The following is a 576,716-nucleotide window of genomic DNA, read 5'->3' as shown; positions in this document are numbered from 1 at the left end:
CCAAATCAGGATCAAGGAATTCGACAACGGATCCACGAGCGGAAACAACACAGGGGTGAATCTTTTAGCGCATTCGTATCGGAGATAGAAAGGCTTAACAAAATGCTCTCGAAACCGCTTTCGAAACGACGGAAATTCGAAGTTGTCTGCGACAATATGCGCCCACATTATCGCTCAAAAACCTCCATTATTCGAATACGAGACTTGGAACATTTAATCAAACTCAATCACCGGATTGATGCGGCGGATACCAGCTTCCAGCCACACCCGGAGATAAGGAATACGGAGCCTCGAAATCAACGGAATATCCATCAGGTAGAATGTACATCTTCCGTAGATGAAAGCGAAGAACCAGAGGATATAGACTTGATCGAAACCAGACCGAACGTGGGAGGTCAGAGAACAAGCCAACGAAACCAACCGATGATGAGGAGGAACACCACAACGACGAATCAACAACAAACTAGACATTTGCAAGGAAACATATGCTGGAACTGCAGGAAGGTTGGCCACAACTGGCGGGATTGTAAGGAGCCACGAGTAATCTTCTGCTATGGTTGCGGCGAAGTAGGACAAACAATCCGTTCATGTCAGAAATGCGCGGAACGGACCCACGGACGAGGTAGGCAGAACCAGGGAAACAATTAAGGGGATGTACGTCAGGGAAACCGAACATTCCAGAAGACAACAAAGTTCCCGAAGCAACACCACATTTTGACCCTATCGACCGCATTCATACCATCAACATTCAGACAAGACGATGTCCCTATCTACGTGTGAACGTTTTCGACACAGAACTAACAGCTCTATTAGACTCAGGTGCCGGGATAAGTGTTGTGAATTCTCTTGAGTTATCGGAGAAGTATGGTTTGAGACTTCAACCGACTAGATTGAGAGTATGCACAGCCGACAACACTGAATATAAATGCTTAGGGTACCTCAACATTCCATACACCTACAAAAGCATCACAAGGGTGGTACCAACAGTAGTGGTTCCAGAGATCTCGAAACCTATTCTAGGATGTAATTTCTGGCGAAGTTTTGGTATTACACCGATGGCAGACCTGGGTAACGGACCAGAGCAGATAGGTCAATTTAATGACACGGACGAGCTCATAGCTTTCACCCTAGAACCGATAGGAGAACTTCCCAAAATTCCGTCATCAGGAAACGATACGACACTGGACGTTCCAACCTTCGACATTCCGGAGGAAGCACAGGAGCCTTCGGTGGATACGGTTGAAGTCGAACACGATTTGACGGACGAAGAACGACAGAACTTAGTACAGGTGATGAAAAATTTTGAGTTAACCAGCAGCAAGAAGCTTGGACGGACGCATTTAATGGAGCATGAAATCGTGCTCAAAGAAGGGGCGAAACCGAAAAACCAAGTGATGTATCGATGTGCACCTGGGATTCAGAAAGAGATCGACGCGGAAATCCAGAGATTCAAAGACATGGATGTCATTGAGGAATGCTACAGTGAGTGGACAAACCCTTTGGTGCCTGTTAGAAAATCTAACGGCAAAATAAGAGTATGTTTGGATTCACGCCGGCTCAATAGCATGACAGTCAAGGACAGCTACCCGATCAGGAATATGCTGGAGATATTTCAACAGCTGGAAAACGCAAAGTACTTCTCCATCATTGATTTGAAGGACGCGTACTTCCAGATTCCGTTGAAGGAGGAAAGCAGGAATTACACGGCCTTCCGGACGACCAAAGGACTTTTTAGGTTTAAAGTTTTGCCATTTGGAGTAACAAATGCACCTTTTACGATGTGCAGGTTGATGGATAAAGTCATTGGGTTTGACCTAATGCCCTCGGTGTTCGTCTATTTAGACGACATCGTTATTGCATCGAGAACACTTAAAGAACATTTTCGACTGCTTGGAATCGTGGCTGATAGGTTGAGGAATGCCAACTTAACAATCTCCCTTGAAAAATCACGATTTTGTCGGAAACAAGTCAAATACCTGGGCTACCTACTGACAGAACGAGGCGTAGCGATCGATGGATCCAGAATATCCCCGATATTGGACTACGCAAGACCCAAAACCGTTAAGGACGTACGTAGATTATTGGGACTAGCAGGTTTCTACCAACGGTTCATACCAAACTACAGTCGAATAACCGTACCAATAACAGACCTGTTGAAAAAATCCAAGAAAAAGTTCGAGTGGACAGAGAAGGCAGAGGATGCGTTTATCGAGTTGAAGTCAGTGTTAACTTCGGCCCCGATCCTTGCAAACCCGGATTTTTCGAAAACGTTCACTATCGAAAGTGATGCATCAGATACAGCGTTAGGTGCAGCTCTGGTTCAGGAATTAAACGGAGAAAATCGCGTGGTCGCGTATTTCAGCAAAAAACTCAGCAGAACTCAGAAAGCATACTCGAGCGTGGAGAAAGAGTGTTTAGGGGTGTTGTTGGCGATTGAGAACTTCCGCCACTATGTAGAGGGTTCACGTTTCAGAGTGGTCACGGACGCACGTAGTTTATTGTGGTTATTCACCATAGGAGTTGAGTCCGGGAACTCAAAACTACTTCGATGGGCATTAAAGATCCAGTCCTACGATATTCAATTAGAATACAGAAAAGGGGCAAGTAACATAACTGCTGATTGCCTTTCCCGTTCCGTGAACCTTCTCGATTTGTCATCCCAAGACGACGAGCACGAAGAGCTAGCAGAGAACATTCAAGCCAACCCCGAGAAATTCACTGACTACCGCGTGATGGATGGGAACATTTTCCGCTACGTGAAAAAGTCGAACCGCCTCGAAGACAACCGTTTTCGATGGAAACTTCTACCGCGACAGATTGAACGGGCCGAAATTATGAAACAGGAGCATGAAGTAGCACACTTTGGGTTCGAGAAAACGCTACAAGGTCTAAAACGCCGCTACCACTGGCCAGGAATGGCCAAAGATGTAAGAAAATTCTGCCAAGGGTGTCTCAAATGCCAGACTTCCAAAGCTGGAAACATCAACGTAACGCCACCGATGGGAGCTCAAAAGGAATTCGTCGAGTATCCATGGCAATTCATAACGCTGGATTATGTTGGCCCTCTACCGGCATCAGGGAAAGGAAGACACACTTGCCTTCTCGTTGCTACAGACGTCTTCAGTAAATTCGTTTTGATCCAGCCGTTCCGTGAAGCAAAGGCAGTCTCACTAATCGAATTCGTGAAAAACATGATCTTCTTACTTTTCGGTGTTCCGGAAGTGATACTCACGGACAATGGATCCCAGTTCACTTCCAAGGCCTTCCGCGATCTACTTGCTGAATATGGGGTCAATCATTGGCTAACCCCATCGTATCACCCACAGGTGAACAATACCGAGAGGGTCAATCGAGTAGTCACGACAGCGATACGGGCAACGATTAAACAGCACAAAGATTGGTCAGACAACCTGCAAGCGATTGCGAGTGCAATCCGGAATGCAGTTCACGATTCAACCAAATACACTCCGTACTTTGTTGTGTTTGGCCGTGAGATGGTGTCGGATGGTCAAGAGTACCAAAGACTGCGACAAGGCTCTGCAGCAAGTCCGGTACAGAGCAATGACGTACGTGAAAAGCGAGGAAAGTTGTATGCAGAAATTAAACAGCACCTCGCAAAGGCTTATGAACGCCATAAACGAACCTACAACCTTCGATCGAATGCAGAATGCCCTACATACGTCCCTGGGGAAACGGTATTGAAGCGCACATTCGAACTGTCTAGCAAAGCTAAGAATTTTTGTGCAAAGCTAGCGCCTAAATACGAACTCGCCGTAGTCAGGAAATTACTCGGAAAACACTGCTATGAGCTTGAGGATTTAACAGGAAAACGGCTTGGCGTCTTTTACGGGAACCACCTGAAAAAGATGCACCCACCTTCGTAAGAAAACATTGTTTTTCAGCTATGAACCTCTTCGGAGTGACCACGTATTGTTTCAGATAAACACGCAGGCGTAGAACAACCTAGTCACTAAGGTGATACATGATGTTTTACCTAGGTACAGTGAGGAACAATATTCAGAAAACACTTGTGGGGGTGGTAACAGGGACACCACAAACAGTCGATTGAAGAGCGCCTGCGGGGCGATGACTTCTCACCGAAGTAGTTAGAGCCATGAAGCATAGAAGGAGCTGGGTGATGATCTGATCCAAAGTAGTGGCAACATGAATGCAACAGAGAGCCTAAGCGATGATTTCTGATCCTCAGTACTCAGTACTGAGTTAGTAGTGCTCTAATGAAGCCTATAGGAAAGAGCCCAGCATAGACCTCTGGCCTCAATCGACCAATCAGGTGACTCTTTGCCATTCAACATGGTGATAGATCGTTTTTAACGACATCATCCCACAAGGAAAATTGGATGGACACTTGTAAATAATGTAAATATGGGGTGAAAATATGTAAATACTGTAAATATTAGGTTAATTAGTATGTACGCGCCTAACGCCTACGGTATTTCTAGGATTAGTTACTTAAAATTATAGTTAATTAGAAAATCAAATCACTCACTGTTTCAATTTCACAATTTCTTTAGTAAATATTTTGGTTGTTCGTTATATACGTCCTGTTTTATCGATATAGTCCCACAGATAGCCTCCATGTTCTTCTAAATATAACTTTCATCCATCCGTATTCGTCATTTTCATCGGCTCTTGTGTTCGAATGTTTCCATAGTCTATCTGTGTGGAGGCCTGGAGATCGTTTCATCAATCACTAGAACTGAAATGGTAATTGGAATCCGTCGATGTCGTTTACGTCAATCAACCTAAAACGAGAAGAGAAAACAGACCCCCACAATCCCCAGAACAGTTCTTTTATAAACAACATCAACCAATACAGTAATTATGCACTTTCCTTGAACATTTTTGTAGTTTTAGGCAGTTTTTCATCCTTGGTTTCCGCAATTTAGTCCTCGATTTCACAATTCAGCAGCAGCAATCAGCCGTAACTTTTTTTTTCACTTTTTACTTTCACCGGTTTTGACATTTGTTGCTCCGTTCATTTCGTTATGTTGGCAGTGCTTTGAGTGGGTGAGTTCCAAGGAAGTGAGTGACGACTCTCTTCCAGGGTGACCGATACGAGGGGTGATTAAGAAGTTTTGTAGTATTGTACAATCTCATAATATTTCGTAAGAAATTTTATTGATGAATTTTAGTGTTTATGTTGTGGTGTGAAAAACCCTAATTCGGATTTAAATCTGGAGTGTTTTTCGCAACACATTAATTGTGAAAAGCGGATTCTATCACTGATCTCGGATTTAATGTCTGGGGAGATAGTTTTCAGGATTCACAGGTCATTTATTGTGGAAAACGAACACAATCGTGTTTCCGGAATATAGTTCTGGAGTAAATTGTTGTTCAGGATTCACAGGTTTTTTCTTGAGAGAAAATTTACGGTCAACTGTCAGGGTTTTCGGCTAAATTATTGCTGGAGTAGTCAGTGTCCTAGTTATGTTTTACTTCTCTGGAGTTTGAGTATTACTCCAGATGCAAGTGAATTTTATGTGTACGTCATTTTTTTATATGCGTATGTGAGGATTGCCTGCCAACAAAATTACAATAGCCCAACCATATTTCAATAGTCCTTTCAGCTGGAATTATTTTTGTTAGGGTTTAGCCCTACGAAAATTTGGTTGAAATTTTCTAAAAATTTCAATCAAATTTTCGTAAATTTAGTAGAGGATGATGTAGCATGGTCACTTTTATGTAAATATAATTTAACTAATTTAAGGATTGCCACTTATTTATTTGAATTTATATTCTGTTTTTCCATCTATTTTTGAATTCCATTAATAATTATCGTTCACGTTATTTATTTATTATTTATATTCATTACATAATAACTACATGTTCACTTGAATTAAATTGAAATCACCATTACAAATGAAACGAATTGTAAATCCGCATAAAAACGTAACGCTTGCATACAAGCTGCCTTCCAAATTCATTTTATCGGCCACTGGAAACGTTCTCTGGTTTGTGAGACTCGTCGTAAAGTCCAAGGTTCGAATCCGAACATTCTCTCTCGTAAAAAAATCAATCGAGCCAGAATTAGAATGAAGCGAGACAGTTTAATCAAACGGTATGAGCGAGAAAGAGATAGAGTGTTCAATCGGCTCAAGATCGTAGTTGATGAGACTTGTCGTTTGAAAAGGTCGTTAATTACTTCGGTAATTGACGTACTTCCGGCCACGAAGACTATGATCACGATTTGATCTGAGGGTTTTCGGAACGTCCACTCGTCCATTTTGACCTGGACCGTGGAAGAGGCGAGAGTGCGTGAAATAGTTTTCTTGTGTCGCGGTGTGTTTTAATTGGTACCTATAAAAATGTGAGAAGTCTAGTGATCGAATTTAATGTTACTTTTGTTTCCTTCGTGTAGCCTAAAGTTCAGCAGTTAGGTCAAAGTTGACGTGCGGTCATTTTTTTGTGTGTGCGTACGTAGAGAAAAGGTAATTCGTGGATAATTGTTTTGTGTGGAAATTTTATTGTTAACGCGTCGAACAGCCGTTCGACGGCTTTTTATGTAGGATTCGCTTCTAGCGATATACGGCCGAAGCTCGGCACACCGCATCTCGAGATAAAGCGCGACTCTCGACCCCACGATTCTGCGTCAAAAGTCCCGGCTTGAGGGGAAAGCCGGAAGGAAACAAACCGTTTCGACAGAGCGGCCATTTTGCCATTTCCGCCACGTACATCGACGTCCCAACGTCGTCTACAGCGCCAATTCATATTTCGGCGCGATTTCAGTACCAGCTTCGAGACCATTCATCGACTGGGAATTTCCGCAGCATCATCGCCAATCGCCGCATTTCGGGCGATAGCCACAATACCGCGGCAAACCAGCCGGTATCTGCTTTGCCGACCAATTCATCAGGCAGCTATTTCGGTACCGTGAGTAAACCCAACAATTTATCTAACCATGCGCATGCGTTAACGACACCACACACATACCACGAAGAACTCGATGAGAAAAGCTAGCTAGCGATCACTAGATCAAAATCCGCACATAGTAGGGAACAAGAGAGGAAGAAACACGAAAAATGAAAACCTAGGTTATACAATTAAATAAAATTACTTAAATGTTTTATAGTAGTTTTCCCCAATAAATGTTTTTCCGTTAAATGTTAAAGTTTTCCATGTAACTTATTTTTGGTTTCGAGTATTCTCACATTTCGCGTCGTTCTACTTTTTTGTGTTAATGTTCTTGTACGCCAGGTTAGACTGCCTGGGAAATCAGTCTCTCCACTCACGTGTCTCGATCGGCGGGGATCTTTGAATAAGTGAGTTCCTCCGGTGATGATACTGGTGAGTGTTGTTTTCGCGAGTAGGTAGAACGACCGGTAGCATCAACTATTCTCTCGTTGCGATTGTGGCGACCTCTTTGTGTGGAGAATCTCGATCCATCGTGCTGTTTGAGTCTTCTGTTTCGTTTGAAATTAATTTTTTGGTTCTGATTGAACAAACCCGCCCTGAGGTCGGGTTTCTAGCCGGGCAAACAAGACTCGACGGACGGTCCTCCTTGGAGGTGGCGCTTAAGCCGTCCGTTTATCGAGCCAGGGAACGATCCAGAAGACGGAAAACCGTTAGCCGCATTTTGCGCGCTACAACCGTTAGCCGCATTTTGCGCGCTACAATTTATGCTTATGTTTCTTTGAAAGCTTATCAAACATGTTAACTTTTCTGAAATGGACACAATGGACACTTCAAAATTGACTTGAACTCTCAATCTATTCTTTTCAGAACTATCTCCAGCTAATGAAGTATCGCATGTTGATATTAGTATACAATTACCTCCCAACTCTTAGTTTTTTTTTATAAAATCGAAACCTCCAATCTTGGATTCCAAAATGGCTTAACTTTGATATCTACACGTCGTCCTTGTTCCGAAAATACCCATATTTTTGGGTATCTGACAGAATTTTTGAAACCAAAGACCACCATCTTGGCTCCCAAAATTACGTCCGGAAAATACCCATACTGTAGCAAGTGTTGGGAAAATATCGAAAAATCAAATCTCACCAAAGAACAAGATCACGCTTGATTTTCGTTGACAAAAATCAACAAGCAAACAACTGCGGTTGATATTGCAAGCTGTGATATCGCAGCTCGAAATATTAAGCTAAAAAAACTCACCAGCTGCAAATCTCGCCAAACTATCGTTAGATTGCATTTCATGATATTTGTTTACACCCGAACGCAACCAAAACATTTATAATAGAGAAGTGCACGGTCCCTAACCTCACTTTTTGGTTCCATTCATTTTGTCTCTGAGTGAAAGAAATGGCAACGAATGGAAGCCAAACCAAACCACCCAAAACTGTCACAATTTGTGAGTGAGAGAAGAGTGCGGCAAATCTTCGTGCACTGATCTATAGCAGCTTCGTGCCTGCCATCGGGGGAAGAGAAATAAGAGATAGTTTTATTATACCTTCTCTTTCTAAGAAAACGAGGTGTAACGGAATCATTTTTGCATCGATTCAACTCTCAGTTTCAACTTTACTAGTTGTGAATAGTCTCGCATTATCAAAGGAGCTTGTAAAATCAATATCAAGCATGATATTTTGCTCCAATATCAGACGTGAAATCGAGAGCGTATGAGAGCGGAAAATGTAAGTTTTCTAATGATTATGCCATGACTGGTAGCGTATTTGAAATTTTGTTTATTCTAAAACCAATGGCCACCATCTTGGATTCAAAAATGGCGGCGGACATTGAATTTTGATATCTATACGTCGTTCTCGTTCTGTTATAACCATATTGTTCGGTATTTGGCAGTTTTTCTAAGACCGATAGCCGTCATCTTGGAAGTCAAAAAGGCGTCCAACATCAATTTTCTACCTCTACACGACGTCTCCGTTCCCGAAATACCCATACTGTGGGTAGTTGACAGTTTTTTCTTGAATTCCAAATTGGCGACGGACATTGAATTTCGACATCTACACTTCGTTCTCGTTTCAAAAATAGCTATATTGTAGGGTGTATGACAGTATTTTTAAAACCGATGACCACCATCTTGGATGCCAAAATGGCGCCCAACATCAATTTTCGACCACTACCCGCCGTCCCCGTTCGGTAAATACCCATATTGTAGGGTATTTGACAGTATTTCCAAAACAGATGCCACCATCTTGGATTTAAAAATGGCGTCTTGCATTGCTATCCGGCCTCTACACGGACATCTGTTCCGGCAATAATTACATTGCACAGCAACATCCTATATGGACAGGCTTTCGAGACATAGCATATTCAGGAAGTTTGCATGCATTAGTTCTGAACTAATACCAACATCATCCGGAAGACCGTGGTCAGATGCACAGCTTTGCTGAAGACGGTAACCTTCTATATGACTATGATCTCGAGATACAGCTTATACAGGAAGTTTATGTGCATAATAGCGCCACGTAGTGTGAAAGTTTTGAACTAATATGAGCACCAGTACCCAGTATCAAGAGATATTCTATGTTGGACCCAAATGTCATATATTATTGCACCCGTCATAAGCAATATTAAAGTGAAGCGCATCTAGCGGCGTAGTTCCCATAAGCTGTGGGTATCCTTATTCGCGGTTCCTTATTCACGCCTCCGTTACCCCGGCATTAAGAATTCCTGATTGTATATCGAACGATCTGGTGCCAGTTTCCCACTACCTAGTGTGGTATACATAATCTTGTTCAGACTGTTGTTTCCCTTGGTCCGGGTGATCAGCAACTGTTCCGTAGTCAGTTGTACGTCAAAAATATACGTCACATGATGTTTGACATATCGTTGTCAAAATTGGTGAGGGGCATTCGAATGGAATATTAAGTGATAATATAAATAAATTTGAAATTATATTCATTTCACACTGAAATCAGGACAGGAAAGCGTTTTTAGCGAAATCGTTAAGCCTTTTTAAAATCGTGAAGTTGAATACTGTGAAAATAACAATAACAAAGTTTACGTTGCTTCAATTCAATGCACATTAATTTTTGTAATGCCGATCACATTAATCCTTTGAAATTTCCCTCAGTGTTTCTTGGCGTTTGATAAGCCAGCCCAGTTAGCGAGTTGAATTCGATAACTGGGCTGCACTTTTAGCCCAGTTAGCGAACAACTACTGTATCGTCATTCCTCATAGTCAAAGCACTGCCTCGCAGGTTCTGCAGGCTACCGTCTTCTGCAGCTCGATGAGACTAAAGGGTGTCCACGATGAAATTGCCACACTATGAAATTGCTCTAACTTTTTAACCGTTGGGTAGAATTTAATGAAAATTTGGGTGGATTTAGTTCATAGTGCATTATTTACATCCTGCAAGTTTTAAAGTCCTGTGATCAAAACTCGCGGAAATGGAGTCAAAAGAACAGCTCGTGCGTGATAAAATCTTGCGCATTCATCACGAGAACAAGGATCTCTCGCATCGTTCCATCGCTAAAACGTTGGGAATCACGAATTCCACGGTGTCGCGAGTGATTAAGCGATTCGAGGAACGGTTGACCACCGATCGGAAGCCCAGAAGTGAAGGAAAAAGTATTCCGTACAACACCAAAAATCACAACCGCGTAGTTGGGGCCTTCAACCGAAATCCGAACGCCTCCGTTAGGGATGTGGCTAAGAAGCTGCACCCAAGCCGAAGTTTTGTCCAGAAGGCCAAAACTAAGGCTGGGCTTCGAACGTTCAAGGTACAAAAGGCCCCTAATCGCGACGAGAAGCAGAACAAGTCCGCCAAAACCTGTGCCAGGAAGTTGTACCTCAACATGCTGACGAAAGTTGAATGCTGCATCATGGACGACGAAACATATGTGAAGGCCGACTTCAAACAGATCCCCGGCAACCTGTTTTTCACGGCCAAGGATAAGTTCAGCGTTCCGGAGCATGTCCGCACTCAGAAGATGTCCAAATTTGCGAAGAAATTCCTGGTTTGGCAAGCCATCTGCACGTGCGGGAAGCGGAGTGCACCTTTCGTGACCCAGGACACGATGAACGGACAGGTGTACATAAAAGAGTGCCTCCAGAAGCGGCTGCTTCCTCTCCTGAAGGCCCACAACGTCCCAACAATCTTCTGGCCGGATTTGGCCTCATGCCACTACTCCAAGGACGTGCTGAAGTGGTATGCGGACAATAAGGTCAATTTCGTGCCGAAAATGTTCAACCCTCCCAACACTCCGGAGCTCCGCCCCATCGAGAAGTACTGGGCGATTATGAAGCAGCACCTTCTTAAACGACCTAAGGTAGTGAAGACAGTCGAGGAACTGAAGAAAGTATGGGTTTACATGCAAAAAACGGTTGATTCACAGGTTGTGCAGAATCTTATGGCTGGGGTTAAGGCCAAGGTGCGGGCATTTGCGTATGGACTGTAAATAAAATACGAGTAAAATGGTAAAATGAAGTTTAATAGTTATTTCTCAATCCCTGAAAATTTGATGGCAATCGGATGAAAACTCGAATTTTGCGAATCAATTTTGTGTGTGGCAATTTCATCGTGAACACCCTTTAGGACTCATCTGCGGGGTTGAGTGCTGGAATGCTTTGGTCAATTCATTTTCCATGCAGTTCCTCAGCACCGATCTCCACACCTTCTGATTGGCTCCGTCCTTCGCTTGGATGTGGTACGGTCTGGTTCAGATGGAATCATAGCTAATAGAATCCAGCACCGGATTATTAGAATAGCTGAGCAAATTCACCTAGGTTGACGCTTTCGTTTCATCTGCGAGGTAAATATCCAGGAACCCATCGTTCGTCACCGTCACTCGACTTCTTCAGTATGTACCCCGATCGGAAGATTGCATGACTTTTGTCACTTGGCATCATTTTCATTGGAAACGTTCTCGACCAGCGAATCCAAATAAAGCAACCCACGGTACAGGCAAAACGGTTGCTACGACTACAATGACAAACTCGCTCAGCAACATAAAGGGTGATACGGTCAAAATTTGGTCAAGGGAAAATGCGTGTAAATCGGTGAAATCGTTTATTTAAAAAATCAAATTAAATTTCTTTTTCAAGTTCAATTAGTATAAAATTCAGGAAAAATATTCAGTTAGGCTTCCGCTTTTCCAAACCCGAATTGCCGGGCCTTACGCTTGACCCCTGCCATCAGATTTTGTACAGCCACCTTGTCCACCTTCTTCGCCGCAGAAAGCCAGTTTGCCTTGAACTGCTGCTCGCCCTTAGCAGTTTTTTTGGTCTTCTTTAGGTTCCGCTTGACAATAGCCCAGTATTTCTCAATTGGGCGGAGCTCTGGCGTGTTGGGAGGGTTCTTGTCCTTGGGAACCACCTGCACGTTGTTGGCGGCGTACCACTCCATGGCCTTTTTACCGTAATGGCAAGATGTCAAATCCGGCCAAAACAGTACGGAACAACCGTGTTTCTTCAGGAAAGGCAGCAGACGTTTATTCAAACACTCTTTCACGTAAATTTCTTGGTTGACAGTCCCGGAAGCTATGAAAATGCTGCTTTTCAAGCCACAGGTACAGATGGCTTGCCAAACCAGATATTTCTTTGCGAACTTTGACAGTTTCATGTGCTTGAAAACATCTGCTACCTTTCCCCTTCCTTTTGCCGTATAAAACTCCTGTCCCGGAAGCTGCTTGTAGTCGGCTTTGACGTAGGTTTCGTCGTCCATTACCACGCAGTCAAACTTCGTCAGCATCGTCGTGTACAGCCTCCGGGATCGCGCTTTGGCCGTCGTATTTTGTTTATCATCGCGATTTGGAGTCACTACCTTCTTGTAAGTCGATAGTCCGGCTCGTTTTTTGGCTCGATGCACGGTTGTAGACGATACACCCAGCTTATTTGCGGCATCTCGGAGAGAGAGGTTAGGGTTTCGCTTGAAACTAACGGCAACTCTCTTTGTCGTCTCAGCGGCTTCCGGTTTTCGATTTCCCCCCGATCCAGACTTCCTGGCTGTCGACAAACGTTCCCCAAACACTTTAATTACATTTGTAACGGTTGATTTGGCAACTTTTAGCGATTTTGCCAACTTTGCGTGCGAGTAGCTCGGATTTTCGCGATGCGCGAGCAAAATTTTGATACGCTGCTCTTCTTGCTTGGACGGCATTTTGACAACTGAAGAGTGAATTCCAAAATCAAAATAGGAGCAACATTCTACACACACACACCTTCAAAATGAGGGGTGTTCAGGTTTTTTAAATGCAAAATTGAAAGAAATACGTCAAGTTGATATTGACCAAATTTTGACCGTATCACCCTTTAGCTCGATCGGAGTGGTAGAAGGATAATGATATATTGCTTGCCTGCTTTGTTGCAATATACACGGATGAGGACATAGCTTGATCTTGTAGCTTGATCTGAATCGAGAAAAGACATAACAACAAAATTCCCACTAACACACGTGTATTATCTTCGGCTTTACTTCATGAAGCAGCTTGCCAACAATTTGCTCGTTTCCTTCTACCGTCCCGAGTGAGCTGTGTCGCACGCAGTGTTGGAAAAATATCAAAAAATCAAATCTCACCAATGCCCAACATTATGCTTGATTTTCGTAGACAAAAATCAACAAGCAAACATTTGCGGCTGATTTTGCAAGCTGTGATATCGCAGCTCGGAATATCAAGCTAACAAAACTCACAAACTGCAAATCTCACCAAACTGTGGTTAGATTGAGTTTAATGATTTTTGCTTTACACCCGAATGCAATCGAAACTTCCAAAACGGCTGGCAGCAGTCGCTTCGTGTCTGCCATCGGTGAAGATTAAAAAGAAATAGCAAACTATACTTTCTCTTTCTAAGAAAACGATGTGAAACGGAATCATGTTTGTGTCGAGTAAGCTCTCAGCTTGATTTTTGCGCGTTGTGAATAGTCTCACAATATCGAAGGAGTTTGTAAAATCAATATCAAGCATGATATTTTGTTCCAATATCACACGTGATATTGAGAGCGTATGAGAGCGGGCTGCTTGTCATGAAAAAAAGAAAGAAGATTATATCATTATTGCTTTCCACTTCTGACATAGCGTTATCATTCGGTTCGTTGATCGCTTGTCATTTTGTCATTTTGAGATATTTTTGATTCCTTGTTCATTCACAGTCAAGCGACGACCGGGAAACATGTTAATGCTACTAATTCACGGAAATTTTACTAGCAAAAACCACCACACCAAAAAATTCCACACGAAACCAGACCGATTACCTCCGAGCAATTTTCGTCTGTTATTCGGAGTTAGTATAAATTTAAAATAAATTTGAATCGAATCAATGCATAAACATCGTTTCTACATAAAATTATTAAATTTTAATCTTTCTTAGTTTAGTTATATTTTTGAGTGAAGCAAACGAGAATTCAGCAGTATTTTACTTAATGTGAATAAAAGAACCAAATATCCTACGATCGAACAACCTTTAATTATGTATCTCCTGAGTCATTGAAGCGAATAGGATCCATCCAAAAATTCACTCTCACTTCAGTTCACTTTCATCCTATCAGCTGCAGTCGAAAAATTATCCGCTCGTAAAATTTACACGCTCCGGTTACTTAATGCGGAAAAATTCAACTTGACTGTTTACCATTAAAACTACGAACTATGGATGACGACGATGCGCTTCGATGAGACTCATCGTCGTGCGTTTATCGGAAATTTCGAATCATCTACAACTGCACGGGCAACGAGCGTAGCTCAAAGTTGCAAAAAGTAGAGTTACTCAGTGAGTGAGTAAAATTGTTCTCCTACGTTTCCGGGAAAACTGGGGAAATTTCAAGAGGTTTTTCCAGGAAACAAAATTTTACTCATTCACTGAGTAACTCCACTTTCTGCAAATCGAAGTCGAATCCGGCTAAATTTTGAGTTACTCTCATTGGTCGTGTGAGCTGCGCGTTGCACAGCGAAAAAAGTACCTGCAAAGGTTGGTGTAGTTGTTCTCCTTCCTCGGAAAAACTTTATAGTTGGTGGCATCAGGCATCGGGCCTTTCCATTATTCAAAAAACTGTGGCCTTCCTGCTCCTGCATATCACAGAATTGTGTACATTTTTCTCTTTATTCTTTGCTTTCAGGGTAAATATTTGCCAGGACGATCCCACGCGCTCAAATGAACAATATCGTCCTCATCTGGGGCTGAGTGCATTCCCGGGTGCCCGAGACTAAAGCAGAACAGCGGGAGGTGGTGGTTGCAGTGCACAACAATGATCACCACTCGAGTTCACTGGAGAAGCATCGAACGACCGGAAGGTTTGAATGTATGTGAAAAAAGCTAACCATTTCAGCGCTAAAACGACAAACACTAGGACTAGGAGGTGTTAGGGTGGAAAACATGAAGAAAAGTGCAGCCAAGTACACCAACAAATAGAGCAAAATATCATTTTAGAAAAAATCGAAGCGAAAAAAAAGAAGTGCTACAGAACGTGGATGCGCTAATAAAAGAAACAAGCGAACGCGTTTAAATTGAGATAATTGAATAATAGGACGAAAATAAACGTTGAGTGTAAATGAGTTAACAGCATCCGTTGCACACCAGGTACGGTACAGTGAGGTATTACAGCAACAGCAAACAAAAGCAGTACAAAGTAGAGAAACATAACAAAACATATTGAAAAAAAAAAAAAACTTGTGAAGTGAGTGAGCGAAGTGAACGAAGCGGAGAAAAGAAGTGCATCACTACCCACTCGTATGGTAATTATCGTCTAAAACTCTATGCAGATAGTAGGTTAGACTCGTTCGAATACGGTTTCAACTAGGTGCTGTACTGTGAGAAGGTGGAAAACTGTTGAAGCTCTTAAGCGCGGAGCGAAGTGAGATTAAGCGAGCATAAAGGAAATATTTTACGGCAACGACGACGACGACGACGACGACACAAGGTATTAATACTTTTATTGTCATGATTTTAATGCTGCCATTAGAGAAGATTATGGATTATGGTACGGCGGTATCTCGAACATAACCATACATTGTATGCAGCGATAAGGGCGGATATCTGCAGTTGGGATTTTATTGAATTTGATGACGGTTATCCAATCAGGCTTATCTCTGGGAAATGGTACGATCTTCCACATGCTAGTGGAAATCCGAAGACATTTATGAGATTTCTGCCACACAAGTCCATGCTCCAAGGGTGTAGCCAGGTTTTGAAATATGAGGGGGCACGCATGGCAAATCATTTACATTCATTTCGTGCATTCATTTACATTCATTTGCCTCTAACTTTTTTCATCACCGGAATTCCATGAAATGATGTATCAAGCTTTTGTAGGTTTTGATATAAGATACAACCTTTTCCAATAACTCAAATCTGTATATCTTATGCATGATAAACCGGGGCGAACAGAACTTACCTATGTTTTTCAGTGAATGTAAATTACATTCACAGAAAAATAGTAACAAGTTCTGCCCGCTCTAATTCGTCGTGCATAAGAGGTACAGATTTGAGTTTCCGACAAAAGTTGTAGTTAATATCAAAACCTATAAAAGTTTCATACATCATCTAACGGTTTTCTGTTGATGGAAAAAGTTAGAAGCAAATGAATGTAAATGAGTGTACGAAATGAATGTAAATGATTTACCATGCCTGTGAGGGGGCATTTTTTTGTGATGAAGGATTTGGGCATATTCCAGTAGGATGAGCGCCATTGCACAGTGGTCCAGAATGAGAATTCAGCAGGAAAGATGCATTTGGAGTATGAAACATCACAGAATTCATCCGGGAAGTTGTCCTTGGAGAAAACGGCTAACGTTTTGCCATCCTTGGATCCCTTGATCGCCTCCAGCAGCGTTTCAAAATTGGCGTCGTATCCCAGCAGCCAGGTCTGCAGCGAGGTGGACTTGCTGTAGATGGTTTTCTCGTCTACGCCGACCACCGTCAGAATGAAATCCACCTTCTGCAACGAATCAACATGGGAAAATTCTGGTTCCATCGACCCCAGAGTCTAAAACCTCGGTATTATGATCAATTCAGTATGAGGCAATAATTTAAACCAAACCAACACAACCCGTTCTACAGCGCTATGTTTGTGTAAAATTAAATAATCATTTTACAATTGATTCTGAAAATCATCCCCACCAATTATTCATATTGTTTACTCGATTGAGCCTGTACAAATAAAGTAATTATAAAAAAAAATAAAATTATTCATATTGACAACAACACAGCCGATAACGAAGATTCAGCTACAAATGGACGATCACACATCAGCGTTGCCAGAATGCTTTAAAACTTATCGGTACCAAAGGTTTAAAAAAATCGGTATTTATCTGTATTTACTATTATAATTAATTTTTTATTTTTGCCGTTTTTTAAAGCTAAAATTATAATTTATGGACTATGATCGGAAAACTCCGGTGAATGTTTGAATTAGCTGAAAACAACATCCAGAGAAAGAAGAAAGAAGATCTCCTGGACAAAATTCCAGAACTAGGCGAAAGAAATTTCTGGGAGAAGTTTAATTTAACTTCCCGGAGAAAACGGAATAAATTTCCTGGAGACGCTGGCAGAAACTTCCTAAGGTAGATTGGAAAAAAAAAAGAATTCTGGTGGAAGTCGGAAGCCAGAGCGCTAACGGAACAGTCGAAAGAAACTAGAACATAATTCTGGAAGAAAGAGCTCTTGGGGGATGTTCTAATGATCCAGAAAATTTTCCAAATGGTCATATAACATCCTTGAAGACCCCGCAATGCCCCTGATGTTCTCGGAGCTTCCTAAAGTTCTCTCAATTCTCCTGAAACTAATGGAAATGTCCTAAAAACCATTAAATTTTCCAGAAGTTCTTTGGACTTGTGAAGTATCCAAAATATTTATGATATTTTCTTAAGTTCACTGGAGGCAGGCAACTGGACTTCCTGAAATTTCCGGGTTTTAGAATTTTAACAGAAGTTATTGAAACATTCTTTAATTTATCAAAACTTACTCAAAAATCTGGACTTTTCTGAAGTTTCAGAACTTCTTAAAAGTTCCTGCAGCTAATGTGGATCCGCAATCAAAATCTGGAAGCATCCTTGAAGTTCTGGGAAATTTGAAAAAAAAAAACTGGCGGGAGAAAATGGAAGAATCATTCAAGCGAAGGCTGAAAAAGCTTCCAAAGGAAGTCGAAATAAGTTTCCGAGAGGAATCGTAAAATAATTCACGATGTAAGGTGGAAGAAAATTCCAGGGGAAAGTTGGAAGAAAATTCAGAAAGTTAAATAATGTTTAAAAGTATTTCCCGATTCCCCCGGAATTACCAGAAAGAGGCATCGACTGTTTATCGATTCATGGGTAGCCAAAAACGGTGAGGACATTAATCGAAAGAGTATCCAGAAGTATCCATATTTTTTTTAGAATTTTAAAGGCTCAAACAATTTGGAATATTAAGTTCTTACAATAATTTTCTCCGAAATTCGAGCGCGGGCAGATAAACATTTGATTATTTAAAAATTTTTGATCTTTTAAATTTGTCGAACAACGGAATCTCTTTATGAAGAGCTTTGAGTGTGTTGGTTTATTTTCAGGAAATAAACCAACACACTCAAAGCTCTTCATAAAAAAAATCGGTATAGATCGGTATAAAACCTCAAAAATCGGTATTTTGAGGAACCTTATCGGAATATCGGTATCGAGTTCGGAGATCGGTATAAATACAGATAAATCGGTATATCTAGCAGCACATGTTGACTTCGATACTCAGAGCAGCGTTGCCAGATATACCGATTTATCTGTATATATACCGATTTCCGAACTAGATACCGATATACAGATAAGGTTCCTCAGAATACCAAGTTTTGAGGTTTCATACCGATGTATACTTATGCCAGGATGATTCTTGGCATCATAAAAAATAATTTTCTTTATTCCCTTAAAGGTAATTACATTTCACTTTTAACACTAAATCTGAACAACTCCTGTTCTCACCTAGAAACTAACATAAACTACGCTCGCTCCTGCCTCTGCAACTGGTTTTGTTTTTCGTTCGTGCTGTCTCAGCAAAACTTCTCTGGGTGGTAACCGATCGTCAACTGCTAAGTTGACAATTGCTGGTCATCGAATTCTTCGGTGTCCAAAGTGCATTGTCGAGTAAGCGTTGGCCTGTTTCCATCCATGTGGTGTGATATGCTGATTCCTGTCGCCAGGTGCCTCGTGCATGGAGTCGAATACGGGGATGTTGTTGAGTCAGCGTCTAGGCCACGGTCGGTTGGTTGGTGGACGTGGGTAGCGCATCGGTATGTCCATAACTATATACCGATTTTTTAAATAATCAAAATGATTATTGCCTGCCCGCGCTCGAATTTCGGAGAAAATTATTGTGAGAGACTTGTATCACAGACAAACAGACATAACACTCACAATCACATTCATCGCAAATAATCTTTTAGTTGGGAATGTGCTTGCATTTGTCATGGTGGCGCCACTGAAGCATTGAGCAAGCCACCACATTTCGAACTTATCAGTGATGTCAGTTCTTTTTCACGTCTAGCTAGTAGATGGCAGCTCTTGAAAATAATAAGTGGTCAAGGCATCCGCTTGAAGACACATACCACATCTGACGAATACAGAAAAAAAAGTTGTTGAATATTACATCAAAACTGCTGCACATTAGTCATTCCGTTCCTAATATTACGTTGTACGATGTAAAGGGTGTCCACGATGAAATTGCCACACACAAAATTGATTCGCAAAATTCGAGTTTTCATCCGATTGCCATCAAATTTTCAGGGATGGGATTGAGAAATAACTATTAAACTTCATTTTACCATTTTACTCGTATTTTATTTACAGTCCATACGCAAATGCCCTCACCTTGGCCTTAACCCCGGCCATAAGATTCTGCCCAACCTGTGAATCAACCGTTTTTTGCATGTAAAGGGTTATACGGTCAAAATTTGGTCAATATCAACTTGACGTATTTCTTTCAATTTTGCATTTAAAAAACCTGAACACCCCTTATTTTGAAGGTGTGTGTGTGTAGAATGTTGTTTCTATTTTGATTTTAGAATTCACTCTTCAGTTGTCAAAATGCCGTCTAAGCAAGAAGAGCAGCGTATCAAAATTTTGCTCGCGCATCGCGAAAATCCGAGCTACTCGCACGCAAAGTTGGCAAAATCGCTAAAAGTTGCCAAACAAACCGTTACAAATGTAATTAAAGTGTTTGGGGAACGTTTGTCGACAGCCAGGAAGTCTGGATCGGGGGGAAATCGAAAACCGGAAGCCGCTGAGACGACAAAGAGAGTTGCCGGTAGTTTCAAGCGAAACCCTAACCTCTCTCTCCGAGATGCCGCAAATAAACTGGGTGTATCGTCTACAACCGTGCATCGAGCCAAAAAACGAGCCGGACTATCGACTTACAAGAAGGTAGTGACTCCAAATCGCGATGATAAACAAAATACGACGGCCAAAGCGCGATCCCGGAGGCTGTACACGACGATGCTGACGAAGTTTGACTGCGTGGTAATGGACGACGAATCCTACGTCAAAGCCGACTACAAGCAGCTTCCGGGACAGGAGTTTTATACGGCAAAAGGAAGGGGAAAGGTAGCAAATGTTTTCAAGCACATGAAACTGTCAAAGTTCGCAAAGAAATATCTGGTTTGGCAAGCCATCTGTACCTGTGGCTTGAAAAGCAGCATTTTCATAGCTTCCGGGACTGTCAACCAAGAAATTCACGTGAAAGAGTGTTTGAATAAACGTCTGCTGCCTTTCCTGAAGAAACACGGTTGTTCCGTACTGTTTTGGCCGGATTTGGCATCTTGCCATTACGGTAAAAAGGCCATGGAGTGGTACGCCGCCAACAACGTGCAGGTGGTTCCCAAGGACAAGAACCCTCCCAACACGCCAGAGCTCCGCCCAATTGAGAAATACTGGGCTATTGTCAAGCGGAACCTAAAGAAGACCAAAAAAACTGCTAAGGGCGAGCAGCAGTTCAAGGCAAACTGGCTTTCTGCGGCGAAGAAGGTGGACAAGGTGGCTGTACAAAATCTGATGGCAGGAGTCAAGCGTAAGGCCCGGCAATTCGGATTTGGAAAAGCGGAAGCCTAACTGAATATTTTTCCTGAATTTTATACTAATTGAACTTGAAAAAGAAATTTAATTTGATTTTTTAAATAAACGATTTCACCGATTTACCCGCGTTTTCCCTTGACCAAATTTTGACCGTATCACCCTTTAAACCCATACTTTCTTCAGTTCCTCGACTGTCTTCACTACCTTAGGTCGTTTAAGAAGGTGCTGCTTCATAATCGCCCAGTACTTCTCGATGGGGCGGAGCTCCGGAGTGTTGGGAGGGTTGAACATTTTCGGCACGAAATTGACCTTATTGTCCGCATACCACTTCAGCACGTCCTTGGAGTAGTGGCATGAGGCCAAATCCGGCCAGAAGATTGTTGGGACGTTGTGAGCCTTCAGGAGAGGAAGCAGCCACTTCTGGAGGCACTCTTTTATGTACACCTGTCCGTTCATCGTGTCCTGGGTCACGAAAGGTGCACTCCGCTTCCCGCACGTGCAGATGGCTTGCCAAACCAGGAATTTCTTCGCAAATTTGGACATCTTCTGAGTGCGGACATGCTCCGGAACGCTGAACTTATCCTTGGCCGTGAAAAACAGGTTGCCGGGGATCTATTTGAAGTCGGCCTTCACATATGTTTCGTCGTCCATGATGCAGCATTCAACTTTCGTCAGCATGTTGAGGTACAACTTCCTGGCACGGGTTTTGGCGGACTTGTTCTGCTTCTCGTCGCGATTAGGGGCCTTTTGTACCTTGAACGTTCGAAGCCCAGCCTTAGTTTTGGCCTTCTGGACAAAACTTCGGCTTAGGTGCAGCTTCTTAGCCACATCCCTAACGGAGGCGTTCGGATTTCGGTTGAAGGCCCCAACTACGCGGTTGTGATTTTTGGTGTTGTACGGAATACTTTTTCCTTCACTTCTGGGCTTCCGATCGGTGGTCAACCGTTCCTCGAACCGCTTAATCACTCGCGACACCGTGGAATTCGCGATTCCCAACGTTTTAGCGATGGAACGATGCGAGAGATCCTTGTTCTCGTGATGAATGCGCAAGATTTTATCACGCACGAGCTGTTCTTTCGACTCCATTTCCGCGAGTTTTGATCACAGGACTTTAAAACTTGCAGGATGTAAATAATGCACTATGAACTAAATCCACCCAAATTTTCATTAAATTCTACCCAACGGTTAAAAAGTTAGAGCAATTTCATAGTGTAGCAATTTCATCGTGGACACCCTTTACACAAAATTTGAGAACAAATCATGTTAATGACTGTAATATTGTATAAATTTTTACCACTTATTGATGTTCAATACTTCACCACAGACAAACAGACGTAACTCTTCATTGTGTATCTTCGTTCACGCATTTAACGGTTGATTTGAATATTATCAGTTCCGCGAACTACTCGCCGCAGCGCTGGCATCGGATCACTTTGACCTTTCTATACATTCTATAGAACTTTTATGCAATATTGTTTGCGAGTTAGCGGGCAAGCTTGTTTTCCGCGAGAAGCCCGAGAGATGTCGTTATTGAGGTGCTATGTTTGGAGATACTATGTTTTCAAGAAAAACTTTTTCAAAGAGTTACGTCTGTTTGTCTATGACTTCACCATGAATATCATTGATTGATACATATTATTTTTTTTCTTCTGTGTACACATTGAAGTGATGAGCGGTGGTAGAAAGGGCACTAATAAGTGATGCATTACCTTGTTTAAAAACTTGTTTCCAGCAAAAGAAAAAGCACACTAAGCAAACCAAAACAAATCCCTAAAAAAAAGACTTAACTTCTGAGAATTTTTCTTACGGATCCGTATTCCTGCATAATTCAATCAATTATATAGATCGTTGGAAAACTTCGTAGAACCGACATCCCTGACTTCCATCTGTTTTGTTTTTATTCAACAGAGCTGACGCGTTGACAGAACCAGGGAAAAGCAACAAGTGAAAAAATTGCATGCACGAGGGATGCTCCGGTTGCAAATCATTGCTTGGGAATGTGGATGATAGATGGTGTTAGTGCGCATGCAAAATACGCTTGACGATATTTTTTGAAGAATTTTCTTCTAAGAGTTATGTCTGTTTGTATGTGCTTGTATCTTTTTGAATATCTCAAATTGTTTGAGCCTACTTATGGATACTCTTTCGATTAATGTTTCAATGTCCTCATAGTTTTAGGCTACTCATGAATCGATAAACATTCGATGGCTCTTTCTGCTAATCCCGGGGAATCGCGAAATACTTTTTAAACATTATTAAACTTCCTGAATTTTCATTCAACTTTCCCCTGGAATTTTCTTCCACTTTACATCGTAAATTATTTTTCGTTATTTGGACTTCCCTTGGAATCTTCTCCCGCCAGCTTTTTTTTTCAACTTTCCCGGAACTTCAGGGATGCTTCCAGATTTTGATTGCGGATCCACAATAGCTGCAGGAACTTTAAAGAAGTTCTGAAACTTCAGAAAAGTCCAGACATTTGAGTAAGTTTCGATAAATTAAAGAATGTTCCGAGGGGCTCATGCAAATTTAAGAAAGGTAAGGGAAGTTACACGAACATTAGCACATTGTGACAACATTTTATGGGAAGTTCCGAGCTTCTTAATGTCGATAACTTTTAAAAATTAGAAAAATCGGGAAGATCAGAGAACTTCAATGCAGATGTAATAAATTTAAGAAAATTGTGCGCTTAAGAAATTTCGCAATCTTCCTATTAATTTAATCAGCCCTATTATCTTAAGGGAAATTACAAGAAGTTTTAAGGAATTCCGAGGAAATATGGAGTACATTTCAGGAATGTTCTAAAAACTTCAGGGGCATTGCGGGGTCTTCAGGGATGTTTTATGACCATTTGAAAATTTTCTGAATCATTAGAACATTCCCCAAGAGCTCTTTCTTCCGGAATTATGTCCTTGTTTCTTTCGACTGTTCCGCAAGCGCTCTGGCTTCCGACTTTCTCCAGATTTTTTTTATGGCTTAGGAAGTTTCTTCCGTCTTCTCCAGGAAGTTCAATTAAACTTCAAGAGTCACATGTGAACAGGGCATACAAGCTTTTTGTAAACAAACCTTTGTAGGCACTTTTCTTTTTTTTTTTGCTTAAGGCACGTTTAGACTATCTGATTTGTTGGTCTGATTCGAGCGGACTGATCGATAGTTTTGTCGGATGCAATGTTCGGGTGCGTTTACAGTTTTTCGGCAGGATGATTAAGGTCCGTTTAGACTATCTGATTTCTTGGTCTGATTTTCACCGCCGCCATAATAAAAATTTTGCTCGAATTTACTTTTGACACACTTTGTCGAACCCTCCTGTTTGCTGGTGTTCACACTGCTTGCACATGTCGAAAGAACTGTCAATTAAGATTTCAAAACAAAACTGTATCAGGAATCAAAAGTAAATACTTCCATCATGAATTACCGGAAAATTGCTCTAGTTTCGGCAGATGTATTTGCTTTTATTATTTTAAATAAAATGAGAAGGAGAAGGTGAACTTTGTGGAGCAGGAAATGGTTGCTCAGGAGGAACACCGGCAGGGATCTGGCTCGTCTTGTCCTTCAAGAGCTGCAATATGAAGATGAAAGTGGATTTCAAAACTTCACCAGGATGTCGATCCCGACTTTAGACAAGCTAGTGGGAAAAGTTCTCACTAGATCTACATGATTCCTTGAGTTCTGAAAATTTCTGTTAAGAACTCAATTCTGCATAATTCTTTGAAGACCTCCGGACGTCCCTAAAGTTTTGTTTCTCTTCTCCGGTAAAATTTCTTTAAATATCAACAATCTTTCCTGACGATCTGCAAATTTATCGGTAGTTTTATAGATTTCTTTGTAGTTCTGTGTGTTCTTCAGAAGTTCTGCAAATTTTCCTAAAAATTAGCAAAGTTTCTGAATCCCTGAAGATTTAAGATTCTCGCAAGTTCCTCAATTTTCTCTGTAGACTTTCATGATTCAATGAATATCTGCGAATATCTCTGAATATCTACACAATTTTCTAAAGAATTAAAAGATTGTCTAGAAATTTTTGAGCTTTCCGGAAGTTTTAGGAAGTTTTCTGAAGTTTTACTAATGTTTCTGAAGCTGTGCAAATATCTCTAAAGATCAGCGAACTTACCTGAAGTTCTGTAAATGTCTCTCAAAATCCAAGAACCGCAGTAAAATTCTGAAAATTTATTTAAACATCTGATAATTTTTGAGTAGATTTACGATCTTTCCTCTAGACTTTTCTGAAGTTCCTAAAACTTATTTCAAATTCTGTAAAGTTTCCTGAAGTACTGTATTTCTGCTCTAAAGATCTTCGAACTGCCCTGAAGTTCAATAAATTTCATACTAGATCTCCGAACTTTTCTAAAGTTCTGTAAATTTCTTTGTGGATTCTTGGATTTCCATAAAGTTCTGCAGATTTATCAGAAATTCTTTGAAATTACCCAAAGCTTTACAAATTATCTGAAAATATTTGAAATTCACTGAAGTTTAAAACATTTATCTGAAGATTTACGAATTTCTCTGAAGTTGTGTAAACACTTCTAAAGATCGGCGAACTTTCCCGAAGATCTGTGAGTTTTGCTGAAGTTTTGCAAATTTTTCTAAAAACGTATGAACTTTCTGATGTTCTACAGACTTCTCTTAAGGAAGGTCTACGGACTTCTTTTAAGGTCTGCGGACTTCTCTGAAGTTCTTTAGTTCTATCTATTTCCGACTTCCATGGAGTTCTGCATAATCTTGTACTTTTGTACTTCACTACGATTTGTTTTTGGCATTGAGGTGCTTTGCTGACATTTAACTAATTTTTCTGAAGATCTCACATTTGTCTGAAACTGTGAAACTTTCTGTCAAATTCCAGAAAATATCTTTAAAGTTCCGTCAAGTTGTCTTAGGCTCCGTAGCTATGTTCCCAAGATCTAAAAAAAAAAAACCTTGAGGCTCAAAATAAATTTCTCAGTTGATCTGCAAACTTCTCTGATGTTTTGTAAATTCCTCTGTAGGCTCTCGGGCTACCCTGAAGATCTGAAAATTTCCCTGAAGATCTTCTAAATTACCTAAAGTTGTCAAAATTTATCTGACAATATTTGAGCTGTTAAGTGTCTCTCTCAAGATCTACTATCGATCGTAGATCGTGTAAATATTTTTTGAAATCGCCGAACTTCCCTAAAGCTCTGCAAATTTTACTGAAGATCCATTAATATTTCTGAGATTCTGAAAATGTATCAGAAAATCTGCACACTTTCTTGGAGTTCTTCATTCTTGTGATTTTTTAGAAGTCATGTATTTTTTTTTGCAAAGTTCTTTAGCTTTGTTCTGAAGATCTACGAACTTTTCTGTTGTTGAATAATGTTTCGGTAGATCTCCAAACTTCTGTGAAATACTTTATATGTCACTGTAGATTCTGATGCGAATTTCGCGGAAGATTTGCAAAATTTCGCTTATAGTTTTACAAATTGATCTGAAATTATTTTTGCTTGCTGGAAGTTTTTGAAAATTTCTTTGAACATTTATCTGAAGATCTACGACCTCTCTTGTGATTTTTGTTTTTATGAATTTCTGTAAATTTCTTTTAATTTGTTTGTAGTTCTGTTCTCAAGACCTACGAACTACCCTGAAGCTGAACAAATTTCTCAGTAGATCTCCGAGTCGAATTTTCATTCGACTCATCCAGGAGAATAACCGCAAGTTAGGTGAAAATATTGATTTTTTTTCTAAAATTTCACGGATTTTAACCGCTAAAGAACGCTTAATTTGTGTTTTGATGGCATCCAGCAGCAACCCTAATAAAATGTGAATGGTTATTTTGCTTAATGACTTGACCAGGGTATCATTCAAACCATTTATGGAATAGTTCAGTCATTTGGGTTATCGTTCGGGAATGGTATTTTTTTTATTATTAGGGAAGGTAAACCGATTTCATTATTCAACAATGCCCTGTGTATGGTTTGACTGATTTTTATTTTCCAGTGTGATTGGCCGAAAGATGCCATAATGGCTTTGATCATGGCATGGTCAACAAAACAGTGTTTATATAATACGAAGCATGTATTGTATAAGAATAAGCATGCCAGACAGCAGGTCTGAGAGCCTACTAAGAATTTTTTTAGAGCTTCATAGAGGTCCGGAGATCTACTGAAAAATGTGTTGAGCTTCAGGGTAGTTCGTAGATCTTGAGAACAGAACTACAAAACATCAGAAAATTTTACAGAAATTTGCAGAAATTTGCAGAAATGCATTAAGAGATCGTAGATCTTCAGATAAATGTTCAAAGAAATGTTCAAAACTTCAAGCAAGCTAAAATATTTTCAGATCAATTTGTAAAACTATAAGTAAAATTTTGAAAATCTTCTGGGAAATTCGCATAAATTCAGGCAAGTTCAAGAATCTACAGTGAAAATATTTCACAGAAGTTTGGAGATCTACTGAAAAATTATTCAACATCAGAACTTTGAAAAAAATTACAGAACTTCTGAAAAAATCACCGTTTATAGATCTTCAGATAAATTTGAAGACCTTCAAGAAAGTGTGCAGATTTTCTGATACATTTTTTGAATCTCAGAAATTTTAATGGACCTTTAGAAAAAATTGCAGAACTTCAGGGAAGTCCGGTGATTTAAAAAAATATTTATATGATTTCAGGGAAATTTGTTAATCTTGAGAGAGGCATTTAAAACTTCAAGGAAGCTCAAATATTTTCAGAAAAATTTTGAGAACTTTAGGTAATTTAGAACATCTTCAGGGAAATTTTCAGATCTTCAGAGTAGAGGAATTTACAAAACTTCAGTGAAGCTTGCAGATCTACTGAGAAATTTATTGAGCCTCAAGGTCTTTTTTGTAGATCTTGAGAATAGAACTATGGAGCTCCAGACAAAGATATTTCCATGAATTTTTCAGAGAAAATTTCACATATTCAGAAAAATGTGAGATCTTCAGAACAAATCGTTACATGTCAGAAAAGTACCTTAATTCCAAAAACAAATCGCAGCAAAGTACAAAAGTACAAGATTTTGCAGAACTCCATGGAAGTTGGAAATAGATAGACTTCAGAGAAGTCCGTAGACCTTAAGAGAAGTCTGTAGAACGTCAGAAAGTTCGTAAGTTTTTAGAAAAAATTGCAAAACTTCAGCAAAACTCACAGAACTTTGGGAAAGTTCGCCGATCTGTAGAAGTATTTACACAACTTCAGATGAATTCGTAAATCTGCAGATACATATTTAAAACTTCAGTGAAGTTCAAATATTTTCAGATAATTTGTAGAACTTTGGGGAATTTCAACGAAATTTTGATAAATCTGCAGAACTTTATGGAAATCCAAGAATCCACAAAGAAATTTACAGAACTTTAGAAAAGTTCGGAGATCTACTGAGAAATTTATTGAACTTAACGGCAGCTCGTAGATCTTTAGAGCAGAAATACAGTACTTCAGAAAACATTACAGAATTTGTAGGAAATTTTAGGAACTTCAGAAAAGTTCAGAGGGTAGATCGTTAATCTACTTAAAAATCTGCAGATGTTTAAATAAATTTTCAGAATTTTATTGTGGTTCATGGGTTTTCAGAGAAATTTACAGTAAGTTCGCTGATCTTTAGAGATATATGCAAAACTTCAGAAAAATTAGTAGAACTTCATGAAAACTTCCCAAAACTTTCGGAAAGCTCAACAATTTCTAGATAATCTTTTGATTCTTTAGGAAATTGTGTATATGTTCACAGATATTTGCTGAAATTCATTGAATCATGAAAATCTACTGAGAAAATTACAGAACTGTCGAGCAGTTCGTAGATTATTAGAAATTTTGTGAACATCAGAGATAATTGTTGATATTTAAGGATTTTGAATCTGCAGGGATTTAAATTTTTAGGAAAATTTGCAGAACTTTTGAACACATAACTTCAAAGAAATCTGTAGAACTACCGAGAAATTTGCAGATCTTCAGGAAAGTATTTTGATTTTTAAAGATATTTTACCAAAGAACAGAAACAAAACTTCAGAGAAGTCCGAAGGTCTTCAAAGAAATATGCAGAATAAGGTTCTTAACAGAAATTTTCAGATCTCAAGAAATCATGTAGATCTATAGAGAACTTTTCCCACTAGCTTGTCGAAAGTTGGTATCGACATCCTGGCTTCCCTTCATATCGCAGCTCTTTAAGGACAAGATGAGCCAGATCCCTGCCACTGTTCTTCCTGAGCAACCAGTTCCTTCTCCACAAAGTTCACCTTCTCCTTTTCATTTTATTTAAAATAATAAAAGCAAATACGCCTGCCGAAGCTAGAGCAATTTTCCGGTAATTCATGATGGAAGTATTTACTTTTGATTCCTGATCCAGGTTTGTTTTGAAATCTAAATTGACAATTCGTCCGACATGTGCAAGCAGTGTCAACACCAGCAAACGGGGTTCGATAAAGTGTGTCGAAAGTAAATTCGAGCAGATTTGTCATTATGGCGGCGGTCAAAATCAGACCAAGAAATCAGATAGATAGTCTAAAATTGAATTTACTTTACAGGACCGAGTAATTCTTGTTCACTATACAAAACATCTTAAAACTATAGTCAAAAGGTACAACACAATAAACACTTTATCGTCCGCTATCCAATATACCTCCTCCATCAGAACTGGAGCCACCGACAAACCGACATGAAACTTAAACTTAACTCTTGATCGAGAATCCATAACGGCCGATTCAAATGTGCAGCGATCCCATCTGTCAAAACCATAGAAATGTTTTATCTAGATAAAAATAATTTGTCCGAAATAGATTAGACACGAACCAACTCATAAATTTTGTACGCGTGTTCGTGGCTAGGATAAACATTTTCCGCGAACACGGCGGCAAATGTCAGTTTGGTGCTTTGAGCAGAAATTCCTTTGTAATTTGTATGATCATTAATGTCGGTTTGTCGGTGCTGGAGCTGCTTCCAGTGGTTTCGTTGCATGGCAGTATCGCTGCCATAGAGTCAGAGTGGCAGAGTGCTTTCATTTCAGCAATGGACGCAAAACGTGGTCAGCACTCACACACTCATCACGAAACGGTTGCTTTCCAAAGTCGACGACGCATCGACCGAAAGAACTGCTGGCGATGAACAATGAGTTGCTGCCGAGTAAACAGACGATCGCTTGACACACATCGAGAATGGCCTGCTTCTGTCGACAGTTTAGTGAACACTGTGTCTTCATTTCCAACTATGTTGAGTGAGAAAGAAATGATTTTTACCAGCACTGACACGCACACACATACAATAATCATTCCAGGAATTGCAAAACACTTGCAATCGCCTATACTGAACTCATTATTTTCTTTTACTTATTGAACTTAATAATGCCAGTGTGCTACATACTCCCATTGCACAGTGAGCGAAGCCGGGCGAAATTGATTTTTTTTTCATGATTTAAGCGTTAAATAGAAAATTTCAGGATAATTCGACAATAATTGAATTATGTACAGAGTGGTAAAGATGAAAAGTCGTGGAAAAACTGTAAATTTTTGACCAAGTAAGTCAATGTATATGAATAGTTAATTCCAATGGCATCATTTTTTTTCTTATCCTTAACGAGGAAATCTAACACTTTATACAATAAATCAACTTAAAATCCATTATGAGCTTTGTTTAACTAAGCTTTTATGTTACTAAACCACTATTCTACATTGATAATAATTCTTGGTCACCTGCCCAATTGGGTCAATATGGGGCTTGTACTGTCTGCAAGGATGTTTCAAGACTTTTGCTCAAGTTTGTGCTTCTATGTTACAATTAATGATTTTCATAATTTTCAAAACTTCTCAAATATGAGAAAAATCGATAGTCTTTTAGTATACTTCTAGACTGAGTACAATTTTTATGGATTCTCGTCATATTCAAGAAATTCTTCCTGGTTCTTACACGGCTTTTGCCCGGAAAATTCAACTCACTTTTGACGAAATTGAGTCGACTGAACTCAATTTTGAGTCGGTCTGATCGACCGTGCATACAGTGTCTTTTGGATATGTTTGATTCCGACCACTATAGAGGTAATAACGCACGTTACATCCCTGTAGGTACATGACAAACGATTGACAACGACAAAGTATTTGATTGAAAGGAAAACTACTTAAAACTTACTTTATCCGAAAGGTGGCAGAGATTAAAGGGGAAAACTTTCCATTTTCCTCTTCGATCGAGGTTTATTCAGTTGAAGCAGTTCAGTTTATCGCCATGGCACGTATGGCTGAACGGGAGCAGAATACCAGTAAGCCCTCAGCTACTTTTGCTGTAACGCAGGATAAATCGTGTTGTGAAATTTAATTAGAAAATGTGTGACTGTGTATCTTTGAGATAGATTTCTTCTTAGTGCTCCCATCCACGGATGTTGGAAGTAGTGGGCAAACAACAAACTTTCTATCGTTATCCTAGTTGTTAGTCTTGTTTGACAAATTTGTCTTGAGAGTCGTGCGTGGTGAACCTTTCTTGTTCGTTGGAGCGAATCACTTCTTAGTACTGTTAGCAAACATACATTGTACGTACATCCATACATAATTTAAAATACGGCTAAGACGAATTTAGTCACTCTCTAAAGTGTATCCGCCGAACAGCTAGCAAGTGTAAAACGAAACGAATACAAACAGCGTTTTCCCAGAACCGGATAATGTGGAATTTCTCGACAGTTGGCTTTGTACCTTACTTGCTCCTTTCGGAATGGAAACTGCTTAGCTATCTCTGCCAGTAGTGGCTTGGTTAGTCGTTGTTTGTTGCCATCCTACAGCTCTGCAGTGTACGGAGTATATCTTGCACACGATTATTTAGAAGCTTGATTTAGTTAAAAGGCAACCGAATGGAATGTTTGTGTTGATGTTGAGCTTGTTACACCACCCAGGCAAGACGAGTCTCGAGACGAGCAGGGGATAGTTTACTCCGTTAAGAGGCTTACTCCTTGAGGTGGAATATTCTAAGCTGCATGTTAAATTAACAGCAACTTTTTGAACATTGGAATCTCGGAGGAGCTGAGCAGCCAGTGAGCAACGTATGTAAGTTTTCGAAACAATTGCTTTGTATAATCCAGGAAGCGACGGAAACTCTTGGCGAGAAAAGTTGGGTTTGTGGTGGCTGGGTTCGTTGAAGGAGGCCTGCAAGATTTACTAAACCGTTGACGGGATAAGTGGTCACTTGAAAAGTTGTTGAGTTGGAGTGAAAGCGAGAAACAGTATGAAGTTTAAAATTGACTCAAATGCAAAATCATTTAGCATAATTATGGTTTTGTTTCTTATCAAATGATCAGCCATTATATAGTGATTAGCAATATTCACATACAAAATATTTTGCATTGTTCTACCGTAGAACTTCTACGTCAAAACCGTGGTGCTATTATATGTAAAATACACAGAAGGAAGTCCATGAATCTATTTCAGAAAAATGTTTGTGCTGCAGGCCCAATTTTTTCAACTCTCATCATCTAATTTATTTATTTTTCAAAGCCTCAGAATCGCGACATTTGTTTCAGTTGCAATGTGAACGGACCCGATTTTTCCCCCATTACATTTTTTCAATTTTGTTTATTTGTTTTCCGAAACTGCGTGTGAATTAGATGAGAGTCTGTCGTTTATTCGGACGTGGACCAATTGGTCGTTGAGGAATAATTGCGATTTATTAAGATTTACCGAGAATATACAGTATTTTCAAGTAGCTTTGACCAGGTGGCGGTGCGCTACAAATCAATGGGGATTTTTTTTTGACGTAGGACTTCGTCTGTGATTTCTATATGGGGGTAAACTTTTTAAAAACCAAAAACGGAACATGTAACAAAATTATGAAAGATTTTGAAAGTTAATAACTCAGCTGCCTGACCAATTTAAAAAATTTCATCACCAATCGATCAGAAATATTTTAGCGCATCTGTCTAAATCAAGACTTTATTATTTTCAAAATGTCACTATTCAAAATTGCGGGAATGTGCCACTGTTGCTATGTTAATTAAAATTATCACCGATTGCCTACGAAAAGCGATTTCCCTAACACAGATTTCAAAGTTGAATTCCATGCGGTCTCACCAAACGGTGTTTATTCAATCACCGTGTGGCGTAGGATTGGGCGATCTTCAGAGAAAGACCAATCTTGATGGACCGCCCCGAAAATAAAAAAAAATATTTTTGCCACATTTTTATTTCTCTAAAAACATTGGAAAAAAATATAAAAAATCCAAGAAAATCAGTTTCTTCCTTAGATTCTTGAAAAAAATTACATGTAAAAATTGTTTTTCTATCTCATCATGGAAACATATTGGACTCTCAGCAAAACCGAAAAGTTGATGTTTTGTGGTTTTTTGAGTCCAATTTTATGCCATGATAAATTACAAAAAATATTTTTGCACGTGAGTTTTCTTTAAAAAATACGAAAAAAATGTGATTTTTTTAGTTTAGTTTAGTTTTCTTTATTAACGAGACTTTCTTTTTTTTCCAGAAGGTGGGAGCCCCAGAAGGAAGCCCTCCCAAAAATCATAGCTTTAGTTTTATCAGAGTTGTTTCTGTCGTAGTTGCTGTCCATTGTCGTATAAATCATCCATTGGCGTTATCCATAAGAGAAATTGAATGTGGGTCAGGTACGCCTTTTCAACGTCTAACAAGGCCATGGCTGTGGACTTGGATACAGCTTTGTTACTTCGGATGTTATTCATCACCCGTACTAGCTGGTGATTGGTAGAGTGCCCCTTTCTGAATCCAAACTGTTCCGGAAGGAGAATGTTATTTTCCTCGACAAACTTGAGCAAACGATTAAGAATTGAACAATTTGTTCAGCGCTGAAAGGAGGCTGATTGGTCTGTAGCTTGAAGACAATGTTGGATCCTTACCGGGTTTGCGGATTGGTATGTGTCTTCAACGAGCTTAGGTACCTCATATTTATACCTGCTAACTTATCAAAATTCTCTAACCAATGAGGTTCCGTTTACATACGGACTATCACGCTTCACGCTCACTCGATTCTACTCATTATTTATTCAACACTAACTCTATCTACTACAAAGCTAACGTTGGTCTTTGTGGGTTTGTGCAGAATCTGATCGGGTGCAATATACAAATGTTAGATGCTTTCCAGTAGTCTGGCTTCTCGGAGAAAACCGAGTAATGCCGCGGTTCTTGTCGGTTCCTCACTAAGGGCATCTCTGATAGTTCCCGGTATGTCATAAAATTTTCGGGGCCCCTCATATGGTGGGCAATGGCATATAATGTGCTCTACCGTGTGCGGGACATGGCAGATGTCGCACATCCTGCGGAAAGGGCCGTTCCCAGTAAAGTTATGGGAAATGTTGGTATACCCCGTTCTTAGGCGAGACATCACGATCTACGTACGGTGGTCTCGTGGGTCCCCCCCCCCCCCCCCTATGTGCGATCTTTCGGATGAAAGTATCCCTTGAGCGAAGCCAATCGGCTGACTAGGATTCCCAGATCACCTTTGAAACCCAGTGTTTCAAATCCTTGGCTGGGACCTCCCGGATGTACAAAGGAATTTCTCTTCCGCAAGCCGCCAAGTGATCAGCTTCTATATTCCTACGGATACCACAGTGTCCAGGAATCCAAATAACAGCAGTTTTGTTGGGTGCATATTTCTGAATACCCTGGATCCAGGGATGCTTGGAAATATCCGATGCGAGGGCCTCGACTACACTGGCGGAATCCGTGAAAACCGCGATTGGTCTGCTGGATGGTGTAGTGGCAGCGATAAAAGCAGCGGCAACCTCTGCCGAAAAGACGGAGTACTGGTCCGGTAGCCGGTGGCATACAGACATTTGAGAGTCTGTAATTCCTATACCGAAACGCCCACGGACTGCGGAGCCGTCGGAATATCGGATTGTATTACCGTTGTATACAGTTCGTTGAAGTTCTGCTACCGATTTCACTAGTGCGGGGGAGTTGGATCCTGCCCCAAACTTCTTTTTAATTGCCAAGTCAATTACGGGTCTGGGCAGGCTCCAACTCCTGGCTCCGCACCAGTGGACCCTGGACACTGCGGGAGCTTCAGATTGGCAGTTGCAGAAAAGAGTAGTTTTGCCTCGGTGAGGAGGAAAACTTCCTCGTCAGGGCCAACTGTCTTCTCGGTGAAACTTATTGCCCGCTTGCAGATAGTTTGTGTGGTCAGTCGATCGAAAGGAAGCATTCCACTCTAGATGCAGGCTGCCACGTTAGGTGTGGACGGAAGATGATCAGAACAAATACGGATAGCTTCTCGATACGTGCGAGCCAGTTTGGAGATTAGCAGATCGCGGGCGAGACAAATGATTTCGATGCGACTCGAGAATTGCTCTGGCAACACGGAGCCGGGTGGACCGGTTACTGTCAGGGTGCCGTCCAGCGATAGAACGGAGAAGATTCAGTCTGGTTTTGCAACCGTTTTTGACGTCATCGAAATGTGCAGTGAAAGTCAGATGCTGATCAAGACGAACCCCTAAGACGCGAACTGTTTTTTTTTAACGGGACAGCGGTTCCGTCGATGTAGATAGGGGTGCTGAGAGGACGGTGATGGTGGGTACAAATATGAATAAGGGAGCTCTTATCGGCTGAAAGCCGAAGTCCGGCGGACGATGCCCACAATGATACTGCCCTGGTAGCCGCACCCATCTGCCGACGGAGTGCGTTAACGATGTCACTGATGGTAACGAGAACGATGTCGTCGGCGTATACGAAAATGTATATCTACTTGGGGAGACCACTGTAGATGTTGTTCATGCGGATGAGGAACAAGGTGACTGTTATCACCGACCCCTGCGGCACTCCAGTCTCCTCCCGGAATGTCTTGGACCGATGGTTGCCCAGAATAACTTGAAAGGTGCGATTAAGAAGGAAGTTCTTTACAAAATGAAGTATGTGCCCACCCATACCCCATTCCACCATCTGGCGTATGACGTCCGGCATCCAGGCTCTGTTATAGGCATTAGAAATATCGAGAGCTTCCAGTTCCGTATGCTTGCCTGCGGAAAAAGCATCGTTGCCGATGGTCAAGAAGATTCCGTGATTCAAGGAAGTACATCAATCTTCGATTAACCATTCACTCGGTGATCTTTGCCACACAACAGGTGAGGGAGATGGGTCGGAAATACTTGGCTTCCCGACCGGAAGAACCCTGCTTCTGGATAGGAAAGACCAAGTTGTGCTTCCAAGCTTGGGGCAGTGAGTCGTTTCCCCATTCATGGTTAATCAATTCGAGTAATTTTACCTTACCTTCAGCGGGAAGGTTTCGTAACAGAGGGTAGCCCACCTCGTCAGGACCCGCGGATTTCCCCCTGGCTTTGGAGAGAGCATGTTCAAGCTCGTCCAACCGGAAGGGCTGGTTGAGCTCCGATGGGGTTTCTTCTATCGGTATTTGAACTTCGGCAATGGAGATTGACGATACTCCTTTCTGTCGTCGAAAACGTTCGTCATAGCCCGAAATCACCAAGTACCTCGACGATTACTGCAGGATCTCTGGTCACTGAGTTGGCGTGGTGTAGTGCGACACCTCGATTTTTTCTTTTACCGCTGAATAGGGTTTTACTAGTTTGGGTGGGTACTTGCAAAAACTGAAGTCCGAATTTTGTTTACATTTTATGTGTTGCACTGTGTTATGCTAACGATCAAATGTCGATATCATATAATTTCTTGACATTATTTATTCTAGTCTAGAACGTTAAGAAAAGTATACATTCATAACCTAGTAACCTTGCAGCTGCTTGATAAAATACCGGTGTACAAACACCAAAAATTCCTGGGGCAGGGGCCTAGATAATTCTAGAGGGAGGCTAGCCCTCTTGGCACCCCAATAAGCTTCGCCAATGGCTATTCTCCTCACGATCCCCATAAAATCTCCTCATAATCACCTAGAATTCCTTACAATACATCTCAGTATTTAAATACAAAACATTTGCATTATAAATATAAAAGTGGCAACGAGGATGGGATGTGCTGAAAAATTGATAGCGTCTTGGGAAATTGCTAGAAACAATGGCCAGACGGCAACAGCGGAATCGACCAAATAGCTTCGCTAAAAGTCCAGATTTCAAATACTGCCGGTTACTTTTGAGCTGGCTGGAGCAAAAACCAATGGCAGAATCGAGCCAGGCTGGGTTACTCACCGTACCAGAAGGAGCAATTGAGAAATAGGCAAGCAAGAACAAACCAGACAGTGGCAGAATCGAGCACAGATCAGCGATGATGGAATTGCCCGTGGAACCGTGCTGATTATTCACAAATGACATGTGATTTCTGTGGAGTTAAAGCGGAAATGCTTCAAGCTTAAAACTATGCAGCGTGATCCAGTGAATATGGTTAATTCTAACAGTCCGAGCAATGATCAAGAATAATACTCGAGTGATCTGGTCAACAGGATGAGAAAAGAGTACAACAGCGAGAATGACGTACCTACACAGATAAAAATTCTGAATTTTAATAGTGATGTAAACATTCATTCACGTAAACTTGTATTTCATTTCACGCAATCGAGAAACTTGCAAACAATGTTGTTTACAACAATGTGCTTTTGTATACAATATTTGCTACATTGCATGAAATGTCTCAGAACTTTACATGATATACAATGTAAACTTATATGATATGTGACGCTCAATTTATGTGCATCATACTGAACAGAAATTTACACTACTTTTTCGAACTGTGTAGATGATTGGAATTGGAAGCGTGCCAATCATGGCGCATCGAGATCAACTGCGAATAAGTAAGCAACAAAATCACTTCCAACAGCCTTTCATTTGGTGGAGTTGGTAACAGCTGCAACCGAAAACGAGATCGAGATATTTGATCTTGCGACCAGCACACTCATCTGCTCCCTCTCCCTTACCTTTGAAAGAAAATAATATGAGTGCCTACTTGGTTTTATCAACCGAATAGCCTCAATCGAACTGAGACTATCCGAGAAGATGAAGTAATGGTCTACCGGGATGTTGGAAATCATCCCCAATGCGAAGGCGCTAGAGTTTCTTTGAAGAAACCGAAGCCAGTGTCTGTAAAATATCTATTCACGCAATTGACGTGTTGGTACTTTTCAGTAAAAATACACGGGATAATAATAGGTCGAAGTTGATCGGCAATCCCATGAGTTGCTTGTTTCATGGTCAGATCATATTCAACTGAGGAACTGCGATTGGTGAAGTGAGCACGATCTGGAGTGTAACAAGGAAGACACATATCTGACGATATCTATAGATATATAGATATCTATAGATATCGTCAGATATGTGTCTTCCTTGTTACACTCCAGATCGTGCTCACTTCACCAATCGCAGTTCCTCAGTTCCACTATAGTGGTGGTAGCTTCCCATAAATCGAGATTGTGTGATCAGCCCGCATTTGAATAGTATCCTGAGAGATAGCTCCCAGAAACGGTTCTCGAGAGGTGTTACTCCTGCCAAAACCTCGAGACTCATGTTATGCGTTGAGTGCATACAGCCAAGAGCAATACGCAGACAACGATATTGAATTTGTTCCAATTTTATTAGGTGACATTTTCTTGCCGAGAGAAAGCAGAAAGAGCCGTACTCTAGAACAGAGAGAATAGTTGTTTTATAAAGCGTTAGGAGGTCTCCCGGATGAGCACCCCACCATGTGCCGCAAATTGAACGGAGAAAGTTGATCCTCTGTTGACATTTTTGCTTCAAATACGTAATATGGGTATTCCAAGTGCACTTTGAATCAAACCAGACCCCAAGGTACTTGAAAGACAATGATTGAGTAATGTTTCTGCCCAAAAAAGTTAAGCTGCATTTGGGCTGGGTACCGCTTTCGAGTAAACACTACCAGTTCAGTTTTCTGTGGCGAGAATTCGATCCCTAGATTCCTAGCCCAAGAAGAATTTTGCAATGGTCCTTGCAAGTCCACGGCATGTGGACCTCTTACGGAAACCACACCGTCATCTGCAAGTTGTCTTAGCGTGCATTGTTCTGCCAAACAGTTGTCGATATCTTTGACATAAAAGTTATAAAGAAGAGGGCTGAGACATGAGCCTTGGGGCAGGCCCATGAAGCTAATTCTGGAAGTTGTCAGTTGTCCAAGGGAAAAGTTCATTTGATTTTCTGACAGCAAATTTTACAAGAAATTATTTAAAATTCCAGAAAGTTCACATCTGGGAAAATTTTCTGACAGAATTTCAATAGAAACTGTCAGTTGAATATCTGTGGAAAGCAGCGCTAGACAATCGTGTGTTCCTTTGCTCTTGCGGAACCCAAACTGTGTATTTGAAAGCAAGTTATTTGTTTCGACCCACTGATCGAGTCTCCGAAGGATCATTTTCTCCAACATCCTAATGCACGAAAGCATTGCAATCGGACGGTATGAGTTATGGTCAGACACTGGTTTGCCAGGTTTTTGAATGGCTATTACTTTGACCTGTCTCCATTTAGGCGGTATAATGTTGTTTTCTAGTAAGGAATTGAATAAGTCTAGCAAGCGTCTTTTAGCGATATCTGTGAAATTTTTCAGAAGATTGAATTCAATCATATCGCTTCCCGGTGAGGAGTTGTTCGATGAAAGAAGAGCCATAGAGAATTCCAGCATTGCGAAGGGTCTACCCAGAGAGCCGCCGCTTGGAGTCGTTTCTCGAAGAATATGTTGTGCTGGAACTGAGTCCGGACAGACCTTTTAAGCGAATTCGAATATCCATCGGTTGGGGTATTCTTCACTCTCATTAGAAGATGAGCGGTTACGCATGTTGCGAGCCACCCTCCACAAGGTGTTCATTGAGTGAGGTTTCTCGTGAGAGTCCCTCGACGAAATTGCGCCAATAACCGCGTTTTTTTGCTTTGATTAATTGTTTCAGCTTTGTCTCAAGCTTTGAACATTCCTCGAAGTATGTGGAGGTTTTGTGTCTATGAAAAGCTTTGAAAGCATCAGATTTTTCTACATACAATTTTGTGCATTTTTCGTCCCATCCAGATGTGGCTGGTCTCCTTTTGAAGGGCGCGCACTTGGAACTTTTCTTTTTTGTGCTTCCAGTGAGCTTTTGTATATCAAATCGGCGAGGAATCGATATTCTTCCAATGGTGGAAGCGTATCTATTGATTCGGCACCGATTGTCACCGCCGTTGCATATTTATGCCAATCTATGTTCCTTGTAAGATCAAATGGAACTCGAGATGGTTCTGCAGAGTGAGGGGCACATTTAATTGAAATGATGATTGGCAAATGATCGCTACCATGGGGATCATTGATAACCTTCCACAGACAATCCAATGATAGCGATCTTGAACACAAAGATAGGTCGAGTCGGCTCTCTCGAGCCGGAGGTTTTGCTTTACGTGTCGCTTCACCAGTGTTCAAAATAGTCAAGTTGAAATCGGCGCATAAATCGTAAAACATAGCCGCTTTATTGTCATCATATAGATCGCCCCACCCAGTACCATGGGAGTTCATATCACCCAGAATTAATATTGGGGATGGAAGAATCGAAACTAGATTCCAGAGTTGACTACGGCTAATGGAGGTTCTTGGTGGAACATTATCTGAAGCTATGCAAAGGTATTAACGGAACCAAAAAATTACTAAAAATTAAGTTCTTTTCACTCATATCCCATGTTCCGTTCAATAAGCTAATTTTCAGTAAACCGCTTATAGTAGTTTACATTTGACTTCGGCAAAAATAATTACTTACTCGTGAGTATTTTCTACCCAAAATTAAGTTTAATTGACTCAAATTTGAGAATATCTCATATACTCGCTAGTAGCTTATTGAACAATAGTCACGAGAAAACCAAATATCTCGTTCCGTTTTTGGCAACAACAAAAAGTGAGAGTGGGATGCAAAACTCAAAATGACCCAAATTTAAGTAAAAAGAACTTAAATTTAGGGTAATTATTTTTCTCTGTGTTTGTTCTTCACATTTATTTGGCAAGCGGAAATTTCGACGCCTGATAGAGCAGGAAGGGAAATTTTGTAGAAAGGGTAGCAAGGGGTTGATCCCTTAAAGTACTCCTTCATAAGAATCGTCTCTATCCAGGCGTATAATGTTAAAATCGTGGAAGTTGAGTTTTTGATCGGAAGAAAGCCATGTTTCACAGAGAACAAATTGTGGTAGATAGAGTTGATGTGGAATAAGAATGATAAATGATAACTTTATTTGAAGATACAACAATTTGAGAATTAAATCAAGTAATTAAACATTCAATATGAGCAGAATCTAGTTAGCGTGGAAACCTCGGTCCGGTCACGACACAAATATATCACAATCATTGTGAATTGTGAAGTAAAAATTTGAACGAGTCTAGTTTAGGTACTAGACTACGGCAGTTCCACTGTAGAACAGTGATCATATCTTCAACCTAGTTTGACGAATTATCCATCGAAAGATGTGATTGATGCAAGGAGGGGCCATGAAACAGTCAATTGCTTAAGATATGATTCTAATGTTGGAAGCAAGGCAGAAACTAAGCTTCTAAGAGGGTCTTGAATGTTGAACATATTTAATATGAATTCCACAATGTACGTGTTCTGATGGTTTAAAGAGAAAAATCTCTGTAGCAGACACCGTTTCCCGATGAGACAAAAGCTCAAAGCTGTAATTAATTCTTTGTAATAAACAACGCAAAACAATATAAAAGCTAACTTAAATTAGTTTTCTCCCTAATAATGCTACTCTGATTCACTTCCTTCGAGCCAGACGGGACAATCTTGTAGCAGAGCAGAACCTCTACAAAAATTTCCTAATTCTTCAGAAAAATTAACTGCACTTAGGGTTACGATGTCAAACATTTGAAAAGGAGGACATTTCATTTAAGGTTTGGAGATTAAGGAGGGCAATAATTCCTTTTTCAACATTAAATTAGGACACTGAGTTTTTATCAAACGTTTTAATAACATGTGCGCTATCAGAAAATTCATGATTTGCAAAGTTTTTTTTATTTTTTAAACTTTATTTAAGAGATTTTTACCTTAGGCTAGTTCATCTCTTAAGATTTGCAAAGGTTCAATTGAGATTGTTCATAATTTGAAGTCCGTTACCAATTCAATTCATCTTATCGTTATACTTCTGAAAAATGCATCAAACTAGCCTACATAATTCATTTTTTATACTTGGAAATGACCTAGTCTAACTGATTTGCATGAAAACTACAGCTTTACAGCCAAAACCATCCCAATAATAAAATAGCGTTAGCGTTAGCGTTAGCGTTAGCGTTAGCGTTAGCGTTGTTATGATATACTTCGTAGATTGGATACTAGCGACACTTACGTCTCTTCTGAAATTCTCAGTTAGACTACTTTCAGGAATAATGCTGGGGAGTAAACATTGGTTCCAATCTAAACAAGAGTAACAGAAGCATGACTGTCGCTATTCCCGGCCACGCCCATCTTTACCATAACTAGGGATAGGGAAGGAAATGTTGATGTAGTACTTACTTAACGAGAGGCCACCGACTTAGCGACACCCTCATAAGTGCTACGGAGTTGGAGGGTTGGGTAGGGTATTCGGTTAGGATTCACCTCAAGTTGGCGATGCAACCAAAAGTATGTATTGTTTATTTGTTGTTTATTTAATCTCTCGATAGCCGGCTATCGAAAGAACATATTCATTTTGTTTAGTGATCATGAATTTTAAGAGTCATGACGGAGAGCTTGGGATTAAACCCATGATTTTCTGCTCAGTAAGCAAAAACGATCCCTTCAGGGTCATCGAGCATCTCAGAACCATAACGCTTCGCGACAATACAGGACTACGTTTTCGCTTGATATGCAAATAGTTTCCGAGGTTAATGTTCAATATCAAATATACAAATGATGGTGGCGATTTATTGTGCTGTGGAAGAGCTTGGAGTTAAGTCCATGATTTTCCAGGGTCATCGAGCATCTCATAATCCACAGCGCTTCGCGTCAAGGTACGAATATTTATATGGATGAACTATCTATTATTGAATAACTATTATTTACGATAATTACATGAAAGAAATAAAACATAAACTACATACAAAACGTGACAACTAAAATTTCAAAAAAGATATTTTCACAAATATATTTCACGCAACTAGGAATCTCAAAACAATTAGATGCTATAATGATATTCTGCACTTGTTAGACACAAGAAGAGGCCAAAAAGCAAGCGTCCGACACACAAAACCCGCCAGATCCACTTGCAATCACAATCAACGATTCTACGAATCGCGACACTCTGAGAGCGAAATTGACAGGCTCTATGCGTCAAACACCCGTCCTCCAATCTCCTCCCGCATCCAACAGCACAAATCTCCATTACAACAACTAACGAATTCAAAACTCCGAAAATCACTCATCTATAGCAAGTGAGTGGAAGCAACCCTGCATGCAACCATTCTTAATGATACACTTGTTCTGCCTATCTTTCTATTAGGCCTGTGGACATGCGTTAGCTTCGAAACTTCTAACCAAACTGGGTAAATTTTCAGATCACAAAAAAAAATTGAAAAAACTTTCAAAGGTCATTACAAGTAAAATAAATATTGATTATTTTACGCAAAAACGAGCAAGTAATATTAAATCTCTTGTATCATATGCTAATGCAAATTGACTGTATCAAAAATAATATGCTTAAATAAAATAAAATATTAATAAAATTATATGCAAAATTAACTAGAAGATCATTACTTTATTGGTGAGAAGCCCTCCCAGTTCCTCTGTATACAGAATAAATCTGATACTATAATCAGAATGGCTCAGTCTGCATGAAGCAGCCGATTTCATCAAGGAAGTTCTATTAACAACCAAGAATTAATCGTTTGAGGCATGCTGAAGCATTAAGAAGGTGATATGTGTCACTATAGGAAATCATCATCGTTGCAAATATAAAGAAATTAAACATAACCCTTTGCTTCAGTACCGTCAACCTCCATGTCCATGGGGAGGGTAAAACCATCCCAATAATAAAATGTACAAAAATTAGGATACATGTCATCGCTGATTGAAACCAACATGAAACATCTAAGCATCCTGTTAATTTTACCATTGATTCAGACTAGGACTCTAAAGGCCCACGCACATTAGATCCGGATCGGACGCGTTGCGGCAAAGTGACAGCTAAATCTATTGTCTAACTGTCAAATTTACGTCAACGCAACGCAAACGGATCTAATGTGGGTGACCCTTAAGGCCGCTGCCATAGTGGCAGCGAAGAGGCGCGCATAGTGTTCTATACAAAAGAAAATTATTGATATTATTGCTTACATTCGATTTCACACTTCGCGTGCCTCTTCCCTCTCAGTGTGGCAGCGGCCTAAACAAATCAATCGACGATTTGTCTTAACTGCTTGCTCACCCACGCAAACAAAAACCATCATCAGGTAGGGGAAACTTTCGCCTACTAGCTGGTGTTGATAGTTTCTGTGAGTGAGCTTGCAGTTGCAACAAATCGTCGATTGAAGTGATGGTTTACAAAATCAGATACGTTCAGGCATAACATTTGATAACGGCACAAAAGCATTTGTAAACAAACATTCTAAGGCCCTTTACACGCGAACTAAAGTACGCCCACGCAAACCAATACCACTTACGGAAAGGTGTTAGTTGCCCCTATGCGATGATGTTGTTGGTTTGCGTGAGCGTACTTTGGTTCGCGTGTAAAGGGCCTTAGAAGGTTTGTTTACAAATGCTTTTGTGCCGTTATCAAATGTTATGCCTGCGTTGACTTGAATAGTTATGCTTGAAATTCCCATAGAACCAGAACAATCGATAACAGAGAGATTGTCGAACATTATAATTTATTTTCGAAATGTCAAATTTAGGCAAACATTCAGAAAAAAATTATGAACTTTCACTGACACTCAAGGAGTTGGTCACTCCGCACAGTGTGCCAAAAATACAGATGGGCACACCTGGGCACTTTCATTGGCACCCATGGTTAGAAATTTTTATGATATTTAAAGTTACTGGCAACACTGTACTATATCTGCGCCTGCTCTGTGCATGTGTCAATCTGTTAAACATTGTTGTTGAAACAATCCAATTTTTGGTTTGACAACTTCAACCGTGAATTTCCGGCGAAGTTCTGCCATGGATTCCTCACAGCGCACATATTTTAAAAAACATTAGGATGAGCGAGGTCATCAAGGTGATGACCGTTGCCAAGTACAACTGTAATCTGAGGGTTATACCACCGACAAACCGACATTACACTTAATTCTGACTAATGCCCGAAAATCAATCGATTTAAATGTGCAGTGATCCGAACTGTCAAAACCATAGGATTTTGATCTAGATAAAAATAATTTGTCCAGAATGGATCAGACACGAACCAATTCATAACTTTTGCATGCGGGTTGATGACTTAGCTAAATATTTCCCACGAACACGGAGCCAGATGTCATTAGTTTACTTTGGCCAGAAATTGTGGTGTTTCAGAACAGTTTGATCGAAGTTGGGAAGGGAGTGGCATCGTTCCGGAAGCTGATTGAAAAGATGACCACGAAGGGAATGTGATTAGTGAGTTGGTTAGTGGGGAGAGCGATACCCTGAAGGAGGAAGTGAAGGGAACGTTGAAGACGTTGGTAGATCAATTTGGGTTTGGGAGATTCGTGACGGAGCTGAAATCACAGCCGAAGGAGGTTAAGAGAATTGTAAGATGTTTATTGGTCAATAGTTGAGCGTGAAGGTGAGCTCCTTAAAGTCGACATCGGCTGCAGTTGGTTGCATGATAGGTTTAGCTCTCAGACACGACCCTGGTAACCCAGCGCTTGAACTAGAATATTTATAGGCTTGGTGGAGAAGAAGTCCCGGTAGTATTAGTTTTATCAGTGATCGTTTACCATGTTTAATTCCGTAATGCTTCACCACTTCGTTTATTAGCCAACCGACATTCACTTCCTTGATTTGTTCGTACCAGGGAAGTCTGATTCCGGTTGGAACTCCCACTAGAACGCTGGCGATGTATCTTTGACTGAGGCGATGGCATTCGGGAGAAACTCCTCCCGGAAGCGTTCATAAGAATCTGAAGAGCATCTGGACCACCCAAGTAACCATATCCATGTTATTTCGCTTTTTTGGCTATATACGGGCCTCATCAGAACTTACAAACGCTGGTATAGCCGTTATTCAGCTGTATACAGCCAAAAAGGCGAAATAACGTGCCTATAGTTACTTGGGCAGTTTTCTATGATGATGCACGCTCGCTTTGTCCACTTACCACCGTCACCTGTGGTTCATCCAAGTCCTCATCATACTCCAATCCTGTAGAAGTTATTGTTCTATCGGAAAATGGAAATGCCTCCCCCCGAGAACGTTCTCGCTCAAAGCTTCGATTCGGTGGCCGAGGCCGTTGGTCATAGATTCAGTGTAGTCCTTTTCCGATAGAATTTGGGAGCAACGATCCGAGAGTCACGACAGTTAGGATCTGGGATAGGATTCCACTGCTTGTTGTTTTGTTTCTTCAAAGCAAAACATGGGAACTGTCAAATTAACCGGGTTGCCAAACATACCATTATACAAACAAAAAAAGACACTCTCGGCACTGCCGGCACACTGAGAAAAAAAAATTGTCGCAAAATACGTGTGTAGAGTGACCACCCCTTGCCGACACTTCGAAAATAAATTATGATGTTCGAAAATCCCTCTGTTGTTGATCATTCGATTTTCGAGAAATTGTTGGTCAAAATTGATTCCTGGTCTGTCAGAAATAAGTCTGGTATAATAGCATATTTATTTGAAAATTTTCCATCTGTCAAATATAAGTGAAATTCACCAAATGGAACACAGCCTAAATCGAGGGGGACGACTCTATCTACGATGCAAAAAAGATTGTGTTTTGCTGTTGCTAGCTGCGCGCACGCTGAGTAGATAGAAAGAAGATTGATGACGATTCTGAAGATTTCCTGCAAAAAGACGATGAGCGATGCAAGTAGATGCGACAAATGAAAGAAGATTTTTCGAAGATTGATTCGCTAGTGTGAGATTTGTTGAGCATCTAAACTTGAGATTTAGATGTGTCACCCCCCTCGGCCTAAATGTAGGAGGGTTGACAGCTGTAGTATACTCCTAGTCCCACCATCGAATGGCATTTGCTAGATAATATGAGGTTGCGACATAATTAAATAAATAAGCTCTGCCATCAACGCTCCTTGAAAACAATTTTATGAATATGTTGCTGGAAAAATGTAAGGATTTAAAAGAATGGCATTTTTGGGCATAAGGAGGATGAAGAAAAATTATTGAAAAAGGGGGACATGTCCTCCTTTAGGATACCATATGGTAACCCTAACTGCACTGAACTCTAAACTGCCTATCAATTAACTATTCTTTTTTCTACTGTTCACTTCGCCGTTGACGTTTCTCGGCCGACGAGTAGGAACGAACTTAGCTCCAAAGGTGTGAGTGAAGTGCTGCAGGCTGCAGCTATGCCAGAACAGTACGAAAAGCTAGCAAACTTCGTTCGGACTTCATCAGAAGAATTGTTTAAATATGTAAGACAATCTTTCCAAAGGTAAAGATCTGAGGTGTCTGCGATTAGCGTGCGGGTGAAAATCGTTTAACGAAAAAACGAAGCACGACTCGGTAGATCTGTCGTCGTTCGACAGATGAAAAGGAGAATGTGATTCTTCACTTGCTCACGAAACCTCAAACAGCGTGCATCATTTTGTTTGTAGCTGAAAGATTATCTTTACCACACAGTTACCGTTTTAACTCTGAATATTCATTATAAGGGCAGATATAAAAAAAAAACAATTAATAAACAATTTCGTGCTTTTATATGAAAGCCACCCCACCCAGCCGCTGGTTTTCAGATACGCATCAAGACTTCTACAATCGATTCAACAGGTATTCTCCTAGACCAAACCGTTTTATCTTTGTAATCCAGCGGAAAAACGAAATCCACAACCAACGGCATGTTTGTTTGTTTTGGTTTTCGATAGAAGTTATGCAAATCGAAATTATATAAATAAATTCCACAGCGGAAATCCACCCCCCACCGGTGGCGTCTGTTTTTTCCAAGTCAGCAACCACCTGAACTTTGAACACACACACACAAACATTTTAGCACTTGGATCGGAAAACAACTTCTCCGGAGAATCACGTGTTTATCGATATCACTTCTGGTGTTGGTACCTAAAGTGGTTTTCTTTTCAAATTACCCACACCAAGCGCAAGGCGGTGCCGCGGCGGGGGGCACTCGGCTCAATTTTTCGATAACAATAACAAACGCCCCCGGCCCAAATGCTGCTCACATGTATACAGACGGCCGCAGACAGGTTCAGTGGGAAGAGTTCACTGAGGCAGGCGATTGTCTGCCATCTGACTGACTAAATAAATTTTCGCTTCAGCACCCGCACAAATAATGGCAATAAAACCGAAAACCGAATCAATAATCCCAGAAGCGGCTCCACCAGCGAAACAATTTTCGTCTTCTGTCGGATCTCATTGCTTACAACCGGATACATACCAGGTTCAAAATGTGCGATGATCCTATACGGTTTTAAGCCCCCCATGGAGCAGAAAAAAAAACGAAGCATGAAATACCAACCTAAGAGATTAGAAAAATACGTCTAAAAGCGTGAATTATGCAATGGGGGATTATTCTGAGTAGGTATTTAATACGGTTAAAAAAATGTTAAACTCCACTGTTTTGTTAGGTTGTGTGACGCATAAGATACTTACGTGTGCCTTTGAGTGAATTCCGCTGTTTTTGGAGCGTCGAAAAAAAGGGGTTGTTGGAATTTACTATCTGCGATGCCTGCTGTGATGAGGGTCAGGAGTGAAATACTGGTTGCTGCTAATGGTAAGGAAAATTGCTAGGCTGTCTGCAATGCTTGTCTAAGTTGTATGTAAAATGGACAACCTCAGGGCCACACTGTTAGTTCCATAGACATTCCCATATAAACTTCAAAAGGATTGTGAATATTCGGTTTGTAACTTTATGAGTTCATCTTTGGGGTGGCTAATCAGCACCTAATTTAGAACCAATTTAAAACTGCAATGAATTCACGGATTGAGCAGATCCAGGTCAAATCGAGAAAAAATAAGCAAATTCTAGATAACTGTTCGCTAGATCGCGATTTTGGTCAATTTTTTGAAGTTTCCATTGTGCCCATTTCTGAAAAGTTAACATTTTCGATAAGCTTTTAAATAAACATAAGTTTGAAATTCTTAATACTTTGTATTATTTTTGTTATTGACGTTGTTCAACATGTTCTCAGATGTCATTTCGATTAGATGAAACGTTTTCGTGGATTGATTTATTGAAAACTATCGTATACGCCATTTTGAGATATTAGGCGTGAGTCGACATGGCGGAATTCTGGCACAAACTGGGTTCATTGTCCCCAGTGAACAATTATGCGAAGCTTCATGGAATTCGGATAGAGTAAAATAAAATCGATTCATCAATTGGCGTGCAACTGCCCATGTTGCTCAGAAGTGCGAAAGTGATGAAGTGTTACCGAGAGAATAGCAGCTTTAAAATATCGATCTTTAAAAGGATTAACTGAAGGTTCAATTGGATTCAACGTTTTATATTTCAATGTGGAAATGAAGAAGATGATGATAGAACAGTCCACAGTAGCGGTTCTCAAACTGTTGTCGATCATGATTCTTTTTGAGAAATTTAATAAGCTCCCACCACTGTTTGCACTGTGAACCTTAGCCAGCTCCACCCTTCATGGTGTAGAGTCAAGGCCACTAGGGCAAACACCATTAGGCCGAATAGTTCATTAGGCCGAATTTAGGAAAGTTAAATATTGAATTTTGAGAATACATTGAAACAATTTTCAACATTCTAAAACTCTGCATTGTTTTCCAAACCTCTGTCTCACATCTCTGACATTGAAGGCATTGTCAAATATTGAGCTTAGAAAAATGTTCAGAATTTTCAATGATTAACAATATTTTAAAATCACATAAGCCATTCCATAGAAATACCATAGAGGTAACTCTAAGATCGAAAGGTCCCGAAGAAACGAGTTCAACTTTTTGGCTCAGCTCTGGTACTATATTCGGTCCCAAGCTAATTGATGCACCCCTCGAAACATATGAAAATCCATGAACCCTTCGTTTTATCTGTCAAACTTTCATAGGCAATCAAAACACATATTGTGTAGTACTGGAATTTTTACTAGAATGGGGTACGTTAATCGTTTGCTTGGGACCAATAGGCTAGTCAAGTAGTGAGCCAATTTAAAATCGTTAGTTTCGTATTGATTGTTGGAAATACGATATAGCCACAGACAAACAGACGTAACTAATTGAATATTTCTCACTGTAAAACATCGTCACTAAAACATTACCGCCATCTGTTGAGCAAACTGGGCAGTACGCTGAACAGATGGTGAAAGTGTGTAAACGTCAAACGCAAGAGAATTGACTATGTGCGCCCCAGGTGGCGGTACTACCAACTACGATACTTTTAAATTTATCGTTAAATGCTTGTTCGATTAGCAACTTGCGAGTGTTATGTCTGTTTGTCTGTGTGGTTCTCAGGATTTCGTAAAAATCGGTAGTTTTGTTCGCTATCGCAAAATATTGGACCCGTATTTTTTGTCATTAGGGTGACCATTTCCATGTTAGGGTGGTCCAAAACTGTTTTTTTAAATGGCATTCCTCAAAAATTCATAACTTTTTAACCAGGCCGATTTCAAAGATCAAAATATAAAATGAAAGGTAATTAAAAATACTTTTTACGAAAAATTATAAAGATATTAAATAGTTGGGATTTTGTATTGAAAAATATTGATTGTATTTGTTTTTTTTTTAGGTTTTCGTGGTTTGTAGACAGAGGACGCAAAATGTTTTTATATGTTTTCTTGAAAATTTTGTAAAAAACACAACATATCAAAAAATCTGCGATGTATTTTTTTAGTTTCTAAGTTATATTTTTTCAAGTAATCAAGTTTTGGGTTTTCACTCAATACTCCTTTGCAACTAGACTGCCATGCATCTCCATTGATTTATCGCGACTGTAACATGGTCACATTTTCAAGACGGAGGTGGTTTCATAGACCACCCTAAAATGGAAATGGTCACCCTAATGGCAAAAAAAAATATGGGTCTAATATTTTGCTAAGGAAAGGCTATAGATTTTATTTAGGCTTGGGAGAGTTTCATCATTCCAACAATCAATACGAAACTAACGATTTGAAATTGGCTCACTACTTGACTAGCCTATTAGTTCCAAGCAAATCGATTATGTACCCCATTCTAGTCAAAATTCTAGTACTACGCAATGTTTGTTTTGATTCGCTATGAAAGTTTGACAGATAAAATGAGGGGTTATTGGTTTTTCCTATGTTTCGAGGGGTGAATCGATTAGCTTGGGACCGAAGAGAGTACCATAGCTGAGCCAAAAAGTTGAGCACGTATCTTCGGGACCTTCTGGTCTTAGAGTTACCTCTATGATCATTCTGTGTCTTTAAAATAAAAACATTAAAATCTCATCCAAAGGAAACCAAATAGGATCCCGAATTTCATCCTAATTTTAAGATGTCTTAAGTGACTTGAAATACTTTCAAAGTTTCTGCGACTTAAATTTATATTTGTTTTAAATATACTAATTTGAAGTTTAGATCATTAACGTCTTAGTGGTCGCATTCACATTCGCTTTGATAGTGGCACAGACGTTTTGTACAGCGACTCCAAAATCGATTAATGTTAGAGCTGTTCTGCTTTTGGGCGCTGACATCTCCCGAATTTTGCTAACCAGTGAATGCACAATGATCTCCGGCCTTCCAAACAGCTTCCTCACTGTAGCAATAACACATGTAAAAATTAAAGGATGCAGCAGTCTACAACGCACCGCTTCCAAAGCTCTCCCATTCAGACTTCGTTGAAGGCGTAGAACATTTTCTTCGTCGCTGTTACCGCAGATTCGAGTGAGTTCTCGTAGCCTGCGAAGAAGGGGCGGCCATTGTTTGGGATTACCGGAGGTGTTTGGAAGTTCCTTGGTTTAGCGGCGAAACACCAAACAAACTGTTACGATTTGTTGGTTGAAACTTGCTCGGGGTTGAGTCCGGAAGCACCTTCGGCTTCACCTCCGTTAAACCGAAGACTACAAATCAAGAAGACTGGCAACTGTTCCTTTCTCCCATACAAATGTCAAACGTCACTGATAACAGCGCCTCTGACAATCAAAGGTGGAAGTTCAAAGCACAAGTGTTAGTGAGACTGCTTATTAACAGTGACTGTGTGTGTGACCTAATGTCACCGAAACGAATAATCATAACACGGTACTCGTTGTTGTTTTTGTTTTGCTCCACAAAATTTCACGGGAATTTGTATCCTAATCACAGCAAGCCGGTGGTTTTTCAACTCCAACCCGAAAAACTTGTCATGGTGGATCAAGTAGAGGATTGAAACTCGGGAATATTGTTTACTGTGCCTGTTGGAAGCAATCAAATATAAGGAACTACCGTCGTTCGAAAGCTGCTGAAAATTCAAGGATTCAAAAAGAAGAAAGATCCGGTACCTACATCACGATCCAACGGAAGGCGTAGCAGGATCATATGTTGAAGAAAATGAAAATGAAAGGTTGAAGGACTACAATTCCATTTTAGATGTTGTCAGAACATGAAACCACCGGATAGTGATCCTCTGTATGCATTAACAATTCTTGGAATCGACCAACCCCTTCCAGAGAATGATAACAACAGTGTCGGGTTGGCCAGTGACATTCAAATGGTCAGCGAGTACTGAGCTAAGTTGCCCTCCATTATGGCCAGGTGCCAAAGCCATGCGGAACGGGCATGCATTTTACTAATGCAGCATACGAATACCCATAAATGCATCACTAAAGGGCTTAGGAAAAGTGGAAGATAATTCTGAGATAAAAAATTAATGATCGAGGAAGGTCCTACCATCATTTTGCATGGCATCATTGCCATAATTTTAATTTTCAAAACAAATTTCAGCTGGATTTTTAACTCGTTGTCAGCATAAAGCAAAGAAAGAAACGTTTCACTTCCTACGACAATCATAACAAAACTAATAATTCAGTACCAACATTTCAAATGGGCGTAATTGCTTTTGTAAACAATGGCTTTAGCTGTCGATTTCTCGCAACTAAAAGTTCACCCCTCCAAAATAACAACGCTAACTGGTAGAGGAAACATTCCTATACCTGTTGGTGTCATTATTTTTCATGAGTGAGCATTTATTCGCGAGAAATCGACTGCTAAAGCCATTGTTTACAAATTCAATTACGCCCCTTTGAAATGTTGGCACTGAATTGATAGCTAATTATTTCTACCTATGTGTGTGAATACACTCGTGAGTTAACACACACCATCATACACAGGTTCCACTTTTGCTCAGAAGAGGCGTTGCCTGATTGTTTGCAGAGTTGCCAGTCTTCTTGATTTGTATTCTTCGGTTAAACGCTCCAAATCATTGTAAAAGTTGATTTTTCTCCTCCAAATGCCTCAGTTCTAACCAGGGCTCTACATTTTCGAAGCTCTAAAATGAACTCGAGTTTTGTTTCTCTCATACAAACGTGTTCAACGCTTCATTTCTATAACACCTAGCTAGACTATCAGCAAGAAATGATAATCACCTCTATTCCCGTTTTCGTTCGAATCGTTCGTTCGTACGAACGACTCGATTCGAACGAGTTCGAAAACGGCATTCTGGTTTTCGTACGAACCCGTTCGAACGAAAGCTTTTTCGAAAATAAACAGTGTTAGTGGTACCAGATGCACTTTGACATTTCTTAACAATTCGAAGCATAGACCGCGCACGAAATTGACATTATTCGGTCAAGTGGACTGTCAAACGATGTCAACAAAACAATAACATTGTTGAAATTGATTGGTTGAAAATTTGAAAATCTCACTGATTTGAAAAGATAACTTCCTGATGTCTTCTGAGAAGTTGTTAAGCAGAAAGTTGGCCACCTTTTGGGACGATTCAGTTTCCGGCAGGATACAAGTCTGATCCTGTGGATGATCCGGAATATCCGTAAAAGTGGTCAATTCATGAAACTGATCCTAGAGCTCCGCGTTTTTTAGAAACCACTCATAAACGACTTATCAGAATGAATTCGGAGTTGTGACCGAAATATGGACACTGGGGACTACAGGATGGTCCACTAAAAGAACCGGAACATCCGTAAAAGTGGTCAATTCACGAAACTGATCCTAGAGCTGCGCGGTTTTTTCAAAACCACTCATAAACGTCTTATCAGAATGAATTCGGAGTTGTAACTGGAATATGGACCCTGCGGACCACGAGATGGTTCACCGGAAGATCCGGAACATCAGAAAAGTGGTCAATTCATGAAACTGATCCTAGAGCTCCGTGGATTTTTCAAACCACTTATAGACGTCTTATCAGAATGTATTTGGAGGGACTACATGATGGTCTACCGGAAGATCCGGAACATCCGTAAAAGTGGTCAATTCATTAAACTGATCCTAGAGCTCTACGGATTTTTCGGAACCACTCATAAACGTCTTGTCGGAATGTATTCGGAGTTGTGTTCAGAAATAAGTATATGGAGACTACAGGTTGGTCCACCGGAAGATCCGGAACATCCCTAAAAGTGCTCAATTCACCATCTCGTGGTCCCAAAGGTCCATTTTCCGGTCACAACTCCAAATTCAATCTGATAAAACTTTTATGAGTAGTTTCGCAAACTCATGGAGCTCTAGAATCAGTCTCATGAATTGACAACTTTTGCGGATGTTCCGGATCTTTCGGTGGACCATCCTGTAGTCCCCAGAGTCCAAATTCTAGTCAAAACTCCGAATTAATTGTAGTAAGACGTTTATGAAAGGTTTAACAAAAACATGGAGCTCTAGGATCAGTTTCATGAATTGACCACATTTACGGATGTTCCGGATCTTCCGGTGAACTATCCCGTGGTCACCAGGGCCAATATTCTGGTCACAACTCCAAATTCATTCTGATAAGACGTTTATAAGTGGTTTCGAAAAATTCGCGGAGCTCTAGGATCAGTTTCATGAATTGGCCACTTTTACGGATATTCCGGATCTTCCACAGGATCAGACTTGTGTCCTACCGGAAACTGAACCGTCCCAAAAGGTGGCCAACTTTCTGCTTAACAACTTCTCAAAAGACATCAGAAAGTTATCTCTTCAAATTGCCGTACAATCAGTGTTTGGTCCCTATTAGCTCTAATCCCATATGCTACGTTTATTCGTTAATGCCGGATCGACCGTACTATAGGAATCCGGCAAGAACGAATCCGCACTATAGGAATCTTGACTGTATATGGCTATGGCAATGTTTTTGAGTCATAATTAAATGCATAAATATTTGTTATAAGCTGTTACATAAATGCTTTTGTCCAAAATTTTCTAGTTGTTTCGATCCTTTTTTAATCTAAATTATATTTTTATTGCATGATTTTTCAATCAATTTCCATATGAGATCTTTAACTTCACGTAAGTTTAAAAATTTGGTTGTAGATTTTTTTGTACACTCAGGCCATCCCTTATAAAAAAATACCATACACGAACGATAACCCAAATGATTGAACAATTCCAAAAATAGTTCGTTCGTTCGTTCGTTCGTTCGTTCGTTCGTTCGTTCGTTCGTTCGTTCGTTCGTTCGTTCGTTCGTTCGTTCGTTCGTTCGTTCGTTCGTTCGTTCGTTCGTTCGTTCGTTCGTTCGTTCGTTCGTTCGTTCGTTCGTTCGTTCGTTCGTTCGTTCGTTCGTTCGTTCGTTCGTTCGTTCGTTCGTTCGTTCGTTCGTTCGTTCGTTCGTTCGTTCGTTCGTTCGTTCGTTCGTTCGTTCGTTCGTTCGTTCGTTCGTTCGTTCGTTCGTTCGTTCGTTCGTTCGTTCGTTCGTTCGTTCGTTCGTTCGTTCGTTCGTTCGTTCGTTCGTTCGTTCGTTCGTTCGTTCGTTCGTTCGTTCGTTCGTTCGTTCGTTCGTTCGTTCGTTCGTTCGTTCGTTCGTTCGTTCGTTCGTTCGTTCGTTCGTTCGTTCGTTCGTTCGTTCGTTCGTTCGTTCGTTCGTTCGTTCGTTCGTTCGTTCGTTCGTTCGTTCGTTCGTTCGTTCGTTCGTTCGTTCGTTCGTTCGTTCGTTCGTTCGTTCGTTCGTTCGTTCGTTCGTTCGTTCGTTCGTTCGTTCGTTCGTTCGTTCGTTCGTTCGTTCGTTCGTTCGTTCGTTCGTTCGTTCGTTCGTTCGTTCGTTCGTTCGTTCGTTCGTTCGTTCGTTCGTTCGTTCGTTCGTTCGTTCGTTCGTTCGTTCGTTCGTTCGTTCGTTCGTTCGTTCGTTCGTTCGTTCGTTCGTTCGTTCGTTCGTTCGTTCGTTCGTTCGTTCGTTCGTTCGTTCGTTCGTTCGTTCGTTCGTTCGTTCGTTCGTTCGTTCGTTCGTTCGTTCGTTCGTTCGTTCGTTCGTTCGTTCGTTCGTTCGTTCGTTCGTTCGTTCGTTCGTTCGTTCGTTCGTTCGTTCGTTCGTTCGTTCGTTCGTTCGTTCGTTCGTTCGTTCGTTCGTTCGTTCGTTCGTTCGTTCGTTCGTTCGTTCGTTCGTTCGTTCGTTCGTTCGTTCGTTCGTTCGTTCGTTCGTTCGTTCGTTCGTTCGTTCGTTCGTTCGTTCGTTCGTTCGTTCGTTCGTTCGTTCGTTCGTTCGTTCGTTCGTTCGTTCGTTCGTTCGTTCGTTCGTTCGTTCGTTCGTTCGTTCGTTCGTTCGTTCGTTCGTTCGTTCGTTCGTTCGTTCGTTCGTTCGTTCGTTCGTTCGTTCGTTCGTTCGTTCGTTCGTTCGTTCGTTCGTTCGTTCGTTCGTTCGTTCGTTCGTTCGTTCGTTCGTTCGTTCGTTCGTTCGTTCGTTCGTTCGTTCGTTCGTTCGTTCGTTCGTTCGTTCGTTCGTTCGTTCGTTCGTTCGTTCGTTCGTTCGTTCGTTCGTTCGTTCGTTCGTTCGTTCGTTCGTTCGTTCGTTCGTTCGTTCGTTCGTTCGTTCGTTCGTTCGTTCGTTCGTTCGTTCGTTCGTTCGTTCGTTCGTTCGTTCGTTCGTTCGTTCGTTCGTTCGTTCGTTCGTTCGTTCGTTCGTTCGTTCGTTCGTTCGTTCGTTCGTTCGTTCGTTCGTTCGTTCGTTCGTTCGTTCGTTCGTTCGTTCGTTCGTTCGTTCGTTCGTTCGTTCGTTCGTTCGTTCGTTCGTTCGTTCGTTCGTTCGTTCGTTCGTTCGTTCGTTCGTTCGTTCGTTCGTTCGTTCGTTCGTTCGTTCGTTCGTTCGTTCGTTCGTTCGTTCGTTCGTTCGTTCGTTCGTTCGTTCGTTCGTTCGTTCGTTCGTTCGTTCGTTCGTTCGTTCGTTCGTTCGTTCGTTCGTTCGTTCGTTCGTTCGTTCGTTCGTTCGTTCGTTCGTTCGTTCGTTCGTTCGTTCGTTCGTTCGTTCGTTCGTTCGTTCGTTCGTTCGTTCGTTCGTTCGTTCGTTCGTTCGTTCGTTCGTTCGTTCGTTCGTTCGTTCGTTCGTTCGTTCGTTCGTTCGTTCGTTCGTTCGTTCGTTCGTTCGTTCGTTCGTTCGTTCGTTCGTTCGTTCGTTCGTTCGTTCGTTCGTTCGTTCGTTCGTTCGTTCGTTCGTTCGTTCGTTCGTTCGTTCGTTCGTTCGTTCGTTCGTTCGTTCGTTCGTTCGTTCGTTCGTTCGTTCGTTCGTTCGTTCGTTCGTTCGTTCGTTCGTTCGTTCGTTCGTTCGTTCGTTCGTTCGTTCGTTCGTTCGTTCGTTCGTTCGTTCGTTCGTTCGTTCGTTCGTTCGTTCGTTCGTTCGTTCGTTCGTTCGTTCGTTCGTTCGTTCGTTCGTTCGTTCGTTCGTTCGTTCGTTCGTTCGTTCGTTCGTTCGTTCGTTCGTTCGTTCGTTCGTTCGTTCGTTCGTTCGTTCGTTCGTTCGTTCGTTCGTTCGTTCGTTCGTTCGTTCGTTCGTTCGTTCGTTCGTTCGTTCGTTCGTTCGTTCGTTCGTTCGTTCGTTCGTTCGTTCGTTCGTTCGTTCGTTCGTTCGTTCGTTCGTTCGTTCGTTCGTTCGTTCGTTCGTTCGTTCGTTCGTTCGTTCGTTCGTTCGTTCGTTCGTTCGTTCGTTCGTTCATCTATTTCTTATGAATACTATGAGTTTCAGAAAAAAAAGTGTCAAATCAGTGCTAACATTTGAAAACGGCACAAAAGCCATTTGTAAACAAATGGTTTGTGGGCCCTTTACTCACTACTTGAAGTACACCCACGTGACACAACAGCAACATCGGGTAGGGGAAATTTTCCCCTTCCTGACGATGCTGTTGGTTTGCGTGGGCGTTCTTCGGGTAGCGAGTAAAGGGCCCACAAACCATTTGTTTACAAATGGCTTTTGCGCCGTTTTCAAATGTTAGCACTGAAATACCCTTCAATATGTGTATTTTCGGAACGTTGACGACGCGTAGATGCCGAAAATCGATATTCGACTTCATTTTTCAATATTATACAATATGGACATTTTCGGAACAGGGACGAAAAAAATCGATAGTCGTCGCCATTTTGGAGTCCATATGGTGGCCATTGAGCTTTAGAAAACGGGTAAAATACCTCAAGATATGGGTATTTTTGGAACGGCATTTTGGAATCCAATGGAAGAAATTTGATTGGGAAAATCATAAAAAATCGAAATCGAACCGAAAATCTAAAGATAAATTTAGAGATCATAAAAGAAGTACTGCGTGATCTAAGGATTTTCTCGACTGGTTAATGATTATTCTTTGATTAATTAATTTCCATTGGTTATAATTATTGAAAAATGTTTAAATTATGTATGGCATATTATCAGATTAATGATTAATGATTTACCATTAAAAAACCATGTCTAGTGATTATGATTAATAATTAATCATTTATCATGATTTACTTTATGATTAATCACTCTTAATGGCTCTGATGCGTTTGCTAGCCAAAAATTATAAAAAGCTCAATTTTTACCAATAATTCGAGAGACTTAAACTGTTTTGCAACTATGCAAAGTTTTTTTTTGCAAATTGGTACAGAATTGAGACATTTTTGATTTTGTGTCATGCAACTAAATATTTGCATTTTTAATAAAAAAAAAAAAAAATAGTTCTTCTGTAAAATATGGCGAATTTTCGACGAGGATTCGAAAGCATACATGGGTTCTGCCGAGGGCATCATTCCATTTGAATAGCTTCATGGCACCGGGCTTGAACAGTCGTCTTGGATAATGATTTGTTGTTATGTAAGGGGCTCGTTGGCCTACTGCTGACCGTTTTTGCTTACTGAGCAGAAGACCGTGGGTTTCATGCCTAGCCCGTTTTGTCTACCAGTCATCAAAATATCGCAAGACTTATTTCCGTGAATGTTGGAACACAACACATTATATTAAAACTATCCCTACTTACTAGCAACATTTCACCTTCCGGGTCATTTGTAAAAACGCAGAGGTTAACACGGTCCCCAAAACCACGAAAGTTACTCCAATATTCTATCCCCACGCCCAGGTGATTGCAAGGACGTGGTCGATATTGATCATTAATTTATTGAGTCATTGAAACTTGCACATTGAGAATGGACGGTCACTCCCAGGAATCACGGATTAGCAATCATTTATCAGTCCAAGCTAAGCCAAACTAAGCAAAGTAAAAGGTCCTGATTTTGTTCAACACCAGTGCCCATGAGAAAAGTGAGACCCATTAACTTGCAAGATATACTGTAGAACAATTATATATGGTTGCATTTCGATACGATGAACACAAATCACCAACATTAAACTCCTGTCTCTGTCTCTCATGGTCGTACCATTTGAAAGATATCACAATCTACCGTACATTGCAACGGAAGACGATAACGGATCAATGGTTGCTGTCCCTTTCTCGTCAAGTTCTGCTTTCCGGCGCTGACTGGTCTGCCACATGTCAAATCACAACTAACTAATAATCCAGGACGGTCATCTTCAGATGGCACTCAACGATTAAGTGGAAACCGGCCAACTAAGACGACGATGTCTTTGATTGAAAGGAAAACTACTTAGGCACTTATCCGAAAGGTGACAGGGATTAAGGGGAAAACTTTCCGCTTCGTCGTCCTAGTCGTCGTCGTCGTCTTCGTCGTTCAGGTTTATTCAGTTGATACAGTTTCGATTTTCAATACAGGACCATTTCGGCATTCCAGAAAGTGCTCAGGATAAATCGTGTTTTGGAATTCAATTAGAAACTGTATGTGTGTGTGTGCGTTTATCTTTGAGTAGAAAATGTTCCTTGCGGTATTCTCCGCACAGATGGTGGTTCTAGTCTAGCGGGTGTACAACGAAGCCTCTACAGTTATCCTACCTAGTTGTTTATCTGGTTGACGAATTTGTCTTGCGTACGTTGCGTGGAAAATCCATCGTGTTCGTTGGATCGAACCACTGTTGGCTCTAGCATACATACATTACTTGAACCGCGGTAGAGCTAAAGTAAATCCGCCGCAGGATGCAGAACAGCCAATGTTTTCCCAGATCCGGATAATGTGGAATTTCGCAACAGCTGCCTTTGTACTTACGCGATTGGAAGGGAAATTGCTTAGCTATCTTCACTCGCCGCCATAGCCATGCCATCCGAACGTAGACTTAGTTAAAAGGCAACCGAATGAGGTGTTTGTGTTGCTTTTGAGCGCGTTACACCGCACAAGCGAGGCAACCAAGGCAAACTTTATGGTATTAAGAGGATTACTCCTTGGGGTGAAATATTTTAAGCTGCATGTTAAATTAACAGCAACATTTGAACGTTGGAATCTCGGAGGAGTTGAGAAGTGAGTAACGTGAGTGTGTACATTTTCAAGTAACTGGTAAAGTGGATGGTAAGATAGTCATGTTTTCGCCACAAAAAAACGATTGTAACAACATCAACATTGAGCCTTTTTAAATAAACACAATAAAGGACTCAAATTTCAAACTCATCGACTGATGCGGTACACTTTCCCCATTATAATGAACCAAAAATCGTCAACCAACTTTACCATAATCAGCTCACTATCGACGATGATTAGTCGCTTTCCTAGGTATACGTTGTCGAATAAACCGCATATAGCACCTCCCCGACCGCAACACTGGGAAAGTGGGACCTACCACTTTGATCAACTTCGAAACCAGAGATTGAAACCTAAATAAATTTTCCATCAGTCAGCAACTCCCTCCAACTACCATCCAACGTCTTTCCAAACCTGGCCATACGCACAGCACACATGGGAACAGTGGCTGCCAGCCAACTTTTACAAAGTTTAATTAATTCTTCAACAGGTTGCGATGGGAATAAAATAGGAGGATTTCATCCAGGGTCAACTCTGTTGTTTTTATGGGGGTATTTTGTTTTGAAATTCACCTAAAACCGGCACAGCAGGAGTAATGATGTCTGAGACATAGTTGTAATCATTTCGTGCATTCATTTACATTCATTTGCCTCTAACTTGTTTTTTTGACGTAAGATTACGTCTTTCGGCAACATATTAGTGCCATAAAAAAAAAAAAAAAAAAAAAAAAAATCGACCGCGTTACGAAAAGTGATAAGGTTTTGACCACTTATAACTCTGTCAATAGCGGATAGATTTAAATTCTAAACAAGCCAATCGATTGGAAGATTTTCTACGAATTTGCTAAAATGCACACTTTATCAGTTTTTAATAGGTCACTATTGAAAATTACACAAATGTCCAACTGCTGCAATGATGATCAAAATTATCACCAATTGTCTGCAAAAAAGCGCTTGCCCTAACACAGATTTCAAAAAAAAAGTATTCCATCCTGGCTGTGGGCCATTTATGCCAAGCACGTCACCCTCATTCCAAACAACATACAGTTCGCCAGCCTCATCTGTGTTGAACACCCTAATAGCTCAGCATTACTCAACCATCACGACAAAACGGGCCTTTTAAGGTCCACCATAAATTTTTCAAAGAGTATTTTCTGGACATTTGTCAAGTTCGTCAAGCGGATGTCAGTTCCCATAAGCTTAAATCTAACATACTATGTAGTAAGGTAACATTGGGTGTGCAATTTCAAAATCCAAAGTCTGTCGTGGCATGAAAATGACCTGATTTTGATCCAGAGATCATGGGTTTTAATTCTAAATACGCCAATCGATACGGAATTCTTCTACAAATCTGTTAAAATTAAGACTTTATCAACTTTCAAAAGGTTACTGTGATGATTAAAATTAGCACAGATTGCCTGCGAAAAGCACTTTCCCTAACACAGATTTCAAAATCGAATTCAATCAGATCTGACCGCGTTTGGTGAGCTGTGGTGTCTGGTCATCATCAGCAGCAGCAGCAGCAGTACTTTCGGTGCGTGGCGTTGAACATTGTTCTCCAGTACACAACGAGAGGCTCCCCGCAAGCAGCTAGCTATCAAGGCTGCCCTCAAGAGCCCTCGATTCATCGAAGAAAGGAGGAAGAAGCCGCACCGCTACTGATTGGATTCAGTTGCTCGTCGTGAGCTGCTGTGGGCCATATATGCCAAGCGTGTCACCCTCGTTCCAAACAACATACAGCACGTCAGCATCATCCGTGTTGGACACCTTAATAATAGCTCAGTATTACTCAACCATCACGACAAAACGGGTTTTTTCAGGACCGCCATTTGAATGACTCACTTCATCGATTTTTTACAAAATAACGCAGCGCTCAATCGGAAGAAGGTTCAAGAACAATCCTTAGATTCGCAATTCGATAATTGAAAATGTATGCTATTCGGCAATGTCATCTATGCGTTATCGCACGAACTCAATTGTAAAAGTGTTTGAAAATAAATAGTAAAAATATTTCTTAATTGAGAGTATTTCTAAGTCGTGTTGGATACACGCGTTTCCAACACGACTTAGAAATACTCTCAATTAAGAAATATTTTTACTATTTATTTTCAAGCAGTATTCCACCGGGTTTTAAGCCTTGCAATTATGACAAGAACTTTCCGTCACTTCCAGGATCATCTAAAACCCCAGATGTCCCAGTTTTTCGGCCAGAAAAGCAGCTGAATAATCAGCAAGAACAAGCCCCCATGTTCACGTTTTCTGGTATTGTGGATAGCTTCTTCAGTATATTCAATATCTCTGACTCAACGAGGAGCATTATTAATTTAGTGCTGCCAATAGTGAAAAATCTTTTGAAGCAACTAGCTTCTAGGTGGTCCTTCCTTGCATCGATCATATCCTTTGATGGATAATTCTCCGAATGAGGTCGGGGATATGATCTCTGTTCTTCAGTGGAACTGTAGAAGCCTTATGCCAAAACTTGACACATTTAAATTTTTAGTTAACAACTCACTGATAGCGAGAAGTCCGCCGCGTTTAAACGCTTCCGCAAACACGGCAAGGTCGGGGATTTCGAGCGGTACACCGACCTCGAGAAAACTTTTAAGGATTTAATTAAAGCAAAAAACGCGGTTACTGGCGTCGGTTCGTCGATGGTTTGTCGCGAGAGACTTCCATGAGAACACTCTGGAATGTCGGCAGGAGAATGCGAAACGCGTCATCACCGATAAACGAAGACAAGGAGTACTCGGACAGTTGGATATTCAGCTTCGCGCGGAAAGTTTGCCCGGATTCGGTGTCGGTTCAAACCAACGTTCGTGATCGTCCGTCGGGTAATAACGAAATAGGTTCCCCGTTTTCGATGGTGGAATTCTCACTTGCTCTCCTTTTATGTAACAATTCAGCTCCAGGAATGGATAGAATCAAGTTCAACTTGCTTATAAATCTCCCAGATGTCGCGAAGAGACGCTTGTTGAACTTATTCAATCAATTTCTGGAGCACAACATTGTTCCAGATGACTGGAGGCAAGTCAGAGTTATCGCCAATCGAAAACCTGGTAAACCCGCGTCGGATTATAACTCGTACCGTCCCATCGCGATGCTGTCCTGTATACGGAAATTGTTGGAGAAAATGATTCTTTTTCGTCTAGACAAATGGGTCGAGTCGAATGGTTTACTTTCAGATACGCAATTTGGATTTCGGAGAGGCAAAGGAACGAGCGACTGTCTTGCTTTGCTTTCAACTGAAATTCAACTGGCCTATGCGCAAAAACAGCAAATGGGTTCAGTTTTCTTGGACATTAAGGGGGCTTTTGATTCTGTTTGTATCGATGTCCTTTCGGATAAACTCCACGATAGTGGGCTTTCACCAATTATGAACAACTATTTGAGCAACTTGTTGTCTGAGAAATATATGAGCTTTTCTCATGGAAACTCGACAACTTCACGAATTAGTTACATGGGTCTCCCCCAGGGTTCATGTTTAAGCCCCCTTCTTTATATTTTTTATGTAAAAGACATTGATGGTTGTCTTGATGAAAATTGCTCGCTAAGGCAGCTTGCAGATGACGGGGTTGTGTCCGTTATAGGGCCAAGTGCACCGGACCTGCAAGGACCATTGCAAGATACCTTAGACAATTTGTCTACTTGGGCTATGAAGCTGGGTATCGAATTCTCTCCGGAGAAAACTGAGTTGGTTGTTTTTTTTCTAGCAAGCATCATCCTGCACAGTTACAGCTTCAACTAAAGGGTAGAACAATCACTCAAAGTATTTCTTTCAAGTATTTAGGTGTCTGGTTCGATTCCAAATGCACATGGGGAAAACATATTGCATATCTGAAACAAAAATGCCAGCAAAGAATTAATTTTCTTCGTACAATTACCGGAACTTGGTGGGGAGCACACCCGGAAGATCTGATTAGGTTTTACCTAACAACCATCCTTTCGGTTTTAGAGTACGGCAGCTTTTGCTTCCAATCCGCAGCAAAAACACACATCCTTAAGCTGCAACGGATTCAATACCGTTGCCTTCGTATTGCGCTAGGCTGTATGCACTCGACTCATACGATCCGTTGTGAAGTAATGAACCCATTGGTAATAGAAAACTTTGAGAAGCTGCTCGACATAAATCCTCAAACAAGATTCATGAGTCTCTAAAGGGTGATACGGTCAAAATTTGGTCAATATCAACTTGACGTATTTCTTTCAATTTTGCATTCAAAAAACCTGAACACCCCTCATTTTGAAGGTGTGTGTGTGTAGAATGTTGCTCCTATTTTGATTTTGGAATTCACTCTTCAGTTGTCAAAATGCCGTCCAAGCAAGAAGAGAAGCGTATCAAAATTTTGCTAGCGCATCGCGAAAATCCGAGCTACTCGCACGCAAAGTTGGCAAAATCGCTAAAAGTTGCCAAATCAACCGTTACAAATGTAATTAAAGTGTTTGGGGAACGTTTGTCGACAGCCAGGAAGTCTGGATCGGGAGGAAATCGAAAACCGGAAGCCGCTGAGACGACAAAGAGAGTTGCCGGTAGTTTCAAGCGAAACCCTAACCTCTCTCTCCGAGATGCCGCAAATAAGCTGGGTGTATCGTCTACAACCGTGCATCGAGCCAAAAAACGAGCCGGACTATCGACTTACAAGAAGGTAGTGACTCCAAATCGCGATGATAAACAAAATACGACGGCCAAAGCGCGATCCCGGAGGCTGTACACGACGATGCTGACGAAGTTTGACTGCGTGGTAATGGACGACGAAACCTACGTCAAAGCCGACTACAAGCAGCTTCCGGGACAGGAGTTTTATACGGCAAAAGGAAGGGGAAAGGTAGCAGATGTTTTCAAGCACATGAAACTCAGAGTTGGTTGGAAATGCTAACATGAAGCTTTAGTGTGATGATTTATTAGCTAGAGAATGATCTTTAGAAGAGGGTAGGTGGATAGTTCCGTTAGAGTACGGCAGTATGAAAATTGAATAGAAGTTGAAAATGAGCGAAGGGCCATTAAAGCGACAGTTTTCCAGATAGACGCTTCTAAAGATCATTCTCTAGCTAATAAATCATCATACTAAAGCTTCATGTTAGCATTTCCAACCAACTCTGAAAATCGTTAACTTCGCGTATGAAGTAACATAAAAAACACTTTGAACACATGAAACTGTCAAAGTTCGCAAAGAAATATCTGGTTTGGCAAGCCATCTGTACCTGTGGCTTGAAAAGCAGCATTTTCATAGCTTCCGGGACTGTCAACCAAGAAATTTACGTGAAAGAGTGTTTGAATAAACGTCTGCTGCCTTTCCTGAAGAAACACGGTTGTTCCGTACTGTTTTGGCCGGATTTGGCATCTTGCCATTACGGTAAAAAGGCCATGGAGTGGTACGCCGCCAACAACGTGCAGGTGGTTCCCAAGGACAAGAAGCCTCCCAACACGCCAGAGCTCCGCCCAATTGAGAAATACTGGGCTATTGTCAAGCGGAACCTAAAGAAGACCAAAAAAACTGCTAAGGGCGAGCAGCAGTTCAAGGCAAACTGGCTTTCTGCGGCGAAGAAGGTGGACAAGGTGGCTGTACAAAATCTGATGGCAGGGGTCAAGCGTAAGGCCCGGCAATTCGGATTTGGAAAAGCGGAAGCCTAACTGAATATTTTTCCTGAATTTTATACTAATTGAACTTGAAAAAGAAATTTAATTTGATTTTTTAAATAAACGATTTCACCAGTTTACACGCGTTTTCCCTTGACCAAATTTTGACCGTATCATCCTTTATTACGAGTACATGACGCTGGAGATTGGCCCTTCTTCATTCAATTGGGTTCTTTAAGGGTATTGAAGTAAATGCATATTCGTAATCTGCATTAAAAATGTAACCCAAACCCAAAATTTCATAAATTTTGGTACACTGGAACTATTTTAAATAAGTACGATTAAATTTGCAAAAATCACCTTATTAGCGCCCCTTGGTGTCACTTTGTATGGGAGTGAGCTGTCAGTTTGTCAGTTTAGTGTCAAACAGTGAAGTTATTATTTTGCTTTAAATCTTAATTTAAAAATCGAGATGAAAGTGTGTGGGTTCGAAAAAAATATTGCTGTGCTCAGAAAACGAAGCTCTTTCAGATGATATATAAAAACCGATATATTTTTCAAAATTTAAGAACCCAATGCCTCTCGTGATTGCCTCCAAGACTTTTATAGTTCCTCTGTAAATTTTGATCTGACCATGTTGCAAGAAATCCGTGGAATACCAGATCACCATCGGTCGATGGTTGTTCTCTTAATTTTTGAAAACAAGTTCCACCATGTTAGTAACAATAAGAGTTTTTTCACAGATGGGCCAACTATAAACGCTTCCACTAATTTTGGAGTATTCAACGAATTTCATAGTGCCTCATATCAACTGCAAAAACCCTGTTTCTTATACGTTGCGGAACTAGCAGCCATATTCTACGCAGTAGAGCAAATTGCCTCACTACCATCTGATCACTATTTTATTTTTACAGATAGCCTTAGCTCGTTGGAGGCTATTTGATCAATGAGGCCGATGAAGCACTCCTCGTATTTCCTGACCGAAATCCGAGCAAAATTGAGTACTTTATCTAACTGCTCCTATACTATCACCTTAGCTTGGGTCCCATCTCATTGCTCAATTCCGGGTAATGAGAAAGCGGACTCGCTAGCTAAGGTGAGCGCTATGGAAGGCGATATTTTTGATCGACAAATCGCCTTTGCGGAATTTTTCTCAATTACTCGTCAGTACGTCCTCACCAACTGGCAACAAAAATGGAATGAGAGTGATCTGGGAAGATGGTTACATTCTATTCTCCCACAGGTGTCGAACAAGCCATGGTTCAAAGGATTGGACATGAGCCGTGACTTTATACGTGTCATGTCAAGGCTCATGTCCAATCACTACTCGTTAGACTCGCATTTCTTCCGAATCGGGCTCGCAGGCAGCAATTTGTGCACTTGTGGTAGTGGCTATCACGATATCGACCACGTGCTTTGGTCATGCACTTTACATTGTGTTGCTAGATCCGAGTTATCCGCATCCCTCAGGGCCCGAGGAAAACAACCAATGTGGCCCGTTAGAGACATCTTGGCGAGCCGAGATCTCGAATATTTTAATTTAATTTATGTGTTTTTAAAACGGATCGATCTGAGGATTTAGTAGTTAGTGTCATCTTGTGTTCCCCCAAGTTGTTAGCTGCCCATCGGTGTACCCCCATGTTTGTCTTTTTCATCAGTTGGTCGCTTAGTTCGAGATAAAAAGCACATTGCTCTCCAAACCTTGTGTTCTCAATCCCTACCCTGCCATCCATTTGTTACAATTTGTTACCCCTAACCTCGAGATAGCCGCGAGTAATCGGCCCCCGCTTTACTAACGTTAGTTTTAAGAAATTTTGTAATCTAAACAACGAATATCGGCTCCGCAAAGCTACGGCAAATGAGCTTGGAAAAATAAACGCATTATAAAAAAAATAAAATCTTCGACAAAGTTATAGCTGAGCTATTTTCAAGCAATTTTGTTGAAAATAACTTTTTTGTGTCTCTTAAATTGGCCAATTTAGAGCTATTTTCTAGAATTGAGTTAGGGTGGCTCTTAAAAAAACAGTTGTTTTGCTCTAGTTTTCTTATTTCGAATTTCTCAGCGAAGGTGTCTTCAAATAACTTTTAGATCTTAAGAAGCAAATTTTTGCTGCACAAAGCTTGTCAATATCTTTCGCCGATCAAGAGTTATTGACGTTTTTATACTAAAAATATGCACTTTTCAAATGTTAATACCTCTGGTTGGAGCAAACAAAAAAAATGTTTTTATACGGCATTTGAAAGGGCATATGTTATTTTCAATAATATGAAAAAAAAAATGGAGGTATGTTATTTTTCAAACTCGTATAAAATCAATTTAAATTTATTCATATTTTTTCCTATATTTGGGTAAATCTTTTTTTTATTAGAAGAGATACAGGCAACAAATTTAGCCATAAAACATTCATCTTAAAGAGTTTTAAAAGTCACTAGGAGATGACTTTCATGAGAAATTTCAAATAAAAAAGTTAGTGATAAAAAACTATTTTTTCCAGGAACACCCTAAGTCAACTCCGAAAAATTTCTCTTAAATGAGAACGTTAAGAGATAGAAAATTTTTCGACGAAGTTGCTTGCAATTAACTTAGCTACAACTTTTTTAAACAACACTTGTTTTTATTTTGTAAACCAAAAAAGTTAGTTTTGAAAATTCCCTAATTTGAGGACCATCCTGACGTTTGCAAACACCAAAAGAAGGGAATTTTTAAGAACAAAAACTTCTTCGAAGACACTAAATGTCCAGATATTGAAACAAATGTACTAGCACATTTTATTTAAATTTGACATTAGAGTGGTCCTATGAAATCCAACTTTTGCCAATAACTTTTTTATTTGACATTTATCATGAAAGTCATTTTCCAGAGACTTTTAAAGCTCTTAAAGACAAATGTTTTATAGCTGGATTTGTTGCCTGTATCTCTTCTAATAAAAAAAGTATACCCAAATATCGTAAAAAATATGAATAATTTCAAATTGATTTTATGCGAGTTTAAAAAATAACATACCTCCATTTTTTTCATATTATTGAGAATAACAAAACCTTTTTTTTGTTTGCTCCAACCAGAGATATTAACATTTGAAAAGTGCATATTTTTAGTACAAAAACGTCAATAACTCTTGATTGGCGAAATATATTGACAAGCTTTGTGCAGCAAAAAATTGCGCCTTTTTAATATCTAAAAGTTATTTGGACACACCTTTGCTGAGAAATTCGAAATAAGAAAACTAGAGCAAAACAACTGTTTTTTTTAAGAGCCACCCTAACTCAATTCAAGGAAAATAGCTCAAAAACGGCCAGTGTAAGAGATACAAAAAAGTTATTTTCAACAAAGTTGCTTGAAATTAGCTCAGCTATAACTTTGCCGAAGAATGTATACCTTAATTTATTTAACCAAAAAAGTAAGATTTTTGATTTTAATGATAATAAGAACCACCCTAGAATTCATTGTCGTAAAAATGAGGGCCTAACTATAAGGAACAACTTTGTAGAAGAGAATTTTAGTCTAAAATTTCAATTTCAGGCTCAAAACATATCATTCCACCTAGGTAGGGCTTCCCTATAGCTCGTAAAAACTTCCCTGAACTTCAGCAGGACTTCCCTGAACTTCGGCAAGGCTTCCCTGAACTTCAGAAGGACTTTCCTGAACTTCGGCAGGACTTTCGGCAGGGCTTCCCTGAACTTCATCAGGACTTTGCTGAAGTTCGGCAGGCCTTCCTTGAACTATGGCAAGACTTCCCAGAGCAACGACATTATGAAAAATAAGTAATATATAGCATTTTTTTTTCGCTCAATCACTAGCACCGAGAAGTGCTGCAAAATCTCGACAATACACGGTGATATTGACAATTCTGCTTTGGTCACTCATTTAAACTAATATTCACCGTCAAGGCAAACCATGTCAATTGTCAATGACAATGCTGTCAGTAACGAACATGTGTAGATTTTATGTTAACTACATTTATAATGAAATTAACCGACTTAAGCAACACAATTACATAGAGCCGTTAAAGTGAACTAGCATCTACGTCCTGAACTGCTTGGATAACAATAATGGGACACCGAATGCACGAAATTATACTTTTTGTTACCAGATGAATCTTTGTCATTGACGAAAAAATGATTTTGACCAAGATTGTTTTGAGAATCAAGTCTGTCAGTGACTATGTGAAAAAAACAATTTTGTCAATATCGCGCGAAAGTCTGTCAATGACAATGACAAATCTCAGCACTGGTACCGAGAATTGATTCGAGGGATTTCCCGCTATAATATTCTCAACCCATTGCAAAATTTTGCAAACAAATGGTGCAGAATTGTGGTCCTATTAGAAGCTCTACCTCAAATTCAAGCACATATTCCTGTCAGCCTCCGGCGTCGGTTCCGCTTTATGTTCGCCGTGAAAAAGAACAACCAGGCAGCATTTCCCATGAGACTCACATTCAACAACATAATTCACCCGATGGAGTACGTACAGAGAGTACACATGCACGCTTATTAACTCATTTGTGCCAGAATTATGTCACACACTTAATATCTGTAAGCGGCGCTGAATTATCACGATGATGATGACGATGATGATGATGACGGTTGAGATGAGATAAGGTTGACGACAGACGGCATTCAGGTTCAGTTTGCTTTTTGTCACACATAATCTGGGTGAAAGAGAGTTGATCTTAAAGGGGTCATTGAGTCGGCAAGAGGCTCTAATTTGAGGTCTCATTAGCAGTGCTACACTGCATCTGCTGTTACGTCCTACCTATATACAAAAGTAGATGATGAAGGTGTGACTAACTGGATTTTAACTCTGTGTCTTGAAAACTTACGTGACGCGAGTCAAGAGTGTGCTGATTCGAACGGATTCGCATTCATGTGACAAGTGACGGTGGTGGAGAATGAGGCACGAATTATTGGTCAACTGGTGATCTGAAATGGTAGAATTACGATAGTGTGAAAACATGTATACTGCCATGTTTTCACACTATCTTGTAAGATAAGAAGTTGATGAAAAAAAAAGATTAGATGAAGCGTTTTGGTTTTATTGATTTTAGTGCACACGGCGAAAATGGGCTCCACGCGATGAAGTAGCACGGATCTTAATTTGTATTATTAATAAATAATATGAACTACTCTAGGAGCCTCATAGCCTAGTCAGTAAAGACACGGTATTACAAAGCCGGAGGCGGCGGGTTCGATTCCCGGTCTGGTAGAGGGAATCTTTCGGGTTGGAAATTTCCTTGACTTCCCTGGGCATAGAGTATCATTGTGCTTGCTACACAATATACAAATTTATGCATTGGTATTAGCATCAAAAGCTCTCAATTAATAACTTTGGAAGTGAATTTAGTAGAACGTGGTAGAACACTAAGTTGAGAGCACGCAATAAGCTAATATGCGCTAAGCAACTTTTACTGAATGTACAGTACAGTGCGAAAGCGAACTTTTTGTCAATGCGAATCTCAACCTGAGCTAGGTTTTAAAAACAAACGAGCAAACTAACGTTTGTCAGAAATTCAGTAGACCCAATCTTGATACCCGAACAGGTCGGAACTCAATAATAAACAAATTCGCTATTAGTGTGTGCTTCCGGAAGCGATCTGGGGTTGCTGTTGTGTAACGTGCGATGATGGCGCACCTCCTCCACCTTGAACCGAGAGCAGACCGAGTGATCGCTTCTGGCACCCAATCACCTCGTCCAGCAGTGCTTCCCAAATCAGTCTCAACTCCCAAGCATTGTAATCTTCGAACCAATTCTCCAAATCGTCCTTCTGGAACTCAATTTGCAATTGCTTCTTCTGGTAGTCCTGATATTCCTGGCTCAGGCTGGCCTAGTCCTGATCCCGTAGGACTTCCTGCTCAGTCTGTCTGGGAACAGCAAGCCACGTGGTAGAAATGATGAATGATTAATTTTCAACTGTCACTTTTGAAAACAAACCAATAAATCATAGCCTTCTACACTGTAACAAATCGAATGGTTCGAATGAAACCTCAGACTAGAGTCGGTGTATAATGAGTCACGCCAAGAGAAAAACAGTTGAACTCGCATCACGGTTTTCAAAAGATTCCCTTTCTTTTAACTTGGCAACAGAGGACTTCTACATCAACTTCAAATGACTTCTAGCGAGAAAAAATAATAGCGTCTGTAGTAAATCATTATATCAGTGATTTTGTCAAATTATCTTAACATAAAATAGTAGTAATTCTCATTACTGATCATTACCAAACGTATCCCATGACAATTGAATGCTCACGGCGTGTTTATTATTATTTATTCGATTATATTTTATATTTTATTGCAATACCTTTCGTTTACTTTGCACGATAGGTAGCTGGTTTGACAGTTCGATAGGTACACTGAGATTGTTATTCCATCAAATTCCATAGTAATATCGTATGATTTTTTGCGACAAGATTTTAGGTTGAATTCCATACGATCGGACTATGAAGAACTATCAAATTGATTCATACTGCTATCGTATGATTTTCTCGTATACAATTATGAATTTGAATCCAAATTAATTATGGATATCATGGAACACTACGTTTACTTTTGTACGTCATTTAGTATTGTGGAAAATAAACGAGATACGTCATTTAGTTTTGTGGGAAATAAACGAGATTTTTTTTTATTTTCTTAGTTTATATTGACTCGTATTTGAATTTGTATTTTATAAGTAAATTGTAACATTACTTACAATTTTTTTAAAAACGTTTTCTGGTTTAAATTTTGATCATGATGCTTTGATGTTTTGGTGTACATCAGACGAAGCAGCTGAGAATACTGAACAAAGTTCGATGGAATCGAAAAACTCGTTCCGTTGGCGTTCGATTTTCATGCAATGGGTCTTCTCGGTCAGCTGGTGCAACGGTGCAGTTATTAACAATGTAGAACCAGAATCATCAGAAGCTAATCTGGAAATGTAAAACTAAAGATTTTAAAACATAAATTACTGCTTTGATTCTATAATAAATTACTACTTACAGATTTACGAAGCCTTGTGCAACGTCGCATAACTGGATCTGCCATCTTTGTTGTTTTTGTTGTAATTTACACTGACGTAGTACTTTTCATACGATCGTCTTATGAATTTTTGACATATTTTGCGTAAAAGCAATTCATACGATGAGTTTATGAAATTCATTTTATTTCGTACACCGTTTATTGTATAAAACTATATATGCTATAGATGGAGTATGAATTCATAAGATACCTATGAAATTGGATGGAGCTCGTATTTTTATGTGTTCATACGATGCAGCTTATGAAAATTGAAGGGACAGTTTCCTCAGTGTAGACTTGGCTTCACTCTTGGCGTGACTCATTATACACCGACTCTACCTCAGACCTTTCAAATCGAAACATCTGAAGACTGTACTCGAAACAAATGGCCATATGGTCATATAAGGTGTATGTATGGCCAATGGATCACCATAATTCATTTTAAGTCGGATAATTTTGAAACTCTCAGGGAATAAATAAACACATATTAGTTATGTTTTTGAAAAGTTGATTTCAAGCGTAACTATTTAAATCGACGTATCTGATTTTGTAAATAATCACTTCAATCGGCGATTTGTGGCAACTGATAGCTCACTCACAAAAACTAACAACACCAGCTAGTAGGGGAAAGATTCTCCTACCTGTTGATGGTGTTTGTTTGCGTATGTGAGTTAGCAGTTGTTATGTACTCAATTTCTCTTGGGGTAGATTCATTGCCCTTACCACAACAGCACAGACGAAAACCTACCTTGTGATCGAGCCACCGACAGCTATGCACTTCACAGCCACCAGCGTATGGATCGAAAAGTCACCGTTGGCTGTACACGCTACAGCCACCAGCGACGGGATGCCTCTCTCAAACGAAGGACCACGACACAACTCGTGGTCAAGCCACTGACAGCTGTGCACCTCACAGCCACCAGTAGTGGGACGATGAGCCACTGACAGCTGTGCACACCACAGCGGACAGCGTAGGAACGATGGGTCGCTGATAACTCTTCAGCCACCAGTCGTTGAGCTGCCAACCACTACAGCCACCAGCGCAGTAAACCTCTCTCTCTCGAAGGACCACAGCAAAACTGCCGAACACAAGGCTCCGATGAGCAGGGAAACAGGAAAGTTCAACTCTTTTAAAAGTGTCCACTAGGTGGAACTTATGGAAGATGAATCGATCACCACATGCAACCAGTGGATGAACGAACAGGAACTGGACGAAGCACGAATGCTCGGGAAATCTCCGTTCTCGGACGAAAAGAATGAGACACTGTTCTCAATTCTACCTCTATTTATTCGCTGCTTCCTCTTCAATGGTTAAATGCAGGATACAGAATGAAACATGAAATTAGTTAGTTTAAATGATCTTTATTTTAGTTTAACTTGGACGATTACCATATAAATTTTTACTAAGTGATTTAATTGCTTTCTTCATCTTTAAGTATGGGCAAAATTCAAAATTTGTTTTACAGAATTAGTCCTAGACTTAGTACACGGTCGACCACCTTGGTGGGATTGGTTTGTTTTGTTTTTAGAATTTGGAGAGAAACTACTTAATACTACTATTGACAGCTTAAAACTAACCTACTCTACTATATACACTTAACCTACTATGTACAAATTGCTTATTAAAGCATGTTCAGAAAGATTGCATTTTTGAATAAATTTAGTTGTCATATCATCAATTTCGGAATCTACTTTGGGAATTTCTGCCTCTTGATGGAGGTCTGCTATTCTTGTGTCGAATGGACGATCTAGGATCATCCTCAACACTCTATTCTGTGCAACCTGGATTTTGTTCCTGTGGGTCTGAGCGCACGATTCCCACACCGGGGCGGCATAGAAGATCGCGGGGGCTATGATCTGTTTGTAAACAGCCAGTTTGTTTTGCCTTGAGAGGCGGGATCTGCGGCAAATGAGCGGATACAAACACCTAACCAAGGCGGAGCACTTAACTAGGGTTTTCTCTATGTGCGAGCGGAACAGGAGCTTCTCATCGAACAACATCCCGAGATAAGTAACATCAGTGGACCACTCGACCCTTGTACCATCCATCATTACGGTACAGGAGGGAGACGGTTTAAGTTTTAATGATTGTCTGTGAAGGAACATGATTGCTTGGGTTTTTGAGGCGTTGATTTTGATTTTCCACGTGGTGGCATAATCAGTAAAGGTGTTAAGGCATCGTTGGAGCTTGTTCGTAATTTCACGAGGCATCCTACCCTTGACGGCTATCGCGGTGTCATCTGCAAACAGAAAGAACACGCAACCGTCTCCTAGAGGAGGGATGTCCGACGTGTAGATGCTGTAAAGCAGTGGTCCCAGCAGACTCCCTTGCGGAACACCTGCTGGGATCGAAAATTGTCCCGAAAGGGAACTATTCAACGACACCCTGAACGACCTTTGCTGGAGATAGTTACGGGTGATTTTCACAAGGTATGGTGGAAACTTGGAGTTACAAAGCTTGTATATAAGTCCGTCGTGCCAGACATTGTCAAACGCCTTTTCGACGTCTAACAAGGCCATGGCTGTGGACTTGGATACAGCTTTGTTACTTCGGATGTTATTCATCACCCGCACTAGCTGATGATTGGTGGAATGCCCCTTGCGGAACCCGAACTGTTCCGGAAGAAGAATGTCATGTTCCTCCACAAACTTGTTTAGTCGGCTGAGGATCAATTTTTCGAACAGCTTGCTCAGCGCTGAGAGCAGGCTAATCGGTCTGTAGCTTGACGGTAGTGAAGGGTCTTTCCCAGGTTTGCGGATCGGGATGATTTTTGCCACCTTCCAGATGCTTGGAAAGTAGTGCAGCTCCAAGCATCTGTTGAGGATGGCAGCCAGCAGCGAGTGCACCCTCGCGCTGAGATTTTTCAACACTAGGTTGAATATTCTGTCAAACCCGGGAGCCTTCATGTTCGTACTGTGTTTCAGCGCTGAGCAAATTTGTTCCTCTGTAATCCGTTCTTCTTGAGGGACGGCACAAGGGGAGGCATCTAACGTCTGGACGCACTGCACAACCTGGTTCTCGAGTGGACTTGGGATTGTAGAGCCAAGAAACATGAAATACAATGTTGTTTACTTTTATACTCTTTCATCGGCTGCGTCAGCCAATCAGGATGCGCCATTCGATGACGTCGTTCGTTTTCCTATTGGAAGCGTTCATCGCGTACAGCAGTTAAGACAAATCGTCGATTGAAGTGATTGTTTACAAAAGCAGATACGTCGATTAGAATAGTTACATCCTTGCGTTCACGGGGTCGGTCGTCTTCGCTTTTCTTCCGCTGTCAGCTCGCCGTTGGGTCGTCTGGGTCTCCTTGAACGATTTTACTACACGGGAAACGGTCGAATTGTCGATTGCAAACTGTTGGACTGGCCTGGATTTTCCACGACCGCTCCCATAATTTTTGTCGAAGTATTTCTTCGGCTTTTCGGATCAGCTCGAAAATTATGCTTTTGAGACAGCCATGCTTTATGGAACCTCCCGTTAGGTGATATTTAATCACCTGCTTCCAGTGAGATTTCACCACCGTACGCATGAAGACAAACACATGATTTGCAATACCTGTGTGTTCTGGCAGCGTCACCTGTCCAATGAACTTTTTTAAATTTTAGCAGTAATTGATTCTGGGCCGTATGGCAATTTAATCGAAAACCAAAACACAGTATCTGTTTTCATCTGGTAGTTCCATGATTTTGAGACGTAGAAAAATGAAAACTTCGTGCAAACAATCAGTTTCAAAGTGAAGGCCTTGAAACCGTTCACATAATGTTCTTGACCTTGGTAACTTCCGTTTTTTTCTCTTAACTAAGTACGCCTTCGATCCACAAGAAAATTTTGTTTTCAATCCTTCCACTTTCGACCAGTTTGCGATTTTGACGGCTCCTGATGTTATCAATTTATATTGATCGTCACCCATTTTTTCGCGCATGTCTATGACTTCCGGAGTGTTGAAGTATTTTCAACAATTTCAAGCTTCCTTTTAAGCTTGTTGTTCTCATTCTGTTACCGCTTGATAATCCTGTAATAAAGGTGCTCTCAGCAGCAGAAATGGATCGCTCCTTTGGGACTTTTTCATTACTTTTTTTATATAGAATGCTTACGTTAAATCCAATTGAATTTATAGTTAACCCATCTTAAAGAAGATAATTTAGTGATATTAATCTCCCTATCAAACTTCAAAATATCCGCTCCGTAGAGCCTCACTCTGTGTTGTCACTGAAGGTACACTTGAGATGCGCTTTATTTAGTACATTGTGGTATTTATATGTTATACTAGACTGATGCAAAATTTGAAATTTTCGCTCCACAGTGCTCAAACGGCTCCAAATTGGGCCCTGATTAGCCTCCCAAAATTTGAACTCATTTAGTTAGAAACTGACTTGGCACAAACCATTTGAAGTTTATATGGGAATTACTATGGAGAAACCATAATTTCGGTTCATATCTATCTCAAAATTCATCAGTTCACTCTACTTTAGAAAATGGTAGCTGAGCTTGTTGAAAATTTTCTCAGCTACAACTTTGTTGAAGACCACTTTTCGATCAAATATAAGAAAAAAAAATAATTAATGATTCAAGTCACTCATGTCTTATGATTATGCTCAATCAACTGTTCAGCAGGCAACATTGGTGTTTATGGCGCGTAGAGTAGAGGACAAAAAATATGGCTACTAAAGGGTGATACGGTCAAAATTTGGTCAATATCAACTTGACGTATTTCTTTCAATTTTGCATTTAAAAAACCTGAACACCCCTCATTTTGAAGGTGTGTGTGTGTAGAATGTTGCTCCTATTTTGATTTTGGAATTCACTCTTCAGTTGTCAAAATGCCGTCCAAGCAAGAAGAGCAGCGTATCAAAATTTTGCTCGCGCATCGCGAAAATCCGAGCTACTCGCACGCAAAGTTGGCAAAATCGCTAAAAGTTGCCAAATCAACCGTTACAAATGTAATTAAAGTGTTTGGGGAACGTTTGTCGACAGCCAGGAAGTCTGGATCGGGGGGAAATCGAAAACCGGAAGCCGCTGAGACGACAAAGAGAGTTGCCGGTAGTTTCAAGCGAAACCCTAACCTCTCTCTCCGAGATGCCGCAAATAAGCTGGGTGTATCGTCTACAACCGTGCATCGAGCCAAAAAACGAGCCGGACTATCGACTTACAAGAAGGTAGTGACTCCAAATCGCGATGATAAACAAAATACGATGGCCAAAGCGCGATCCCGGAGGCTGTACACGACGATGCTGACGAAGTTTGACTGCGTGGTAATGGACGACGAAACCTACGTCAAAGCCGACTACAAGCAGCTTCCGGGACAGGAGTTTTATACGGCAAAAGGAAGGGGAAAGGTAGCAGATGTTTTCAAGCACATGAAACTGTCAAAGTTCGCAAAGAAATATCTGGTTTGGCAAGCCATCTGTACCTGTGGCTTGAAAAGCAGCATTTTCAAAGCTTCCGGGACTGTCAACCAAGAAATTTACGTGAAAGAGTGTTTGAATAAACGTCTGCTGCCTTTCCTGAAGAAACACGGTTGTTCCGTACTGTTTTGGCCGGATTTGGCATCTTGCCATTACGGTAAAAAGGCCATGGAGTGGTACGCCGCCAACAACGTGCAGGTGGTTCCCAAGGACAAGAACCCTCCCAACACGCCAGAGCTCCGCCCAATTGAGAAATACTGGGCTATTGTCAAGCGGAACCTAAAGAAGACCAAAAAAACTGCTAAGGGCGAGCAGCAGTTCAAGGCAAACTGGCTTTCTGCGGCGAAGAAGGTGGACAAGGTGGCTGTACAAAATCTGATGGCAGGGGTCAAGCGTAAGGCCCGGCAATTCGGATTTGGAAAAGCGGAAGCCTAACTGAATATTTTTCCTGAATTTTATACTAATTGAACTTGAAAAAGAAATTTAATTTGATTTATTTAAACGATTTCACCGATTTACACGCGTTTTCCCTTGACCAAATTTTGACCGTATCACCCTTTATGTCACACTGCAGAATATAGTGTTGCCCACAATACAGTTGCTTAATCTTGCCATAAGATTATTAATCTCTTACACAATTAATAACTATTTAATTTAACGTTCGGCTAAAAAATGATTTTGCGCAAAGTTGTAGCTGATAAAAATTTCCATAAGAATAGCAATAGAATTTGTTAACAGCTCAATATGTAAAAAGGCCAGAAGACAATGAACAAAAAGTTTTGTTTTCTCATAGTAATTTCCATATAAACTTCAAATGGTTTGTGCCAAGTCAGTTTCTTATCAAATGAGTTTAAACTTTTGGAGGCAAATCAGGACCCGCTTTGAAACCGTTTGAACACTGTGGAGCGAAAATTTCAAATTTTGCATCAGTCTAATGTTATACCAAGCACTTGTTTGAACATTTTTCAGGTTCTATAATTATTTTTGTCTCCTGCATGAAAGTCATCCGATGCTTACGGAAAAAATCTGGCTACCATTTACTGTGACGAAAAATAAATAACAAACAGTGCTGCTTGTTCGCAACATTTTCTCTTGGCGGGGCTCTTATTATAACATCAACTCTGGGTATCGTAATTGAAAAATGTGTGCTGCTTCCAAGGGGTAAGTTACTCAGCATATTGTGCCGGAATTAGATTCGGCACAGCTTGGGCACATCCATCGGCACTCCTCCGGCACAATCTCGTATGCATTGGATTGTTGTAAATGAAATTGGAGCACTGCTGGATAACTGTCAACGTGTTCACTGAGGAACTCAGACCCGCAGTTCACTTATAGATCTTAATACGAAACGTAGGTTCTAGAGTGGACTCAAGAGAAAGAGGCAGTTAATCAAACCCCATAAGTACCTTTCACTCAAATATTGCTGCAACTAAAAAAAAAACCAAATTACCGAAGTCTATTCATCATAAAATAGTCGATCTCCAACAATGTTCCCCACCGGTTCCAACTCTTTCCGGCGGCTGATAGATCGTTGCTTTTTACATCATGAAAGGCTAGGTTTCTGGTCTGCTTTGAGTGCATTATAAAACCCTAAAACGCAGGACTTTTATTATCCTATGAACAAAACATTCAAGGTGTCAGAAATTCCAGGTTGCCGGGATGGGTATTTTACAAACAATCGCAGCTTCCTCTATGACCGGCACCATTGGCCCAGCTGCGGCACACTGACAAAAAAGATGACCCAAGATTGGTGTGCGGAGTGACTTACTCCTTGCCTTGCTCGCGCTTTAAAAGTGAAGGCCTATTTGACCACTTTTTCAAGAAATTTCCCGAAAAATATCTCTACCATTAAATATTTCCCATGTGATGAAAATTCAAACCATTAGCATTAGAAACAAAATCACTAATACCAGTCAAGATACTGTAGATATTAGAATATACCAAGGGGTGAGACAGCTTTACTCTGAGCTGCTTGTTTGCAGCGAGTAGCTCGCGAGTAACTCAATGTACCTCAAAATTCAATCGATGTTCATCGATTTTTTTTCTCTGCTTACTCCGTTCACTTCCTTTGAGAATATGCATCTTATATTATACGTTAGTTTTATTCGTAAACATAGAAAAACTGTTCTGTGCTTTTTGTTCGTATTGCTCCGTCCCGAAAAGTTAGATATGACTTAGCTGAAGGTATGTGGATACAGACTAGTTGTTCTCATAAAATGAACAAAGGAATCCAACTTCTGAATCCAAGAATGTTCAATCAGAGCATCCAGTGCAGCTACCATTGCCAAAACCGGTGAGTACGATCCTCGATCCTCATCTAGACTTCAAACCCCTCGTCGATCTACCGGATGAAATCGAAGTGAAAACCGGTGAGGAAGACGAAGAACAAATATTCTGCATTCGATCCAAGCTTCTGTTCAGAAAGAGTGAAAGGGTGGCGATCTGAACATTTTCAAGAGCAAATCAGATCCGACCAAGTACAGGATCGTCGCTATGGACTTTGGTGACGAGTAACCGAATTTAATTAATACTAGAAAAATGCCTAATAAAATGATGCAAAAAAAAAATCAAATTTCCATCTGAGAGAAATATCTTCTCTAGCTTTACAACGCTTGGTCGTAAGTAAGCGCGTGACAACGACCACACGTACGTAGTTATGTTCAACTTCAACGGAGACTTCCGTCGACGGCCGCAGAAGAATCTCGGTAGAGTATCGCAGACACCAGACCATATCACGATCATCCAAAAGGCACAGCAGTAGTTCCAGAAGTGGGAAGATGTCCGCTGGCAGCAGAACGGCGGTACCGTGGTAATCCAGAGCTCCGTTCGCAGTTACGTCTAGCGGCAGCGATGGGAACGGGATCGTTTCGACTAGTATCAAAAAACGTGCGGTGTACATATAATTTGCCGGATCTGAAGTATTTAGTCAGGTTGATCGAGTTTTTCTACAGCATCCAGATGTTTCCTTTTTTGTTGGTTTATTTGACAGCAGTTTTTCTGCTTTGCAAAAGTGAGAAAGCAAATGACAGTGAGCTTGCTCACTGAGCACTGTGAGTTACTCGAGGTGCCTCAAAAGCAACTCGGTGTCTTGCCCCTTGGAATATACCTTTTATGCCAAGATTCTAAAATAGTGAATTTGTCGGAATAAATTTCTGATATGTTTGTTAAAATGTTCTGACTTTTTATGTACTTTGATTTTTTGGAATACCCTAATGAAAAACTCAAAATAATTGTCACGTCAAAGTTACAGGAAAAATCACGTAGATCTAAAAAAGCATTGCTGGTTGTGAGACTACCTGACTACCTGACACAAGTAGAATTTAGTTGTTAGCATCTGATTTTTATCTGAAACACATTTCACATCCACCTTTTAACCGACAACACTTACGTGAAAATCACGTACGTTGGGAACATCATCCTGCCGATACTGACAGTTCTATTTTCACGTTCTTTCTACGTGTTTCACAAGTATGAAAAAATAACCAACATAGGCACCGTACACCATGTGATTTAGAGATCGCCAGTCATTTGTTGCAGATTTTGGACGGTACATTACTTCTTCCGTGTCAAAAATAGGTTTAATTCTTATAATTTGTAACCACTGTGAAATAGTCAATAAGAATTCATTTTTCTTTTGTAGCTTCCTAAAAGTTATCCTAGCTTGCTGTCTACTCTCTATATGCAATTTTCACACTGCCGTACGGAACTATCAATTCTATACTTTCATCTCCTCCTCATCTATCGTATGAAAATTACCACTTTAGTCTGTTATTTGAAATCAGCATATTCAAACTAAGAATTCATTGTCATTATAATAATAAACATTCGACAAATTAACGATTTTTTCTAATCCTGATTACGTTTCATTAATTGCGTAATATTCATATAGCATTTAATGCTTAAATTAATGTTAAAATCAATGCAATTATTGCAACATTTACTTTGCATTAAATCCCAACAATTCTTATAAAGAAGACTAAATTCATCAAAAATGTTATTACTCTTGATTAGATTTTAACATAAATTGTATCATAATTTCATTTAAAATTTACTGAAAGATTTCGTAGATAATACTAAAAAATAACGTAATATTTACATGAAACTCCAGTCGAAAGGGTAGGAATAGATGCATTCTTCGCTACATGAAAATCAGGTAAGTTTTACGTGAAAAGTGCGATGGAAAAAGTCCACACATGTTTTTACGTAGCTTTGACGTGACAATTATTTTGAGTACACCCTAGTGAAGCATCGCGTATCAGATGCCAATTGGTGATTTAAAGCGATATAAAAGTAGTTGGGACATGGTTATTAACACTTTTAGAAGCCAATTCATCAATCACTTCCAAAAAGTCGATTTTTGTTTTCCGTAATTCCATGTACCATCTCCTTGGGAGATTTTTGAGAGTGAAACTTTGACCTCTTTGCTCCATCCCAAAATCAAGTCCGATTGAGCTCACATTTAGCATAAGCTCGTTTTTCGAGGCAATACACATTTTTAGGGAGGTAGCATCTTGAAATTTGAGATTAAGATTTTCTTTGGCACCCTAATGCTCATAAGCTGATGACAAATTCAACCATAAGGGAATCATCCGAAATTCGAAAGCATATTGTTAAAGGGCTTGAACAATGCAATAATCAATCGATGTATTGCGGATGTTTTCGATCTGTGTATACAACTGTTCCATAAAAACTAAGAGGAAGATGTGACAATTGGCTTTTTACTCTTTAATTTCTATCTCTCTCTCTCTATCTTTATCTATGTATATCTCTATCTTACGCACATCAAATCAGCCAATCACGAGCTGGTTCACGTTTGACAGAAAAGTGGTTCATTTTTGCCCCCGTATTGTCACCTACTTGACTAGTCTATTGGTCCCATGCAAATCGACTAACGTACCCCATTCTAGTATACATTCCAGTACTACACTATGTTTGTTTTGATTCGCTATGAAAGTTTGACAGATAAAATGAGGGGTTAGTGGATTTTCCTATGTTTCGAGGGTTGAATCGATTAGCTTGGGACCGAAGATAGTACCAGAGCTGAGCCAAAAAGTTGAGCTCGTTTCTTCGGGACCTTCTGGTCTTAGAGTTACCTCTATGCTTCAACTGTTCAAAAATTCAAATGCCGTCCCAAAATGGCAAGTATTCAAAAGATCTCCAAAGATTAAGAGAAGGAAGAGGCAAATTAAAAAGAAGGTGAACGCTACAGCTGCTGCGCTACACCACCGCTTCACATGCAAATTTGCAGAAACGCTCAAAATAAAGCAACCACAATGAAAGACCAACAACAAAAGAATTGCTTGGAACGGTTCTGCCACAGGGTGATATAGGGTAAATGCTAAAATGGTACGTTAGAAGCTCTCGGTTTCTAACGTTTCTTACGTCCCGCAACTATAGGAGCGTTTACCCTAATGGTAAACGTTTCTTCAGTACAGACATTTCGCCGCATTCGGGTGTGAAATACACATGCATAATCACAGAACCGGCAACATTCCGACGACGGCGACGACAAGGACGATGACGTTTGTCCAATGGAGCAGAATCAAAGCTGACGTGGGATCCGATAGCTTCGATTCAAAGTTAAATATGCTTGCATGTTTCGGAACGTATTGCACGTGTGTACACGCACACATCCCGATGCTGGGGAAAACTGATGGGGAAACGCTTCCCATTGTGTTTAGGGGTTAAATATAGATTTTCCGAAACGATCACATACGATCCAAAGCTGTTGCACAGCATGTGACACCATAAAGTTTTTTGTTTTGTTATAAATGCTGGCTTTATTGAATTTCCCTCCAAAATAACCCCAGCTCTATCGGCATGACAAACCATTGACCCGATCCAATCCAGAACCAATTTCGCAAAACGTCAACCAGCGGTAAACGCATTTGTTGACATAGGATCGCTACCGCTAACATATGGGCTTCTATTTGAACACAGTGCAATAACTTTTCTTCCGGGCAAACAATTCCGAAACAATTTTGCTTTCCGCGCTTTTGCACAGACATTGGAAGGAATCGTCCAGCAGAATTGATTTGCGGAAAAAGGTCACCGCAGCCCAACATTTCGAACAACACAAAGTTTCCTATCCAATGTGTGCAAGCGGTCGAGCGTTTCCAACTTTTTTTTTTCGAAGACCGCACGGCTTCGACAGATGAGTTACTGGACCAAGAAACGGAAAGTTTCTTTTTCGCATATTTTCAAACTGGCATTTTTCGTTGTTTACCCAACTCACTCTTTGTGGCGGGAGGGCAGAACCTTTCCCACATAAAGTTATGTTCCGAACCGTTGGAACAGTGGAAGTGGCCGAAATTTGATTTTGCTCTCAACTGGACATACAAAATAAGTGGCTCGAGTTGAAGTTCGTTGTATGGAAACGATTGCCAAGTTTGCCCCTGTTGTGTAGCATTTCAGCATCATTCAACCCAGCTGTCTGAATGCATCTGAATGCAACAGTGTTGAAAATTTCTCTTTTCAAAGATGCACATTCGATTTCCTTTTTCTCAACAAGTACTAGACCACCAGGTCTAGAACTTGTTGAGAAAAAGGAAATCGAATGTGCCATCCCCGCCATTCCGAAGACTATTTGGACAACATAGTTTGACATTCGACTTCCTCATGTGTCACGTAAGGTGATGTATTGTCCCATTGAGCTATTTGCTACGAACGTGGGACTATGTCCGAATCAGTAACCAGTGCATTGCAATGTAGTTTTTGGAAATGTTATTTGATGTCTGGATTCGATTGATTTGCGCTTCAAAATTTCAGGTCAACGCAATATTTTGTTGAAGAAATGCAATTCCAGATTCTGGAAATACATATATTCAGAATATCGCAGCAAGAAACTTTATTTGCGAAATTCGTCCTACCACCTACTACCAACAATCAATACGAAACTAACGATTTTAAATTGGCTCACTACTTGGCTAGCCTATTGGTCCCAAGCAAATCGATTAACGTATCCCATTCTAGTATAAATTCCAGTACTACACACTTAGAAATACCTAATTTTACACGTGACGGAATCCATCTTTGACATAAAGGAAGAGACGTAAACAAACATTTTTTTTTTCCTTTGGTTTGTTTTTTCCGTCGATCTTGTTTTCCGTGCTGAGCACCAATGCTATCGACGTGCCAGGAAGGCAGCTCCCTCACCTGGACCCTACCTATCGACCCATCAACTCATGAACCGGGGACCAACGGCTTTACTTCCCATCCGAAGGAAGGCGTGATCAGAGATGTTATGCCTCAGAACATCCCGGCGGCGCCGACTGGGATTGAACCCAGGCCTGCTGGGGTGAGAGGTAATCACGCTTACCACTACACCACCGGCGCCGTTACGTAAACAAACATGTCATGTAAAATTAAGTGCTCCGAGACTGAAAAGTTCGGTACTCGACGAAAAGTACGTTTGATTAAGCTGAGTTTTGCGTCTATTACGACTCAATTTTATGTCAAAAATGACGCTCGTATATGTCAGTCTCAGAGCACCTAAATTTAAATGAATTTTTTTTAAGTGTGTACACTATGTTTGTTTTGATTTACTATGAAAGTTTGACAGATGAAATGAGGGGTTCGTGGATTTTCCTATGTTTCGAGGGGTGCATCGATTAGCTTGGGGCGGAAAATAGTACCAGAGCTGAGCCAAAAAGTTGAGTACGTTTCTTCGGGACCTTCTAGTCTTAGAGTTACATCTATGATGGCACCACCTTCCTATGGGGAAATATTAAAAAAAAAATAATGTATGAAAATGTCAACATTTTTGAAAAAATATCGAAATGTTTCTTAAGTTTTCTAAATTTCTCTGATGTTCTCTCCCTGGATCATATGGAATTTTTGAAACTTCTTGATGTTTCTCGCTATTTTCTTGAATTTAAAGGAACCGTGTTGAAATTCTTGAAATTTATGTTTAGCTCTCAGAATTTCCCTGAAAATCCGGATATTTAAGGAAGTTGACCGAACAGTCTCAAAGCTCGCGTTATTAATAAAATAAATAAAATCAATAAAATTAATAAAATAATTAATAAAATTAATTAAATTAATGCAATAAATAAAATAAATTAAATTAATTAAATAATAAGATAAATATAAATCCACCGAATTAAAAAAAAAATCATAAAATTCATAAACTTAATAAAATTCATTAAATTAATAAAATTCATAAAATTCATAAAATTCATAAAATTCATAAAATTCATAAAATTCATAAAATTCAATAAATTCATAAAATTCATAAAATTCATAAAATTCATATAATTCATAAAATTCATAAAATTTATAAAATTCATAAATTTCATAAAATTCATAAAATTCATAAAATTCATAAAATTCATAAAATTCATAAAATTCATAAAATTTATAAAATTCATAAAATTCATAAAGTTCATAAAATTCATATAATTCATAAAATTCATAAAATTCATAAAATTCATAAAATTCATAAAATTCATAAAATTCATAAAATTCATAAAATTCAAAAAATTCATAAAATTCATAAAATTCATAAAATTCATAAAATTCATAAAATTCATAAAATTCATAAAATTCATAAAATTCGTAAAATTCATAAAATTTATAAAATTCATAAAATTCATAAAATTCATAAAATTTATAAATTCGTAAAATTAATTTAATGAATAAAATTAATAAAACTATTAAATCAATGAAATTAATAAAATTAATAAAATTAATAAAGCTTATCAAATTATTAAAACTTCTTATATAAAAAATAAAATAAATAAAATAAATAAAATAAATAAAATAAATAAAATAAATAAAATAAATGAAATAAATAAAATAAATAAAATAAATAAAATAAATAAAATAAATAAAATAAATAAAATAAATAAAATAAATAAAATAAATAAAATAAATAAAATAAATAAAATAAATAAAATAAATAAAATAAATAAAATAAATAAAATAAATAAAATAAATAAAATAAATAAAATAAATTAAATAAATAAAATAAATAAAATAAATAAAATAAATAAAATAAATAAAATAAATAAAATAAATAAAATAAATAAAATAAATAAAATAAATAAAATAAATAAAATAAATAAAATAAATAAAGTAAATAAAATAAATAAAATAAATAAAATAAATAAAATAAATAAAATAAATAAAATAAATAAAATAAATAAAATAAATAAAATAAATAAAATAAATAAAATAAATAAAATAAATAAAATAAATAAAATAAATAAAATAAATAAAATAAATAAAATAAATAAAATAAATAAAATAAATAAAATAAATAAAATAAATAAAATAAATAAAATAAATAAAATAAATAAAATAAATAAAATAAATAAAATAAATAAAATAAATAAAATAAATAAAATAAATAAAATAAATAAAATAAATAAAATAAATAAAATAAATAAAATAAATAAAATAAATAAAATAAATAAAATAAATAAAATAAATAAAATAAATAAAATAAATAAAATAAATAAAATAAATAAAATAAATAAAATAAATAAAATAAATAAAATAAATAAAATAAATAAAATAAATAAAATAAATAAAATAAATAAAATAAATAAAATAAATAAAATAAATAAAATAAATAAAATAAATAAAATAAATAAAATAAATAAAATAAATAAAATAAATAAAATAAATAAAATAAATAAAATAAATAAAATAAATAAAATAAATAAAATAAATAAAATAAATAAAATAAATTAAATCAATAAAATAAATCAAATAAAAAGCCATGTCACTTGATTCTAATATAACGTTTGAATATGATGTAGTTTAATGTATTTGGACGTCACAAGTTGTTGGCACGCGATATGCACTGAACAATTACTGATTTGTGATTATATCCAGTGGAAAATTGAGGTTCTAGAAAATATAACGAAGCCAGATGTACACACACGGTGAATGAGAAGAACCCAAATTTGAGTTTAGTTTACTCATAATCGTCAAAAGTGCAGGAACTCAGCGATGAATTAATTTGCCTCATGGTTTCCTGTGAAAAACCTCAAAAATCTGCCGGAAAATGTGGAAAATTGACGAAAATTTTAATCAGGCTAGGAGTAGTACCAATAGACTGAGTGAATCCAATCGTTGTTGTCTCATATTCGGGATTTTTTTCTGGACAAACCTGGAAAAAACATGTGGCAAATTTGCTCATCACTGAATTCCTGCACTTTAGGTGATTTATAAGTAAACTAATCTCAAATTTGGGTCGTTCTCATTCACCGTGAAGATTTAAATAAATTCTTACAACGAAATCCTACTCTCAAGCTGGATTCAGTTGAATCACACAATTTGTTTACAATGCATATTGCTAATACCTTCTTCAAAGTCGCGTCCTTCGCATCGAAATTTGACTCCGCAACATTCAATACCAACCACACACAGTCTCTCCCTCCTTCTATCTCTCTCTTGTCTTAGATATTCATTAAACGTTAGCATAGGTTTATTTATGTTTGGAAGCGAAACACCAACAATCAGAAGCAGTGCTATGAGCAACACTATTGGAAAGTTGGTATACATTCAATATTATTCATTCCTTTCAGATCATCCCACGCTCCACCTCGGCCTGGTAGTATGTGGTAGATGGTAGCTTTGGCATGCACGATAGCTTGAATGTACGATGAAAAGGGGCTTAACTTATTAATGGGTAAATTTTGATCCCATTTAATGATCAGCTGTTAAACATTAAATATCAATAATAGGTAACAGTTGCTCATGAAATGGGTAAACTTTTGACTCTTTAATAAGATTATGTCACTGTACTTTAAAATGAATGGCCAATGGCAACAGATTTTACTTTTAGGGTAATTTTTCACTGGATTTTCTTACGAAAACACTTCGCTGAATGCATGCAAACGATTCTTTATGCTTTCAGCTTCAATTTGACTATATTTTTACCACTGAGAAAAGGCAATCTAGCAGGGTTTTCTTGAAATGAAACACACGCACTACAAATTGTAGCTGATTTTGGGTTGCCGATAATAGAACCGCAGATTTACATGCAGTTCAAATGGAACGGTTGCCGAAGAAAAACTCGTTGCCGACAATACTCGCTCTCACTAGAGAAGATTGGAGCTTTGTAAAAGCGTTTCAAAACAGTTTTTGACAATTCTTTTGACTGAAATTGTTAGAGCAGCTGGCAGCAAAAGATTGTAAACAAACCAATACTGCATATGTGTGCGTTCCATAGAGAAAAAGGCTATAGAAAGAAGGTCGCTGCTTAGGTTGCCGAGAATGCGTAAATTCCCCTAACTAGCAAACACTGAACCAATTTCAACAGAAAATCAACGATTTATGATAATAATTATTGTCTTCGACAGTTCGTACGGTATGTCAAAAACAAAACATTTTAACTGTCAAAATATCGGGCTACCAATCATACAATTCAAGACCAACCATTGAAAAGGCATAAACTTCATGTTGCAAACAAACCTTGCAGGGCCATTTTGTCGCGAACCAAAGTCCGCCAACTCAAACCAACAAAATGACCAGGTATGGGGACATTCTCCACTACCCGATTGTCTTTTGGATTTGCGAATGTAGGTTTCGGTTCGCTATAGAAAATGGCCTTGGATCTTCCAGCGCTTCACTACTAACCTCCGCCTTGAGATAGCTCGGGTCCATGGGCGATTTCGCATTTTTGTCTGGTCAGTAATCTTCACATATAGACACGGGTCTGCTGCTGATGCCCCGAATCCGCAACTTTGCAATACACTGTCCAATCGCTTATTCCAGCATCGTACTGACTGCCGGAGCACGTAAATACTTCGTATGAGACGGCAGACCATGGGTCCCATATCCTGGTGGCATCCGCATAAAAATTTCTTCGTCCAAGCTTCCGTAGAGGTACGCTGTTTTCACGTTCACGGTGGCGTACAATCAGATTCTGCTTGGCAACCACCGTGAGAAACGTACGTAGTGTGGCCTGCTTAGGAAGGGGCGCAAAAACTTCCCAGAAATATTCTCCGAATCGCTGACTGTAGCCTTGTGCAACAATTCTTGCCTTGTACTTCACAATTCGATTCTGCTCATCACGCTTCACTTTGTATACCCACTTTGAACCAACGGTTTTTCGGCCACGTTCCGTTACGGTGGTGAGCCTTGAGTTCATCCTCCATCGCTTCCCGCCACTCTTGCTTCTTCGGTATCTTCGAATTACTCCTCGTTGCTCGAACTATCGCCACATTCTACTCCAGTCTGATCCCGTTCTTCTTTCGGCGACTTGGATTCTTCCTTTCCACGTCACGCGTCACGACTCACGATAACGGCATCCGTCTCAGGGTCCAAGAAACGGTAGCCCTTTTGGTTCATGCTGTATCCCACCATCTTCAGTTTTCGTGCCGTGCTTTCTAACTTGCTGCGCTTGACCTCTGGAATATCTACGAATGCCTCGCTGCCAAATACTCGGATATGTCCAAGCTCAGGTTTCCGATCCCAGCACAGCTCATATGGTGGCTTCTGGATCGACCGAGACGGTAACCGATTCTGGAGATAGGTGGCAGTGCGGATTGCCTCTCCCCAATAGCGCTGCGGCAATCCCGCATCGATCAACATGCATGTCGCCATCTCAGTGAGGGACCGATTCTTACGCTCTGCTATGCCGTTCTGTTGAGGGGAATAGGGTGTGGTAAATTGTGGTGTTATTCCCTCGGCTTTGTAGAGTCGACACAGTTCTCTATTGTCGAATTCTCCCCCTCCATCAGAACGGATCACGCGCGGTTTGCAATGATGTTGGGTTCACCTCACGTAATCCTTGATGTTATCGGCAGCCTCTGATTTATGCCTGAGCAGATATGTAACTGTGAAACGACTAAAATCATCGATTATTGTCATTACATACCTGTTGCCGCTGGGAGTTAAGTTTTTCATCGGTCCACAGAGGTCAGTGTGGACGATATCCAGAATTTTAGTCGACTTTCTTTCCACCACTGGAGGGAAGGGCAATCGAGCGGACTTCCCCTCTAGGCAACAGTCGCACACCAGCTTCAAGCCACAGTCAGCGACTTTCATCCCTGTCGCCAATCCTTCTTTGTTGATCCGCTCCACCGCAGTCCAATCGCGATGGCCAAAACGCCTATGCCACAGGTGCTGGCAGTTCTCCAGATGTTTGCATCGACGACTCCACTATCTTCAGATGGTACAAGCCACCGTAGCGACAACGACTCCATTCGGATCCGTAATCCGGCAACCTTCTTCGTCAAAAGACATACTGAGGTTCTGCTGTACCAAACTTGTCACTGAAATCAGGTTTGTCGAAAGTCCTGGCACGTATTTTACGTCATTCATATCAATTTTGATCACTACTTCTTCACCGTTAATTCCGTAAATTACTCCACTACCTTGACCCAAAATTTGCGTCTTCTTTCCGTCCGCCAGCGTTATCCAACCGCCGGCAAATTCCTCGAACGACGTGAAAAACGAGCGGCCGTTGGTCATATGTGCGCTCGCTCCGCTATCGATAAGCCATGTCACAGCCTGAACACCACCGGCGACGAAAGCGATTCCTCTACCATCCGTGTGTTCGCAGTTTTCGCTTTAGCGGTGCCACTTGGTTTTGGTGATTTTTCCCGTTCGTCCCCCGGCAATCAAGCTGCAAGTGTCTGTTGAAGTAGAAACAAGAACGACATTGGAGCAAGCCATGCTATTATTAATTTGTATTCTCTCAGAAAATAAATGTTAGTTACTGTTAGACAACCAACCAAGCAGGTTGTACTTCTCTTTAACCTCCAAGAGATTATGGGCCCAGCGCTTGGGTTGCCAAGAAACGGATCAACAACGGAAGAAAATTTTCATTGAAGCCAGGTAAAATGGAGAAAATTCAAGTCCCGAAGTTGAACGGAACGAATTACAGCAGCTGGAAGTTGAGCACCGAACTGCTGCTGATTCGTAAAGATCTATGGAAATACGTCACCGGGGCAAGACCAACGTGACCCGGGAAATGCGGCCGCTATCGAAGCCTGGAACTCTGGGGACCAGCATGCACGAGCGACAATCGATCTTTGGATGGAGACAAACCAGCATGGTCTCATCAAGCAGACGAAAACGGCTCGTGAAGCGTGGGACAAACTGAAGGACCATTTCGAGAAGCCGACGTTGACATCGAAGGTATCGTATCTGCGGAACTTGATTTCCAATTGGAGGAAGTTTTCGAACGTCGTTCCGTGTCAGGATTGAAGCTGGACGAAAAGCTGCAGGTTACGTTGGTGCTCAGTAGTCTACCAAAATCGTTCAACACGCTGACGACCGCGTTGGAGAGTTGGGCGGACGATGAATTGACGCTGGAGCTCGTGAAAACCAAGCTGGTTGACGAAGTGACGAAACATGGTAGCTACAACGCGGAGACCATTCTGAAGGCTGGATCTGGTAAGAAGGTAATCGTCTGTCATTATTGCCAGAAGCCGGGTCATAAGTAGCGGGACTGTCAGAAGCTAGCAAGCGATCAAGAAGGAGAAAGCAGAAGCGACCAGAAGCACCGGAAGAATCCATCCAAAGCGAAGGCGGTTCGAGAAGCGAAAAATGACAACTGTGCTTTCACGGCGAAAGGGACGGGTGAAACCGGAAACTGGATCGTTGACTCTGGGGCGACATCGCACATGTGCGCCGAGAGGAAATCCTTCCTTGAGCTGGATGAAGCAGTAAAGGAAAACGTCACGTTAGCCGACGGGACGATGACAGCTGCGAAGGGCAAAGGAACGCGCGAAGTGGACTGCTGTGATCTGGAAGGTAACAATCGAACAATTACGCTTTCAGATACCCTGTTTGTACCGAATCTAGAGACGAATCTGATCTCGGTGCGCAAGCTGGTAGCGAAAGGCGGAAAGGTGATTTTTGACACCGAAAACTGCAGAATCATGAAAGGAGCGCAAGTTGCAGTAATGGAAACTGTGTCCAGTGGTTTGTACGGGGTGAAATCGCACACGCAAAACTGCCAACACGTGTGGCACAGGAAGATGGGTCACCGAGATAACGATGCTGTCCAGGAGCTGGTGGAAAAGGAGCTAGTAACCGGAATGAAAATCGAAGAATGTGGGATACGGTCTGTTTGCGAGCGCTGCCAAAAAGGAAAATTGGCGAGACTTCCGCTTCCGAAGAAGTCTAAGAAACGATCGAAAGAGCCTTTGGACCTCATCCACGTGGACGTGTGTGATCCGATGAAGAATGTCACACCAGGACGATGTCGGTACTATCTCACCGTCACCGACGATTATTCTCGCTACACAAATGTGTTTTTCCTGCGGGAGAAATCGGATGCTGAGGAGAAGCTGAGAGATTTTGTGATGGAAGTGAAGACGATGTTTGGCCGACCACCGAAGATTGTGCGTTCCGACAATGGTGGTCAAGAACAGGTCACTGGAGAGGTTTTTTTTTCAAGAAAGAAGGAATCAGGCAGCAGTTCACTACTCCACACACCCCGCAACAGAACGGGACAGCAGAACGCAAGAACTGCTCTTTGAACGAAATGGCGCGGTGTATGCTGCTGGATGCAAAGCTTCCGACGAGGTACTGGGCGGAGGCTATGAACACATCGAACTATCTTCAAAATCAACTTCCGACCAGGTCATTGAAGACCACACCTTACGAAGCATGGTGGGGAGAAAAACCGGACCTGGGTCACCTTCAAGTTTTTGGTGTGGATCCCGAAGCAAAACCGGACGAAGTTGGATGCAGCAGCGCAGAAGATGACTTTCGTTGGTTATTCGGTGCAACAAAAAGCGTACCGATTCCTGGACAGAAGCACTGGACACATTATCAATAGCAGAGATACTCGATTTTTGCCGACATGCAGCTTACAGGACGAAGAAGATGACAATGGAAGTAACATTGACTTCCCGTTGACCGACAATTCAAAAACTAATAATTTTCCTATCGTTGCAGGGGAAGTTCTCGGTGAGCCAACTGACGATGAGGAAGAACTTGCGTCGGAATCCGAAGCGGAAGAGGATCAATACGGTACATCCAACGAATCATACGAGGACGCGACGCTCACCGAGCAGCACAATGCCGATGAACGTCCCCTGAACGCACCGAGAGATCCATTGTCCACGTGTATCCCGAAACGTGCCTCAAGTCGGTCAACCAAAGGGGTACCGCCGAACCGATTCACTGAAACAAGCAAGCTGATGAGTCAGCAATCGTTCGAGCCGACGACGCTAGCAGAAGCACTGTCGGGTGCAGAGCGTGAACACTGGAAGAAAGCGATGGACGAGGAGTATACGTCGCTGCAGGAAAACTTCACATGGGATATCGTCAGCCTTCCCACCAATCGGAAACCAGTAGGCTGCCGGTGGATTTTCAAGAAGAAGCTGGATGAGGACGGGAATGTAGCAAGATACAAGGCCCGGCTTGTCGCTCAAGGGTACAGCCAAAAATTTGGTACTGACTACGACGAGGTCTACGCGCCGGTTGCAAAATACGCCACGTTCCGGGCGCTCCTGTCGGTAGCAGCACGCCGAAAGATGCAGGTGAAGCATGTCGACATCAAGACGGCGTATCTGTATGGAGAAATTCCGGAGACAATTTACATGTGTCAGCCACCAGGGTATGCCATTTGAGGAGGAGCTTGTACGACCTGAAGCAAGCAGGAAGGGCTTGGAACAAGACCATTACCGACGTTCTGAAGAAGCTGGGGTACGAAGCAACGGAAGCTAATAGCTGTCTATTCATAAAGACCGGTCGTGAGTTGTCCTTCATCCTACTGTATGTGGATGATATGTTGATCGTCACCGACGGCTTCAAGGAGTACGAACGAGTACGGAAGCACCTGGAGCAGAAATTCAAGATTTCGTGTCTGGGTGATGTAAGAAACTACCTTGGGATTCGTGTTGAACGTGATGCTGATGGAAGTTTCCTAATGTGTCGGGTTCATCACCATAGAGCCAAAGGAGGAGGAAATGTTGACGATCGACAAATACCAGAGCCTTGTGGGAGCTTTGCTCTACGTTGCTGTTTGCACACGACCCGATTTAGAGATCATGGCGTCCATCCTTGGGCGCAAAGTCAGCAAACCAACGGAACGTGACTGGACGGAAGCGAAACGAGCCCTGCGGTATTTGAAGGGTACTAAGCTGCGACTGGGAGGAAGAGGCAATCTTGAAGGATACGCTGACGCTGACTGGGCGGGCGACCGTACGGATAGAAAGTCCAATTCTGGATTTCTGTTCAAGCTTGGCGGAGGAGTAATTAGCTGGACAGCTCGCAAGCAGGAGTGGGTTCCGTTGTCTTCAACCGAAGCGGAATATGTCGCACTTGCGGAGGCCTCCAAAGAGCTTCTCTGGCTGCTCAAGTTAATGCGAGGACTAGGCGAGGATATTCAGCAACCCGTGACCGTCTACGAAGACAACCAAAGTTTTATCAGTATGCTGAGTGCCAAAGGAGTGACGAGCACATCGATTCCAGGTATAACTTTGTCCGGGATTTGTACGGATCAGGAGTCCTCAACATCGTGTATTGTCCATCAGAGGAGATGTTAGCGGATGCGCTGACAAAACCACTAGGCCGAATTAAGCTGTAGAAGATGCGGGAGGAGATTGGCTTGCAGAACATCGTCCTTGAGAAGGAGTGTTGAAGTAGAAGCAAGCACGACATTGAAGCAAGCCATGCTATTATTAATTTGTATTCTCTCAGAAAATAAATGTTAGTTACTGTTAGACCACCAACCAAGCAGCTTGTACTTCTGTTTAACCTCCAAGAGTGTCCGGGTTTTCTACAGTAGTGGCAAGTTCTGGTTTCCTTACCACGTTTCATCTCACTAGATCGCATCGCTCTCTCTCCCTTTCCGCTATCTTCGACTTAACAGCATCCAGCGAAAGGTCATCGTCGGACCGACTGTCGAGAGCCAAAACTAAACTATCATATGACGGGGAAGGCTCCGGAGCAGCAATTTTGACGTACTTATCCAACTTCGTATCCACTGCGTCCAAACGATCAAACAGCTGATCCATATCGAAAAGGTGTTTCTCTATGTCACCGCCTTCCCGAAGGTTCACAGAACAGAGCTTTTTCAACAACGATACAGCTTGGTCAAGATAGTGCACACAGAAGGGGAGCACTCAAATCAAGGTCTCTACACTACACTTAATAGGTGAGGATAGTGAGCTTTGTCGATCTCCACAATTATGAATCAGGCACTACGGATGCATCCCAAGGAGGTCAAACCTGAGGAAGACATGAAGAAAAAGTGCGTTTCCGTCCAGAAGAAGCTGCAGCCAGATGTTGGACAAAACCTAATGAGTGGAGTTAGTACGGTTATGGTATTGAAGTTGAATGAAATAAATATGCCAATAGCTTACTAATGGGTTATATTTGATTGTCGGAAAGTTTGAAAAGGATCGGTCAACTAGGTAATTTTCTACAGCGTTTTTACGTGATTCAATTTGATGTGGGACACCCTTTAATCGGAGAAACACTGAAACATTGTAGCCAATCGTTTAATGACCAGAAAATGAAAGATTTGTTCGGCAATCTATTCCAGGAGTACCATCACCGAGCAGGGAATACGCCTCTGGCACTACGCTGCCATGGACCATGGGCGAATGTTTATATTGCAATAACAAATAATAACCGTAAAGCGAGATAATATTTACATCGTAAAAAACTCTGAGCGTTCTTCGGAGACGAAACAGAGGGCGAAGATCGAGAACACTTCGAACCCGAAGTGGAGAAGATTCGGATTTTGAAATTTTCCGCCGCAGGAAGAGTTATAACAACACTTGAGAAGCCTTTATTGGCCTGGATGGAAAGTTTTATTTTATGGACACTTGTGCACTGGAACACAAACATACACACACACACATATATTCATAGACGGGAAGTTGCTCGGCAGTTTGTGTGCAATTTTCTCTTATCTTATTATGGAGTGGTACTATCTTCTGCCCTGGCAGGCATTTTCCGAGACAGGCATATGGCTTTCCGGGGGCTCCGATGTCAATTGGATGGGGTTTAATTGGTGCTCGATGGTAAGCACAAAGTGCTTTTTCATTTCAATTTGTCTTTGCGGGTATTATTCTGCTTTGAATGAGCCGTACGGATGCTCGCAGATTTATGGATCTGGGATTGGCCGGGGTAAGTTGACAGTGAAAAAATGTTGCTTTCATTGCAGTAATAAATTTTAAATGAAAGCTGTACCACAGAGAAACAGCGCCTGTTCTGCAAATTCTGCGTGGATTGTTTTAAATTAAATAACTACATTCAAGCGAGCAACACAGCTCGACGTGGAATGTGACTTTGATGTTCCTTTGAACTAGCGGCTTTAAATTACTGATGGAAATTAATTTCTAAAATTGGATGGGCTTCATGAGAATCCAATGGCTGTCAAACAGACAACAGCTCAGTGAAGGGGATGATCCGGATTGGCAGCGAAAGTGAAAGCCTTATCATCGAATAAATCAAATTCCTGAGTTCTCACTCGGCACATTTAGGATTAACGGGCAAACGCTGCTGCCAATCGTAACAACTGCATTCTTGATTCAAATCATTTCTTTCCTGGTACAAAACGTAATCCTCCATTGCATTCGGTAACACTTCCCATTCTGTTTCCTCTTTGCTTTCAGGTGTGCAGTGTGCAAGCGTGCATAATTATCAACGGTGCACCCACCACCGCCAGTAACCAGCTCCCTGGATGGCAAACGATACGTGCCTTCCTTAACGAGGTGAAAAACTTTATCACATAGGTATTATCCCTTACCGCACCACGTCACCATGAGCCTGCTCTACTCGATCCAGTATTCGGACTATTTCAACAAATCCTGGCGAAATGAATCCACACTCGCGGGGGCGGCAAACGACAGTTCCCCCTCGCCGCCGTTCATCGGTCCCGGCTTGATGCTGAACGAAACGTACGAAATCTACGCACCAAGCTATCCGTACGTGTCCTCGACGGAGGAGCAAAAATACATCGACCAGTTGAGTGAACGACTACGGAATGGCTCAAATTTCACGTTCTACGGCGATCCAATCGGGGAGTGCACCAACGGGGGCTACTGGGGCGGAGTGTATTTTGAAATCACCAGCTACTTCCTGTACGTGCTGATCTTCGTGACGGCCGTGATCGGCAACTCGATAGTGCTGTTCATCGTGCAGTCCAACCCGCGGATGCGAACCGTGACCAACTACTTCATCACCAACCTGGCCGTGGGCGATCTGACGATGACGTTGTTCTGCGTGCCGTTTACGTTCATCTCGTCCTTGGTTCTGCAGTACTGGCCATTCGGATTGGGCATGTGCCGGTTGGTGAACTACACCCAGGCGGTTTCGGTGCTGGTTAGTGCGTACACGCTGGTGGCGATCAGTGGCGATCGTTACATTGCTATCATGTGGCCCCTGAAGCCGAGGATCACGAAGACGTAAGATTTGATCTTTTGGCGAAGCATTGGTAGTGGAGTGAGGCATTCTTTTTTTTTTCAACAGGTGTTCCAAGGTGTTAATTGGAATTGTGTGGTTCATAGCGTTGATTACGGCTGCTCCCATAGCGATCTTCTCAACGCTCATTCCACCGTCGGAGTATCATATGATGTGCGATCTGTAAGTATTTTGACAAATTTTCAATTTTTGAGTAGCCGTAGCTTGTTTGATGTTTGATGTGTCCCGATCAGAGATGCCAGATTTGAAGACTTTTACTTTTCGACGATATTTCTCATTGTGTGAAGATGTTTTAAATTTATCGAGAATATCATAAATTATGTAAAACTAATACTGCAACGTCATACATTTTTTCTCTCTAATTTTGATGTGTGGATAGTATTGAAATCGTGCTGCTTAATAGGAAAGGTCATTTCTTTATTTAAATCCTACTTTCTACGCAAGATGATCAATTCTGCAAACAATAAGCCGTATGAATAAAACAAGTTTACTCTGCTTTCCCCTGCTTTTCTTACGGAGCGAGTAAAGTAAACTCTTTTATTCATATGGTCAAATCACACTATTAGAGCATCTCATTACGGTTTCCATTCTATTGGGATTATCTGAAATTTCTGTTGGGATTATTCGGAATCTTTCTTGAGATTATTTATAATCTATACCTTAGAGAGATTCTCTGAATTTTCTGTAATTTTCAAGATTAACTTTTTGAATCCAGAAATACTTTGGGAATTCGCTAGTGTCCCAAGCAACACCATTTGTTCCACAGCAAGTAGCAACTACCTTAGTGTGACTAAATGAAGGTCTAAATTATGGACAACGCATCGCATATAAAACTTCATTGTACCTTAAAATGCGCAGAAGGTGGAATCTCTTTGCAACTTATGTTTGTTGTAAAAGGTGTTGCAATTCAGTTGAATGTAACATGATATTTGGATGACACAAGTTGCAAATGAGGTTTTAACTGACTTAACTGTAATGTTTCACTGAAATATTTAGAACAGTACAGTGATGTTTTCGAATGCATGTGAACGACATTCTAGTTAACCACATATATGTATTGGATATTTTGGTATGGTTATGCGGAAAAAGAATACTGGTGTTTTTATTTGAACTGAGATGGCAATCGTAGAAAAGTCATTTGAATAAACGTATGAAATTAATGACTTTAAAATACTGATAACTAGTCCATTTTTTTAGACGCATCAAGTTCACGATTAAAAAACAGTTCTAAACAATATACACTCCCTATCATAAGTTTAAGGACACCCCCAAAAAACATGACAAATTTGTTATGTTCATATCTCTGTCCTGTTACGTCCAATTTTCATTCTCTTTAGATCATTTGAAAAGTATTCAATGGAACTTTTTTCGTAGGCAAATTCTTCAATATAATTTTCAAATTTTGTGGGCTAAAATTTTACCCAAAGTTACAATATTTTTCAAAATTTACTCTGAAGAATCGTGACTGATGTTCTCAGAATTGGGTTGACCAAATTTTGAAATAAAAGTAGTAGTAGAACACTTATGCTATACCATTCATACCATTCAAATAACCTTTGGAGATCGAAAATTGAACGTAAAATTAGAGATCATTGAACAAAACATATTTATTTGCATGGTTTTTTGGGGGTAGCCTTAAACTTATGATCGGTAGTGTTCATAAACAACTGGACAAACCGAATGTATTGAATTTAAGTTGTGCTTCTTTGAAGATCGGCAAAACTTCTCTGAACTTCGGCAGGACTTCCCTGAACTTCGGCAGAACTTCTCTGAACTTTGGGAGGATTTCCCTGAACTTCGGCAGGACTACCCTGAACTTCGGCAGAACTTCTCTGAACTTCCGAAAGACTTCCCTGAACTTCGGTAGCACTTTCCCGAAGTTCGACAGGCCTTCCTTGAACATTAGTAGGACTTCCCTGAAGTTCGGCAAAACTTCGGAAGAACTTCCATGAGCTTCGGCAGAACTTCTTTGAAATTCGCCAGGACTTCCCTGAACTTCAGCAGGACTTCCATGATTTTCAAGAATTGAAATTGTAGGACTTCCCTGAACTACGGCAGGATTTCCCTGAACTTCGGTAGCATTTTCGACAGGCCTTCCTTGAACCTTAGTAGGACTTCTCTGAAGTTCAGCAAAACTTCCCTGATCCTCGACATAACTTCCCTGAACTTCGGCAGGTCTTCTCTGAACTTCAGCAGGACTTCTCTGAACTTCAGCAGGCCTTTCCTGAACTATGGCAATAGATCCCTGAACTTCGGTAGGACTTTTCTGAACTTCGAAAAGACTTTCCTTAAAATTGGCAAGACTTCCATGTACTTAGGTAGCACTTTCCTCAAGTTCGACAGGTCTTCCTTGAACATTAGTAGGACTTCCCTGAAGTTCGGCAAAACTTCTCTGAACTTCGGAAGAACTTCCATGAGCTTCGGCAGAACTTCCATGAGCTTCGGCAGAACTTCTTTGAACTTCGGCAGGACTTCCATGATTTTCAAGAATTGAAATGGTAGGACTTTCCTGAACTTTGGCAGGCCTTTCCTGAACTACAGCAATAGTTCCCTGAATTTCGGCAGGTCATCTCTGAACTTTGGAAGGATTTTCCTGAAAATCAGTAAGACTTCTCTGAACTTCGGAAGAACTTCCATGAGCTTCGGCAAAACTTCTCTGAACTTCGGAAGAACTTCCATGAGCTTCGGCAGATCTTCTCTGAACTTCGGCAGGACTTCCCTGAACTTCGGCAGGACTTCCCTGAAATTCGGTAGCACTTCCCCCAAGTTCGACAGGTCTTCCTTGAACCTTAGTAGGACTTCCCTGAAGTTCGGCAAAACTTCCCTGATCCTCGGGATAACTTCCCTGAACTTCAGCAGGCCTTTCCTGAACTACGGCAGTAGTTCCCTGAACTTCGGTAGAACTTTTCTGAACTTCGGAAAGACTTTCCTGAAAATCGGTAAGACTTCCCTGCACACTTAATTTTGCTCGGTAAAATCTCCAACAACCGATTACCTCGGCATTCACTTTTGCTGATATCTCTGCAAAATATCTGTTTGTTATCTGATATCTCAGCAAAATGTTATTTGTTAGCTGAGTCTCGGCAATTGTTTTACTGAATCTCAGCAAAATAAAATGCAGAACTGCTCGGCTGTTGGAATCTCGGGGAAAAAAATAAGTGTGTGTACTTCGGTAGCACTTTCCCGAAGTTCGACAGGCCTTTCTTGAACATTAGTAGGACTTCCCTGAAGTTCGGCAAAACTTCTCTGAACTTCAGCAGGACTTCCATGATTTCCAAGAATTGAAATGGTAGGACTTTCCTGAACTTTGGCAGGCCTTTTCTGAACTACGGCAATAGTTCCCTGAATTTCGGCAGGTCTTCTCTGAACTTCGGAAGGATTTTTCTGAAAATCGGTAAGACTTCCCTGAGCTTTGGCAGGACTGCCTTGAAATTCGGCAGAACTTTCGGCAGACCTTCCCTGAACTTCGTCAGGACTTCCTTGAGGTTCAGAAGGCCTTCCCTGAATTTCGGCAGGAGTTCTCTAAACTTCAGCAGGACCTTCCCGAAGTTCGACAGGCCTTCCCTGAACATTGGAAGGATTTCCCTGAAGTTCGGCAAAACTTCCCTGAACTTCAGCAGAATATCCCTGAACTTCGGCAGAATTTCTCTAAACTTCAGCAGGAGTTTCTGAACTTCTGCAGGAGTTCTCTGAACTTCAGTAGGACTTCCTTGAACTTCGGTAGGCCTTCTGTGAACTACGGCAGGACTTCCTTGAACTTCAGCAAGCCTTATCTGATCTACGGCAGGCCTTCTCTGAACTTCAGCAGAATTTCTCTGAACTACGGCAGGACTTCCTTGAACTTCGGCAAGCCTTATCTGATCTACGGCAGGACTTTCCTGAACTTCAGCAGAATTTCTCTGAACTACGGCAGGACTTCCCTGAACTTCAGCAGGCCTTCTCTGAACTACGGTAAGACTTCCCTGAACTTCGGAAAAACTTCCCTGAACTACGGCAGGACTTCCTGAACTTCGGCAAGCCTTATCTGAACTACGGCAAGACTTCCCTGAACTGCAGCAGAATTCCTCTGAACTACGGCAGGACTTCCCTGAACTTCAGCAGGACTTCCCTGAGCTTCGGCACGCCTTCCCTGAACTACGGCAGGATTTTCCTGAACTTCGGCTCGACTGAAGTTCTTCAGGACTTCCCTGAAGTTCGGCTGGACTTCCCTGAACTACGACAGGACCTTCCTGAACCCTGAACTTCAGTAGGACTTTCCTGTCCTTCGGCAGGTCTCCCTGAACTTGGAATCATGGAATGGAATTTGTCATTTCAGTAGTAGAATTATTATAATTATACAATAATATTGTATTTACGAATATGGTCAATATTTCAATACTTCCCATTTTGCTAATTTTCAATGCTTGTTGTTATTGGTGAATTTTGAATTTGTGTGTGGTTCGAACGGGTGTGGAGTCAGTATCAACGGAAAAGCGTTAACTTTAACCTTAAGCACAGATATTTGAAACTGCAGGCAGGGTTGACATCAAGGGCGTAGCCAGGTTTCAAACTAGGGAGGGGCAAAAAAAAATTACTATGGAAAATTTTGCCGAATACCATTTTACCGAAAGCCTTTGTGTTGCTGAGTTTAGTCATGTGACCACCCCCCCCACCCAAAATCAGACAGTTTCTTGTAGGTCATCCTGGAAGGGGGTCTTATTAAATATGCCAATATACACAAAACACGCAATAGGGCTGCCAGTGCTTGAAATTTAATTTATCGAGATAACAAAGGTTCTGATCATTTCTGGATGTGGCACTATTGCCACTATTGGAGTGTCCGGTCATTATGCCGAATGGTCATTAGCCCAAACTTAAATAAATGTTGATGAGCTTCATTATACCACTTTTTTAAGATTTTAAACACTTTGATATTGGTTCCAACTATTTAGACGTGTTCCAGACTCTTGGGAATTTATACATGTCCATGTCCATGTCTTGAATATTTTCCTTAATCCAGGATCATAACATTTTCTTAAAATTCTCAAAATTTATAAATTTATTAAATTTTTCCAAATTCTGGATCTTGAAGCTCTCATTTTGTCCAATATCTCGAAATAAATTCTATGATGGAAGCATCCTGATACTCTTATTTTTACAGTATTTCTTCACTAATTTCTGAAGAATTTTCTTGAATCATCTCAGAATATCCTCAGAGTTCATATTGGAACTCTTTCTGATATTTTCTTATAATCTGCTTCCTGGATATAAATGCGAAAAATTCACTTAGAGTTTTCCTCAGCATTCACTTTCTGTTCTCCAGAAATTCCTATGGAATTTTGCTAGGAATGTTTTTTGGTTTTGCTCAGGACTCATATGAATTATTTGAAATGCTCCACACAATTCCCTTGGAAATCTCCTTAGAATTCTCTAGAAGTTATCACCGGAGCATGATTGCAATTCCTTTGAAATGTTCCTTGAAATTTCGTTAGAATCATCCTCAAAATTTTGGGCTACAAAATGGTGAGTGGCAATCTGGAAGGAGCGATATACCTAGCTCCGGTACTCACAAGTTCCTACCTCACGTCTCCACGAGTCATATGATCACAAAAGACTGCCAGCTGAAACATGGACACTGCTGGTTGGCGTAGCCTGGGCAATGTTGTCAATCCGACAATAGCAGAGTGAGGAGGTGCGACGCGAACACTGGCGCGGTAACCATAGCACGGTGATAGAGGAAATGCTTCGCCAACACGAGCGTCTGTTCACCATGGAGGTGCGGCTCAAACAGCGTCTGACTGGCATCCAGAGGCTGAATAAGAAATGCTCTTCCCCGGAAGCTACACCTAAGATGGCAGCCCCATCACGGCGGATAGGAGACCTTAGGCCAACCACCTACTGTCTCTGACACCTTTACAATTGTTACAGAAACCAACAGAGATAGACATCGAACTGATATAACGGCAACGACTTGTAGCGCAAAACAACGGACACGAATTGGATCATGCAGGGTAAACTGGCACAACTCGCCAACGAGGCGCGACGCATGAAGCTAATAAAACCTGGGACTGAGTGAAGTTCGTTGGCCAAACTTTGGAGAACACAAACTGCCGTCGGGACAGGTACTACTATACTCTGGTATTCGAGGTGAAAACGCTCCCCGCCATCGTGGAGTTGGTCTCCTACTTAGCGTCCAGGCAAGTGCTGCGCTCATAAAGTGGGAGCCTGTTAATGAGAGGATAATCGTTGCCAGATTTAGAACACGGGTTCGTAACTTTACCATAATCCAATGTTATGCGCCAACCGATGCTGCCGAGCTACAGGACAAGGAGAATTTTTACAGTCAACTGAATGCCGTCGTGGATAAGGTTCCAAAGGGTGACATCAAGATCTACACTGGCGACTTCAATGCGAAGATCGGCTCCGACAACACGGACTATGAGCGTGTCATGGTCTCGGCGAAATGAGCGAGAACGGTGAGCTGTTTGCAGAATTTTGTGGCAATAACGACATCGGGGGCTCACTCTTCCCCCATACCGAAAATCAGATCGACCACATCTGCATTAGCCGAAAATGGAGACGGAGCCTTCTTGATGTCCGGAATAAACGCAGCACCGACCAGCCATCAACATCTCGGCATGATCCGCCTAGGGTGCGGCGCATCACTCGCGTCAATTCCGAGGCCCCATCACTGCAGGAGATTGAAGAAGCTATCCGAAGCATGAAATCCAACAAGGCTCCAGGGATCGACTATTATGTAATATCTGGGACACCGCGACTTTTCTGGCCGACTGGATGCAGGGCATCTTAGTGAAGGTCCCAAAGAAGGGGGATCTGACTGTGTGCGACAATTGGCGAGGCATCATATTGCTGTGTATTGTTCTCAAAGTTCTGTGCAAATTTATCCTGAATCGGATACAGGAGAAGATCGACGCGACTCTCCGAAGGCAGCAGGCAGGATTCAGTGCCGGAAGATCTTGTGTGGACCATATTGTCAGCTCCGCATCATCCTGGAGCAGGTCAATGAATTCTAAGAGTCCCTTTATTTTGTATTCATTGACTACGAAAAAGCTTTCGACCGTCTCAATCACGAGAATCTGTGGGGCGCCCTGAGACGCAAGGGAGTCCCGGATAAAATCGTCAACCTCATCGAAGCGCAGTATGAGGCTTTCACGTGCAGAGTTCTGCATAACGGAGCCTTGTCCGACCATATCCGGGTAGTCGCTGGTGTGAGACAAGGATGTATACTATCACCGCTACTGTTTCTCATCGTAATCGACGAGATCATGGTAGGTGCAATTGACCGTGTACCGAACCGTGGGCTGCTTTGGCAACCTATCACCATGGAACATCTCAACGACTTCGATTTGGCTGATGATGTTGCTCTACTAGCACAACGGCGCTCTGATATGCAGAGTAAGCTCAATGACCTAGCCGAACGGTCCTCTGCGGCGGGTCTAACCATCAACGTCAACAAGACCAAATCGTTGGATATCAACACGGGTAACCCTTCCAACTTTACGGTAGCGGGGCAAGTAGTGGAGAAGGTCGAAAGTTTCCAATATTTTGGCAGCCAAATAGCGTCGGACGGCGGGACCAAGAGCGGCATAGGTGCACGAATCAAGAAGGCTAGGGCTGCCTTTGCGAGTTTACGAAACGTATGGAGATCCAACCAGATAAGTCAACGCACCAAAACCCGAATTTTCAACTCGAACGTGAAATCTGTGTTGTTATACGCCAGTGAGACGTGGTGTGTATTAGCGGAGAACACTCAAAAGCTGCAGGTCTTCGTCAACCGATGCCTGCGGTATATAATTCGTGCCTGGTGGCCTCACAACTGGGTCTCGAATGCCAAGCTCCATCGTCGATGTCATCAGAAGCCGATAGCAACAGAAATTCGAGAGCGAAAGTGGAGGTGGGTCGGCCACACACTTCGACGGGGCGGAAACGAAATCTGCAAGCAAGCGCTGGATTGGAATCCAGCAGGACATCGCAGCAGAGGCAGACCCAGGTGCTCATGGCGGCGGAGCCTCAATAAGGAAATTAAGCAAGTCGATAGGAATCTGAACTGGGCCCAGGTCAAGACAAAAGCGAGCAGCCGCCCAGGATGGAAGTCTTTCACGTTGGCCCTTTGCACCGCTGGTGGTTCACAGGACCCTTAAGTAAGTTAGTAATCATCAAAATTCAATTCCCACGGAATTTCCAAGGAAATACCTTGAAATGATCCTCCGTAGATTCTCAGAATTTTCAATGAATTCATTGTAGAATGTTCTTAGAATTTCACTCCTTCCCTAGGAATTCTACTCACTTTGAATGTTTCATGAGAATTTGCTTGCAGTGCTGTATCAAATTCCATAGATTTCTCTTGAAAAGTTATTTGGCATTCAATTCAGAAGCCTCCTGAAATTCTGTTCCGAGTTCCTTTGAAGTTTTTCTGGAATTATTTTCAGATTTAAATGCTGAAATGCTCCGTTTAACATACTTCCGAAGTATTCTACGAAAGATCCCATGGAATCAATTGTCATCAGGGTGACCATTTCCATGTTAGGGTGATTCAAAAATCGTTTTTTAAATTACTTTTTTCAGAAATTTATAACAAGTTATGTTTAGTTGCTATAAATCAATTGAGACGGATGGTAGTCTAGTCGAATATGAGTATTGAGTGAAAACCCAAAACTTAATAACTTCAAAAAATTATAGCTTAAAAAGGAAAAAAAAAAAAAAACACAACGCTGATTTTTTATAGATATTGCTCTGTCTAAAAACCATAAAAACCATAAAAAATCAATAGCATCAATGTTTTTCAATACAAAACCCCAATTTTTAAAATTATCTAATTTTTTTAGGCCCAGTGGTTAAAAAGTTATGAATTTTTGAAAAAATTAATTGATTTTTTGGACCACCCTGGAAATGGTCACCCTAATGACAAAATAAAAAAATACTGGTCTAATATTTTGAGATAAGGTTCAAAACTACCAATTTTTACGGAATTCTGAGAACCACTGTATCGTTTTGCTATGGCTGTAGAAAAACTTAAAAATACTTCGGAAATACTCTGTGTTACACTGAAACAAAAATTCATTGAAAAAAAAACTATATTGCTGGTTTACATTAAATACCCTTACCAATAGGTTTTTGCAGAAAACAATTTCATTTAATTTTACTATTATTTCTATCAAAATTACTATGCATTTTGAGCAAGCATAGTTATTTTTGTCAGAATCATAGTGTTCGGATCAATTATAAAATTTGACTAAATTTTTGCAGCAACTTTTCAAGCAGCTCAACTGTAATATATATTTTAATAACGAACTATTTCACCTTGACTTAATTACTAAATTACTTACAAGAAATAGTCCCCTCTAATCCCTCGTGCTACGACACTGGTTATGCTGCTGTTTTTAGTTCCAACACTATTCCTAAATAGGTAAGTTTATTTTCTAATTGTTTTGCTTCTAATTTTATTATTTATAGATACTCACAATCAATCAATTAATTTAACTTGTTTACGGAACTATTCTGATAGTATCTTCAGCTTCTGGCAGGTAATCATCCGATTTAGAAAGTCAACCGGAATATTTAGCACTAAACTAAGAAACTACCACCTCCACAGAAAACTGATTTAAACTTTAATTTATTTGTGATTTTACAACTTTATTAAACAAAACTGAGCTCCTCCACTATCTCTTGGGTTTGTTTTTGTTGGTATCCTCCCTTCTACTTCTCCACGAATCGATGTAAACAATCAACGACGGTCCTACCGCTGTAGACTGGTGACGCATACATCTCGCTTCTCAAATCTCACTTCACGGCAGGCCGGTCGCGAGTACAGCTGAAGCCCAGTGGTGTCAACACACCCCAGCCCGTAACTCCGGTACCCGTTCATCAGTGGTTCCGGATTTACCATCAAGAACTTCCAGCACTGCAAGGTTGGCTACTCCACGCCGGAATACGCCTTTGCCTGTCCGTACGTCCGCCTGCCTAGCTCTGCCGTCTGATCCTACGAAGACTTCCCCGACAATACCTCTAACCCAGCTTTTCCGGTTCTGTCCATCTACTACACACACAAGAGATCTCCCTTCTTCAATTACTTCCTCTCAGCAAACCACTTGGTACGCTTGTTGATCGTTGGCAAGTACTCCTTGTACCAACGCTGCCACATCTGGTCCGCCAAGTACTGCGATCGCTTGTAAATGTCGCGCAACGCTTCTGCTAAGTCCACCGAACCATCTACGTGAACATCGACGGACTTGACCGTACCTCGAAGAAAATGGTTCGGTGTTAGCGCTTCGGAATCTGCTGATTCCTGGGGTACGTACGTTAGCGGACGACTATTTACCATATCTTCCGCTTCAGCCAGGGTAGTTAATAGAATTTCGTCAGTCAGACGTCTGCCATCGTCGAGTGCCTTCATCGCCTCCTTTACAGATCGAACCATCCTCTCCCACATACCACCCATGTGTGGCGTACCAGGAGGATTGAAGTTCCACTTAGTTGTGCTACTCGTCACTGAATCCGCACATTCACTGTCAATTCGCTTCACCCAAGCAATCAACTCCTTGCTGGCTCCCTTGAAATTTGTCCTGTTGTCGGAGAAGATTTCGTCTGGAACTCCTCGTTTGCAGATGAATCTGTGAATGGCCATGAGACATGCTTGCGTTGTCAATCCATGCACTACTTCCAAGTGCCCCGCACGTACAGCCAGGCACGTGAACAGGGCGATCCACCGCTTCTCCTTTCTTCTACCAACCGTCACTTCCACAGGTCCTAGATAATCGACTCCAACAGCACTGAAAGGTCGAAGCTGTCGGGTGATTCGCTGAACCGGAAGTGGAGCCATCATCGGGACCTCAACTGGACCTCAACTGGACCTCTGCATAACAGCGATTCACTCTACACCAGACACACTTTCTCATCAGCTGGATTCCAAATTATACTGAGTACGCGTTCATTTCCAGTCTCTCCTGGTTGAAATGAATCGTCTGGACGGGTTTCGGTTCCCCAAGGCTGACTAGGACTTCCTCCGAATTGGATACCCAGTTTCTTATCTCGAATCCCCCTTTCGAATGTATAAATCTCACCTGCTTTGACCGCTGTATCGCTTCTTCGATGGTATCAACGCTGTCGAAGTAGTCGTCGACGTAGTGTTTCTTCACGATTGCTGCGGCGGCTTCCGGATACTGTACTGCAAACTCCATCGCATTCTTGTTCTTTACGAACTGGGCGGAACATGGAGAACTTTTCGATCCGAAAGTAGCTACGTCCATAACGTTAATACTAGGTGCTTCTGTGGGATTCGATCGGAAGACGAATCGCTGCACTCGTCTGTCGGCTGGACGAATCTGCATCTGGTGGTACATTTCGCGGATGTCTCCACCGAAACCGATCGGTCGTTCGATAAATTGGCAAAATACGGTGAGTTACATACCAGCAAATCAGGTCCTGTGAGAAGTAAGGAATTCAGGGATATTCCTTTCACACTTGCTGCTGCATCCCACACGAGTCGTACTTTTCCCGGTTTCTTTGGGTTAAGGACGACGTTGAGCGGAAGTTACCAAACTTTTCCCGGTTCGGCTTCTTCTAATTCTTCGACACTTGCCAGATGCGCATAGCCTTTCTGCTGATACTCCTTGATCTGCTTGCAAACGTCGTTGCTCCAAACATTTCATCCTGTGCGTGGCCATCGGATAACTATCTGAAAGTTCTGGCTAGTAAATTTGTTAACCTTCATAGTCAACTATACTGAATCCATAGTAGATTTAACGATAATAAGCGTGGTTATATTGAAAATAAGTGTTTTCTGCAAAATATTATTCCTAACTATGATCGTTGTTTCAGTGTAGTTCGTTACCATCGTTGCTAGACAAGTTTTTGTTTGTTTACCCGATGTTTTCTGAGAGTTTCTGTGAGTATTTTGAACCAGCCATTTTCTTGATATCTTTGACAAAATTTTCGCTTCTCATCTCTATTATTTTAAGACACACGTCCTAGCACACGTAAGGATTGTTTACTAAATTTTGGTGCTGATTTGGAAACGGATTGAGTATTGCAATGCTTTCGTATTTGCTATGTTATTGAATTATGATTGAATCATTCCACCCGTTATTCGTTCAATTTGAATTCGATTGTTGTCATAGAGGTGAATTTTTCTTTCATTAAGATATTGGTCGTGCGTCGATAACTTAAGTTAATTATGTTTACCGAAGCTGAACCATAAATTTGAAGAATTTTCGCACAATATGCGTGGTACCTCTAGCATTCAGACTGCCACATATCACAGCGTCGTAGCTACAAATCGAACGTGGTTGACGAGCGTTTCCGAATTGATGAGGATCCGCCGAAGTTGGGTTTCGGAACCGGTTTCCGCCCGGGCTACATCAGTGTTTTGTTGGTGATAAACGGCCCATATTTTGGAACAGATTTGGTTTACTTTGCCCAGTTTGCTTATTCGGATGGAAGTTTCGTACTGCAGCAGTGATTTTAGGTTGAATACATCAATTCATCACGCTTCATTTTCTTGCACAATCACAAACAAACAATCATAAAGGCTGACTAAAAGTAAATTGATACGCCCCTCGTGCGCCGCTAGCACGCCTCTAGTGTTGAGAATCGTAAATATTTGACAGTGGTTTGTTTACACTTCTATAGAGAACAACTGGTGCAAATTTGATCAAAGTAGTCGATCGCGTTCAGAAATAACGTCAAATGGAACTCGAAAGAAGAAGAAAATATTGTTCACAAACACATGTAAAATCCGGAGTGGTCCGGTTCCAAGCTGGCTAAACTGCTGAAGATGCCGAAAACAACGGTTTATCGAGTGCTCAAAACCTACAAGGAAACCCTGAGAGTGGAAAAGAATCAGCGGACTTACGAAAAAACTAGAACCAGGGATTATCAGCTGCGCAGCAAGGTGTTGAGGTGCATTAAAGCCAACCCCGGTCTTTCGATCCGATATGTGGCCAGAAGGTACAACGCCAACTTTCAAACGTTTCCCTTGTCAGGGAATGATACAATTGTAGCCAGTAAACATCCGAACCGGCACATAAAGCAGAATTCCGTGGCCAAAAAGCGTGCAAGGCTCTTGTAAGACCGTGTTTTGACGAAACACAAGGACTGCACTTTGATCGATGACGAAATATTCGTCAAACTCGATTTTAAGCAGCTTCCCGGTGAAAAGTTTTACATCGCGACTGAACGTGGGGATGTACTGGGAAGATTCAAGTTCGTGTTGGCCGACAAGTTCGCGAAGAAGCGACTGGCAAGCGATTTGCAGATGTGGCCAGAAAACGGAACCACATCCTCGACGATGACATTCCAAGTTTACATCGATGAATGCCTGAAAAAGCGTGTTTTACCGTTCATCCGCAAGCATGGGGGCAAAGTCATCTTTTGGCCCGATTTGGCCAGCTGCCACTACTCCAAGGTGGTTCTGTAGTGGTATGCTGCCAACAAGATCGATTTTGTCCCCAAGCTAATGAATCCTTCGAATTGCCCGGAGTTTCGACCAATCGAAAAATACTGGGTAATTTCAAAGCAGCGACTTTGACGAAGCGACGGGGCAGTCAAGGACATCCAGCAAATTCGGGCGCTGATGGGTTCCATTTAGAGGAAGATTCGAGATTTCGTTCGAACTGGAGAAATGTAACCATATAATGCTGTAATCTGGAAGTTTTAATAAAAGTACTGTAAATCAACCATTAATTGACTTTTTAAACTTATTGAATCACGAATTACAGGACTTTTTGTGCGTACCAATTTACTTTTAGTTAGCCTTTAAAAGTCATTAAAATTTCAGTGTTGCCAAACTCATGGGATACTTGATTGGCACGCTTCAGCGTGGCATTTGGCACAGCTTTTGGCACCGCTAAAACAACCGGTACAGATTGAGGTGGGCAGAGTTTATTACCCCTTAATTAGAACTAATGTCTAAAGGCCAGACCATTTTTTTGTTAAATTTCTGGCAATAGCCATCACAAACAGCAAATACTATATTCAACTGAGAGATCTGGTATGCAAAATCATTTTCCGCATGTTAAACTTTCAAAATTCTGTTGCTTTCATAGCCAAAACCTAAATGTTTCGTGAAATTCCGTACAATTCCGTTTTATACTGCCTACCCTTATAAATGAATGCACGAAATGAATGTAAGTGATTTCCTATGCTTGCTTTGGCCTAACGGCCTACGCACTAACGACCTTTGACCTCACGACCTTCTGGACACCGAGTTCCCATCATACTGTGAAAGCCAGGATCATTACATTGCAGATCTTATTGAATTCCAGAGGAATGACGAGCAGAACTCTTGAAGAATATTGAAAGTTCAAGAAGAACTTCGGGGCTATATTTTTTGAAATTTTCTAGAGAAATAACCGATGTACTCCGTGGTGAATTTCAGAGGAATATTAAAAAGGATTCCACGGATTTCCAATAGGAATTTACGCGGAATTTTACGGCGAACTCTTGAGGAGTTTTTAAGGGAATGCCATACAAATTTTGCAGAAGTTTCTTAGAAATTCAGTGAAGATCAATGAAAATATCAAAGGATGGAGGAATCCATGATTAACATTTTTAGGAAGTTTAATCGTTTGGCTCCAGATGAATTTTGTAAAGATTTCCAAGTTCATTGCGTGGAAAATTACAGAGAAAGCCAAGAGAGCCTCACAAGCTTACCAAGGCAAATTTCAAAGAAACCCTAGAGCAATATTTGATGCATCCCAGAAGAAGCCGCCAAGTTACAGAAGTGTTTTGAATGCGCGATGTTTTCATTAATTTGCATTGGTTCCGACTTAACGGCAGCTTGGAATTTGAAGGCTATCAATAATTATCACAACACTGTGCCTCTCTTAGTCCACTTAAAAACCTCCGAAAGAGGAATTATGAATTCAGACGTCCGGTCCCGTGGGACGTCAACTTCTTGCTCACAAGCACCTCTCATAAATAGACCAGCTTACCAAATTTGCTTTCATTTTCCTTCCTTTCTCTCGTTCTTCTCCGCACTCCAAACAACAGCAAAATCTGCAAGGAAGAGTGGCCCTCGAAGGAACAGGAGAGCTACTACACGACCACCGTGCTGATAACGCAGTTCGTGATACCGCTGCTGGTGCTGATCTACACCTACACCCGCATCGCCATTGTAGTCTGGGGAAAACGGCCCCCCGGCGAGGCGGAAAATTCCCGGGACCAGCGGATGGCCAAATCGAAGCGTAAGGTAAGTGCCACCGGCAGTTTGAAACTTCGGGCAGCATCAAGTTTCATTTGTTGTTAATTATGGACTTCACGTTAATGTCTTCGTCTCCCTCGACGGGTAGTCCCAGTTGCAGATGGTATGATTCTTGGTCGGGTGAATTCCAGCGCTAATTAATGACGATGACGAAGGTTTTGCAGTTTTCCGACACTCATCCATTGTTAGAAGTAAGCAGGCAGAGAAACTTCTCCACCGTTTATTACCCCTATGCGAATGTCGATGATGGAAATTAATAAATTACCTCCATTGATCTCCATAATCAAAAAGCAATAATGAGTCTTAGATTGGATTATGCCGGCGAAAGGATCAAACGTCGTGTTCGGGGGGGAAAAAAGGATTGCCTCTGATGAGAAATGACTTTGCGGAAAGACCGCAAAAGCAGAAGGCCGAAAATGGGAAAATCTGTCATGTCATCGATAACTCTTGCGATTATCCCTTTTTTTTGCCTGCCCTGTGTCTCGAACGACCGTTGTCAGGTCATCGGGGACTGTTTGCGAATATGTACAGAAACGATGCGAGTTGGGTGCGCAGTAAAATTTCAAAGCAAAGCTTGGATCGTCTCCCGAATAAGGTAGGTATTTTTTGGGCGCTGAAAAGTTTATTTTGGTAATTCAAGAGTGACGCTTCAAATAGCCGTATCTGATTTTATGAACAAATATTCAAACTAACACCAGCAAAAGTTTCCCCAACATTATGGCAGTGTTAGGTTGCGTGGATTTCCACAAATTGACGCGAATTGAAAATTCACTCTTGAATTAAGGCTAACCTTTGCAGCTTTCATGCCACGTGTTGCTAGCTCTCCAATCGTAGCCTATGCTCTAAGCAAAGGGGTGGGCGTCTTTTTATAATCCGACGATAAAAATGCCAGTCTGATGTGAATAAATGTGCGAGTCGCGTGCCAGCGTTCGCCATTTATGCCCAAGACACCGCTCTCGGCTTTGTTAAAGATGCCAAATTACAAATTTCCTTTCCAATCACTTACTGATGTTTTTCTACGGTTAAGATTTTCCAGGAAATAAGTCCTTTGAGTTTCCGGCTCTGGGAAATTCCTCACTAACGAGCATTCATAACCATCTTCATAAACGTTACAAAAATGAAAATGTCCTTTCATCTAACGATGTCAAGTGGAAAGGAATGCAATTGATTTATCGACTATCGATGACACTCAATTAGGCAGGACGATTCCGTTAGACGATGACATCAGCAACGTCTTCCGTACCTTATTTATGCCGGTTTTAATGAAGTCGTGTGTTGTTGATTCCACCAATATATTTTCTTTTCACCTTCCTGCCGGCACCTGTCCGTGTGGGATCATGTCGGCTTAGAACTTTTCTGCAGTAAAATCCACCCACACAAAAGAAATTAGTCCATCGTCGTCGTCGTCGTCGTCGTCGCCATCGTTTTCCAAGCCACCTGAATCCCGCAGCAAAACGAAAGGATGAAAAGTCCTCCATCCTTTAATGCACGGCCGATAAGAGTTACCCAAAAGTGAGCCGAATTCGACTAAAAAAATGCTAAAAGTGAGGTTATTCAGTGGGTGAGTATGGAGATGAACAAGCCTACGGCTTAAAATCTCCTATAGGTGATTCCTTGTAGAGTCAAAAAATGGCCACCACGTAGGCTATACATGCACTTCCACTTCGAATTTTCAATAACACACATCTTGGAAGTTAATGCCCCATTTCATCTGAAATTGCTACTTCATGTATGCTGCAGTACACGCTGCTTGAAAACTAATCAAAAATGCGTAGAATCTACCCAGTTTGGTCAAAAGTGAACCTTCCCAAAAATGGGTAAACGTACCCATTTAATAGAAATTTGTTGATATGACCTCTGCAGCCAGAGTTACTTCCACTCACTTGCTATAAAAAATGTTTTTCGGAATTATGAAATCATGATATAGTATAATACTAATTAGTACGTGCAAGTTACAAGAAGAGGTCACAAAGTATATGTAAGACACATAAAATCTGTCAAAATTGCTTTCAGTGCGTCACAATCAGCGATTTTACGACTCGTGAGCGCTCACTCTGAGTGAACGCTCACGAATCATAAGATCGCTAATTGTGACGCTCTCAAAGCAAAGATGACAGGTTTTATGAGTCAAGCACATACTTTACTACTTCTTCTTGTTACTTACAAGTACAACATAGCATTATTGCATCTAATGATTGCATAATTCCGAATAATATTTTTTTATAGCAAGTGAGTGGAAGCAACCCTGTCTGCAGCAGCTCTATCAAACATAACCTCACCCGACTATAGCTCATCTCTCGGCTCATCTAGCCTGTTAATGATTGTCGAAAAAATGTATAACTATAGAAAACGGCATTGCAATTCCCAAATAAGGATATCATTACAAATGCTAACCATTGATTGAAATTTGATTTTAAATAAGTTTTATAAACAAGAAACAACGACAAACATTTGTAATCGAGAAAAGTGGCATCGAATATCAGGATAACCTAGAATTATAAGAAAGTTTAATGTTCAGAAACTAACAATATACTTACATACTATAGCTGTTGGTAGCATTCGCAATCCAAACAGTTCCGTAGCTGTAACATTTTCAGCGTTAGAATTGTATATTTTGAGCATCAAACATTTCACTGGCAGCGCAACAATCTCCCTTTCAAAACTGAACTATTGAACTTATAAAGGAAATGGGTTTTGCAGAGGCGATTAGGTGAATAGTTGGGGAAGATTGGAAAGTACGCATTGTGTGTGTGTGTGTGTGTGTGTGTTTTTTTTTTTTTTTTTTTTTTTTTTTTTTTTTTTTTTTTTTTTTTTTTTTTTTTTTTTATAGTAAGGTTTAGGAAAGTTTCAAGAAGCCTGGCCTGTAGTGAAGGTGGCACGGTGTGGTATCCACTAGTTGCCTAGTGCAGCTCCACTAAAACCCATTCCTTACTCTCTCCTCTGCCTGGATCCCCCCGGGACCACTGTGAAGCGACTACTTCGGGGGGTGGCTGTGCTCATGCACTTGTCGTACTCTCAGCGCTAGCTGGAGTTGCTAGATCGCTGCTCTTCTCTCCATTTACGCTGCAGCTCTGACATAATCTGTGTGACTGCCCTGCTGACGGCATTCCAAGAGTCCTCCTCTCGACACATTTCATCAACGACATTCTCCACGTTAAGGACGGGCATCTCCGTTCGCACTGCCTCGAACCTTGGACAGTCAAAGACCACATGCTCCGGCGTTTCATCGACGTTGCCACACTCCGGACAGAGGGGTGACGCTGCGTGTCCGAACCGATGCAGGTATTTCCTGAAGCAGCCGTGGCCAGACAGGAACTGCGTTAGGTGGAAATTGACTTCTCCGTGTTTTCTGTTCACCCAGGTCGAAAGAATCGGTATTAGTCTATGTGTCCATCTACCGTTCTCCGTCGTGTTCCACTCCTGTTGCCACTTAGCCAATGACTCCACTCTCACAACTTTCCGTACTCTTCCGGCTTCTCTCTGCCTGTAGCACTCGCTGTCCTCCGCCAGGGTGATGCCGATAGGGATCATACCGGCGATAACGCATACTGCTTCCGACGAGATGGTTCTGTACGCACTCACGACTCGCATGGCCATGAGCCGGAACGTACTGCTCAGTTTCCTTTGGTTCTGCTTCGTTTCCAGCGCTGGAACCCAGGCTGGACCTCCATATCTCAGTATCGATGATGACACGCTGGCCAGAAGACGCCTCTTGCTACTGCTGGGACCAGCGTTGTTTGGCATGATTCTAGCTATCGCGTTGATGGCCTTCGAAGCCTTCTCACAGGCATATTCGACGTGGCTGTTGAAGTTTAGCCGGTCATCGATCATCACTCCCTGGTATTTTAACACACGCTTCGAGGCTATGGTGTGCTCCCCGACGGTGATTTCTGCCCGCTGTACCGCTTTACAGTTACTGACCAATAACACTTCCGTTTTGTGGTGGGCTATTTGCAGCTTCGCTCCTTTCATCCAGTTACCAATCATGTCGATTGCCTCGGTTGACAACACTTCCACCTCTTCCAGCGTCTCGCCTGTTACCGTCAAGACGACGTCGTCCGCAAAGCCAACGATCTCAACTCCTTTGGGCAGTTTCAGCGTTAGCACGCCGTTGTACATCCCGTTCCAGAGCTTTGGACCAAGGATGGAGCCTTGTGGAACTCCCGCTGTGATCCTAATCGATCTCTGTCCCATGTCTGTCTCGTAGACCAGAACCCGGTTCTGGAAATAACTCCTCAGGATCCTGCACAGGTAGTCAGGGACCCTCATTCTATGCAGTGCTTCGGTGATGGCCTCCCGCTGGCGCTGTTGAACGCATTCTTGACGTCGATCGTTATCACGGCGCAATATCGATCTCCTCTCCGCTTCTGTTTGGACGCCTTTTCAGCTCTCTCGACCACTGTCCGAATTGCATCCACCGTCGATCTCCCTTTCCGGAATCCGAACTGCCTCTCCGACAATCCGTGCTCACTCTCCGTGTATTTCGTCAGCCTGTTTAGGATGATCCTCTCCAAGAGTTTTCCGAGTGTATCCAGCAGGCATATAGGCCTGTATGATGCTGGATGCCCCGGCGGTTTTCCTGGTTTCGGCAGCAACACTAGCTTCTGTATCTTCCACCTGTCAGGGAAGTGACCCTTGTTCAGGCATTTTTGCAGCACCATCCTGAACATGTCCGGGGATGACTGGATCGCCGCTTTCAACGCTACGTTGGGGATTCCATCCGGACCGGGAGCTTTCTTCACCTTCAATCCTTTCGCCACTACTACGAGCTCCTCGTTGGTGATTTTGACGTTATCTCCCTCTCCTTCTCCGTACGGTGTAGGTGGCCAGGTTGTTGGGTCGTGCTTCGGGAAAAGTCCTTCCACGATGACTTTCAGCTTCTCTGGGCACATTTCAGCGGGCATCGTTGGACCTCTGATCTTCGCCATCAAGACTCGGTATGCGTCGCCCCAGGGGTTGGCATCAGCGTCTCGACACAGCTCCTTAAAACAGTTCGACTTGCTCTGCTTAATCACTCGTTTAAAAGCGGCCCTGGCCGCTCGAAACACTTCTCTTCGTTCCTCTCTGTCTGCTTCCGTTCTTGCTCTCTGAACACGTCTTCTGGCTCTGAGACAACTAGCGCGGAGAGTACTAAGTGCCTCGTTCCACCAGTAGACTGGACGCCGTCTGTTATTTGGCTCCAGTTTCCTCGGCATGGTCGTGTCACATGCTCTCACTAACGTTTCTGTCAGCTCGTCCGCATTTAGATCTACGGGACTCCCGTCCACACGAAGTGCCTCAACGAACAAATCCTTGTCGAAAGCTTTCGTCTTCCACTTTCGGTCACAAGTTCTCGTCCTCCGTACTGCCACAGTATTCCGTTGACCGATGCCATATCGTATCGCCTGATGGTCGCTATGGGTATATCCTTCGCACACTCTCCAATCCATGTTTGCCATCAGCGACGGACTGCAGAAAGTAACGTCGATAATGGATTCTCGGCCATCTCTGCGAAAAGTGCTGCTGGTGCCTTTATTGGCCAGCATAACTTCCAGTTTTGCCAGAGCTTCCAGCAGACTGTGCCCTCTTGCATTGGAACACCTGCTTCCCCACTCCACTGCCCAAGCATTGAAGTCTCCTCCGATGACTACCGGTCGTCGTCCGACCAGCTCTTCGGTAAGTCCATCAAGCATCTCGTGGAACTTCTCCATCGTCCATCTGGGGGGTGCGTAACAACTACACATGAAGATTCCGTTGATTTTGGCGATGACGAAGCCTTCGTATGACCTCGCAACCACTTCTTGAATGGGGTATCTGCCCATAACTTGTATAGCTGCCATCCCAGCTCTATCCGCAACCCAGTTACCGTTATCGGGAGGGACTCGATACGGTTCCGCAATGATTGCAACGTCGCACTTTGTTTCTGTTGTCGACTGCCACAACAGTTGCTGAGCAATGTCGCAATGATTGAGGTTTATTTGGGTTACCTCCATTACTGTTGGCCTGCCATCGCCTTTTTGTATGCTAGGCATTTGAAGCCTCCCGTCGTATGATCGTTACCGTCCTCTTTTTTGCAGAGCATACACCTCGGATGCTTCGTGCAGCCTCTTGCAATATGGCCTTTCTCTCCGCATTTCCTGCACAGATCAGATCTGTCAGGGCCATTGCAGTTCCTCGCCTGGTGACCGAATCCCATGCACTTGAAGCATCGCTCCAATGGCTTGGTAACCCGAGGAGTGGCTTTCAGCGAGCACAATGACCAGCCAACCTTGACCTTGCCCGTCTCCAACAGCTTATTCGCTGCAGCTGTCGAAAGCCGTATAACCGCCGTTTGCATGCCGCCGTACGCCTTCCTCATGCGGATTGACATCGGGACATCTCCCAGATCGCAGTGCACTCTCAACGCACTTCTTAGCTCCTCTTCTGTGGTGATCTCGTCCAGGTCCCTGCACTCGACCACTGTCTCCTGGGATAGAGCTCTTACGCTCGCCCCTTCGCCAAGAGACTTTTCAACGAGCTCCTTGTAGGCTGAGCTCTTGATAGCAGGATCCTTCTTCAGCTCAAAGAGGATCTCGCCTTTCTGGGTTCGCCTGGTTTTCACCACGTTCTCTCCTAGTTGCTTCAACTCCGGATCCTCTCGTACCTTCCGGAGGAGTGCTGCATACGACGTTTTGTCCTTAGCTTCGACGATCAGAGCATCGCCCTTACTTCGCTCCCGACGAGTCCTGGGTATCTCCTTCTTCTGTTCAGCTTTCTTCTTCACGTCTTTTTCCTTCCGTTTTTTCCACTTCTCCTTTGGCTTCTCGACGGTACGCCAGCCTTCCTCCTTGTTGTCTTCTTTGTCGTTCTTGACTTTTTTCAACTCCTCTTCCTCTCCTGGAGTTTCCCTTTTCCTCTTCTCCAAGCGTGGATTTCGAGGTCCCTTTGGCGTCTCCTGTATTTCAGCTGCTGCTTTCTCCTTGGCCTCGATCAGTGCCCTTTCGGCAGTTACGGACCTCGTCCTCAGCGCATCCTGTTCACGTTCGGCAGCAATAATGGCGGATTTGATGCCCGTCACCATTTCCTTTATTGCCTTGTGGACGTTGCTCTTATCCTTGATGAAGTCATGGAGTTCATTGATCCTCCTCCTGACCTCCATCAATTTGGTCTTCCCAAGCTGCAATCCTTCTTGGGGTGTGCTACTGCTGGATTTCGGTGTGAACACCTGGCTTAGCATAAGACCTAGCTCTCCTTGGTGCCCTTGCTGCTCACCTTGGGGCTTACTGCTGCTGTTGGAACTCGCTGTTGCCTCCAGGTTCAACACTGGTGATCTCTGCAATATCCCGCTCCTTGCGAACACGTTCGCTCCTCCGTTTTAAATTTCTGGCGTCTTGCCGTCGTCCTTCATATTTTTTTGGGTTTTCTCATTTTCTTCTTTTTTGTTTTTTTCTCCGTTTTTCTTCATTCTGTTGGGTCCCCCCCCCTCCGGGCCGCTATCTCCACTTGTTGTATGTAGTCGCCTATCGTGATCCCATGGTTATCTATGCAAGCAGGGAGGCCATGCTAGGGTTGACACGGTCCTTCATGGGGGCCGTGTTCAGAGCCAGATCGGCGTAAGTCAGGAATGTTACATCTGAGTCTACTACTCACCAATCACCAATTGGTGACGAGTTTTGAACGTATCCGGAGGCCTGCCAAGGTTTTACCGGGACGGGGGCAGCCGCACTATTAGCCCACTCGCCATTTCAAGAAGGTGTCACCCTTCTTTACTTAGGGAGCAGAATAGCACGACTGTCAGCCCTGTAGCGTGGTATCCAATCCATTGTGCCGTGTCGTGTCCATAGTTCCATGCCGTATCCAGTATGCCGTAATAAGGATCTTACTGGCGTCGATCCTAATGTGCCGGTTGGCACTCCTGCGGGTTGACGAAGCATTTCCTCGATCGCCGTGTTATGGTTACCGCGCCAGTGTTCGCGTCGCACCCCCTCACTTTGCTATTGTCAGAAGGACAACATTGCCCAGGCTACACCACGGGGAGGTGTGAGGTAGGAACTTGTGAGGACCAGAGATAGGAAAAACGCTCTTCCCAGGTTGTCAATTCACCATTTGTAGCCCTGTGTGTGTGTGTGTGTTTTTTTTTTTTTTTTTTTTTTTTTTTTGGCAAGGAGGAAACCTTCAAAAAGGCCATCGTGCCACCGCTTGACGACTGGGCGCACAGTCGCGGTGACACGGTGTGTGGGATTCTTACCGCACTAAAAGCTCCTTAGACGCCTTGCCCTTTTCCCCCGGAACCACTTGTCGTATTACTTCGGAGGGGGCCGTGCATTACGCACCTCACTTTACCTCAGCTAATTGGCGCTTCCAGTTCGCTGATCGTCTCTCCAATTTGTGAGCCATTTATCTCCCAGCGTCACGTTCTACTCGGTTATCCCTGGTGGTGGATACAGCCTACTCTGACGGAGAGTTCTCCCGGCTTCGGCTTTCAGTTCGCACTTGTGTGAGCACATTACTACTTTCTAGTTGGTCTTCCCGCCATTTTCGCTGCAGCGCTGACATGATCTGCGTTACTACTCTGCTGACGGCGTTAAAGGTGCCCTCCTCTCGACACATTTCTTCGACGACATTCTCCGTGCTAAGGGCGAGCATATCCTCTCGCACATCATCAAATCTAGGACATTCGAAGACCACGTGCTCTGGTGATTCTTCCACATTCCCACACTCCGGACAGAAGGGTGACGTTGTGTGTCCGAACCGATGCAGGTACTTCCTGAAGCAGCCATGACCAGACAGGAACTGCGTCAAGTGGAAGTTGGCTTCTCCATGCTTCCTGTTCACCCAGGTCGAAAGAGTCGGTATTAGCCTGTGTGTCCATCTACCGTTCTCTGCTGCATCCCACTCCTGCTGCCACTTAGCCATCGACTCCGTTCTCACCATTTTTCGTACTCCTCTGGTTTCTCTCGTCATATAGCACTCGTAGTCCTCCGCCAAGGTGATGCCGATTGGGATCATACCGGCGATAACGCATACTGCCTCCATCGAAATGGTTCTGTACGCACTCACGACTCGCATGGCCATGAGCCGGAACGTACTGCTCAATTTCCTTTGGTTCTGCTTCGTTTTCAGCGCTTCAATCCAGGCTGGACCTCCGTACCTTAGTATTGATGAGGAAACACTAGCCAGAAGACGTCTCTTGCTGCTGCTTGGACCAGAATTGTTCGGCATGATTCTGGCTATTGCGTTGATGACCTTCGTCGCCTTCTCGCAAGCATATTCGATGTGGCTATTAAAGTTTAGCCGGTCGTCGATCATCACTCCCAGATACTTAAGCATGCGCTTCGAAGCAATGGTGTGCTCTCCAACGGTAATTTCTGCCCGCTGCACTGCTTTGCAGTTACTGACCAACATCACTTCTGTTTTGTGGTGGGCTATCTGCAGCTTCGCTCCTTGCATCCAGTTACCAATCGTATCTATCGCCTCAGCCGCCAACATTTCCACTTCTTCCAGCGTCTCACCGGTTACCGTCAAGACGACATCGTCCGCAAAGCCAACGATCTCAACTCCTTTGGGCAGCTTGAGCGTCAGCACGCCATTGTACATTCCGTTCCACAGCGTGGGACCTAGAATGGAGCCTTGGGGAACCCCCGCCGTGATTCTAAGCGATTTCTGCCCCGTGTCTGTCACGTAGACAAGGACCCGGTTCTGGAAATAACTACTTAGAATCCTGCAGAGGTAGCCTGGAACCCTCATTCTATGGAGCGCCTTGGCGATGGCCTCCCAGCTGGCGCTATTGAATGCATTCTTGACATCGATCGTAATCACGGCGCAGTATCGATTTCCTCTCCGCTTCTGTTTGGAAGCTTTCTCGGCTCTGTCAATCACTGTCCGAATTGCATCCACCGTCAATCTCCCTTTCCGGAATCCAAACTGTCTCTCCGACAATCCGTGTTCACTCTCCGTGCATTTCGTCAGCCTGTTGAGGATGATCCTCTCTAAGAGCTTTCCTACAGTATCCAGCAAGCATATTGGCCTATACGATGCAGGATCCCCCGGCGGTTTTCCGGGCTTCGGCAACAGCACAAGCTTTTGTACCTTCCACCTATCAGGGAACTGACCATCGTCCAGACATTTCTGCAGCACCATCCTGAACATGTCCGGGAACGTCTGAATCGCCGCCTTCAACGCCACGTTGGGAATTCCATCCGGGCCGGGAGCTTTATTCGCTTTCAACCCTTTCGCTGCTGCTATGAGTTCCTCGTTGGAGACTTGTTCAACGTTGTCTTCATCTACCTCGCCATATGGTGTAGGTGGCCAGTTCGTTGGGTCATGCTGTGGGAAAAGTCCCTCCACGATGACTTTCAGCTTGTTGTGACACATTTCAACCGGCATCGTTGGGCCTCTGATCTTCGCCATCGCAACTCGGTATGCGTTGCCCCAGGGGTTGGCATCGGCATCGCGGCACAACTCCTTGAAACTATTTGACTTGCTCAGCTTTATCTTTCGTTTCAGTGCAGCCCTGGCCTCTCGGAACACCACCCTGCGCTCCTCTCTGTCTGCTTCTGTTCTTGCTCTCTGAGCACGCCTTCTGGCTAGAAGACAAGTAGCACGGAGGGTGCTAATTTCCTCGTTCCACCAGTAGGCTGGACGCCGCCTGTTCGTTGGCTCCAGTTTTCTCGGCATAGTTGTGTCACATGCCCTTGCTAATAATTCGGTCAACTCATTCGCGCTTAGGCCCGGGACGCTGTTGTCTACCCTTAGAGCTTCGATGAAGAGATCCTTATTGAATGCCTTCGTCTTCCACTTCCGCTCGCTTACTTTCGTCCTCCGCATTTCCACCGGTGTTCGTTCGCCGATACTGTACCGGATCGCCTGATGGTCACTATGGGTGTACTCCTCGCACACCGTCCAGTTCATATTTGCCATTAGCGACGTACTGCAGAAAGTAACGTCGATAATGGATTCCCTACCATCTTTGCGGAAGGTGCTGATGGTTCCTTCGTTGGCCAGACTGACGTTCAACTTTGCCAGAGCTTCCAGCAGGCTATACCCTCTTGCGTTGGTACATCTGCTCCCCCAATCCACTGCCAAAGCATTGAAGTCTCCTGCGATGACGACTGGTCTCCGTCCAATGAGCTCTTCGGTGAGCCCATCTAGCATCTGGTGGAACTGCTCAATTGTCCATCTCGGGGGTGCGTAGCAACTACATACAAAGATTCCATTGATTTTGGCGATCACGAAACCTTCATATGAGCTTGCCACCACTTGTTGTATGGGATACCTGCCCATGACTTGTATGGCCGCCATTCCTGCTCTATCCGCCACCCAGTTACCATTATCGAGAGGGACTCGGTATGGCTCTGCAATGATTGCAACGTCGCACTTTGTTTCCGTTGTTGACTGCCACAACAGTTGCTGTGCTGTGTTACAATGATTGAGATTTATTTGGGTTACCTTCATTATTGCTGGCCCACCATCGCCTTCTTGAACTCAGGGCACCTGAAACTTCCCGTCACATGGCCATTTCCGTCCTCCTTTTTGCAGAGCATGCACCTCGGTTGCTTTGTACAGTCTTTTGCAACGTGCCCCTTCTCTCCGCATTTCCTGCACAGATCAGATCTGTCAGGGCCTTTGCAGTGTCTCGCCTGGTGACCGAAGCCCATGCATTTGTGTGTGTGTGTGTGTGTGTGTGTGTGTGTGTGTGTGTGTGTGTGTGTGAGAGTGAGTGTGTGTGTGTGTGTCTGTGTGTGTGTGTATGCGTGTGTTAGACATTTTAAAATTGCAGGGATTTAAAAGTTGTTCATAGGACATCGAAGAAATTCGGGAAATTTTATATAAACTCGATGAACTTCGTAGAGCTTCAGATAATTTTGAAGAAATTCAGGGTGCTTGTAAAAATTCGGGAAAACTACGAAGTTTTGAGAAGCTTGTACAATTTTGGGGAGCATCGTTGAAGTTAATGGAACTTTGTTTAATTTTAAGAAACTTCACAAAAGTCTTCTTTTAGTTTCAGAGCACTTCGCTAAAGTTTAATTGTCTTACAATAGCACAGGAAACTCCGTAGAAGTTCAGGAACTTTGTAGTTTATCAGGAAACTTCGCAGATAAGTAATGAAATCATTAAAAGTTCAGGGATCTTTGTAGAAGTCCAGTGATTTCCTCAGTAATTCAGAGAAATTTTGTAGAAGTCAAGCGATTTACGTAGCAATTCGAGGATCTTCGTACAACTTCATAGAAGTGCTGGGATTTTTTAAATTTTAAGGAACTTCGCAAAAGTTCAGCAAAAAATGTAAGAGCTCAGCGAACAGTTCAGAGAATTTTGTAGAGGCTCAGGGAGAATCGTAGACGTTCAGCATATCTCTTAGAACTTCAGCGTTTGATTTGGGAACAAACTGGAAGTTTTGGGAACTTTGTTTCGCCCAGATGTTTAAGAATTCTGATAGGTTGCAGCTTGATAAACAAAGAATTATTTCTATACACTCTTCCCCCGAAGAACGCGAACTCGGTCTACACGAATACCATTTACGTTGGTCTCGAATGAATCCGTTTACGCGAGGGAATCGCGTAAATGGAGTACACGTAGCATATGGGATTTGACCTAATAGGGACCAACATGGAATATTTCGCGATCCTGGACATATAGAAGGTTACTGTCTTGAGAAAAGTTGTTCAGTAGATCAAGACCTAATGTTTGGTGGACAGAAGTTCGGAATTTTCTCACTACGCGGTGCTAGTATGCTTGAATTTGTGATTCCCTAGTTTACGTTATAACTTAAAATCCTTGCCTTCTAGAAAGTGGCTGTCTTGAGAGAAGTTGTTCAGTGGATCAAGACCTGATGATTGGTGAACAGAGATTCGGAATTTTCTCACTACGTGGCGCTAGTGTGCTTGAATTTATGATTTCCTTGTTTGTGTTATAACTTGAAATCCTTGCCATCTAGATAGTTGCTGTCTTGGGAGAAGTTATTTAATGGACCAATACCTAATGGTTGGTCGACAGAAGTTCGGAATTTTCTCACTAAGTGGCGCTAGTGTGCTTGAATTTGTAATTTCTTTGTTAGTGTTATATCTTGAAATCCTTGCAATCTAGAAAGTTGCTGTAATGGGCAAAGTTGTTCAGTGGATTAAGACCTAATGTTGGGTGAACAGAAGTACGCGGCGCTAGTGTACATGAATTTGTGATATCTTTGTTTGTGTTATATCTTTACATCCTTGCCGTCTAGAAAGTTGCTGCCTCTGGCGAAGTTATTCATTGGATCAAGACCTAAGGGTTGGTGGACAGAAGTTTGGAGTTTTATCACTACGCGGCGCTAGTGTGCTTAAATTTATGATTTCCTTATTTGTGTTATACGTATTACTCGCGCTCTTCGGGGGGGAATTACATGCTGAGTACCTTGACTAAAGGGAAAAACATATTCATATTCTAATAAAACTTATAAAAAAAATCAAAAAATAAGTAGAACATCAAAATTTTAAAGAACTGCCGATGTTTGAAAAGGTGTCCCGTGAAAAATCATGCAAATTAAATAGCTAAAACGAACAGCTCATGGTTTAAAGGATAAGGTATCTATCGACGATATAAAATTCTGTTTTATACAATATTCAGTTTTGAGAAATTACTCATCATCATCATCTAAAAAAAAAAACCAGAATTTAAGAAAGTCAAAAGAAATAAAAAGAAGGATCGTTAAATTCTACTAGACTTGGGACCTGGGAAGTTTCAATTCCTCCGAAACAAGAGTTTTGAAATACTTAGGAACCTAGTAGTGTTCGAAAATTGAAAATCTCTTTTGAAGTATTCGGCCAAATGGCATTTGGCCCGAAGGCGTTCGGCCAAACCTCATTCGGCCAAATGGCGATATCTCACTCATCTAGATGGTCATGCAAAAATTCCCTTATGCATTTTTGTGTAGCCTTGTTTAGAGGAGCGGATGTAGATCGAAATGTCTGCGCCCAGGTCCGGTTGAATTCAACTCAGCTACTGAGCTACTCTCATTGACCGTGTACACCAAGGCGGAAGAAAATCGTCCTTGAAGCATCTGTCGGCTCAAAAATGCTTTTTTTTTTCCCTAATCCCAAACACATCCGTACACTACACATACATGGCGATCGCTTTTCTTTGGTTTTCTGCTTTAGAATGCCGGCGCGCGGGGCAGAAGGGAAATGGGAAAAGGTTGTAAGCTGCTTTCGATGCTCTCTATTCCGATGCAGGACTGCTCCTTGCTACCGTGAATGTAATCGTATTGTCGTGCTCGCTGGTCTATTGGTTGTTCTTCTTCTTCTTCTTCGCCAGTGATTAATGGGCTTGGTCGTTAGAAAGATAGTTCTCTCTATCTCCACAAGGGTGATGTTCTGCAGATTCCGTGTTGTACACATTCCGGTCATGATTGGGAGTTTTTCGGGGATGTGTGCTCTTATTTGGACACGGGGGGACAATGGTTTAGAGAAAGTCGATTTATTACTCGAGGAAGTGCTGTTCCAAGTGATTTGTGGCATTTTGGGTGGGTGTGTTTCTGATACGGATGCAACATAAATTTAAATTTAAAATAAATAAATAAAGCTTCGCCAATTTTCTCCGCAATCCTACCGTATGGCAGTCACTAAATTTTCTATAAATACTCTGAAATGTCTCTATTTCTCCGCCCCCATCATTTCGAGGTCAATGTTTCCACCCAAACAGCGGGCTCGACTCTCTGTTGCCTTATCTAATGTCTCCGAAACGCACTAATAAAGTCACTCATAAAAGTAAATTTACACACACTTCCGGCTCCTAATGGGGATTTAATCACACCAACGACGACTGGGGGCGAACGTGCCGGGAGGTTTGCCTAGGAAGTTTGCCACAATTTTAGTGTCGATGAAGTGATATTCAAGTCGAAATTCTTACACAAGCTGTCGCTCGTTCCAGTGAAAGCGGCAGCCGGCCAAATTCGAATTTAAGAGCCAGGAAGAAAACTCTCACCCTCCTACCGGAATCACATTGTGGTGGAGGCAGTGGGGTAGGAGGAAGTCGTTTTGCGACTAATTAACTCAAAACCCGTGTTCCGAAAGGAAATCGGATGACATCAGAGGGCTGCGCCATTCACGATCCTTGTCGTTTTCGGGGATGAGCGTTGAATGGTGGCCCGATTATAATTGTTTTAATCCCGTGAATGCTTCTGGGTGATTGATGATGCTCGTGGAGACGACGGAAATACGTATTGATGACAACATTATTGATAAGGACTTTATGGATATAATTGGTGGACTTCGGTGCTTTGATAAATCTTCATTATCTGCATGGCTATTACGACTCAATTGAAATGTATCGTCTGTTATTGGCCCCTTGTATGGTCGTTTCCATCCTTCTTTTTGCAGAGCATGTACCTCGGCTGTTTCGTGAAGTCTCTTGCAAAGTGAGCTGTCCACACGCATATTCTGCATATGTCAGAACTGTCTAGGCCATTGCAGTTTATCGCCTGGTAACTGAAGCCCTTGGATTTGTAGCATCTCTCCGGCTGATTGGTAATCCGAGGGGTAACTTTCAGCGAGCAAAATGTATCCAATAGCTTGTCAGATGCAGCCGTCGAAAGTCGCATCACCACTGCCTGAGTGCCTTCCTCATCTGGATTGGCATCGGCACTTCTCCAGTTCACAATGTACCTTCAGCGCGCATCTCAGCTCCTCTTCTGTCTTTTTTTTTTATCTAGTTCGTTTATTTCGAAGGCTCAATCGCGTTAGCTTTACGGTGCCGATAGTTCATTGTTCTTTGTTTATAACAAAATTCACTTTATTCTATGTCTAGTAGGAGTTGGGCCGTATACTCGCGGCTTACTCGAGGTTAGAGGGGTACATTGTCGAAGGATAGGAAAAGGGGCGGAGCTTAGGGGTAGGGCTTCGTTGTCTCATCAGAGAGTTGTCGCCAGTATGAACGGTAGTGTGGTTCTAGATTCGTCTGGATGCTCCTCTTCTGTTGCGATCGCATTCAGATCCCTGTATTCGACCACTGGAATAAAGCTCGCTTCCTTGCCTAGATATTTTCGAGGAGCTTTTTGAAGGCTATGCCCTTGATTGAAGGGTACCTACTTCTTCAGGTGGAAGAGTTATCTCGCTTCTCTGGGATGGGCCTGGTTTTCATCACATCTCCCCCTAGGTCCTTCAACTCCGGATCCTCTCTTACTTTCGAGAGTGTTGCGTTCGTCGTTAACCCATTTAATGCGTAAAAAAGTTAACAATAAATGGGTAACTTGCACCCATAAATGAGTCATTGTTACGCATTAGTGGGTAAACGTTATTTATAAATGAGTATTTTTTACCCATTTAATGGGTTAACCTGCTTTACTTCAAAATGGGTGAAATAATCCTCATTAATGGGTACTTTACAGTTAGAGTGTAGAGTAAAGCGGGCAATAGTACGCAGGCGGAAAAGTACTTACATTTTTTTGAAAGCGGAATTAGGATATCATGGATGAAGATTATAACCTAAGTCTTCCTTCCTAGTATTATGATTGATCTTTTTTGAAAAATGATTATAGAACAAGTTTTTAATCTTCAATTAGTAGGATTTAGTGAAATAATATTATTAAATATATTGATTACATAAAAATTGTATGATTTATGGAAATTTCCACCACTAAAAAGATACTAAATTTCAATATTTGAACAAAGAAAACTGATGAGGCCATACACATAATGGGGTTTTTGATCTAATTTCCGTCCTACTAAGCACCTAATCCACGCTTTATCTCGCTTTCTAGAATGGGTTTTAATAAAATATGAAATGGTTCTATCAAAGATGACTTCTAAATTTATTCCCCTTTCCATAAGTGCCGTTGAATTTGATAAAGAGCCACACATTGTCAAGATATTTTTAAAAACCTAACAATGCTTCTTGATTCCAAATTCGTCCTACGAGTTTCAATTCTGGCCAAACGCATTGAAACGCCATTGGATTTTCTTCGTCCTACGGATGACGGTAGAAAAAGCGAGTTTGCTAGGTGCGCTTCTTTTGTTTTGATAACAATGAGTGTAAATATTCACACAATACGCTCTAATAGGGTTTGTGATGTAACTTGTGAACTAATGCATCGGTACAAAGGTATTACTGATTTGTGCACGGTGAAATCATTGATTATACTGATGTTTTCTGCTCGATAGAATGGAAAAGGACGACTACGACGAAGTAGCGCTCTACCCCATGTGAGCAAAGATGAAGAACTTAGGTTCACTTTTGATTTGTTATTGATTTAGAATGCACTCATTCGAATATAATGGACATTTGTGAAACATTTAATGACCAGTAGGTACTTTGAGCCCAAAGCTGTTGATAGATACTCAATTTCTCAACGGGTAGATTCGTTGCACTTACCTCAACGGCACTGACGAAGCCCTACATCGTGATCTAGGCACCGACAGCGCTTCACAGCCACCAGCGAAGGGATCGAAGAGTCACCGTTGGCTGTACAAGCGACAGCCACGAGCGAAGGGATGCCTCTCTCGAACGGAGGACCACGAAACCGCTCGTGATCGAGCCACCGACACCAGTAGTGGGACGATGAGCCACTGACAGCTGTGCACGCCACAGCCACCAGCGTAACCAATGGTGAACTAACGTTCACGCGCTGGTGGCTGTAAAGTGCACAGCTGTCGGTGGCTCGATCAGTTGTGTCGTGGTCCTCCGTTCGAGAGAGGTATCCCTTCACTGGTGGCTGTAGCTTGTACAGCCAACGGTGACTATTCGATCCCTTCGCTGGTGGCTGTGAGGTAAGGGCAACGAATCTATCCCTTGAGAAATTGAGTATCTATTATTGGTCCTTCGAACCGGATGCTTTTGCAAAACAGGAACTGATCACATCTTGGGTCCCACAGAACACCTAAGGCTTGAATCGGTTCGTTGGCACCAGAATGTCCTATTCGAACTAGCTCTCACGGTCTCGGTACGGAACACCTTCAAGAATTTTGTCGTCATTGGAACACCATTTTACAGTCGCCTCTGCAGCTACAGGGAAGTTGACTTTTTCATCTCATGCTAGTTGAAGCATGGACCTCACAGCCAGAAACGATGCAGGAGACGTCCTGTAGGTCACCGTTAACAACTCCTACACTTTCATCGGGTCCATCGGTTGGTCACGCCAAAAAGTTCTGTGGTAATGTGTCTGTCTCGGATCAAGCTTCACCTGTCTAAAAAATTTCTGAACGTCTCCAGAAAATGCGGAAGCGAAATTGGATTGAATACAGGTCGTTCTGAATCTTCGGGCCAATCATCAGAACTTCGTTGAGGGATAATCCGTTAGACTTCACCTTGGCGTCAAACACAACACGTAACGTTGTGCTGGTACTCGTAGGTTTAAGTACGGTATGATGCAGCAAGTAGTAGCTCTGTTGGCCAGGCGGATCGTCATTGTACTCCACTGTACCAAGGTCATTGTACTCCTGCATAAACTCTTGGCACATCTCTAGATCACTGGTTGGATGTTTCTCAGTTGACAAGAACCTTTTCATGATCTGGATGGACTTGCGGAACGATAGTAGAACCACGAATCGGCCATCCTTACCTCGTCGATAGGTTTTGCAGAAGTGATCTTCAATGGCTTGCAGTTGATTCGTCAGCACTTTCTTTTCTGGAAGTTCTTCTAGCTCGAAAAACCTCTGAATGCTCTTCAGCAACAGATCCTCAGTTGTGGCACACAACACGTTGACAACTTCCGCCTTGGACTCTTCTAAAACACCGACAATAACCCATCTGAACTGAGTCTCGTGCAGTGCGGGTTGATTATCAGAGAGTGTCAGCTTTGCTTGTTTCAGGATTTTGAAGAAAAAAAACAGCTCTGCACCGATCAGTAGGTCCACTTCTCTCGGTTCGTTGAAGGTTGGATCGGTCAACACAATACCAGTCGGGAACTCCCTGTCTTTCCTTCACTCTTGATGTCACCAAACAGTCCATGTTACTTTGGAAACCGGTGTAGTCGGAGAAAATTTCGTTTTCGAGTTTTTTTTATTCATTTAAAGGGGAATGTTTCTCAGAGTCTTAAACTACACACTGCCAAAAAGTCATGTAAATTTCCGTGCCCTAAGACCAACGCATGCAAGCGGCCCAAATGACATAAGAATCAGTTGAAAGAAACGAGAAAATAAATTCAATCAATCGTTCTTTTCGTCGAGTTGCGTATGTTGCAGTTCGGGAAAACTTAATTTTCATTTTGTTTGTTTACGTTCCATAATTTTCGTCAAAGATGGATTACGTCTCGTGTAAAAATAGTTATTTTTAAGTGTGTATGTTAATCATCGATCGAGTTTCCACTTGCTGCAATTACGGCCTCCACACGCTTCCGGAATGCACGGAAGGTTCTAATAATGTAGGCTGTAGGTTGACCTTCGTGACGCGCCATATTGAGTAATCCAGCGGATTGAGATCGGGGCTGGATTACGGCCACATATCCTTCGCCCAGAACGGAAGATGTTCCTGCAATCTTGTTGAAATACAACATTTAGCTTCGGACCGTACTGTTCTTTGATCCACGGAAGAACATACTTACTTAAAATCCCGATGTAGACCTCTGTGTTGACCTTGTCGCCTTCTGGAATGAACACCGGGTCCATTTTTTTTGCCATCGGAAGCCACCAATCCAAACACCATAACGCTAGCAAGATGCTTGGTCAGATATACGTTCTTGTGCTCGTCGGCCACGTCTTTTACCGGAAGAGAACTAATATACCGGTCGGTTCTGGAATTTGATACGGGATCGACGGTAAACATGCTCTCGTCGGTGAACAGGACTACCGGATTTTTTCGCTTAAGAAAGTTCAAGATTTTCTTGCATCGTTCGACGACTCGTAGCTCCTGGATGCGGTTGGTAACCCACCTAGCGAAGGATTGCTCCAGTGGTTCGTGCAAACAGTGCTCCAAGAAGCACCATTCTATGCTACATCTACCACCGATTTCGTCGTCGTCGGTTCCTGCTACATCCGTAGCAACATCAGCTTTGGTTGGTCTACCCACTGCAGCAATCAGTTCGCAATCGTCTCAAATGTCGCAAAGCAATGCGACCACAGTCGCACGTTCGCCACCGGTAGAAGCCGGTACCTCACCACTATCGAACTCGTCTCGATTGTTTCCGCAATCGTTTTCGGTCGGTATCGCCCCTTCCACATCGCCGGTTGATCCAATCGTTCTCGGTAATCTTTCACCGTCCTCCACGTCCTGTCAAAGTGCTGAAGTGACTCAAGGTTTTCGGCAAAGTACTGTTGTGCTCTCCACAGCAGTGATCAAGGTGAAGGACGCTGACAACAACGAACATTTCGCCAGAGCCTTGCTGGATAGTGGCTCACAGCCCAGCTTCATCACCGAATCACTCTGCCAAAAGCTCCGTTTGAAGCGTGTCAAGCTCATCTCGCCGGTCAGCGGAATTGGTCAATCTACTTGAACGTCCACTTTGGAGTTACACTCTCGCTCGCTTCACGCTACGGAGATCATCACTTAGGTCTGGACTGCCTAGTGCTGCTGAAGCTTACCGTATCGTTACCCAGCCACCATATCGACGTTACGCGGTGGAGGATTCCACGTAACCTCCCGCTGGCTGATCCCCAGTTTAACATCAGCCAGAAGATTGATATAATTATTGGCGCTGAATTGTTCTATTTGCTCCTGGAACATCAGCAAATCTCTGTCGCTACAGGGTATCCGCTACTACAGAAAACAGTTCTGGGTTACATCGTTTGCGGAACAGTAGTGGATCCAGTTCCCTATCCACTAGTCACGTCTGCATGAACGACACGCTTGACAAGCAGCTCGAACGGTTCTGGGAAATTGAAAATTTTGACGTCGGGAAAGCCTACACTCCCGATGAGCAGCGTTGTGAAAAACACTTCCAACAAACCGTTAGTCGAGCTGAAGACGGCAGATACATCGTCCGTCTACCTCTACGGGAGGAAATACTACCAATGCTTGGAGATTCCTACCCAGTCGCACTACGTCGGCTCCAATCCATGGAGAAAAAGTTTGCTGTCGATGAAGGTCTTCGTGAAGCTTACCACGGATTCATGGAGGAATATCAAAGACTGGGACACATGGAGGAGGTGAATCCGTCCGCGTCGCGTAGCCCTCAGTTTTTCCTACCCCATCATGCCATCCACCGTCCTGAGAGTACAACCACGAAAACACGAGTAGTGTTCGATGGATCCTGCCAAGGCTCGCACAGCTTATCGCTCAACGAGGTCCTGTTGTCCGGTCCGACAATACAGCCAGCACTGTATTCAACCGTTATCAACATCCGCATGCCTCGTTTCGCCGTCACTGTGGACGCCGAGAAGATGTTCCGGCAGATTTGGACACATCCAGATGACCGGAAATATCAGGAGATCGTGTTCAGGAAGGATCCGTCAGAATCAGTTCGCGTGTATCAACTAAAAGTGACTTACGGTCTCGCTAGCTCGCCTTTTCATGCTACTCGTGTGCTTTACCAATTGGCCACTGACGAAGGAGAACGATTTCCGTTGGCGGTCCCCGTGATAAAGAAGAGAATGTACGTAGACAACGTACTCACCGGGCACGACGACCTAGAAACGCTCGCTGAAACTTGTCGTCAGTTGATGGAGATGCTACAGCAAGCCGGTTTTGTGCTCAGGAAGTGGGCGACCAACGATACCGCCGTCCTCTCAAGCGTTCCTCGTCAGCTGTGGGAAACCTCACCGGAGCTTGAAATCGATCGCTCGCCTACTGTGCTACAGATTGACCTTGGGACTTCTCTGGTTTCCCCAATCGGACACATTCAAATTTAAGATACCAGCTCTACCGACGCTCAACGCCGCAACAAAACGCCTCGTCGTGTCCGAAATGTCACAGCTGTTTGATCCGCTTGGCCTTCTGGGACCCGTGGTGGTTAAAGCCAAGATGTTTGTCCAAGTTCTGTGGGCAGAACACTTGGAGTGGGATGAAGGTCTGTCCGAAGAATACGCCGCCTGGTGGGCAGTCTATCGCTCGGAGCTCAGCCAACTACAAGCTCTCTCCGTGCCACGCAGAGTCGTGCAGGGTCGCCAATACAGCTTACACTGCTTCTGCGATGCTCCGAAAACAGCATACGGCTGTTGCATCTACGTCGTCTCTCGTGACGATTCCGGACAGCTCCACAGCCACCTACTGACTGCCAAATCACGAGTTTGCTCCACTGCGTGGACAGTCTATTCCTCAACTAGAACTCTGTGCTGCACTGCTCGGTAGCCAGCTTGTCGACAATGTACGTTGCAACACCGACTTCGTGGAACCTCCAACATTCTGGGTGGACTCAACGATCGTTCTACATTGGATCAAGTCGCAGTCGAATGTCTGGAAGGTTTTCGTCTCGAACCGCATCGCCGAAATACAGCGTCTCTCGAAGGATTGCACTTGGAGACATGTGCCGTCGGAATTGAATTCAGCCGACAGGATTTCTCGAGGAATGATGGCAAGCCAGATTTCGAAGGACGACTTGTGGTGGCATGGACCGAGTTTTCCCCCGTTGACTATTGGCCCGAGTGTGTGGTTTCAACACCGGACGCTCCCGATTTGCAACAAGAAGCCTGTCCAAACATCGTTCTGCATAGCACTACCGTCGATTCATCACTGTTCGACCATTTCTCGGACCTAGCGAAGCTAGTACGCATCGTAGCACAATGCTAAAGATTCTTCAACATCGCAAGGCTCCCCCGGAGCGAACGAACTATCGGTTACCTAGCTCCAGAAGAAGGTCAACATGCGCTCAAGATCCTAGTACGAGAAGTTCAACTAGCGACCTTCCCGGCTGAAATGTGTCAATATCGTCGCCTGCAAGACGCACCATCCGGTGCAGCAATATCTACGTCAAAATCACCACTCAAGGACATGAAGCTGTTCATGGACCAGTTCGGTTTGCTCAGGCTCAGCGGAAGACTAGCCAACATGATAGCGCCGTACGACAGTCGTTTTCCGATATTACTTCCAGCTGACCATCAACTCAGTTGGCTCATCGCAAGGTCCAGCCACGTTCGAACATTTCACGGCGGTCCTACACTAACACTCGCTACTGTTCGCCAGCGATTTTGGCCAGTCCGGGGTCGGCAACTAGTACGCAATGCGTAACCTGTTTCCGGTGTCAACCACAGCTAGCACAGCAGATCGTGGCTCTGCTGCCGTCCGTTCGCGTATCACCTGCTAGACCGTTCATACACTCTGGGATGGATTACTGTGGGCCGTTTCTCGTACGTCCGTTAAGTGGTCGGGGTGCGTCGGTTAAAGTGTACGTCGGGCTATTCGTGTGTCTCGTAGTGAAAGCCGTGCATCTCGAAGTCGTCGCCAATCTGTCGTCCGTCGCCTGCATAAACGCCGTCAAGCGGTTCGTAGCTCGTCGTGGTCGAGTGCTCGAATTACACTGCGACAACGCGACTGCTTTCGTCGGGGCAGACCGAGAACTTCGTACGATGCGAGAGGAATTCCGTCGTCAATTCCGACCCGAGGACTGGGAGAATTTCTGCCTGGAGAGCGGAATCAAGTTCACCACATTTCGGCGGTATCTGGGGAGCCGGAATAAAATCCTTCAAGCACCACTTCCGGCGTATCATGGGCAACCGATCCTTCACCGTAGAACAGCTCCAGACCGTCGTTACCCAGATTGAATCGGTGCTCAATTCCCGTCCTCTTTCTCCGCTTACAGATTCACCTGACGATTGTTCCGCTCTGACTCCTGGTCACTTCCTCGTCGGTGAACCTCTCGTCGCCATCTCGGAGCCCAACCTGATCGACGTCAACCCGAATCGTTTGTCACGCCTCCAGGAGATGAAGCGATCGGTTCAAGACCTCTGGCGTTGCTGGCAGCTGGATTACATCAGTCAACTCCAGCAGCGAACAAAGTGGAAGAAGTCCCAACCCGACGTCCGCACCGGCCAACTTGTGCTGGTCAAGTAAGCGACCGCACCACCGCTTCAATGGCCGTTGGGGCGGATCGTTGAAACCGTGACAGGGAAGGATGGAAGAGTTCGGGTGGTCATTGTTAAGACCGCGTCCGGGCAGTACAAACGGGCGATTACCGAGATCGCTATCCTTCCGATAGATCCCGACGAAGACAACGCAGGAGCTAGCTCATGCCTGGCTCAACCTCGTATCGAAGAATGTGCTGATGAAGGTTGAAACGGGCAGTTTCAACGGCGGCCGGCATGTTAACGGTGAACCTGAAATTAGACAAAAATAAATTAAATTAAATTGCAACACACGTTGAAATAGAGCAGTGAAGTCGAAAGTACACACGTCGTTTTCCTTCCCGTCGGTCAATCCGAAAGTTTAGAAAAAGTTACCAGATTCACAAATCGGAACAAAAAGCTGTTTAAGTACGGTGGATTCACTAAAATAGAGGACAAGAATTGTAGGTTAACCTAAGAATGTAAAATGTATCAACAAAAAAGTAAAACATAAAATTGAATTTCAGCTTAAAGCTAACTCACAACAACAATAACGAGTTTGACTCGAAGAGGCCCGAAAACAGAATCCACTGCTGCAACAACAAACTTTAAGAATTATTTCTTGAAAGTTATTTCGACTTCTCATGCCTGGAGTTCCACCGATGCCGGATGAAGTCCCAGCCGATGCTCAATGCATTTTATGCAAGCGACCGAATACGGCGGATGCGAAGATGGTCCAGTGCGATGGATGCAGCCGATGGTACCACTTTTCGTGCTCTGGTGTCGGTGATAGCATCGAGGCTGATGACCAAAGCTACCAATGTGTGTTATGCCGGCCAAGGGGTTCCCGTGCACCGTCGTTGGTGGGATCAACACCATCGACGACTGCAAGTGCAAGAGAGGCAAAACTTCAATTGGAAATGCAGCAATTGGCCGAGGAAAAAGAACTTCAAGCCAAGCTGATGGCAGAAAAGGCGAAACACGACCAGGAGATGCAGGAAAAGGCTTTGCAATTGGAAAAGGACAGGAGGGAAAAGATTATGGAGGATCTGATGAAACTGGAGAAGGAGTTCCTGGAACGGAAATTCAAGTTGCTTCACGCGCGATTGGATGAGGATGCTAAGGCAAATTCAAGAGCGAGTATGTGTAGCGGTGACAGTGCAGCCGATAGCGTCGATAAAGTTCGATGCTGGATCGACAACCACCAAGTGATCCTGAGTGCCAAATCTGGAAAAGTTATTTCCACTGGGCTCACATCGCAAGCGGGTGGCCACATCCTACCAACGGAATCGATGCCGGTAGCAAGAACAGCGCAAAACAGCTCGAATGTAGTTCCAGTTTCAGCAGTTACCAGCAAAGAAGCGGGATCGAAACAGGTTAGCACACAAGGAGGTGTGTTTTCGAAAAACTTTGATGACGTCATCTCACCTATTGCGACCGGTGGCAGTACGATGTTTCCTCAGATTCCTGTACCGGTATCATATGGCGGACACAATCAACCACGAGAGGACAGACGTTATTGGATGGATCCTCGAGTTGGTCAGTACAATCCGTATGTAGTACCTACTTCGAACATGGTACATGAGTACTACCAGCTCAGAAGTTTTCACAAGAAGAACTGTAGAACCAACCAATCAAAACTATGTCCAACCATCACATACTTTCCAGCCAACACTAGGGCAGTTAGGGCACTCCGAAATACCTAGAACTTAGATTCCGTTAGCTATTTCTTAAATAGGAACCAGCCTTTAAGTTTTTAAAATCCTCTGGTGTCACAAAATGCTCCTTTCGCTGCTTCTCACACACAAACCGTACCAATGCTTTCGCAAACATGGGGTAATTCTAGACCGCCACTTCGTCCTCCTGTAGTGAGTGTCTCGAGTCATCAAACACCTATACCAGCTGTACCAAACCCACAGTTGCAGTATGGGGTGTTTCAGCCATCGTACGGCCCGAATGCGCAGCAGTTGGCAGCACGCCACGTTGTTCCCAAAGACCTTCCGTGTTTTACTGGGGATCCAACAGAGTGGCCGATGTTCTGGAGCAGCTATGATACGTCCACGCAGATGTGTGGGTACAACGATTCGGAGAACCTGATGCGACTACAACGAAGCTTGAAAGGGGACGCGAAGAAAGCAGTGAGCAGTTTTCTTCTTCATCCGTCAAACGTTCCGGAGATAATCAATACGTTGCGAGTTCTGTATGGACGACCGGAAGCAATCATCAACTCTCTTCTGGCAGAGGTTCGAGCAACACCGATACCGCGACCCGAAAAACTGGGGACTATAATCAGTTTCGGCCTGGCTGTTCGCAATTTCTGTACGCATCTAGTTTCGACTGGACAACAGATACATTTGACTAACCCGATCTTGATCGATGAGCTAGTCGAAAAGCTTCCAGCCAACATTAAGCTGGATTGGGCGATGCTTAAGCAACGAGTGCAGAACGTGGACTTGAGGACATTTTTGGATTACATGAACGTGATCGTAACGGCAGCTAGTAGTGTTACACCAGTCACTGCTAAATCCGAAAAGTCGAAAGGGAAAGCCGAGATACACACGGTGAACGTCCGGAACGACAAGGCAACCAACAAGAAACCAGAAGCTTCCATCCAAACGGGAAGCGAACGTCCTTGTGTGGTTTGTCAAACAGCTGGCCATATACCAAAAGACTGCAGTAGCTTCAAGTCGAAGACGTTGGAAGACAAATGGAAGGTGGTCCAAGAAGTTCATCTGTGTAGACGCTGCTTGTATCCGCATGGTAAATAGCCGTGCAAAGCATCAACCTGCGGGGTCAACGGTTGCCAACAACGCCATCACCGATTGCTCCATCCGGGCGATCCACGAGAAGGCAAAGCAGAGGGTTCGACTCCGGTTTCTGGCGTAATCTCCGTTCATCAGCAACATCACCAAATTCTCTTCCGTATTGTCCCTGTAGTTCTTCACGCTAATGGTCGATCGGTGCAAACCTTCGCTTTCCTGGATGGTGGTTCCGATTCCACTTTAATGGAGCGGTCTTTGGCAGAGCAGTTGGGTGTACAAGGTCCGACTTCTCCTCTGTGTACGCAGTGGACTAACGGGGTCAAGCGTGTGGAAGAAGAATCCCAGCAAATTTAGCTGAATATTTCTGGAGTTACCACAGGCAAGCAGTTCACCCTACAAAAAGTGCAAACCATCGATGGGCTAGAACTACCGCGACAGTCTATACATTTTGAAGAGCTGAGGAACAAATATCCGTACATGAGAGGTTTACCTGTTCGAAGCTACAACGACGCTGTTCCAGGTATCCTGATAGGTTTGGACAACACAAGGTTGAAGACAACGCTAAAGTTGCGAGAGGGCCGTGAACACGAGCCAGAAGTCGCCAAAACTAGGCTAGGCTGGGTTTTATATGGTCACTCTGGAAATGAAGTCAGAAGTTTATCACAGCGAGTTCTTCATATTCGTACCAAGTCCCAAGACAACGAATTACACGAGCTAGTGAAGAGTTTCTTCTCTATGGAGAGCGTTGGGGTTTCGGTGACACAGGCGAAGGAATCAGCGGACGACAAGCGAGCTAAAGAGATTCTACAAGCAACCACAACCAGGACTGAAACCGGCAGATTCGAAACCGGACTTCTGTGGAAGTTCGACAACGTTGAGTTTCCCAACAGTAGGTCCATGGCCGAGCAGAGACTGAAGTGTTTAGAACGTCGTCTTCATAAATCACCAACCTTGTACGACAACGTTAGGCAGCAAATCGCAGACTACGTATCTAAGGGCTATGCACACAAGGCAACTCCACGTGAACTGGATGAAATGGATCCGAAGCGGACGTGGTTTTTACCTATGGGTGTCGTAGTGAATCCCAAAAAGCCCGATAAAGTTAGGGTCGCCTGGGATGCCGCTGCATCGGTGGAAGACGTTTCCTTGAACTCCGTTCTTCTAAAAGGACCTGACCTACTGACAGCATTGCAAGCAGTCTTATGTCGTTATCGACAGAAGGAGACCGCCATCAGCGGAGACATAATGGAAATGTTCCATCAAGTACTCATCATACTCCAAGATCGTACAGCTCAGTGGTTCCTGTGGCGGGACAATCCATCCGATCCGTTTCAAGTATACGTCATGGACGTCGCTATTTTCGGATCAACGTGTTCTCCTAGTTCAACGCAATTTGTAAAGAACCTGAATGCGGATGAGTATGCTGCGGAATTCCCGGAGGCGTCGGAGGCGATAAAGAAAAATCACTATGTGGACGATTACCTTGACAGCGTTGATTCTGTCGAAGAAGCAGTTCAGCTGGCATTGGACGTTAAGGAAGTGCACGAAAAAGCAGGATTCCTTATTCGGCATTGGATGTCGAACTCTCCAGAGGTGCTGCAGCGGATTGGGGAGAAGAACACGAAGTTGGTGAGGAGTTTCACCATGGACAAGGGTAGCAACCTGGAACGGGTATTGGGGATGGTGTGGTGGCCACAAGAGGATGTCTTCGTATTCTCGATGACTTTGCGGGAGGATCTGCAACGTCTAATGGATGGATCCGTTGTGCCGACCAAACGCCAAGTCCTGAGCTTAGTTATGAGTTTGTTCGATTCATGGAAAGACGATAGTTCAGGAAGCGTGGCGATCCGTAATTGGCTGGGATGAGTCGCTACCTGCAGATATCGTACCCCGGTGGGAAAAGTATGTAAAATTACTTGGAACACTGGATATGGTGAAGATACCCAGATGCTACTTTCCCGGCTACAGCACTGGAGCCTACGATTCGCTCGAATTGCACGTTTTCGTTGATGCTAGCAGTACTGCATACGCCGCCGCAGCCTACTTCCGGATAGCAGATGGTGGTAAAATACGCTGCAGTCTCGTGTCTGCAAAAACCAAGGTGGCGCCGATTAAGTTACTTTCAGTGCCACGGTTGGAGCTACAAGCAGCCGTAATTGGAACACGACTTATGAAGTCCATCATAGCAAATCACACGTTGCAGATCAAGCGCAGTATTGTGGAGCGATTCTTCCACGGTCTTGAACTGGCTTCGGTCAGACCCGCGAAAGTACAAGCAGTATGTAGCGTTCCGGGTAACAGAAATTCTGGATGAAACGGAGGTCAGCGATTGGAAGAAGGTGCCCACGAGAATGAACGTAGCCGATGAAGCTACCAAGTGGGGTCATGGACCATGTTTCGAAGAACAGAGCAGGTGGTTCAAGGCCTCAGAGTTCCTGTATAAGCCGGAGTGTAGCTGGCCAGAGGAAGCGGTAGAGTCGACAACAGCCGAAGAATTAAGGATGGTCCATGTGCACCAGCTGCCACCGACGCAGCCAGTCATCGAGTTCAAACGGTTTTCATAGTGGGAAAGGTTACCCGCACAGTAGCATTCATTCTACGGTTCTGCTACGGTTTGACAGAAGGGCAAGGACGAATCAAAGAAGGACGGAGAAGTAACCTTGAGCAGTGAGGAGTGTAAACTAGCGGAGTCGACCGTGTTTAAGCTGATCCAAGCGAGTGAATACCCGGACGAATGCAAAACTCTGCGGAAAAATCACCAAGTGCAGCTAGAGCAACGTAAGCGAATCCAGAAGAGCAGTCGGATATTCAAACTATCTCCGTTTCTAGACCCAACCGGAGTCACGCGAATGGGATCACGCATCGCTGCCGTGGAGTGCGTTTCAGATGAAGCCAAGTTTCCCGTGATCTTGCCGAAGGATCACTACGTCACGCAGCTAGTGATTAACTGGTATCATAAGAAGTATAGACACGCGAACAACGAAACGGTGGTGAACGAAATGCGGCAGAAGTTCCACGTCTCAGAACTGCGAACAGCCGTGAAGAAGGTGCCAAGTTGCTGTAACTGGTGTAGAGTCTACAAATCAAAACCACACGTCCCACCGATGGCTCCACTGCCTTCGGCTCGCCTCACGCCGTATGTCAGGGCTTTCACCTTTACGGGACTGGACTATTTCGGTCCAATCACTGTTCGCTTTGGCCGTGGTGGTGTTAAAAGGTGGGTTGCGCTCTTCACCTGCCTAGGAACCCGAGCAGTCCACTTAGAAGTCGCCTACACTCTGTCTTCCAAATCCTGCAAGATGGCAATACGTAGGTTCATTGCCCGCCGAGGTGCGCCACAGGAAATCTACTCAGATCAAGGAACCAATTTCCAGGGTGCTAGTACGGAGCTAAGGCAGCAAATCGGTGCCATCAATCGGGATCTAGCGGGGACGTTCACAAACGTAAACACGCAGTGGAAGCTCAAACCTCCTTACGCACCCCATATGGGAGGCATATGGGAAAGGCTGGTGCGCTCAGTCAAGACTGGACTGGCATACATGGAGTTGTCAAAGAATCCGAATGAGGAGACCTTGGTAACTGCTCTAGCAGAGGTGGAATCCATGGTGAACTCGCGACCCTTAACCTATCTACCAATCGACAGCGAGGAAATCGCAGCCTTAACACCGAACCACTTTCTACTGTTGAGTTCAAGCGGAGTGGTTCAACCGGCGGTTCAGCCAATCGAGGAGAATATGGCATTGCGGTCGAACTGGAAGCAGGTTCAGGTAATGCTGGAACGATTTTGGGTGCGGTGGATCAGGGAATACCTGCCTGTCATCTCCCGACAAGCAAAGTGGTTTGGAGAGGTCACTTCAATCAACATTGGAGATTTGGTTGTCGTTGTGAACGAGAGTGTAAGGAACAGCTGGATCAGAGGAAGAGTCACTCGGGTGTATCCTGGGCGAGATGGACGAGTCCGCAGCGCGGATGTTCAGACTTCAGCGGGTATCATGCGCCGACCGGCAACGAAGCTCGCTATCCTGGATGTAGCCAGAGAAGGAAGTATAGCTTAAGGGCACTTGAAGCAATACGGTCGGGGGCATGTTGGCACCACGGATCAGCACGTTCAGCACCACCCGCGAAAAGTTACCAAAGGGACGTAGATGAGTGACTTGCGAAGCGTTTACTCCGATAGGGCAGAGAAAGGTAAAATTTATTCCGTATTCAATAGTAAACAGTGACAAGAGATAATTACGACTTGTGCATTGCAATTTCCTGAATTAGTGCTAAATTAATTAATAGAACCTACTGTAAGTACCCTGAATATGTTTCCATAACATACTTAACATCTAAATATTAAACTATACAACAGATTCACAAATCGGAACAAAAAGCTGTTTAAGTACGGTGGATTCACTAAAGTAGAGGACAATAATTGTAGGTTAACCTAAGAATGTAAAATGTATCAACAAAAAAGTAAAACATAAAATTGAATTTCAGCTTAAATTGGGTGACAACTGAGTAGCATTTTCAGCTTCGAAACATCAAGTAGATCGGTGACATAAATTGTATCTTGTCTCTGATTGTCGTAGATTCCAATCTACATAATATCCCCCGTATCGATTCGGTCTAAACATATGAATAGATAAGCGTACAATAATACACAGCTAGGAAATGAACCTCATGTCATGTCGAGCAGATACTTCCCGCGTCATGTCAATTGCAATCTCATCAGCAGTTACGAACGGAGTTCTTCGAGCTCCATTGCTATCGCCCGTCGAATGTTGATATGCTCAAACTTTTGGCGCAAATCGTATTTGCCGAATGGAATTATGTTCTTATTGGTCGCTCGTCGGAAAATATCGACACTGCTCCTAGGGGCTATTTGGGGAACAACCCACTCCCCCCACTCGAATCCAGCCACCATCCTGGTGGCTGACATGACTGAGGGCAGGATGGATGGAATTATGTTTATTCAATTTAATTAGGTTTGAGTTAAACCAGGCAGAGAAATGAACACCCTCTGACCGGGCGCTGGATGGCGCTGGCAGCGAAAAAGAGTTCGGGTTGATGTTTTCCAGCTTCGGCAGATACGCTTCTGGGAAGCAATTAGGAGTTTATAAATACAACCGATAATCTCATTTTCCTGAAGGGCGAAGGCATCCCAAATTTAGATCTCGTGCCATGTTGTGAGTCCATTCGTGTAAATGCCATGCTTCAGTCCGGAGGGGCCGATTACGTACAAGTGTCACTTACATCTATAAAAAGTATGTTGAAAGAAGCAATCATTTCAATATGGACTCTTACATAGAGCCCTCCTACGAACACCCCAAGTTTAACGGGCAAACGACAATGGCACGCAACAATTCCCTCCCCAAAGTGCTTGAGTTAAAAAAAAAAAACTAAACAGCTTAGGCAAACAACACAAGGTTTGCCTTCGATGATGGTCTGATGGCGGTGTGGCGTTAGCGGAGAGTCAGCGCACTACATCAATTACCTGCAGGCAGGCAATGTACAAGAGAGCTTCCACAACTTGACAACTGTTTATTTACGCTTTTACTGTGAATTTGAGACTATTACGACGGCGACGACGACGACAAGTAGCCCATCTGCGCCCCGAATAGGCGTCAAGAGGTGATGGTCCTTGCATGTCACCCCCACGCCCACCCCCTTCGGCAGCTCAGTCTTCAATGTTTGGTGAACTTCAACCTCCAGAGCAACTTCAGCCTCAAACGGCAGAAGAAAGGAAAATATTCCAAGTATGTTCGCTCGCTGCGCTGCGGAGATTGTTCGCCCCAGAAGGAGAGGTAACTTGCTGCCGTCTTCTGTTGAGCCCCCGCAGCCGGAGATGACTTCCAACGTTCAGCGGCAGGGAAGGAAGTGGAGATAGAAAAACAGTGATAGCCCCGGGGTTCAAGCAACATGCCCAAGTTATTGTGTGTCGTGCCGCAGCCATCTTCACGAAAGTTTCATAATGAATGGTATGATCAAGTTACAGCCAAACCGGCAGCAACAACAACTATCCTACACAACTTACCAACAGTTGACCTTATGGGATGGGAAGAACTGATGTTCGTTATTTTTTTTTTTCGTTTGGTGGAAATGGTGAAAAGTTGCCATCGGGCGCGAAAGGTGTTGAAGCTCGCTACCGCTTGGGTTTCGTGACTGTCACGATACGATATCGAAACGAACCGCCAGAGATAGTGGTCGAAGATAATGGCTTCATAGCTTGAATCCAAGGGAATGCGGGAATCCACAGGGCGGGCGGGGATTGACGATTTGGGTATAATTGCATAATACATCTGGGATAACGAGTTTCATTTCAAATGGGAGGGCTGCTTTCCTCGCTAGTGGAAGTTTAACGATTTTATAATTTGTTCGGAATTGAGCTTCGGTTGGACTTTGCGACACGAAATGTGAGTTTTTACGATGATTGTTTCCGTCATTATCGATTGGCTGTGTGAGGAGCAATGTTTTTCAAAACAAATTATTTAATATTATTATTTTTTTTCTAAAAAGTATTTTCTTTTACCTTTCTTTAGATATTTTGATCTTTGAAATTGGCGCAGTGGTTCAAAAGTGCATGAAGCTTTAGTGTGATAAAATAATTTATTAGCTAGAGAAAGTTCTGAATATGGTAGGTTGATAGCTCCGCTACAGTTTGGCAGTGTGAAAATTGAATAGAAGTTGAATTTTTCCGTCGATCTTGTTTTCCGTGCTGAGCACCAATGCTACCGACGCCAGGAGAAGCAGCACCCACACCTCGATCCTACCTATCGAATTGAACAGTTTAGGATGAATCTAACATGTTTGTCAAACACAACATCTGAATCAGAAACGATGTCTTTGAAAGCTCTTTGAAACCAATGGACTGAAACAATGTTAGAATTGATTTCTACATACATACATACATTTATTTGTACAACATCACATTTAAGATAAGACATAATCAACAATAGTACGCCACAATACTCGGTTTGCGGCTGCCGCTCTCCATCCTCGGTCATGCCCAATCCTCGCTAGATCGCGCTCTAACTGGTCCACCCATCGTGCTCTCTGCGCTCCACGCCTTCTCGTGCCAACCGGATCAGTAGCGAACACCAACTTTGTAGGGTTGTTGTCCGGCATTCTTGCAACATGCCCTGGCCACCGTATCCTTCCGGCTTTGGCCACCTTCTGGATGCTGGGTTCGCCGTAGAGTGCAGCGAGCTCGTGGTTCATTCTTCGCCGCCACTCACCGTTCTCCTGCACACCACCGAAGATCGTCCTTAGCACACGTCGCTCGAAAACTCCGAGTCCATAAAGGACTACCGGTCTTATTAGCGTTCTGTACATGGTACATTTGGTGCGGGGGTGAATCTTTTGACGTAGAACTACGTCTTTGTCGACTATACTGGGGTGCAAATCAAAAAATATGTGTGGTGAAGGAGTGTTAGGTTTTGAACGCTTGTAACTTTGTCATTTATAGATGAAATTAAAATCCAAATACGCAGTAAGAGTAATGATGTAAACCCCCTCCCCCTTTCACAACAACCTTTTCCACTCCCCCCTTCACAACAATCTCTCCCCCCTCCTCAAAAACCTCTCCTAACCCCCCCACCCCCACTCATCAACAACCTCTCCTAACCCCTCCCCCACCCCTCAAATACCTCTCCTAACCCTCCCCCACCCACCTCGTAACAATAACCCGAAAAAGACATGGACCTTGACGATCACTTTTTTCCGGGAAATAAATTTTAAACAAACCCCAATTATTAGTAAAAAACAAGTTTTTCCCTTAATTTCTTCCCACACGGAAACTTTCAAATTCGAACACAAATTGCTTGAAAGACATGTTCGATGACATTCAGTTGGTGAATTACACACAACTGACGGTGAAACATATCTGGTGCCTCTATATATGCAATTATATTAACATCCAAGGTCCATCCTATTTTACATATTCTGCACAAAAGAAACTATCTGCTCTACCCCATTCATTAAAAAAAAACTGCGGGAAATCCTATCAGGTTCTGAACCGGAAAAGATATAAAACAGCGCTGCTCTCATGCTTTTGCTCAAAGGACTAGAAACTGTAAATAATAATTAAATCTCACTGTACTAAAGTTGAAAAGACGCATCTGTGTCACTTGAAAAATTCATACATGTAAACCACACAAACACAAGAAATAAAGATCATTTAACTAAAAAAACTAACTGCTTTTGCTCAACATTCTCTGCTTGAACGTCAAGCAGTACAGTTCGGTCTTTGCTCGCTCTGTCGAGTTGTTCTAAAGTTTCTAGTTTGTTCCAAACATTCGCAGTTTAATCGCGTCGTCAGTAGTGTCGGTCGCTTCGTGTGATGGGAAGACAGCGCTCCCGGAGCAGGCTCCGAGAGAAAACGGAGAAGAAGAACAGCGGTGAGGGTAGCTTGAGTGTACCTATTTCGAATAGGTACGCTACTCTTCCCACCGATGTAGGGAATCCCACCTCAGCCACGGTGAAGCGGTCTAAGAAGAGGAAGAAAAATCAAGGCCAGTCCGATGGTGCGAGTGGACGGGACGATGCCACCGCGACGAACGTCAGCGTCATTGGTGATTTCGGCGACGCCGTCGACAACGAAACTGCTGCCACCCCGAGTGCAGCAAAAATGAAGCTTCCTCCACTGGTGGTGAAGCAAGTCCCACTCAACACGCTGATTGGCGATCTTTCATCGCTGGGCGTTGCAGCTGAGTTTAAGCTCGGCAGGATCGGCACCAAGGTGATGCTCCGAACAAAAGCGGAGTACGAAGTGGCCGTGAAATATCTGAAGGATACCAAGGCGGAATTCTTCACGCACGACACCCCCGGTGAGAAGCCCTTCAAGGTAGTCATCAGGGGTCTACCAAACTTCGACCCCAAGATGGTCGAAGCTGAAATCAACCGGTACAAGCTTGCCCCAATCGCTGTCTTCCGAATTACAAGGAGAGACGAAAACGTGAAGACGTACCCGGATTGTCTTTTCCTGGTGCACTTCCAGAAAGGGACAGTGACGCTCAATGCGCTACAAGCCATCCGATCAATCTGCTCCATCATCGTTCGGTGGGAGCCATACCGTGGCGGCCATCGTGACGTAACGCAGTGTATGAGGTGCCTCAATTTTGGACACGGTACCCGCAACTGCAACATCAAGCCACGCTGCAGCAACTGCGCTCAAGAACACGCCACTTCCAACTGCCCTGCGGATGGAGCCGTGGCGATAAAATGCGCTAACTGTGGTGGTGCACATCAAGGTTCCGACAGACAGTGCTCCAAACGCGAGGACTTCAAACGCATCCGAAAGCAGGCGTCAAGCAACAATCAACCAGGACGCAAGAAGGACAAAACCCCATCATTCAGGACGGAGGATTTTCCGCTTCTTCGTGCTCCCCAGCAAAGGCAAGCGAATTCGCGGGTGCAACCCGCCCCCCCTCAAGAAGCTTCCGGTGATTTTGCTGGCCAAAGCTCTCCATCCCCCCCTGGATTCTGGAGACAACCAACAGCGCAAAACAACAACCCTGATCTGTTCTCAGCGGATGAACTGATGGAAATTTTCGTCAACATGTCCGGTGCTCTTCGTAAGTGCCGCAATAAGCCCGAACAGATCCAAGTGCTCGGTAAGTTCATCATCCAGTATGGCGTCTAAACCGCTAACTATCGTCACCTGGAATGCTTGCTCTGTAAGAGCAAAAGAGATTGAGCTTGCCGACTTCCTCCGCAAGCACAGCATCGACGTGGGCCTTCTAACCGAGACCCATCTAAAGTCCGGCGACAGCTTCTGGTTGCCTGACCACAACATTATCCGGCTTGATCGCACCAGCTCCAGGGGGGGTGGTGTTGCGGTCGTCGTCAAGAAAGGAATAAAATACCACACTCTGTCCCATATCCGCACCTCTATCATCGAGGCCCTTGGTGTGGAGGTGGAGTCGTCTACTGGATACGTCCAGTATATCGCCGTCTACTGCCCTCGACAGTGTGCCGCCAGCAGTGGACTAGCGGCTAAATTTAAGAAGGACCTGTCCACCATCACCCGTACCGGTTCCCGCTTCGTTGTTGGAGGAGATCTGAATGCTCGTCATGAGACATGGCGGAACTACCAGCAGAACCAGAACGGTCGTCTGCTGTTCGACCATTCGCAGCATGGGCTGTACTCCGTTTGGTTCTCGGACGAGCCAACATTCATCTCACCGGCAGGCAACCCATCGACGCTAGACCTGTTTCTTTCAAATGCCGGCTTGTCCAAGCCGGTAGCCTTAAACGAACTCAGCTCCGACCATCAACCGGTGGTGGCTGAACTGGGATACAACGTAGCTGCTGCTCCAAGCCTGCGCAAGGACTACCATCGCGTAAACTGAGCCCAGTTTGGACGCGTGGTAGACAGGCACATCATCGACAACCCGCCGCTTGACACCGTGGAGGACATCGACCGAGCGTTGGAAGTACTCCACCAAGCCATAACCGTGGCAGACGAGGCGTGCGTCCGACGAGTTCCTGTGAGGGGTAAGTTTATTGCTATTGATTCCCACACCCAACTCTTAATTCGCCTGAGAAATGTTCGTAGACGCCAGTTTCAGAGGACTGGAGATCTAGCGAGGAAACGTGAAATGGCCAATCTGAACAAGGAGATTGCTTCCAGAATGGTCTCACTCCGGAACGAAAGTTTCGGGCGGCTTGTCCAGAATCTGGACGACCGCTCCAGACCATTCTGGAAAGTTGCCAAGGTCTTAAAGACGCACCCTAAACCCATTCCGCCACTAAAAGATGAAAATGATGCCGATCGGCTCATAATAACCCCTCAGGAGAAAGCAAATGCGATTGGTGAGCATATTGCCAAATCGCACTTGCTTGGCTCCAACATCCAAAGTCCGCTCGAAGTTCAGGTTGAGCAATGCGTACTCAACCTTGATTCCTCCCCTTGTGCCATCCCTCCGGAGGATAGAATCACAGTGGAACAGATTTGCTCAGCGCTGAAATGCACCAAAAACATGAAGGCCCCCGGGTTTGACGGAATATTCAACCTAGTGTTGAAAAATCTCAGCATGAAGGTTCACTCTCTGCTGGCTGCTGTCTTCAACAGATGCTTGGAACTGCACTACTTTCCAAGTATCTGGAAGACAGCGAAAATCATACCTATCCGCAAACCCGGGAAGGACCCAACGCTAGCTTCAAGCTACAGACCAATCAGCCTCCTTTCAGCGCTGAGCAAATTGTTCGAGAAACTCATTCTCAATCGTTTGCTCAAGTTTGTCGAGGAAAATAACATTCTCCTTCGGGAACAGTTTGGGTTCAGAAAGGGGCACTCCACCAATCACCAGCTAGTGCGGGTAATGAATAACATCCGAAGTAACAAAGCTGTATCCAAGTCCACAGCCATGGCCTTGTTAGACGTTGAAAAAGCGTTTGACAATGTTTGGCATGATGGACTTGTGTACAAGCTTTGTAACTTCAACTTTCCATTACATCTGGTTAAAATCACCCGTAACTACCTCCAGCAAAGGTCGTTTAAGGTATCGTTGAATGGTTGTCTTTCAGACACGTTTTACATCTCAGCAGGAGTCCCGCAAGGCAGTCTGCTGGGCCCCTTGCGGAAACGGTTGCGTGTTTTTCCGGTTCGCAGATGATACCGCAATAGCCGTCAAAGGAAGGATGCCTCGCGAAATAACGAACAAACTTCAACGATGCCTTAACGCCTTTGCTGATTATGCCACCACGTGGAAAATCAAAATCAATGCTTCCAAAACACAAACAATCATGTTCCTCCATCGGCAATCACCCAAACTAAAACCGACTCCCTCTTGTACTGTAATCATGGATGGCACAAGGGTTGAGTGGTCCGCCGAAGTAACCTATCTCGGGATGTTGTTTGACGAAAAGCTCCTATTCCGCTCGCATGTGGAGAAAACCGTAGTCAAGTGTTCCGCCTTGGTTAGGAGTCTGTATCCGCTGATTTGCCGCAGATCCCGCCTCTCAAGGGTGAACAAACTGGCCGTCTACAAACAAATCATAGCACCTGTGATCCTCTACGCAGCTCCGGTGTGGGAATCATGTGCACAGACTCACAGGAACAAAATTCAGGTCGCTCAGAATAGAGTGCTGAGGATGGTTCTTGATCGTCCTTTCGACACTAGAATAACAAATTTACATGAAGAGGCAGGCATTGCCAAAATAGATTCCAAAATTAACGAAATTAAGACTAAATTTACACAAAAATGTAATTTATCAGAACATGCTTTGATAAGCAATTTGTATATAGTAGGTTAGGTGTACATAGTAGTTGTAGGTTAGTTGTAGTTGTAAATAGTAGTTATAAGTAGTCTCCTTTTTCCAATTCAAATCAAACCAATCCCACCAAGGTGGTCATACTTTAAAATAGGCCTGATAGGACTAGGAACTGTAAATAATAATTAAAATCTCAAATGTACCAAAGTTGAAAAGACGCATCTGTGTCACTTGACAAATTCATACATTTAAACCACACAATCACAAGAAATAAAGATCATTTAAATGGCAAAATGCCTCTGCTAATTTCCGCTTCGGACAGCGTGGCACTGGATCCTACAGCAAGCAGGAGCAAGTCAGCGGTTAATGTGGTACTTACATCTAAGGACCCTGCAGGATTTCCCACCGTTTTTTATGAATGGGGCGGGGTAGAAGTTATCTTTTGTGCACAATATGTAAAAAGGGATGGACTTCGGATGTTAATCTAATTGCATATAAGAGGTACCAGATATGTTTAACAGTCAGTTGGATGCGAAGGATCGTCAGGCAGACGGTTCTCCGAAACGAACGAAGACCGCTGCAGAGCGAGTTCGGTGTTATATGGTAATCCGTCACCATCTGCTGATTGGGACGCTGGAGAAAGTGAAGGCAACTCGAGGTAGGAAATTCAAATTAATTTGTAACAACCTTTGGAATTATGAACTTTGGTTGGATCTATCCAAAAATGAATCATGTTAGACATATTTTTACTAGCGCTTATTTATTCCAAGAAAGTCTAAAAAAACATCTTCTAAAAGGTCATAACTATGAAGAAAAAATATTTTTATTTGTGGTTAACATAATTTTGGTTTGATTATGTTTTCAAAAATAGCACACTTTTAATTAACTTTCCCATCAACATGGCTTACTTTAGAACGTCCACAAGAGGAATGTTTGCTTAGATTGTCAAAGTTTTTGTCCAGTATAATACTACTAAAAGATGTAAACTCCATGCTAGTAGACATTTATTGCATTAATTTTATTGAAAAGTTTGAATATTTGACAAAATCCCTAATTTATCATGGTTAGACCTAGTTGTTTCCTGCATTGGCTGTCAGTTGTGCTTCGGTTTATTTAAAAGTTTCTTAGCGCGCAGCAACTTAATTTTCTGTTTACTTTCCTAGTCACAACTTTCTTAAACAGAGCATACAACAAGTAAATGAATTCTCATGTGATTTAAATCGTCGCATAATGGATTTTCATCCAAGTCTAAAACTGGCTACTTCCCTATGGATTTCCTGACTGGATCATGAATTTCCCTAATAACTGCCATTGAACTGGTCGCTGAATTTTAATGTGATTCAATGGCCACTTTTCCGAGGGGATCGAAACATGTGGCACTGGGCCCCCCAAATGACTACCATTGAATAATTTGTTTTAAATTTTAATGTGATTTGAGGTGTCACACGATAAGTTTTATTCGTTTGAGGTCCTAATTTGCCTCTTGCCTCATACGAGCTTTTGCTCTGACTTTGAAATTCAATAAAGGGTGATACGGTCAAAATTTGGTCAAGGGAAAACGCGTGTAAATCGGTGAAATCGTTTGTTTAAAAAATCAAATTAAATTTCTTTTTCAAGTTCAATTAGTATAAAATTCAGGAAAAATATTCAGTTAGGCTTCCGCTTTTCCAAATCCGAATTGCCGGGCCTTACGCTTGACCCCTGCCATCAGATTTTGTACAGCCACCTTGTCCACCTTCTTCGCCGCAGAAAGCCAGTTTGCCTTGAACTGCTGCTCGCCCTTAGCAGTTTTTTTGGTCTTCTTTAGGTTCCGCTTGACAATAGCCCAGTATTTCTCAATTGGGCGGAGCTCTGGCGTGTTGGGAGGGTTCTTGTCCTTGGGAACCACCTGCACGTTGTAGGCGGCGTACCACTCCATGGCCTTTTTACCGTAATGGCAAGATGCCAAATCCGGCCAAAACAGTACGGAACAACCGTGTTTCTTCAGGAAAGGCAGCAGACGTTTATTCAAACACTCTTTCACGTAAATTTCTTGGTTGACAGTCCCGGAAGCTATGAAAATGCTGCTTTTCAAGCCACAGGTAGAGATGGCTTGCCAAACCAGATATTTCTTTCCGAATTTTGACAGTTTCATGTGCTTGAAAACATCTGCTACCTTTCCCCTTTCTTTTGCCGTATAAAACTCCTGTCCCGGAAGCTGCTTGTAGTCAGCTTTGACGTAGGTTTCGTCGTCCATTACCACGCAGTCAAACTTCGTCAGCATCGTCGTGTACAGCCTCCGGGATCGCGCTTTGGCCGTCGTATTTTGTTTATCATCGCGATTTGGAGTCACTACCTTCTTGTAAGTCGATAGTCCGGCTCGTTTTTTGGCTCGATGCACGGTTGTAGACGATACACCCAGCTTATTTGCGGCATCTCGGAGAGAGAGGTTAGGGTTTCGCTTGAAACTACCGGCAACTCTCTTTGTCGTCTCAGCGGCTTCCGGTTTTCGATTTCCCCCCGATCCAGACTTCCTGGCTGTCGACAAACGTTCCCCAAACACTTTAATTACATTTGTAACGGTTGATTTGGCAACTTTTAGCGATTTTGCCAACTTTGCGTGCGAGTAGCTCGGATTTTCGCGATGCGCGAGCAAAATTTTGATACGCTGCTCTTCTTGCTTGGACGGCATTTTGACAACTGAAGAGTGAATTCCAAAATCAAAATAGGAGCAACATTCTACACACACACACCTTCAAAATGAGGGGTGTTCAGGTTTTTTAAATGCAAAATTGAAAGAAATACGTCAAGTTGATATTGACCAAATTTTGACCGTATCACCCTTTAATTGAATGCCCCTAAAACACGCTGTAAACTACATAATGATGATGCATGATAATTTTATGTTAGGGCTGTCCTTCAAATTGGAGAACAAAGAGTTGCTTAAGCTCCGTATGGTCGTTATACCCCTTCCTCCCCTACTTCGTTGACATATAAACCACAATTTTATTGAAATTACCGTCTTCTGATAAGGAAAACAACTGCCTGTTGCGATATCATGAAATGCAACCTTTACTCTCTTCTCTGCTTCAGCGACCTAATTTAAAACTAAGGATAGAGCTACTGAAAAAATTAACATATTTGTTGGCAGTTGTTACACCCCACAACATGCATGGCGTCTTTGTGGACTATACTGGGGTGTACCCCAAAATAAATAACGGCATGACCGGACCCCACATTTGAATTTTCATAATTATTACATTCCAGAAAAAATGCTTAAATCAACATTGAACCATATCCGAAACAATGAAATAGGGGAAATGGCTCTAATGGTGGCCTATGGATCTAAGATTGGGCCCATCGCTAAAAATCTACTATTTATCAATTTTATGTAGATGAACGCGTCATTGGGACGGTACTAATGGATATTTTTGGTTGCTATTGAAAATTTAGTCGATTGCTGAATTTATGTATGGGCCTAAATTAGGGACACTTAGGCCGACATTACCTGCATTTCCCCTACTTGAAAAATTAAAGATAAAGTATAATAGTCCAAAATGTATGACATAGGGGAAATGGCACTCGTGTTGGCCTATGGATTTAAGATTGGGCCCATCGCTAAAAGTCTGCCATTTATCAATTTTATCTAGATGAACGCGTCATTGGGACTGAACTAATGAATATTTTGGTCGCTATTGAAAATTAAGCCGATTGCTGAATTTATGTATGGGCCCAAATTAACGGCATTTAGGCCGACATTACATGCATTTCCCCTACATATTAGTACCGTAGTTTTAAACGATTTTATTTAATTTTTCTTTGCGGTCACTGTTCTTACTACTGGTGACTTTGTGGGGCTTGTCCCGTTTCTCAGGTACATCCTTCTGACACTGTTGATATACAAAGGCAAGGTCACCCATTATCTAACCAAGCGATGCCCTCAAAACGCAAGAAGCAATGGTCCATGACGATTATGTTTAGTTGACTCAGAAGCCACCTAGCCCGTAGCGCGTCAATCAGGAAGCGATTTGAAGGATCGAAATGAAATATACCGAATCGGTAGATTTGGTGATACTAATAATTGGAATGGTAAATATGACAACTTCACTGTTCTACTCGCTCACCTAAGTTAAAGTCAACGATAACCGTAGAATTCTTCAGCTCATGTCACTATTTTGCTGCAGCTATTTATGCTTCATTTAACATAGACTGCCCCATCACCACTGGGTCACCGTTTCTGAATTTATCTAAATGCGTACTAAACAATATCGAGACACATTTTTAGATCATTTTTATCCATTCTACGTGATCTTATTGAAAGATTTATTTTGAAAATACCGTGTCAAAAAATGTCACCCATGCGGGTGCAGCATTGAACCGAAAAAAAAAACGAATCACACAATATTCTAATTGACCGTAAAATCAATGGCTTTGGCCTTTAGAGGATTCAAGAATTGAGGCACAGCAAATATATAATTTCCCTGCCTGACGATGGTGTTTGGTTGCGTGGGTGGGTTAGCAGTTAAGACAAATCGTCGATTGAAGTGATTGTTTACAAAATCAGATACGTCCATTTGAATAGTTACGCTACCTTTCCTCTAAAATAGGAATGGTTTGTGCAAATGAACATGAAATGTCGGTCAAAGCAACCTTGAAACTTGGTCACTTGGTTGGACCGACAGCCTGTATTTCGCTTAAGGTCTGTTTAGACTATCAAGAAGGTCAGATTTTGACCGCCGCCATAATGAAAAATCTGCTCGATTTTACTTTCGACACATTTTGTCGAACCCCCTGTTTGCTGGTGTTCACACTGCTTGCACATGTTGAAAGAACTGTCAATTTAGATTTCAAAACAAAATTGTATCTAGAATCAAAAATAAGTACTTCCACAATGAATTATCGGAAAATTGCTCTAGCTTCGGCAGGCGTATTTGCATTAATTATTTTAAATGCTTGAGAAGGAGAAGCTGAACTTTGTGGAGTAGGAAATGGTACTTAGGAGGAACACCGGCAGGGATCTGGCTCATCTTGTCTTTCAAGAACTGTGATATGAAGACGAAAAAGAGCTTCAAAAACTCGTCAGGATGTCAATACCAACTTTCGACAAGTTAGTGGGAAAAGTTCTCTATACATCTACATGATACCTTGAGTACTGAAAATTTCTGTTAATGCAGAATTGAGTTCGCATAATATTATTATTATTATTATTATTATTACTATTAGAAATATTATTTCTCTGAAGACCTTCGGATGTCCCTGAAGTATTGGTCCTGTTTTCTGGTAAAATATCTTTGAAAATCAACAAAATTTCCTGACGATCTGTAAATTTCACGATAGTTCTGCAGATTTCTTTGGAGTTTTGTGTGATCTTTAAAAGTTCTGCAAATTTGTCTAAAAAATCTTCAAAGTTCCTGAATCCCTGCAGATGTAAGGTCCTTAAAGATCAACAATTATCTCTGATATTCACTAAATTTCTAATTCTAATCTATGAACATCTATACAATTCCCTAAAGTATTAAATATTTATCTAGAAATTTTTGAGCTTCCTGGAAGTTTTCTGAAGATCTACTCGTTTTTCTGAAGTTGTGCAAATATCTCTAAAAATCAGCGAACTTCCCTGAAGTTCTATAAATTTCTCTTAACATACAAGAACCTCAATAAAATTCTGAAAATGTTTTCAAACATCTGCTGATTTTTCAGTAGATTAACGATCTATTCTCTGAAATTTCCCAAAATTTCTTTAAAATCCTGGTAATTATTCTGAAGTACTGCATTTCTGCTCTGAAGATCCACGAGCTACCCTGAAGTTCAATAAATTTTTCAGTAGATCTCCGAACTTCTCTAAAGCTCTGTAAATTTCTTTGTGGATTCTTGGACTTCCATAAAGTTCTGAAGATTTATTTGAAATTCTTGAAGATTTGAAGATTTACGAATTTCTCTGAAGTTGTGTAAATACTTCTAAAGATCGGTGAACTTTCCCAAAGTTCTGTGAGTTTTGCTGAAGTTTTGCATTTTTTTCTAAAAATGTACGAACTTCCTGAAGTTCTACAGACTTCTCTTAAGATCTACAGACTTCTCTGAAGTTCTTCAGATCTATCTATTTCCAACTTCCTTGGAGTTAATGCAAAATCTTGGACTTTCGTACTTTGCTGAGATTTGTTTTTTGGAATTGAAGTACTTTTCTGAAATGTTACGAAACTGTGAAGCTTTTTGTACCACTTGAATGTCTCTGAAGATCTGCAAAATTCCTTGCAGTTCTGCATATTTCTCTTAATCTATACTCTTCTGAAGTTCTGCAAATATCTTTAAAGTTCAGTAAAGTATTCTCAAGATCTACGAATTACCTTGAGCCTCAATAAATTTCTCAGTAGATCTGCAAACTTCTCTGAAGTTTTGTAAATTCCTCTGCAGGCTCTTGGGCTACCCTGAAGATCTGAAATCTTCCCTGAAGATCTTCTAAACAAGGTTGCAAAGACTCATTTCAGCTAATACAATGTTTTACTAAATTATGAAATAATTAGATGCCATGATCAAATTTTGAATTGGTAGGACAAGAAGAGGTTGACATATTAAACCTGTTTATTTCACTTCATGAGAGTCACAATCAGCGATTTTTCACAAACTCACTCACTCACTCACTCACTCATTCAGCGATCAGCAAATCACTGATTGTGACTCATAGAAAGCAAAATTTACAGGTTTTATGTTTCCAACGCATACTTTGTAACCTCTTCTTGTAAGTTACAAGTAAAACATGCCATCATACCATCTTTTGGTTTTATTATTCCGAAAAACATTATTTTAGCTGAAATGAGTCTTTGCAACCTTGCTTCTAAATTACCTAAAGTTCTCCAAATTTATCTGAAAATATTTGAGCTTCCTTGAAGTTTTAAATATTTCTCTCATGATCTAGAAATTTCCCTTAAATCGTATCAATATTGTTTTTAGTCGCCGAACTTCCCTGAATCAGAAAATCTGCACACTTTCTTGAAGATCTTTAAATTTATCTGAAGATCTATGATAATCCTTGTTATTTTTTTTTCAGAAGTTTTGTAGCTTTGTTCTGAAGATTTTCGAACTTTTCTGATGTTCAATATTTTTTTCAGTATTTTTCGGTGAAATTATTTATATTTCACTGTTGATTCTTGGACTAGTCTGAAGTTCTGCAAATTTCCCGAGGAATCTCCCTGAAGATTTGCAAAATTTCCTTTATAGTTTTATAAATTGATCTGAGCATATTTTAGCTTGCTTTAATTTTTTAAAATTTCTTTGAAAATTTATCTGAAGATCTACGATCTCTTTCGAATTTTTTTTTTCTGAATTTCTGCAAATTTTTCTTAATTTTTGTAAAATTTTCTGAAAGTTTTCTAAAAATTCTCAGCAGATCTCCGAACCTCTCTGAAGCTCTAAAGCATTCTTAGTTGGCTCTCAGACCTACTGTCTGGCATGCTTATTCTTATATAATACATGCTTCGTAGTATATAAACACAGTTTTGTTGACCATGCCATGATCAAAGCCATTACGCATCAGTCAAATCAACATGACAATATTGAATAGTGAAATCGGTTCATCAAAACATAAATCAAGTATTCTTTAACGGTTTAAATCCGTGAAATTTTAGCAAAAAAAAATCAATATTTTCATCTCACTTGCGGTTTTTTTGCTTTTTCGGTTTTTCGAATGAAAATTAAACACAAAGCTATTTTGTTCGAAAAATCAAACGTCAAATCTTATCATCATGTCGAAAAAGTGTGAACGCATCCGAACATTGCATTCGAAAAAAATTATCGAGTAGTCCGCTCAAATCAGACCAACAAATCAGATAACGGGCGCTTCACTTAATATATGGATCATAGGTCCAACATAGAATATTTCGTGATCCTGTTGTTTAAGTGACCAAGTCCTTTCGGATGGTGGCCATATTAGTTCAGAACTCTCTGACTACGCAACGCTAGTGTGTTTATGAGCTTGCTATATAAGCTGTACCTCAAAATCCTGGCCATATAAAAGGTTACAGGCTTCAGCAAAGTTGTTCAGGTGACCATTTCCTTTTGTATGGCGTTCATATTAGTTCAGAACACTCTCACTACGCAGCGCTAGTGTGCATGTGAACTTCCTATACTAACTGTATCTCGAGAACCTGGCCATATAGAACGGTGCTGTCTTCAGCAAAGTTGTTCAGATTACCAAGTCCTTTTGGATGGTGGTCATATTATTTAAGAACTCTCTCACTACGCGGCACTAGTGTGCACATGAACTTCCTTAATATGTTATGTCTGGAAAGCTTGTCCATATAAGATGTTACTGTGGAATGTGAGGATACGAAACGGAATAGGGATGACGTGTAGAGAACCTGTAAATCGATTTTGGACGCCATTTTAAAATCCAAGATGGCGGTCATCGATTTAAGAAAAACTGTCAAGTACCCTACAATATGGGTATTTTTGGAAAGGGAACTACGTGTAAAAGCTGGAAATCGATACCAGCCGTCATTTTGGAATCCAAGATGGAGGTCATCGGTTCAAGAAAAACTGTCAAATACCCTACAAGATTGGTATTTCCGCAACGGGGACGACGGGTAGACGCCGGAAATCGATTCCAGACGTCAGTTTAGAATCCAAGATAGTGGCAACCGTCAAATACCCTACAATATAAGTATTTTCGGAAAGGGGATTTCGTGTAGAGGCCGGAAATAGATGCCAGACGTCATTTTAGAATCCCTAGATGGAGGCCATCGGTTCAAGAAAAACTGTCAAATATCCTACAATATGGATATTTCCGGATAGGGGACGATGTGTAGAGGCTGTAAATCGATGCCAGACGCCATTTTGTAATCCAAGATGGTAACAATCGGTTCGAGAAAAACTGTCAAATACTCGAAAATATGGGTATTTCCAGAAATGGAACGACGTGTAGAGGCTAGAAATCGATGCCATTTGATCATTGGTAAAAAAGAAATTGAAACTGTTCAGTATTGCCTTAACCAAGAGCTGAACGGTGATGAAACATAAGAGAACACTTCAAAGATATTATGTCTCAGAGCATCTGAAAACAATGCCGGGACCGAAAGGGGACAAACAAGGGTTCTCAATCATGATTTTCTCTAAAGCGAAATTTACAGGAAATAAATCTCCCTGGGCATTATTGTGGCAACGACGGCTTCTCACCACAGTTGGAGGAGTTTCGCGCAGCCAAGAACATTAGCTTCAAGGCTTTGCTGCTCCTTGATAACGCTCCGTTACATCCGCCCACCATGAGCAATCCCAACATAATGCTTCTATATATGTCACCAAAGATAACTTCTTTGATTTCACCCCTTGATAAAGGCATCATCAAAATTTCAAGCTGAAGTATGTCAAGAGAAGCTACAGTTTTATTCTGGAAACAACCGAGAATGAAGGTTTTTCTCTAAAAACATACGGATACATGAACGTAGTTCAGTACCAAGAATTGTTTCGACTGCATGGATGTGGTTTTAAAGGACATAAACCAAAGCACGTTGGTAAATTGCTTGAAGAAAATTCTTCCGTCGAAGAAGACGACAACGAGGATTTGCAGATCATGTTCGAAATTCAACAAATTCAAGGAAAGTTTGGTGCACCGGGGATAGGAAACACGGTGAAGTCAACGAAATCAATAGAGATGAACCGGCTACAGCAGATGAAATTGTTAGCGAACTGGACCCATCTACAATGAATATGGATTATATTTTCATCTCACCACGGCAGAAATCGAGTTCAAAATAAATCAACTCTCCGAGTTTGAAAGCTTCTGCATATTGGACAGTTATGTCGAACAGAGTGCAAAAATCCAAGATTTGCTAAGGGAAGTCGAAACGTTGCCATCTTGCTCAATGATTCAGGAAAATTAATGCGAAAAAGATTATGAGCTCCAAAATATCCTAAAACATTAATTAGACAAAATTCAACTTCTTAGTGGATTATCGCCAGACCTACCCCGTACACGGTTCACGTTAACTGTACTGAACTGATACGAGGCTGTCCATAGTCACTAAATGTCCCTTCGAAAGCCAATTGCCATCATTTTAGATCCCAAAATGTTGGCAGTTATCGATTTTGGGCCTATACACGTCGTCCCCATTAATAGCAAAGGCCGCCATCTTCAATTTCAAAATGAAGTCTGGCATCGATATCTGATCTCTACACGTCGTTCCCTATCCAAAATCAATAACCATATGTTGGAATTTGACAGTTTTTATTGAACAGATGCCCACCAGCTTTGATTCCAAAATGGCGGCTTGAATCGATATCCAGCCTCTACACGTCGTTCCCTTTCCGAAAATTCCCATATTGTAGGGTATCTGACAGTTTTTCTTGAATCGATGACCGCCATCTTGAATTTTAAAATGGCGTCTGGCATCGATTTGCAGTCTCTCTACACGTCATCCCTATGCCGTTTCGTGTCCTCACATTCCACAGCAACATCTTATTTGGACAAGCTTTCCAGACATAACAAATTAAGGAAGGTCATGAGTGTGCACAGCGCCGCATAGTGAGAGAGTTCTTTAATAATATGACCACCATCCGAAAGGACTTGGTCACCTGAACAACTTTGCTGAAGACAGCAACGTTCTATATGGCCATGTTCTCGAGATACAGTTTATAGAGGAAGTTCACATGCACATTAGCACTGCTTAGTGAGCGAGTTCTGAACTAATATGAACACCATACAAAAGGACATGATCACCTGAACAACTTTGCAGAAGACAGTAACCTTTTATATGGCCAGGATTTTGAGATACAGCTTATATAGCAAGCTCATATGCACACTAGCGCTGCGTAGTGATAGATTTCTGAACTAATATGGCCACCATACAAAAGGACATGATCACTTGAACAACTTTGCTCAAGACAGTAACTTTCCATATGGCCAGGATCACGAAATATTCAATGTTGGACATATATTATAGCGCCCGTCATAAGTAACATAAAAATGAAGCGCCTCTAGCGGCGTAGTTCCCAATTAAACTTGAATCCAATAACACAGGCTTGTTGGTCCCAGTACAACAACTTTGTATAAGACAGTATAGCTCTATATATTGAAACAAATGACATAATCCACCACAGCCCCTATTGGTGAAAATCCCATAAGCTGTGGGTATCCTTATTCGCGGATAGCCCGGCAATCAGGAATCCGGCAATAAGGATTCCTGACTGTAGTCTCAACGTACCTTTCCCAACCTTCCAGAACTTCGATCTCAGCAGTTCTTGCATTAACCGTAGCACATGAGATCAGCACGAGCCTCGCGCACGGCAGGATGTTTGGGTGACGCATTTGTTTCTCGCTCGCATCTTATTTTCGCGTGTCTCTTTCCCACTCGTCAGCCAAGTTGTTTTCGTTGCGACGGGAGATGGTTTGTTGAGAGCCTCGGCAGCACATTTGTGTACACCCGAGAAAAATGTAACTCTGACCGCGCCTTTCTTACTTCAATTTCAATGTTATTTCCACGTGTGGACTTATTTCCATTAAAAACCCTTCAGCATTTGAACTGTTTTGAAATGGTGTGCTCATATATTTCTCTATTCTTACCCAATCAGTTGTCCAGCTATCTATTTCTTGTGATCAGAAATCAACGCGATTACAATTATTCCTAAGTCGTCGTTATCAAAACCTTGGCTGTACCATTATGGCAACGAATGCACCGGATAAGATCAGCAGCAAGATTTGCAATTCATATAATTAAATTTAACCTAATAACCCACATGTTAACACAATCGAACTTTATTCAGCTTGGTAGATCTCGGAGGCACTCGGTTGGTCGGCGGCTGGTCTCGATGGTCGGCTACTTCAGAGTGCATAAATTGAAGATCTCCGCCAAACGGCTTGCACTAGACCAGCCTGGTGCATCTCGGATGAGACTAAATAGATCGAAGTAAACCGAGAGAAAGAGAGTAATAACAGTCAGCGCCCCGGCTTGGTGGTGGTAGTCGCGTCTATTGTTTGATGTTTATCTAAAGAGGAAGGCATCGTAAAGGCGAGAAGCTCTCGGAATGGTACCTAAGTAGTATACATTTAATTTCACACCACGCGCTGCGGACCAACCTGGGACCGCGCGGAGATGGGTATTATGGCATCAAGTGCAACTAAACCACGCCGCACCAAGTACAGTCGAAGAAGAAGAAGCAACAGCAGCAGCAGTACCAGTAACGTCATAGACAAATCTCTTAAGTAATTACAAGTTCGCGTTTGCCAGAGGGGCCTGGACCGTGAGTATTTATTTTTATTATATTTCTATCTGCGGCTTGTGTTGTTTTTGTAAGCTGCCGCTGCTCTTACTCTTACTAAAAAAAAATCTCAATCTTAAATCAACCGCAGCACAAGTGAACCTGTTTCGCCGTCGTCATCGTCGTCATAGTCTCTCGTGTGTCTGCCCAAGATGGGATTTACATCATCGAACCTTCTTTTTTCATGCACTCTCTTTGTTGTTATTATTGTTACCGATTCGATGCCGTTGTTAACACACTTCTCGAACTTGGAGATTGTCCCAACTCGCCCCTTTCCCTCCCGCGCATTACAGTAACGCCGGCTTAACGCTAGTTAATTGCTTCCGATTTAAACAAATCACGACGGCGACGGTAGCCAGTCGCAGGCACCACGCCATCTAGCGGTACTTTCACAAAGCTCCCATTTCGTCACTGCCCTGCTCTAGCGTGGTAAACGTGTTAACAATCGACTGTCAAACGCTTGTCAGGCAATTAAATGGTTTGATAAGCGAGGCAGCCGCCGTGTACGTGACATAACCCGTTTTAGATTGGGGTGGTGCAGTTTTGAAGTGCACAAAAAATCAACATTGGGAATATTCCGCCGCGAGTGAAGGATCAACTGAACCGGTTTGGGAGCGTGGCATTTTTTTTTATCTGTATCATCGATATCTTTATTTTGATCCAATGCAATGAAAGAGAATATCACTTTCGATGGAATTTGGAGCAGCTGGGTTACAGCGATTGACGGGACAATGTTACTTCTTTCCTCGAAATCTACTGTTTCAAAACAAGTACCCTGCTCGACCTGAATCAACTTCATCAACAGTAATTCGATCACAGAATGCTTGCATGTCAAAGAGATGGAAATGCGTTACAAAACAAAATACAAGAAGGTGATATCCCATATTGAGGCCATGGAATTTTCTGTAGCCAATTTTGGTTGACTGCTTACCTGTACCCAGCTGATAAATTTTCAATTGGTTGAATAAAAAAAAACCTTCAGCTCAGAAGTGTTTTATTGAATTTGCAAAATGTTAGTCTCTTGCCTAGGGCTAATTTAGGGTTATCACAAGTACTCTTTTAAGAGTACATGTGTAGTCTTCTTTTTTAGGAAATTTGAGGTTAACGTACTCTTTTAGTAGTTCATCCAAGTTGTACTTGATTCAGAAACGAAAACAAATCTTTCCCCACGACATTCAACGACAAACCGACATGGTTGGCCATAATTCCATGCACATCATCCTCCAGCGATTCCAGCGGACTGGACATCCTTTGAACAACGGCTGATTGCTAGCAGCATCAAACCGTGTGATGAAATTAGAGTGGAAGAGTTCGTCGACCGGATACGGTCTGCAGCAACATCTAGCAGCTACCTCGAACATCCGATCGAAATTTTTGTGATATCGACACTGAGCCTTTATAAGGACCAATGTCGAAAACATAAATAATGGCTTCTTTCGTAAATTTCTCGTGTGTCAAAATCAGTGGCATTTCCTTAACCTCAATCTGCAATCAGGTCTGCACCAACTCTCAAAACATAAACAATTATCAAAATATTGCTTGCAATGAATAGATATCGAGTAAACTAGAAGATTGAGTGTATTTTTCAACCGATTCGAGTATGGATATGGCATTAAATCTGGTTTTGAAAGTTGGTGCATAGGTAAAAAGTGAGGTTATGGGACGCCACTGGTTAAAATCAATCCATGTAAGCCACCAATTTTATCGGATAGGAGTACTCTTTATCTACACAATCATCACCACGATTTACTTGAGTGAGTTTTCATTTTCGAGAAATTCTCGCAAAAAGTAATTGTCTACGTTTGCGGCATTTGCTATTAACTAATAGGAAGACGAGACAACTGGCTTCTTATTCTTTAATTTATATCTCTATCTCTATCTATATATATCTCTATCTCTAACTTATGCACTTCAAATCGCCTAATCGCCTAACGCCAAAAAAAATTTCAACCATCTGTACACCCCCCAAATCGCGATTAGAGCCATATTTACGGAGATAAATCAATTTAAAGGTTTGAGAGATCCACCAGCCGACAAATAAAGAATTTTCAAATATTTTATACTGGGAAATCTGGGTATGAAAATTTCGACCATCTGAACACCCCCCAAATCGCGATTAGAGCCATATTTACGGAGATAAATCAATTTAAAGGTTTGGGAAATCCACCAGCCGACAAATAAAGAATTTTGAAATATTTTATACTGGGAAATCTGGGTATGAAAATTTCGACCATCTGAACACCCCTCAAATCGCGATTAGAGCCATATTTACGGAGATAAATCAATTTAAAGGTTTGGGAAATCCACCAGCCGACAAATAAAGAATTTTGAAATATTTTATACTGGGAAACCTGGGTATGAAAATTTCGACCATCTGAACACCCCTCAAATCGCGATTAGAGCCATATTTACGGAGATAAATCAATTTGAAGGTTTGGGAAATCCACCAGCCGAAAAATAAAGAATTTTGAAATATTTTATACTGAGAAATCTGGGTATGAAAATTTCGACCATTTGAACACCCCCCAAATCGCGATTAGAGCCATATTTACGGAGATAAATCAATTTAAAGGTTTGGGAAATCCACCAGCCGAAAAATAAAGAATTTTGAAATATTTTATACTGGGAAATCTGGGTATCAAAATTTCAACCATCTGAACACCCCCCAAATCGCGATTGGAGCCATATTTACGGAGATAAATCAATTTAAAGGTTTGGGAGATCCACCAGCCGAAAAATAAAGAATTTTGAAATATTTTATACTGGGAAATCTGGTTATGAAAATTTTGACCATCTGAACACCCCCCAAATCGTGATTGGAGCCATATTTACGGAGATAAATCAATTTAAAGGTTTGGGAAATCCACCTGCCAATAGATATAGAATTTTGAAGTATTGCACACATGCATTTTAAATTCAAATTGCCCTTGATTCAGAAATGGCAGAAAACGACCCGGAACTCGTTCAACATATACAAAATTTATACATTCTGCATATTGTAGATGGGCCCGATTAGTTTTCCCGACATTCAGCGACAAGGAATTCCAGGAATTCCAGCGTTTCTAACCACACAATCCTGGTAAACTAGAAAGGAATTCCCGAATCAAGAAAAACTCTTGAAGAATAGGAATTGCAATGGATCAACAGATCGGTAGCAGGAATTCGCTGGGAATGCTGTGAGTTCCAAACCTCGTCACAGCAGATCAATAAAATTTCCCAATTTTATGACTCCCCTCAAAGCTCCTGCAGTAGTGGTTCAGAAGTTTACAAACCATAAAACGCTCACCGCCTCCAGCAACTACATCTCGATTCGTCCGTCACATCATCTGACCCCTTCGAATGTCAAGTGACAGGCGGTAAGCGTTCGCTGTTGATAGAGCATCCTCTCGAACCAATATGCAATTATAGACACGCGTGCGAATGTCACCGATCGCAGCCGTTGTTGTCTGTTCAATTTGGCATGTTTAACGAGTTTTTAGTTTATCGCGCGCCCATCACCAGTTAACTCCGGCAACAACAGCCAACAACATCATACGTTTATGACACGGAGGTGAAGGATCCCTTTCACCAGCGCCGTGTGGCATCATGACGACGGTAGACGATGACAAAATGCTTTTTGACCTCTTCGGCGGCTGATTTATATATGTCCACACAAGTGCCCATCATCGCCCGACCGACCGCACCAAACTCAACAATCACCAAGAGCCGCACCGTCATCCAAAGCGTGGATCGGATGGACAATGAACACAGCCGCAACATTATCATCACAATTGGCGTTTCGGCCTCCCCCTGAGGCTAGAAGACCGCGCATTTTTGACGGGGCCAGGATGGATTCTCCCGGTCTCGTAGCAGGTACCTTCTCGTAACGACCTTCATTAATCTACTAATGGGTCCGGAGCCATTAGACCAGATTAGGCGAAATTTGATGATGCGTTGCGGGATTGTGTTTGGGGGCTGACGCAGCAAATGAAATCAGATAAATTTACACCACCCGCACCTTTGCGTGTTCCGCATAATGCCAGGTTTGTGTGTTTTATCATCCGTTGGGACGTTGGGACGTTAAAATGTCAATCTCATTTAGGATGAATTGGATTTAAAGTTCGATGGGTTTGAGATGGCGCGGACAGAGACAACTGACAGACAGGCCCATGTAGGGTAAATTTGGCATTTATAGACCCCTTACGGATAAATAGGCAAATTTGATCGATTTATAGGTCAGCTTCATCGGGAAACACCTTTTCCTACTCATCTGCATCGGATTCGCGGAAAACATAGATCAAATAATGTTTAAATAAAGATGAAAATGACGTTTTAGTGTGAAGCACGACATGAGCTGTCAAGTAAAAAAATGGTCAAAATGTGACTACGAAATCTGTGTGTGCCCGTTTTTATTTTTTAAATATTTGTTTTCACCTGACTTCTTCACTTCTCAATGAGTCTGATGGGAAAAAGCTAATTTAACTGGCGTAAAAACCCCATATCTTTTCACAATACAATACAAACTAGTGCTGATAAAAATCATTCTTTCTACACTCAACTTAGCTGAAAATGAAGACAACCTTAACAGGTAGACCAACTACCTGCATGATTTTGAATTTTGACATAAAAAGATTCTCTTGATCAAGGCAACCTCTGAGTATCGAAGTCAACATTTGTTTTTGTTCATTCGTGGCTGCATCTTCATTATCGCCCGTGTCGTTGTCAATATTAATATTGTCGCTAAAGCACAAAACCGAAGTTCGCTAGTGGGACTAGCGAAGCATTTGTCAGTTGTCCTCAGACAAAAGAAAACCAAAACATTTGTCGCAGTTGTTTATCAATCTTAATGTCGGCACTTATGTTTGAATATTGTTTGTTTTCGTCTATTTGAATTTGGTACTTTTGAACCAGTGCAATCATGGTCGATCTTCAAAAAAACTATTTTCCTTTATATATTAATACAGATAAATATTAATCGCAGAATGGCTAGAACACAACATGTTCGGCGGCAGCACGCGCATGTGAACACCGTGTACTACGCTCTTTATGGGCATTATTTCTTAGGAATTCGCAAAAAAGAGTTGGCTCGCATTTATGGCAAATCATTGTCCACAGTGTGTGAATGGATTTCAAAATTTTAAACGAGAGGATTTTTCAGCAGAAAACAACGGAAAATTACATACAAGAAGTTTAGTGTTGAGATGAGAGAATGGATCGTTGATCTGTACATGAAAGAACCTGTCTTGTTTCTAGACGAGGCCAAACACAAATTTCAACCACGATTTCATACAACAATTACCACGACTTCAATTTGTACCATTCTTCATGATGCAGGACTGTCCTGGAAATCAATCGAACGACCAGCCATCCAAATTAGGGACGAAGAGATCGTACGGTTCATGCGGGAATTACTTGCCATACGGTGGGATATATACAGTCTCGTGTTGCTAGACGAGGTGAGCTTTGACAACCGGGATATGCTGCGGACGAAAGGCTACGGTGTGGTTGTTGGTCGTAAAATAATATATCGAGGCGAGTTTTGTCGTAAACCTCGAGTATCCTGTTGTGCTTTCTTGGAGTAAATGGAATGCTTGACAGTTTTACTACCGATGAAACATTTACCAGAATCAATTTTTTTTAATGTTGTCGAAATTTTGCTCTGCGTAACGCACAAGTTCAAACGTATCCGGGAGTCCACTCTGTGTGGATTATGGATGGTGCGAGAATACACTGCGAACCAAATATAATCCGTTACGTGCGATTAATTGGAATAATTCCGATATTTCTGCCAGCGTATTGCCCTTTCTTTAATCTTATAGAGATCATATTTGGCATTATAAAACAACGACTTCGAAGAGACCACCTCGAGAATATGTCTTGCAACAAACCAGTAATACGTGAAGTATGTAATGCGATCAATCACTTTAAAGTTTATCCTTGTAAAAAGCTTTTTGCTCACTGCGGTTATTTGCCTGGTGGCATCTTCCTCCCAGAAAAGGGACTTATCCAGGATATGATCAAAATGGACTTCAATATGATTCCTATGTAACGATTTGTTTATTATCTTTAAGTGAGTTAAACAACAGTTACAACTGTAAATGGGAACTATATATGACAGAAAATAAATCAATTTATCGGTCGAAGAAAAAAAAAAACATTAAACATGGTCAATGTCTTCGCAATCCGTAACCCTTTCAGCAAGTTTAATGCTCAATTTAGATTCCTCTGGACGTACAGCAATTTCCATAGCGTTGAATAATTCAGCCCCAACGGATCCTCTGAGTACCATTGCATCAACCTTCTGTGCAACTCCTTGCAAGATTGAAAGGGCCACAGATAAATCCTTTTTGATCCCTCCAATTTCATTCATCCATCCTTCATTCACAGTGTTAGCTACGTTCATTCCCCGATGTACTGCCTGAAGCCTGGTTGCTTCCGATACTCCCGTCCACCTGAAATATTTCGCCAACTCTAGTGGCGGTGATGTTGCGTGCTTAAGCTGTTCGTGCGTGTGCGCTGGCGAAGCGTTGATATAATTTGCTCATAGAAGCCAAGAGCTGCGGTGGCCTTCAAGATCTTGATGACCTTCACGATGTTCTTCTGCTAGCATAGCATCGTCTCTTGTTGAATGCACACCAGCACGGTCCAAATTACAAGGAGCAATTAAAGTACGCAATTCGCTTTGATATTGAGAGTTGGTTTCCAGGCTTGTGGAATCCGAATATAAGTGTACTTTGATGCATTTACCTCTCCCTGTTGTACCACTTGTGGGGTCAGGCTAGTTACAAGGTAAGTTTTGCGCTTCGATGGATCTTGCAGCGTTAAAAAAATAGAAATATCCTCTTGACTAGGCTCTACTGCGTCAGACCAATGTGGCTCCTTGAATATGACTTGTCGATGAATATGCCTATTTGATACCGACCACAGCAGCGTCAACAGTTCCGGAATTGAATTGGCACCGATGTTTCTCTGACACAACTCACGTGGACGCAGCAGATTCCGGTAAAACCACCTGTAAAATGTTGCTTTGAAGAAAAACAGGCAATCTTGGAGGTTTTCTTCTGATGTGTCCGGTTCATTTTCGTTGTCCGCTATTCCACATAAATCAAAATCAGGGTTCGGGGTTTCAGCAAGTCGATTTTCATCTTCTGGAACATGTGAATTTTCCCCACTTATGCCGGATCCACTCGCTGAAGGCTCCAACTCTTTCTCGTATGTGCTGGCTTCCGTAGCATGTCCGGTACCAAAGTTCTGTTGATTTTCTGACTGGAGTGGATCCTCAGAAGAATGTCCGTTAAGTTCGATGGTCGATGATAGCTGTCCCGAAAGCTGTACCAAATCAGCATTCTCAACGTCTTCCAAATACTCTGTATCAACGTATCTATAAACACAAACATGTTTCAAATGGCTTAAGTCGAAGAAATTACATAGTGATAAAGTACTTACTCGCTTCTCCATTCATTCATTTTCGATACGGGGGAGGTAGCTCATCGATTCTTCCGGTTCGCCTCCTAGCATCGTGCTATAAGGTATCAGGCGATAACCAGGGTAGTTGATCGATAGCTTGATGACGTCATTTCGTTGGCGTCTGCAATGTGAAATTCTCATAGCAGGCGTTGACGATGGGACGTTGTCGAGTTGTTGAATAGCAACTATCGTGGTAACTCACCGATTACCTGTCGATCCGCCAAATTTGGAAGGACGTCTGCATTGAATTATCTCATATAATAATATTCCGCCCACTATATCACAAGAAATTGCGAGTAGCTGAGTGGAATGGAGATAAGTTAAGCATTGGGTACAGGACCAAGTCTCCCCTGGGTGGTGCCAAAAGATGAGCGCAATAGAATCATCAAGTTGCCATAAGGCACGGAATGAGACTATTGCATGGCTGGGTAGTCAAAGTATTCCATTCGTTAGTCATTTCAGGTGGATTAGAACAGGTTTAGGTTTAGGGTGGGCGTTGGCCAGATTTGGATAGGATAGGATAATCCTAAATAGGACCTAGATTATTTAATACACTAGTAACCTCAACTTCTGTCACAATGTTTCATTGTGACTAATCAACACGCAATGGGTAAAATATCAAATTTGCGGTAAATTTGAAAAAAGGGAACTTGGAGTGTAGAGCGCACTGCCCACTGGACGATTCTGAAGCCTCACCAAGTGAGTGGGTTACGGGTTTATTTGATTGTACGTCATTTCCAAGTTATATATAGATACATTCATACCATTGGCATTTTGTATTTGAGATAAGACAGATACAGATCGTTATTACATTTTTTTTTTGCTGTGCACTTCACCACCGGAGCCAGCAAAGTTCAACAATCCATCGTTGCTTATGCCTTTGTTATCGTTTGGAACCAGTTTTGCGAGGTAGGCGACGATTGTGCGTATTTCTCGCGTAACTTTTGAAAAGGGCCTATTTATAGCCTGAACAATACGTAAAGAGCAAATTGAAACATTGAACGTCGCGTGAAAGTGGAACTTAATGAAGGCCTAAGTACTTTTTCGTAGTTTTTAGTTTTCGGATTTGAAAGATCGTTGGTTACAGTGGCCTGCTTACTGAGCAGAAAAACGCGGTCCCAGGTCAGATTTATGGTAAAATCGCTTGTGTATCGTGTATTTTGCGAAACTCGTTGTTGTCGTTGGTTCCGGATTTGAATGGATACACAAATTTGAGCAACGGTATTATGTGATATGAGGGGCTCGGTGGCCTTAGAGCAACCGTTTTTGCTTACTGAGCAGAACATCATGAGTCTAATCTCAGGCCCATCCACATTCAAGATTCGTCAATCGTTTTATTTGTTAATATGACTAAATGGTAATAACAGCAACTCGGTGATTAAAAAGGTGCTCGTCTGCCTAGTGGCAAACGTTTTTGCTTACTGAGCAGAAGACCGTGGGTTTAGTCCCAAGCTCCTTCGCGTTATATGATCGTTAGGACATCAATTCAGCTTATCGTTTACCAAAACGAACCCTGCTGCAAACCCAACCCTCTTATCCAACATCCCAGTGATTCCTCGTGGAAGTGCAGAGGTGTTCTCGGCTTCCATCAAAGCGAGTGTCATGTCAACACAATCCTTCCCATTCCTTTCTTGACATGTGTTCGGGCGCGGCTGGCGCTGGTATTGCCTAATTTAAGATCACCAGTTTTTACACATTGAGGATGATTGCTAGTCCCAAGCATCGTCTATTGGTTCTCTGTGTAATTACAGCTGATCTGGCAGTAACAGAGTAGCAACCGTGGGCGGTCAATCAAGCTCAAGCTCTCCATTCATTCATTTTCGATACGTAAATAAACAACAACAATTCTATTGACGAATTGGCATGGCAAAAGAAATGAGTAGAAGAAGACTTTTCAATGACGCTTATTGACGTCGCTAGTGAATGGGACTGAAAAAAAGGAGTACGGCATTTTCAGGTTTTTGTCTTAATAGACAATATTCGTCTTTATCTTGGTAGGGGTGATTTTGAGGATCAATTGCAAAATGAATATTTTCATTTACACGAATAAAGCTGTGTGAAACACAAATCGATGCAAAATTATTGCCTCATGCTGAATTGATGATAATATCGAGGTTTTAGGCTCTAGGGTCAACAATCTTCAAAATAATCATTTTGCTTATGAGGGTCGCTTCTGATTTTGACAATTTTGGGTTGAATAATCAAGCACTGGTGAATATCTACAAACGCGTATTCGTTGATGTATTTTGAACTCATTTGTTTGTTTTGCTCGTACATGACAGCGAAGATATGCTAAAGCAATACAATTCATCTACAATTAACCACTTCATTCGAGCACTTAAAATGACGTTTACTACCACTCGAACTTTGAAATAAAACATTATTTTGAGATTTTTTCTTCTAGAACCTCGAGGAAAGTAGCCAACATTTGTGCGTTTTATAAAAAAATAGAAATTAGTTGGATCAGTTTTGTGAAATCGCTGGTTGAAAGTCACGCCAAAACTGCTTGACAAAGTGGTCAATTGGTTGAAGCGCTACTCTTTGCGTGTGATGGAAAATGATAAAAAACAGACACTGATACAAACATAACAAATCAAGCACATCCATGAACATAACATAAACTAAACATGGCATCAAATACAACTGTATTCAAAGTATAAAAACTTATAATTCAATCAGCTCGATTTGATATCCTCCATCATCCGAAGCAATACTCGTCGGTGGGGGTGAATTCGAGACAAAATGATACAGGTAGCATAATCGTTACAATTTAGAAGTAATGGAATATTACTCACGTTTCACAGTAACGTAGCTCACTCGATCCATTAATGCAATTCAGTCAGTCTACGCTTAAATATTGCAACAATAGAAAGCTTATGATAGGTAGTTTCATCTCGTGATAGTGAGAGGACCTGTTTTCTCATTGCCACATGACGGCCGTGATATTTACCAGCTCTGCTTTAGGGACTGAAATTACGGAAAATGACCAAATAGTGACTTGTAAATACTAAATAAATAACCATTTATATGGTAATTTAGAAATTTAAATATGTCATGGAACTTGAAATCAAATTTAATAAATTCCTCTAATTAAATCGAATCTCACAACGGATTCTTATGTGATGAGCATTTGAAGTGATTTGAATAATTAACTTTTGATTACGCTAGACACTTACTGTTATATACTATAGCGAATAGTAATTCCCATTTGTTTATGATCTTGAATTTGATTCTGCGTTCGAAATTTTTAAATTTTTATATATCTAGGTAAATAGTTTTGATAATTTGCTAAGAACTTTTCACAGAATTTCTTCAGAATGATCTCAAGAACTTTTTTAAAATAATTCCCCTTCTTTTGAATTTAGAGGCAAATAAGCTTTCACAAAAATAATATTGCATTCAATCAACAATATTCGTGGAAATAGATTATTTTCGTAGTTGGAAATGCTTAACATCAAATATCAGAATTAAAGTGGACATTTTATACGATAGATGAGGAGATGGAAGTAAATAGTTGATAGTTCCGTTATAGTACGGCAGTGTGAAATTTGAGCATGAGCATGAGCATGAGCACGGTTGCTACTCTGTTATTGCCAGACCAGCTGTAATTACACAGAGAACCAATAGACGATGCTTGGGACTAGCAATCATCCTCAATGTGTAAAAACTGGTGATCTCGAATTAGGCAATACCAGCGCCAGCCGCGCCTGAACGCAGGTCAAGAAAGGAATGGGTAGGAATGTGTTGACGTGACACTCGCTGTGATGGAAGATTAGGAGCCCTCTGCACTTCCACGAGGAATCACAGGGATGTTGGGTAAGAGGGTTGGGTTAGCAGCAGGGTTCGTTTTGGTAAACGATAAGCTGAATTGATGTCCTAACGATCATATAACGCGAAGGACCTTGGGATTGAACCCACGGTCTACTGCTCAGTAAGCAAAATCGTTTGCCACTAGGCAGACGAGCTCCTTTTTAATCATTGACGAATCTTGAATGTGGATGGGCTTGAGATTAGACTCATGATGTTCTGCTCAGTAAGCAAAAACGGTTGCTCTAAGGCCACCGAGCCTCTCATATCACATTTATAGCGTTACTCAAGTTTTTATAACTATTCAAACCCGGCACCGACGACAACGAAAAGTTTTACAAAATACACGATAAACAAGCGATATTTTAATATTTTTAATATGAAAGGATCTGGGACCGCGTTTTTCTCCTCAGTAAGCAAGCCACTGCAACCGACGATCTTTGAAATCCTAAAACTAAAAGCTACGAAAGAGTACTTAGGCCTTCATTAAGATCCACTTTCACGTGACGTTCAATGTTTCGATTTTATCTTTACGCATGGTTCAGACAATCATAACAAGCTATGACCGACGTGACGATTGTTTAAGACCTGGTTAAAAAAGCTATTCAAATGGAATTACGTTCTCGAATTTCACTTGGAATGTAATGAACAACAGAAATGCGCGATAATTAATATTTTCAGCGGTTGATGTTTGATTTTAAATATACTAACGGTACTGCCTACGACTACGACGGCGATTACGACAGCGACTACGACGGCGCCTACGACAACGACAACAGAGAATTTGTAACTTACCATTTGTCTAGGATAAACACCTTTGCCCGGCATCTCCACTGGTTCTTCATGTCCGTTATCTGTCACTGTTTGCAAAATATCTAATAACAATTATCTTTGTTGTGATACTTCCTGTATTGCCATGGTGATCTGGGAGGAGGTTCGCATCTAGTGCTTTCCCCAGGAACCGTTCACGGCCACCAGCTACCGCCCGCCCAGACTTGGGTATATCCAGCGAGACATCCTTCAGCTAACTCACAATCTCCGCGTCTCTAATAATTTAAACAATATTCAAAAGCGACGCTCGTATGTGTTAAGCAATACAGGCAAATCTGGCTTAAGATTTAAGCGGAAATGAAGAAATTGGCACTTAATTTTACCTAAGACTTTCGTAGTCTGTACTTGGGTATTCTTCTCTGATATATCTTGGTGTCTTTAGAATCCTTTAAAATTCTCTTCAAATTTACTTTGGTAAGTATTAAATCATCCTTGAAAGACTTTTGCAAATCTATCACAGACAAATAGCTTTGGGAACTTTCCAAGGTTAACAATTTACTTTCTGGGAAAGGAGGTATATTTCCCTCGGTTTATAATCGAAATTGAAGGCATTTCAATTTTTTTCACAGATGTAAAACACACACTGTAAAACTACTGTAGACTTTCTTCGTGCCAAGTAATCAATTGAAACCTATGGTTGATATTTTAAAATTTCACTCTATTTTAGTAGTGAAAAAGTGTCTTTAGTGACTATTTCTAGGGAAATAGTGAATTAGTGACTTTTTGGTGTAAAAAGTGACTTTTTGGTGACTGGCTTCAAAAAAATAGTGATCAAATCACTGAAAAGTGACCTGCTACCAGTCCTGCAGTCGTTCAGGGACGAAAAGGTTAAGCTGACCTAATAGCTCCGGTGCGTCAGTTTCAACTGTGAAAATTTTAGCAACAAACACCGGTTGGGCATCATTCCGCTTCTGTGTAAGCGCCTGCAGTCTAAATAATCTCCATATTGTGGTAGGTTCAACGGATCTCGCCACAAGAGACGTCTTAGGCAGAGCTCAACATCAAGAGAACCACTTTCGATCATAATTCTCCTCTACCAGGGAAACAGTTTAAAGAGACGTTATTAGATGGAAGCACTTTCGTGAAAACTTACTTACATGAAAACTTGCTGTTTGTTTTGGCTTAGCTCGTGTTCATTGCGTCTTTCATTATCTTACTTGTTTTATAATGCGTTTATTTTTTCAGACTCATTTGCCGTATTGTTAAATGAACTCAAGGGCCACGCACATTAGATCCGTTTGCGTTGCGTTGATACAAATTTGACAGTTAGACAATAGATTTAGCTGTCACTTTGCCGCAACGCGTCCGATCCGGATCTAATGTGCGTGGGCGTTTACTTTCGCATTGAAGCGCAGCTGTGTGAGTGTGTGTATTTACGATCTAACTCCCACTGACTGGCAGTGGCATTATGGATAGAATCCTCCTGCAACCATCTTAAATCCGGGAGTTAGAAGGTGACAGCTCTATCGCAACTCCAAAAGTCCATTTCAAGAACGCAAGCATTTCGAAGCTATTTTCGTTTCCGATAAGCCCCGTTCCAATGCATTTCAATGTGGGAATCATTAATAATGTACTGGGTCTTACAATCAAGCGGTATTGCTTGATTGACGCGTATTTAATGAGTTGGAAATGTTTGTCGTATCAGTACTCGTACTCGGAAATTAAGTATGAAACTATTATGAAGGAGAAAATGGAACGAACTCACCAAATCTGGCCAAGTGAACCTAACAAGCTGGCTTGATGTGTTAGAGGGGAAGTCACAATTGTAGACGGTTCGCTTCACGGGGTAATCCGTTTGTGGTGGAGCTTGTCCCGAATGTTGTCTTGAAACATCTCTTGGCCGTCTGAAACAATCCGCTTATTGTGGAATTCGATTCAGGAAATTCAAGTATCTGTTCATCACCATTATCACTTTACTGTTAAACAAGAATCCGTAACAACGCAAAACACAAAAAAAAATGACGGGAGGAAATTTTTTCGCTTCCATCTACACAGCACAGCACTCTTCGATCTATTTCGCATTTGGTTGTGCGATTTGCGATTTCTCGCATTGAAGCGAAGCTTACTTACTTACTTACTTATCCTGGTCCGATATCCCTCAGGATTGCACCTGCATCACAATGTTACACCAATTCACTCGGTCCGTGGCTGCTTGTATCCAATTTCTTGACCGTCCCACACTTCCAAGATCTTGCTCCACTTGGTCTAACCACCTTGCTCGCTGTGCTCCGCTTCGTCTTGTACCGGCCGGATTCGAGGCAAACACCATTTTCGTGGTACATCCTTCGCCTCCATACACCGTTCTCACATACCCCACCAAAGATGGTCCTAAGCACTCGTCGTTCGAAAACACCCAGTGCTCGAGCATCGTCCACGTCTCGTGCCCGTAGAGAACTACCGGTCTTATCAGCGTCTTGTACATGGTACATTTAGTACGGAGGTGAAGTTTACCCGACCTCAGGGTCTTGTTGAGTCCGTAGTAAGCATGACTTCCGGCAATAATTCGCCGACGAATTGCTCTGCTGCAGTTGTTATCCGACGTCACCAATGATCCGAGGTACACAAATTCATCCACCACCTCGAACTCATCTCCGTCGATTGTCACGCTTCTGCCCATGTGAGCCCTATCCCGCTCGGTTCCTCCAGCTAACAGATATGTACTTTGTCTTCGGCGTATTCACCTTTAATCCAACCTTCTTTACTTCACGTTTCAGCCAGGTGTACTGCTCCGCCACGGCCTGAAACGTTCTTCCGACAATGTTCACGTCGTCAGCGAAGCAGATGAACTGGCTGGACTTATTGAAGATCGTGCCCTGCATGTTAAAGCCCGCACGTTTCATAACACCTTCCAGCGCAATGTTGAACAGGAGGCAGGAAAGACCATCACCTTGTCGAAGTCCTTTGCGAGTTTCAATCGAGTCCGATAACGCACCCGATATCTTCACGCAGCACTGTACACCATCCATCGTAGCCCTGATCAGTCTGGTCAGCTTCCCGGGAAAACCGTTCTCGTCCATAATCTTCCATAGCTCTCCACGGTCAATAGTATCATAAGCGGCCTTGAAATCGATGAATAGGTGGTGCGTAGGGACTTGATACCGGTCCGTATTTACATTGATTGCTTCCTGTACTTTTGTTGTTTTACGGCTGGCTTGTAGGGCCTGCACTAACCCCCATTGCGGCTCGCCGGGGGACCATCGTGCACAGCACTGTTTAGAGTCCCACGCTGGCACCAGGTCGTTGATCAGTCGCTCCTAACATGGAGAACAGACGCCGTTTTGAGCCGCACCTCCATGGTGAACAGACGCTCGAAGACTGCACTCTCCGGAGAGAGGAGTCCACCCCCTCCCCCTCCCTGTAAGCATACGACCAAGGTCCCAACGGGGTTGGTTACCCGATCTTCCTTATGGTTATTCGTACCCCAGCCGGCACCGCGGGAAGGTAGGGATAGGAGTTAGTGGACGAGAGGCTAAGGACCGCTACCCGAGCAAAGCCGGTTAACAAAATGAAAGCAAATCGATATTAAAGTGTGCAGTTCCTATTATAATGAAAACTCATTTAGATTTCAAATGTTGCGACATAAGTCTGATATCATATTGTGCTTTCATTATGCAGTCAAGACGTTTTAAATGAAAGCAACTTACCTTGAAGTTCTGCTGTTTACGTCTTGTTTAAAATTTAATTGAAATTCATCTGTCGTTGAACTAATGATTATCGTTTATCTGATTTGTTTAACACATTTTAGGTCATTCGTGACTTGCCCGCGGTGAGATTGGAGCCTAAGTCTTTCAGCTTGAGAAACATGAATGGTAACCATTTACTCTAGGCCCGTATTCAGTTAAACATTATGAATGCAAAATCAGTAATCAAATTGATTTCATTGAAAGCAGGATTAGTTTTCCGTTTGCTTCAACAGTGTAAAATTTTGCTCTCATTTTTGCTGTGTTAACCGTTAAGTCAATCAAAATGAGATCAACTGGAGTATTCAAAATAAGTTACATCATAACAGCACATTTTGATTTCAATTTGATGTTCAGCTTTGCTCGGGTAGTGGGGTCTATTTTATGCCTGCAGATACGCAAAGTATCAATGGTACGCATTGTCCAGCCGTTAACCAGCCTGCACGAAGCTGTTCGATCCGAATTCGCGCGATTTTTCTGACTTATGTTGTTTGTTCACTCGGTTCATTTAAAAGCATGCGCATAGATCTGTGCACGTGGATGTGATGTCAAATTTATCTTTGTCGGGTTGTTTGTGTACCCATCAATATAGGTATTTTATGAATCAGAGTGACGTTTAGAGGCCGGAAATCGATGACCGACGCCATTTTGAAATCCAAGATGGCACCTTCCGATTTCAGAAAATCAGAATTAATTTTGAATCAGAATGTCGTCTAGAGGTCGAAAATTGATATGCGACGCTATTTTGAAATCCAAGATGGCGGCATCCAGTTAAAAAAAAGTGGGAAATACAGTCAAATACCATTAGTGTAGGTATTTTTTAGAATCGGGATGACGTCTACAGGCTGAAAATCGATATCCACCATGTTTGAAAACAAGATGGCGGCTTCTGATTCCAGAAAAGGCCAGAAATACTGTCAAATACTCATCAATATGGGATTTTTTTTTTTAATTTGGGTGGCTTTATGGGCCCAGAAATCGATATCCGACGCCATTTTGAAATCCAAGATGACGGTTTCTGATATCAGAAAAAGTGGGAAATACTTACGCCGACCCATCAATATGAGTATTTTTGGAATCTGTGAAATATTACATCTAAGAGGATGCACTTCAATCATGTCGAAAATCTCATGTAATTTTTTAAAAATAAGCAAATGCAGTAAAAGCAGCGTAATGTCAGTTCATGCACTGTATTAATGATAATTTTGTCCTTTTTGGCAAGTAATATTACACCATATTTTTAACACGATTGAAGTACATCCACTTTGATGTGAAATCAAAAATTTTTTTTTGCTGTGCATAGCCGCTTCCGGTTTAACCCGTAAAAGCCCGGGACAAACTATTTATTTTCAAAAATTGGTATCTCCGAGATGCCATGGCCGATTAAAATGACTTTTTTTAACATCATTCCGGAGAGTGGTTCTTACATTTGTTGGGTGGTGCTCCCCCTAGGACCCTCCCTCTTTTCTATATATTCAAGAATGTGTTGGCACGGGGGTGTTTTTTTTCAATCTTTATCATATATCTTACATATCATCGCGATAACATATTGATTTTTTTCGTGGAACTCCCGGAAATGATAGAGAACATTCATTAGATCACATGCCTACCATGGAAACGGTTCCGGGTGTTCCGGATTATGGTTCCATATGGTCAAATTTATTGTCTGTCATAACAATATCAAGCAACATATAAAATCACATCTTCTTGACGAAATATGACCAATGGCACTCAAAAAGACGTTCACAGAGCCATATGGCCACCGTGAAACCGGTCCAGATATTCCGGATTATGGTATCACATGGTCAATTTTGAAATCTCACTTAATAATATCAAGCGACATATCAAATCACATCTACTCGACGAAATATGACCAATGGCACTCAAAACAACAACTGCAATATTCCACAAAACTTTGGCTATTACTACATCAATTCTCTCCACATTTCAATCACTTCCTCTAGAACTGAATCACGTCAGAAAAGTTTGGAATCCCTTCAGAAAATATTTAATCACGTCAGAAAAATCGGAATCACTTTGGGGAACACAGAATCATTGCAAAAAAAAGTTCGAAATCTCTTCGGAATCAGAAAATCTTGGAATCAGTACGTAAAAGTACGTCCGTGTGGACGGCAAAAAGTCCGTCCAATATGAGGTTTGAATCCGCCACAAGGACGACAAAAAGCAACAATTTAAGCATAATGATCCATTTTGCTACAATTCCTTGCAATTAACTGCTGTCTGTCATCTTTGCTGATCCGTCTCTTTTTCCCACCACGTCGTCATACACGTCTTCCCAGCACCACGCATTCGGTGGCGTTCCCATGTGACTTATTGCCTCGGGTAGCATTTTCTTTTATGGCACAATCAGCCATCGATATATACCGACTCTGCTGCCAATGTACAACAAAGACTACTACTCAATTTCGAACGAAACGAGTTCACATCAGTCATCCGGGCTCCACCGGGGAGAGGTAGACGCTGTACACTGCAGTCATTCAACGGACGAGACGGACACATCCCACATTCAACTCTCATCGTTTATTAAATGCCCATCATGATTCACCGACGACGACGACGACGATGGAGCAAACGGCGATGAGATGACATTTTTCCGCCATAAGTTTGAAGAATCATGCCGCGTTCTTCCTTCCTGAAGAAAGACTCAACTGCGAACAAATTACTGAACTGCCAGCAGAAGGAAAAATTCAATATGATTTTTTGCAGTTGAAGGTTATGACAGAATTTTCCACAGCATGACAAACTTCGGCAACTCTAATTTGAATCCTTTTCCCGTTAGTTTACAATCAAAATTGACTGCAACTACCGTTCTGAAAATCCTGTGTAAAACGGTTATTTATTGGAAACTGTCGTTCCCACTCCCCGCCGAGCACGAGCCGGTAAACGGCAATCACAGTCATCCGGTGGGGGACAGCGCGAAAAACTTGTCCTACACGCGATGATCCACCAGCAAGCCAAATGAACCAGCAGCGTAAGGGTTACGTAACTTTCCCATCTTGAGACTCAAATAGGTAGGTAGGTAGGTACCTGCATACAAGACATTTTCGTGTCCCGGTGTCGTCGAGGGTTACGATTTTGCAGTATGGAGACGTTTTCGCATGAACAACTACTGCTCATCTTGAACGTGCGCTCTTGGTCTCGGGCTTTTGGTAACCGCCAGTGTGACACAACCACACAGTAATAGTCATTCAGGTGCGGGTATTTATTGTCATTAAATTTCAATTCCGCCCGTTTTGGGGTGCTTCCACGAAGGTAATACCGTGTGCCTTCGTTTGCCGTCAACCGTGGCTATTCGTTTAGCAGTTAAATGCGCGTTGCTGTGCAAAGGCGATCCTTCTTGTGATGATCATGACTTTTACTTGCGGTGCGTTATTAGTTGAACTAGCCAATGAAAATCGTTAATTTAATAAATCGATTTACAATTTGACCTGCCACAGTAGTTGTCAGTAACAGCAAGCAACAAAATAACGTTGTTGGGAAATGTGGAGGTCACTCTAATCTTTGGATTTAAATACATTCTAATCTGTTTGATTCCTGCCTATTTATCTAATCCCGCCTAATTGTTCTAATCCGATTTGCAAGTAGCGTTTTTTCAGTGTTCTGTCAAACTCATGAGTATTTTCACGTTTAAAACTGCAAAGACTTGGATTCCAGACATTCCCGACGAGAATTCCAGCAGTTCGCCAAACTATAATTGGCGTAGCTAGAAAAAAATACTGGAGGGGTTGTAGGGAGGAGGTGCGAGGGTTGTTGTTTTCTTTTGTTTTGTTAAACTACGGTAAAATAGAAAATCTGGAACTGCCATTTAATCACTTCGTCCAATAATATCAACCATTGGAAACATCTGAGCAGTTCGAATCAATCCTCTGCCAAGAAGGAGGGTTGCTGAAGTCACCACCATCGGTGGTGTCAGCACTGTAGCCTACAGTTTTTATGCTATGTCTATATGTGCATTTACGGCACTTACCTATGCGTTAAAAAATATTGTGTGAATAATCATTAATGAAACTTGAATTGTTCATGATTAGCTTGCCTAATTTAAAAAAAATAATAATATAATAAATATTTAATTCCTACAAGCACGCGCTTGTTGAACATTTATCACGGTTATTTTGCCACGCAACAAATCAAACATCTATGTGAACGGAGCATAATTCCTCAATGATTGCATCAGCTGTCTTATATTGGCAGATAATCGAGCCAAAGAACCAACAACTTTGGCTTCAAGCCAAATGTTCGTGGATGACGTTTCTGCCACCGGAGTGGTTCGAATCTCCATCTCAAACGTCTGGAATCATCGTCGATAATGTCAGAAATCATTTCAAAAACCTCTAGAGTACCCATTGGAATTTACTGGAATCCTCGTCGGGAATGTTCGGTATCACTTTGGAAACATCTACAATGCCCGCCAGACACTCCTGGAATGTCCATTGTGATCATCTGGAATCATGTCGGGACGTTTAAAGTCTGCAACTCGAGCAGGAGAAAATAACTAATTCATACCCTATTCAGACCTGATACCAAAATTCGGTATTGACCAGCATGACAGAAGAGGAAAAAACCAAAGAATAATACCAAAAAATTACATGCAAAATACTTTGTAAATAACAAAAACTGATATTTGGATATCAAAACAATACCTGTATGGTATTGTTTTGGTATTGCATTATCCTAATTTGGTATTGGAATGGTATTGTGGGAACATTGTTTTGGTATTATTTTTTGGTATTTTACCTCTTATGTCATGCTCATCCATACCACTTTAAAGTATCGAGATATTCGTTCCTGCTCGGAAATCCTTAGTCGAGAACGTCTGGAATCTCCGTCAGAAGGTTTTGGAATACCTTCCCGTAACATCTGGGACTTCTGTCACGATCGGTTTGAATCTAGTTATATCGGGATTTTTTTGCAAACCCAGTTGGGAACGAGTGTACCCTATTAGGCATAAATACGTTAGGAATACGGACGTTAAGCATAATGGACGTTAGGCATAAAGTCATTAGGCATAATGGACGTTAGGCATACAATACCTTGCTGCTGTGAAACTCTAGAAACCTGTTTCGAGCATGATAAACAATGCTTAAATTAGGCTAAGCGTTGAACAAAAGATTATACAAGTTATACAAACAAAGTTTATTTAATAAGCACAGTTTGGAATCCATTATTTATCATATCATAAGTGACGTAGCTACATATTTACTTAGATCCAAGATTAGTAGCGATAGCGGTTAAATAATCTGGCAATGAAAACTCAGCATAGTTTTGAACTAAGGGAAATACTACCCATACACAAATTCAGCAATCGACTATGTTTTCAATAGCGACCAAAAATATCCATCAGTACCGTCCCGATGACGCGTTCATCTAGCTAAAATTGATAAATAGCAGATTTTTAGCGATGGGCCCAATCTTAGATCCATTGGCCAACATTAGAGCCATTTCCCCTATGTATTGAAATCAATCGGCTCTTTCATTATTGTCACCGATCAATATACGGTCCCCATTTTCATCCTTCTGGAATTCATCGAGTAGATTATGCCTAACGTCCTTTATGCCTAATGTCCGTATGCCTAACGTCCGTATGCCCAACGACCGTAAGTCTAACGTCGTGTACCCGTTGGGAACATGTGTAATCCGAGTCCAGAAAATCTGTAGTCTCCCATAGGGAATCCAGTATGACAATGAAGGTCAGGGTTGTCTTCGACACGTCAAGCAAGACTTCGTCGGGCTATTCCTTGAACGACACGCTGCTTCTTGGACCTGTTGTGCTGCAAGATCTCTACTCGATCTATTTGAGACAAGTGCTGCATCATCTGATCAATCTAGTATTCCTCCGCATACGACATCGCTGACTTCCCACCGATCCAAACTCCACATGCGAACTACGGAACGGAACAGCAAGCGCTCCATACTTTGCAACGAAGACACTTCAGCAGATCGCGAAGAATCATGAGCATTTGCATCCCGCTGCAGTCGACTCGGTTGTTGAAGGTTTCTACGTCAACGATCATACCATGGTGAAAACACCGGTTTTCGTCGGACCCGTATGTTAAGCAATATACACGTTGAAGAACACAGTACGGTCGGCTTGCGCTTCCCTTTCGTTTTGGTCGTTTGATGACTGACATTTTGCAAGTTTTGAAGTGTGGTGATCGGTTGTTTTGGCGCGATAAAACTACCAAGTCCCCCGTAAAAAGGCGAAACTCACGATACCGGCAGATTAGCGTGATCTGCTGGACTATAGTGGGCTTACTTCTTAACCAAGTGTGGCATTGGTGGAAGGCAGATTTTATGACGTTTCTGCCGGCCAGAATTCAAAACTTCTGGCGAAGAGTGGCCAGCAGGAGTTGCGGACCTGCATGCAGTAGCTTTTGGTGGTAGCTGCTAGCCAACAGAGCAGACAGCGCACAGAACGATCGGGTTCTTGATTGCGTCGGATAACGCGGCGTTACGGATACGACCACCGAAGCGAATGATACCGTTTTGGTCTACGAACGAGCTCAGCCATTTGAGTGAAGATGACTTAGCAACACGTTCTAATTCAGCGAAATAAGGATCGGATTTGCGCAACAGAGAACGACCTTTCAGGCACTGTAGGTAGCGTTCGCAGAATGCCATGACTCGGCGTAGTTTTCTGTAGCTCAAGTACCTTGCGAGCAAATTTTCACAGAGTCCGCTTGTGTAGCAATAGGAACTTTGCGCTCTTGTGTTCACACGGTGTTGCGAGATTGACGAAAAGAGACAGTTTCCGGTTTTGTGAACGTTATATTTCAATAACAGTAACGTTAAAAAATCCCTAACGGAGAAAACATAATTGTACAGTAGCATAAGTTTTGTTGTACGTAGTAGTTTAAGGTTAAATTATCTACGTGGGTTTATGTTTAACATCGTTTACTTTAATTATGTTTAGGATATTCGTTAGATAGTGTTTTTAATTTGCATCTACTTGTTTAGTACTTACGTTTAGTGTTCTTCAGTAATTAATTCTGTCCGTATTCGCAACATCCGTACTGTTCATCAATTATGTGTAATAGCTGTGTGAAATTGTCCTAGGGTTAGGTTAACTTATTTGCATGGTTCATTAATATTCGTGTTTACCTGTTTTTGTGTACAATTTGTGAAACTTTAAATAGAATATGTAATTTGCCACTAGCGTAGATAGTATTAAGCTAAATTAAGAAACAATATTACAATAAAGTCTAATTTTAATTTTAATGCCAATCTGCATTTCTCACCTTTGCACTGTCACTCGCACATTGAATGTTTTACCTTTTGTCCCGATATCTGTACAGGCCGCATGCTGACGTTTTAGACGCAGCGGCTCACCGAAAGTGGGGTAACGTCACGGCAGCCCAAAGTTGTTGGATCTAAGGTGCGATGCAAGCGAAGGTTGCGACACACGGGATGAATAATTAAAGACATTTTGCGTTCACTTGCGCATTTTTTAGAAAATTCATTCAGAAAATCATGTATTATCGAGAAAGAAAACGTGATTCATCATGTTTGCAAGCGTCAGAAGATTTGGCGCTTTCTGAGTTGTTTGATTTTTTTTAATCCCCGACCAGATATTTGTGGCATTGCAAGTGATAATTTGTAATTTCATTTCATATACGCGCTGCAAGGTGCGTGATAGAGCTTGGCACGATCGGTGTTGATGTTGGTTCACTTGCAACTATTTTTGCAAAAAAAAAAAATAATTAAGTTTTTTCGAAAGCAATTGATATCGAAAGTGTACCAAAAGTGCTTCTGAACGTGTTTCGCAGTTAGATGGTGAAATTCGCGGTTGTTTTCAGTGAAAATTCCGTATCACAAATTTTCTCACCGAGTTCCCTTCTTTTGCCGTTTGACGACATCAGGAATGCGCTCCCGGATAGATTGATTTGGTGAGTACGTTCCAGTTGAGGATTGTTCTTGTACATTCCTCGATTGCATTTTCGAGGGGACGTGTCTGCTTTTGTGGGCAGTGCGTTTGATGGTCGGTTTGGTAGTATCCTTTTAAATATAATATCTCATGTCCAAATAACCTCGATTTTCGGTCTATTGATTCAATACTTCAGTATTATATTTTCAAAACATACAATTATGCGTTATGTCATTTCATGGCACATAAAACAAAAAGTGTGTGTATAGGACCCAATAATCTAGGTTATTTGTATTTTGTAAAACATCTTTATTTTTTATTATATTTTTCATTTTACTACATATTTTATATACATTATATAATACATGATTATATATATATATTCATAATGTAAATTACAATAAATACTGGGACGGGAGGGAGCATCAGGGCATCATTGAAGTTGTAACTGGACAATGGAGTGGAGTGCCAACCGGAGTCTAGGAGGGAATGTGTACTGTCATTTTAGATAGTTACATTTCACTCCAACAGTTGCAATGAATTTGACGCGCTCTTCTTAAACAAACCATTCCGTGGAAAGCTTAACATGTATTGCGAATTTCGTTATTCATTTTGTTGGATCATATTGTTGGAAGGAGATTCTCTTATTCCCGCGGGTTTCGCGTAAGTGCCTCTGCTTACGGGCCCGTCCAACCCTTTTTGGCCCTTCATACAGCAGTATGTTGAATTCAGAATGATGACGGAGTTTGATCTTGCTGTTGAGTGGAGCCGCATGCAGGGCAAGACCCAAGCTAGGATGGTGGCTACTTACATACATACATACATACAATTCATTCAGAAAATCATGTATTTGTTTTAAATTCTCTGTGATATATATTTTAGTACTCTAAAACTAATATCATTGGTCAGGAAAAGATTGGATTGATAAGTACCGATTGAGGAAAAATGATAAAAGTACTCGGAAGTTATACCACCGACAAACCGGCATGAATAACCATACAAAGTATCATCAAAGCACAAAACTGACATCTGCCGCCGTGTTCGCGGAAAATGTGTATCCTAGCCTCGAACACGCATACAAAATGTATGAGTTGGTTCGTGTCTAATCTATGCCGGGCAAATTATTTTTATCTAGATAACAAATTTCTATGGTTTTGACAGATGGGATCGCTGCACATTTGAATCTGCCGTTATGAATTATTGATCAAGAGTTAACTTTAAGTTTCAAGGACGTGATTATGGACGATGAATCATACGTTAAATTTGATTACAAAGCTCTTCCTGGTGATCCGTACTACACCGTTCGTGATGGTCGAAGTGTTAGGATAGGTCGATTTTTACCCTTAAAATTCGGTAAAAGGCTATGGTTTGGCAAGCCATTTGTGAGTGTGGTATGCTTTCCAACCCGTTTGTGACAACGGAGACAATGACAACCGATGTTTACGTGCGTGAATGTTTAAACAAGCGCCTTTTACCCATGATCCGCAAACACGACGCCTCAGTACTGTTTTGACCGGATTTGGCGTCGGGAGTTCATAACTCCAAGGACACGGTAGCCTGGTATAAAGCCAACATCAGGTCTAATTTGTACCGCCAAACTGTTCCAAGGTCAGGCCAATCGAAACTTGTTGGCAAAGCATATTTGAGGAAACATGTAAAGGCAGCGGATTTCGTTACGAAGTTTGCGAAATACTGGGAAAAAGTATCCAAAATTGTTGGAAAGGCAACAGTGCGGAAGCTAATGAGTAGCTTGAGATCAAAAATCCGCTCCTTGGCTTACGACTGATCGGAGCTCGGATTTTGTACGTAAAACTGTAAGAGAATACTGTAGAGAATATGAATACGAATTAAAAATCGAATTAGCTGTAAACAGAGTTACGTTATCGTTTTTTTTTTTTTTAAATCGTGATTAGACATTCTGGGACACCCTAAAAATATGCATTTTGGACAAACTTGCTTGTACGCTGTAATTGCATTTGTTGATCGAAACAACTTTACATTGGATGTAAGCAAAATTTGTTCTGCAGGTATTATTATTCGAGATAATTCATTCACACCACATTGAAATTCATTCGGCGAATTTGACAATCAAAACGTAAACGCAATCTTTAACATGCCGCCGCCTACTACATACATATATCTACCAACTGTTGCAACGTCAAAGACCACGACAAAAGCAATAATACACCCTGACGGATGATGGTAAAGTTACGTGATCCGGATCATGGCACAGTTTTTTTTTTTCGGTTGCCGTGTTCTTTTTGCACATCACCTATTGTCTGCAAAATTGGGGACCCGAGGAGATAAGCTGTTTGGGGTAGTTTGAAGGCCTGCAACCTTTGATGTTCACTAAATTCAATTATCCACTTCAACGTCTGTCATTGAGTGTTTCTTCTTCGCCGATTGTCATTCCCGTGTAATCCGTGTCCATCAAACTGCCATCGTTTTTCTACATGAAGTTTATTAATTTTCGTTCGGTTTCCTTTGTTTCCTAGCAGGGCTTTGATGCGAACGTGCACAGAATAAGGGGTATCATTTGCATACCTCTCGATGCCTCTACTTAGCTAGCGAAATGACCCATGTTAATCAAAAGCAGCAAAAACGATGCCATCTGGGTAGGGGCTGGTTTGGGTTGGGAAGTTCCGCCGTACGTTGTTTGTTTGCAGTCCAGCCAAACCCATCACTCGTGCAATTCAAACGAAAGCGAGAGTAGGTAATCATGAATGGAGTGTGTTGTACCAGGTTAATAGTCGGTCATTTAAGTGATTCCGATTGCGTGATGTGAGCTTTCGTGTGGATCACGTTTTTCTCGTTGTTGGATTGTTTTTCTTTGTCGTCTTCTTCTCCAGCGGCTTCTCTGGTTCTCGATGGGTGGCAAATGAGCGTAGACGTAGTAGGACGGAACGGGAGCAATCAGAAATCTTTCGTGCTGCTGAGATGGGGGAAATTCAACCGCTGCTGGATGGTGGTCGATTACGACCAATTGCACGCATGTCCCGTGGTCACGATGAGAAAATAAATCTCAAGACTTGCTTCTTAATGTGACGTGTTATTATGGCAATTTAGGCTGTGTGGGAGCATAGAGTGATGAAATTTTGGGTCATAATTGAGGCTTGTTCCGCGGGCGTACATGAAATGGATGACGCACGAAACTGAGCTGAACTGGACATACAAGATGTAACAAGATTAAAGTCTTGGGGTCTGGAAGTAAGCCTAGAAAAAGTGAATCCTACTCAATTTAGAGTTGTTTTCATGGACCGTGTACCACCAACATCTGTCAATTTCTCTCTTAACTAATTATCTAAACTATCTGGATCGTTTTATTAATTGATTACATATTTTGAAAAAAAAAAACGTAATTAGTCGATCGTTTTGCGCAATTTCTGGATGTTCCAGCTCAAAACGCTAATAATAATAATTTCAGCTAAGGCATGTTTCGGTTTCTAAATTTTAGGGAAGTCGATATATTCTCTGCACTCAACTTTACCGTTTTTGTTTTGACGTATGATGGAGGAAGCTTGTAGCTAGAGCAGCATGTGCCAAATGCAAATAATGACTTGAAACGTCGATTTCTCGTGAATATGGACTCATTCTGGCAAACCGACACCAGCATCTGAGAGAAAGTTTGCTCTATCAGATGATATAGCTAGTTTGTGTAGGCGTGTTGTAATTCGTGAACAATTGCCGTTTAAATGAACTGTTTACGTTTGGCTCGTATGCATTTTTCACATGTTGCTCGCGAACGTTTTGGTGAACTCAAATATATTTAAATCGATTATACAAATTTGGGGTAACGATTCTTAGCGTGTTAATAGTTTGCTTCCTGTCAGTTACCAATCTGGTATGTAAAGAGGGATTGCAGATTTAATCTGCCTTTTCAATTAATTGTTTGGATCGTCTTTAAGCTAATAGCACGTTCAGACTAAAGCTGACATCAAGTAACATAGGCTTTCTTGATATCATATCATATTACGTGATATCAACTATAGTGTAAACGTAGTAGAAAGCTGATAGTAATTTAACATTTACGTTTATTTGCTGTTTTTTTATGTTTCAACATTTGGTTTAAATATTTCAATTGGTTAGCCTTTGGCTCTTCATCTTTGTTCTAGTTAATTGGTTATTCTAATGCAATGATTGCGTTTAGCGCTAATTTACAGGATACCTGATCAGTATTCACTGATTATAATGAAAACTTTAGTGTTGTAAATATTATATATACCTAATCCTAATCTTAAGGCTAAAACTAATTTCACTTGACCAAACGAAACGATTGTACACACAATACAAGTGGTAGCAAATATACCACGGTAACGTTCGCAGCAATCTAACGCCGGTCGTTTTGCATTGTCGATCACCTACCTATTGTGTCTCCCTATCCATCCATCGGTAGCAATAAATCAAGTGAAGTGGTAAATGAATTTGATTTGAATGTCCGAAAGATAGCCAACGGTCGGGTTCGTGCGTGAAAGTAAATATCACGTGTGTTGAACTATCGTGCTCTGTGACTAATTCACATCTTCAACTGGGAAGGTATGTTTAGGGGTGCTAAAGTTCTTCTCTGGTTTCTGTGCGCCGTTCGAGGTACGTATCGAACCGGATCGGAGGACATACCCAAGCCAGGAATCAGCCTCGAAGGCAAGTTAGCGCCATCGCGGTAAGTGGTCAAAGGCAGTGACCACACTGCCAATTATGCGTCTACGTGGGACACATTGATGAAGCGCTATGACAATAAGCGGCTCCTGAGGAAGGAGTTATTTCTAGGATTGTTCGAACTACCACCAATCAAGCGTGAATCAGCACAGGAGCTAAACACATTAGTCGACGTATTCCAGCGGCACGTGAAAGCGTTAGGAAAGCTTGGTGAACCAATTAAGCACTGGAACACTCCTCTCACCTTCATCCTCTGCAATAAGCTCGACGCATTTACGTTACGTTCTTGGGAACAGGAAATGCGTCAGAAGGACGACGTAAGCTACGATGAGTTGATTGAATTCCTCATCCAGTAAGTTCGACTGCTGAAGTCTGTATCAAGCGACCTACAGCATCGCTCTCAAGTGACTAGCATCAAGGTGGCCGGTCCAAACCCGAAGAAATTGTCCACATTGAAGTCCGTTGTCAATGCTGCTATAAGTGAAGTCAAGTCGAATACTCTTCATTGCCCTGCTTGTTCCGAGAGGCATCTGCTACACCAGTGTCCAACATTCAACAAGCTGTCCGTATCCCAACGACGAGAATTGGTAACCCAGCGAAGCTTGTGTTGGAACTGATTTCGTTCTGGTCATCAAGCGCGGGCCTGCAAATCCAAATTTAGTTGCAGAGCCTGCCAAAAGGACGACTCCTGCCGTACCTTCGAATCCTCCTATGCAACAACCAACTCCATCCACGTCAGCGCACGCGGGGACCTCTGGATCAGTGCATCCACCGGAAGTTAGCATGGCTATCCAATCGAACCACAGCACGGTCTTACTGGAAACGGTTGCTCTAATCGTCGTCGGTCAACACGGCAAGGAATTCATCGTACGAGCGCTCCTAGATTCTGCATCGATGTCCGATTTCATCACCAAGCGGCTGGCAAACGCTCTTGCCACGGAGCGTACGTCACTGTATCAGGACTAGGAGAATTCTTCAAGCAGATCAAACGCCAAATCACGGCTACGATCAAATCGAAAACAAACACCTTTTCCACCACACTCGAATTTCTCGTAATGAAGAAACCATCTGCCAATCTTCCGACTATCGCCATCAACACAGCTGCGTGGAACTTACCAACCGCACTTCAATATTCCGGGCATGATCGATATCATCATCTGTGGGGAATGCTACCACGAAATCCACATCGGTAACTGCATAAAACTCGGGAACTGGTCGAAACACGCTTTGGGTGGGCAGTTTCTGGAAAAACATCCATCAATTCCCCTGCCGCACCACCAACATGCTACATATCAACTACCGATCGATCCCTCGAATCAGCGCTTCAACATTTCTGGGAGCTTGAAGCCGTCGATAATGGCCCGACATATTCTTCAAAAGGGAAACTGTACGAAGAGATCTACGCCACTATTACCACTCGCCCTCAAGATGGAAGGTACGTCGTAGGCCTTCCTCGGTCCGAAGATCCGCAAGTTACACTCGGCGACTCCCAAGAAATTGCCACACGCCGCTTCTACAGCCTTGAGCGCCGCCTTGAAAGAGATCCTACTTTGAAAAAAGCCTACCACGATTTCGTTGAAGAATACCTCCGCCTCGATCACATGCGCAAGCTCGATTCTGTTGACAACAAAGTTCCGCATTGCTATCTGCCGTATCACCCGGTGTTCAAGGAGAGCAGCACCATCACAAAGGTTGGCGTGGTGTTCGACGTTTCCTGTAAGACCGGAATGTCGCTCAACGATGCACTCCTTGTCGGCCCAGTTGTGCAGCAGAATCTCGACACCATCATCATCCGTTTCCGTTTTCACGTTGTAGCCATTGCGGCTGACGTAGAGAAAATGTACCGTCAGATTTTCCACTTTCCTGCTGATCAACATTTCCTACGAATTCTATTTCGTCGAAGACCATCAGATCCAGTCGACACATACGAGCTTCTCACGGTTACGTATCCACCCCGTTCTTGGCAACACGTACACTGCAGCAGCTAGCGAAAGACGAAGGAGACAATTACCCGGAAGCAGTAGAAGCTGTCATCGAAGATTTTTACGTCGATGATCTCCTTACTGGTGCAGACGACTTGCCATAGAAAAACGTCGTCAAATATCTGCCATGCTCGCATAGGCTGGTCTACCGCTGAAGAAATGGGCTTCCAACGTTCCTTAAGCTTTGGCTGGCATCCCGCCTGAAGATCTAGCAATCAAACCTGCAAGATGACCTGTCAGTCTCCACGCTTGGCCTTGTATAGGAAACGAAGACGGATATGCTCCGTTTCAACGTCGATCTTCCGCTACCAGCACCGATTCTTACGAAAAGAAAGGTCATCTTGTACATTGCAAAGGGTTGCAAACCGCCAGTGCCCATTAAGATGGGCCAGATCGTCGTCATCAAAGATGAAAATCTTCCTCCTGCACTATGGCAGCTCGGAAGAATCATCCAACTACATCCTGGGAAAGATGGGATCGTTCGCGTCGTCACGTCGTCACAGCAGATGCCACCAATGTCGTGAGACCTGTTGCGAAGATCGCAATCCTACCAATCCCCACTGAAGAACACCAACCGAAGTAGCATCAGTTCCTGAAACTACAAAGACCGGTAGAGCAGTCCGAAACTAGCTCGATGCGCATATGGAGCGCAATCAGGTGCACCGTTCGAAAAATGCATGTACATTTCTGCGAGATATGTTGCGCACATAAAATTAAAACTAGATTTGGCATAAATTTACGCGATATTTCGTGTAAATTTAAGCGGCAATATCGCATAAATTAGTAATAGTTTGTAATCGATTTCGCTGTTTATGCCAAGTATAGCTCAACATTGAACGAAGGGAGATTTTACGCGATAGTTAAAATCCAAAAATTTTTCTGTGATTTGCGTTCCATTAATCTTAATCAAACCATTCTTTTGCGGGATTGTTTTAGTTTGAATTTAAAAATTTGATAACCTACCTACTTGAGCACAGGAACCTACCTAACTACTTAAACTACACAGATAAATATTCTGAATTTTAATTGTGTACACAGACTTGTATTTCATTCCATGCAACCAAGCAACTTGTAAACAAGTTGTTTACAAAGATCAGATTTTGTAGACAATATTTGCTACATTGCATGAAATGTGTCAGAACTTTCCATGATATATAATGTAAACGTATTTGATATGTGACGCTCCATTTATGTGCATCATATTGAACAGAACTTTGCACTACGTTTGATCGCAGACAGGCGACTCTGAACCTTTCCAGCGTGGAAGTCTTCCGCTCCTCAGGTGTTTGAAGACCGGCCAGGTGGTGAATCTCAGAATTACGAGTTCGTGGTGGACTGTTAAGGATTATTCTGAGGAGCTTGTTTTGGACCCTCTGAAGCTTTAGGTGGTGGCACTTAGCACAACTCTCCCAGATTGGCACATCATACTCAATAGCCGGTAGAATGATCTGCTTGTGGATAGCAAGCTTGTTTTTGAGGAACAGGGTGGACTTCCTGTTTATCAGAGGGTGACCTGATCAAGATATTACACTTGGTGGATGTCTTGTCCACATGGGATCGGAATAGCAATTTGCTATCGAGGGTGAGACCAAGGTAGACTACTTCACTTGACCATTAAATGGGAGTGCTATCAAAATGGATCTTGACGTTAGCAGGCGGAACAAATCGAGGTTAATTCGAGTGTGGAAACAGGATGGTTTGTGTTTTGATTGCATTGATACAAATCTTTCAGCTCTTGAAATAGCCGGACAGAACATCCAGGCCTGATTGTAGTTTACTCGCCAGAGCACGGATCACTCGACCCTTATAGATGATGGAGGTGTCATCTGAGAACATTGACAGGATACCACCACCCGGCAGGGGAGGAACGTCTGACATGAAAATGTTGAATAGGATAGGCCCAAGCAGGCTACCCTGAGGTACCCCTGCATCAGAGGGGACATTGTTCAAGTAGAACTGGAATGATCTGCCCGACAAGTAGTTTTTGATGATCTTCACGAGGTAGATCGGAAAGTTGTATCGATGCAGCTTGTACACTAGGCCATCATTGTCGAACGCCTTCTCGACGTCCAACAATGCCATAGCAGATGGTTTTGAAACTGACTTGTTCCGCCTGATGATGTTAGTAACTCTACTTAGTTGTTGGATCGTTGAATGACCTTTCCTAAACCCGAATTGCTCATGTACGATGTTATTTTTATTGGAGAACTCCAGCAACCGGCTGAGTATCATTTTTTCGAATAGCTTCGAGATGGATGACAAGAGGCTGATGGGGCGATAGCTTTTGGCACTGGTAGGCCGTTCAGTATGCAGGTAAGTAGCCAAGCTCCAAACATTTGTTGAAGTTAACGGTAAGATAGTTGTAGAAGTCAATACTCAAGTTTTTCAACTCGAGGTTGAATACACCATCCATTCCCGCGGCCTTCATGTTTTCAGTGCTTCTAACAGCTGCTATCAGCCTCATCGGCCGATATTCTACTATCATCATGGGCTACCACGGGGGTGTCAGCGACTCTAGACATTGCCTCCAGTACGGCAGGCTCATGGGGGTTCATCATGGTTTGGCCAAGATTTTGTGAAATCACAAAATGTTGGCCAAGAGCATTTGGGTTTTTCAACTGGGGTTGTGGTTAGGGATGGGTCCGAGTTCTGGTCAACAGAGGAAAGCGAAGGGATCGATCTCGACTTATTTTTCAAAATTTTGGTTATCTTCCAAAATGGTTTTGCACAATCTGGGAGAGAGCGAATCTTGCTGGAAAAATCGTTATTTCTTAGTTCCACCAGGATGGCATGGATAATTTTGGTTAGCCTATTGACATAGGTCTTCAAGTGGGGCAGCCCAGAATGCTGGAACTGCCTACGAATGGTGTTACGGAGCCTGATAAGATCTTTGGTTGGGCTGTCAAGGTCCAGAGTATGACTCACCTGTCTGGATGCTGATACGGGATACCGCCCCTTCGATGGTTTGCAGACACCGATCGACTTCTTCGAACGACTCCGGTAGGCCGTCGTAGTCGATTGCTGTGTCCACACTGCGCTGATACTGCTACCAGTTGACACGATGGTAATTTCGCGCGGGAAACTTGAAACCTATTGGCCTAGGAACCTACTTCGGTCACCACCGGATAGTGGTCCGAGCTCAGTTCCTGATAGGCGATAGATTGAGAGATGTTATCGCCAATGTTGCTGATGAAGATGTCGATGGTGGCATGAGCTCCGGATCGACTCAAGCGGGTGGGAGTGTCCGAACACAAGATGTTGTACAAGATTGTGCCGTTCTGGTTTCGTCGACTATTGCCCCAGGCTTGATGCTTGGCGTTCAGGTCGTCAGCGATGATGAAATTTTGCCGCCGTCGTGTCAGCTTGATGATGTCTCTTCGGAGGTCTGTGGTCGAGCCGTCCCTAATGTTGGTTTGCTTGGGGCAGTAGACCGCGATGATGGTGATTGGGGCCAAGCGATGTGCTCACCTCAACTCCACTCCCACTCCCCCTCCCCTGGAGCTGGTGCGGGCAAGCCTTACGAGCCGAAAGTCGGGAAGGAAGACGTTCAGCTCGGGCTTCAAGTGAGTCTCGGTGATGACGGCTATCTCGATGTGCCGTTCGTTGAGAAAGTCAACAAACTCGATGTTTTTGCTCTTCAAAGAGCAAGCATTCCAATTTACGATCTTGATGACTTCACGGTCCATACTTAGTGACAAGGGACAGGTTCGGAACATGTCGACGGGGCTGGAGAGCTGGGTACTGGACTTCCGTGAGCACAGGAGGCGAACGATGATTACGGAGGCGACCGGGCTGATTGTTGATTGTAGCATTCCGACGGATATTCATGAAATCCACTCGCTTGGGATATCCGCTATTGGAGGCTTGGTGGTTTCCACTGCAGTTGGCACACGTTGGCTCGATGTCATCATTTTGCTTACAGGACGCAGCTGAGTGAGTTTCAGCACACTTTCCGCAGTTTGTCTTCATATGGCAGTTTTTGGTGCCATGGCCATAGGAGAGGCAGTTCATACACTGCGTTACATCACGATGTTGGGGTTTGTATTGCTTCCAATGATGATTACCTGAAACAGGTCTCGGATTTTGGATCTCATGGCCGCAAGACTGGTGGATCCCTCTGCGAAGTGCAGCAGGAACAACTTGTCATGGAAGCTGGTGTTACCTCCATGGTTGTATCATAGAGGTACATCTAAGACTAGTAGGTCCTCCCTTAGCTTAGTCGGTAAAGGCGCAGCTACAAAGCAAGACCATGCTGGAGGTGGCTGGGTTCGATTCCCGATCCGGTCTAGGAATTTTTCGGGTTGGAAAATTTCTCGACTTTCCTGGGCATAGAAGTATGATTGGACTTGCCACACTAATGCAAAAATGGTACAGGCATCGAAAGCTCTAAATTAATAACTGTGGAAGTGCATCTAGAACACTAAGTTGAGAGTACGCAATAAGCTAAAATGCGATAAGCATTAAGCTTGAAATGCGATGAAGAAGAAGAAGTAGAAGAAGGACCCGAAGAAACGTGCTCAACTGTTTGGCTCAGCTCTGGTACTCTCTTCGGTCCCAAGATATTCGAAGCACCTCTCGAAACATAGGAAAATCCATGAACCCCTCATTTTATCTGTCAAACTTTCAAAGCGAATCAAAACAAACCTAGTGTAGTATTAGAATTTCGATGTAATAGGATACGTTCATCGATTTACTTGGGACCGATAGGCTTGTCCAGTGTGAGCCAATTTAAAATCGTTAGCTTCCACCGATTGGTACAACGGTGTATTTTGTATGTCTGTCGAACAGGGCTGTCATCTGATCACTCAATGCGTGCAATGTATTAGTTTTCTGAAATAAACAAAGTGAGAATCAAGCAAACGAAGGTGGCACGGCAACAGACCTTGGAGCACGCGCAGAAGACGACAGGCTACTGGCCCCTGATCTTCAAGAAGTTGAGGAGGAGATCGGTCGGCTGAAGAACAACAAAGCAACTGGTGTAGATCAACTACCAAGTGAGCTATTAAAATAGGGTGGTGAAGCACTGGCTAGAACGCTGCACTGGGTAATTGCCAAGATTTGGGAGGAGGAGATATTACCGGAGGAGTGGATGGAAGGTGTCGTATGCCCAATCTACAAAAAGGGCGACAAGTTGGATTGCTGCAACAACCGCGCGATCACACTGCTGAGCGCCGCCTACAAGGTACTCTCCCAAATTCTATGCCGCCGTCTGTCACCATTTTCAAGAGAGTTCGTGGGGCAATACCAGGCGGGATTCATGGGTGCCCGCGCTGCCACGGACCAAATTTTTGCGATTCGGCAGGTTCTGCAGAAATGCCGCGAATACAACGTGCCCACACATCATTTGTTCATCGATTTCAAATCTGCATACGACACAATCGATCGAGATCAGCTATGGCAGATTATGCACGAGTACGGATTTCCGGATAAACTGACGCGATTGGTCAAGGCGACGATGGATCGAGTGATGTGCGTTGTTCGAGTATCGGGGACACTCTCGAGTCCCTTTGAATCTTGTTGACTGTCTACAAGACGCTGATTAGACCGGTGGTCCTCTACGGCCACGAGACCTGGACTATGCTCGTGGAGGACCAACGCGCCCTTGGTGTTTTCGAACGGAAGGTGTTGCGTACCATCTACGGTGGAGTGCAGATGGATGACGGAACGTGGAGGAGGCGAATGAACCACACATTGCACCAGGTGTTGGGAGAACCATCCATCGTCCACATTGCAAAAATTGGGCGACTACGGTGGGCTGGGCACGTCGTAAGAATGTCGCACGACGACCCAGTGAAAAACGTTTTAGAAAGCGACCCAACAGGAACAAGAAGAAGAGGCGCGCAGCGGGCAAGGTGGATCGACCAAGTAGAAGGTGACCTGCGGACCCTTCGCAGACTACGAGGCTGGCGAACTGTGACCATGGATTGAGTAGAGTGGAGACGACTTCTTCGGACAGCAGAGGACAACAAGGCCTTAGCCTGATTGGTAAGGTAAGTAAGATAATCAAGCAAAAACAAAGTTTGCTTGTCTTTCACCCTGTGCAAGTGCAAAGAAGAGAAGACAGACACAAACCCAGAAATAACGAAAGCTCAATGTGTAGGGTTGCGAATGGGAAACCCAGCAAAAAGACAAAATTCTTCTTCGTTATACTCTTCTTCATCTCCTATGCGAGCAGTCGTGGTAAGCAAAGTCTGCAAATAATTCAAAGAAGACATTAGCGCTTGTTGTATATTCGCTCCCTGCGCCGCACGGAGTGTACCGCTCATTGTGTGGATCGCTTTCTCACAGATTAGTTGGAAAAGAGTGTGCGAAGTAAATGGGAGAACGACACACTCTTTGTCGAGTGTTGTGAGATGCATACACAAAGTTGTTTGCTAACGCTCTGAGGTGCTTTCCAGCCCTGCGTGTAGAGGGTATTACCCGTTTTGCAGCTTGAATCCAAATCAAGAACCACATGTGAAAAGGGCATACAAACTTTTTGTAAACAAACCTTCTTATGTCCTTTTCTCATCACCCATATGACACCAACACAAGCCATCAACATCACCGGGAAAGGGAAACTTTCCCCTTCCCGATGATGTTGTTGGTGTGCGTGAGCGACCCTCGGTTGCCGAGAAAATGAGCTTTTTACATGTGGCTCTTGAAATTAATTAAATTATAAGCTATCAGCTTTTGTATGCGGTCGGTATATGAAATCATAGCCTACCTGTTATTCCTTATCTCATACAAACTGGTAGTAATTTTCATCTTGATCCGAACCTCTGGCTCGTTTTTTTTTCAGGTTAAAACAAAAAAGAAAAAGAGTTTTTATTTGTTTCAAGTGAGTAGTTAAATAAAAAGCTCTGGAATCGAAAAATATTCCAGAAGGAATGTACTATTTAGCCAGTGAAATCAATAAAGCATCAGTTCACATTTTTTATTTAAAATGCTCTGAACATCGATAGCTTGCTGTCATCGTCTGAATAGTTGATGACCAAATCACATTCCTCGAGCTGAGAGGCCACATTATTCACCGCACAGCTCTGCCCTGCCAGAGATAATGAAGAATAATTGGCATCAATAAATCGATCCTCAACTGTACCCGTAGTGCTGCACATTCAAGTATCAATAGCACACTGAACAGCATGCAAGAACGATCCTCACGCAGTCATCGTTTGAAGCACTATTAGCTTCGATTAGGGTACTTCTGTTGGTCTAGTCTCGCTCTCTTGAGATTTTCAACCAGCACAAAATTCCAAACATTCGAAGCACCATCATCCAGCATCGGTAACTGCATTTGTGCTAGGTACCTTGGTGGGTATCATCGAAGAATTTTGCCCGAGTGCAGCTTGCAGTGCTGGTGCTGGTCCTGCATGCACTTGTTGGTTCGTAATCGGTTGGAGATGGTGAACAAACTAGCCAATTGCTCACAGTCACGACGACCGACGACGAACACGTGTGCAATTGGTTTGGGGGGATTGGTCGCTGTCCTGCGGCAATCTAGTCGAGCGCTCTGATGCAACCAGCAACTCTACACGAACGGAGCATCCGTGTGCAACAATGCAGGCTCGCTTGAGTCGTTCTCCAGAGAAGAGGATTTTACCAATTTCAATATGCTGCCTGCCATCACCGAAAGTGTTATCACCGTATGGGCAACTGACCATCATCGAGTCAGTTGCATGTTCGAATGCCGTTTTCTGCTTACAAATCGAACTATGGGAGATTCCAATCTGACACAGTGTGACAGGTTATGAATATATTTTTTTTTTCCCAGCTGGGTAACTGAATTCGTATCGATTTTTATGTGCATACAAATGCGGGGTCATCCCCGGTGGGCCGGTAATCTTCTATGCCGTTCTAGACCCCCCCGAAATGCATCGAAAGTGATGCTTGCATAAGCAAACAAGCTGCGCAACAGTTCCTATCCAATTGCAGCACGACGTCGAGGGCCATGTATTTTGGAGTGAACGTGAGTTGAGGGTGCTTAAAATTTATGAGATGTAGGCACATAGAGAGGCGTACGAGTATGTTTATGGAATTCCGGTATTGGATGGGCTTCGCTTCCTGGATGATGATTTTGCGTGTTGCTGCAGCTGCGTCGCTGAGCCCTCTTTTGCCAGCTCTCCCGCCAAACACCCAATGCACGAGAGATTGTTTGCATGCCAATGTGGCGAAAATGTATGAAATGGATATAGAAGCGCGATGCATTGCTAATTTACCGGAGTTGAACCGGAGTGTTGATAATCTGCTATGCTGTTTCTGGTAAATGGAAATCCATTTCTAGCGTTCACTTCATGCTCACGGCCAATTCTAGGGTCATATCGTCCCAAACTGCTTTCCCATCACAAATTCAGCATTAGGTAATCTCCACCGTTTATCTGATGCCATGGAACCATATGTGTGGCTCAAGTCATATCGTGAAATCACAAATCTGCCGAAGGCCGACTGCACGAGCAATCGCTTATTGCAAAGCTGAAAAAAAGCGCCACCAAGGAACGCCATCAATCACCGTAGTAAGCCGTGTGTAATGACGATACCTGCTAATTCAATCAAATATTCAAAAGTCTCCTGCCAGCATCATCGGCAAAGTTGTTGGCACTGCCGATATGGCAAAGGAGCCAAAGCAAATGGTTCACTAATGACTTTGCAATGAACACCACCAAGCACCATGCAAAACCGCTCGCTTTCAAATCAATTCACACCACCCGGTGGCTGATGAGCGCGTGATTAAAGGGGTGTCGTTATGAGGAGGTTCGATGGAAAAATATGCTCAACCACCAAATCGACACTCCAATGAGCTCCTTTTTCCTTTCATCTATTTTTTTTTTTGCGATGACGTGATGTGTTGTGAACCATATGATTAATGACGAGGCGCCCGTCACTCAGTCAGTCAGTCAGTTAGTCAGTTAGTACAAGTTCAAAATGTGTTCGAGTGTTGAAAAAGTGTGTCGTTGCCGGTGAGACAGCCGGCGTGTGTCAACAAGTCAACGGAAACTTTTTTGACGGTTCCCGTGGTAGACGGAGCTTCTGTCGACTGATCCTGAGCGGATTATGCTTCCAGAGACCCAATTTCATGCTGCACTACTCAGTTTGCCAATTAGTTGGTTTTTACTGGAAATGGACATGGGATACAAAGGGATTCAATGTGCACTGGACATTGATTGGACATTTGAGAGACAATTAATTGAGCCATGGTTTGAACTAGAGGAGGGCAAATATCAAATGAAGCAATCGCATTTTAAAGAAGTTTTGAGTTCATGAGTTCTTAAAACATTTGAAGTCTCAGACAGCTGATTTAGTGCCCATGCATTAATTATGTCACGCTAAATCGAGCAAAAAGATACCCCCTCCCCCCTATCGTGACGTTTTTCCTATACCTAATGCGTTGCTTGTCACAAAATCTTAGACCCCCCCTTCCCCCTTTGAGCGTGACATAATATATGCATCAACCCTTATTGGAAACTCTCAAGGTTTAGAAATTGCTGATGTCCAGCATATTGAATATTTCAAGGATAAATTGTCAATGTAAACGAAATTTGGTCAAAACCAGGGTACTGCGGACTCAATCGATTTTATTTTCCAGCCAATCGAGAACTGCTTGAAAATGTTATCAAGTATGATTGGTTGGTTGGTTGGTTGGTTGGTTGTCTTTATTAAGGAGATTTTCAGTCAGACGCTGGTTCATCTCCAGAGTGTTATCAAGTATAAAACTGTTTTGCTCTTCCTCAGTTGATTCCCGCCAAAAGCTCTGAGTCATCAAAACTGTGCTGGTATTCATGTTTTCATCACTAAGCCACTTGTTCTCTGCTCTCGCAGTATGCAATTAACAATGTGTTGCAATAAATATGATGCATTTCTAAAATATGCCAATACTTGTCGAACTATAACAGGAATAACTATATTAGTAGCTTCTGACTAATGGTCTCCCTTTTGATTCATTTTTCACTCCGGCTCTCAAATGACAAGCATATTGAAGAATCAAAGTGACGATTGACTCACAGATGGCGAGTGGGTGAAAATGGTAATGACGTTTTGATATCTGTCAAATTGCATGACATTTTTTTTTGGTATATCATCATTTTTGTAATTGTGGACCTGCAAACTAGGTGTCGCATGACCAGTTTTGGCTTTGCTTTGATTCGCCAATTGAGTGAGTCCGTAGTACGATAAAAGCGAAGACATCATATCAAGAAGACTGGCAACTTTACCAGAATCCAAGCGACAGATACAATAGCGATTGAGTGAAGGTGGAAGCAACGCATAGAAAAATGAGCAAATACACACACCTTTCTTATGAGGATGTAATCTTTGCTATCAAATTCGTTCGAAGCATTTACCTTTGGCGGCAAATGACGCTATTGTACCTGTCTCATAGCGTTTGTATGAGAAAATGGAAGAGTTGCCAGTCTTCTTGATTTGTTGTCTTCGATAAAAGTGAGTTGATGCCTGTGAAAAAGTTAATCGACGTGTTCAACGTATCATTACTTTAACACCTAGCTAGACTATCAGCACCGACAAACCGACATGACACTTAATTCTGACTTATGCCCGAAAATCGTAAACGGCCGATTCAATTGTGCAGTGATCCGAACTGTCAAAACCATAGGATTTTTCGATCTAGATAAAAATAATTTGTCCATAATAGAGCAGACACGAACCAATTCATAACTTTTGCATGCAGGTTCATGGCTTAGCTAAATATTTCCCGCGAACACGGAGCCAGATGTCAGTAGTGTGCTTTGGTCAGAAATTTTATTGTTTTTGCTACGGTAATTCATGTCGGTTTGTCGGTGCTATCAGCACGAAGCTAAAATGAAAAAGAAGCGCGCTTAGAACAAAAGACTGGCTGTGGATTTTCTCGTCGTTGCTTTGCTCATCACTTTCATGAAAGATACGGCGATTATCGAGTTGAAACGAAACCTCATCATGGCTTTCAATCCCTTTCATCGGCATTCTATAATCGATATTTCAATTTGTTTGATACAGTAAAGATTCCTATAGTATGGTTAATAGGGATCCCACAATAGGAACTGGCATTAACGAATACACGTTAGACTGAAACAAAATTTGAAATTTCCGCTCCACAGTGCTCAAACGGTTTCAAATTGGGCCCTGATTAGCCTCCCAAAATTTGAATTCATTTAGTGAGAAACTGACTTGGCACAAACCATTTGAAGTTTATATGGGAATTACTATGAAGAAACCCTAGTTTCGGTTCATATCTATCTCAAAATTCACCAGTTCACTCTACTTTAGAAAATGATAGCTGAATTTGTTGAAAATTTCCCTAGCTACAACTTTGTTCAAGACCACTTTTCGATCAAATGTTAGGAACAATAATTATTAATGTTTCAAGTCACTGATGTCTTATGATTATGCTGAATCAACTGTTCATCAGGCAACATTGGTGTTTATGACGCGTAGAATAGAGGACAAAAATCATGGCTATTATGTCACACTGCAGAATACAGTGTTGCCCACAATGCAGTTGCTTAATCTTGCCATAAGATTATCAATCTCTTAAACAATTAATAACAATTTAATTTGACGTTTGGCTCAACAACGATGTTTTGCAAAGTTGTAGCTAATAAAATTCCCATAAGAATATCAATAGAATTTGTTAAAAGTACAATATGTAAAAAGGCTAGAAGACAATGAACACAATATTTTGTTTTCTCATAGTAATTTCCAGTGTTGACTCGGCTGTCGACAGAAGCAGGCCACTCTCGATGAGTGTTACGCGATCGTCTGTTTACTCGGCAGAAACCATTGTGTGGTCCTCCTCATTGTTCTTCATCAGCAGTTCTTTCGGTCGATGCGTCGTCGACTTTGGAAAGCAACCGTTTTTTGATGAGTGTGTGAGTGCTGACCACGTTTTGCGTCCATTGTAGGGTAATTTGAACTTCCTGGTGTCTTCTGAAAAGTTATTAACAAGATAGCTAAGTTATTAACAAGAACTTGCATCCGGAAAGTCAAAAGTTTGGCCCTCCGGAAGATCCGGAACATCTCGAAACTGCACATTTAGAAACAGTGTTGGAAAATTATTAAAAAAAATCAAATCTCACCCAAGCCCAAGCTATGATTATTATTATTATTATTTAGCTTTATTTAGGAGGCTGTCCCAAGCTGTGATGTCGCAGCTCGGAATATCAAGCTAACAAAACTCACCAGCTGCCAATCTCGCCAAACTGTGGTTAGATTGAGTTTCATGAACTTCCAACCCGAACGCAACCGAAACATCCATTATGGCTGGCAGTAGCAGCTTCGTGTCTGCCATCGGTGAAGAGAAAAGAGAGGTAGCATTAATATACATTCTCTTTCTACGAAAACGATGTGCAACGAAATCATTTTTGCCTCGATTCAACCAACCGGTGGCAACTAACGATTTAAAATTGGCTCACTAATTGACTAGCCTATTGGTCCCAAGTACATTTATAAGCGTATCCCATTCTAATAGAAATTGTAGTACTACACTATGTTTGTTTTGATTCGCTATGAAAGTTTGACAGATAAAATGAGGGGTTTGTGGATTTTCCTATGTTTCAAAGGGTGCATCGATAAGCTTGGAACCGAAGATAGTACTGTAAAGGGTGTCCACGATGAAAATGCCACACTATGAAATTGCTCTAACTTTTTAACCGTTGGGTAGAATTTAATGAAAATTTGGGTGGATTTAGTTCATAGTGCATTATTTACATCCTGCAAGTTTAAAAGTCCTGTGATCAAAACTCGCGGAAATGGAGTCGAAAGAACAGCTCGTGCGTGATAAAATCTTGCGCATTCATCACGAGAACAAGGATCTCTTGCATCGTTCCATCGCTAAAACGTTGGGAATCATGAATTCCACGGTGTCGCGAGTGATTAAGCGGTTCGAGAAACGGTTGACCACCGATCGGAAGCCCAGAAGTGAAGGAAAAAGTATTCCGTACAACACCAAAAATCACAACCGCGTAGTAGGGGCCTTCAACCGAAATCCGAACGCCTCCGTTAGGGATGTGGCTAAGAAGCTGCACCTAATCCGAAGTTTTGTCCAGAAGGCCAAAACTAAGGCTGGGCTTCGAACGTTCAAGGTACAAAAGGCCCCTAATCACGACGAGAAGCAGAACAAGTCCGCCAAAACCCGTGCCAGGAAGTTGTACCTCAACATGCTGACGAAGGTTGAATGCTGCATCATGAACGACGAAACATATGTGAAGGCCGACTTCAAACAGATCCCCGGCAACCTGTTTTTCACGGCCAAGGATAAGTTCAGCGTTCCGGAGCATGTCCGCACTCAGAAGATGTCCAAATTTGCGAAGAAATTCCTGGTTTGGCAAGCCATCTGCACGTGCGGGAAGCGGAGTGCACCTTTCGTGACCCAGGACACGATGAACGGACAGGTGTACATAAAAGAGTGCCTCCAGAAGCGGCTGGTGGTAAATGGATCGGATAAAGGTGTTCTTTCGATAAATATTAGTTTCCGTTAAAGTTTTGAATTTCTTTGAGGAAGGGTTTTTAATCATACCGTTCGAGTGGTCCTCTGAGGATCAGTCTCTAAGTCGGACAAAGAAATCACGACCGGTGGTCCCTCGTAAAGGGATTGGCGCTTAAGCCACCGAGATTCACTTGAACCTCGAGCATTCTTCGCCAACACTACCATACTGTAGATAGTACTTGGAACCGAAGATAGTAAAATAGCTGAGCCAAAAAGTTGAGCACGTTTCTTCGGGACCTTCTGATCTTAGAGTTACCTCTATGATTCAACTCTCAGCTTCAACTTTACACGTTGTGAATAGTCTCGCAATATCAAAGGAGCTTGTAAAATCAATATCAAGCATGATATTTTGCTATGATAGGGCAAATGGCTCTAATGTTGGCCTATGGATCTAAGATTGGGCCCATCGCTAAAAATCTGCTATTTATCAATTTTATCTAGATGAACGCGTCATTGGGACGGTATCAATGGATATTTTTGGTCGCAATGAAAAATTTAGTCGATTGCTGAATTTAAGTATTGGCCCAAATTAGAGGCATGTAGGCCGACATTAAATTCATTTCCCCTATCACGCTTGATCAGTGCTGTAAATTTGTATATCATTCGATTGAAGATGAACCAATACAACCATTCAATCAATTCTGTGTAAACGAATTCTCATATGACCATAATTTGAAGAGCCCCTTTCTCATTCGAAGCTCATTGTCACTGTCAATTGAGTCACTCACTATAATTCGATATACGACAGTGGAGTATGGAAGAAATCCAGCAAAATGGTCCCGAACAGACAAGTCGACCCGATGTCGGATCAATGTAAGGCTAATTTAAGGTCGATGTCGACAAAATGTCGTGTTGTTGTCGGGTCAATTTTGGGTTTATGTCGGGTCTATGTCGGGTCAACATCGGGGTGGGGTTTGGTAGAAGTCAGGTTGGTGTCGGGTTAGCTTAGCTTTTTCGCCGGAATGTCGACCAGAGCTCTGTTTATGTGTAGGTTATAGGCATTCACGTCTTCGTTCTGTACTTGGAGGGCTGTTATTCCCGAGAATATCGATAGGGTAATGATCGCTACCAGCTGGGTCGTGATAAACATGCCAACGGAGTTGACCCATAATATTACTCGAACATAGTGATAAATCTATAGCTACGTTCCTCTGTGCACTGGTGTAGGTGTCGCTCCCATCCTTCAGAATTATGAGATCGTATTTTTCGCCAATATGAATGATAGCCTTACCCCTCGGGTCATCACGGAGAGACCCCAAGCTACATGATGCGCTTTCAAGTCGCCTAGAATCAGGAAAGGAGGTTCTAAGTGGGAGATTAAATGGTCTAAGTCAGCTCTCAACTTCCAAAAAGAACAGATGCGTGTATCGACTTTGTCTGCGAAAGTCACTAGCCGGCTATTTTGGATTATTTTTCAAATTAAAAGTACGTATCCGTGAGTGAAGATAGGAGATAGGCATTTACGAGCTGAACACTGTCACTTACGGAACGAAACCAGCTCCGTTCCTAGCAACTCGCACACTCGACCAGTTTGCAATGGACGAAGGTGATCGATTTCTATTAGCAGTTGCTGCGATTACAGAAGATACGTATATCGATGACGTGATCACGGGCTGCGATACTCTGGAGGAGGCCAAGAAGCTGCAGATTCAGCTAGACGGAATGACGAGCAGCGATGGTTTTCGGCTCAGAAAATGGGCATACAGTCTTGCACGGAATTTCCGAAGAGAATCTTGCGATCCGTGCATCCGAAGGAATCAATCTCGATCTAGACCCTGCCGTCAAGGCGTTAGGGCTAACCTGGCTCCCTAATTCCAATGTTTTCCGGTTTCAGTTTGATATTCCGCCTATAAATCCAGACGAAATACTCACCAAACGTCAGGACCTCTCGATCATCGCCACGTTGTTTGATCCATTGGGATTCATCGGTGCCACTATTACAGCTGCTAAGGTCTTCATGCAGCTTTTGTGGACTTTGGAGGATGAAGACGTCAAGAGGTTAGATTGGGATAAGCCGATACCTTCGACGGTGGGTGCGTCTTGGAGAAGATTTCACGTCCAACTACCGATCCTCAACGATATCCACATAGATCGTTGTGTGACGATGAAGGCATACGGTGGATGCCTCTATATTCGCCTCACTTCCAAATCCAAGGTTGCTCCTCTGAAATCCCAATCAATTCCTCGATTGCAGCTTTGTGGTGCACTGTTAGCTGCACAACTTCTCGAGAAGGTTCTACAGGCTACCAAACTTACTGTCCGCACGACTTTTTGGGTGGATTCGACGTATGCTCTTCGCTGGATACAGGCTTCTCCATCCACTTGGTCCGTATTCGTCGTGAACAGAGTAGTGGAAATCCATGCGATTGCGGAAGTCGGTCACATTGGTACATCCAGAATACACAGTGTCCAGACGAAGCTTATGCAGAATGCGGCGGGCAGCCAGCAGTCCAGTGCAGTAGGCAGCAGTCACGGTTGTCACGGTTGCTCAGACGGACAATCATACGATACTTGGGGGTATTGTACTTGTTCTTGTCTAGGACGATCAGACGCTTGCGAGCATAGTAATCGGTCTTACCCTCACGACGCATGCGGAACCTGACCTGGTAACGCTTGAAGTACTGCTTATTCTTAACAACCTTCATGAAACCCATTTTGCTGTAAAAGTAAAAATTAGACACTCGCTACGTTTAACACGTTTTCAACACGTCGGTGTCTACGAAAAAAAGAAAAAAAAAAGCAAGTCAGCTTCCTACATGGTACTGATTCGGCGCATCGCCATATGGTTGCGGGTCACTTCGAAACTCAATGGAAAATCGACCGACTGGATTCCTTTCTTCAGAAGAGCTACGCAAGGAAAAGTTTGTTCTCATTCGGAAGGTCCAGGAAGCAGCATTTCCAACAGAGCTGAAAGCTGTCAGGAGGAATGAACCTGTTTCCAGAAGGTCCCCCTTGTGCTGGTATAGCCCGTTTATTTGCGACGAAGGTATTTTGAGGGGATTCTGGGCAATTTTAGCGGAATTTTCGAATATCATTCCTTGGATTTCTTGGACTTCATTCTCTTGACTTCTTGGAGATCTTTCTTTGGAGTTACAAGTTAACGAGAAGGTATCTTTAATGTTCATAGTTTTTATTCATCACGTCAAAATTTAATCAATAAACCATTTAAAAATATCGTCTTATTGATTTCATATGTAACCTAATCTAATACAAAAAGGAAGCCAGTACGAGAAAGCATCCTGGAAAATGATTAGGTTATATATGACACAAACATCAAAACGGCCAGGCCTACTGCGCTGCATTTGCCGCAAAGATGATTCTGTGAAATGATTCGAGTTTAAATAAATATATTTAAACAGCAATGGATTTCGTGAGTCTACATGGGTTGAAGGAAGCGTTGACATACCGTACCAAACGCTCCGAGTTATGTTAGAGTGAATTTAACAATCATATGTGATGTAATTAATTACTGCCAAATGCCTCCAATGTTCCCCAAATTCCTAATTTATAGATAAAAATGGAATGATCTCACCAAAACTGGTCTGGTCTTGAAGGTGATCATCAACTTTTCCGGCCTTCTCTATTCCACGATTTTCTCCAGTAGCTTTAGCCTTTAGTCTTTAGCTTTTGTCAGTTGTCCTCCATTTCGTCTTCATCACACAGCTCGTAACGAACGTCGTGCACGGATCTTCGTTCTCTCCTGTTTTCTTCTAACCGCGTTTGCTAATCAGCATTAACTGTAGTTTAAACCAAAAAAATCACTTCGTGGCTTGCAAAACGACCCGAAGGATCAAGGAATTTGTCATTTGTTTCACAGACCAGAAGGAAAATGTTCATTTGACCTTTATACAAAAGATTGACGTCGCAAGAAATCCGAACTGTCCACTAGCAGAGCCTACTTCGATCTCCCATATCGTCTTATTGATTTATTATTAATATTAATTTGAGTGGTTTCGAAAAAAAACGTGGAGCTCTAGGATCAGTTCCATAAATTGACCACTTTAACGGATGTTCCGGATCTTCCGGAGGCCCATCCCGTAGTCTACAGAGTCCATATTCCTAACACAACTTTGAATGCATTCTGATAAGATGTATTTGAGTGGTTTCTAAAAATCCACGGAGCTCTAGGATCAGTTTCATGAATTGACCCTTTTACGGATGTTCCGGATCTTTTAGTTTTTCTCAAAAGGTGGTTAAGTATCTGCTTGACAACTTCTCCAAAGACATCAGGAAGTTATCTCTTAAAATTACCCTACAATCAGTGTTTGGTCCCAATTAGCTCAAATCCCATATGCTACGTGTATTCGTTAATGCCAAATTAGGGGCATTTAAGTCGACATTACATCCATTTACCCTAAGTCATTAAACCTCTGTTGATGACCTCTTCTGGTGAAGTGGTAATGATTGAAAGAAATATCAGTTAAGCAACGGGAGAAAGAGAGGCAAGCGATTGAAAATTTGCTGGTGGTCCTGAGAAGGGCTGATTGCCCGATGCGAAAATGAGCTTCGGTGCGACATCGTTCTTAACATTTAAAGCTCATCCCACACCTGGCCGATATCATCCGGTCACAGCGCCTGTGAGAATCCACCTCTTGCTCCTGCTTGCTCCTTGCCATGCCGTCCATAGCGGGAATGCGCAGAGGCACGACAGCACTTTTCAGGTTCAATCAGAACGATGTGAAACCAAGTGGTACTCGAATATGACGACTGGGTTTGGGGAAAACGGTTATTTCATGAAAACAGTGATAAAATTACCATATGTAGATTTTTGAAAGTATTTATTTCAGCAGATTTGTAGAGTTATTTCCTATCGAGTGGAGTATTTGAATTTTGATTTCATCTATAAATGACAAAATTACAAGCGTTCAAAACCTAACACTATTTCGCAACACATTTTCTCGGTTTGCATCCCAGTATAGTCGACAAAGACGTAGTTCTACGTCAAAAAAAGTTAATTACAAAATTGGTGATTAATAATTTTGATGTATTTTGATGATATCAGGGCTGGTAGTGATCACTGCTGTCACAAATAGTGATTTTAATGACCACGTTAAAGAAATAAGTGACCAAATAGTGACTTAGAGTTCTTTAAATAGTGACTTAAAAGTGACCTAAGAGAATAAAAGTAGTCGTTATGATGGCACACAAAAGCTATAATACCTCAAGAAGTTTTAAGAATCTGGAGTAAAATTCCATGCACAGTTTGAAAGGCTCGTGTAATTTTATTATTTTTTCTAAGAACGTTCATTCCAAGGGAGTTTTGGAAAAAAAAAAATCTTTCAGAAAAACATCAAATGCTATCTGCTTTCAAGGTAGTTCTGAGGAATTTTGATTTCGTGTGAAGCCTGATAGTTTTGAGTAGAATTTCAAGAAACCCTGAATTGAATTAAAAGTAAATTTTAATGATGGATAATTTCATAAAGTTTGAATCTAGAGCATAAGTCCTTGGAATTGGTATTAAAATACTAAAAGGAGGATTACAATTAAATCTAAGAATAACTCCAGGACATCTTCAAAGGAATTTGGAAAATAGTTTGCCAAACAAATTATGAGAAGAAATCGAAGGAATTTGTGAGGAGAAATGCCAATCAATTCTAAAGAAACTTTCAATGTGAGTAGAATGCCAAGGAAAGGAGTGAGATTCAAAAGGAAATCGGAAATTAATTCAATGAATTTTCGGCGAATCTTTCCAAAGGGTTCATATTGTGAGAATTTCAAGTTAATTTCGAGGAACACTAAAAAAAATTCGGAGGATAGCTTCACCGAAATTTTGAGGAATGGAAATCTCCGTTGGATATGGAATGGACTATTCTGAGGGCTTCAGAACTACTTGAATGTTCCCAAATTTTTCCTGAAGTTAATGAAACTGCCTTGAAGTTCTGTTGTAGTTTGAGAAACTAGCCTGATGCCCATAATACTTCTCATCAAATTCATACTTCCCTGAACTTTATAGGACTTTTTAAAGTTTCCTTCATTTTTCTAACGATCATGGATCTCCTCTAAAGGTTTAACAATTCGCTGAAGTTCTCTAAACTTCTTTAAAATTTATGTGACTTCTCTCATGTTAACGGAACTGCTCTGAAGTTCTGCATTCTTTTCTAAAGTTCTCAAAACTTCTCTAAAGTTTTTGCAGTTCTCACGCAGCTTGTTGTACTGCTTTTTTTTATGCTCCCGAAGTTTGCCAATGTTCATAAAAAAGTTCGCGGATCTCCTCTTAAGCTCCATAGATTTCTATGAAGTTCTCGAAATGTTTCTGAAAACCACTGTCCTTCTGTAAAGTTTTCGAAGTTTTTTTTTTAATTTCTGGAACTTTTGTGCTCCCGCAATTTTCATGGAATAAGAACGAAATAATTAATATAGTTCTACGATTTTCACTAAAGTTCTCAAGATTTTTCTGAAGTTCATGGAACAGCCCTTAAATTATCGACACTAATTTAAAACTTCTTCAATAGTATAGACTTTCCTGGTGCCTAAACGATTGCTGAATTTCTTCAAAGTTCTCTAAACTGCCTTGAACTTTACTGAAATTAATAGATTTACCTTGAAGTTTCAACAATTTTCCTTAAGTTTTATAACCATTATTAACACTCGCTAATTTTCCCTGAACTTATCTATACTTACCTGAAGTTCTCATAATTTGTTTAATAATACGGCAAATTTTCTGATATATATTCTTAATACTCTGACGCTTCTGACGTTTTCGGATTAATCATAGAATTCTTGGAATACCCCATAATTCTATAGACCTCTTTGTAAGTCGCTACAAATTTTCTTAAGTTAATGGGATTATTCTAAAGCTATCTGATCGTCCTCGAAGTACTCGGAACTTTTTAAGTAATTTTGTTGTCTAAACAATGAATATCGGCTCCGCAAAGCTACAGCAAATGAGCCTGGAAAAATAAACGAATTATTAAAAAAAAATACTCGGAACTTCGCTGAATATTGTGAAACTATCTAAAAATATCTAAATTTTTTGGGAGTTCTCTGGAATTTCTTGAAGATATCGGTGCTTGCTAAAAGTTCTCACATTTTTCTTAAATTAATGGAACTTTGTTGATGTTCTCTTATCAATTTAGCTAAATTTTCGTATTTTTTTAAGTTTTTGAACTCTCCATGACATAAAACCCTTAAAATACGTTCCAGAAAATCTCTCGCAGCTTTGTTGAAGTTTCCGGAAATTCCCTGAGTTTCCTGAAACTTCTATACGCGTTTTACTATTTCCTTGAAATTATTTGAACTGCCCTTTGATTCTCTGACCTGTCTTGATGTATTCGAAGCTTCCACAAAGCTCTTAGTTCTATTGAAGATCTCGGTTCTGCTCGGAAATAAATAGAACTTCTGGAAACACCTATAAATTTCTCTGAAATTCATTGGACTTCTGTGAAGTTTCTGAAATATTTCTGAAGTTTCATAAATTCTCTGAAGGTCTCTGTACTTCTCTGAAATTCGCGGAACATCTTAAGGGTTCTCGATTTGTTTTCAGCACATCCTGGAACTATCTTGAATTTATCTAAATTTACGATTATAGATTTTTAATCTATATAGCTTTTCTGAGGTACTTAGAATTTCTTAAAAATTTGCAAAATACCCCTCAAGTTTTCCAAATTTCTCAAGTTCGCTTGACACCTATGAAGTTCTCTGCTTCCAGCTTCCAGTAAGTTTCCCATATTTTCAGCGTGTTAGCTTCCCTTACGTTCCTACAGTTCGTTTATAGAGCTTCACTGAAATTCTCAGCATTTCCTTTCATTCCGCAGAACTTCTCCAAAGTTCCTACAATTGTTGTAAAGTTGATAGGACTGCATTGAAGATCTCTAATATTTCGTAAAGCTAATTACGAACTTGAAATAAATCATTTATTTGTTTACTTAATTCTGGCACTTTTAATATTTTCAATATCTTGAACTTGTACATGGAATACGAAACTTTAAGACATTGAATATTATTAGATCTTGGACTTACTTACTTGGAAAACTCAGGTAATTTTATCCAGAAAAATGAGTAGACATCCTTTATATAGAGAAAGACGGTTAAACGTCACAACGCAAAGAGTAATCAATCTTGAAATAAATTCACGCTAAAAAAGTTGAAAATAGGGACTTGGCCTTAAAAAAAGACTTTTTAGTGACTGACTTGAAAAAAGTGACCAAGTCACTAAAAAGTGACTCGCTACCAGCCCTGTGATATTGAAAACTTTGTAGAACATGTCGTACCGATTAGTTAAGATGCATGCAAATAAGTAAAAACTGATTTAAGGGTAATCTAGGCAAAAATCCAATTATATCTCAGCAAATTTTCATGAAATTAATAGTTTTACAACTTATCTCATATTATGATACATTGGTTACATGCTTGATTATGATTTAACCTCTCAATTTTATTACGACAGACACTTTTTCCATTCCCGGTAGCATTCCATGTCCATCCAAAACAAACACATTACGTCTGTGCTGCTCCAATCCACTCCCAGCGGGAGCGCAGTTTGGATTCCCAACAATGTCGCTGCCCTCTATCTAAATATCTCTTGCAGATCGCCGATCCGGTAACGTACGTAACCAAGCAAGCCCACTCAGCAGTTATGCATATACAGAAGGTAGTTGTTGATTTTCACCCACCCCCCGATCAAAACGACAACAACAACATTCAATTCATGACATTGCAATAGCTCTCTCTCTCGCTCTCTCTCTCGCTCTCTATCTCTCTACCGGTGCTGCCCAATCGATGTCGTTATCACAAGGTGTCATTAGCCTGCTGGGCAGAACTGGCCACGACCAGTGAAGTTACGACCTTTCACCATCGAATTGCGTCGCCGTCGCCGTCGTCATGCGTCCCACGCTGAGCACTTCGATTACGCGCGCGCGTTCCCTTCCGGATTAAGCGCACCTTTTCGGTGATTCCTTTTTTTTTTTGCCGAATTAAGTCGCACATTGCCGTTTCTCAGTAAGGGGGCTTCAGCAATGACACAACCGAACGGCGACGAGTCACGGTGCATCTGTAAGTAATTGCTTACGATACGATACGCGATAACGGCTTCTGAGGCCAAAACCGCGCTTGGAATGACACGACGACAGCGAACTTCTGCAGTCATCAGTATTTAGAAGGTGAGGGCGGATGGAGATGGGGCTGCCGCTGCTGAAAGCACATTTTATGACCGTCTCGTGGCTTACAGACCGCTCTGGCGCGCGAGTTACATAAAAATCTGGTGGATCAGAAAAGTTCAAGTGAATGTGCTGCTGCTGTTGCGCTGCATCTACTGGAGCTGGTTTCCGTTTCATAACGGGCTCTCCTTTTTGACAAAGGTCGTGCGATGAAATGTATGGATAAGGTCTGTCGTGGGATTTTTCCAGGCTCGCGTCGGTTGGTTTTTGCATACCTATTACATTTCTATTTTCTGTTCCTCTCCCACTGGACTGCTGTGACTGGTGATGGCAGTAACCTTTTGAGTCGGGGAATAGTTCAGAACAACTTTCGCGTTGGCGCTGGAGCTGGTGGGATGGTTGGGATTGAGGAAGTCTCGCAACATGATGCTCGCCATCTAAGTGTGATTTATTGGGTTGGTCTGGAGGATATTTTGTAGGAAATGGGTTTTTATTTTTCGCTTCGAAAACTGTTTGGCAAAAAGCGATTTGGAATTGGCTCTACCCAGAGTGAGGCATAAACATGCCACTCCCTGAAGTTGTAAATAACGGGCTACAGTAAGGTTGTAGTAAGAATATTAAATAGCGGTGCCGGTGGTGTAGTGGTAACCGTGATTACCTCTCACCCCAGCAGGCCTGGGTTCAATCCCAGTCGGTGCCGCCGGGATGTTCTGAGGCATAACATCTCTGATCACGCTCTGATCAGGGAAGCCAAGCCGTTGGTCCCCGGTTCATGAGTTGATGGGTCGATATGTAGAGTCCAGGTGTGGGAGCAGCCTCCCTGGCGTCGGTAGCATTGGTGCTCAGCACGGAAAACAAGATCAACGGAAAACAAATCAAGGAAAAAAAAAGAACATTAAATAGGGGAAATGGATGTAATGTCGGCCTAAATGCCCCTAATTTGGGCCCATACAAAAATTCAGCAATCGACTAAATTTCCAATAGCGATCAAACATTTCCATTAGCAACGTCCGAATGACGCGTTCATCTAGATAAAATTGATAAATAGCAGATTTTTAGCGATGGATCTAATCTTAGATCCATAGGCTAACATTAGAGCCATTTCCCCTATATGGGTTGAAATGACAGCGGAAAGTAATTCAAGTCATGTTGAAAAAATAGGGATACCACTATATTTCAGTTTTTTGTTTGGTATGATCAAGCAGATCAATTGCACTGTTCCTGAAGATCAAGAACATTTCAGGAGATTTTCAAGAAATTCAAGAAATTCATAATTTCAGACAACTTCTGTTATGTTCAATGCACTTTAGGAAAGTTTAGAGAGCGTCGGGAAAGTTCTGAGAACTTCAGAGTGGTTTCATGAGCATCCGACCATTTTTGGAAACTTGAGAAAAGTGCCGAATAATTCAGAACTTCAGGTTCGATCGATTGATTTCAGAAAAATTGCACTTTATGATGTTTAAGATGAGGCCAGAAAACTTCAAAGAAGTTGGAGTGCCTTGAATGATGGATTTAAAAAAAAACTTGAAGTTAATCACAACAACATGACTCAGCCTCCAAGTATCCTCATTGACTTGAACTACGTCAAATTTTTCTCACCCAGTGAATAAGCTCACTCTCTGAAATTTTGAGTAAAATTCTACTTAATTTTGAGTTTGTCTCTTCAGTCGTGTGTTTTGGATGTTTTATTGGGAGCGGGAAGATTGACGACTTATGCCAGTATATTGATAAGCTATTTGCCGCTAAATCTTATGAAAATTCACTATTTTTGCAAAAAGGTGCCCAAACATTGAAATGGACGAATTTTTACAGGTTTCGCAGATAACAATTTGATGCTTAACAAGTGTTGTTCAATCGTTTTTAATTCAGCCTTAGCTTGAATAATTGTTGTACTTAGACCACGTTTACCTTTGTTCAGCTTTTAAACATATAAATCTGGTGATTTTATTCAACCAAAAACTTAAGTTTGTAAATTATAAGCTTTTTAAGACATTAAAAAACAGTCTTGTCCACCCCTTGTGCCTACTAATTTGATTTAGAAAAAAAAAATAATAATTCACATCTTATATATTTTTATTAGACTGCAAAACAAGGTGCTGACTAACTAATTGGATTTACATATTTACAATGACCTTTGCATTTCGAAATTTAAACCGGCAGTCACTGATTGACAGGCATCAATCATACATACCTACTGGACCACTTAAGCATATGTGTGACAAAAGGTATTATCATTAACTTGAAACACGTAAAATGTAAGTTGAATAACAGCAACTGGAAGAGTATTATACAGCAATGCAGAATTGTAAACAACAACTGGTGACAGTAAAACATTCCTCTCATTTCTCATTGGAAGCTGTTTTAGTACCATAATTGAGTTATATTTTTGGAATTCTGTCTGAAAATACAGTGAAATATAGCAGTAAAAGCACAAAAATACAAATGCTAATGCCTCCGACGTCGTTACAACCCACTTCTACCTGGAGCTATTCCTAAAAAGCTCCTCTACCTTGTCTCTACTGCTGCCGCTGCTTGGGATTAGAAAGGTAGGCAGTGAATGTAGAAGAACTAAAATGCCGGAAATGCAACGAGTGACACTGACTACATTTAGCAAATCAGGCTATCCAAATATTTGTAGTGCATTGCTGATTTGTGGAGTAGTGTTAAGCTAAAATAAGGCTTGTTCAATCTTTAGATCAACTAACTTATTGAGGTTGAATTATTGGGATACAATTAGCTTCACGCACTACTAATCAATTATATATTCAGCCTGCTATTAATAAGCTTTGTACACCTTAAATCAACCAATAATCAACTAATGTTCTTACTGTTCAGCTTGAATTGTTATTTGGGTTGAAACTGTTTAATAAGTTCTGAAGGTGCTGGACAAAAATGCTTTTTGTTTTTCTACGCAAGTGATCAATCTTTGATGAGGATTTTGCGAATGAACAGTATGAGCAGTTCTTATAGCACAAACTTGTCACAACAATTTTCCATAGTTTATGTACGGCGTTATGACCAACACCCATCCACAGACGAACTGAAACAAAACGTACTGGTACGCTCTTTTATAACCTCACTATCGACTCGTGTCCTTCTGGGGGTAAGACAGCTTTCGATCATGAGTAAAATCTGAGTTAATTTTGAGTAACTCTGAGTAACTCGCGTTGCTCAATATCTTTTTCACATAGCAACCTGATTGTTATATTGAAAACAATGTTGATACAGATGCTGTTAAGCATAGTAAGTTGACGTGCTTTGCAGTTTTCAATGATGAACCTCGTTGAAATATTACTTAAAAAAGGAAACTTATAATCTATAATCTTACAGAGATATAACTTTCGACTAACTTGTGTGTAACAGTTGATATGGAAAAAGGACTAATTCAAATTCCCAATCCATGAAGTGGGATAAGGAGAAGAGGAACGGCGTAGATGGCTTGAAAACCCTAGATAAGCCACCATTGCTTCATACTGTATGAAATTATTGTTCTGCCCGACAACGACTCAGCAGCATGAAACTCTGCTGCTCAGAGTCGGCGCACTACTGGGAAAACTGGAGGGGCTTCGCGTACTCAAGCTTTTAAATTAATTGAAACCCGGAGCGGATCAACTTACACTTACAATACACTTAGGAGTGAGTAGTGTGGTGTGTTGGATACTCTGGCCCGTACTTTTACGACAACTACGACAACAAATACAGTCCAACGAGCGCTCACTGAAATTTCAGAACGATTCTGGCGATAGTGGACGATGAAAGGCTGACTGGTCTACCAGCGAATGGCGGTCTGACTAGCGCGTCTACCGTTCGTTGGCTGTCGTGCAATGGCGGTTTGGTTTAGCGGTGTGGTGTTTTGGTAATGCGCTGGTATAACGGATTGTGGAGCTGGTTCCGATGCACATGCGATTCCTTCAGTTGAAGCTGGTTGACAGCGGGAAGGCCGCACTCTGTCAAACCGGGAAGGGAATCTCTCCTTAGCGATTAGGGCCGTCTGCTCGAGAGCGATGTCCAGGCTTTATGAAATTTCTCAAACTCACTGGAGGTTTTAAAATACTCTTGCCCTGCAAGTTTAGGCAGCCCTCACCTCGAGTGAGTGGCACCAGGAATATGGAAGAAGTATACTAAACCTCCTCGAGAGAGAGGGTAAGAGAACTCAACCGAGAGGATAATTTGACGTGAGATGCGCTTTTTCAAGGCTCCGGATAATGACGCAAGAGCGTGTGATAGAAAACATGAAAATGAGTGACAGAAAACCTCTGTCCCGTTTTATCCCGATGCTATGGTTTGAGAGCAGGAATTCTACTCCTTAGAAAAATGCTACGCTCGGCTCATTTCAGACTCGTGCGTGAGGCCTCATCAAGCCTGGTGGTGTCCTCCTTCACGAGGAGCAATGGTTCTAGGCAATTAGATATCCGTACTCGCCAACCAATAAGTGGTTTGAAAAACGTACGGAAAAGGTCCTGAATCGGTGAAATCGGTGTTCAACAGATCACTACGTATAAATAGAGACAGAGAGAGAGAGATAGAGAGAGAGAGAGAGAAGGATAGGTAATTTACATTTAATTCCACTACCTTATTTATACCTGATACAATACGCGTATCTGTCAAGGATAAGCAAATAAGGTAGTGAAATTAAATGGAAATTGCTTATCAATCTCTCTCTCTCTCTTCTACAGGTATTCCACTAAGACGCCCACATTCATCAGGATTCAGGTCACTACGATTCACTACTTGCACTAGATTCCCTAGGTATTAATTTTACTCCACTAGCTAATCACTTCTGGACTACACGCTCACCTGTTTAAAAGTGAACGATGGCCGTTCGCTGAGCATCGCAGGACCCTTCACCCCATCACCCCATGACTCCGTGTCACCATTTTGTTGTGGTCATGCACGCCTTATTCAACAATCGGCCGTTAAGCATGGCCGTGTCGTCTTCGCAGTGTGACTTCAGATCAAGCTTCACTTCGCCTAACGTGGTCCGACTGACCACGAAGGAGGTTTGAAACTCGGGGGGTTACCCCTAACTGGAAAGGAAAGGGAGAATTCCCCTATTGGCACGGTAACTCCGATATTATCATAGGCCGTGTCAATCCTTGCCAACGAGGGAAGACGCCTGGAAGGCTTCCAAGCCACACACGAATGACAAGCCCCGTCGAACCGGCGTGCAGTCAAACCACCATTCCCCATCGTCGACAGCAGTAGCAGCGAGTAATTGCAGTACGTCGCCAGATTGTCGGCATCAGCAGCAAGGTAGCAGTAGTACGTACCGAAGAAAACCCCAACAAAAACAAACAGTAGTTTCCCGCCAATCCATATCTTACCTTTAAGTTCATACTCCGCAATGATCTCTAGTCAGGTGACCATACACTGCACATCTTGTTCACGAAGTCCCTTGGACTACCAAGTAATAAGTAAACCCTGAAACCCAGCTTGAGGAGTTTCTTGCTACTGTACTTGCCGGTACGAACGAATAGTTAATCGTTGTAACTTTAGAACCTAGTTGTACTTTTCACGATATACCTTAATATTTAAGTTGGATTTCCTCATGTCTGAAATAAGTTCAACAAGATGAGAGGCATCTTTTACAGACTATGTAAGATAAGCTATTTATGTTCCTAGGACAGAAACTTCTCAAATGTCTGGTCGAGTACCAACATGTATAGTCCTGAAATAACACCACCACATCAAAAATCTTCAACAATAACACTTTAATCAATCAATCCCTGATCTGGCTTGAATCTTTTAATGTTTGAAAACTTTGTTTATATTGAAAACCAAATATGCTGTCAGACGATATTTTCTTTGCTCAGAAAATCGAGACTACTTTGATCATTTTTGAGTAAATGTGAGTAACTCAAATTTTCTAGCGGCAAATATATTTACTCTGAGTACAGCTGTCTTGCCCCTAGGTTTCCTTTTCTGTTTTCTCGACAGTCGTCGTGCTTGCATTGGTGGTTGATTGCGACTAAAAAGTGTGATAAATTTTTAATAGTTTACTAATGATTAACTACTTTAATCTTCAATTGAAACGAATCTTACATCCAATCTAAATCAAACGGTGTAAAATGTATTAAATTCCATCCATAAATGGCCAAGTTATAAGCGTTTAAAGTCTGACACTATTTCGTCACACATTTTTTTTAATTGCACCCCACTATTGTCCACAAAGACATAATCCTACGTCAAGAATGTTAAAATCTCAAATATATCAAAATATCCATGCTGTTTTTTATAAAATTTAATAAACAAGCTTATGAGCAAGCAAACTTTTGGAACGTTTTTTAGTTTGCACGCTTTTTTGTATATTTTTCACAGAAAATTAATTAAAAGGTATCAAACATTGATTACTGAGAATAAATTATATGAAAAAAATCTTGTAGCAAGAAGTTAAAATATATGTTCAAAACACCTTGTTATACGATTTTTGTTAATTTGTTAGTGTCCATAAATTTCAAAAAAATTGCATCCTTCATATGCTTTAAATAAAATTAAGTATCGGACAAGGAAATTTTAAGATTCTTAGATTTTAATCATTGTTTTTTTTCGAAACTTTTACTTGAAATTTAAAAAAAAAACAAACAAAATTTTGTATGTTATTTCGAGAAAAAAAAAACATTATTTTTCTCTACAACTTTGCCTCAGACGTCATTTCGATCAGAGGTGCCTTGCATCAATTATGCAAAGTTTCATGCAAATCGAAGAAGGTCGTTTTTTCCGATTCGTCATCGGGCGTGAAACTGCTCGAATAACACCTTCACCAGTGGCTGAGTACGGTGCTGAAAATTACAACAATCCCGGGACACTTTTGCAGGCAAGTCCCTACCACTTTTGAGAGTTCCATAGACAAGCTCTGATGCCCATGCATCTATTAGATTACTTGAACTTCAAATCACTGAGTCTGTTCATCAAACCATCGGATCACCCACAGATAAGCTGAAAATCTAAGATTGAATTATCATCTTTTCTCACTGGATTTCATACGTGTGCCTACTAAGTTTGCTAAAGAGGCCTTCTTGACATTTCTGCAGATTCCTCTGAACAACAATTCGAGTAGATAATGAATACACGTTTCCTCAATTTGGCATACCAATCTCTCAACTCATTTGAATGACCCACATTAGCGCTTTCTCGAGTGACACTTTCAAAATCTTTCGACCCGCAGCAATTGTTTCATGCCTGTAAAAATCACTTTTTTTTTCACCCAGATGAACAACCCGGGTCCGGAAGATATGCCTCCAAGCAGCAACGCCGATTACGTAACGCACCCGCTACAAATCTTCGGCCGGCATTTATCGCTCTCCAAACACACAAGAGGGTGGCAGGGTTTTAACCGTCCGAGAAGAAAAGAAAACTGCCAATAAACAAACAATCTTGAGTGACAGGCCGTTTTCTGCCTTTTCCCATCTCCGTTCCGAACAACCTTTAAATCTTTTCCCCCATCCCATGCGAACCACCCGCACTCGGGGAAAAAAAAATCCAGTTAGCGCCGGCCGGGCCGCTACAATCACGGTTCGGTCCTTTGAAACCAATTCGCCCTGTTTCCCAGCGCACCCACCAGATGAATTTTAATGCGTTTTTTAACATTCTCTTTCACATCCAAAAGCAGTCAGACGACGACAGCAAATCATCAAATCATCGACAGAAGTTCATCAGCAGCGCTCTGGCTTTCTTCGGAGGAAGTTTGATTTATGATCGTGGGCGCTGGCTGCTGATGGGTAGAGATCTTTCAGAAGCTGATCTCCAGTGGATCGAGAGAACTTGCGAGAGAAGATGGTCATCGAGCGATTGATTTTCGACGCTCAAGATTTGTTTATGTTTGCTTGAATAAATTATGGACGTTCTTTGGGAGGAACATGAATGGCAATGAACTGTGGATGCATCGGATATTTCCGTCAATGAATCGTGCCAATCGCAATCATTTTGTTTATTTGGTTTACTTCAGGTGTGGTTTGAGAAGCATTGGACGGTTATTTCATCTACCGGATGTTTCTAAATCACTGTCGGATTCCTAGAGTAACCACATTCTGGCTCCCTCCATGATTCAATTAGTTTAAAAAGTCCATTATTGGATGCTTTACAGTACTTTTATTAAAACTTCAAAGTTACAGCATTAGATGGTTACATTTCTCCAGTTCGATCGAAATCTCAAACCTTCCTCTTGAGGGAGCCCATCAGCGCCCGCACAGTGGAAACGGACACGGAAGCAGCGCATTTCTTCCATTTCGCCCGTATTTACTGAATGTCCTCGACTGCCCCGCCGCTTCGTTGAAGTCGCTGCTTTGAAATTACCCAGTATTTTTCGATTGGTTGAAATTCCGAGCAATTCGGAGGATTCATTAGCTTGGGGAGAAAATCGATCTTGTTGGCAGCATGCCACTTCAGAACCACCTTGGAGTAGTGGCAGCTGGCCAAATCGGGCCAAAAATGACTTTGCCCCTATGCTTGCGGATGAACGGCAATACAAGCTTTTTCAGGCATTCTTCGATGTCATCGTCATCATCGTCGAGGATGTGATGAATGGTTCCGTTTTCAGGTCACAACTGCAAATCGCTTGTTAAATCATGGCCTTTTTCGCGAACTTGTAAGCAAACACGAACTTGAATCCTCCCGGCACATCCCCACGTCCAGTCGCGTATTTAAAACTTTTGACCGGGAAGCTGCTTAAAATCGAGTTTGACGTATGTTTCGCCTTCGTTCAAAGTGCAGCCCTTGTGTTTCGTCGAAACACGGTCGTACAAGAGCCTGGCTCGGAATTCTGCTTCATGTGCCGGTTCGGATGTTTACTGGCTTTGTACGACTTATATCCTTCCCTGGCAAGGATGTTCGGCACCGTTTGAAAGTTAGCGTTGTGCCTTCTGGCCACATCTCGGATCGAAAGACCGGGGTTGGCTTGAACGCACCTCAACACCTTGCTGCGCAGCTGACAATCCCTGGTTCGAGTTTTTTCGTAGGTCCTTTGGTTCCTTTCCATACTCAGGGCTTCTTTGTAGGTTTTGAGCACTCAACAAACTGTTAATTTCGGTATCTTCAAAACTTTAGCTTGCTTGGAATTGGATCACTCCGGATTTTGCAGGTGTTTGTGCACAATATTTTTTCTTCTTTCGAGTTCCATTTGACGTTATTTCTGAACGCAATTGACTACTTTGATCAAACTTGCACCAGTTTTTCTCTATAAAAGTTTAAACAAACCACTGTCAAAGATTTTCGATTTCCAACACTAGAGGCTAGTGGCGCGCGAGGGGCGTACCAATTTACTTTTAGTCAGCCTTTACGTTGTTTACGAGTACCCCGAATACAACGTTTGACTCTAATTTTGCATAGCATTTTCAATATAAAATTAGACGAACTGTTCGTTGTAGGAATTAAGATGATGCCAACGAAACCTCCAGAGAGTTTCGACCTTGGTTTCGACAGATTATTCTCGCATTATCGGCGGAGAACGGGCCGTATGAGTTCAGTGATGATTACCGATGCTGCTGACAGAAGTTCCAAAGAATATCAACGGTGCTGCCAGCGGGAGATCCAGGAAGTTTGAACGGATTTTTCTTGTCTTCTTGGTGGAGGAGGTTATGCATGATTTAGATTCTGCAAGATCCAACGATTTTAGATGCTACCAAAAATGGTTCTAGGAAATTTTACCTTGTTCTGATAAAGGATTAATCTATCCTGGTAGACGTTTGCCTAAATAAATTCCAACTACAATAACATACAAATACAAAATTTCGATGGCTTCTTATTGGGTTCTTGGCAGTGCGCAAAACAGTCAGGTTCAATGAGTCATTTTCATATAAATATGAACTACCATCTGCCTCATCATTCACTGCCTCATGAGAGTCTGAATGATTGAGAGGTAAACGAGTCACTGACAGCCGAGCACTCAGTCAGTGGACCACTGAGATAAAATCCAAATAAGAAGCATCTGGCTCCAGGGAGTATCGACGAAGTTTTGTGGCGTTCACGGTGGAGGAGCTTCCGCACGATTTCGGCTAAAAATTTCGGTGCTGCCAACGGAAATTCCAGGATAATTATACGGAATTTTCTCGTGTTTTCAGTGGAGGAGCTTCCGCAAGATTCCGGTGAAGATCCGGTGCTGCTAACGCAGGTTTTGCACGATTTTGGTAGAAGTGTTGGCAGTGGAAGGGAGCTTCTGCACGATTTCGTTGGAAATTTCGATTCTGCCGGAGGAGGTTGCGGGAGTTTCGACGAAGTTTTTGCGTGTTCACGGTGGAGAGGATACCACACGATTTCAGCGGAGATTTTTTATATTCACGGCGAAGAGGGTTTCGAACGATTTCAATGTAAATGTTTAGTACTGCCAACAGAGGATCCAGCGAGTTTCGACAGAGATTTCTCGCGTTTTCGGTGGAAGACGTTCTACACGATTTCGGCAGAGTTTATCGCGTTCGATGCTGCCAGCGGTTCCAGGGAATTTCGACGGATTTTTCAGCGTTCTCGGTGGAGGTTCCGCATGGTTTCGGTGGGATTCTTAATGCTGTCAACGGAAGTTTCAAGATGTTTATTCGCGATTTTGGTGGAGGAGCTTCTGTACAGTTCTGGTGGAGATTTTTGGTGCTGCCAACGGTTCCAAGGAATCTCGAAAAATAAATTCCCCATTCTCGGTCGCTACTTGCTAGTGAAGCCGTGTAACCAACCGGTGGAAATTAACGATTTTAAATTGGCTCACTACTTGACTAGCCTTTTGGTCCCAAGCAAATCGATTAACGTACCCCATTCTAGTCGAAATTCTAGTACAACGTTATGTTTGTTTTGATTCGCTATGAATGTTTGACAGATAAAATGAGGGGTTCGTGGATTTTCCTATGTTTCGAGGGATGCATCGATTAGCTTGGGACCGAAGAGAGTACCAGAGCTGAGCCAAAAAGTTGAGCACGTTTCTTCGGGACTTTCTTGTCTTAGAGTTACCTCTATGGTGTAACACTTGTCAGATATTTCTAAGGTCATGATCTTGATATTTGTTCTCAATCGAAGTCTCAGAATCTTAAGAATTTTCGTTAATCGTAAAGTCGTGAAAATTTTACAATGTTTCAAAGTACTAAATTGTTCGATAGGAACTCATATTTGGATATATTTGCATTTTGTCAAGGATTTGCATAGAACTATTCCAAACAGTTTTAAGAATTACCTTAACTATCAGTCTCAAAATTCTTTAAATTAATTCCCACCTGAAAACTCTTAACATTCACTCTAAATTTATCATCGCATTTTTAATCATTCTCACGAGAAGTTGCTTAATGTCTCTCCACAATTTTCCTATGAATTCGCTTGGAATATGTCTCAGAAAACTCTTGGTATGCCATTTAAAATTAAGAAGTGTGTACACCAAGTATGTCTTTGGATTTCACCTCAGAATTCTTCTCAAAATGCCCTTAAGACGATCTCTTGGCTCAGTCGGTAAAGGCGCAGCTACAAAGTAAGACCATGCCTGGGTTTGATTCCCGGTCTGGTCTAGGAATTTTTCGGGTTGGAAAATTTCTCGACTTCCCTGGACTTTGTTCGTGCTACACAATTATACTAATGCAAAAATGGTACAGGCATCGATAGATCTCAATTAAACATTTTGTAAAGCTTCTGTATTCATGTTCCATCAGATGACAGTGCTGTTGTTTGCGGTGACATCTATCGGAAACTACACACAATCTGTTTTCCGTCAATTGTTCACAGAGGGTAAAACATGTGTGGTACCTCTATATATGCATTTAGATTCATATTCGAAGTCCCTCCTTCTTTACACATTCTGCACACAAAATAGAATTCAGAGAATTTTCCGACGATTTTTATGAATTGAGTAGGGCAGAAAGTATCTTTTGTGCAGAATATTAAAAAAGGAGGGACTTCGAATGTTATTCCAAATGCATATATAGGAGTACCAGACATGTTTGGTAGTGTCAGGTACTCTATTTTGAAATCTGTGAAAGGGAAATCACAAATCGAATGTCATCAAAACACATGTTGTGTTGCGAGATGGAGGCCGTGAGGGAAAATTTTCTCTCGCAATCTTATTTTTTTTTGGCTCTGTGGGGACTGGTAGTAAAGCAGTCGGTAGTAAAGCGTGATAATGTTTGACCCATCGTAAAAATAAGGTTCCCGTTTCACCTGTGCATACAATGCCTTGGTTTTCTTTGCATGCACGTAACTTATAGCTCATATCGTAGTAGACTGTGTATAAAAGAAAATGATTTACTTAGTTTGACAGTTGCACCATGACAAAAAGGCAGCGTATTCGTGATTTTTCCCACGCGCAAATGTCGCAAAAGACATTTAAATCGCCGTGGGAGTGTCCCGGTGGACCGTCAAAAGGGTTTTAGATCGAGAAAAGAAAGGACAACCATCCGCGAAGGTGGCCACTGGTCGTTCGAGGTCAGCTCGGGCTCCGAGGGTTATCACTGCTATCAAAAGGAAGATTCGGGTGAATCCAGTGCGTTCAATAAGGAAAATGGCAAAGGAACACGGGATCAGTGACTTTACGGCACGGAAGATCGTAAAGGAAGATTACGGGGCGAAATCGAAGGCACGGAAAAAACTAACATGATTACCAACCGCATCCGGGAGCTACGAGTCGAACGATGCAAAAAAATCTTGATCTTCCTTAAGCGAAAAAATCCGGTAATCCTGTTCACCGACGAGAGCATGTTTACCTTCGATCCCGTATCAAATTCCAGAACCGACCGGTCTATTAGTTCTCTTCCGGTAAAAGACGTGGCCGATGAGCACAAGAACGTGTATCTGACCAAGCATCTTGCTAGCGTTATGGTTTTGGATTGGTGGCTTCCGATGGCCAAACAATGGACCCGGTGTTCATTCCAGAAGGCGACAAGGTCAACACGGAGGTCTACATCGGGATTTTAAGTAAGTATGTTCTTCCGTGGATCAAAGAACAGTACGGTCCGAAGCCAAATGTTGTATTTCAACCAGATGGGGCTCCGTGCCACACCTCGAACCGCACTCAGAAGTGGTTGCAGGAACATCTCTAAACGCCACCCGAGTATAGCAAGCCTCAGACAAACATTTACCCGTACCTCCATGGAGAGAAATGGATCCAGACTACATTATTAGAATCTGCATTCCGGAAGCGTGTGGAGGCCGTAATTGCAGCAAGTGGAAACTCGATTGATGATTAACATGTTTAAGACTCTGAGAGACATCCCCCCTTTGAATAAATAAAAAAAAAACTCGAAAACGAAATTTTTGAGATTTTTTAAAATTTTGACATTGCTTAATGGTGCAAACATTATCACGCATACGGTACAACCAAAACCAGTCGAATAAAGGTTGTATACACTGTTATAAAACATATCTGTTGCTTGGGAAGCACGACTTATAGTTTATATGGAAATTAGCAAAATATTTCTTGCCGAACAGTAGGCTGGTCATTAGGCTTGGTTTCAGGATTGCAATAATGTTGTCAAGTTTGTCGTAGGATTAATTTATTTTGAAGGAAAGGGGTTCCGAATTCCCTCAGAGTGCTCCCTGAAATTTTGTTAAATTTTCTGTTCAGTTCCCTGGAATAATAATTATAATCCGCATAATAATCTCAACAGACCTACCTTAAAACATACATTCTCAAGTAACAATCTTGATTTTATGGTGATTCTGTGGAGCATGATTTAGACTTGAAGAATGCTTTAACATCTCGATAAAACTTGCCCAAGCAACATGGGCTTTACTTTTTCTCACAATTTTGATTAAATATTTCTCAAAATCTAGCTCAAAGCTGAAAGTCTCATAAATAAAGATAATACAAAATACTTCTTGAATTACTAGCCAAATCCCATTGGAATTCTTTCTAGAGTTCCTAAAAAATTATCGCTAGCTTTCTTCTACAACTATCCTCATAACTCATTTGGGATTCTCATCATACTTATCTAGCCAAATCCAATGCTTCATAGCTTCTGAAACCTAAAATTTTATCCAAGTTCAAAAACCATGATTTTTTGTCTGAATCGGAAATCTGTGAAAATCACAATATTTAAAATAAACAATCTCACAAAATTCCAGAGTGCCTGGCTTATCCTTATAATCTTAATAATTTTGTCATCCAACAAAATTTAATATGCCCATTTTCATAGATCTTATTGTTTTCGGTAAGAATTTTCCAGCTCAATCAATCAAGTGTTGAATGAAGGTTATTAAACTGGGATGATGCAATCAGTACAATGAAATCAATAAATTTAAGGTGAATCGCTATGACATACTTATTCTCGGAACCACTTCGAAACTTTAATATGAGCTTCTACGGCACGTGCAACATTCAAATTGTTACTCCACGTTTGCTGCACTGCAGCATACAATATAGTAGATATTTCAGGTGAAATGGGGCGCCGATTTCCGAGATTTGTGTAATTGAAAATTCGAAGTGGAAGTGCATGTATAGCCAACGTGGCGGCCATTTGTGGACTCTACAAGTAATCACCTTAAATGCCTCCAAGTTTTGTTGAATTGTTGAGTTCCGTAAACATGTTTGTATTGTTGCTTTGTTTCACAGTAGCTTTTCGGCTTCGAATGAAGCTACAGCTTCAAATCAAGGTTGCAAATACTCATTTCTGCTAAAATAATGTTTTTCGGAATAGTAAAACCAAAAGATGGAATGATGGCATGTTTTACTTGTAACTTACAAGAAGAGGTTACAAAGTATGCGTTGGAAACATAAAACCTGTAAATTCTGCTTTCTATGAGTCTATAAGCGACTTTCTGATCGCTGAGTGAGTGAGTGAGTGAGTGAGTGAGTTTGTGAAAAATCGCTGATTGTGACTCTCATGAAGTCAAATAAACAGGTTTAATATGTCAAACACATTCTTTGCAACCTCTTCTTGTATCCTAACAATTCAAAATATGATCATGACATCTAATAATTTCATTATAAAAAAAAAACATTGTTTTAGTTGAAATAAGAATTTGCAACCTTGCTTCAAATGTTGCTGTGATGCGAAAAGTGAGAAAGCAAATGACAGTGATCTTGCTCACTGTGCATTGTGAGTTACTCGAGTTGCATCAAAGCAACTCTTAAATTGCTCATGACTAGGAGCTGGTTTTCTCTAAAATGTATTGAACAAGCAAGAGTAAATCAGGGTTGTTTTGTTGTGCAGATATGAACAATAGTTTGTTTATTACTTGACGTTCGGAACACATCCGAATGTTTCTCCTTATCTCGCTGTTTCTTTCTCAGTTTATCTTCCCTATATATGTTATACTTTAGCTGGTGTCAATTTCGCCAGTCAGAACCTAAGAGGAAGAGGAGAAAACTGCACAGCAAAAAAAATAATTTTGATATCACGTCAAAGTGGATGAACTACAATCATGTCGAAAATATGGTGTAATATTACTTGCTAAAAAGGACAAAATTATCATTAATACAATGCATGAACTGACATTACGCTGCTTTTACTGCATTTGTTTATTTATGTGGTCATAAAAATTACATGAAATTTTCGACATGATTGTAGTGCATCCACTTTGATGTGATATCAAAATTATTTTTTTGCTGTGTGGCTTCTTACTCTTTTATCTCTATCTCTATCTATATCTTTCTCTATCTCTATCATACGCACTTCAAATCGGCCAATCACGAGCTGGTTCGCGTTTGACAGAAAAATGGTTCGTTTTCACCCCCGTACTGTCTCCTTTTCTCTTAGGTCAGAACATATTACACTGAATTAATTCAAGCTGAACATTGCATTAGGTCCTAAGTAACATTTATCGATTCTCTTCGTCGACTTTCTGTTTCGTTAATAACTTTAGCACACAACCGTTTCTTGTTGTGTTTGTTGTATTAGTTGCTAGATAAAAGCTTCTTTTATCTCCGATCAAATCAAAAATACATGTTGCTTCTTAAATCTTATTTTAAGAAAACTGACTACGAAGACTGAAAGATGTCCAATTGTTTGGTCTTAATATTTTTCCGCATGCTTCTATATTGCATGAAGGCATTATTTTTTTAGAATTTAGTTAGTTTTATGCATCTTGATATTTTTTCCTGGGATTCAATCCTGAATCCCGAAATTTTTATAAACCCGGAAATCAGGTTCCTCTAATATGGCCTAATGCTCCAACTTCAAAACAATGCCCCATATTTTCCTAGGAGCTTCCACCCTTTCTTAAATTAAATTTTTTTTAAACTGCTTCCAGTCTAATAAAAATCCGTCCCCTGGCAGAATATTGCTCTCTACCATCTTCTGCTTCATTAGATCACGTAATACACTCTAGCCTTCTGGTGAATCGTAACATCTCTGCTGGTCCCCAGCGAAAGCAAAAGCATCTTTGTTTTTTTTTTTTTGACGGATTCCCTCCTCCCAGCAGCTTTCAATTCGTGCCAAATCAGAAGGGGCCAGCCAGCAGTCCCAGCCCAGTCCGTCCAAACAAAGCCCGCCAGAGCGAGAAACAAACGGAGGTTGTGCGACCAGGCGAAAGAGCTAAAACAGATGTTTAGCAGATTCGAGATAGGTACCTAGGAACACAACGAGCATCATCGCTTCGGTTAGTTAGTGAGTGGGCCAAAAGCGACCGGCAAAGGCCGCAACAAATGCAATTATGTAGCACGTTACAGCAGACCAATTGCGAGAGGTTATGTTTCTTTTTTCGCTGAGGTAGGTTGACGAGCGCAAATCACGACTGCAACAATGTTTCACCGGGGTTTTTTGCCTTTTTCTTAGTAGGCTATCGGTTACCTGTATGTGTGGCGACGACCACGACAACGGTTCACGACATGACTAATGCTATCTTAATGATGACAGCGGCGGCGACTCTGTTTAATTATGTGCTCAGTTCTCAATTTGCGATAACGAGTCGAGTTTGAGTCGTGGTGCACTGGCGGGAAATTTAAGCGGAATTATGCAAAACTTCAAGACGACGATGTCGAATCTTATCTTTTACTCCGGCGAAGATTCAAGCAATTCCATGAACGGAATTTGCACCCTCGTGCAACCCGCTATGGCACTCTTCTCAAACTTTGAGCAATGTTGGAGCAATGTTGGAGCAAGTATCTAATAACGAAAGAACTTCAACAATGATTGAAGACCGAGCTTGCAAGAGTATGGGGAGGGCTTTTCTTAGATAATGTTTAATTTCGTTCACCTTCCGAGCTTACCTTTCCCCCTTTCCCTTGCAGAGAATGAGCAGAGCATCAACAAAAATGGGGCAGACTGGGTGGTATGGTGAAGGTCTGTCTGGTAGTAATTCTCGAAACTGTATGCTTTACTGCTTTCGGTTGAATTGAACCGTAGCACAAAAGAGGGATCAACTAAGACAATGTTTTCTTTTCGTTATCACTTAATTAAAATGGGTTAAGAAGGGTGATTTGAATTTTACGGGCTCTTGATTTGCACCTCCATTGTGTTGCTCGGCGGAGCTCGCATTCCGGTTCACTACATCTCAATTTTTTTTCTCAGCATTACATTTAATCGACAACGGCTACAATGGAAATTTCCTGACTTCAACGGAACACAACCTGAACCTAAACAGATGGAAAACTCAAACAGGCAAACTTCCAGAATCTTGGGCTTCATGAAAACAGTCCCTTCTCGAAAGGTTGCTTGCCGAAGTAGTTTATCGGTTCATGTTTGTGTTTTCTTTTTTTTTATCGCAGTGAATATAGGAAATTTGTTAGCTACCGTAGAACTCCGTTCAATCTGCGCTCATTTAGAATTCAAAGTCTAGAAAAATGCACACACACGCAAATCAAAAATGTATTACAATGATCATTCTCTGTTCATGAACATCGCTGCGAATGTTAGAAGTTGATCTTGCAGACGATACGATGACAATCAATGATTTTAACCTTTTTTTTTTTTTATTTATTTTTTTTTTTATTCCTTGGAGGCGAACCAGCCCAAGGCTGAAAGCCTCCCTAATAAAGTTAAATAATAATAATAATAATAATAATCTTTTTTATTCTGTGTTCTGTATATGCTTTCATTTACACAAGCAAGCCTTTGCCTTGATTTTTATGTATAACATTGTAGAACGATGCACACACTCGATTCTCTCCAGCAGAAAAAGCAAACGAAGTCGACTATTGACTTCTTGACGCAAGATCTCACTAATCAACCTAGCGAGCGTAGCTGTGTAAAATCGATTTGTTCAGGGGGAACGACACTCATTCAGATGAATTCTATTTTACCATGTTTGCCTGTAAATAAAATGTAATTGAAGAGAGTTTTTTCAGTTTGTCGTCTTGACGAAAATTGAGTAAGGATAGAAAAAATAATATGGATTGCATTGGATGCGAGGGTGCTTTAAATTGTCATGGGGATGCATGCAACTGAAATGAAACAGTACGAAAGAAAAACATCGAAGTAGCCATTTTAGTCAATGCTGAGTGAAAAATAATGTTTGGATAATGACAGCTGGACTACAAAAGCCCTCGTCTTATAGAATGTATCGATTCCACGACGAAACTGCAAAAACCTTTAATTCTAAACACGCAAACGAAATTTGTGAAAGCCAGCAGAAGCGGCAGCAGTTGCAGAAATAGCAGCATCGCGGATTCATGTAGCCGTTACCGAGGCTGGAAACCTCGGTCCGGTCATGATACTGTGATCTTCACAACCGATTTGCAATTCTCCACAGATTAACTTAAAAATTCTACCCTGAATTTGAACGCACAAAAGTGACTTGGAGTGAAAGTCTAAAATCTCTTAGAGCGCTTTCTAAAACTATCTTTAATATCATCTGAAATGACTTGTTATCCCTGACATTCATTCTAAAATCTACTCAAAATTCCAAAAAAGTTTAGTCTGGTCCAAGAATCTTAAAACTTTTCAAAGCCCCAAAATATTTTTTTTTTTAAATAGATGAAGTAATTTTTCCCCGATTTGTCATTTAAATTCCCGGCTTTTTCTTTATTTTCCGCTTCACTGCTCATCCCACACCTGCCCTATAAAATTCGATCGACTCTCCACACATGAGAGAGCGAGATATATCGTCGGATTCGTGCAATACTGGTACCACTCAAAATCTGTGAATTTTCACATTCAACGTTTGAAAATTTGGGGTTCAGTTTCAATTTTATGATTCTTTTCATTTCCATTGGACTGAATCGAGTTTGTTTCATTAATTCTTTCAAATTCAGATTAAAAAAATAAACAGTTTAACGATTTACAAGTTTCTTATTTCAGATGTTCTCATTTGTCATTTTTTTTGTCTCCTCTATGACGCTTGATGAATTTGCCCCCGCGACCAATTATAGACGAGTGGTCCGTCATCTATTTTAATTTAAGCTCCCCCGGGAATTCAATCGAGAGATCACTTCATCCTTGGCCTTCAGCATAGATATACGTGGTGGTTACCTTCGTACTATTCATTCCCTAATTCGTTTCCACCAGCTTCGCCAGGACAATCGCCACCTTGAACGACTCAACGCATATAATTTTTTTTTTAACACCATGTTTATTATGGAGATCGTTAAAAAAACTGACAGTGCTTCGCGATCGACCTGAAAACTGCACGGCTTGCTTGATGATTTGTGTGCATGCAGAAGGGATAAGTTGGGAATAGAAAGGATAAATAGGATGGATTGAATTTTGTGCACGTTGAAAATTTTAGGAGTAATTTGGGTAAAAATGGGATAATCCTGAAGTGTCGTCCCCCCTGGATTTGTTTATTATTTTCAACCACGAAATCAGCTGTCAAAGTGTTCGACTTGACAGCGGTTTGTTTTGACGTAGGACTACGTCTTTGATTTCTATATGGGGGTACACTTTGTGAAAACCGAAAATGAACCATGTAACAAATTAAGAAAGATTTTGAACGTTAATAACTCAGCTGCCCTTGGTCCAATTGCAATAATTTTATCACCAATCGATCAAAAATATAACAATGATCGATAACAATGCTTCCGAATGTTGATTTTCAACAAGAAACTATTGAAATGTAAATGTCCAGCATTGTTCAAAAGCGCCGAATTAACTAACAAATCCGCCAATTACCTACATGCATATGCTGCTTCCCCAGCACAGTCGTCTGAGATTAGTTAGTAGACGAAACAAGTCGAAGTGGCATTCGCCTCCGATCCTCGGGCGCGTGCGAATAGGGAGGATGGAATTGCGTAATATTTTGCACACTCATCGCCATATTCAGAATCAAACGCAAATTCTTCGAGATAACCACCATCCGTCGTATGGCTCGCCGTGGCGGTGTCTGACGTATCTCCGGTCTGATTTACGAGGTGTGCTGAAGGTGTTCCTGAAAAATGAGATCCGTAATGCTTTCACCTACACTAAACACGCCAAGCGTAAGCGGCCATGGATGTCATCTACGTTTTGAAGTGACAGAGACGCACTCTGTTTGGTTTCGGAGGTTAAATCATCACCAACTTTGGCAACAAAACGGCTCTTTTCAGGGCCACCAAGCTTATTACAGCATCGGCTTTGCAGCATCGGTACCAAAATCATGTGCTCCAGTCTGGAGGAGTACAAACAAATAGGATGTTTCCTGAAGGACAACAACGTGGACTTCTTCACGCATGATCTGCCATCGAACAAGGCACTGAAGGTGGTTTTGCGTGGATTACCGTCGTTCGAGGCGGCTGCGGTGAAGTCCGAGCTGGAGCGGCTTGGGCTCCAACCTGAGGCCGTGTTTCAGATGAACCGCCGTTCCATCAACAATACCAGCTTCCGTGATCAGTTGTTCCTGGTGCACTTCACGAAGGGATCCACCAGTCTTGTGGCTCTGAGATCCAAAATCCGGAACCTGTTTCAGGTCATCATCAGTTGGGAGCATTACAAACCCCAACATCGTGATGTTACGCAGTGTATGAACTGCCTCTCCTATGGCCATGGCACCAAAAACTGCCATATGAAGATAAACTGCGGCAAATGTGCTGGAACTCACTCAACTGCGTCCTGTGAGCAAGTTGATGACATAGAGCCAACGTGAGTCAACTGCGGTGGAAACCACCAAACCTCCAATCGCGGATGTCCCAAGCGAGTGGAGTTCATTAATATCCGTCGGAAGGCTACAATCAACAACCAGGTCAGTCGCCTCCGTAATCATCGTTCGCCTCCAGTACTCACGGAAGTCCAGTACCCAGCTCTCCAGCCCCGTCGACATGTTCCGAACCTAGCCCCGCTTCCACTCAACAACCAACAAGCCAACCATGCGAGTATTCAAATGGTTCCCAACAGTCGGACAGTTCAGCATCGTCTCGCTGCTGCTGCGGCCCAGCCAATTCCAGGTTCATCCACCGCCCCTGGTTTATCATATGCTGCTGCTGTCTCAGGTGAACCTGTCGACGATTCTCCGTTCACCTCGGAAGAACTTGTGACGCTCGTGGCCGAGGTCATCATCATCATGCGCACCTGCAAGACTCGATCTGAACAGCTACATGCTGCCCTGTCCCTTGTCACTAAGTATGGACCGTGAAACCATCAAGATCGTAAATTAGAATGCTTGCTCCTTGAAGAGCAAAAACATCGAGTTTGTTGACTTTCTCAACGAACGGCACATCGACATAGCCATCATCACCGAGACTCACTTGAAGCCCGAACTGAACGTCTTCCTTCCCGACTTTCGGCTCGTAAGGCTTGACCGCACCAGCTCCGGGGGAGGGGGAGTCGCTATCGCTGCGAGGCGGAACATCAGCTGCCGGCTACTACCAAGATTCCAGCTGAAAATTATCGAAGCCATCGGAGTTGAGGGGAGCACATCGCTTGGTCCAATCACCATCATCGCGGTCTACTGCCCCAAGCAAACCAACATAAGGGACGGCTCGTCCGCAGACCTCCGAAGAGACATCATCAAGCTAACACGACGGCGGCAAAATTTCGTCATCGCTGGCGACCTGAACGCCAAGCATCAAGCCTGGGGAAGTAGTCGGCGAAATCAAATTTCCCAACCTATCGCCTATCAGGAACTGAGCTCGGACCACTATCCGGTGGTGGCCGAAGTAGGCCAATAGGTTTCAAGTTTCCCGGCGAAATTACCATCGTGTCAACTGGCAGCAGTATCAGCGCTGTGTGGACACAGCAATCGATTACGATGTCCTACCGGAGTCGTACGAAGAAGTCGATCAGTGTCTGCAAGCCATTGAAGAGGCGATATCCCGTGCCAGGGAGCAACACGTACCAGCATCCAGACAGGTGAGTCATACTCCGAACCTTGACAGCCCACCCAAAGATCTTATCAGGCTCCGTAACATCATTCGTAGGCAGTTCCAGCGTTCTGGGCTGCCCCACTTGAAGACCAATGTCAATAGGCTAACCAAAATTATCCAGGCCAGGATGGTGGAACTCAGAAATTACGACTTTACCAAAAAGATTCGCTCTCTCCCAGATTGTGCAAAACCATTTTGGAAGATGACCAAAATTTTGAAAAATAAGTCAAGGCCGATCCCTCCGCTTTCCTCTGTTGACCAGAACTTAGACCCATCCCTACTTGAAAAAGCCAATGCTCTTGGCCAACATTTTGTGATTTCACATAATCTTGGCCAAACCATGATGAGCCCCCATGAGCCTGCCGTACTGGAGGCAATGTCTAGAGTCGCTGACACCCCCGTAGTAGTGCATGATGATAGTAGAATATCGGCTGATGAGGTGATAGCAGCTATTAGAAGTACTAAAAACATGAAGGCTGCGGGTATGGATGGTGTAGTCAACCTCGAGTTGAAAACCTTGAGTATTGACTTCTTCAACCATCTTACCGTTATCTTCAACAAATGTTTGGAGCTTGGCTACTTCCCTGCATGCTGGAAGTTATCCAAAGTTATTTCAATACACAATCCTGGCAAAGATCCTACCTGTGCCAAAATCTATCGCTAAGCTATTCGAAAAGTTGATACTCAGCCGTCTGCTGGTGTTTTCAAATGATAATAACATCTTTCTCAAAGAGCGATTCGGGTTTAGGAAAGGCCACTCTACCATCCGCCAACTCGCACGGGTTACTAACATCATCAAGCGGAATAAGTCCGTTTCCAATACATCTACCATGGCATTGTTGGACGTCGAGAAGGCGTTCGAGAATGTCTGGCATGAAGGCCTAGTGTACCTAAAAGCTACATCGATACAACTTTCCGATCTACCTTGTGAAGTTCATCAAAAACTACTTGTCGGGCAGATCATTCCAGGTCTACTTGAACAATGTCCCCTCTGATACGTTCAACGTTGATGCAGGGGTCCCTCAGGGTAGCCTGCTTGGGCCTATCCTATTCAACATTTTCACGCCAGGCGTTCCTCCTCTGTATAAACAGAGAAAATCTCGCTCAAATTCCTATTCCTACACAAAACAGAAGCTCCTGCTGCAGTTAACGAATAAAATTTATTATATAAGACCACGTAGCCCTACGTCACCATTGCGTACAACCCCTTAGGGCTGTACCTTGTAGTCGTTATTCCAAATATAATATATGATGAATGAAGTTAACTAACAGGTTTGAAATTCAAAGGAATTTAATTTTATGAATTTTAATTCAAACGGCTTTCAGAGAGGAGTAAATCCCAATATAAAAATTAATATTTTATTCCAATGAAAATCCTCACTACTATTTAAAATCAACCATTTATCCGAGGTTAGTCCCTCCGATTAATTCTGCATTACCTTCACCAAACAACAAGGCACAACCAGCCATTAGGCAAATAATAATCGCACCATGCTGCCAAGACGTGCAAAGCTGGCTAATTCACCGTAATCCGGTGAATTATGATCGCAGATCGATCATAATGATCACGCATTCGAGCGAACAAAAAAAAACATCATCGCATAAAAAGCATTTGTGCAGCTGGGAATTTCCCCGCATCAATCCAAAGCAACCAGAAGCTAAATACACTCCATGGACATTACCGTCATCATCATCGTCGTCGTCGTCGTCGTCGTCGTCGTCGTCGTCGTCGTCGTCGCATTCGTAGAATCCAAATGAAAGGAAAAGCCCAATCCTCCAGCAGCTCGTCTCGTGAGGGTCTTGTGCAAGCTTTGCAAAAATAATTACCTATTGAAAATACTCGCAAATTTTTTTTCCCTGCACGAACCCGCTCCGTCGTCGTCGTCCAAGTGTTCCGCCTTAGGGGCGGTTCGTGGAGAAATATCAAGAAGCGTGTGGAAGATTGATTCGTTTTCTTCAAAGTTCCATCGCGAGTGGTTCGCGGTTGGGTTTGTTTAACCACCCCTTAACCCCCCTCTCGCATTGCATTTCGGTGCGAGTCTTAAGTGAGCACGGTACCAAACACATGAAATGCGATAGGAGACGATTACGTAGTCGATAAATGAAAATTAATGCTTGCTCGGATGGATTGCCGGCTTGCGACACCGGCTTGGAGATGGATGCGGTCGATACGGAGGAAGCCAACAACGGTGAGCTCTCCGGGAGGATCGATTATGACGAGATGGCCCTCAAGTGGTGCAGCAGTGTGGTTGGTCGAATTAGGCAACCCTAATTGGATGGGGTGGTAGAAGTTTGTGGACTGCAACCATCTACTCGTTATTCGGTGTTGTGGAAAAGTTTTAACTTGCCCAAGCTAGATCGAGGAAATAGCTTAAAGCAACTTTAGTTACGTCCGGTCGAAGCAGGAATGCTAAACTTCGTGAAACATTTCCCATCAATAATACATTTCTGCAAAACTGCATTCGTCCTTGTAAAGAAGAACGAGCCAAAAGGACCTTCGTCCTGGAACAGTGCGTCATTGGCAGTGATTATAGGTTCATGAATGGTTCAAAATGTGTCCCTTCTTGCAAGGATGGAGGTGGGTTAGCAGGCCATGAAAATGATACCACAGTTCAAGGCAGTGCAACTCAAGCTGGGCGACCGACGTCCGTTGGTTGGTTGATGGAAAGCTTTTTCATTTTCCTGTTCCTTGTACGGCTAAAATTGGCGATGAAAAGCCGCACCAGCGTGAGGTACAAAATGGGAAAATATGCGGGCGCTTCGTTTGGCGGTATAGTGGCAATTGAAAATTTACATAATTGCATCATTTTGTTGCTCCGAGAACACCACTCCTCGTGCGGTGCGGTGTAAACTGCGGTGGTGTCTATATTTACATAGAAGCGGCCGCTAACGAGGCGAGAGTCAGAGAGAGACGTCGCGTCGCGGTCGGTGCTGGTGCTTGTGGAAAGGAATGCTTCTATTTTTGGTCAGACACGGATTTGGAAAACTGCAGGATTAAAAGTTTTTTAATAGCCACTGGATCTACGGGGAAGTCTATTTGAAAAGTAAAATGCCAACAACGCGGTAGCCGTGGGTGGGTGATTCGCTGAAATTCGGCTAATAAATGGAATATATTTTTAATCGAAGTAAGATGTTTAGAGGGGTTATTGACTACTTAGGACTCAAGTGAAATGCCGGGGAAGAAAGAACCCAAAAATTCTTCTAATATTCCTGAAGTTTCAGATGTTCATAGAAGAGCCCTGAAGATCCCGGAATTTATCTGAAGCTATCGGAACTTCCCTCTTTATCTATAATAATTTGTGTTCTCTGGACTTCCCTGAGTAGCAGTAAAATTTACGTTTATTTGCCGTTTTTTATTTAAGTTCCATCATTGGTTTAACATTTCAATTGGTTAGCCTTTGACTCTTCATTGGTTATTCTAATGTGATGATTTAAACGCAATCGCCCTAATTTACAGGATACCCTTTTAAAGGCTTATTTTCGTTTGAATTTAAAAATTTGATAATCTAACTACTTAATCTAAAGCTTAACCTAACGTGCCGATTTCCAATTTAATCAGCTGATCGGATTGCCTACAGTAATCTCTGAACTTTTGGATGATAGCTGTTCTCCGTAATTCCAGCATCTCATAGTTCCTCATTCGTGGAGGACTGTTGAGGATCATCATCATAAACTTGTTTTGAAGCCTTTGTAATTTGAGGTGATGGGAATTTGCGCTACTCTCCCAAATTGGCATACCGTTTTCTATTACAGGAAGGATCATTTGCCTATAGACAGCAAGTTTTATTTCCAGGGACATAGTGGGTCTCCTGTTGATGAGTGGATGTAAGGATCTCATCAGGATGTGTTCCCTGAAAAGCAGCTTGCTGTCGAGTGTAAGGCCGAGGTACACTACCTCTTTTGACCACTCCGTCACTGTTCCGTTCAAGTTGATGTTATTATTCTCAGACGAAACAAGTCTGGGTGACTTGGAATTAGGAAAGATGATGACCTGGGTCTTTGCCACGTTGATACAGGAAATTCAGGCCTCTCTGAAGTTTGAAGCGGTCAGAGCTCCGCCCAGCGGCCCAGAGTCCCTTAAAGATGATGGATGTGTCATCTGCGAACAGAGATAGCGATCCACCATCAGGGAGAGCCGGCATATCGGAGGTGAACAGGTTGATTGAGCTGGGGCCAAGGATGTTTCCCTATGGGACACCTGCCATTGAGAGAGACTCTGAATGTCCTGTCCGAGAGGTAATTTTTAATTATCTTCACTAGGAAGATTTGCAGATGTTTCAGATACAGTCTAAATTCCGTCTGAGAATGTTTGCTCTTCGAGTAAGCTGGTGAACCATCGAGCGAACTTTATGGGAGCCATACTGCTCCTCGAGCAATAAGTTGTTTTCCTCGGCAGATGCCAGGAGTCGATAGTAGACTGCTCTTTCGAACAGCTTGGATAACGCCGAGAGAAGGCTTATTACATTAGCTGACTTTCAGCACAAGGGGAAGAAGCCAAGTCTGAGGCACTGATTTAAAATCAGCGCCAGATGGTTGAAAAATCTGGAACTCAGGTGTTTGAGTTCCAGAATCAGAATTTGGTCGAAGCCTGGGGCCTTCATTTTTTTAGATGATTTAGTATAGACCAACAGTTTTTTTTCCTTGATTTGTTTTTCCGTCGATCTTATTTTCCGTGCTGAGCACCAATGCTACCGACGCCAGGAAGGCAGCTCCCACATCTGGACCCTACCTATCGACCCATCGACTCATGAACCGAGGACCAACGGCTTTACTTCCCTTCCGAAGGAAGGCGAATCAGAGATGTTATGCCTCAGAACATCTCGACGGCGCCGACTGGGATTGAACCCAGGCCTGCTGGGGTGAGAGGTAATCACGCTTACCACTAAACCACCGGCGCCGCTTAGACCAACAGTTCGTCAGCCGTAACCTCGTATTCCACAGGAAAGTTGTTGGGACTTCGATGGAGGTTGGTTGCATTTATCGCAACTGTAGTATCAAATGGACTAAACATGTTCAGTCCGAGATTATGAAAGCTAACGAAGTGCTGACCAATAGCATCAGCGTTCTCTTCAGGGGTTATCAGATGGGCGACTGAATCATTGGCTTGATTCAACGACACAAGTGGTCGTGGCTTATTTTTGAGGATTTTGGTTAGCTTCCAGAAGGGCTTAGCACAATCTGGAAGAGAGCTCATCTTGTTACTGAAGTCCTCATTTCTAAGGTCCACCATCCTGGCTCGGATAATTTTTATTAGACGGTTACAATGGGTCTTCAAGGCAGGCAGTCCAGTGTATCGCCTCCTCCATGGAACGCAGGCATCGGTCAACATCTTCGGGGGCGTCCGAATGTACTTCTGACGAGCCGGAGGTCGGGAAGGAATACGTTCAGTTCGGGCTTCAAGTGCGTCTCGGTGATAATAGCTGGTGTTGAGGAAATCGAGTAGCTCGCTATGCTTGTTCGTCAGCGAGCAAGCGTTCCAATTTGCTTTTTTATAGCTTTACGGTCCATACTTGGTGACGAGAGATTAGGTAGCATGAAGCTGTTCAGATCGAGCCTTACAGCTGCGCAGGATGACGATCACCACTGCTACCAGTGTTACTAGTTCCTCCGATGTAAACGGAGATTCGTCAACTGAACTGCCTGAGGCTACACGGGCGTACACACTACCAAAAAGTCATGTAAATTTCCGTGCCCTGAGACCGACACATGCAAGCGGCCCAAATGACATAAGAATCAGTTGAAAGAAACGAGAAAATAAATTCAATCAATCGTACTTTTCGTCGAGTTGCGTATGTTTCGGTTTGGGAACACTTAATTTTAAATGACATGTTTGTTTACGTTCCATAATTTACGTCAAAGATGGATTACGTCTCGTGTAAAATTAGTTATTTTTAAGTGTGTATGATAGTCCAGGCGCCGAGGCAGAAGCTTGATTTGGCAGAGCTGCAGCAGCAGTGAGGCGATGCTGAGCTGAGGGGGCAGCTCGTTGACTGTTGTTGAGGGGTAGCGATGGAAATCGAATGTGCAAAAAGGCAGCTTCCACACCTGCGTAGGATATCGCACCCATTCAACACACATGAGCCAGGACCAACGGCTTAACTTCCCTTGCGAAGGAAGACGTGACCAGAGATTTATATGCCTTAGAAAAATCCCATAGACCTCGGCTGGGATTGAACCTAGACCCATTGGGGTGAGAAAGCAGTCACGCTTACCACTACACGACCGGCACCGGCATAGCGTAATTCAAAAGCCATAATTCACGATTAAGTTCAAGTGTAGGCATGGATACCTGCCCTTTGGTTCAGTGAGGGTTAGGACGCGTTCTGCCAGGTTGCTCAAAGATCACTTGAGGATGCGATATAACGGAACATTGATACTATTTGTTTATAGCACAAGTAAATACTTCCAGCAATTAGTTCAGATTGCATATTGTAAAATGTGTAAATTGTTAGTCACATAAATAAATGTTGTATGTATGTTCCCTCATTTCACAGCTGTAGAACCATTCTGAACGGCCATCTCGTTGTGGTTATATCACAGCATTGCTAATAATGTATAAATCTATATATTTTCCAGTATCATGGAGTCAACAAAGTAAAAGTGATTGGAGAACAGCAGCAGTACATGCGATACGACAATGGAGTGATGCTCGTTAAGAAAATTGCCGGATATGGGTACTGTCTTTTTTCCGCGCAGCTGTTGTGGTGTTTGGCTAATCAAGATCTTCATACAAAGATAATGAACTTACGTTGAAGTGGGGGACTGTCGGGACACAAGCAGTGATTCTGACTGGAGAAAACGATGCGTTGCAGTGAAAAAGTTCAAAGGATTCCACAAAGAACCAATCAACAGCGCCGTACGAGTGGCACATGGTGAGACCTGTGCGATCGTTCTTTACAAATTGAATTTCAAAATTAAACATATTTTTGAACCTAGAAGTGTGTATGTAATTCCAATATCCATTTGATAACGGAGATGCATACATGCGGCGCTTATTGTGAGTGAAAGGGACCTCCAAATGGGCGTGACTTTCCAGACATTCTGAAATAGGTTGCTGGATCTGCAATAGAGCTATCTCCTTCTAACTTCTAACTCCCTACTAGTATAGTTTGTGGTTCTCAGTACCTCAAAGCCGTGCACCCCCATTCAGGAGTGCCCCTAATTCTAATATGGGAATTCAAATATGTATGTAAATACATACAGTTAAGTTCCCTCAAACTGAAACTGAGATATGAGTAAACATTTGTGAAATTCTCTAGACTAGATTCTCTTACGTTCTTTGAACTTCCTTGAAGCTCACTGGACGTCCTTAATACTTCTTAAAAGCAACTTAATTTTTCTGAAGTTAATAGAAATGCCTTGAAGTTCTTCTGAAGTTTTCGAAAAAAAAACTCTGATACTCACAGTATTTCCCTTGAAATTTTAAATTTCCCTGAACTTCTCTGGACTGCCCTAGGGTTCCCTCAATTTCCCAAACAAGCATGTATTATTTTTGAAGATCCCGCAATTTTTCAAGGATTTTCAAAACTTCCTGAAATCTTAACAATTTCCATGATGTTCTCGAAACTTCTACAAATTTTTGGTAGTTAATGCATTTAATAATTTGAAATTAACGGAACTGGTCCAAGGTTCTCTGCTCTGATCTTCCCTAAAGTTCACAGAACTTCTCGAAAGTTCTTGAAATGCTTATTCTTTTGAGTGCTCTGAACTTCTTAAACTTTTGAAACATTTCTGAAGTTTTCTAAACTTCTTGACAATATGGGAACTTTTTAAATTTTCCCGATATTTTTTTCTGAAATTGAATGATTTGCAATAATGTTTCGTGACGTTCCCTCAATTCTCGAAACAGCCTTGAAGATTATGGAACATCTTTAAAAAAAAATTTCACATTTTTCTGATGTTCTCAGAATTTCTCTGTAGTTTTATGATCTTTCCAAATGTTGAGGCAAGTCCCCAGTGAATTTCGAGAAGAATTTGGAGTGGAATTTGGAGCGGCATTGCATGAATAGGGAATAATATAGAGAGTTAAATTAGAATTAAATTTACATGATGGGAAATGCTGCAGGAATGGTAAGAAGATTTTCAAGGAGATTAATAAAAATTCGAAATGGAGATTAATTCGAATTCGAAATGATGGAAAATTTCAAATGAGTTCAGACCTAAATTTCATGGTGATTTTTAAAAGAATTTTAAACTTATTGTGAAGAAAAAATTATGAGATTTCTTATAAAAAATTCAAGGTAGGTTAGAGCGCTATTTCGTAGTAATCACCCATTTCCGTTCTATCGATCAGAAAAGATCAATAATATCAATGATTTCAACGTGCACAAAGCAAAGTTCCGATGCGTTAGCTCATTAGCTAAAACATAAATCCTGTTACAGCGCATTGTATGAATATTTACGCTCATTGTTCTGAAAATCTAACGGCGTTTCAATGCGTAAGGACGGAATTGAAACTCGTAGAACGAATTTAGAATAAAGAAGCAGTATTAGATTTTAAACAATATCTCAACAATTTGTGACTATTTATGAAATCCAACCGTACGTATGGAAAGGTGAATAAATTTTGAAGTCATCTTTGATAGAAATATTCCATTTTTTGTTTAAACTCGTTCAGAAAAGGGAGGTAAAGCGCGGGTTGTGCTTAGTAGGACGGAAATTAGATCAAAAACCCTATGTTCAGATGAAATATTCAAAAACAATAGATCTACAGGGGTTACTCAAAATAACTAGGATAGGCAAATTTTTGGTCAACTTTGGAGTGCTGTAATTTCGTCAAATATGATCCGATTTTAAATCTTCCAAGAGCATTTGACTGTCGAACTAATATTGTTCTACGGTGCAGCCACAAAAATACCGGAGATATTCCGGGTTTCCCGGGGGCTTGTCTAACTTGCTACATTTTTGGTGAAATTGTATATATGATGCTGGCTAAATATATATATATATTTTTAGTAAATACAACGAAAGAAGAACCATTTTTTAAGCGAATCATATGCCAAGAACTAAAATCGGCCTATAATCAACCGATATATGGCCATTTCCCTGGAATCGGTTCTGGTGGAGGGTTCTGTATGCGGGCAGATCATTTAATCACTCAAAACATGCCGTGCGACAGCTCTTTCTTCATGGTTTCTTCTCAATAGACTTTCGATAAACTTTAAATGCATCATTGACCACATTGGCTACTCTCGGAACATCCAGTATGCCCCCGGGGGAACCTGAAGCAGGGGACAATTGCATTTTTACACCAAAACATGCCGTGCGACAGCTTATTCTTCGTGGTTTTTCAAGAATAGGCTTTCCATAAACTTCAAATGAATCATTGACCATATTGACCGCTCTTGGAATCATGGGATACCCCCGAGGGATCCTGTAGCAGGGGTCAATTGCGTTTTTACACCAATACATGCCGCGCGACAGCTTTTTCTGCAAGTTTTTTTTCATGAATAGGCTTTTGATAGACTTTAAATGGATTAGTGACCACATTGGCCGCTCTCGGGACCTCCGGTATGCCCCTGGGGGAACCTGGAGCAGAGGACAATTGCATTTTTTCACCAAAACATGCCGTGCGACAGCTAATTCTTCATGGTTCCCCCGGGGGTATCCCGTGATTTCGAGAGCGGCCAATGTGGTCACTGATCCATTTGAAGTTTAATGAATGCCTATTCATGAAAAACCATGAAGAATGAGCTGTCACACGGCATGTTTTGGTGAAAAAATGCAATTGTCCTCTGCTCCAGGTTCCCCCAGGGGCATACCGGAGGTCTCGAGAGCGGCCAATGTTGTCACTAATCCATTTAAAGTCTTTCAAAAGCCTATTCATGAAAAAACTTGCAGAAAAAGCTGTCGCACGGCATGTATTGGTGTAAAAACGCAATTGACCCCTGCTACAGGATCCCTCGGGGGTATCCCGTGATTCCAAGAGCGGTCAATGTGGTCAATGATTCATTTGAAGTTTATGGAAAGCCTATTCTTGAAAAACCACGAAGAATGAGCTGTCGCACGGCATGTTTTGGTGTAAAAATGCAATTGTCCCCTGCTCCAGGTTCCCCCAGGGGCATACTGGATGTTCCGAGAGTGGCCAATGTGGTCAATGATGCATTTAAAGTGTATTGACGAGAATCCATGAAGAAAGAGCTGTCGCACGGCATGCTTTGAGTGATTAAATGATCTGCCCGCATTCAGAACCCTCGACCAGAACCGATTCCAGGGAAATGTCCATATCTCGGTTGATTATAAGCCGATTTTAGTTCGTGGCATATGATTCGCTTTAGAAATGGTTCTGCTTTCGTTTTATTTACTAAAAATATATATATTTAACCAGCATCATATATAAAATTTCACCAAAAATTTAGCAGGTTAGACGAGCCCTCCGAAAACCCGGAATATCTCCGGTATCCGGTGACCAGAATTATTTTTCGTGGCTGTATCTCATATGCGTAGTCAGAGGGGGATGGAAGGGGAGGTCATTCATATCAATAGAAGTAAAGTTTCAAACTGAAATAACTACGGAGTTTCTTATTTTATCGGTTTGGTATGTTCAGATGAATTATTCAAAACCAATTTTTCAATTTCATAGGCATATTAAGAGATGAAGGGGGGGGGGGGGGCTAAATATACCTCTGCTCCCCCACTCATATAAATGGAGGTAAGGCTTCAAACTGCAATAGCTTCAGTGTTTCTGATCTTGTCAAGTTGGTATGATCAGATGTATTCAAAAACATGTGCTCCATTTAATAGGCGTATCAAAGTTAATATTTTTGCTCCGAGTAAATTTAAGTGACTCATATTTACTCAAAAATGATCAAAGTAGTCTGGCCTTAAATTCATCAACAAATACAAACTACAGTGTGAATAAACATTATGTGTCATATGAGGAGGAGAATCAGAATTATTTTATTATATTCTTGTTACAAATCGTTATTTAGTCTTTTGAATTCATTAACAGCTTAAATCACCCTGATAAGTGGAATCTAAGAACTTCGCTTTAAAGGGATATAAGGTCAAAAATGCCATAGATGGCCTAACATGAAAAATGTATCCGTATCACCCGGCAAGGTGTGCTTTATGAGGCTTAATGTGTTTTGCAAATTAGCATCAGCATCTCAAATAAACATTAATATGTAGAGAATTCAAGATGGATGGGAGCTATATTTGGTTTGATCGAAACATACAATTTAAAATATGGCTTTACGATGACAATGTATTGTTTTTCTATTAATTTCGAGTTGATCTTAGTAGCAAATAGTAAATTTTTCTGAAAATCATGACAACCATTAACCAAATTAATACAAGGATATTTTTCTAGCATGGACTTATCTGAATGCCCAAGTATTAGTACAGAACTATGAGGATGCTGCCTCAAAGTTTTGCCCTTGATTCTTGAGCATTCAGACAAAAGTCATAGCATACTATTACAAAGCAAAAGTTGTAGCTTTGATGCCTCTCCCTCTCGACGATTCAAACTACGGACAATTTAACCAAAAAATTACTTCAGCAAATTACTCATATTTGAATCTGCTAATGCTATGGTAACGTCGACCGATAACATGCTGCACTAGATTTGGATGAAAACGGCTTACAAAGGATTGGCACGAAGAAGTAGGAAGCTCATGGGATCTACGGATGGTTATCCAGTGTAAACCACCTTTTTTTCTTTATTTATACAGGTCATCCACTAAGATGCCCACATTCATCAGAATGCACCATTCGATAATGGGAAGCAGCAGCATTAAGAAATATTTATCACTGTTGAACGTCTTTGTTTGACAGTTGGGGAATGAACACAAAAAGGTTGCTGTGTTACCGTGCATCTCATGTTGAGCAACTCGAGTTACTCAGAGTTGCTCAAAATTAACTCAAATATTACTCGTGATCAAAAGTTGTCTTGCCCCCAGTAAACTAACGCCACAATTATGGATCAGTCCGTCTAGCGTGTTAATCAAATATGAGTGATCCATAATTGTGGGGTCAGTGTAGATAAACTAACTTTAAATTATGCTTGAAAGTAAAGCCGCATGTTTTTCAGCAATTGTTGTAGCTGAGATGATTTCAATAAACTTTGCTGAAGTCGCTACACCACCAGCGCCGCTGCCCTAATTTTAAAAACGGCCTAAAAAAGGAACTTTTTAAGCTGAAAAAGTTCACATGAGACACTACACATCTTCAACTTAAGATTATTGAGAGTTGAGATGATAAGTGTAAATCATTAACTTGCAAACTTTTAATAATTCATGTGACGGAGGGTTCGAAATTTTTTCGAATGTTAGTGCAATAAAAGTTTTCCAAGATCTTAAACTCAACCAAGCTTACGAATCTCGAAGACCACATCAAATTAGCTATACACAAACCCAGTTAATGTTCCTACCAAAAGGGCGGCACCATGAAATATCCACAAGGAACCAATTAATTTGACATAACCTGAAACATGACACGCTTATTAGCAGCTAAAGGCTCACTAAAAGTAAATTGGTACGCACAAAAAGACCTGTAATTCGTGATTCAATAAGTTTAAAAAGTCCATTAATGGTTGCTTTACAGTATTTTTATTAAAACTTCAAAGTTACAGCATTAGATGGTTACATTTCTCCAGTTCGAACTAAATCTCGAACCTTCCTCTTGATGGAACCCATCAGCGATCGCACCGTGGAAACGGACACGGAATCAGCCCATTTCTTTCATTTTTTCCGCATTTGCTGGATGTCCTTGACTGCCCGGCACTTCGTCGAAGGCGCTGCTTTGAAATTGCCCAGTTTTTTTTTCGATTGGTCATTAGCTTGGAGACAAAATCGATCTTGTTGGCAAACCACTCCAGAACCACCGTGAAGTAGTGGCAGCTGGCCAAATCGAGCCAAAAGATGACTTTGCCCCTATGCTTGCGGATGAACGGCAATACACGCCTTTTCAGACATCCTTCGATGTAAACATGGGATGTCATGGTTCCGTTTTCAGGCCACAACTGCAAATCGCTTGCCAAATCATGGCCTTCTTCGCGAACTTGAATCTTCACGACACATCCCCACGTCCAGTCCCGATGTAAAACTTTTGACCGAGAAGCTGCTTAAAAGCGAGTTTGACGTATGTTTCGTCATCAATCAAAGTGTAGCCCTTGTGTTTCGTCAAAACACGATCGTACAAGAGTCTTGCACGCTTTTTGGCCACGGAATTCTGCTTCATGTGCCGGTTCGGATGTTTACTGGCTTTGTACGACTTGTATCCTTCCCTGGCAAGGATGTTCCGCACCGTCTGAAAGTTGGCGTTGTACCTTCTGGCCTACAATCCCTGGTTCCAGTTTTTCGTAGTTACGCTGATTCCTTTCCACACGTAGGGTATATTGTAGGTTTTGAGCACTCGACAAACTGTTGTTTTCGGCATCTTCAGCACTTTAGCCAGCTTGGAACCGGACCACTCCTGATTTTCCAGGTGGCTGTGCACAATATTTTCGAGTTCCATTTGACGTTATTTCTGAACGCGATCGACTACTTTGATCAAACTTGCACCAGTTATTATCTATAGAAGTGTAAACCAACCAATGTCAACGATTTTCGATTCCCAACACTAGAGGCGTGCTGGCGGCGCGTACCAATTTACTTTTAGTCAGCCTTTAGCAGCATATTCAAATTCCACGTGTTCGCTTTCTCAAGGCAGCAGAGCGAACTTTCGTCGTCCCGCCATCAAATAAACACGAGCCCGAAAACGGCCTACATTAATAATTCATCATTTCCACTCCGACCGAAGCCGATTTCATCGTTCAATTTTCACTCTCACCCACCCACCCACATCTGTTCTCACGGTGTGATAATGAGGTAGCATGCTACACCCCTTTTGGCGAACAATCCGTCCCACACTAATCGTTTTCACTTTGCCGAAATTCAGTAGCCTCATTCAGGGGTCAAGTGTGTCGGTCCTCCTCTCGGTGAGACACAGTGTAGCGACTCTAGCTTGATCGCCACCAAATCAGCTGAACAATAGCATTTTCACCCATTGAAACAATAAAGGCAAAAGCAGAGCAAAGCCATGCGGCACACTGCGCTAGCCTCGCCTACTACTGCTGTACTGCTACTGAAAGTTGTTGCGTGACAAGTGGCAATTTATTTGAGTCACTTGGGAAGGTGGTTGGTTAAATGAAAAGTCTTGGATGGCTTTTTAATTTATTTCTGCAGTCTAGCAAGGGGGAAAAGGTGACAAATGGATTTATGTATTTCTGGCTCACAATGAAATGCCAACTACTTTATGACAGTTTTAAAAATAGTTGTGATCCGAGCTGTCAAGTTGAAAATTATACATTTCCAAGGGATGAGGTCAACACTCTGATACTTCTTGTAATTCTTACGACACAATTGCATTACACTAAACACGATCATCATCATCAGGTATTAAGGTGATACGATACGTCACGCTTTTTTTGCTTTTTTTCTCTCCTTTCTATGTGTCAGTGAATTGATTATCATTGATGCTGTAGTAGTGTGAGTGTACATCATGCACTACCGCAACTACCGTAAACATAGCTGCTAGAGTTCGTTATTATTAGGTCGAATGTGTAACAGAAACTATCACTACGTTTCCATTCAATTTGCCAATATTATCGACCTACCACCTCCCAGGACACCCCTTCCTATACAGAAAACAATTTTGCACCTAGCTACCAAGACCAACATGTCAAGTCATCATAGAAGTTAATTGATTCAACATCACACTTTGGTTACATACGACCTGTCCAAAAGTGATTCCAGAGCTCAAAACTCCAGGTACACGGTAAGAAAAAAGATCCCAAAATGACTCAATTTCACAAATCTCGGCACTATATTGCAGGAAGCCAAAAGCGAGGCCAAAAGTAGGTAATGTGGGTCGAAGAGTTTTCATTTGATTGTTTTCAATTAGTATGGAACTGACAATTCGTTTCTACCCACTCAAAGTCAAAAGTAGGTAAAAATGAACTGGCTGCTGGATATTTTTTCTTATAGTGTATGTTTTTGTTTTTGAATCATCCGTTGCCGCCTTTTGCATATCAGCTGATGGCTTCGAGCAGTGCTACCAGAACGACACATATGTTTTCTATAGAAGATTTCTAGGATCATTGACTATCATTTTTTTGCCTTGAGAAACAAAATAAGAAATTGTTTTAAACATTTTTTAGTGATGGTTTCTAAATTGCACACAGTTTAAGTACCTTAAAAAGCAATAAAAACATTGTTTTTACACACTTTGTTTCAATTAAATCGACAACACTGGATACGATGATAGATGATTCTTACACACACCTCCGTAATGCGGTGTGTAGAAAAAAGGTAATCAAAACAGTTTCAACTTGCAAAATTATTCGCGGCTCGCGTTTTTAACGATGCAAATGATATTATTTAAGTAAATATCGTCTTTAAAAGTGATTTAACTTGAAAGTACTTGTAGAAGCACGTGTCGTAATTGTTTTTAGTGTGGTTCTGAGAAGTGAAAGCTAGTGAAAACAGTTGTTGAAATTTCATGCCCTGAGCAGAGCAAAATCCGCTGATCGTACTTTTTAATGTAAATATTACCAATGAGTGAATGAATTGGCAATATTTGGGTGGCAAAGTATTGAAATATGTATCCAGATCTTATTCATACAATTCAGGCCCATTTTTTAAGGTATGTAATTAGTAATTTACTGTTTTGTAGGAAGATGTCTTTCGTACGCATACCATAATACGTTTATTTAATGATTTTAGGGACAGCCATTGTTGCATGACGTGCCGTATCACCTTAATCAAATCTTCATTTTTCTCTTCCCTTGCAGGTACGTACCTTAACGATTCCGACATTCATCAACATTCATAGCGAGTCAATGCATTTTAAAAACTCAATTACCCTCCGATCCAAGGTAAGTGGAACCTGTCGACGTGACATTTTCTTCTGACACCGTCCGTCGGAATCGTTTTCCCAATCCTTGCCCTTCTCGAGGGACACCATTCAGCGGAAGATTGTGCAACCGATTGCTGTGCGTGCGTGTCTTTCTCAGCAGCGCTGCCAACTTTAATCGCCTGATTTATTGGACATTTAAAGTCCCTCTGTTTTGAGATTTTCGGCTTCGAACTCATCAACCGGCTCAACGGTGCAAGGCCGGGTCGGACCCAACCAGCGCTGGGGTAAATGCCACAAGTGAATAATGAGATGAAATTGCAGCTGGGGTCGGTTAATTGTCCCGTGCGAAACTGGGAGGCAACCTCGGTGAGATGGGAAACTGGCGGCGAAAAATAAGTAACAACGACGAAAGTAAAGCAAACCGCATGCAAGGAGGTTCGGTCGTCGGAGAGAAAGAAACGAAATGAAGGCATATATCTTTGGGTAGATACCACATGTGGCGGTTTGTTCGTTCATGGGGAGCATGTGCTTTGATTCGGTTTTGCAAGATGATGCACAATTTTAGGTGCCCTCGGGCTTTGGGTCACTTGCACAGATATACATACACATTCGGGGTGTCGTAATGGAGGCAGCAATGGGTTTTGATTATTTCGTGCTATAAAAAGTTGGAACAAATTATTTGCATAAGCAATATCATGTGAAGAAGGGTCCTCATTATACGAATCAACTATTTTGCTGATGTGGTTCTTCCATGTTTCGAAAGATGATGAATTTTGAGCATGAGTTGCTCAGTTACTTTACAGTACTTTTATTAAAACTTCAAAGTTACAGCATTAGATGGTAACATTTCTCCAGTTCGAACGAAATTTCGAACCTTCCTCTTGATGGAGCCCATCAGCGCCTGCACAGTGGAAACGGACATGGAATCAGCGCATTTTTTTTCCCGCATTTGCTGGATGTCCTTGACTGGGGCAGTGGGGCCGCTTCGTCGAAGTCGCTGCTTTGAAATTGCCCAGTATTTTTTCAATTGGTCGAAATTCCGGGTAATTCGGAGGATTCATTAGCTTGGGGACAAAATCGATTTTGTTGGCAGCATACCACTCCAGAACCACCTTGGAGTAGCGGAAGCTAGCCAAATCGGGCCAAAAGATGACTTTGCCCCTACGCTTGCGGATGAACGGTAATTCTTTGGTGCAAGCAATGTAAATATTTACCTTATTTGACAAAACCCAGGTAATCATGACATTTGATTATTGAAAACAATTTGAACGAAGAAAAGAGACCTACTGCTGTCATGATTACCTGAGATTTGTCAAATAATGTAAATATTTACACCGATTGCATCGAAGAATACACGCTTTTTCAGGCATTCTTCGATGTAAACATGGGATGTCATCGTCGAGGATGTGACGAATGGTTCCGTTTTCAGGCCACTTGTCGGCAACAACGAACTTGAATCTTCCCGGCACATCCCCAAGTCCAGTCGCGATGTAGAACTTTTGACCGGGAAGCTACTTATAATCGAGTTTGACGCATGTTTCTTCATCGATCAAAGTGCAGTTCTTGTGTTTCGTCAAAACACGGTCGTACAAGAGCCTTGCACGCTTTTTGGCCACGGAATTCTGCTTCATGTGCCGGTTCGGATGTTTACTGGCTTTGTACGATTTGTATCCTTCCCTGGCAAGGATGTTCCGCACTGTTTGAAAGTTGGCGTTGTACCTTCTGGCCACATCTCGGATCGAAAGACCGAGGTTGGCTTTAACGCACCTCAACCTTGCTGCGCAGCTGACGATCCCTGGTTCCAGTTTATTCGTAGGTCCGCTGATTCCTTTGCACACTCAGAGCTTCCTTGTAGGTTTTGAGCACTCGAAAAACTGTTGTTTTCGGCACTTTCAGCACTTTAGGCAGCTTGGAACCGGACCACTCCGGATTTTCCAGATGTTTGTGCAAAATATTTTTTCTTCTTTCGAGTTCCATTTGACGTAAATTCTGACCGCGATCGACTACTTTGATCAAACTTGTACCAGTTGTTCTCTATAGAAGTGTAAACAAACCACTGTCAAATATTTTCGATCCCCCCTTTTAGTCGGCCTTTACTCCGTGATTAACCAAAATCCAGCGACATTTTTACAAAGAACCATATGAATCTTGGGATTTGGAATCCATTCTTAGTGTGGATCAGTATTTTCAAGGTCAATAACGGCGGCCAGCCACGTCACCCGCTGTTACTAGAGAGCTTTGCATCACCACGGTTGTCACGGAAAGGATGTTTTTGTTAGTGGGAAGGGTAAATTGGATCTGGTTTCACTTTGGAAAGTGATGCCATCTTTTAAAGCATGGTTAGTAAATTACGCGACCCTATCAATTCAGTAATGTAAAGTGGCTTGGGTTTTAACCAGTGCTGTAATGGTAAATTGAGAGCTAGTTACTCGCTGAGTTTTCATATGGGTGCCTCCGGCCACCTTAAATTCATGCGCCCCTTTATCGAAAGTCCATAATTGTAATGGAAGATCGTTTAAATACATGTAAGAACAATTTAGTTCCCTCTAATAGACAATGAGGTATGGATATACAGTCAAGATTCCTATAGTACCGTTGCCACTGAATTCTTATAATACGGTCGATCCGGAATTAACGAATACACGTACCATATTCGATTTGAGCTAATTGGGACCAAACACTGATTGTAAGGCAATTTGAAGAATTAACTGTCTGATGTATTAGAAGAACTTGTGAAAAAGATAGTTGGCCACCTTTTGTTCTGGTAGGTCACAAGGCTGGTCCTGTGGAAGATCCGGCACATCAGTAAAAGTGGTCAATTCATGAAACTGATTATAGAGCTCCGTGGTTTTTTTTCTAAACCACTCATAGATGACTTATCAGAATGAATTCGGAGTTTTGACCGTTTGGACCACGGGATGGTTTACCAGAAGATCCGGAACATCCGGAAAAGTGGTCAATTCATGAAACTGATCATAGAGCTCCGCAGTTTTTTCGAAATCACTCATAGACGGCTTATCATAATTAATTTGGAATTGTGACCGGAATATGAATCCTGGGGACCACGGGATGGTACTCCAGATGATCCGGAACATCCGTAAAAGTGGTCAATTCATGAAACTGATCCTAGAGCTCCACGATTTTTTTTCCAAACCACTCATAGAAGACTTATCACAATGAATTTGGAATTGTGACCGGAATATGAATCCTGGGGACCACGGGATGGTGGTCAAGATGATCCGGAACAAACATCAAACTGATCTTAGAGCTCGGCGGTTTTTTTTCGAATCAACTCATAGAAGACTTAAATGGATTTGGAATTGTGCACGGAATATCGGTCCTGAAGACCACGAGATGGTTCTCCGGATGATCTGGAACATCCGTAAAAGTATTCAATTCATGAAACTGATCCTAGAGCTCCGCAGTTTTTTTTTTCGAAATAACTCACAGACGGCTTATCAGAATGAATTCGTAGTTTTGACCGTTGGGACCACGGGATTGTTTTACCAGAAGATCCGGAACATCCGTAAAAGTGGTCAATTCATGAAACTGATCCTAGAGCTCCGTGGTTTTTTCGACTCTATTCACAGATGACTTATCAGAATTAATTCAGAGATTTGATCGTTGGGACCACAGGATGATTCACTAGATCCGGAACATCCGTAAAAGTGGTCAATTATGAAACTGATCCTAGAGCTCCACGGTTTTTTTTTCGAAACTACTCATAGAAGACTTATCAGAATGAATTTGGAATTGTGCACGGAATATAGATCCTGAAGATCACGAGATGGTTCTCCGGATGATCCGGAACATCCGTAAAATTTGTCAATCCATGAAACTGATCCTAGAGCTCCGCGGTTTTTCGAAACCTCTCATAGACGACTTATTAGAATGAATTTGGAATTGTGACCGGAATATGAATCCTGAGGACCACGGGATGGTGCTCCAGAAGATCCGGAACATCCGTAAAAGTAGTCAATTCATGAAACTGATTCTAGAGTTCCACGGTTTTTTTTTCAAAACCACTCATAGACGGCTTATTAGAATGAATTTGGAATTGTCACCGGAATATGAATCCTGGGGACCACAGGATGGTGCTCCAGATGATCCGAAACATCCGAAAAAGTGGTCAATTAATGAAACTGATCCTAGAGCTCCACGGTTTTTTTTCGAAACCACTCATGGACGATTTATCAGAATTCATTTGGAATTGTGACCGGGATATGGATCCTGGGGACCACGGGATGGTGCTCTAGAAGATCTGGAACATCCGTAAAAGTGGTCAATTCATGAAACTGATCCTAGAGCTCCGCGGTTTTTCGAAACCACTCATAAACGACCTATCAGAAAGAATTTGGAATTGTGACTAGAATATGAATCCTGAGGACCACGGGATGGTGCTCCAAAAGATCTGGAACATCCGTAAAAGTGGTCAATTCATGAAACTGATCCTAGAGCTCCACGGGGTTTTTTTTTCGAATCGACTCACAGACGACTTATCAGAATGAATTTGGAATTGTGCACGGAATATGGATCCGGAAGACCACGAGATGGTTCTCCGGATGATCCGGAACATACGTAAAAGTGGTCAATCCATGAAACTGACCCTAGAGCTCCGCGGTTTTTCGAATCTACTCACAGACGACTTATCAGAAAGAATTTGGAATTGTGACCGGAATATGAATCCTGGAGACCACGGGATGGTGCTCCAGATGATGCGAAACATCCGTAAAATAGGTCAATTTATGAAACTGATCCTAGAGCTCCGCAGTTTTTTCGAAATCACTCATAGACGGCTTATCAGAATGAATTTGGAATTGTGACCGGAATATGAATACTCACAGACGACTTATCAGAATTAATTCAGAGTTTTGACCGTTGGGACCACAGGATGATTCACTAGATCCGGAACATCCGAAAAAGTGGTCAATTCATGAAACTGATCCTAGAGCTCCGTGTTTTTTTTCCATACCACTCATAGAAGACTTATCCCAATGAATTTGGAATTGTGACCGGAATTTGAATCCTGGGAACCACGGGATGGTGCTCCAGAAGATCCGGAACATCCGTAAAAGTGGTCAATTCATGAGACAGATCCTAGAGCTCCGCTTTTTTTTCGAAACCACTCATAGAAGACTTATCAGAATAAATTTGGAATTGTGAACGGAATATGGATCCTGGGGACCACGGGATGGTTCTCCAGAAGATCCAGAACATCCGTAAAAGTAGTCAATTCATGAAACTGATCCTAGAGCACCGCGGTTTTTTCGAGTTCACTCATATTTAGACGACTTAAACACTTTGAATTACAGCATGCAGAGTACTCGTTGTTGGGACGTTTTTTTTTTGCTTGAAACTTCAGTAAAGAGATATATTATTGGAAGGTTTCAAAATGATCAAAAAAGGGGTATTTTTCATATCGTATGGGCTATGTTGTTTTTCAAAATGTTGGTCTGAACTTTCCTCCAAATAATGGTGAACCTATCAACCAAAAGAAAATCTGTCTGTTGTTGATCGGTGTAAGGAAAATATTAAATCTCACCAGTGACCAAAATCACGCTTAATTTGCGTGGACAAAAATCAACAAGCAATCAACTGCGGATGAAATTACAAGCTTTGATATCGTAGCTATGAATATCAAGCTACCTAAACTCATCAGCTACAATTCTATCCAAACCGTGGTGAGGTTAGGTATCATGATTTTTGCTTTACATCCGAACGCGACCCGAAAGTACCGTCACTGCTGGAAGCAGTAGCTTCGTGTTTGCCATCGGTGAAGAGTAAAAAGAGATAGCAAACTATACTTTCCCTTTCTAAGAAAACGATGCGAAACGGAATCATTGTGTTGAGTCAACTCTCGGCTTGATGTTTGCATATTCTGAATAGTCTTGCAATATCAAAGGAGCTTGTAAAATCATGATCAAGCATGACATTTTGTTCCAATATCACGCGTGAAAAATATAATATGATTGATGATTTTGCCAACAATGCTGTTGAAACTCTCCGAATTTACTTTCAATGCTCGAACCTTTTATTAGGCGAACTATTATTAGGGTCCTACAATCATCGTAAAGTTAATGGGACTGTTCTGAAGTTCTAAATACAAGCATCCCTGAAGCTTTTGGAACCTCGCATAAGTTTTCACAATACTCTTGATGATGTTCTTGAAACTACTCTGAAATTAATGGAATTGTAATAATGATTTCTGAAGTCCTCTGGACTTTCGTGAGATTCTTAGAACTTCTGCGTTATTTCCGAAAAAAATATGTTATAAAGGGCGAACACGAAATTATTGCGACACCGAAAATGTCAAGCCAATTTTCTTATAATGTTTAGAATCAAACCAAAATTTTAGGGTAGTTTTATACATATATTTACTTAAAAAATCAAAAGAAAAATTAATCGATGAAGCCTTGAGTGTAAAATTGAACGCATTTTCGCTTGATGCCCTCCATCAAAGTCTTTACAGTGTCATCCGGTACCAGTTTCTCAGTTTTTTTTCATTTTCTTAACATTTCGATCTCGTCTTTGACTGTCTTCTTGCTCTTCCGAAGTTCTGCTTCATTATTGCCCAGTACTGCTCCACCGGGCGCAGCTCCGGACAGTTTGGCGGATTCATGTCCTTTGGAACAAAATGGACAGAATTGGCCTCATACCACTCCAGGACACTTTTAGAATAGTGGCATGATGCCAAATCTGGCCAAAATAGTGGAGCTTCGTCGTGCTGCTGCAAGAACGGCAAAAGGCGCTTCTCGAGCCACTCAGATTTGTAGATCTCGCCATTTACTGTGCCCTTTGTCACGAAAGGCTCACTCCTCACTCCGCAAGAGCAGATGGCCTGCCAAATGAGATATTTGAAGGCGAACTTCGACATTTTCTTCTTCTTAAATTTGTCGTCCACATCGAACTTGCTCTTGCCGGTGAAAAACTCCAACCCCGGAATTTGCTTAAAATCGGCTTTTATATACGTTTCGTCGTCCATCACACAGCAGCCATATTTTGTCAGCATCTTCTCGTAGAGCTTCCGTGCCCGAGTTTTAGCCGTCGATTGTTGCCGCTCATCGCGGTTTGGGAAGTTCTGTACCTTGTATGTATGTAGTCCAGCTCTCTTCTTTGCATTCTGGACGTTGGGATTTGCTTTAATCATCCGCTTCACCTTTCCCTCCGTCTTTTTGTTCTCCGGTCCCGGTTTTCTTCCAGCTCCTTTGCCGTGGTCCAACGTCAATCGCTCCTGGAACCGCTTCAACACTCTGGAGACGGTTGAATCGTGAATGTTCAACATTTTTCCCAACTGCCGGTGCGACAGGTCAGGAAATTCCAGGTGTTTGGAAAGAATTTGTTCTCTCAACTCGCGTTGGTTCACCTCCATTTTCGTTGAATCGAAAAACACGACTTCGAGTTTGACAGCATGTACACAATACACATCAATGAGAAAGTGTGCAAAATTTGGTTGATTTTTACCCAATGGTAAAAAAGTTATGCCCTGTTGAATGTGTCGCAATAATTTCGTGTTCGCCCTTTATACACTTTCCTGGACTTATATAGCATTCGCTGATATTCAAAACTTTCTGATGGCTTCCACTATTTTTCTAAATTTAGTGAAACTGTCCAATTTTTTCTAAATTTCCGTTATATTACTGGAACTTTCTGCTCTGAAGTTCGCAAAACTGGTCCAAATTTTACGAAACTTCCCTAAAGATCTCTGGATTTCCCTGATTATTTCTTGACTTCCCTAATTATCTAGGAACTTCTATTAACTTCCTGATTTTCCCGAGGTTATTGAAAATGCCCCTACAATCCCTCTTTGGTATCACAGGATGGGTGGACGTTTGTTGGTTGAAAGGATAAGCCATTGGATACGTTTGGTAACCGTTATTGGCAATTTATTAAAATGTTTAAGAATGATTACAAGCTGGAAAAATCTCACAAAATCTATCCATGATGGATGTGCAATGGTGCGGATAACTAAATTAAATTTAAATTAAATAATAACAGAACTAAATTAACTAATTTAATGTAATATTATTATTAAATTACTTCCAAATTCGATAAAGGTCTCCTAGTGGCCAATAAAGTAGAACTTGAACATCCTGGCGTTCAAAGCCTTGCCTGGGATTAACAACAATGGATCTCAAGACACGTGCTAATCTTATCTAATCTAATCTAACACAAACACAAGCAGTTCTTGAAAGCATCCTGGAAAATGATATATATATACCTCCATCATTTTTCTTGTCTATTTGATATATGTTTCACATCGAAGATGCGTCACACATATCAAAACGACCAGACCTACTGTGCAGCATTTAAGGGGCAAGATGATTCAGAAAACATCGGGCCTGTTTAATCGAAGATTTCAACACGATGCTTCAGAATCCAATAAATGGATGAAACGCGTTCCGATTTTGGTAATTATATGATTAGTTGGTCGTTGGAAGCATCAAAGCTAGAAAGGTAAAGTGATCCTCCATTTTCTTCTGACGGTTGGGGCATGGATCTCAAGACACGTGCTCCCAGGAACATGTTCTGAAAATATCTCAGGAACCAGTTGAACGAATCCGACATATTCAAACGCGTTATGCTAAAGGAAGACAGTACCTTTGGTACCAGGTAGGTAACTGAGAACCGATTTTTTGCCTCATGCACACAAACTTTATCAATTCTTAGAGCAGATTCAATTTGCATATACATAATCCCCAGTGATTCGTCCTCTGAGGCCTCTGAGTCTCATATAAATCGCTGAACATATTATGACTGACCAAAATTGAATTAACGGCCAGTAGCAATGCAGAGAACATTCCGATAGTGCTGTCCGATGTGGTGCTACTAGCTGCTAGTAACGGGTCGGAGGAGTGAAGAGCAACTGCGTGTGGCAGAGCGTGTGAAAAACATCGTTCACTTGGAAGCATACGATTTTGATTTATTACCATACACACTTAGAAAAAATCATGTAAATTTAGGTGCTCTGAGACATATACGAGCGTCAATATTGACATGAAATTGAGTATTAACAGACGTGAAATTCAACTCAATCAAACGTACTTTTCCGTCACGTTTAAGATTAGGTATTTCTAAGTGTGTACTGTATTTAAGCATACACAATTTTGCAATTTAGAATCAAGAATCCTAGCTACTTTTGTTGTTTAATTCAAGCTAATATAGCTAGTATTTTTGACTTTAAATTGCAAAGTTGTGCATGCTTATATACAGTAGCTGAAGTTATGGCAATAAATTCAACATCCAAGTGAGCGGTATTTTTCACACGCTCTGCCACACGCAGTTGCTCTTCACTCCTCCGACCCGTTACTAGCAGCTAGTAGCACCACATCGGACAGCACTCGAAGGGGTCAAACCGTGGCGCGGAATGATAAATCTGTCTTCAATAATCTCCTGTCGCGCACGATGAACCTCCTTACCATTCAACCCCCCCGGACTGGGCAGCATAAATTTTATGGATTTTCTATAACCATTAGGGTTATGCAAACAACCATCACCGCCGATGATGGAGGGGAAGCGTGAAACACCCCATTAGAAAGGGTCACCGCATTCGGAGTGCCACCGCACCGAGCAAATATGACGCCAGACAGCAATCACTTTTGCACTTGCCAACCCCAGCCAGCATCATCGGCTCATCGGCTCATCGGTTAGAGCAATCATCACACGTGTTAAGCGCGTCCCCACACCGGGCAGAGGCTGTGTAATGACCAAAACCACAATTTCACGCTGTTTGCATCAAAGAAGAAACATCCTTTCACTAAACGTCGTCGTCGTCGGTACGTTGGTTCAACCTTTCCGTTCATGAGACCGGGTGACGAAATTCTCTCAAACTGTGACTTAAGACGGTCAAAAGTGTAAAATGTTGCGTTTTATTAACTCGCAGGCTTTTTACGAGCGCAAAGGTTCATGTAAGGCAAAACTGTGCGTTAACCACAACTGACATGCGTACTGTGATTGAGGGTCATCTTGTGGGGAGAAAATATGAATCTTAATTGCGTGAAATTTGTACTTTATCATTGCGTAATAAGTGCTCTACCGCAAGCGTATCAAAAGACGAATGCCAATCAATATTGAGTGGTTGCTCACTGCTTCGAAAAAATGTTGATTACATTGCTGAGCTTCTTGGAACGTTTGTTTGAAAAATTAAGGGAGATTAAACATTCCGAAACATAACCTAAAATCACAAAAAAAATGCTTCATTTCGTTCAACCACACTTCACTGGAATGCAACAACCAATCTGGTCGCATCAAACCGCACCTATTACCGCACCAGAGCAAACACTACGGCGACGGATAATGATGGCTGACACCCACAAATTGGTTCGCATTGCCAACACAAAAAGTCACATCAGGTAAAACATTGTAACCCTAAACTAACACTGCGTCTGCCTTGGTGACGAACCGCCACCATTTTTTTGCGGTTGTTACAACGACGACGATGGCAACATCCCGTGTGTCCCCACTAAAACAAACCACAGCAGCCACAGTAAACGACCGCAGTTCTATCACCATGGAATGGAAATATTGGTAGGTGTGTTAGGATAACGAAGTAGACTCAGAAAATGCTGATGGCTACGAGCGTTGCCGCGTAGAGCCCATTTGGCACTCATCATCATCATATTCACCATCCGCTGAATGCGTGTGAAATTTAGCTACCAAAATGCAGCTCGATGATAAATCTAGATAGAGCTGGAATTAGGGCGTAACAGCTTTTGTAAGCGATAAGCTGTTGGCCCACATCAGGACGATGACCACACGTCAAACTCAACAGTCGCAATCGCAGCAGAACACATCAATGCCACCACCGCCTGCCCCGATTCAACGAAGCCAATCCGCCGGAAGGAAGCCTGCCGAGTCCCAGGTAGCCGGAACATCAGTGCAGCTCAGGACCAAATCGCCAGCGTCAACGGACCCCCGTGACAGCAAGAAGAAGAAAAGGCACAATAGAAGTAACAACAGCTCGCCTGGACGTCAAAGCCCACCGTTGAAGAAACCCGCAGAAGAAGAAGGTACAGCCGATCAGGACTCCATAGAAATCGATGAGGTGTTTGAGATCGAAGAAACGTCCCCTAACCAGAATCTTCGATAAGGAAAACTCGTCCGTACGTTTAACACCGACCAACAATTCATACCTGACAAGCGAACCGGACAGCAACAACGATCGACTTGAAGGGAGGGGAAGTGTAGTACCCCCTTGACTCTCACTGGAGAGAGCGCAGCAGGCCGGAGGTCCCGTCCGGGACGTCTTACCCCAACCCGTTGATGGAGAATCCCCCTCTGCGGTCGATTATGAAGCGATAGAACAATATACCACCTACCCTACCATAATACCACCTCGTTTTTTACCCACAACAATCGAAAATTCGCCAGCCAATACAAGCTCTTTTGATAACCCCGTCTCACAACAACGTTTGGATAACAATGATGACCTACGCACGAATACTGACAACGAAGGTAATCGGTTTGGAAGTGAGGAAAGTGAAGTACTCTTTCCAACGCAAGTACAGCAGGCTGAAGGAACCATCCGGGACGTCTTTCTCCACCTCGTTGATGGTGAATTCACCGCTGCAGCCGATGGAAACTACGACACAACCACGACACTGGAAACTTGGGATAGACGGCAGGGGGAAGGTGTATCCCTTCTTTGCCCTGGCCGCCGCCCTACACGAGCAACCAAAATCAACAGCACCCCGTCACTCTCTTCACTCCGAGCACTTCCATGGATTTCAACGCCTGACAGCACCATAGCAAGCAATGATACTACACAAAGTCTTTCCCCAGTGTCGGCTGTTGCCGGCAATTTGGGAAGAAATCGTGTAGTAGTTTCGGCAACGGCTGACACTGTGGGGCAAGGTCAGTCCCATCACGATACAACCGCGAAAAGGTACTGCCGTGCCCAATATCTTTACAGATCATGTTACATCCCCACCAGAGCTATATCCCGGAGAAAGTCCTTCAAGTACTCGTCGAGCAAATATTACACAAAGTGCTTCCCCAGTGCCGGCTGTTGTCGGTATTGGAAAAACTAGTGTAATGGTTTCGACGGCAGCCGGCACTGTGGGGCCAAGCGTCCCACAGGCAAGTTCTGAATCGATAGAGTTATCAGCACCGATTACTGCGGCACCTTGCACTTTTACAGGCGACCCGCCACCGACACGAAGACCATCACTATCCTCATCGTCGTCCATCACACGGTCAGCTAGTATCAGTTACCAAGGTGGCTGGTTCGCACTTCAGTGGAATATTCGTGGGCTCAGGGGCAACATCAGCAAACTGAAACTCCTCATAGCTGAGCTCGAACCCTGCATCATCGCACTCCAGGAGACCAAGGTGAATCAGACTGTCGCACCACCAGACTACATCGGCAAGAACTATACGCTACTGTTGGAATCCAATAACACGCACTACTGGTAACACGAAGTTGGTCTTGCTGTCCGAGAAGGCATACCTTTCGAGTGACTGCAAGTAGACACCTCCTTACACCTCGTCGCAGTGCGCATCCACACACCGATTCAGATAACTGTAGTCTCTATCTACGTCCCGCCGAGCTCAACACAGTGTCAGGATGCGTTGAGTGATCTACTCGACCGACTGGAAGGTCCTATCATGTTTCTGGGGGATTTCAACGCTCATCATCTAGCATGGGGATCACAAACAGTGAACGCGCTCGGCCGTTTCATCTCCGAAGCTATTTTGAACAAGCGGCTGGTAATTCTGAACAATGGCTCACCCACTCGCATCGACCCGGCCACAGGCAACACCTCTGCAATCGATTTGACCTTCTGCTCCGAGAGTGTGGCTCGCAGATTCACGTGGCGAACCCTACCGAACACGCACAATAGTGACCATTTCCCGATAACAGTTTCTATTCCTGGGTGGTCATCCTCACGAACAACGCGGCGGAAATGGTTGTACGATCGCGCTGATTGGTCGTTATATGAACGTTTCACCGCAGAAACCATCCGGCCAGATGTTGAATGGGACGTAGACAGCTTCACGGAGAAGATAATTGCAGCAGCAACTCGTGCCATACCGCAAACCAGCGGCCGTATGGGGCCTAAAGCGGTACCATGGTGGTGCCCTGAAGCGAAGGCGGCGATTCGACATCGACGAAAGTGTCTTCGATCTCTGCGGCGGCTGCAGACATCTGATCCTGATCAACTCGCTGCATTGGCGAGGTTTCAGGAAACCAGAGCTGTAGCACGGAAGGCGATAAAGGAAGCAAAAGAACGATCGTGGGAGAACTTCGTGGCCAAAATTGCACCAAGCAGCACGACAACCGAACTGTGGCGAACGGTGAACACACTACGTGGCAGCCGACAACAACGTACCGTCGCACTCAAGCGATCGGATGGCTTCACCGATGACCCCGAAGAAACTGTGGAAGCGCTAGCCAGTTTTTACAGCGATAGATCTGCGACCTCCAGTTACCCTACTTCTTTTCAGAAGACTAAGGCAGCAGCTGAAAGAGAGTCCATAGATGTTTCGCCAAACACGGACGACGTGTACAACAGCTGGCGAAATGCAATCGTGGTGCCCATTCCGAAGCCAAACTGCCTCGATACCGGACCCGCTGCGTTCCGTCCAATCTCGCTCATCAGCTGCATGGCGAAGCTGCTTGAACGCATCATAAATTGACGACTGATCACCGAGCTAGAGTCGAGCGGGTGACTCGATAAACGACAGCACGCTTTCCGTGCCGGGCGAGGCACCGACACGTACTTTTCCGAGCTAGAGAGAACGCTTCCAAGCACAGACGAGCACTGCCTGATAGCAACCCTGGACCTGTCGAAGGCTTACGACACCACCTGGCGGCGCGGCATAATCCGCACTTTGAGGTCATGGAGAATACGTGGTCGGATGCTGAACATGATGAAAAGCTTCCTCTCGGAGCGAACGATTCAGGTGTCCGTTGGGGGGCATATGTCTCGCCAGTATCCGTTGGAAAACGGAGTTCCGCAGGGCTCTGTCCTGTCAGTGACGCTGTTCCTCATCGCGATGCAGCCCATCTTCCGAGTAGTGCCCAACGGAGTCTTCATTCTTTTGTACGCGGACGATATCCTCTTAGCAGTGCGAGGTGCTAAAACTGAAGGCTTGGACGAAAAGCGTTGGTTTCACTGTGTCGGCAACAAAGTCACATGTCTTCTACTGCAGTCCGAACGCACGACGGGATCCCGTGCGGGATATCTCTATCGAGGGAGCTCCCGTGCCGAAGACCAACCGACTGAGGATTTTAGGTGTAACCATGGACCGAACGTTAACCTTCAAACCTCACTGCAATATGGTTAAGAAAGCATGCGAATCTCGGCTACGGATTTTACAGATGATCGGTGCAAAACTTGCCAAAAGCAGTACTATGACGAGCACCTCAACAGTGAAGCAGCAGAAAACGAAGGTGGCACGGCAACAGACCTTGGAGCACGCGCAGAAGACGACAGGCTACCGGCCCCTGATCTTCAAGAAGTTGAGGAGGAGATCGGTCGGCTGAAGAACAACAAAGCAACTGGTGTAGATCAACTACCAAGTGAGCTATTAAAATAGGGTGGTGAAGCACTGGCTAGAACGCTGCACTGGGTAATTGCCAAGATTTGGGAGGAGGAGATATTACCGGAGGAGTGGATGGAAGCAGGGTGCCTTCCATTCATTTTGACTAAATAAATGTTTTAGGACATTATGGAATAATAAGATATTATGATGGTATTTTGTAGGTGTAAGGAACAAGAAAAGATTTTAAAGTTTGTGTTTGCCACATAAAACCTGCAAATTTAGCTTTGACAGAGCCACAATGAGCGATTTTCTGATCGCCTCTTCGCGAAGAATGAAGAGCGAAGAGTGGGTGAGATAAATGACAAAATGGCTTATTGCGACTCTCATGCAGCAACATTGGCTGGTATTATGTGTCAATCACAAACTCCACAATCTTTTCTTGTTGCTTACACAAACAAAATATTATTATAATATCTTATTATCCCATAATTTTATAAAACATTTTTTTAGACAAAATGAATGGAAGACACCCTGGATGGAAGGCGTCGTATGCCCAATCTATAAAAAGGGCGACAAGTTGGATTGCGATCATACTGCTGAGCGCCGCCTACAAGGTACTCTTCCAAATTCTATGCCGCCGTCTGTCGCCATATGCAAGAGAGTTCGTGGGGCAATACCAGGCGGGATTCATGGGTGCCCGCGCTACCACGGACCAAATTTTCACGATTCGGCAGGTTCTGCAGAAATGCCGCGAATACAACGTGCCCACACATCATTTGTTCATCGATTTCAAATCCGCATACGACACAATCGATCGAGACCAGCTATGGCAGATTATGCACGAGTACGGATTTCCGGATAAACTGACGCGATTGGTCAAGGCGACGATGGATCGAGTGATGTGCGTTGTTCGAGTATCGGGGACACTCTCGAGTCCCTTTGAATCTCGAAGGGGGTTACGGCAGGGTGATGGACTTCCGTGTCTGCTGTTCAACATCGCGTTAGAAGGTGTGATCAGAAGAGCTGGGATAGACACGAGTGGCACTATATTCAGGAAGTCCATCCAGCTCCTTGGTTTCGCCGATGACATTGACATTATGGCACGGAACTTTGAGATGATGGCGGAAACGTACATCAGACTGAAGGCTGAAGCTAGACGGATTGGACTTGCCATCAACGCATCAAAGACAAAATACATGAAAGCAAGAGGTTCTAGGGAAGACAATGTTAGCCTCCTACCCCGAGTTCAGATTGACGGTGACGAAATCTAGGTGGTCGATGAGTTCGTGTATTTGGGCTCACGGTGACCGCCGAAAATGATACCAGCAGAGAAATTCAAAGACGCATTATGGCAGGGAATCGTGCCTTCTTTGGACTCCGGAGGACGCTCCGGTCGACTAAAATTCGCCACCACACGAAGTTGACTGTCTACAAGACGCTGATTAGACCGGTGGTCCTTTACGGCCACGAGACCTGGACTATGCTCGTAGAGGACCAACGCGCCCTTGGTGTTTTCGAACGGAAGGTGTTACGTACCATCTACGGTGGAGTGCAGATGGATGACGGAACGTGGAGGAGGCGAATGAACCACGAATTGCACCAGCTGCTGGGAGAACCATCCATCGTCCACATTGCAAAAATTGGGCGACTACGGTGGGCTGGGCACGTCGTAAGAATGCCGCACGACGACCCAGTGAAAATGGTTCTAGAAAGTGACCCAACAGGAACACGAAGAAGAGGCGCGCAGCGGGCAAGGTGGATCGACCAAGTAGAAGGTGACCTGCGGACCCTTCGCAGACTACGAGGCTGGCGAACTATGGCCATGGATCGAGTAGAGTGGAGACGACTTCTTCGGACAGCAGAGGACAACAAGGCCTTAGCCTGATTGGTAAGGTATGTACGGTGCAACACTTCCACGTGGCAATCGGACTTCTCTGCTGCAAGTTGGGTCAGCCATAGTTACTGCAAAGCTGCTCTACGGGATTGGACTTGTTAGTCGAGGAGGGCCAGCAACCTTGCAGACTCTCGCTCCTGCCTACAACAAAATGGTTCGCTTCGCTTCCGGAGCATTCGTGACGAGCCCGATTAACTCGGTGATGGCCGAAGCTGGGACTCTACCCTTCGAACTGCTAGCAGCACAGACCACAGTACGCATTGCCATCCGAATGCTCGCAAAGAATCCAAACAGCAGCACCCTACCTCTGATTACACGCACTTCAAATCGCCTCCAAGAATTAACCGGTTCAACGCTTCCTGCTGTCGGTTAACTCGTGAGGCAGAGCAATCGCTTGTGGCACGCACGAAAACCGACGATAGTGTGAGATGTGAAAAGAAGCATACCCACCGGAGAAAGTTCGTCCAGTTGTTCGAAAATTACTGGAAACCCGCTTCCGTAGTTCAACCATCGTCTACACGGACAGCTCCAAGAGTGAAGACACGGTAGGAGCTGCATTCTTCAACGAAGGGCTATCTAGGACCTACAGTCTTCCGAAGGAATGTAGTGTTTTCTCTGCGGAGGCCTACGCTATTAAAATGGCCGCCACCATCCCTAATGTTCAAAATGAGTTGGTTATTCTCACGGACTCCGCAAGCTGCCTACTGGCTTTGGAGGCTGGATCTTCCCGGCACCCTTGGGTGCAGGAAGTAGAGAGAATCGTGAAGAAGGAAGCCCCACCGGTGTGTGAATGTTGTGGCCCGGTGTTGGATGTAAAGCACATCATTCTTGATTGCAGGAAATACGACGAAGAGAGAAGGAAAAATGAAATCAGCACCAGTCTACGTGAAGCTCTGGACAACACGGAAGAAAGAACAACACTAATGCTTAATTTCCTACATGAAACGGATTTGTACAAAAAGCTCTAAATGGTGTCCACGATGAAATTGCTACACTATGAAATTGCTCTAACTTTTTAACCGTTGGGTAGAATTTAATGAAAATTTGGGTGGATTTAGTTCATAGTGCATTATTTACATCCTGCAAGTTTTAAAGTCCTGTGATCAAAACTCGCGGAAAGGGAGTCGAAAGAACAGCTCGTGCGTGATAAAATCTTGCGCATTCATCACGAGAACAAGGATCTCTCGCATCGTTCCATCGCTAAAACGTTGGGAATCGCGAATTCCACGGTGTCGCGAGTGATTAAGCGGTTCGAGGAACGGTTGACCAACGATCGGAAGCCCAGAAGTGAAGGAAAAAGTATTCCGTACAACACCAAAAATCACAACCGCGTAGTTGGGGCCTTCAACCGAAATCCGAACGCCTCCGTTAGGGATGTGGCTAAGAAGCTGCACCTAAGCCGAAGTTTTGTCCAGAAGGCCAACACTAAGGCTGGGCTTCGAACGTTCAAGGTACAAAAGGCCCCTAATCGCGACGAGAAGCAGAACAAGTCCGCCAAAACCCGTGCCAGGAAGTTGTACCTCAACATGCTGACGAAAGTTGAATGCTGCATCATGGACGACGAAACATATGTGAAGGCCGACTTCAAACAGATCCCCGGCAACCTGTTTTTCACGGCCAAGGATAAGTTCAGCGTTCCGGAGCATGTCCGCACTTAGAAGATGTCCAAATTTGCGAAGAAATTCCTGGTTTGGCAAGCCATCTGCACGTGCGGGAAGCGGAGTGCACCTTTCGTGACCCAGGACACGATGAACGGACAGGTGTACATAAAAGAGTGCCTCCAGAAGCGGCTGCTTCCTCTCGTGAAGGCCCACAACGTCCCAACAATCTTCTGGCCGGATTTGGCCTCATGCCACTAATCCAAGGACGTACTGAAGTGGTATGCGGACAATAAGGTCAATTTCGTGCCGAAAATGTTCAACCCTCCCAACACTCCGGAGCTCCACCCCATCGAGAAGTACTGGGCGATTATGAAGCAGCACCTTCTTAAACGACCTAAGGTAGTGAAGACAGTCGAGGAACTGAAGAAAGTATGGGTTTACATGCCAAAAACGGTTGATTCACAGGTTGTGCAGAATCTTATGGCCGGGGTTAAGGCCAAGGTGCGGGCATTTGCGTATGGACTGTAAATAAAATACGACTAAAATGGTAAAATGAAGTTTAATAGTTATTTCTCAATCCCTGAAAATTTGATGGCAATCGGATGAAAACTCGAATTTTGCGAATCAATTTTGTGTGTGGCAATTTCATCGTGGACACCTTTAGAATAACAAATTACAAGAACTTTAGAATAACAAATTGCACAGGTGAAAAAAAGATTAAGCAACACAAGGTTGAAGACTAGAATAACAAATTAAAAGAACTGTAGAATAACAAATTACACAGGTCAAGATGGTAGAAAGATGAAGAAATTCGTGAAGAAAAGCGAAGTAGGAGAGTAGTATGAAGTGAAGCGAAGGAGAAAAGTAATTGTTTGGAAGCAAAGAAGAAAAGAAGAGAGAAGCAACTGAGTTGTAGCACTTACACTAACAAAAACACACCATGCATAATACACCAAACAACAAATCGAACGGACATGAATGCATCGCGGACATGTAAAATGTCCTTAACCCTTCGTCTGTGCAAAAAAAACTTACGTTGTCTGTACCTTGGGGTCAATTTGACCCCAAATTCAAATTGTCATATCTCAGCGAAGGTTCAACGGATTATCAAAATTTCAAATGTTATGTAAGGTAAATTTAGTGAAATTTCTGTTTAAATTATCAAAATTATCAAAATATTTTAATGTTAGAGATGATCTTGAAAATATTTTAATGTTAGACAAGATCTCAACCAAATAGGATGTTGCTTCTTTCTGTAAAGATGTTCAAAAATACAAGGTCTTCAAAACTATGGATAGTGTATGACAGAATTGACTCCCTAGATGGCACTAAAACGAAAATGCTCAAGTTGCACCATCGTAAACAAACATTACATAACGTTATCTACAGATCCTGCACATACAGATGGTTCCATTATTCAGCAAAGTTGTCCAAATGGACAAGACCTACCTTTGGGAAAAGAGTTTAGTTCAGAATTCACTCACCAGGCACCACTAGAGTGACATTCATTTTGAACTGATTGCCTTAACTTAACTTTTGGACTAGATAGAAGGTTTCCGTCTTAGGAAAAGTTGTTCTGATGGACTAGACCTATCTTTAGGACTAGAGTTTAGTTCATAATTCACTCACCAGGCAGCGCTAGTGTGAAATCAATTATGAATTGTTTGCCCTGATTTAACATCTTGATTAGATAGAAGGTTCCCGTCTTAGGCAAAGTTGTTCAGATTTCAATTAGATAAGGTCTGAAACAAAAGGCAGCTTTCTGGCGTTAAGCAAAAATGTTGTAAATATGTCTAAGCAAGCGAATGACGACGTCACGTCGACGCAACACAACATTCCATTGTAAATAGTAGATGTTAAGTCACATAATATAGTTGTCTATAGCGCCACTAAACATTTCCACATTTAACTAATACCATTATGTGCGGTGCGTGGTGCCGTGCTCCCACCGCCATTTACCGGCTGTTCTCTTTCCAATTGAGCTGATTTTCTGTATGTGATTTGGGCCAACCATAAACTTGGCACCGACAAAAAATCACCTCAATTCGTTGGAAGACAACCGAGAAAGTACGGTGGATGGACGGCATCAGTCACCGCGCTATCGGGGGGATTCAAGATTAACTGCGCAATACGTTTTTGAAGCTTCTCTTTATCTCAAGCATATCGAAAAATAGTTAGACGAAAGCAAGCTCATAGGTCTGTTCCCGTGCTTGTTTTGTTTGCTTTTTGCTTTTTGCTTTTTGCTTTTTTTTCTGTACATAATCTGTGGTTGTGAACTGTTTTGTGCATATATGGTACTATACACCAATACTAACGAAAAGCGGTCTACAAGTTAGTTAATGCGAAGTGAGTTTTTCATTCTCAATTACCATTCGATTCTACCATACTCTTGGATGATTGAGTAAGTGATACTTTTATTTATTATTATTGAAGGATATTTGATTTGTATTTCAATTAGCATAATGGACGCGGAAATCGATGATAACTTTGATGGTGACTTCTCTGATTTTGATGTAACGGATGAAGAAAGTATTGACCATGACGAGGAAATGTCTTCCGATGACGAAGAAGATGCAGACGTTACGGAACCGGATGTAGGTAACATGTTTGTGGGAAAAAATGGTCGTTTGTGGAGTGTCATTCCAAAAACACAACCTCCCACTGATAACACTTGAGAAACGGGGATTATCCGTAAGTGCAAGAAGAGATGTGTTGAATGCGGTTGATGCCTTTAAACTGTTCATTGATGACAATATTGTAAAAATCGTCGTCTGTGAAACTAACAGGAAAGCTCGTGTTTTTTTCAAAAATAATCCTGGTGGATCTTATAGAAAATGGAAAGATACTAATTCTAAGGAAATTTATGCATTTTTGGGATTGCTAATTTATGCTGGAGCATGTAAATCGTGGGATGAGGAATTACCAGATTTGTGGAAAAATGATAATCGCCCTATATTCAGAGCAACTATGTCATTGATGCGATTCCAACAATTGCTACGGTTCTTAAGGTTTGATGATTTACGTACAAGAAAAGTCAGACTAGCCGAAGACAAACTAGCTGCCTTGCGAAAAATATGGGATGTGTTCCAGGAAAATCTAAAAGCGATGTATAAACCATCACAAAACATCACTATTGATGAACAATTGGTACCCACCAGAGGTCGATGTTCGTTTCGCCAATATATGCCTGCCAAGCCTGCTAAGTACGGCATTAAGATATTTTGGTGTTGCGACGCTGAGAATAGCTATCCATTGAAAGGAGAAATATACGTTGGTCGACAACCACAAGAGGCTCGAGCTCAAAATTATTCGCTAAATCTCGTTCAACGTCTTTCGCATCCGTGGTTGAGAAAAGGTAACTAGAAAATATTCAGTTTATTTTTTATTTTTTATTTAACTTTGTTCGTCTTAGGTCGCAATATTACCATGGATAACTTCTTCACTTCTGTTCCATTAGCTGAACAGTTATTGCAACAGAAAACAACTCTCCTTGGGACAATTCGCAAGAACAAGCCTGACCTTCCTCGAGAGATGTTGAATGTCAAAGAAAGGGAAAAAGAATCGAGTCTTTTTTGTTTCGATAGACAACTAACGCTGGTAAGTTACGTTCCGAAGAAAGGTAAAAACGTGATTTTACTGTCCACAATGCATCACACAAACGAAACGGATGTGACACAGAGAAACAAGCCGACAATTATATTGGACTACAACAAAACTAAAGGTGGAGTAGACAATATGGACAAACTTGTTTCAACGTACACCTGTCGGAGAAAGTCAAATAGATGGCCCATGACTGCGTTCTTCAATATGATGGACGTAGCATGTATTGCTGCTTATATTCTTTACTTTTTTAAATTTCCGAATGCTGATAATTCTTCTACAAAGCGTAAGAAATTTTTGCTGAAATTGGGAAAGGAGTTGGTTCATCCTTTAATTGAAGAGCGTATTGCGAAGTCATCAAAAATTTTCGGTGATGTAGCAGATGCTATTCGTCAAATGGGATATACCCTAGTGAGTGTATCACCAACAGAAGAAGAAAAGAGGACCTGTAAACGTTCCCGATGTATAATATGTCCACGGTCCAGCGACAAGAAAGTTTCCACGCAATGTACAGCATGTCACAAATATGTTTGTAATGATCATATGTATTCGATTTGCCAAGCCTGCATTGAAAAGCTAAGTGAAGATAGTGACGATTAGTTGATGAGCAATAGTGACTGATATGTACCATGTCTTATTTTTAAGAATATATTTTCAAATAAACAAAAGCTTAAATTGAATTGCGTATTTATTTCTAAATTTGGATGTCAGGAATCTTCTGTACAGAGTTGGCAACTAATAGATTATTTTTTTTTTTCATCTGACCAAAATTGCTAAAGAGAGCGAGATTCTTATTTCCTAAAATATAAAATTAATGCAAAAAATCTAAACAAAATGACACTTTAATGATCCCTGGGAAACTATGAGGACTACTATATCTTTGTTTTAGTTCATCTTAAAAACTTGGTCGAAATAAAAAAACTTCCATATAGGCGCTGTACAATGAAACCAAAAAACTCGAAACAATGTGAAGCAAAAGTGAAAACTGATGAGTAAATTCTTAGCTAAACTGTTTGCCATAGAATAGGTTGAGTCTATCTGATCAACTTTGCCTAAGTTGGGAGCTTTCAATCTAGTTAAGATGTTAAGTTAGGGCAAAACATTCTAAATTAATGTCACACGAACACCACCTGGTGAGTGAAACCTGTGCCGAACTTTTTTACCACAAAATAGGTCTTGTTCATCAGAAAAAAATTGCTGAATACGGGAACCTTCTATTTAGTCCATGCGTTAGGTTAGAAAAACAGTTAAAAATTAACATCACACTGGTGCAACTTGGTAAGTGTTTTCTGAACTAAACACTAATTCTGAAGATAGGTCCAGTTCATCTGAACAACTTTGCCCAAGACGGGAACCTTCTATCTAATCCATATGTTAAGTTAGGGCAAACATTGAAAAAGTAATGCCACACTAGCGCTGCCTGGTGAGTTAACTTTGATCTGAATTATTTACCATAGGATAGTTCTTGTCCATATGAAAAACTTTGCCGAAGACGGGAACATTCTATCTTGTCTGAACGTTAAGTTAGGGCAAACAATTTAAAATTAATGTCACACTAGCGCTGTCTGGTGAGTGCATTTTGAACTAAACTTTTTACCTTAGGAGAGATCTTTTCCATCTGAATAACTTTACCCAAAACGGAAACTTTCTATCTAGGCCGTGTGTTAAGCTAAGGAAAACAATTCATAATTGATTTCACACGAGCGCTGCCTGGTGAGTGAATTATGAACTAAACTCTAGCCCTAAAGATAGGTCTAGTCCATCAGAACAACTTTTCCTAAGACGGAAACCTTCTATCTAGTCCATATGTTAAGTTAAGGCAATCAATGCCAATGAGTGTCATTTTAGCGGTGCCTACCTAGTGAGTGAATTCTGAACTAAACTCTTTTCCCAAAGGTAGGTCTTGTCCATTTGGACAACTTTGCTGAATAATGGAACCATCTGTATGTGCAGGATCTGTAGATAACGTTATATAATGTTTGTTTACGATGGCGCAACTTGATCATTTTCATTTTAGCACCATCTAGTGAGTGAATTCTGTCATACACTATCCATAGTTTTGAAGATCTTGTATTTTTGAACATCTCTACAGAAAGAAGCAACATCCTATATGGTTGGGATCTCGTGATACAAACTTTTCTAATATCAAAATATGCCATTTCATGGGTATATTTTTATAATGACCCCTCCCCCCCCCCCCCCCCTGAGGTATCCACCCTAAAAATAATCTGATAATTGTAACGGGAAGTCCACTAAATTACCTATGCAAAACATTTAAATTTAAGAAATCCATTGAAGATTCGTTAACATACGGCAATTTGAATTTGGGGTCAAATTGACCCCAAGGTACAGACAACGTAAGTATTTAAATAAATGTGTTCCAATAAATATTTTTTTCAATTTTTTTAAATAAATTTTATCGAGTATTACAAAGCTCCGATGGATGCGCCTAGTCGTGAAAGAATAAGAAAAATCCATTGACAAATAAAAAAGTTACAGCCTATCAAAGTGGCCTGGGGTCAAATTGACCCCAAGGTACAGACAAAGGGTTAATAAACAAAAAAAAAAAAAAAAAAAACTGTGCGCTGTCTCACGAAACTGCTTATAACTTGTTACAACTCCGTAGTCTGATCATAGCATTAGAATGCTGAACGTACCTACGGGAATTTGACGGCAAGTGTCTAAACTTAGTTCTACTTAGTTCTTGAGCGCTATGAAGCCTATTTATAATAACCGTTCACGTCGACGCAAAATAACATAGCAATTGTTTGAAAGCCAATTCAAGCGATAATAAAACCATCAATGTTGACCTCCATGATCCGGATCGTTCGGCACAGATTGAACCCAAACTGGCACGTTTCATTCATGCCTTTGATGCAAAATTCCGATAAGCCGAAAGCCACTTTTTCCCACAATTTACCGACATCAATTGTCGCTTACTTTTTGTCTGAAACGGTATCGCACGCCTTTTGCGAGTTTCTCCCAAACTACGCCCCCTCCCCCCTTCTCCCGTTTGAACAATTTATTATCAACTCTGGCTTTACGGTATCGAGTTTCATTATTTGTCCAACGCAGAATCTGTTTCGGCCGTTCCAATTTCGCGGAAAAAATAATGAAATGTAAGCATATTGCCAAATTTCACAATTTTCCATCTGGTTAGTTCACGGTGTTTTCAGTTGGAAAATTATTAATTGCGGCAGTAAACGAAAAACGACCACACTGACGGAAAAACATGGTAAGGAATTTAAATACCGAGGGATGCCGAAAATCGATTCAACCGTCCGTTACGCGTGCGAGTGATTGATGATGACCCGATGCGGTGGACTCCCGCAACTGCGATAAGCGCCCGTTCAGATAACCCATTGACGTTGATTTTCACACCCTTGTCTCCGGTTCAAAAGGTTTTATTTGCTTATTGAACGCCGTCGTGCTGGTCATTTGTCCGTTGCAGTGGGCACGGATGTGGCGTCTTGCGATGCAGGGATGCCAAATTTTCCATTTGCGCTCGTTTGTCGTGGTAGCTCTTGGATGATTTTCAAAACTTAGATTGGCAACACTGTTTTTCAGATCAAAGAAGAGTCATATCAACGGTAAACAATGCACAAATCATATCGCGGTGCCAACTGCCAAGCCCGCCTGTGTGTGGTTTCAGTGTACAATTCTCATAGCAATCAGCGAACAAGAGCGCAAACATACGAGGGACTTCAGCCGACGAGTGTGTCACGTGGGCCATCACAAGTCATCAATCACCGTACAAGCCATGAAGCGACATAAGTGTGGAAGGTAGGTAGGTTGGTACTCGAATGGTTCATGAAAGGGACAGCAAATTTGCAACTGCACCCTTTAACAAGTTGGTAATTCATGATTTGTATCTTGTTGACCGATGGCAATGCAGAGATACTGCGGTGCCGACAGACAATTATCTTAAATCATCTGCAAATGACTTGTCGCTTGGTGTTGCGATGATAAGGAATTGTCTGAGCAATGGTTTGTTTGTCAGTGATGTTAAGACTCTTAAGCGTAGTTTATGAATCTTCAGAATTCCTTAAGCTATTTGTTCAATTATATATCTCGTCCATTCCGGATCTTCTAAGTTTCCAGTGAAGAATAGACTATTTCAAGATGCAATTCGCTGCTCTGTTACTCAATTGATGCTTTATCTTTTACGACATGCAAATGCTTATATTATATACATGCCATGACTGGCAGAATCAATTTGAACAGTAATATCAATAATAATAATCGTACCAATAGAGCGCCGAGATCCTTTAGCATACTAAGAAGGCATCGTAAGCAGTGTGTGAACCGTTTCGCAGTGTGAGAAAAACCTTGTCAAGTGTATCTACAGCATATCCACCCCTAAACCAACACTCCCCGAAGGCATAGAATTCAATTAAGTGTTAGACACGCTTTAACGAACTTTTGCTCTTTATTGGTGCGGTTACTTCTGGCTGCTGATAGAGTGGTACTGGTAACCACAGACGCAAGGGGTAAGCCTGCAAAAATGTGGTTTAATTTGCACACTTAAGCGAATAATCGGCATAGCCTTGCATGGAAATTCAACAATCTCTTTGAGGATGACCGTTTGGCAGGATTTATGATGCAGTGCTGTCTAGACTTGGCTCGCACGGAGCTACGAATATTCGAATGGTCGTAAAAGTTGATGGAGGTATGTCGGTATGTATACCGAATCGAGCGATGTAGCTGGGTCGGTACGTACCTAAATGGGATTGGATCTCTAAGATCGATGTGCCCAGGGTTAGGGGGTACAATTTTATGTTGCAATTTGATGAGCGCTGATTTTAAGTTGGGGTTTTGAAATTGGCATCATGTGGGTGGGGATTCAATCAGAACGGCCGTAGAAATAAGGAATATGATTGAAAGCGGTATGCTTTGAAGGTTTTTGGTTGATTTGATTCTTTTGTATAATAAACTATGGAATATACTACGGTGACTTAAATGATTCATTATCCAAATTTGTTCCTTAAATGGACAGGTAAAGTGAAATGAGCAGGTAGCGAGATAACAAAATAAAATAGTCAAATTCAATACCAAATCATCAGCCACCAGAGGATAAGTCACTCTGGCACATTGTACTAACACCCACAAAAATACACTTCAAACATCTCAAACTCCCTTCCGCCGCATGATAAGCAAATTGTTCAATCAATTCTGGCACCACTGCTGTTGCTGTATTTTACATTTGATCGTTGTTTTGAAAAAAAAAACTAGAAAATGCCGTGGTACCGTCCTGTACTAGCCGATATAGGTAAACATTGTACCACCCATCCGAAGTAAAGGGATTTTCCGGAACCGCTTGGAAACCGCGAATGCAGCAGCATCAGGAGGAACAAATATTAAAAAGATGAAGATCTCTTGCCAGAAAACCAAGGCAAACGCAATGAAACAGTTTCTGGTTTCTGAATGTCAATTCTGTAGGTTCTCACCAGCAGCAGCCCAATCACGACATATTGCATTAGCCCTTGGAGTTGGAACTATTGCCACCGACCGGAATTCTACCTTCTACTGCGGGTAAGATTGCAGCCATTGCTTGGTCTTCCACGTCACACGTGGCCGTTCGTCTTCCTCTTGCAGTATGGTCTCATATTCAGACACGTTACTAATTCCTCCCACCAGATGTACTTTTTTGCATTAAGCTAACAGCAGCAAAGGAGTCGCAGGTGCATCATCGCAGGTCATGTTCAGCGTTTTGTTATGTCAATATTTTCGGTTGAAGTTTTGACAGCTCGGTCGATACGAACACGGCGAATGAGAACGACCCAAATTTGAGTTTAGTTCACTCATAATCGCCAACAGTGCAGGAACTCAGCGATGAGTAAAAATTGTCTCATGGTTTCCTGTGGAAAACCTAAAAAATGTGCCTGAAAATGAGGAAATTAACGAAAATTTTATTCAGTCTCGGAGTAGTACCAATAGACTGAGTGAATCCAATCTTTACTTTTTTTTCAAATTCGGGAATTTTTACCTGGAAAAACCTGGGAAAACATGAGGCAAATTTACTCATCGCTGAGTTCCTGCCCTTTTGGCGATTATGAGTGAACTAAACTCAAATTTGGGTCGTTCTCATTCGCCGTGAAGAAACACCGAGAAACACCACAGGACTGCAACGCCTGTCATCTGCGAACAACTCGAGTGAAGCCAAATTTCTCTGGTGCTCTGGTGCTAATTTGACAGCTCCTCAAGGGATATTCAACTCTGCACATCTTCATCTGTACTAAATTATTTAGCTGTTCCAAACGCTATGCCAGGGTATGCCGAATGTGCCGAAGTAGGCCGAAGTGCGCCAATCAAACTGTCAATATCCCATGCGTTTGGCATCCCTGAAGCTGAAATGACATTTGTGATTGTGTTTAAATTCTCATTTTCGGAGCAGAAGAGAAACTGGAAGCTAACATACCTATGCGGTGATGAAGCAAACACGACCGTTCTACAAGATTCTGACTCATTGTCAATTTAAATTAATGATTCCTTGCAGGTGTGCAGAAACGAAGTCGTAACCAGATCCATGGAGGTAAAAACTGCCACCAGCATCCATTGAAATCCTCTCCAACTAAAGTAAACAAAGAACTCGAACGGACGGAAAGATGAACGAAAGTCATGTAAACGACGCGTCGAGTACCTAGTGCGGACCCAGAGCCATCCATGCAAGAAGATAGCTCGTAATCTCTGGATGAGCAGCATTGGAATCCGAAAATCTGTTTTGCACAATGGGCTCTTGCTAAACAGCAAATTGCTTAGAGTCGTCAAACGGAAACCACTGAGCGAAACTCACTCTCCCGCGAGTAAAATTTTCGAAATTCAGCAAGGCCGTTGACCGATCGGTAGGCCACCAATCGCAACGGGGCCCCTTATGATGAGCAAGTTCAATAGAACGATAATGACAGAGATACGTCTGCAAAATGCCCGGATCGTAGATGATGGATGATGTCCAAATCGCGGAACAGACTGACTGTATTAATCCGTTCAAATGCATCCTATACTGTTGCGCTAAGACAACCGTCGATCGGCCCAGATCTGATGGACTATTTGGGGTTAATACATATCGGCATCTCCCAGCCTAACTGGGACTTATTTTTTTCAAAATTCAATGGACATCCCATCCCAGTTCTATGGCTTTCTCATGACAATGACCAATCGCCCCTATTCTGTGAGTCGTGTGACTCTCTATCACTAGTGTGAGGGGACAAATTTAACGTCATCACACTAGTGACAGAGAGTAACACGATTCACAGAATAGGGCTGAATGACAAGAAAGAATATCCGAGGAAAAACTCAGAGGACGATGAGAAAAATTCCACCCCTGAAGATCTTCGGAAAACCCGAGATTCGAACCTGGTCGAAAACCCCTACGATAAGCTTTTGTTCTTTATTATTTATTCGGTGTTGGGTCATTAAGACAAAGTACGTTAGGCTAAAGGACGTTAGGCCGAAGTACATTTATAATAATGAGAGAGAGAAGGATTAGTATTTTCCATTTAATTCCACTACTTTATTTGCTTATCCTTGACAGATACGCGTATTTCGTCTACAATGTGCAGACTTCTTCAGTGTCTTGTACTAATACAAGACACTGAAGAAGTCTGCACATTGTAGACGAAATACGCGTATCTGTCAAGGATAAGCAAATAAAGTAGTGGAATTAAATGGAAAATACTAATCCTTCTCTCTCTCATTATACAGTATGACCCATAAAAAAATGCGACATTGATTACAGCTTATTTTTGGGTTTATTTTAAAACTGTTTTTACCACTATTTTATATGCGTGTATTCGTTAGAATCTCTACTGTCAAGTGATGTAAACAAAACAGTGATTTTCGTTTTAAAAGTTTGCAAAAATGTACGCAAAAGAAATTGTTACCAGTTTGCTTCTCGCCCAAAAGTCAGTGAAAGAGATAACAAAGATCGTAGGATGCCACCGGTCCACTGTTCATCGAATTAAACGTTCTCTCCTTGCTGGACCACATCCACGGAAGCCAGGAAGTGGACGTCCGCGATCGGCACGCACTCCAGGGGTCATCAGATCGGTCAAAAGAAAAATAACGGTGAATCCGGTAAGATCGATCCGGAAATTGGCAAAACAAGCCAATATCTCCAACACCTCGATGCAACGGTTGGTCAAAGATGATTTGAAGGCTTCGTCTAGGGCTAGAGTGAAGCGCCACCTGATAACGAACCGGATTAAGGGACTGCGGCTTGAGAGATCTAAGCGGCTTCTCTCCATCTTGAAGAAGAAAAAACCAATAATCGTGTTCTCTGACGAAAATCTTTTCAACATCGATCCGGTGTCCAACACGCGCACTGACCGGTTTATTTCGCCGAAGAAGATCGAGGAGGTTCCTGAGAACATAAAATTTAAGTTTACCACCATGCATCCTGCAGGAGTTATGGTTTTCGGAGCAGTCGCGTCCAACGGCTTGAAAATGCCTCCGGTATTCATCAAAGAGGGTCTAAAAGTGAATACGGAGGTCTACATCGGCATTTTGAAGGACCATCTGATGCCATGGATTAAGGTCAACTTTGGAGAAGACCAATTAGTCGTTTTCCAGCAGGATGGAGCGCCCTGCCATACTTCTAACAGGACCCAAGCTTGGCTCACCGAGAACCTGAATTTTTGGTCGAAGGAGCTTTGGCCCCCCAGCAGCCCGGACTTGAATCCATTGGATTATTCAATATGGGCCTATGTTCAGGCTAAGGCCTGTGAAACCCCCCATCCCAGTGTGGATTCGCTCAAGTCATCCATTCGCAAGGCATGGAACTCGATGCCAGCGTCATATATTACGACCGTGTGTTCCAGATTTCGACCCCGCCTGGAGCAGGTGATCGAGAACCAGGGAGGACACATTGAATAAATGTATTCAAAACATGTCAAATAAACATGGGAAAGCAAAAATATATTTGTTTCAATCAGCAGTTTAGAAGGAATCACATTTAATTGGAAAAAATGTCCCATGTCGCATTTTTTTATGGGTCATACTGTACAGGTATTCCACTAAGACGCCCACATTCATCAGGATACATTTATAAGTTATTCTGCATAACAAGCTTGTAAATGTAGCTCAACTCCTTTCGAATTTCCTGCCTTCTTTCGTTCCAAATGTATATTTGACCTTCGTAGGATCAAAGACATCATATCAAGAAGACTGGCAACTTTTCCATAATCCAAGCGACAGATACAAAAGCGCTTCGCTTGAGTGAAGGTGGAAGCAACGCATAGAAAAATTAGCAAATAGACAAACCCTTCTTCTGAGGATGTTATCTTTGCTATCAGATTCGTTCAAAGCATTTACCTTTGAGCGGCAGATGACGGGATTGTACCTGTCTCATAGCATTCCTATGAGAAAATGGAAGAGTTGCCAGTGAACTATCGAATTTCGTAAAAAAAAATCACTGCAATTAAAAGCTTTATTTCCAAGGGCTGTTTGGAATAAACAGTAGAACCTACTCACAGAAACTCTTCCGGAAGTCTGCTCGACAACCGTTGAAAACAAACTTCTTCAAAATTTGCTCTGCAGCCGGTACAGTTCAGCCTGTTGCACCGAATGCAAACTCAACGATTTCGCCAACCGCATTCTGAACTAAACCGTTGTATTGGACAACCAGATTTTCTAGGCATTTGACCAACTCTCGTTGGAGGTAACCCGTTACGACCGTCTTGAATGCCATATCGACAACACTCTATCGCCAAACTATGATGTCGAGGAAAATGAAATTGAAACTGTTCTGGACTCTGGACTGGCCGCAGGGGTTTTAGCTGCGAATCGGATGAGATGAACTGAAGTTTGTTAGTTTTAATGGATTCATGATGCAGAAAATACTTACAGTACTTTTCGAAATGTGACATTTCACGTACTTATTGTGCTTTACATTGTAGGAAACAATGTATGCATCCTTAGCAACGATTGGCAAAACATCGACAGTGATGCCGTTTTATATTATATTTATTGTGACCTACTTGTCAACGAGTGCCCTAACGTGCCCAACAGTGTGCCATGCTGTGTTTCGGCACAGTGTGCAGAGTTCACTATCCCTTGCAACTATTCCTTTTCCTCTATGATTAAGCTTGGTACATGTCGCGTTGCGTCGCGGAACAAAGATAGAGTTTTCTAAATAACGTTATAGGAAAGCAACTAAATCATTTTTTAACTATCCATTGTGAGAAAATAAGAATGGTTTTGAAGGCATTGCTTTTGTTGCCACCTTGCCGCATTTAATGTTACATGGTTGAAGCTTAAATATGATATGGCTCACCAGCGCTGCTGATGTTTTCGCGGGGGGTTTCTACCAGCGTTAATTACCGATCAGTGCTAGTTAGATTACCGAAAATTACACTGATTAATTTTCAAATAATTAAAATTACTTTAATACTTTGAAATTACTGTTAAGACCCTCGATTACCGAAATTAATACGATTACTTGAATGATTTTAGGATGACTAACAATGTTTCCAACGATAGAATTGTTAGAGAAATACGACGACGTCCAAACTCGATTTATAAAAATGAGCAGCACAGCAAAAAAAAAAACAAAACTGGAATCATGTTAAACTCATATTTCAAACTGAGTTTGAATAAAGTTTCATTGAAAAATCGGAATTTGAAAGTTTTACTGTACAACCTGTATTTCAATATAGCGAGACTCTTCTCTTGCTTTTGTTTTGATTAGGATTTGGACACCTCGAAAATTACCAAATTATTTTGCAAGCAGTAGGAATTACTGAGATTACCCATAAATTACCACAATTATTTTTAAGACTTTGAAATTTCTGAGTAATTCAAAATTCACTAATTACTTAATTATCACCTTAAAATCTCGGTAGAAACCCCTCGTTCTGAACTGAAAGCCTTGTACGCTCATTTAATCAGTTGCAGAATAAGGTTTTAGAATAGTCGAAATACATCAAATTTATGAGGAGTTAGGAACTTGTGTTTACTAAGAAAAGGCTTTTATTTTTTCTGATGAGGTGTTTCTGGAATTTAAGTAGGAAGTTGGAGTAGGAATGTTGTTTTTAAAATTCTGTTAGATGAATTTAGTGACCGAACTAAACAAAAAAGGAAAACGCATATCTGCCTGGCAACTGTACTGATCAGCAGCAAACTGTCAACACGCTGAGAAACGTTAACCCAAATTTCGGTAATCGATGTACACAGCCACTGAGAATAATTCAGAGAGACAGTGAGTTCTACTCAAAGGTATGGAGAAATTTCTAAAAACTACAAATTTGAGCTCACCATAACGTTCTCGAGCAACATGTGAAATAGGCATACAAGCCAAATGTAAACAATGCATTTAAACGTTGATTGTTCACGAATTACAGCACGCCCACACAAACTAACTATTCCATCTGATGGAGCAAACTTTCTTTGCTGGTGTTGGTTTGCCAGAATGAGTAAATTCACGACAATTCGACGGTAAAAGTCATTGTTTATATTTGGCGCATAAGCCCTTTTCACATGTTGCTCTAGATATTAGCTTCCTCTATCATACATCAAAAAAAAAAAAAGATAAAGTTGAGTGTGGAGTATACTTTTATGTGCAACGATGTTGCCGGCCATGGTGAGTAATGTATTGTCTATTTTTCACAATACTGAGTAAAATTTTACTCATTTGTAAGTTGTTCTCGATGGCCTTGTTGATATTGAGATGACAACTGCTATACGCTCAATTTACAGTGTACTAGTCTTCTTTTTTATCATTAGTCGTGCTAGTGTCGGGCAGTGCTGTAAATTTTCATATCATTCGATAGAAGATGAACTAATACAACCATTCAATCAATTATGTGTAAACGAATTCTCACATAACCATAATTTGAATAGCCCCTTTCTCATTCGAAGCTCATTGTCACAATCATTTGATATACAACAGTGGAGTATGGAAGAGACTCAGCAAAATGGTCCCGAACAGACAAGTCGACCCGATGTCGGATCAATGTAAGGCTAAAAAGGTCGATGTCGACCCAATGTCGTGTTGTTTTCGGATCAATTTTGTGTTCATGTCGGGTCCATGTCGGATCAACATCGGGTTGGGGTTTGGTAGAAGTCAGGTTGGTGTCGGGTTGGCTTAGCTTTTTCGCCGGAATGTTGACCAGAGCTCCGTTTATGTATAGGTTACACTCAAATGAATGATATAGGGTAGAGAACTACTTCGGCCTAATCGCCCATTTTGGGCCTATCGAGCAGAAAACTTCAAATAAATCCATGATTTCAGAGTTAACAAGTCAATTATGCGTTTGGTACGACACTTCTGTTAATAAGCTACGGAACGAAGTCAATGAGAACGCGTGATATGAAGGTTTGCACCAATTATTCCCAAAAACAAAAGAAGCGCTCCGACAGAATCATTTTTTATCTTCATCCGATTGGCCGAAGTGAATTCATTGGCGTTTCAATGGCTTTTGAATGCGTTAGGCCGAGTTTAGAATCCGTAGGCCGAGTTTGGTGTCAAGAAGCAGTGTTAGACATTTGACAATATCTCAACGATTGGTTTCTCTTTATCAAATCTTACGGTACATTCGGAAAAGTAAATACATGTGGAAGCCATCAGTAATAATAACATTCCGTTTGGTGCTAAACTGCGCTAGATAATGAAGGGCTAAGTGCTGGTTGTGCTTAAGAGGCCGAAAATGGGGTAGTTAACCCTATAGCGCTTTTCAAATGAGAATGATCCATGCCTTCGTCAAATGACTAAGCAACTGATATCACCCATTCGAAGGAGGTCCCCTTTGATAGCGAATAGCTAATTTTCTCATTTTCACCAAAATTTTCAAATGATTTTGAGAATTTACAGCACTGGTGCCGGGGAATATCTTGTCTTGGGGATAATTTAAGAGTGGACCATATTGTTGATTTGTAATATTTGATTCCATGCTCTCCATTGCGCAACAGTTGTCCCCAGTCCTGTGATCGTAAAATAATAACAATTTCGCAATTTCTCAAAAGACGGCAGGGCAAAATTCAAAAGACAGATGTATTGAGAGCTTCACCAGGCTGAAGCTGTAGAATTTCCAAATTATCGGTGTGACAAAAATCCTCTATACCAATAATACAAATCATAATAATTTTTAACACTATACAATAACTATACAACTGTGACAATGGATAAGCATTATTAAATATTATTAATATGAATAAAGCTCATGCTCATGGTTTATCATATTATTGCATCCGCGGCATTATGCCAGTGTGACATTGCATAGATAAGAAAAAAAAAACTTCATGCGGATGCATTATTAGAATTTCAAAATTATCAACGATGTGGCAATGGTTCTCTGATAGGATGACATTTCTAAAATGAGAATGTCGAGAGCTTCACGATGACGAAACATAAGAATTACTAAATTACCAATGAGGTGACAATCTTATTCTGTTTACACTTTATTCCAAAAACGTGCGAAAATTTTATGAGGACCGAGCATCAGTATTTCAAAAATATCAGCGATTTGGCAATGGTCCTCTGGAATGAAATAAGAAAGAAAAAATAGTACAAAACTCTGGATGGGAACTTACCATCAATTACTGTCATTACCCGTGTCCCTTCGAGATCGTCAAGTCAACGATGACAGGATCACATACCGTGGTATGTGCAATTTCCAAACCTACTTCTGGATGCCTTGCTTTCAGATAACAACTTAAGTGCGGTAAAAATCGATAGAACTATTTCAAACACATCGTCGGTACTTTTTTTTTGCCAGTGTTGGTGGGGGGAATACCCCTCACCATCCCTCTCCAACGGGGGAGTTTGGTAAAGAGAGATGATCAAACCGATTTGTACCATCCCAAAAAGTTGTCCTTGCTTGCTTTCTACTCTCTAAATACAATCTTCACACTGCCGTACTCTAAAGGAACTATCAACTCTATACTTTCATCTACTCATCAAACGTATAAAAAATATAACTTTAGACTGTTATTTGAAATTAGCATCTTCAACTTTAAAGAAGAAATACTTTTAAGGTCTCCGGTAGGCGAAATTCTAAATATTCACAGATCGAGAACTTCATAAGAACGAAGGATTAGGATAGCTTATCATAAAACTTTGGAAATCTTCAAAATTCTGGTATTTTTTTTGTTTTGCATGTGAATGCATAAGGATTCGTTGGTCGAATTTTATACATTTTGTTTAAATGGTACATATAAGCGAACTTAAAGACAGTTCTATTAATTTCAGGAAAATAACACGAAATTTATGGAGCCCTGGTAATTTTTTAATGCTCCAGGAAAAAAATAGGAAAGTTCCGAGCTCTTTATATTGATACTTCAGTGATTCAACGTATTTTTATGTTACTTCATACGCGAAGTTAGCGATTTTCAGAGTTGGTTGGAAATGCTAACATGAAGCTTTAGTGTGATAATTTATTAGCTAGAGAATGATCTTTAAGAAGAGAGTAGGTGGATAGTTCCGTTAGAGTACGGCAGTATGAAAATTGAATAGAAGTTGAAATGAGCGAAGGGCTAATGCGACAATTTTTGAAGATAGACTTCAATAATCTTCAAAAATTGTCGCATTAATGGCCCTTCGCTGATTTTCAACTTCTATTCAATTTTCATACTGCCGTACTCTAACGGAACTATCCACCTACTCTCTTCTAAAAGATCATTCTCTAGCTAATAAATTATCACACTAAAGCTTCATGTTAGCATTTCCAACCAACTCTGACTTCAGTGATGTTCCAAGAACTTTAGTGAATATCCGAAGCGTTCAGAAAAGTTTCAAAAACTTCAAGAAAGTTCCAAGAACTACAAGAAAGTCCAGAACTTTTTGGAAGATTATAGATCTGTAAGGGCTGGTTCCAAGAAATCCATGATCAGAGAACTTCATGACAGTTCCATCAACTTCAAGAAAATTCCATGAACATTTCAAGACCTTCGAGAAACTTCAGAAAACTTTGGGAAAGTTTTGAGAATTTCATGACATCAACATGAACATCCACAAAATTGTGAAAACTTGAGGGAAGTTCCAATAACTTCAGGTGCGTTTGGTTAATTTCATAATAATTGCAGGAACTTTATAGGTGTTCCAAGAACAAAGTCCAGAATACTTCAAAAAAGTTTAGAGTCCCTTGAACGTAAGAAAAATTGCGGGAACTTAAATGAAGTTCCAAGAACTTTTGGAACATTTGAAAACTTTATGTTAGTTCCATTAACATCAGAAAAATTTCCAGAATCTTCAGGAAGATCTGAGATATCCATGGAAATTCCAAGAATTTAAAGAAAATTTCAAAAACATCAAGAACGTCCAGAAAGTTCTGAACAACATGAATGTTTTAAGATCTTTAGGGTAGGTATCCAATCAGGGCAGTTTCACAGATATCAGGAACATTTCGAGAACTTCAGTAAAGGTCCAAGAGCTTCCGAGCAAGTCTATTGAAATCAGGGAAATTGCAAGACCTTCAGGACCTTCCGTTGCAAAAATTTCAGTTGAGTTTAAGGATTTTAAGGGATGATACGTAACTTCGGGCAGTTCTGACAATTCAGGAGATTTCAATAATTATCGGGAAATTCAAGGGAACTTCAGGGAAGTTCCGAGAACTTTTGGTGAATTTTGTGTACTTTAGTGCAGTTCCATTAAAATCAGGATAATAGTTCCAAAAAATAATGACGAACAAAAGTAAGTTTTATTTGTTTCAGGGCAATTCCAGGAACATCACCATAAGAGTAGAAATAGCTTCAGGGTGGTCAATGAAAAATATTAGAAGCAGGGCCCAGGGTTCAGTCTTCAACATCAACAGAACCGCTTTCGATCAGTGTTCATACTGTTTGTCGGGTGGTTTGTTTACCCATCAATCAATATGGGTATTTTTGGAATCGGGGTGACGTCTAGAGATCGAAAATCGATATGCGACGCCATTTTGAAAGATGGCGGCTTCCGCTTTAAGAAAAGTGGCATATACTTCCAAATACCCATCAGTATAGATATTTTTCGAATCGGGATCACGTCAAGAGAAATTCGACATTCGACGCTATCCGATCGTATTTTTGTAAACAAGGAAACGTCTAGAAAATTGAAAAAATTTGCGACGTCATTTTGAAATCCATGATGACGGCTTTTGGTTTAAGGGGGTATTCCCAATCTTTTGCCTTTTTTCGGCCTGTTTTTCAATTAATTTTTTTTCAAGGAAAATGAATAGTAATGCGCCTAACTCTTTGGGATTCTTGTTTATTGAACATTAAAGTTTACAAATAAATTTTTTTCGACATAAAAAAAGACATTATTGACGTCACAAAATGGTGGCAAACAGACCCCTGTTCGCCGCAAACGCCTGGACGGGCGAAGACTTTTCTCTGGAACGGCTTCATCTGAAACAGATTTCGTGATGAAATTATAATCTGCATAAGATTCTCTGGAGCTTCTCCCGTTGGCAGCAAAAAATCTTGCAAATTAACAAAATGGCGGCCATATGAAAAAACAGGCGATTTTTAGCCCGCTTTTTTGCAACTTTAAGGTGCTTCAAACAATGTTAAATGTTAATATTTTTGGCTGAAAGTGGGAGAAGCTCCAAAGAATTTAATAAGGAACAAAATGCGCAAAGATTCAAGTCAATATCTCTTATAGTTTCTGAGAAAAATCTTCGCCCGATAAAAAAAATGTGGTTTCGAGAAAAACGCGTTTAAAGTTTTGACTTTAGTTAAAACCATTTGGGGGTTCTTACCATTAGTCAGCTATGCCTGGACACCGAATTCGCTGATCGGAAAACGGCTTGGGGGGATGAAAGTATATAGTCTAAAGTACAAAAAAACGTGAAAAAAAAAAATTTGATTTTTTGAAAAAAAAAAGATCGGGAATACCCCCTTAAGAAACAGTGGAAAATACTTTAAAACACCCATCATTATGGATATTTTTGGAATCGGGGTGACGTCTAGAGATTGGAAATATAGATGGGACGCCACTTTGGATTCCATTATGGCAGCTTCAGGTTTAGAGAAAAAGTGCAAAATTCTACCAAATACCCATACAAACGGGTTTTTTTTAGAATCGGGAAACCGTCTAGAATCCGGAAATCGAAATCCGACAAAATTTTGAAGTCCGATTTGAGGAAAAGTGACAAATACCCTAAAACATGGATTTGTTTTGGAATGGGGATGACTCGTAGAGGCCGAAAATCGATGTTTGACTGGCGTCAAGGTCCAAGTGCATTCAGAAAAGTGGGAAATACCTATCAATATGGATATTTTCAAAATCACCATTTTAAAATCTAGGATGGTAGCTTTGGTTCAGAAAAAGAGTGAAATACTTGTGGTCAATGTGGATATTCTTGAAATGGGGATGACATCTAGAGCCTGATAATCAATCCCCGACGCCTTATTGAAATTTTAAAATGATGGCTTCCTTTTTCAGAGGTAGTGTAAAATATCCTACAAATGGCGTCGAATATCGATTTTCAGCGTCGTCCCTGTTCCGAAAATACCCAAGTCTTAGGGTTTTTGACTCTTTTGTGACCCCTGATGGCCACCATATTGGATTCGAAAATGGTGTCGGATATCGATTTTCGGTATCTAAGTGTCGTCCCTGTTCCAAAAATACCTATATTGTAGGGTATTTGAGACTTTCCTAAGCCTGATGGCCGCCATCTTGGTCACGTTAATTTAATTTCCATTTAATATAAAATAACAATTTATTACTACATATAATCTGGATGCTACCCCTATCGGCAACCGATTGTAACGCACGCCTCGCAACCTGCGAGATCTCAACCACTGAATACGCTTCCTGTCTCTAAGACGAGTGGCTTAAGCGCCACCTCCGAAGAGGACCACTCGTCAAGGTTTGATTTGCTTGGCAAGAAACCCAACCTCAGGACGGGTTTATGAATGGAAGAGACCGAAATTTAGTTTGAGAGCGATTCAGTAGACTAAAATCGCATGAGGGATTGAGATTCTCACAAATAGAGGCCGCTTCAAACGGTCCTAAGCGAAAGTTGATACTAACCGTCGTTCTACCAAAACACAACAATCCCACTCACATTTATCATCACTGGAGGAACTTTCCCTTTCAGATTTCCTCCACCGATCCTGACACGTAAGTGCGGAGATTGTTTTGCCAAGCAGTCCAACCTGGAGTAAATTCAGATACAACTAAAAAACTACAAGGGACAGCCCTATGGGGTTGTACGCAATGGTGACGTAGGACTAAGTGATCTTATATTATAAATGTTATTTGTTATTAACTGCAGCACGAGCTTGTGTTTTGAGTAGGAATAGGAATTTGAGCGGGGATCTCTCTTTTTATACTCTTTAGTGGGGCATAGATGACCCACAGCGACTCACGAAGAGCTACTGATTCCAATCAATAGCGGTGCAGCTTGTTTCTCCTGCTGCTGCTGATACCGACGACCGGACACAACCACACACGGTGATTGGAACTGAATCCGAGCAGCTGTTGTGAGCACCCATGATTTAACTAGCTGCTTGCGGGAAGCCTTTCGTTGTGTACTGGAGAACACCACCACTCACCACGCGGTGATTGAATAAACACCGTTTGGTGAGACCGGATGGAATTCAACTTTGAAATCTGTGCTAGGGAAATCGCTTTTCGCAGGCAATCGGTGATAATTTAAACTATCGCAGCAACAGTTGCACATTCGTGCAATTTTCAATGGTGACATTTTGAAAAATGATAGTCTTAAATTTACCAGATGCGTAGGATTATTTCTGATCGATTGATGACAAAATTATTGAAATTGGTCCAGGGGCAGCTGAGTTATTAACGTTCAAAATCTTTCAAAATTTTGTTTCATGTTCCATTTTCGGTTTTCACAAAGATATAGAAATCACAGACGTAGTCCTACGTCAAAAAAATACTACAAAAAGAAATAACGCAAAAAAGAACGACACCAAAATGTGAAGAATCTAGCCAATAAAATTAACATTACGGGGAAAGCTTTTACTTTCCGAAAACATCATTTATTTCAGGGATAAATAACGGAAATCATTTTATGGTTTAATCGTGTTCAGAACCTAGGTTAATTCATAGCACTTGTTCCTTTCCTATATGTTTGTTTGTTTGCTAGCTCTCCCTAATCGTATGTGCGGTTTCCTGACCTAGTTCTAGCGATTGCTATCCTAACGTGTTAATTTTCTTCGAGCTCATGCGTTTGTGTGACCACTTCATGCCAGCTATGACGGATTTGTTTTAGAAACTTTCAAGTTCCTAAGAAGTTCCGCAGTGAACTATTGAGATACTTTAAAGTTGCTAAGAAGTTCCGCTGGGAATTTACTTTTTTGTGGCCATCTTTTCAGCCTTGCCTGAAGTTCCTAAGAAATGCTTAGGGATGCTCTTTGGATTTTTTTTTTTTGAAGTTCAAGTTGTTAGGAGTACGCATCTGAACTTTTTGGAGCCTGAAGTTCCTCATGCGCTTTCTATAGCTTCTAATGTAGCCAGAATGTTGTATTAGAACTTTATATGCACTTTATGAAACTTGAAAGTGGGTTTTATCGTTGAATGCGGAACTTTTTGTTGCTTGGGAAGAAAGTTCTTTCGGAACTTTATTTGAACTTTATGGAACTTGAAGGTTCTGTCGGAACTTTATATGAACTTTATGGAACTTGGAAGTGAGTTTTATCGTTGAATGCGGAACTTTTGGTTACTTGGCTTTGCACACACAATAAGTTGATCGCACGTAACTTTTAACCTTAAGTTTGAACTTTATAAGCTAACGTAAAGGAACGAAAAATTTAACATTAAATTCAATTACAGACTCCTACTATTTCAACTTCACTTAGGAGAAATGGCTCTAATGTTGGCTTATGGATCTAAGAGTGTGCCCATCGCTAAAAATCTGCTATTTATCAATTTTGTCTAGATGAACGCGTCATTGAGACGGTACTAATGGATATTTTTGGTCGCTATTGAAAATTTATTTGATTGCTGAATTTATGTATGGGCCCAAATTAGGGGCATTTAGGCCGACATAAAACACTACCACGAAAAACACACCGCGACACTTAGTACACTTAAATACTAACTACTCGCACTCCTGCCTCTTCCACGGTTCAAGTCAAAGTGAACGAGTAGAAGTTCCAGAACCCTCAGTTAGGTGTGAATTCAACGGTCATCGTAGCAGGAAGTACGTCTTTCTCTGAAGCCATTCAATGCTACATCTCTTTCCTTATCATGAAATTTCAATATACTAGGTATCTTGCCCAAATCTATTTTCGGTTATTCTTTTATACGAGAGAACGGTTTAGATTCGAACCCCGAACTTTAACGAACAGGTAGCGTTTTCGGTCAAATGGAATGAATTGGCTGAACATATTGGGAACTCGTTGGTTTTTGTATGATAAGTGTAACTCTATATAAGTGGACGTAAGCTTCTTAACGGTGAATACATTTATGAATTTAACGAAAAATTCATGCAATGTAATTAAATGTGGAAAATTGTATAGTTTGGAATTCTCTACAAATAAATAACTAAATAAATAAATGAATATATGTTGATGCCAGACGACGCGACGTGTGACAAGGGTCATTCATTGCGTCCGTTGAAACAAGTCTTTGCTTCAAATGAAATGAACTGATGATCTTGACGAAGGAAACAATCGATAGCCAATTCATGTTTGACAGAGGGAATGCTCATCGTGACTCGATGACAAGAAACACAATGACTTACAATGAGCTTAAGGAAAGTCAAGAAAATTTCAGAGAAGTTCAGACAACTTGAGGAAAAATGTGGAAACTTTTTAGAAGCTTCAAGAACCTCAGGGACGATTATCAGGGTAGATCAGAAATCTTAATGCTGTCACAATAACTACAATGACGTTAGTTCCGTTGAACGTCAGCAACATTTTGAGAAGTCCTGAAAATTGTAGAAAACTTTTGTGAATTTTGGCGCACTGATTTTTCCAGCGAAATAATTGTATTTGCTTGAAAACTATAGTTCAGGGTTAGTTTTAGAAACTGATACAAACTTACGCTTCAGTGTTCTTTTTTTGAAAAGGGCCTTTAAATGTACCTTTCAAATTTGTTGGTTATGCTCAGCGTTCACTTCACTGTGTAGATTCAAGTGTTATTTAGAATAATTAGTTCCTAGTAAAGAGCCTGAATTTATAAAGAGGTGACATCTTATCCATTTGACAGGTCTTCTGCTCGATTGGAATGACTCTTCCTATGACTTTGATAGACAATCGATTGTTCCAATTTTGATACGTCGTCTCTTTATAAATTCAGCCTCTTTAGTTCCTAGCATTAATTATCGTATATTTTATCCTTTACTAAGTAGCTCATAACTAGAACACAAAATAAGTTTAGACCCTACTTTATTGAAATTTCGATCCAAGAGCAAGACTTTAATTACTACGAACCACACCGTACGAAGAGGTTAATTTTCATGTCTTTCTTCCCTCATACCGACAGGTCAACTCGTTAGCCTTGACGTCTATCACTGGTATTGTCACGGCACTTTGACAGCCGCCGCGCTCCCTTCAGAAACGCCGGTAGATAGGGCGGCCAGCTCGTCTTCTGATTTCAGTGCTAACATTTGAAAACGGCACAAAAGCCATTTGTAAACAAATGGTTTGTGGGCCCTTTACTCACTACTTGAAGTACACCCACGCGACACAACAGCAACATCGGGTAGGGGAAATTTTCCCCTTCCTGACGATGCTGTTGGTTTGCGTGGGCGTTCTTCGGGTAGCGAGTAAAGGGCCCACAAACCATTTGTTTACAAATGGCTTTTGCGCCGTTTTCAAATGTTAGCACTGATTTGACAGTGAATTTCAGGGAAGATTTTTAAGACAGTTCAATTTATTTCAGAGCAGTCAAGAGAATTGCAAGAACTTCAAAATGGCTGCGTGAAACTCTGGGATTTTTTTTTCCTTTGGTTTGATTTTTCCGTCGATCTTGTTTTCCGTGCTGAGCACCAATGCTACCGACGTGCCAGGAAGGCAGCTCCTACACCTGAACCCTACCTATCGACCCATCAACTCATGAACCGGGGACCAACGGCTTTACTTCCCATCCGAAGGAAGGCGTGATCAGAGATGTTATGCCTCAGAACATCCCGGCGGCGCCGACTGGGATTGAACCCAGGCCTGCTGGGGTGAGAAGTAATCACGCTTACCACTACACCACCGGCGCCGTTAAAACTCTGGGATGTTCAAATAACATCAAGAAAATTACAGGAATTTTACTGAGGTTCCAAGAAACTCAGCTAATTTCAGAAAACTTCTCCAAAGCTCCTAGAACTTTACGGAATTTCAATAATTTTCAAGCAGTTTAATTATTGTCGAGATGTTACAAGACTTTCGAGGTAGATCTTCAGAGCAGTTCCATTTATTAATTGTAGGAACTTTCAAGAAGATGTTCTGAAGAATTGTGGAATGTTTCGAGAATTTCAGTAATGATCTGAAAATTTATGTTAATATGTGGGGTCTTAAGGAAAGCTTGGTGAATATTTGGGAAATTGTTGGAACGCTAGAGAAGTTCCGAGAACTACTTGAAAAACTAGGAAACGTAAGAGAAATTTCGAGACCTTCTTGAAATTTTAGGAAATTTCAGGCAAGTTTTGAGATTTTAATGGAAGTTCCATCAGCTTCATGGTAGTATCGAACAAATCAGAAAAATTAGTGGAAGCTTCAGGATCGAGATTCTGTTGTTTAGACCTCTATGCAATTATTTTAAACCAGTACTGCAAAAAGCTATTTCCAGAGCAAATTCTTCACATTGAGCATGCCATAAGTGCTACCCTTACAAATTGCACACATTTAGCTCGAATACGGATGCTCTACCGGAATGGCAGTAACATGCAATTAGTCCCAAATGTGGCCACTTCGAAGCTTATCTCGTAGCAATTAGCCCATAATTGTCTTCCAACTAATAACTGACCCCCATTCACCCACTGCTCTTAGATTTGCATTAAACTCGCTCAACCATGCTCAAATGCTTCCTCAGAATCTTCTGGGGCATAAATTTAACTTTCCTGTCTAGCCATTACGAGCCGTATACGGTATCTCACTCATGCTTAAGACCTAGAACTATCGTCAGCCTCATCACCGTCGCCATCAACGGCAGGATTGACGCTAATTCATTGTCATCCTGCTGCCTGCCAGACAGAAGCCAAGGCGAGAAAGGCAAACATTTTGCTGCCCATTCATCATGCAGTGCACATATGAAGATGCTGCACACTCCAATGGGATTTGCCAGATGAGCATCACTTCGTCTTCGGATAACTTATTCACTGGCATATCAACCTTCACTGCTGCTATGAGCTTTGAATTCCGACGATGACGATGAATGAAGACACTCCGGGTGACAGCTCAGGAAGTCGTGCTTAGATTTATGAGCCCGGGAAAGCATTCTCATGAACTCATTAAATTTGAATACGGTCCCACACCAAAACGGCCAAAAATAGCTCAGTTGTTGTTATTCAATGAGGCCATTGTCACCATCGCCGATGATGATGACGATGATGATGATGATGCTGAAAGTACTTCGAGCAGATTCCATCTAACGGAAGCATCCGCAAGAGTGTTATTGTGTTTTGTGTTAGCATGTTACCGTTTGTGGAGAAGGAGAAATTTGCTGAGCAGTCAGTTTCTTCTTCTTCATTATACTCGCCTTGACGACAGTGCCGAAGTGACGTTTTTGCACACCAATTTTGACAGTTCCTTATAAGTTTTTGTGGTGGAGTAAATTTTTTTTGCCACACAATTTACATGCAACGTTGTCAACCGTTGATCCGATATCAGTTTTATAATCGTTCGAATCACGAGACAGACAGAATTAAAATGCATTTGAACACGCGCTACGGATGGCATAATTTCATCCACTGACCCAAATTGCCAGGAATGCAAATATCGGTCTGAGAAAAATTGGCGCAAACAAAAAAAGAGTGAAAGGAGCGCTACTCCTCCAAATCAAAATTAACGATGCACATTCGCGAAACCAGAGAGACGGACGCCTCCCCTCTAAATTCGATTATTTTTTTCCTTTCCTACACACCGTTACCAACGATATCTCGCAGTAATCCAAGTAGGTTGGCGCTGCATCTGTCACGTCGTACTGAAACCTGCCAATAACGGGTGACGGAGATGGGGCGATGACGATGATGATGATGAGGTGGTGACATAAAATCAGCGCAAGCACTGTCATCTTCATCGTTGTTCGTCATCATTGTTATCGGATGCAGTCAACGGTTACCGCTACGGATGAAGTAATATGCAAATGATGACGACGACGATGAACGAGCAGAAGCAGAGTCCTGGACGGGGACATTGCTCTTGACCATTGCCAGGACAAATAGAATACAAAAAAATGAAGATTTTAGACACGACCTTCTCCGATTTGCATGAAACTTAGCACTTATTATGTGCTATGGGAATATTGCATCAGTCTAATGGTCATCGCTCTATGATTGGTTGCATAAAATCAAAAGTAATAGATAGCTAAATACTTTCTTCAGCAAAGTTTTAGTTGTGGTTGTCAACTATACAGGAAAAATATGAATGCATACGAATAGCCTAACTCAAAGGCCAAGATCTCCAAAACATTACAAAGTTATTATGTAAACGAACACATACTTTAATCTAAGCAGCGACAATACCTTTAGCAGCGGAGCAACCGAATTTGTCAATGCTAGATAAATTTACTTGGTTGCAGCATGTTCTAAGTAATTCAAAATGTTCACGAATTCTGTCTATGTAATCTATTGGATCAACCAAGGCCTGCGCGATTTCCTCAGTAAAAATACCCACCTAAGGCCGTTCGCAATGCTGAGTTTCAAAATTGTTTTAAACTACTCGTCAATTCTATAATTTGAAACTGTCAAAAATAAAACTGCAACACGATCAGCGCAACGCAAAGTTCTAAAAGATGTTTCATCAAGTTTCATAAACTTTACTGTCCTCTATGAAGTTCTCCGTTTTTTGTTTGTGAAGCTCTTCGAAACATCTTTAATTTCAAATTGAAACAGTCCTTATAAAATACAACAGCATTGCGAACGGCCTAAACATCTTCATAGAGTTTTTGTGCATCACTTATCATAAATTTTGATGTGGTCGGATCGAAGTGTGCTCTGCTTCTATAAGGACGTGAAAAATTTCCGATTGTCAAATTTTAGGCTTAATTTTTTCTGTCATTGATTTTTTCATCGCATTTTAGCCCGAAACAATGTGCCACTCGATAACATAGTTCTAGAAAAGAACTTTAGTGCAAAGCAAGTGCAAGTGATCGGGTGAAATGCATTTCAAAGTGTTTTTATCAGCATCCTTTTCGTCAGAACTGTTATTAGGCGATTGGCAAGTTGGCCTTATGATTCTGATTGCATTGGAGGCGAATTGTGCAAGAGTTTCATTGAAGATCCGATGGAATGGTTTGAAGTGTTGAGCTAGAACTTGGAGATGCAACAGTTTTCACGGGCAAACCATCGTTTATTTGGTGAGTTCGTTCCTGTTTATATATTCACCTGTTTCGGTTTCTACGACTTTGTCTTAGACATCATTTTTAAGAGCCGCTTTCGTGCTGTATTTTGATGAGAAATCAAATGTTGAGTGCGCTATTCCTAACTAACATTTTCAGCTTTATAAGCCAACTTTTCCAGCGTTGTGCTGTAAAGTAGCTAAAATAAAGCTGCAGATACAGCTACAAGCAGAAGCTAGCAAAATAGTTTTGGAGAGCGTTTACTCAACTTTTTCACAACCATTATTCAATTTGTCAGTCGCATTGAATATCATCACCCAACAAACGTTAATTTCACTTCTATGCAAATCAGCTTTAAACTTTTAGCTTCAAAACAAAGCTAATAAAGCGAACATATTACTCATTTGATGGCTTCTACACAACCAACCACTCTTGCTGAATAACATAAACATCAAAAGTGCTTTTTCAACAACTAAACAACCAGTTCTCAACTAATAAACTACCGCTACACAGCTATTTTACAGTCAATTCGGTTTATTTTTGACTTTTGCAGTTTTACAGTTTTTACTCCGCTTCTTTACAAAGCTGAAGTAACTAGTCGAGAAAAGTGAGTCATGCGTACTATTATAAAGCCGCTACTCAGCGATCTTGTTGTAGAAGGGCATGTAAATTTGTTTGCGTCAGTTCTAAGTGCGATTCCTGATCCGTTCATCGCTTGCAGCCAATTTCCGACAGCCCTACCTCATCAGCCATCACAATTCAACCGGACACTGGGACGCACCGAAGTTGGCCTCATGGAAGCCCTTATACCTCCCACCACAGTCGAGCCATTCCAGCCAGCGTTCAGCAGTCATCCCGGCCCTGCGTGTGGGAGTAGTGCAGGGGTCTTCCAACTCGACAGTATAGGCAAGTCAACTTCTGTTATCGATTCAACGACTCCTGATCCGCTCATTGCTTCCAACCAATATTCGCCTGCACCATCAAGGCATCTTTGGCAAGTTTCTCAGACTCTAGGACGTATTGAAACTATACCTGCTCCCTCAGACTTGCTGCTGTATTATCAGAACGTCGGTGGTATCAACTATGATGTTGAAGATTTTCGCGTGACTACCTCGGATCAGTGCTGTAAATTCTCAAAATCATTTGAACATTTTTGATGAAAATGAGAAAAGTAGCTATTCGCTATCAAACGGGACCTCCTCCGAATGGGTGATATCAGTTGCTTAGTCATTTGACGAAGGCATGGATCATTCTCATTTGAGAAACGCTATATATCATTCAATTGAGTGTAACCTACACACAAACGGAGCTCTGGTCGACATTCCGGCGAAAAAGCTAAGCCAACCCGACACCAACCTGACTTCTATCAAACCCCAACCCGATGTTGACCCGACATTGACCCGACATAAACTAAAAATTGACCCGACAACAACACGACATTGGGTCGACATCGACCTTAAATTAGCCTTACATTGATCCGACATCGGGTCGACTTGTCTGTTCGGGACCATTTTGCTGGATTTCTTCCATACTCCACTGTCTTATATCAAATGATACTGAGTGACTCAATTGACAGTGACAATGAGCTTCGAATGAGAAAGGGGCTCTTCAAATTATGGTCATGTGAGAATTCGTTTACACAGAATTGATTGAATGGTTGTAGTGGTTCATCTTCAATCGAATGATATGAAAATTTACAGCACTGCCTCGGATCTTTGCTACGAAATCATTATTCTCTCAGAGACATGGTTGGATTCACGCACGCTCTCTCGTCAGGTGTTCGGCGGCGATTATGAAGTTTTCCGTTGCGATATGAATGCTGCTAATAGTCGGAAAGTTAAAGCTGGAGGCGTTTTAGTGGCTATAAATTCTAGGTTTAAAGCGAGGTTACAAGAAAATAATGCCTGGACATGCTTAGAGCAGGTGTGGACGTCGATTAAACTGGGCGATCGTACCTTGTTTCTCTGTGCGGTTTACTTTCCTCCCGACCGTATAGGGGAGCGTGACCTCATCGAAACCCATTGCCAATCGGTTTTCTCTGTTCTGGATACCGCCAAAGCAACCGAAGAAGTTATTGTGTTTGGTGACTTCAATCTCCCGGGGATTTCATGGAAAAAAAAACTCGCAACGGCTTTCTCTATCCTGACATGGATCACTCTGTCATGCATTCCTACGCTTCGCTCCTTCTGGACAATAACAGCTCAGCCACTCTTTCTCAAATCAACCATGTTATTACCCAGAACAACAGCAGTTTGGATCTTTGTTTTGTAAGCGCCCAGGACATGGCTTCTTTCTTATGCGAGGCGCCCACTCCTCTGGTGAGACTGGATCGTCACCACCCGCCGCTACTGATGCATGATTTTAATATTTCACCTGCCACCGTTTCCTGCGATTTTCGCAACGCCGACCATGGTAGTATCGCCGAGTTACTCTCCAATTTAGATTGGGACGACTTATTGACATTGAGTCCGCCGCTCAAACTATTTCTTATGTTTTGGCATGTATCATTGACAGACACGTTCCGAAAAAGATTCATCATCATACGACCCATCCACCATGGCATACGAGCGAATTTCGTCGACTGAAATCCAGAAAGAGAGTCGCTCTTAGGAAGTTCACCAAGCACCGCACACTATCCCTTCAACGCCACTATGTCAGGATCAATCATGCATACAATCGAGTTGCGAAACGGTGCTTTCTTCAGTATCGACGTCGATTGCAGAGAAAGCTTAAGTCACGTCCCAAGGAGTTTTGGAAGTTTGTCAACGAACAACGTCATGAAGCTGGTCTGCCATCGTCTATGACACATAATGGTAACGTGGCCTCATCTACGCAAGATATCTGTCAGCTGTTCTCTGAAAAATTTGCTAGTGTCTTCACGGACGAGAGATTGAGTGACCACCATGCCCGACTGGCTGCCAGTTATGTACCACTCTCTGGCCAAACCATGACCAGAATTGACATCAATCCCGAGATGTTTTTCAGGGCTTCCTCGAAACTCAAGTCGTCGTACAATCCGGGTCCTGACGGAATTCCATCGGCGTTCCTCGAAACGCACTTGGAGAGTTTGTTGTCTCCACTGCTGCTCGTTTTTCAACGGTCTGTGGACGTCGGTGTTTTCCCATCCTGTTGGAAGCTAGCGCACGTGTTTCCAGTACATAAAAAAGGCAACAAACAGGACGTTGGCAACTACCGTGGCATTACTTCGCTTAGCCCTGTTGTTAAATTGTTCGAACTCGTTGTTATGGAACCGTTACTCGCTCACTGTAAGCCGTATATTAGTATCGGCCAGCATGGTTTCATGGCTGGTCGCTCCACTGCCACTAACTTGCTGAGCCTTCCTTCCTGCATCTCTAACAGTATGTCGGATCAGGCTCAGACGGATGTCACTTCTGCCTTCGATAAATTGAATCACCGCATATCAATCGCTAAACTGGCCAGGCTTGGTATCCACAGCTGCCTTTTGCAATGGTTTCAGTCGTTCCTCACCGATCGCTATCTTACTGTTGTCATTGGTGATCACCAGTCCCGTACGTTCGCTGCCACATCCGGTATACCCCAGGGTAGTCACCTGGAACCGCTGATTTTCCTAATTTATTTCAACGACGTGAATCTGGTAATTGAGGGACCACGATTATCTTACGCAGATGACCTTAAACTCTACCTCCGAATTCACTCAATTGAAGACTGTTACTTCCTTCAACGTCAGCTGAATGCTTTTGCTGATTGGTGTATTCTGAATCGTATGGAGGTTAACCCGTCCAAATGCTCGGTTATCTCTTTTTCGCGCAAGAAAGAGACTATTATGTTCAAGTATGTTTTGTTAGGTACTGAAATTGAGCGCGTCAGCCAAATTAAGGACCTAGGCGTGATTCTGGATACAAAACTCTCTTTCAAGCAGCACATCTCGTACGCCGTCGACAAAGCTTCCAGAATTCTAGGGTTTATCTTCAGGATTGCCAAAGACTTCACGGATATCTATTGCCTTAAATCGTTGTACTGCTCCTTGTCTCGGTCCATATTAGAATACTGCTCGGTTGTCTGGACTCCTCACTACAACAACGGTGTCGAAAGAGTTGAGTTTGTTCAGCGACGGTTCCTGAGATATGCGCTACGTAAACTGCCGTGGACGGATCCCTTCCGATTGCCTAGCTACGAAAGTCGTTTGCAACTGATCCATCTGGAGCCCATGTCGGTCCGAAGAGATACAGCAAGGGCATTGCTAATTGCGGATATTTTGCTAGGAAGCACCGATTGCCCTGTCCTCCTTGAGCAAGTTGACATCAATGTTCAACCCAGAGCTTTACGGAATAATTCAATGCTGCACCTGCCCATACAGCGAACTAATTATAGCATGTTCGGTGCAATCGGTGGTTTACAGAGAATCTTCAATAGGGTCTCCGCCCTGTTTGATTTTGACCTGACTCGCCAGCTGCTTCGCGGGAGGTTTAGTTCGTTTTTTCTAGATCAGTTTAGTTTGTTTAGTTGTGTTCCTTTTTTACGAGATGACTATCTATGTACTTATTGATGTTTTGTTTTAGTACTTTTCATGTTTAGTTTAAGTTACATCATTGGGGCAAATGTTAACATTATTTTATAAATTGCTGTTATGGGTCGAGTGACACTTGCCTTTGATAAAAAAAAAAACACGTCTACCGAGGATTCATATTTCTAAAAATATCATCTATCAATGAAACATTCATTGGCTGTCTTTGAAAAGCAAGGCAACTATGATTTGTCAATCTAATTGAAACTTTTATTGGCTCTGCTGTCTTGTGAATTTTAGCTATAACGACCTCTTTTCTGATTTTTATCTCTCAATCTATGGAATCTGCACGAAAACTATGTTTGAACGAAATTTTTAGAACAGTATAAGGAACATTATGCCGTAGACTACACATTTTTATATCATATGGGTGGAAAATTTGTAGAACAAATACTTTAAACATCTTCCAGCATGAAACTAAGTCAAACTTCAATAAAATCACTTTGAATAGTCAACCTTTGTTCACAAAGTTGGTAGATAACACATTAAGCTTTGCTATGAAAGTTGTTACAGCAGTTTTCGTTGTTTCAGTCTTGAGATACAAATATTATAAGCCGTAAATTACCTTAAAAACATCAAATTAACTTGAAGCACCTCTAAATCATCACCGACTTTGCTGAAAATTTGCACAGAAGTTCAAATTAACATGACGAACAGTAATCACGGTTGACCCGGTGCATCCAGAACATTTCTGTTAAAATGAACAGGTCTAATGACCACGCTCTATTATTTATTTTATTTATTGTTTCAATGATTCATCTGACATAATATGGTTGAATATGGTTTTTTTTAATGAAATAAAATAAACTACAAGGCACAGCCCTATGCAGTTTTACGCAATGGTAACGTAGAACTACGTGGTCTTATATAATAAATGTTATTTGTTAACTGCAGCAGGGGCTTGTGTTTTGTGTAGGAATAGGAATTTGAGCAGGGTTATCTCTGTTTATACTCTTTAGTATGACCACAAACGAAGTTACAGACGACTAACTGGCGAAGAAATCCATTTAAATAATGTGGTTCACAGTAATAGAATTTTCTTGGAAGCTTGTGCCATCATCCACCAGATGGGCTAGTTTTTATGTTTTGATTTGAACAAAGTTGATTTTGTGTACAATGATTCTTTGACAGTGTGCAAAGAGTGCGTATCATTTTGTCATTTTTTTTATGCATTTCAGTTTTGTGTAGAGTGAAAGAGATAGAACCAAAACATTCTAGTACATTTGGTGAAAATGCTAGTTCAATCTAGTAGTAGTGGTGTTGCCATGTGGTACACTGAAAAATTGCAATAGCAGGTTAGTCACCAAAGTTTTCGAGCCGCTCCGTCTGTCACTTCGTTTGTGGTATGACTGTGATTGCCCTGAAAAGAACCTTTTGATAAGAATTTTTGTTGGGAAATGTTCATAAATTTAACTCTTTTGAAAAATCTTGGTGGCCCTGAAAAAGGTCGATGGTAGTACAGGCTTAAAGCCTTTGGAAGATGATACTGACGTGTAGGCAGCTGGATCAGCAAATCGGACCGGACAATCCCATATTCTTCGGTTCAATTATTGGGCACTTGCAAGGTCTCGGCCCGTCTGCTGCTGGACAGGTGTCTGCGACAGGTTGGAAGGCCGCAGAACATCAGTGTCCAAATAACATTTTAAGTTTTATGAAATACTACAAAGCAACTATAAAACAACATTCATAAAACCCTGTTCAAGGCTATTTTGTCATTCATGTATCCACCAAAACCTCACTAGGACTAGACTATGTCTAGTTGGCCCACCCTGCGTAAGGTTCTGAAGGGTGTATTCTCAAAGCTTTTCAATATTGATTTACTGCAAAAGGTTACCCATTGAGAACCATTTGAAAGCTACAACAAAAGCTATTTAGCAAAAATAAAACCCTTTCCGAACCATTTCCCCTAGCCGCTTGCTAAATCCACTAGGAAAGCATCAATCAAGATAGAAAAGTATTTATGAATCCGATCAAAATAATTAAAATAGAAACTGATGGTATATAAATCTTGTTGAATATCCAAATTTATTACAATAGTTCTCATTGAGTGACCTAGGAGGAACTTTAACCTTATTAAATGTTATGTGAAATGTACGTGAAAACATCGAAACAAATAAGTCCGCCCTCGTAAAATGTTGATTTTACTAATTATATTACATTGAAAAAAAAAAATCTTCAGATCGTGCTAGGTCGAGATTTTTCAAATGATTTTCGCATTTAAATGTTTGCTCATTGCTAAATTTACCAAATTATAGTTGTATCCAAGGAAATATAGATTGAAAATCGAAGATTGTAAAAAACAAGCAAACTAATTGTAATACGGCGGTGGTAAAAAAGTTGATTTTTATGGGTTATTTGTGACAAAGTTGTTTTGCTTTCAAGAAATCCTTAACAAATTCATAAGGTTTTAAAATGGCTTTTATGACGAAAAATTGCAGACTGAATTGTATTTATCTTATGTCATTTTCCTTGATCCTAACCCGTTCAGATTTATGGCAGCATTTATGAAGGCAAAGTAGCCTGCAAAAAGTTAAACGTCAAAGTTTGTTTATCTTTCGATTGTTGAGCTGTGGGATCCAGGATTCTTCCGGGCGGTTTTCTCCCGATGGATTGGGAGCAGCTACTCAGATAGTTTGCGATACTGTTTTACAACATTTCGCATTTCTAACAGCTGGAAGCGCAATCGTTCCCGAAAAAGATCCCCTTTTTTCGGATGGTTACAGAAGTGCACCATCCAACGATGCAGGGATGTACGCTTGAATGAAATTTTCGAAGAGTTGATTCTTTCGCCGAATAAAATCGCTTCTATGGATCGGAAACCAGCTAATCTCCACTAACTAACAGTTTTAGTGGTTTACTGTGGGTTGTTATTTTGATTGTCATCTATTCGCAAGATCTGGAGAAGGCTGGTATATTTTTAAACTTTCGAAAATGTTTTATGAATTCGAGGGCCACGCTCACTTTACTCTTTTCCGCCAGATGGTCAGCCGTTGATGGTGTGCTGGTTCTTGTAAAGAAGCAAAGTTTGTTGAAATTGACATAAAATTTTAATCCTAGACGAATCCTTCGAGATTTGCTTGTCATCAATTTGGCTTCTATTAACTACGAGGAACCATCTTTTAAGCTCAATTTGTAAACATAGTAAGTGGGGAGTTTATGATGCACTTTTAAAAGCCCAAAAAGCAATAATAAATGCTTTGTGCTCTAATGAAAAACCTAATGGTTTTATGGTTGATTTAATAATGATAGAACACGTGTAACTTCGGTGTAACGATAACTTCAATCAGCGATTCCACCGGTTCAGATGTGGCAGGTAAGCAGAAATAAGCGGCATGCTGAAGGTAACAAACAGTTTGTTACCAAGTACCCGAATGCGATTCAATAAATAATACCGCCCAGGACATCGAACGAAACACTAGATGCTAACGGCACCACCAAATGGGAGGAGCTTTTGTCAGTTACTGTATGGACGAAAGCAACAATTAAGGACATATCAGCTGAAGTTTCTCCTCTTTTTACGGTTGTGCCGCTTGTCAATCGGACATGAAACAATGTTCATTCTTGGAAAGCTAGAAAATCATGCCCCACCCATTTTGGATATTTTATCATACACTTCATCTGCTGTGCCTTTCTACACTAAATTATGCGTTGTATGGAAACAGCCGGTAGAATATCAGTGTCCACCCAGCTAAAGCTCCTCCCCTTTTGAGTGTTTCTCGTTAAACTCCTTCTCTCAACAAGTTGGTAAATCTTAGCCTTTAGCAGAAAGACGCTTAACACTTTTTTCGGAGAATTTATGATTCTGTTTCACGTCATGGTTCTTCTCTATGCCTGTACAAATAAATTAGTACTTTTGTTTATTTTCTCTACTACGCTCAATCAAACGAGATGAATTAAGAAGAGATGTCGAGTACGCACTCGAATATTTGAAAATTCGATAAATATTAAATCGAATAGCCGGGAAAATCTTTACGATTAATCGCTATTCGAATAATTGAACTTTTAGGCATCCAGTAAAATTCCATATTTTTCGTGGTCTTTCGAAAATGTCGAACAGAATAATTGCAATCAGCAAGTGTAACCAATGATCCAAAAGCAGTGCGATGCTAGTTTCCATTGCTATGACAACGACTGAATTAAGTAGCTTAGAAGCAGAGGGGTAAAAGTCAATTCTCTTCATCGATTTACTCTTTTGATGACCATGGCTTCACTAACCTATTTCGCACTATTTCTGCTGTGCTCTTCTATCTTTCAGAACAACAAATGTATCAATGAATGTGTTTGCCGTCGAGTTATTACCGAAACATAAAGACGATGAAGAGAACCCAAGTAAAAATTTCAGTGTTATCCATGATTTAGACTTGAAGAATGCTTTAAACCCTTTTTAAGCCTTCTTAGTTAATTAAATTCCATTGATCTTCTCTTAATTGAACATTTGTTGGTGTTGAAGGCACAGCTTGTGCTTCGGAATCACCGAGCCACATCAATAGCAAATTACATGCCCTAATTCACTACCATCAAAAGTCAATCCAACTTAAATCACCTTGCAATTTTTCATCCCACAACCTTCTTACATAAGCTCAGCCCATTCGCGCGAAACCCCTCCAGCCCCGGGGGTCTTCGTTTTCGTCGCCGGCAAATTACGCCAATTTCCACCGGTCGCATTGCAAATCAAAGTGGAGTGTGTCGTGTCACTAAAAGCTTTGATAAATAGTAGCCATCTGTAACATAGTGCTCGACCCGGCTCTGGTGTCTCATCCTCTGTCGAACCGAGCCATGTCCCATTCGATCCAAAGAGCTTCTGCAGCTGATGGGAAAGTAATGCCTTCTGAACAGAATGTGAAGATGCAATTTGGGCTGTGAGTGTGTGTGTGTTTGACTATTCCATTTCAGAGCGATAAATCTCTCCATTAGTGGAGTTAAGAGTGCGTTTTACGAATGTGTCGTCGCTTCGTGTTCAGGGCAGAACTTGTTGCTTATCTCTGCGTGGTTGGGATGAGGCTGCAATTACGAAACGTTACGATGTTCTCGGCGAGTGAGTGCCTCTGTTTCCCTTCGACTCTAATGGCGATTTCGCAAAATTATACACATTTATGGGCATCGCGTGTTGATTCAATAATGATAGCCAGTCAATTTCAACACCATTTTCCAACATGTCTTAATGAAAGGCCTGCACCCGATGAATGGCGGTAGATCGTCTTACCGGGATGGTGCCGTAAAGGTGAAGAATTGCCGAAATTTCGACGAGTGCTATATGATACACATATCCGATAGCCTTGTTCATAGTCGTGACTCCGGCAGGTTTGACGAGCAATCGACAACCTGATCATACACAACGGCTCACATGAATTGTAAGCGTACGCACTGAAGACTCAATTATCTCCCCTAGATGATCCAAAATTATGGGCCCCATTTGAACAACACTTTAAAAAAGATCCCCAACGAACGACAACAGGAGACTCTCCAGCCACAAGGTAAACGACGTAATCACACGCGACCTCCCTCCGCCCCATCATGATCGTCACCATCGCTGCCGATGCTGGAGCGGGAGGAGGATGCGAAGGGAAGGGCCAAAGATAGATGGCAGCTTGTTGCCGCATTGTGGTCACCTTCTTTGAATCGACCAGTCCGTGTTTTACTTTTACTTTCAAACCATTATTTTGTTGCAATGCTGAGCTTAAGACGAGTCGTCTTCGCGAGAACCGGAGTCCCTCGCGGTCCCCCTTGCCCTCACGATTGCGATTACGCAATCCCGGGGGGTCCAGTTCGACCAGTCCCCAGTGGTGGCGACGACGACGACGACGACGACTAAATCGACGGAGTTCACACGGAAGATGAGCTGCTTTTTCGCGATACATCATCATTATCTCGTTGTACGGCGATGCCTTCGTGAACATGGCAGTCAAAACATGTACTCCTTGGTGATCGAGTAAAAATTTTACGCGAAGATGCCTTTCTCCTGCATACGGAGATTCTGAGCGGCACACGGCGATAAAGTTAATGATTATTATGGACGAGCGATGGTTATTAACAAGTGCAATTCGACAGACTTAACACAAACTTAATCGAACGTTTTCTTGTATCATCTCGTGCTTTTTTCCTCACTTCAGGTTGGTAATCAGGGTCGAGTTTCCACTGCACTGTCCTCGTTAATTTGTTACCCAACTTGACGACGGCTCGTGGGGATTGTCGTTCTGTTGGGGGAATCGCAATTTTAAAAGAAAATCGATGGTCATATAGTGATTGTGACTTGGAGTGTACTGTTTGAGGATTAGTGCAGATCGATGCCAACATTTAAAAAGGGGCAAAATTGCTTTTGTAAACATTCATTTCAACCGCCAATGTTTTGGCAAATCACGGATTACTAAATTATATCAAACGGAAATATTCCCCATATTTGATGACAAAGTTTTTAGATTGCATGTTCTTCTTCTTCTTCGCATTTCAAGCTTATTGTATATCGCATATTAGCTTATTGCGTGCTCTCAACTTAGTGTTCTAGATGCACTTCCACATTTTTGCATTAGTATAATTGTGTGGCAAAGTCCAATCATACTTCAATGTCCAGGGAAGTCGAGAAATTTTCCAACCCGAAAAATTTCTAGACTGGACCGGGAATCGAACCCAGCCACCTCCAGCATGGTCTTGCTTTGTAGCTGCGCCTTTACCGACTGAGCTAAAGGAGACCCAGAGATTGCATGTGTGAGATTTTATTAGCGAGAAATCTACGGATAAAGCCATGATTTATAAAAGCAGTTTCGCCCTTCTCAAATGTTGATGATGAGTTGTTCAGTTCAGTCGGAGGCGGTTGGTTTGATACCCGGTCCGGTCTAGTACATCTCTTGGGTTGGAAATGGTCTCAACCAGTGCTGTGTTCCTAAAATTTAAGCTAAGTAGTCGCACCCAATAGAACTGCGCCCTATAAAATATAAATCTGCCTTACCAGCTGTAATTACACAGAGAACCAATAGACGATGCTTGGGACTAGCAATCATCCTCAATGTGTAAAAACTGGTGATCTCAAACCAGGCAATACCAGCGCCGGCCGCGCCCGAACACAGGTCAAGAAAGGAAGGGTAGGAATGTGTTGACGTGACACTTGCTTTGATGGAAGCCGAGAACACCTCTGCACTTCCACGAGGAATCACTGGGATATTGGGTAATTGGGTTGGGTTTGCAGCAGGGTTCGTTTTGGTAAACAATAAGCTGAATTGATGTCTTAACAATCATATAACGCGAAGGAGCTTGGGATTGAACCCACGGTCTTCTGCTCAGTAAGCAAAAACGTTTGCCACTAGGCAGACGAGCTCCTTTTTAATCATCGAGTTGCTGTTATTACCATGTAGTCATCTTAACAAATAAAACGATTGACGAATCTTGAATGTGAATGGGCTTGAGATTAGACTCATGATGTTCTGCTCAGTAAGCAAAACCGGTTGTTCTAAGGCCACCGAGCCTCTCATATCACATTATAGCGTTACTCAAGTTTTCATAACTATTCAAACCCGGCACCGACGACAACGAAAAGTTTTACAAAATACACGATAAACAACATACATTTATAATATGAAAGGACCTGGGACCAGGCATGGAAAATCATTTGCATTCATTTCGTGCATTCATTTACATTCATTTGCCTTTAACTTCCTTCTTCAACAGCATTTTGCAAAATGATGTATTGAACTTTTGTAGGTTTTGTTATTAGCTACAACTTTTGTTAACAAGTCAAATCCGTATCTCTTATGCATGACGAAGCAGAGCGAACAGAAGCCACTACTGTTTTTCAGTGAATGTATTTTACATTCACTGAAAAACAGTAACAAGTTCTGCCCGCTCCAGTTCATGATGCATAAGAGATACAGATTTGAGTTATGAGCAAAACTTGTAGCTACTAACAAAACCTACAAAAGCTTTATACATCATTTTGTGGAATGCTGTTAATGAAAAAAGTTAGAGGCAAATGAATGTAAATGAATGTACGAAATGAATGCAAATGATTTTCCATGCCTGCCTGGGACCGCAAGCCACTGCAAACGACTATCTTTGAAATCCTTAAACTAAAAGCTACGAAAGAGGCCTTCATTAAGATCCACTTTCACGCGACGTTCAATGTTTCGATTTTCTCTTTACGCATTGTTCAGGCAATCATAACAAGCTATGACCGACGTGACGATTGTTTAAGACCTGGTTAAACAAGCTATTCAAATGAAATTACGTTCTCGAATTTCACTTGGCATGTTATTAACAACATAAATACGCGATAATTCATATTTTCAGCGGTTGATGGTTAATTTTAAATATACTAACGGTACTGCCTACGACTACGACGGCGCCTACGACAACGACAACAGCGAATTTGTAACTTACCATTTGTCTAGGATAAACACCTTTGCCCGGCACCTCCACTGGTTCTTCATGTCCGCTATCTGTCACTGTTTGCAAAATATCTAACAGCAATTACCTTTGTTGCAATACTTCCTGTATTGCCATGGTCATCTGGGAGGAGGGTCGCATCTAGTGCTTTCCCCAGGAACCGTTCACGGCCACCAGCTACTGTCCATCCAGTCTTGGGCGTATCCAGCGAGGCATCCTTCAGATTACTTACAATCTCTGAAACTCAATGCAAATCGCAGGCACACTTACGCTAGCTACAAAAAAAAACACACCCGTGCAAAGAAACGGATCAAATAAACGTCAGTCTCGCGAAACCACACCCGTCGTCGTCGAACGGCAAAAAAAGGAATCGGTGGGCAATTTTGTGATACGGATTTCCAAAATCAACCGGGAATGCACGAATTTCACCACACCCAACTGCGCAACACGTTCAGAAGCACTTTTGGTACACTTTCGTTCGAAAACACTTAATTTTTTTCAAAAATAGTTGCGAGTGAACCAACATCATCACCGCGTTATTAAAAATTAAAATTATCGCTCGCGATGCCACAAATTTCTGGACCGGGAGAAAAAATCAAACAACGCAGATAGCGTCAAATCTGCTGTTGCTTGCTAACATGATGAATCATGTTTTCTTTCTCGATTCTAAAACTTCTCGGAAAGCGAGAAAACCACCACTCACACACGTATAACCGTCCGGGAGGCAGAGTGCCAGCGCTAATCCCGCAAATGCAGCCGAAAACTATGAAAGCGAATGCACGCACAAAACGGAGAACAAACTTAAAACACAACCGCAGCCAAAGGCGTTCGAATCTCAACCTCACATTGTTTCAAATAGTGTATTATCTAGTTAATCGTTTGCACTTAATCGATACTGCACGATGCACAGCACCGTACTCTACAGGTGGCGAAGGGGGAATTTTCCACACAACAAAGACGTGAGGGACGGAAAATCGCTCTAGTGTTCCTTGAACATCTACAAAGTCCCTTTTTCCATACTTCTTGAATTTATTCTTAATTTCTAAAAGTTTCGTCAACATTTCCAAACACGGTATTGGTTTGTTTTGGTTTGGTTTCGATAAGTTCTTTAGTGGGAATGACACTTATGAAGACTTTCAAGAGGCTAAATAAGGGCAGAATTATGGATATAATTATACTTAAATCCAAAAAAAAAACAACAATGTACTTATATGGATTCGCTTTATGCGTTTTTTTTTAATTTTATTATTATTATTGTCACTCGCTTCACTCTGGTGTCATTCGTGTCTTGTCTGGGGTTGAGATTTGAACTCATGACTTTGGCGTGAGAGGTATGGATGCTAACTACTACGCCGGGGTCGCCCCCGCTTTATGCGTTTTTCTCAAAATACCTCTGTGGATCGCCAACGGCGTTTTACAAATCAATAACAATTTGTTATCAACGTTGCTGTTCAATTTATGCTGGAGGCGTTGGTTTGGGATGAGTAGTTATGAGATAGCATAAAAGAACAGCAACGATAAATCTATGTAGATAATTGTAAAATGGTAGATCCCATGAGACGTTCGTACAAGAACCTTAATTTCTTGGAAAATTTCATCTAGGAAACCTCGTTAACCCAACTTTTGACACTTTTAGCAACAGAGGAATGCCAAACTCCTCGAGCATGTGTGCTTTTCAATAATGCAATCGTCACTACGCAAATCTTTGAAATAATGGCCAGAGATGTTTGTGCTGCTACAATCGATATTACCGTTGGAAACATAAAAGCCAATACATTTACTGGTTCAGTGAAAGATTGTTACGTTTACATAAGGTTCTAGTTTCTCACGTTCCCAAGAGCTCGTGGGAATAACCAAGGTTTGCCATTACTACTGAAAACTGTTAAATAAGTCCAAAAAATGTACCACTTTCGGAAGTGAGTCTATACCTGAGCGATTCAAATTTTTCCCTGCTGAACTCAAGCTTTTCAGAAGTGATTAAGTATTTTATAGGCTGAATACACGGATCCAGTGTTTCCATTTCTTTTCTAAATGATTAGAAACTTTTCCAGAGTTCAATACTGTTTTAAGTGATTTTGTACGTGCTAAGCTTTTCTGAAATTGTTCAGTAATGTCTAAAGTAATCAAAAACTTTTCTCAAGTTATTCAGTACTTTCTGAAGTGATTCTTTACTTTTCTAAAGTGATTCCAAACTTTTCCAATGTAATTCAGTACAGATAGATCTCGTTTTTGAAAACATGGCTACTCTCTACAACTCGATATTTAAGGAACCATCGAGTTATAGAATTATATAGTTATAGAATAACAATCCCATACAAATTCGCTATCACAGTAGCCACGACATTATTTTTTTCTATGGTTCTACAACTCAATCTCGAGCTAGTGGACATCGAATTGTTGGAGAGTTGACTGCACTTCATCTATGTTGCCATAATTGAGGCCGAGGCGATGTGTCACAACGATAAGAATCAATACTCCCTTAAGCCAATTATGTTGAAAAGCTATTGATAAATTCGTGGAAGTGAGGAGGATTTCTCGGTTTTCAACAAAGCGAGAATCACGTCAAGACATTCCTATCCATTCCCTAGTTGACCTACATTTGGACGCGGCCAGCGCTGTTATTGCCTATTGCAAAGTAAGAGATCACCATGCATCGTTTGTTGATTCCCTGTGTAATACAGGTGATCTAGCAATAACGGAGTAGCAACCGCGAGCCGTTAATCATTCTCATACTCAATTATGTCTTTAATATCCAAAGTGATTCAGTACTTTTCTAACTGATTCCGGGATTTTCGAAAGTGATTTAAATATTCTGTGCTCCTCAAAGTGATTCCAGAAATTCTTCGGATAGTATTGACTTATCCGAAAAATTTCAGAATTTTTCTGAAGTGATTCCGAACATTCCTGAAGTGACTTAAGTATTTTCGAAGTGATTCCGAACATTTCTGAAGTGATTCAGTGCATTCCTAACTGATTCAATTATTTTCGAAGTGATTTTGTTCTTGAGGAAATGATTACAAACTTGCTGGGATGATTCAATACTTTTGTCTCAAGGTATTAGTAGGAGATGTGCTCGAATTTGTCGCGGTGGCACCAGGCATGGAAAATCATTTGCATTCATTTCATACATTCATTTACATTCATTTGCCTCTATCTTTTTTCATCAACAGCATTCCGCAAAATGATGTATTGAACTTTTGTAGGTTTTGTTATTAGCTACAACTTTTGCTCATAACTCAAATCTGTATCTCTTATGCATCACGAACTAGAGCGGGCAGAACTTGTTACTGTTTTTCAGTGAATGTAAAATACATTCACTGAAAAACAGTAGTGGTTTCTGTTCGCTCTGGTTCGTCGTGCATAAGAGATACGAATTTGACTAACTGATAAAAGTTGTAGCTAATAAAAAAACCTACAAAAGCTCTATACATCAATTTGCGCAATGCTGTTCAAGTAAAAAAGTTAGAGGCAAATGAATGTAAATGAATGCACGAAATGAATTCAAATGATTTTCCATGCCTGGGTGGCACCACTGAAGCGTTAAGCAAGCCACCTTATTTCAAACTTTTCAGTGATGCCAATTGTTTTTCAGGTCAATTGAGTGGATTTCAGCTCTTGAAAATGATAAGAGGGCCAGGCATCCCACTGAAGACACATACCACTTACTAATCGGACGAATACAGCGTTGATGAATATAACATCCAAACAACTGCACATTGGTCATTCCACTTGTTGTGTAATTATTACAATGCTATTTTGATGACGTTTTACTTGTTGATAAATATTATAGCACCCTTGAAACATGATAGCACTGTAGTCTGAACAGGACATGACCAGTTACAATACATCATTATGAATAGCATTGATTTATACATATTACATTTGTTTGTTGTGTACACAATAAAGTGATTAGCGGTGGTAGAAAGAGCACGCATTAGTGATTCAATACCACGTTTAAAAAAAAACTTGTTCCAACAACAGAAAAATCACACTAAACAAACAAAACTAATCAAAAAAAAAAAAACTACGTTTCTGAGAATATCTCCTACGGATCCGTATTTCCTTAATATTCAATAAATTCTATATATTTACGTAAAACCTGGTAGAAATGGCATCACTGACTTGCATCTGTTTTGTTTATGTTCAACACCGTGTTGATAGAACGAGGGAAAAACAACTGGTTAAAAAATTTCATGAACGAGGAATCCTCCAGACAAAGTTATGTATGTTTGTCTGTGTTCAAACAGTGAACCAAATGCAGAGAGGAATCGCCGAACTGTGGCTCATAAGTGGTCGGATGAAGAAACGTTGCTGTTTATCTAGCTGGTGGGGGAGCGAAATTCTGTATGGAATTTTGGTGCTGCGGATTAAAATAAGCTTCCAGTTCATGACGCTGCATGGCGAGGGATAGCTGAACGGTTAGAAATCGGTACTACTTGTGGCAACCATGTGTATGTTTTATATTGAAGAAAAATTAATATACCCAACAAACAATTTTAGCTGCAGACTAGCTTGTACAGGCAAAAATTAGCTGTATAAGCCAATTTCGGCTGTACAAGTTAATCTGCAGCTAAAATTGTTAGTTGGGTAATCACCTTCAGGCAGGGTTGCTTTTACTCACTTGCTATAAGACAATGTTTTTCGGAATTATGAAATCATTGGATGATATAATGATATGTTGTGCTTGTAAGTAACAAGAGAAGGGTGTAAAGTATGTGTTTGACTCATAAAACCTGTCAATTTCGCTTTCAGAGCGTCACAATCAGCGATCTCATGATTCGAGAGCATTCTCTCAGAGTGAGCGCTCACGAATCGTTAAATCGCTGATTGTGTCGCTCTGAAAGCATGTGTCAAACACATACTTCACGACCTTTACTTGGTACTTACTAGTACTAATTATCATTATAACATGTTATGTTTTCAAAATTCGTCCAGCTCTTGATCTCATCGGACCAAAAACTTCAGATTCTGCGAAATGGCTAGTGAAATAACTACCGTCTACTGCACCTTTATTGTCTCCGCCAACCATTCCCGCTAGGCCAGGTCCCACAGGAGAATGATTCCATTCTTATTCGTCACGTACAGAAACCGTCAGTGAAACACAGACACGTCGGCGACAGAAGCTGTCAAATACAATTAATTTTGATATTGTTGACATAAACATGCCTTTGAATTTAATTAGGTTCAAACATGTTTTCAATTTACTTTACTTACTCAAGGGTCCTGTGCACCACCAGCGGTGCAAAGGGCCAACGTGAAAGACTTCCATCCTGGGCGGCTGCTCGCTTTTGCCTTGACCTGGGCCCAGGTCAGATTCCTATCGACTTGCTTAATTTCCTTATTGAGGCTCCGCCGCCATGAGCCCCTGAGTTTGCCTCTGCTGCGATGTCCTGCCGGATTCCAATCCAGCGCTTGCTTGCAGATTTCGTTTCCGCCCCGTCGAAGTGTGTGGCCGACCCACCTCCACTTTCGCTCTCGAATTTCTGTTGCTATCGGCTTCTGATGACATCGACGATGGAGCTCGGCATTCGACATCCAGTTGTGAGGCCACCAGGCACGAATTATATATCGCAGGCATCGGTTGATGAAGACCTGCAGTTTTTGAGTGTTCTCCGCTTATACAAACCACGTCTCGCTGGCGTATAACAACACAGATTTCACGTTCGAGTTGGAAATTCGGATTTTGGTGCGTTGACTTATCTGGTTGGATCTCCATACGTTTCGTAAGCTCGCAAAGGCAGCCCTAGCCTTCTTGATTCGTGCACCTATGTCGCTCTTAGTCCCGCCGTCCGACGCTATTTGGCTGCCAAGATATTGGAAACTTTCGACCTTCTCCACTGCTCGCCCCGCTACCGTAAAGTTGGAAGGGTTGCCCGTGTTGATATCCAACGATTTGGTCTTGTTGACGTTGATGGTGAGACCCGCCGCAGAGGAGCGTTCGGCTAGGTCATTGAGCTTACTCTGCATATCAGAGCGCCGTTGTGCTAGTAGAGCAACATCATCAGCCAAATCGAAGTCGTTGAGATGCTCCATGGTGATAGGCTGCCAAAGCAGCCCACGGTTCGGTACACGGTCAATTGCACCTACCATGATCTTGTCGATTACGATGAGAAACAGTAGCGGTGATAGTATACATCCTTGTTTCACACCAGCGACTACCCGGATAGGGTCGGACAAGGCTCTGTTATGCAGAACTCTGCACGTGTAAGCCTCATACTGCGCTTCGATGAGGTTGACGATTTTATCCGGGACTCCCTTGCGTCTCAGGGCGCCCCACAGATTCTCGTGATTGAGACGGTCGAAAGCTTTTTCAAAGTCAATGAATACCAAATAAAGGGACTCTTGGAATTCATTGACCTGCTCCAGGATGATGCGGAGCGTGACAATATGGTCCACACAAGATCTTCCGGCACGGATTCCTGCCTGCTGCCGTCGGAGAGTCGCGTCGATCTTCTCCTGTATCCGATTCAGGATAACTTTGCACAGAACTTTGAGAACAATACACAGTAACATGATGCCTCGCCAATTGTCGCACACAGTCTGATCCCCCTTCTTTCGGACCTTCACTAAGATGCCCTTCATCCAGTCGGCCGGAAAAGTCGCGGTGTCCCAGATATTACATAATAGTTGGTGCAACATTTGAGCGGACAGCATGGAGTCAGCTTTGAGCATCTCTGCTGATATGCGATCGACTCCTGGAGCCTTGTTGGATTTCATGCTTCGGATAGCTGCTTCAATCTCCTGCAGTGATGGGGTCTCGGAATTGACGCGAGTGATGCGCCGCACCCTAGGCGGATCATGCCGAGATGTTGATGGCTGGTTGGCTGTCGAAACTTGAAGAAGTTGTTCGAAGTGCTCAGCTGGTCAGTGGGGTCGGTAAGCAATTGTCCAGTCGTGTCCTTCACTGGCATCCTCGGGTTCATCCTTGCTCCACTCAGGCGTCGTGAGATATCGTAGAGGAGGCGTATATCGCCAGTGTTTGCGGCTTTCTCCCCTTCGTCGGCCAGGGAGTTCACCCACGCTCGCTTGTCCCGTCTGCAAGAGCGCTTGACTTCCTTCTCTAGAGCCGAGTACCGTTGACGGGCTTCGTTCTTGGCTCCTCTGGTTCTCGCCCGCTCTATCGCGGCTTTTGCTTCTCTACGCTCCTCAATCTTCCACCAGGTTTCATCTGTGATCCACTCTTTCCTCTGGGTGCGCAGCTCACCCAAGTTGTTCTCGCTTGTTTCTATAAAGGCATTCTTGATGGCCGTCTACGCTGCCACCTTCTGGAACGTCCGCAGCTCGAGTCTCAAGTTCATGAACAAAAGACCTTTTTACCGCTGGATCTTCAAGTCGGCGTGTGTTGAACCGCCGCCCGAGTCTCTCCTCCCGTCGCTGGATCCGTGCCATGCGTAGGCGGATTTCACCGATTAGAAGGTGATGGTCAGACGCGATGTCGGCGCTGCGTTTATTCCGGACATCAAGAAGGCTCCGTCTCCATTTTCGGCTGATGCAGATGTGGTCGATCTGATTTTCGGTATGTCCATCACGGGAAACCCACGTGACTTTGTGCACTGGCCGATGGGAGAAGAGCGAGCCCTCCGATCACCATGTCGTTATTGGCACAAAATTCTGCAAACAGCTCACCGTTCTCGCTCATTTCGCCGAGACCATGGCGTCCCAAGTCCGTGTTGTCGGAGCCGATCTTCGCATTGAAGTCGTCTGTGTAGATCTTGATGTCACCCTTTGGAAACCTTATCCACGACGGCATTCAGTTGACTGTAAAAATTCTCCTTGTCCTGTAGCTCGACAGCATCGGTTGGCGCATAAAATTGGATTATGGTAAGGTTACGAACCCGCGTTCTAAATCTGGCAACGATTATCCTCTCATTAACAGGCTCCCACTTGATGAGCGCAGCACTTGCCTGGACGCTAAGTAGGAGACCAACTCCACGATGGCGGGGAGCGTTTTCACCTTGAATACCAGAGTATAGTAGTACCTGTCCCGACGGCAGTTTGTGATCTCCAAAGTTTGGCCAACGAACTTCACTCAGTCCCAGGATTTCTAGCTTCATGCGTCGCGCCTCGTTGGCGAGTTGTACCAGTTTACCCTGCTGGGCTAACGTCAATACATTCCATGATCCAATTCGTGTCCGTTGTTTTGCGCTAAAAGTCGTTGCCGTTAAATCATTTCGATGTCTTTCTCTGTTGGTTTCTGTAACAATTGTAAAGGTTTCAGAGACAGTAGGTGGTTGGCCTAAGGTCTCCTATCCGCTGTGATGGGGCTGTCATCTTAGGTGTAGCTTCCGGGGAAGAGCATTTCTTATTCAGCCGCTGGATGCCAGTCAGACGCTGTTTGAGCCGCACCTCCATGGTGAACAGACGCTCAGGATGGCGAAGCATTTCCTCTATCACCGTGCTATGGTGACCGCGCCAGTGTTCGCGTCGCACCTCCTCACTCTGCTGTTATCGGATTGACAATATTGCCCAGGCTACGCCAACCAGCAGTGTCCATGTTTCAGTTGGCAGTCTTTTGTGATCATATGACTCGTGGAGGCGTGAGGTAGGAACTTGTGAGGACCGGAGCTAGGTATATCGCTCCTTCCAGATTGTCACTCACCATTTTGTAGCCCCGGAAGGTGTCGGATTATTTCAAGCGTAATCCGAACCTTTCGATTCGCGACGCGGCTCTGAAGGCAAAGTGTTCTGCCTGATTTGTTCAGCAAATCAAGAAACGAGCTGGGTTTCGTGTATTAAAGGTCCGGAAGGCCCCGAACCGGCGTGATCAACAAAACACGGCGGCCAAATCCCGCGCAAGGAAGCTGTATCGAGAGTGGTTAACGAAACCGATGTGTGTGGTTATGGATGACGAAACCTACATCAAGGCAGACGCAAAGCAGATACCGGGGCTGGAGTTCTACGTTGTCAAATCACGGTTTGATGTTCCGGAAGACATAAGGAAGAAGAAAGTGGACAAATTCGCCAAAAAATACTTGCTCTGGCAGGCCATATGCCAATGCGGTAAACTGAGTAAACCATACATCACAATGGGTACCATCAACAGCGGAATTTACCGCACCGAGTGCCTCCAGAAGCATCTGTTGCCCTTCCTGCGATCCCACGGAGGCGAGACATTATTTTGGCCGGACCTGGCATCATGCCATTACGTGCGATCGACGTTGGATTGGTACAGAGACAATAACGTTGTTTTTGTACCAAAAACCGCCAACCCCCCAAATTCACCAGAGATTCGTCCGATGGAAAGATTTTGGGCCATAATGAAGGCCCAAAATAGTCCAAGGTGTTTAAGAACGAGCTGGAGTTGAAGAAAGAATAGATGAAAGTGACCGGCTCCACCATTGCACAAAATGTAATGAGGGGTCTTAAGGGAAAGGTGCGGGCTTTCAGCGATGGAAAGGAAATTGAATAAAGTAAATATGCCGAAACATAATCCATAGTATTAGTTCATTTCCTGCAAGTTTCAAGAAAATCCGACTTAAAATAATTTTTTGGCGAACACTTTTGTCTGGTGCATTTTTTTTTTCGAGTACAGGCCTTAGTTCACCTTCTTTGATATTCATCCTGTTGTTTGTTTTCCTTCTTCACATTCTTCCTGCCTTCCTTGCTCCGTTATCTGCTTAACCTTCTTGCCGCTACATCGGGTTTCGGCTGCTCCTTCTTCTTTTCTCTGCATCCTTCAAATTTTGCTGTACAGTCCAGTTTGACGCAGCATATATTGTTCTCTTGTCGTTGGCCATCACCAGCATTCACTTTGAAATGAATGTTTCATCCATAGTGAACTTAGATGAATTTTAATGATTTTTTTCAGCCCTGCCCAGGACTCTTAAACGGTTTGTCTTCGGGATGGATGCACAGGTTCTCGACGTGCATTCGGACTGCAATAGACTGCATCGCAACGAAAAATTGCGTAACTGATAGGACAGAACCGTGTGGTACTCCATTTTCCAGCTGGTGTTTGCGAGACATTCATCGATTTCAAATCCACATACGACATCAACTATGGCAGATTATGCACGAGTACGGATTTCCGGATAAACTGACGCGATTGGTCAAGGCGACGATGGATCGAGTGATGTGCGTTGTTCGAGTATCGGGGAAACTCAGTCCCATTGAACCTCGAAGGGGGTTACAGATTTTTAAAATTTTATAATTAATTAATTAAATAATTAAGTAAATTTATCCTACTTTCAGTAAATTATCAGACTTATTTTGGAGGGCCGGATCGCTCTGGAAGATGGGTCATTGTAAAAATACTCATGAAGTGGCATATTTTGATGTTTGATGTTGGGATATGTTGATGTTTGAAATCTCTCTCCAGGCAGCGCTAGTGTGGCATCCATTTAGAATTGTTTGTCCTTACTTAATATATGGGCTTGATAAAATATTTCCGTCTTCGGCAAAGTTGTATAGCTGAACAAGACCTCCTTCGACATATGAAGGTGGACTTGTTCAGCTAACAATTTGCAAGGACGTATGTTATTCTCTATGGTATGAAAAAATGGAGGTTGGTTATTTTTAAATTTCGTATAAATTCAATTTTGAGGCCTCCCTTAGCTCAGTCGGTAAAGGCGCAGCTACAAAGCAAGACCATGCTGGAGGTGGCTGGGTTCAATTCCCGGTCAGGTCTAGGAATTTTTCGGGTTGGAAAATTTCTCGACTTCCCTGGGCATAGAAGTATGATTGGACCTGCCACACAATTATACCAATGCAAAAATGGTACAGGCATCGAAAGCTCTCAATTAATAACTGTGGAAGTGCACCTAGAACACTAAGTTGAGAGCACGCAATAAGCTAATATGCGATATGCAATAAGCTTGAAATGCGAAGAAGAAGAATAAATTCAATATCTTTTTTTAGAAGAGATACCGACAACAACTGTTGCTATAAAACATTCGTATTGAAGAGCTTTAAAAATCTCTAGAAGATGAATTTCATGAGAAATTTGAAATTAGAAAAATAGTGCTCAAAACTATTTTTTCCAGGAATAACCTAAGTCAACTACGATTTTTTTTATCTAAACAACACATGTATGTATTTTGTAAAACAAAAAAGTTAGTTTTTAAAAATCCTCTGTTATGATGACAACCCGGCCTTCCAAAACAAATGTCTGATAATTGTTTCTAAAATTTCACCAAATTTGTTTTGCAAAACATTTGAAATTTAAAAAATCCCTAGAAATTTCGTTAAAATACGTCAATTTGAATTTGGGTTTAAATTGACCCCACTGGCGTGAAGACAAGAATCAATTTGAATTATATCAAAATGAATTATAATTTTGTTTCATTGTCTTGATGATTTTTTTTTTCATAACGCATTCCATACGACAAACACGACAAGAACCGGTTCAGTACTCAAGTTATTTACGGAAGAGAAAGTCGATGAAGAGAATCAATCAATGTTACTTAGTTTTTATTAATAACAGAAGTTGATATAATTTTGAAATAATTGTTTTATTCCTTTCTGGTCGGGAAACTATCTCAAACCCATCCCATTCGCTCCAGTGGTTCCATCACTGTCCAATTCAGTCGAAGTATGCAGTTGAAAATTACTATCGCAACCGGGAAAACTCATTAATGAGAAAGATTAAAACTGTAAATTGAACAACACTTGGAGGGGCCGATTGTCAATCTAGCACCCGCGTCACATACCGCACAGCTCCCGCCATTGCCATCGACCACGATCTAGCTCCCCCCGGTACTTAGTAGCGTCACGACATTTTAATTATTTTCTTTGTTTGCCTAGGACTCACCGTCCCCCGGTCCCGGCCCCGTCCCCTAGTGGTTCCGATTCCCGCGCGTTTATCGATCGAGAAAATTGCGAAATTAATAATCATTGGCACCAAACACTCGCGGATGCAGTGCGGTTTTCGCAACGCCAACGCCCTCCGATCCTCCGTCGCCGACCAGGGCCGGACGCCCAGTTCCGGAATGACCAATATGGTTCGCAAACGGAACGGATGTCGCGATTGGTTGTACAACTGTTGTTTGTGTTTTTTGTTGGTCCTCTCTCTCTCTCTCTCTCTCCCTGGGTAGAGGTATCTCCATTATTATTGCCGTTATATTTGCGGTGTCCATTAAGCGTGCATCGCTGCACCGGGACCATGAAACTGTGCGGTGCATTTTGCCTGCTGTGGATGTGGTTTTGTTTCTTTTTTGCGGTCCTCTCTTGCACTTTTTAAGTGAATTTGTTCATACAAAAAAAAAGTGGTTCCTCTTGTACCGCGCCGTATATTGACTGGAAATAATCGGATAAATAAGTGTAAATAAATTTAATTTAATTAAAACGGGGTCGCTGCATCGACGATGCCCGGGTCTGAGCGGCGGTGGTGCTAAGTGGAACCGACGGAAGTGGCGGTTATGCAACAGTTTCATTTTGGTCAGTCGATTAAAATGTGTAAATAAGGCTTTTGACACCACTACAAGCCTTAAACGGTCAGGGAGTCGAAAGAGACTTGGAAGGTCTGCTATAAATATACGGATCCATTCATCCACGGCAACAACGACAGAACAATGTCGGACTTAAATCAGTACTGAAAATCCTTAGAGCACCATCATCCAAACTGTCAGCATGACTGGTATTCGTCCGTTTCAGTTTTCATTAGTTGCAAACATTGCTGCATGCAACTATGCTTGTTTAATGAAACAGCTTTCATCTTCTCCTCATTTTATAACAAGCTCACACTTCAAAATTCAGACCGATCACCGTTGCACAACCTGCTCCCCATCCGTGTTTTGCATTCTGTGGATACTTGCCTCACGAGATTAATTCCACTTTCCCATTCTGAAGCACCGAACACTTGTTCTTCTTAGCATCTCAAGCTTATTGCTTATCACATATTACCTTATTGCGTGCTCTCAACTTAGTGTTCTAGATGCAACTTCCACAGTTATTAATTGAGAGCTTTCGATGCCTGTACCATTTTTGCATTAGCTTAATTGTGTGGCAAGACTGGACTTGGAATCGAACCCAACCGCCACCACCTCTTGCATGGTCTTGCTTTATAGCTGCACCTTTACCGACTGAGCTCATTGAGGCTCCGAACGCATTCCGCACTATTTCCTGCGCCCTTCCACACCCGTGTCATATTTATTAAATGGCATCTCGTAAAGACAAAACTTTGCTCCGTGCAAAACTTCTATCTCTGCAATTTCCGCTGTAGTAAACTATTGCAATCACGGTAATGAAAATTAATCGTTGTAAGGATCGACACAGGAACAACAATGGCCGCGGTGCAGCTTCCCGCCGGTTATTACAACCGAAGTTGGAAGCAAATTAAGTTGTATATGAAGAAAGTTGTGTCACTAGTGAGGGGGATTTTCTTATATTTTCGCATAAACAATGGGGAGTGGAAAACCTTTATGCATTCGTGCGCGATGAAGTGAGAATATTTTTTGATGTGTAAGCTCGAGATTGCAAAATGTTCATGTTTATAGTTCACGTTTTCTAAGTCTCACAATTAATATGCTTGCGTTGCAAAAACAATAAAGACTGGAACGCGCAAAAATTGGTCGATAAAAAAATCGTTTCTTTCAGTCAAAATTCATATCACAAAAACCTTCGTATTTTACTTTTTCATATATTTAAAGAAAAAAATGTTCGTTTATTCTTTTGGTCTGCCAAATCCGAACTGCCGTGCCCCTTCCATCAAATGTTGCACAGTGGTCTCATCGACCTTATTCGCCGCCGAACGCCAGTTAGATTTAAACTGCTGCTCGTTTTCCATGGAATGATTAGTTTTTTTGAGATTCCGTTTGACCAAGACCCAATACCGTTCGATAGGGCGGAGTTCTGGGCTGTTGAGAGGATTGGGGTCTTTGGATACCACAACCACGTTGTTCGATTGCCTTTTTCCCATAATGGCAGCTCGCCAAGTCCGGCCAGAACAGCACAGGTCTACTATGTTGCTTTGGGAATGGTAGCAGCCGCTTTTCCAAGCACTCTTGGACGTAGATCTCTTGATTGATGGTTCCCGTAGTAATGAAAATGCCTGCCAGACGAGATATTTTTTCGGAGAGTTCGATAGTTTGATGGTTTTGAAAATTTCAGCCACCTTCCCTTTTACTGATGCGGTAGAAAACTCATGTCCCGGAAGCTGCTTGAAATCCGCCTTCACATAAGTTTCGTCGTCCATGACGGCACAGCCGAATTTTGTGAGCACATTCGTATACAGCTTTCGGGACCGCTGCTTTGCCGACGTGTTTTGTTTGTAATCTCGGTTCGCCACCTTCACCTTCTTAAACGTCGACAACCCGGCTCGTTTCTTGGCCCACTGCACAGTAGTATGGGAAACATTGAGCTTGCCAGCGACGTCCCGGATGGAGAGGTTAGGATACCGCTTATATTTCACCGACATCTTCTTTGTCGTCGCTGCCACGTCCGGATTACGATTGCCGCCGCTTCCAGGCTTCCTGGTGGTCAACAGGCGCTCCCCGAACACTTTTAAAACGTTTGTCACGGTCGATTTGGCCACATCCAGCAATTTTGCCAACTTGGCGTGTGAGAACGTTGGATTCTCTTGCTGCGCGAGCAAAATTCGACACGCTGCTCCTCTTGCTTGGACGTCATTTTGACAACTGGAGAGCAAACGGTGAAAACTCATCATAGCAACCATTGTATATACACTAAACTTCCAAAGGCAGCATTTCAGGTTTATTTTAATTCATTTTTAACAGAAATACACCAATTTGAAGTTGACCAATTTTTGCGCGTTCCAGACTTTAAGTTTTTATATCGATCGTTATTGGGCTGCTTTGAACAAAGATGTTTGTATGAACCCTTGAATTCACTTAAGGAAGGAAAGTAAAGCCGTTGATCCCCAGTCTATGATAGTCTGATGGGTCGATAGGTAAGGGTCAGGAGTGGGAGCTGCCTCTGTGGCGTCGGTAGCATTGGTACTCAGTACGGAAAACAAGATCGAAAGAAAACAAATCAGGCAATTTTTAAATTTTTAGAATTAATCAGTGTCTTTTAGAAATATTATTTATCTTCATAAGGCCGAAAGCCGTTGAATTTGACACATATTTGAGTTCCATTCGCTCAAATTCGCAAAAACGTAGGTCACCCATAGACTGAGTGAGTAAAATTTTCCTTGGTTTTCCAAGAAATCCTTTACAATAACAGTTAACTTGACGATGATTTTGTGATTTTGATTGTAAAACCACTCAATTTTGAATCGATATCATCGGTCGTGCATTAAAATTCCAATTAGACAATTTAGGCAATGCGTTGTAACTGTTAAACTAAAGTATCGTACCAAACATATAATTCAGTGTTCACTCGGGTGTCGACCGAAGCAGGCCACTCTCGATGTGTGTCCCAAGTAACAATTTAGGTTTTATGAGGGTTATGAAGACCATGATTTAGATTTGAGGAATGCTTAAAAACCACGATAAAACTTACAATGTTACTTGGGTGTCACGCGATCGTCTGTTTACTCGGCAGCAACCATTGTGTGGTCCTGTTCATTGTTCTTCATCAGCAGTTCTTTCAGTCGATGCGTTGTCGACTTTGGAAAGCAACCGTTTAGTGATGAGTGTGTGCGTGCTGACCATGTGCTGCGTTTATTGCTGCAATGGAAGCGCTCTGACCACCGTTGGCGTAACTGTCATACAATGAAACCTCTGGCAGCGGATCCTGTTCTGATGGAGGAGGCTTATGGGATAGCGGAAGATAAAGCGTTTATTGTGTTGTACCCTTTGACTCTAGTTACGATTGTTTGTATAGTGAACAAGAATCCTTGGCCCTGTAAAGTTAATTCGATTGAGCCTTATCAAATAAATAGGCACGATAGGTCCAGACTGGGTAATTAGGCCGAAGTAGTTATCTACCCTACTGTTATTCTAAATTAAATTTTTCACGCAAAATAACAGCCAACTCATTGCATTCCTGCCGTGGGAAGTGGTCCGTAGACAGGAAAATCGACAATAGCAATTCTTTTCAATTTTTCTTTCATCAAAGACAACATATCAAGAAGACTGGCAACTCTGCTACACCTAAAATAGTTTTCATGTAGCTTCCATTGCACAGTGGTCCAGAGCGGAAAAATACATGGAAATTGGGTTTTCCACAAAATCTACTGGTTGTAGCGTTTTGATGTCTTTAAAAGAATTGTTGGTAATTTAAAAGCGCATCTTTTCATTGGATCAGTCATTAGGGTGATTCAGTTTTAGGGTGACTTCAAAAATCTAACTCTTCAGGGAAATTTTTGGAATCTTTTTTTACTGCTTCAAAGTTGTAGAGGATGCAAAACCAAGTAACTTTGTCCAAGACGTCAAATTTTTATCTCATCATCTACGCAGTCTACGAACTGAAACAACTAGAAGGTTAGGGTGATTCATGAAAAAACAGTTTTTTGACCATAACCTTTTTTGCTTTGTATTTAGAGAAAACTAGTCTTCAGAACACTTTTAGAACTTTTGAAAACACACATTTTGATCACCTAACTTTGACGTTTGGACCACTGAATCACCTCTATCTGCTGATTTTGCAATTGGCTTGCGCGTTTTAAAGTTATATTAGTTTGAAAATACTTGTTTCAAACTTTAAAATGACTATATCTTTTGATTCAGTGGTCCAAACGTCAAAATAAGGTGATCAAAATGTGTGTTTTTAAAAGTTCTAAAAGTGTTCTGAAGACTAGTTTTCTCTAAATACAAAGCAAAAAAGGTTATGGTCAAAAAAACTGTTTCATGAATCACCCTAACCTTCTAGTTGTTTCAGTTCGTAGACTGCGTAGATGATGAGTTAAAAATTTGACGTCTTCGACAAAGTTACTTGCTATTGTACCAGTATTATTTCTGGCAGCCTAGGAATCAATTTTGACAAACACCTCGAAAATCACACCGTCAACAACAGAGAGATTTTCGAACATTATAATTTATTTTCGAAATATCAAATTTATGTAAACATTCAGAAAAATGGAACACAGACTGTGTTCCATTTGATGAATTTTCACTGACGCTTCGAAAATAATCACCAAATGGATCGCAGCCTAAATGTAGGGGAGTTGATAGCTGTAGTATACTCTTAGTCCTACCATCTAATGGCATTTGCTAGATAATATGAGGTTGCGACACAATTAAACAAATAAGCTCTGATGGTAGTGTGAGCATGCGTGGGCGACCTACCAGTTACGCCAAATCGACGATCAAATGCATTGTTTACAAAAGTGGATACGTCCCTTCGAAAAAGTTATCGAGAATTACCTTTGCCGTAATATGTACTTCCTTTAACGAAAACAAATTTTCTTGCATTGCCATGCTCATCTGGCAGGAGGTTCGCGTCTAGTGCTTTCCCCAGGAACCGTTTGCAGCCACCATCTCCGACACTGGCGAGAGACCGGCAGTCAAGCACTTTTGCAAGCGGAAAACCTGCTGGTTTACGGCAACGTTGGTCACCGAATCACCACCAATCCACTATAACACAATTCCACGAACACTTAAAACTCAATTCTCGATTACTTTTTCAAAGGGACGTATCAGCTTTTGTAAACAATGCATTAGATCATCGATTTGGCGTACCTGGTAGCTCGCACACGCATGCTAACACTACCATCAGATAGGGGAAATTTTCCCCTGTCTTCTAGCGTGTGCGAGCTACCAGGTACGCCAAATCGATGATCAAATGCATTGTTTACAAAATCTGATACGTCCCTTGGAAAAAGTAATCGAGAGTCACAGCAAAAAACAAATTATGTTTAATGCAAAAAAAATCCAAATCCGTGGCAGAAAAACACGCAGCAAAAATAAGCACGTCAGATTTCAAGCGAGGCTTGCTACGATCATCTTGTGCCGGAATGTTTTAATGAGCCTACTGGTTTGAACGATGACAAAAAAAAAATGAGTGATAAATTATTATGCGTCAAACAATAATGAAAGTTTTTTACGATTCCAGAAAAATACAAACATTACAGAAATATATCCCATGAAAATTTTACTGATAAATAGTTGTTAAAACTTTTACCAGAAAATAAGTAAAGTAATAGAATAAAGTAATCCCCCTCCCTGCTCTACCGATGCGATGGTTTATGTTTTGTCAGCTAGGGGTGTGACCTCTCTCCATCTCTACACCCTAGTTTCACCGATGCCATTTCCTTATGCTTATGGAACTTTTTTTTATCTAATGCACACTAGTTCCACAAAATTAAAAATTTACTATCCTTGACTTCCTGGTTAACTTTGCTGAAGATTTCAACTTTCAAGATGATCAGGATCTCAAGAATCAAATTAACCCGTAACGCGAGTAGATCACCGTTTCGTGGTGTCCGATAGGACATGGCCACCTGGGCAAGTTTTCCGAAGACAATAAGATCATACACTAACTAGCACCACGAAGTGAGTGAATTCTAAAATATGTCGACCAACATTGTTTCTAATGAATCCAAATCCCATATGCTACACTAGCTTTTCACCATCCTTCCTTCCACTCATACAATTTCATCTCTCAACTTCATCTAGTGGTCCCTGACGAGCAGATACTTGGATCCACTGGCATCGGCGTCTAAACTCTAGCGCCTTCCGCAAACTTCAGGAACCTTGTTTCGTTTATGTTGCTGAGCTGGCAGCAATCAACTTCGCATTGGAGATGATTTCCAACGTGCCCGCAGACCATTACTTCATCTTCTCGGATAGTTTCAGTTCGATTGAGGCTATTCGGTCGATGCAACAAGGCAGGCACTCAACTTATTTCCTTTCAAAGGTATGGGAGCAGATGAGTGAGCTGGTCGAAAGATCATATATGGGTCCCCTCACATTGATCAAACCCAGAAGGCGGACCCTCTCGCAAAGGTGGGCGAATTTTATGACAGGCAAATGTCACAAGATGAATTTTACCATTTAGTGCGTCAGAGTACCCTTTCTAGTTGGCAAACCGATTGGGACACTGGAAATCTTGGGCGGTGATTACATTCAATTACAGTCAGGAATCCTTATTGTCGGATCTTTATTGCCGGGCTATCCGCGAATAAGGATATCCACAGCTTATGGGATATTCACTAATGGGGGGCTGTTGTAGATTATCTCATTTATTTCAATATATAAAGCTATACTGACTTCGACAAATTTTCTGTAGTGGAATACACCAACAAGCTTGTGTCATTGGATTCAAGTTTAATTGGCAACCACGCCACTAGAGGCGCTTCAATTTTGTATTACTGATGACAGGCGTTATAATATATGGAACGTTGGACCCAAGTTAGAATATTTCGTGATCCTGGCCATACAGAAAGTTGCTGTCTTCAGCAAAGTTGTTCAGGTGACCAAGTCCTTTTGGATGATGGTCATATTAGTTCAGAACTCTCTCACTACGCAGTACTAGTGTGCAAACGAGCTTCCTGTATAAGCTGTATCTCAACATCCTGGCCATATAGAAGGTTACTGTCTTGAGCAAAGTTGTTCAGGTGATCATGTCCTTTTGGATGGTGGTCATACTAATTAAAAACTCTCTCATTACGCAGCGCTAGTGTGCACATAAGCTTACTTAATATGTTATGTTTCGAAAGCTTGTCCATATAAGATGTTGCTGTGCAATGTGAGAACAGGAACCGAAAAAGTGATGACGTGTAGAGGCCGGAAATCGATATGGTGGCCATCGGGTCAAGCAAAACCGTCAAATACCCTACAATATGGGTATTTCCGGAAAAGGAACTTCCTATGTGGTCAGGCACTCTAGATACAGTTTATATAGGAATTTCACATGCACACTAGCGCTGCGCAGTGAGAGAAATCTGGCCACCATATCGAATATGGCCACCATCCTGAAGGTCTTGGTCATCTAAACAACTTTGCTGAAGACAGCAACTTTTTGTATGGCCAGGATCGCGAAATATTCTAACTAGGGTCCAACGTTTTATATATTATAACGCAAACATAAGTAATATAAAAGTGAAGCGCCTCTAGCGGCATAGTTCCCAATTAAACCTGAATCCAATGGCACAAGATTGTTGGTCGAACCCAGTACAACAACTTTGTCCAAGACAGTATAGCTTTATGTATTGAAACAAATGAGATAATCCACCAGAGCCCCTATTAGTGAAAATCCAATAAGCTGTGGGTATCCTTATTCGCGGTTCCTTATTCACGCCCCCGTTGCCCCGACAATAAGGATTCCTGACTGTATTCCTAATGTTTCTTCGAGAGCGTGGTTTAAAGGCTTGGGCTTAGGTCGTGACTTCATTCGCGTGATGAGTAAACTTATGTCCAACCACTACTCGCTAAAAGTTCATCTAAATAGAATAAACCTCGTGGATAGCAACATCTGTCGGTGTGGAAACGGTTACGATGACATCGATTGCGCAGTTTGGCAATGTACGGATAATGACGCCGCCAGAGAACGACTTTTGAATACCCTCGAGGCCCAAGGAAGACAATCCTATATCCCGATCACAGACGTGTTGGGTACCCGCGATCTCTAATATATGCAGTCGATTTATGTGTTTCTGCAAATGTCTAGTATAAGAATTTAATTCGTTTGTCTTTTGTATCTCTATATTAATTTTTGTTTGTCTTGTCCCCCGTCTCGGCGAGTCTCATCGTCGCCCATTGGTCACCATAACTGGTCGAACTCCAGCCACGTATTCGGCTCAAGTCCTACTAGACATAGAATTAAGTGAATTTTGTTACAAACAAAGAACAATGAATTATCGGTTCCGTAAAGCTACCGCGATTGAGCCTTACAAATAAACGAACAAGATAAAAAAAACAGGCAGATACAAAATCAGCTAAAATAAATAAAAACGTCTTTTGTAATGAATATTTTTTTATTATTTTCACTAGCGTGCACAGGAATCTCGTTAAGCAGGAGCAATTTTTTTACTTTGGTGCATTTCAGAATCAGTTGAAAGAAACGTGAAAATCAATTCAATCAAACATTTTCTTCGTCGACTAGCTGATGTTTCGGTTTGAGAACACTTAATTTTACATGAAATGTTTGTTTACGTTCCATATGATTTACGTCCAATATGGATTACGTCTCGTGTAAAAGTAGTTTTTTCTAAGTGTGTATATTTAGAACTCTTCATATTTTTTTCTCAGAACCCCTTGGAACTGAAATTCCTTAAGAGTTTCAGAAATTTTTCCCGGAATGAGCTAGAAATTATCCTCGGAATTCGCTTGAAATTTTGCTTAAATTCCCTTTGGAATTTCACTTAAAATTTGATTTTTCCGGTATTCTATTCGAAATTATCTTGAAACTATCTGCAGGTTGCAGTACAAATAACCGCAGAATTTTCTTTGAATTCTTCCCAGATATATTTTGGAACTGTCCTAAGAATTCAATATCCTTGAGGTTCTTCTCGGAATATTTTGGAACTTTTTTTCTCAGAACACCTTGGAACTGAAATTCCCCTGAAGTTACAGAAGAATTTCCTCTGTATTCTCCAGAAATTCTTCCCAGAATTAGCTTGAAATTATCCTCGGAATTCCTTTGACATTTTCCTCAAAATCCCTTGGAATTTCATCCAAAATTTGATTTTCTCGGTACACTTTTCGAAATTACCTTGGAGCTATCTGCAGGATTTACTAGAAATTATTCGCAGAATTTTCATGAAATCATCCCCAGATTTTTTTTTCTTTTGGAACTGTCCTCAGAATTAAATACCCTTTAGGTTCTTCTCGGAAATCAAGTTCAATTTGTCCGTCCAGTCACCAAAACGTTGTAGTTTTTCTACCAGAAATGCTCAATAAAGCTTGCCCCTCCATTCACCAGAACTGTGCAATTTTTAGATCAGGAATTTTCAATTCAGCTTGCCCCTCCATGCAGCAGAATGTTGCAAATCATACACCAGAAATTTTCAATACAAACTTGCCCCCAGAAAATTTTACAACAGAAAATTTGAATTGATCAGAACGTTGCAAATTTTCAACCTTTAATGTTCAATTAAAATTGCTTCTCCAATCTTCTGATTGGTGCCGATTTCCTTTTTTCATTTTCCACCAGACATGTTCAAATAAACTTTGCCCCTATTTCCATATTTTTCATCATAAATTTTGAGTAAAACAGCTTCCCTCCAATCATCAGAATGGTGCAAATTTTACACCAGAAATTACTTTTAAAATTTGTTTCTCTATTCAGCAAATTTAAGTCCAAAAATTTTCCGAAAAGCTTGCCACCAAAAGTTTTAAATTAAGTTTAATTTCAAATAAAGCTTGTGCCTTCATTAACCAGACTAGTGCAAGTTTTCCACCAGAAATTTTCTATTCATTTCATTTATCAGAGCGCTGCAAATTTTGCACCAGAAATTTAATAGAACATGCTACTTCATTCACCAGAACGGTGCATCAAAAATTGTCAGTGAAGTTTGTTTCACCATGCACCTTTGTGGTGCAATTTTCAGGCTTTGCCTCTTCATGCAGAATGGTGCAAATTTTCCACCATAAATTTTCAATGAAGCTTGCATGCATCAGAACGATGTAAATTATGCACCAGAAAAATGAATAAACCTTGCTTCTACATTCACCACAGTGTAGTGAACTTTCCATTAGACATTTTCAGTTAAATGTGCACCTCCAAATTTTTAGCGCGATTCAATTTTAGAACCAAAGTTATTCATTTTGATTAGTCCCTTCATGATATTGTTACACCAGAAAGATTCAATAAAAAGCTTTTTCTTCGATTTACCACCACGAAGGTGAATTGTTTTAACCGTAAAATTTACCCACTTTTCTTTTAACCCTCCATGATCAACCTTGAAAAAAAATTACACCAAAAATGTGGTGCAATTTTTTAACCAAAAAATTTCACTGAAGTTTGTCCCTTCATGCACCTTTAAGGTTTAATTTTCAGGCACCATCTCAAAGGAATTGACGCAATAAAAGGATTTCAATTCTACCTTCAAATCAAGTTATCAAGAAAGCTAGATATTTTTTATCATGTAAATGTGAAAATTAAAATCTTATTACTGTGTCTCAATTGAAGGCTTCTGCAAATATGAGTAGAATGATCTTTTTTAAATGTTGATGGATCTTTAACGCAATAAATCATTGAGTCAATGATTTAAGAAATAAATTTGGAGATGTTGCCTTATTTTCAACACATGGTTCGTTAACCTCTATCTGCAACATCAGGAAACTTTTCACCTGATTTACATTTCGCCAAAAGTATGGTACAGTCAACAAACTTACACTTCATAGCCCTCCAAATCGAAATATTATTTTGAAATTTAAGAAGATTCAACATCATTTACAGCTAGCCTCTTACACTTGCAATCCTGATGATAATATGCCATTGTGTCACGCACAACTTGTTATGTAAAAACCCTTGTTTAATCACTAAACAAATAATGAAAAATCCTATTACCCCAAATGTTTAACGATTCAAACGTTAAGTCAACCATTAATAGCCAATCTTCCAATACATCAATCTTCAATTCATCCATCAAACTACGAACAGTGATTCGTACTAACCACAAAAGGATTAATTGAGACATCAGTTGATCGACTCACGTACCATGGAAAAAAAATTGTCTGTCTCAGGTCATCACCGCAGCAAGCACCTCTTACCATGTGAGCTCAATTTACGGAGGACTTTGCAACGACGCACGGCGAACGAAAACAAATTCAAGCGAGTCCCTTTAAAAATTAAAAATAGATAAGCAATCAAGCGGCCTTCCACCGCTGCTCGGGCTGCCAATCACGCGAATCTCAATTAACGACGCTCTCGGGTTGCGCGACATTTCTTCTTCTATCGTTTCGCGGGTCTCTTCTTTCTCTTTTCCGCCGCACCAAGGCCGAACGCCATCAGCCAAAGTGACATCAATCGAAAACAGTGTGTTTCCCCAGACGTCGAACATGGACAAAACATGTCCCACGAAATGATATGCCCCGTGTCAGGTCCGTTTTTTTTCATTTCATTTCATTTGTTTTGTTCGAGAAGGCCTATCCTACAGTGCAATTTAAACGTTGGCTCGCAAAAGATGCTGGCTTATGTCATCTTTCCTTTTTTGTTGTTGTTGTTGCTCCAGCCAGATGATTGCAGCGTGCGGAATATTGGCCATCGGGGTTAAAAGAAATAGGTTATAATAGCTGGTGGAGCGTTTCGAGTACCCCCCTGTTTTTTGTGACTTTCCCTTTCGTCGCTTGAAGCTCTCCTCCGTCGGAGTTAAACGAGTTTAATTTTCGAGCCTATCTGGATGACATTTATCGCGCGGACGACTCTTTTCTTTTGCACAGCAAATTACTGCCATTTGACCTGAGGCTGAGGATGAATCGTCATCGTTGCAGTTTTTGGGGGAGCACCGAAAGGCATGTGCTTTTACGGGCAAGTTGATTTGCTAACAATCCGCGGGTGAAGGTGAAGGAGGCAAAGCGAAAGGTTCGTCGCTTGCTTTTTTGCCGGTGTGCAGTCACTTTGGGCAAAATCGCTTGATGAGAGGAATGATGCAAAACTGAACCAATCAGAGAGATTGGATGATTCGATGACGGTGAAGGCTACCGCGATCGCTACGATAAGCATGTATGAAACCCCTTGAAGTGTGTTTTTATCGGGAAGATGATGCAAATTGGCTGTGAATGTCAAGCATTTAGCCGGTGGTTTGTTCAATTAGGGGAAAGGTTAAATTTATCGGTCGTTTTAAGTAAATGTGTGTACTTCGTGCACGACTTGTTGTGACATCAGTGCTTTCCTGTTAAGGCCTGGGGCCGCATTAATGAAACGACTGTTTTCATAGAAGCGTTCATACGAAAAACGCTTCTTTTTGGCTTCCTCAATGAGGCCCCTGGTTGTGCTTTGCTACTCCATTTCACTCGATGCATAGCAACATGCAGCCAGTTAGAGTTGAACTAGCCTAAGGCTAAAAATCTCTTTAATAAAGTTTAAAAAAGTCAGTCATAGGCAGGTCTTCGTCTTGGCGGTGAGCAGTGGACTACCTGCTCTTACACTTAGATTTTAGAGTACCTAGGCCTGGAGATTAATCGGTTGGATGTAGAACTTCCATTCCGAGATCCCGTGCATCCTGGGTTATAGTGATAACCCCAAATAAGGAGCATAGGCCCAATTGATGTCCCTTGTATGTACAGTGGGTAACCGTTGTATGAAAAAACGCAAATTTTACTTCACCAAGCGAGAACAACCCTTTTTTGGTTCCATTTAGGGTTCCCAACAACTGTGCAAAATTTGAGGACGATTGGTTCTAACCCGGCTTTCCGCATTGGGTTTTAAATGAGTATGGACATGAGTATGGGAAAACCTACTTTTTTTGCATTTTTATCCCTAGAGACCACAATTTTGCTTGAACCATGCAATTAACCATGTCCATACAAATATAGTCCAGGAAATGCCTAAAACTTTGCTGTGTAAACTACGGTGCTAGAATGAATCTAAAAAAGTTATAACTGTTCAATGAATTAAGTGCCAAAAATCAAGTTGTTCCACCACATTGCTTCTTCGGTTATCTGGATCTCTTCCTCAATCGGCTTCGCTAAATCTGACTAGTTTCCATGATCCCTGCTTGTAATACTCCAACTTCTTCGTTGATGTTCCTTTCAAGTACTGAATTATCATCGCGACGGTCTCCCAATGCTGACGTCCCGGATTGGCGCTGAACTGACTAGCTGCATTAACCGCAAAAGCGATGTCCGGACGAGTCAGCTGGGCTACGAAAGACAGACATCCAACAGCTTCTTTGAAAGTCACTTTCTTCATCTCTTCGGCTTCGTTCTGGTTTCTCAGTCACATGGATTTGTCCAGGCTTAAACTGGGATCAGCTGGCGTTGCTACAGGATACGATGCGGTCATTCCAAAACGCTGAATGATTTCCTCGATGTACGCCTGTTGATCGAGCCAGAGCTTTCTTTCTGCTTGATTCCTCGTAATCCGGATGCCCAAACAACACTTGGCTTCACCAAGATCCTTCATCTTGAATCGTTCACTCAAATACGCCTTCAGCATTCGCTTCAGATTCTGAGCGTTGATGAAGATCAGAAAATCGTCTACGTAAATAGTGACCAACATCAGCTTGTCTCCACAAATCATCCAGTACAGGCAACAATCTACTGAGGAACGAATCAGTCCGAACTTCTGAAGCACGCCATCCAGCTGCCCATTCCATACTCGGCTTAATTGCTTCAAGCCGTAAAGAGCTTTCTTCTAGCGGCATAGCTTTCCATTTCGATGGTATATCCCCTGCGGCTGCAGCATGTAGATCTCTTCATCGTTCAGCTCTCCTTGCAAAAAGGCTGTAACTACATCCATTTAATCTATGTCCAGATCGTATTTCACCGCGAACGCCATGAGGTCGCATACAGTACTACGGGAGACTACACCTCGTCGTAATCTAGTCCTGGCCTTTGCGAGCATCCTTTCACGACGAGACGAGCTTTGTACCGCTGAATGGTTCCATCAGGTCCACGCTTCGCTTTAAACACCCATATGTTCCGAATCGATTTCCGCCCCCCAGGCAGAGCCGCAAGCACCCACGTGCTGTTCTGACTCAATGACCTCAGCTCATCGTTCATCGCTTGAACCTAATGATCTCTGTCAGGCCGTTGCAGAACTTCTTCGTAAGTCGTTGGATCGTCCATCGCACATTCACCGTTGGTTAAATCAGGAGGTAACTGGGGGGAAATGGTATCACCAGAATATGCTCCAACGCTAATGTAATCATTGTACTTGCCTGGATAACTGCGCTCCCGATCGCTGCGCCTTAACCCTTGCTGCGAATCAGCTGGTCTATTCAGTTGCGATGGGAGCGCGTTTTCAGCTGCATCCGCAACCTCTTCGATGTCTTCATCTTCACCATCAGAATAAACTACAACGACTTCGTATTGATGCTCTTCATTGCTTCCATCAGCAGCGCTGATTGGTACCAACAGCTCTTGGAAATTCAGCTCCATGAATTCCACTGGCTGTGCATTTTGATCACTCGTTAGGCGTGGACTTGATTCACCTTCTGCTAGGACTACAACATCTCAACTGATTTGAAACTCACCACTGTCAGGATCGTACAAACGGGTGCCTTTGGTGTCCTCACAATAGCCGACGAAGATCGCTTGACATCGAACTTCTTCCGCTTCACTTTCGGAATGTGAGCCATCACTTGAGATCCAAAAATCTTGAGATGCTTGAGGTGCGGCTTCTTTCCAGACCACGCCTCTTCTGGCGTTATGTTCTCCAATGAACGCGTTGGGCATCTATTGACCAGATAGGCAGCTGTCGAAACTGCTTACCAAGCTTTGCATCGTTAAGCATGCACCGTGCATTCTCCACCAACGTGCGGTTCATGCGTTCTGCAACACCATTCTGTTCAGGCGTATACGGACACGTGGTTTGATGCCGGATACCTTCACGTTCCAGAACTTCACGGAAACTTTCGTTGGCGTACTCCGTCCCATTGTCTGTACGAAAAATCTTCAGCTTCTTCCCACTTTGTCTCTCGGCTCTAGCTTTGAATTTCATGAATGCTTCAAGCGCCTGATTCTTTCTTTCAAGAAAAAACACTACTACCTTCTTACAGGCATCGTCCGATGAAGGTAATAAAGCAGCGACTTCTTCCAAACGATGGCACCTCCACGGGACCGAACAGGTCGGAGTGCACCAGCTCTAGCAATTTCTTCGCTCTTGAACCACTGGTGAGAAACGAAAATCGTACCTGTTTGCCCGTGAGACACGATACACAATTGATAAGTTTGAAGTCGATTCTGCTAGCCCCTTCCTTGAGTTTCTTCAAGCTTCCTTCACTCAAATGGTCAAGACGTCTATGCCACAAATCGATGCTCTTAACCAACAAGCTCGCCGCTTTCATCCCAGACTTCGCACTTTTTCGCCGTGAATACTACCTTGTTTCTAATGTCGTTTTCGTTTTTGCGGTGTAGCACTGGTGTAGTGTAAGCAGGAATAAGCGCGAGTCTTTGACAGCTCAACATCATTTGTTTGTAAACAAAGGTGCATTCTATATCTACACCCTAAAATATTTCGGTGTACGGCAGTGTAGCACCGGTGTAGCTACACCGCAAAAACGAAAACGACATAAGTCCGGAATTTTCAACACATCAGCAACTTCCATGCTTCCTTGTGCAGTTTCCACGGAAACCGTTCCCTTTGCAACGGCCTTCATGTTGCTGTTGTTTGCTGTTCCAACGTCATGGTCCATGGCAACCGCGTTGACGAAAGGTTGATCCGAACGTGCCATGTGGCTGGTGGCACCGGAATCCAGATACCACTCATCGGTCCTTACATCTCCAATAGCGAAAATACAGCACAGTCCTTTTGACTTGCTTGGCTTCAAATACGATTTTTTTGGCATTGGGACATTTGGCTGCAAAGTGCTCCGGTTTCTCACAGTTGTAGCACAGCTTCTTACTTTTGTTACCGTCATTTAGCTGGCTGGACTTCTTTCGGCTCGTTTTGCTGTACAGGGCACCTTCTGTGCTGCTGCTGACCGGACCGCGATCCAGTTTTACGTCCTGTAAATTTTAGCCTTCACTGCATCGGCTGTCAAGGCCGTACCGGGCGCTTCGAGTCCCATGATCATGGGCTCGTACTGCTCAGGAGCCCCTTCGACAGAATTGCCGCGAGGCAAGAATCGTCCACCTTGAATCCCACGGATGCTTGTGACTTGTGCTCATCAATTCGTCCACGTACGCCACGTACGCCACGTACGCCACAATTGATTAGCCGTACAGACGTGAATTTTCTGAGCAGTCCAATTTTCCTGGTTATTCCGCTGTCCTGGAATGCATATTGCAGCTTCGTCCAAGCTTCCTTCGCAGTTTCCGCATTCTGAACCAGGCTGTAATTGTAGCTCTCCAGACTTAGGCAGATCGTTGCGAGAGCCTGCTAGTTCACGTCCTCAGGAACATCTTCACCGTCTCCGTCAATGGCAGACCAGCTTCCTTCAAGGATCAGAATCATCCACATCGTAAATGCCCACGTCGTATAATTTTCTCTTCCTTTCAGCTTTTCAATGGCTGGCAGCGTAACGGAACTTCTGACTTGAACGCTTCCCGCTTCAGTCCTGCCTCTTCCGTTGCCATCTCTATTCCATTGACCTTGCTGTACGGATCCCGAACTTCCGCTTGTGGACATACTGCTAGTTCAACGAAAAAATCTTCTGAATCTTCCGATTAGGGATTCTGGGCCCATAACCAATTGTAGAGTACGATTGAAACACGTCTTTATTGGTTAACGTTATACAGTGGAATGAATTTTATTTTATATTTTCTCTTTACAACAGTGGCACGGATTATCACAGGCTACTGCGTTATTCAATAAACTGCCCTACAGAAAACAACGAAATAGTCCTACGTCAAAATCCAAAAACCGGAAAAACGAAAACTGTCTTCACGAGTTTCGTCTCAGACACAGGTATAGTTGGATTTCGCTCGTTGGGCTATTTTCAAGTGGACTACGTTTTAGTTGGGATCCCATTAGTTGGGCTGTAGCCCACCTAAATCCATCGAAAAGAGTACCCTGAGAAATCGTAGAATATAGTAAGCTTAATATAATCATTAAAGCTCGATTCAAAGTAAATCTGGACGCACGGTTTAATGCACCACCATACAATGGTGGTTGGAACAAAAAACGTTTGACAAACATTCGTTGATGTTTCATTGACGAAGAAATTGGTGAAAAGTTTTTCTCGATTGATCGACGCATCCCGAAATTACGGATCATGGAACTTGAGAAAAGAAAATTAATTGTGCACAAACATCTAGAGAACCCTTCGTGATCTGCCTCAAAAATAGCAAAAGTGTTAAAATTCCCAAAGTCACCGAGCGTAGCATCCACCGTGCGTAACATCCTTTCAAGAGAAGGATATAAGTGCCAGTAAACATCCGAATCGCTCCCAGAAACAAAATTTAGTGGCCAAAAAGTGAGCACGATTACTATTCGAACGCGGAGTGTAAACACTTAAGCATTTACTGTACCAGTTGGAATTTACAGAGAATGTTACAATGCATAATCACGATGCTCTTTGAATATGATGTCTGTGTTTGGGAAACAATCACAAAATGAAATTTTGATTGCCTTTCTTTTTGAACACGCCGATAAAGTACACAGACTCCTCCCATCATGAGTAGTTTGCTATCAAGTAGTGACACCGGCTCCTCTTATTTTGTACTCTCTGTACTCTTATTTAACGGTTCGGGCGATTTCGAAGATGTCGCGCAGCAGGAGAATGCATACGATGAGGGTTTCTCAGTTTATTAAAGAGAAACGGAATAAATTCAACCCACCGATAAGACTACAAATAGAACCTAAATTATTTCCCTAACAAATTATTTGATGTTTGTATCATTTTGATGTATTTAGTGACAAATTGAATGAGTGAATCATGGGTTACTCTATATAAATTCTATTCTAACTCTTTTCTGAAATGAACTTGGTGGCCCTGAAAAGAGCCGTTTTGTTACGTTGGCCAGACGACGGATGGCAGGCTTGGTAATACCCATCATGCAGAACTTCCGATGACACTTGGCGCCTTCTTTTCCAAGACCTTTGCCTCCCTTGCCACGACCAGTCATTGATGCTTGATGTTTGTTGTTGAACGGGTGAATCGAAACTAAGCCAAAAGCGTAGTTAGCTACCTGTTATATAGACAACCAGCTCTGCCGGTACCATATTTTCTCGCTTCCCATTGGATATATACAGTCATGGTGATGCAGCTTTGTCGATATTGGGAAATTCTGCGTGATAACATCCAGGGCCTACCATCCGTCGTCTGGCTCGACGTGGTGGTGTCAAGCGTATCTCCGGTCTGATCTACGAGGAAACCCGAGGTATGCTGAAGGTGTTCCTTGAAATTATGATCCATGATGCCGTCACTGAACACGCCAAGCGCAAAACAGTCACGGCCATGGATGTCATGTACGCTCTAAAGCGACAGGGACGCACTCTGTACGGTTTCGGGGGTTAAAAAATATCACTAACGTAACAAAACGACCCTTTTCAGGGCCACCAAGTTCATTTCAGAAAAGAGTTAGAATAGAATTTATCCCCTGCTGTTTGGTTACAAGATTACTACTCTGGAGAGAGGCGGTGCCGGTGGTGTAGTGGTAAGCGTAATTACCTCTCACCCAGGTAAGCGTAATTACCTGTGTTCAATCCCAGTCAGCTCCGCCGGGATGTTCTGAGGCATAACATCTCTGATCACGCCTTCCTTCGCGTTGTTCCCCGGTTCATGAGATGATGGGAGGTAGGGTCCAGGTGTGAGTAGCATTGGTGCGCAGTACAGAAAACAAGATCGACTGAAAACAAATCCAAGGAAAAAAATGGAGAGCATTTTGTGTGGTCGTTGGGGGCGTGTGGTCCTGAATTGGCAGCAAAATGTTCCGCAATAACATCCTCCCTATTCGTACACGCCCGAAGATCGGAGGCAAATGTCACTTCGACTTGTTTCATCTAGGAACCATTATCTGATGACTGTGTTGGGGAAACAGCAGATGCATGTACGTAATTGATGGATTTGTTAGTTATTTCGAAGCTTTTGGACAATGCTTGAAATTTGTCATTTTTTAAATAGTTTTAATTTGAAAATCAACAGTGTGCATTGTTATCGATAATAAAAAATTTGAAATTGGTCCAGGGGCAGCTAAATTATGAACGGTCAAAATCTTTCATAATTCCATTTTTCGGTTTTCATAAAGTGTACCCCCATCTTCCCGAAAGACGTAGTCCTACGTCAAAAGCCAGCAAATAGATTAGCAGATGAAAGTGGCATTGAAGACTTATGGGACTGATAAGGGACGTTATCAGGAATCCTAGCAGAGTTCTTCTGGCTATCTATAAAACACCAGAATGGTGACGGTGTTTTGGAGTATATTGATATACTCACGGAAGCTGCCGAGCAGTCTATTTTTTTGCTATTGGTCCTGGAACTGGTTCTGCTCAGTAATTCATTAAAAATTAAATAACCGGGCTAATGGATCGTCCGGTACTCGGAGCATTACGGTAACAGAATGTACAGCGATCATGCAAATCATTCAAACCCTTGAAAGCAGTAAGTATGAAACCCTCCAATACCTCAGTTACCAAGTAACGCAACGCAGTAGGCATTAGTCAAGTCATATGCCGTAGGTCCATCCCGCTGGGAACGATGCGGGAGGGGAGATTTATCGCTCTTTCTCAATTGTGTGGCACAAGAACGAGTGAACGGGCGCCCCTTCGAAAGCTGTTATTTCTTGTGCAGTACTTGTCAAGTGGGCAGTCATCATAATTGACCGGTTTCAACGTATCAATATGCCATCGATTGTCGACTGGAGAGAGAGCCTTTCGAAAAAAAAATAAAACCGATTACGAAAGATATGGTTTTGAGTAATTTGTCTACAAGGCCCTTCAAGAGTGACTCCTATCGAAAAGGGTGTTGAGATAACCTTATGCAATCGGAGTAGTTTCGTTAGTGTGTGGTTTTTTTTTTTTCAAATCGCCCTAATTTTTCAATTCAACGAATTCCGTAAACAAAAACAACAACCGTCACGTTACGGGGTTCATTTTCCGGTTTTTGCGCCAATTGGTCGATTTGTGTGTGGGGGCTATTATTACAACAATAAATCGATGTAAAGCGGGCGAGGGGTGTGTGTGTGTGTTTGTATGGTAGTGGCGCTAACCGTTCCTCTCAACTATTTGCGGATTGCGACGAGTGACGACCGATGATGGTGAAGGTGATGATGAGTGGCAATATCCGTTGATAAACTGCACAAACAACAGCAGAAGGCTAAATACCTTGGCGAATAGGAGAGCAAAAAATAGACAAAAACAAACTGAACAGCGCATTCCAGAGCAGGATGTTTGCGGTTCGGTCGGTCGGTCGGTCGATGCTGTGGTTGAGTTCGTGACCATTATTGCGATCGTGATTACGAGATGATATCTAATTAATTTCGGTCATTTCACTTTTTTGTGTGCCATTTTTTTTTGTCGACCTTCTACTATGCTGAATTTAGTCGGTTTGGGAGTGTGGGAAGCGATTGAGTGCATTCGACAGAATTCACCATGTCAGGAACAACATGTGAAAAGGGCTTATAATCTTTTTTGTAAACAAACCCACCCAAACCAGCAACATCATCGGATAGGGCAAAGATTCATTTGTTTACGGAAAAGTTTACATGCCCTTTTCACATGTTGTTCTTAATATTTGAATGACTTAGTCCTGCGGACGGATGGGGGCAGTGTCTACATGTGAAATGTCGTCATCAATGTAGGATTATTTGATGAATTCATATGTCACACTGACTGGACGGCACTTAGTGGTTGGGAAATCGGATGCAGTTTTTTTTTTATTATTGTGCTGCCACTCTGCTTGTGGCGCGAGGTTGATTGACGTGTGTTGTGTCTATCGTGGTAATATTTTGCGTGAACGGCCCCTGCTATTTTGCTAATTGTGACCTGATTTTTTTTTGTATTGTTTGTTGATGAAATAATAATGTGTTTATTGCGTGGACGAGAGGATAATTTTATAAAACTTATCCAATGAAGTGGAAATTGACAATCTGTAGCCATGCCATGCCTCAACGCAGGGGTTTATTAAATGGTTATTGATAAAGTTATAACGCCAGGGATTCACAAACTGACGTACACGTACTCAGCAGGAGTTCGGAAATCGGTGTATTTACTTCCAACACAAATTTTTGAACTTTGACATCTTCCCCAACACGATTGCACACTGGGCCAGGAATGCAATCTAGCGGAGCAAAATTAATAACCCCGAAACGAAGCATTTCCGCGAATTGGTGTATTGTGAAAAGTTTCTCATCATAAGAAGGACCATCTATTGACATGAACAAATAGTTCAACACTCTTCCACAAAGATGGCGCCACAATCTAAATTCTTTCTCTGACGTATTGGACGGATTAACCAAATAAACAACTCTTTTCAAGACGTAAAACTTCCACAGCCTACTGGTTCCGAGTTAAATGGAATTGAAGAAAAAATGCTGAAAAATACATTTAACTCAAAAATAATAGGCTATGAAGTTTTGACAGCTCCAAAAGAGTTGTTTATTTTATCAATATAAACAACTATGCCTCAGTAGTCAAGTCCTCAAATGCGTTAAAAAAAAGTTATAGAAAAAAAATGTTCCACTTGAATGATGAAATCTCAAAAATTTCAAAATATACGTCTCTCAAATTTTGATATTTTGTTTATCGATTGTTGCTTAATTTTTGCTGAAAATTTCAGGTTGCGATTTTTTGCGCTTTGAGAGATATTAAAATTCAAAAACTGCTGATTTTTCGTTTTTTCAACTATATTTTTAAAATTTGAAGCTTAAACCAGTATGTTTCTTGACAAAAGTTATTTATTTAATGCCTTTGCATAAGAGAAAAATATAACATTATATGGTTGTCAGCAAAAAAAACCGAAACAGAAAGAAAAAAACAAATGTTCGACATTTTTTCTTGAACTCCATATAGCTCGGAGCCAGTAGGCTGTGGAAATTTTACGTCTTGAAAAGAGTTGTTTTCATTTGTCAAGATTAACAACTTTGCGGAAGACATCAAGTCTCCAAAACGTCAAGAACGAAAGAAGTTAGATTGTGGCGCCATCTTTGTGGAAGAGTTTTGAATTATTTGTTTATGTCAATAGATGGTCCTTATTATGATGAGAAACTTTTCACAAGACACCAAGTCGCGGAAATGCTTCGTTTCGGAGTTATTAATTTTGCTCCGCTAGATTCCATTCCTGGCCCAGTGTTGATTGTTAGAGCCATGGTGAAAACCTGACGGTTATCATGGCAGCTCGTGTTTGTTTATTTATCAACAGCAGCTCACTTAAGTGACCGTGAAATATTAAGGTTCGTCTACTACTTGCAGACTTCAATCAGTGCCAAATACTGGTGTTGAGTACTTGACACTGAGGAAGTCTGCAAGTAGTAGACGAAATACGCGTATCTGTCGAAAGATAAGCAATTATAACGGAATTAAAAAGAAATAAATCAACACACTCAAAAGCTCTTCATCTGGACTTAACCAATTGTATCAGCTCAGAAAACGATGATTTCTTTGTTTTAGCCAAGCTCAAAGCAAAGAATGTTTAATATATTAAGGTTTGATAAGCAGATCATAACGAGGGGTACTCAACTCTGCACATCTCAATCTGTGCCTAGTACTTTATCAGTGCCGACAGCTGTGCCCAGAGTTGCGCTGAACGTGCCGCATTGTGGCAATCAAGCTGTCGGTCTCAGTGCCCTATGAGTTTGGCAACCCTGCAGTTATGACTTTTGAAATTGCTTGTTTACAATTTCAAGCTCTCATGGATGGTTCATTGAAAAACGGAAACGAATGTTATTTTGCTCCCTTATTTAGATCATGTTGATAATGCTGATGATGATGGTGTTGTGGGACGAAATCAAAAATAGTGGGACATGCCCAGGTAACAATTTGATGCTTAACAAGTGTTGTTTAATTGATTTTAATTCAGCCTTAGATTGAATAATTGCTATATATAGACCACGTTAACATTTGTTCAGCTTTTAAACATCTAAATCTGGTGATTTTAATCAGCCAAAAGCTTAACAGTAATAAACATTTTAAGCTATAAATAACAGTCTTTTTCAACCCTTGTTCAGCCCTCTAGTTTTATTTCAAAAATAATAATGGACGACCGCTTCATATCTTATGCATTTATATGAAACTGCTTTAACTTGTTGCTGACTTATTGGATTTACATATTTGTATTGTTGATATAAGTCTTAAAATTACCATTGAATTTCGGGGTTCGAACCGGCAGTCGCTGATTCACAAGCGTCTACAATACCTACTGGCCCATGTAAGCATAGGTGTGGCAAAAGGTATGAGCATTTACTTGAAGCACGTCAAATTTAAGTTGAATAACAGTGAAAATTTCCTCTCATTTTCAAGTGCAGTTAACACAATGTGAACACAAGTGCGTGATTGATTTCGATGGCCATTTGGATGCTATTTTAGTGCCATAATGGCGTAAGTTTTTTTGGAATGCGGTCTGAAACTTCACTGCAATATAACATACAAAACACAGGTTACAAATGTATACTTCCAACGTGGTCGCATTTTTTTTAAATTCTTTATTAAGGAGATCGTCGTCACAGCCCACATCTACCTGTAGCTATTCCTAAAAATCTCCTTTTCCTTGTCTCTACTGCTGCCACTGCTTGTAATAAGAAAGATTGAATTTAGTAGAACTAAAATGCCGGACATGCAACGACATTTAACAAATCAAGATATTAAAATATGTATAACGCATTGCTGATTTGTGGAGTTGTGTTAAGCTTAAATAAGCCTTGTTCAATCTTTGGATCAGCTAACTTATTGAGGTTGGATTATGGGGATACAATTCGCTTCATGCACTACTAATCAACTATATATTCAACCTGATATTAGTCAGCTTTGTACACCTTAAATCAACCAGTAATCAGCTTCTGTTCTTATTGTTCAGCTTAAATTGTTACTTGGGTGGCTATTTGTGACGAAACTATTGAGTGTAGCATTTTGATGTCTTTTAGAATGTTTCTTCATTTTTTGAGTACTTTAATTGAGAAGTACTTTCCGTCCGCAGGACTAACTTTGTATGTCTTGTTTAAATTTATGAACATCTATGGAAAAATTGTACCAAGTATGTACATGGCCATTTTTTCAAGTATGTACATTTGAGTGGGTTGTAGCTTCGACAAAGTTGTTTGGTATATTCTCAATCTAAGTCCGAGTTTTGTTGAAATTTTAGTAATATTTAGGTTTTTGGAAAGCAAATTAATAGGATCGTTCCGTTTCCCATACAAAATTAAAAAATTCTCCCGCACATCGAGATTATAACCAAATTTGTTCAAATTTTGCTCAGTTATTGTGGACCAGAATAAGCATTGAAGAACTTTGAAAAAATTGTAAAATTCAAACTAAAAATTTATGGTAAAAATCGGTTTTTAAGGGAGTACTACCGTTTGTACTCTATCTTCACCCTATAGCTTCGTCCGCTTGAGAGATGTAAAATTGACGTCCTCGACAAAGTTCCTAAAAGTGACTTCATCTCCAATGTTTCCATGCATGATCATCAATTTCAACAAGGCATAAAGTTATTTGTTTTTATCTTAGTGTATACCCCCCTTAAGAAATTTTGTTTACCACAATTGAAGAAACATTCTAAAAGACATCAAAATGCTACACTCAATAGTTTAGGATTCGCACCGCGTCAAACAAGCCCTGAAATCCGAGGCCTGGGTACAGGCGACGATGAAGTCCGCACCACCAAACACGGTATTCTGCTGGGTTCCGGGGCACTGCGGAATACCAGGCAACTCTGAAGCTGACTTTCTGGCTGGGGCAGGACCATCTGTACCTCGCTATACCAACGAAGTACCGTTACACGATGTCAAGCGCTGGATCGTGAGCAAGTATGGGAAGTTTGGGACGCGGAGTGGGCCCAAAACCACTCCCTCTTCATCTGATGGATCAAGCGTCGCGTTTGAGGACCGGTCACAGCAAGATCTCGCACAATTTCGGTGGAACTCCGTTCCACATGACTTCCACCGGTTGTACATTTTCGAGCACATTCGATGCGAATGCGTCAGTATCAGAACCTGCGGGAACTCCACGGGCTACCAAATAGGATACGCGACATGCTGGGTGATGATCCCTCCATACTGGCAGCAGTTATGCGCTTTTTAAAGTTTAGTCTTTTTTAAATTTATTTCGGCTGTTGGGACATTTCTGCCTGATGGGGACCCTCCCGGTTCCCCCAGTGCAGAGCTCTGTCTTATTCAGACTATGATGTTTGTGTTCTTGATGTGGAGATTTAGGGGGAGAGGTAGCTCATCGATTCTTCCGGTTCGCCTCCTAGCATCGTGCTATAAGGTACCAGGCGATAACCAGGGTAGTTGATCGATAGCTCGATGACGTCATTTCGTTGGCGTCTGCAATGGGAAATTCTCATAGCAGGCGTTGACGATGGAACGTTGTCGAGTTGTTGAATAGCAACTATCGTGGTAACTCACCGATTACCTGTCGATCTGCCAAATTTGGAAAAACGTCTGCATTGAATTGTCTCATATAATAATATTCCGCCCACTATATCACAAGAAATTGCGAGTAGCTGAGTGGAATGGAGATAAGTTAAGCATTGGGTACAGAACCGAGTCTCCCCTGGGTGGTGCCAAAAGATGAGCGCAATAGAATCATCAAGTTGCCATAAGGCACGGAATGAGACTATTGCATGGCTGGGTAGTCAAAGTCTTCCATTCGTTAGTCATTTCAGGTGGATTAGATTTAGGGTGGGCGTTGGCCAGATTTGGATTTTTCAGATGTAATCCTGGATAGGACCCTGTCATTGAACGTCGCGTGAAAGTGAAACTTAATGAAGGCCTAAGTACTTTTTCGTAGTTTTTAGTTTTCGGATTTGAAAGATCGTCGGTTACAGTGGCCTGCTTACTGAGCAGAAAAACGCGGTCCCAGGTCCTCACATATCAAAGAAATTTATGGTAAAATCGCTTGTGTATCGTGTATTTTGCGAAACTCGTTGTTGTCGTTGGTTCCGGGTTTGAATGGATACAAAAAGTTGAGCAACGGTATTATGTGATATGAGGGGCTCGGTGGCCTTAGAGCAACCGTTTTTGCTTACTGAGCAGAACATCATGAGTCTAATCTCAGGCCCATCCACATTCAAGATTCGTCAATCGTTTTATTTGTTAATATGGCTACATGGTAATAACAGCAACTCGGTGATTAAAAATGTGCTCGTCTGCCTAGTGGCAAACGTTTTTGCTTACTGAGCAGAAGACCGTGGGTTTAGTCCCAAGCTCCTTCGCGTTATATGATCGTTAGGACATCAATTCAGCTTATCGTTTACCAAAACGAACCCTGCTGCAAACCCAACCCTCTTATCCAACATCCCAGTGATTCCTCGTGGAAGTGCAGAGGTGTTCTCGGCTTCCATCAAAGCGAGTGTCATGTCAACACAATCCTTCCCATTCCTTTCTTGACCTGTGTTCGGGCGCGGCCGGCGCTGGTATTGCCTAATTTAAGATCACCAGTTTTTACACATTGAGGATGATTGCTAGTCCCAAGCATCGTCTATTGGTTCTCGGTGTAATTACAGCTGATCTGGCAGTAACAGAGTAGCAACCGAGGGGCGGTCAATCAAGCTCAAGCTCAAGCTCAAGCTTAATATGCTTGATGTGGAGATTTATTTGGCCACACTCCAGCTCCAACTGTTTCCAAAAGAACGCCTAAAAATTGAGAATCGAGCAAAACTTTTGACAATACTTACCTCATCCCATGCGTCTTCCATTTAGAAACGGCACCAAACTTGGTACATCTAACGAAACTTTTTTAATTCTAGGATTAATCACTATTACACCAGTATTGACGGATATTTTCATTTGGAATAAACAAACCTTAGCAACGGGTAAATCGATTAGAAAAACTTCAGCGATCAACAGTGTTGCCGTTTTATATAATATTGTTCATGTCATACGTATCAGCGTGTGCCTTAACGTGCCGAATAGAGTTTTTATACTGTGTTTCGGCACAGTGTGCAACAATTTTAGATGTGAAGAATTCAAGGTGACTTTTTGCCTTGGAACACATTTTATCACCAGTCAAATGTGCAACGTTACTGCACTAGCCGGCTTCTCAAACGAAGCTGACCTGCGTCCTCAATTTCCATGTCAAGGTTTATGAGCTGAGACCAGCGAATCAAGAATGTCTTTATCATGACAAAATGACATATGACATCCGTAATGGCAAGCAAAAATGACATAGCTTTATGTAGCGGTATTCGAATTAGATATTAAATTAATGTAGCATGAAGTTCAAATGCTACAAATGTTCACTGTTACTATTCGAAACAACACGCACTATCCCAGTTCACTTGTATGCAACTGGTGAACTCATATCAAGAGTAAATTATCCCTGCATGAAATTTCACTCATTACTTGTTCATCCGCTCACTAGGCGCGTAAGTTTTCTCATTTGAGGTGGCATGAAATTTGATCCGTGGGATTGAGTATAATCTCCCAGTAGGATTACTTGTCGTCGGAAATTTAATAATAAGAAAAACACTTTAAGTTAAAGATTGGAATGAGCTAGACAGATGTGGGATACTTGGGAGGAAAAGAGATAGTATCTCTGATCGAATCGGAAGGTAATCGGAGATCGCCTTTTGATAAGATCGTTTTTTCGGTTTCCGGAACGAAGGCCAAGAATTGTTTTAGCGGCCTTTCTGAGGAATCCCAAGATCTTTCTCGTCCACTTTAATCCAACCCGTGGAAGAGGCAGGACTGTGAAGTTTTTTGGTATAGTTTCGCGGTGTGTTTGTAGAGGTATATTTAAATGTGAGAAGTGTCTTTAAGTTCAGTGTAATTAATTGTTCGTTAATTCCTTTTGATTAGGTGTAGTTACTACTGAATAAGTTTAGTAAGCTAGTGCGGTACTGTGCGCGATTTAAGTTTCAACAAAAAGGTAAATGATTTACTATGCGGTTTTGCAACAATGCGCTCATCCAGTTGTACAGCCGTTTGACGGCTTTTTGTCTCTAGTTTCGTCCCACCACCTCCCGCTCGGCATACCGTGCCCCCCGTTATTACCACTACCTTGACCCCACGCGTCGGTATTAAAGCACCTAACTTCGGCCGGAGTTAGAAGGGAGCTGCGCCGTCAATATCGCGCTCCAGGTGAGCAATTTTCCCACCCACCGGGATATCACCACGAAAAGCAGTTGGTGAATTAACGAATCAAGACTCGCACCCAATTTGGTGAATCTTTTGTATTCCGTGCAGCGAGCGTCGCAGGGGCGACAGACGATGGTGAGGAGCAGTCGGTAAAGCAGAAGCGTGAGTAGAACCGTACAATGTCCGCATGCATGCATTAAATCTGGATGAAGCGCCAGTTATAAATAGCCATTTAGAAATCCGCACAGTTAGGTAGGGAATTAGAGAGAGAGTAAGAGAAGAATGAGGGTTCCCGGATAAAAATGTTAGATAATAAAATTTTCGTTCTATTAGTTTTTTTCTAAATAAATGTTTTTCTATTCTGCTAAATAATTGTGTTGATTGTTAGGTTAGAATTTCCCGTTCAATGAGTGCACTGGTCTAAAGAAGTTTCTCACGTTTCGTTCGTTGTTGTAGTTTTCGTTGTTTGGTTTTACTCCAAGTCGGACTGCTTGGGAATCTCAGTCCACCATTTCTGTCCTGAAGCGTGTAGATTTTGTGTTTGGGGAAGAGCTTGACCTGTGATGAGGAACAGGTCGTCCAGTGCATTCGCTCCGGTAGAAAGACGGTTTCTGGTTAGTTTTCATTCGGTTGGATTTAGTGTTTTTCTTTGAATCCCAAGTACTTAACGTCTACTAGCGCGTTCCAATCTTTTGCATTAGACTGAACTCGCCCTGGGGTTTTGAGTTTGCCGGGCATCCGAAACGACAAGTGGTCCTCTATGGAGGTGGCGCTTAAGCCATTTGTTTAAAAACCAATCCACGGAACACTCTAGTAGACCGATTTAGGCTAGCCAACTTTATGCCGGCTACATTTATCGAAACGGTGGACTAATGTAACAAACCATTTTCTACCTAGCATCAAACAGTATAAACGTAGGAATCGTCCAGTATGCTCAGATTCTGGAATTGATGTGTTTTCCCTAACACAGATTTAATTTCCGAATGCCAAAATTAATGGGCAGTTCCGCCTCTTCAAATTTCTACAATTGCAGTGTGAAGTAAGTGATATTTGAGAAATTGTTAGCGAATTTATCGATACAGCCATGTCGCAGCATTTGATTACACAATACAAGCGTGGATCACGTAAGCGCGCATAGAAACTGCAAGCGGTCAAACCTCCGAAGAAGAAGCCGAAAACTGATGCTGAAAGAAATCGATGTTACCGAGACCGGATCAGAACGGCTAGAGACAGCATTGCTTTATCTACTGATTGAGATGCTGGAGAAGGTTGAAGACCCTTAGAACAAGACAAGGTAGAACATTTGACTATATCGCTTTGAAATAAAGATGAACATTGTTTGTAACGTATTAATTCGCCAAGAACATAAATTGAGGACTACTATGCCATCGCCCTTGATCAAAATGTTCACCAATCGATCCAGGTGCAACGCATGAGCACCGTTATCATCTCCAAGAACATCGAAAGAATAACTCCACAGCATTGTTCTAAACTAGCTTCCAAGCTTTCAACCCATCGGCCCTTTTCAGGACCACAAATAAAAGAGTTCCGTAAAGAGTTCAAGTATACTGAACGAAAACATCGGCAATACTTCGACTGATTATTGTATTGCTCGAGCCCTTTAACAATAAGCATCATCAACTGATGAGCATCCATATGAATGTCCTCCAAATAAAGGCGAGGATGAAATTTATTTGAAAATTGGCTGTAAAGCACACAGGGCTCAGAGGACAACCATTTAAGGATGACTTACAATTAAAAATGCTTTAGATTAGATTATTCATTCGATTGTTTACATTTCCATATTGAGCAGCCTTGAACATCAGCCATTCATAATGGATACAAAAATAAATTGTTGGTCGAGGAAACTTACTCCACTACAAAATAGATAAACTACGGTTTCCACGCTTTATCAATGTTCGCACCACCTCTGATAGCGATGGCTATGCTTTCACGACGTTTGTCTGCTCAGAGCAGCAAATGACGTTTAATAGAATTATTCACATCACGTTTTGAATGATTTGCGTTAAGGGGTTGAACCAATACCAAATGCATTTCAATTTAAGATGACTATCATACTGAAGAGATCCTTACGCATTCCAACTGAAGGCCCTATCTCTCCTCATAAAAATGTTCATCCTGCATTCGAGAGGAAAATCATCTGATTTCAAAACAACCGTCATCCGGTTGCAGCTATCATTGGAAAAGGCGATTTCGATGTTTCGATTTGAATGGTCTGAGGTTTCATTCGAACTGAGGACGGTGGTTTGGTACAGTGTAAGAGCATGTATCCAAGACATATCGTCCAGGATTGACTACATGGACACCGACAGAGCACTTCAAAAACAGAATTCTTAAATTGCTTCCGAATTTTTAACCTATGGAACGTTTTTAGTGATAACGATTAAAGAAATCAATTTAATATTTACTATACTTTTGCTGTGAAAACAAAACTACCTTTCGTAATCCTATGTCAAATCTACGGTCGTGTCTTGGATACAACCTCTTACTTTTTTATCTTTTTCTTTCCACCGATCCGATCAAGCTATGTTGAAGAGGGAGTTTGTTATGACAATCGTCGCAAGCGTTTTGTCGTTACCCTAGCTCAGACATGAAATCTGCTTTCCGTACAGCCAGAGATTCTTGGACGTGTTGCTGTAAATATTGCAGTTGATGCAAGGATGGATAAGTAAGGCTGGCAGATCACCTTTTCGTGGTGCGTTACTGTTATAAGATCTACCTCCGAACCCTAGTCTTGACAACTTCAAACTAGGGGAGCAGGATTTTTCGGGAATCAAAGGAACACATTTTAGTTCTTCTTACTTTTTTTGGCTTGTTAATAAAGACGCACAAAAAGACCTGCAATTCGGGATTCAATCAGTTTAAAAACTTCATAAATGGTTGCTTACAGTAATTTTATTAAAACTTCAAAGTTACAGCATTAGATAGGGTAGAGAACTACTTCGGCCTAATCGCCCATTTTGGGCCTATCGAGCAGAAAACTTCAAATAAATCCATGATTTCAGAGTTAACAACTCAATTATGCGTTTGGTACGATACTTTAGTTTATAAGCTACCGAACGAAGTCAATGAGAACGCGTGGTATGAAGGTTTGCAAATATTATTCCCAAAAACAAAAGAAGCGCTCCGACCGAATTAATTTTTATCTTCATCCTATAGGCCGAAGTGAATTCATTGGCGTTTCAATTGCGTTTCAATGCGTTAGGCCGAGTTTGGCGTCAAGAAGCAGTGTTGGACTTTTGACAATATCTCAACGATTAGTTTCTCGTTTTCAAATCTTACGGTACATACGGAAAGGTAAATATATTTGGGAGCCATCAGTAATAATAACATTCCGTTTGGTGCTAAACTGAACTAGATTAAGAAAGACTAAGTGCGGGTTATGTTTAATAGGCCGGAAATGGGGTAGTTAACCCTAGTTACATTTCTCCAGTTCGAACGAAATCTCGAACCTTCCACTTGATGAAGCCCATCAGCGCCCGCACAGTGGAAATGGACACGGAATCAGCGCATTTCCTCCATTTTGCCCATATTTGCGGGACGTCCTTGACTGCCCCGACCCTTCGTCGAAGTCGCTGCTTTGAAATTACCCAGTATTTTTCAATTGGTCGAAATTCCGGGCAATTCGGAGGATTAATTAGCTTGGGGACAAAATCGATCTTGTTGGCAGCATACCACTACAGGACCACCTTGGAGTAGTGGCAGCTGGCCAAATCGGGCCAAAAGATGACTTTGCCCTTGGGAGTAAGACAGCTTTCGATCATGAGTAAAATCGGAGTTAATCTCGCGTAGTAACTTTTAAATGGTATCATGAAAGCCACATCCAAGGGCTGTATTTTGTTACTGCAATGTGGCGGAAACACGAGAACTGTAACAAAATTAGCACGAGCTCTTTCAGCAAATGCCAGATTTTTGGTGTGGGAGCTGTGACCATCAATTATCAGGAGTGCAGGGTTTTCCTTCGTAGGGTTTACGTTTACCAGAAAGTGGTTAAACCAGTCGAGGAAGATTTCACTGGTCATGTATCCGGAAAGATTGCAGTTGAACTAGTAGACTAGAGACTAGTAGGTCCCGAAGAAACGTGCTCAACTTTTTGGCTCAGCTCTGGTACTAAATATGTTCGGTCCCAAGCTAAGCCCCTCGAAACATAGGAAAATCCACTAACCCCTCATTTTTGCTGTCAAACTTTCATAGTGAACAAAAACAAACATAGTGTAGTACTGGAATTTATACTAGAATGGGGCACGTTAATCGATTGTCTTGGGACCAATAGGCTAGGCTAGTCAATTAGTGAGCCAATTTAAAATCGATAGTTTCGTATTGATTGTTGGTTGAACTTCGTGCCATTCGGTGCTCCTTTTTTAAGCGCATCATGCATGCGTACTCGGGGGAAAATCATGTAAGGCGGCACATGTTGCCCTGACGCGGACATGCACATCATTACGGTGGTTAATACACCTCTCTCACCCGATATTATGGACCCTACTTGCTTCTTGCCCTTCTTAGCAGCAATTTTCATCTTTTTCGGAGGGACTTGTGTTTGTTAGAATGCCATAAGTAAATATGAAATATGTTAATGTTGCTGTCCAATATGTCACCAAGAATGTCGTAAAAAGCACCCACGGAAACTTTGTTAAAACCTCTTGCTCGAGCCGCAGATGTAGCTTCAGGTTTCCGAAAGGAAAGGGTTTGATTCCGCTTAAGATACCCCTCTAGCCAAATTCTACCTGCCATCTTTAGTTTGTGACTGAACGGATGAGGAAAGCCGTTCCGCTCAGCTAACTCATATGCCAGCATTTGAACATCCCTCATAGTGATGCCATAGAATCGGGACTCCAGATCAAGCAAATGTTGCACCAGTTCCATTTCCTGTTCAGTAGAGAACACCGATGTTTTCGATCCTAGGCGTTTCTTCTTCTGCGGTGAAGCTATCCACCTGGCGAGCGTGATCCTTTGGATCTGGTAATTGATAGATGCAGCTCTTACAGACATTGCGCATCCAACGGCATGTTTTGCCGCTGCCATTTGTGTGTCTGTCCATGTTTGTCTAGGCCTTTTCTTTTATAAACCCGAGGCATCTGAAAATAAGCCGTGATTATACACACTGTTCATTTTACCCCCATCATGAACTGTTCATTTTACCCCCAGAGCATTAATTGTTTTAGAGTGCTAATTTAAAACGAATTATTGATGAAAATATTTACAATCTTCGATAAATCTGCAGGAATACGTCAAGTTAACGAAACTGATGGCTATATTTGGTTAGATTTTGATTTTTCACTTTCAAAAAGCTTATTTTCTGCGAGCGTAAATAACTTTCACAGTCCGAATCGAGCCGGTGATTTTGTTTTTATTATTTTTTTTTCTTCTCATTTGACAGCTCCTGATTAGTACAGGGTGTTTCAAACAGCTTAAAATACTCTTCGGATAGGGTAGCTGATAATGTGGTTCTGAATTTAACTATTTTAGCCGTGATTTCACTACATGATCATTTTACCCCACCTGTTCATTTTACCCCCAGTTCCCCTAGTCCTGAAATGACACCACCACATCATCAAACATCTTCAACGACAACACTTTAACCAATCGATCCCTGGTCTGCCTTGAATCTTTTAATGCTTGAAAACTGTGTTTATATTGAAAACCTAATATGCTGTCAGACGATATTTTCTTTGATCAGAAAATCGAGACTACTTTGATCATTTTTGAGTAAATGTGAGTAACTCAAATTTACTCGCTGCAAATATATTTACTCTGAGTACAGCTGTCTTGCCCCTAGCTTTTCCCCTATGCTTGCGGATGAACGGCAATACACACTTTTTCAGGCATTCTTCGATGTAAACTTGGGATGTCATTGTCGAGGATGTGACGAAAAAAAACTTTTGACCGGGAAGCTTCTTAAAACCGAGTTTGACGTATGTTTCGTCGTCGATCAAAGTGCAGCCCTTGTGTTTCGTCAAAGCACGGTCGTACAATAGCCTTGCATGCTTTTTGGCCACGGAATTCTGCTTCATGTGACACTTACATTTCTGTTTCTCCAGGAAATGATAAGCTCGAAGAGGACATCATAATTCCAATTTACGTCCGCTTGTTGTAAGCACTCCTGTAGGTCTTTGTATGAGCTTGTGAGGAGCTCAAATAATCCGATTTCACACTCTACAATTCATAGTACAATGAATTACAGAATATTCAATTATAAATTAATTACACTTACTCTCAAAAACTTCCAAAAGACCGTCTGGGAATCCCAAATCACCTAACAACAACAACGAACTCACACTTCTTTCTGTCGCCATTTTGAACTTACAAACACTTACAAATATGCAAAGATAATTTTCACACCAAGAGATCACGTACAATTGACCACTTTGTCAAGCAGTTTTGGCGTGACTTTCTACCAGCGATTTCACAAAGCTTGACCAACTAATTTCTATTTTTTGTGAAACGCACAAATGTTGGCTACTTTTTTCGAGGTTCTAGAAGAAAAAATCTCAAAATAATGTTTCATTTCAAAGTTCGAGTGGTAGTAAACATCATTTTATCTGCTCGAATGAAGTGGTTAATTTACGTGAATTTCACATAACATTCACCAGTATGACACTTGACTTCGACCAGTCAATCTAATGGAATTTATTACCATGTCATTGAATTTCATATGCATTAGGTTATTCTTATTGGATTGCTATTTTTGAGAAGTTACCGAGGGGGGCGACACATCTAAATCTCAATTCTAGATGCTCAAAAAATCTCACACTAGCGAATCAATCTTCGAAAAATCATCTTTCATTTCTCGCATCTACTTGCATCGTGCTTCATCTTTTTGCAGGAAATCTTCAAAATCGACATAAATCTTCCTTCTATCTACTCAGCGTGCATGCAGCTAGCCAAAGCAAAACACAATCTTTTCTGCATTGTAGATAGAGTCGTCCCCCTCGGAAGTTACCTGAATTTTCAGGTGAAATTTACGTTCCTAATTGGTTCAGTGTAAGCTTGTCTCGCTTATGAGATGGCTTCAGAACAGAAGTTCATCGGCTACTTCTGCTGAGCTACCGATCAGGTTAGGTTATCTTTATTAGCGAGACTTTCAGCCAGAGGCTGGTTCATCTCATTTCCTAGTGACAGAGTTTGAAATAGCGGTGGGGAACCAGAAGGGACTCCCTTGTTATAGAGTTAATGAGGTGGGATTCCAGAAGGGACCCACTAATTAAGAGGAGTGGACAGTCTAGAAGAGACCTCCCTAGTAACAGAGTATTTGTTTATCAGAGTTGCCTGTCGAGGTGCTGTCGTAGTTAGTAGATGTTCCTGGTTTGGTGCTAATTGTTATGGTGGTGCATTCAGAGTCCGTTATAGGGGTTGGTCCTGGTTCGATGCAGTGGGTCGGTTATGGTTGGTTCTTGTCAGTGAGTTAGGTCAGATGTTCTTATACATGTTGGCGTCCTTGATGAAACATATAACAGCTGCTTGGGTTGAAGGGTCCGTTTCTAATGTTCGTCGGGATCCCATAAAGATCCCTAATTCCCTGGAAACCTGGGCAATTCACTAAGAGGTGCTCTACCGTCATCGTTGTGTTGCAAATATCACAGTGTTTTCGGAACGAAGTCGCACTTCCCATATTGTGGGTCGTCCGAGTATGTCCTGAGCCGAGACGAGAAAGAATCAATTGGTCATGACGGTTTGGGGAATCTTGCCACTTAGTGATTTCCCCTTTGATTTTACGAAGGAACGGTTCCCTTTTGCTGGGCCTGGGCCCAATCATTCCGAAGTTTGAACTTCATCCAAGTCTTGATATCAGGTCCTGGATTGGTTTTAGTAGCGAGCCTTCCAGATCGGCCCGTAGCCGCAAGATGGTCTCCTTCACAATTCCCCCGGATGTCGCAATGCCCGGGACAATGCCTCCAGTCACGTATGCGTGCATTTCTCGCGAGTTGTTACCAGCCTGGAATCGTCTAGCAGCCGAGAGGTCAACGTGAAGGCTTGGTTCTGCCCATCCTCTGGTTCCGGTCCAATGTAGTCTCGACACTGGGGGGGGGAGCTCCTGATGGGCCAGGTTCCTTAGAGCTTAACGTCCGGTCCAAGAGCACCCCAAGTATTGTGACCGTCTTCCGGAAAGGTATTGTGGTACCATCACACTTAATGGCTGATTGTAATGGACGGACGGTGTGAGGATCGGCAGATATGAGAGAATACTACGCTTTTGTCGGCTGAGAGCACGAATCCCACCTGGGACGACCATCTTTGTGTGGCTGATAAAGCTGCCTGAAGTTTCCTATGTAGGACTTTGAGGGTAAGGCCAATTGCCAAGAGAATTACGTCGTCTGCATAAATGAAAATATAAATCTCCTTTGGAAAATGAGCCTCAAAGATCCCGTTCATTGCGACCAGAAAAATAGTGACCGCAATGATGGAACCCTGTGGGACTCCTGTCTCTTCCGCTCGAATTGAGGAGTGGTGGTTCCCGATTAGGACCCGGAAGGTCAAGCCGCAGAGAAAATTTCTAATGAAATATAGGATGTGACCAGCCAGCCCCCCGTAACCAGTTGGTTAAATTTTTGACGGAAGAATGCGAACGCCTTTACCAGTTGTCGTCAGATGATCCTACGTTCGACGTCCTATCTACTGAATCGGACAACACCAAGAAACCGTCTCTTGAGGAAGAGCTGGAAGCTAGGAGCCAGCAGCTTGCTGGGACGAGCAATGTGCCACCACGGGGGTTACCGATCCTGAACAAAGTTATTCATAAGGAGCTTGCCCTATTCGAGCTTACTGGGGAAATAACACTGGACCTGGAAAGCCTGTTTATGGCTTTGAACTACTTCAACATACAGTGAGAGATTTTTCTGACTCAGCACACATTTGCACAAAAATAGATCATCTCTATCCAGGTGTGAACTTCATCTTTCTCTTTAGTTACTTTTACTCTTTGAACATAATATTTCTCGAGTGGATTTATCTTCAGTAACAACATAAATTCTTAGGCTTGAATTGTATTTTTTAAGATTCATTTAAGGAACATGGATAATTTAAATAGATTTTAAACTTTCGCTTTCTTTTTAAATCCTGGACCTAATGAAATTAAACTTGGAGAAATATTCAAAAATCTGGGACGAAAATAAATATGCACGACTGCGGACATAGCAAGCTGAACATTGCATTAGGTCCTAAGTAACATTGATCGATTCTCTTCGTCGACTTTCGACGTTAAGAACTTGAGCACATAACCGTTTCTTGTTGTGATTGTCGTATTAGATTGTAGATAAAAGCTTCTTTTATCGATGTGTGCTGAAAATACCTGGGAATGTCTTTACATGGCCGTGGGGATACAAAGAGAAAGTCGATGAAGAGACTCTGTCAATGTTACTTAGGACCTAATCTCGGACCTAATGCCGTGTTCAGCTTGATAGAACAAATTCCAAAACCCCGGATTTAAAATGAATTAAGAGCCTCGCAAAAGTTAAAAAAAAAGTTTATGGACCTCAAGGACTAAATTTGATGAGAATTTTCAAGGATCTCTAATGAATAATTTCAAGGGAGAACATCAAAATATGAATTTGGCTAAATTTGAGGATTCCTTTCGAATTAGTTCCGAGGAACTCCAGATTCAAGGTGACACGTAAAGAGAGTTCCAAAGTAGTTCGGTAGTTTTGAGTAGGATTCAAAAGTACATTTACAGGAGATTTTCGTGGAGCATTCATTCCAAGGCAATTCCGCAGAGAATATAATATTTTGTTAGAAAGATACTGAACTTGCAGCTCGGCAAAATCCAGCAATATTTTGCTGGCTAACGGCAATAAAAAATTGGTGTGTATGTACATTTTATTCTAAAGCTGTTCAGTAGCGATTTTAGATTTGATGCGAGAGTTTAAAAACCACGTATAATTCCTTCCCCTCACAATGATTCCAAACGTCACCAAGCATAGATTCTGACACTGCAGAAAGATAGCATACGAGCATATCAACCATATCAACAGCCGAACGCATACTTTTATGCAGCATCTCAGTACAAACACAAAATGCAAACAGCTCGTATACAAGCGCCCATGGCACTTATCAGTTTGCTATATGTATATGCCAATGGTGCGATGCGCTGGTAGTTGAACCGGGTGGATGGCTTTGTACGATTTGTATCCTTCCCTGGCAAGAATGTTCCGCACCGTTTGAAAGTTGGCATTGTACTTTCTGGCCACATTCGGATCGAAAGACCGGGGTTGGTTTTAACGCACCTCAACACCTTGCTGAGCAGCTGACGATCCCTGGTTCCAGTTATTTCGTGGGTCCGCTGATTCCTTTCCACTCTCAGGGGTTCCTTGCAGGTTTTGAGCACTCGACAAACTGTTGTTTTCGGCATCTTCAGCACTTTAGCCAGCTTGGAACCGGACCACTCCAGATTTTCCAGATGTTAGTGCACAATATTTTTTCTTCTTTCGAGTTCCATTTGACGTAATTTCTGACCGCGATCGACTACTTTGATCAAAATTGCACCGGTTGTTCTCTATAGAAGTGTAAACAAACCACTGCCAAAGATTTTCGATTCCCAACACTAGAGGCGTGCTAGCGGCGCGCGAGGGGCGCACCAATTTACTTTTAGTCAGCCATTAGGTGCACGAATCAAGAAGACCAAGGCTGCTTCTGCGAGTTTACGAAATCTATGGAGATCTATGGACATGGGATGTATCAGCATAGAATACTCAAAAGCTGCAGGTCTTTATCAACGGTATATAAGTCTTACCTGGTGGCCTCACAACTGGAGCTCCTATGCTGAGCTCCTTCGTCGATGTCATCAGAAACCGAAATGAACAGAAATTTGAGATAGTAGGTTGAGGTGGGTTGACCACACAATACGAAGGGGCGGAAACGAAATCTGTAAGCAAGCACTAGATTGGAACCCGGCAGAACATTGCAGCAGAGGCAGACCCAGGGGCTCATGGTGGCGGACCCTCAACAAGAAAACATAGGAAGTCTACAGGAGTCCGACCCGGGCCCAGGTCAAGGCAAAAGTGAGCAGCCACCCAGGATGGAAATCCCTCACGTTGGCCTTATGCACCTCTAGGGGTGTTCAGCATACATGAGTGAGATCCCTGCTTCGCTTAATTATTTATTATATGTGTACATTAGACTGATGCAAAATTTGACTTTTTCGCTCCACAGTGCTTAAATGGTTTCAAATCGGGTCCTGATTAGCCTCCCAAAGCTACAACTCATTTGGTTGGAAACAGACTTCGCACAAGCCATTTGAAGTTTACATGTAAATTACTATGTGGGAAATCTCAACTTTTTGTTCATTACCTTCTAGTCTTTTTCCATATCGAGCTGCGAAACAGTTCGATAGCCATTATTTAAGAAAATTTTCTCAGCTACAACTTTGCTGAAGATCGTTTCTATGTAAAACGAGACAGGAAAAAGTTTTTAATTATTTAAGAGATTGGTAAACTTATGACATGATCAAGCAGCTGCTCTGTAGGCAACACTGTATTTTGCAGTGTGACATAGTAGCCATGATTTTTGTGTCCTATTCAACGCCCCATAAACATCAATGTTGCCTGCTGAGCAGTTGATTGAGCATGATCATTAGACATCAACGCATTGAACCATTGATAACTTTTGATCCTTGCAAAGTTGTTGCAAAGTTGTAGCTGGAAAAATTTCTTACAAGTACAGTTGAAAGCTTTTGAAGCAGACCGATATGGTGAATTATTAGATAGACATGAACAAAAATCTTGTTTTTACCATAGTAATTCCCATACAAACTTCAAATGGTTTGTGCCATCTCAGTTTCTCACCAAAGGGGTTCAAATTTTGAGAGGTTAGTCAGGATCCGATTTGGAATCGTTTAAGTATTGTGGAGCGAAAAAGTCAAATTTTGCATCAGTCTAATGTACATGTAAAATGGCTCTAAATTTTTGCACCTGGAAAATACAAATGGATATTATTGGTTACTAATGAAAAATTTATCCATTAAAGCTTTGTTTTGGAATTTAAATATTTCAGAAAATTCACTTGGAATTTTCCTTAAAACTCTCTACAAATTATTTTCTAGATACCTTTGGAATTATTCTCGGAATTCACTTAAAACTCTTTGCATACTTCCTTTGGAATTATACCCTCAGAAATCGATTTCATTGAAAATTTTCAAGGATCCTGTAATGCTTTTCACATTTGTCATGGAATTTCCCGCAGAGCTAATTAAACATTTACTTTGATCTCTCAAAATTGACTTGAAGTTCTAATCAAATGACTCTTATAGTTTTTTCCCAAACTCCGTTGGAAATTTTCTCTGACATATCTTGGTGTTATCCCTAGAATTCATTCTTAAATCCATTTTTATCCTGAAAAGTCCAAGTCCAAGTCCAAGGATCTTGATCTTTATTTATTTAGATGTCCGATTTGTCATCGAAATTCACGGATTTGTCTGGCTATCGTCTAGTATGGCCATCGTCTATTACGGCAATCGTACGTATGACAAACATTCGCATGACTAATGTCCGGCCAACCATTGAAAAATCAATCAAAACACATCGAGTAAACGAGATAACGAGTAAGGAAGAGTTGAAAATATATATAAAAAAAAGTAAAGTCGTAGTATTCTATGAATGTATCATCATAACAACATCCTTTTAGAAGTTCAAATTCAACAACAACATGTGAAAAGGGCATACAAGCTTTTTAAACAAACCATCTTATGCCCTTTTCTAGCCACCCATATGATATCAACGTGAACCATCAACTTCACCAGGAACCTTTCCCCTTCCCGATTCTGTTGTTGATTTGCGTGAGTGACCCTCGATTGACGAGAAAAGGGCCTACAAAGGTTTGTTTATAAAAAAAAACTTGCCCTTTTCACATATGTCTCTTGAAATGTTCCTGAACGGAAATTCTTAAAACATCTCATTCCTCCACTGCCCCATCGCCTAGGAAAATTAATGCGCACCATCACCACGTGCGCGTTCCAACCACCCAACTGATCCACGCGGTCCACCCACCGCACACACAACAATCAACCCACTGATCTACTCACAGCTGGGCCAAGCAGAAAGACGATCTCAACTCACAGCAGATCTCAGATACCAACTACACCCGCACCAGACCATGCCCCTGCCAAGCGACCATCGCCAGGCCGGTCGACGAAGAAAGGGGAAACACCTTTCTTCTCTTCGGTGGCGACGACGACGACGACGACGAGGACGGTTCCTCTCTTCTGCTGCATGTCTCGAGCCAAAGCCTTGGAGCAGCAGCAGGGGAGATAAAGTGAACGCAAATGTTTACACTCCTCGTCCAACGGGCGGCTCTTCGGAGGTGGTTGGGATCGCGGTCGCGTGTGCCGTCGTTCGCTCGCTCGCTCTCTTCAGCAGCATCGGTGGCGGTGGCAGCCAGTAGTGAGAGTGATAGTAAACCTACCGGCAAAATCCGCACAACAGCGGTAAGAGTTCTGTTTTATTTTGTTGGTGTTGTTGTTTTCGGTGTCTGTTTCTGTTTGATCGACCGCATCCCCCCTCGAAGAGCTCGAGCTGAGCCAGATGAACCCCGGAGAAGATCGCGGGCGCGCGCGCGCGTGCACGTTTCTGGGGGGGTTGCTTCCTCGCTCTCCGCTCGCCGGAGCCAGCCACTTTCGGGAGTCCCAAACTCGGATTGGAACTTCTTCATTTCGCGCTCCATTAAGGGTAAGTTAAGGGTATAAATGCGATTACGCCGGATCGGTCCAGCATCAGTCATCTGTTTGCATTTCACGGACCAACATCATCGGACCGCTAGGTAGCGAGTCCCAACCAAATCCGCAACCGAAACGAACGAATTCGAAGATCCTTGATTTGTTTTCATTGTTGTGATCTTTTCGAAGTGAGTGAGTGAGTGTGTGTGTGCACCGAAAATAAGGAACACACGCAGAACAAGGATGAGGGCCTTTGTACTGTTGAGCTGTTGTTTGGCTCTGACTTCCGCTCGGCCGGAAGCAGGATACTCATATAACCGTCCGTCGACAGGCGGAGGCTCTCACGGAGGCGGTGGCGGCGGCGGCGGTGGCTACTCGTCCGGTGGCCACGGAGGTGGAGGCGGCGGTGGTGGCTACTCGTCCGGTGGCCACGGAGGCGGTGGCGGCGGCGGTGGTGGCGGCCACGGTGGAGCATCGTTCAGCTCCGGTGGCGGCAGTGGATTCTCGTCCTTCGGCGGCAGCGGATTCGGAGGTGTGTTAAGTGAAAATCGTTTTAAGGACTGAGAGTGAGCGAGGACACACTCGTTGGTGAAACGTTGAGTGGCTTGTTAGAATCAGTGAATGGAATTTGTGGAACAGGACTATTGGGGCAGACTGTTAATCTGTGACTTTGGAAGCAATGGTGCTGTGTGGGCGCAGTGAAATGACTCGTAGTGATTTTGGGTGTACTAATTTTCAAATTTCAATTGAAGGTCTTTGAGTGTTTGAAGCTAATGTAAATCGAGAAGTGACGTGATGACCGGTCGAGCAGCAACTGAGTTCAAAATTTAATGAGGAAGGTGAAATGGGCTCACGTTGAAGATTGGTTTCCAACAGATCAACAGCATTGTGAAGTAGAACTGACTGTTGAAGCAGTTTTAGTTGATCTGAAGTCAATTTATCTTAATGGTACTGTCAATTCAACAAACAATTTTAGCTGATGATTGTATGAGCTAATCTGCTGCTAAAATTGTTAGTTGGGAGCTCTAAACAACTCGATCTTCTATAGTGGCTTGTTCCTTCACCATGGAGTTGGGGTGAATCAAGTGTATTTCAATAATACTTTGAAAAAACTGGTTTCCCTTTATCGTTTCAAAAGTGATAGATGAGACACAAATGGCTGCTATTTTGATTCGATTTTGTGATGGCACTAATCTCAGAAACTATAAGGATTTCGTGTGCGAAACTGTAATCGCTCTTTTCCTGAACTGCCGCATACATGTGATTGCATTTTCCTGCATGAAATCTTTATAGTTTCTGAGATTCGTGCCATCAAAAATTCAAAGTGCAAGGCAAAAAATCAAATCAGCTGCCATTTGTGGATTTTATCAACACTCACCGTAAAGGGGCTACTTTTCAGAAATTGGTGGACAAGAAAACATACCTAAAGGTGGAACAGCTCTGAATCCAAGCCAAGCTACTTTACAAGTTTTATCATGGTTTTAAAGCTCTGTTCTGGTCTTCTTTTTCTTCTTCTTAGCATTTCAAGCTTATTGTTCATGGTTTATTATCTCATTGCGTGCTCTCAGCAGAGTGTTCTAGATGCACTTCCACAGATATTCATTGAGAGGTTTCGATCCTGTACCATTTTTGCATTAGTATAATTGTGTGGCAAGTACAACCATGCTCTATACCAAGGAATGTCGAGAAATTTTCCACCTCAAAAAATTCCTAGACTAGACCGGGAATCTACCCCAGCCACCTACAGGTCTTGCTTTGTAGCTACGCCTTTTCCGACCGAGCTAAGGGAGGCTCCTGTTCTCGTCTAAATCGTGGTTTTCCACAGTAGTTAATGCATACATACATGCTCAACAGAAATTGAAGCTGATTAAACGCTGAGTTACCTTCTTGTTAGCTGAATAAGCCAATTGTAGGCTGAATAATCTGCTATTCAGCTTCAAGTTTTTGTTGGAGGTTATCATCAGCAAAATTGCAGCTATCTGTGAATTCCATCAACTTGGAGTAACCTCTTGAGAACCTCAAATTTCTGATGAATAACTGTGGAGAGTCCTCATAGTTGGTGTGGCAAAGAACATCAAGCCCTTGCAGAAAAATTACTATTATTATCTTCAACTGTTAGGGGCCATGCGTAAATTATGTCACCCTCTTCTGTTTCGTCACGATTTTCCAATACCTCATGTATTGCTTGTCAAAAAATCTAACACTCCTCCTCTTCTCTTAGAGTGTGACATGAAATATGTGACCAGTGTTGGAAAAATATAAAAAAATCACGCTTGATTTTCGCAGACAAAAATCAACAAGCAAATAACTGCGGTTGATTTTGCAAGCTGTGATATCGCAGCTCGGAATATCAAGCTAACAGCTGCAAATCTCACCAAACTGTGGTGAGATTGAGTTTCATGATTTTTGCATTCCACCCGAACGCAACCGAAACTTTCATTACGGCTGGCAGCAGTTGGTTCGTATCTGCCATCGGTGAAGACAAGAAAGAGTTAGCATTATTACACCTTCTCTTTCTAAGAAAACGATGTGCAACGGAATCATTTTTGCGTCGATTCAACTCTCAGCTTCAACTTTGCACGTTGTGAATAGTCTCGCAATCTCAACGGAGCTTGTAAAATCAATGTCAAGCGGGATATTTTGCACCAATGCAATCTGACGAATTCAAACAATAGGGTTCAAGCTGCCCAACGTTTCGGCTATTTTTGGCAGCCTTCTTCAGGCCAAAACAGCGTTGCACAGTTAAAAACCTATCGTTTGAGCTCGCCAGACTTCAATAGCCAAAACTTGTACAATCCAAGTAAAAATTCTGATTTTGCGAGGGATCGGTAGACCGTGATTTAGACTTGTAGATTTTTCTAAAAATATTGGGTCAAGAGATCATAACTCTAAAAGAAATGTATTTTTTGTTTTTATTTTTCTAATGAAAATTTATGCCCAAAATTGTTTTTCTATGGCATCATGGCACAAATTTGGACCCAAGCATTTAGTTTAAAGCCCAAAATTGTTTCATGGTGAGATAGTAAACATATTTGTCCAGGTATTTTTTTTCTGGAATCAAAAGAAAGAACTGGATGATCGATATCTTTTCCCAATATTTTTAGAAAAATCAAAACGTGTCAGATTTTGTACGCTGTCAGCTACCCCTTAAACTTTGCGGACATTCGAGGGGTACGACGCATCTTAATCTAATTTTTTGATGTTCGAAAAATCTTTCACTAGTAAATCAATCTTCGAAAAATCTTTGTTCATCTCTTGCTGCTAAATCCACCTACTCGCATCGCTCTCCATTTTTTGCAGGAAATCTATAAAATCTTCATCAATCTTCTTTCTATCTACTAAGCATACGGTAACATCTTGGTAAGAATTGCCTCCTACCACCTAGGTCCGATAGCAGTGAGGTCTCTTCTCTGATTGACCTCTTTTTTTTTCTTAGCTTATTGCGTGATCTTAATTTAGTGTTCTAGATACACTGCCACAGTTATTAATTGAGAGCTTTCGATGCCTGTACTTGTTTGTCAAGTAAAATCATACTCTATGCCCAGGGAAGCCACCTCCAGCATGGTCTTGCTTTGTAGCTGCGCCTTTACCGACTGAACTAAGGGAGACCCAAAGGCTCTGATTGACTTGATTTCGATTAATAACCTCTGATAGCCACTGTGGAAGGGCCAAAAACGGCTTAGGTGGATCGATACGCCAAATCACTTATGCGCATCCACGGGACAGTACATAATCTTCTTCCAGCAATACGATCGAACAATTGGTCCAACAACGAGCCCTCTAACAGAAAGATGTCCCATTGAGCGGGGAGAAGAGCCCACCCTGTATCCACGAAATGTTAACAACAGGCAGTTGAACACTTCACTTTCCCCGTCAAAATCGCTTCAATCGGGTCCCTCCGAATCCCCAATATATTGTGGAGGGATTTTTTTGCAATTGTAGGCCAAACACATTAAAACTGTTTCTCTATTTCATGGTCTTGTCCTTCACTTTCAAGAGTTTACGATTTAGCTTTACGCCAAAGGTAGTATGTCAACTATCATAGTAATTCAAAGGCATACTACAAGTCTAAATTGTGGTCTATAGAACCCTCATAAAATCAAAATTGTTGAGCTGCCAGAACAGGCCAATTTTTGCCTGTACAAGCAGTTCTGCAGCAAAAATTGAAGATATTTGAAGTACTGAAAAGTAGTATTAATCAGCTCTCAAGTCCTGAACCTCTAAAAGAATCAAAGAATTTAGTTTGAAATGAACTCTCATCGGAACACAACTCTTTTAAGGTCTTCAGACATCTCAACTAGCAACTTTAGCACAAGAACTGCTTGTTCTAAGCTAAGTATTGTGTTCAAGAGGGCTTGAGTTCAGTGGAGGAAATTCTAGAACTTCAATTGTAATTTCGTACCCGTTGAATCGCATCGAATTAGTCTGTAGCGTTGCTCCCGACTATGGACCTACTGGAGTTCTCTGAAGTAGTGGAGTGTATTAACGCTTGGAATCCTGTGGACTACCCAAGTAACTAACAACAACTCCATTATTTGATTTGTTTTTGCAATATTAGGCTAGTAACATTTCAAGTTTTATGGTGGTTTAAAAGAATGCTACAAATCTAAATAACGGTCTACAGAACCTTCATAAAACCAAAATTGTTACCTGGGATTTGTCCAAAACGGAAATTTTTGATCTCGTTGGCAACTTGGATAATTCCTAAAAGACTGATTACTTGCCGAAAGTTTTTAGTAACCCCTTTAGAACAAGTCATGGGGATCAACATCCCAAAGATTGTCATGACCCACAACTTCTGTGCTGCAACCTGGTATGCCTTGAATGCTTAGAGCAGCTTCTTTCATACGTGTTGCAGAAATCTATGTGTTCTTGGGACTCTAAATTCCAGTGGAGAGGGACTTTAAAGGCTGTGGAGCTGCCTAACCTGATATGTGAAGTAGCTCTTTAAGTAATTGTGCCACCAATCTCTGTGAAGAAGTCTACCCAACAAATATTGCATTGCAACACGCAAAACAAATTTCTCTTACATCCAATGTAATGTCAGTTCTTGCCATGGACTGCAGCGTACAAGCAATCTCTTCCAGAATGCAGATTTTGATATAAAACCTTCACGAGATGATTTTCTACAAGTAAATCATTTGGGGAAACAAACTTTGTCCGAAAATGAAGCTAACCTATAAATTAGAAAATTATTCAAAAACCCTCCCGATGAACAAATTACAGAACCTGTTCATGTGACAAAACATTCCAAATTCTGCTTAATTTTCATGCAAATCTGTAATAGAATCTTACATTACCCGGTTGGGTGTACGCTTCTTCAGCAAAAAATTACTTATTCATCCATTATTCAGCCACTATTCAGCTCAAATTGTCCGAGGTGAAACAGCCATGCAAAACAAGAGCATCCAGGCAAAAATAATAATAATAGAATTCTAGATGATCCGACTTTCTCTTACGTTAATAACTCAGCCGCAAAAACAAACCTTGTCGTATTTGACGACGCCGGATATCAACCTTCTTTTTTCTAACTATGTGGTGAAAATAGCTCGAAATCTATTTGCATAGCGGCGGTTATCAAAAGGAAAACTCCATGAAGAGAAACAATGAATGCAAATGTTCATCTAGAATTAGCTGCAATAGAAACTGACCGCCAGTTTCGAGCTCAATTTCATCAAAAACAATCAAGAGTAATGACCTTTGGAATTCAACAAATTCAATTCTCCCATCAAACACCCAATTCGATTCTGTCAAAAGTTTTCCCATTAATGAACCACCCATGTTACTGTACTTGCCGTTCGGTTTTCAATCTAATTACAGCACACTAATGCAAAATTTTCCCATACAATGTTTCCACAATCTATGCCACGGTGCATTTTGCCTTACCAACAGAACAACAAACTAACCTCCCCCCTCCCTTCTGCGCACTTCATGCCACAGCCAATTCGCAAATCTCGTTATTATTTTGATGATTGCCTACACATCATAGAAGCCATCGCGAATTGACTACTACGTGCCCCCGTGCCAACGTGATTAGCATTTCCAACTGATTTCAAGCCACAGTTCCCCACATTACATTATGACAACCACCATGCCAGTAACTCACGTCCCCACGTATTCTTGCTCCAGGTTCATCCTCGTTCAGCTCCGGCGGAGCTAGCAGCTTCGGAGGCGGCGGCGGCGGCTTCGGAGGTGGTGTCAGCAGCTTCGGAGGCGGCGGCGGCGGCGGCTTCGGAGGAGGCGGTGTGAGTAGCTTCGGAGGCGGCGGCGGCGGCTTCTCCGGTGGATCGCAGCAGGCCATCATCCAGAAGCACATCTACGTGCACGTTCCGCCACCAGAGCCAGAGGAGGTCCGCGTCCAGCGACCACTGCAGCTAGCCCCGGCCCAGAAGCACTACAAGATCATCTTCATCAAGGCCCCATCGGCTCCGGCCTACCAGGCACCACAGATCCCACTGCAGCCCCAGAACGAAGAGAAGACCCTGGTCTACGTGTTGGTTAAGAAGCCCGACGATCAGCAGGACATCATCATCCCAACGCCAGCCCCAACTCAGCCCAGCAAACCGGAAGTCTACTTCATCAAGTACAAGACCCAGAAGGAAGGCGGCCAAGGAGGATACTCCGGAAATGTTGGCGCCAGCTTCGGTTCCGACATCAGTGGCTCTGTTGGTGGTCATGATGGTGGCGCTGGACACGGAGATGACATCAGCGGAGGACACGGAGGCTCGGCCCCGGCTGCCCAGTACGGACCACCCGGCAAGTCCGGCCCATACTAATCGAACGGAACATTCTGACCATTGAACGGATTCCGGACCACGTAGCTAGTCGAAAACAAAACAAATCAAACGCATCCAAGTGGCAGTTGACACAACCCACAAAAGCACACATACAAACACAAACACATACAATCACCTTGTTATTTGTTGACTTTCTGCCGAGGAGGTTCCGATTTGGCGCTCGATTCCCGCGGTCGCTTACTGGAGAGAGCGCGCGCCGGGAGCCGCAAACCGGAACGCCGAAGCCTCTGTTGTACATAGGATTTCTACTTCACAAAGCGAAGAAAGCAAATTTTCTTAGGACGTAGGAATTATTTTTACAACTTATTATTATTAATTGTAATCTTGTTTAATGTTTTTCTTAGAAAAGATATGCAAATTAAAACGGTGACAAATTTTTAGAAAAAAAAAATCAGCCAATCTTTGTTTTCCTGTCGTGCGTGACCCCAAGGCGAATGATGACGTAAATGAACCGCTGATTGGGATTATGCAGCCGGTGCTTAAGACAGGTGAATAAAAGTGAACTTTTACTTTTTTTTTTGTTGTTTGCGTGCCGTTACGTCGTCGTTGCGGTTGCTGGTTGCCTCGGGAGGAAAGACCAAAAAATGCAGCCTGGGATTAAACGCAGCTCTGATGTGGTGTGGATGAAAACTGGATACTTTGCGGTTGGCGGGGTTGTAGTTTGGATTGGCATCGTTCGAGGTATGAATCGGGATGATTTTTTCTGTTTTCAGTTCAGAAGGAAATAGTAATGCTGCTGACAATCGCAGCAACCAATAGGGTCTTAAAATCAACAAAAAATCTTGTTTTACCTTTGTTACTACCGTAACATAGGTATTAGAATCGATTTTCACACGTCTTGCCGTCTGTGACCGATAGCCATCCACACAAGCTATCTCACCTGTATAAAATATTCCCAGTCGATAGATCTCAGCTCGAGCTGGCTCGACAGTTTGATTACGACATCGTAGAATCAAATTGAACATGAAAAATTGGCCCGGCAAGATGAAATGTGATGATGTCTGTATCTGAGGGAGAGTCGCGAAGAGAGAAAAATGGAACGTCAAATGCAGCCAGACGGCTGCTGTCACGAACTGTCATTTGGAATTAAGCAATTTTATGATGCTTCTCTTACACTTGAACAAGAATGCACAAGGCGGTATTGAAATCTTGCGTAAAGTAATTTATGACAAATTGTCGTTTCCAGCTATTTTATTCAACGGGACACCGTTTCTTTTTAATTCATTCAAAATACACACAAATCAATATTGAAAGATACCATTAGCCAACGTTTTGTCAAAACATCTAGTGGCATAGTTAAATACCAAACAGAAAAGTACAGTTTCTCACTGCACACTGAACAATCTCAAACAATCACTACACGCTCAAAGCAAAACACGCTATTTTGCTACGCCTGTTTTGATTTGATTTCAACGGCACAAATTTTCATGACTAGAAGAACAAATATATAATGAATTCCGTGTGTGCTATCTGCTTCTCCCTCCCAGGTCTGTATGTGCGTCTGTGGACGCGTTTCATCTACACTCAACAATAACATTATACACGCATATATTAAAACTTAATCGTTTTCCAATTAAGCGATAAATAAACGATGCTTTGCATAAAAAATATACTAGAGGTTCAATAGTTTTTATACTAGAAGTGAATAAGAGAACAGAACTTTGTATGTCTCTAACTCATTAAAAAAAAAAGGACAAGAAGATGGAAGGTTGAAATCAGCATCAACAAATTGACATCAGGTTGAAATCAGCAAACAAGAAAATTGTGAATAATTAGGTTTTAGAGTGATTTATGTGTATATTAGGTGAGGAACACTTCTGCTTTTAATGGTATATCATCTCTAACAGTAATGTTTGATTTTTTTTTACAATAGAAATGGTTTTACCTTTACTCATAATGTTAGGTCGGTTCTTCTTCTTCTTATTCGCATTTCAAGCTTATTGCTTAGCGCATATTAGCTTATTGCGTGCTCTCAACTTAGTGTTCTAAATGCACTTCCACAATTGTTAATTGAGAGCTTTCATCATCATCAGCATTAGTAGTAGAATTGGAGGCTGTTTGAAGAATTAAACCCAGTCCTTCTGCGTGAGAGCCCAAGCACGAACCGCTGCGTCATTTGAGATATAATAAAGTGAGCTGTTATCCCGCCTACTGTTGGAGTTTTCAGTGCCAGCTGACTGACTTGAATACGAAACACAACACCTTGATGAATTTTAAATTGGTGTTTGCCCGCATGGTATTCCAACACACTTGTGACGCAGTGGTTAGCAATCGTAGATCGCATGCCGAATACACGGGTTCGAATCCAGGAAAATACCCTTTATTTTTTTTGTTTGGATAGAATGTTGATGCACTGCATAAATTTAAGAATTATGATTTATTCGGGCCAATGATCATTTCATATTCACGTACATTAAGTTTTGTTACTAATATTGACTTGTGCGGATTGCTTCATGTGGCTTGAAAGTTCTGTCGGAACTTTATTTGAACTTTATGGAACTTGAAGGTTCGGTCGGAACTTTATTTGAAATTTACGGAACTTGGAAGTAATTTTAATCGTTGAATGCGGAACTTTTGGTTACTTGGGCTGTGTCTTGGGTTGTTTCAAATGATATAGACCATCGTTCCGTTCACCCAATAACACAGCTTCTTCTCTTTTTAGCACAGATGCTTTGTGAAGCTTGTCAAATAACACTTGAAACACCAAATCAGTTATTCGGCTCACCGACAAAAAGTTGCCGTGATTCACAGAAACAGCCAACCCGGAACAAGCACCAGCGATTTACTATTAGCCAGACAAAAGAATGTTCATTTTGACCTATTTTGCTCTTTTAGAATGTTGGTGTTATTCTTGATGTGATAAGTTGCGCCTGAAGCAAGATACCACGCTTCATCTTCCCCAGCTACCTCAGCAGTAAAGCACATCTCTCCTCCAAACTCCAATTTTACAACAATTTTCAATCTCGCAAAATGTCATTTTTTGCAGCTATGACAGTTTTTCATTGTTATAGGCTTCTTTTTCAAGGAACCGAAGAAATTCCTCACTGAGCAACGCGTTCGCTGTCTTCCTTAGTCCAGCAAGTATCCATTGGAAAAATTGACCGAAAAAATTTACATCTGGTCGACTTTTGAGTGCCATTAAATATCAATCTGCCGTCGTTATGCGGTTCGAATGTTTCGTGAAGAGTCTTTGCGAATGAAAGAATCCATACAGTTACGAACCTTTTGACAATCATTCAAATTGCGAAGCAAGTAACGTGAGAATGAATCAATGGATGAACATAAAATTCAATGAACGCTGTCAACCTTTATATGTTTACGTTCTATCTTCTCCTGTTGCGTGAACGCTAAACCCTCCACAGGCAGGGTTGCGGAGATTGTTTATCACAGCAGAAAAATGTTCATTGGTGATTTCAAATTGAACGTTACGTAAATGATCTTTTACATGCCTGCCTCTGATAAAATTTTTAAAAGAGCTCATAGAGTTCTAAAAATTTCTGTGGATGGACTTTTTCGCAACTGTACAAAGTTTAAATACAGCTTTTGGATTCCATAAATGAAAAGTGGGTATTAGTTTGGCATTGAACCTGATGATAATGATGATGATGGTCCCACCTCTTACCCCTTCAAAGTTTGAGCTGGACGATTTATCTTTAAGATAATTAAATATGAAATGATGAAGTAATGAAATTGGGTTGTAAGTGGAATGCTAAATAAAACAGCAAAAAAAGGTTATCTTCCACCTCTTAGCTCGCCTTTTTGTCCACCTGAAATTTTCATAAGTTTTAAGCAATCAAGAGTTAATGAACAATCAACAAAGCATCCTATTACACTAGTAACCCCGCAATCTGATGCTTTAATAATTTTCAGCAATGTCAGGAATGCTCACGAACCCCCAACATTTGCCAGAAAACTTACTACTAACTCAAGGTATCTTCCAAATAAGCTTCAAAATTGCATTTTTTTTTTTATCAAATGTTAAATTCAGTTCTCTATATCCGTAATACGTGCACGAGGCTCAAACCTTTGTAGACTACTTTCATTTGACGTAGGACTACGTCTTTGATTTCTATATGGGGGTACACTTTGTGAAAACCGAAAATGGAACATGTAACAAATTAAGAAAGATTTTTAACGTTAATAACTCAGCTGCCTCTGGTCCAATTTCAATAATTTTATCACTAATCGATCAGAAATATGGCTACGCATCGATAACAATGCTTCCGAATGTTGATTTTCAACAAAAAACTATTGAAAAACTGGTAAATGTCCAGCATTGTCCAAAAGCGTTGAATTATTTTTTTTTTTCTTTATTAAAGAGACTTTCAGCCTTGGGCTGGTTCGTCTCTGCGTTGAATTAATTAACAAATCCACCAATTACCTACATGCATATGCTGCTTCCCCAGCACAGTCGTCAGAGAGTAGTAAGTAGACAAAACAAGTCGAAGTGGCATTCGCCTCCGATCCTCGGGCGCGTGCGAATAGGGAGGATGGAATTGCGTAATATTTCACACACTCATCGCCATATTCAGAACCAAACGCAAATTCTTCGAGATAACCACCATCCGTCGTCTGGCTCGCCATGGCGGTGTCTGACGTATCTCCGGTCTGATTTACGAGGTGTGCTGAAGGTGTTCCTGAAAAATGAGTTCCGTGATGCTGTCACCTGCACTAAACACGCCAAGCGTAAGCGGCCATGGATGTAATTTACGTTTTGATGTGACAGAGACGCGCTCTATTTGGTTTCGGAGGTTAAATCATCACCAACTTTGGCAATAAAACGGCTCTTTTCAGGGCCACCAAGCTTATTACAGTAAAGAGTAGGAATAGAATTCATCTGCCTGTTTGTCCATATTCAGAACCACCGACCACACAAAATGCTCATGTAATCAAACTGGAAGCAGGGGTACAAATTATTTTGATCTACCTTGATCAACTTTGAATCGCCACGGCCGGATATTTTCGATGGAAGAAGCAACAATCTTTCATCTAATACGACGAAGACGGCAGGACACATTTGTGAAGCCAAATTATTTACGAAAGAGAGTGTCGATGAAGAGAATCGATCAATGTAGATAGGACCTATTGAAAAGTGACGCAATATTTGTTTTTCGTACTGAGCTCCAATACTACCGACGCCAGGGAGGCAGCTCCCACACCTGGACCCTACCAATCCACCAATCAACTCAACCGGGGATCAACGGCTTTACTTCCCGAAGGAAGGCGTGATCAGAGATGTTATGCCTTAGAACATGCCGGTGGCGCCGACTGAGATTGGACCCAAGCCTGCTGGGTGAGAGGTAAGCACGCTAACCACCGGCGCCGATATCTTTCAAGGTGATATCACGGCGAATGAGATCGACCCAAATTTGAGTTTAGTTATCTCAGAAATAAGAAATAAAGTGCAGGAACTCAGCGATGAGTAAATTTGCCTCATGTTTTTCTAGGATTTTCCAGAGAAAAATTCCCGATTTTGAGAAAAGTAAAGATTGGATGCACTCAGTCTATTGGTACTGCTCCGAGGCTGAATAAAATTTTCGTCAATTTCCTCATTTTCTGGCAGATTTTTTTAGGTTTTCCACAAGAAACCATGAGACAAATTTACTCATCGCTGAGTTCCTGCACTTTTGGCGATTATGAGTGAACTAAACTCCTAAAAACCTAAAAAAGTTTATAAAAATAAGCACGATAGTCTATCCATGGCAGTGTGAATGAAGAAAGATGTCACATGTTTCATGCTGCTACTGTCCAACTATATTTGAATGTGTAAAATAAAAATCAACCCACAAAATATTAATCATTCCTACGAGATATTATCACAACACATTAATCACCTTCATTAAAATACGCAAACGGAAGAATCTAGGCGTTATGTAGGATTTTATTAAAAAAAAAGGGAGAACTAGGGACATAATGAGCATATGAGACCAATGCAAACAGAAGCCCGCCAAATAATGCTTTTGCAGTATAAGACTAATTTATAGTTTGAAGCACTATTTTACCCAGAAAGTGAGCCTTACACTGCAAAACCGGTCACCGAGTGGGTCATTGGTCACGTGGGTGCTCATTATGCCCCTAGACCCCCTATCTTCAGTTCTCTTGTGGTGATCCTGGCATAAATGTTCCACTTTGCACTTTTGAACGTCCCACGTCGTGATGTACTACACTTTCATACTTTTTGTGTTGCATATTGTATATTGAATCCTTTTAGGTGCTTCAGAAAGGCGCTTATATGATGATAATTCCATTGAAGCAAAACGATTTGATGGAGGATACGTCGGAGCACATAGTAAAACCCTTTGGGCTTGGCCATCCGGTGTGTTCTGTGGTAGTCTACGAGTTGCGCATAGATTTCTGAAAAGGAATGTAGGTATTTGAGATTAAGAATACCTTTAGTAAACTCCAAAACCACATACCCACGGTCGGTCCCCAATCGTTTGTAGGTAGAATTATGTATTAGCGTACCAGTTAGCAGTTTCTCAGTCGATCTGTAGAGCGATACGAACAAATGAAATTCTTCTGCATGACGACTCCGGGATCAAGCTTCGTTCGGCGTTTCCTTTTGACACTGTTGCGCTTCACTGATGGGTACTCTCCAATGTTTATGCAGCTCCATGCAGCTCATTACCCGGTCAGCTCTTTAACTCCAACAGGTTACTTTTTAGGCGGAACTGGTTATATTGTTGGGGCTTTATGGTTGTCTGTCATCTGTTTCGCTTGCAAGATTCTCACCCTTCATCAAGCAGATGTCCAGCCTCCGGAAGTTAATATTTGGTTATCCAGCCAATGAGATTAACGGGATCTGGATGCAAATCATATTTACAACCAAATAGGTATTTGTCACGGTGGAAAAATATTCACTGATTCCAAGTTTGCCTCAGTACTTCGTCTTAGAGCAACCGTACCAAACGTTGCCATTTGCGGCACTATTTTACTTACGCACAGCGTTTCCATTTTGGCTTAATCACTCCTATCCACACCGGTCGTTGCTATCAGAGTCATAATTTAAGTTACCGTTTTCCACACCGGTAAAACAAACTTTTGACGTTTATTCAAAATAGTAACCGTCTGATGCGTTGCTACCGGGTTGTTAAATTTATGAACTCACTACTTCCCAAGGTGCGGATTGCTATTTCCCCCACCTGAATAGCAACCCCCGGTTCGCAAGTAGCGTTAAGTGGACCCTACACGGTTGCTTTTATTGACAATAATCGTATTGTCAATACATTCTATATTGACGTCAATACATCGAGATTGACAATATTTCTGAATTCACATCATCAATATTATTGTCAATACTTGTAAGTATTGACAATATTTCTTACCGTGTGGGGTTTGCTTTATGGTAGAGGTTGGTAAATGTGCCTTATTTACTCATTGGTACGGTTGCTCTTAAGGAGCCAGCGTACTTCCGATTGGATGTTTTCAGGAGTTGTTTATATGCGAACGTCAATGCACTGCTGGTGGCTGCAATCCATCGCCTGCTTCGAGTAATGAAACAAATTGATTCGGATATGACCTCACCAGAAAATCAAACGAGAGCAGCTTATTTTAATTTAAGCGGCGCTGCTGGAAAATGGTTTTGTAAACAGTACCTATATTGACGGATTACAATACTTGATCCACAAAAAAGTAATGTTTATTTTTTTTTGAAAGGTCGTCTGCTCGATTGGAATGACATTGACAGATTATCGGTTGTTCCAATTTTGACATGTCGCCTCTCTACCAAATACAGCCTCTCTACACTGCACCAAAAAATCCGCAATACTTCGAATGATTATTGCATTGCTCGAGCCCTCTAACAATATGCATTCGAATTTCGGATGATTTTCTTATGGTTGAATTCGTCGTCAGATGATGAACATCCGTATGACTGTCATCCAAATACAGGATCATTTTCGTTTGAAAATTAGCTATAAAACATACGGAACTCAGAGGCAAACATTTAAGAATAGTGTGACATGCAAGAGCTTTTAATTAGATTTATAATTTGATTATCTACATTTCCATACTGAATAGCCATAATAAGCCATTCCATTATGGATTCAAAATTTTTTCATGGTGGAGAAAATCTCCTCCACCACGAATTAGCCAAACATTGGTTTTCATCCTTTACCTATGTTCGTAACAGCTCTGATAGCGATGCATATGCTTCCACCTCGTTTGTCAGCTCAGATCAGCAAATGACGTTCGATAGAATTATTTACTTCATCGTTTTGAATGATTTGCGTTATGGGGCTGAACCAATACCATATGCATTTCCATTTAGTATGACAGTCATTCTGCAGAGAGCATTACGCATTTCAACTGAAGGCCCTATCCTTCTCATAACAAGTTTCATCCAGTATTCGAGAGGAAAATCATCTGATTTCAAAACAACCGTCATCCGGTTGCAGCTATCATTTTAAAAAGCGATTTCGGTCTTTTGTTTTGAATGGTCTGAGGTTTCATTCGATCAGAGGATGATGTTTGTGTACAGTGTAGTCGCTACTTGTCAAGATCACATATATAAAAATGAAACTACAATGTGTTGAATCGGAACCTTCCTAGGTAGTTAGTTAGTTAGCTAACTACCTAGGTAGGTTCCGATTCAACACATTGTAGTTCCATTTTTATATCAGTGATCTTGGCTTTTTTACCTAGGGATGAGTACTTAAGGGGGTTAGATTTTGATAAGTTCTTTAGTGGGAATGACACTGATGAAGACTGCACATTGTAGTCGAAATACGTATCTGTCATAGATACCAAAATTAATTAAGTGGAATTAAATGGAAGATAACCTTTTTTACTATTTTTTTGAAAGAGTTGTGATAATAGATAATTGATCAATTAAAAAAACAAAATGCTCTTCACATTTATTCCGTCCACTAGCGGTCCTACGTCAAGCTTCCGTTCCCTAGGCACAGACCCTTCTACTTTTTTAATTAATCTACTATTAAATCAAATATTAAAAATCCATCATCACCATCGTGGCGAGTTTTTCACAGAAACAAACTTTTGCTCAACTAGTTGATTGGTACACGTTTTCAAAGCGTTATTAAGAACAGCTGTCGATTCATCTAAGTTATCGGCCGCGAATGGAAAATCCAGGCAAGAAGATTCGAAACAGCTTGCTTCGAATATTTCCTCCAGCACTTCAATTTAACAAAATTATCGTTATCGTTCACATGGTCTAAGACATTAAGCACTAAGGTCTCATGATCGGTTATTTTCAAATCAGTATCCGTAACTGAACAAATTGAATCAAAATTGGAAAAAAACGTGGTTCTACTGTGCCTGGAAATACGCGTATACTCATTTACCGTTTGCTTTAAATTAAAAAAAAACTTAGCTAAACGCTTCAAATGATTCGAATTATGGTTATCACGCCAATTACTATTAAAATCACCAGCCAATATATTTAATTTACTAGAATCAAGGAATGTCTCAAGCCGGTTCTCTAAAACTTCAACAAAACGCTGGTCACTAGAACTGGGAGAATGATACAAAACACCATAATTACCCATCTTCATGCCACGTACAACTGTAATGCCCAAGAACCAGTTGCCATCAATAACTTCGTTGGTACGAAGGTTGAATTGAACTGATTCTTTGACATAAATGGTGTAGCCAGTTTGTCTAGAATGTGATAAACAAACCGCAACAATATATCCCGGAATACTTTACTGATCAAATGAGGACGTTTTTCCTCAACAATCTGACGTAATGCTACGTAGTTTGTTGACAACCCCGCAGTATTCAAATACAAAAAGATCTAGTTAAAACCTACAATTTTGCTGAAGACAGTATGTTATTTTGATTTGAAATTCTTGAGTTACAGGTAAATTTCAAGTTTTTTAGGGAATTTTTAAAATTGATTCATTATAATTTAAAGAAAGTTGTCCCCGCAGTTTTTTCCTCAAATATTTCTTTACGTATGACTTTTCAGATGCTGCCACAATACAAATTTTAGCGATCCAACTCCATATCATATAAGCATTTTAACACCACTTAGTTTTTTGGGCAAAATAGGCTATAAATTTTCAATGATAAGAGTTATCAACATGCTTTGCTTGGCTAAAACGTGCACCAATATTTGTTCTACAGGTTTTCTAAAATAAAATATTAAAAAAAAGTTAGAATAAAAAAACTGTTTTTAGGGACACCCTGACTAAATATTTAATAAATGCTCCAAAACAGTCAACTTAAGAAATAAATAAATGGAGTATTCAGCAAAGTTGTGCGATTTTTTTTTTTTTACAACTAAGTTCAATAGTTCAACTACCCATAACCTCAGATAAAAAGTTAGAATTTGGATTTGGATTTAAATGAGGACCACCCTAACCAGATTTATTTTCAAAAGAGCGATGATATGATAAGCAACTTTTCTGAAGACAGTTAGTATCTAAAATAAACAATTTTTTCCTGCTAAATTGTCGATTCGGACCATAGTGCAGTGGTGGCGTATAAAATGTTCACTTTAAGTCTGATATTGACGTTAAGCATCTCCAACTCTTGAATTGAAATTTATCGGACACGATCCCGAAAATGAGACAACATCAACTTAATGGAGCTTAATGAAGCATAATGGACCAACCCCAACGTCGTTTTTCGATATTATAAAGATGGCTCTAATTTGAAGTCCTGTAAAACCGTCTTCAACTTAAGCTCTATTAAATTCCAACCCATTAAAATGAGACTCCCCTTCGCTTCGTCCCTGTTCCACTGAAACGACCTTCACCCAGCTGCAGCAATTGTAACGGTCCGGATTTGACAACTTTCTGCTTCCATCACCGCCGCCACGCCAATCCAAGAGAGACCAAAACAAAAAAGTGTAAAAACGCATTAAAAGGCAACAACAACAACAACAACAAAAAAACGGCAAAACTCATACCCACAACCAGGACGAACGAAACAAAGAAATTCGAAACCCGCCGAACCAGTTTCATTCATCCGTAATTCCCGCCGGCAGCAATATTGCTTTCCGTGATTATCGTTCATTCTCTTTAAGTGCGCAACGAGTGGGGAAAAAAATCTCCTCAAGATCCGCGTTCCGTGCAATCCATCCGATGTTAATCACTTTTCGGATCGCCATGCATACAAATCGGATTGAAATATGTCCCCTCAAGGATCGAGGTAAATCCCAAATTTGAGTTCAAAAATCCGCTCTGTGCACACAGAAAGCGAGATTAATTAAATTAAGCGACAGTTTGAGCCAAAGACGACTATTATGAGTCATAATGATTTTATTTGCCAACAGCACCAGTTTCACTTTCATCTTCAACTGACTGCACGGGTGACGTCGTTAAAACGGTGCAGAAGGCATCTCATCATCATCGTTCGTCGAGCCAAGCGGTTCTCTCCCACGCAAGTTCCGTCCAACTGCAGCTGTGAAGCTGATGCTCTTCAAAGTCTCTTCGTGACGGGAGCGTGGTAAGCGGTTTCGCGATGCGCTTCATGCTGCATCCGTGAGCTTGTACAGAGGAAGATTGGTTTCTTCTCCGCCGAAAGAAGCAGGTGTTGGATTCCGCCTGGTCTGTTCCTCGGGAAACCTGAGTCGGTAATCCACAAGAAATTTCAATCAACTCAATTTATTGAATAAGCTACAGGAATTGCATTTCTTTCAATTTCCAACCATTCATGCAAGTGCTAGGTAGGATATCGATTACATTACGTTTCTCAATTGACTCCGATCCACGAGTGAAGCGAAGAGTTGCCACCCACAGTAGGTTAGATTCCCATGGCAATGTTTATGCGGGTGCCCGAGCAATAAGTGCGATCAAATTGTCTGCTGGAAATTTATTATGGCCGTGAAAAACTTGAATTCATCCACCTATGGTGAGATCGAACCCTTCTGAGTGCTGATTGATTTTATTATTTCGTCTCCTGTCATTCATTTTAAAGGAAGTGATCAATTTCTGACAGGCCAGCCTCCAGTTCAATTCAAAACCCCAAAATAGGAGTCAGTGCAAAAAATGGTAAATATTGATGATGATTTAGAGGTCGTGCGAATGATTTGAAGCTTGTATGGACATTTTGGTGAATTAGTATGGGAATTAGTGCTATTAATCTCCCTATCAAAATTCAAAATATCCGCACCGTAGAGCCACACTCTGTATTTTTACTGAAGCTGCACTCGAGAGCACTCTCAAGTGTACCTCCAGTGTTTAACTAAAAATTCAATTGGATTCAACGTTGGCATTCTATATTAAAAAGCTGCCCTGGAGAAAAGGAGATCGACTAAGCAAGCCGTATTCGAATTCGGCTTATTTATTGACCAACGAAATAGATGTTCTCGCTGAACTTAATATCTATGACAATGATTGATCGCCCGAGGATGCAACTCCTTTATTGCCAGATCAGCAGTAATTACACAGAGAAGCTGATAATAAATTGAATCACTACTGTAGTTAGAAACAGCACAATGAAATATTTCGGTAGGAATTTGGGCCCGTTGAGCCCGTTCGAAACGAAATACAGAATATCTTGAATGTGATATGGCCGTAGATCGGATTTACTACTACTTGAAAATACGTCTTAGCTTGATGAGAGACAAACTTGGAATAGCATTTTATTTCAGACTATGAGAATACATTTATTTGTAGGTTGCTTCGATTATTCGTCGCTTGCTAGGTTTCTACCTCCAACACTCCTCCTCGACGAAAGAATCATGGCTGCATCTCGAAACCGCGTTTGCTTGATACGTTGAAGAGGCTTCGTCATCATGTCTGCAATCATTTCGTTTGTTGGAAGGTACTGTGGACTGATGATTCCTTGCTCCTTCAGTTGACGCGCATAGTGGTACTTCGTGTCAACATGCTTCGAACGTCGCTCGCTGGAGTTGAATTCAAGTTGCTTGATGGCGCTCTGGTTGTCCTCGTTCACAGTAACCGGAAACTTGGTGTGGATTCCCAGATCGTCGAATAGTCGTAATATCCAGCATAACTCCTTGCAGCTCTCCGTTATAGCAACGTACTCGGCTTCCGAACTGCTCAATGTTACGCAATCTTGTTTCCTGGAACACCATCCAATCATACCACCTGCATACCGGATCAGGTAGCCTGTGGTTGACTTGCGATCTTTGGTGTCACCAGCCCAGTCGGCATCGACGTACACCTCCAATTGCGTGGAATCGGCTCCCAGGATTAGCTCGTGGTCAATAGTACCTTTTAAGTACCTCAGGATACGCTTCGCCTCCACCCAATCAGCCTGTGATGGGCAACTAGTTTTTCTCCCAAGGATTGAAACAGCTGCTGCAACATCAGGTCGAGTACACATGGCCAATCAAGCTGGCATACTGATGGTTATTGTGCAGCGGGATCCCCTCCTTTGGATGTAGGTGGCCTGGGTCCAATGGTATAGCGGATGGCTTCGCGTTTTCTAAACCGAATCTGGTCAGAAGCTTCAGGATGAAGGCTCTCTGCAACGTGTTTCTCGGAACGGAAGACCTGGATACCAAGGAAGTGCTGGATATCCCCGAGCGACGTCACCGTGAAATATTGGTTCAGCTCATTAACGATGGCCTTGTAGTCGTTTTCAGTCTCGCATGCTACAATGAAATCGTCAACATATACAGCAATATAAGCGATTACCTCTGTTCTGCATGACGTAGAGACAACAATCGTTCTTGGACGACTTGAACCCCATTTGTATCAGCGTTTTGTCCAATTTGTGGTTCCAAATACGGGCGACTTACTTCAACCCGTACAATCCTTTGCGAAGACAACAAACCACGTTTTCTGCATCCGCTGTGCATCCAGGAGGCAACCGCATGTAGACGGGTTCTTGTAGCTCACCATTCAAGTACGCTGTCTTGACATCTGCATGTTTGATGAGAAGTTTCTTCTGGCAGGCGACGGAGAATAGTGTCCGGTACGTTGTTTGCTTCACCACGGGAGCAAAAACTTCGTCGTAGTTGACTCCATATTTCTGCGTAAACCCTTGAGCGACAAGCCGCGCCTTGTACCGGATGACCCTTCCATTCTCGTCCGTTTTCTTTTTGAAGATCCAGCGACATCCAATGGTTTTTTTACCAGCCGGCAGCATGGTCAACTCCCACACGTTGTTCTCGTACATCGATTGCAATTCATCCTGTATGGCTTGCTTCCACATGTCTTTCTCCGGACTAGTCACAGCTTCTTGATAGGTGCGCGGCTCGTCATTGTCGTGATGTGCAACCCGACTGTCGGCACAGTAGCGTTGAGGTGGAATACCCTTCGTCACCCTGGTTGATAGTCGCTGTGTACCTACATCTTGCTCTACGTGGATTGGTACCGGTTCCTCTTGTGACTCACCTCCATCGAGTGCTTCTGCTTCATCAGCATCTTCGTACAGGCTTTCATCCGAATGTTCTTCAACACCGTGGAGATCTTCCTTTTCCATGAATTCACGATCGATTGCTGGTTCAGGTTGTCTCAGCTCCTCCGGTGTATCCGTCTCACTACGGTTTTGATTGAATAGCGATAACGGAAAGAATAACGTACCTTCGTCCTCTGTGGAAATTTCCCCCTTGTCGATCATCGAAGGCAGGAATCGGGCATCCCGACTAATCGTCACTTTGTACGTCTTCATGCTGATGAAACGCCACGCTTTGTGTTGCAACGAGTAGCCGACCGTTTGACTTCAGGAACAAATACGTATGCTGATGTTCCGAACACTTGCAGGTTCGAAACGTCCGGCTTGACTCCATGCCAAATCTCGTACGGAGTTTGATTAACCGCTTTCGTTGGCAACATGTTTTGCAGATGACTTGCTGTGTTGATTGCTTCTCCCCAGTAGCGATTATGCATACCTGCTTCCAAAAGCATACACCTGGCCATCTCCACCAGGGAACGGTTCTTTCTTTCTACGACTCCGTTCTGCTGCGGTGAATATGCTGCCGTAAATTGTTGCTGGATACCTTCACGCTTGAGGAACGTCATGATCTTCGAACCACAATATTCGCCTCACTGGTCGGATCTCAGCACTTTCGGCGGTCTGCCAAACTTCGTCTTCAATTTCTGCACATAGTCCTGGATAGCGTCAAATGTTTCTGATTTTGCTCGCATCAGATACAGCGTTGTGTACCGGCTGTGGTCGTCAATAAGCGTCAGGCAATAACGACGACCACCCGGGGTCACCGCCCTCATTGGTCCACACAGGTCACTGTGTACCAGGTCCATCACAGCCGTCGTTTTCTTCGTTGCTTCCTTTGGAAATGGCAGTCGTGCCATCTTTCCCTGCAGACAGGTCTCACAAGGCAAAACCAAACCGCACTGCTTAATATTGATGCCCGTCGCCAATTGTCGTTGCTCCAGTTCTTGGACTGCCTTGACATCACGGTGACCGAGCTTACGGTGCCAGTCATGCAAACAGTTCTTCTTATTGCAATGCTCAATTGCCGCACCCACGCGTTCCTCTATCTGCAAGTGGTAGAGACCGTTGCTACGCCTTGCTACAGCCGCAATCCGTGTACCTTTGACAATCGTACAGCCATTGTCGTTGAACTCTAGCGCTGCGCCTTTCTGGACGAGTTTCCCGACGGAAACGAGGTTCATATCCAGATCTGGGACGTACAGGACACCGGTGTGAGCACGATTTGCTTCGCTTCGCTGTCTTTCCCGTAGCAATGAATCTGGCAGTTCCCCACACCTTTCACGAATGCTTTCTTTCCATTAGCGACAGTAACGAAACTTGGGAATCCACGATCCATTTCGTCACTGGTCCTTCACGAGCGCTGAAAACGAAATCCTCTTCAGTGGACTCCATTTTTCTTGCATTTGCCTGTTGCTTGGCAAACTTCTTGGTTTCCTTGGTAACCGATTTTTCACTTCGAGAAACTTCATCCTGGCTCTGCTTCTGCCAAATTCTGCAGTCTCGCTTCTTGTGGCCGACCTTCTGGCAGTGGTGGCACACAATGGATTTCGATTACCCGGCCACCTTCAATACCGCTGAATCCACCGGAACAGTCCCTTTTCGCTTCTGCACCTCATTGATAATTTTATCCTTTACAAGGGCCAGCGTCAGCTCGTCCTCCAACCGATTTTCGAGGGTAGTCGTCAGCGCGTCGAAAGAGCTTGGTAGACTGCGGAACACCAGGGTTACCTGCAAATCGTCGTCAAGCTTCGTACCAGCGTTGGCCAGTTTTTCAAACAAACTCTCGAATTCTACCAGGTGGTCCTCGATGTCGTCTCCTTCCTGGAACTTGAGATCGCAAATCCGCTTCAGCAGGTGAACCTTCGACGTTAGTGACTTCTTTTCATGTTGCTTCTCCAGATTCTTCCATACTTTTTTTTTTTTTTTTTTTTTTTTTTTTTTTTTTTTTTTTTTTTTTTTTTTTTTTTTTTTTTTTAACTCTTTATTTGTTCCAAATTCAAAATAAATTACATTTCATTTTTAACCTAGGTGCTCCAGTTACTACAGTAACTTACCAGCCTTAATTGTTATGATATATATCTAAGTATTTTTACATTGTTCCTGTCTTGGCAATTCAGTATTTTAAACAGGTTTTTTAAACCTGCATGTCAGTATAACAATTAATAGCTTAAAACTAAATAACTAAAACTAAATCTTATCTAAGTATAAAGGGAATTAATCGTTGCAATTGAGGATTGTAACGATTTTTGCCGGAAATTATTAATCATTTTGTTGGACATTTGTGCTAAAGTCTCAACATTCGAAATTCTATGTACTTCGGTAGTACTGTACCAGGGAGGCAACTTCAAAATCATCTTCAGAATTTTGTTCTGAATCCTTTGAAGTGCTTTTTTCCTGGTAGTGCAACAACTAGACCATATTGGCACAGCGTAAAGCATGGCCGGTCTAAAAACTTGTTTAAATATTAGAAGTTTATTCGTCAGGCAAAGTTTGGATTTCCTGTTTATAAGAGGATACAAACATTTTATATATTTGTTACATTTGGCTTGAATGCCCTCAATGTGATCTTTAAAAGTTAATTTTTGGTCAAGTATTAATCCAAGATATTTCACTTGGTTTGACCAGGAAATTGGAACTCCGTTCATAGTGACTATGTGACTACTACTAGGTTTCAAAAAGGAAGCCCTGGGCTTATGTGGAAATATTATAAGTTGAGTTTTGGAAGCGTTGGGAGAAATCTTCCATTTTTGTAAATAAGAAGAGAAAATATCTAAACTTTTCTGAAGTCTGCTGCAAATAACACGAAGACTTCTTCCTTTAGCGGAAATGCCTGTGTCATCAGCGAACAAAGATTTGTGGCAACCCTGAGGCAAATCAGGGAGGTCCGAAGTGAAAATGTTATACAATATAGGCCCAAGAATGCTACCCTGAGGAACTCCTGCTCTAACAGGTAGTCGATTAGATTTGGAATTTTGATAATTTACCTGCAGAGTTCTGTCAGTTAAATAATTTTGAACTAATTTCATAATGTAAAGTGGAAAATTAAACTTTTTCAATTTAGCAATCAAACCTTCATGCCAAACACTGTCGAATGCTTTTTCTATGTCTAGAAGAGCAACTCCAGTTGAGTGGCCTTCAGATTTGTTTGAACGAATTAAATTTGTAACTCTCAAGAGTTGATGAGTAGTTGAATGCCCATGGCGAAATCCAAACTGCTCATCTGCAAAAATTGAGTTCGTATTGATGTGAAGCATCATTCTATTCAAAATTATTTTTTCAAAAAGTTTACTTATTGAAGAAAGCAAACTTATTGGACGGTAGCTAGAAGCTTCAGCTGGATTTTTATCCGGCTTCAAAATTGGAACAACTTTTGCATTTTTCCATTTATCAGGAAAGTATGCCAAATGGAAACATCTGTTAAATAATTTTACCAGGAAAGACAAGGTACTCTCTGGGAGTTTTTTGATGAGGATATAGAAAATTCCATCATCACCTGGAGCTTTCATATTTTGAAACTTTTTAGTTATAGACCTTACTTCGTCCAAATCAGTCCCCCAGGAATCATCAAAAATATTTTCCCGAGAGAAAATATTCCGAAAATCCCGAGCAACCTGATTCTCAATAGGACTAGTAAGACCCAAACTGAAATTATGGGAACTCTCGAATTGCTTAGCAAGTTTCTGAGCTTTTTCCAAATTTGTGATCAAAATTTTACCACCTTCTTTAAGCGCTGGAATTGGCTTTTGAGGTTTTTTCAAAATTTTTGTGAGTTTCCAAAAGGGTTTGGAACTCGGGTCTAATTTCGAAACATTATTTTCAAAAGTTTTGTTCCTCAGGGCAGAGAATCGCTTTTTAATTTGTTTTTGCAAATCCCGCCAGATAACTTTCATGGCAGGATCGCGTGTTCTTTGAAATTGTCTCCTACGGACATTTTTAAGACGGATCAAGAGCTGAAGATCATCGTCTATTATAATTGAATCGAATTTAACCTCGCATTTTGGTACTGAGGCAGCTCTTGCTTCAACTATAGAAGTAGTCAGAGATTCAAGAGCATAATTAATTTCATCTTTGGTTTGCAAAGGAATGTTTGGATCGAAGTTATATTCCATAAATGTTCGATATTGCTCCCAATCAGCCTTATGGTAATTGAAAGTAAAGCTGTTGGGATTAGAAATTATTTCTTGGGATATTTCAAAAGTTACTGGAAGGTGATCAGAACCGAAGTCAGCATGGGTAACCAATTGGCTACAAAGTTGACATGAATCAGTTAAGACCAAATCAATAGTTGAGGGATTTCTTGCAGAAGAAAAGCATGTTGGGCTGTTTGGATATTGAATAGTGTAATAACCTGGAGAACAATCATCAAACAGAATATTACCATTGGAATTGCTTTGAGCATTATTCCATGAGCGGTGTTTTGCATTAAAATCACCAATAATGAAGAATTTAGACCTATGACGGGTAAGTTTCTGGAGGTCACCCTTGAGAAAATTCTTTTGCTGGCCTACGCATTGGAATGGCAAATAGGCAGCTATAAACGTAAGTTGTCCAAATTTTGTTTCAACAGAAACTCCCAAAGTTTCAAAAACTTTGGTTTCAAATGAAGAAAGAATTTTATGCTTGATTCGTCTATGAATAATGATGGCAACGCCACCACAGGGTCCATCAAGACGATCATTTCTATAAATCAAGTAATTTGCGTCCTTCTTAACCTTATGGTCAGGTTTAAGGAAAGTTTCAGTTATAACGGCAATATGCACGTTATGAACTCTCAAAAAATTAAATAGCTCGTCTTCATTATCTTTAAGAGATCGAGCATTCCAATTTAAAATGTTTAATGCTTTAAAATCCATTACTGAATTTTAAAGTCATGACAATATTATTAGCAAATTTTACTCCAGTTTGAATAGCATCAAACATGGAGTTAGATTTAAGCATATCAGAAATCATGTCAATTAATGAATTCTGTAAAAATTCCATTTTAGGAGCAGTAATGCTTCCTAAGTCAAAATTGTCAAAATTTCCGTTAGAACGTTGGTTAGTATTTTGATTTCTACCCGCTGCAATAGCAGCATAGGTAGCTCCATTAACTCGCTGAACATTGTTAGCAGCGAGGGGAGTAGGTACAGATGAAACATTTGAAGCAGGGGTGATATTTGTACCTACGGGTACGAATGTAGAATTTGTTCCTCGCTGACCGTTGTTAACAGCAGAGGAATTTATACCTGGTTGGAAACGTGGAGCGTTTCCTACCTGTCGGTTAGAACGAGATTGTAGGATCGCTTTGCGAGTCTTACATTCCCAAAAATTGGATTTGTGGTTTTCACCACAATTTGAACATTTAAATTTCTTAGGATCTTCCTTCACAGGACACTCGTCCTTTGCGTGAGAGGAATCACCACAATTCATGCATTTAGCTGGCATGTAGCAATTTTTAGTTCCGTGACCCCATCCCTGGCACTTACGGCACTGAGTGAGGTTTTGAAAATTTCCTCCAGTCTTCCTGAAGTGTTCCCACTTCACTCGGACATGGAGCATAAGGCTAGCTTTTTCTAAGGCCTTAAGGTTGTTTAGTTCACTAGACTTGAAGTGAACTAAATAAAAATCATTAGAAATCCCGTTGCGCGAATCGCCAGGACGGGATTTCATTTTCATTTTGATTACTTGGAGTGGTACAACTCCAAGTAATTTTGCCAGTTCATCTTTGATCTGATCCAGGGATTCACCACTGGGCAGTCCTTTCATGACAACCTTGAACACACGTTCAGTTTTGGTGTCGTAAGTAAAAAATTTGTGCTTCTTCTCAGTAAGATACTTGAGAAGACATTTAAATCCGTCCAAGGTTTCAGCCAATACACGGCATTCACCCCGACGTCCAATTTGTAGTGAAAACTTAACTTTCACGAAATTCAAAAGTTCCATGCGAAGAGCATGGAAATCGGTAGTGGTTATCACAATAGGGGGAATCTTTTCCTTCTTGGCATTAAGCCGGGAAAGTTTACTAGAATTTTTCTTGGATGATGGATCATTCTCATCATCCGTGAGCAAATCAAATTGATTACTCAAATTAATTTCTTCAGAAGGGGGGTCAAGAGTTTGCCCCTTTCTTTTGCGTTTAGGCGCCATGGCGGCAGTAAATTTTTTATCCAAATCGACTTCCAAGCAGATTACTATAAGAATCTGAAGGATCGAAGAGGAATTTTCCAAATCGATATCCAAGAAGGATTACCTCGGGTAGGGTCCAAACAAGGATCGAAGAGGAATAAGAGGAGTTGAACAAGGTAGAAAATTTTTACAGGTTGAGCACTGAAAAGTGCTGTTTAAATTTGTTGTAGCTTTAGGTAGTAGTAACACTTCCTTAAGCAAAAAGCAAATAGATCCGCACGGCAAGAGAGCACGATGCGGACTGATTTCTTCCATACTTCCTTTGCGGTTTTCGTAGCCCGGATATGGCCGTGTTGACTCCTGCTCAGCAGCAGCCCAATAGTCGCACGCGCATTCTGATCCCCTTCGTCCCAGGCAATCAGCTCCGCCGCGTTCGCTCGGTTTGCAGCCTCTTCCGGCTTGACTCCGGGCACGATGTACTTCCATAGTCCTTCGCGAACCAGCAGGAATTCCACCTCCAGCTTCCAGGTTTCGTAGTTTTCGTTCGTCAGCTTCGTTATTCCGGATCTTTCCATCTTGAACTTCTTCGGGCCCAAAACCTCTTGAATATGATATGGCCGTAGACCGGATTTACTACTACTTGAAAATACGTCTTAGCTTGATGAGAGACAAACTTGGAATAGCATTTTATTTTAGACTATGAGAATACATTTATTTGTAGGTTGCTTCGATTATTCGTCGCTTGCTAGGTTTCTACCTCCAACAGAATAGGGGTGACAAACGTTCTCCTCACGACCGTAGTACTGATCATTGCTGACGTCTACGGTCAAGAGCACATCGCCCGTGCCCTGTTGGATACAGGTTCGCAGCCCAACGCTATCAGCGAGCGGTTGTGTCACCAGCTTCATCTCCCCCGAAAAGTTGTCAATGTGCCAATTGCTGGAGTGGACAGCATCGTTACGAACGCGAAGCACGAAGTTCGAGCCGAAATCCATTCGCGAGTAGCCGACTTCAGTTAATCACTGGTTTTCAGCCGTTTCGTTCTACACTGGCATCGCTCCGTCGTCGTTCCTGGCTACACGAACACTTTTGAAGCTCGTCGAAGATGAAGGTATCCCATTCCCGAAAGCAAGCACGGCCATCAAGAAGAATACCTACGTGGACGATATCCTCGCCGGAGCCGATACCATCGAAGAGGCTATGCTGCTTCGTGAAGAACTAATTGAACTTTTGCAGAAAGGTAGTTTCCGTCCCCGCAAATGGTGTTCCAATTCGCTTCCCGCTTTATCTGGACTCCCTCCAGATCTTCTTGGGACTGATTCGTCGCTAAGATTCGATCCCGGAGAAATAATCAAGACCCTTGGAATACGCTGGGATCTCGAGGCAGATGTTTTCCATTTTGATTACATTCGCCGTGAAAAACCAAATGCCCACAAAGCGTAACATTCTGTCAGCTATCGCACAGTTCTAGATAGAGCTGGAATTAGGGCATAACAGCTTTTGTAAACAATGACTTCTCTCGATGATTTCTCGGAAGTGATGGCTTTCCCTGGCAAATCGACATCATCATCGAGTATAGAGGAAGACTTCTACTACCCGATGGATATGTTGGTTTGTTTAGGCGTTCCTTGAATTCCGAGAAATCAACTAGAGAAGTCATTGTTTACAAAGGCTGTTTCGCCCTAATTCCAGCTCTATCTAGAGTTATACGATCCCCTTGGGATCATCGCACCAGTTGTAGTTCAGGCGAAAAAAATCATGCAGCAACTGTGGCTTTCAGCATTGGATTGGGACGAAGAAGTATCACCCGACTTGCAATGTGAGTGGAATCAATTCTGCGAACAACTTCCAAACATCTCCAATTTTTGTATCGAAAGGTATGTGTTCATTCCCGGCTATTGCAGTGTGGAATTGCACTGCTTCGCAGATGCGTCAGAAGTAGGCTATGGCGCATGCGTATACGTCCGCCCCGAAACCTCTGAGGGGCGTGTACAAGTGAGTTTGCTTGCTTCAAAGCCACTCAGCATCTCGCGCCTAGAGCTTTGTGCCGCGCTGCTTGCCTCCCGCTTGTTTGAAAAGGTCGACGCCGCATGGGATATGAAGTTCTCTGGACGTTTCTTCTGGTCTGACTCAAGGATAGTTATTCAGTAGCTGGGCCCCCACGAACGTGGAAAACTTTTGTGGCGAATCGTGTCGCCGAAGTCCAAAACCTCTCTCATGGTTCGCAATGGCAGCATGTTTCCGGAAACGAAAATCCTGCTGATAAGATCTCGCGAGGAGTCTCCGCCGAAGACTTGATCACCAGTGAGCTATGGAAATATGGACCCAAGTGGTTGCGTGATGAAAAGCCAAAGTGGTCTGTTCAAGCCTGCCTAGACAGCAAGTTCACCGACGAAGAATTGAAGCTGAAGAAGAATTTGATCTTGACTACCCAAGTGCTCACACCAAACGCGCTATTCGAAACATTTTCATCGTTCCAGCGCCTGCTTGGCTCAGTTGGATATTGCTTTCGTTTCTGCCACAATGCTCGCAACAAAAAGCAGCGACATTCCAGTAGGATTCTTTCCGTTACCGAATTGCAAAACGCCAAATTAGTTCTCGTGCGGATAGTTCAGGGTGGAGCGTTCTCTGAAGACCTGTAGCGTTTGAAGAAAGGACAGATGGTGACGAAAAAATCCTCTCTTCGCCTGCTGAGCCCGTTCATCGAGGCTGATGGCTTGATCCGTTTGGGTGGCCAGTTGCGTCAGTCCGATGCACCGTATAACGTGAAACGCGCATCTTCTTTTGAAGCACCATCACCGCAAGTTTGTCCATGGTGGAATTGAGATGACCCTGTCGGTCGTCCGTGATGAATTCTGGCCGGAAAGCAGTTCAAAGTACCATACGAAAGTGCTACGAGTGCAGTAGAGCAAATCCGCAACCCATCCAGCAACCGATTGGTCAGCTTCCGATCGCCCGTGTCACCGCCAACGAAGCCTCTGCCTGCACCGGCGTTGATTATTGCGGTCCCATTTTCCTCAAGCCAACACATCGCAAAGCAGCTGCCCGAAATCCTACATTTGCATCTTCGTTTGTATGGCACTTGATCGGTTCGTTCGGAGGACGAATAAGCCCCAGCATTTGTATTCAGACAACGGCACAAACTTCATCGAAAAATTAATTGCACGCCCTTCACACTATGCTCCAACCCGGTCCCGACAACAACAAGATCGTCAAACACCTCGCCGAAGACAGCATCCAGAGACACTTGCTCCCTCCTCGTGCTCCTAACTTCGGTGGCCTCTGGGAGGCGGCAGATAAGGTTGCCAAAACTCATCTCGTTCGCCAACTCGGCTCTTCTTTGCTGTCCTTCGAAGAGATGTCCACGGTGTTGATATAAATCGAAGGGTGCATGAACTCTCGTCCCCTGTTGCCCCTTTCGAGCAACCCGAATGATCTTGCCGCCCTCACCCCTTGGCTTAGCCAGTATCAAAAGCTTCAGAAGCTCTCGCAAGTTTTTTGGCACCGTTGGCGAAATGAGTATTTGAAGGAGTTGAACCTACAGTACCGGACCAACCCGAAGCGTTACCAGCTCAGCATCGGTGACTTCGTCATCGTGAAAGATGATTCTCTTCCTCCTGCCCGCTAGCCGGTGGCCAGCATCCTTGAGCTTCACCCCGGATCTGACGGAGTTATCCGAGTGGTTAGCCTTCGAACCTCAACTGGAATTCTGAAGAGGGCAGTCTGCAAAATTTGCCCTTTGGAGTGTGCCGTAGAAGAGTAAGATTTGCAATGAATTTGTAAGCAACAAAACGTTTTTGAAATTAGTAAATTAACTTTTGATTTAGTTTAATTTGTCTCGCAAATAGTTTGCGAAGGTGGCCGGTATTATGATAGGTAATAAATTGAATCACTACGCTCTTATTTTGCATTGACAGTTAGAAATGTCATGTTTTCCAATGTTTGAATAAAATACAAAGTAGAAAAGGCTGGAAGGGAGTGCAAGCGTTTTTATTTCGCTATCCGTGAAAGGTTCGAGTTTTTCCCCGTTATAGTTCCGGATTTGTTTTATGTTCACTCGGTCTGGACCGCGCTGCATTGAGTTCGTTGAATTGCACCCAAGATTGTGTGAATTGCCCCTGGAAAGGGAACTTACCTGAGAGGTGTACTTACCTGATGCTATCGTCCGTTCTGATCGTCTCCTTCGCCAAATTTCCATCGTCCGCGCCGGTTCTGCATCTGGAAAAGAACACAAAAAGAAAGCTGATTACAGCAGGATTCGTTTTGGTAAACGATATGCTGAACTGATCTGAACTGTTCTAAAGGTTCAATAGCGCGGAGGAGCTTGGGTATGAACCCATGGTCTTCTGATTAGTAAGCAAAATAGGTCGCCACTAGGCCAATGTCACAAAACAATTACGATCAAGCTCCCGTTCAACTGGTTTCGATCCTGGCGGCCACTTCATCGACGACAACAACAACAACAACTGCTCTTGAGAAAGATTCGATATGGAGCTCAGTTAGACGAATTCAGTACCCAACAGCGACCGCTAATATTAAGAAGCTACTGAAGGTCTGCTATCGCCGGTGGAAATTTTAGGTTGTATTACTGCCCGAGTAGCATGATGATAATGTAGAAGTTTGCATGGTTCTACTGGGAATTGATGTGTGTTGTGAATGAATTTTCAGTCTCTAAAAAATAAAAATATTCCTATTTTATTTTGGGACCCTGAATAAGGTCCCAAACGGACCGAAACGTTGGACAAAAAATAAAATTGCATTATTTTGAATTTATCGAGACTGAAGCCATTCACAACACAGATAATGTAGAGGCCAAAGGGTGGTCATTATTATTATTTTGAGCCAACTTTTTTCTCAGTGTACCTCGTGTTCTGCAGCTGTGCCGGTTGTGCCGAGAGTGTCATCAGACTGAATTTTTAGTATGATTGGCAACCCGGTTAATTTGACAATTCAAGCTGTCCTAAGTAACATTGAGCAATTCTCTTCGTCGACTTTCTCTTTCGTTAATAACTTGACCACATATCAAGCTGACCATTGCATTAGGTCCTAAGTAACATTGATCGATTCTCTTCGTCAACTTTCTCTTTCGCTAATAACTTGATCACAGAACCGTTTCTTGATGTGTTTGTCGTATTAGATGCTAGATAAAAGCTTCTTTTATCGATCTGTGTGCTAAAAATACATGGGAATGCCTTCACATGGCCGTGGGGATGCAAAGAGAAAGTCGATGAAGAGAATCTGTCAATGTTACTTAGGACCTTATGCAATGTTCAGCAAGAATTCACATGTTTTGTTTTGAAGAAACAAAACAACAAGCAGATCCTAGCTGTCGTGACTCTCGGTTCGTTGCTCCTAAATTATCTCGGAAAAGGACTACATTGAACCTAATAAGCAACGGCCTCGGCCACCGAATCTAAGCTTCGAGCGGGAACATTCTCCGGGGGAGGCACTTCCAATTTCCGACAGGACAATAACTTCCACTGGATTGGAGTATGATGAGGACTCGGAATGAGGCATCATCAGAGGAAACTGGTCCAGATGCTCTTCAGATTCTGATGAACGCTTCTGGGAGGAGTTTCTCCCGAAAGCCATCGACTCCGTCAAAGATACGTCACCAGCGTTCTAGTGGGAGTTTCAACCGGAATCAGACTTCCTTGGTGGAGGGGAGATTTAATATGTCCACACGATCAGACAATCCAACGATCGGACAAATGGAGAGAAGTATGATGTCTGTAAAACCTGTATAAGCTGGGGCGCTGTCGATGGTAGCAAACACCGATGTTTTACTTGTAACTTACAAAAAGAGGTTACAAAGTATGCGTTTGAAACATAAAACCTGTAAATTTTGCTTTCTATGAGTCACAATCAGCGATTTTCTGATCGCTGAGTGAGTGAGTGAGTGAGTGAGTGAATGAGTGAGTGAGTGAGTGAGTAAGTGAGTGAGTGTGTGAAAAATCGCTGATTGTGACTCTCATTCTTTGCAACCTCTTCTTGTATGCTACCAATTCAAAATATGATCATGACATCTAATTATTTCATAATTAAAAAAAAAAAACGTTGTTTTAGCTGAAATGAGTAATTGCAACCTTGCCTCTAGCTAAAGGTTTGCTTGACAAAAGTCTTGTGTCCTTGGGTACTCTAAGATGCAATAAAAAAGAAATACCACCAGAGTTCATCGATAAGAAAAAAAAAAAACTAGAGCCTGGCACTGTACTACATGATTACAGTGAAGAAATTATGCTCACATCTTGGACCGAGCGTAAGGGTAAAACTGTGTTGCTTCTATCGACAGATCGAGACTCGATAGACGACATTGAGAAAAATTCTGAACCATCAACTTCTAAGAAGAGAAATAAATCAACTCTGTCAACTTGATTGCTGTTTCTTATAATAAAAGCAAATATACCCGGGGACACCGGAAGATGCCAGGGAGGGCCAATGGGATCGTGGGATCTCAAAAAGACCATTACTGGCCGAGTTCAGCAGAATCATAAAGTTTGATATGTCGCATAACGTGTTTTGGTTCTTGTGGAGAATCGGCCACTTGAACGGGGAACATGCCCGGGAGGGCTAGTGTGACCATGGACTCTCAATAAGATCATTACTGGCCAAGATTTGTCAAATCGTGAAGTTTGATATGTCGCACGATGGGTTTTGGTCCTTGTTGAGAATTGGCCACTTCCCCGGGGGCACCGGAACATGTCTGGGAGGGCTAGTGGGACCATGGACTCTCAATAAGGCCATTACTGGCCAAGATTTGTCAAATCATGAAATTTAATATGTCGCACGATGGGTTTTGGTTCTTGTTGAGAATTGGCCACTTCTCCGGGGGCACCGGAACATTACCGGGAGGGCTAGTGTGACTATGGACTCTCAATAATGCCATTACCGGCCAAGATTTGTAAAATCATGAAGTTTGATATGTCGCATGATGGGTTTTGGTTCTTGTTAAGAATTGTCCACTTCCCGGGGCACCGGAACATTTCCGGGATGCCCAATGTGATCGTGAACCGTCGGTATAGCTGTCATTGGTCCAATTACATCATTTGAGAGAAAAAACATGATGTTCATCGTGTGTATACTTATTACAGAACAGTAAAGCCGAATGCCGACCAAAAGTGACCCCAACGGGAACCGGAATAACTCCGGAACCATGTATTGATCCAAATATTTTCAGATAGATTCAAAAACTTCAATAGATTCCCGATAAAATGCAATTTGTTGTGAAGAAAAAGATTGAGAAATTATGTTTTTAGAGCTAATCGAATTTTGAAATCTATGCAAATTCAGACGTTAGGCACGCAAAGGTTAATGAACGCAATCGGAACCGGCAGCAGTTTCAGGGAGATTATGATTCCATTCCGGTATGACTAAGGATAAAAAAAAATATATGAAAAAACGACCAGCAGATTCAAGGAGGAGGTATTCATCAAACGACTGCAACCAGTATCGAGATCCTGGACCGACATTTAAATAATCTAATCCGAAATCTTGAAGCGGATGACGGGCAACCAGCTAACGAGCTGAATATTATCTTGGAATTAAGTACTTGGCTTGAATATGTAAACACACTATCTCAAAAGCCATAAGTGCAGGGTTGCCAAACTCATGGGTTACTGAGACTCATACCTTGATTGCCACACTTCGGCACGTTCTTCACAACGCTTGACCTAGCTTTCGGCATATATTGGGATGTGCAGGGTTGAACCAACGATCAATACGAAACTAACGATTTTATATTGGCTCACTACTTGACTAGCCTATTGGTCCCAAGCAAATCGATTAACGTACCCCATTCTAGTAGAAATTCTAGTACTACACTATGTTTGTTTTGATTCGCTATGAAAGTTTGACAGATAAAATGAGGGGTTCGTGGATTTTCCTATGTTTCCAGGGGTGCATCCATTAGCTTGGGACCGACGAGAGTACCAGATCTTAAACAATCTCAAATCGCATATCCTTTATGTCAGAGTATAGCCACTGACTCAGGGGTACCTAAAATTCACGTTTTTGATCGTTTCTCCGGAACTATAGGTTCGATCGAGATACAATTCAATAGGGTTCTGTTCAAGCCATAGAAAAACAAACCGGATCAGCCGTCATCGAGAAAATCGTGTGTGCTACAGACATTTTCCGATCTCGTCGAGCGCAAGCTGAGTCAATTAGTACATAACACTTAACCAGGGCTGTTAATCTTTAACCGTCTGCATAACGCCTGCCGTGCAAATTCACCAAAACACGTCAACGCGGACGTTATGGACGGTTGTTATTATATAGCCTTTCGGTACACCTCGGTTCTGGATCAAATTTCTAACCGGGTACCCTCCGTTTCCCGGGTACTAACCGCGGGGTAACCGCCAACTCAGATAACTGCAGCTTCTTCACGGCACAGCTGGCTGCTGGAAAATGCAAGAAACTGATACGATCTGCCATGCCCCCGTCTTCGTCATCGTCGTCGTCTTCGTCATGTAGCGAAGCGATGGTGCAGCATCCAACACTCTCTTAGCCCGGTGGTGCAGCAAACACTGAAAAGCTAACAGCTTTTTAAGAGCTTGCCGGGTGCTTCTTCACGCCTTCAATTCAGTGCGATGGTGTGTTTTTCCTACGCGGAAGAAGCCAAGTTAAATAAAAAAAAAAGAGGCAAACGACAGCATACTAATCATACTCTCATAACAATTAAGTCAGCGTTTGAACGAGGTGGGCGGAGGGGGGTGGGGTAGGTTGGAAAGCGGTGAGACTTCTCTGCGCCCCGCATAACAAACAACAATGCTCTTCTCGGTCGGCAGTAGATGTAGGTAAAGATCCTCATCTGAGGAAGCTGGCGCTCTGCATTTCTTTACATAATATCACTCGATGTGTGAGTACAGAAATTAACACATGTTAGGCAGCCAAATTAGAGCCTCTGTGATTTCCGCGTCACCGAGCGTCGTCATCGTCGTCTTGGAGTTTGTCGCCCTGCGAGCAGATGCAAATGTGCGAAAATTGCGAATTTCCTGCGGTCCTGGGTGGTGCAATTATGCTCTCTTGGGTGTAGTCAGTTGTTAAAGTTTGTGGTTGAGGCACGTGCTATTCAGTGGTTTCGCAAATTGGAAAATGGGGCACTAGAGCCAGAATGGTAGGAATGGATGCGATTTGATTGCTCGCACCAATGTGTCACCTGGTGCCGATGGTGGTTTGCATTGGCGGTTGACTGCGGGTATTTGGATGGGTCTGTTATTAGTAGCTGTGGATTGCGGCATAAATTGTGGGCTTGGATAAATGCGGAGCAATGTAGGATTGAAATTAGTTTTGGATTAATTGTGGGACTTTGATGTTTAGTGACCGCTGACCACAGAAATACTCGAGAACGCATTTCGTCTATAATTTTGAAAAAGTCTACGTCGAACTTCTCTACTGAAACGCACACCTCTTAATTACTTCAATTCGCCTGACTAATGTTGATCACACCCACGGTAAATGAGTTCCATCCTTTTCAGTAGCCAGAAATCCCCGAGCCGAATGCACATTGTCCTCATCAGAGCAATCAACGGTGTACCATTTAACTGTCAGCAGCCGTCACCACCACGTCAACCCATCTCGTTTGGCACAGCGAGTAATGAATTCGTTTTGTCAAACACACAATGAGCAATTTTGATGCACAAATCCCTCTCAGTTAGGTACCTCTTCAATCTTCTGCAGCGTGCAAGTGCATCTATTCAATCCCCATCGAATCCAATCATCTCGTGCTGAGCTGGAGCCAATCCATTTGAAATAGTCAGCAGGGGGTGGATTGATGGGCAACCGTATTTCCAGGACTTTCCGGTCGTATCCACGGACGCTAATTCCGTCGTTGTCTTCGTAGAGCAGGGCATAACAATTAAATTTTATTCCAAACGCCTACCTTTCGGCGAAAAACTAGAGCAAAAGTCAGTCGGTAGCCAACACGATGCTAGTCAACCTTGACACGGGTTTATCGTTTTAGTGTCATCACGAGACAGTCAATAAATGCCGGCGGGGCGTCCATCGGTGGCTTCGGTTAAACGTTAGGGAAAATTCCATCGAAAAAGTGGAAAACAAATGACGCAGCATGGAATGGTGATCATTTTTGGACGATTTGCTATCCAGGCTTAAATGGGACTGGGACTTTGTGTGCAGTGTGTAGCTTTTTACTGAGGGAGATAAACAGCGGGAAGGTAGGAGATTTTTTCAGTGAGGAGTCGCCCTGTATTGATGACCCACTAACATTATTGTTGAAAATATTGATGGAAATATTGACAATACTTCTGCCTTGTGGAGGCACTTCACATACACACCTTTATATAGGGTACGTGTCCCTAACCTCGCTCTAATATGAAGCTTTCAATTACATTTTATGTCATATCGTATTCAATACTTGAGCTGCAAATGGCATTTCACCGGCAACATGCAAGTTCAGATATTCTTTTTATTTGGATATTAAATAAGCCCGATCGAAAATTGTAAAACTCTCCGTTTTAACATGAAAACTCTCCAGTTACGTCGATGTAATGTCGGACTACTGTACCCAAATTGGGTCTATAAATGGATGCAACTTCGGCCTATCGAAGATGACCCTTGACCTACAATAGTCCGGCATGTAAAATTGCGTTTCTTTTCCTCTCCTTATCATTAATACGTAACCACATTGTTGACGTCACTTTAATTTCTCGTGTAAGAACTGATGAGGAAGAAAGAGACAGTGTTTTCCTTCCGGTTGATCCAAGGTACAGGAAAAGCGGATTGATTTATAAATATCGCATCGACATAGAGAATATTGTCCTATGGATCTAAGATTGGGCCCATCGCTAAAAATCTGCTATTTATCATTTTTATGTAGATAAACGCGTCATTGGGATGGTACTAATGGATATTTTTGGTCGCCATTGAAAATTTAGTCGATTGCTGAATTTATTTATGGGCCCAAATTAGGGGCATTTAGGCTGACATTACATCCATTTCCCCTACTTAATTAACGCTTTCTAAATATCTACGGAAACGCCTGTTGGTTTTGCCTCAAGATCCCTGTGGAGACAGACTTACTTGCTAACAGCTGATGGTAGTAACTGTAGGGTTCTACTACTTACTTACTTGATGGGCTACGAATCGCCAGGTTGATTCAACGCCGAACGAAGTAGGGGAGAACAGTACATAACGCACCCCCGGGGTAAGACGCACTTTTTCATTTTCTTTTGAGTTTTTCTTGGAATTTTTAATCCAATTCTAGGATTTATCATGCAGAATTTTGAGTTCAGATGCTATGCTAGAAGTGCTGCTTGATAAGACAACAAAAAAGCTACGTAAAAGCCATGAAAAACACAAATGAAAGTCAGCTGGTGCGTTCTGCCCAGGGGGTGCGTTATATACCATTCTCCCCTACTCTTCTCCATTGGACTCGGTCCTGAGCCAATCGCTTCCAGTCGCCATGAACGTTTAGCGACCTGATGTCCTCCTCAACTGCAAATAGCCAACGTGTCCGAGGTCTACCCCGGAGTCGATGACCTCTACCGGGTTCTCTGCTGAATATAATATTTGCTTGTCGTTCTTCCGGCATCCGCACTACATGCCCAGCCCACCGTAGTCTGCCGTGTTTTATAAGCTTCACTATATCCGTACCGTTATACACTTGGTACAACTCGTGATTCATGCGACGCCGCCAGATGCCATTCTCCTGTTTACCGCCGAGTATTGTTCGCAGCACCTTACGCTCGAAGACACCAAATGCTCTCCGGTCAGACTCTTTTAACGTCCACGATTCGTGGCCGTAGAGGGCTACCGGAAGTATCAGCGTCTTATACAGAGCGAATTTCGTTTTCGTTTGCAGGCTACGGGACTTCAGCTGGCTACGTAATCCGTAAAAGGCCCTGTTTGCAGCTGCAATACGTCTCTTCACCTCGCGGGTAACATCATTATCGCATGTCACTAGTGTTCCAAGATACACAAATTCTTCCACTACCTCAAATTGTTCACCATCTAACAACACTACACTACCAACATCACTATTGCTCCCACGCTGTCTACCGGCTACCATGTACTTCGTTTTGGTAGAACTTATCGTGAGCCCAATCCTCGCCGTCTCCCTCTTAAAAGGCACAAACGCCTCTTCCACTGCTCTACGGTCAATTCCGATGATATCGATGTCGTCCGCAAAGGCAAGGAGCATGTACGATCGTGTGATGATGGTACCGTTCCTCTGCACACCAGCTCTCCTAATCGCTCCTTCAAGAGCAATGTTGAACAGTAAGTTTGAAAGTGCATCACCCTGCTTCAATCCATCTAAGGTCACGAACGAGGTCGAAATCTCATCTGCAACCCTTACACTTGATTTCGATCCATCTAGCGTTGCGCGAATCAGTCTAATTAGTTTCGCTGGAAAACCATGTTCTAGCATAATCTGCCAAAGCTCATTTCTCTTCACTGAATCGTATGCTGCTTTGAAATCAATAAACAGATGGTGAGTCTGCAAGTTGTACTCCCGGAATTTATCAAGGATTTGACGCAGGGTAAACATTTGATCCGTCGTTGATCGGCCCTCACGAAAACCAGCCTGGTATTCACCGACGAAGGACTCCTCAAGCGGTCTCAATCTGTTAAACAGAACGCGTGACAGTATTTTGTACGCCGAATTCAGAAGAGTTATTCCTCGATAATTGGCGCACTCGAGTCTGTGCCCTTTTTTGAATAATGGGCAAATGAGGCCATCCAACCAGCTAGCAGGCAGTTCTTCGTCCTCCCATATCTTCGTTAGAATACGGTGGATTGCTTGATGCAGCTGCTCACTTCCGTGTTTGAAAAGTTCGGCCGGGAGCTCGTCCTTCCCAGCAGCCTTGTTGTTTTTCAGCTCACGTATTGCCTTTTTAACCTCGTCTAGCGTTGGAGGCTCCACAGCTTGATCGTCGTCTGCGATGTTTACTCTGTTCCTCGATACTCCCTCACTCTCTCCATTCAACAATGTCTCAAAATGTTCGTTCCACCTGGCAGCCACCATTGTTTTATCTGTCAGCAAATTCCCCTCAAGGTCATTGCACATGGCGGGAGATGGCGCTGTTTTACTCCGCACACCATTGACAGTCGCGTAGAACCTTCGCATATCGTTCTGTTCCATACTTTCTTGCGCCTCAGCAATCACGCGTTCTTCGTATTGCCTTTTCTTTCTGCGGTGGGTTCGTTTCTCAGCTGCCCTTGCTACCTTGTACCGCTCTCTGTTCAGCCGGGTACCAGACACTAACATCCGGCTTCTGGCAACGTTCTTCTCATCCGTCAACCTCTGGCACTCCTCATCAAACCAGCCATTACGTGGTCGTCTTTGAGCTGTACCTATCACTTCTTGTGCTGTTGTGTTCACCGCTCCGTGGATTGTGTTCCACAGATTGTTGAGGTCCTCGTTCACGTTGATTTCGCTAATCCGCTCATCAAGCTTCTGGCGGTACTCTGCAGCAACACCTTCTACTGACAAGCGATGGATATTGAAACGCATCGATCTCCGGTTCGTTGAATTCGTAACGGTCGATAGACGCGCCCGAATTTTGCAGACAACAAGATAATGATCTGAGTCAATGTTAGGCCCCCTAAAAGTCCTTACATCAATGACATCTGAGAAGTGCCGGCCATCCACCAACATGTGATCGATCTGGGTGCAAGTTTCGCCATTTGGGTGTCTCCAGGTGTGCTTTCGGATATTCTTGCGTGCAAAGTAGGTGCTACTGATGGCCATACCTCTAGCAGCGGCGAAGTTTATCAGTTTCAGGCCGTTATCATTGGTTACTGTATGTAGGCTCTCTGTACCAATGATTGGACGAAAGAAATCTTCCCTCCCGACCTGCGCATTTGCATCTCCGATTACAATCTTCACGTCGTGTTTTGGGCACTCATCATAAGTTTTATCGAGACTGTCATAAAACGCGTCCTTCACGTCATCGGATTTATCGTTGGTTGGCGCATAGATGTTGATCAGGCTGTAGTTGAAGAATTTGCCCCGAATCCTTAATACACAGATGCGGTCGCTTACCGGTCTCCACCGCATAACACGCTTCATCTGCTTCCCGATCACTATGAACCCTACTCCATGTTCTGCCCTATCGCCACCGCTGTGATAGATATGATACTTGAAGGAAGTGTTGGCGATGGGATCCACCGCCCGGAATTCACGTTCTCCGGATCTAGGCCACCGTACTTCCTGAATAGCAGCTACGCTCACATTCACTTTTTGCAGTTCACGAGCCAAAAGGCCCGCTCGTCCAGGTTCATTTAAGGTTCTGACATTCCAAGTACCGAGTTTCCATTCATTGTCCTTATTTCGTTACCGGGTCGGTTGCCGAAAATTCCGTTCGTTGTTTTCTCTTTCTTCGTTTTTCTGAGTAATGTTGGGGGTTTCAGTATGCTACCTTACCGGGGTCGCGATACCTACATCATGTTGGTGGGGCTGCCACCTTAGGTGTAGCTGACGTGATACAGCATTTCTTATTCAGCCGCTCGCTCCGAGACAGACGCTGTTTGAGCCGCATCTCCATGGTGAACAGACGCTCGAGGGTCGCACCTCCTCACTTTGCTATCACCACGATCCGGATCCATGTTTTTATCGTGGTGACATTGCCCAGGCTACGCTACCAGCATCTTTTGCTGGCGGTCTTTGTCATCGGCTGACCCGTGGAAGCGTGAGGTAGGAACTTGTGAGGACCAGAGCTGTTGGGACAACACTCCTTCCAGTTTGTCGACTCACCATTTGTAGCCCTGTAGGGTTCTACCTTAGCGTAATATGGGTTGTCCCTCAGAAAAACTGTATTCGACTGATGAGCTGTGAGATTGGCAACCCTGGAGGTGAGTAGAGTGACAGGAGGGGAGAAGAAAAAGAGTTTGTGTGAGACAACAGACAAGGAGATAAAAAACGTGTGGAATAAAAGAGCAATGAAAGTTAATCTTAGAAGTGTTTCACGTAGACTTTCGGTATAACTATACAAACTACGCGCAACCAGACCTGTGCGCCGCCGTGCCACGCCGCCGCCGCCGACGATTTTCATACGCCACCGCCGCCGATGAAATTGAGCCAACGCGCCGCCGCAGTAAAGCGCTGATCAAACGTCAAAAATCTCAGTTCACTGGTTTCGTCTCGATGAGCGAGAACGGCGAGATCTATAGATGAGGCAGAAGGAAACTAGCCGACTTTTCTCTCGATTCGACAAGAACAAGAATGAATGAAACAATCGACTAAAGTTTCCTTCTGCCTCACCTATAGCTATAGATTCTGTGCATCGGTCTCGTCTCAGTTGCGCATTTGATTTTTGAGGTTTTGTTTCCCATTCAAAACGACGTCGAATTTGAATTTAAATAAAATTCCGTTGATTTTTTTTCCGATTGATACTTTGAAAAAAAAAAAACCTTTCAAGAGATTCGTGGAAATACTTTGGAAAAATGATGTTTAGTAAGAGTGACGTGAAAATACATAAAGTGAAGGAGGAAGTGCTCTGCTCGTTATGCATGTCAGAGAATAGGCCAGATGATACCGGGGTCCAGAATTGTAAGTAGAAATGGATAAAATAAACAGACAAATCATAACCGATATCGAAGAATCTGGAGATTGGCTTGATATGGATGAGCAACACCCGTTATCTAGTATGGAGGAGGAACTAGATGCTCAACTTGCGAGTTTGTGTGAAACGAATATCAATTTTCAATTTGACGGTGGACCTAAATAAGCCCCAACACTTAAAACAATCAGCGTAACACGTTGGCATTACTTACTTAAGATGATGAAAAGTCTAGAACTAAATAGAGCTGGCGTGAATGCTTTATTGAACAGTCTCACGATCTCATATTCACAGCACATGTATGGGCGCTAGTTGAAGACTTGCGAAACTTTCTTGAGCCGTTTGAGGCGAGTTTTTTTTTTTTAAGTCGTGGTTTTAAAACTATAATTGTAAACTATTGTTGCTAAATCTCGAGCAACTAAGCCTACTAATAAGTTCCATCTGACCGATTGGTGACTATATAGGGTTTGAACATTAATATCCAACCAGTGCATTGAAGATTAGATGTTTGTTTACTGATACACAAGACATTCGATAGCTGAGAAAATAATGTTTGATTTTCAACTAGCGAACGGAATTCACTAAAACATTTAAAAAGCATCAGTGTTCATCCAGTTAATCTTGACATTTTGAAATTGTATCATTTTGGCAGAAAATGTACTATAACTGAAAAATTGTCGCAGTTAGCGGACAAGTTAAAAACGTGCCAGTTAAAAGTCGATCACGTAGCGAACGTCTAGTGTGAAAAGTTTCATTTTAGTTCCAATGTGATTTTACCGAGGGGGATGACTCTATCTACGATGCAGGAAATATTGTGTTTTGCTGTGGCTAGCTGCTCGTACGCTGAGAAGATAGAAAGAAGATTTATCACAATTTTGAAGATTTCCTGCAAAAAGATGATGCGCGATGCAAGTAGATGCGAGAAATGAAAGAAGATTTTCCAAAGATTTATTGGCTAGTGTGAGATTTTTTGAGCATCTAGAATTGAGATTTAGATGTGTCGCACCCCTCGGATTTTACTCTAGTCTGTTTCTGAGACATGGTGGTAGTGAAAATATTGTCGTAAAATTCCGTTTTGGTTTAAAGATTATAGCGAGGGGGGTGACTCCATCTAAGATGCAGGAAATTTATTTCTTTGCTGTTGTGAGATGCACTCGCGCTAGATAGAAATACGATTTATTATAATTTTGAAGATTTCCTGCAAAAAGGTGGAGAGCGATGCAAGTAGATGGTTTTAGATGCAAGAGATGAAAAAAGATTTTTCGTAGATTGATTCGCTAGTGTGAGATTTTTCGATAGTTTAAAATCGAGATTTAGATGTGTCGCACCCCTCGGATTATAGTAACCTTGTTGTCTGCTGAAAAGAATGCAACAGTTAACATGGCCATGCTTTTGCGATCTGAGGTAGAAGCTTGTATCAGTGAAAACATGAGTACCTGCTTGCTATCACACACATTTTCACAAGGTTTCCTCAAGGACCTAATTTTGATTTCGACTTTACTTGACCCTCGATTTATGAACCTGCAAAGCATTAAAAGTGTTTTGGAGGAACCCTCAATCACCAATTTCTTGTACGTCCTATACGATATGAATTTCTTGTAAGTAGATACAGTTAAAGACAGCATTCAAAAAACGGATATTCAAATGGTTTTTAAATCGGTAACTACATCAGATGAATGCGATAAACTTCATTCTAACTCATCTTTCTCGTTGCTCAGTCTTGCTATGAAGCACTCAAACGTTGAAGATAGTGCGACCTCTGTCATCGAGCAAGAATGCACCGCATATTTGACTACGTCATACCCGAACAACGTTGTAGATAGAAATATTCTCTGCTTTTGGAAAATTAGAAAGCTTGGCAGCCTTGGTTCGCAAGGTATTGCGTATGCCTGCCAAGTGAACGAGTTTTTAATATAGCTGGGCCAACCGTATCTGCACGTCGGTCAGGCATCCACCCTAACAATGTGGATAAACAATTTTGATTCATGACGATTACAGCATTTGCAAAAATAGAGTTTTGCAATAGTCACTGGCTTACTGACGAGGATCGGATTTAAATAAAGGCGAATAAGGGACTATTATTAACAACACGCTGAAATTTAACCTTAATTTTAATCTCTTACAGGTCCAAGTTGTGCGGGGTTCTACGTATATTCGAAAGACATTATCTTCAAATACGTAAACAAAACGTGATATGACTACAATGCGCGTACATTCAAATATGTATCGAAGTAAAACAAGCATATCATTTATCGCTACACGCAAACCAAAAATCTATTACAATGAATGTTAGTTCCGTTTCCTATCATCCTCTGTTCATGAACATCGCAACGAATGTTAGAAATTGACTTTTTTATTTCGTGTTCTATCTACGCTTTCGACTATACCACTAAGCTTGTACAACGACGCACATTGTAGAACATTGTAGAACGACGCACACACTTCGAATCTCTCCAGCAGAAAATGCGAGAAAATGGGCGCTTCGTGTTTGCTTTTAGGCTATCCATATTCAGAAGCATGGAGAGAGCAGTGGAGAAAGTACAGGTCTGATAATCGTAACGTTCGTGGTTCGAGTCCAGTCCGGCAATCTGTTTCCAATTTTTTTCGACATAATTAATTTCACTCACTATTTAACTCCACATTTTTCGGTCTTCAATTTTCTTGCAGTGGATCGCAGCTAGGTATATCGCATCCTCGGTTCATGCGCTATCCACTAACATCCTCTGATGATGAATCCCACATAATTGTAAGCGAATCTTACATCCACTGGTTGGATGTATCCACATTAGAGTGATGCAAAATTTGAAATTTTCGCTCCACAATACTTAAACGATTCCAAATCGGATCCTGACTAACCTCTCAAAATTTGAACCCATTTGGTGAGAAACTGAGATGGCACAAACCATTTGAAGTTTGTATGGGAATTACTATGGTAAAACTAAGAATTTTGTTCATGTATATCTAATAATTCACCATATCGGTCTGCTTCAAAAACTTTCAGCTGTACTTGTAGAATATTTTCCCAGCTACAACTTTGCTGAAGACCACTTTTTGATCAAATGCAAAGATCGAAAGTTATCAATGGTTCAATGCGCTGATGTCTTATGATCATGCTCAATCAACTGCTCAGCAGGCATTGACATTGGTGTTTCTGGGGCGTTGGTGTTTCTGGGGCGTTGAATAGGACACAAAAATCATGGCTACTATGTCACACAGCAAAATACAGTGTTGCCTACAGAGCAGCTGCTTGATCATGTCATAAGTTTACCAATCTCTTAAATAATTAATAACTTTTTCCTGTCTCGTTTTACATAGAAACAATCTTGAGCAAAGTTGTAGCTGAGAAAATTTTCTATAAGAGTGGCTATCGAACTGTTTCGCAGCTCAATATGGAAAAAGACTAGAAGGCAATGAACAAAAAGTTGAGATTTCACATAGTAATTTACAAGTAAACTTCAAATAGCTTGTGCGAAGTCTGTTTCTAACCAAATGAGTTGTAACTTTGGGAGGCTAATCAGGACCCGATTTGAAACCATTTAAGCACTGTGAAGCGAAAAAGTCAAATTTTGCATCAGTCTAATCCACATATTAATAACGTGTGATGTTTAATAAATGAAAAAAAAATCCTAGGGCCCATTAAATTGTAACGTAATGAAATAGATTGTTTTTCAACACTATCCACCTCTACATAACGTACTTTTCTTATACTTAATAAAAGGGTTGGAACACTGTGCATTACGACTCCACCTCCTTCAATTTTAATAAGCACTTGACATACTTTTCTAAACAAATTCTGCATGCACGGCCAATGAGAACGACTCAAAATTGAGTAAAAGTTACTCATATTTGAGTTCAGGTTACTCAAATTCACGAAAACGTAGGTCACCCATAGAATGAGTAAATTTTCCGACGCTTTTCCGAGGAAAACTTTTCAAATATGAGGAAAACTGAATGTGGTTTTAGTCTGTCCACTGGTGCACTTCTAACCTGTGTACAATTTTCTTAAATTTTCCCCATATTCAAGATGTTTTCCCCGGGAAAGTGTTGAAAAATATATTCACACTATGAGTGACCTACGTTTTAGAGATTTTGAGTAATCTGAACTCAAATGTGGGTAGCGTTTTTTGTACATGTGCGATTAGTTTGAAAAGTATTTTTTTCTCAATCATTAAAAATAAACTCACGTCGACCCACGCCACCACGTTGCCATGCCACCGCCGCTGAAAGCAAACGGCGTGACGCCGCCGCCGCCAGCAGAAAATAACATATCACGCCGCCGCCGAAAATATTTTGATCGGCGCACAGGTCTACGCGCAACAACACCTCTCCTACAGCACATTTGCGATGACACGGTATGGAATGGGAAGCTCCATTGTTAGTCCCGATTTAAGGTTCAATTTACTATGTTGCATTTTTTAAAATTTCAAGAGCAGTTTTTTTCGACGCATTATTTTAGATTGCAAAAAGCTCGCGTCATTTTGTGTAAAAAATCAAAAGGAATCGAATAATGCGAGCTTTTTGCAATCTGAAATATCGCGTCGGAAAAAACTGCTTTTGAAATTTTCCAAAAAGCATTAAAGTAAATCGAACCTTAAGCAATTCTAATATCGTCTGAATTTCCTCGTCTTGCAAACTTACACTCTCAATGTCTTGCCACCAGCTATTGCATTTGCAGCCGATGTTGCTACTTCTCTAATGATCAACTCTTCGTTTACGTCGAAAGGTTTTGAATTTTCGGTTGCCAGACGCGATAACGCATCAGCGGCTTTTTTTCTCTCCCGCAATGTGCTTTACAGGATATTCAGACGCCTGTAAACGCAGGACCCATCGCTCAATGCGGGCGCAAGGACGTGATCGATTAGTAAATAGGTGTTGCAATGCTTTGCAGTCAATGACTAATTCGAAAGGTCTTCCGATCAAATAAAATTGAAACCTTTCTACTGCCCAAACAAGTGAAAGTGCTTCTTTCTCCGTCTGACGATATCTTGTATCTGTATCAGTGAGGGATTTTGAAGCATAACTGACTACTCGTAATTATGAAGAGCTTTGAGTGGGTTGGTTTATTTCCTTTAAATTCCGTTATAATTGCTTATCTTTTGACAGATACGCGTATTTCGTCTACTACTTGCAGGCTTCATCAGTGCCAAGTACTCAACACCACTTGGCACTGATGAAGTCTGCAAGTAGTAGACGCAATACGCGTATCTGTCAAAAGATAAGCAATTATAGCGGAATTTAAAGGAAATAAACCAACCCACTCAAAGCTCTTCATAAAGGGATTCCGTGAAGAGGTTCGAAAAATTTAAAGGATTACTCGTAATTGTTTATTTTGGTCATATTGCGCCAAAATTACCCCCAATCTGACAGGACTGGCATCAATTACAACCACCGTTCGATCGTTAACATCATAAGAAGACAAATTCTTCAAAGCGAATACAGTTTTTATTGCTTCAAGCTGGATAATGAAAGGATTCTTAGTTCAACTCTAACTGACAGCTGTTTCATACTCATATACTCACATTCTATCTTCTATCTAGAGCAACTAATTACATCTTGTCTCTTGGACGTTTAACTTGGAAATGATTCCTTACTCCTAATATTCCAATGCCTACTTCTATTCATTCATCAATCGGAATCTATGCAGCGCCTACCTGTTCTACAACAACACCAAGCTTCCCGGCTTTGTTCATGGCTCGTTTGATCGCTTCAAATGCTTTTGCATGTTCATCGTTCCACTCAAAATGAACACCCTTCTGAGTCAGCCGACCAAGCGGTTCATCAATAGTGGCTAGATCATAAATAAATTTGTTCATATAGTTAGCAAGCCCCAAGAAGCTCCGAATTTCAGCTTCGTTTCGCGATTGCAGTTTACGTATATCGGGAAGTACAAAATCAAATTATCCTGTTTAATCGTTCGTCATGTTCAGGCAGCGTACCGCCTTCTACGATAACATCATCCAAGTACCAGTGTGTTCCATCAAAACCGGTTAATATTTCATCCATTGTTCTTTGAAATGCCTCCGGAGCCGTCGCTAAACTGAAAGGCAGACACTTGAAATCGGAACAGGCATTTGCTTGTGATGAAAGTTGTCACGTCGCGAGATTCTGGAGCCAGTTCTACTTGAATAAATGCTTCACGTATGTCTAATTTGCTTCGAATCATATTCTTCCCTTCAGTGTTCACTCGGCTGTCGACAAAAGCAGGCCACTCTCGATGTGTGCTACGCGATCGTCTGTTTTCTCGGCAGCAACCATTGTGTGGTCCTCCTCATTGTTCTTCATCAGCAGTTCTTTCACTCGATGCGTCGTCGACTTTGGAAAACAACCGTTTCGTGATGAATGTGTGAGTGCTGACCACGTTTTGCGTCCATTGCTGCAATGGAAGTGCTCTGACCCTCGTTGGCTCTGCCATACAAGTAAACCACTGGAAGCGGCTCCCGTTCTCGTGGAGGAGGCTTATTGGATAGCGGAAGATAAAATGTTTATTGTGTTGTACCTTTTGACTATAGTTTTAAGATGTATTGTATAGTGACCAAGAATCCTCGGCTCTGTAAAGTTAATTCGGTTGAGCCTTATCAAATAAATTAATAAACAAAAAAAAAATTCTTCCCTAGCCGTGCCAAATACTCCTCTACCACCGGCTTTGGATGTCGCTCCCGTAAAACTGCTTCATTGACTCTCCGTTCGACTTCCCAACAACAACTAGCGGTGATGTGGATGGTTCAGTTTTCGCCTCAATGATATCCCGGGCAAGAAGCTGTTCGAGCTTTCGGTTTACTGTGCTCTCGAGTGGAATTGGCACTTTTCTCAGCGGTTGGAAAACAGGCTTCATTAGGATCCATATGTATCATAACCCGTACCTCCGAGATTTTAGCAAATGGTTGTGTTCGTTCCGCCTCACTTTAAGCACCCCTAGTTGCTTCGATGTCAGGTCTCCTAAGAGACACTGCTGACCGCCGTCAACAGCAAAAAACTCGGCTGTAGCAACAATCAATACGAAACTAACGATTTAAAATTGGCTCACTGCTTGACTAGCCTATTGGTCCCAAGCAAATCGATTACGTACCCCATTCTAATCAAAATTCTAGTACTACACTATGTTTGTTTTGATTCGCTATGCAAGTTTGACAGATAAAATGAGTGGATGTTTCGAGGGGTGAATCGATTAGCTTGGGACCGAAGATAGTAGCAGAGCTGAACCAAAAAGTTGAGCACGTTTCTTCGGGACCTACTAGTCTTAGAGTTACCTCTATGGCTGTAGTGCGCTTTTGACCAACCTGTATGTCAGCTATAACTTTGCGGAAGAATGTATACCTTAATTTATTCAAGCAAAAAAGTTAGATTTTTGATTTTAATGATAATAGGAACCACCCTAGAAATCATTGTCATAAAAATGAGGCCCTAACTATAAGGAACAACTTTGTAGAAGAGACTTTTAGTCTAAAGTTTCAATTTCAGGCTCAAAACATATCATTCCACCTAAATCTGCATTCTGGACCACTGTGCAGTGTCTCCACCACTCGCACCTTCTTTGCTGGCGGCTGAAAAACGGAACGTGCCTTGGGGTTGTAGGGTTCTACTAAAGAGCCTGAATTTATAAAGAGACGACATCTTATCCATTTCACAGGTCTTCTGCTCGATTGGAATGACTTTTCCTATGACTTTGACAGACAATCGATTGTTCCAATTTTGACATGTCGCCTCTTTATATATTTAGGCTCTTTAGGTTCTACCTTAGCGTAATATGGGTTGTCCCTCGGAAAAACTGTATTCGACTGATGAGCAGTGAGATTGGCAACCCTGGAGGTGAGTAGAGTGACCGAATGAAAGCTATTTGAAATCGGAGTTTTATTTGGGAGTTTTGTAAGCACTACAGTAACGCTTGGTACATTCCTATCAATGTGCTTGTCGAAGCACTCTCCATGACCATCCCACAAAATGACGGAAGAAGTAAAAAGCAACTGGTGAATGTTGTTTTCGGTGGTGATTCATCACCGATCTGGTCATTCCCGACAATCACGACACTCATCTGTGCTCGTTTTGTTTGTAATTCACACCGTCGCGCGTGTCGAACTTGGAATGCGTAGGCATTGTTTTCATTTTCTCCTGTCGTTTCGCCTTTTCTCACCATCGTACTGCAGAAGTCTCCACTGTTTTCGTTGTGTTTTACAGCATCAGCAGAAGTCTCCACTGTTTTCGTTGTGCTTTACAGCATCAGCAGCGATTGTTATGTTTTGCCTGTGAGCAGCGACCATTACTGGTGATTGTTGCTTACCATGGCTCTACCTCTTATTGCGTGACAAATCGTTCTGTCAGCGATAGTCGGTTGATGCGTTGACGAGTATCGAGTGAGTGTCATGATATTTTGCTTCACTGATCCTGGCACGTATTTAGTTTAGTTTTGGTATTTGGAGTATTTGGACAGGTCTCACCATGTTAATTTGATCCTCTAACCCATGTCACTATCCACTGGATCGTCCAAGTCCTCATTCTGTGGCACAGCATGTGCTGCTTAAACGACACACGAAAGTTCTACGGTAAGCTAAACGATTTTCGCAAAAGCTACATGCCATCCGGCATGCTACATCCGGCAGGGTCCTAGAAAAGGACTTTTCACTTCCGTTGCTTTATACCCCGTTCACATTACAGCCTATATCACGTAATATAGACTGTCTTGCAATGAGCACTGATACATAGGATTTCCAGTGAAAACTAGATGTATAAGTGCTCATTGCAAGAGAGCGTATATCACGTGATATACGTTGTAATGTGAAACTCTTTATTTGTTGGACCCCGGGAGATTATGCGCCGTCCCAGAAGGGGACGTGCCTAGACCCCTAGCTGCTGGTCTAAGCCTGTCGGCAGCCACTGGGGTGGGCACCAAAGGCCTCTTTTGTTCCCGGGTCCCAGGATTTGTCGGCGAGGGGGAATTTTCGGTGTAAGCTGTCCTAACTATCGCAATGAATTAATTTACCTTGGTTATGTTTATTGGGTGGATCTATCGGTTCTAGTGTGCGAGTCGGCGTGGGCTGTCCCGATGGAGGAGTGGAACAGCCAGAGAGCAGTGGCTGGATGGTGGTGGCCGGATGGTGGTGGCCGGATGGCGGTGGCCGGATGGTGGTGGCCGGATAGTTTGCGGTTGCCAGATTGTGGTGACCGGATTTCAGCGGCCAGATTGCAGCGGCCGGATTGTAGTTACAGGATTTCGGCGGCCGGATTTCGGCGGCCGGATTTCGGCGGCCGGATTGCAGCGGCCGGATTGCAGCGGCCGGATTGCAGCGGCCGGATTGCAGCGGCCGGATTGCAGCGGCCGGATTGCAGCGGCCGGATTGCGACGGCCGGATTGCGACGGCCGGATTGCGACGGCTGGATTGCAGCTGCCAGATTGCGGTTTCCGGATTGCGGTTGCCGGATTGTGGTTGCCGGATTGTAGTGACAGAAGTTCGGCGGCCGTGTTTCGACGACCAGATTGCAGCGGCCGGATTGTGACGGCCGGATTGCAGTTGCCGGATTGCGGTTGTGACAGGAGTTCGGGAGCCGGATTTCGGCTACCAGATTGCAGTGGCGAGATGGCGACGGCGAGATTTCAACACGAGGCCAACAATGGAGCACCGCTATGGCCGAAGGGTGATAGCCGAAGCGCGATGGCCAAATCTCGATGGCCGGATAGGGTTGGCTAGATGGCGTCGGCCAGATGATGACGGCCGGATCCTGATCGGTTAAGTCCTCCACCGTGATCGACGCACTTTCTCCTCTTTTCCGGGTACGTTTTTTTCCAGTCTCTCAACACTCCTCGTGTAATTCCAACTATCTCGTACCACAGTCAGCAACACACTCCCTATCATCCCTCTCTCTCGGCCGAACCATCTCTCACCTCCTCATCGACTCTCAGCTTCACCGTAGCTAGTTTCCGTCTCTCACTACGCTATGACAGGTCGGTGGTGGTTCAGTGGACAGTGGTCGCTTCGCCCATGCAGCAAAACACCTCCATCATCGCCCTACCTTATCGGTCACTTTAGAAATGACGTTATGGAGCTATCTCTCTTCACAACACTGACCCTACTCTTACACCAATTGAATCCAATTGTACCAACCGGTAACAAATGTGAACGGGGTATTAAATTTCTTCGAGGTGCTGCTTTCATCAAAAATCCGCTTTCTTTCTCACAACACATCCTCAGGACTTCGGAAAGCGACAACCAACAACTTTTTTCCCAAAGCGTTTTCCTTTTTAATCGACCGAAAAAACGAGTCAACGACGATCATTTCTTATCCACCCGAGGAGCCCAATTATGCAGCAAAACCAATTATCTTTGCGAAGCGTCCCAACAAATGTGAAAATCAAAGCAACCATAAAAAAAATTGTTTCGTTAGGTTCGAAAAAAAAAAAATAAAAAGTTGAGGGTTGTGTCCAAAGCACGACCGCATTGTTGACGTAGAACTACGAGATTATTTTGCTGTTCCATTCAAATATACACACTTAGAAATAACTGATTTTAAACGTGACGGAATCCATCTTTGACAAAAAGAATCAGACGTAAACCAATATTTCATGTAAAATTAAGTGCTCCGAGACTGAAAAGTTCGTTACTCGGTGAGAAGTACGTTTGATTGAGTTGAATTTCACGTCTGTTATGTCTCTATTTTATGTCAAAATTGACACTCGTATATGACAGTCTCAGAGGACCTAAATTTATATGATTTTTTCGAAGTAAGTATATAAATGACCAAAAAATGGTTTAGACATTTAATTGAAAATTCGAAACCATTAATATGTTTCACGGATGTCCCTTCGAACTTTCATTAGAATTCACTTGAAATTATTTTTCTAATTCCCTCAGAATTCAATGCTCTCGGAATTTCTTTAAAGTTCTCATAAGAACTCTCTTTACATTCTTCTCGGAATTTATTTAGAATAAGCATTAGATATTACCCTGTAATCCTCTTTACAATTGTCATGTTATTTCACACAGAACCACCAAATAATTCTACTTTGAACTTAAACAATTGACTTGGCGTTGTAGTAAAAACTCTATATAAATACTTCCAAAAACTCCATTGGAATTTGTATCTTACATACCTCATTATCTCTAGAACTCATTCTAAAATTTCCTCTAAGTTCCTTTGGTATTCTAATTAAAATTATCGAATAAGTTCTTCGAAGTGATTGTATCCGGAAAATCTAGTAGTTAAGAAGATTACTATTTTCCAAAAAAAGGACGAAGTTTTTTACTGGTTCAATAATCTAAATTCACGGACTTCTTCCGGTGATCTAGAGTTTCCGGTCACCCTGTGTCCAGTACAAAATAGGTCGTATCCATCTGAATAATATTACTGGAGATAGCAATCTCCTATCTAGTCGAAACACAGAAAACAAAACTAACTCAGAGAGTGAGTAACTTTTGCTCATTCGTAAGGATACATTTCTAAAAGCGTTGGTCGCTCAGCTCATGAGTAACCTACGTAAAAGTGGCTCACTCTCTGAGTTAGTTTCGTTTTTAGTGAATGTAGACTGCTTAAGCAAGTCTTTTGAATCAAATGTTACTAGCGCTGCATGGTGAGTAAATTTATGCGATAGGTATTGTCCATCCTAATAACACATGAAATTCGGTGCAAATTGTACACTGAGCTTGACTATCCAATATACAATTTCTAGCCGAGATGGCAAGCTAAATACATTGCTTTAAGAAAAAAATTTCCTACGAATGAGTAAAAGTGACTCACAACTGAGTTAAAGTTATTCACTCTCTGAGCAAGTTTAGTTTTCAGTGTGAAACGCAACGAACACCCTTGTTTATCACTCGGCAGCCAAACGATGACTGCAGTCAAATTTCCTACGTTTCGTTTACGCATTTGGATTATCATTCTATGCCCCTCCTTTTTTCTGTATTTAGCTGATGCAGGGGAATGAATAGAAAAAATGCTACGATGTACACGCTGCAGCGAACAAGTTCGAGGTCGATCCGTCCAACGTGCAACGCTGAATGGTTATGCGACTTCGGCTTGTGTTGTTGGGGACCAACTTTCTGATGGCTGTGTTAGGAGTGAGCACCATGCGGTCGAAGAAAATGTATGAGAAATTTGAATGTTTAAATATTTCATAATTTTTAGCTAATTAAATATTTAACTTTTAAAATTTGTGACACACCACACAAATCTTATAAAACTTCCAAATCGATCGACATATAAATCATCAAAAACCATTGATTATTGACCAAGGTATAGGCATTTTAAGTCTGACCAAATTTTGTGGCATTTCCCTTGGATTGGCACCCTTCCCGAAAGACGTAGCCCTACGTCAAAATATTTTCACTTAAACGTCGCTGCAGCTGAAAAAGTGCGTCCGATTCCATCCGTAGCCTACTTTGATCCTTTTTTGGACTAGAATGAAATCATTGCTGAGATCCAGATACCACGTCCGGCCCGTGGGCCGCACGTTGGGCAGCGCGCCCTCTGAACATGCCCTCGAAAATATGTTAGTAAAATTTGCAAGACATCTGAACTCAGTATTTAATTTCGATGGAACAGGCTGGCTATGGCTATTTAGGCCAATCTTAGTTGAAACTTGACAAATGGCGTTCCAGATCAATTCATAATCCGACCGTATTTCTTGATGATAAAAGTCAATTTCAGAGTCAGTTAAAAATTTTCTCCTCGTCACGAAGGCCCTGCTAGCGTGTAAACACTTGTCACATCCTCCAATTCGAGGCCAAACCGGGAACGTATTAAATCGGCTCTACCCTTCCCATTCGCATTGCAACACCTCTCTCCATACCAAGTAGGGGGAGAAAGCCCATAATGCACCCCTGGGGTAAAATGCCCACTTGTAGAAAAAACATCGATAACTTTTCCTCAGATGCCTTTTCCGGGAGACGATGCTTTTTTCATCTGGAGGTTACGCAAATAATTCCTGATCATGAAATCACATATTGAATCTTTAAAAAAATGTATTTTGTGCAAAAAATGACACAGTTGTTAAAATCATCGACTACAAATTCACGTGTTGCATATTGTCAGATGTTTTACTGTATGAAAAACAGTTTGACATTCTATTGATACCTTATTTCTGATGATGTAGAATAAAGGAATAATCCTTTGAAATATCTCATGCATTTGTATTTTCTATTTGAAGGTTATGGTTTGTCTCTATCAAGCGGTGAATTTTACCCCTATTTTGTGGTGCATGTTTCACCGTGAATCAGGCGTTTTATCTCGCTATTAATTTAGAATCGATTTTTAAACAAACTACAAGGGACAGCTCTAAGGGGTTGTATGCAATGGTGACGTAAGACTACGTGGTATTATATAATAAATCTTATTTGTTAACTGCAGCAGGAGCTTGTGTTTTGTGTAGGAATTTCGTTGTGTACTGGAGAACACTACCACTCACCACGCGGTGATTGAATAAACACCGTTTGGTGAAACCGGATGGAATTCAACTTTCAAATCTGTATTAGGGAAATCGCTCTTCGCAGGCAATCGGTGATAATTTTAATTATCATAGCAACAGTTGCACATTCGTGTAATTTTCAAAAGTGACATTTTGAAAAAAAAAATAATAAAGTATCAAATTTAACAGATGCGTAGAAATATTTCTGATTGATTGGTGATAAGATTATTTAAATTGGTCCAGGGGCAGCTGAGTTATTAACGTTCAAAATCTTTCATAATTTTGTTACATGTTCCATTTTCGATTTTCACAAAGTGTACCACCCATATAGAAATCACAGACGTAGTCCTTCGTCAAAGTGCCATACAAATCATGAAAAAATCATCATTTTTCGAGTTTGAAATCATTCGATCTTCGTAAAAATAATGTAATATTGCGGGTTGCTTTGGTTTTGAGGCTCACGTGAAAAAATTCGATGGATGAAAAAATACGTTCACACATAAAAATATAAAAGGAATAGCTACCGATTTTTTGATACGCCACCCTGGAATGCACCTTCGCTACTGTAAACAGCAATGTAAGCTGAAAACGGTGTGAACATTTTGTGGTGTGACAAAATAAATTTGAAGTCTAATTGGGGGCAAAATGTGGAATAATTCATACTCAATTACTTTCTTCTTGATTTCAGCTTCCATACGCAAGCAGTTGGCGATTTTGTTCAAACGGTGCGTTTTGCACCATTGTACCCTACTTACTCTTTTTTACTCAAGTCCACTATCCCATCTCGAAAGCTTAGCATCGAACTTAAAAGGCACGTGATGCTCATGATAGGGTAGAGGTTAAACTCAAGAGATATGTAGAGAGAGAGGATTTCCTTTTTGTTTTAAATCGCGCGTCATCGTCTTTATTCAGTCCGTTGCATATCTGTTGCACATTATCTTGCATAACAGTTGAATGCAAAAAAATACTCGAAGAAAGAGGTCGGCAAGGAAGGTTAAGTGGCCTAATTCAGGTCTGTCGTCGGAGAAGGCCATCCGTGATGGTGGTTCAATCTGCAAAACACAACAAAAAGAGTAACGAGTAGCGAGCTTTCCGAGAGCGGGGACAGTTGTTAAAAAAGTATTGCTTGGATAATAACACCCGAGCATCGCATTTCGAAGCTGCAGGGGGCGAGACAGTAGAAAAAAAAATGTCCCATGATGTGCCGGTTACGGTCCTCTCTTCACTGCGGCGGTGGACTGTAATATAATTTCAACCCCGGAGGGAGGTGCAGTATCATTACTGAGGTTGCATTTAATTGGAGCTGTGAGATATCTGAGATTATAAAGAGTAATTTGCTCGCTGGACATTCGAAGCGCTTCCTGTTGGTTGAAGCAAAACCCAAAATTTATATTCGACTGAATTCGCAAACAAAACACATGTTGATAGCACTGGGTACGGGGATGTGTTTACCATGTGACCGATAACTGTGCGGAACAGCTATTACCTTAATGAAAAAACACAGAACTGAGCGCAATGTAAAGCAAATGCATGGTCTGAACAGCGTACAGGATAACGATTTGAAATGAAAATCTATGTGGTTATAAATTTACCTTATTTAATTGCAACTACGAGAGGACTTTGTCTGGGTATTATCCGTTTTTCCGGTTACGGGTGTTGTTGGTTAAGGTTGTAAATACGAAACTCTCCACTTAGCTCCAGTAGCTTAACCTCACAGCGATTGGTGGTTTCCATTCCAAAGGTGTATTTCCATTGGACTTTGGAGACACCAAGAATAAAAAAAACTACAAAGGACAGCCCTATGGGGTTGTGCAAAATGGTGACGTAGGACTACGTGGTTTTATATAATAAATGTTGTTTGTTAACTGCAGCAGGAGCTTGTGTTTTGTGTACGAATAGGACTTTGAGCGGGATTCTCTCTGTTTATACTCTTTAGTATGATGCGCTTGGCATAGATGGCCCACAGCGACTCACGCAGAGCTACTGATTCCGATCAATAGCGGTGCGGCTTATTCCTCCTTCTATGGATGCTGCTGCTGATGCCGACGACCGGACTGAATCCAATCAGCGGTTGAGGGCAGCCTTGATAGCTAGCTGCTTGCGGGAAGCCTTTCGTTGTATCGTGTACTGGAGAACACCACCACTCACCACGCAGTGATTGAATAATCACCATTTGGTGAGACCGGATGGAATTCAACTTTGAAATCTGTGTTAGGGAAATCGCTTTTCGCAGGCAATTGGTGATAATTTTAATTATCATAGCAACAGTTGCACATTCGTTCAATTTAAAATAGCGACATTTTGAAGTAGATGCATAGAAATATGTATGATCGATTGGTGATAAAATTATTGAAATTGGTCCAGGGGCAGCTGAGTTATTGACGTTCAAAATCTTTCATAATTTCGTTACATGTTCCATTTTCGGTTTCCACAAAGTGTACCCCCATATAGAAATCACAGACGTAGTCCTACGTCAAAAACATTAGGACTGAAATGAAGGACAAACCAAACCCCCCCCCCCCCCCCATTATCAAAATTCACCTCACAAATCTGTATAACGGTTGCGCTAAATTAAGCACTCATGGATAAACAGCAAGCCGCGAAAACGCTGCTTGCCGGAAGCGTCTAATTGAAAAATTCCAGAATACTCGGATCCAGGGACGTAGTGAGGGGGTGGCGAAAATGACTCCTTCCAAGTTCGACAAGCTAAAGGTGCGAGTTCACAGAGTTTTTATCAGTCTTCACGAAAACATGTATTGCGCCGCTTATAATTTATTAGAGTCTGGCGGCGATTATAATGCGCTTGTCAATATACTCGCATGACAGCCGCAACCTCAAAGCCATTGTTGCTTTTCAGTTGAGTTTTTTTCTTTTGATAAATAATCAAAACCTAACGTGGAGTTGATACGCAGATAGACTGCTCCTGATTCGTAGATTAGATTTCAATAATTATTTATTCAACGTCAAGGCTATGGCCGATATTCAGGAGAGAGTTTCACATCAACATGCATCCTCCAACACCGTATATCATTGTTTATACGGGTTCTACTTTTTGGGCCTTAAAAAAGCCAGCTGGCAAAAATATATGCGAAACATCCGTCGACAATCTCAGACTGGATTACATTGTACGAGCAGAACAAGGTTTTTTCCCGAAAGGAAAAAGCTAAAGTTTTCCTTCGTTTTGGAGCCGAGGAAAGAACGTGGCTAATTAATCTGTACAAAATGAATCCGGTTATGTAACTCTATGAAGCGAAACACAAATTCATGCAATATTTTCATATTTTAATCATAAATCTATCAGCACCGCCTCCATCAGTAGAATTCGTCTATCAGAAGGTTATACCTGGAAGGTCCTAGAACGACGTGCAATCCAACTACGGCAGGAGGAGATCTATCGCTTTTTTACTGAATTGAATGAGACCAGCTGGGATATTCACAATTTACTATTCTTGGATGAGGTCTCATGCGACAATAGGAGCATACTTCGCACTAAAGGTTATGCTAAGGTTGGTGAAAAGCTAGTGTACAGAGGAGAATTTGTGAGACGTCCACGTTGATCCCTTCTAAGCTTCCTCGGTGTCAATGGAATACTGGAAACTTTTTCAACGGAAGGTACATTCACACGAGCTATATTTTTTCAATTGTGTTCGACAGCTAATAGGATCTGGAAAAGTGAAGACATCCCGGAGCATATTCCGTATGGATACTCGACGGGGCCAGAATCCATTGCCACCGATCCATAACGGAATACCTTCGTTCATTGGGAATCGTAGTCATCTTTCTGCCGGCGTACGCACCCTTTTTTAACCCTATTGAATTGGTCTTCGGCTGTTTGAAGGCATATCTGAGACGGACATACGTGGAAAATAGTTCCAAGGATATTGCAATAACGATAGCAAAAGCTTTGAATGATTTCAAAGACAGAAGCTGTGTGAATATTTTCCGAAAGTGCGGGTATCTACCTGGGGGAACTTTTGATCCTAGTGTTGGATTGGGCCAAAACATGAGAGACATTGGATTTTCGATGTGAATCTGACTAGTGCTGGTGAACTGATTAAGTAATTTCTGATATGTGATTTTGTGTAATAAAATACTCATTACGAAAATGTTTTCATTGATAATTTTATTCGAGCATTCGGAAACATAAAAAAATCGGAGTCAATCGCAGCCTATGCATGGTCAACATCGATGCAATCACTCACAGTTTTGGCTAGCTCCATGGAATAGCGATTCTCCTTCGCTGCGACGGAGTTATTCATGGCCTGTAGCATCTCTGCATATTCTCTTTGCTTATCCTCCATTAATCCAATCCTTTTTCCCATGACAGCACGGTCATTTTTCAGGTCTCTCAAAATCCTGCTGTAGGCATTGTTGATATTGTTTGCGATCTGTAGATCAAGGCGAGCTTTTTCCAATAGAGTGTCACTGTGGACTGGTACAGAGCTAAACAGGCTGATCAGATGTTCAGGGGGTGTCTCGTGCATCAGTTTTTCTCTGACGTCAACTGGCTTTGTAGCAATCCAGCTAGCCCAGCAACCCCAGTTTACATCGTCGCCGCTCAAGTACTGTCCATGATTTACTTTAAGCTCAGCCTTGATCTTATTCACGGAAACCAAAGACTCTGCTCCAGCGCGGTCTTTTTCCAAAGGCCGTATCAAGCTCTGTTCCAATAAGTTCCACCTGTGAAGACTTGTTACAGAGTCTGAATACCTGTACACTACAACAGTGATTTCCTTTGCAGCATTGCTTCATCGACCTTCGCTGGACCAAAACTACGTTTGCTAGTTTTGTCTTGAAAAATCAGAAAGTTGTCGCAGTTCTCATAGCATAGAGCTTCTTCGTCCCACGACACTTTTGCAAAAGAGGCACTAGTCTCTGCCTCCATACTCTCGTGAATGGTGTCATGGAAAACAGCCGCCCGGTGCACAAACTTCGAACAGTAGATCCATATTTGTCTGACAACATCATCGGCACTATTGCCTCCCACACCAGGGGATCCACAACGATCTTGATTTTTCTGGATCTTGAAGCGTTTGTGTTTTTTTGATGCGGGACGCTCAGTATCCGGGTACTTTCTCTGAATCAAAAACAAAACACACGCTATGATTCAAGTTACAGATAAAATCATTCAATGCGAAATACCTTTGTTTAAGATGTTGAAGCTACGGGTTCCAATTCATCCATCAATGAGACCACTGGTGCTGGTTCTGGTTCCACATCCAGAAGGTATTCTTCATTGTAGAACTCCTGGGAGAAATCGGATGCTTTTCCAGCCGAATCTAGGCTTATATCGTAATCGATTTTGAGTGGATCTGAATATCCATCTCGACCTCCACTTTCTTTTGCATTGTTTTCGAATTTTAATTAGGATACACTTTCAGAATCACTCATTTTTCGTGTTGATACTCGCACAATATTCTTAAACTACGGGCAGACGAATATCCAAAACAAAACGTAAATAAATAAACAAATGATTATTCTGGGAAAGTTCAAGATGTTTATGAGATGAAAGGTGTTCCGATAATCAAATTGACATTGCTAGTCAAATAATAATAATTATTATTCTTGTAGTGCGGTGGTGTATATTCTGCTTACAAACATTTAACAGCTGACTCAGCATGTCACCCAATCAGCATCTTGAGTGTGCGTGAGCAAATTGTATGTCTCTTTCACCTTTCTTATTCCACTGTTTACCGCTTCCTACTTTTGCTTTATCTTCAAAGTGAGCAGTTGGGAGCACCTTTCATATTGAGAACACCTTGGGTGATACAAGAGCATGGAGTCACTTGATTTTTAAACAGTATGTTTTTGGTGATTCCATAGTAATGCTTATGTAAGAGTCATTCTTTGATGTTGAGGAACTTTGCGGGTATTACTTCGCTGTTAACCAGCTGTCATCGAAGATTGCCGCTGCTTTTGGATTATTGAAAATCGCCCATCAATACCATTACGTATGGAATAAGACATCGTTCAAATGGCCACCTCGGCTTCGCTTGGTGGCGTGCATCCGAGAGGTCAAATTTTCCATGACTCTGGTGCACAAATCGGGCTTGAGTAATGTTGGCTTTGAGGGCATCGATGGTTTGCGGCTTCTTGACATAGACCTGCGACTTAACATAACCCCACAAGAAAAAGTCTATCGGGGTTAAATCACACGATCTTGGTGGCCAGTTGACATCGCCTCCGCGCGAAATAACCATGCCCGGAAATCGCACATGCAGAATATCGACTGTTACGTGCGCTGTATGGCACGTTGCACCGTCCTGTTGGAACCAAATATCGCTCACATCCATATCGTTTACTTTAGCCCAGAAGACGGTGACAGTGATAGCCTTGCCAGTGTCGTTTTCGAAGAAATAGGGACCGATGACGCCTCCGGCCCTAAATGCACACCAAACAGTGACTTTCTTGGGATACATTGCCACTTGGTGGACCTCGTGTGACTTTGTCCCAAATTCGACAATTCTGCTTGTTCACATACCCGTTCATCCAGAAATGGACCTCGCCGCTGAAGAAGATTTTTCGGGCAAAATCAGGGTCTGTTTCCTACTGCTCCAAAACCCAATCAGAGTACACACGGCGCTGTCTATGATCGTGTATACGAACAAAGGCTTGTGTGAAACATCTCAGCTGAGCTCTCTTCCTTGAGACGGTTGATAGTTGCGAGCATGTCCGGATTTGCATAGTAACTGTCGTAGGCCCGTTGCAGCTCCGCATGATGAAAATCGTCATAAGCTTGTTTGGATTTCCAGCGGAAGAAACTAGCAGTTTTTGGCTTACCGTACGCCAGCCCTCGTTAATTGCGTTTTTGGCCTGTCCAAAATTGCCAACTTGTCTGGAACATCACTATGTTTTCGTTGGTGAGGAGATAGGGACGAAGCCGCGTCCTTGTGCTTGACCTAGGTGAGGTAAACACACTCGCAAAGTCACTGCTATGTGATCGATGAATGAGCATACGTTTGTATGCACGGTTCGCAGCTGATAACACAATCCTCTGCTGACATGAATTTGTGAACATGCAGCGAATTTGTTCATTATCGGGTGCGAAACCGAACTTTTTGTCAGTGCGAACCTCAACCTGAGCTAGGTTTTAAAAAGTTGGTGGGGTTGTGTACAATACACGACCGCATGGTTGACGTAGACTACGTTTCCGCATATGAAACACTTGTCTTTAATCCTCCGTTATAAAATATATTCCCCGTGCACACTTCAATGCCCAAGTAACAATTTGGGTTTTATGAGGGTTCTGTAGATCATGATTTAGACTTGTAGAAGGATATAAAACCTCGATAAAACTTTCAATTTACTTGAGATGCCCATCACATCTCCGTTGAACATTTTTTATGGATAACACGTTTAACCAAACGCTTGATCGCAGTGGGATACCTCCGGTGGGAAATCGTTCACAAGCATGTATTGCACATTCCAGCCCAAGTAACATTGCAAGTTTTATTGAGGTTTTAAAGCACTCTACAAGTCTAAATCATGGTCTACAGTACCCTCATAAATCCCAATTTGTTACTTGGGAGGTAACCAATAAGCCCGTTAATTTGAATTGATTTTGTTTAAAAAGCTTATATACGACTAATATAGGGCTTTGGCGCATTATTATTTTGATTATTACTAAGCAGGCTTTTTGGTTACTTGGGATTGCCCCCTTACTTTTTTTCCAGCAGCATAATCGAAAATTTGATATTCAGAGTTGGTCTTTCACAAAATTAGAAAGTTTGGTCCATGTTCAATATTTAATCATAATTTGCTACTTCAAGCAATCAAAAATTCGTCCAACCAAGCAGGATCATAATTCTAAATGTTCATTGGATAGCTTAGCGTAGGAATTTATCCGCCTCTTAAGCACATAATGAGGAACTAGAACTACAAGTATTCAGAAATATATCTGTTAACTTCATGAATTTACACTAAGACGCTCCAACCCATTTTCAGAGGTTTAATTTTTGTTGGACCGAACTAAACACAGCACCACCCAGAAACTCGCTAATCCACTTGGTGCATGAATTTGGTAACAAACAACAATGTAAAGCTTTACTTAAAGATGTAAATGATTTTTTACCGTCCCTCTGGATCCCACTTAAACACAGAGACGGTCCAAAATCATCAAAATTCAGTTCGCCAAGCAGAATCTAACGAATACTAGCCTGTAAACTCATATAATTTTGACAGTTCTTACAGTTATGCATCTGTAATTTGTATACAACATCCGAAAAGGAGGGACTTTTTTACATATTCTGCAGAAAAAAATAAATACAACTACTATCTAAGTTCCGCCCCTGTATCTATTGTGCAGAATATGTAAAAAAGGATGGACTTCAGATGTTAATCTAATTGCAAATAAAGAGGTACCAGACATGTTTTACACTATTTTGTAGCTGTGAGAGGTACAGCATACATGGACCTGCAAATTTTCTTTCAACTTGAATGTTTGGCTCTTTTGGCGGACGAAAAAATTAACGTCAATTCTTTTTAGGTTGTTGTTATAGGATGATTATATTATATACGCTACCAAATGGTACTCGATTATGACGACTTGGTTTGGGGAGAACGTTTATTTCATTGGAACATTTATAAAATTAACACTTTTTTTGTACATTTTCTACGATTTTTTGAGAAAATTAGAAAAACATTTATTGTAGCAGATTGTGAGAGTTATTTCATATCGATTGGTGTATTTGAATTTCAATTTCATTTATAAATGACAAAATTATAAGCGTTCAAAACCTTACATCTTTTCGTGACGGTCGCAATTTTAGATTTTAGATTTACCCCCAGTACCTTCCCGTAAGACGTAGTCTACGTCAAAACAAACGATCAAACTGACGTTTTCCAGAATACAAGCAGACCCGATCTTGATACCCGATCAAGGTTGGAACTGAATAATAAACAAATTCGCTAATAGATACGATCTAGTCTTGAAGAAGAATTGGCCGAAATGTGTGTATGGCCAGAATCTCTGGGCGTAGCATTATCCACACGTCATGCAGCTGCAACTGGAGCTGCCTGGAGAGACGGACTCGTATTGTACCCCGTTACATCCTCGGTTGCATCCCATTGTCGCAGCACACAATTAACAACTTCATTCGGACAGTTAAAATGACGTTTACTACCACTCGAACTTTGAAATAAAGCATAATTTTGAGATTTTTTCTTCTAGAACAACGAGAAAAGTAGCCATCATTTGTGAATAGAAATTAGTTGGTCCAGTTTTATGGAAGCGCTGGTAGAAAGTCACGTCAAAACTACTTGACAAAGTAGTCAATTAAAATCGCCTGCGAGAATTACGTGCTCGGTGGTGTGTCGGAGGTAGTAAGCAATTGTGTTGTTGAAGAAACGCTCTCTCTGGGTGCGGTATTGGTGTGTTTACACTTATGATATTTCACTAGCGCTAATGAGCTAGCTGTTAGCAAAAAAATTCACTAGCATAATGTAAACAGGGAATCACCATAGAGGTAACTCTAAGACCAGAAGGTCCCGAAGAAACGAGCTTAACTTTTTGGCTCAGCTCTGGTACTATCTTCGGTTCCAAGCTAATCGATTCACCCCTCGAAACATAGGAAAATTAACTAACCCCTCATTTTATCTGTCAAACTTTCATAGCGAATCAAAACAAACATAGTGTAGTACTGGAATTAATACTAGAATGGGGTCGTTAGTCGATTTGCTTGGGACCAATAGGCTAGTCAAGTAGTGAGCTAATTTGAAATCGTTAGTTTCGTATTGATTGTTGGAATCAGCGTCTACCAGCATGAGATTTCAGGAGCAACTGAAATTTGTGCTAGTTGGCTAGTACACTAGCGCCAGCAAATTCGCACAGATGTAAACACCCCATATACTGTTCCAGACGGGGCGTAAACGCAACTAAGTGTGGTATCGAGAACACGCAAAGCGACCAGGTGACCATCTAGACTTCTCTCCTCATGCGAGAAATGTATATGGTCTCTTAATGCGATGGCAGTTCCTCTTCTTGCATGGACGACTGCACCAATGAATTTAAGTTCACTCACCCGAGAAAAAGTGACACAAGCTGCGGGCAATGTTTACTAATCATGACCACTGAATGTTCATTATTCATGATTCATGAACATTTAGTGTTCATGATTAGTAAACATTGCCCGCAGCTTGTGTCACTTTTTCTCGAGTGAGTGAACTCAAATCCATCGGTGCACTCGTCCATGGTCAACGTTGGCAATGAAGTTGAAACCAGGGAGAGTAAGCTGCCCGTTTTCCACCTCCTGACGTCGAGCTCCATCGTTCGGACAAGTGTTCGAAGTGCATTAAGTTTCGTTGCGTTCGTAATGTTGTTTACGTTGATGGTCGCAATATTATAGCTGAAGAGGACGGTTTAGTTTTTTTTTCTTAAGGGTCCTGTGCACCACCAGCGGTGCAAAGGGCCAACGTGAAAGACTTCCATCCTGGGCGGCTGCTCGCTTTTGCCTTGACCTGGGCCCAGGTCAGATTCCTATCGACTTGCTTAATTTCCTTATTGAGGCTCCGCCGCCATGAGCCCCTGGGTCTACCTCTGCTGCGATGTCCTGCTGGATTCCAATCCAGCGCTTGCTTGCAGATTTCGTTTCCGCCCCGTCGAAGTGTGTGGCCGACCCACCTCCACTTTCGCTCTCGAATTTCTGTTGCTATCGGCTTCTGATGACATCGACGATGGAGCTCGGCATTTGAGATCCAGTTGTGAGGCCACCAGGCACGAATTATATACCGCAGGCATCGGTTGATGAAGACCTGCAGCTTTTGAGTGTTCTCCGCTGATACACACCACGTCTCGCTGGCGTATAACAACACAGATTTCACGTTCGAGTTGAAAATTCGGATTTTGGTGCGTTGACTTATCTGGTTGGATCTCCATACGTTTCGTAAGCTCGCAAACGCAGCCTTAGCCTTCTTAATTCGCGCACCATTGTCGCTCTTGATCCCGCCGTCCGACGCTATTTGGCGGCCAAGATATTGGAAACTTTCGACCTTCTCCACTGCTTGCCCCGCTACCGTAAAGTTGGAAGGGTTGCCCGTGTTGATATCCAACGATTTGGTCTTGTTGACGTTGATGGTGAGACCCGCCGCAGAGGAGCGTTCGGCTAGGTCATTGAGCTTACTCTGCATATCAGAGCGCCGTTGTGCTAGTAGAGCAACATCATCAGCCAAATCGAAGTCGTTGAGATGCTCCATGGTGATAGGCTGCCAAAGCAGCCCACGGTTCGGTACACGGTCAATTGCACCTACCATGATCTCGTCGATTACGATGAGAAACAGTAGCGGTGATAGTATACATCCTTGTCTCACACCAGCGACTACCCGGATAGGGTCGGACAAGGCTCCGTTATGCAGAACTCTGCACGTGAAAGCCTCATACTGCGCTTCGATGAGGTTGACGATTTTATCCGGGACTCCCTTGCGTCTCAGGGCGCCCCACAGATTCTCGTGATTGAGACGGTCGAAAGCTTTTTCAAAGTCAATTAATACCAAATAAAGGGACTCTTGGAATTCATTGACCTGCTCCAGGATGATGCGGAGCGTGACAATATGGTCCACACAAGATCTTCCGGCACGGAATCCTGCCTGCTGCCGTCGGAGAGTCGCGTCGATCTTCTCCTGTATCCGATTCAGGATAACTTTGCACAGAACTTTGAGAACAATACACAGTAACATGATGCCTCGCCAATTGTCGCACACAGTCAGATCCCCCTTGTTTGGGACCTTCACTAAGATGCCCTGCATCCAGTCGACCGGAAAAGTCGCGGTGTCCCAGATATTACAAAATAGTTGATGCAACATTTGTCCGGATAACATGGGGTCAGTTTTGAGCATCTCTGCTGATATGCGATCCACCCCTGGAGCCTTGTTGGATTTCATGCTTCGGATAGCTGCTTCAATCTCCTGCAGTGATGGGGCCTCGGAATTGACGCGAGTGATGCGCCGCACCCTAGGCGGATCATGCCGAGATGTTGATGGCTGGTTGGCCGTCGAAATTCGAAGAATTTGTTCGAAGTGCTCATACCAGCGTTTCAGCTGGTCAGTGGGGTCGGTAAGCAATTGTCCGGTCGTGTCCTTCACTGGCATCCTCGGGTTCATCCTTGCTCCACTCAGGCGTCGTGAGATATCGTAGAGGAGGCGTATATCGCCAGTGTTTGCGGCTTTCTCCCCTTCGTCGGCCAGGGAGTTCACCCACGCTCGCTTGTCCCGTCTGCAAGAGCGCTTGACTTCCTTCTGTAGAGCCGAGTACCGTTGACGAGCTTCGTTCTTGGCTCCTCTGGTTCTCGCCCGCTCTATCGCGGCTTTTGCTTCTCTACGCTCCTCAATCTTCCGCCAGGTTTCATCTGTGATCCACTCTTTCCTCTGGGTGCGCAGCTCACCCAAGTTGTTCTCGCTTGTTTCTATAAAGGCATTCTTGATGGCCGTCTACGCTGCCACCTTCTGGAACGTCCGCAGCTCGAGTCTCAAGTTCATGAACAAAAGACCTTTTTACCGCTGGATCTTCAAGTCGGCGTGTGTTGAACCGCCGCCCGAGTCTCTCCTCCCGTCGCTGGATCCGCGCCATGCGTAGGCGTATTTCACCGATTAGAAGGTGATGGTCAGACGCGATGTCGGCGCTGCGTTTATCCCGGACATCAAGAAGGCTCCGTCTCCATTTTCGGCTGATGCAGATGTGGTCGATCTGATTCTCGGTATGTCCATCACGGGAAACCCACGTGACTTTTAGGACGGTTTAGTGGTTGGAGTCTTTGTCGTGTGAAACGTTGCCATTATCACAACGCATTTTTTTTTACCAATCGGTCTTTGTAACCGCCTGCAGGACGTTGACGAATCGGTCTCGTCACCGTCGATTTTTTGTTGCGAAGCTGATTTGTGCGTGACTCTTGTCCATGTTTTGCGTTATCTCCATGCTGTACGTCTGCTGGTTTTAGGAACTCATCGAAATCAATCTCGATTGGTTCTACGAATTAAATTATTGAAATTAAAATCAGCTTTTCGTCAATACTCGTCATCAATCATCGTCATAGCCGAAAGAACAAAATACATGAATAAGAACGAGCTTTAGTGTACTGCATAAGGCGGCAACGTTGCATGTCGTATGACAGCCTCACTGTGGGCTGTCGCTTATAGCTCAATCTCAAGGCTGTCGTAGGAAAAAGAAAGCGTCAGCCGTTGAAATACTGTCATGAGGCGGTACTTTTGGTATGCCTGATCACGCCTGCCTTGGTCCCTTATTAATGAGTTGATGGGTCGATAGGTAGGGTCCAGGTGTGGGAGCTGCCTCCCTGGCGTCGGTAGCATTGGTGCTCAGCACGAAAAACAAGATCGACGGAAAACAAACCAAAGGAACAAAAATAGTTGAGTTACAAATCAGTTCAGATCTGCAGAAAATCGTAAAATAATTCAATTAGCGATGGAAATTGGAAAGATATTCAATGAAAAATGCATTAATTTGCGTTGTAACAAATCCTTATTCTGGTGTAAACAAACGGTTTGGTTTACGTTTCCTTTCGACGACCCCCTCTCTACATTTGATCGATCCGATCGGAGGCGGAAGAAGGCAAGATTAGGGGTCAGATGGATTTTAGGCTTCCACAGTGTTTTCTACGGCAGCATTCAATGTTTTAAGGACCGGAACCGTATAAAAGATAAAACCTTCTATGCCCAACAAAAAAATAAATTAAATAACTCCTCCTCTCTAGACGTAAACATTCGTAATGACCGTTGCACAGTGGTCCAGAATGCAGATTTAGATGGAAGGATAAGCTTTGAGTCTGAAATTTAAATTTTAGACAAAAAGTGTATTCTACAAAGTTGTTCCTTGTAATCAGGCCCTCATTTTTATGTCAATGAACTCTAAGGTGGTTCTTATAATCATTGAAATCAAAAATCTAACTTTTTTGTTAGAAGAAATTAATGTATACACTAGGGGCTTCCCACTCTAAACATAATATTTCTCGCGGTGTACTTATAAATATCTGACTGATATCTTAGATACGTATAAATACTTAAAAATACTTACGAAATACCTAGTACTAGTATGCTTACCTGGTTGCTAGGTGAATTTCTGAAATTTGTTTATTCAATGTTGTCAGGGATGTTATGTGTTAGGCTGGTTTGTGTGCAAAGCGTATTTTAAAATTTATTATTATGTGCTCCTTATTAAAAATCACATTATGCTATTCTAATAAAAATTAACATAGAACCGCGCACACACGATATATACGCAGATAAATGTGGATTTCTCATAAGCGTCACCATTTAAAATGCTCTGCGTGCTTATATGTTATCCTCATCGTGCTTCGATGGTTATGCGAAAATATCACAAAAGGTACAATATTTGTGCATTTCCTCATTAAAATTGTATGAATATTTTTCATAACGACGTGTTTGGGGTATCATCAACTATTCGTGGAATAGTTGTATGATTTGGGTTATCGTTCAGGTATTTTTTATTATGGATACGAACTTATTGTTTATCTCTTATTAATGACACATTGATTTATAAATATTAACTGTAATAATAGGTTTATGTGCATTTAATAAAAACACAAAAATATTAAAAAATTGCATTCGTTTAAATATTTTATAGTTTCAGCACTTAAAGATCCTGTAGCATCCGGTGGGATATGCGATGTGTATTTCTCAACATCGATTCCAATAATGCTCTCGTTGGCGTTCAACAGTCCTCCACCGTCCATAATTTTAAATTTTAAATTTTAACTCTCCTCGTTTTTTATAGTTCCATGGCACTTTGCTGGAATCCGTTCAAGCGAACACATCTTTGTTCTACATGAAAATATAGTTTTAATTTTAGTTTGAACTTCTACTACGTTCAGACTATAGCTGATATCATAACAAATCTCCCTTTTACCTGTCTTAAACGAGAATCCATTTACGTGACAAATAATTGATCCTTCAATGAAAATCCAATCTCCCATATTTATATCTTCTAATAAACTGTATTGTTGACGATCGCTTGTTTGCTTGATAGATATTTCATCTGGGTGGTATAATCTTCGAATTCTGCCATTGGAGCATTCATACTTGGTATTCAAAGCATCCAAAGTATCGTAGATTTCTTGATATTGTACTCTTTTCCATTTGTACCTCGTATTTTGAAAGTGTACTTTAGGTCAGTTGTGCAATTTCTTAAGCTAATATCACCACTGCAATGTTTAAATATCATCTCAGCATCAGCTATATTATTTTCTTGATCGAGTTCCGATATGCTTGAGTAAAAGCCATTTTCCATAATTTCATCTTCTTGTTTATCGTCATTGTTAATTTCTTCGCTGTCTACGTAGGGGGATGTAGCTCATCGATTCTTCCGGTTCGCCTCCTAGCATCGTGCTATAAGGTACCAGGCGATAACCAGGGTAGTTGATCAATAGCTTGATGACGTCATTTCGTTGGCGTCTGCTATGGGAAATTCTCATAGCAGGCGTTGACGATGGGACGTTGTCGAGTTGTCGAATAGCAACTATCGTGGTAACTCACCGATTACCTGTCGATCTGCCAAATTTGGAAAGACGTCTGCATTGAATTGTCTCATATAATAATATTCCGCCCACTATATCACACGAAATTGCGAGTAGTTGAGTGGAATGGAGATAAGTTAAGCATTGGGTACAGGACCAAGTCTCCCCTGGGTGGTGCCAGAAGATGAGCGCAATAGAATCATCAAGTTGCCATAAGGCACGGAATGAGACTATTGCATGGCTGCGTAGTCAAAGTCTTCCATTCGTTAGTCTTTTCAGGTGGATTAGAACAGGTTTAGGTTTAGGGTGGGCGTTGGCCAGATTTGGTTTCCTAAATAGGACCTAGATTATTTAATACACTAGTAACCTCAACTTCTGTCACAATGTTTCATTGTGACTAATCAACACTCAATGGGTAAAATATCAAATTTGCGGTAAATTTGAAAAAAGGGAACTTGGAGTGTAGAGTGCACTGTCCACTGGACGATTCTGAAGCCTGACCAAGTGAGTGGGTAACGGGTTTATTTGATTGTACGTCATTTCCAAGTTATATATAGATACATTCATACCATTGGCATTTTGTATTTGAGATAAGACAGAGACAGGATGCGGAGGGCCCGCTTAGGGGGAGCGTAACCCATGTTATGGCTTCCATTTATTAAATAGTTCAGATAGGCTGGAAATGATAGGTTCATGGTGAGAAAATGTACCATATGGTGCCCGTTCACTGATCAAAATTAGATTCAAATCGTCAGGCCCTGCCCTGGAATAAGGGAATTGACGATGATTTGTCAAGTTTCATTTTGCATTTGCATATAATTGTAAGTTTAGGTTTGCTTTTGTAATTGTAAGATAGATAGTTTGCCTCAATTGAAACATTGAGTTAAACATGACGAATCATACCTCTAAAATAGTAGTAGTTACAGTGCCGCATTATCTAACTTTTGTTTTGTTTGTTTACATATAACTAATACTAATACCTCCTTGTTTTCTCTCTAATTTGTCTACTATGTCCCACCATCACGATGAGAGATGAGCTACCGTACATGGTACACGCTCATATACACTCCCAAAATAGTATGCCGCAAGTAAGTATATCACAGAGGCAACTAAAGATCCAGAAACAAAAACCGAAAACGCTGAACGGCAGATTGGTTTACAGTGGTCGACCAGGGTGTGTGCTGATAAATTACAAAATTACAATTACATCATTATTCCATGCATCAGCTTGAATTACGTTGATCGATATTACATTTTTTTTTGCTGTGCACTACACCACCGGAGCCAGCAAAGTTCAACAATCCATCGTTGCTTATGCCTTTGTTGTCGTTTGGAGCCAGTTTTGCGAGGTAGGTGACGATTGTGCGTATTTCTCGCGTAAATTTTGAAAAGGGCCTAGCCTGAACAATACGTAAAGAGCAAATTGAAACATTGTACGTCGCGTGAAAGTGGAACTTAATGAAGGCCTAAGTACTTTTTCGTAGTTTTTAGTTTTCGGATTTGAAAGATCGTCGGTTACAGTGGCCTGCTTACTGAGCAGAAAAACGCGGTCCCAGGTCCTTACATATCAAAGAGATTTATAGTAAAATCGCTTGTGTATCGTGTATTTTGCGAAACGGTATTATGTGATATGAGGGGCTCGGTGGCCTTAGAGCAACCGTTTTTGCTTACTGAGCAGAACATCATGAGTCTAATCTCAGGCCCATCCACAATCAAGATTCGTCAATCGTTTTATTTGTTAATATGACTACATGGTAATAACAGCAACTCGGTGATTAAAAAGGTGCTCGTCTGCCTAGTGGCAAACGTTTTTGCTTACTGAGCAGAAGACAGTGGGTTTAGTCCCAAGCTCCTTCGCGTTATATGATGGTTAGGACATTAATTCAGCTTATCGTTTACCAAAACGAACCCTGCTGCAAACCCAACCCTCTTATCCAACATCCCAGTGATTCCTCGTGGAAGTGCAGAGGTGTTCTCGGCTTCCATCAAAGCGAGTGTCATGTCAACACAATCCTTCCCATTCCTTTCTTGACCTGTGTTCGGGCGCGGCCGGCGCTGGTATTGCCTAATTTAAGATCACCAGTTTTTACACATTGAGGATGATTGCTAGTCCCAAGCATCGTCTATTGGTTCTCTGTGTAATTACAGCTGATCTGGCAATAACAGAGTAGCAACCGTGGGCGGTCAATCAAGCTCAAGCTCAAGCTCATTGTTAATTTCTTCGCTGTCTACGTGGTTATTCTTCAACCGAGACAAATTCAAACGGTTGTTCGAATATCTCCATCTGATGGTAAAGATTCCACGATAGGTGGAAAAAACTTTTTTTGATGTTTAGTGCTTGCTGGAAAACGTAGTACATCTTTCCAAGTATATTTCATTTTCATATGCATTTGCAAACGCTTCATTTTTCCAATCAGCTCGCCCATCGAAAAATTGATTTTTTGTAGAATTTGATGTTGCCATAGCTCTTAGTTCTCGGAAAACATGCTCATTTTGCTGACTGGATAAGTTTTCAACGATAAATTGTTCGGGAGTATTAATATCTCGACATTGGGCCAAATAAATCACAAGCGAATGTGCATTCAATTAAAGAGATAAGTAAACATTGGTAATGTAGTGACACAGTTTTGTATGCTTTGATAACGTTTCCAGCACCAGGCTCGCCATGCTCTGATTATGAAAGGGAGTTACAGAAAAAGATTTTACATTTATCAATTATCCAACAATATAGGTATTCCAACATAAAAAAAGTAGAAGGGTCTGTGCCTAGGGGCACGAATGGAAGCTTGACGTAGGACCGCCAGTGGACGGAACAAATGTGAACATTTAGTTCATTTAATTGATCAATCATCAATTATCTTAACTCTTTCCGTTTTTTATTTGTAAGCGTATCAAATTTGTAGTATTTATTTCAAAAAGAAAGTTGATGAAGAGAATCCAAGTGGCTGTTAACTTGAGTATTTTCGATTAATCTAGCCGACTTGAAAAGGTGTATTTTGAATTTGATGTTATTTATGAATTTTTAAGTTTGTGCAATTTGGTATTAAAGTGTATTCAAGTCATTATGAAGTATATTTTTCTTGTATAAAGTATTTTTGATATATTTTCAAGTATTTTTATTATAGTATTTAAGTTTCAACGTGTACACATTTACGTATTTTTGTGGGTTTTCCGAAGTGTGTATTTACAACTCAGCTGATTAATGAAGTTGATCGCCCCTCGAGAGAATCAATCAAAATCACTTGCACCCCTGCTTCCAAGTTTGATTACAAGATTACAACTGGTTGGAGGCGAACCAGCCCAAGGCTGAAAGCCTCCCTAATAAAGTTAAATAATAATAATAATAAGATTCTAACTCTGCAGAGCATTTTGTGTGGTCGTTGGGAGGCTGTGGTTCTGAATATGGACAAACAGGCAGATGAATTCTATTCCTACTCTTTACTGTAATAAGCATGGTGGCCCTGAAAAGGGCCGTTTTGTATCCAAAGTTTGTGATGATTTAACCTCCGAAACCGTACAGAGTGCGTCTCTGTCGCTTCAAAGCGTAGATGACATCTATGGCCGCTTATGCTTGGCGTGTTTAGTGTAGGTGACAGCATCACGGATCTCATTTTCCAGGAACACCTTCAGCACACCTCGTACATCAGACCGGAGATACGTTTGACACCGCAATGGCGAGCCAGACAACGGATGGTGGTTATCTCGAAGAACTTTGCGATGACGCTTGGCACCTTTTCCTCTTTTGCCACGACCAGTCACTTGTTGCTTGCTGCCGTTCGCCGTCCGAAGCGAAAATGGGCTGTTGCCATACAGCAGCGCTACTTTATATCTTTTCAGGTTAAAGCAGAATGATGTGCAACCAAGTGGTACTCGATTATGAGGACTGGGTTTGGGAAGAACGTTTAACAGTGATAAAATTATCACTTTTTATTTGTACATTGGACAATGCTTGACATTACCACTTTTTCAATAGCTTCTCGTTGAAAATCATCAGTCGGGAACATTGCTATAGATGTGTAAAAATATTTCTGATCGATTGGTGATAAAATTATTGCAATTGCTTCAGGAGGAGCTGAGTTATTAATGTTCAAAATCTTTCATAATTTTGTTTCATGTTCCATTTTCGGTTTTCACAAAGTGTACCCCCAGTATAGAAATGAAAGACGTAGTCCTACGTCAAAAACTACCAAATAAGATAGATACGTTGTAGAGGAGGCATATCGATTGATGTGTACGAATCATATATCTGGCTCATTATAGTTAGCAACAAAACTGTCCCATCGCATCCAGGAACATACTGCTTCAAATGACATCGTACGTTGGGGTTAATCGTTTTAATTGTAGGTTCAAATTTTATTTTATCCTTGCTGCTCAAATCAGACGATGTTAACAGATGTTCATCTTTTCCTATTTTTCGAGTAATAAGTTCAGCCAAATGTGCAAGTGATGCTTTGGAGGTTCCTGAGAAATATTTGAACCAATTAATGTATAAAATGTAAATTTTTAATTGATCATTTTGTTAAGCTTCTGCATTCACGTTCCATCAGATGTCACAGCTGTTGTTTGCGGTGACATCTATCGGAAACTAGACACAATCTGTGTTCCTATAATTGTTTACAGAGGACACTGCAGTGCAAAACATGTCTGGTACCTCTATATATGCATTTAGAATATTATTCGAAGTCCCTCCTTTTTTACACATTCTGCACACAAAATAGCTCACCCCTTACAGAATTTCCCGCCGAATTCTATGTATGAAGGAGGGACTTCAAATGTTAAAGCAAATGCATATATAGAGGTACCAGTCATGTTTTGTAGTGTCAGGTACTCTATTTTGTAATCTGTGAAAGGGAAATCACAAATCGAGTGTCAACAAAATACATGGCATGTTGAGAGATTGAGCTCATGAGAGAGAATTTCTCTCTCAAATTTGAATTTTTTTGGCTCGCTGGGGACTGGTAGTAAACCAGGTAAAATTGTATGGGGAAAAATCATTTTTATTTAATTGTAGCTTGTTGAGCATTAATTTCCGGGAAAAAACCGAACGACAAAGCCCCTGACTAATTCCTTTAGGTTGTCGTTCACTTTTTTTGACCTGAATATGCACCGGAGGCGAGATATTCGCACTTCTCTCAATTTCTATATGGCGATTTTTATCACTTCCTACCAGCGGAACAGCGCCATCTCTGTGGAAAATGGTCGAACAAAATGATTAATTATATATGTATGAACTACCCAATATTAGATGTTTTGTTCACTAAACTATGTCGAAACTTATTCACCAGGTGTACGGTATCTTGAATGCACACTGGCTGATTTTTTTCTTGAATCCGGAACCAGTGATGCAAAATATCATGACACTCACGTGATACTCGTCTTCGCACCAACCGACTATCGCTGACAGATCGTTTTGTCACGCAGTGAGAGTTAGAGCCATGGCAAACAACAATCACCAGTAATGGTCGCTGCTCACAAGCAAAACGCTACGCTCGCTGCTGATGATGAAAAGCACAACGAAAACAGTGAAGACTTCTGCAGTTCGATCATGAGAAAAAGCGAAACGACAGAAGAAAATGAAAACAATGCCTACGCATTCCAAGTTTGTCTCGGTAGGCGCGACTGTGTGAGTTACAAACAAAGCAGGCAACATGAAACGGAAGCTGTTTGGTTTACTCACCAACACACTCAAATAAGCAAGTAAAGCAGCAACTGCTTCAAAACGAGCACAGTTGAGTGTCGTGATTGTCGGGAATGACCAGATCGGTGACGGCTTTTTACTTCTTTCGTCAACTTGATGGATGGTCATGGAGAGAGCTTCGACTAGCACATTGATAGGAATGTACAAAGCGTTACTACCATCAGCTGTTTGGCGATCGTGATTGTGATAGGTCGCAACTCTGTCCGGAACCATTCTCCCCATTTCATATAGGAATCTGTCTTGTTCAACCCTGCTCTGGTAACCATTGCTTTCAACAGTCGTGGATCGCCATCTGAACAATTACTAATAACTTTTATTCCCGCTTCATCTAATGTTTTCTCTACGTAGTTCCATCTTTTTTTAAAAAGACGTTATGGTCAAAATTCGTATCGGAGCATGCAAAGTAAATGCAAAACGGTGCAGCTTGCTTCTCCATAGGTGTTGCTAATATCATATATGTCAAATTACCAACGGCAAAATCCGAAAGCGCTTGTGTCATCTTCATTGCGGACGTCATCTTGAAGTGATGCATGACGGGCATTCCATTCTCATCAAAAGGAGGTACCAACCCACATAGGCTATCTGTTGCAGGATCATATGTTGGACGTGGAACTATACTTGATGCATCCTCACTAAGGCTAACTACAAACCTGTAATTGTTTGAGGATAGATAGTCTACAAATGCTTGCACCATTAGTACACCTTCTACGGAGTCAGTAGTATTAGCCGTAATATGTTTGCGCAAACCCTTATGATTTATACAGTGTTTGTTACTAGCTTGATAGTTATAGAAGCTGCTTCCTGCTTTCATTAGTTCATAAGCTTTCACGTTCTTCTCATGCTTTCTATAACGCAGCCCTCTTTTGAGTTTGAGCGCAGTTGCAGATTTAAATCAGTTCGGATTAATGGTGAGTGTATAGTTCTTCATTGGTTTTCTTATCTATTTATTAAAAAAATAAAATGCTAGCAGGATTATAAATTATTACAATGAACAGTAGATTTGATTCATAGCTTGATGGCGGTGAAACGAAATTGTGCGATAAATTATCATTATCAGTGTTGGGAAAATATCAAAAAATCAAATCTCACCAACGCCCAAGATCACGCATGATTTTCGTAGACAAAAATCAACAAGCAAACAACAGCGGTTGATTTAGCAAGCTGTGATATCGCAGCTCGGAATATCAACTTAACAAAACTCACAAACTGCAAATCTCACCAAACTGTGGTGAGATTGAGTTTAATGATTTTTGCTTTACACTCTAATGCAACCGAAACTTCCATAACGGCTTGCAGCAGTCCCTTTGCGCCTGCCTTCGGTGAAGATTAAAAATAGATAGTAAACTATGCTATCTCTTTCTAAGAAAACGATGTGCAATGGAATCATTTTTGTGTCGAGTCAACTCTCAGATTGATTTTTGCACGTTGTGAATAGTCTCGCAATATCAAAGGAGCTTGTAAAATCAATATCAAGCATGATATTTTGTTCCAAAATATCAATTTATTTCTGGTTTTGCCAACACTGCTCATTATAAAACTGATTTTAGAAAGTTAATGGGAAGGTAAAGCTTATTCAATACCTTGATCTATTAGACTGTTGTGGATCATCGACATCTCGAATATCAGCTGATAACGCCAGGTATTCTTCCTCGAGGTCTTCTTAGACGATGAAATTATCGGTTGTAGCTTCTTCTAAACCGATGCTTTTAGTTTGCGTGTGAGCGGTCGGTAGTCGCCTTTTACTTTTTCTCAGCTCTCTTGGAATCCAATAATGCTGATTTTCACAATGCTTAATAAAGTTCCCCGTCATCCAACATCCTCCTACTTCTTTCGTTACCTTAAGTCGCTTCGTGTTTTGATCTGATGCACAAATTGGACACAATACTTCTCCTACTAATTTTCCAGCTGTGTCACTGAACACTTCCGCTTTCAAAAAATTAATTTTTAATAAAAACGTGTGATACTGTCTGTGCAACTTACCCTGTGAAGAGCTGGTCCGAAAGTGAATGGAGAGTTGCCCGTGTGTGTTTATGAAGCGTTGCCATAGATACCTCTGTTTACCAGCATTGAACTGCTGCGCTTACAACGGAGGGTTGCACACATGGCTTGCTGACTCGTTAAGCGTCAAGTTAAGACCTGCTTACACTAGCGCTAATATATGCCACACATGTCCCTCTCTCCTCATAAAAAAAAAAGAATTTTACCCGGTTTTCCTTTTCAGCCGTGAATGCACCATTGCTCTGACATCATTATCATCATCATGAAGATCAATGGGAGCGCTGGTAGCGAGCTTAGAAATCTCTCGTTCGAAAATCGAAATGGATGATTTTTCAATTAATCTCATAGTTGCTCGGAGAAAAATTGACCCGATTGAATTCTGGGACTTCTGGGGCGAAATGTGGGATGACAAAATGTTGGTAGACTGTGTACTGGTGAACTGAAGCCGTTGTGTCGCGAAAATGAAAAGTGGACGCAGGCCATGTTTTCTCTGCTGAGATCCCTCTAGTTGGAGCAGCTAGAGTGTGTTTCGTGGTTGAAGATATAGTGGCAGCATATCTATGGAGCTCTTAGAAATCTTCGTGATTAACGTGATATCATGGATTTCTTGGTAACATACCGGGTGATATCATTCCTTTATTTTTTCTTAACTTTCATTCCATTATTATATGAAACATTAAATGTTGTGGACAATACGGACCACCAGGGCACCCGATTGACGCGAAATGGATGGGGAGAGTCGAAATGCCAACTCCCTGTCGTTTACATTTCGTGAAAAGAAGGTGGGCTCTTCTCCCCCACTCATTGGGACATCCTCCTGTTGGATGGCCTGTTTTTTATGACCGGTTGTATGATCCTGTTGTTGGAAGGAGATTCTCATTTATTCCGTGGATGCAAGTAGGCGATGTTGCTCACGGATTCACCCAAACCGTTTTTGGCCCTTCATACAATGGCAGGTTGAATACAATTAGAAGCTTTGGCATTCTTCAGCTGCTAGATGGACGAAGGCAGTGCAAAGCGGCTGCTTTTCAACTTCGCCAGCTGACCAGCTTCACGGCGGATCTTCTGCGAGGACACCGGTGTGGAGAACATTATGTTGGCCAGATGGTCGTTCACCAGCATTTTGTCGTTGGATAGCGAACGGACCTTCAGGGCACCCTTAATGGGGAGGTTGCCTTCCGTTTTTTTTTTTTTTTTTTTGAGTGCTACTGTCCATGACGTCGATTTCCTGTGTCAAACGGTCCTGTTGGTGCATCCGTACTGATATACAGTAGATAATGCTGGTAAAATGTAAAGTATGCGTTATTTTTTGTTTTGTAATAGGGCGTGGCGTCATTTTCAAGCAATTGAGGCCAATTGATTTTTTTTTTGCAAAAGCGTCGCTTTGAAACGATTAAGGCTTTTTTTATTTTATGGCGTCGTTTTGAAACGATTGAGGCAGGTTTAGCAGTTTATTTATTTTAGTTTTTTTCGCGGTGGCATCGTTTTGAAACGATTTGAGCAGATTTTGTGTTTTCTGTAATGGCGTCGTTTTGAAACGATTAAGGCAGGCTTGGTAGTTTTTTTTTCTCGCAATGGCGTTATCTTGAGACGAATAAGGCAGATTTGGCGTCGTTTATAAACGAATCAACCGAATCTAGCAGTTTCCATTATTATTTTTTTTTTTGCGGTGCGTGAAGGCTACGCTTTATGATAGAAAACCAAATGAGCTTATGGAAGATTCCATATGGCTTAGTTAAATCTGGCAGGATCGCCAATGTGCAACTTACCTTGTGAAGAGCTGGTCCGAAAGTGAAGGGAGAGTTGCCCGTGTGTGTTTATGAAGCGTTGCCATAGAGCTTTTTGACGTTTAATCGGCGCACACTACTGTATCATCTAAAGCGAACGAGTGCGAGCAAAAGGGAAACAGATTAGTGGGAAAACAAACCGTCCATTCATCCATGTTTGCTAGATAGTGAAAGATGATTAAACGTCAAAAAGGTCTATAGATACCACTGTTTACCAGCATTGAACTGCTGCACTTACAACGGAGGGCTGCACACATGGCTTGCGGACTCGTTAAGCGTCAAGTTAAGACCTGCTTACACTAGCGCTAATATATGCCACACACTGTCTATCATCGATTTCCCTGTCAAAAACAGAAGGATTAAATTTTTTGAAAAGGAAAACAATGTTATTAAATGATGGGAACCACATTGACCCAGTAGAAAAGCTCCAAAAAATTCCATTAACATATAGTGTAATCATCGAATAAACCAACAATATGGTCCGCATTGCGGGAATCATCTTTATCACTATTGAGTATCTACTTGCGGGAGAAGGGACTCGAAAATTAATTTGATCTTGCTCAACAGTTCGTTAGTATCAGTATTCATCCCTTCAAGGTCACTGGGTTCGCTCAAAAAACTGCTGCGAGTGGACGCCGGTTGCCTTTCTTTGCCCTGATGTTGCAAACAACTGACACACTCGCATTATGCATGATTTTTCTCCGCTGAGGAACATGAACTTCTCGGGGCTGTCACCGAAGTCCCCATATAGTTCATCATAGTTGAAGTTGGGTCGTTTCTTGAATGACTCTGCCATTGTCCTCATATCTTCTTCCAATTCGGGTATAACTTCAGACTTCAAAAGCTCTATGGTCGGGCTACCTAAATATGCCAGGATGTCCAACATCTTCTTCACCTCCGCAGGAACCTGACCAAAGTCTCGTTGAACTGCTTCCCAAAACGGTGCCTGCAAATAACATATTAAAAAAATGAGGAACATGAGTAGCCAATTACATCAAACAAAATCATCAATTTACTTACCAACTTAGTATCATAGCAATGTAAAGTGAATATATATTTTACTTACATTTGCACAATACACTTCGAAATCATAACATTTGACATCGATATGAAAAATAATTGCACTAGCAACCGACGTTACAATCAAGACTTACTATGATCAAAATCACGTCAGAGAAAAAGTATTTATAAATACTTGAAAATACTTAAGAGAGATTCAAAAATACTTAACGAGTATTAGAGCAAAAGTTTAGAGTGGGATGCCCCTAGTGTATACATATTTCGGCAAAGTTATAGCTGAGCTAATTTCAAGCAATTTTGTAGAACAAAGACTTGTTTGTATCTCTTAAATTAACCGATTTAGAGGTATTTTCTTGAATTGAGTTAGGGTGTCTCTAAAAAAAAGCACTTGTTTTGCTCTAGTTTTCTTATTTTAAATTTCTCAGCACAGATGTCTTCAAATAATTTTTAAATCTTTTAAAGGCGCAAATTTTTTCTACAGGTTGCTTGTGGATATCTTTCGCCGATCAATAGTAATTGAAGTTTTTCTACTAAAAATATTCCCTTTTCAAATGTTAATATCTCTGGTTAGGGCAAACAAAACAAATTTGTTTTTACGGCATTTAAAAGGTCGTATATTATTCTCAATAATACGAGAAAAAAAAAGATATAATATTTATTAAACTCGTATAAAATCAAATTGCATTGATTTGTTTGCCCCAACCAGAGATATAATGATTTAAAAAGGGCATCTTTTTAGTAGAAAAACGTCAATAACTCTTGATCGGCGAAAGATATCGACAAGCTCTGTGGAGTAAAAGATTTAAAAGTTATTTGAAGATATCAAGAACAACATGTGAAAAGGGCATAAAGCTTTTTGTAAACAAACCTTCTTATGCCCTTTTCTCGCCACCTATTTGACACCAACGCAAACCATCAATATCACCGGGTAGGGAGAACTTTCCCTTTTCCGATGATGTTGTTGGTTTGCGTGAACGACCCTCCGTTGGCGAGGAAATGGCCTATAAAGGTTAGTTCACAAAAAAAAAAAAACTTGTATGCCCCACGCCGTGTCCTAAGTGGCGGATTAATCAACTTTCATGTACCTCGGGTTTTTCTTCACCAAAAGTTAGTTTGGGTGCTAACATTTAATAATCGATTGGTTTAAAAATATTCTATCGGGGGAAAATTGAAAAATCTTGATTTTAAATTTTGGATTTTTTTACCGTTTTTTTTTTAGTAGGTTTTGCATGGAGACGCAATGTACTTTGTGGAGAGATGGATTAATCTCCTTTTTTTTCCTTGGATTTGTTTTACGTCGATCTTGTTTTCCGTGCTGAGCACCAATGCTACCGACGCCGCCTGGGAGGCAGCTCCCACACCTGGACCCTTCCTTATCGACCCATCAACTCATGAACCGGGGACCAACGGCTTTACTTCCCTTCCGAAGGAGATGTTATGCCTCAGAACATCCCGGCGGCGCCGACTGTGTTTTTTCCAGGCCTGCTGGGGTGAGAGGTAATCACGCTTACCACTACACCACCGGCGCCGCTATTATTAATCTACTTTCATATACCTCGGATTTTCATCTCCAGATGTTAGTTTCGATGACATTTCAAAATCGGTTGGATTGAAAAGAATCTGTCGAGGAAAAATAAAAAAAAATGGCTTCAATATTTAGCTAAATTTAGCTCTATTTCCTTTTTCCTTTGTTTATACTCAACATGGTTAACTTCATTTAAGCGTGTTACCATATGTCATGTTCGGCGTAGAAGTAAATACAAAAACATTGTTACTGTGTTCTGGAACTAAACCGCTTGTATTAATTATAACGTTCAGCTGCGTGTGACCATGAAGAAAACTCACGAACAAAACCGGTTGAAAATATGTCTCCTATGTTTCAATAAAGCGAAACTGGCCAAACACATTCATAAACCGTTGGAAAAAAAAACAATTAAAGAGTGTTTTTTACCCGATTTTGACGAACAAAATGAAATGTATCCAAAAGTGCTGTGCGGAAGCTGCTACATTGCGGTATATAGATGTAAGAGTGGTAAAAAGTTTCGAAAAATCCCTGTGCATAAATACCATAAGAGAATAATAACGAGAGGTTCAACAAAACACCAGGATTGCGATATGTGTCGTGTGGCACAACAAACGCTGCAGAAAAACGTTTCTATATCGAAAGGAAAAAAAGCATCGATCGTCATGAAAATTTGTAATGTTTGCTTGACACAAGTTCATCCTGGAAAACCACATAAATGCAACAAGTACACTAAGCTTCAAAATCTTTCGGTTATGGCGGAAGGAAGCCAAGATCATTTGGTTTTAACGGCTATACGGAAGAAATTATCAAAAGATCAACCAGTTGCAAGCATTTCAAATCAAAGGGGAAAACCTAGTCGTATTAAGGTTATCAATACAAAAGAGAAGGAAAACACGGTGCCAATTTCTCATGAGGATGTGTTTAATTGGAAAGCTGACCTGGATCTTAGCACGCGCAAGGTATGATGTACGGAAATTAATACTAGATACTTGTTAAACTATGTTGTTTCCTTGAACACTTTGTTCTGTAGACGCTGAAGCTGGCACGTAACATTCGTGTCAAAAACCGTAAGGCAATTCAACCTGGGTTGAAATCTGCACTTCAGAACCGAATGAGTGAGCTTGAAGATTTCTTCAAGGTAACGACTATAGATGTATCATCCACCAAAGGGAAATCTTACCTTGCCGAAAAACGTGCCGTTGTTATACGTATCAGCGTTGAAGGTCTTATCCAATACATTAAGGCTAGAAGAAATGTGGATGATTGTTTTCTGAAGATAGGAATTGATGGAGGACAAGGGTCAATTAAGATAGTATTGTGTATTGAAGATACGCAGAGGCAGCAATGCAAACAAGGATTCAAGGACTCAGGGGTTCGTCAAGCTCTGATCCTTGCTCTTGCTCCTGGTATACAAGAAAATTATGGAAACCTATCTAAATTTTGGGGACATCTAAATTTGACTTCGCTTCAATGTTTTGTCGCAGGTGAGTGTTTATAAGATTAAATGTAGCATCATTGCCAAATTTGTTATATAATACTGTTAAATAATGATTTATTGCAGGTGATCTAAAAGTAATCAACATACTAGCTGGTGTAATGGGCAATAGTGCGACTCATCCATGTGCATATTGCACGGTGCATAAGAAAGATTTAGGTACTGCCACAGGTGAACCACGAACGCTTGGGTCGATAAAGCAATTTGCAGAACGTTGGATGGCATCAGGTGGAGAGGAGAAGGAAGCTAGAAACTTCTTCAATTGTGTAAACAAACCTTTATTTTCCGGTAATGACTGCACGAAAGTATTGGATGTATGTCCACCGCCATCATTGCACTTGTTTTTGGGTCTAATGAACAGTGCCTACGACAACATAGCTAAAAACTATCCAAGCATTGCAGAATCTTGGGCTAAGGCTGCAAATGCAACTCGACATGCGCAATTTGGTTTTGCTGGAAGACATTGTCGTGCTTTACTGACCAAAAAAGAAATTTTACTCGATGCTGGTCTAAAAGAATATGCCTTTATGATGCAAAATCTTGGCTCGGTTATTGAAAAATGTTTTGGCATGGAACTTATTGATGGGTATCGTCAATCTATTGACGAATTTTGTGAAAGTTGGGAAGCTTTGAGACTTCCAACAACTCCGAAGTTTCACATCATTAAATTCCACGTAACTGGATTTTGCTGTAATGCAAACAAAGGACTTGGACGATATTCAGAACAGACAATCGAAGCAATTCACCACGATTTTGCCAAAACATGGATGAATTATAAAGTTCCTGAAAGCCACAACAACTATCAACGAAATCTGCTTAAGGCAGTCATCGCATACAACAGTAGCCATATTTGAGACCAATCTAGGAATGAAGCTTTCCTAACAATTATGAACTGAATTAAACTTTGTTCGCAGCACCAGTATAAATAATTTCCATCAATTTACAAAATGAAATCAAATATTCAATATAATAAACAATCAAAAATTAAATACATGTATTTTTTTATGATTATCTTCATTAAAAGCGCTGCTATTTAGTTAGAAAACTTCCCTTGTCATAGAGTATCACTATATTTGTCTAGCTCTACGAATGCAAAAATGGTACAACTGTGCAAGTACTAAAACCACAAAGTTGAGAGTAGACGTCAAGTTTCGGGTGTGACGTAAATGAAAACAAAAATAATAAAAGCAAATGAAAAATAACTGCTCTAAGCATCGTCGCCCGCTGGTCGCCATAGCAGGTTGAACTCCAGACGAAGCTAGAACCACACTACCTTTCAAACTGGCGACAACACTCTGATGAGACAATGAAACCCTACCCCAAGCTCCTCCCCTGATCCTATCCTTCAACAATGTACCCCGCTAGCCTCGAGTAAGCCGCGAGTATTCGGCCCAACTCCTACTAGACACAGATATGAGTGAATTTTGTTTAAAACAATGAATAATGAATTATTGGCTCCGTAAAGCTAACACGATTGAGCCTTCCAAATAAACGAACTGGATAAAAACAAAAAAACTGTTCTAAGATACATATGAATTTACAAACTTTAACTTTTTAACATATGCCTAAATTACAAACTGTATTGCGTCTCCATGAAATGCATAGAAACGGCATGCCCTTCTCACATGTGGCTCTTGATATCTGTGCTGAGAAATTTTGAATAAGAAAACTAAAGCAAAACAACTGTTTTTTTAGACACCCTAACTCAATTCAAGAAAATAGCTTTAAATCGGTCAATTTAAGAGATACCGAAAATTTTTTTTTAAAAAGTTGCCTTAAAGGGTGATACGGTCAAAATTTGGTCAAGGGAAAATGCGTGTAAATCGGTGAAATCGTTTATTTAAAAAATCAAATTAAATTTCTTTTTCAAGTTCAATTAGTATAAAATTCAGGAAAAATATTCAGTTAGGCTTCCGCTTTTCCAAACCCGAATTGCCGGGCCTTACGCTTGACCCCTGCCATCAGATTTTGTACAGCCACCTTGTCCACCTTCTTCGCCGCAGAAAGCCAGTTTGCCTTGAACTGCTGCTCGCCCTTAGCAGTTTTTTTGGTCTTCTTTAGGTTCCGCTTGACAATAGCCCAGTATTTCTCAATTGAGCGGAGCTCTGGTGTGTTGGGAGGGTTCTTGTCCTTGGGAACCACCTGCACGTTGTTGGCGGCGTACCACTCCATGGCCTTTTTACCGTAATGGCAAGATGCCAAATCCGGCCAAAACAGTACGGAACAACCGTGTTTCTTCAGGAAAGGCAGCAGACGTTTATTCAAACACTCTTTCACGTAAATTTCTTGGTTGACAGTCCCGGAAGCTATGAAAATGCTGCTTTTCAAGCCACAGGTACAGATGGCTTGCCAAACCAGATATTTCTTTGCGAACTTTGACAGTTTCATGTGCTTGAAAACATCTGCTACCTTTCCCCTTCCTTTTGCCGTATAAAACTCCTGTCCCGGAAGCTGCTTGTAGTCGGCTTTGACGTAGGTTTAGTCGTCCATTACCACGCAGTCAAACTTCGTCAGCATCTTCGTGTACAGCCTCCGGGATCGCGCTTTGGCCGTCGTATTTTGTTTATCATCGCGATTTGGAGTCACTACCTTCTTGTAAGTCGATAGTCCGGCTCGTTTTTTTGGCTCGATGCACGGTTGTAGACGATACACCCAGCTTATTTGCGGCATCTCGGAGAGAGAGGTTAGGGTTTCGCTTGAAACTACCGGCAACTCTCTTTGTCGTCTCAGCGGCTTCCGGTTTTCGATTTCCCCCCGATCCAGACTTCCTGGCTGTCGACAAACGTTCCCCAAACACTTTAATTACATTTGTAACGGTTGATTTGGCAACTTTTAGCGATTTTGCCAACTTTGCGTACGAGTAGCTCGGATTTTCGCGATGCGCGAGCAAAATTTTGATACGCTGCTCTTCTTGCTTGGACGGCATTTTGACAACTGAAGAGTGAATTCCAAAATCAAAATAGGAGCAACATTCTACACACACACACCTTCAAAATGAGGGGTGTTCAGGTTTTTTAAATGCAAAATTGAAAGAAATACGTCAAGTTGATATTGACCAAATTTTGACCGTATCACCCTTTAATTACCTCAGTTTAAGGTTGCAAATACTCATTTCAGCTAAAATAATGTTTTTCGGAATAATAAAACCAAAAGATGGTATGATGGCATGTTTAACTTGTAACTTACAAGAAGAGGTTACAAAGTATGCGGTTGAAACATAAAACCTGTAAATTTTGCTTTCTATGAGTTACAATCAGCGATTTTCTTATCGCTGAGTGAGTGAGTGAGTTTGTGAAAAATCGCTGATTGTGACTCTCATGAAGTGAAATAAACAGGTTTAATATGTCAAACACATTCTTTGCAACCTCTTCTTGTATCCTACCAATTCAAAATTTGATCATGGCATCTAATTATTTCATAATTTAGAAAAACATTGTTTAAGCTGAAATGAGTATTTGCAACCTTGCGGCTCAGCTATAACTTTGCTGAAGAATGTATACCTTAATTTCTTCCAACAAAAAAGTAAGATTGTTTTTTAAATGTTAAAAAGAACCACCCTAGAATTAGTTGTCATAAAAATGAGGGCCTAACTATAAGGAACAGCTTTGTAGAAGAGACTATTAGCGAAGACAACAAATCAAGAAGACTGGCAACTTTGCCAGAATCCGAGCGACAGATACAATGGCGCTGCGCTTGAGTGAAGGTAGAAGGAGAAGCAACGCATAGAAAAATGAGCAAATACACAAACCCTTCTTCTGAGGATGTAATCTTTGCTATCAAATTCGTTCGAAGCATTTACCTTTGAGCGGCAGATGACGCGATTGTACCTGTCTCATAGCGTTCGTATGAGAAAATGGAAGAGTTGCCAGTCTTCTTGATTTGTTGTCTTGGTTAGTAGTCTAACGTTTCAATTTCAGGCTCAAAACATATCCTTCCACCTAAATCTGCATCCTGGACCACTGTGCGTTGTAATCACTTACCAACCCATTCACAACTATAGCTTATAAGCAGACGTCTCTCTCAACGATGAAAAATGCATTTTATGTCACAAAACGACTGACCTCTGTCATTTGCATCCTACGAACAAGTCGAACGATTTCAAAGTTCTTCGTTTGCATTCGATTTTTTTTTTTAAATTGTTTGTCATAGTAAGCTGCAAACTACGGTCCTAGTGGAACAAAGTTCTCTTCTTTTACATTCCATTCTAGGGGTTGACAGTGCTAAATGCACCTTAGGGGTAAAATGACCCAACGCTACTTTTCGCAGCTTACCAATTATTTAATGGATTTAATCGAGAAAAAAAACTGACCAGCTAGTTGCCAGTTCAGTGCATAGGATTCACGGTCGTAGAATCTCACACAAATTTGTGTTCCGTTTATTCACTTTCGCTGAAACCGAGGTTACTCATAGGTTGAGTTAAAATGAGAATTTCTCTCAAATTTGAGTTCGGTTTACATAAATTCGCAAAAAAAAAACACTGTCACTGACTGAGTAGAATGTTCCTAAATGATAAATATTCCGAGGCGATTTTTGCTCGAATGTGACTAACAAAAAAAATTACTCACTCTATGAGTAACAGTGGCTTTTGAAAATTAGAACTCACATTTATCCCAAAACTAGGAATGCATCCATAAGTCCCAGAATCGGGAATGGGAATGCCAAAGTAAAACCACTTCATTTCATTTTACCCCCGGGCTGCAACTTGGCCAGCTTTCCACAACTAACGAAAGTCCACTCCTAGTAAGATTCCTCCATTCACTGAAATCTTCAACTTCCCACTTCGAAAAAGAAAAGGAAAAGAACGACAAAGTAGTAAAGTTTTGTGTCACTCTCAGTTACCCATCATCATCGTCATCGTCGTGTCGTAGTGCACTGCACAGAAAATTTCATTTCACTTCCGTCCGTGTCACGTCGCCGTCGTGAGGGCAAGTCCGGGCCTTCTTCGCCACCAATGGAGGGCTTATCTGAATTTTTAATCTCAATGAATGCTCTAGCCAGTGACCCATCGGTGCAATTGTGCCAGCGAGATAGAGAGGGAGATAGAAAATTGTATCGCTGAAGCAGAGAAAGACGCCGCGCACGATGGTTGTGGTCAACCATCAGCATGCAGTTTGAGCATTGTTGTTTTGCGACGACGAAGAAGATGGGTATTTTCCCATCAGTTTTGCTGTGGGAAAGGCGCTTGATTAGAGATGCAGAGGAAGAGTTCGTTTATAAATGAAAATAGTTTGTAGTTTTTTTTTTATTTTCGCTTTTAGGTTATGTAAGTAAATTGCAGAGTTTCAGCTAGCTATTGTGTGTCGCATAGTAAACTGAAAGTAGGGAAATTGGCTCCTCGCTGTCTCGTTTTACAGCCTGGAAAGTTTGGACGTAATTGAATAGATTGGGTTGCATCGTCGTCTGTGTCCGGTCAGGTCAGGTCGGTTCGGATGATGGACGATGGAGAAGGAGCTTTTCCTGCGAGCGAGGGTAACTTCATTATTGTCAATTAAGGGGCGCATGACGAGATAATGGATGCCTGTTGCTGGAATAAAGTCCATCCAGGTGGATGAAATTGATACTGTAACTAGCTTGAACTAGGACCGCACAGAAGTCAAGCTTCCAAATTGAAAATTTGATCAATTTCATCGAAATTTACTAACAGTCTTCAATTTTCTCTCTTTTCAGATGATTAAGATGATGGTCACAGTGGTGATCGTGTTCACCATCTGCTGGTTGCCGTTCAACCTTCTAATGGTAAGTTCCGCCAAACACCAATGGCGAGCTTTAGATTTCTAACATTCCACCCCTCCGCACTTTACAGATGGTGGACGTGGACACCAATTGGGATCTGCTACCGTACTTGTGGTTCGCCTTCCACTGGTTGGCCATGTCACACAGTTGCTACAATCCGATCATCTACTGCTACATGAATGCCCGCTTCCGGTCCGGGTTCATCCTGGTCCTGCACGGGGTGCCCGGTCTTCAACAGCTGTGCTGCTGCATTCGGCACAAACCGAGCCAACTGGCACGCAATGTCGGTTCCAGCGTGGCCCTCGCCGGTGAGATGAATGGAATTTACCGTGAAAGTGCACTAACGAGAAAGGCTAGAGTGCGAGTTAGGTGCCACCCAGATTAAACCAAACAATTCCGTGTCTTGTACCGCTTGGGACACTGTTCCGTCCCTTCCACTTTCAATGTGCGCTTCCGTTCTTTGAGCATTTGTTCGCGTTAATGATGATTTGTAGTTTCCATCATAAATCACCATTATAGATGTCGTTCGTTCGATCGCATCAATTTCCATTGATCATGGGTTAAATATTGAATCATAAACAATCATCATCCGCACCATAGAGCTTGCATTCATAATTCATAACAGCTAGCCATGTAGCATAAATGTGTTCACCAACAGTGCACTTATTTCCGGGCGCACACTGGCGTACGCAGATTCGGGTCGAGGGGGGGGACTGTTCGACGAAGAGTTATAGCGAGATTTGAGGTCTTTGAGTGTCTAGCGATGTTATATGCTTCGAGCTCAGGATCATCTAGGAATTAACGATTTAGATTTAACTACTGCATTCACTTTCCATCAGATGTCACTGCTGTTGTTTCTGATGACATCTATAGGAAACTACGTGTAGGATCTCTCCCTCCTCTTTTCCTCATACTCCATCTCTGTTTTCCGAACAAGAGGTCCATGACTCTACAATCCCTCTCCTAGTCTACGGTGAAAAATAGAATCATTAACATTTTGATATATAAATTATAATATGGATGAGAAAAGAAGAAAAACAAATGACATTTTATTGTGGGGAGATCAAGTTACAAATTGTACCGCGATGGCATTTTTCGAATCCTTGAAGGTCGTTCCAATGGACGTGTATAGCCATTTTCGGGTTGAGAAGCATCTGGCTGCTCCATTCAAATTTTTTTCTGCGGAGGCGATTCGATTGGTGATGTTGCTGGAAATTTTGAACTTGATGGAATCGGATCAGGAGTACCATTTTCGATTGGCCATTTTCTCAAATGTGTTACAGAACGGCGATAGGTCACTCCCGACTGGTTAGCAACAATGACATCGTTGCCAGTTTTCCTTATCACCGTGAAGCGTTCAACTCGAAAGTTAGGTTCAAGCTTTCCGGTTTCGTTGTTTTTGAGCATGACAGAATCGCCGACCCTAATGTCCGACATTTTTGCATGTCTGCGATTGTCTGCGTAGATTTTTCCTTTCATTTTCTTGATCGCATCAGTGTCCTTAACATCCTCTTCTTGGCGTAACGCTGGTTCAGTCCTTAAAGATGGTAGTAAGTCCTTGACCAGGCGAGCTGTAAGTAGTTCTAAAGGTGCTTTCTCTGTTATCGAGTGCGGTGAAGTGTTGTACATATATACGTAGTCCTTCAACACTTTCCGCCAATCCGAATGAGTAGGTTTGGCAATCCACAAAGCCCTTAAAATACCTCGATTCTGACGCTCAACGAGGCCGTTCATTTGTGGCCAATATGGTATCGTTGGAATAAGTTTTATATTCTTGCTTTTGCAGTAGACAGCAAATTCCTCACTTGAGAATGGCGGCCCATTATCACAGCGGATCGTTTCAGGGTATGCTTGCTCATTGAATATCTGTTCGAGTGCTTCGATAGTTTTAGCTGCATTCGTGTGTCGCATTTCAATAACTTTCAAAAAACGACTGAAATAGTCTACAACAACTAAGAATGGCGCACATTCTTTTGCGGAAAGGAAGTCAATTGCAATATCTTGCCACGCCCGATCCGGGATTTCCTTACGAATCATTGGTTCCGGTGGTAACTGTCTACTAACTGCTGCACATCCGACATCCGATACAACTTTGAATCCTATCAGAAGCATCTCGATCCATGCAAGGCCACCAGACTCTTTCTCTGATAATTCTGCGCATGGTTACGGCTCCTGGGTGTCCACGATGGGCGATATCGAGAATTTTCGGTCTTAGCTTCACTGGCATCACAATCCTATCGTTCCGAACTACTACACCGTCGATGACTCCCAACTCATTGTAAAAAGCTTGATATCTGTAGAAATTCGTTGGCCATTCTCCAGTCCCAAGTGCTTTTATAACTGCGCTAAGCGTTTCATCGGTTCGCGTCTGGTTTTGTATTTCATCCAAGGTGATTGCAGATGGTCCTTCTCCTACAGCAAATAAAAAGTGCTGAGAACCCTCATCAAACGGAGAACTTGATTCTGTGCACAGTCTTGACAAAATATCGGAGATGTTTTTTGATCCAGGTACGTACTTCATTTTAAAAGTATACGGCTGTAAGCGAAGTGCCCATGTTTCAGCACGAGAGCAAGCACGTTTACCGTCCCGGTGTTTACCTTCGAAAATATACTCAAGCGTTTTGTGGTCGGTGTAAATGGTGAAACGGAGACCGAAAAGGTAGAGATAAAATTTTTCGACCGCCCATACCACAGCTGAAGCCTCTCTTTGCGTCTGCGGGTATATCCTCTCAGCCGAAGTAAGTCCTTTTGAAGCGAAGCTTATGATCCTTGGTCTACTTGATGAATTTTTTTGAACCAATACGGCTCCCAACCCGAAAGGCGATGCGTCGACGTACAGTTCGGTAATATCCTTTGGATCAAAGAAACCCAGCCTACGAACATTCCTGGTTAGTTCACTTCTTAAATCGTCAAACGCTCTCTCCTGTTCCTCAGAAAAGGACTCAACATCTCCTCTTATATACTGACGCAAAGCTTCCGTTCTACTGGATAGGTTCGGGGTGAAGTGACCAACAAAGTTTATAAGACCCAGCAAACTTCTGACCTCTTCTTTGGTTTCAGGCTTACGAAAATTCTTGATTGCCGATACTTTCTCCTCAGACGGGCTTATCCCCGATGCACTGACCTTGAAACCCAAAATTGTAAGTTCTTTTTCTCCGAATAGGCATTTATCTTCATTCAACAGGACGTTGTTGGCTTCGAGTACCGTCATAACCTCAGTCAAACGAGCATCGTGTTCTAATTTAGTCTTACCAGCTACTACAATATCGTCTATATATACAATAACTCCTTCAATACCGGTCAGCATCTCCATCATAATTCGCTGAAAAATTTCAGGAGCACAGTTAATGCCAAACATCAACCGCTTGAACCTCATTAATCCCCTGCCCATAAACGTAGTGACGCTACGGGAGTCAGGATGAAGTTCAACATGATGAAATGCCGAAGTAATATCCAACCGAGTGAATACCGTACTTCCTCTAAGTTTGTTCAAAAATGTATCTATCACAGGCAGCGGGTAATGCTCTCGTTGGATTGCTTCATTAGGACGTCGCATATCGATACACAACCGGATGTCATCTTGCCCTTTAGGAACTACGACCATGGGTGAAATCCATTCTGGCGGTCCTACTGCCGGCTCGATTATATCTCTACGCAGCATTTCCTGGATCTTGTCATCTACCAATTTTTCCATTGGAACCGGGATTCTGAGGTAAGAAATCTTCTTTGGCGGTATATTCCGATTGATCGATAGTTTTACCTGAATGTTAGGGAACTTAGGGAATGCATCGTGTACAACATCTACGTGCATAACGTCGAGGCCAACTTTCAAGACCTTCAACTCTTCCGCTGTTCTTTTGCTCAGCAAAGATTTGCTGGCACCATGAATTACGAAGAACTCAGCGTACGTTGCTGGTTTTGAAGGGTTGACCGAAACATGAGGCTCAAAAACGGACAGTACACGTAGCGGTTTGTAGCTTGCGTAAGCTGTGAGGCTTTGATCATGTTGCTGCCTTTTTTTGAAGATGCGTATCCCAGCACTGCGTATTGACTTCCAGATGTCCTCAGTAATTGTGTTGATTGCTGATCCAGAATCAATAAGGAAATCAACAGGAAAATTGTCGATCAAACATGTGATCACACCATTGTTTGGTTGTTGATGTGCGACCTATTAAATATCGATGCGATCATTAATTGTTTTAATTTACTGTTTTATTGAAGAAAAATCAGGTAATTAAATTAACCCAACTCCAGATCCTACGAGTCCTCAACTTGAATCCTGAGATGTTAGTCTTAAATTCGTATCAAAACAAGCAAAGCAAGAAAAAAAACTATTCTACCTTGGCGAAATCTTTGGTCCCAGGACGGCGTGGTAGCTCTTCTTCCCACTCTTTTTCTCCGTACAGTGCGTTAGCTTCTTCAGGTGTTCGCTTTTGATAATTTAGGCTCCTTGAATTCTGTTTCCACCCCTCTCGGCACTTGCGGGCGAAGTGGCCCACACGTCCACATGAGTTGCATTGGGCATTCCTGGCATAGCAGCTTTGGGAATCATTGAGGTGATTGGTGGATCCACATCGGTTGCATTCCATATTCCTTCGTTTGCTTGCATTACCCGGTCCTCGATCAGGTCTGCCTTGGTATGGCTTAAACCGGGGTGCCGATCTTTTAATCTGCCTCGCTGGCGTATCACCCCACTGCTGCTTGACAGCGTTGACAGCGGACACTGATCCAGTCACCAGATCGTCTTTGAGCGCCTTCGACTTTTCCTTTTGTTCAATTAAAACTTCACGATTGATAATTCATAACGTTCCCCAGGCCTTTGTCTCTAACTCGTTCATCTTTTGCCCCCATGGTAACTTGTTGCAATATCTCCTTTTCCTCCCGATCCATGAAATCGCAACGGGCGGCCTGCATACGTAGTTTGAGTATGAACTGATTAAAAGATTCGTCAGTTGACTGACGCAGAGAACGGAAAATCTCCAACTCAACACGATCATTTCGCTTTCCGATGAAGAACTTATTCAGCCTTTTCACCCCATTGTCGAATTCTGGTACTTCCTGTGGCGAAAAGGGAACTCTTGCAGGCTCTGGGTAGATTTCTTCTGCAACCGGTCTCAGGTTGTAAAAGATGCGTTGGAGTCCTCTACCACCCCAAGCCAACATCATAACCAATTTTTCGTGTTGCGATTGAACGCTCCTCAATTCCGCAACGAGCTCGAATGACCTGAACCACTCCTCCCATTCTCTTCGTAGCCCTTGAGTATCAACCGAGTCATTAAATGGATCCAATGCATAGCGATCTTTAACACCGTCGTTCATCCTGAAAAAATGATAAGCTTTAATAACCAAATTATTCCTCACAAATAATAATAAACTCTCACAGCTTCAAATAATTTGGTTAGATTGACAAAAAAAAACCGAATTTTACATGTAATATTTATGACGTCTAACCTTCCACAAACGCACTAGCTCACCCATACGTAAACAAATATGTTAGAGGAAAACCCTTTTTTTTTTGGTTCAATTTACGTATGCACTGCAGCGTACCGACTGGACTTGCAACACAATAACACCTTGTATTTATGTTTATAGTTTCTCCAGCTACATATGTATTGCTGCGAGAACTGTAGAAATCCCATGAGACCAATGGGCTAGTCAAGTCAATCAGCTCTGCAGCACACTGGCTGGATTAGCAAGTGCGCTTCGATTTTCATCGGTCTCGCATCTCTTTCGCACTACAGCCATAGAGGTAACTCTAAGACTAGAAGGTCCCGAAATAACGTGCTCAACTTTTTGGCTCAGCTCTGGTACTCTCTTCGGTCCCAAGCTAATCGATTCACCCCTCGAAACATAGGAAAAACCACTAACCCCTCATTTTATCTGTCAAACTTTCATAGCGAATCAAAACAAACATTGCGTAGTACTAGAATTTCGATTAGAATGGGGTACGTTAATCGTTTGCTTGGGACCAATAGGCTAGTCAAGTAGTGAGCCAATTTGAAATCGTTAGTCTCGTATTGATTGTTGCTACAGCCGTACATTTAACTGTGTGACTGCACTAGCGAGAAGAGCTTCGGGTGTTTTCCGTTCTCGCTGTTGACTGTTTTATTTGTGCCCGAAAATTGCTCATCGTTCTTTTACGTTTATCAACCCATTCGATTTTGAGTCAATCAGCTCTGCAGCACACTGGCTGCACTAGCAAGTGCGCTTCGACTTTCATCGGTCTCGCAACTCTTTCACTCAACAGCCGAACATTCTGTTTTGTGACTGGACTAGCGGAAAGCGCTTCGGGTGAATCCCGGACTCGCTTGTTGATTTTAGTAGTCAAATGTTGTACCATACCTATAACCATCTCAACAAGCACCTCCTCATGCGCTACGAATATAATCGGCCTCGCATTTGAGGATTTCACTTGTACCCAATATTTTCTCCTTATCACATACATGGTTCATAGCACGAATACCACTTCGGATTCTACACGGATAGAAATCTCCTTATACCTTTTGGCAAATTTCTATTGCTGATTATTCATCAAATGTATAAGTCAACTAATAAGCAGACGCCTTGCAAAAAGTGAATGAAGCTCATGTGTCAAATGAAATTTATAAGCGGTCACACATACCTTTTATGCATTCTTATAGGACCTATATGGTTTGTTTTATGGAATGTATAAGGCTGATGCTTTGGCAAAAATGTATAAGTGAATAAAATAATTGATTTTCGTTTCGTGTATGATCTCGCTCTAAAACTTTCTCACTTCAACAAATTCACTTGTTCGTCACGAGAAGAAAAAAAAATCTCAGACGCCATTTTCAACAGGACTAGAAAAAAAAATCCTTTCCATTAAATATACCTTTTTGAAATCCTACTGACTGCGCCAAACTGTTGGATCTTGCCACCAGATATTTGATAGGCTTTACGGAATTAAGTTATGAAATACTCTTAAGTTTGATTGAACACCTTTTATTCACTTCCTTTCGTCATAACCGATATTTCCTAACTGCCCTTACTCTCACGATCCCTCTCCCACCTCTTTTCCTCACACTCCATCTCTGTTTTCCGAACAAGAGGTCCATGACTCTACACTACGCATAATATGTTTTCCGTTAGTAATAGGCATATATTTCTGTTGATTATGGTTGTACATGGATATTTACAGAATGCCCCTTTGGGTGTGTTTTGTTTGAATTGCAAAATGTGATAACCTACACTACCGATCATAAGTTTAAGGACACCCCCAAAAAACCATGCAAATATGTTTGCCATGTACCATGTATCTCTCATTTTACGTTCAATTTTCGATCTCCAAAGGTTATTTGAATGGTATGAATGATATGACACAAGTGTTCTACTACTACTTTTATGTTAAAATTTGGCCAACCCAATTGTGAGAAAATCAGTCACGATTATTCAGAGCAAATTTTGAAAAATATTGTAACTTCGAGTGAACTTTTAGCACACAAAATTTGAAAATTATATTGAACAATTTACCTACGAGGAAAGTTCCATTCAATACCTTTCAAATGATCTCAAGAGAACGAAAATTGGACGTAACATGACAGAGATATGAACATAACAAATTTGTCATGTTTTTTGGGGGTGTCCTTAAACTTATGATCGGGAGTGTACCTAACTACGACTATAACTTAGCCTTACGATCTTGATAGGTGTCTCTGAACCTTTCCAGGTTGAACACTCTCCGTTCTTCTAATGTCTCAATTCCCAGGAGGTGGATCTCAAAATTTCGAGTCCGTGGTGGACTATTTATGACCATCCTAACGATCTTGTTCTGGATCCTTTGCAGTTTAAGGTGATGGCATTTGGAACAACAGTATATTTATATAAGGGAATTGATTTATTTCGATTTGCAACGGCAAGTTTGAATGCACGGGCGGCTGAGATCAGAAGAGTGACCGAACAGCTAATCAGTGAGTGCTAGTGGTGGGTGGTTGGAATCCACTGAACCTGAATGAAGTTGAGGCGGAAACTTTCTCAGGGGAGAGCCAGTGAGCGCATGATCGGGAGCAGAGAATGACAACGGAGCGAAGGCAGTCGGGATCGAGCTACAGAAAGGAGATCACGGAGTGAACTTTGTTCGTGGAGTTTACGGACGAAGAGTCTAAGTGACCAGTTTTTGCCTACCTCGACGTCGTGGCCTCGCCTTACCGCGAACGGTCTTGGAAAAAGCCGTGTTGGATTATCTTCCATGCCTGCTCCGCCAAGCAACATCTATCGCGTCGGTCACGCTAACGAGCACCTACGCTGCCGGGGATCCGGCCCGCTTCTGACCCCAGGCGACCAGTCATCCCACGCCTATACGCCCTGGGACCCGGAACCTACAAAGGTCTTGAGTGCCAACCCTGGAAGCTGCCGTTGGCCAAGACCAGCAGCTTGGGGTTTAGGGGGGTTCCCTTCAGGAACTCAGTGGTTCCGGGGCATATAGAGTAGTCTTATAACATCCAAGCCTCTCTGAAGTTTGGCAGTTAGAGCTCCGATGATCCTTCCCTTGTGAACCGTGGTTGTGTCATCTGATGATGAGACAACGTTCCACCATCTAGGAGAGCCGGAATGTCGGAGGTGTGCCAATGTTGAAGGCATCAGTAGTGAAACCATCGAGAGAGACTTGGAATGTCCTGTCTGAGAGGTTATTTTGGATGACCTTCACGAGGACCGTATCGTTGGCCATCATGCCAGACGTTATCAAGCGCTTTTTCCACGTCTAACAATACCATGGCAGACGTTTTAGACTTATTCCGCCTGAGAATATTGCTTACTCGAGTCAGTTGGTGAGTAGTTGACCGACTACCGAACCAAACTGCTCCTCGAGTAAGATGTTATTGTCGTCGGCAGATGTTAAAAGGCGCCGGTAAATCGCTTTTTCAAGAAGCTTTGCTTACCCCGAGAAAAGGCTGATAGGTCTGTAGCTGGAGGGAGAAGAAGGATCCTTCCCAGGTTTACGGATGGGTATGCCTTTAGCTAACTTCCAACACGAGGGGAAGCAGCCAAGCCTAAGGCACTGATTGAAAATCAGTGCAAGGTAATCATAGAATCTAGAGCTCATATGTTTTGAGCTCAAGATTCAAGATGTTATCGAAACCTGGGACCTTCATGTTTTTGGAAGATTTGATACAGGCCAACAGTTCATCAGCTGAAATCTTCGGGGAAGTTGTTTTCAGCAAAAGCATTCTCATGTGGACTAAACGTGTTTTGTCCGAGATTATGGGAGCTGACGAATATTGTGAAATAAGGATTTCGGCCAGAAAGACAAATAAAACACAACGTGGTTTCAGAGCAAATTCGTAGACGGCATTTATTCTTAGAAGGTTGTGTACAGAATGATGGAAACATACTTGTAGATGGAATGATTGCTTGCTTTCTTTTTCTGTCTCTGTCACGCCGCATCATAGTGTCGCTGCTGTAGGGTTACCACTAGATCAGGGTTGAACTCAGTGTACCCGATGCTGAAATTATTACTCAACACCCCTGCTCAATTTCTGCAATCCAATTGCTTCTCGCAGACGATTAAACGATACAGACGGCAGCCCTTTTGTCATAACATCCGCCAACTGTTCCCCCGTAGGAATATAGCGAACATTTCAAGTTTTATCGAGGTTTTAAAGCATGCTACAAGTCTAAATCATGGTCTCCAGTACCGTCATAAAACCAAAATTGTTACTTGGGTGGCAACCTGCCCATCCTGCACAAGCTCACGGATAAAGTTGAACTTGATATCCATGGTGCTTCAGTCGTCGACTATCACGTGGCTCCTCCGTTACTTTGATGCACGACTGGTTGTCTTCGAAGTACGTCACTGGACCTTCGATAACAACGTTCAAGTCAAACAGAAGTCTACGCATCCAAATGACTTCACAAGCGGTGGTGCATAGTGCCAAAAATTCCACCTCAGTAGACGAAAGTGCAACAGTCTGTTGCTTTCTTGTAAGCCAAGCCACAGTGCCACCGTACACACGAAGTCTACTGTCAGTGATTGACCGCCTGCCGGTAATATCATTGCCCCAATCGTAATCCGAGTAGACGACGAATGCCTCAGGTTGATCTCCGCCTTGAAATTCTAATCCAATGTCCAAAGTTCCCTTCACGTATCGAAGAATGCATTTCAAATAGCACCAATGCTCATCCGTAGGACAACTCTGGTATTTACTGAAGAAGTTCACCGATGCACACAAATCAGGTCTCGAACTCTGTGTGACGTATGCCAAGCAACCCACGAGCTCTCTATATGGCTTACTGGACCTGTTTGCTTTTTCACCCTTCTTTTAGCTTCAATCGACTCTCCATTGGTGTTGAAGCGGGGTTACAATTGGCCATTCCAAATCTTTTAAGGCTTTCCAAGTATGTAAGCTGCGAAATCCATAGGGTCCTTTTCGTCACATCTCTCTCGATGCGCATTCCGAGAAAATTGCCAACCTGGCCTAGGTCAGACATTTCAAACTCCTCTTTCCAAACCTTCAGGAAGTGTTATATAAATTTCCTCGTGTTAACGTCCATTTGATGCACTTCCAAACGTTCCTGATTCGCTACAGCTAGAACTGTACGTACTGTGGCCAATCTTGCTACCGGAGCATACGTCTCGGTGTAATCATATACATAACGTTGCGAAAATCCACGAGCTACCAATCGAGCCTTGTAACGATCTGGAGCTCCATTATCACCCCGCTTCAGCTTAAAAACCCATTTACACAAGACTGGTTTCCTCCCTTGCGGCAACTTGCATAGCTTCCACGTGTCGGTCTTCCGATGAGCGGTCATCTCCTCCTCGACGGCAATCTTCCAGTGCGGCCAGTCGTCCCACTTCTTCATTTCCGCTAACGTATCAAGGAAATCTACAACGAAGTTCAACGCACTCAATGCATATGCATAGTTCACATCATAATCTTTGTGCCATACGGGAGGTGCCCTTATTCGGCCACTGATTATCCGATGATCCTTCAGCAGCCCCTGCTGAATCATTGTCATCTTCAAATCCAAGGTTTTCATCACCACCTGAGTCGGCACCATCACTTAAGCTTCCGTATTCACTTCCGGCATCCCTCCCTGTTTCGTTTCCAGCATCTTTCTCAGCGTCACTATCACTTCACGCTTCACGCTCGAATCGAACCGTTTCAATCTCTGGTGACTTCTCCTCATGGCTCTTAAAATCTGTCCGACGTCGAGGCCGATGTTCCAGATTCGTCGATGATCACATCTCGTTACACTATCGCCATATTGGTAACTCTAAGACTAGTAGCTCCCGAAGAAACGTGCTCAACTTTTTGGCTCAGCTCTGGTACTATCTTCGGTCCCAAGCTAATCGATGCACCCCTCAAAACATGGACTTATATGGACCAACAGGTCTGTGTCATAGAAAGGGAGGATAAAATTGTGTATTACTAGAAATTTAACTAGAATGGGGTACGTTAATCGATTTGCTTGGGACCAATAGGCTAGTCAAGTAGTGAGCCAATTTAAAATCGTTAGTTTCCACCGGTTGCTACCACCTTATTTCGCTTTGGATCCCAAATCCTGTAGCCATTACTGTGGTATTCCAAGAATATTCCCTTCCACGCTTTGCTGTCGAGTTTCTTACGATTCTCCTTCGGTATATGGCAGTACTGCCCCACACCCGCACCCCGGAAACATTCGACTTTCAACCCTCCCATAATTCAAATGGTGTTTAACCTTCCGCAACAGCGCTCGTTGGACTTCTATTTACCAGATATGTAGCCGTCTCTACGGCTTCGCACCAGAAGTTCTTGTTGACACCGGAAACAATGAGCATCGATCTGGCCCTCTCCACCAGATTCATACGTTCACTGATGTCATTTTGTTCCGGGGTGTATGGAACCGTGAATTCCGACGACAAAACTGTTCGAACTCTTCATTCCGGTATTCACCACCATTGTCACTACGGATACAACATCCCAACAGTTGATCCTTCGATCGGATCGATTGTTAACCGACTCCAATCATCAATGAAGCTGACATAGTAACGACTACCGTCATGCCCCAACGGGGTTACAGGTCCACACATCTGTGTGAATCAATTCTAACACACACGCGTAGCTCTCTTCTCTGAGCACTCTACGAACGGCTTTCGCGCCGTGCAGTGTACACACGGTAAGAAAAAAGTACCCAAAATTAAGTTACTTTCACTCAACACGTGGCTTCAGTGGGGCTAGGTAAAATTAAATTAAACAAGAAAACTCAATTTTGAGTAATCCTGATGAAGAATCCATTGAGTAAAAATTACCTAACGATCAATCGAATGGAATAGGTGGAAACTACCCAACGTACCAGCATGCAACCGGTTTTCGTTGCAACTTTTTTTGTCACTACCCCCTACGGATAGCATACACAAACGATATCATATATGGTACGACCATACCGCATAGAGTTGGGATGATATCCTGAATTGGTGGTTACGCGTTTCTTATGTTTATACGGGATATGTACCAAACACTAACGAAGACTAATGCGAGGACTAATTGAGCAGGAACGGAGGCGATGGAGCACAAACAAATGACAGCGTCGATGGCAGTGCAGGTTGCTATGATTTTTATCCAAAATTAAGTAAAAAGTACCCAACAAAAACATAACAGTTGAGTACTATTAACTGAAAATTGAGTTCTTTTTTACTTTGAATCGCAGCGTGTTTCAGTTAAATGGAATGTATCGATAAATATTTCAGGACATTTTTCGTAAATTACTTTACGCAATACAATTTACTAACATGTACATGTTAAACAACTACGGAAAGTACTAATTCAACAATAATGACAAATACTACGTTTTGAGCTAAACGATGATTAACAGAAAATTAACTTAAATATGAGTTCATATATTCTTACTCAATAGAAGAGTAAACACACTATTTTGAGGCTACTCAGTGACTGGGTAGATCGCGAGTGGAGTATATGAGTGGAGTCTACCCAGATTCTGGGTAAATGATTCTGATATCAATTTAATAATGGCTCAAAGTTCGCAAAGTTGGGGCAGGCGATTATTGCGCAGTGAGTCTAAAATTTGTTTGATATTACTCGATGAACATTTCAAATGGTCCTATCTGCTTGATCGATTCTCTTCATCGATTTTATCTTTCGTCAATAACTCAGCTGCAAAACCTTTCCCTGTTGTATTTGACGTTTTGGACGCTAGATAAGAACCTCCTTTATCAAACTATGTGGTAGAATTAGCGCGAAATCTGTTTACATAGCAGTGGTTATTAAAAGAGAAAGTCGATGAAGAGAATCGATCAAAGCAGATAGGACTATTTGAAATGTTCATCGAGATTAGATGTGAAGCAGTGAAAATGAATAGCTACTTAATAGCAAATATATAATATTGACAATTTGATCCATTCATGCCTTTTCCAAATGTTGCAATGGCGACCCGCAAAATATTGCTTCACGCAGCATCTAGCGTTGAAAAAGGTCAGCAACAATAATTCAATTACAATCGAGGAGTGCGAATATAGCACTTATTACAAAAATAAGAGTATTATAAATTATTTTCATTAATTACATTGTGTATATTACTTTAAAATTTGTCTGACATGTCACTGTTGTCATCAAATAAAATAAAATGCTGAAACACATTCATTTGAAATATTAAACAAATTTTCATTTGGTTTACCCCTCGTAACGATAAACAAATACATTGGTAGCCTTTTTGGCCACATAGGTGCTTTCATCGCTAAAAATTCGGTTCGCTAGCTAAGCGAAAGAGTGGATCATATTGTTTAGATAATATATTTGTTAATAGCCTAGATGGCAACAGCTATCACCAGCTAGTTGATAAGGAATACAGCTCTAACAAATAGGTTGGTGTCAATAAATATAGAAATATCATTTAATATTTTTTTTAAATATTCTTCCTGTACGAAATAATTTATATATAAAGCATTCATGGGACATGCATTCGTTTCTATCGAAATGGGTAAAGATTACTCAGTTGACAAATGTCATCATCTGAGTAACCGTTACCCAGTTTCCTCCATAAGCACGTTTGCTCAAATTTGAGTAAAAGCATGTTTACTAATTTTTGGGTAACTTCCCTTTTGGGTGAACTGAGTGATTTTCGACTAAAAATGAATAGCCTCAAAATAGCGTGTAAAGAGACTGAATTGGGTAAAGAGGCGATATCTTATCGATTTGACAGGTCTTCTGCTCGGTTGGAATAACTTTACCTATGACTTTGACAGATAATCGGTTGTTTCAATTTTGACATGCAGTTTCTTTATAAATTCAATCTCTTTAATCTAGCGATACCCGATTTTCATTCGAATAATCGATTAACGAACCGAAAAGTAAAATATTTGTAATCGGTTATAAGCATTAACTTCTCCAGAGGATCATTACCCATCGTTTCATACATGTACTGCACTCTCATTGGGACATCTCTGATTTTGGTGTGCTTGTTTTGATAAAAAAGTGCGCAAAATTTCATCTCTACCGAGGGGGCAGCAAAATCAAAAAAAAAAAAAATACTACGCATGTATTCATTGTATGAAAGGGACCGTGAAAGCAGAGACGAAGTTAAATAAGAGACGCGCGAAGACTGTAACCAAAAGTTTCAATCGAACCCTCAAACGCGGTTTCAATCGAGCAATGTAAATAAACACGAGTGCTTCACGAGAAAAATCGTGGGGAGTATTGAGATTGAGTTTGAAATTTATGTTTTAAGATTTAAATCATTATAAATTAGCTAGCGTATGAAAAGTGTAAGTCATCTATCAAGTCAGGCCTATTACACGGAAACAAATCCGATTCCATTTTCATGAATAAAAAGTCATTAAATGAAAAAACTTGCCATCCCATGAAATCGTAACAATGATTTCGGAATGGAAATTCATGATCTCATAATGCAGAGGAATCAAGACCGCTAAAAGCCTTACACGTACTTGGCAAACCATGTTCATAAACCGCACTACATAGGTATCTCTTATACGCCTTTTGCCTTTCATCTCATACAAGTACTGATAATCTAGTGGTCAAAGTATGAGTTTAGAGATCTCAAGGTTCTTGGTTCGAATCCAGTCTGATGCTTTATTTTATTTTTTACATTTTTCGGTTAACAGTTAACTCGGATGATTCATGATTTTGGGAATGTTTGCTGCGTTACGCAAAAGTTGCTCATGATATCATGAATATTATTCATGGTGTATTTTCAAAACATGAAAATACGCTGTGTGCATGAAATCATGAGTCATTTTTCTCATTTCGGAGATCGGATTTTTTCCCGTGTATAATCTTTTCCCCCATCATAAATTTAATTATCTGTTCCCTCGTTCAAATGCACAACAATTTCAAAAACAGGAACTGCACGTTGAGCTGATAATAGTTTTCCGCTATTCGATGCCACTTATAAATCTAAATCGTAATTGAAATGTAGCTGAAATAGAATAAATCAGTATAAAATCGATTTTCATCTACAATTATCAATATGGTATATTAATTACGCTTTAAACCGGAAAAAACATATAGTCACTATATTCATAGTCTGGAAGATAGAATCTCGGGAACCAATTGAGCTGTCAAATAGCGGAACCAATCGAGCAAATCACGACCAACAACAGAAAAAAGCACATCAGCTATTGCGACCAAAACTTCGGAAACCCGTTTTCTCGTGACGCTTACGCAAACTAACACCATCTTTGGGTTGGGAAAAGTTTCCCCTATCCGACGATGCCGGTTATTTGCGTTCCATTGGTGAGGAAATAATAATCAACGTTTTGTTCATAAAAGATGATAGGACCTTTTCAATTGATGGTCTAAAATATATTGAATTGGTTCCGTTTTTTTTGGAAGATCAAAATTCTATCCACCAGATTATGAATATAGCTACTACAGGAAAAACCAACACCAACCTTTTCTCTGACAACGCTGTTTTTGGGAAAACAGAAGAAACTGACATTTTGTCCCGTTTTATTCAGTGTATTTTTACAAAAGGATGCCGTGTTTTCAATGGAATTTTTCAAAAATAATGACGGACCGTTACCGTGACGCTGAAGCAGACGGCAGTCGCTCAAATTAAAAGTCACTCAAAGTAAACACAAAATTGCGGGTCGCCAAACCTTGCAGACAAAATAACATAGTCAGGCCGTGGAATCAGATTTACTTTTATTCCTTCCGCGTGTCTCTTTTAAAACATCGTCTCTGCGTGAAAGGTGACACTAAAATAAAAAGTTTTTCTTCCGACAGTTTCATCTTAGTATTCCTCTTTGGTATTAGCAACAATCAATACGAAACGAACGATTTTAGAGTTGGTTGGAAATGCTAACATGAAGCTTTAGGTAGTGATGAAAACGTCGCTAGAACTATTCCACAGCCGCAGTCAGTTTATGAGCAAAAGAAGGACGCACATTTTTTGCCTGTAGACTTGGAGACATACTTGAAGTCTCCGCGACATACTTCAAGTACGGGTTAGGCAAAAGATGTGCGTCTAACTTTAAAAACTGTCGCATTAATGACCCTTCGCTCATTTTCAACTTCTATTCAATTTTCATACTGCCGTACTCTAACGGAACTATCCACCTACCCTCTTCTTAAGATCATTCTCTAACTGATAAATTATCACACTGAATGTAAGCTTCATGTTAGCATTTCCAATCAACTCTGAAAATCGCTAACTTCGCGTATAAAGTAACATAAAAACACTTTGAATGTAACGATTTTAAATTGGCTCACTACTTGACTAGCCTATTGGTCCCAAGCAAACGATTAACGTACCCCATTCTAGTCGAAATTCTAGTACAACGTAATGTTTGTTTTGATTCGCTATGCAAGTTTGACAGATAAAATTAGGGGTTAGTGGATTTTCCTATGTTTCGAGGGGTGAATCGATTAGCTTGGGACCAAAGAGAGTACCAGAGCTGAGCCAAAAAGTTGAGCACGTTATTTCGGGACCTTCTAGTCTTACAGTTACCTCTATGGTATTAGGGTGGCTCTAAATATCGATTTTGTTCCACCAAGCTCAATTGGTTCTAAATCAGGTCCTGATAATTCATTCCAATTGAGGACCTTTACTTGCGAACTCGTTCTGCACTGGGTCTTCGATGTTTTTTATGGAAATTACTATGGGAAAAGAGAACTTTTAGTTCTTCTCGTCAAAGCCTTTCGCCCTAGGGGCAAGCCAGCTGTACTCAAAGTTAATATTTTTGCTCCGAGTAAATTTGAGTAACTCATAATTACTCCACAATGATCAAAGTAGTCTGGCCTTATGTATATCAACAACTACAAATCACAGTGTGAATAAACATTATGTGTCAGAGGAGAAGGAGAATTTCAGTTTTTTTTTTTAATTTCTTGATAAAAATGGTTATTTAATCAATTGAATTCATTCACAGCATAAAATCTAAGAGAAATCTAAGAACTATGCTTTGAAGGGAAATAAGGTAAAAATGCCATATCCGAAGATGACCTAACAAGAAAAATGTATCCGCATCGTCCGGCAAGACGTGCTTTATGAGGCCTTCATGTGCTTGGCAAATCAGAAGTTTTGCCTGTCTACAATTGCAAATTGCATCATTTCAAATAAGAATGAATAAGTTGAGAATTCAAGATGGATGAGAGCTTGATTTGGTTTTATGGAAACAAAACATTTTAAATATGGCTATACGATGACAATGTATTGCTTTTCTATTAATCTCGGGTCGAACCTACTGGCAAATAGAAATGCCTATCGATATTTTTTTCAGAAAATCATGACAACCAGCATTATTTTTCTAGACTTTCTCTGAATGCCCGAGTATTATTGCAGAACTATGAGGTTACTGCCTCAAAGTTCTGCATTAATTCTTGGGATTCAGACAAAAGTCAGAGAATACTATTACAAAGTAGTAGTCGTAACTTTGATGCTTTTCGAAGATTCAAACTGTGGTTAAAACAAAAAATGTACTTCGACAAATGTATCATATTTTGAATATACAAATGCTATGGTCAACGTCGACCGATAACAGCCTGTACTAGATTCGGATGAAAACGGCTAACAAAGATTTGGCAGTAGGAAGGTCATGTGATCTAACTATGGATGGTTATCCAGTGTAAACCACCATTTTCTTTCTTTATTTATACAGCTATTCCACTACGACGCCCACATTCATCAGGACTCACCTTTCGACAATGGGAAGCTGCAGATTTTAGAAATATTTATCACCGTTGAACGTCTTTCTTTGACAGTTGGGGAATAAACACAACAAGCTTGCTGTGTTGCCGTGCATCCTATGTTGAGCAACTAGAGTTACTCAGAGTTGCTCAAAATTAACTCAAATATTACTCATGATCAAAAGCTGTCTTGCCCCCAGCCTTCGCCATAATGTTTTACGGGTAAGATTGCCAGCTATGTGTGTGTTGATTTAAAAACAAGAAGCATAATGTTGTCCCACCTTAGTTCGACAGTTTCGCGATACGAAACATGAGAATGAAATTATCAATAATTATAGCCGATTAAAGATTCTAAATTCTATCCAACAACCCTTTTTCATTCGGTCTGCATACGTCAGCGTCACCACCATCACAAGCACACTTTCAAACACCACATGTCCACCGTTGTTGCATTGCAATGTTGCATTACATTCATCACCAAGGTCCTCATCATACATTGTCGTTTTTCGTTCAAATTGTACCTTTCCCCCAAATCCTCAAAGTTCCTCTGCCCTCACCAACTGCAAGCATCTCAGCAGATTGGAACATCCCAGGTATACAACTGCATCTCGAAACCCATTTCAGCAGCTGGCTTCCCCGTCCGTGGACAGGAGAAACTGTCTCCTCCATGCTGCCGCAAATGCGCGGTGAAACTTTTTCCCCGACATTGTCCTGAAAGCTGTTGTTCCCTTTCCGGTGTTTGTTTTTCATTTCCTAACCAACTCAATTGTCCGTTGTATGGCTGCTGTTGTGCTGGGTGGAAAAAAGTTTACCATTTCGTTTGTACGTTTTTTTTTTGTTTTGCCTAGCTTGTACACTCACGTCCTTTTTCACACGGGTTGTACTGCCCATAAAAGCATAACAGTCCCATATGGATTTTTGTCTGAAATGAGAATCGATTGTTAACTACTGACTATTAATATGCTCGGCTTGCTGTTTTCCAGATGGAACTGATTTGCTGTTATGGGCAGCACAGGAATCGTCGTAAAAAACACTTGTTGACTCTTTATCCACGTTATTTAAAAAAATCGTCGTAAAAAATTACCGTGTAAACAAAAATACGTGCAAAAACAAACCTTGTAAAAACAGACTTCAGTGTACTATGTAGGTCCTTTTTGCTTATCTTGGTATAGGTAATTCAAGCATCAGAACCAGCTGCAACCGGTAATGGAAGCGATGGAACCTGTTGAAAATAATTAAACTTGTGGATAAACTGTTTGTTTGTTTTTTTTTTTTTTTTTTTTTTTTTAGAACGGAAAAGGACCATCAAGGCGCATTTTTTTTATAATTTGAGCTTCAGTCGAGTGCAGTTTTCATGTAGGTTTGCATAAAAAATATCTCAATGTACAGCTTTGTAAATGCCTAGCAGTGAGCCTCTGTCATAGATGGGGAGTTCGCTTTCAGTTAGGCTCGTTAATGGTAGCTAGGTGCATTACTTTTCACGTCGCACTTTTGTCAGCTTTTGGAATAACTTTTCAGGAGTGAGGATTTCGGTCCCATAGGGTTCAGTCTGCGGACCTCCCTTAGCTCGGTCGGTAAAAGCGTAGCTACAAAGCAAGACCATGCTGGGGGTGGCTGGGTTCAAGTCCGGGTCCGATCTAGGAATATTTCGGAATGGAAAATGTCTCGACTTCCCTTTACTTGCCACAAAATTATACTAAAATGGTACCGGCATCGAAAGTTCCCAGTTAATAACTATGGAAGCACAAACGAAGTGACAGACGAGGAAATCAATTAAAATAATGTGATTCGCTGTAATAGAATTTTCTTAGAAGCTTGTGCAATCAGCCACCAGATGCGCTAGTATTTTTGTTTTGATTTGAACAAAGTTGATTTTGTGTGCAATGATCTTTGACAGTGTGAAAAGAGTGTATCATTTTGTCATTTTGACGTAGAACTACGTCTTTCGGCAACATATTGGAGGTGCAATGTCAAAAATTAATCACATTACGAAAAGTGGTCATGTTTTAACCACATATCACTGTGTCAATAACGGATGGATTTTAATTCTAAACAAGCCAATCGATTAGAAATTTTGCTACAAATCTGCAAACTACTGAAAACTTCACAAATGCCCAACTGTTGCAATAGTGATCAAAATTATCACCGATTGCCTGCAAAAAGGGCTTTCCCTAACACAGATTTAAAAATCGAATTCCATGCGGTCTCACTGAATGGTGCTCATTCAATCACTGTGTGTGGTGGTGTCCGGTCGTCGGTATCAGCATCAGTGCTTTCGGCGTGTGGCGTTGAACATTGTTTCCCAGTACACAACGAAAGGTAAGCAGCGTCCATTCATCGAAGAAGCAGGAAGAAGCCTCACTGCTCCTGATCGGAATCTATCTTCGTGAGTCGCTGTGGGCCATCTATGCCAAACGCGTCACCCTCGTCCCAAACAACATACAGCTCGCCAGCCTCTTTCGTTTTGAACACCCTAATAGCTCAGCATTACTCAACCATCACGACAACACGATCCCTTTCAGGACCACCATAAATTTGATAAAGAGTTTTGGAAATATGTTTAAATCTAACATACCATATATTATTAACCCTCCGTTACTCACGCCAACTTTTTTAACACGAGTACTCGCGCGTTGTACTTTGTACCACAGTGAGTTTTCCATTGCCATTTTGCAGCCGAGCTGCCAATCGATATGAAACCAACGGGTATTCCTTAAAAAACATGTTTTTAACTAAACAAGCTTAACTTTTATCACAGTCAACCCCCAAAACGGTGTCCGTACTACGTGGGATTAGAGCTAATTGATTACAACATGGAAAATCTCGAAAGTTACTGTCTTCGGCAAAGTTTTTCTAAAGATCATAACTTTTTCGCTGGTGGAGAGTAGTTCAGAATTTTCTCACTACGTAGCGCTAGAATACATGTGAAATTATCGCATGTGATATATCTGGAGATCATGACCAGGTAGAAAGTTCCTGTCGTCGACAAAGTTGTTGATGAGATCAAAGCCTATTTTTTGGTGCACAATAGTTCAAAATTTTCTCAATACGCAGCGCTATTATACACGTGAAATTCTCATATAAAATATTTCGAGATCCTGACCAGATAGAAAGTTACTGTCTTCGGCAAAGTCTTTCAGAAAGTCAAGATCTTTTAGTTGGTGGAGTAGTTCAGAAAATTCTTACTACGTGGCGCTAGTGTATACGTGCAATTTTCACATATACAATAGCTCGAGAACCTGACCAGAAAGAAAGTTACTGTCTTCGGCAAACTTGTTCAATGGGTCAAGTATTTTTGGCTAATGGACAGTTGTTTAGAATTTTCTCACTACGCGGCGCTAGAACACACGTGAAATTCTCATATAAAATAGTTCGAGATCTTGACCAGATAGAAAGTTACTATCTTCGGCAAAGCTGTTCAGGAGATCATAGCCTTTTTTCTGATGAACAGTAGTTCATAATCTTCTCACTAGGTAGTGCTCGTATACATGTTGAGTTCTCGCATGTGATTTATCACTAGATTCTGACCAGATAGAGAGTAAATGTCTTTGGCAAAGTTGATCAGGAAGTCAAGATCTTTTCGTTGGTGGACAGTTGTTCAGAATTTTCTCACTATGCGGTGCTAAAAATATCTCGAGATTCTGATCAGATAGATTTCGCTAGTAGACAGTAGTTCAAAATTTTCTCACTACGTAGCGCTAGAATACACGTGAAATTCTCGCATGTGGTTTGTTTCGAGATCCTAAGCGGTGCTATTTTACACGTGAAATTTTCACATGTGAAATATCACGAGATTTTGACCAAATAGAATGTTACTGTCTTCGGCAAAGTTGTTCAGGCCTTTTGGCTGTTGCACAGAATTTTTTTTTTCACATCATTGCGCTTGTATACACGTGCAATTCTCGCATTAGATATATTTCGAGACCTGCTAAACTGTCATCGGCAAAGTTGTTCAGGAGATCAAAACTTTTTCGTTGGTCGACAGTACAGAATTTTCTCACTCGTGGCGCTAGGATATACGTGAAATCTTCGCATATATAGTATCTCGAGATCCTGAACAGCTAGAAATTTACTGTATTTGGCAAAGCTGTTAAGGAGATAAAGATCTTTTGGCTGACGAACAGTAGTTCAGAAATTTCTCAATACTTGGTGGGCAATTCTCGTATTTCAAATATCATAAAATAAAAATACAATTTACATCAGCCTAAATGGGATAAGACAAATATATTCTGGATTTCTTTTACTGGTGAAGATTTTCATGCAGATTGTGGATACATAAATTGGGATGAATCTTCCACTTGTAAAGGGCGAACACGAAATTATTGCGACACCGAAAATGTCATGCCAATTTTCTTATAATGCTTAATCAAACCTAAATTTTAGGGTAGTTTTAAACATATATTTACTTCAAAAATCAAAAGAAAAGTTAATCGATGGAGCCTTGAGTGTAAAATTGAACGCATTTTCGCTTGATGCCCTCCATCAAAGTCTTTACAGTGTCATCCGGTACCAGTTTCTCAGTTTTTTTTTCCATTTTCTTAACATGTCCTTCTCGTCTTTGACTGTCTTCTTGCTCTTCCAAAGTTCCCGCTTCATTATTTCCGAGTACTGCTCCACCGGGCGCAGCTCCGGACAGTTTAGCGGATTCATGTCCTTTGGAACAAAATGGACAGAATTGGCCTCATACCACTCCAGGACACTTTTAGAATAGTGGCATGATGCCAAATCTGGCCAAAATAGCGGAGCTTCGTCGTGCTGCTGCAAGAACGGCAAAAGGCGCTTCTCGAGGCACTCAGATTTGTAGATCTCGCCATTTACTGTGCCCTTTGTCACGAAAGGCTCACTCCTCAGTCCGCAAGAGCAGATGGCCTGCCAAATGAGATATTTGGAGGCGAACTTCGACATTTTCTTCTTCTTAAATTTGTCGACCACATCGAACTTGCTCTTGCCGGTGAAAAACTCCAACCCCGGAATTTGCTTAAAATCGGCTTTTATATACCTCTGATAAATTAGTGATAAAACGTATCTCAGATGGAAAACATTATCTTAAAAGATCAATATCGCTGAAACTTCCACCAAATGAATGTTTAGAGTCTCCCTTTCATTCGAGGCTAATTTCAAAATGTCTTATCGAGGGGTCTAGAACAAAAAATACCTGTATTTACGTGAGCACGAACGAGACTAACTCAGAGAGTGAGGCACTTTTGCTCATTACACTCCCGATCATAAGTTTAAGGACACTCCCTAAAAACGCCCAATGTTCGTTCTTTTTAGAACATTTGAAAGCTTTTGAATGGAAATACGAAGAGGCAAATTACTCAATATCATTTTCAAATTTTGTATACCAAAGGTTCACCCAAAGTTACACTATTTTTCAAAATTTACTTGATTTTCTCATAATTATTGAAATTAAAAGTAGTAGTAGAACCCTTATGTTATACCATTCATACCATTCAAATGACCTAAGGAGATCAAAAATTGGACGTAAATGAGAGAGCTTTGAACAAAACACATTTGGATGTTCACCATCCGGAAGAACTTTGCCGCATGTACAACTTTAACAATGACAGTTACTTCCTGAACTTAAGCTATAGCATATACAAATATTTTACATGCACACTAGCGCCGCATACCGAAAATATTACGAACTATTCACCAGCAAAAAAGCTTTGATCTCCTAAACAACTTTGCCGAACACAGTTATTTTCTAGCTGTTCGGGATGTCGAGCTGTAGCATATATGAGGATTGCACGTGCATACTAGCGCAGCGCAGTGAAAAAATTCTGAACTACTGTTCATCAGCCAAAAGATCTTGACCTCCTGAACCACTTTGCCGAAGACAGTAACAATGTTCTTTCAATCACCGCGTGTGGATGAGTGGTGGTGATCTCCAGTACCCAACGGAAGGCTCCCCGCTAGCAGGTAGCTATCAAGGCTGCCCTCAACCGCTGATCGGATTCAGTTGCTCGTCGTGAGCCGCTGTGGGCCATCTTTGCCGACCGCGTCACCCTCGTGCTGGGCGACAGACGAAGGAAAAATTGGTGGGGTTGTGTAAGACACGACCGCATGGTTGACGTAGACAAAGTTAAGGTGTGTAGTGAAATTATGGTGAATTTTTTCCTAGATATTGATTTAAAATACAGTAGAAGTCTCGCACAATACGAGAAAAGGGTCTATCATTGTTGATCGATTCTCTTCATCAATTTTCTCTTTCGCGAATAACCTGACTGCAAATGAATTTCCCATCGAGTGTGTTTTTTTCAGACGCAAGCTAATATCATCTTCTGTCGAACTGTACTGCGAGCTTAGCGAGAAATTCGTTTATGTTGCCGTGGTAAACCAAAGAGAGAGTCGACGAAGAGAATCGATCAACGAGGATAGGCCCTTTTCAAATATTACGCGAGAAGAAACCTATGATTTCGGTCCTATCAACATAATTTGGATTTCCTACTTAGTATAACTTGGTTAAATTCAAAACCTCATAAAAATGCAAATACATATTAGGATGGGTCATCATGATCATTTTTTCAGAACAATGTCTTTTTGGTTCCATTTGGGGTCCCAAACAACTGTGCAAAATTTGGGGACGATTGATTTTAATCCGGCTTTCCGCATTGCATTTGAAATTAGTATGGGAAAACCTATTTTTTGCATCTTTATTACTAGGGACCACAATTTTGCACAAACCACGCATCTAAATACGTTAAAGTATAGTCCAGGAAGTGCATAACAACTTTGCTTAAAATGTATTGTACTCTAATGCCCCTAAACAAAGGTATAGCTGTTCAAAGATCAATGTTTCGAATTAAATGCCAAAAATCCCTTTTTCTGCCAACACTGCCGGTATACCAATGAAAGTTAGGACCGGCGCAGCCGGCCCGAATCGAAACTCGTCGAACTGATCGTTTTTATGTCACACTACACTTTACACATGAGCTTGATTAGTATTAGTGAAAGCTTTTTCCGAAGCAAATGACAGCTCATGTGTCGTGTTGAATGTTGTTTTCGTTGTTTCCGTATATCCGGAGTGATTTGAGATTTGGACGTAATTGTATTTGTAAACAAGCACGTAAATCGCCGATTTCTCGCGGTTGAAAACTCGATCTAGAAAACTAATAATACTAACAGGTAGAGGAATGATTCCTCTACCATTTGGTTTTGTTTGTTTACATGATTTATCTTTTATTCACGAGAGTTCGGCGATTGACGTGTTTGTTTACAAAAGCAATTACGCCTAAATCTCAAATCACTCCGGATATATACAACACTGCACGGCGAATGAGAACGACCCAGATTTGAGTTTAGTTCACTCATAATCGCCAACAGTGCAGGAACTCAGCGATGAGTAAAATTTGTCTCATGGTTTCCTGTGGAAAACATAAAAAATCTGCCGTAAAATGAGGAAATGGACGAAAATTTTATTCACTCTCGACCAACAGACTGAGTGAATCCATACTTTTCTCAAATTCGGGAATTTGTTTAGTTTGTTTGTTTTAGTTTCGACAGCTGTTGCAATGTGTGGGCAAGCAGCTGGGGTGAACCATGTCCAACTCCAATGTCATTTTGTGATACGTGAGATGCGAAAAAAGTCCGGTTGGTCTAAAAAAACCGGAGCAACTCATATCCCCGGACATTGAAAACTATTCACCAATACCTCGTCTCCAATTTGCAGCCTAGAAATCCAGAAAAAAAAAGGTCCTACCAGCAGCTAAATTCCGGTGCGCAGTTTCTTCGAAGAGATTTGGTTCATTGAGATTCAACGTGATAATTTTCTTTTATTCAATGAAATTGTGGCTGGTTTGTCTAAAAAAAACGGAGCAACTCATATCCCCTCGCGTAGAGGACATTGAAAACGATTGACCAATACCTCGTCTCCGATTTGCAGCCTAGAAATCCAGAAAAAAAGGTCCTACCAGCAGCTGAACTCCGGCGCGCAGTTTCTTCGAAGGGATTTGGTTCATTGAGATTCAACGTGATAATTTTCTTCTCTTCAAAGAAATTGTGTGCCGGAATTCAGCTACAGGACTTGTAGACTGCCAACCGGAGACAACGAGATAATTTCATTTGAAAGCAACGATGCCATCCTGCCACCAGGCAAAGTTGGGAAATCCGTCTGTCCGCATTATGACCCCGCATGCATTACTTCTTTGTTCTTGATGCACAAGATGCTTCTACCTATTCCTTTGGATTCGTCTCAGGTCATAGCTAGAGAAAGTAACGATGCCATCCTGCCACCAGGCTAAGTTGCAGGGTGGCCATCGAACTGGGAAAAACCCGGGAATTCGAAGAGTGAACCGGGGAAAATAAATTAACCATGCCACAGCAACAATTGCTTACACCAGGATTTCAGAATAAACAATTAAAACAGAGCGATTCTTTACCAAATGAATGTCTTACTTTATTTGCTGCATAATTTTCTTATCTTTCCCGTCCTATTGTTTTTAGAATTGAATCACTCAGCAATATTTCAAATCGATTTTTGTCGTTTCAATTTCAGATGTAATGGGCATGAAAGGAAAATATGGAAGATGCTGGACTTTCGAAACAAATATTTGTAAAACCAAAACTAAACTATTTTTTCTGGGGTTTTAATTTCTCGTGCTTCAAAATGCTGATGATATGAATTCCAGAATTAACTTGAAATTCTGCTCTAAATTATCTTGGAATTCTTCTGAAATTAACCAGAAACACTCCGAGCAATAATTACCGTTAAATTGTTTTTGGAATTTCCTTGAAACTCTTTCTAAGAATTCGATTGGAGTCCTTCGTAGAATTACTTTAAACCCATTCGGAGACTTTCATTCCTTTGAAATTCTTTTCAAAATTTTCTATTCAAAGCAGCAGAAATTTTATGAAATTTTATTTAGTAACCCCATGGAGTATTTTAAAGAATTTCTTTCTAATTATCAGCAATCTTTTGGCAATCAATTCGGTTGAAGCTCTGTGATGAATCGTACTAGGGTTGAAATTATCCACGGAACACTCTTAGAACTCTGTTTCTTGTTGAATTCTTGTTGAAACATCTCCTCAGAATCACGTAGGAATTTCCCTTAAAGTTTTTTTTTTCAAAACTCCTTTTGAAATTTTCTAAAATTACCTAAGAGTTTAATTTGGAACTTGCATTCTTCTGCATAGAAATCCCTCTAAATTCATCTAAGGACTTCATGTCATAACAATTCTGGAATTCTGTTTAGAATTTCTCCCTTGGAAAATTATGAGGGAACCCTCCTCAATATTTATTTAAAATCATCACTTTGAATACTTTTCATTTTTGCTTAAAATTCCAGGGTTTGTCCGCAATATTTTATAGATTGTTCTGTAATTTTTTATAACCCTTAAAATGCTTTCAAGTCTCGGAACATTGACGATTATAACTCCACGACCCATAAGTATGATTTTGACGTAGGATTAGGTATTTCGGAACCATATTGCGGGTGCAATTACAAAAAATCGATCGCATTACGAAAAAAGGTCAGGTTTTGACCACATATGCAGATAGATTTTAATTCTAAACAAGCCAAACGATTAGAAATTTATCTACCAATCTGCTAAAATGAACACTTTATTAATTTTCAATGGGTTACTATTGAAAATTACACAAATGTCCAACTTTTGCAATGGTGATCAAAATTATCACCGAATGTCTGAAAACAGCGCATTCCCTAACACAGACTTAAAAATCGAATTCAATGCGGTCTCACTGAACGGTGTACATTCAATCACCGTAAGTGGTGGTGACCGGTCATCGGTATCAGCAGGAGCAGCAGCAGCAGCAAAAAGTAGCAGCAAGTAGCAGCAGCAGCAAAAGTAGCAGCAGCAGCAAGTAGCAGCAGCAGAGCTGCCAGGTGGTTTTATAAAAAATCTGTATTCACTCTATTAAAAAATCTGTATTATCTGTATTGACGATTTTCTTCTTAATTAATCATGTTTTGTTGTTTTACAAATACAGTGCATACAAAATAACCATAAAAAGTGCTTAACCACCTATTCGGGCTATCGTACTAACCATACGGGATATAATTGCGCCATTTGTGATATCGTCCGTACTTATTTATAAGAGTGATATGAAGCCGTTTGAAAATGTATGGAGATTTTAGTTTCTATTCATTATCTTCCTCATAAACAGTTTTAAATGCAAAAATGTGCACGAGTTCATTACTATTTGATATTTTTAATATAGATGAATACAATTAATTACATCATTTGTGTGGTAGTTACACCGAAAAGTCGAGAGATGTCGCCCCGCCAGTGCTGGTAAAATCATTTTTGCAGTATGGAGAACATCAGAAAATCCGTAATTTCTTACGAAATACATTTTCAATGCAAGTAAAATGTTTACGAGTACTTGTATTTGTACCATTTTAATGTGCTCGGGCACTTTTCTTGTATTTAACATACATGCTTATATTGGAAATATTCAATTAATACTGTAAATCCCCATACAATCTCAAATCGTTTACTACCAGCTCCATATGCATCCGAAAGCGGTTGGTCCCGAGGGGGACGACTCTATCTACGCTGCAGGAAAGATTGTGTTTTGCTGTGGCTAGCTGCTCACACGCTGAGTAGATAGAAAGACGATTGATGACGATTCTGAAGATTTCCTGCAAAAAGATGATGCGCGATGCAAGTAGATGCGAGAAATGCAAGAAGATTTTTCGAAGAATGATTCGGTAGTGTGAGATTTTTTGATCGTCTAAAATTGAGATTTAGATGTGTCACCCCCCTCGGTTGATCCTCTGGTTGTGAATGCTGTCAAATACACCATAACATGATTAATTGTCGATGGAAATTTGATAGGTTCCCGAGCAGAGGGTGAGAACAAAATGAAAACAAGAATTATGTTGTTTTCATTATTCCTGATAACTTTTTTTTTTTTTTCCTTGGTTTTGTTTTCCGTCGATCTTGTTTTCCGTGCTGAGCACCAATGCTACCGACGCCAGGAAGGCAGCTCCCACACCTGGACCCTACCTATCGACCCATCAACTCATGAACCGGGGACCAACGGCTTTACTTCCCTTCCGAAGGAAGGCGTGATCAGAGATGTTATGCCTCAGAACATCCCGGCGGCGCCGACTGGGATTGAACCCAGGCCTGCTGGGGTGAGAGGCAATCACGCTTACCACTACACCACCGGCGCCGCTTATTCCTGATAACTCAAATTGATTTAATTTTGATGGAGTTGATGGCTAACAGAACAAAAATGAGAGCTAAGTATTACAACGAAACTACCGTGACGGGCGTGACTGCGTTTTCCGTTGGAGGGAGTTAGAGAAGCATAAAAGAAACAGCAACGCCTCGAGCAGATCCCACTGCAAAAAATATGGTTTTTAGCACAACAATTAATTTTGCAAAGAAGGGGGTACGCTGATAAAATCGAGCAAGTTATTTTGTTTTTATAAATTTTGAATTTTTTTTTCTCAAGCATTTTATAAAAATCTGTATAAATCTGTATTGTAATTTAAAAATCTGTGATATATCTGTATTCTGTATCGGGTCTGTATTAAGATTAAAAAATCTGTATAATACAGATAAATCTGTATAAATGGCAGCGCTGAGCAGCAGCAGCAGCGAACAGCAGCAGGAGCGCTTCGGCAAACATTGTTCTCCACAGTAACAACGAAAGGCTGCCTGTAAGCAGCGAGCTGCAGTGCTCGTATGAACAACCATAGGAGGAAGAAGCTGCACCGCTATGCTGTGAATCGGAATCAGTAGCTCTTCGTGAGTCGCTGCGGGTCATCTATGCCAAGCGTGTCACCCTTGCTCTAAACAACTTACAGCTCGACAGCCTCATCCGTGTAGAACACCCACCTCAGATTTTATCAACCATCACTACAAAACGGTCCTTTTCAGGACCACCAAAAATTGTAGAAGAGTATTATTAGGACATTTTTAAGGTAATCAGTTCCCGCAAGCAGCTTGGTATCAAGGCTCAACCTGGTCTACAGAAGGTATAGAATTGTAGGCACGAATGTATTGGTGAGATAAATCATCGTCCGGCCACGCTGGTGGAAGTGTTAAAATCAATATAGTATTTGAGAGAAGCTAAATAAATAAATCCAGGGACATTCATTTTTTTCCCCGGAAATTGTTTGTTTATTTATTACCAATGTTGGTTTGTTTATTACCAATCCCCAGAAAAGCCACAATAAAATCAAATTTGTGAGAAAATAAGCTCACGAGTTTCGAAGTCCCTCCTTTTTTACATATTCTGCATAAACGATACTTTCCGCCCCGCCCCATTCATATAATTCGGAAGGAAATCATGTGAGGGGTGAGCTATTTTGAGTGCAGAATGTGTAAAGAAGGAGGGACTTCGGTTGTTAATCTAAATGCATATATAGAGGTAACAGCAGCGTTGCCAGTATTGCTAATTTATCTGGATTTTACAGATTTTCAGTCGTCTTGCCAGATACACGTTTATTTTCAGATTTTTTAAATAGGGGAAATGGCTCTAATGTTGGCCAATGGATCTAAGATTGGGCCCATCGCTAAAAATCTGCTATTCATCAATTTTATCTAGATGAATGCGTCATTGGGACGGTACTGATGGATATTTTTGGTCGCTATTGAAAATTCAATCGATTGCTGAATTTATGTATGGGCCCAATTTAGGGGCATTTAGGCCGACATTACATCCATTTCCCCTATGTTCCAGATTTTTAAAATGTGTTGCTTTATAAATATCACTGAAATTAAGGGATCGTCTATTAATTATGTCACACTTTTAGGGGGGTTTTGGAAACTGTGACGAACCTTACAAAAACAATTAAGGTCCATAGAAAAAATGTGACAAAGGGGTGAGGGGGGGGGGGGTTGAAAATGGACCCTCTAATCAAAAAATATGAAGCCAAACTTACTACTTTAATTACTAAAAGCCATCAACGTTTGGACATTATTGCAACATCATGCATGGAATTGTTACAGCATGTTTGTAATGGGTTGCAGAATCATGAAAATTGAGATAAACTAAGACATTATTGGCTGTAAAAAATCTTCAAATTTAAAAAAAAATATCGAGCCAGTTTTTTTTTTATTATCTGGAGTTGTTTAAATTTTGGCTGTAATTACATTTCTTGGAATCTTGGATTTATAAAAATCAATATTTCAATATGGAGGAATTTTCCTAATTTTTGGAATTTAGAGACATCGAAAACTGTTCAGGATTGAAAACAAAAAATTGAGTTTTGGAAAATTAGCAAGGCTTTTGAATCTTGACAACCACCAAGACTTTAAAGTATGTTCGTGATATTTTTGATGATAATTAATTAGATGTTTAAATAGAGTTTTGAAGTAATATTGAGTTACCTTAGCAGTCTGCAATACTTTGGAATTCTGAATTGCCCTAGATTTCAGAACTTTAAGGTAATTCTGAAAATAGTTTACAGTTAAGTGTAAGTATGCAGTCTGTGCAACCTTTGATTGAAGTGAAGACGGTATAAATTGTCTTTTGCAAACTCTTATGACAATTGCATGGAGATTTTGGCAAAAAAAGAAATAGTTAGAATCCGGAAGAGAAATCAAAATTTTTAAGATGAAACTTAAGGAGTATGCTGATACGAATCGTGAGAATAATTTCAATGGAATTATGTCCAATGTTTCTATGGAAGATTAGGTTTTATCAAGTTTTAAGAAATCTGGCAATTTCTGGGAGACTTTCAAAGCTATTTGGCAAAGTACTTGAGTACTTAGGAAATATGAAGAGGATTAGTCTGAGAAGAATGTGACGGTCATTCTGAAGAGCATACCAAGGAAATTATTAAGAATATTCTAAGGGAATTTCATAGAGAAAAAATGAGACTAAATTATGCAAATCTTGAAAATTATTACCAGTTTGAGGGAATAGTGGAATCAGAGAGCGATTTATAAGAGATTAAAAGAAATAATGCTAAGCACTCTTAGAATGTTATAAGGTTGGATGTTATCAAGATTAGTTTAGGGAAATCCGGAAAAGAAGTATGATGATTCAAATTGAACTCTGTAAATGAAGTAATTTCAGAGTAACAAAAAATTTCATGATCTGGGACCCAGGAAAAATATAAATTACCAGAATTTAGAATCATTTCATGATTCTGAGACTTCAAAAATGACGCTTTCAGACTTTCATTTTAGTTATATAATAATATTATTCTTTGGCATAAATTATTTGTAATGGTCATGTGGAGTTACCCGTAGTTTAGGCAAATGGGTAAACTGTGTGTGAGTACCACGATGTAAGGCTTTGATTCTCACTTCACTCATATCAATAGAAGTAAAGTTTCAAACTGAAATAACTTCGGATTTGATGTGTTCAGATGAATTATTCAAAAACCATTTTTCAATTTCATAGGCATATTAAAGGATGAAGGGGGTGGGTGAGGGGGCGGATGGATATGACTTTAGCTGACTTACAACACGAGGGGAAGTAGCCAAGTCTGAGGCACAGATTAAAAATCAGTGCCAGATGGTTGTAGGATGTGGGACTCAAGTGTTTTAGCTCCAGATTAAGGATGTTGTCGAAACCTGGGGCCTTCATGCTTTTAGGAATCTGATGGAGGTTGGTTAGGTTTACAGACCCCTCAGCTTCGTGAGGGCTGACGATGTTTTGTCCGAGATTATGGGAGCTTACAAAGTGTTGACTTATCGCGGCAGTCTTCTCTTCAGGAGTTATCAGATGAACCACTGGGTCGCCGGGACTATCCAGTGGGGTCAGTGGTGGAATGGGTCTTGGCTTATTTTTAATGAGTTTGGTTAGTTTTCACAAGGGTTTTGCACAATCTGGGAGAGAGCGGATCTTGTTAGCAAAATCCTGATTTCTATGATTACATCAACCAGAGAATGGCGCATTATTATATTTATAGCTCTTGAACTGTACCAGATGGAAAGATGCAGTCTCAATACCCGTGTGGCAATGGCTAGTTTAGTTCAGAATTTTCACACCATCTTAGCTTAGCTTAGATTGACTGCACATATCAATGGTTGCTACCCCGTGATTGATCAGAATCAGTGAAATTGTACAATGAATCAATTGAATGGGGCTGGGAGTGACCGTCCATTCTCATTGTAAAAGTTTCAGTGACTCTATATTTTGTAGATCAATAACGGCGCCGGCCACGTCCTTGCAATCAGGTGGAGTAGGGAAGGAATATTAGAGTGACCTTTGTTGTTTGTGGGCCGTGTTTACCTCTGCACCCCAACAAAAGACACAGGAAAGGAGATTTTGTTAGTAAGTTTGGTTCGTTGGATCAGGATTCACCTTGATAAGTGATGCGACCATGGTTTTAAATGTACAAATAGACTTCTTCTGTAGATATCTCAGGATGGAGACCAGATCGAAACTTCGGGTCGGTTCATCTCGTTTTCTCCATCAGACGATGAAATCGAGGAAATTTGCAACTCGAAAAAAATCCTCGACCAGACCAAACATCATTCCTGCCCAGTGTTCGGAAAAACTCAAAAGCTCAAATCTCATGCATGAGTTTATGCGCCTACGAGTTTTACCTTGCAAAATTCAACGTCGTAAAATTAAATTAAATCCTGCCACTTCCACTTCTGTACATTGCAGCTAATCGAAAACCCCCTGTTATAAGAGCTATGGCAACCTATTTCGATTACAACCCGCTTCAAACTGGAAGGAACTAAAATTTCCATTGCGGTGACCTATACACCACGCTATTACTTAATGAATTAATTACCATTCGGTTGAAAACAAGTCTCAACGCAAACGACAGTCTACGACGATTGCTTGATAACAACGGTGCTAAACTTGTGCAAGTCGCAATCAGTATGAGACAACTGGTTGTTTTAAGGTGAGAATGTCAAGAATGTAGTACAAATCAATGTAAATCCTAAATTTTCGCCTGAACAGTTTGATTATAGTGATTGTATCAACCGCTCCACCGCCTTCAACTTTAACCTGTTCAAGGCAGGACCAAGATCAAGCATGTCACATCGAAGGGCTTACACTCGACCCCAGCATCGTCTTTCCAGAAGAACCCATCATCCATCTGGACAATTGCACCGTTGAGGACTTTTCACCGCAACTGGCAGCCAACGTCCCAGACTCAACCAAGGAGCTTTCCATCCTGGACGGTTTCGCCCCCAAGGTCTTCATCAAGCCGACGCTCAAATCTTTCACCGTTCTTCGAACGGACACGGCTGACGTGCAGATCAACCCAGAAGACAATTTCAACCTTGAAGTGCTCGATATCGAAGGGCATTTGCGATCCGTTCCGGTCAATGTCCACCGCCTGAAGGCATTGGTTGTGCTGGATTTGTGCGAAAACGAAATCGAGCAGGTGGATCTGAGTCAGCTTGATGAATTGGGCTCGCTAAGGAAGGTGAACTTGGGCCACAATAATATCCATTCGGTTAGTTTGACGAAGGAACTGAACCTGCCGGGCCTGGAGGAGCTTTTCCTGCATGGAAATGACCTGACGACGTTGGATCTGACCCATTTGAAGGCGGATAGTTTGCAGCGGTTGTACGTTTCTCAGAATCATCTGCTTCGGATCGGGGGGTTCCCCGCTCCGGAGCACAACAAGCTGACGCGGGTGGATTTGTATCTGAACAAGTGGAACTGTGAGTGGTTGGAAAGTACGCTGCGGGTTTTGAATGGTAATGGAGTGGAAACGTTGAGCTACTTGCCGGTGACGGTTTGCAACGAGAGTGGAAGCGTTAGGGTCGATGCGATTGGATGCGAATGAGATAACGCGATAAGGTGGATGTTTGTCAGCTTCTGAATTTGGAAATAAACAATCGATGATTTATTATCACTATTTGGGGTTATGTTATTACAAAGAGAAATAGCGAATTTGTTTGCCATACTTAAATAGTGTTGATAGCCGTTTATTATTCATGCTTCAATTCCTTCTTGCAACTGCTTTTTCCTGTTTCTGTTTGTACCTAAAAAATTCTATAACTAGCGCATTTACCAGATGGTTTGAGCTCACCTCCAGCCTGCGTTCATGGAATCCCGATCGGATAACGGATTAAAGCCTTTCACAAAACATGTTCTAGATCGTTAAATTTATCATAAAGCGTTCCGTAGTAGTAGTAGCAGCAGAAGTAGTACCACATAACAGTCCAGGGTCCTTTCTAATTTCATCAAAATTTATTTCTCCCACACAGGAATCGATGAAGTATCGCATCTGCATCGAGTTAACACATGCACCACATACATAAGCACCAGGAGGAAGACCAATCTCAACATGCATCACCAGGTGGGTTGATTGCAATTAAACATACCTACATCTCAAGCAAAATCATCTTAAGCCTTCGGGTCTCCCCCTTCCCTTCCCACAAATTAATTCAATATCCTACGGGAAAGGCGATTGACTGTCGACCTTCACCCGTCCTCCCTTCCCTCCGGGGCTTGGGTAAACATGTCAGTTAGGATATCCTGGTTAAACGACCAAGCTCCGTCTCATTTATCAAACGTCGGCCAGTCGGTTCCCCATGAGCATCCTTCCCACCACCACCTGGGGACCTTTTGTTGGTTTGAGACCAAGGTGATGGAAGTGTGGAAAGCTATTCATTAAAATTTTCACATGGGTGATCGGTTTGCCTTTTATCGATTTCACCTGAAAAGGAAATCTTCAGAACGATATTGATTGGAAACTTTCAGCCCACCTTCAATCCAATCCCAGAAGCGAACGAATAAGACAATTTTAAATGCTCGAGACGACTGAAGTCGGATATTAGTTTTCTGTGAAACGAAAGTCGGGGTTTTCAGCCGAAAGCCAGAGGAAGATGTTTTTGTCTGTCTTGCCGGAAAGAAATGTCCTTACTTTACTTTGATGTTAGAGGCTCCATTCATGGAAATCAGATCAAGAAGTTGCTTTTAAAATAGGCTTTGATGAAAACAAAGAAAAACCAAATGGACAAAAATCGGTGCTGGCTGTCTAGAAGAGGCACTTGATTGAAACTTTCCAATTTAGACACGGATTGGGAAATGCTGTAAAGTTTTCATGAAATCCAATTAGCATTCTCGATTGACGCCACGCGATTGGAGGAAAATAAATTCCAAAATTTAGAAGCTTTAACTTAAAGCTTTTTTAGAAGATTTAACGTCAGATTCTTCTCTTTGATATCATGTCCTCATCCATTATGCAGCATTCGTCCGATCTGTCTTCAATAAGCCATGATTCAAAGTGTAATATTGCAACAGATGTCACTGTTTATGTGGTACTGTTCTTCTGTCCTTTATTTAACGTCGGTCTCTGTTCCGCAATCTAGTGCCAATCACCGACGGACATCGATTGCCATCCATTGACGGCAATCGAATGTGCAGGAAGGCAGCTTCCACACCTGCGTAGGATATCGCACCCATTCAAACACACATGGGCCGGGACCAACGGCTTTACTTCCCTTCCGAAGGAAGACGTGACCAGAGATTTTTATGCCTCAGAAAAATCCCACCGACCTCGGCTGGGATTGAACCCAGACCCATTGGGGTGTTAGAAAGCAGTCACACTTTCCACAACACCACCGGCGCCGGCTTATGTGGTACTGATCAGAGACGATTTTTCATAAGATACGCGCAGAGAGAATAAAAGTAAATCTGGTTGCACGGCCAACAAAGTTATTTTGTCAGCAAGGTTTGGCAACCCGCAATTTTGTGAAAAAGATAACGGGCTTGGTAGTGTCCCGGATGTTATCACGAAGAACCTAGCGATGACGCTTGGCGCCTCCTTTACCAAGACCTTTTCCTCCTTTGCCACAACCAGTCATTGTTGCTTGTTGGGTACACTACCTATCCTGTCACCACCTTCCTACTGCCCGATTCCGAAAATATAAATATTGAAGGGAATTTAGCAGTATTTCCCACTTTTTTGAAACCGGAAGTCACCATCTTGGATTGAAAAATGGCGCTGGACATCGATTTGCAGTCTCAGACGTCATCCAGATTCCGAAAATATCCATATTGAAGGGTATTTCGCAGTATTTTCCTTTTTTTGCTGATACTGGATGCCACCATCTTGGATTTCAAAATGGCGTCAGACATCGATTTACGTCATCCCGACTCCAGAAATACCCATATTGAAGGGTATTTGGCAGTATTTCCCACTTTTTCTGATACTGGATGCCACCATCTTGGATTTTAAGATGGCGCTGGACATCGATTTTCGGTCTCTAGACGTCATCCCGATTCGAAAAATATCCATATTGAAGGGTATTTGGCAGTATTTCCCTCTTTTTCTGAAACCGGGAGCCGCCATCTTGGATTTCAAAATGGCGTTGAACATTGATATTCGGCATCTACATCTCAAAAAATCTATATTATAGGGTATTTGAAAGTTTTTCTGAAGTCAATGGCCGCCATCTTGCATTACAAAATGGCGTCAGACATAAATTGTAGTGCTTGTTCCGAAAATACCCATAATACTCAGACATCAATTTTCAGGACGTGCACGTCGAACCAGTTCCGAAAATATCCATATTATAGGGCCGTCTCTTGGATTACAAAATGGCGTCGGACATTGATTTTAGGCATCTAAATGTCGTCCCCGTTTCGAAAATATCCATATAGGGTAAACGCTCCTATAGTTGCGGTACGTTAGAAGCGTTAGGTTCCTATAGTTGTGTATTGAGTTTCCATGCACAACTATAACAACTATAGGAACCTAACACTTCTAACGTACCGCAACTATAGGAGCGTTTCCCCTAATAGGGTATTTGATAGTTTTTCTGAAGTCAATGGACGCCAACTTGGATTCAAAAATGGCGTTAGACCTCGATTTTCGGGATGTACGCCTAGTACTTGTTCCGCAAATACCCAAATTTGATAGTTTTTCTGAATCTGAGAGTCGCCATTTTAGATTACAAAATGGTGTCAGATTTATAGTTTCGGGATGTACACGTCGAACCCGTTCCGAAAATACTCATATTGTAGGGTATATGACAGTTTTCAGAATCTGGTGACGGACATCGATTTTCGAAAGGTATGCGTGGCCCCCGTTCCGAAAATATCCATATTGTAGGGTATTTGACAGTTTTTCAGAATCTGAGATTCACCATCTTGGATTACAAAAGGGCGTCGCATATCGATTTTCGGCATCTACCCGTCGTCCCCGTTCCAATAATACCTATATTGTAGGGTATTTTACAGCTTTTTGACGTAGGACTACGTCTGTGATTTCTATATGGGGTACACTTTGTGAAAAGAAAAAATGGAACTTGTAACAAAATTATGAAAGATTTTGAACGTTAATAACTCAGCTGCCCCTCGACCAATTTCAATAATTTTATCATCAATCGACCAGAAATATTTCTACGCATCGATAAAAATGTTTTCGACTGTTGATTTTTAGCTAGAAATTATTGAAAAAGTGGTAAATGCCAAGGCTTATCCAATGTACAAATAAAAAGTGATAATTTTATCACTGTTTTCATAAAATAAACGTTCTTCCCAAATCCAGTCTTCATAATCGAGTACCACTTGGTTGCACATCATTCTGCTTTAACCTGAAAAGATATAAAAGAGCGCTGCTGTCCAGTCTCAACTCATTTTCGCTTCGGACGGCGTGGTGAGCAGGCAGCAGAAGCAGCAATAGCAGCAGTAGGAAGGTGGTGGCAGGTTAGGTAGTTCACTCCATGCTTGGCATACACAGTTTTGCTCGCGAACTGCTCATTTGCTAATAACTTTGCACAGAGTTTGTAAAGTTTGAGCTTCTTATAGATACGTAAAAAAGGAGATTTTAATTCTAGTAATAAACTGTATTTGATTTTTCCTTGAAAAGATGAAGTGAGAAATGCTCGCTGCATATCTCGGACTTTAAGTGTAAATGTTCATTTGTGTTGATTCAAATGATAAGATTTACCTACTCTTTGCATGTCTACTGTAAACTATGATCCTAATCTATCAATTACTTTTTAGAAAAATAAATTTCAACAACTGAGTGAAAAGTTATCAACAAATGAGCAGGTGTGTACAACTGTGCATGCCAAGCATGGTTCACTCTTCTACCTAACAAGCAACAATGACTGGCAAAGGAGGAAAAGGTCTTGGTAAAGGAGGCACCAAGCGTCATCGCAAGGTTCTTCGTGATAACATCCAAGGTATTACCAAGCCCGCCATCCGTGTCTGGCTCGCCGTGGCGGTGTCAAACGTACCTCTGGTCTGATCATCTGATGATCTCATCTAGTCACATAACCAACAAAACAACTACCCATGTGTGAAAGTAGAACCATCGCGAGGAACCAGCAAAACGGTAGCAACCAAGATTCTAATCCTGGAGCAACCGGGTCGAGACTCTTCTGAGTGCCCATTTCTCGTAGCGAAGTTGAGATATCCTTCGCTGCGCCTTTCCAACGGCTCCAACAGTAGCCGGGCCGAGACTCTTCCAAGTGCCCATTCGTCGTTGATGTATCCTTCACTGCGTCCTTCCAACCCGTCGCAGCCACCTAGTCAACCCGTGTCCAGCAGCAGTCGCGCCGAGACTCTTCCGAGAGCCCATTCGTTGTAGCAAAGTTGAGGTTTCCTTCGCTGTGGCCTTCCAACCTATCACAGACACCAGTTCAACCCCTGTCCAGCAGCAGAAGGGCCGAGACTCTTGCGAGTGTTCAATCATTGAACCGAAGAATATGGCATTGTCCGGTCCGATTTGCTGATCCAGCTGCCTACACGTCATCATTGATGAGTATTCACTCGAGATACACTGGTCAATCTTTCATTAAACTGAAACACTACTGGTTGTCGCAAAGACCGAAACGAAAGTGATCCGCTCGATCGGTTCGTATATTAACAAAAGCTCTCGATCTCGCCCGCAGGCGTTACATGCGTTTTCATACATTGACAGTTGATGGAGAAGGTTGGTATCCAACAATCATCATCTTCCAAAGGCTATAAGCGAAGACAAAAAATCAAGAAGACTGGCAACTCTTCCATTTTCTCATACGAACGCTATGAGACAAGTACAGTCGCGTCATCTGCGGCTCAACGGTAAATGCTTCGAACGAATTTGATAGCAAAGACTACATCCTCAGAAGAAAGGTTCGTGTATTTGCTCATTTTTCTATGCGTTGGTTCTACCTTCACTCAAAAGCAGCGCTATGTATCTGTAGCTTGGATTCTGGCAAAGTTGCCAGTTTTCTTGATATGATGTCTTTGCTTTAAGCCTATACTACCATTGAGGCCTCCCTTAGCTCAGTCGGTAAAGGCGCAGCTACAAAGCAAGACCATGCTGGAGGTGGCTGGGTTCAATTCCCGGTTCGGTCTAGGAATTTTTCGAGTTGGAAAATTTCTCGACTTCCCTGGGCATAAAAGTATGATTGGACTTGCCACACAATTATACAAATGCAAAAATGGTACAGGCATCGAAAGCTCTCAATTAATAACTGTGGAAGTGCACCTAGAACACTAAGTTGAGAGCACGCAATAAGCTAATATGCGATTGCAATAAGCTTGTAATGCGAAGAAGAAGAAGAAGAAGAACCATCGGTCCTTTTCAGGGAGACCAAGATTTTCCAAAAGAGTTAAATTTCTGAACATGTCTCAACTAAAATTCATATGAAAAGGTTCTTTTCAGGGCAATCATAGTCATACTAAAGAGTATAAACAGAGAGAACCCCGCTCAAATTCCTATTCCTACACAAAACACAAGCTCATGTTACAGTTAATAAATAACATATATTATATAATACCACGTAGTCCAACGTCACAATTGCGTACAGCCCCATAGGGCTGTCTCTTGTAGTTTTTTTTTCTGAAGTCAACGGTCGTCATCATTGGTTTAAAAATGGCATCAGACATCGATTTTCGGAAATGTATGCGTCGTCCCCGTTCTGAAAATACCCATATTTAAGGGTATTTGACAGATTATCTGAAACCAACAGCCGCCATCTTGAATTCCAAAATGACGTCCGACATCGATTTTCGGCAGCTTCCCGTCCTGTCCGTTCCAAAAAATACCCATCACTAGAAATCACTTAGATACTTGCAAACACGAAGTTCAGCACCAAGATTCAAGCTACTTCGAGTCAGAGGTGAAATCTCGTCAAAACAACACAATTCCAGTTATATCAATCTTGTTATGTCTCGCATGCAAAGCGACATGCATTAACTAGAAAACGACAAGCGGCAGTTTTGTCGCGACAAAATGGAAGAATGACATGACAGAATTTTTTCGTCAATAACCATGTCAACAGTTTCCGTCAATCTTGTCGTCCGACGTACGGGAAACCATGGTGGGTATATAAATGGTGATACAGCTTTGTCACTATATAGGCGAGGAGGTCACGGGGGGGGGGGGGGAAGTGCGGTTTTAGAGCAAATCGTAAACAAACTCGATCGCTGTCCCATACAAAAATCCAACATGGCTGAATCATGAATTTGACATTAGCCCAACGTTTGATTTTGATGTCTACATCAGCATCAGAATCAAATGTATTCCTGATGTCAAACATTAGAAAACATTATGATTTAGTTTAAGCAAGGTAACATGGTGTATACATCAGAAATTTTGGAGCAAAATTTTGCTATTCTTATGCCTTCCTGATGTCAAGAATTTCAATCTTTCGACATTAGAACCAAACGTTTTAGGGATGTTTTCGGATGTACATAACGTTGGAACTAAACGTTGTTCGGATGTTTTCAATTTTACTTCGTGTTTGTTTTTTTTTAACTAGTTTGTTTATTTGGAAAGCTCAATCGCGTTAGCTTTACGGAGCCGATAGTTAATTGTTCTTTGTTTGTAACAAAATTCACTTAATTCTATATCTAGTAGGAGTTGGGCCGAATACTCGCGGCTTACTCGAGGTTAGAGTGGTACATTGTCGAAGGATAGGATCAGGGGAGGAGCTTGGGGGTAAGGTTTCGTTGTCATAACATAACACGATAACATCATAAAAATGCGTACATAAGCTTGCGTGAAACAACTAAGTCGTTCTGGAAAACGTCACGCAACAGATGTTTTGTGACCAAATTCTCGACGGACATTTCAAATTGTCCTATCTGCTTTGATCGATTCTCTTCATCGACTTTCTCTTTTTATAACCACTGCAATGCAAACAGATTTCGTGCTAATTCTACCACATAGTTTGATAAAGGAGGTGAAAAAATCTAGCATCCAAAACGTCAAATACAACAGGGAAAGGTTTTACAGCTGAGTTATTGACGAAAGAGAAAGTCGATGAAGAGAATCGATCAATGCAGATAGGACCTTTTGAAATGTTTATCTAGAAATGAGAGAAAGGCGAGGATAGAAAATGTTTTGTCGAGATCGAGATACAGCCCAGTAGATCAGTCTTTCAAGCAGAAGTTTGTTGCATCGTGCTTGTCAGATGAGCGTTGACTTTTTTGTTGTAGTCTTTGCTACATAGTTTATCGTCATGAGGTTGACAATTCCCAAGCCTGGTATTGAGGCTAGACAGCAGCGCTCTTTAACATCTTTTTAGGTTCGAGCAGGATGATGTGCAACCAAGTGGTACTCGATTATGTTGACTGGGTTTGGATAGAACGTTTATTTCATGAAAACAGTGATAAAATTGTTACTTTTTATTTAAACATTGGACAATTTTTGACATTTACCACTTTTTCAATAGTTTCAACAGTCTAAGATGCGTGGAAATATTTCTGATCGATTGATGATAAAATTATTGAAATTGGTTCAGGGGCAGCTGAGTTATTAACGGTCAAAATCTGTCATAATTTTGTTACAAGTTCCATTTTCACAAAGTGTATCCCCATATAGAAATCACAGAAGTAGTCCTACGTCAAAAGGTATTGGCATTGTTTGACATTGTGAGTTCTGTTTACCGTTAGCACCGCTGGCATCCTTGGTATTGTCCTCTAGGTCATCCTTGCCACCCTTCCCTTTATTTGAGAATTAGACTGAGGCAAAATTTGAAATTTTCGCTCCACAGTGCTCAAACGGTGCCAAATTGGGCCCTGATTAGCCTCCTAAAATTTGAACTCATTTAGTGAGAAACTGACTTGGCACAAACCATTTGAAATTTATATGGGAATTACTATGGAGAAACCATAATTTTGATTCATATCTATCTCAAAATTCACCAGTTCACTCTACTTTAAAAAATGATAACTGAGCTTGTTGAAAATGTTCTCAGCTACAACTTTGTTCCAGACCAGTTTTCGATGAAATGTAAGGAACAAAAGTTATTAATGATTCAAGTCACTGATGTCTTATGATTATGCTCAATCATCTGTTCAGCAGGCAACATTGGTGCTTATGGCGCGTAGAATAGAGGACAAAAATCATGGCTACTATCAGGGTGCCTTCCATTCATTTTGACTAAAAAAATATTTTATGAAATTATGGAATAATAGGATATTATGATGATATTTTGTATGTGTAAGTAATAAGAAAAGATTGTAAAGTTTGTGTTTCACTCATCAAACCTGCAAATTAAGCTTCAACAGAGTCACAATGAGCGTTTCTCTGATCGCCTCTTCGCGAAGAGTGAAGAGCGAAGAGTGGGAGACATAAATTACAAAATCGCTTATTGTGACTCTCATGTAGCAAAATTGGCAGGTATTATGTGTCAAACACAAACTTAACAATATTTTCTTGTTGTTTACATAATCAAAATATTTTCATAATATCTTATTATTCCATAATTTCTTAAAAGCATTTTCTTAGTCAAAATGAATGGAAGGCACCCTGGTTACTATGTCACATTGAAGAATACAGTGTTGCCCACAATACAGTTGCTTAATCTTGCGATAAGATTATCAATCTCTTAAACAATTAATAACTATTTAATTTGACGTTTGGCTGAAAAACGATTTTCTGCAAAGTTGTAGCTGATAAAAAATCCCATAAGAATAGCAATAGAATTTGTTTACAGTACAATATGAAAAAAGGCTAGAAGACAACGAACGAAAAGTTTTGTTTTCCCATAGTAATTTCCATATAAACTTCAAATGGTTTGTGCCAAGTCAGTTTCTTATCAAATGAGTTTAAACTTTCGGAGGCTAATCAGGACCCGATTTGAAACCGTTTGAACACTGTGGAGCGAAAATTTCAAATTTTGCATCAGTCTATTGAGTATCCTATTTTGGAACCCTCAGATTTGGATTTTCCTGAGCTTTCGTTGGTTTTATAGAGCTATTTGTCCAAATTTATAATTTATGCGCATAACCATAGACGCTCCATCGACCGTCAATGCCCATTCAATTTGCAAATTATTGATCACCGAACGATTCAGGATCCTCCACGAAGCGGTGCTTACAGTCCCGTTTTGGCTCTCGATTTTGGAATACTGTAATAAGGATGTCTGGTCTTGGAGTATTACTTTCATTGATAATCATATACCCTGGTTTGAAGCTGCAATTGGCAAACTTTGGTTTCAATTGCTCTTTTCGTTGAATTATTACAGCGCCAAACAATTGCTTCTTCAGCGAGATTCTGCTGATACGTACTTAGTTCTACGATTGCATAGTTTTTTTGGAGTACACGGCTAGTGGCATCGCTGTATGGGAGTTGACTGGATTTTGCACTGATGCCAGCACCATCTTGATCCTTGGAAAGCCGTTATTTTAGCAAGCCTTTGGTTCACAGAGTTTGAACCGGTTTGTAACGAGGGAGCCTTGCTCGTTCCAACATTATCCGTTCCAGCCTTGGAAGAATCTTTTGTCTGCTTTGCAAATCAATAGAGGTAGGCATCGCCTGAGCTAAAGCCATTTTACGGGCTTCCTGCTTACCATAGCCACGTTTGAGTCCATTAATGGTTGCTTTACAGTACTTTTATTAAAGCTTCAAAGTTACAGCATTATATGGTTACATTTCTCCAGTTCGAACAAAATCTCGAACCTTTCTCTTGATGGAGCCCATCAGCGCCCGCACAGTGGAAACGGACACGAAATCAGCGCATTTCTTTCATTTTGCCCGCATTTGCTGGGTGTCCTTAACTGCCCCGCCGCTTCGTCGAAGTCGCTGCTTCGAAATATCCCAGTATTTTTCGATTGGTCGAAATTCCAGGAAATTCAGAGGATTCATTAACTTCGGGACAAAATCGATCTTGTTGGCAGCATACCACTTCAGAACCACCTTGGAGTAGTGGCAGCTGGCCAAATCGGGCCAAAAGATGACTTTGCCCCTATGCTTGCCGATGAATGGCAATACACGCTTTTTCAGGCATTCTTCGATGTAAACTTGGGATGTCATCGTCGAGGATGTGACGAATGGTTCCGTTTTCAGGCCACAACTGCAAATCGCTTGCCAAATCATGGCCTTCTTCGCGAACTTGTCGGCAAACACGAACTTGAATCTTCCCGGCACATCCCCACGTTCAGTTGCGATGTAAAAATTTTGACAGGGAAGCTTAAAATCGAGTTTGACGTATGTTTCGTTATCGATCAAAGTGCAGCCCTTGTGTTTCGCCAAAACACGGTCGCACTAGAGCCTTGTACGCTTTTTGATCACGGAATTTTGCTTTATGTGCCGGTTCGGATGTTTACTGGCTTCCTACGACTTGTATCATTCCCTGGCAAGGATGTTCCGCACCATTTGAAAGTTGGCGTTGTACCTTCTAGCCACATCTCGGATCGAAAGACCGGGGTTGACTTTAACGCACCTCAACAACTTGCTGCGTAGCTGACGATCCCTGATTCCAGTTTTTTCGTAGGTCCGCTGATTCCTTTCCACACTTAGAGTTTCCTTGTAGGTTTTGAGCACTCGACAAACTGTTCTTTTCGTCATCTTCAGCACTTTAGCCAGCTTGGAACCGGACCTCTCCGGATTTTCCAGGTGTTTGTGCACAATAATTTTTTTCTTTTTTCGAGTTCCACTTGACGGTATTTTTGAACGCGATCGACTACTTTGATCAAACTTGCACCCGTTGATCTCTATAGAAGTGTAAGCAATCCACTGTCAAAGATTTTCGATTCCCAACACTAGAGGCGTGCTGGCGGCACGCGAGGGGCGTACCAATTTAATTTTAGTCAGCCTTTAGGAAGGTTAACCAAAAATAACATATTTTATAACGCTTTTTATAAACATGGAAATTTTCGGTAAAAGTTCTGGGAAAACCTAGAAAACTCAGGGAATTTTATTTAGCAAAAGTATACTAACTGGCTCAAATCTAACTTTAATTTCAAATAATGCTTGTCCGAACATCATCAAAACATATCCGTCCATAATCAACTTTCCCCTGTCTGATTCTGAAGACGCTGATCCGCAATTCATCTTTTTCCCGCATTCAATAGAAGATCGGATTATCACCACACAGCAACCAAACCAATTCAATGGCCAATCTAATCATCTGTCGATTCTTTCTCTTCTCTTCGTCAACCAGGTTCAATCGACGGAAACATCCCTGCTGCGGTGATACAACCAGCAAAGCTATGACTGAAGACCGGCCGCTGCCGTCGCCATCATTCCCGGCAAAGGTGAACGTCCCACCGCCGACGCCGCCGCTGCCGGACAACGAGACCGGAAACCAGAAACTGCTACTGCTGCCGCTGTCGTCGTCCCAGGTGGAAACAGTGGAATTCTGGTCGCCACCGCTGCATTCGACAGATCCAACGCAGATGGTGGTGTTGGCGACGGAACGACAAATCCACCACCTGGGCAGCAGGCAGACGGTCGCATCCGCTAGGAGGAAATGCTCCGGGCGACGGCACACGGACCAATGGTTATTCAATAAGGAGGACGGAATCGATTTGCGTGAAAAATTACTTAAAATAAAAATATATATTTATCAACAATGTGAAATTCGCCACCTGGGACGACGGTATCGGGATTGAGTCGCCAAACCACCCGAAGGCGAATGCGTCGTAATTTATGATCGCATCTGCTACGTTAAGCGCCGCATATCAGGATCAGCAGCTGACAAATAGAGTGTTATCAATCATTTTCCATCATTTGTAAAAGGTGGCTCGGGTGACCGCCATTGGTGGAAGCGAAACAATTGTACATATAAGCATATTTGTTGCGTGTGCGTGTGTGTCTGTTCTAGGTTAGGTTAGGTTAGGTTAGGCTAACGAGAATCGAGGCAACGAATTTGATCCCCACTCATTGGGAAAACGAATGGCATACGCAAAGATGATTGTTTGTTTTGCTTCCAATCCCCCGATTCGATTCGTTTTCGCTTTAGGTTTATAATGACGTCGTGGAGGGAGGGCTGGGAGCTTGCAAAAAATGGGATCCGGATGGTGAGAGAGAATCGATCAAAAGAAACTGCGCCACTTGCCGTCCGGTTGCTGACAGCCAGCAGAGTGATATACTGACAACAAAGGATTTCGAGTCCGGGTTTTGAAATCGGTCGGTAGGACTCCCGGGGGAATGGGGCGGGAAATGTGCGTGACGAAAGCCAATACATCATCACAGAACTCCACTTGGGGAGGACTTCCTGGAAATGGAGTGGAAAATGGCAGGGATAATTTGCTTGAGTTGTCGAGAACGGCTTGTCTGAGTGGGAATCGGGTTTCGAAGACGGATAAATGGCACAATTTGTTCGGACGCACATGCTGTGGATTTAGGGATGCGTGGTACGGGAGTCGTGCTTTCGGTCGTTCTAGTTCGAAAATCGGGAGATTGATTTCGTTAAAGATAAGAGTGCACAGTGATGCTTTTGAGGTACACTTAGAAACGGTAATGACTTTGAACCAGAGCACTTTTAATCATTGTGGGACCTAAAACGCACCTAATTTCTGATTTACAGTTATCCGATTCAGCAAAACATTACACCTGGCTCCCTAATTTTGATATTCTATGGAAAACAACATCAATAAACAACATGTCATCTAAGCTGCAATAACAGAACCAACAGTTGTATAATCTTAAAAAGTAAGAGGTTGTATCCAAGACACGACCGTAGATTTGACGTAGGATTACGTGATTGGTATCGGCAACTGTGTAAGGGAAACCACTTTTTTTGCAGGCAATCGTTGATAATTTTGATCACCATTGCAACAGTTCGACATTTGTGTAATTTTCAATAGTAACCTATTGAAAACTGATTAAGTGTTCATTTAAGCAGAATTGTAGACACATTTCCAATCGATTGGCTTGTTTAGAATTAAAATCCATCCACTATTGACAGAGTTATAAGTTGTCACAACCTGACCACATTTCGTAACGCAGTCGGTTTGTTTTTTTTTATTGCACCCCCATTATGGTGCCGAAAGACGTAATCCTACGTCAAAAGATAATACACTTTATTTGAGTTCAAAAAAAACTTAAACATTTGGTGAATGCACCTGCGATGGAGTTGAACGGAGCCAATGTAGGGTTATCATCGAGTCAGTCCAAAAGCTGGTTTTTACCTTCAGGACTGTACTACTTTCGACTTGGCAGCCAATGGATGTACGACAATCTTCCCGTCAGTCGAAACGGCTCTCAGATAGATGCAGGCTCCTTAGGCATTTTCAGAGGCGTCACCGAAATCGTGTATTTCAATTGATACGCAAATCGAGGCGGGTACTGCCCATCTAGGAATGGTGATCGATGCTATGTAGTGCATGCTACTGTTGGAGCTCGTCTAATGGATCGTCCCAGGATTCAGACATTCGCCAGATAGATTGGACAAAGATTTTAGCAAGGACTATCACCGAGAGGGTCGAACAATTTTCTGTGTCTGACAGCCCGGTTCACCTTGTGATTGTGTTCGTTTGGGATCAAATCCGTCGATGGTTCCCATATGAGTCCAAGGGTTTTGAGGGAGGTTCTCGATCATTCTTACTTTGGAGTTAAGAGCGATTAACACACCTCCGCCGTGGGACTTGTGACTGTTGGTTGCATTGCGGTCGCAACGGAAGACCTGATAATGATCAGAGAATAACTGACAAGATAAGGTGCGTCCATCGAGCCATATCTCTGTCAATACAACAACGTCATAACAGAGGTTCGAGCTGGCTAGCAGGAATTCCTTGACACTGGATTTCATACCACCGACATTTTTGGTAGTAAATCAAAATGTAACTGGTGCTGGTAGCTGAGTATGAATCAACCGACGAACGTTAGTAGGATTAGATTGAAATTTATATTTTTGTAAACCTAATTGGGCGAGACAGGATCGAAAGGGTGTTGTGATCAACTGTGGTAGAAAAACTGAATAGAAGAAGGATTATATATGACCGCCTTGATAACCCACAAAATTGAATTCAAGGATGAGTTTAAAAATGCTGGTCCAATTCGTTTGAACCCGTATCCATGGTCGCCGGAAATACAGAAAAGCGTGAATGAGGAGTTAGATAAATGGATCGCAGCCGGTGTCGTGGAACGGTCGAACAGCGATCCAGCTCTTCTCATAGTTCCATAGTGACCATGAAAGGAGTATCTAGAGCAGAAGGACGCATAAAGGTGCGAACGTGCCTAAATGTAAGGAAGCTTAATGAAAGGACCCGTAGAGATGCCTACCCTCTTCCACACCAGGACCGTATTCTGGGGAGACTGGGGAGACGACGATTGATCTGTCCAAGGCTTTTTGGCAAATCCCGTTGAAACCCGAGTCTCGGAAATATACGGCATTCCGGGTGTTTGGGAGAGGGTTGTTCCAGTTCACCAGGCTACCATTTGGGCTGATCAATAGTCCGGCAACCCTGTCGAGACTAATGGACCAAGTTTTATGGGAATGGTGAACTGGAACCAAACGTGTTTGTCTACCTTGACTATATCGCCATTGCAAGCAACACGTTTGAGGAACATCTCCGGAGTCTAAGATAAGTGACTAGAAGACTTAGAGCCGCTAACCTTTCGATAAATCTGGGGAAGTCCACGTTTTGTGTGCCGCAACTTCCGTATTTAGGATTCGTGCTGTCACAGAATGGAATACGGTGGATTTCAGATAAAATAGAAGCAATCGTCATCTTCGAACGTACTGCATCGGTCAGATCGTTAAGACGGTTTCTGGGGATAGTAAATTATTACCGACGCTTCATCTCGGAGGTCACAGCTCCCTTAAGGGGAGGTTTACTTGGATTTGGCTGAAAAACAGTTGAACTTTGGAATTTTTTTCAGGAGAATGAAAAGACATACGAACTTCCGGTTCGAAATTTTTTTATTGTGGTTAAAGTTGATAATATTCCCTATGGCTTATACCTAACTAGAACGAAATCCGACAAAAATTGACCAAATTATGGGCATTTGAAAATTTAGTGCTTTTTTACCCCTTTTTTTCTCACTTTGACATTGCTTAAAACATAGTAACTGTTAATTAAAGTTTTGTGGGATTCACTTCGACTGACCTTCCGAGGATTTTGCTTAATACTGCTAAGACCTTCTTTCTTATAGACACTGTTGGGTAGAGTTTTGGTTTACAAGTGAGTTCTTTATTCTAAATAATTCTCGATTTTATACCCAATACCATACCAATATAATGATACCTTGAACTACCGGAAGCTATCACCGTTACTATAGAATTATTACTCAATACAATTCAAGTTATAAACTATCCAATGAACTATATTTCAGGCGAATTCATCCTTGCACAGTAACAAAAATTCAATAAAAATAAATTAATTTCAAGAATTAACACACCGGCGCCCGTTGAAAAGTGTATTTTCAACATACTAATTCATGCAATTTTCCTAACCAGAACTTTCCTTCGGTTTTGAGTTGCTTCCTTCCCGTGAAGGTTTTCGTCGAACACCATCCTTACCTCCGTGCTCTCTTCCTTGTCGATCTTCTGCGAAACGTCTATTGGTAGAAGACACACTTCTGTTATTGCTCTTTTGAATAACCCTCTTGAAGTTTGCACTAGAACTACTCGGACGTGCCCGTCGCTCCCTGGAAACATGTCCACGATACGTCCTATGTTCCATTGTAGCGGTGGAAGGTTTTCTTGTTTCAGCAAAACTAACGCGCCTTTGTATAGATCGCGCTGGACCTCGGTTTGCCATTTCGAACGCTGATGAAGTTGACTGATATAATCGCGAGCCCATCGGCGCCAAACATCTTGAATGGAACGCCTCATTTCCTGTAATCGATTCAATCGATTAACATTGATATCGGTTACGTCGGGTTCGGGGATGGAAAACATTGGTTCTCCGATTAATAGATGCCCCGGAGTCAACGCGGTTAGATCCTTAGGATCATTGGAAAGCGGAGTCAATGGTCTAGAGTTCAGAATGGCTTCTATTTGAGTTATGACGGTAGTCATTTCATCTAATCGAAGGGATTTCATTCCAAATACTCGACGAAAATGATGCTTAAAGGATTTGACGCCGGCTTCCCATAATCCCCCGAAATGAGGTGAGCGAGCGGGAATAAAATTAAAAGTAATGCCTTGATTGAGACAGTAATTATTCCAAATCTCTGATTGAAACTGCTGTAAAAATTGCGCCCGAAGATCTTTAAGCTCACGCTTAGCACCGACAAATGTTGTAGCATTATCACAGTAGAGATTAACCAATCGTCCACGTCTAGCTATAAAGCGTTTCATAGCGTTTATACATGACTGTGAGGAAAGACCATACACCATTTTAAGATGAATGGCCTTTGAAACCATGCATACGAAGCACGCAACATATACCTTGACTGAGGTTCCTCTGCCCACAAGAGGGCGGACTAAAAAGGGTCCGCAATAGTCCAGACCACAATTTGAGAAAACTCGAGCTGGTGTAATTCTAACTTCGGGAAGTGGAGCCATAATTTGTCTTGATGTGCGTGGACTACAGCGAAAACATTGTACGCATTCTCCTACTACCTTTCTTGCAAGGTTTCTACCACGAATGGGCCAATAGCGTTGTCGCATAGTCGAAAGCAACAGCGTTGGCCCGCCATGCAATGTTTGAAGATGCATAGATCGTGCTATCAATTTCGTTAGTCTGTGGTCACCTGGCAACAAAATGGGACATCGAGTATCAATAGGAGCGGATAGTTTTACCAGTCGTCCCCTTATCCTAAGTAGTTTATCCTCATGCAAATACACATTCAATCCCTTTATCAAAGACTTGAAATTCATTTCGGTGGAAGTACAATCATCACCCTTAGCTTTCTCCAGTCCCTTTATTTCAGTAGGAAAGGATTGTACTTGAGCCACTCGTACAAGAGATTTCAGTGCTCCGTTGAATTCCACTGCAGTTAAATTGCATACCATGCGATGCTTTTTGTCGGAACAAGCGTTGTTGTAGAATCGATAACACCAAGCGATTACTTTGACTAATTTAGCTAGGTCAGAGAATCGATCAAATATGTCCCAAGGAGTCTCATCAATCGTTAGCAATGAGGATATAGTTTTCCCTTCTAAACCAACTAGTTCTTTGGAAATTGAACCATTTATGGATTTTGGCCAGAACTCCGTGGATTGAGTGAGATAACTTGGTCCATGCCACCACAGCTGATTTTTCACAATTTCCGTTGGTTGCATTCCTCGCGAAATATGATCTGCGGGGTTATTTTCAGATTGAACATGCCGCCAAACATGTCCGTTAGAAAGTCTCTGAACTTCAGCGATTCTATTGGAAACAAAAATTTTCCAAGTTGAGGGTGGAGAATTAATCCAATGCAAAACTACTGTGGAGTCAGTCCAAAACGTGACTGCTCCTTGAAATTCTGTTGATGTAAGAACCTGATCAACCAATTGACATCCAAGAAGAGCTCCACATAATTCTAAACGAGGTATGGATAGATTTTTTATTGGTGCAACCCGTGATTTTGATATCAGAAGATTACTGTGCTGTTTGCCAGATTCGTCCACTGAAACGACATACACACAACTGCCATAGCCTCGTGCCGAAGCGTCGCAAAAACAATGTAAAGAATAATTCCTACTAACCATTACACGTCGAGGCACTTTTAAATTCTGCAGTCCAGGCAATTGATTTCGATATTGCTGCCACCAAGTTGTCAACTCTGTAGATAATCGATCATCCCACGACAAATTTGCGCTCCACAGTTTTTGAACAAACATTTTTGCCGCGGCTACCACTGGTCCAACAAGACCTAATGGATCAAATAGTTGAGCCATTTCAAAAACCACAACTCGTTTGGTTATGACATCAGAGTCCGTAAGTGAAGGTATTTTGATACTAAATTTATCTGTATGAGGATTCCAAAACAGCCCTAACGTTTTCACCGATGCTTCGTGATCAAGTTCTACTTTGTCAGGCATTTCTATTAAATTTGGTGGAATTTCGCTCAATACTCGGGCATCATTAGCACACCATTTCCGCAGATTGAAACCTCCAGCAGCCAATAATTGTTTCAGTTCAACAGTGGCTTTTATGACCTCATCGAGGTCATCACTGCCAGCCAGAGTATCATCCATGTAAGCCCCCTTTCGCAAAATACAAGCTCCTAACGGAAATCTGTGACCTTCATCTTCCGCTAACTGCAATAAAACTCGAGTTGCTTGAAACGGAGCACAAGCCGTCCCATAAGTTACCGTGGTTAAACTATATTTCAAGAGTGGATCACTTAGGTTACGTCGCCTAAACACTTGTAGTAGGCTGCGATCAAATGGATGGGTCCAAATTTGCCTAAACATTTTTTCGATGTCGGCCTTGAAGACAAATTTAGGGATTCGATAATAAAATACTATGCTCAGCATGGTGGGCTGAACCGTTGGACCCGCATACAAAACATCATTAAGAGCTAGTTGGTTACCTCCCCTACAAGACGCGTCGAAAACGATTCGTGTTTTGGTAGTTGAACTATCGGGGCGGTATATGGCATGGTGAGGCAAATAAAATTGTAGATTACCTGTAGGTCTGCTGGGCTCCATATGTCCTAACCGCGCGTATTCATCCATGAACTGGAAGTATGCATCTCGAAAATTCGGATCCGCTAGAAAACGTCGCTCCGTCGTTAAGAACCGGCGTTGGGCTTGCTGATACGAGTCGCCGAGGAACGGGAGGCGATCTTCTCGCAACGGTAGACGGACAACGTACCTTCCATTTTGATCCCGAGACACTGTTCGACGGAAATGATCTTCGCACCTTTGCTCTTCGGGGGTCAGCATAGGACTCTCGTTAATACGCTCTAGATCCCAAAATCGTTGGAGCATACCATCGAGATTGTCTCCTGTGCTGACGATACAAATTGAGGGATTTGTTCTCGGTGTCGCGTACATCCCGGAGACAATATAACCGAACACGGTCCGCTGTAAAGATGGATAACCATCAGCCATATGGTATTTATCACTTTCAATTAACCGGAAGAAAAACTCGGCCCCTATTAATAGATCCACCCCAGCACTAATATTGAATTTAGGGTCAGCCAAGACCAACTTGCCCGGAATATTCCAATCGGAAATGTTTATATTTCTACTTGGCAATACCGCAGGAATTTTGGTGATAATTAGACATTTAATCACTATGCTGAATCTGTTCAAGCGAGAAAACACTTGTACTTCAACCATTTCAGTGATATGCACCTTTCCTTGCCCGATACCGACAACATCCATGTTTGTTTTAATGCGTTTCAATCCGAGATTCCTGGCTAATGATTCGGAGATAAAATTGCATTGCGAGCAATTGTCTAACACGACGCGAGCAAACCGAGACGTACCCGAAACGTCCTTTAATTTTATCACTGAGGTAGCTAAAAAAACTTCACAACCATCGCGTAGCGGATGCGCTTTATACGAATTATCAACCGGTTCGATTGGCTGTGTCGGTTTCACAAGAGGAGTCTTCGATGCACAATCCTCAGAAACGTGTGGTACCAATAGAGTCGAGAGTGTCGGTGAAAGCGACGGTACCGGCGCGCGCGGCGACGCAACGGAGGGGGGTTGATAAAACTGGTATGCGTATTGCTCGTTTGAAGAGTGTGGTAACTCAGATTCATCCTGGCGTGAGTGATCTGTTATCATCAACGTATTCGCGATACTACCACCAGTAGTCGACACTGTTCCCGAGGTTGGTGGTAAGTGTAATAGACTGTGATGCCGATTGGTACAAACACTACAGCCGATCGAATTGCAATTTCTCGCGAGATGAAATCCATTCAAACAATTGATACACAACTTATGCCGTTTAGCTACGTTAAACCTTTCTTTTGGTGATAACCGTTTAAACTGATCGCACCGATAAATAGGATGACCCTGCTTGCACACTGGGCATTTGTTGGACGGTTCAGAAATCACGAAAGTAGACGATTTTGGTTTTTGGACCGGTTTGATTTCGTGCGAGGATGGATTAACCTGGGACAACTTCACCGATTGGAGCGTCCGGGCTTGTTTCCGAATAAACGCGATAAGTTCATCGTAGGTTGGTCTCTGTTCTTCATTGCAGTGATTCTCCCATTCCCTTAGTGTGTTAGAATCTAAACGACGACTCAACCCTTCGACAAGCACTGAATTCCAGTGTTGTTCCATTCCTTCCAACTGATTTAAAATACTAACATGCCGATCAAACTGGTCTACCAATTCCGACAAACTGGTAGCCGACTCACGTTTCAACGGCGGAATCGAAAACAAAGCGGCGAGATGTCTTTTTATTAATAGATTGGGGTTATTGTACCGTTTTTCTAATAATCTCCAAGCTATCAAATAATTGTCGGCGCACATTTCGAGAGACGAGACGATTCTCTGTGCCTCAGACTTGAGCGATGCCTTCAAGTAATGTAATTTTTGTACTGGTGTTAGTTGCAGATTTCCATGAACAAGGGATTTGAATACATCTTTAAATTCTATCCAATCCTCTGAGTTCCCATTGAACTCAGGAATTTTTATTTCTGGTAATCGGACAGATTGGGCCATTGGACCAGGATTTGGAGGCTCCCGTGGTAAATTACGAACGTTTTCACATGGCAATTTGGAAATTAATGATGATTTGAGTTCAACGTACATGTTGTGAAAAGCGATTCGCTCTTCGGACAACTCTAAATCCTCATTTTCATCAACCACTTCCAATGATTCAATTTCATCTTGGACTTCGGAGAACTGTTTCCATAAGTCATCTAGCAATTCTAAACGCACACGCACTTGAGAACCTTGTTCAAGTTGAAAATTATCATTAAATGATTTTATCAAATTGGCGGAGCCCAAAACGGTGGCTCTTTTGCGATTCAACATCTTCAACCGGCTGGTAACCGGACGACTCTTTCTTTTAGGAGTCATATGCCCAAAACTACGATACAAAATCGAGGGAATCGTGGATGGTACGTACCTTCGTAATACTTTAGGAAAGAATTTCGCTGTGATCTGAAGAATTGCAGAACGGCGTTCAAGATGGCGATACCTCGTACTTCCCTTCAGTAGATGGCAATGGCGACACACACAGGGCTTCCAACACGAGTCGATTCGTGTGCTCGAACGGCCCACGTATAACTTCCAGCAAGCACGGTATTGATGTCGGTCGTCGTAGTTATTCCCACGAGAGTGGATCGAGATGATGAACACTAATGCACTACTATTTCGCGCAACGACAAACTTCAACCGGCGACACGATTCCCGGGTTTCGGCACCAAAACTGTTAATTAAAGTTTTGTGGGATTCACTTCGACTGACCTTCCGAGGATTTTGCTTAATACTGCTAAGACCTTCTTTCTTATAGACACTGTTGGGTAGAGTTTTGGTTTACAAGTGAGTTCTTTATTCTAAATAATTCTCGATTTTATACCCAATACCATACCAATACAATGATACCTTGAACTACCGGAAGCTATCACCGTTACTATAGAATTATTACTCAATACAATTCAAGTTATAAACTATCCAATGAACTATATTTCAGGCGAATTCATCCTTGCACAGTAACAAAAATTCAATAAAAATAAATTAATTTCAAGAATCAACAGTAACTAAGATTTTTTTTTTCATTTTAGGTATAAGCCATACAAAAAATAGTATCCTTCAAAGCGCAATTTTCCGGTTGTAAATCGGATCATTTGTTCAAGCCCTATGCTCTAAGTTGTTATAAAAAATATGGTTTCGAGAAAAACGCGTTTAAAGTTTTTGTAGCGTCCCTCAGCGCGCATGACAAAGGTTCACTCAAAGCGCCATAACTCGCTAAATATGTTTCGGATCGTAAAATCCTTTTGGCAACATATTCTACACACTTGTAGCTTTCATTTTATGCAAAAAAATCATTTTTTTTTGAAAAAATCCAAGTAAACCTCCCCTTAACAGATCTTCTAAAAGGTAAACCCAAGACAGTTCAATGGAGTGACGAAACTGAGGATTCCTTCGTTGTTCTTAAAGAAAAACTGACTACAGCGCCGATTCTAGCCTACCCAGGTTTTGGAAGACCGCTTACCATCCAGACCAATGCAAGTGATACAGCAATTGCGGGAGTTCTCACACAGGACGTGGATGAAATAGAACACGTGATATCATATTCTTCACGAAAGCTGACGATGTCTCAGCGATCATTGAAGGCTGCAGAAGGTGTGGCCGCACTAGAAGCCATTGAAAAATTTAGACCATATCTCATGGATGTCAGGGACCCAGAGGCTGTGGCGGAATACTCCAAAAGATTGCTCAACGATCTGAGCCGATTGAGTGTTCAAGAGCCTGGGTACGGAGAAAGTGAAAATGAACAAGAGCAGGAGGAAGAGGAACAAGAACTACATGAAGAACAAGAACAGGAAGAAGAGAAACATGAAGAGCTAGTAGGGGAAGTCGAAGAAGATATCGTGAGAAATAGGCATTCGACGGATAGCAGGAAGTCCAGTTCTCCTATTCGCCAAGTTCCAAAGGTCGTTAACACGGATGAGCTGTTTGACCGAATAATGCAGTATATGGATATGGTAATTATGTCCAAACTGAAGACCTTGAACATATAAGATATCTCACATAAGAATCATGCTTCGGGAAGGGTTGACAGGTCCAGAAACAAGGCCGGAAGTAATAACGGAAAGCAAACCGAAAACGCAAGTACAACCTAGAGAACAATCAAATAAACAGGGTGAAAGCAGGAATGGAAAAGTTAGACCAAAGAAAAGGAGGAAATTGAGTTAAGATTAGCTAGGTCCGAAGTTCACAGAACCCATGACCGTGATATATCGGTTTCCAACGATACGTCGTGTTTGATGGTTGGATCGTAATTGATTTATTTGCTTTTTCATTTTTCTTATAGAGCCCTAGTTTGAGACACTTGAAGCACCGAATATATAAATTACTATTTACTCGAACACCAATCAGTGATCGGCGTCCATGCGAAAGAGGGAATGGAAAAGTATCCGAAAATCAATGACTGTACTTTTGGTAACAGTATGGTTCAATAAATTGTTATACGACACTTCTGTTTGTCGCAATAAATGCTGACAGGGTTTGACCAGGCATTGAACTGAAGGTTCGATGCCGGGTGTTATTAAGCTTCGCAGCATATTCCCACTAGTGTGGTCCGCTGAGAATGCAGAAAAAAAAAGTAGCAATGACATGTGGTATGCACATGTCACAGATTCGTCGGGTGAAGTTAGCGAATGTGCCGTAGATAGGGAGTCGGAGTGCGAGCGAGTTTCTAACGAGAGCACTGAAGAGAGCGACGCAGGAAAAAAATTGAAGCGAAGACCAAGACCAGCTTGTGACTGGAAATTAAAGTACGACGGTAGAGATGAAGGGAAGAATTTGAATAAATTCGTCTCCGACGTGGAGTTTATGGCAGAAGCTGAGAACATTAGTAAGCGAAGTCTGTTCAATGAGGCGATCCCTTTGTTTTCGGGCGATGCAAGGGCCTGGTACATAGAAGGAAGGAGGAACAAGGAGTTCCAAAGCTGGACCGAACTAGTGATGGAGCTAAAGTTGGATTGGATCAGATTAGCGAAAGTTTGACATAGTTTTCAGAAATATCCGTTTGGACTACAAAAACTCTTTGTTGATGAAGGATGTCCGAACGTTGCGGACGCTAAAGGTTTGGGTCAAGGGGTTGCATTTTTGCAGCGAGTAACTCGTGAGTAACTCAATGTATCTCAAAAATGTAATCGACGTGCATCGATTTTTGCTTACTCCGTTTACCCGCACATATTAGGCGTCAGTCTTGCTTGTAAACAAAATAGAATTGTTCAGACCGGCTATTGAAACGATGTGAACTCCAGAATTTGTTTTGAAAACGGAAAATTTGTTTGTCTAGATAACTGAAGAACGAAACATGCTCCGAATATAATAGATGTTGGCTTTATATAAAACGCAACCACGAAACCGTATTGGGGAATGAAATTCGGATTAATATGGATGGGTGAATACGTAGCTTTGAATTCAACAATTTATTCGAAAGTCGCGTATCGCAACAGGACCGGTCCTTGCACTGCTGTCTGAGTACTGACTACTTGTTTTCATCTCTGCTATCACTTCGGGAAATAGAGTCCCTGATTGTGGAACCGGAGAAAATAGAGAGCTCATACAGAATGCAATTGGCTGGTCCTATGGTTGTTCATTTTCTCAGTCAAACATAAATAATAGTTAAAAGAAAAAAAAAATAAAACAACAAAACATTTTTTATCTTTCTGGATGAAATCTCTTCTTTAAAGTAGTTATGTTAATCTTCAACAAACACTTCCGTCGACATCAGAAGAATCGCAGGAAGTGGAGCACATCACGATCATTCAGAAAGCACAGCAGTAGCACCAGAAGTTGGAGGATGTCCGCTCGCAGCACAACGGCGCCATGGGAATCCAGTGCTTAATTCGTAGTTTCATCTAGCGGCAGATTTTTGACCGATGGGAATGGGATCACTTCGACGAGTATCAGAGGACGTGCAGGGTACGCATAATTTGCCGGATCTGGAGTATTTGGTCGAGCTGGAGGTTTCTTTTTTGTTTTTGTTTTGCTTGACAGCAGCTGTTCGGCTTCGCACCTCCATAGGGTTAACTACCCCATTTCCGGCCTATTAAGCACAACCCGCACTTAGTCTTTCTTAATCTAGCGCAGTTTAGCACCAAACGGAATGTTATTATTACTGATGGGTTGAAAATTTATTTACCTTTCCGTACGTACCATAAGATTTGATAAAGAGAAATCAATCGTTGAGATATTGTCAAAAGTCTAACACTGCTTCTTGACACCAAACTCGGCCTACGGATTCTAAACTCGGCCTAACGCATTGAAACGCCAATGAATTCACTTCGGCCTATCGGATGAAGATAAAAATGGCTTCGGTCGGAGCGCTTCTTTTGTTTTTTAAGAATAATGGGTGCAAACCTTTGTATCACGCGTTCTCACTGACTTCGTTCCGTAGATTATTAACTGAAGTATCGTACCAAACGCATAATTGACTTGTTAATTCTGAAATCATGGATTTATTTGAAGTTTTCTGCTCGATAGGCCAAAAATAGGCGATTAGGTCGAAGTAGTTCTCTACCCTATGTTGCTGTGATGCGAAAAGTGAGAAAGCAAATGACAGTGATCTTGCTCACTGAGCTACGTGAGCTACTCGAGGTGCCTCAAAAGCAACTCTGAAATTGCTCATGATTAGGAGCTGTCTTACCCCTTGGTTAGGGTCGAAAGTTAGATTCCGCGAACTGGTTTTTGCACCGCAAAGAAGGTGAGCAGTGTTCCCGAATATCGCAGGTGCACGAGATCAACTCGCGGCCTATTTAGAGGCAACAGAAGCCACCTCCAAAAGATTGGGCGGACAGGAAAACATCGAGCAGACCAGAATGGAAACAGCAAAATTCGGGTGGGTTTAAGGGTCCCAGTAACGAGAGCAGAGGTTCACGAGAACCCACAACAGAACACTGGAAAGCTGATCAGTCGAAGCCGATGCAAATTCCACCGAGTCAAGAACCTCAGCAAGGCAGCAGCAAAAATATACTGGAGAAGAGGGTAGCAACCTCTCGTTTTCCAGAGAGAACAGTGTGCTTTAATTGTCGTGGGAATTTCCACCACTATAACAACTGTTTGAAGGAGAAAGAGGTCTATTGTACGATCTGTGGTTTTCTCGATTTTACGACCGAGAAATGCCTGTATTGTGCAAAAAACGGGAAGCGATCGATGTAAGAGGTCGTCGATGCAGGTCTATAAAGCTTCTAACCAAGTTCGTTCCTTTTAGTTCAGAAATAAGGGAACTCATAGTTAGGGTAGATGGAGACAATCGTCCGTTTGCGAAGGTGGATGTTTTGGGTGATTGGTTTGCTGGATTGCGGAGCGCTGATGACGGTTGTAGGATTTGAAGGACCTGAAACTGAAGCTGCAGCCGACTGCTGGAGGATCCACATTAGAAGTCGAGGAATTCGACAATTTGCCCATGACGTTCAATGGCAAAACGAAGATTGTAACGGCCGTCGTAGCACCAACTTTGAATCGTTGTCTCATTTTGAAGATTAATTTTTGGAAACTTTTTAGTATAGAACCCATGGTAAATCAGGAGGATTGCGTTGTAGAGGAACTGGAAACGGAATTTGAAGAGAGGCAGAGTTTGACAGCTGTGGTATTTATAAGTTATACCAAGCATTTGTTTGAACATTTTTCAGGTTCTATGATTGTTATTGTCTCCCAGAAGCTCCGTTATTGATGAATTTAAGCAGATGGAAATGATGTGAAAAATGATAATGACGTTTTGCTACCTGTTAAATCGTATGGAATATTTTTTAGTACATCATCAGTTTTGTAATTGCTAATCTGAAAACTAGGTGTCGCAAGGCCAGTTTTACCTTTGCTTAATTTCATCAATCGACATGAAAATTTTCACCTCTGAATGAAAGTCATCCGTCATTACTCTGACTGTGTGTTTTGATTCTTGAGAAATTTGAGATTACAGCCATTGTTTACGTTTGGATTCCGCATATAAGGTGATCCAAGAGACGTTTCTCGGTGGAATTGACAGCTATAAATCTAGAGTGTGTGAGTGATCTGGTGTTCATGGTGCTGAATGTAAACATAAACAAAGCAGAAATTCATATGAGAATAAACTGCCAGTTCTACTGTGATCTGTCAAAAGTTCTTGGCAAACAAAAAAGTCAGCTGATCGCAACTGTCTCGTGGACAGCCTTATTTCGTTTTTTATTGTTGGTCTAGAATTACTTCCGAGATTCCCGCATAGTGACATTAATCACTTCTTCTTAAAAGGCATTAATATAACTTACCTATAACAATCAGCAACGGTCTTGGACAATCGGGAACTGGGATAAGAAATATTCTTCCTTAGAACACTTGTGTATCATCATGTACTTATATAAATTATTAAAATGTTATTAAACGGTTTCATTATCAATGAAGATTGGAACAAATCAAAATCATAAACTAAACGAAAGATATTAAAAACTTGCCGTATCCAGCTAGCCTATGGTTTCCTGGGGTAAATACCCATTGCTATCTGGAGCCACAACGCGCGTGACATAATTGTCGATGTCTTGCTTGTCTTTTTGGGAATTACATAAATTGACCGCACCGGTACCTTTGACGACACCTACTGGACATTTCAGCAACTTCGTATTTTTCCTGTAAATGTATCTTAAAGGAATGTTTGAGTTTCTTTCATGCTCTGCCAACGCCAGGCGCGCTATAGCAGTAGCGAAGTCCTGGGAAGTGTAAAAGTAAGGTTTTGCGTGTGTATGGATATGTGACCGAGAGAAATAGGTACATACCACACCGAAACAACCCGGTTGACTGGCACCATGTCCTCATCGGTAATAGAAACATATACGTTCCTCATCATCTCCAAATAGATAGCGGTCCCTCTACTTCCAACAACGGTTTCCTTTAAATGCTGAATTAAATCCGATGCCATCAGCTTCAGCGAGGGATCGAACTTCACCTTGTCATTTGGGTTCAAATCAGAAGGATTCAATTTATGAACCCCTTTGCACCCTCGCTGAACCATTTAGTTCACTACGGCGACCGGCACGACGAATTGCCCTACAAGTAATGGTGATGTGATGTCATACATATTCTATAACTTTTCATATGCATTAACCTTTTTACCTTAACGCATATGCCGCTTCGAGTCCAGCAAAGCATGGCGTAGTTTGTTTACCAGGTGCACCGTATCCTTGATGCACACTGATTCACTGGTGATCAGCATCAAAATATGGCCCATACACTTTGCTGAAAAAAGAGCTAGGTACTGCTAACCTTTCCTTCATTGCTTTTATCAGTCGAGGGTCGCCATCCGATGAGATGTTGACCACCGAGATTCCAGCTTTTTTCAACTCGGCTTCTACAAAGGACCACCGGGAGCTCACATCTGCATATGTAAACCGGTTGTCACTACACATGTATAATATGCAGATGGGTGAGGCACCAACAGCCATTGGCAAAGCCATCACGACATAAATATATTCACCGACATGGTACGATTGCAGATCATAGACCATTTTACGCAATGAAGTTGCCTTGAAAAAATCCTTCATCGGTGTTCCGTCTCCGCCGAAAGTGAACCAACCATCTTGACAATCGCCGCTGACGAACAGCGACAAACAACACTAACCAATCAGCGACGTCCATATCACCATGCGCAGACAGCGCGCTCCTATAAAAGTGGCACCCATTAGGCAAACTGACATTCGGGATTCTCTGCTTGAACGTCAAGCAGTTGAGTTCGGTCTTTGCTCGCTTTGTCGAGTTGTTCGATTAATCTATAGTTTGTTACAAACGTTTGCAGATATACTGCACGTCGCGTAGTCAGTAGTGTCGGTCGCATCGCGTGATGGGAAGACAGCGCTCTCGGAGCCGACTTCGTGAACAAGCGGAGAAGAAGAACAGTGGTGAGGGTAGCTCGGTACCTACCTCAAATAGGTACGCTACTCTGCCCACCGATGTTGGAAATACCAACCCAGTCCCGGTGAAGCGGACGAAAAAGAGGAAGAAGAACCAAGGTCAGTCCGATGGTACGAGCGGACGCGACGATGTTACCGCGACAAACGCCAGCGACATCGGTGATTTCGGCGACGCCGTCGAAACCGCGAATTCTGCCGGCCCGAGTGCGGCGAAAATCAAGCTTCCTCCACTGGTGGTGAAGGTAGTGCCACTCAAGACGCTCATTGGCGATTTCGCATCGCTGGGCATCGCAGCTGAGTACAAGATCAGCAGGATTGGCACTAAGGTGATGCTCCGGACGAAAGCGGAATACGAAATCGCAGTCAAATTCCTGAAGGATTCCAATGCGGAATACTTCACGCACGACATCCCCGGTGAAAAGCCCTTCAAGGTAGTCATCAGGGGTCTACCGGATGTTGATCCCAAGGCGATCGAAGAAGAACTCAAGGACCGGTACAAGCTGGCCCCAATCGCTGTCTTTCGGATGACGAGGCGAGACGAAAACGTGAAGACGTACCCGGATTGTCTTTTCCTGGTGCACTTCCAGAAGGGAACGGTGACGCTGAATGCGCTGCAGGCTATCCGCTCAATCTACTCCATAATCGTACGATGGGAGCCATACCATGGAGGCCATCGCGATGTGACCCAGTGCCAACGATGTCTGAACTTTGGACACGGCACTCGCAACTGCAACATCAAGCCACGTTGTAGCAACTGCGCTCAAGAACACGCCACTTCCAACTGCCCTGCGGAAGGAGCCGTAGCGTTAAAATGCGCCAACTGTGGTGGTGCTCATCAAGGTTCCGACAGACAGTGCTCCAAACGCGAGGACTTCAAACGCATCCGAAAACAGGCGGCAACTAACAACCAACCAGGACGCAAGAAGGACAAAGTCCCGGCATTTCGGACGGAGGATTTCCCGCCCCTTCGTGCTCCTCAGCAAAGGCAAGTGAATTCGCGGGTGCATTCCGCTCAAGCAACTTCCGGTGATTCTGCTGGCCAAAGCTCTCCATCCCCCCTGGATTCTGGAGACAACCAACAGCGCAAAACAACAACCCCGATCTGTTCTCAGCGGATGAACTGATGGAAATTTTCGTCAACATGTCCGGTGCTCTTCGTAAGTGCCGCAATAAGCCCGAACAGATCCAAGTGCTCGGTAAGTTCATCATCCAGTATGGCGTCTAAACCGCTAAGTATCGTCACCTGGAATGCTTGCTCTGTTAGAGCAAAAGAGATTGAGCTTGCCGACTTCCTCCGCAAGCACAGCATCGACGTGGGCCTTCTAACCGAGACCCATCTAAAGTCCGGTGACAGCTTCTGGTTGCCTGACCACAACATTATCCGGCTTGATCGCACCAGCTCCAGGGGGGGTGGTGTTGCGGTCGTCGTCAAGAAAGGAATAAAATACCACACTCTGTCCCATATCCGCACCACTATCATCGAGGCCCTTGGTGTGGAGGTGGAGTCATCGACTGGATACGTCCAGTTCATCGCCGTCTACTGCCCTCGACAGTGTGCCGCCAGCAGTGGACTAGCGGCTAAATTCAAGAAGGACCTGTCCACCATCACCCGTACCGGTTCCCGCTTCGTAGTTGGAGGAGATCTGAATGCTCGCCATGAGGCCTGGCGGAACTACCAGCAGAACCAGAACGGTCGTCTCCTGTTCGACCACTCACAGCATGGGCTGTACTCCGTTTGGTTTTCGGATGAGCCAACATTTATCTCACCGGCGGGCAACCCATCGACGCTAGACATGTTCCTGACAAATATCGGCTTGTCCAAGCCGGTAGCCTTGAACGAACTCAGTTCCGACCACCAACCGGTGGTGTCTGAGCTGGGCTGCAACGTGGCTCCTGCTTCAAGCCTGCGCAAGGACTATCATCGCGTAAACTGGGCCCAGTTTGGACGCGTGGTAGACAGGCACATCATCGACAACCCGCCGCTTGACATCGTGGAGGACATCGACCGAGCATTGAAGGGACTGCACCAAGCCATAACCGTGGCTGACGAGGCGTGCATCCGACGAGTTCCTGTGAGGGGTAAGTTTATTGCTATTGATTCCCACACCCAACTCTTAATTCGCCTGAGAAATGTTCGTAGACGCCAGTTTCAGAGGACTGAAGATCAAGCGATGAAACGTGAAATGGCCGATCTGAACAAGGAGATTGCTTCCAGAATGGTCTCACTCCGGAACGAAAGTTTCGGGCGGCTTGTCCAGAATCTGGACGACCGCTCCAGACCATTCTGGAAAGTTGCCAAGGTCTTAAAGACGCACCCTAAACCCATTCCGCCACTAAAAGATGAAAATGATGACGATCGGCTCATAATCACCCCTCAGGAGAAAGCAAATGCGATTGGTGAGCATATTGCCAAATCGCACTTGCTTGGCTCCAACAACCAAAGTCCGCTCGAAGTTCAGGTTGAGCAATGCGTACTCAACTTTGATTCCTCCCCTTGTGCCATCCCTCCGGAGGATAGAATCACAGTTGAACAGATTTGCTCAGCGCTGAAATGCACCAAAAACATGAAGGCCCCCGGGTTTGACGGAATATTCAACCTAGTGTTGAAAAATCTCAGCATGAAGGTTCACTCTCTGCTGGCTGCTGTCTTCAACAGATGCTTGGAACTGCACTACTTTCCAAGCATCTGGAAGACAGCGAAAATCATACCTATCCGCAAACCCGGGAAGGACCCAACGCTAGCTTCAAGCTACAGACCAATCAGCCTCCTTTCAGCGCTGAGCAAATTGTTCGAGAAACTCATTCTCAATCGTTTGCTCAAGTTTGTCGAGGAAAATAACATTCTCCTTCCGGAACAGTTTGGATTCAGAAAGGGGCACTCCACCAATCACCAGCTAGTGCGGGTGATGAATAACATCCGAAGTAACAAAGCTGTATCCAAGTCCACAGCCATGGCATTGTTAGACGTTGAGAAAGCGTTTGATAATGTCTGGCACAATGGGCTTGTATACAAGCTTTGTAACTTCAACTTTCCATTACATCTGGTTAAAATCACCCGTAGCTACCTCCAGCAAAGGTCGTTTAAGGTATCGTTGAAAGGTTGTCTTTCAGACACGTTTTCCATCCCAGCAGGAGTCCCGCAAGGCAGTTTGCTGGGCCCCTTGCTTTACAGCATTTATACTTCCGACATTCCTCCCCTCGGTGACGGTTGCGTGTTCTTCCTGTTCGCAGATGATACCGCAATAGCCGTCAAAGGAAGGATGCCTCGTGAAATAACGAACAAACTTCAACGATGCCTTAACGCCTTTGCTGATTATGCCACCACGTGGAAAATCAAAATCAATGCTTCCAAAACACAAACAATCATGTTCCTCCATCGACAATCACCCAAACTAAAACCGGCTCCCTCTTGTACTGTAATCATGGATGGCACAAGGGTTGAGTGGTCCGCCCAAGTAACCTATCTCGGGATGTTGTTTGACGAAAAGCTTCTATTCCGCTCGCATGTGGAGAAAACCGTAGTCAAGTGTTCCGCCTTGGTTAGGAGTCTGTATCCGCTGATTTGCCGCAGATCCCGCCTCTCAAGGGTGAACAAACTGGCCGTCTACAAACAAATCATAGCACCTGCGATCCTCTACGCAGCTCCGGTGTGGGAATCATGTGCACAGACTCACAGGAACAAAATTCAGGTAGCTCAGAATAGAGTGCTGAGGATGGTTCTTGATCGTCCTTTCGACACTAGAATAACAAATTTACATGAAGAGGCAGGCATTGCCAAAATAGATTCCAAAATTAACGAAATTAAGACTAAATTTGTACAAAAATGTAATTTATCAGAACATGATTTGATAAGCAATTTGTATATAGTAGGTTAGGTGTACATAGTAGTTGTAGGTTAGTTGTAGTTGTAAATAGTAGTTATAATTAGTCTCCTTTTTCCAATTCAAATCAAACCAATCCCACCAAGGTGGTCATACTTTAAAATAGGCCTGATAGGACTAGGAACTGTAAATAATAATTAAAATCTCAAATGTACTAAAGTTGAAAAGACGCATCTGTGTCACTTAAAAAATTCATACATGTAAACCACACAATCACAAGAAATAAAGATCATTTAAATGGCAAACTGACATTCAGTTTCCTTTTGACCGGCCACGAGCAAGCATCAGCAGCAGAAAAAGCAAACCTTTGTAGAGAGAAAGAGGAGAGAAATAAAGTAGTTACTAGCGTAGCCGTTCGCCGTTTAAATAATTACCAAGCACACATCCCTGGTTCGGAGCAAGCGTTGAAACCCACCCCCAGCTCTTTTCAGAGCTCAAAGAGATTGATTTAGATCGACGCTTGCCTCCTCCACCAATCATTGCCGATACAGTCCACTGCCGAAAGGGAAAGTGCCTTCCCAGACCGAACATCAATTTGGTCCATCACGAACCGGATAGCGAGCCGTTTGAAGAAGATTTCGCCCGTAAGTTTGCCCAGTCCTACCAAAAGGATCGAACTGCCTGCCGCCTTCCGAGTGGGGAAAAGGACGAGCTACGCTAGCAAACAGTGCCAAAACAAAACTGCTTCCGCTGTTGCCGATGCCCATCGTGCGCGAATAATAGCAAGTGAATCGAGTTCGTGTGCGCGTTCGCGACAAGTTAAAGACAAAGTGATTTCGTAAAAATACGAAAATGCCTATTACGCGTTCGTCGACACGCGATGGTGTGCAAGATGCTGGTGTCGAACAGCAACAAGGAAATCCGTCACCATCGGATGGATCTGGATCGTTCCATGGATTCGACGAATGGGAAGCCAACTGGGATGAAGCTACAGCAAAGAAATATCGTGGATTGGTTCGCCAGCGCTCCCAAGCGAAAATGAAGTTGGTGCGGATTAATCGGACGTTGATCAATGAGACGCTTGGATTGGCACAACTTGGTGTGCTATCCAAGAACCTGGCTGTTACCTACGCTGAGTACAGCCAATTCCACAGCAAGGTAATAGCCCTGGTACCCGATGAAGCGCTCGATGGACAGGATGACGAATACGTAAGCTTCGAGAAACTGTACTACGACGTATCCAATGCTGTGGAAGAGTTACTGCTAGAGGCAAAAGCTCGAGCCACTCCAAAGGTTCCTCCAGCCATTCCAGCAGCACCTCACGTGATTATCCAGCAGCAACCGTTAAAAGCACCAATCCCAACGTTCGATGGGAGTTACGACGCATGGCCCAAGTTCAAGGCCATCTTCCAGGACCTGATGGCCAACTCGGGGGATACAAATGCCATAAAATTGTATCACCTCGATAAAGCTCTTATCGGAGATGCTACTGGAGTTCTGGACGCTAAGCTCCTAAGCGAGGATAACTACGAGCAAGCTTGGACCATTTTAACGGACCGATACGAGAACAAGCGAGTCATAGTGGAAACTCACATCCGTGGGTTGTTGTTCCTCAAGAAGATGACGTCGGAGTCTCATAAGGAACTGCGTACACTGCTGAACGGAGCCACTCACCACGTCGAAAGTTTGCGCTACCTTCAGCAACAAATCACCGGAGTTTCAGAACACATCATTGTGTATCTGATAATTTCAGCACTTGATAAATCGACCCGTAAGTCCTGGGAAGGGACCCAGAAGAAAGGAGATCTTCCGAAGTATTCCCAAGTCATCGAGTTCCTGAAATCCAGATGCCAGATACTGGAAAACTGCGAAGCAGCGTTCCAGTCAGTGCCGCCAACAATCAAGTCAAAACAAGCCCAGCTACCTTCAAGAGTTCAGCCGCAGAAGAGCCACGCAGTTTCCACCAATGTGTCCCAAGCATGTGAGATTTGTGGTGGTGATCATCGGAACTTCCAGTGCACTGCCCTGAACAACCTAACCTCTTCCCAGAAGAACGAAAAGATCCGAGCAGCAGGAGTCTGCTTTAACTGCCTGCGCAAAGGACACCGTTCCAAGAACTGCCCTTCAATCAAGACGTGCCACAAGTGTCAGCGCCGACACCACACGTTGCTCCATGAAGATGGGGCACCCTCCCAGGAGAAAATGCCAAACATTTCTCTTCCCGCGGAATCTATGGCAATCCCGCCACCGGTTCCGGCTGCTCCGAGTCAACCGTCGATGTCGGTGCAGAAGATTCTTGCCCCCGTGGAACATCCTGTGTCCACCACCTGTTCGTCAAACTTCACCCAGTCGACCAAGACGGTACTGCTGCTTACCGCAGTGGTGCAGGTGTTTGATAAGAACAGTCATTCCCATCCATGCCGCATCCTGTTGGACAGCGGCTCCCAGGTGAATTTCGTGACCGAAGACATGGCCAATTGCCTGGGTCTGCCGAAGAAGCCAGCCAACGTTTCGATCACCGGTATCAACGCGTTGCGCACCCTCGCTCGTGACAAGGTGACGCTGAAATTCAAGTCCCGAGTATCCAACTTCCAAGCCAGCCTCGAGTGCCTCGTGACGCCGAAAGCAACGGGCACAATTCCATCGTCGAAGATCAACATCAACAATTGGGACATCCCTGCTGGAGTGGTTCTTGCCGATCCCGAGTTCCACACGCCCGATAAGGTGGACCTGTTGATCGGCGCAGAGCTGTTTTTTGATATACTGAAGCCAAGCCAACTCAACCTGGCGGACAACCTGCCACAGTTGCGAGACACTCACCTTGGGTGGATCGTATCTGGTGTCATCGTCGAGCCACAGATTTCCAACGTATCAGTTCAGCATGCCAGCCACGTTTCTCTTGAAGACATCGAGCGAAAGATGTACAAGTTCTGGCAAATCGAGGAAGTGTCGGACGTACCCAAGTTATCAACCGAGGAGATGGCATGCGAAGCACACTTTCTGTCCACATACCAGCGTGACGAGTCCGGAAGATTTATCGTGAGCTTGCCGTTCAACGAAAATTCTTCGCAGCTGGACGATTGCCGTGCTTTAGCTCTGAAGAGGTTCCTGATGCTGGAGAAACGACTGATGAACAATCCCGAACTACAAGCGCAGTACGTAGAGTTCGTTCGAGAGTACGAGGTTCTCGAACATTGCCGTGAAATCAATGAAGCTGATGATCCTCCCAACCAGCAGAGGTATTATCTTCCACATCACGCTGTACTGCGTCCGTCCAGCTCGAGCACAAAATGTCGTGTCGTGTTCGATGCAAGTGCCAAGTCGTCATCCGAAAAGCTGTCTTTAAACCAAGTGGTGCTGTGGTGCAGAATGATCTGCATTTCATCGTCCTACGCTTCAGAAAGTTCAAGATCGCCTTTTCTGGAGACGTTGCCAAGATGTACCGGCAGGTACTGCAAGCACTACAAGATCGACGTTTCCTCAGAATCTTCTGGAGACCACACCCGTCTCCGAAGCTACGGGTTCTGGAACTGTGTACTGTTACCTACGGTACAGCATACGCTCCATACCTCGCAACAAGGTGCCTGGTACAGCTCGTCGAGGAAGAAGGTGAGTTTTTTCCTATCACCTCTCGCATTGTAAAGGAGGAGACGTACATGGACGATGTACTGTCCGGCGCAGACTCGGTGGAAGATGCAATCGAAGCTCAACAACAATTGAAGCAGCTCCTAGGACGTGGTGGTTTTCCGATACATAAATGGTGCTCGAACTCCAAAGAATTTCTCGAGCGCATTCCCGTGGAAGACCAGGAAAAAAGGGTACCGTTAGAAGAACGTGATGTAAACGAAGCAATCAAGGTCCTTGGCTTGCTCTGGGATCCGAATGCCGATACGCTGTACATTGCAAACCATCCGAAGCTACCGCCGCCATTACAACAACGTGTTACGAAGAGGGTAATGTATTCGGAGATAGCCAAATTCTTCGACCCTCTTGGGCTGGTCTCTCCAGTTATCGTATTGGCAAAACTAATGGCTCAACGGTTGTGGCAGCTCAAGGTCGGATGGGACGATCCGATTGATGAAGACACGGTGCAAAAGTGGCAAGAACTTCAAGCTTCGTTGTCGCATTTGCACAACATCGCCATCCCAAGATGCGTGACATTCCAAGGAGTCGTCGCGTTCGAATTGCACGGGTTCTCCGATGCCTCAACAGTGGCGTACGGGGCCTGCATCTACCTACGAAGCCTGTTCAACGATGGTTCAGCGAAGCTCCGCCTACTGACAAGCAAATCCAAGTTGGCCCCTCTTCACGATCTTTCCATCCCACGAAAAGAACTTTGCGCCGCTCTCCTGCTGACACGATTAGTTCTGAAGGTATTACCTGCCCTGGATATGGAGTTCCGGGAAATTGTACTTTGGTGTGACAGTACGATTGTCCTAGCCTGGATCAAGAAACCGCTCAACCAACTCCTATTATTCGTCCGAAACCGAATCGCTGTAATTCAAGAACACACTGGTGGATTCCGGTGGGAGTACGTTAGATCGCTGCAGAACCCTGCCGACATCGTCTCGCGCGGCCAACTACCTGGAGCCTTGGAGAACAACAACCTTTGGTGGAATGGCCCTGAGTTCCTCCAGAGAGTGAAATACGACATCGATCCACCCGAAGAAGTACCAGATCCGTTGCTGCCAGAGCTGAAACCAGTCATCGTCACCGCAGCTGTGAGTATGAAACCTTTCCCATTTTTCTCCAGGTACAGTAGCTTCCGCAAAATCCAACGTGTAATGGGCTACGTCTTGCGATTCGTTGGTAACTGCCGTATGAAGAACCCTGCCAAGCGAAAGACAAACCATCACCTGATGATACCGGAACTGCGACAGGCAACCGAAGCTATAATCCACGTGGTTCAGTTCGTTCATTTGGCGGACGAGATTCAACGAGTTGTTGACCACGAACCCTGCAAGAAGTTGGCAAACCTGCGTCCTATCTATACCGATGGTCTACTTCGTGTGGGCGGTCGACTCGATCGCTCACAACTACCGTTCGAGAGCCGTCATCCCATCATCTTACCAGACAAGGACCCGGTGGTACGCCTTTTGATTCGACAGATGCACGTCGAACAGCTTCACGTCGGGCAGTCTGGCCTGATGAACGCCATGAGACAACGATATTGGCTTCTGAACGCTCGCTCCACCATCCGGCAAATTACACGTAAGTGTGTGAGATGCTTCCGGATTAATCCAACCAATACCAGCCAACTGATGGGAAACCTGCCAGCATCGAGAGTGGTACCATCGCCCCCATTTGCCGTGACCGGAGTGGACTACGCCGGGCCTTTCCTGATTAAGCAAGGTGTGCGCCGTCCTGCTCTAGTGAAATCATATGTGGCCGTCTTTGTTTGTATGACCACCAAGGCCGTCCACCTAGAAGCGGTTTCCGACTTAAGCACCGATGCCTTTCTGGCGTCCCTGAAGCGATTCCTTGGACGACGAGGAATGATCCAACAGCTGCACTCGGATAATGCAACCAACTTCCGAGGTGCCAACAATGAACTGAACGCCTTGTTCCAACAGTTCCGGGATCAGCAAGCCGTTAACACCATCGAGAAATTCTGCCGCAACCGTGAGATCGAGTGGCACTTCATCCCACCGGACGCACCCGAATTCGGTGGCCTTTGGGAGGCCGCAGTCAAGTCCGCCAAGAGCCATCTAAAGCGTATTGTCGGCAACGTAAAGCTCACGTTCGAGGAGCTATCCACCGTTCTGGTAGAAATCGAAGCTGTGCTAAATTCTCGACCACTTTTCACCATCTCCAACGACCCGGCAGACCCACTGGTGATCACGCCAGCCCACTATCTGATTGGACGCCCTCTCACTGCCATACCCGAGCCATCCTTGGAAGACGTCAAGGCAGCATGTCTAACTAGATGGCAACAGCTGCAACTTATGCGCGAACATTTCTGGCGCGCTTGGAGTCGCGACTATCTGAACACCCTACAACCCAGAAAGAAGAATCTTCGAACTACGCCGAACATCCGTGAAAACATGGTTGTTCTGCTCCACGATCGAAACCAACTGGAAGTTGGGTCGCATCATAGCCGTATATCCAGGCGATGACGGTTTGGTCCGAACTGTCGATATCGTTGCAATTAAAAAAAATCATCGAATATCATGTCTTCAGTTTTCTGGTATATGTTAGACAATGACATGAGCTAGCAAAAGAGACAAAGTCCAGCTGCCCTTAGCTGCCCCTACGAGAATCCCACCCACCTAAAATACAGGCAAAATATCATGTTTTTCGAGAATATTTCACTAAAACCACTATAAATTCCACAAATAGTGCAATGAAAATTTGCACCTAGTTTGTTTTCGTTGGAATAAATGCAGAAACCAGAGCAAACATATGAAAATATACAAAAAGTTAACAAATAAGAATTTTGGCATCATATTTTTCAATATACCCTATATCTCCGAAACTAAAGGTTATGGAAGTTTTATGTCTTCTGCAACTTTCCTTTATTTTAATAGATAAAAAACTTTGTTGAAAACACCATACGTCTAGGATGCTTTATTCAAAAGTTAGATTCGCGCGCCATCTCTACGACCAAGTTGCGAACTAATTAATTTATTCAGAAGAAGCGCCTAACTAATTCAAACAACTTTACCGAAGACAGTATTCTGATTGGATGCTTTGTTCAAAAGTTATTAATTTTTTCCGAGAAAATCACTGATCTGCCCCAGTGTGCGTCAATTAGTCGTATGCAGCCGAGTCTAACTCTATTGGAGTGTACCGCATTCCTCGCTTACTATACAGGAAGGATCGGCTATTTATATTATTACTTATATCGAGCAGAGGTCTGCGCTCGTCAACTTTCCTTTCTACTGATGAAAAAAAAAAACACTTGTATGCACTTCCCGAAAGAAGAATTTTATTTTATTTTCAACGAAGTTCCCTGACGTTTTATAAAAAATTGAACTTCTACGGAATTCCCCTAACTATTCCAAGTCCAATACAGGGTCAACGACACATCCACATCCCACATCTATTTTATCCTCAAAAACACATTATCATTCACATCAACGAATAAAAGTCATTTTTTATTTCTATTCCTGACAATTCCTGGTCCAATATGTAAAGCCGTACAGTTAAAACAAGATCCCAGAATTTTAATAAAGTGCAGTGGAGTAGCCGAGACGTCACTGCTTCTAATTCTACCTAAGTGCCCTCATGTTGTCTCCAATTCTTATAAATTTTAAAGGCCAACAACACTACTTTACGTCGGGAGATCGAATCAGATAAGTTAACGCACCAAACTTCGAACTTTTCTACTCGAACGTTTCAAAAAATAAATGACCCATTTGTGAATTCTATGTTACTGTGACAAAAAACAAATAGTGATTCGAATCATGTACTTTAATATCATATTACTCAACTGATCTGAAAACTGTAAAGCCAAACAAACAAAACTACACATCATATCTCATTGAATCAGCAAAGGATCTTCGCCAGCATCTTCTTCATGTTTTTTTTTCCTTTGGCTTCCATATGGTATGCCGCTGAATTCACTAATGTAACGAAATTATTGATTGTTTCAATCCGTAAATGCATGAACGATGATACAAAATAACGAGTGACGTCTGTTTGTCTGTGGTTAAATATTATTCTTACCTTTGGCACCCTTCAGTGGAAGAATAATATCTTCCCAGCTGTCGTTTTTCCTACCGCCAGAGATACCTTGAGTGTTCTCATTTTTGTTATCAGGACTGTCCTCTTGGCTGTCCTCCAAAAAATCGACAGAATCTAGAAGATAACGAAAATAAAACAGCGAGAGTAGAATGTCTTTTTTTTTCTCAAGATACGCTTATATAGGATAAACTTACATTCGATGACACTCAGATCTTCATAAACTTCGTTTGAAATTGTCGATTCTGTAGACGACTCAAACTGTGTATAACTCTTGCTTGGGATCTTGTTCTCAATATAATCCGCCTCCAAAAGCACCTTTGGAGGAGATGAAATTGCAGGACTGACAGCATCAGAAGCACGCCGTTTGGAGAGTGGACGCATCCAAATTCGAACAACTAGGATGCTTCAGGGCAACATGCCACGTAAAACTATAAATACTCCAGTTCCAGTTCCCAACAGCATCAGCGGTTGCTGAGAGCTTAGTATTTTTTTCCGGCAAAAGTACACAACGGACAAGTAATTCCCGCTCGGTATTGTTCCTGGCAACGGTACCTAGCAATCATCAAGTTTGACATGAAGTATTGCTGATCGAAGTGATATTTCCTACGAAACAGAAAATTAAAATTTTAATTCAAAGTGCTTGGATTTTAGGATGATCAGGACCAAGTGGCACATTACCGAAATCGGTCAAAACACCTTTTTGGTACAAGCTTGGTACAAGTAGTGCATTCTAAATTCGCTAATTTCATTTTAATTCCACCCTTCTGTATACTTACGGATTGGCGAAATGGGCTTCAATCTTAATTCGGAGTTTTTCCTTGTGGCCATCAAATTCGTCGTCTTGTTCCTCGGCGGACCCAAGATGCATTCGCGCCCTGATTCGCGCTTTTTACGTGCTTTCAAAAACGGCTTAATGCCATTTGTTCGCACAATATCCGCAAGATCCAGAATGCACAGGATCTCTCCCTCCATGAAACTAAAATCATGTGGTCGATCCGCGTATCGCCCATACAAGCTTTCGAGAGATGGTCCACCAATGGCTGCCTTCTCTGCCACGTCCTGTGCCATCTCTCGCATATCTCTCTGAATGAGCAATATGTCTTCCGTGGTCAGCCTTGCTAATGACATGCTGACCAGGTTCGATAGCATGCACTGCTTCGATTTTCATCCAGAGATAATCCTGGAAATTTTGTGTGTGTGTTTAATTTATTTTCAAAAAAAGCTGAATAAAAGCTTACCTCATCCATTAAAAAAAAAAATCAAGACGGGTGGACGGACGGGTTTTGTTCTGCTGGTGTCCTGGCTGTTGTTTCAGGCTTTTTCAGTGGCGTGAAAAGGTAAGAAAAAATCCATCATGTTTTACGCATATCAGTTGCTATTTTCCAATAACAGGGCTGATAGCACCAAATATAACCAAAAATAGTGATTTTAGTGACTAAAATGAGTAAAAAAGGGACCATTAAGTGACTAAAATGAGTAAAAAAGTGACCATTAAGTGACTTTTAAGGCACAAAAAGTGACCAAAAAAGGAGACCCAAGTAGGACTTATTGAGCTACAATTTAAAAATGTATAAGAAGATTTTAAGCATTTTGTCAATATTAGTAGTATTTGTTCTTGTATGATCGGTATCTGTTGTAAACAGACATGAGTGATTGATTTTTACACTAGCCTGCTGCTGACTACTCTTTCAAATTGTTCAATTTTCAAGATAAATCCTTTTTTCAGTAAACCTTTTCCAATTCATAATTTTTGCCCAAAATGTGTAGTTGTGTTCGATGGAACACAACTACTAGCTTTCATGCGCATCCATTTAGTATTTCATTTGAACAAATACCGTCAAGCTTTGAGCGTTGAATGGCGAGACTGTAACCCTGGGTTGGTATGGTATACAAGCACTTATATGTTGTCAGTTTTCTTACAGGCAGGGCTGCACATCAGTCCCATATGAGTTTTTGTCAGCTTTGAGTTCGCAATACTATTCGTTATCTAATGGCATCTCCTAATGCATTACGCCTCTTATTAAATTTGACCGCTGCGTTTAGTGCACTATTGGTATTATTGTAATTGGTAACTGGAGCGATTATCCGGTAAAATCCATTTCCTTTCACAACTCTTCAGTATCTATTTTATGTAAAATATTGATTAAATCAAACGGAAAATTACTAATTACGGAAGCACAGCAAAATCTAACATATAGTCAGATGTTCCAAATTAAAACCCTAAAGCTTTCAGCATCCCATAGTGAACCACTTGTTTTAATTAACATTTTTTGCAAAAAAATGTAAAATGAATGTCTATTTCTGGGTGATTAATGTGATTCAACCTTATCTTATGCTTCTCGCTGAATAATTGAAGTTTTTTGTTCGGAACTATTCCAGAGGACCCCGCTTCTTGCTCTACGGTTAGATGCATTTGGTTAGCACCGTGTTGAGCGATCCATGCATCTCTATGTTTTGCGGACCTCGCATGTTGATCGATGGCCTGGAATCCTTTCGTAATCGAAAATGATTTTCTACAGATTTTGCAGAACACTTCCGTTTCTGAATGTTTCTTGGCCCAATCCGATACCGTGCATCCACTGGAATCCACTTGCTTTAACCAAACAACACGGAAACAACATTTTCCCATCTTTAAGCACAGGGAAACGCGACAGTTGATACTCGAACTGTTAAAAAACAAAACAAAATTAATTCAATTCGTTTAGAATCTTAGCTTATTAATTGAATATGACCTGAAATTATATAGTTTTTTTAATATAATTAACGAGAACATCCAGTCTTTGAAAGAAAGATGATTCTGGTTCCCAAAGAAAATTCAGCAAATTAAATATTGCGCATTGCCCACCCTACTGAACAATCTCGCTGACTTTCAAAAGAGCGGAAATAGCCATAAAACTGCGCTTTTGCGTTGCATCGTCTCGATGTCTTTGGCTTACTTATAGGGAAGGGGCACTATCAGTTGACGGGTCGAGGACGATTAGAAAAACGTAAACAAAAATTGTATGTTTTTGTTAACATTTCGACAAGCATTTTCACGCGTATTTTATTAAAGTAATGTTTATATGATGATACGGGGTGAAAGTGTGAAGTTCGTAAAGTCAGATTTTCATGTCATAGTAATTTTCTACTAAGTGAAACATTGAGTTTTCTCGAATGAAAATGTGTTTGCGAAAAAAGCTCGTAAAAATGCACTTGAGTTCGAAGTGAAATGTGAATGAAAATTTTGATGTTAAAACATTGTTTGATAGATGTTCTTCAGGTTACATTGAAAACCAACCGAATTAGTGCTTTTAAAAAGCGTTTTTGATCAAAAGAAAACGCACAAATTTTTGCACTTATAGAAGCATCAATTTATGTTCAAAAAATGTTTCCTTTTCAATGTTTTTGCCCGATAGTTACTATTCCATGTGAATACAAAACACAACAGCCATTTTTTCACAGTTAATCTGACATCGGTCCTCGAAAGTGTTGATTACCGAAGAGATTCCCCCAAGCAATGTATCGAAAGAGTGGACGACTTTCTTCGCCCTGTAGAATCATGGAAGAGGCTTGATTAGTTTATGGCAGCTACATATCAATGATATTAATTGGTTGGTTTCCATTGTTTAGGGTTTATTTCGTACACCAAAAAGGCATACTTTACCTGCCGACGGTAGCAAATATCATCCTGTTCAAAAAATGCATAATTTATCAATTCTTTTGAAGCTTGGATGAAAATTTGTATAATTTTCTAAAAATTGAAGTTTGGACACACAATTAAACACACAAAAATCATCGATTCACAAATCGCCTCGTTATTCAACAATGCTCCATGGAATCATTGATTTTATACATGAAAAAGGTTGAACATAGCCAGTTCACCTAAAAAACACATAAAAACTATTGATATGGACTCAAACTATTGAAACGAAAACAGGTCTTTTCGTGCAACTCACTTTTTTTTACATATTTCTGATTCTTCTCTTAACTCAAGTAGGTGTCGCTACACAGCAAAAAATTAATTTTAATATCACATCAAAGTTGATGCACTTCAATCGTGTCGAAAATAGGGTGTAATATTACTTGCCAAAAAATAAACAAATGCAGTGAAAGCAGCGTAATGTCAGCTCATGCACTGTATTAATGATAATTTTGTCCTTTTTGGCAAGTAATATTACTCCACATATTCGACACGATTGAAGTGCATCCACATTGATGAGATATTAAAATTATTTTTTTGCTGTGTACCGTACAACAACATCCCCGTATTCTAAAGATATTTTATTTTGGTGCAACAATTAGTTTTTCTCAAAAAAAAAAAAAATAAAACAATTTAGTTATACTTAACCAATTATATTACTATATAAACTCACTTATATTTTTCTCACTGAGAAGATGAATAATCCTTCATTATGTGAAATTAATTTATTAAAATTATTTAATAGCTTTATAAATGTTCTTATTTCTTAGACTTCAGTAATTCACTTCAACGAAACATGGAGTACACGACAATTTTAGAGGGAAGCCCTCAGAACTTTATAAAAGTACTCATCACTTCAAGAAGTTCCATAGATATTAATGAAGTTCAGAGAAGATCATTGGGAGAACTTCAAAATTATTTAAGAACCTTGCGTCAGTTTATTTCAACGATATATAGTTTAAAAAAATCTCAAAAGTTAAGAGCAATTTGAAGGGTTTATTGAGAATCCTCCAGCATGTTATCTTAATTCAAAGCCTTAAGAGAAGATCATAAGTTTTCAGAAAGTTTTAAAGAACTTCAGGTAAATTTTGAAAATTTTAAAGATTTTCCTCAAATTTCAGAGAAATCCTAAAAACTAATGAATTTTACAGAATTTTAAAGAAGTTTAAAAGTTTCATAGAAGATCCTAGAACATCAGAGAAAGTTTAAGAATTTCAGACAACTTTATATATTGAGAGAATTTCTCCCAGCTTCTAAAAAAATTAAACAAATTTTAGAATCTGCCAGCATTTCGAAGAAGTCTAAACTTTTTTTTTAATCCTTTGGAATTTTTTTATAATTTTAATAATGTTCAAAGCATATAAAAAAGTTCCCTGAATCTCAAAGAATTCCAAAGAACAAAATATTTCAAGACCAAACTAACTAAAGAGAGGGTTATAGTTTTTCATTCAATATCGCAGAACATCAAGGAAGTTTGAGGAACTTGGCAGAATATGTCAGAAGTTCAAAAAGCTCTTTGAGCTTCAGAGAAGTTTATTGATTTTAAGGACGAAGGGGTAGGGGATCTTGAATTATTAAAAAATGCTACGCTAGAAGAATGCTCCTTTAGAAAATGTGAGAATTCAGGAAAAGTTCATAGAACTTTAAATTATTTCCCAGAACTTCAGATAGTTTCCTTGCACATCAATTTTGTTTTTCGGATTGAAGTTCTAGTTCAATTAGTCCAAATACTTAATATAAGATCACCAAGCTTCTCCAAAGCTGCTAAAAATCAAAAGAAGCTCCCAGAATTGTAGAGAATACGAAAAATCTCACAAGAATATCCCAGCATTTTAGAGAAGTTCTCAAAACGTCATAGTACCTTCAAGTACTTCAAAGGATTTTCCAGCATATACCAGGTTCAAAATAATGCACAATATATCTAGCATAAACCAAAATTTACAACACCGGTGTTGTGGTTTTTTTTATAGTTCTAAATAAACCGAAACCAGGATTTAGGACTACGTTGAAGAAGCCCGTAGAAATGATGGAATCGAAAACAACCAAAAATACACTAACGAAAAACCAAAAGCAACATTTCGAACGCTAGGCAATTTCCGGGACACTTGATAATGTGGGACGTTTTGCAGGACATTTGGTAATGCGGGACAGGAAGGCGAATCCGGGACGTCTTGTCACTTCAGCGTATTCCTTACGAGGCAAGGAAAAAGTGCGCCGAACACCTCAAGCCGATGCAATGCAAAAGCGCAGTTTTACGACCATTTGGAAAGCTACCGAAAAAGTAGTTTAGTTGGGTGAGAAATGCACAATAAAAAAAACGCACTAGGTGGTGTTATGTTTTATGAAATTTCTCTTGTCGTTGTTTTCACTGCGGAATTTTATTTTATTAACTTACCTCGACTCACTAATGGCATACAATAATTACAACATCATTTATTCAATCACAAATCACAAATTTTAGCACTTGAACTCACAAATTACAGCATAGAAAATGCCAACCTGAGATCTGCCAACTTGCGAATAAAAGAAAGCGGACACCTCATTGTTCGGCGGTATGTCTGGGCGAATTTTTCGCCAGAAAGAGTAAGAATAACATTAATCTCACTCATCTTCATCTAAGAGGATCTTCATATGCTAGAACTCTTTACTCCTTGTGTGAATCATTCGTTCGTTCACTCCACAGAAAATCCCCATAAGGATCTATCAACCTGTGCGCCATATTTCGTAGACCCGAATAGAAGTGAACTTCAGTCAACATTTAACCTGTCAAAGCGAAAAAGAATTGACCGATATTCCTAAACAGAGCTGAGTGCTATACATAGGTGGACTAAAAATGATTTTATGGTTGAAAAAACATTTTTTTTTTTCAAGCCCTGAATAAGAGTAAAGAGTAACACATTCGTCGTAGATGCAAAGCTACTGTTTATAAACATAACAATCGAATGCTTGAACGAATGTAGTCATGGAAGTGGTGCCAGAATTAATAGAAAATTCGAGTGGAAGTGTGTTTGGAGTGCGTCGAACTGTGTTTTTGGAGTGTTAAACACTTAGTGGCAGAGTGTGTTACCACTTGGAGCTGCTTCTGCGCAACATTTTCTCTTGGCGGGACTCTTATTATAACACCGCCTCTGCAAAATAGCATGCAGCATAAAATGGCTACACTGATAGTTATGCTGTTTTTTACCTCTCTCTGAAATACAGTTGTCTTATCACCGCAGTTTTTTTTTCTATAGCGGTTTAAGTGCTTTTCCTGTTCTACACAGTAAAAATCACAGTTGAGACAGTTGAAGGTGCAATTAAATCACGGTAAAAGGAAAAGATTGCGAAACCATGTCCTGAAGGTAAACAGCACAACCCATCAAAGTGTGTAGCTAAACATTCCAATCTATTCTCGGGAAAAAAAAGGACCGAAAACAGATTGATTGGATAATCCCTCTAACCTCGGATTAAGGCACCTCTCCTATTCTATCGTCGGCTTCGACGATGAATACCAGTCCCAGGTTTTCCTAGAATGATATCTCCCCTTTCACCGAATCCCACCTTTGGGCGAATTCGAAAAATCCATTACCAAGCCAAAATAAAACGCCATTCCCCGTCGCCATCATCATAGTGCGGAGTACCTACCTACCTGGAAAATGGAGCCCGAAGAAAAGAATGCAATTTCGTCCGAACCATCGGGCAACAACCGTTGAAATGCGATTATGTAGCTCCTTCCGGGAATTATTCCACCACAATTGACTAAAAGGGGCCGACGGTGAGAGATAATTGCGGAACTTGTCATTGTTATAAAAAAATAAATCGAATACATAGGAGCACACGTACCTTAGATGTGACAATTTTAGGAAGACGCAAGCTAAAGAGGCTTAGGTAAATTGGAGTAATTTAATCAAATTGTAAAAAAAAAATTAAATGTTTTAAATGCATGTGATCGTTGAAGTAATTGCTGAAGCTTAAACGGAAATCTACTACTATTTGAAAAAGATGAAGAAGGGCAAGCATAATACTTAATATTGAATGTAAATTGGTCGGAATAAAGCTAACGATGAGATATTTTATAACGGATTCTGCCGCTCCCGCAGTCGGAGGTTTCTATTGCTAGAATGGGTGTTTTATTTTCCAAGCGATGACAATCCCGTCCGGTTCGGAAGTTCGGATACTGAAAGAAAACGACACTGCGCTAGCTAATGGTTTAATGGTAAAATGTTATTCCGTTCTCTGTTTTGGTTATAAATAAATACGTTTCTATTTACAACGGTTCCGGTCGATTAAGTTCATCTAAAAATATTATCGCTATTTAGCAAAGTTTCTTCCCCGTTCGCTATTTGCCTTCCTGTACATTTGGAATTGTTTCGTGATGCATTGATATTGCTATAAATTTGCTTTGTCTGGTAATTGGACTTTTATGCACTGCTAAAACTGCGTCGATTACAATAGTGTTTCCTTTATTTTCTAGTAAGGTATTTTACGTTTCGCGTACGATGGTTAAAAATGTGTTTGAGTATGAACTTAAAATTTAGTTGCCCATTGCGACTCGCTGAATTCCACCAAGCTGGGCAGAGGCGCGTCAGCATTTATTATATCTTTGAATGGATTCTATTCACAACAAGTGTGTTTGTTAGTGATGTTTCTGGTATGCTATTTGTCGATGAGTTAAAAACCTTCTTCCTAATGGTATTTCCTATTGTGCCTTGGTGATGTATATTGGTTTGTGTCTATTTAATAAGCATCTAAAGGTGATTAAGCTATGTTAATTTACTTAAAAATCTTTTGAATTTTTTTGCATTTAAATTGCATAACTAGTGTCGGAATTAAGCAATAGTAGAAGTAACATTACTGATTTAAGCTCATTGTGTGATTCTATCTGCCAGTGTAATATATTTCTGTGAATCTTTTTTTTTTTTGGATTGTGATTTTCCAACTACGATGGCACTTTTGGTTCCAGTCCTTTAGTATTATAAGATGTAATTTCTATCGGTATTTGAGAACATAATAATAAGTAACTTAGTGTAAAGACAGCTTTGGAAGGGTTTAGAAACAAGGATTTCTTCAAAGTCTCTGCTAGGTTCGTATTTCAATGCATTCAAAGTATCAGCTCTGCAATGCATTGCCGAGATTTGAACAGCCGAGTGCAACATAATTGAGTGAAATCCCACGATTTCTTGCTGACATTTAGCGAAACAAACATCACATCTACTGAGATCTCAGTAAACGTATGTTTGCCTGAGGCTCGGTTTCATGGTAGCAGGGTGGCCACTTAATTTAAGTAATTAGAGTTCCGGTTTTTTCCCGGTTAAACTGATAAATATGGTAAGCAATAACAGTTATTTCAAAAATTGATGTCACTGGGAAAAAAATAAGCTGAATTTTATTTTTAACAGCTGACTAAATGTTGAACCTGGCCCGATTTGGCATCATTTCCCAAAAAATTGATACTTCCTGTCGGATGGACGGACCCCGCGACGCATGCTAAAAATCACATTGAAGGTCTCTTCTCAGCTCGACACAATCCGGTCTATTGCTGCCAGCGTTCACCATAGTCGTCACGGTCCTGCTGTTGAGACTGTAGTTGAGGTCCTCCAGCCTGCTTTCCCAGGCAAGTACGTTCTTTTTCAAAAACCCCCACTTCCTGGTCGACTTTCCGAAGTCAGCGTACACTGTACACAAACATCATCCTCTGATCGAATGAAACCTCATACCATTCAAAACAAAACACCGAAATCGCTTTTTCGAATGATAGCTGCAACCGGATGACGGTTGTTTTGAAATCAGATGATTTTCCTCTCGAATTCAGGATGAAACTTGTTATGAGAAGGGATAGGGCCTTCAGTTGAAATGCGTAATGCTCTCTGCAGAATGACTGTCATACTAAATGGAAATGCATATGGTATTGGTTCAGCCCCATAACGCAAATTATTCAAAACGATGATGAAAATAATTCTATCGAATGTCATTTGCTGATCTGAGCTGACAAACGAGGTGGAAGCACATGCATTGCTATCAGAGCTGTTACGAACAAAGGTAAAGCATGAACACCAATGTTTGGCTAATTCGTGGTGGAGGAGGTTTTCTTCACCACGAAATTTTTTTGTATCCATAATGGAATGGCTTATTATGGCTATTCAGTATGGAATTGTAGATAATTAAATTATAAATCTAATTAAAAGCACTTGCCTGTCACACTATTCTTAAATGTTTGTCCTCTGAGTGCCGTATGTTTTATAGCTAATTTTCAAACGAAAATCATCCTGTATTTGAATGACAGGCATATGGATGTTCATCATCTGACGACGAATTCAACCATAAGAAAATCATCCGAAATTCGAATGCATATTGTTAAAGGGCTCGAGCAACGCAATAATCATTCGAAGTATTGTGGATGTTTTGGTTCAGTGTATGTCCGTAGCGAGACATTCGTTTATGTTGCCGTGGTAAACTAAAGAGAAAGTCGATGAAGAGAATTGATCAACGAGGATAGACCCTTTTCAAATGTTACGCGAGAAATAACTAATAAAAAAAACCAGGATTGAAACACGATGACGAATGGGTACGAAATAAAGCCCTACAGTAAAAGTATGGACGTCTGTCAAAAGTTGTTCCAATCGAACCGTCAAAATGCACCGCTTTGCTCGATTGGAACAGCTTTTTTTCAGTTTTGTGGTGACAGTCGTCCATACTTTTACTGTAGGGCTTTAGTACGAATACCTCATTGCATCTCACAACACCTGCATGTCAAGCCAAGGAAAACAAAAGAGTCAGTCAGGCTACGCTCGCGATGTGCGCGACTCTAGAAATAAGCAACAAGACAGCAGACCCATGAGGTTGATAATCAACTTTCCCCATAAAACATTTGACAGCTGGGAAATTTTACGGTAGACCGACGAAATCGGGTGCCGACAAAATCAACCGATTAATACACCGACGAAACAGTCAATTAATGTACCAACTAACTCGGGTGCCGTTTGAATCGTACTATGCGTTGTCTGATTTAATCGACTGTCATTAGTCGATGATTTCTGTCGGTACATCAGTCTATCAGCTAAGTCGGTTTTCGTCGGGAGTCGATTATGTCGGATTAAAATTGGTATATTTAATCATCTCGAACCCTTGTGTTGATAATGGAAGTTTACTAGTCACGGTCAGTTTGTTTATTTACAAAGTGTTTAGAGTTTTCTCGCTAAAAGAACGTGTTTTTGTGTTGATTTTTACCGTAAGTAGTGAAACTGTAGTAATTTCACGATGGCTAGTAGATGGAGTATTTGGAGAACAAAGCAGAAAACCGCAAAATATAAGGAATATGATAAAATTTACCGGCGACATTTGATGGACAGTGAAGGGGAAAATGCAAATGAAGCTGCTGATCATGCGGCAGACGACGCGGATGATGTCCACCTGGAAAACCATTTCACCTCAGACGAAGAAGGCGATTGTGTCCATCCCGTGGATGGAAGTGATGATCATCAAGAAGATGATAATAGTCCTCCGGAGAAACCAATCGACACGGAAGCTGTTGCAGATATAGGTTTAAGTGAACGTATAGCAAAAGACGGTGCAAACCTCCCTGTAAAATATAGGCTTGCTCATTTTGTGTCCAAGTATCGGTTAGGGGTTGAGGCAACTAAATCACTACTGGAAATTCTGCGGGATGAAGGTCTTGATGTACCGCGTTCACGTTTGACTCTTTTAGAAACACCCAGATACAGCATTATTCCCAAAAAAGTGAGCCCCGGTGAATACATATATTTCGAAATTCAAAATGCTTTAACTAACCTAGCTGGTGATCCAATAGTTACTGCAATGCAAGAGATTGAGCTTGACGTAAATATCGATGGACTTCCCGTAGCTAAAAACGGTCGATGCCTTTGGCTAATTCTAGCTGCTTTTCCAAATGTACAAGAAATTTCTTCATTCGTAATTGGATGTTACTCAGAATTAAAAGAGCCATCGAGCGCGGATGAACTCCTCCAGGATTTTGTTACTGAAGTCAATGATCTAATGAAAAATGGAGTAGAGCTGAAGCGTGAATCTGATATGATTAAGTTGAAGTTTAGTATTCGGTTGTTTATTTGTGATCGTCCAGCAACTTGCAAAATAAGTGGTGCTGTGTCTCACGTTAGTAAACATGGATGCCCAAATTGCACACAGATCGGCAAACGTGTTAGCAGAATGACCTTTATTCCCCGGAAGAATGCACCGCCAGAACTGATCGATCTTTCCGCAGAAGAATCGATCCAGAAAATCATCGTACTCAATCTACATTTGGAGTAGAACGAATCATCGGACGAGATATGATCCTACAGTTAGCGATTGATGCAATGCATACGTGTCATTTAGGTGTTACAAAGAAAATACTTGAGAGTATGCTAGGAAATCTAAAGAAAGCTGGATATTCAGGTCGAAGATAACGTAAGGCTGATAGGGAACGAGCAGGTGCTTTTTACATTCTTAAAAATATTTTCAGGATATTAATTATAAGTTCATTTCCAGGTATTTTCTACTCCGATCTGGCTAGAAGTGTTCCAAGAGAATTTGCTCGAAAACCAAGACCATTTACTGAATTGGCAAATTTCAAAGCAACGGAATTTCGACTTTTTGACAGCTACGCAGGCATCTTGATTACAAAAAAGTTGTAAGTCAGCATGAGCACTTTCTTCTATATTTTTCCGCACTTCGTCTTTTGTCGGCCAGAAACCCTTTACCAATTTGTGGATTTAGCTCGAGAGTTTCTTCGTGATTTTGTGTTTCGTTTCCATGAGTTTTACGGCCAAACTAGTCTTACCCACAATGTGCGCATGCTTCTTCACTTGCCTGATTATGTAAAGCTGTATGGGAATTTACCGTCAATAAGCGCATTTAAATACGAAAACTTCATGATCTCCTGCAGCGTAATTTAACCAAGAAACATCAGCGCCTCCAGCAGCTTCACAAACGAATGGCTGAACAATGCAATATTGGCGAGAGAACAAGAAAGGAGAGACATTTCGCAGAACAGTTTCAGATGAAGAAGACTTTATTTGGATGCCCTTTCGCATATCGTACTTGCTATTTTGATAATTCTTTAATGATTAGTGCTAATGGCAAGGATGATTGTATACTGGTAGACGGAATTCCTGCAAAAGTATTAGGATTTGCAGAATCGGAAGGATCACGTGGATCAATCATCCAGGAGCTCTTGGAATTTTTTTCGTTTTTTTAATTCGCGTATCGCCTCATCGAGGATTGGAGTTTGGTTCTCTCGAACCTTGAGCAATGACGTTAAATTTGTGAATCTTGCTCATTGCAGGGCAATGCAAATTTAACCGTTTGGATTTCCCTAGACTGAGAAAGCCACAACATTCAGCTAAACTCATTACCAGTCGCACCCCCCAGAGAATTTAAATTTCTCTTTGTAATTACTCATCTGAAAGAGTTAATTTTAATTGAGGGGGTTAGAAGCAAAGGGGTGTAAGTGACAAAAACCTAGTTTTGAGAAAAAGGTCTTTTAAGTTATGCCAGTTTCTTATCTTCCCATACAAAATGTATGAGATTTCAAAAATTAAACCAGTTTTCTCAGAATTATGATAATTTATTCTGTTTAACTTAAAAATCTTACAAAAATACTGGTGCAAAGCTTAAACTCTGAAGATTTTTGTAGTGTGGTTAGCTCAAATTTGACCAAAATGTCACTTACACCCCTTTGCGTTTGGGCCCCTCAATTTTAATTAAGCTGTGAAATATGTTATTATTTCCTTACAGCTGAACAGCAAAATCGAGACATCCTTGCCCATTTTCGAACTATAAGGGAATTATTGACGAACTATGGAAACGAACTCAAAGAGCTCAGAGAATTGGTGGTCAAGAATTTGGAAGCCCCAATGAAAAGAACTTTTCCTCTCGATACCCTTGAAGAAATCCAATATACGATGGTAAAATTCGATGACCCGCAACATGACTTCAGTATCAAACGAGAAATCGCGTACGCATTAAGCAATGCTGCCAAGGACGACTGGCTTCGTGTCATCATTGCGGATAAGGCGATAAACGAATACCGACGATCTGACGAAATAAGGAACCTGAACTTTATTCGGCATATCATCAGTAAGTATAAATATCCAAGGTAACGAACATTACACTAAAAATTATATTGTTTTCTAGATAATATCACCCTAACACCTGAGAAAATTTTCACGGGATTGGTGGCAGCTGCAAAAGGAAGGATTTATGCGAAACAGCGTAGGGACGCTAAGAAGCGACCTCATTCCGAGGGCTCGAAAGAAAACACGAAGCCATCCGACCAACAGCCGGGATGTAGTCAGACGAAGACTAAGAAGCGATCTCCTCTTTCCGAGGGCTCAGAAGAAAACAAGATGAAGTCATCCCAGCAACCGGGATGCAGCCAGTCACAGGCAAAAAAGTAAGCTCCACACTTCGCGGGTTCGATGAAGAACTCGGTGATGACGTCTGATCAGCCCAATCAACAGCCTGGAGGCAGTCCGAAGAAATCCAAACCGCAAGAAACGTCCTTTGAATCCCGTACATCATCGACTCCTGAGAACAGTAGCCGCAGGAGTTCTGATGATTGTTCTCAATCTGATATTGAGTCGCCAGAGTTTTCCCCGATAAGATCTCAGTAGCTATTGACTACCGCAAGGAACAGCAGGAGCATGTTTCGTCCGAGATTTCGTCTTTATTCCGTGTTTACATTATTTTCAAGAATTAAGATTAAGAATTAAGGTATTAATAATATACTGTAAGTATAAACTGCGATTATACTATCTGTAAGGAAAATACAAACAAACCTATTTAATAGCTCTTGATCAACTGATTTCGTCGGATTCCATAGGTATTTTGATTTCTTTCTATACTGATTAATCGATAGATTTAGTGGTTTAAAATCAACCGATTTCGTCGACTTTCATTCGTTGTTCGTTTTTGTATGTCGATTAATGAAGCTATTTAATAGCTCTGCGTCGGACGATTTCTTTGAGATTTACTTATTCTCTGATTCTTTATGTCTACCAATCAGATTATTTAGTAGCAACAAATCAGCCGATGTTGTCTGTTTCAGTTTATTTTTAAGCTTTATTTGCCTACTAATCAGTCGATTTAGTAGTCCTTTATCATCCCATTTGATAGGTTTTTGTCGATTTTTACCATAAATTTTATCCATCGATTATTCACCCTACCAAATCGCTTTCAATCTATCGACTTGGTGAGCCAATTTAGTATACTGTAAAATCAGTCACCCCTGTGTTAAGCTCCCATAAGCGTCGGTGCAACAATCGACCGATTCGTCGGAAATAAAATCGGTCGATCATGCCGACGAAACCCGACGAAGTTGAGGGAAAAATCGGTGGGATGTTTTATCGGGATTGTTATTAATAGAGCAAAAGACGTTTAAACCAAGGAGGGGAGGTGGCTGTCAAATACGAACAATCGTCGCCTACTTTGCATAACTGGTTCCAAACGTAAACAAGCCATAAGAAACCTACAGGATTTGTTCACGTTTGGAACCAATTTCATACAAGAATGATCAGTAGGCTGATTTGACACCACTAAGTAGAGTAGCAAACCGACTTAGAAAGAAGAAAGGAATGGAAGAAGAGAAGTTAGAGGTTAGAACAGAATCACAGTGGTGAACAAAGTCGTATAACAGTTTGGAAAGCTCAAGTCAAGCCAACCTAACACGGCGAATGAGAACGACACAAATTTGAGTTTAGTTTAGTTAATTAGCCTCATGTTTTCCTGTGGAAAACCTAAAACAACTGCCGGAAAATGAGGAAAATTGACGAAAATTTTACTCAGTCTAGGAGTGGTACCAATAGACTGAGTGAATCCAATCTGTACTTTTCTCATATTCGGGAATTTTTTCCCGAAAAACATGAGGTAAATTTACTCATCGCTGAGTTCCTGCACTTTATGCCATTTATGAGTAAATAAAACTCAAATTTGATCAGTTCTCCTTTGCCGTAAAGGCAAGGGAGAAAGTTGGGGGAATGTAGGGTATGATATTTAAATTGGACAGTTGGTGTTAGAATCAGAAGATTTTCATCAAATTAAAAACATGAAACATTGTAGAGGGATCTCACCTCGGATCGAACCGGATCAACATATGTAAATAATATGCTTGTAAACGCTTAATACGATCGTTAAATGGATTGATTCGGCAAGTGTAATCTGGTTGAAATTTGTAGAAGGGATAGCTTTCGTACAGTTAGGTTTTTAACATTCGAACCCATCAAAATGGTTCGGCTGTTTAGATTATGCACTTCCAGCAGACCACACCAGGTGGAACATGCTGAGAACGTTAATTCTATCCGGCATCGAACCTTCAGTTCAGGTGTCGCATTACAAATGCATGGAACCATGTTGTTACCAAGTGTACAGTCATGGACTTTTGAGGGACTCTATCTTTCCCTTCTTCACATGGACTTCGATCGCTGATTGGTTTGTTTATTCTTTTTTGAAGGATTTGTCATTACAGAATGTGCCAGAATATTAAGAGGAACCGGTCTGCTGTGTCTCACAAAATCATCAACGACTACTTCAACAGGTTATGTAAGGAACTCGTAGATGTACCACCTTCTAATATTGTAAACTATGATGAAACGAATTTGTGCGATGACCCGGGAAAATATCCGGAACGGGTAATCAACAGTACAAAAGCGTCTGTATCGGTGATGTTTAGTGCTGCAGTGATAGAATGGAGTGACGGTCTACCCCCACATTGGCAGCACTGGTGCGCCCTTCTAACGTGCGCGCATCTATCGACACCGCGTGCGTTCTTTATTGTTCTCCGGAAATCGTTCTGAATTCCTCCCGTGTTTTCCCCCAAATACGTTTGTCCACTTCATTAACCTGGAAGTTGTGTGGAAATAGTGATTTCCGTTCGGACAGTGCGGCAAACTTTTGATTCCCTTTCGTGTTGTTGTTGCATGTTCGTACGTGCATACCAGGAGAATGGAGGCGATAAACAAGTTCACCAAACTGAACAACCAGAACTGGGCTTCTTTGGAAGTTCAGAATGGAGTGGTACGTGGTCGGAACGCCGAAGCCGGAAGCCACTGCGGCCGCCGCACTGTGGGTTAAGGACAACAAAAAGCCCGTGCTACCATGGGGCTGTGTATTGAAGGTAATCAGTACAGCCTCGTGAAGACTGCTGAGAATTTTTGGCAGCAGCTTAAAACGTACCACGAAAAAGTTACGGTGACATCCAGAGTTTCCCTCCTGAACCTGCTCGAAGGCGATTCGGAAAGCCATTTGTTTGACGTGGAGGAGCTCTTTGAGAGGTTGCATAATGCCGGTCAAGACCTGGAGAATTCCCTGAAGATTGAAATGATCCTGCGAAGCTTGCCGGATTCAAACAGTGGACGGCGTTGGAGAGTCACCCCCACGCGGCTTTGACGCTGCAACTCGAAGCTCAAAGCTTTTGGATGAGTACGAGCGGCGTTAGGATCGATCCGGTGAATCTTCGAGTGAAGCCAAGGCCATGAAAACTGGTTTAAAATCGAGTGCCACTGCCGTGTCAGAGAAGACGTGCTTCTTTTGTAAGAAGAAAGGGCACTTTCGACGGAACTGCCGATTGTTCCAGGCGAACCAGAAGCAGGACAAAAGTGATGATAGGAAGAATGAGCCCCCGAAAGCGAAACAGGTAACCAGTGCGATGTTGTTTATGGTCGGTTTGAACCGACGGAGCAAGTGGATTGTCTACAGTGGAGCTAGTAGCCATATGACTAGCGACAGGCAGTTTATCTCAACGATCGATGAGTCAAGCGCCCTTGATGTGTTCCTGGTTGCGGTGTATGATGTTGAAGGATCTGGTGTTACTGTGGAGATTACGCTCACGGATGTTCTCTACGTGCCATCGTTGAATTGTGGACTGCTTTCTGTGACGAAGCTGACATCCAGGGGATTAAGGTGATACTCTAAGGAAGCCTTAGCGTGAAACTTTAAAGGCACAAATGTCAGCTTCCACAAAACATACAAATTTGAAATTGCTGCTCTTTGTTTGCTGTGCTACTACAAACAGAGAGTAGCAATTTCAAATCTGTATGTTTTGTGGAAGCTGACATTTGTGTCTTTGAAGTTTCACGCTAAGGCTTCCTTAGAGTATCACCTTAACAGTGGTATGCAAGGAAACTGGCTTTGATATCTGCGATGATTCTGGTTAGGTGATTGCCAAAGGAGTTCGCTCAGGAAGCTTGTATCAGCTGAACATCGTTGAGGCGGTTTTGAATACTGAAGCTGCAGGTAAGTAACACAATAATTTGTGCCAACATCAGTGGTACCGTAGATTCGGTCATAGGAACCCCACGGTTGTAGACAAAATTACCATAGCAAAACTTGCGGTTGGGTTTGAAGTGAAGGATTGTGACATTGGTCTTACGTGTGAAGCATGTCTGCAGGGAAAGCTGTCGCGTACAGCAATCCCGAAGAAAGCTGAACGGAAGTCGACACAGATTCTCGATTTGGTTCTCACAGACCTGTGTGGGCCTATGGAAACGCCAACACCGGGTGGAAACAGGTTCCTCAAGACGCTAGTACTGGGCCGAGGCGACGTTGACAGCTGCATACTTGCAGAATTGACTTCCATCGCGCTCAGTTGATTCCGGATTAAATACCGAAGCGTAGTGAAGACCAATTGAAGCTGATTGAAAGTGATAGAGAGCTAACGGAAGATGAGTGTTCTGATAGATCGGAGGGTGGACAGAGTGAATCTGAACACTATTTTGATTTGAGTGATTTGTTTTTGCTGGAGGACCCTCTGACGGGGATAAGTGAACAAACTGACGACGTAGCTCCGGATAGTATTTCCGTGGACGGGCGACCGACGCGAAAGGGTCGCGGAAAGTTGCCTGATCGTTATTCTGCTGCGGTATGGTATGGCATGTGCGCGAGTTAACGCCGGTGCCAACCGCACTTGGCATATTCCATTGTCGGTCAGCATCTAGGACGGATGCACAGAATGGCAACAGCAGCGACCTTCATCAGCATTCCGCAATCGGGCGATCGATTGGACTCCGGACTTGCATAGTGGACACTTTTCGCGAGTGCTAGGTTCTCTGTAGGAATTGTAGGAATTGATTGAATAAAGTAGTCTTTAGGTAGCAGCAGTAGTGAGTAGATCTTTTTTAAAAAGAACCTCCGACGTTCAAAACTTTAACTCGCGCGTCAAATCTTTTATTCCGTATAGTAGTCCAACGTACGCGCGCGCCAAACCGAATGATATCAAAAGATATCAAATGGCGGCCGTTTGGCCTAGAGCCTGTAAAAAAGTGCACCTCGGATCACAGTGATTAAAAGTTGTATTGCGAGAAATGTGGTACATCGTGAAAGCAAGTGATAAAGTGATTTCAACCTACAACTTGCCAACGAAGAAAAATCAGTTTCAACGTTAAAAAAGTGCAACCAATCTAAGCAATCTAAAGTGCTCGTGAAACCGAACAGAAATAAAAACAAATGAACCAAGTGACCACATGAAAAATGGGAAATGAAAACACTACCCCAAAGCCACCAGTGCACGAAGATGTAATCCACATTATTAATGCAAACATTAGACAAAGTGCTCACCTGGAAAGAACGGTGAACGCAACAACAGTTTTATCGTACGTAGCACTAGTGATAGTATTAATAAATGTTCTGTACGTAGTATATCACGTAGTGACGAAATACGAAAGAATGAAAACAGAAGAGAGAATAAAAAGGGCCATATCAGTGTCATCTATAGTGTAAAAACTACCCGGTTAGTGAAAAAAAGAAGATGGCAGCAAAAAGAGAAATCTCGGAGGTAATAAAAACTCTAAACAAGGGACTTAATGCTAAAATCCCTGTGTTTATAAGGCCGTCAGCAAAATCTGTGAATCAAATATTGGAAATCTTGAACAAAAACAATTATATTCAAATTTTAAAAGTGAGGAACGCATCGAAGAAAATTCAATCTGCACCAAAAACAATCTCTTGGATTATACATTGGATACATGCTTTCCAAATCTGTTAAGAGGTTTACATGGTAACTGTACGTTTAAAAACATGAGGATGCTAACATAATCAAATCTGTAACAAATAACCATGTGCTAATCAAATCAAAATATGATTCACATGTAACCTCAACCTGTGGTTTCACCGAAAGAAACATATCAGGAATATTTTTGATTGAATTCCATAACTGTTCCGTAACAGTAAACGGAACCACTTTTACTAATTTGGAATACATCAAATCAGAACAACCGTTTATTTTACATGGCCTAAGAATTTCAGAACAAAAATTCGATCAATCATTTACAATCGAAGATCTACAAATTGAAAACGGGCGTCACTTATCGGACTTAACACAAATCCACAAGCGTCATACAATAACAACACTTGGCATTTCTACATGCAGTTTCATCCTTGCACTCATAATCATAACTTTCTGGTTAAAAACCAATTTCAGAGTAAGGATGTGTAACCGGCATTTAAAGAATATTGCTCAGGATATTCAATCTAACGCAGATCCAAATAATAAACCCAAGCAAACACACCGAGACGTCGCGTCTTTCGGAGGGGGAGTAGTTACGGACAAGATAATCCCTGACATAAGATCTTCTACCATAGCAGCTCACGCATCCGATCAGAACATCATTCCCACATCAGTTCATAATGTCAAAGTATTCCCAGTAACCTACACAACAGATCAACTCATTTTTAAACCAAATTGCATGGGAAAGCAGATTCCCGTAACAGCACCAATTACCCGCACAGCAAATTGCATCGTAGAACCACATCCTGTAGGAAGGAAGCCGAATCCAGTTACATGAATCATCCTCATACTTCAGTTGATACGTTTTCTGCAACTAAGCCGTTCCCACCGATCCACTTAGTAATCAGTTTCACAAGTGAGCTAGAACAGTGCAAATTAGTTATCCAATCCAGTAAATTGAAACAATTTTAGTGCTTTTAGGATTTTTTTTTTAAGTGAGTTGTTGTGTGCTTCAAAATTACAAGTGAAAAGTATTAAAAAAAATCTCGTGTAGATTTCTATTATCAAAACATTATGATGGAAGACGAAGAAACGAAGGCCCGCCAAGAAGAGGCAAAGAAGCGATTTATTGACGTGGGAAAAATCCCCGATTTTGCTAGGGATTTGACCACTTTTAGTGGTGAAAGACCGTCTGATCTAGCACTTTGGATATCAGACGTAGAGGGCATCCTGTACCTATACAAGGATCTGCCCAAAACTAGTTATCAGTATGACCTGCTCGAAAGGACCATTTGAAGGAAAATTGTAGGAGATGCATCCAATGCGCTCAATTCTAATAATATTTTATATAACTGGTCTGAAATTAAGAATCGTCTCATTTTATACATAATAGATAAAAGGGATTTACAAACCCTTGACTACGAATCGACTTCTGGAAGCACTCAAATTCAGAATGGGTGACAACCCTATGAATTGTAAATCAAAGCGTCAGCAAGAAACGCCTGGCAACGACCAAAGTTGCTAGACGCACATCATCAGCAGAAAATATGCCACCAAATCAAACGATTGAAAAAATGAATACAATTTAAAAATTTAAAAATAAGATTTCTACTAACAATCTAATACATTCTATAATTATGTTTGTCATTAACAGATGAAAATATCACTCATAGGAACACTAATATCCATATTAGGAATATACAGTCAAGATCTCGGAATCAAACATTTGAGCAACGATCCCATCCTTATAATGAAAACTGGAAAATGCAAGATACAAACAGGAACAATAAGAATCATACACCCTATAAACCTAACGGATATAGAAGTAACCATGCAATTAGTTACCACACTAGTTTACGAGAAGATTACTAACCCACTTACCCAAATAGTGAGACAAAAACTAAACGAATTAAACAGTAATTTTCATAAAATAAAACCCACATCAACTACTAGAAGTAAACGGTGGGACACACTCGGTACGGCCCGGAAGTGGATTGCAGGAAACCCCGACGCACAGGATCTACGCATCATAAACAGCTCTATGAACGACCTCATTATTGAAAACAACAAACAATACCAAATCAATTCACAAATGAACTCAAGGCTACAAAGTCTAACAAATACCGTTAATAAGATAGTAGAAAACTCATACACTAACAAAATAGTTCTGAACGAAATTGAGACACTTATTACAATTCTAAATATCGACACAATTAACAAAATTTTACGTTTACCGTCAACACGAGAATATTGTCTATGAAGGAAATCAACACAATAAGGACGCTACTAGAGGAACAGGGAATAAAAGTGGACCTACCCGACGAGGCATTTTATTTCGTAACGCCGAAGATAGCAGTCAGTAAAAACTCGCTTCTCTACATATTACACGTACCACAACTGGAACCGGAAGAAGCTGATATCATCCAAATTTTCCCGTTAAATATCAACAACAATATCATCAAGGAGCACCCGAAGTTCTTAATCAAGTACAAGAAATCGCTTCTCACAACAAGCAAACCAACCGAATACGTGCAACGACATTCATTCATTCAAGAATTCTCAGACAACTGCATTCAACCACTCATACTGGGTAGAGTTGCTCAATGCATCATCAAGACAGATCATCGTATAGAAGGAAAACTAATAGCCGACAACACCATTTTAATAACAAACGCCTGAAACAGCACAATCTCATCAACTTGTGGAGCAGACAATAGAAACCTGACCGGAAATTTTATAGTCACATTTTCACGGTTAAATTTAGGAACACAACATATAATTCAAAGGAAGTAACATCAAAATATCAGTTCATTCAAGCGGCTCTACACAACATTCCAATCAACAGCTGGTTACAGAACGATTTAAATATTACAAGGATAGACAACCGTACACTGATCAACAGGGAACTACTTCATCATGTGTCTCTAAAGCAGTTCAATAACGAGACGCGAATTTCGGAGTCGCGAAGTCTTTTTGGAGGATTGTCAGTAACAACAATCATACTGATAATGCTCATCCTTATCTATCTTAGACGGTCAACCGACAGAGTGTGCTATGCATCTTCCCATGCAATTAATTATCCAGTACCAGCAAGAACATTTCCATTTCAATCACAGTCAGATGGCCAGCACAGCCATCGATGCAATTTCGGAAACATACCATTTAACACGCAACTAAGGAACAGCCAGGCATGTGCGTTATGAACGTAGCAATATAATAACCCAACACATGTTTTGCTGACTCAAATTGCATACGGGGATGGTCTCGCACCACAGCCCCAATATACAGCATAAGCAAAATAAATCAAAACAAAGGCATCGATGGGCGCGCAAGGGCAAAAACCCAAATATCAATATTTGTCAGCATTATGTCCCAGGCGTCTCTTTCGTTCTCTGTTTAACCCATTAGAAGATAGGAAAATTCAATGTAAATTGTTGTAAACCGAAGGCTATAAAAGCCAATGAAATTTGTAGAATAAAACAGTCTTTTTCCAACCAGAGACTCAGCTTTCCTCAAAGCGATTTTCGACTGTAACCAGTCGTAAAAGACCGCTAACTGAAGAACTCCTCCCACGGCGAATCTGAGTCCTCGCGGCTGAAGATAACCGCCTGAGTCTCCATGCGCACGTGCGAGTAAGTTGTAATGAGCGCGCCAAAGTGAGTGCGTAGTGTTGTTCACCGCAATGTTTCCTTAAGGAAGAAGGAACATTGCACAAGGGGAAAGTTAAGTACAAACGCATGCTCTATCTATGATCATCCCATCATGGCATAAATGCAGAACCATCAATACAGCTGGTAGCAAATCGACCAGCTAACAACACACCAACCATCGAGCCAACAGCAGAACGGACGCGGTTCTCCTGACTCAACAAGACGCCTGGCCGCACCCAGTTCTCCTGACCCAGCATGACAACTGCACCGCTGACGACGACGATGCAGAGCGAAGGGCAACGGACGTGGACTCCTGACGCAGCAGCTAATCGACCATCGATCGGTAGGAACAATTTATATTCCAAACTTCAGCATAAGAGTTATAGTTTAAATCAAGGCTAAGGTCCATACATTAGGCATTTGCAAAATATATATATATATCAAGAAGAACCTAAATAAGATGTGTGCATTCATCCCTTTTTTCTCATGTTGCTACCCCTAATGTCACAACCGGTTGAGTCTATAGTAGCCTATGATTGTGAGGGTGAACAAGTGAATAAAACAACAATCTCTCTTATCGACTTGCCGAGTTGTAACCGAAACAATACATTGCCCCAGACACAGGATGTTCAGGTCATCATTACTCAAACATCTAGCCAGGAAGATCTTATGGTCTACCGATGCTTTGTTCAGGCATCACATGTCCTCAAGAGGTGTGGTAAATGGCTGAGAGATGACAGTGTTGTCGGTTTCTACTCATAAGTGGTGAGGGTTGAGAACGAGGAATGTGTCAGGCTTGTTCAGCAACGGCCATATAGGGTCCCCTTTGCTTCATCGACAATGTTCCGGTTCCCAGACGTAGGTTCCTATGAGGAGTCCTTTGTTAGTTACGGTGGTCATTCAGCTGATGGTAGTTGTTACCCAGGGGGTGATCTAAGTTATGTCTCCAAGAAGCAGAATCTTAGTGAGGATAGGATCAATAGTAAGTTGTTCAAACGACTTCGACCCAATGTACAAGTTACACAACCAGTGGGTCATGCAGACACAGATTGGTGTAGTGCCTGAGTTAACAACCCCACATAGCAACGACGCGATATGCTGACGATGGCATCGTTCATGTGGAATATCGTACACCGCCGTTGGCAACAACGATGGTGATATCGACGGAGGATTGTTTATGAGTAGACTCGACCGCACGTTGCTAGGAGCTGAGTAAGCACATCGACGAGCAGAGGACCATAGTGTAATTTTAATATAGCAATAAAATCAGTTCTAGTTTAGCAGTAACGAGGTGTAGACCTTTTTTAAAAAGAATTCCCGCTGGCGAATTACTTAACTCGCGCATGAGCTTAAGCCATCCGAGCGCACGAAAGAAAGATGCAAAATAACAACCAATTAGGATCGAGACCGATTACTTTCTCCGATACATATCCCTCTCCATTCATTAGAATGGTGAAGAACTAGATTATTTGAACAAAACATTGTAAACATAAAAACCGTTTGGAATAAAGAAATTTACACAGTCTAGAGAGAGTCTTGACAAAAGTCAAAACGATGTTTATGATATCAGTGGATGATGACAAACCCCTTTAAAGGAGAACTTAGTGAAAAAGTAGTGAAGTTTGATGTGGCCAAATGGTGCCACAAATAGTGATACGGAAAGTGCCCAAAGTTCAGTTCGGTTTTAGCTAGCGAGTAGTTAAGAAGTTATTTTTTTAAAAGTTTATCACATCCGTATAAACTTAACTCGCATTCCTCTGTAAATTCCATTCACAAGAAATTACTGCTAACAATATGTCAACGAAGAATTTTACCACGTATAACAAGAACACTAATTCGTCAACGAATAAACAAGAAAAACCAACTAATTTCTCCCAATTTGGCCCAAAAACTAGTAACGACGAATCAGGTATCAAGCCCTCAAGTAGACCAATCTATTAGAAGCAGATTGACACTAAACAAAAAACTCGTCAACAACAACGAATTAGAATAACCTCCAGAATAAAATGATGCTGTTGCCTCAGAAGATGAAACAGAGTTAGCTATAAATTTTTGGCAAACGACGAGCAAAAAACCCGAAACATGAACTTTCTACCATACATCCTTTGCAAAAATACAAAAACCAACACTGAAAGCAAAGTGTCATAAGACAATCTTCATTCCCAAAATCTAACACGTTTCCACATTCTTAAAGAAACATTCCTTTCAAGTGTTTCTCACGAACCACTTTGACTAAATTCGTTTATTATGCAATTTCCCAGAACCATCAATAAATCAATTGCACCATTCTGTGTGCATATTACCGAGCGGTCCCACGCTAGCAAGAAGATCAAAATACAGACCTACGTGCAGCCTGGGACTCTGCTGCGAGAAGCAACCTTTAGCACATGTTGCACTCCGTACATCTACATAACCAATCATACACCGATCGAGGAGTCCATATATACACTTTTGTAGAATTAGGTAGAGTTAGGAAACGCATAGCTAGAAATAAGTTTTCTTAAATAAAGACCAGCAGTTGGTATCTGACCACCAAACCGTAAAGTTATTCTTTTCGACATGATGACATTATCATGAACAGAATCCGGAACTCGTGAAGAGTTACATGGCGACCGTGACAGGACTTGAACCAAAGTATTACAAGTGTTAATATTTGTTCAAAAGAAGTCAAAAGTGTCATGTTAGTAGCGAAGAAAGCTCGGAAGAAACAAGCAAATTAAAGTGCAAGTGTTAATAATGGGTAAATCACAATCAAAGACCGTATCTTCTACCGGCGATGCCCACGTGAATATTATTAACGAACTAGAAGAAGAGAAATTCTAAATCTTATAAATACCCCCACCATTTTATAAAAGATGTGGACGAACAAATTAATGAAATGCTACAAAACGGCATAATTAGCCCTTCTACAAGCCCATTTTCATCTCCCATATGGGTCGTTCCCAAGAAGCCTGATGTCATCGTTGTCATCGACTATCGTAAACTCAATGAGAAGACGATAGATGACAAATTCCCAATTCCACAAATTGAGGAAATCTTAGACAGACTAGGAAAATCAGAATATTTCACTACGCTTGACGTAAAAGCTGGGTTTCACCAAATCGAAATGGACCCTAAACACAAACTCAAGACAGCTTTTTCAACGGACCAAGGCCACTTCGATTTTACCAGGATGCCGTTTGGTCTAAAAAACGCACCAGCGACATTCCAGCGCGCGATGAATAACATATTACAAGATTTCATTGGCGTAATATGCTACGTGTATTTGGATGATATTATTATCATCGGATACAATCTAAAAAACCATTTAGAAAATGTAGGCAAAGTACTAAAAAAGGCTCTCGGAATTCAATCTCAAAATACAGCTTGATAAATGTGAATTTTTGAGAAGAGAAACAGAGTTTCTAGGACACAAAAATCCTCGATTGGAAAATTCCAACCACCCAAAATTAAACAATTTCTGGGACTTACCGACTACTACAGGCGCTTTATAAAGGAAAACGCAAAATTAGCCAAACCCCTTACGAAGTACTTGAAGAAAGACGGACAAATTAATTGTAATGACGAAGAATACAAAAAGGGTTTGAGAAGTTAAAGGAAATTATAACATCCGATCAGATTCTTACGTATCCGGATTTTACCCTTCCCTTTATATTAACCACTGACGCCAGTAACTACGCGTTAGGCGCAGTTTTATCTCAGATACAAAACAATGTGGAGAAACGTATAGCTTTTGGCAGCAGAACGCTTAACAAAACGGAGGTCAATTACTCCACAACAGAAAAAGAAGCCCTTGCAATTATGTGGGCAGTGGATAAATACCGAGCTTACCTATACGGTAATAAATTCACTGTAATAACCAACCACAAGCCACTAACCTTCATAAAAAACTCCATGAAAAATTCAAAAATCCTGAGATGGCGGCTAGACCTAGAAAACTTTGATTATAACATCCAATATCGCCAAGGAAAAACCAAGGTGGTAGCTGATGCACTCAGCAGGAAAATTGATAATGACATCATTAATAACGAAAACATTTCAATTTCAGATACGTCAAATTACCTAATGAAGTCCACAACCAATAAGGAGGCGCAAAATTCCGTAATAATCAATAATAACGAAAATGTTTCAATTCCAGATACACACAGCGACTCAAGAGAAGAAATTGATCCTGACGAGGATAACCCTGCACTTGCAGAAGACGTAGACGCCGACGAAACTTCCGACCCTCAAACGGTACATTCCGCTAATACATCTGATGACTATTTCATTCGAGGGTCTCCCATCCTGGCTTTTCAGGCAAGTATGCGTGCTTTCACGGTGATTCTCCTCGTGATCAACATTTGGATTTCAGCGCAACACCCACTCAAATTCAATGCATTCTGCCGAAGAACGCACGAGAAGTTTCTGACAATCCTTCCTCAACAACTTCCGAGCTACGCATATACTATCAGAATGCACGAGGATTTCGGACAAAGATAGATTCATTCTTCTTAGCTACATCTGACTCGAAATATGATGTTATCGTGCTAACTGAGACTTGGCTGAACGATTGCATCTTGTCTACTCAATTATTCAACGACTCTTACACTGTGTTCAGGACAGATCGTAGCTCTTTGAACAGTCGAAAAACTCGTGGTGGAGGTGTATTGATAGCCGTCTCTTCTAAATTGTGTTGCTGTATTGATCCAGCTCCGATAAGTAATGCTCTCGAGCAGCTTTGGATCAAAATCAAACTGCAGAACTATGACGTCAGCATTGGAGTGCTTTATCTACCACCTGATTGTAGAGACGACCTGTCGCACATACAGCAGCATACTGACTGCATTGATTCAATCCTTTCCGGCTTGAGGTCTCATGACCTTTGCTTTCCAGTTTGGAGACTATAATCATCCTGAAATGCACTGGGTACCATCAGAGGATGGTGGCCTCACAATAGATTCCCATACATCGAGATTAACGAATGCTAGTTGTGCATTGTACGATGCCTTCTGCTTCCAGGGTCTGACACAAATCAATACTGTGAAGAACTCCAGTTCACGGATTCTCGATTTAGTACTTGTGAATGACTCAGCGTTATCAATCGTTCGTAGAAATCGATACTCCACATCCTGCGATTGACGTCACCGTTTCTATTACGGTACCAGTGTCATTTGAACCATCTCTAACCGACTGCCGGTTCGATTTTCGTCGGGCTGATTATAGTTCGATGAATGATGCGCTATTATCAATCGATTGGCAATTTTTGGATTCTGATCAGGATCTGGACGATATTGTATGTATTTTCAACACGGAGATACGTGAAGTCATCGAAGCTCACGTGCCGCTTCAGCGCCCTCCACTGAAGCCTCCTTGGACGAACAGGAGCCTCCGCCAGTTGAAGCGCCGTAGGCGATCTACACTTCGAATGTATAGTCGGAGTCGTTCGCAGCACTCCAAACATCGCTTTGTAATGGCCAGTAACAAGTACACACGGTATAACCGTCTATTGTATGCTCGATACGTTGATCGTACGCAGAGAAATTTACGTCTACATCCCAAACAGTTCTGGTCTTTGGTTCATACTAAACGCAAGGAAGATGGATTGCCTACGTCCATGTATTTCGGTGACCGATTTGCTAGCACAGCCTCTAGTAAATGTGAGATCTGTGCTGAACACTTCAAGAATGTCTTCTCAAATACGCCAGCTACGCCACCGCAGATAGAGGCTGCTGTTCGTGATACGCCGCTAGACAGCATCGACTTTGGAATTTTCCAGATCAGCGAGGAGCATGTCAAAAATGCATTACGTAAGCTCAAACATTCCGTGTCACCCGGTCCTGATGGGATTCTTTCATCTGTGTTGAAAAACTGCTCGAGTTCTATTGTGGTGGATACCCCTAGCTACGCTTATGTCAGAGCATTAGTCGTTCGTTGACGCGACGGTGCAGTTGTTTATGCTACGCAAGCATAAGCGTAATGTACCCGATATCGAACGTGGGACTGTGCTGACTCAGCTGATAAGCTGCAAGTCGACACCAACCGTTTAGCTGTAAGCAACAAATATGACGAAATATACAATTATTCTCGAACCAACCACTGGAGTGATCAGTCAATATCACAGTCAGGCATGGAAAATCATTTGCATTCATTTCGTGCATTCATTTACATTCATTTGCCCCTAATTTTTTTCATCAACAGAATTCCGCAAAATGGTGTATGGAGCTTTTGTAGGTTGTGTTATTAGCTTCAACTTTTGTCAGTAACTTAAATCCGTATCTCTTATGTATGACGAACCAGAGCCACTACTGTTGTAAGCTATTAACAAAACCTACTAAAGCTCTATTCATCATTTTGCGGAATGCTGTTGATGAAAAAAGTTAGAGGCAAATGAATGTAAATGATTGCATGAAGTGAATGTAAATGATTTTCCATGCCTGATCACAGTAGCATGTGGTGCAGTGTTATGACAAAATTTTGATGGTGATTACTTGCCCATTGCTTACGCTAGTAAGACCTTTAACACAGCAGAAGCTAGAAAACACACTATACTACAGGAAATGATAGCCATTCACTGGGCTATTAACCATTTTAAACCATATATATACGGACGAAAATTCAAAATAAGAACTGATCACAGACCTTTAGTGTATCTCTTTGGTATGAAAGAACCTACCAACAAGCTTACACAAATGCGATTAGATCTAGAAGATTACGACTTTGAGATTGAGTACATCGAAGGCAAAAATAACGTAGGTGCAGATGCACTCTCAAGGGTAGCAATCACATCCGACGAATTAAAGCAGATGTCAATCTTAACTGTGAGCACTAGATCTATGACTAGAAACCGAAGTATGACAAAGGAACCGAATTCAAACGATCTGTTGGGTGGCCAACCAACAATCTATGAAACGGACTATCCTTCAAAAACTTACCAACTACCAAAAATAGTAACCGAAATGAGCTCAAACAAAATAGCTATGATAATCACGGATCCAAAAGAAAATAAAGAAATATGCGCAATTAGAACCGAAGAAATTCAGACACTCGAGTCAGTCTATTCAAGGTCAAATAAAAGTAAAGCAGTCACAACCGATGGAATTCAGACTCTAGAGTCCGCTTGTCTAAAGTTGAATGGCATGCTGAAATATTTAAAAATAAAGAAGCTAGCAATGTCAACAAGCAATACAATATTTGCGATTTTACCAGTAGAATCGTTTAAAAGGGTCGCGACCAAAACATTAAAAGATGTGGAAATTTTACTTTACAAGCCACAAATTAAAATTACAAAACCAGAAGAAATTGAAAAGATATTATATGACTACCATGTGACACCTACGGGAGGTCATATTGGGCAAAACAGGTTATATAAAATATAATATACATGGAGAAGTATGAAAAAGACAATCACAAGGTTTGTAAAAGATTGCAAATCATGCAAAGTAAATAAAGTATGCAAGCATACTAAAGAACCCAATATAGTGACAACAACACCTGCTAAAAAATTTGACGTCATATCAATTGATACAGTAGGACCATTACCAAGAACAAACAACCATAATCGATATGGCATAACTATACAATGCGATCTGACAAAGTACGTGGCCATAATACCCGTGCAAAACAAGGAAGCTACAGCTATAGCTAGAGCTTTAGTTGAGAACTTTATACTTACATACGGAAAATTTATTGAACTTAAATCAGACCAAGGAACGGAATATAATAATGATATACTGAACCAAATAGGAAAAATACTAAAATTTAAACAGAATTTCGCCACAGCATATCATCCACAAACTATGGTGCGTTAGAAAGAAATCATAGATGTCTCAATGAGTATCTACGGTCCTTTTCAAACAAACACCATGACGATTGGGATGATTGGACTAAATTTTATACATTTGTCTACAATACTACAACACACGCGGATACAAATTATGCTTCACATGAATTGGTATTCGGAAGAACAGCAAATTTACCACAGGACATTTTCAAAAACAAAATTGAACCCATTTATAACATAGAACTATACTATAACGAACTCAAATTTAAACTGCAGAAATCCAATTTGATAGCAAGAGAAAATTAGATTAAAGAAAAACAAAACCGCTTACAAAATCTTAATAAATATATAAATCCAATTAATTTATCTATAGGAGATTTAGTTTATATTACAAATGAAAACAGAAAGAAATTGGATCCTCATTATATAGGACCATTCAAAGTAAAAGATGTAAAAAATCAAAATTGTGAACTAGAAGAAGTGAACTCAAAAAAATCAACAACGGTACATAAAAACAGAATCATAAAAATGTAAAACTTATAAAAAAAGGACATTTTATACACCACTTAGAAATGATTAGTAAATTAAGAGAACCACCGAGCCTAACTTGCAAAAAAAATTAATGAGAATCAAAAAAAAAATAGTGAAAAAGCAAGTAGGTGAAATTTTCCCGAGCTTTGCTCGAGGAAGTGCATTAAACTCGGTTAAAATAAGTATTAATTTTAATATCAATCATATTCTCAAGAAAATTTACAAATAAAGAATAGAATCAAAACGTTATATTTAAATCATGTAACGACCTCTGGGATACGAAAATTATGCAATTTCGGAAACATACCATTTAACACGCAACTAAGGGACAGCCAGGCATGTGCGTTATGAACGTAACAATATAATAACCCAACACATGTTTTGCTGACTCAAATTGCATACCGGGGTGGTCTCGCACAACAGCCCCAATAAACAGCATAAGCAAAATAAATCAAAACAAAGGCATCGATGGGCGCGCAAGGGCAAAAACCCAAATATCAATATTTGTCAGCATTATGTCCCAGGCGTCTCTTTCGTTCTCTGTTTAACCCATTAGAAGATAGGAAAATTCAATGTAAATTGTTGTAAACCGAAGGCTATAAAAGCCAATGAAATTTGTAGAATAAAACAGTCTTTTTCCAACCAGAGACTCAGCTTTCCTCAAAGCGATTTTCGACTGTAACCAGTCGTAAAAGACCGCTAACTGAAGAACTCCTGCCACGGCGAATCTAAGTCCTCGCGACTGAAGATAACCGTGTAAGATGGTTGAGAACCACTGACATAAAACAGAATCATAAATTAACCTAAAGGCCATCCGCCTCAAAATATGCTTCGCATCCAATATGCATAACAGACAACTCAATTACAAACATGTGACACTGCAATAGCTATCGTTCAATTCTTTCACTCGTCACCTCCCGCGTAGGCTCCGTCCTCGGGTGCACTCGAACAAAAGGGTTTCAAATTGCACTATCGAGTAGGGCCAATGCCATCCAAATTTCTCTGACTTTGCAGTCTTGTAATTGGTTCTCCAGCCGTCTCTTTTTCTCTTACTGTTAATATAGATAGGCAAACATTGTACGAATCATATATAAGTAAGAATCTTTCAATAAAGAAAAGACACTTCAAACTTACTTCTTGACAAGCAATCTACTGCGAGTCATTAGGTCCGTTCTGGTGGATACCGCTCTGGTCCACCATAGTCCGGATACCTATTCGTCTCCGAAAAGACCTTCTCCAAGCAAAGTAAATGAGAACTTGCAACATGGCTGACCGTTGACAGCTCATGGCGCGAGAAGTTAAAACCGCGATATTTTAAATCGATATAACCGTCATACGAAAAGTGTTAGCGCATTACAATGGGGAAACCAAATTCAAAAAACTCAATAAACAGTGAAAATCCCCAAGTGCAAGTACTAAACCAGCTAGAGTGGCACGAAGAGCTGCACAAAGAACATGATTTTAAAATCACAATTATATTGGTGCTAGTGGCAATACAGTTGTGCATCACAATTTTCAGACTGTACAAAGACCACACGAAGGTCCAAGCGCTGAAAGCAGCCAAATCAGTAGCTCACATAGACACAGTGAAGAAAAACATAACATGTTACAGTGCGACTATCTCATTGTCATTGACCTTCGCGTTTACATGCGGCCATGGGAGCAAAACAATTAGTGGATACTTTGAAAAGACTACAAGTAGCCCACGCAGTGAACGTACCAGTGTATGTGGACACTACAATAAAAAGCATTCTTAATTTATTAAATATGCTAGAAACTGAAAAGTGTGCGACGATAACAAAGAAACATAAAACATACCGCCTAGTGGAAGTGACGAACGAAGTAACAAAAATAGAAGTATTCCCACAGTTTATCCACTCAAAAGCACACAAGTTAAACAAATACGCTAAAGAATTCCTGAACGGTAAAAATGGACAATTAATAGTTTCAACTAGCCAAGGCTTTATGTCGCATGAAAAAGCAATGAAGAAGAAAATTGGTGGACAAATTATAGCATATATCTGGAGAAAACAGAGATTAGTGATCGATGCGCGAGTTTGTCGATCATCATCAGCAGCTTGTCGTACAACAGTAGCTGAACTTATGCAGTAACGCTGAATGGTGTTGAGGAGTGCGCCTCCACCAAATAGCGAAATGTATCATCTTGTCGTCCATAAGGTCATCCAGAAGGAAAACATCATTAACAACTGAAACCCGGAAGGTGTTGAGGAGAGCGCCTCCGCCTAACTGTAAGCTATATTTTAATTTAAAATTATTTTATTCATGCTAGAAATAATTGAAAACGAGGTCCAAACATTAATTAACATTAATGAGTAATTTGAAGAAATCTAAATTTAATAAAATAAGGACCCAGACATTACATGCAAAATCAATTTATGCTGAAAAATTAACTCAAGATATCGAAAAAAAAAGCTTATTTTGTATGAGGCAGAAATAGTAGATTCTAGTTTAAAGTTTTTATCAAAATGCACTAGGGAAACGAATTACGAAATACAACAAATTATCAAACTTAAAATAATAGAAAACGGAATCATGCCAGACCCACCAGCCCAAAACGTCGCAATGTTCGATATAAAAACAGCGACTGGATTGATCCAAAAATATGATGGTTCAGCGACAGAGCTGGATGCGTTTATCGACTCGGTAAATTTACTGAGGGAAATAACAGCCGATGCGCATACTGCTACGGCAATAAAATTTATTAAAACAAGAATTAGTGGTAAGGCACGATCCGCTCTGCCGGCCAACCCACAAACGTTTGAAGAAATTACAGATTCTATCAAACAAGTTTGTCAAAATTCCAAAACACAAATTCAAATCGATACCGTCCAAATAATTATTACAACCGGAGGGAAAATTTCTCCAATAACAACTACAGAAGAGACAATAATAGGGGAAATTCAAATTTCCGAGGCAATCCTCGCGGCAACTATCACAATAATAGGAGAAATAATTTCAATTCTAGGACTGGACATCCCGTATTTTACACCCAATCGGAAAACGGTCCAGTCCCCCAGCACATAGTAGTTGGGGGGAATCAAGCAAATCCAGCGAATGCACATGCTCAGCAACTACCGCAAGGGCAACCAAACGGGCACCAATGCGCGACAATAAACAGAAGATAAACAAAATTTGCTATAATATTAATACTAATTGCTCTAATTTCATTTTTATACACTCCGAATTCTCAAGTTCCAAGTGTACTTTATTGGTAGACTCTGGAGCTGAGTTATCGATTTTCAAAACAAATAAAATAAATAGTACACCAGTAATAAATTATGATGCAAAGTGTACAACAACGGGAATAAACAACCTACCTTTGGAAACTGTAGGGTCAGCTTTAACCAAAATATATCTTCCAAACAATGTAACAATCGATCATACATTTCATCTAGTCGATTCTACTTTTCCCATACCAACTGATGGTATACTGGGGCGAGATTTCGTGTCAAAATTTCGCTGTATAGTAAATTATGACACATGGTTATTATCTGGAAGAATTAACTTTAAAGAATTTCAAATTCCAATTGAAGACAATTTGAATGGCGAATTCGTTTTACCACCACGTTGTGAAGTGTTGAAACAAATTCACAAGGAAGAACTTTTTGAAGATCACGTACTAATTTCTAACGAAATTAGTCCGGGAGTATTCTGTGCAAATTCCTTGATAAATAATGACAACAAATTGGTAAAATTCATAAACACTTCTGAAAATATTGTAAAAATTAACAAAAACTTTCAAAAACAATTGATACCTTTGAAAAATTATAATATATACTCATACGATGAGCTGAAAGATGAGAATCGATCTGCTAAATTATTATCTGAACTAAAAACAGATCACATACCTTGTGTGATGTGCATCCCTACATCTTCAACCCATAAATAAGTACAAGTCAAAAACCTCCATGTAAGCACAGCAAGTCATTCCACTTGAACCAAAACTCACAGGTCATATTACGCATAGCCAAACGCGACCAAATGTGCCGGTTGCGCCACGGCGTTAGAACACAATTATTTACACTCTCTCTCTCTCTTCTCGTGTTCGACCGTTCGACCCATGCCAATGCAGTCTCGATACCGATAGGCGTCATATTGCACAACTGGGTAGGACCAGCGGGCACCGAAATTGCCGACCTAGCGAAGATGCATTTTCCAGGCACGCTACTCCAGTTGTCTCACTCTGACTAATAGGTTAATTACGTTAAGCCAAGAACTGTAAAGAATTGTAAACCCTATATAAACAAAACCGAAACCCAAAAATAAAGATTCATAACCAATCACTTGAAGACTCTTGACTGTAGTCCTTACTGGTGATAGCTTTTCAGCTCACCATAGTTTGGATACTACTAAGAAAGAAAGTCCTTCTCCATTGGAATGATAGAACCTGTCACATGGCTGACCGTGACAGCTAAAGTGAACAGTACATAGTTCAAGGTAAAACTTATAAAATCCGCGATAAATCGTTAAAGCCGATTAGTGAAATCGCCGTCAGAAATTGTTTCGCGAAAATCCCCCAGTAAACCAGTGTAAAAAGAAGAAGAAACATCATGGGGTGGTTCAGTTCAGATGAAATTATTGTGGAAAGTAATACTAACGAAGCGCTTCAAACAGTAGCATTGATAGTTTTGGCCGTTGTGTTTTTGGGCTACGGCCTAATAAAAATCTTTAATAACCACCATCGGAGTCAGTCCGAAAGAGTGGCCGAAGCTGCAGTGAGAATGCGTGCGGCAGCTATTTGAACAATGAATTGCGAAGCTATGGTTACTACGAATAGCCTAGCGTATAGTGAAAAAGACATTACATCCCTAGAAGCGCTACCAAAATGTAAAAGTGTGAAAAAAGTGAAAATTAACAAAACCGCAAACGAAATGGTGCAAACGGACAAAGGATATTTAATAATCTCTACATCAAAAGGGATAATGACTAATAAACAGGCACTGGAAAAACAACTAGGAGGAATTATCCTAGGAATAATAAACTAAGAGTGATGCGGTTGATGTGGAAGTGAAAAATCATCGCCGATGATGCGACGATACGTTGATATGAAGAAATGAAGAGGCTACCATAAACGAAAAGACTCTCACACCGTGGGACGCCCAGCCGAAGAAGAATCGAAGATATCAACACCTACCGAATGATATCTCGCACCGAGGGAAGCCCAGCAGGTTAGCCAAATGAATCAAGGTAAATGCAGGAATGTGGTATCTTAATCCACAAGCTCAATAGTATACTAGATAATTTGAAAAAGAACCCTAATACAAAGTATAAACTTGCTACATTAAAGAAAAAGTTGCACGACTCTAAAGCAATTTATAACGAAATAATCAAAAATATTGAAATAATTGATAACAAAGAGAAAATATTTTTATTTAAAGCAACTAAGGACACTTTTGGGGAGATAAAAACTCTCTTAGATTACAAATTGAACTTCCCTAGACTAATTTCATTAAAAACCATTTCATTGATTATATTAAATTTAGTAAAATTGTATAAAAAACACAAGATGACTTCGCATATCGAAATCATAAAAACAATCCCTTTGCTGGTACCGCAATTCAGCGGCGAGGGAGAAAAGTTAAACAGCATCATTGCGGCGCTTAATGCGTGCAAGACACTAATAACTGACGCCAACCGCGCAGTAGCTATCCAAGTTATTCTTTCTCGCCTGGACGGCAAGGCAAGATGTGACATGTGCATTCCACATGTCATCAAATCCCTTTTTCCCATAGACAATGCTAGCAGGCCGCACTTGTAGCTTTATGCTGAGAAGAGTCGAATTCTTCCATAACCCTCGTCAGTCATCGACCCATTGCACTAGCATGTCGCAGTTGGACGTTTTACTGCAAAACAAAAGAATCATATTTCAGAGTCATTATACTATGGCTGTTTCAAACCCGCCGGCAGCGTATGAATGCTGACCGTGTGGTCTCTCCCAAATTCTCACTCTCTTTTCCACTTATGCCTTCTCCATAACCCATCGATTGGTGATTGGTTAATTAATACATAAGACTTCAAGTGCCTCCAAAACGACAGCCTAGGATAAGTTTAATAAATTGAATAAATTCATTCTCATTCTTACCGTCAAGTATGTTACATCGTAAATCTGATGACAATCCCCAGGCAGGGATCATTATATGGCATACCGTGACATGTAAAGTTGTTCCGTGTTAAGTAGTTTTTTCCAAACCAAACAGTGCCAAAGTTCCAGAATCAGTGCGATAGTATCAGTGCCGTACGGAATTAAAAGTTAAAGTTGAGCGATGGGAAAACCCCAGTCAAAAAACATTAACCAAAACGGTGACCCGCAAGTCACCGTAATACAGAACCAAGAACAGCACAGTGTAGAACACGAATTCCACAATCTGTTACTATGGTTAATTCTTATGACTGTGCTCGCTCAATTAGTGATTACGCTGTACGGAGAGTATAAAAAACGAGAGAAGAAAGTCGCGTTAAATGCTGCCCGATCGATCGCGGCACTAAATGTAGTTTAAAGTGAAAATCGTCTCAAAGACTGAACGCGAAAATTAAACACTTGAAAAACAATTGAAACATGTGAACAAGTTGAAGTGAAAGGTGAAAATTGCTACAAGAGAAATTTTTACGGTACAGACAGTAGTGACCAGAAAATTTTCGCTCGCCTTGATAAAGTGTATGACTGCAGTGGTTCTCCAATCATGTTCGGTCACTGATGACAAATCATGTTCGGTCAATGATAACAAATGCCCGGAGCACCCCGCTCGGCGAGGCCATCCAGCATCAAAGCTACGGACGATTCAACAACTAAAACCATAAGGTGTTGAGGAGTGCGCCTCCACCTGGAATGAACTTGTGAGGGGACGCAAAGTGATGCCGTTCATCAGCAGAGGCCGGAAGATTTCAACAAATGTGCGTGTAAGGTAACCACCTCCGCTGAAGCAGATGAATTGTGAGTTATTTTTAATTTTTTTTTTTAAAAACCATTTCCGTTATTTCGAAAAATTGTCATGAAAGACAAATACGACTCGTTAAAAATACTACTTGAAGAACTAAAGGCTAAGAGTGAAGTCAGGTCTTCAACCCGAATTTTAAATAAGAAATTAACTACTGCTACGGATTTATACAATCAAATTATTAGTAAATTAGGCAATAATGAAAAACATGCCCTAATACTTGAAAAGACCAAACTAGTATATGAAACAATTATAAGAATTATTAAAGAGAAAAATCAATCCAAACTAAACTCATTCAAAGGAGTGGCTACAGCGATCATTTTCACAAACAGATTAATTAATCGTCAAAAGATGGCGAACATAATGGAAATAGTAAAAATTATTCCGCAATTAATTGTGCCCTTTAATGGGGATGGAGAGAAATTGAATAGTACCATAGCAGCATTGAACGCATGCAAGGTACTTATCACAAACGAAAACCGCGCAGTTGCCATTCAGGTCATTCTCTCGCGACTTGAAGGCAAGGCCAGAGCGGCAGTGGGAGATAACCCACAGGATATAGATGAGATAATTAGAAAACTTACGGAAAAGTGCAAAATAACAATTGCGCCAGAAACTGTGATGGCGAAATTAAATACCACAAAACAAGTCGGTGAATTAACAAAATTCACCGAACAAATTGAAAAGCTCACGTTGGAGCTTGAAAGAGCTTATCTTAATGAACAAGTTCCGGTGGATACGGCCACAAGAATGTCGGTCAAAGCCGGTGTGAAAGCACTCGCTTCTGGCATAAGAAGCGAGGAATCCAAATTACTAATAAAGGCAGGGCAATTTACCTCGTTGTCCTCTGCAATAGAAAAAATTACAGAAAATGAACCAACACCGACCAACAACATCTTCTTCTACCCCAACTTCTACCCCAACAACAGCAGACTCAAGTGGTACATGCCCAACCGCAGCAAAACCAAGTGGCACTAGCCCAATTAATACCCAGACGTTAAACAAAATTTTCACTGTTCAGACTGTTTATAGCAACTTCATTACATTGGGAATAGAAGCCTCACATAAATACAACACTTTTCTCGTAGATTCAGGAGCAGAAATTTCTCTACTAAAAACTGGAAATTTAAAAATTACTGAATTAGTAAACATTCAAGAGAAATGTAAAATAACAGGCATAAATCTGGAATCCATTGAAACCTTAGGAACAATTTCGACTATGATAAATTTACCTAATGGAAATAAAATACCACACAAATTCCAAATCGTATCCCAAGAAATACCTATACCGACAGATGGTATCTTGGGTTGAGACTTTTTGGTTAACTACAGGTGCATAATTGATTATGACACTTGGATGTTAACTGGTTACTCTAAACAGTCAGAAAATTTTGAATTAACAATCGAAGATACTTTAAACGGTGATTTAATTCTACCTCCACGATGTGAGGTCTTCAGAAAATTAGACACACAGCATTTGAAGGAAGAATTCGTTTTAGACGCAACTGAACTAAAACCAGGAGTTTTTTGTTCAAACGCTATTATTAGCCCAAACAACTCAATTGTGAAAATAATAAACACTTCAAATGAAACAGTAAAAATTAAAAATACTTGTCCAACAACGATTACACCGTTAACTGAATATGACATTCTAACATTTGATCAAAGTAAACAAGAATTACGAAATGAAAAACTTTTTGAAGAACTTTATATAAAAGACATTAACATTGATCCAAACACAAAACGAAAACTGACTCAACTATGCGAAAAATATAACGATATATTTGCGTTACAAACAGACACGCTAACGCATAACAACTTTTACAAACAACAAATCAATCTTAATGACGGATGCCCGGTCTATATAAAAAATTATAGATTACCGGAAGCACACAAACAAGAAATAAATGAACAAGTAAATAAACTCCTAGATGATGGAATTATTCGGAACTCAATTTCTCCTTATAATTCACCATTACTCCTCGTTCCGAAGAAATCCATAAACAATGAGAAAAAATGGCGTTTAGTTGTCGATTTCAGACAACTAAACAAGAAAATTATAGCAGACAAATTTCCTCTTCCAAGGATCGATGACATTCTTGATCAACTAGGTAGAGCAAAGTACTTTACTACGCTCGACTTAGCGTCAGGCTTTCATCAGATCGAATTGAAAGATGAATCGAAACAATATACAGCTTTTTCGACAAGCACCGGTCATTACGAGTTTAATCGACTACCGTTCGGATTAAACATTTCTCCAAACAGCTTCCAGAGGATGATGACCATCGCACTAAGTGGACTTCCTCCGGAATGCGCCTTCCTCTACATTGATGATATAATCATTATTGGATGTTCAATAGATCACCACTTGGTG

The 576,716-nt window shown here is 41.6% G+C and overlaps 4 protein-coding genes and 3 pseudogenes across 4 annotated transcripts; 6 read left to right on the top strand and 1 right to left on the bottom strand.

Moving 5' to 3' along the window:
* The first annotated feature begins 98,042 nt into the window (after positions 1-98,042).
* LOC135704812 (RYamide receptor-like) lies at positions 98,043-507,511 on the top strand. The gene is made up of 7 exons (XM_065226330.1): positions 98,043-98,773; positions 98,838-98,951; positions 113,778-113,976; positions 460,678-460,746; positions 460,814-461,051; positions 495,954-496,045; positions 507,081-507,511. The coding sequence occupies exons 1-7, from the start codon at positions 98,130-98,132 to the stop codon at positions 507,111-507,113; spliced, it is 1,389 nt and encodes a 462-aa protein (XP_065082402.1). The 5' UTR covers positions 98,043-98,129; the 3' UTR covers positions 507,114-507,511.
* LOC135704795 (uncharacterized) lies at positions 169,926-171,248 on the top strand (annotated as a pseudogene).
* LOC135704794 (serine, glycine and glutamine-rich protein-like) lies at positions 370,078-377,055 on the top strand. Its single transcript, XM_065226296.1, has 3 exons — positions 370,078-370,234; positions 370,268-370,399; positions 375,997-377,055. The coding sequence occupies exons 1-3, from the start codon at positions 370,111-370,113 to the stop codon at positions 376,641-376,643; spliced, it is 903 nt and encodes a 300-aa protein (XP_065082368.1). The 5' UTR covers positions 370,078-370,110; the 3' UTR covers positions 376,644-377,055.
* Positions 428,983-430,041, top strand: LOC135704824 (uncharacterized; annotated as a pseudogene).
* On the bottom strand, positions 430,181-432,430 carry LOC135704823 (uncharacterized; annotated as a pseudogene).
* On the top strand, positions 494,550-495,798 carry LOC135704819 (leucine-rich repeat-containing protein egg-6-like). The gene is made up of 2 exons (XM_065226337.1): positions 494,550-494,632; positions 494,692-495,798. Exons 1-2 carry the CDS (start codon positions 494,610-494,612, stop codon positions 495,527-495,529), a joined length of 861 nt encoding a protein of 286 aa, XP_065082409.1. The 5' UTR covers positions 494,550-494,609; the 3' UTR covers positions 495,530-495,798.
* Positions 507,512-528,996: 21,485 nt separating the features above from the next.
* Positions 528,997-549,903, top strand: LOC135704830 (uncharacterized). The gene is made up of 4 exons (XM_065226345.1): positions 528,997-531,753; positions 531,795-534,243; positions 549,242-549,583; positions 549,641-549,903. The coding sequence occupies exons 1-4, from the start codon at positions 528,997-528,999 to the stop codon at positions 549,901-549,903; spliced, it is 5,811 nt and encodes a 1,936-aa protein (XP_065082417.1).
* The last annotated feature ends 26,813 nt before the right edge of the window (positions 549,904-576,716 follow it).

The sequence above is a fragment of the Ochlerotatus camptorhynchus genome, unplaced genomic scaffold, assembly GCF_037179485.1.
Source record: "Ochlerotatus camptorhynchus isolate MF236.1 unplaced genomic scaffold, CSIRO-AGI_Acam_v1.1 ptg000248l, whole genome shotgun sequence".
Lineage (NCBI taxonomy): Eukaryota > Metazoa > Arthropoda > Insecta > Diptera > Culicidae > Ochlerotatus > Ochlerotatus camptorhynchus.
The sequence above is the reverse complement of the archived record's forward strand: the minus strand, read 5'-3'. Positions and strand labels throughout refer to the sequence as shown.

What these genes read in the sequence shown, in the direction of transcription:
- LOC135704794 (XM_065226296.1), top strand. Translation starts at nt 370,111, where the DNA reads ATGAGGGCCTTTGTACTGTTGAGCTGTTGTTTGGCTCTGACTTCCGCT. An exon ending in AGGCGGTGGCGGCGGCGGCG is followed by an intron (nt 370,235 to 370,267) that starts GTGGCTACTCGT and finishes ACGGAGGTGGAG; the next exon opens with GCGGCGGTGGTGGCTACTCG. An exon ending in CGGCGGCAGCGGATTCGGAG is followed by an intron (nt 370,400 to 375,996) that starts GTGTGTTAAGTG and finishes TTCTTGCTCCAG; the next exon opens with GTTCATCCTCGTTCAGCTCC.
- LOC135704819 (XM_065226337.1), top strand. Translation starts at nt 494,610, where the DNA reads ATGAGACAACTGGTTGTTTTAAG. An exon ending in AGACAACTGGTTGTTTTAAG is followed by an intron (nt 494,633 to 494,691) that starts GTGAGAATGTCA and finishes TCGCCTGAACAG; the next exon opens with TTTGATTATAGTGATTGTAT.
- LOC135704830 (XM_065226345.1), top strand. Translation starts at nt 528,997, where the DNA reads ATGCCTATTACGCGTTCGTCGACACGCGATGGTGTGCAAGATGCTGGT. An exon ending in ACAGCTCGTCGAGGAAGAAG is followed by an intron (nt 531,754 to 531,794) that starts GTGAGTTTTTTC and finishes GTAAAGGAGGAG; the next exon opens with ACGTACATGGACGATGTACT. An exon ending in AGTTGGGTCGCATCATAGCC is followed by an intron (nt 534,244 to 549,241) that starts GTATATCCAGGC and finishes ATTTCCTTACAG; the next exon opens with CTGAACAGCAAAATCGAGAC.
- LOC135704812 (XM_065226330.1), top strand. Translation starts at nt 98,130, where the DNA reads ATGAGCCTGCTCTACTCGATCCAGTATTCGGACTATTTCAACAAATCC. An exon ending in TATCATATGATGTGCGATCT is followed by an intron (nt 98,952 to 113,777) that starts GTAAGTATTTTG and finishes TCCAAACAACAG; the next exon opens with CAAAATCTGCAAGGAAGAGT. An exon ending in ATCTCAACATGCATCACCAG is followed by an intron (nt 496,046 to 507,080) that starts GTGGGTTGATTG and finishes TTCGTCAACCAG; the next exon opens with GTTCAATCGACGGAAACATC.